The 576,716-nt window shown below is 38.3% G+C and overlaps 15 protein-coding genes and 1 long non-coding RNA gene across 32 annotated transcripts in view; 8 read left to right on the top strand and 8 right to left on the bottom strand.

Moving 5' to 3' along the window:
- qkia (QKI, KH domain containing, RNA binding a) overlaps window positions 1–28,730 on the top strand; it is an 85,250-nt gene extending 56,520 nt beyond the window's left edge. The window contains exons 5-8 of one of the 4 annotated variants that reach the window (XM_049464178.1): window positions 16,258–16,345; window positions 19,297–19,572; window positions 24,439–24,513; window positions 25,458–28,730. In XM_049464178.1, the coding sequence (XP_049320135.1) occupies window positions 16,258–16,345; window positions 19,297–19,572; window positions 24,439–24,513; window positions 25,458–25,474 (456 nt within the window). In that variant the 3' untranslated portion in view covers window positions 25,475–28,730. Of the gene's footprint in view, window positions 1–16,257; window positions 16,346–19,272; window positions 19,693–24,438; window positions 24,514–25,457 lie in introns of all 4 variants that reach the window. The other 3 variants (XM_049464176.1, XM_049464177.1, XM_049464175.1) reach the window with 3 other exon arrangements.
- A 105,106-nt stretch (window positions 28,731–133,836) lies between these two features.
- Window positions 133,837–138,185, bottom strand: LOC103027147 (uncharacterized). The gene is given in 4 exon segments (XM_007258943.4): window positions 133,837–134,853; window positions 134,855–134,897; window positions 136,299–136,447; window positions 138,105–138,185. Coding segments are annotated over 4 exon segments (582 nt in total). The 5' UTR covers window positions 138,114–138,185; the 3' UTR covers window positions 133,837–134,472.
- Window positions 138,186–138,199: 14 nt separating this feature from the next.
- LOC103026664 (uncharacterized) lies at window positions 138,200–141,548 on the top strand. Of its 2 annotated transcripts, none has more exons than XM_049463925.1 (3): window positions 138,200–138,231; window positions 139,371–139,530; window positions 140,572–141,548. In XM_049463925.1, exons 2-3 carry the CDS (start codon window positions 139,376–139,378, stop codon window positions 141,032–141,034), a joined length of 618 nt encoding a protein of 205 aa, XP_049319882.1. In that variant the 5' UTR covers window positions 138,200–138,231; window positions 139,371–139,375; the 3' UTR covers window positions 141,035–141,548. The 2 variants fall into 2 exon arrangements, with proteins under 2 accessions (XP_049319882.1, XP_049319881.1); XM_049463924.1 differs by lacking the exon at window positions 138,200–138,231 and adding an exon at window positions 138,323–139,028.
- A 3,265-nt stretch (window positions 141,549–144,813) lies between these two features.
- LOC111197449 (uncharacterized) lies at window positions 144,814–154,027 on the top strand. The gene is made up of 4 exons (XM_022686845.2): window positions 144,814–145,299; window positions 145,377–145,435; window positions 149,657–149,828; window positions 152,008–154,027. The coding sequence occupies exons 3-4, from the start codon at window positions 149,662–149,664 to the stop codon at window positions 152,468–152,470; spliced, it is 630 nt and encodes a 209-aa protein (XP_022542566.2). The 5' UTR covers window positions 144,814–145,299; window positions 145,377–145,435; window positions 149,657–149,661; the 3' UTR covers window positions 152,471–154,027.
- Window positions 154,028–158,973: 4,946 nt separating this feature from the next.
- Window positions 158,974–161,107, top strand: LOC111197448 (DELTA-actitoxin-Afr1e-like). Its single transcript, XM_049463926.1, has 3 exons — window positions 158,974–159,023; window positions 160,044–160,183; window positions 160,366–161,107. The coding sequence occupies exons 2-3, from the start codon at window positions 160,047–160,049 to the stop codon at window positions 160,778–160,780; spliced, it is 552 nt and encodes a 183-aa protein (XP_049319883.1). The 5' UTR covers window positions 158,974–159,023; window positions 160,044–160,046; the 3' UTR covers window positions 160,781–161,107.
- A 9,676-nt stretch (window positions 161,108–170,783) lies between these two features.
- Window positions 170,784–196,515, top strand: LOC111189201 (DELTA-actitoxin-Ucs1a-like). The gene is made up of 3 exons (XM_049463638.1): window positions 170,784–172,449; window positions 193,258–193,403; window positions 196,095–196,515. The coding sequence occupies exons 2-3, from the start codon at window positions 193,261–193,263 to the stop codon at window positions 196,513–196,515; spliced, it is 564 nt and encodes a 187-aa protein (XP_049319595.1). The 5' UTR covers window positions 170,784–172,449; window positions 193,258–193,260.
- Window positions 196,516–225,550: 29,035 nt separating this feature from the next.
- On the top strand, window positions 225,551–226,631 carry LOC125781035 (uncharacterized). The gene is made up of 2 exons (XR_007424086.1): window positions 225,551–226,268; window positions 226,370–226,631. It is a non-coding gene; the product is annotated as an uncharacterized LOC125781035 (long non-coding RNA).
- A 17,859-nt stretch (window positions 226,632–244,490) lies between these two features.
- LOC103032229 (uncharacterized) lies at window positions 244,491–248,307 on the top strand. Its single transcript, XM_022665692.2, has 2 exons — window positions 244,491–244,648; window positions 247,084–248,307. The coding sequence occupies exons 1-2, from the start codon at window positions 244,506–244,508 to the stop codon at window positions 247,496–247,498; spliced, it is 558 nt and encodes a 185-aa protein (XP_022521413.2). The 5' UTR covers window positions 244,491–244,505; the 3' UTR covers window positions 247,499–248,307.
- Window positions 248,308–253,530: 5,223 nt separating this feature from the next.
- On the bottom strand, window positions 253,531–261,781 carry LOC111191277 (procathepsin L-like). Its single transcript, XM_049464265.1, has 9 exons — window positions 261,683–261,781; window positions 261,276–261,384; window positions 259,591–259,733; window positions 258,064–258,258; window positions 256,951–257,142; window positions 255,562–255,727; window positions 254,093–254,198; window positions 253,840–253,942; window positions 253,531–253,759 (listed from the first exon to the last, which is right to left on the bottom strand). Exons 2-8 carry the CDS (start codon window positions 261,373–261,375, stop codon window positions 253,843–253,845), a joined length of 1,002 nt encoding a protein of 333 aa, XP_049320222.1. The 5' UTR covers window positions 261,376–261,384; window positions 261,683–261,781; the 3' UTR covers window positions 253,531–253,759; window positions 253,840–253,842.
- A 5,963-nt stretch (window positions 261,782–267,744) lies between these two features.
- Window positions 267,745–272,212, top strand: LOC103023607 (procathepsin L). Its single transcript, XM_007230050.3, has 9 exons — window positions 267,745–267,852; window positions 267,997–268,097; window positions 268,427–268,569; window positions 269,288–269,482; window positions 270,089–270,280; window positions 270,502–270,667; window positions 271,052–271,157; window positions 271,271–271,372; window positions 271,972–272,212. The coding sequence occupies exons 2-8, from the start codon at window positions 267,998–268,000 to the stop codon at window positions 271,368–271,370; spliced, it is 1,002 nt and encodes a 333-aa protein (XP_007230112.2). The 5' UTR covers window positions 267,745–267,852; window position 267,997; the 3' UTR covers window positions 271,371–271,372; window positions 271,972–272,212.
- A 1,260-nt stretch (window positions 272,213–273,472) lies between these two features.
- On the bottom strand, window positions 273,473–427,463 carry LOC103022985 (procathepsin L). Of its 11 annotated transcripts, none has more exons than XM_049464255.1 (9): window positions 352,573–352,696; window positions 350,149–350,249; window positions 349,867–350,009; window positions 348,496–348,690; window positions 277,454–277,645; window positions 276,080–276,245; window positions 274,071–274,176; window positions 273,751–273,852; window positions 273,473–273,620 (listed from the first exon to the last, which is right to left on the bottom strand). In XM_049464255.1, exons 1-8 carry the CDS (start codon window positions 352,611–352,613, stop codon window positions 273,753–273,755), a joined length of 1,044 nt encoding a protein of 347 aa, XP_049320212.1. In that variant the 5' UTR covers window positions 352,614–352,696; the 3' UTR covers window positions 273,473–273,620; window positions 273,751–273,752. The 11 variants fall into 11 exon arrangements, with proteins under 11 accessions (XP_049320212.1, XP_049320217.1, XP_049320213.1 ...); XM_049464260.1 differs by lacking the exons at window positions 273,473–273,620; window positions 273,751–273,852; window positions 274,071–274,176; ... (4 more) ...; window positions 350,149–350,249; window positions 352,573–352,696 and adding exons at window positions 290,098–290,229; window positions 291,974–292,075; window positions 292,229–292,337; ... (4 more) ...; window positions 420,454–420,554; window positions 427,377–427,463; XM_049464256.1 differs by lacking the exons at window positions 273,473–273,620; window positions 273,751–273,852; window positions 274,071–274,176; ... (4 more) ...; window positions 350,149–350,249; window positions 352,573–352,696 and adding exons at window positions 290,098–290,229; window positions 291,974–292,075; window positions 292,229–292,337; ... (4 more) ...; window positions 381,217–381,323; window positions 383,210–383,316.
- Window positions 308,211–325,384, bottom strand: LOC103023296 (procathepsin L). Its single transcript, XM_049464266.1, has 8 exons — window positions 325,206–325,384; window positions 322,126–322,268; window positions 316,780–316,971; window positions 314,432–314,617; window positions 313,877–314,042; window positions 312,358–312,460; window positions 310,854–310,955; window positions 308,211–309,079 (listed from the first exon to the last, which is right to left on the bottom strand). Exons 1-7 carry the CDS (start codon window positions 325,297–325,299, stop codon window positions 310,856–310,858), a joined length of 984 nt encoding a protein of 327 aa, XP_049320223.1. The 5' UTR covers window positions 325,300–325,384; the 3' UTR covers window positions 308,211–309,079; window positions 310,854–310,855.
- LOC103022163 (procathepsin L) lies at window positions 360,832–529,122 on the bottom strand. 2 transcript variants are annotated; one of them, XM_049464262.1, is made up of 9 exons: window positions 529,021–529,122; window positions 527,406–527,506; window positions 522,769–522,911; window positions 522,421–522,621; window positions 520,955–521,146; window positions 520,658–520,823; window positions 520,339–520,447; window positions 517,379–517,480; window positions 360,832–361,098 (listed from the first exon to the last, which is right to left on the bottom strand). In XM_049464262.1, exons 2-8 carry the CDS (start codon window positions 527,503–527,505, stop codon window positions 517,381–517,383), a joined length of 1,011 nt encoding a protein of 336 aa, XP_049320219.1. In that variant the 5' UTR covers window position 527,506; window positions 529,021–529,122; the 3' UTR covers window positions 360,832–361,098; window positions 517,379–517,380. The 2 variants fall into 2 exon arrangements, with proteins under 2 accessions (XP_049320219.1, XP_049320220.1); XM_049464263.1 differs by lacking the exon at window positions 360,832–361,098 and adding an exon at window positions 516,822–516,922.
- LOC125781129 (procathepsin L-like) lies at window positions 441,772–451,076 on the bottom strand. Its single transcript, XM_049464264.1, has 8 exons — window positions 450,460–451,076; window positions 448,810–448,952; window positions 448,507–448,707; window positions 447,705–447,893; window positions 446,043–446,211; window positions 443,318–443,423; window positions 442,358–442,459; window positions 441,772–442,115 (listed from the first exon to the last, which is right to left on the bottom strand). The coding sequence occupies exons 1-7, from the start codon at window positions 450,557–450,559 to the stop codon at window positions 442,360–442,362; spliced, it is 1,008 nt and encodes a 335-aa protein (XP_049320221.1). The 5' UTR covers window positions 450,560–451,076; the 3' UTR covers window positions 441,772–442,115; window positions 442,358–442,359.
- A 7,124-nt stretch (window positions 529,123–536,246) lies between the features above and the next one.
- On the bottom strand, window positions 536,247–543,603 carry LOC125781003 (digestive cysteine proteinase 2-like). Its single transcript, XM_049463637.1, has 3 exons — window positions 543,583–543,603; window positions 536,699–536,887; window positions 536,247–536,456 (listed from the first exon to the last, which is right to left on the bottom strand). The coding sequence occupies exons 1-3, from the start codon at window positions 543,601–543,603 to the stop codon at window positions 536,247–536,249; spliced, it is 420 nt and encodes a 139-aa protein (XP_049319594.1).
- A 13,019-nt stretch (window positions 543,604–556,622) lies between these two features.
- slc8a1b (solute carrier family 8 member 1b) overlaps window positions 556,623–576,716 on the bottom strand; it is a 177,310-nt gene continuing 157,216 nt past the window's right edge. For both annotated transcript variants that reach the window (XM_049463790.1, XM_049463791.1), the window contains exon 7: window positions 556,623–564,567. In XM_049463790.1, coding sequence (XP_049319747.1) covers window positions 564,191–564,567 — 377 coding nt within the window. In that variant the 3' untranslated portion in view covers window positions 556,623–564,190. The remainder of the gene's footprint in view (window positions 564,568–576,716) is intronic.

The following is a 576,716-nucleotide window of genomic DNA, read 5'->3' as shown; positions in this document are numbered from 1 at the left end:
GGAAGAAGGGGGAATAAGATGGGTAATAGTATAATGAATGGGTATAGATTGGTTTTGGGACAAGATGGCTAGATTTTTGAAATAGGATATAGGATAAGATGGTATGGAGGGATTGGGATAGGATGTGAATGGAGGAATTATGATAGGATGGGTATGGAGGATAGGATGGGAATGAGGGATTGGGATAGGATGGGTATGAAAGGATTGGAATAGGTTGGGTACGGAGGGATTGGGATAGGATGGGAATGGAGGGATTGGGATAGGATGGGAATGGAGGGATTGGGATATGATGATTATAATATAAAAGGATAAGTATAGGGTAGGATTGACTAAAAGGTAGAGCTAGTTGGGTAGTCAGAATTCAGAATTAAGGATGTGATTGATATGCAGAGATAGGGGTTAGTATGGAATGGGATGGTTATGATAGATGGGAAATGATAATGATGGATAGAGATATGGGTATGAATGGGGCTTCTAAAGGAACTGAAAAAGAGGGATGTGGTTGTGTTGCTGTAGTACAGCAGGTTTAAAGGTGGGCTCCTCAGGTTTAAAAATATCAGCTCAGCTCTGTTACAGTATTGATCTCAGTGAAGAAAAAGTGGTAAAGTGCCATTTCTACACATCAGTTATGTCCTTTTCTGCCTCGATCCCTCTCTTTTTCTCACTACTTTATCTCTCAACTTGTCTTTTATCGGCCGTACTCCACTAACGACTGGAAGCGACTCCTGTGCCTAATACAATAAGTTTCTGTCTGGGGAGATTTCAGGCTCCTCTGGGTTTTCATAGTCGCTAGACATTTGTAATCTTCACCGCTATTCACCGCTGCAGTCAATTTCTCAACAGACACAGTTGCCTGACTTCAGACCTCTCTCTCTCTCTCTTTTTTTTTCTCACAGCCTTACTTGCTCATTCTCCCTTCTTCCTTCCATCAGGAAGAGAAGGCTCCTCACAGGCAGGGAAGGAGAAGGGTAGAGGGAGAGAGAGAGAGACAGATGGTGCGTAATACACGACAGGCGTTGTGGTCTGTGGGGCGTAGCGTCCTCGTCAGCCAAATTTTCGCTGTCAGCTCTCCGCCTGAAGGCTGGCGCAGGGGCGACTGGAGAAGGCCTGTCGCGGGCAGCCGGCTCGTCGTGATCAATAAACACCTTTTTCCCCTCGTACATGCATAATCTCTCTCGCCTCCTATCAGGCCCGTATGACAAATGAGAACAAAATGCCATCTGGCCGCTTGCTGAGTGTGTGTGCGCGCCTTCCCAATTAATGCGGTTCCTTTCAGACCGTTTGGGAATTTCTTTGTATCCCCCACCCTCCCACACACTCCTTCACCTCTGTGTTCTCGTAAGCACTGCGATGATTTCACTCGTTACATCATCTGAGCCTCTAGTGTTTAAAGACATGGGCGTTACCTCATAGGGGCTTTACTGTTTATGCCAACAGCCTTAGTAAAGATTTCTGTAATGTTGAGGTCTGTAATCATTGTGATCATTCATTTGCTTTAATTTGATTGGCTAGTTGGTTCCATTTGAATAATTTCTCCAAAATATACACATATATTTCCTGGGTTGGAGGACTGGCAATATGACATAAGTTATCAAAGATGTGTGGAGACAACTAACAAAGTATAATTACAATTAAATATTCTTTATCGTTTGGGGTTTGAGAGATATCCAAAATCTAGTACAAAGACAACCCAACTCCCACTGGCATTACATTTTTTTCGCACTTTAAGTTGTGTTATGAACCCAAGATTGGCTCACATCAATAGCAAAATGTTTAATTAATTTATTTTACTGCATGGACAGAAGTATTAGGACACCTGCGTCTACATTTATTACAAATTTAAGAATATTAGAGTTTATTTTTCTTTTGTTGTAGTGAAGATGAGCATTCCTGAAGTCAGGATATTGATTGTTCATCTCCTCACCTCTTTCCCAACTCTTCTTAGAAGTATCGAACATGGTTCCAGAGAACGCATTCCTCAGAGACTGGGGCTTTATACCCCAGGGATTAGGCATGATGCCAATAGTTACATGTTTATCTGCATTGGAGTCTTTTATTATATTGGCAGAACTTGTCTATTGGACAATCTGTCACAATCAGTTGTGTAGTGTAATCTAGTTTAAATCCATGTTGTGCATCTCTGGCAACTTCTCTTCACATGTCAAACCAATCGAAGTAGAACAGGCTTCATCTGTCTTTTTCCCAAACTGTATTAGCATTAGCGACGGCTGTGTCTGTGAATGCTGCAGAAGCAGGACAGAAGTCACTGCAGCGAACGCAGCCACCTGTGATGCCCGCATTACACATGCTTTAACCCTGCGGGTCAGTGCTAACCCACGCACGGACCACTGTTTCCAGAGCCGGCGTCGCGTCCGATCAGGCTCAAGCGCTAGCTGCAGGGCGCAACAGTGAAGGATCATGGGTAACGGGAGCATGGTGAGCCCTGAGTCCTGAACGGTGGCAGCAGCAGCATTGGTGGTGGGGTGACTTGGCATTCAGTCGAGCGAAGAGAGAGCGTCCGCTCTTAGCACTTTCTCCCTCTCTCTACTGGCGTCTACAGTACGAAGCAGCCTGCCGGCGCCGGACGCTCTCCGGCCTATGTTGCTCTATTTGTCTCTGTCTCTCTCTCTCTCTCTCTCTCTCTCGCTCTCTCTCTCTCCTCCCCTCATCATCCTCTTTCAAAGCGAGCAGCAGCGGGTGGCTTCCCTTCTACCTTTCCGCTTTGATCATTCCGACCAGCCCCGGATCAAACGGCGGTGAGGTTTCTATTAACCTTTTGCCGTTCACTCTCTTAATGCAGGAGTCAGATTTCAGACAGACGAACCTGCCGCTTTATCGGCGCGGCACAGGAGCTCACTCGCTTTCAGCTTGGCTGAGACTCTAATTCTCTTAATTGCGCGCGGCGACTCTACTTGACCCACTCCATTAGGACGAGAAGGCCCGGCTTTCCTCGGACACATGAGCAGCTTGTTGCCGACTGCACGCCCAGCTGCGGTTTGTTGCGGTTGGTCTTTGTCTGCCAGTGCACCACATTTACGTTCTGATGCTCTTCTGCTGTGTTTAGAGCCACAGTACAACAATTGGAATCTGTTCCTATGCTATGGGTGTCACAGTAATGATGGACTGATTCATAATTTTATTGCCGATTTCGAACTCCAGGTATCTTTCAGATCAATCTCCCGTACCCTGATATCAATTATAAGTGGGCCCAAACGCCACATTAATGCCACATAAATGCCAGGCAAACCTGATACAGATTCCCCTAATTACAACTACGTCTAAGCAAACACTGGGAATTAAAGCTCAATGTACATTTCACTAAAATAAATGGATTTACGGAGAGACATATGTTAAAGTTTTATTTTTATAGTTGTTATATATGTTTTTTGGAGTCAGTTTACTGTTAAAATAGCCTATATTTACTGTTAAAATATATAACCAAGTTTTTATAACAATAACTTAATACTCCAGCTGAGGCAGTCTGTGATTCCCCATACAGAACTGCACTGTGGAGATTAAAGTGGAAACAACAGAAAATCACTGCTTATCTAGCACTACAACCAGTCTCAATGTGATACCTTTAGCTTTCTGGCTCCTGCTGCTGAAGCCGTGTTAGCTAGCTAGCTCTGCTACTCACTGACTGTGCTGAAAGATAAACTGTGGAGAGCTGCATTATCTGATCAGTTGGGTTAAAACCTTCATTTTCTTTCCAACACAAGGTGCATTAATCCTACACATAACCTGCAGAAACTGTGAAAAAGCTCCAGACTGAGCTGAGCTAAGCCTTTAGCATGAGTTGGCTGGTGAAGCACGAGTTAGACGAGGAACTGCAGTGTCCTCAACACACAGCGCCGCTTAACCCTGAACTCTATTTTTAATTGAATCAGATCTGCTAAATCGTAGGGAATATCGGCCGATGACCAGTCTCGTATTTTGGCTGAGAAATGGCTAAATATTGATCAGCTAGGTAACCATATCGGCCGATTTTAAGAGATAATACAAGATCGGCAATCGGCTGATGCATAACTGATTGATCTTTCCATCTCTAATTTGGGAAATTAGAAAATATTAGAAAATATTCTGAAATTCTAAATCCAAAGCTGTTTGGAAAGTGGCTGTATACTTCTTTCAGAACTGTCTGGTGTGTTTGCACTCTTTGATGTATTGGTGGATGCTGTCAGGGTGGTGCGGATGTCGCTTTAGGACGAGAATGTAATTAATTCTAATAGTATTCTAAATCATTCATTGATATCAAAATAAATTATTTTACAGGTTAGGCAGTTTGAAAAAAAATATTGCAGAACTGTGTGAAGATGCTGTGGCACCATGCTACACACCACATTCAGGGCTGTGTATGCATAGTTATTATAATGATCTTGGGGTGGTTTTGTTCCCTATTTAGAGATTTGTTAGATTTATTAAAAAAAAAAAAATCCTCTGAAACATTCAGGTTTGTTGTTTAATAAATGTCTGTCTATATTAAGTTGGATGTAAAACCATCATTAAAATAATTTCTTATTACAGTAACACTCACTGTATCTCACAGAATTACAATACTCCTCCTGTCACCGCCCGCAGCAGAGCCTCTATGCTCATGTTAATGTTCTCGCCGCCAGCTCTCTCGCTCTGGGGGGTTTGAGGGAGAGGTGAAGGGCAGGAGTGCACAGAGACTGGATTTGGAGCGCCCCCTCAGAGTCTCCATATCTGTCCCGCCTCTTCGGACTCTCAGCCAGAAATAGCCAACAGAGACCACTTGGCACTCGAGCGTGGCATGAGACCTCCGGCGTTCTGCTCCAGTGTGATTCAGGGAGAACAGCCATTAAGACTCCAACAAAGCTTTCCTTTACATCTCTCTCTCTTTTTCTCTCTCCCTCTTGCGTGTGCTGGGGGCGGTCTGGTGTGAGCGGTCTGGTGGTCAGCTCTATTTTAGTGATGCCCCCTGAGGTTAAATTGTGTTGTCCCTCTTAGTGTACAACCACAGTAATCTTACCACCCCCTCCGCCATCTCTCTTCTCTTCTCTCTTTCTCTTCTCTCTTTCTCTTTCTCTCTGACTCCATACAAATCCTTTCCTTCCTGTCTTTGTCGTTTTCTTTACTCTTTTCCTTAACTTCTTGCCCTCTTTTGTGTATCTTTCTCTCTCACTCTCCTTTTTTTGCAACCTTTCTAGCTTCTTTCCTCTCCATGCTCTCCTGTCTTGTCTTTTCTCTATACATACAGGTCTCTCTCTCTCTCCCTCTCCCAACCCCCTCCCACCCGAGTGCAGCTGTCCAATACCATGCTGTCCTCGTGATTGCAGCCATTGTTGGTAGTCCAGCCGCGCTGGCCGCACCGTGCTAATCCTGCCTGGCAGGCACTTCAAACACTCCACCGGCGCTTCACTCCAGTCCAACGGAACGGAACGGAAAGAGCGTTCCCAGAATAGGACCAGGATTTAATGTGCACACATTCTCACCTGAGTCTCTGCCTTTTAAACACACTCGTCCTCTGGAGACTGGAGTAGGGGTGTTGCAGGGTGAGGGGATTTAGACCACAGTCGGAGTGTTGGCGTCTGCTTGTATGCAGTTTTGAACAGGTGTAGTTCTGAACAAGTGTGTTCTAATTCCTACAAGGGGACACGCTGAGGACATGCTGGAAACGCCATTATGATTCCTCTCCGTTTCGCATTGTTTCTAATGTTAATTGCCTTCCCTAAAATGAAGAAGATGAGGCGATAAAACCCTGACAGAGATTCAACCACACCACCCCCATCCCAGCAACATAAGCGTTTTTAAAACCACGCCAGTGTTCAGTTATGGTAACAGACATCTCTTTTGTTTGTTTTTCTTTGTTTTGGTTTAATAGCGCGCTTATCTTGGCTGGCGAACGCTTTGCTCGCTCATCCGCTGCCTGTTCTCTGGGATTTTGAAGTGCTCGCTGTTCTCAGCCAGTTATCTCTTAGTTTGGTGACCCTGAGGCCTCCCAGCTTTCAGTTAAACTCTCAAATTGGGAACTGTGCGCTGTGAGCAGTTCCACTGTTTAATTCTGCCGCCTCTAAAGATCTTTGCTTTTTTTCCAGCTTGTTGAATTTTCACAGTGGGTGGATTCAGGCTAAATCCTTTATTGTTTTTAGTGCTTGTCTTAGTCATCATGGTATATTTATTTTTCATTTAAATACACATCTGACCAGTACAGTTTTATATTCCATGTTAATTTTTTTTAAATTATTCCACACATTTTAAATGTTTTTTTTTGTGGTTTTAGAGAACCTTTGCATATTATGCTTCTGAGAGAGATTAGGTATAAAAAGAGCATTTTAGAGAGGCAGTCATGTACAGTAGTTGCTAATTGCTCCTCTAAAAAACCTTTATTTTTTGTAAGTTATAATAAAGGTGTCGCATGCCATCAAACACCATGGCACCATGTCCTAATTTCCACACTCTCCCCTCAGCCCACTCACTCAGCCCAAATTAGCCTGATCACGAGAGGGGAAGCAGGTGGCTGTGACCCAGGGTAGTCGCCTTCCTGTTGGGTTTGCAGGCCTGCTTCCTACCCCCAGGCCAGAGAGCGTCTGTCTAATCCTCCAGCTTAGCACTCTCAGGGTGCTCCGGAGGGTCGGCGGGGGAATGTTCTAGAACTTGTATGAACTTACGTTATACGGTTGTGAGCCCATCCTTTGAAGTGTTAGCAAGGTTACAGCGAGTTCAGGGAAGGCAGTAGAAACCTTTTATGCTCTCTCAGATTGGCAGGTATGCAGTTGTGTGCAAAAGTTTGGGCGCCCCTTGTCTGGTTGCTGGAGATTTGGATTTTCTGTTACCCATTGTGTGCAGTTGTGTTTTAAAAGTGCTGTTATTTTTCTTTTGCTAAAATTTATTTGTTTGGTTAAACATAGTGCACTATGTGCAAAAGTTATTGCACATTTATTATGTTGTATGTGTGTGTTTGTGTTTCCATTGACCCTTTTTGGTCAGTGGAAACGCTTCACAAATCAAAGAAACAAACCAGAGCCGATTGTCTTTTTTTTTTTTTTTTTTTCTTCTTCTTTTAAATAAAACAATTTGTGTATATCCCATGAGTACTGGTGAATCAGCAACACACACACACACACACGCCCACACTCTGTAGCTCTTCCTAAGTGCCACCCGCAGGCATTTGGAGAAATGATGATATTTACTGGAGTGTGTAAGAACTCTGCAGCCGTTTCTGCATGGTCAGGATTCAGCGGCGCTGTGACTTTCTCACTCCCGCAGCTTCTGAAGTGAGCTCATGGGTTCCTTGTGAAAGATGGAGGGTGGAAAAAGTGCAGAGTGAGGGAAAGATTCAAATCTCAATAATAGGAAAGTGTCTTGCGCAGCCAGGTAAGGGGAACGGCCTGAGTAGTGCCAGCAGAGGCCTTGGAAGTCAATTATAGCTGGACTTCGCAGACTAAAAACACTTCAATGGCTAGATGTTCCCGATCTTATTTTCTCACGTGCTGCGAGATGCAAAATGAGCGTGAAGTTGCTGCCATGACCTTGAGAAGTTGTTGAACCCCAAGACTTCACTTCTTCCCACAACCCCCTCTGTGCCTATTCTGTAATAAGCCAACAGGATAAATAAAATAAGCCCATTAGGTCATGCCCCACCCCTAGAGGTTCGTCCTGCCCATGACTTGCAGCAAACAGCCTGCCTGTAATCTGCACCGGCCCCTCCGAAAAGCCCCCCGTGGATGTTGGGCCATGCGCTTTCGCTTTGAACATCCACCCTAATCCTTTTACTTGGAAGAGAGCGGTTGCACACCGAGAGGTTGGTGTTTGTGCAGCGGCCCTGAGCTTGCCGAGCCTTTCCATCCCCCAAGGCCTTTCTGCACCTCCCCGCCCGGCCGCACAGGGCACGGGGGTAATTATTCGCTCGTTCCGAGTCAAACCGCGCTGCATCCCGACAGGATCCCGCTTGGCATCTGGAGAGTGCCAGTGGAGCCCATCGGATGCGGCACGGGAGCGGCGGATTCCTTTCATCTCTTTGAGTTGCTGGAAATGGGATTGCCTAGCATTCTGTGCTGCTACGGAGCCCATGGGCTTCCCTTTAAATACGAGCTGGCAGCAGCCAGGACTCCAGCCGCTCTAGCTCAAACGGACAGCGCTCCCTCAAGGCTAAGCATAGCGCAGCGGGAGAGTCCATCCATCGGCTGGTGCCGGCTAATTCAGGAAGTTTAGTTCTGGTTGCGACTGTTTGGGATGTGCAGAAGGCCGGCAGGTGGATAGAGCAGTGCTGTTTAAACAATAGATTACCCAAACATGAACATGGCTAATGATGATTGGAAAGTAGAGTCTCTTTGATTGAACTATTCCTCCAATAATTATTATCTGCTAAAATGCATTCCAGTACAGATAATAAGGAAAAAATATGGGTCCCTCACATCTCCTCTGGAGATTTGTGATTGCAGGTTTTTGCCCTGCACAATTCTCGATAACCTTGACTATAAAAGAATTGTGTTGGCAAAATAGCATTCCTTAGATTTTAAAGGCCAGAAACTTGAATCAGTTTTATGCCCTTGAGCTTTACAGCCAAAAATGATCAGGGGTGCTTTTGTCCCATTGAGGTTTTAGATTTGGAGCTGACTGATCAATGACTGACTGTGGAAGGGCCTCCAGGGACAAGGGAATATTTGCTTTATCACGGTTTACCTACATTGCATTGGAGCATAATATAGAATTATTTGGAATTGAAATGCACTTCTTTTTTAAATTGTAAATTCAGGAAAAAAAGGAGTCCATATCATAAAAAATGGTTCTTTCTCTTTGAGTGCTATATAAAATCATTTAAAAGTGTTTTTCACTGCATTTAAAGCACAATTTAACCAAGTAAACAACCATGTGATCATATAGGACCGTTCATTGACTTTGAAGAATTCCTTTTTAAAGGCAGGCATTTAGTAAAGATGTACCATAATGGGCATCTCTGATATCTGATATTCGAAGAAACTCATTAAAAGCTCACTGTGAAGAACATTGACTAATGATAATGGGAATTCCATGCATTATTTATATCCTGAGTGCCTATGATTTCTTGTCTCAATTTAAAGCAGTTCTCCAATAGGACTAAGAAGACATTTGTCACAAACATTTGTTGAACTGGTTCAGTGATAAGCAAACATTCTTCTGTCCAGGAAACCAAAATGGATGTGGTCGCCATCAAAAAAATACAACAGTTGTTTTATCACTATTCTCTAATTTATGAAATTAGAGTGGAATTTCCACGGAACAGACTTCAGATAATTTTTTTTTCCACCAATGTTCCTCGATTTCACTACCGTTCACATTCCTTCACACACAGCACAGTGCACTGTGAGTATTCGATATTCTCTGACGTGTTTTCCAAAGCTGCCATGGTCGTTTGCTTGTTAATTGATCTACCATGAACCTTATCTCATGGGAAAACCTTGATTTATAGTGGAAAAACCTTCGGTGCCATGGCTGATGTGCTCGGTTTAGGACCTTCATGCCTCTGCTGGTGTCCTTGACTGCTGATCCACCCTGTTTTCCCGCCTCGTTGTGGATGCATCCTGGAAGGTTTTATAGGAGCTTGTATTTCCTGTGTGTGGTCCAGCTAAACCCGACCGCTCCTCCAGCTCGCTGGAAAATGCGAGGAATTCGAAGAATGGTGGCTTTTATAGAAATTCATGGGTGTTTATTTTTATAATTTTTTTATGTCTGATTCATTTCCTTTTCTTCTTGCTGCTTTATTTATTCCTGCCTGTTAAATCGCTAACTCTACCAGGGGGTGTGTCCAGGGTTCCCGGGAGTTGGGGTCAGGGCAGAATTCGAGAGCTGGCTGGTGGCACTGAGAGCAGGAATCAGCTTTGGCTCCCAAATCTCAGAATCTGATGCAAATCCGGCAGTGTTTAAAGACCCAAATCAGCCTCTGCAAATCGCCCTCAAGATATTCCCGGCTCGATTGGGAGGCATTAAGGGATCACAGTGACAGAACAATGGCTCGTCTGGTGGGAGAACGGCAACAGAGTGAGCGAGAGGGAAAGACTAAAGAGAGAGAGAGAGAGAGGAAGGAAGAGAGAGAGAGACTAGCAGACAGATGTCTCATGAGGGTTTACAGTGTGTTGCAGCAGCGCAAATCATGGATCACTTTAATGTTTCCTCCCTCACCCGCGCTGTCGCTCCCCCTTGCTCGCCCACACTGTGTTCTTGTTTCAGCAGAAAGCCCGCTTAATCCCGTATGGACCTCCGCGTCCACTGCATGTCAACATCTGTGCTTGTGTGTTTAAATACCGTTCCCGGGGCGCTCCGATATGACCTACATATTACGCTTGGCCAAATCCGACGCTGTTTATCCCTCACTGTTTATTTAAAACGTCCGTAATTAAGAACCAGAGTGGGGGACCTGTCCATTTTCCCTTTTATTTCATGCTTTCCAGAGCTGTAATAGAGTGCTTTCACAAACACTTGCCAGCTATTACAGTTGGAGGCAGGATTAGGGCTGAATGATGTGATGAGAGAGGAACGGGAGAGGGAGGTCTGGTACTGGACCTTGGCTGACTGTGTACAGGAGATTTGAGGGGATATTGATGGCAAAGCTGTTAGCCTCCAAGGTTGCATCCAATGTGGCCCAATGAAGGCCCCTAATAAAGCCTATTCATCCCCAACACAAAGCTCAGATCTCTTTTACTGCCCTCTACAGGCCACATCCACCTGTGCACCTGTGTACACTTGTGTAGACCCACAGTAATTACCCATCAACTTTCAAGTTGCTGTATTCTACGTTAAATCAGAAGCACTATATTATTTTGAACTGTAAAGGTGAAAATCTGTATTTTATTCTCCAATGTAAGGAATAGAGAACCCCTTAAAAACTGTGTTTTAGTTGCCTACAAATGACTGTTTTCTAGAGTACTGTGGAGAGCGAGGTTGAATGGAAACAAATTAGTTTCTAATCGTTTTTGTTTGCATGGAGACCATTGTTGTAAGGAAACATACAGTATACTTCTATAATCACTGTCTTTTCTCTAAATCGAGGCACTCAAACATAATGAACTCCCGTAAGTACCAAGTGGGTGTGTGTGGTATTGCAGGGGAGAATGACAGTGAGATTGGAGCATTGGTCTGCATACCTGTGGAGTGTTGGGGGTTTCAGCCGACAGGTTTCCTGGACAGGAAGTGGGAAAATGTGTCCCTATCTCTGAACTGTGTTAACATGTGGAAAAGAGAGAGAGAGGTTTTGTCATGTCTGCTGGTTACTTCAGACCTTTTAGCTCTTTCATTTATATAAGAGAAGAAATTCTCTTATAAAGCACAACCATTGATTTGCTTTATACATCTTTCAAAACTGGGCTGTTCATTAAGACTAGTGGTCTAATGTGGGTAACTAGAGAGTGTTAAATATATCTCTTTAGTTGGGTTTAATAATGGTACTCTGTGATATGAGTGTTGTTCTAATATAGAATATATTCCACTAATTACTAGTTACACATAGAACCACTCTCCAGTTCTGTCTTTGAACCCATATCAGTTTAGGTGCTCAGCAGAAGTGACATCAACTTTCCTGTTTTTTTTTTTTTACTGTGTGAAAGTGAAAGTTACTGAGCTCATAAAACATGTACACACACACACACACACACACGCACACACCTTGCTGTAGCCAATGATGTCTGCTCTGCTCCAGTGCCTGCACAAATAGACCCCACTGATTCCATCTGATTCCTTTAGATAGAGCAGGTTTATTGTGTGTGTGTGTGAGTGTGTGTGAGTGTGTGTGAGTGTGTGTGAGTGTGTGTGAGTGTGTGTGAGTGTGTGTGAGTGTGTGTGAGTGTGTGTGAGTGTGTGTGAGTGTGTGTGAGTGTGTGTGAGTGTGTGTGTGTGAGTGTGTGGAAACATTTCACTGCCCCATTCCGGCTGCTCCTGGTGGTTATATCCGTGCCAGAATTCCCTCAGGCTTCCCTCTGATTTCTCCAGACCACCGGCACACTGCTCTCCATAAACACCTTTATTCACTTACATCTCTCTCACACACACTCACTCCCTCTCTCTCTCTGTTTGACCTGAGATTGACCCGTTTTTAGGTGTTACGAAGTGTATTGCAAAATATAGGTAACACTTTACAAAAAGGGTGCTTTAATTAACAGTACTGATGACCAAAAGTCTTAACCCATTATTTTTTTTTAATTTTTTTTTAATACACAAACACCACCATATACAATGGTGTGCAAGCTAACAATGAAAATATTATGTCCTTGTATTTCAGTTAAGGACAAGTGTAAAAATAAAAATCACCAACACAAAGATTCTTTACAGGATCCTTACAGAAGCAAATGTCTATGTTGAGATTACCTCTGGCAGCTTTTGTTCATAAGGATGTGCAATCTTCATTATCCTATTTGGAAATCGCAATAAAACAGTCATTCGATTAATCAAATTAACCTCCCAGAACTAATTGACACTACATACAACAGCTAAAGTCCCAATGCATTATTTTTAACATAATTTAAGCTTTAAAATTTAGTAATGTTTAATATCTAATAACTAGTGGCAATTAATAATTGAGATTAGTTACCATTTGACAATGTTCATTACTGTGTTCAGGACTGAGTAATTGTGACCCTTATTATAAAGTGTTACCAAAATTTTGTTTTATCTGTAAATACTATCTGTTATGTTTAATTAAGAAAATGTATATAGAATGTGCAAAAATTGCATTTAATTTTCCTGTAGTGGATATGTGTCATACGAACAGGGGTGCTCAAACCTTTGCAGTCTGTCAGAATGATCCTGTTTTTAGTTTAGTGTCTTTAGTTTAATGCTGGAGTGTTTCTGCGTCTCGTGGACTCTCTCTCACCTCCCTCATTATCTACTCTAAAATCCACTCAAAGCCTTTCAGAGAGATTCTCCCCCTCGCACGGCCGAGCACAGAAATTAAGAGCTCACTCTCCGCTCTGGGCTTGATTAGTCAGGCCTGACCCCTGCCTGTTCAGAGACAGGAGGTGTTTGGTGTGCTGAAGGGTCTTAAGAATAAATTGCTTGAGTGTCCCTGTAATCACACTCACACCGCACCTGACATTAACCCTATAATTAATTATTCAATTAATACTTTTTATAAACACCTCCTACACCTTCTGTGGTCTATTACATTACATGAGTCTGCCAGAATGAGAGTATGGATCATATGAACATTATAGGGCATTATACAGCACCCTCTATGCTTATTTTAGTGTATTACAGTCTGCCACCAAGAAATAATGGCTCATATGAACATTATAGGGCATTATAGAGCACCCCTTATGCTTCTTTTAGTGTATTACAGTCTGTTACAATGAAATAATGGCTCATATGAACATTATAAGGCATTATAGAGCACCGCCTATGCTTATTTTAGTGTATTACAGTCTGTCACAATGAAAGAATGGATCATATGAACATTATAGGGCATTATAGAGCAACCCCTACAGTTCCTGTAGTGTTTTACAGTCTGTCACAATGAGGAATAGATCATATGAATATTATAGGGCATTATAAAGCACCCCCTATGCTTATTTTAGTGTATTACAGTATGCCACAATGAAATAATGGATCATATGATCATTATAGGGCGTTATAGAGTACCCCCTACACTTTATGTAGTGTTTTACAGTGTCACAATTAAACAAGAATGGCACATATGAACATTATAGGGTATTATAGACCACCCCCTATGCTTATTTTGTTTGTTACAGTCTGTCACAATGAAAGAATGGATCATATGAACATTATAGGGCATTATAGAGCACCCCCTACACTTCATGTAGTGTTTTACAGTCTGTCAGAATAAGACTATGGAGCAGATGAACATAAGAGCATTATAAAACACCCCCTACACTGCATGCAGTGTGTTATAGTCTGTAATACATAGTAAATCAGAATAAGCAAAAGGATCATATGATCATGGTTATTTTGAAATGCCCCAAAAACTCCATGGTGACCTTAAAAAGCAACCTTTGAGCATTCATTCTTACTAATGCTTACTCACATGCACACACTCATTACTCCAGTGCTGTGGAATGGATTACTCACTCTCTCTGGACACCCCACCCGCCTCCATGTTCTTGTTTATTTCTTTGTGCAGTTTCTGTGCAGCTCTGAGGATGCAGCTGTTCACCTGCAGCACAGTAACGCGTGTGCGCACATGAGCATATGCGCGAGTGTGTGCTGCGCTGCTGAAGTGTTTGTCGGGCCGTGGATGGGTTTGGAGTGTGTTCTGAGGAGGAAATGGAATGAAACCTTTCTCTTATTCACATTCGAGTGCAGAGAGGAGGGTTTCTATTCCTCAGTGCCGCGGAGCCTTGTGAAGCGCTTCCCTTCTGCTTAAGGTGGTCCACTCAGGGGGTCTACAGTAACTTCTCACCTGGTAAACACCTGCTGCTCCCCCACTTCCAGAGGGTTGTGAGGCGAGGCGGAAGAGCAATATGAATACTGATCATCTGACTAGAAATAAAAATGAAGAGGAGCTGCTGAATCTACAGTAGATTTTAGAGCACTGTTACACACAGGGATGTAACTAAATTAAGGATGCAGCAGCACACAAGTGGTTTGATTTGCTCCACTGTTTAAAACTTAAAAAAAGTTCAACACATTCAATAAGGTAGTGGTTCAAAATGGGCTCAATCTAAAAAGCTTTTTAAACAGCGGTATGTTACCCTTATAAAATCCACTACAGATCATTTTTTGTTGTATTTGTTCTTAGTGAAGATGTTAACGGATTAGGCAGTAAAGTGTTAATGCAAGCATGTTTAATGTGTTGAACACCAGAGATGTATAGCAATAAAATTGTTATTACTGTTATACTCCTATACTTAAGTAGTAAAATGCTGTATCTGTATCTACTGGAGTATTATTATTATTTTTCTTCTACTTTCACTTTTAGTTGAATACTTTTACTCCATTACATTGTTTGTGCTGCATCGTTACTTGTAACAATGATAAAAATGTAAGGAATCATTCCAAACCTATGTTCTGCACTGTCACCGGGTTTGATAAAGCTGCTCATCATTGAGTAAATAAGAGATCAAGCTGATCTTTTAAGAAGACCTCACTGCTCCTGTTCTGCCTTTCACTCTGAACTTTTCACTGCTTTCTGTAATAACTACACCCATAACACAGAACTGTACCTTTTTACTTTCAGGACTTACAGTACTACATTTTACAATAAACTACTCACTTAAATACTGATGTTGAACACTTCCACTTAAGTGTGATCACTTAAACTTCTATTAGTCACATTTATGATCACATTTTATACATTTCTGATAAACACTCTTTCTCTCGCTCTGTCTCTCTTTCAAAATGGGTAAACAAAGATTGTATTTGGCTTTTGCCTTTAACCCATAACCCGCGTGCACACAGAGCCCCTTGGAAATCAGTGAAATACGTATAGTCATTTTAAAACCAAAGCTGAATACAGTGACAGATATAGGATAGAGAGACCAGTGTATGGAAAAGGTCACACTCGCTTTTGATCTTCATTCTGAATTTCTACTTTTTTACTTTTTTGGCTGAAAGCTGCTTTCTCCACCTCCGGCATGTACTCAAAATACCTCACATTCTCTCTCTCTTTCTTTCTTTCTTTTCTTTTTTTAAATAATTCCACTCTGATTCTCTGTCTGCTGACCTAAGGCCTGCCTCTCCCTCCCTTTATTTCCTATTCTCTCTCTCTCTCTCTCTCTCTCTATCTTCTTTTCCTTACTCTCAATCATTTTTTCTTATACTCCTTTCCTCTCTCTTGATCCATTTTAATTAACCTCTGATTCACTTTCTCCTTTGTCTTCTTCCTACCTGTTTTTCTTTCCTCTTCTCTGCCTTTTTAATCAGTTTTTGTCTCTTTCTGTTATGCCTTTTTTCTTGCTGTCTGTTGCTCTCTTTTAGTTGTTGTATGGAGGGTGGGAGGAGTGCAGGTCTAATTGCTTCCTGTGAATAATTTCCTGCTCTAATTTAGGTGTGTGTGTGTTTGTGTGTGTTTGTGTGCAGTTGTTAATTGATGGGGCTGACTGCGGTGCTACAGTGCGTTTATTTTTGTACAAAGGTTTGTTAAATAAAAAGGAAATTGTATTTGGGAGCAGCAACTTTATGCTGATGTTCCAGGAAAGTGGGGCGGAGCTACAGACTTTAAATATTATTATCATGTGGAAAAGGGGTCTTGACTTTCAGATATTCAGATTTCTTTGTTAAGACTTTTATTTTGCTTGATTTGAAGCTTTGTTAGCCTGAGTGGATAGTCAGTGTCTTCTCTGATTGGATTTTTTTTTTTTTTTTTTTTTTTAGGCGGAAGGAGAAGATAACCTAAAAAAGATGCAGCTGATGGAGCTGGCCATTCTTAATGGAACCTACAGAGATACCAACATCAAAACACGTAAGAACACACTTTCCTCACTCACCCTCTCTCTCTCTCTCACACACACACACACGCACGCACTAGGGTTGGTACAGTTAAGCGTTCTACCTGTTATGGAACCTACACTAGAATGGACAGTCGTCTACACCAAACCATCCTTACAAAATGTAGAATCGGACACTCCAGGTTGACGCACCAACAATCTACTAACTAGAGAAGATGCTCCAACCCGTCATCTTTGTAAAGAGAGACTTACTATAAAACACATTTTAATGGACTGCAAACCACTGCTCTCAGATAGACTGAGGTTTTTTTTAATGAAAGTGAAATGCCAAATGTGCTTAAAACTGCAGCACCTGGAAAAATTGTACATTTTTTTCCTTTTTTAAATATAAAACATCTTTTATAATGGTTTTAATGAGTCAGTTTGAAGAACTGACTTAAGTATGGCCGTAAAAATTACCCTAGTGTGTCGGCACGGCGTTAAAAACCTACTCAATCAATCATTGGTACTTTAGTAACTGGTTCCAGGGGGTCTAAGCTGATCTTGGTTGGTTAAGTTGTATAAAAAGGGGTGAACTCTTCCTCCAGGTGAAAACTGGTATCGAAAAATCTATACTGATGGACTGGTTGGTAGACCAGTTAAGCTTTTGAGCTTTTGACCAGTATATTAGGTGTTTTAATTTTTTATGTAATTACATTTCATGGGATATTTTATTTATATGTTTTTACCTTGGTCACCATGCTGGTTATTGAGTTTTTAATACTGGTTTTAATACTAGTTTGCTCCAACTGGTTAAATCTCAGTCCTGTTTAAAACAATTGCAGTTTAGTCTGTATATTTCTGTATTCAAAAAGAGTCATTCCAGATGAATAACGTCCTTGTTAAGTCAAGCACTTACTAAATATGATTACATATTAATATCTGTATCACTACGTCTGTCAACCACACACACACACACACTCCTACCTCACTGTCATCTTTACAGGTGTTTTTTTTTTTTTTTTTAAATGTTGGACCTCCTCTTCTGTCCAAAAACTCTCGTTCTGTCTCTATTTTGACCTCTCTCTCCCTCCCTCCCCCCTACTCCCTCTCTCTTTCTCTCTCCATCGTTTCTCTGCCCTTTTAAAAGCTGCTCCAGATGCAGTGTGCCGTAATCTTAGTGTGGCCTGAAGTGCACTGCACAATTACTCCCACCAGCTGCATGATTCAGTGTGTGCGTCTGTCGGTGTGTGTGTGCGCGCGCGCGAGTGTGTGAGAGAGAAATGATACATCAATGCCATTGCAAAATATAAATACCTTGCTCCTAAATATGTGCATTAGACTCTTCCCAGCATGCATATTCATATACATGTAAAGTTTTAAGTTCTGATGTGCCGATCTGATCCAGGTACCTTAATGCTGATCCGTTTTTTATAATTCTACTACAAGTACTGGAAATTTTGCTCTTTGAAAGTTCAAAGAGTAGATTCAACAATATTTAAAAAAAAAATCAAGAAAATGCTTTTGTTGTTGTCTCTGCTTGCATTCAGCAAGCATTCAGCAAAAGAAACTTAGTGATTTCAGAATATATTTTGGTGTTATGAATGTAGTGTGGTGAACAAGCAATAAGCTATTTGCATGTGTAACATGCAATGCCTCGAAAAAAAAAACCCAGATTTTAATTTTGATGTTTGCACTTAATTACACGCAATTCATGCATAAAATGAATGGGTACTACTATAGAACATAAATAATCAATATTATTTCAGTACAGCAAAAGCTGTTCAACTGGAACACAGTGCTAGAAACAAAAGACAGCTGATGGGTTTAAATATACCTGCATTGGATCGGAACATCCCTATTAATGTGATGTCAAGTGGAAGTGTTCATTTTTACTGTTACTACTAGTAGTGGCAGTAGTAGTAGTAGTAGTAGTAGTATTATTAGTATTATTTAATTACGTTCTTTTCCTCACTGCATGACTCATGAATATTTATGACTGGGATTATAGTGATGCTGAAGGCTTTTAATGTAGCCACTTTTTTTCGTTGCAGAATGTTCACAGAAGTTTTTGTTTTTGTATATGTTTTATTTGTACAATATTTTTATTTTCTGCCCTCACAGTGTAGAAGTTGTCAGTCATGTAGAGGAGTGCTCGATCTGCTGTATTTTAAAAACTGTACATTGCTTTTATAATATATATACTTTTTTGTCGTTATTTTTGGGTGGTGTATATGAGCTTTAATAGCTTTACATTACAAAAATAGATCTACTCAACATCCGTACAGTCTGTCAATTAAGGTCATATTTTTAGTTTTTTTCCCTACCTGATTTTGTGCAGCAGATCTACACTCACTCCTCTACAGTATTGACAACTTTAATGCTTGTTTGATCACTTCCTGTGCTGTGTAGTTACCATGGTGACGGTTTGCTTTAATGTGATTTGTGCACCTATTGATTTACACACCTGCCTTCTGATTATTGTTTGTTTACCTGCTGACGGTTGTGGGTTTTTGTTGCGTGATCAGTGCATGGACTAATTTTCCTTTTTTTGCCCCTCCCCTTTTTCCCTCCTATGTTTCTGCTTTTCATTTTCCACTGTTTGTTCTGCTTCTTCTTGCTTCTACTTGCGTCCCTTCTCTTACACTCATCTTTTTCCTTAACAATTTTCTCTTTCCCTACTGTTAATGTCTCTTTACCTCAATATTGTTCTGCCTTCATTACTCTGCTACTCTTCACCTTTACTTTCAATCTCTTTCATTCTTTTCTTCTACCTCTCTTTTCACCATTTTCATAAACCTTAAATTTTCCTCCCTTTCTTATTTCTTGCCTTTCTCCTGCTCTTTCCTTACTTTCTTTTTTTTATTTTCCCCCCGATTACTGTCCTTTTTCCACTCCATCCTCTCTCTCTCTCCCATTTTCTCTCTCTTTTCCCCTCTTTTCTCTCACTCTCTTACTCTAGCGAACCTTGCCTTCTCTCTTGCAGCGGCGGCCGCTGCGGCTCAGGGCCCGCGGCTCATCGCCGCCCCCACCGGTCAGGTTCTGCCCCCGGCGGCCCTGAGACCCCCAACCCCCGGCGGGGCCCCCATCATGAACATCATCCGCCCCACGCAGATGGCCGCCATGCTGCCCAACGGCACGCCAGCTCTGGTGCCCCCGGGGCCCGACGCAGGCATTATCTACACCACGCCCTATGACTACCCGTATGCCCTGGCGCCCACGTCCCTGCTGGAGTACCCCATCGAGCACGGAGGGGTCCTAGGTAAGCGGGGGCTAGAAGCACTTCCCTTCGGCTGTCAGCAGGACGGCGCCGCAGCGCTGTTTTACGGGGCCGCTTTTAACGGGGCAGTTTCCCCCGGCCCTGCTCAGGACTCACTCAGAGGTAAATATGTGCTGAGCAGCTGAGGACCGGTGTGCTAATGCTCGTGTGAGGGGGGTGAACTGCTTTTATTTTGGCTGTGTGCTTTTATTAAATATTATAATCAATTCAAATATTATTAGTCAACACAGACTAACTTATTAATAATATTATTATTGTCCCTCTCCAGAAAAACAACCCCAAATGTTTACTGGATTGAACACTGAACATTGAATTTATACTGTAAGTGTGTATCCCAGAGGTCCTAGGTTATTTTAATTTAGCAATAATAATAAAGTTAATTTTAATTATAAATGTTATAAATTTAAGAATGCTTTACATTTAACAAAAAAAAACTATAAAAGTCACCACACACGCGCACTTACCCGCAGGCAGGGGGAAAGCTCCCCTGACCGTGATGTAGAGTCACTTCGGCGGGTGGCTGGAAAGTCTCATAGCAGCGCTGTAGAAACACTCAGGCGAGAAATTTCAGAACCGTGTGGAAAAGTCACTTTTAGCCAGCGGGAAACAAACGATACAAAACAGAACCAAAACAAACCAGAGCGATTTAAAGCAGAAGTCTAGTTACACCACTATGCTAAAAAAGAAAATGCACACTTAGTGTTAAATTAAGTACTTTAAAGAGTAATGTGTTTACCGAATATGGTGTATCAAAAAAGAAAAACTAAAAGTAATTTAAGAAATAACTAAGCAAAATCTAATTATTTTAAAATCTTGAACCATTATTATTATTATTATTATAACTAATTTTTTTCTAATGACATGTCGTTTAATAATTGATTGAATTGATGAAGGTGAATCGGTGTTAAAATTAGTTGATTATAATATTCAGTAAACACGCCAAAATAAAATTTGGTTATTTTTAAATGCATTGATTTTGTTTAAATTCCACTTCTGTGTTAATAGTTTGTCTGTATTTTTTTTTATATAATTCTAAATCATACCAAATCACAAGTCAAATCATGAATTGTGGTGAATTTTTTTATTTTTTTATTTTATGATTCATTGAATCACTTACTGAAGAGGCAGATAAAGATTTGCACAGGTGGTGTTTTAGAGGGAAGTGAGAACAGGTGTGAGGGGTGCAGATGTGCTAAACTGAGACAGGTGTGGTGGGCGTCACCTCTGTTTACTATAGGAAGTTTAGCTAGTTATTCCCTTTCTGCTTTTCCTTTTGGACTTTTTTTTGTTTTTTCTTAATTTTTTGAGAAAAACATACTCACATTCTCACACACACACACACACATGCACACACACTTCGTGACAGGGACATGCTTGCTCGCACACATTTCTCTCTCTCTCTCTCTCTTCCCCATCCCTCGCTGTGTCTCTTGCTGGAGGCTATGCAGGTGGGTTCTTTTTGAAAAGCTCTTGGTTCTGTCAGTGTGTGGCACGGTGCCACAGTGCCTTGGTCTCGCTGCGAATGTTCATTAAATTCTTCCACTGTTTTCCTTGTCTTCTCGACGTCGGCGACTTCACCCTCTGAACTCCTGCACTCTCCCCGTTTGGAGAGAGAATTATCCACAGTCCGTCTGCAGGGACAGCACTGTTGCGCTCACACAGCCGTAAATGAAGAGACTCGTAGATCAGTGGTTTCATTGTGTTTGAAATTGCTTTCTTTCCACCCTCTCAGAGGAACGCTTCCTAATCCACAAATGGATCTAGTGCTGTGGTTTTTGAACTGCTTTGCTCTAAAGCCCCCTCTATGGCTAGTAGCTGTTGTTGCACCCCATTGCCCATTTCACTTACATGACTGGGAAGGTTGTTCAGACAGGAACTTCACATACAAAGATAACACATTTAGGCTACGTCTCACATTACCAGGCGGAAGTGACTCAAATCTGATTTTTTGCTCAATGTGGCACAGATCTGATTTTTTCACGGCCGTGTGAACGTGCCAAATCTGATTTTTTTTTTTCAAAACAAATGTAGTCACTTTCATATGTGATCCTAAATCGGATACGTATCCAATCCATGGACATGCGGCACGAATGTGAGCGGTCAAATCAAAATTCATACGTCTTTTTGCTTTTACGCATTAGCATTAGCGCTACGTGCTTCTCTCTCGTACCCACACATCTCTTGGTGCACCTGTGCAGCTACAGCTGCAAAAACAGCAAAAGCAAACCGCCTGGCCTTTTTTCACCTCCTCAACCTGAGCATGTACTTCAGACCAGCTGTTTACTCTCCACTCCAGCAAAAGATGCTCCACATATGAGCTGCTAACAAACGCATCCATTTACCTTCATAAAGCTACGAGTCGTCTCTCTAATATGACGTTTTTGTTGTTGATGAAAATAGTGGCATTTATACACGTATTAATGTGCGCATGGGAGGCGTTTCAAGGAGACAGATTCGTTCACACTACACACAGATACAGATCACTTACATTTGTAAATGTGAACCGTTAAGATAGCCAAATCCAATCTGAGCAAAAAAACGTTTGAGCAGTGTGGCTTGTAATGTGAGCATAGTCTTCCAGGGCATCTAGAATGTGGAACTCCCTGTAAAAGTGTAGTCATTTCTATTCTCCCACTTTAAGAACTCAATGTAGTGGTTACTAGTTCCCCCACTATCTAGCCACTCTGCATAATCTCTCATCACACAATGTGAGCAGTACTGGAAGGATAAAAGCTCCACCACATCTCAATCTACCTCAAACACAGAAGGAGACTGCTAACCGTTAATGCTGATTTCACTACATCAGCTAGCAATATTTGCTCATTCGCTGGCTAACATTGACTACACTGAGTGATGGGGGGTGTTTAGACCATCCAACCCCCTCAAGAAAGCGTAAGCACAGTAATCTTCTGTGCTTCTGCGGCACTGCTGGGAATCAAACCCGTGTAGACAGCTGTTCCACTCTGCTACACATTAAGTTTTAGTAATGTTTAATAAAGCCTGTGGTTTTTAAATGAGGAGATCTGTCCCAAGCAGATTTAATAAGCTGAGAAATTGCTTAGCCCATATCTGCCCTCTGCTCTGAGGCCAGAGGGGTTCTGCTCTTCAGGCGATGCTGGATTTTCTCCTTTAACTCTGCAGCTCCTCAGCTTAGCACTCTGTTATTTACTCACGCTATCGATCCAACACCAGCTAAACCCCCAAACACACACACACACCGCCCTGCCCTCTACCCCCTCACTTTATCTTGCACAGTTTGTCCACCGTCATGCCTTCCTTTTTTCCTGTTTTTCTTTTTTTCTTTTTTTTTTTTTTTAACTGTCTTGTTTTCTTAGATGCCTCTCTGTCCTTTTTTTATTTTTATCTTTTCCTCTCTCTCTGTGTCTGTGTGAGCGGCAGATGTCCAGTAGATAGTTCGTGATTAGGGGCTCACTATGTGGGCGTGCTACTTTTCTCTATCTTACGATAGAGAGAGAGAGTGAGAGAGAGAGTGTCATGGTGAAAGAGAGAATTTTCAGAGTGTGTCAGTGTGATGAACGTTCTATAGGAGATCACAGGAGCTAAGATACTATCAATCTACACAGGCTACAACCATAAACCTGCAATTTTACCATTAAATAAAATATAAATTTAGTGTTTTATGTTCATATGATTCACACACTCATACTTATAAGAGTGTAATATGCTAAAAAAAAAACCTTTGGAGCGATTTGTAATGATATAATCCACATATATAATCCACAACCTCATCCTATCATAAAGTAATACACTACAGGAAGTGTAGGACACACTCTTTTGTTTTTTTCTTTCTTTAGTTAAACAGTTAGCACTTTAGCACAGTCTGTGTTCATTTATTTATTTTTTCTCATTTAGAACCATTATGTAGCATGTTTTTCAGACGTTTTACATTTGCAGTGTTTTCTCTGACTGTAATGTAGAAAAAATCTATCAATTTTATATTTATGCAGAATTAAGCCTATATAGATTTTGTTTTATCCTTTATCTTCCTCTTTGTTTTGTTTTTTTTTTTCCCCCGTTCTCACCCACCTGTCTCTAAAAGCCCTCTGTCTCAGACCACATGCTGTGTATATATCAGGACCTGAACTCTACCTCATATTTAAACTGACAGTGTTTCTGATGCATTCCTCACTTTTTATGTTGTTTTTGTGAATATGTATTATCTGTACAGAAAATGTTTATAGCACTTTTACTGTGCCTGTATATAAACATGTATTAAAGATGTGTTGTGGTATATGTAAATGTATTTGTGGTTCCAAGTCAGATCAAGCAAATCAGACCTCAATCTAATCTTATAGTCTCAGACCTGTGATCATATATGATTTTTATAAATGTAAGTTCTAGATAAGAGTAGCAGATAATTACTGTTAATTATTCAAAAAGAAGAGTTTTATTAGAGTTTATTAGAGTCTAGATTTGGTTTATCTGACTGTTGGGCTTCAGAATAATGAGAGGAATAGCTCAAACAAACATGCTAGCATGACTAACAGTGAATGGAGGCCTGCGGCAACCAGTTGATTTTTAAAGTTTTAATTAGATTCAAAAATAAGTATTTAAAGAATTGCCTTGTCATTTTCAGTGTGGGGGTGTCCATAACCACATAGACCACACCCACATTTTTCAGTAGCTCCACCCAGATGAATAGTTTTTGATTAGATGACTGTGATTTCATTGAATAAAATAGGTTCAATAAAAATCTCAGTATTACATTTGCAGAATGCTGATTTTCAGCTGTTCTTTTTCGTTCACTGTTAGCATGGTTAGCATTCTGTTGACAGACTACTCCTTGTGGTGAACAGTGTCTAACCATGTGGACCTGTTGCGATCTAGGTGCAATGGCTACTAAAGTGCGGAGACATGACTCACGGGTCCATCCTTACCAAAGGATAGTGACCGCAGACAGAGGTTAGTTAGTAATGACCCTTCTATCTTATTATTATTTCCATTGTTATTTTGTTGCTGTGCTGTTTCAGATCAGGACTGAATACACATCACTTCCTGCAAAGTCCACTACTTTTCTACATGTTTACAGTTGCCACACTCAGGTGTTTGTTGATAATAGCTAAAGTAATACACACTTATTTAATTTATCTACGCGAAAAACGGATAGTAATGTTTAAATGTTCACTTTCTTTGCAGTGGGACTTATTAGAATTATAGCGAACACATTTCAAACTCCTGTTTACCTCAGCAGCCTTTTTTTGTTACATATGTTGTAAAATATTTAACAATATTTTGAATAGTACAGAATAATTTTGTACCTTATTTTAGTTGTATCCTATTTTAGTTGTACCAAAGGTACTAAAGACATAGGGAATGTGTTTCTTACTACTGAAAAATAAAGATGGCAGAAATTAGCAAAATTCACCCTTTTTGTTTTTTTTTTAAACTGCATTGAAGGACAAAAAAAAAAACAGTACTAGTTCTCCAAGTCCCCTTACCACTAATCACTGTTCGTAACACGCATTCCAACCCAAACGACACTAAACTAAACATTTACTAGCTTCTGTTTGTGTAATTTTTGTTCTGTTTGTCCGTTTGACGTTCCTCTGCTTTTGTTTGTGGGTACGTGGGGCATCGTAGCTGCTTAATAACGATTTTTGATTCAGGTTGGGGGGCTCAAATGATATTTCCAATCATGGTGTACTTTTACGCCATGATTATAACCAGATTTAGCCTGTTTGTGTCTTGGCCGTGGGGTTTGAGGGGATTTGAAAAGAGATTGCATTCATTTTACTGTTAAAATGATGTCATTCCAGTCTCTTCTTGCTGACACTAATATCCTCTCTATCTTTTTTTCCTTTTTATTTGTTTTATTATTTTTTTTTTTTTTGTTCCTAACCACCTAGCCGCCACCGGCAACTAACAAATGACCTCTGAACTCTTCACCCAATGATGAGCCGCCCCAAGCCTGCCTGCTGATCAGATTAACTGGTAATTGCCTTTTGCTAGCCTGTCGGACGCTGAGAGAGAGAGACGCACCTGTCTGAAAGTGACCCTAACACACAAACCAACACCAAACACGATGTGAGCGAATGCCAACCGACAAGTTGTGTGACGATTGAGAGTATTATTTTTTAAGTGTTAAACCTTATTCACCCTTTCTTACTTTCTGCATTTGTTTTGTTTATTTCCCCCCATTTCTAAACCCCTGATTGTTGGGTGTTTATCAGTAGCGTTAACCCAAGAATCTGCACTGAGTTTAAAGCAATAAAACCCTGTGTTATTCTTCCCCTTAAACACTCACTCACACACTCAAATCTACACTTTAATTTGACCTGGTTTATAAGACCACACCCAATTCAAATTCCGACCTCAATTTGAGTTTAAATTTCCAAAAAAGTGAAAAAATTCCAAGCGAGAAAGTGAATAATCTGCTCACACAAACTTGTTAATTTTGTCAGTCTCATGTGTAGCTGTGTTTTGTTTTTCATCTATTCTACGCTGACACATTCTGGGTGCGCCTAGCTAGCTAGCTGCATGGCTAAAACAACGGACTGCTAAAAAGCTTTCTGTTCTGTTACACTTTTGATTTTTGGTTTGTGTTACATTTTCATGTACTTTTATTTGCCTGTTTTTGTTCTTTTGTTTTGTTTTTTTTTTTGGTTAAATTTTGACTAGTTTAGTAGCTGCAGTGCCAGTGCCAGCTTAGAAGGAGGGCAGCTGACAGCGGGGGGCTCGTTAAGAAGAGTGTTCTCAGCAGATCTAAATCTTAGGATGTTTAAGGCTGGGCTCGACCAGTAGCTACTGTGCTCTCAACCTATGCCACCCCAAACCCCAGCCTCCGATATATAAATATAACAGTGCCTGAATTTATAGAATTTTTTTTTCTTTCTGAACGAGCTGTGACACAAAAAAACAACAAAAAAAAGTATTATGTGTGCATATTTAGCCAAAGGGTTTCCATTTATTGAATTTATCACTCTATATCTATATGAGTATATATATCGAAGTGCAGAGGGCTCTAGCTTGAGGAGTTTGAGGAGGTGTGATGTCATGCCTGTATGTTTGACATCCAACTGAATAGCATGAAGTTTTCACATAGTGCTCCAGGATTAATATTATTAATAATAATTAAAGCAAGAAACACTAAGAATTACATGTGAGGAGTTGGACAGAAAAGGGGAGGAGGATTTGTCCTTTACTGGTGTCTGTACATAACCTGCATTTCTCATTTTTGTTATGTTTTTTCTTTTCCCTTTTATTTTGACTAAAATTTGCCAAAACCACCGTTTCCCAATAATTGACATCGTTTAAGGGGATTAATTTGCCTCAAATTCATTACCAAGTTTAACTGCTTCCCTAACACTCCCTTCAAATCTAGTACCGATCTGCTCATCCACAATGTGTCCCGCACACTTTTCTTTAAACTACATAATACAGGTTTCTTTAACTGTTCCTCAAGAAAAAAAAAACAATAGGATGTGAAAGCCATGTCTGCCTGTTCAAATTGCTTTATACATACATGTTATATATCTATATAAAAAAAATGTATACAAATGTAGATACATCATTGCATATTAAGATACTGAAACGATCAAAATTAGATACTTTTACAGGGTGCTGGAGATGAAATATATTTTTGCCAATTTTAGCTTTTTATACTTAACTTGCAGTTACAAAAATAAGAAAAACGTAGAAAAAAAAAGTTGTAGAAGACTCTGTGATGTTCGGATGCTATTGGTCAAGACCAAACTCGTCAAAACTTGGAATGTTTCCAGTCGTAAGCGATTCGAGGAGGCGAATTAGAGAGGAGAAAATAAAAAAAGTGCCTTATTGGTGGTCGTTTCTTTTCTTTCTGGGTTTATTTTTTTCTCAGAGTTACTTTCTGTTAAACTAGATAAGTAATATCCTGCAGTAGCTATGGCGACGGGGTGGTGAAGCGAGGCTAAAAGTCGCGCTGCTGTGCCACTAAAACTACTCTATGCAAAAAAAAAAAAGAAAAGAAAAAAGAATAGCAGTCATTTGACCAGCTAACTATGTGCCATGATTTTCGTCTTCCCGGGATTAGGTTGAGTCCCCCTTCCCTTTTCCCTTCTGTTTTTGCCATTTGAACAAATTCTTTATTTCTCTCAATTGTTAACGATGTTATATCAGTAGTGTTTCTTTGTTACTGTGATTCTGTTTAAAGCAAACTGCCATTTATAAAATAATGTAATGTAGGGAATTCTGTATCCGGGATGAAATGTTTAAGCCCTTAAACTTTTTTTTTTTCTGTTCCTTCTTTACTTTGTTTTACAAAAAGGGCCTAAATTTAAGGCTGTGTTACTGTGAGTCAATCGTTTTAAATCTCAGTGCCAAACCCTTGAAAGCGATCAAGTAGAGCCTAAATCAAGTCCGGCTTCTTCCAAAAAAAAAAAAACCTGGGGGGTCGAGTGAATCACAGAAAAAAACGTACGAACAAACCGATGGAAAATTTGAGCGTTATTGTCCACGCCGGCAGTCTGTTTCATTCTCCTGGTCATTCTGTTACGCAGGAAAGGTCACTGTTTTTGTTTTCAGTATTTTTGAAACTCTTAAATAACTAATGAAATGCAATATCAGCCGGGAGGTTGAAGAAGACAGCTCAGAAATGAAGCAGTATTAAAGAGAACGCCCTCTTACCAATGTTACTACACACTGTTGGTCATTGTTTTAAGGTATTTAGTCCATCAGGTGTACAGAGAAGATCTCTTGTATTCTCTCCTGCCTGCCTACTACATGTATAATAATGTAATTTACAATCATTGTTACAGGTTTCTAATGTATTTTTCTAACTTCATTTTATATGTATATTATAAATCACTTTTTCTGACCTGTTTCTTTTGATTGTTTTTCAATGAAGCCCACTACATTTTTTTTTTTATCCACGTCCTCCCCCCTCTTTATGCCCTCTGACATCTCTCTCAGAAACTCTGTCTCTCTTGTTTGGGAGTGTTGCCTTTCCTACAAGTTTAATTTGTTTATTTGTTTTCTTGCTGATCCTTAGCTTGTTTAACTCATTTAGCAACTTTATTAGTTTTTCTTGTCGTAAGGAATTTTTACATGCTTGCATTTAGTTTCATGGTGTATGCTGTTATTTTTCTTATTAACCCCTCCCCCCTTGGCATTTATTTTAATAAACATTCTTAGTAAGAATTTTACTAACTTTGCTGATATTTTTATTTTGGTCTTGTGTTTTTAACCTGGTTAATGAATGTATAACTACTTTTGGTCTGGTTCACGGACTAACACGATTAAAACTAGTGACTGACCACTTTTACACTTTTGAACACGGAACTGAAAGAAGCGCACTAACACACATACATATACACACACACAAACGCACACACAAACTCGCACACAAAAATATACAGTCGTATGCAGAGGTTTGTGCAAATTATATGTAATGATGTTCTAAAAAATATACATAATATACAAACATAACATGTGAATCTTTATTTTTTATATTTTGAATAAATCTTGACACATTTTATACATTGTTTTATTTATTTCCAATTTGCTAAATTCAGGAAATAAACAAAATGTGTAAAAGGTGCAGAAAATGTACAGAATATCGACATTTTTGATCATGGCTGCACAAACGTTTGCATATTACTGAATATATGTGTATATAAACACATGCATACATACACTTTTAAAAATGCCCTCATACACTGGATCACCTGAGCACGCACTCACTCACTCACTCTAACTGGAACAGTGCACGGTCCATCCTCACTCTGCTCATGCGGTCTCACCTTTGTTGCAATAGAGAAACCTGTAACAGCTCACACCTAAACCCACGTCTAAACCCTGATCCAAACCCAAGCTGCAATGCTGACTGTCTCTCTCATACACACACACACACACACACTCCAGCTGCAGGGTTTGCTTGTGTGTTCTCAGGAGAATAACTGGATTGGAACAGTAAAAGGGTTGTAGACCCACCTGGAAGACAAAAGATTCTGCACTATGAAGCCGTCCCAGCTCAGCTCTGCACACAGCTGCTGTACAGAACGCTGGTACACATCACATTTAACCCAAACTTTAAGAGAAACTGTAGAAACTGTGTAGATATTGCGATATACACTGAGGAGGCAGAGCTACAATGTCTCATTAGACTTTTATGACTCGTTCTTATACACTGTTGCACCACTTCACTGTACAATGGCAAGAACAATTATGTGAACCTTTTAGAATTTCATGTTTTTCTGCGTAAATCTTCATCCAAGTCAAGGATATTGAGAAATATGATGTTCCTGAAGTAATTACACAAAAAATATCATTCCAGTCTTTACTAAACACTCATTCAACACTTAAACCCTTAAAGACCTTCAATCTTTTTCACTCTGGATTGTTTCTTTTCCTCAGTGATGAGTCTCCATTGTGCTCTTGGGTCAATTTGACTGGGTGTCCACTTCTTTAAGTTCTGTTTAAATCGCCCATATTTGATTGTTGGTCCTCTGAAGGCTCTTTTTTGGTGTGGCATGGCAAAGAACATGCCCATATCCAGCTTGTGCTGAGCAAACTCAAACTTTGACTCTAGTTAGCTTTTTTTTTTTTTTTTTTTAAGTAGTAGTCATTAACATGAGGGTTCACATACTTGCACCAGCACTATGAGGTTTTTATGGTTGTTAAATTAAAAGACATGAATATTTGTAATTTTTTTTGTGTGTGTGTGTGTGTGTTATTGGTTTAGGCACAGTTCACTTGACTTGGATCAGCACCTCACATTGTCTGACAAATTCATGCAGGAAAAATGAAATTCCAATAGTTCACATACTTTTTCTTGCCAGTGTATTTCATTAGTGTTGAATGGGGTGTCTACCAGCGTTCTGTGAAGTTTTATGAAGTTACTAATAGAAATTCGATTGTATTTATGGTTCTATGTGAAACCGTTATCTGATATTTCCTATAACTGGAAAATGGTAGTAATTTACTTGTGCAGTTAGTCAGGTGATCTGCTGCTCAGCGTATGCAGGACTGCTCACTATGCAGCTGCTCTTTTATAGCCACTTTTAACCAGTCCTGCCAAAGTCATTTGAAGTGTCCTTGCAGGAGCTCTGGCGAATAATTCCAGCTCCGTCTGTAATTTTTCATGCTCTCCAGTCAGTCACACCTGGTGCTATCTGCTTTTGGTAGAGTTCAGCGTGTGTTCGAAGGCCATCGGCCTTGATGATTAAAAAAAAAGGAAAACGGGAACAAAATTTCAATTTAAAACATGTTTTAAAATTGTAACAGTTAACTCCTGTCAGCAGCTGCATTTCCATCAGAACTGCACAAGCTGTGGGATACATTATACACTATATGGACAGAAGTATTGGGAAATCTGCTCATGTTTCTTCTAAAAATCAAGAGTATTATAATTCAGTGAAAAAAAAGCAAAAAAGAGGTGAGGATGTTGGAGAACTATTGTCCCTGTCATGTTTCATATCTTGAATCGGGAGATGCTAGGCTAGGCTAACGTTGCTAACAAACACTGGATTGTCACCATTGGAAGCTCACCATAAACACAACAAAAAAAAAACACAAATTAAACATAAATTAACATGTTTAATTTTTGCTGACTTCAATATTGTATATTGTATTTTTCCCTTCTTTTTTTTTAAGCAATGAGAGGCTATTAACATAAATGAGCTGCTTTGTCATTTTTGTTTGTTTTATTTATTTGGAATATAAAAACCTTAATATGCCAATTCTAATGTATTAATATTCCTCATTTTTGAAAAGTGTATCTAAAAAAATTTATCTTATGCTATTATTATTATTATTAGCCAACAACAGTAGCATTAGATTGTCTTAGATTGTCTTTCATAAATATTTATTGGACAGTATATTTAAAAATAATAATAATTAGCATAACAAGCCTAGTCAGTAATTGATGTCAATAATATCACTTTAGTTTTTTGGGACGATATATCGTCCTAACAAATATAGTTATAATGACTGGCCCACAGTAACTTCTGAGTCTTATTTAATCTTATTTACATAGCCTGAAACAGATTTTAAAGTAAAGCAAATCATTTGATTTAATAATTCAGATTTTGTGCATGTGTTTAGAGAGACTGAATATATGATAGAAGTACCGTGTTTGTTAGCAACATTAGCCTAGCATTTCCTGTCGTGCACTAAAGAAGCACAAATTGGATGCTAAACTCAGACTTGGTTGATTGACTCTGAGATGAGAGAGTAATCAGCATGATCTGATTTTACACCGGAGTGCCGAGCTTATACTGTATGAATTCAAGTTAATAAAAAAGCAATAATAGTAACAAATTATTTAATTTTAATTTATTAAAGTGAAACTAAAAGTGACCTGATTAACAGAGTTGAAAGATTTTGTTCCTGTTTTTATTTTGTCAAGTTAAAACAATAATAGTAGTAATATAGTTTAAGTGCCTCCAGTCAATTCACAATTCACAAGTCTCTTTGGTATGGGACTGAATGTTCGAGACGTCTTGGGATCATAAGTGAATGCTCTTATTCCGATGTAATTATCACTTGTATGCTGTTTTTGCAGTTTTCAGCTTCTCTGTGCTTTTTTATAAACACACCTCCAGCACAATTAATGTGTACTAATGTTTTGGGTTCTCGTCTTTTGGTTTGGGGTTCCTCTCTTTCTCTCGCCGTTCTCAAACTTGTTCTTCCCCTAAACTCTGTTCTTTCACTAATTCTAAAGTGTTTTGCAGCTGACGCACATTAACTTTATTAATCCGATAAACTCCCTTTAACCCACTGAGTGAAGCAGGAGCACAAAAAACAGCAGACTCGAGTCTTTCTTACTTTCCCAAAACAATCTGTAACAGAATGAATTGCGTTCTCCTCTCGTTAGAGACAGCCTGTGGTTACAATTCTGAAAAATATTCAGGAAAACATGTTCACTTTATTACACTGTTCTAAAGATCTGCTCTGATCTGGGTAAAAATATCAAAGAATTATTAGTTTAATAAAATCAAAATGTAGAAATTTGCAGCTTAAGTTATATTCAGTTGTATTGAGTTTTTTTTTATGTGTAGTTTTATATATGGGCCTTTTAAAGTTTTAAAAGCCATTTTATCAGTTCAAATTTTTAAAGAAACAATTAGAAATAAATGTGAGCGATTGTGTCATATGGCTACAGAGTTTTCTGACCCATCCATTTTGTCACAAATGCAAAAAAAAAATGCTTACACGGGTTGCCAGATTGACACATAGTGGCAAGCGATGCAGAGTCTTACTCTGTAGCTGATCAGTGAATATATATACATATATATATATATATATATATATATATATATATATATATATATATATATATATATATATATATATATATATATATATATATATATATATGTATATATATCTTTTCAATGTCCAAAATGCACTCTATATACTGTGCTTAGTGGGCTATGGCTAGCAAACCTTACTGAAGCTCAGTGATGACCTGTCCAGCGCTTAAATAACCAGCTTGCCCATTTTCTAACTGCAGCACACTTTTTGTGTGGTGTTGTCTTTACCTGGCAACCCAGTTGTTGTGGAAATGGGACTGTGGGAATGGTGGTGAGAAGATTTGGAGGCCACAACCAGTACACAGATTTCTGTGATGTACCACAAAGTTCAAATAAGAAAAAACACTGGCTAAAGCTCTGCTGTCAGGAGCTGCCAAAGCTTAAAATCTGCATATTTCCTTAATAACTAATGATACGTCCTGATTATGTTATGAGTCGCTACAGAAAATAGAATAATTAATCGTCCTTTTTAGCACAGCATTTTATTTTATTCGTTTAGTATTTCTTCCTGTTCTTCCTGAGCCAAAGTAGACACTACATGCAAAATATGTAAAATTTGTGAAATCAGATCAACAAACAGCACAAAATGTTAAAAAAAAAAGCCACAAAGTTTTACTCTATCAGGTATTTTCTCAGATATCCGTCCCTGCAGTAGACACACTCTGTTCTGATTTATTGCTTTAGTTTTCTCGTGTTTAAAGAAAAACTCAAAAGGCCGCCTTTAGTCCCGGTTTGGAAAATTATTGGACCATAAAGTGCCTTTTATTATTGGTCACTGCGTACAACTGCCAGCTCTTATCAGGACCCACGTTGTGCCTTACCTTGACCTCTGAAAGGCGACTTTTGCCTTAATTAATCTCTCGTTAATTATCAAATTATCATTTATGTTTGAAAACATTCCTCCGTCGACTGCAAACTGTAGTGGTTTTGGCCACATGTGACGCTCAGGGGGTTAAAGAAATACTACTACCAAAATCTTTAGGGAATTAAAACACAAACATGTGGGGGAAATGGATCTACTGGAGTGTGTTTTTTGTTTATGTTTTGTTTTTGTTTATTTTGTCACTATTGTACTTTTACTGGAAGTGTTAAAAAGCCTTGAAGAAGGAAAGGGTGCACTATATCTCAGATATGTTTGTTGTTGTGGTGTTTCGCAAAAACTATATCATCTTTATTGTGTTTCTTTGTTCTTTTTTTTTTATGTAGAAATAAATAAAAGTTAGAAAAAAAAATCATGTATGATATCCACAGAAAAGGAAAAATGTGATGTGTGCAATAAAGTATTTACAACTGGCTTTTCTGGCTGCTGTACCTGCGTCACTCTGCACTCGTCTGATTGCTCTCAATTGGAGTTTCAGCCTAAAATCTGGAGGATTTTAAAGGTAAGTTATTTTTTTATCGTCAAATTTGTACTTTTCTCTGTTAGTGAAACTTTTGTAGAATTTGGTTCCAAGAGGTTTGTATTGGACCACTGATCAGGACGGGACCGGCCCCTTTCAAAATGTATTATGTTGATTTATCTGTGAGCTCTACTTAGTTCTGCATTTTTTACACTACTGTTGCAGTTTAGTGAAAATGTACACAATGCATTTTTTTATTATTAATTTAGAAAAAAGGCTTAAAGTTTAAACACCAAACCTGCTGTGGCTGATCATCTACATTTGTGAGAAAATTAACAGAAAGTTGGCTTTTACCACAACCCATCCTGATACCACATCACCCACCTGAAATCTGACAAACAACTAAGGTACTTTAGAATTGCATGAGGCACTGCTGTAACCATCTGGAAAAGTATGCACTTTTTTTCTTCTAACCCTGTGTTCACACTGGAAAGTATCAATGCGACAGGCGACCACTCATTTCCTATGACAGTGTGCGATTTGTCGCCGTGACGCGAGAGGCGACGGAGCGACAAGCGACACGGAGATGAATTTTTCTCAACTTTACGCAAATGAATTATGATGCGGTGAAGCGACATTCTAACCCGATTGGCTTCTAGCTTTTCTTTGGACCAATCACATACAAGGAGGTCCGATGTCCACAAGCTTCTGCACTCTGACTTTCTAGTTTTTTTCCTTGTTCATTCTGTTGATCGGGGTGGACCCACGTCGATCTGCGGGAACGGCTGCGTTTCCGGAGCAGGTAAATCACAGAAACAGACAAGAGTCTAGCAAGTTTGGGAGTTATAGCTGGAGAATAAAGTGGCCAAGCGATTCTTTTTTTGTGCCTTTTTTCTTGTCGGAGGCTGGACCGTGATACAAGCGCGCGCGTTGAGCTTGACACTCCCACAAGCGACAAACGCGGGGCGACACAAGCGACTCGTAGCGTTCCAGTGTGAACGCAGGGTAAGGCTTTTTACAGACTTACCAACGGTGATGTGAACTACAGCCTGAAACAAAGGACCAAATTTTTCACATGCTTCACAGAGCAGTATAGGTATAACATATACGCTGGTGATTTCTCTATCTACTGTAACTGTAGATAAATTAAAAGGAATCCAAAGGGAAATCTGTTACGTTACGAGGCAAAATGTGGCACCACACCTGTTAACCCCTAGAAACCTATGGACGGATTTTACATCCAAAATCACACCTTGTGTTCTGAGCTTAATTACTCAGGAATTCCTTCATGCATCAGCATATATGGTTAAAAAGGGCAGATGTAACAGTAGTTACATCTCAGTGCAGTAAAGCATCTGCAAGAAATTCATTGGGAAAAACACCTAAAAAATAAGATCTCCTTCAAAGTTCTTTGTTTTATTCTTCCCACTCTCGAGTCTCTGAGTAAATCACATGACGTCATCATCACCACAACTTCCTCAAAATGTTGAAAAAAAAGGACTTTCCCAAAACAAATAAGTGCAATTTGTTTTTTCCCAACCAATATTATTTACTTCTAGTGCTTCAAACATATTTATATGATGTTTCAAACCAGATAATATCAGTAAATGACCCAATAGTGTCCACAGAAACTATTTTTTTTTACTCAGTAATTATTTTGTGAAGCTAAGTATGGTGTGCGCACATTTTTACTAAGTAGTTATTTTGTGAAGCTAAATATGGTGTGCGCACATTTTTACTAAGTACTTATTTTGCACTAAACATTTTTATTTATTTAAACTAAAATGTTTACATTTTTGTATGTAGTTTTCATTGTTTTCTAAATAAAAGTGTTTTTCTCATCATTTTGTGGAATAACTCTTTATTGTAATATTTGTTGTTATTATAAGCAGCTAAAAATAAATATCTAGTATAGTAAATATGTTTTGTTATTAGCTGGAATATCGGCCATATTGGCCCTGATCAAAATACTCATAGGCTGCTCTGAGTGTCAGGTTTTTAGTATCTACATGTATCCTAGAGGTGTGATTATTGATTATCAAGAAAAATAAATCCGCCTGATGCTGTTTCTCCATGTATTTTGTCCATGTAATAATTAATAAACCATGTAATGAACTATATATCATCAATATTCTTATTCTTTCAACTCATAAACACTCTAGTCTAACCATTTTTTAAAAGATATCCTAAGTGTGAATATATTTTAAGTTTATATAGTTAAAAAAAAAAAAAAACAGGCGCTTGGTAAAATTTTCACCATAACACAGTCAATTCCAGTAAAGTATAAACATTTTTCTGCCTTTTACATTTCAAATGATTACATTTTTAAGCAGCCATATGGCTTCTGGAGCTCACGGCATGTGGCTGTCTGATATAATTACCTGAAAGAGGAAGTGACAAAAAATGCAGGAAAAGACACCAAAACAGGCTAGGGTTGTAAGGGTTAAGGCAACTTCCTGAATTAACAGACGTAGGAATCTGATGCATTTCCTTCTACAAACCAATCAATATCAAATAGGGGTGGGAATCTCTAGGCACCTTGCGATTCGATTTGATTACGATTCAGAGGTCTGCTGTGTGATTATAAAATGTTCAATGATTCATCTTGATGCATCTTTTTCTTCTATACAGGATTTCTTTTTCATCATTGCTTGACTACTTGATGATTTTAAAGTCAAGTATCTGTAATGATCCATACTAAATGCTGCTATTTAATAGGCTCTTTGACAGGATTTCTATTTATTTGGAAAAAAGGGATATTAATCAAATAATACAGAAATATATAATACAACACAAATCTAGAATTAATGTAATTATATTTACATTTATTAATGTAAAGACTTCATTAATAAAAAGAGGTGATGAAAAGAGTAGTCAGAATATGCAGAGTGAATACCAGTAAACTGGAGCAGTACAGAGACATACCATAAACGAGTAAAAGTCCAGGGTTCAAACACAAGCAATTAGTAACAGATGAGAAATCACAAGTGGAGGTACACGAAAAAAAAAAGCTTGTAAACAAAGGCAATTAAGGGCAAGGAAAAGAATATGTTGTAAAGCAGGATAAACTGAACAATACTCTGCAGAGAGTGTTTGTGCTGAAGATCTATAAATACTGGTGGTAGCAGGGGAAATCAATATTCTGGTGATTTGCTACCTAGAAGTGCTGTGTGCAGAGTCAGGTGTGAGTATGTGACGGCTGAGTGAGGTGCATTCTGGGTATTGTGGAGGAGTGGCGTGTATACGGAGCTAGTTTTATTGTTTCAGCTGATCTGTGTATGAATAAAATATTATATAACTTTTTTTTTTTAGTGTATCATAATATTTCAGGGTAGTTTTGATGCTTTTTAAATGAGAATTTTGTAATGAGCTCTTGAGAGTTACTAAGTTTAACAGAGTTTTAATGGTGGTAATAAACGAAATTAAACGTGGCTGAATATTCTATCCTACCTTAGAAAGAGGAAAAACACCATCAGCTGTGTGCGTTCGAGTGTCAGCACAGTGAAGCTGTTTCCAAAGTTTGGTGGAAACTGAAGCGGAGGAAAGTAATGGATGTCTAGTAGAAAATCTAGTAGAAAGCATTTCCTGGGCAGTAGAGACCAATAAAAGCAGAAAAAAAACTTTTAAAATAGTTTATTTTTTAAAGAAACAATACAATATAAGATTTCCCAATACCTTTGTCCATGTAGAGCAGAGGTGTCCAAACTACGGCGGGCGGGGGTATTTTAGAAATAGAATGAAAGTTGGCCCGCTGTTAAGCAGGTTTTTATAATGTGAGATTCAAAGTTTGAACGCTAGGTGTCAGAAACGGGCCAAAGAGTCTAAAAGCAGAGAGGGTGAGCATTTCTAGCACAGAAAAACGGGCCAAAGAGTCTAAAAGCGGAGAGAGTGTGCATTTCTAGCGCAGAAAAAACGGGCCAAAGAGTCTAAAAGCGGAGAGAGTGCGCATTTCTAGCGCAGAAAAACGGGCCAAAGAGTCTAAAAGCGGAGAGGGTGCGCATTTCTAGCGCAGAAAAACGGGCCAAAGAGTCTAAAAGCGGAGAGAGTGCACATTTCTAGCGCAGAAAAAACGGGCCAAAGAGTCTAAAAGTGGAGAGAGTGCGCATTTCTAGCGCAGAAAAACAGGCCAAAGAGTCTAAAAGCGGAGAGAGTGCGCATTTCTAGCGCAGAAAAACGGGCCAAAGAGTCTAAAAGCAGAGAGGGTGCGCATTTCTAGCGCAGAAAAACGGGCCAAAGAGTCTAAAAGCGGAGAGAGTGCACATTTCTAGCGCAGAAAAAACGGGCCAAAGAGTCTAAAAGTGGAGAGAGTGCGCATTTCTAGCGCAGAAAAACAGGCCAAAGAGTCTAAAAGCGGAGAGAGTGCGCATTTCTAGCGCAGAAAAACGGGCCAAAGAGTCTAAAAGCAGAGAGGGTGCGCATTTCTAGCGCAGAAAAACAGGCCAAAGAGTCTAAAAGCGGAGAGAGTGCGCATTTCTAGCGCAGAAAAACGGGCCAAAGAGTCTAAAAGCAGAGAGGGTGCGCATTTCTAGCGCAGAAAAACGGGCCAAAGAGTCTAAAAGCGGAGAGAGTGCGCATTTCTAGCGCAGAAAAACGGGCCAAAGAGTCTAAAAGCGGAGAGGGTGCGCATTTCTAGCGCAGAAAAACGGGCCAAAGAGTCTAAAAGCGGAGAGAGTGCACATTTCTAGCGCAGAAAAAACGGCCAAAGAGTCTAAAAGTGGAGAGAGTGTGCATTTCTAGCACAGAAAAACGGGCCAAAGAGTCTAAAAGTGGAGAGAGTGCGCATTTCTAGCGCAGAAAAACAGGCCAAAGAGTCTAAAAGCGGAGAGAGTGCGCATTTCTAGCGCAGAAAAACGGGCCAAAGAGTCTAAAAGCGGAGAGGGTGCGCATTTCTAGCGCAGAAAAACGGGCCAAAGAGTCTAAAAGCGGAGAGGGTGCGCATTTCTAGCGCAGAAAAACGGGCCAAAGAGTCTAAAAGCGGAGAGGGTGCGCATTTCTAGCGCAAAAAAACGGGCCAAAGAGTCTAAAAGCGGAGAGAGTGTGCATTTTTAGCGCAGAAAAACGGGGTAAAAGAGTCTAAAAGTTTACACAACACTGTCAAAGATAAAGATAGTAAGTCAAATAAAATGGTGTGTAAATGAAATAATCAGGAAAAAAGTATTATTTAAAGTGGTATATTTCATTATTTGTTTTATTACAGAGTGTGGCCCGTGACTTCAAATATATTTCTCCTTCTGGCCCCCAACAAAAAAAGTTTGGACACTCCTGATGTAGTGTGTTTACAGTATCTTTACCATTGTGAAATGTTCATGTCTGGCTTTATTAAACCACCTTAAAGTTTGTTCACAAACTTTCCCATTTCAGTTACATCATAAACGTCCTCTATTTAAGGTGAAGTGTCTTTCTGTTAGTGCTGTCTGCAGGCAGTGTCATCTGCAGCGCTGCCAGCGTTACTGATTCAGTGAGATTGACCTCTTTTAGTCCTCCTCAGAGTGCAGCACGACACCATCCTCACACTGAATACCTCATTACTGTCATTAACACACAGCCCACCTCCCACAGCACCACCTGACGAGTTCTGTGCTCCTGCTGAAGTTCACGTGATCCTCAGCAGCACATTTACATTTACACACCATCTACAGCCAGCTACTAATTACCAGTTCCATCTGAGCACAAGGCTAATGGAAGAACAAGGTTGTAAGTAGGTGTTTCTAATAAATTGGCCAGCAGTGAATGGAAGCACAAGGTGGTACGGGTTTCTTATAAAATGGCCAGTGAGTGGAAGCATAAGAACAGGTGTTTCTAGTAGAAAGTGGCAATTTAGTGGAAATACAAGGTGGGAGGTGTTTCTAATAAAATGACCAGCAATGAATTGAAACATTGGTTGGGTGGGTGTTTCTAATAAAGAGGCCAGTAAGTGGTGGAAGCACATGATGGTAAGTAGCAAGTGGCAATTTAGTGGAAGTACAAGGTGGGAGGTGTTTCTAATAAAATGACCAGCAGTAAATAGAAGCACAAGTGGGTAGGTGTTTCTAATAAATTGACCAGGAAATGGAAGCACAGGTTGAGTAAGTATTTCTAAAAAAGTGCTTTAAGAGTTGAAGCACAAGGTGGGTAGGTGTTTCTAATAAAATGGCCAGTGAGTGAAAGCCCAAGAACAAGTGTTTTTTAGTAGCAAGTGGCAATTTAGTGGAAGTACAAGGTGGGAGGTGTTTCTAATAAAATGACCAGCAGTAAATAGAAGCACAAGTGGGTAGGTGTTTCTAATAAAATGACCAGCAATGAATTGAAACGTTGGTCGGGTGGGTGTTTCTGATAAAGTGGTCAACGTGTGGAAGCAGAAGGTTGATAGGTGTATCTAATACAGTTGCCACTGAGTGTAACATCTGTCTGTGAGCTTAATCTAGAGAACGTAGGTCACGCAGCAAGACGATGACCTTCAGCACACAAACTGTTATACTAAAGAATGTTCAAACAAGAATAAAGTTAATCTTTGAGGAGTGGGTGGGGAGAAACTATAGAATTTCGGCTCTTGCTCATGAATATATATATATATATGCAAATATATTGTCTATGATTGATTATGCAATATCATATGTTACTTTACAACGTGTAAAGCCCTGCTAAATGCAGTTCAGCCACGGACCAAGTCTTAGAGTCTCTGTAGAACGCCAAATCCACCGGAGATCCTATGTAAACATACGGAGGTGAGTAGTCCAAGTTTAGAGAGTAAAAATCTACTTTTAACTAGGGCAAACAAAAGTGTTTTAAATATACCACTACCTAACTCAATTGTACTTCGCTGGTGGTGTTCCATAGATAAATTCTAACCATTTGTTCATTAGCTCTGAATTACTAGGTAAAGCATATAAATAACACTGATGTGTTATTCGCACAAATAACACAGGAACGAACAGCCATGTTGTTCCTAGCGCTGTTAGCTCCAGTCTGAAGAGACGTGTCTGGCTGCATGGCTTCAACATTGAGCCAAGGTGGGCGGGGCCATTAATACTAATTCACGGGTTGATGTAGACATAATGCTTTTCCTGATCGACTCATTTTTCGGAATATATTATTTTACTAGATACTGCAAACAATGGAGGTTGAGGAAGAGTTTCATATGCATCATCATAAACATCATATATAACAAGAAAAAGTGGATTTTAGTTGCATTTTTAGTTTTAGTCAAACCAGATACTGAAAGCGAAGTTTTACATACTTTTTCCATTCACAGATATTTAATATTAGATCCTTTTCCTTAATAAATAATTTAAAGTTTTATATTGTTGTCTCTTTTTTATTTGGTTCTTTTTATCTACTTTAAGGGCTTACGTAAAATGTCTTCAGAAGTATAGAGCGTTATAAATGGATCACAAACTTTTAAGCATCACTGTAGGTGTTTCTAATAAAGTGGCCTGTGAGTGGGAAGTACAGGGTAGGTATTTCTCTAATCTCCTCATTACGGTTTTCTTTTGTGCCACAGATTGGAAAAGAAAGCTCAGAGTGTGTGAGAGGATGAAAGGGCTGTTTGTAGCAGCAGCTGGAGACGCGTGTGTGTGTGTGTGAAAGTGAGAAATGAAGCCAGTTCCTGCAGAATGAATGGAGAGCGTTCAGCAGAGCACAGCTGTGTGTGTGTGTGTGTGTGTGTGAGGGAGAGAGAGAGAGAGAGAGTGTGTGTGTTGTGGAGTTTTACACACTCCCGGCCCAATGTGATGAATAGTGTTCTGTGTGTGTGTGGACACCTGCACTGCATTGTGTGTGTGTGTGTGTGTGTGTGTGTGTCACATCCTGTTTCTGAGAAATCTGCTTTCTAATCCAACTTGTAATCACCCTGTAATGGAGTGTGTGCCATTCCCAAATCCAACACACACACACACACACACATAAAATACACGCAAAAAAATAAATATTCTCACAATCAGGTTATCAAGATCGTAACAAGGGTTCTATGAAGTACTAAAAAATGATTGGCAGAAACAGCAGAACCCTTTTTGGTACCATGAAGAACCATCACTTTGCACCATTTGTAACGGTTCAGATGGTTCTTTGAGTTTTTACGTTTCTACTACTCTATATCGGACTGCTGCCTCCAAAAAAGATCCCTTGATTAATAATAATGTGTGTGTGTGTGTGTGTGTGTGTGAAAGATTGAGATTGAGAGCCACAGCTGCCATCTAACCAGAATCCCGCAACCTGTGTGTGTCATTGTGTGTGTGTGTGTGTGTGTGTGTGTGTGTGTGTGTGTGTCCTGGACAGTCTAATTCAATGTGACAGCTACATCTATTTTTTAGCTGAACTCACTGTAGCTCTGCACTCATGATTACACGCTCTACACACACACACACACACACACACACGGGTGAGATCCTGCTGCTTGCCCACCTAGACCACCAGATTTCTGCCACACTTCCACTCAGTGGCCACTTTATTAACAACAGCTGCAGCTAATGTCAACATTCATGCATTCATGCATTAACCCATGCAGTTAATCTGGAAACTTTAACAAATTAATCACGTGACAAAACTGATTGGTGGAGCTTGGTGGCGCATTTTTTATTGGTACCACTTTAAAATGATTTAAAAATAATAATCTTTATAAAGGGTATAACTGGTTTACAATTAGTTTATTAATGGTTACTAATTAGGTTGTAAATGTCTTAAAAATTAAGGCATTAATAATCAGTTATAACACATACAACACGTAGAAAGGGCAACATCTTTAAGAAACTCCTGAAGACAGAGCTCTTCAAAGAGCACTTACTCTCCTAACACCTCTAACTAACTACCTTCTACTACCAGATCAGGAGAATCTCTCACTATCTTTAATAAACTCCTGAAGACAGAGCTCTTCAAAAAGCACTTACTCTCCTAACACCTCTAACTAACTACCTTCTACTACCAGATCAGGAGAATCTCTCACTATCTTTAATAAACTCCTGAAGACAGAGCTCTTCAAAGAGCACTTACTCTCCTAACACCTCTAACTAACTACCTTCTACTACCAGATCAGGAGAATCTCTCGCTATCTTTAAGAAACTCCTGAAGACAGAGCTCTTCAAAGAGCTCTTACTCTCTTAACACCTCTAACACACTAACTACTTCTAACCTCATTTCCTTCTTCCTCTCCTTCACTCCTCTATCCTATTACTCCCCTTTGACCTCCTTTTATCCCTATCCAAAGATGTTTTACCTTTAAACTTATTTTACATTGTACTTGACTATTGTAAGTCGCTTTGGACAAAAGCGTCTGCCAAATGTAATGTAATGTAATGTAATATAGATTAGTAGTATAGATAGTTCACTATTTGGCAAAAAAGAGGTAATTGTTGCCCTTTCTATGTATGTGTTATAACTGATTAATAATGAATTTTAAGGGATTTACAACCTAATTATTAACTTTTAATAAACTAATTGTAAACCATTTATAAACCCTTTATAAAGGTAGTCTTATTTTAAAGTGGTACCATTTATGCTCTCTCACACAGCTGATGCCATGATTTATGGCGTCATATCAGTGTCAAAAGCTGGGGGCGCAAAAACAGAGTGTTTTAACATTTTTATATTTTTGTTTATTTAAGAAAAATTAAGAAAATTCTTTCGTTTTTCCTAGGAACAAATTTTATTTGAAAAAAGAAAGAAAAAAATAGAAAAGATGTCTAGTGAGGGGAGAATTTTTTTTTATTTTATTTTGTATAGTGGCTGCTAGTTTTCTACGTTTTCTGCAATACTGGCCCTGCATTTATCTGGTTTCGGATCGATACCAAAATTCCCAGTATCGCCCTTCTCTACTCCACAGCACTGTGAAAGACTTACTGCAAGTTACAGCAAACACTTGATTGCAGGATTAGGGGGCAAACACTTTTTCACGCAGGTTTGGATTTTTGTCTCCCTTAATAATAAAAACCTTCATTTAAAAACTGCATTTTGTGTTTCTTTTTTGTCTTTGACTAATGTTAAAATTAGTTTGATGATCTAAAACATTTAAGAGTGACAAACATGCAATAAAATAAGGAATCATGCGGGCAAACACATTTTCACGCCACTCTACAGTTAAAAAAATGTAATCATGAATTTATCCATGATTTAGTCACAGAACATTGGTGTGATTGCTAAATTATTATTATTTTTTTATAATTGATCATTTTTTTGCACCAATAATACAAATCAAAGTGTTTCGAACACTTACTTTTATTCACATTTAAATACCATTTATCAAAAGCTTCATCTCAAAGAATAAAACTGATCATTCAACAACCAATCTTGCAGCTGAATGTAATCACATCCTTTTATAGCGATGCTATAAAATCTAATAAAAAAAAGCTTTCTCTGGACAGTAGAGACAGTTACTCCAATAAAAGCAGTATAAACTCTATAATACCCTGGATTTCAGAGGAAACAGGTGCATATTGTTCATACTGGGAATTAGATTAACCTTAAGCTTTTCAGTGAGGGGAGTAAATGGACCTGCTGTGATGTAATGGGGGGAGTAACACCACTGTTATAAATTATTCAGACTCTAATTCCATTTTGTCAGACAGTGTGACATCACAGATGTCTTTTGATGTTTGTGTGTGTGAGTGTCTGTGTGTGTGTGTGAGTGTCTGTGTGTGTGTGTGAGTGTCTGTGTGTGTGTGTGTGTGAGTGTCTGTGTGTGTGTGAGTGTCTGTGTGTGTGTGAGAGTGTGTGTGTGTGTGTGTGTGTGTGTGTGAGAGTGTCTGTGTGTGTGTGTGAGTGTCTGTGTGTGTGTGTGTGTGTGTGTGAGAGTGTGTGTGTGTGTGTGTGTGTGAGAGTGTCTGTGTGTGTGTGTGTGTGTGAGTGTCTGTGTGTGTGTGTGTGTGTGTGTGTGTGTGTGTGTGTGTGTGTGAGTGTGAGTGTCTGTGTGTGTGTGTGTGTGTGTGTGTGTGAGTGTCTGTGTGTGTGTGTGAGTGTCTGTGTGTGTGTGTGTGTGTGAGTGTCTGTGTGTGTGTGTGAGTGTCTGTGTGTGTGTGTGAGTGTCTGTGTGTGTGTGTGAGTGTCTGTGTGTGTGTGAGTGTTTGTGTGTGTGTGTGTGAGTGTGTGTGTGTGTGTGTTTGTGTGTGTGTGTGTGTGTGTCTGTGTGTGTGAGTGTGTGAGTGTGTGACTGTCTGTGTGTGTGTGTGTGAGTGTCTGTGTGTGTGTGTGTCTGTGTGTGTGTGTGTGTGTGAGTGTCTGTGTGTGTGTGTGAGTGTCTGTGTGTGTCTGTGTGTGTCTGTGTGTGTGTGTGTGTGTGTGTGTGTCTGTGTGTGTGTCTGTGTGTGTGTCTGTGTGTGTGTGTATCTGTGTGTGTGTCTGTGTGTGTGTGTGTGTGTGTCTGTGTGTGTGTGTCTGTGTGTCTGTGAGTGTCTGTGTGTGTGTGTGTCTGTGTGTGTCTGTGTGTGTCTGTGTGTGTCTGTGTGTGTCTGTGTGTGTCTGTGTGTGTGTGAGAGTGTTTGTGTGTGTTTGTGTGTGTGTGTCTGTGTGTGTCTGTGTGTGTGTGAGAGTGTTTGTGTGTGTTTGTGTGTGTGTGTCTGTGTGTGTGTGAGAGTGTTTGTGTGTGTTTGTGTGTGTGTGTCTGTGTGTGTGTGTGTGTGTGTGTGTGTGTGTGAGTGTGTGTGTGTGTGTGTGTGTGTGTGTGTGTGTGAGTGTCTGTGTGTGTGTGTGTGTGTGACAGAAAAGCAGAATTTCTTCAATTAAATGAAAAATAGGAAAAGAGAGAGAAATAAAGGGTATATGCATATAAACTACCATGCCAAACGTCATGGAACAGCAGTATTGGGAATGCCCTCACCTGTATAAGTTGTGAGGTGTTATCTTATGAGTGTGGCTGAAAACTGACCAGCATGCTGATGGTAAGGTGATGTGAATTATGGGAGTTGGCATGAGCCCTGACAGTGAATTCCAAATCAATATACGTTCCATTTTTGCATTTAACATTTCTCCGTTCATAGTGTTACATGAGAGCTGTGTGTGTGTGTGTGTGTGTGTGTGTGTGAGCTGAGGGTAAGGGTTATTCTAGTTGAAGCCTGAAACCACTGAGGGAGTTGTACATGTCAGATTCAGTTAATCTCTCTCTCTCTCTCTCCATCCCTCTTTCTTTCTCTTCTCTCCTTCTTCTCAGTTCCATCTGTAAAAACACAATTTGACTCTTTTTGTTGAACAAAATGACTTGCTTCCTGCAGTAATTCTGTTTTTTTTTTCCAATTTGTCCCATTTTTTCACTAATTTACACAGCCAGTTACCCAAAAGACTCATTAGGACTCCCCCTATCACTAGTGGTGCCCCAACACACCAGGAGGGTGAAGACATCACTATGCGCTCGGAGGAAAGAGCAGCGACTCGGTTCCGATACATCAGCTCACAGACGCAGCCTTGTGCTGAGCAACATCACCCTTTTGGAGTGATGTGGGGAGAGAGCACCATTTTCCCACCCAGAGAGAGCAAGGCCAATTGTGCTCTCTCAGGGCTCTGGCAGCTGATGGCTAGTTACATGAACAGGATTTGAACTGTTCTCCTGATTATAGTTGCAGCGCTTAGCCCGCTGAACCACTCGGAGTCTCTGTAAAATAATGTTGTCACGTATTTAGGATGCTCATCTTTTGGATATAACCTAATCCTTCTTTAAACTTCTCCATAACTTGTGAGTTGTTTTTTTTTTTTTTTTTGTCTTCATGATGCTGTTTGTTCACTAGTGTTCTCTAACAAACCACTGAAGCCTTCACAGAACAGGTGTATTTATACTAAGACTAAATCACACACAGCTGCACTCTATTAAGTAATTAAGTGAATTCTGAAGGCAACCGATTGCACTGAATTTTATTTAGAGGTTTCAGAGTACTGAATACTTTTGCACATCACACTTTTCAGATTTTTATTTGATTAAAATGTTGAAAACCATACCATTTTCGTTTCACTTCATAATTATGTGCTACTTTGTGTTGATCTATCATTTAAAATATCAATAAAATACATTTAAGCTTGTGGTTGTAAGGTGACAAAATGTGAACAAGTTTAAGGGGTATGAATACTTTTAAAAGACACTGTAGTACGGTGAGACACAGCCATAGGTAAAGATAATGATCATGCAGGCACATTAACCCTTGTGTGGTGTTCGGGTCTGTGGGACCCGTTTTCATTTTTCATCAAATGATACTAAAAAAATATTTTTTCTAACTCAAACTCATTGGCATTGGGTCATTTTTTGTGAAAAACATATATCAAAACACATTTTCCATAAACACACACTGTACACCCTCCCCCCCCCCCAACCATTTATATTACATACAGTATGTTTGGCCAAGGGCTAATAAACATTGCTTCATTTGTAAATTTGAAACTAATCTAATTTTCTACTCATATCTTGAGTTTAATTCATTTTCTTTTACATTTTATTAAAAAACTAATAAAAAAAAGAGTAGCACTTTTTGAAAGAAATGTATCATAAGAAAGGTAAAGGGCAAATATTAACCATGTAAGCTGTTTATATTGCTTGCAATTTAGGTGAAGCAAGCATGTGTAAAGCATTTTAATGTAAAATTGCTTAATTTTGCTGAATTAAATACAAGTAACAAAGTAAACGAGTAACGAAAATATGAACACCACACAAGGGTTAAACTGCAGTGTGAAACAAACACTAATCTGCACACGCTGGTTCAGACAATCAGGTGTGAAACTGTCCCGATTGGATTGCCAGACGTAGAGTTCTTTGGAACTTTGGAACTCTACCTGCTCCAGGTTCTTCACCTACAGAGACGCATTTCCAAACCAAACACGATCTGTTTTACCGTCTCTAACAGGAGCTGCTTTGCGTCGTTCTACTGCTCGTTCTAATTCTGAGGTCACGCCTGCCTCCTGCCAGGCATGTGGGCGTTAAAAAGGAGAATTTACCCTCAGGTGCTGCAGCAGGTGGAGCGCTACACCTCAGAAGTTGTGCTACTCCTGTGCCTCTGAACTCAGACTTTAATTTCTCCTGCTTTTGTTTGCTGTTTGGAGAAACAGTGCTCTTTTTGTCTGGAAGAGTCTCGGGTTTCTTCAGGTCTAAAAATAACAATCGATTCTGACGCTGTCAAACGACGTGAATCAAATTTACTCACTTTATGACTTTAAGACAAACAGTTCATATGGAGCATTTTTTTTTCAAATTATTTTGCTTTGACTGCAGTTTGTTTGGGTCTTGCCTGGTCTGCCCATTATTAAAAGTACTTTATTACAAATATATATATATATATATATATATATATATATATATATATATATATATATATATATATATATATATATATTTATCACAAAAGCCTGAATTAATATACTAAATATTGAAGATGTCTGCCCCCTCCCCCCCTCCCCCCACCCGTCCGTCCATTCATTTAGCCAACCACGCTTTATCCCCTGATACAGTCTAAAGCAGTTTAGCTTCAGCCCTATCCAGACAGGATTAGTTTCTCAGGGGGACGTCTGTGAAAAATACTTCTATTCAGTGATAAAACATCCGGAGTGCAATTGAAAAAACAGGAGGACATTGTGTTCAGTAGCTCCTCCATTTCCACTCGCTGTTGTTTTTATGTGGACCTCCATGGAAATGCGCTCCCAAAGTCTAATTGTGGTGCTTGGTAAGTGGATAAATAGCTATTTTATTAAACGCGAGGAGATGAAACTCAAAGATGTGCATCCAGACGGGATTAAAATTACCTTACGACCACGTTCAGCGAGTTCAGCAAGTTCAGCGAAAAACATTCATGGTTGTTCTGGACGGAAATAAAATCACAGAGGACCCCCCCCCCCATAAAAGAGGAAATTATCCCAGGACCCCCTGAAAAACTAATCCCCTCTGGATAGGGCTTTACTCTTCAATACTACAGCAAAAATAGGCAACAGCTTATTAAGCCTATTTATCATACAGCTAAATAAGCCTCAACCACTTAGGCAACAGTTTATTAAGCCTTGCTTATAAATCATACAGCAAAATGAGTCATCCCTACCAATACTACAGAAGAATTAACCCCACCCATTTAGCCAAAAGCTAAATAAGCCCCGCCCATTCATCATACAGCAAATGTAGTCTTCCTCATCAATACTACAGAAGAATTAACCCCACCCATTTAGCCTACAGCTTAATAAGCCCCTCCCATCCACCATACAGCAATATAAGTCATCCGCACTAATACTATAGCAAAATTATCCCCACCCATTTAGCCTACATTGTTTACATCAGCTTTTTGAGGTACATTCAGAGGTCAGAACATATCATTTAATTATAAAAAAAAAAAACATATCAAATTAACTATAACAACAAGCAGACAAATTCTATAGATTTTTTTTATATAACAGACAAACATTGACAACTGTAGGGCCATGCTGTACATAGCAGTACCACGTATTGTCTGCATTTCTCTCTATGTGAGACCTGACTAGAGGACACTTCCGTTTAGTGGAGATGCTAATGCTACAAACCCATTAAAGGCGGCTGTCTCTAATCTAAATCCAATAATTTGTTCCCAATTTGTATTCCCAGCTCGGATCTTCCTCACCGACGCACAGCCAGATTCATTATCTGTTGTTTGGACGAGGATTATACTGATCGGAGCCCGGCTTAAGGCCCAGGATGTAAAAACGCGTAATAAAATTCCTCAGCTGTGCCGGAATAACGACGTGTGGTTTAATACAGAGAAACACAAATGTGCTTTTAAACCACAAACAAGCTGTGTTCACCCTCCCTCTGAACCCATTACGATTACCATTACTTCTGTGTGTTGTGGAAATTAAGGAAAACAACATCAGCGCTCCGCCTCAGCGCCGGAGCTGCAGTTTAAAGTTTGATATATTCCACTTTAAAAGCCTTTAAATGGTAACTGCCTTTATTGTTATGTAAATCAGATCTGCGTTAATGTTTTGCTTGATTTTTATTCGGTTTATTTTTCTGCGGCCTTCCATTGATCCATTGGGAAATCGATTTGAACACGCGTGAGAGGAAGAATGGACATATTAAACTGATATCAGCGTTATTGGCTGACAGAAAAACAACCAGTTTGAATGAAAATCCCTCTGCGCATTAAAAAAAAAACACTCTACACATACAAAGCCCTCCCACAGGCTGCTGATTATGGGAGCTAGGCTGAAAGGAAAGTGGAAAAAAAATTACTAAAAACTTCCATTAAACAGGACGGCCGTGTCTGTGAATACAACCTGGAATGGGCCATAAATAGAGCCTTGCAGAACACCACTGCGTACACACATATGCTGTTTTATTGGTTTTTAATCCCAGAGGCTGTAAATACAACCATAACAATGCATCCTAAAGGGTCTGAGTGGAGTAGAGTAGTAGAGAAAACACTAACACAGATGTGAACTGAGGATAATTAACATATAAGTCCAAATGTTTGTAGAAACTCTGACTAATAATTCAGAAAATTCAGTTAACTTTAAGTCTCACACACTCAATATGCAAATAAATGATGCCAGGTATCAATAGTTGTTTTAAGTACACTTAAATAATAAACAGCAATTAAACATAACCTAAAAATAACAATTATATTTACACTTATATAATAATAAGTAAATTTAACTTATCATGTTTGGACAAAATTAATATTATTTAATATTTAACTGAACTAAACAAATGTAGCTGACAATGCAAAATATGTAGTTGGACCAAGTAGATGGATAGTTCACATAGAACACTGCATAATTGTATTTAATAAAAAAACTATTTTATTTAGTTGAATTAAAAGTTTAGGGTTGTCATCTCACAGAGCTTAAATTAGACTGCACACTCACAAACTTCACGTTAATTATCACACAAAAAACTTAAAGCATAATACATTATTTGGAATGTTCATAGAACATTCATAGACACAAACATAAACTTAAGAACATAAGTAATGTCAAAATCATAATAATGAGATATTATGCCATAATAATAATATATGAAGTTACATTGAAGAGATAAGATTGCTCAGAATTCTTATTTATAAAAATGCTTTGTTCTACATATGAGATTTAATTAAGTCATAATTATGAGATACTATGTTACAATTATAAGATATTAAGTTATATTTTTATTAGATATTAGCTCATAATTATAAGATGTTTAAATGTAATGAGGAGATATTACATCATGATAAAATACAATGGGATACTAAGATATAATTATGACATCTACACGATTAGGAGATATTAACTTATGATAATGATAAGAAAGGTAGACAATAATGAGATACTACATTATATGTAAAAGATATTAATCTATAATGACTAGATATTTACTCATAATTATGGGATGTTAAGTATAATTGTGACCTAATATTATTTATTAATATTATGACATATTTATGTCACTTTATTATGACCATCCTTACAAGATATAATGATATTTCATCATAGTTATGACATATTAAATAATGATTATGAGTTGATATAATGTCATAATTATAAATATATATTTTTTATATATAAATGAGATATTAATTTAAATGAAATTCTGCGCCCAATTTGTCCAGACCAAGCCAGAGTCGCCCAGCTTCAGCACAGGTAAAAGGAGCTCTGTGGGTTTACAGAGAGACCGCCAGTGGAACAGACTGTTCTGTGGTTCTGAAGCCCAGGCGCTCTTAAAAATATTTAGTATTAAATATTGAGATGACTTTACACACACACCCCACACACCATCAATACTGCATTACACGCCTGTTTCTGTCCCACAGCCTCAGAGAACCTTCCACTTCTTCACTACCTCATACCACTGAGACCCTCTGAGTGCGTCCATCTGACTTCTGCTCCTCAGCCCAGAGAGAGAGAGAGAGAGAGAGAGACAACTGAGAAAGATGTTGAGCATGTACAGACTCAGTGAGCACAGCCTGGCCGTGGAGACCGGCCGGCGCAGGCAGAACTGGACACCCAGAGAGGCCAGACTGTGCTCTCACTGTGAGCTGGCAGTGGTGGAGACAGAGCTGCACTTCCTCACAGAGTGTCCAAAATACCACTCCATCAGGAGTTTATATTATAGGAAATTTAGCAGCGTCGCCCCCGAGTTCCTACACTGCACTAATACACACAAACTGCCCTACATACTGGGAGAGAGCAGAGAGCTGATCACACTAGCTGCCCAATACATTACAGCCTGTCACAATCTGAGAGACAACCAGTGAGACCGTCCACCAATCACTAATATCTGTACTTATATCTGTAATATGTTATATTGATATTAATATATTAATGTTACCTCTTTTACTTCTATTAATCTAACTTTAACATGCGTTATTACTACTTTTACTTATTTTCTTTATTAATAACTCAACCTTTTTAATATTACTGTTTTTTTTCTTTCTTTCTTTCTCTCTAATCTGTAGATTTATTTATGTATTTTATTTTTGTTATTATTAGTATTTTTTTTATAACGTCTGTTTACTTGTATTATTAATTGCTTTGGCAATAGTGTATGTAATTACATTCATGCTAATAAAGCACCTCTGAACTGAACTGAGAGAGAGACAGAAAGAGATAGAGACTAAAGGAGAGATTGAGAGACAGAGAGAGACTGAAAGAGAGAGAGGAGAGAGAGACGGAGAGAAAGACACAGAGAGAGAGAGACTGAAGGAGAGAGAGAGGAGAGAGAGACTGAAAGAGAGAGAGAGGAGAGAGAGAGACACAGAGAGAGAGAGACTGAAGGAGAGAGAGAGGAGAGAGAGAGACTGAAGGAGAGAGAGAGGAGAGAGAGAGAAACAGAAAGAGATAGAGACTAAAAGCGAGATTGAGAGAGACAGAGAGAGACTGAAAGAGAGAGAGACTAAAGGAGAGATTGAGAGAGACTGAAAGAGAGGAGAGAGAGACAGAGAGAGAGACTGAAGGAGAGAGATAAATAGAAAGAGATAGAGACCAAAGGAGAGATTGAGAGAGACTGAAAGAGAGGAGAGAGAGACAGAGAGAGAGAGACTGAAGGAGAGAGATAAATAGAAAGAGATAGAGACTAAAGGAGAGAATGAGAGAGACAGAGAGAGACTGAAAGAGAGAGAGACTAAAGGAGAGATTGAGAGAGACAGAGAGAGACTGAAAGAGAGAGAGACTAAAGGAGAGATTGAGAGAGACTGAAAGAGATAGAAACTAAAGGAGAGATTGAGAGAGACAGAGAGAGAGAGAGAGACTGAAGGAGAGAGAGAGGAGAGAGAGAAACAGAAAGAGATAAAGACTAAAGGAGAGATTGAGAGAGACAGAGAGAGACTGAAAGAGAGAGAGGAGAGAGATACGGAGAGAGAGAGAGGGAGAGAGAAACAGAGAGAGAGAGAGACTAAAGGAGAGATTGAGAGAGACAGAGAGAGACGGAAAGAGAGAGAGACTAAAGGAGAGATTGAGAGACAGAGAGAGACTGAAAGAGAGAGAGACTAAAGGAGAGATTGAGACAGAGAGAGACTGAAAGAGAGAGAGGAGAGAGAGACGGAGAGAAAGACACAGAGAGAGAGAGACTGAAGGAGAGAGAGAGGAGAGAGAGAAACAGAAAGAGATAGAGACTAAAGGAGAGATTGAGAGAGAGGGAAACAGAAAGAGATCGAGAGAGAGAGATCAAGAGAGAGACACAGAGAAACAGAAAGAGATAGAGACTAAAGGAGAGATTGAGAGAGACAGAGAGAGACTGAAAGAGAGAGAGAGAGACAGCAAGAGAGAGAGAGAAAAAACAGAAAGAGAGAGAGAAAGAGAGAGAGAGAGAGAGAGAGTACAGGAGTGTCACAGTCTGAGGGAGAGTGGAGTAGTTCAGTTATAAACACATCAAAAACACCAGATTGTAATACAGAGATAATCATATAAATCATACAATTGAAAAAATCTAAAATATCCAAACAATTAATTACAATGATAATTAATGTCTAATTAAATGTTAAATGTAACACATTATGTATGTATATGTAAATTGTTTATGTATATGTTATAACTGATCAAATGTTGTTATTTTTTTCAATTAATATTTTAATCAATTAATGCTTTAAATACTGTTATTTACTATGGTCATGCCAATAAAGCTTATTTGAATTGAAAAAAAAATAATTGAGAGAGAAACAGAAAGAGAGAGAGAAACAGAAAGAGAGAGAGAAACAGAAAGAGAGAGAGAGAGAGAGAGAGAGAGTAGGTGTTTCAAATAAAGTGGAAGTAAAAGGTACTGTTTCTAAAAAGTTAGTGAAAAGAGAATTAATAACTCCAAGATTTGGTTAGAATAAAAATAGTAATGTGGTGCAGATGGGAGGTGGGGGACATTTGGAGGCGGGGGGATGGAGGTGGGTTGGAAGAGCCAGTTAAATCTAAAAAGGGAAAAATGTCAGGTGCAGAGCGTTCTCCCTCAGTGCAATTAAACCAACCTGCTTTATCTGAGCTCAAATTAATTTTAATATTTAAACAGCCACCCGGAGAGTTATGAGCTGGGGAAGATTAGAATATGCTTAATTAAATATTGATAGTTATAAATAAACAGTCACTAATTTGGTCCACTGCCGTTATTACTTTTTTCCAGGAGGAAAGAAGCTTCATCAAAAATTCCCCTCATCTCATTAGTTAAACAAACGCTAAACTGAAGAGAGAGAGAGACAGAGAGAGTGAGAGAGAGAGAGAGAGAGAGAGAGAGAGAGGTATGGGGACATGTGAATAACATATTAAACAGAGCAATAACATTATTACACGCCTCTATGTGTCTTAGTTATTCACAGACAGATCAGACGTGCTGTAGATAGCTATTTTTTTATTGTCAGATGCATGAGCTGAAATTTGTTTTGCATAAAAAAACAGTGGCTCCATCAGCAGCTCACATGATTTACCACATTTACCAATTTATCCAACCAGGTGATGATTAATATAATAATTAATAGCAGTGAACATCTGGCAATTAACTTTTGTCAGCGTTTAAATCAGTCAGTGGCGCACCTGTGTTTTCTGCTGCCAAGAAATTTACCTGAACACCTGAATATCCAGACCACCATGCCTATTTTTCTATTTATAGGTATATATTTGAGTAAAATGAACATTGTTGTTATATTCTATAAAGTACGGACAACATTTCTCCTAAATTCCAAATACAATTATTGTCATTTAGAGCATGTATTTAGAGTATTTATTTATTTATTTATTTGCAGAAAATGATAAATGGCTGAAATAAGAAAAAAGATGCAGAGCTTTCAGACCTCAAATAATGCAAAGAAAACAAAACAAGTTCATATTCATAAAGTTTTAAGAGTTCAGAATCAATATTTGGTAGAATAACCCCGGTTTTTAATCACAGTTTTCATGCATCTTGGCATCATGTTCTCCTCCACCAGTCTTACACACTGCTTTTGGTGCAAAATTTCAAGCAGTTCAGTTGTGGTGGTTTGATGGCTTGTGATCATCCATCTTCCTCTTGATTATATTCCAGAGGTTTTCAATTTGGTAAAATCAAAGAAACTCATCATTTTTAAGGGGTCTCTAATTTTTTTTTTTCCCCAGAACTGCATATTTGTAAGCATTGTTGCTATTTAACCCTTGTGTGGTGTTCGGGTCTGTGGGACTCGTTTTCATTTTTCATCAAATGATACAAAAAAAATATTTTTTTTAACTCAAACTCATTAGCATTGGCTCATTTTTTGTGAAAAACATATCAAAACACATTTTCGATAAACACACACCGTATGAAAATAGACTGGGTGTAAGATAGCAATGAGCATCGTGACGTGTCTTGCGCAGAGCCCAAAGACTTAAAGAGACTTTAAAAGGGAGCACATCAATGTGTATCAAAGATTTGCCCACTATCTAGGCCATCCATTAGCCAACCACTGTTTCCTTCACATACAGTAGTGTCATGAATAAGAAATCTGGTCTGCTCCAGACTGGAAATCTATTGTCTTGAAAAGTTCCTGTCACTGTCTTGAGAGCTCTGCAGACAGACAGATACGGGTCTGTGCAGTAGGTGTTCAGGGACAGTGTACAGTCACAGTTCTAATAAATGCAGTAATAAATAATCCAGTTATAAGGTTACAAAACAGTGCTCCTCAGTGATGTGGAGTATTTCTCTCCATTTCTCTCTATTTACAAATAACATCATTAATTTCTTATATTTATAATGAGATCATCTGCAGACATTTCTGTTCTGCTTTAATAAAATATAAATATAAATCCTTTTAGACTGGGACCCACTTCAGACTCATATATTCACAGGAGAGGGAAAGAGAGTGTGTGTGTGTGTGTGTGAGTGTGTGTATCAGTGTGTGTGTGAGTGTGTGCCAGGCTCAGCGGTGGAACATGACAGTTTCCCGACAGCGCCGGCACACCGCTGCTGTTTTGAATTCATATATATATTTATTTGTTATATTTTTGAAGTGTATACAGCTCTGAAAGGAGGACACACACATATATAAATAAAATCAAACGGGCCGCTCGCCCCGGCTCTTTGGGGGGTTTCAGGAAGCGTAGGTGAGTGAGTGTGTGTGTATGTGTGTGTGTGTGTGTGTGTGTGTGTGTGTCTGAGGTGTTTGACACGAGGGCCGTTGCTGACGCCACTCTCTGTCAGCCCAGCAGGTGCTGATGCATGAATACTGTGTGTGTGTGTCTGTCTGTCACTTCCTTTTTTACCAGAAGTGTGTGTGTGTGGTGGACATTCTGTCTGTCAGAACTGTTCAGGTGTGTGTGTGTCAGTGTATGTTTGCTACCAGACTGTCAGAACTTGTCTGTTTCCTTCATTTCTCCTCAGTTTAGTCATTCCCAGGCTCCCCACGTTTAAAAACACCACTTTATACTTGTTTTTTGCAGCATTGCTGTGAGGATTTGATTGCATTCAGTGACAAGAATGTTAGAGGGGTCAGGATGTTGGATAATCACAACCATAACTCACCCCCAACACCCCCAATACCCCCAACTCATCCCATCCAAAAGTATTGGATGGAGCACCATTACTCCAGAGACCACAGTTCTTCTGCTCCACAACTCTATACCCCTCTAACCCACGCTAGCCCTAGTGAAAACCAAAGGTAGACTTTTTCCCATTTTCTCCCCAATTTAGCTCAGCCAATTACCCAACCCATTCACTAGGACTCCCCCTATCACTAGTGATGCCCCAACACACCAGGAGGGTGAAGACTAGCACATGCTTCCTCCGATACATGTGAAGTCAGCCACCGTTTCTTTTCGAGCTGATGTTGATGCAGCATTACCAAGCAGCATCACAGCGTGCTCGGAGGAAAGCGCAGCGGCTCAGTTCTGACACATCAGCTCACAGACACCCTGTGTTGTGGGCATTACCCTAGGAGTGATGTGGGGAGAGAGCGCCATCTACCCACCCGAAGGGAGCAGGGCCAATTTTGCTCCCTCTGAGCTCCTAAAGTGTACTTGTAGCCACATTATTAAATTATTAGTATATTTAAAGAGTGCTAAAATGAAACAACTTTTTTTGTACTTTTGCAGAAAATGAAAAATGACTGAATTAACAAAAAAGATGCAGAGCTTTCAGACCTCACATAATGCAAAGAAAACAAGTTCATATTGATAAAGTTTTAAGAAATCATTATTTGATGGAATAACCCTGTTTTTAATCACAGTTTTCATGCATCTTGGCATCATGTTCTCCTCCACCAGTCTTACACACTGCTTTTGGAAAACTTTATGCTGCTTTACTCCTGGTGCAAAAATTCAAGCAGTTCAGTTTGGTTTGATGGCTTGTGATCATCCATCTTCCTCTTGATTATATTTGGTAAAATCAAAGAAACTCATCATTTTTAAGTGGTCTCTTATTTATTTTTCCAGAGATGTATATTGGAATTGTTCCCACTGTGGGCTTAAAGTGCAATATTTCTTCAGTTTGAGTGGCTTAACAAATAAAGTTAATTGGGGGGGAATTCTGTGATTAATCATGATTAATTCACCTTAAGTTTAAATGATTCTCCTTAAGTGTAAATAATGGATATTTAAATCTAATTTAAAAAATCAGTGTGAAGTTTGCACGATGGAATTATTTTTATATTAATGGTGTCAATTGCTTAAAAATTGTTTTATATTAAATCACAACAATATTTTAAAATCATAGTGTAGACTAGAATCTTTTTTTACTGTATTCAATATCTCAGAGTACTTTTGATGCTTTTTAAATGAGAATCTTTTAATGTGGTGACTTAAACTTAGAGCTTTAATAAAGGAAATAAACAATTGTCTCGCTCCATATTCCACCTTCCACTGTGTGTGTGTTTGTGTGATTATGTGTTAATTGTGACCCAAAATTTAACAATGTAAAAGATGTTTGCTTCCCAGGTCATGTACCATACACAGACATCCCAAGTTGCAAAAGTTGATTCCAATCAGAACCCTCTCTGTTTTCTCTCTCCTTCCCACACGTGATTAGAGAGAAAAAGTCTGTGGCCTGTGTGCGTGTTTGGGGCACTCGTTCTGAATTCCGGGAGATTATATGTGCCTCACGGGCATCAGGGAGCCACTACCGAAATGCGGGAGACTCCCGCAGCTTCAGGGAGACTTGGTTTGTCTGCATACATGGCACCCTCCACCAAAAACTGTATTAAATGTACAAAAAATACTTTAAAGTAAAGGGTAACAATCTTCTATGTCTGTAATATTGTGTTTATTTAGAGTTTATCTTAAAAAAAGTATTGTTACACAGTATTTATATGAAATAAACAAATGAAACAAATAAATCACTCTATTCCGCATTGCACTGTGGACATGCATATGAAAAAGTTCTGTGGCTGTAGCTTTAAACCAACTCGCTAAGAGTTTAAGAGTCTGAAAAGGAAACAGAAGACGTTAGCGTTAGCCTTTAAAGAGCAATGAAACCCAGAGGAGAGCGAGGCGTGATTAAAGGTGAGCGCAGAGAGGTGGTCGTGTGTTCCACACTTACGGCTATATTTAGTAAGTTTCATTAAGCAGAGAAGTGAGGCACGCCCCCAGAACGGGCCTTACGATCTCAGCCTGACCCGCGCTGCACTTCATCAGAGGAAACGCTCGCTAAAGTAGGCCACGATGAAGTCTGGAGCGAGAGAGACGTTCACGCTAATCACTGCTGGAGGGCGAATCTACAGCATTTAGAGCTTTGTTCTCCTAGAGACCAAATCAGAGCAAGCCTGGAGAGCAAGCCGTGTCCGAGCTGATCCGCTAATATCACGAAGAATTTCGAATATCTAGTCCGGAAGATCATCTTCACATCCTGCTGGCTGGTCCAGGTTTCAGTGTGCAGCAGTTTGAGCTGTGGAATTATTGATTTGTTTTATTGTTAAAGCGGGTTTCTCACAACTTCAATCAAAAATGGACTTTATTTTAAAGGTTGGATTCCTGGACTGAGTTTAAAGTAAAAAAAATAAAAATACTAGTATTGTTCTCACATAATTTTTGCCCTGTCTTACAAAAACTAAAGAGCAATGCACTGCCCAAGATCTCCACAGGGATATATGTGTGGGCATTGAATGTGGATGTAATTTTGCTGGTCACCATCATTACCACCCACTACACTATCCACTGGGGTTGGTAACATATTATACAGGTCTGGAAAAAATTAAGAGACCACTTCAGTTTCTGAATCAGTTTCTCTGATTTTGCTATTTATAGGTTTACATTTGAGTAAAATGAACATTTTTGTTGAAAACATTGTTAATATTGAGTATTTATTTGCAGAAAATTAAAAATGGCTGAAATAACAAACAAAGAGGCAGAGCTTTCAGATGTCAAATAAGTTTTAAGAGTTCAGAAATCAATATTTGGTGGAATAACCCTGGTTTTTAGTCACAGTTTTCATGCATCTTGACATCATGTTCTCCTCCACCAGTCTTACACACTGCTTTTGGATAACTTTATGCCTCTTTAATCCTGGTGCAAAAATTCAAGCAGTTCAGTTTGGTTTGATGGCTTGTGATCATCAATCTTTCTCTTGATTGTATTCCAGAGGTTTTTAAGTTGGTAAAATCTGAGAAATTCATATATTTTAAATGGTCTCTGATTTTTTTCCAGAGCTGTGCATACAGTATAATGTATTCCCAGGACACACATGATTGGACAGCATTGTTAAATTCTTTCACAACATCAGAACCAGGATGACCCATTCATTTGGCACCCTCAGAAAGAAGGAGTAATATCCAGTTCTTTTGGGATGAGTAGAAGAGATGGGGGAGGAGCTAAAACTCTGGCACTTTTCCCCCTTGGCCAGAGATGTACAGTATAGTGACAAAGTAGAACTACTTTACTACAGTACTTAAGTACTAAAATGCTGTATCTGTATCTACTCGAGTATTATTATTATTTATTTATTTATTTTATATATATATATATATATATATATATTTTTTTTTTTCATTTTTTATGTCAATATTTTTTTTGGTCTTCCCTCTGAATAGCATTGCCCTCTTGCATAGCAATCTGTATGCGACCATGTGTGTGTGTGTGTGTGTGTGTGTGTGTTGGCGTGACTAATGAGAAAATCTGGGCACTAAATCTGCCAAATAGGATGAGTTACAGCCTGATCACCAAGAGAGACTTTACACTGAGTGACATCATACTTTTAACTCCGCCCCCCCTCCCCCCCTTTCTCTCTATGGGTGTGTGAGGGTAGGGTATTAAATCTCTAATCACATGTGGGGGTATATGTGTGTGAGCTCAGATTAATTGAGAGGTTGAAGCAACTGTGATATTCTGGATTAAAGGGAAATCTTCATCATTTGCCCCTGAAAAAATGACGGGCTGGGTGGGGGGGGGGGGGGGTGGTCGACTCAGAGATTGGAGTTTGACTGCGTGCAGGTTCGGAGGTTGGAGGTGTAATGGGTGGATTAGTGTGGGGTTAAGTTTCAGAAAGTGGTGGTTCAGAGTGTGAAGGTTCCGAGGTTGGAGGTTTGCAGGGTGTAGGTATGGTTAAAATTTAATGGGTGGAGGGTTGTATGGTAGAGGTTGAAAGGGATTGGAAGGTGAAGGTTTGTAGGATTAAGGTTTAGAGATTTGAGGGCTGCATGGGAAAAAAATAATGGGTGGAGGGTTGTATGGTAGAGGTTGAAAGGGTTTGGAGGGTGGAGGTTTGCACAGCAAAGGTTCCGAGATTGGAATTTGGCTGGGTGGACATTCAGAGGTTGGAGGTTTGCTGGGTAGAGGTTAAGAGGTTTGAAGTAAGGAAGTTAAGAAGGTAAGGGTTCAGAGATTGGAGGTTTAGGCCATGCTGGTTCAGGTTTAGGCCAGATGTTCAGAGGGTTTGGAGGGCAGAGGTTTGCAAGGTAAAGGTTTAGAAGGTAGAGGTTAATGGTTCAGGGATGGAGAGAGGAGATTTAGAAGATAGAGGCTGTGAGTTAAGTATTAGCATTTAGCTCATTTCAGTAAATGTGTTTATGGGTTGAGTTTTTATTCCTGAATGAGTTCGTTTGAAAGTCGCAGCTCTTTCTGTAAAGTCAAGGTGACTCTCTCACAGACAGATGAACACCAGCGCGAGCTGATTTAATAAGAGCTGAGACTCGTCTGTTTTATCTGACTGGTTACGACTCTGACGCAGCAGATAAAACCATCTCTACTGAATCAAACCGCTTACATCTGCAAGAACGTCCTCCACCAAACATCAACAACAAAAAAAACTGCTCGGAAGAGACTCGTCAACAGCGGCTCTGAGTGGCTCATCAGATCCTAATCGCACCTCCTATTGTTCACCACATCGGGTGGAAATCAAAGTGGCTTTAATTGAACATCGGTAGAAAAAACGAACTCGCTTTCTTTCTCCTCGCCGAGCTCCTTTCGCTGCCTCGCGATCGTCGTTTCAGCCCCCGTGATGACAAGAGCAGCTCTTTAAATAGAACCAAATTCCTCCTTCATGCTGGAAAGAGAGAGAAAAGAGAGAGCGAGAGAGGAATACCTGTCACATGTGCTGCAGCAGCGCTCAATAGCTGCAATCAGCCCTGTATTCATCCAAGTTGGAGCGTTTTTCCCCCTCTATTCTCCCGCCCTCACGGCCTGAAAGCAGCAAGCTGTAATTACCGCACGAACTGGCAGGAAACGATGCAATAATTTCACCCAATTTAGGCGGCAGCCTGCAATTCCGCTCCCTTTAGCTTTATGTTAATGCATCTGAGCAGAACATGCACTTTAAGGAAATGCCTAGCCTTCTCTCTCTCTCTCACTTTCTCTCTCTCTCTCCCTCTCTCTCTCTCTCTCTTACACACACACACACACACACACCCCTTAACCGTGGTGTAGCGCTCTGATTGCCCTTTATAAGAGCTATAATCAACTTTCTTTTCATCAAGATTTCAGTTTTTTCCTGCTATTCAGGCCACAGTCAATGTGGCTCCTTTCTCTCCTCATAGCAGGAGAAATCAATGGTAGCATAATGCCAGCTAGCCAATCACGACAGTAAATGTGCAAACGGGTGGGCTGTTTTGATTGGTGGGTCAGCTGTGGTAGTATAAATGCTATAAGCTATAAGCTATTGCTGTATTTAAAAGCCATTGCTATATTTTTGGAACACCCAGCTACTTCAATGTGTAGCCATTGCTGACACTGACGTACAAAGTAGGAGAAGTATTGAGACTCTTAGTATTGATTTATAGAGCAGTTGAACTGTGTTCTCTGCAAAGGTGTCACAAGTATTCACATTTGTTACTTAGATAGAAGTTTAAATAGTGAGGTTTACAAATTTTTCTGTAGAAGTTTTTTTTTTTTTTAGTGAAAGAAGTGTAAAAAATACTGTTTTCCATCACAACACGCCACAACCAGAAGCTGTGCATGACTGCAGAGGTGCATGTGCTGCTGAGGACCCAGGACAAAGCCACTTTCAGGACACTTCTGACACTCAGTGCATGTGGCAGGGCATACTACAAGATCACCAACAAGAGACCTCCACCTGCTTGTAATAGGGATGCCTTCCTTTCAGATGTGAACACCTTCTATGCAAGGTTTAAACACAGAACTGCATGATGACAAGGAATGACCACACCTCTTTTAAATTACCAGGAACTGTGCCTGTCCTAAGCTGATGTTCGGAGAACTCTACTCAGAATCAACCCAGAAAAACCTCCAGGGCCAGACACCATACCTCGCAGAGTGCTCAGAGAATGTGCAGAACAGCTTGCAGATGTTCTCACAGACATTTTCAACATTTCTCCGAGCACTCACTCCAATTATGAGGCATGAGATTTAGACCGAGTCCTGCTTTAGCTCCAGAATGAAAATAACAAAAAGCTAAAACTGACCTGAGTAATTTAATACATTTGGGGAAAGAAAAAGAAAAGAGACTGAGAGAGAGAGAGAGAGAGAGAGAGAGAGAGAAAGAGTTGCCTGGTTGTTCTGAACTTCTGCTTTGATTTGACGTTTGACCTGCGACATCATGTAGATCGCTTCAGCTCTTTTTTTCTGCTCATTCTAAACTCAAAAGAGCTTCATTGTGTGAGTTCTTTAGGAATGTCAGGGGTCAAGAGAGTCAGCATCCAGAGATTATCTGGGTAAGTGGTTGCATTTATTGTCCTGCCTCACACAACATACACATTACACATTTGTTCACTTGAATTTTGTTTTATTCAACTGTAATTTTAACATTCCAACTGTAGCCCAAAACCATTCTACACACTGATACTATAAGGTATACATTATATACCAATCTTTATAGTCATCATGTTTAGCAGGTTAGTGTACTATGTACTACCATACTAAGCATTGTGTAATGCTAACATACGTTATCCTCAACTTTAACCCAAAACTCCACCTATGAGGACAGGACTCCTTCTTCACAGTGGAAACTGACAGCTGAAATCTCTGAGATCTGAGCTTTTTGTATTTTCCTGTAAACCATGATGTTGAACAATCTTTGTTTTCATGTCATTTGAGAGTTTTCTTTTGAGGCTCCCATGTTGCCACTCTTCAGAGGGTTGTATCTGTGTATGTAGGTTAAGGGTCAATGAGCTTACCAAACAAATTTTGTGTTCAATAATTAGTACTAAAAGTATTCAAATCAATAAAACAATAATGGTGCCCAAATTGATGTACCTGCCTAATTTTGTTGAAAGAATTATAACACACTTTCTATAAATTCTATAAAATGTATAAATTTCACTTTTCAAATATCACTGTGTTCATCTGTTATATAATATATATATAACTGAAATTGCTGATCTGAAAAACAAATGATTTATAAAGGAAAAACATGGAGGTGCCTAAACTTCTTCATACCACTGTATTGAATCTCACATTAAGGCTTATACCAGACATTTTTCAGCAGGCCAATGCCCACCAACACACATCAAAGGTTTTTCAGAAATGTCTCGCCCAGACTGCAACACTTCCTTGGCCTGCTTGGTTGGCAGATTTATCACTAATCAAGCATTATCAAGCACTAATTAATTGGACCAGCTGGGATGCAAGCTTCACTATCTACATGTGTGAAGGATCTACAGGTCCAAATTGTATTTTATCTTGTATCCAGGTTAGAGGACTTTTCTTTTCACTTACATAAAGGGGTTGGACAATGAAACTGAAACACCTGTCATTTTAGTGTGGGAGCCTTTATGGCTAAATTGGAGCAGCCTGGTGGCCAATCTTCATTAATTGCACATTGCACCAGTAAGAGCAGAGTGTGAAGGTTCAATTAGCAGGGTAAGAGCACAGTTCTGCTCTAAATATTGCAATGCACAGAACATTATGGGTGACATACCAGAGTTCAAAAGAGGACAAATTGCTGGCGCATCATGACCAAGACAGCAAGTCTTTGTGATGCATCAAGAGCCACGATATCCAGGGTAATGTCAGCATACCACCAAGAAGGACCAACCACATCCAACAGGATTAACTGTGGACGCTATAAGAAGAAGCTGTCTGAAAGGGATGTTCGGGTGCTAACCCGGATTGTATCCAAAAAACATAAAACCACGGCTGCTCAAATCACGGCAGCATTCAATGTGCACCTCAACTCTCCTATTTCCACCAGAACTGCTCGTCGGTACAATAAATGATTGAAACTAAAACACCTGGTTTTAGATCACATTGTTCAACCCCGGTATATTATCTTATTATTCAAACATATAAAGTTCTATACCATTCCAACAACTCCAACAACAATTTGATGTTTTACAGAACCAACAATGATTCTAGCATTCTCTAAAGGACACAGCATTACTGCAGTCTGATCATCTAAGCCGTCTTGCTGTATATAGAAACACAGAAATCTCTTAATAACCAAACGCCTAAAGCTTAAAGCCATTTTCATCACTTCAAAACTTAAAAATACGAACGTTTACAAAAGCAGCGTACTGCTAGACCCTTTCTGTTCACTCACGCTGACTTGCTGGAGGCTCCTCTGCATTTTCAGGATAATAAGTGTTTCATAAATAGACCTTCTCTTCTCGTAGCTTTTCAGCCGCTGACCCCGCAGTAGGCGAAGCCATTCTCTGGCCGTGCCGAGCGTTTGAATGATAAAAGCATATGGGCAGAATGAAAGGCTTATTGTGGCGTTGTGAATAGAGCTCTGTATGAAGTGCAGTCTGTCTGAGTGCCCCTTTCTCCTCTCCACAGATCCTGACATCTCCTCATTGACAATCCAGAACACAGCCCAGCCGGAGCACAAGACAAAGAGCCACAGAGCGAGCCGGGAATTCATGGATTAAAGCCATCCGCTGGCCTCGCCCCGGCAGATCACTGTTAATCCTGGGTTTAAGTGTGGAATCCCTACTGGTTAACCAGATTATCTCAGTCTTAGATGTCTTCAGTAATTGTGGTCATTTTGAAGCACATTCAGTTCATATTACAGTGTTATATCACAATTATATATATTATATATATATTATATATATACATTATATATATACAATCACAATAGATCAGTGGTCCCAGTTCACATCCAGTTTATCTAATCAGTCCTTCCTTACAGTAAATCAGAAAAGCTTCTTCTGGAACCAAACACAACCATACAGTAATGGAGTCTGGAGTTCACAGGGAAGGTTAACTCATCTGTAGTTCTTTTAGTTCTTTGAGCTCAGACTAACCAAACTCTAGTTCTCTGAGTTTAGGCTAACTCAATTGTTATTCTTTAAGTTTTTTAAGTTCAAGTTAACTCATCTGTGGTTCTTTAATGTTTGAGTTCAGGTTAACTCAACTATTGTTCTTTAAGGTTTCTGAGTTCAGGTTAACTCATCTGTGGTTCTTTAATGTTTGAGTTCAGGTTAACTCAACTATTGTTCTTAAAGGTTTCTGAGTTCAGGTTAACTCAACTGTTGTTCTTTGAGTTTATTTATCCCCCCTTTGCTTGTTGAGTTTAGGTTACTTCATCTGTAGTTCTTTGAGCTCAGACTAACCAAACTCTAGTTCTCTGAGTTTAGGCTAACTCAATTGTTATTCTTTAAGTTTTTTAAGTTCAGGTTAACTTCACTGTTGTTGTTTAAGGTTTCTGAGTCCAGGTTAACTCAACTGTTGTTCTTTAAGGTTTCTGAGTTTAGGCTAACTCAACTGTTGTTGTTTAAGGTTTCTGAGTCCAGGTTAACTCAACTGTTGTTCTTTAAGGTTTCTGAGTTTAGGCTAACTCAACTGTTGTTGTTTAAGGTTTCTGAGTCCAGGTTAACTCAACTGTTGTTCTTTAAGGTTTCTGAGTTCTGGTTAACTCAACTGTTGTTCTTTAAGGTTTCTGAGTTCAGGTTATCTCAACTGTTGTTCTTTAAGGTTTCTGAGTTCAGGTTATCTCAACTGTTGTTCTTTAAGGTTTCTGAGTCCAGGTTAACTCAACTGTTGTTCTTTAAGGTTTCTGAGTTCAGGTTATCTCAACTGTTGTTCTTTAAGGTTTCTGAGTTCTGGTTAACTCAACTGTTGTTATTTAAGGTTATTTAGCTTCACTGTAGCTTGTTGAGTTTGGGTTATTTAACCTGTAGTTCTTTGAACTCAGACCAACCAAACTCTGAGTTATGCTAACTCAATTGCTCTTTGAGGTCTCTGAGTTCAGGTTAACTCAACTGTTGTTCTTTAAGGTTTCTGAGTTTAGATTAACTCAACTGTTGTTCTTTAAGGTTTCTGAGTTCAGGTTAACTCAACTGTTGTTCTTTAAGGTTTCTGAGTTCAGGTTATCTCAACTGTTGTTATTTAAGGTTATTTAGCTTCACTGTAGCTTGTTGAGTTTGGGTTATTTCACCTGTAGTTCTTTGAGCTCAGACTAACCAAACTCTGAGTTTAGGCTAACTCAATTGCTTTTTGAGGTCTCTGAGTTCAGGTTAACTCAACTGTTGTTATTTTAGATTTTTAAGTTCAAGTTAACTCAACTGTTCTTTAAGATTTCTGAGTTCAGGTTAACTTAACTTTTGTTCTTTGAGTTCATTTAGCTCGCCTGTAGCTTGTTGAGTTTAGGTTACTTCATCTGTAGTTCTTTGAGCTCAGACTAACCAAACTCTAGTTCTCTGAGTTTAGGCTAACTCAATTGTTATTCTTTAAGTTTTTTAAGTTCAGGTTAACTTCACTGTTGTTGTTTAAGGTTTCTGAGTCCAGGTTAACTCAACTGTTGTTCTTTAAGGTTTCTGAGTTTAGGCTAACTCAACTGTTGTTCTTTAAGGTTTCTGAGTCCAGGTTAACTCAACTGTTGTTCTTTAAGGTTTCTGAGTTTAGGCTAACTCAACTGTTGTTGTTTAAGGTTTCTGAGTCCAGGTTAACTCAACTGTTGTTCTTTAAGGTTTCTGAGTTCTGGTTAACTCAACTGTTGTTCTTTAAGGTTTCTGAGTTCAGGTTATCTCAACTGTTGTTCTTTAAGGTTTCTGAGTTCAGGTTATCTCAACTGTTGTTCTTTAAGGTTTCTGAGTCCAGGTTAACTCAACTGTTGTTCTTTAAGGTTTCTGAGTTCAGGTTATCTCAACTGTTGTTCTTTAAGGTTTCTGAGTTCTGGTTAACTCAACTGTTGTTATTTAAGGTTATTTAGCTTCACTGTAGCTTGTTGAGTTTGGGTTATTTAACCTGTAGTTCTTTGAACTCAGACCAACCAAACTCTGAGTTATGCTAACTCAATTGCTCTTTGAGGTCTCTGAGTTCAGGTTAACTCAACTGTTGTTCTTTAAGGTTTCTGAGTTTAGATTAACTCAACTGTTGTTCTTTAAGGTTTCTGAGTTCAGGTTAACTCAACTGTTGTTCTTTAAGGTTTCTGAGTTCAGGTTATCTCAACTGTTGTTATTTAAGGTTATTTAGCTTCACTGTAGCTTGTTGAGTTTGGGTTATTTCACCTGTAGTTCTTTGAGCTCAGACTAACCAAACTCTGAGTTTAGGCTAACTCAATTGCTTTTTGAGGTCTCTGAGTTCAGGTTAACTCAACTGTTGTTATTTTAGATTTTTAAGTTCAAGTTAACTCAACTGTTCTTTAAGATTTCTGAGTTCAGGTTAACTTAACTTTTGTTCTTTGAGTTCATTTAGCTCGCCTGTAGCTTGTTGAGTTTAGGTTACTTTACCTGTAGTTCTGTAAGTTCAGGTTAACTCAATTGTTGTTCTTTGCTCAATGCTTAATCAAAATTGGCAGAAAAACATCACATTTTTCAGATCCCTTCATGTACGTTGTAATGTTAGTAAAGCGGGCACCAGGATAACTCACATGTACAGTAGTTTTTTAAACTATTTCTTTTGTTTCAGGTATAGTTATTTATATTTTGGTTAATTGACCTATATCTCTTTGAGTTATATGACTTATCTGTTAATAATTGAGTTTAGGTTAACTCACATGTAGTTCTTTTAGTTCAGGTAAGTTTATTTATGATTATCAGAGCTCACATATAGCAGGATTAGTCCAAGCATGTTGAGATCCAGTGGTGTTGTCAAATGTCAGATGTGCTAGCCTGTTAGCACTGCATAATGGGGATTTAACTCTAACCGGAAACAAGCGAGATCCAGGAGCATATACGAGTTTACAGTTCAGCAGAAAGGTCTTTAGCTCTATCTGTTTTAGCTGGATGTTAATTCCTGCATCCGCAGGGTCGCAGGGGTTCCACGGTGGGATCATGAGGTCAGGCTACTTTAGTGACCTTACTGATTGCCCTCATTAACCACCAACAGCAGGCAGGGCGCCTCCCACATGACCTCTGACCTCTCCTGTAGAAAAACCATTACTGGGTATCAGGGATTTGTCCTGGTGCGTTTAGAAAATATGTAGCAGGACTAAAAAACTGAGATACAGACGTTCATTCAGAGCTGCAGCTTATAAAGAGCACAATAAAGCACATCCAGAATAATAGCAGGACATTATACTGGAGATTATATTAGTGTTGCTGGACGTTCATTCAGAGTATTATTGTTTGGACTGTTAGTGTTTGTGCTGCAAATGTTTGGGATGGAAGTGTTTGTGCTGCTATTATTTAAAGTGTTAGAGTTTGGGCTTTAAGTGTTTACAGACTGCTATTGTTTGGACTTAATTTGGGATGGAAGTGTTTGGACTGTTACTGTTTGGACTGTTAGTTTGTTGACGATAAAAGTGTTTGCACTTTTAGTGTTTGAGCTACATGTGTTTGGACTGTTACTGTTTGGTCGGTTGTGTTTGAACAGTTATTGTTTGGATTTGTTAGTGTTGGATTGCAATTGTTGGACTGTAAGTGTTCAGACTGCTTTAATTTGGACTGTTGGTATTTGGGATGGATGTGTTTGGACTGTTAGTGTCTAGGCTAAAATATTTGGGCTGTTAGTGTTTTGAGTGCTAGTGTTAGTATTTGGACTGTTAATTTCTGAACTGTATGTGTTGTAATATTTGTACAGTTAGTGTGTGGACTGTAAGTGTTTGGGCTGCAAGTGTTTGGACTGTTAATGTTTGTCTGCAAGTGTTTGGGCTGTTAGTGTTGGATTGTAAGTTTTGGGCTGCAAGTGTTTCCACTGTTAATGTTTTGGCTGACAGTATTGGACTTTCAATGTTTTGTATGGAAGTATTCCGACTATTATAAGTGTTCGAACTGTTATTGCTTGGACTTAATGTTGGGGTTAGAAGTGTTTGGACTGTTATTTTTTGGACTATGTAGTGTTGGACTCTTAGTGTTTGGGATGGATGTTTGGACTGGTAGTGTCTGGGTTGAAATTGTTTGGGATGTTTGCATGTGCACTGTTAGTATTTGGACTAGTATTTGGTGGTTAGACCGCGACTTTTTGGGCGGTAATGTTTGAGTTTGGGCTGTTTGGGCTGAATATGTTTGGGCTGTAAGTGTTTGGACTGTGTGTTTGGGCTGAATATGTTTTGGCTGTAAGTCTGTGGACAGTTTGTGTTTGGGCTAAATATGTTTGGGCTGTAAGTGTTTGGACTGTAAGTGTTTAGGTTGAATATGTTTGGACTGTTAGGTTGAATATGTGTGGACTGTTAGTATTTGGACTGTTAGTGTTTGGGCTGTAAGTGTTTGGGCTGTTAGTGTTTGGGCTGAATATGTTTGGGCTGTAAGTCTGGACTGTTTGTGTTTGGGCTAAATATGTTTGGGCTGTAAGTGTTTGGGCTGTAAGTGTTTGGGCTGTAAGTGTTTAGGCTGTAAGTGTTTAGGCTGTAAGTGTTTAGGCTGAATATGTTTGGGCTGTAAGTGTTTGGGCTGAATATGTTTGGGCTGTAATTGTTGGGGACAGCTGGGCATGTTCGTGAGCTGCATGTCAGTGATATGATTTGTCGTTTGCGTATTATGGTCTGGTCCGTGTGTTGGTTCTCCTCTCTGCTCTGCTGTGATGTATGGTCGGCCTTATTGCCGGGTATTGATTATCACTTTGCGTGGGCTCGTGCTCCCGTGTTTGATTTGAGCTCCTCTCCGGCCTCCCTCATTGTGTCCGGTGATGAATGCTTATTGAGTCCGGTCACACTCGTTCTCCAAACATTTTTTACTCCTTCCTTTCTCTCGCTCTGTGGCCTTCGGCTGGTCTGGAAAAATGAGAGCGTGCTTTATATGTTATTAATCAGGCCTTTTTTATTACTTAATGCTGCATTAATAATTGCAGTCATACAGCCCAGAGGCCCGGTGTCATTTTTAAGCAGGGGAGTGATGTAGTCGTCTGAAGGAACAGCGACCGATCGAGACAATCGAGGGCCAAATGCCTGTTGAGCTGGTGATGGATGTAGTCGTAGATTAGTGGAGTTAACACTGAGGGTTAGTGTGACTGTAGAGAATCTGATATATGGTATTATATTAAGGTCAGGTATACAGTAAAATTATGATTCCTTTACAGGGGTTGGACAATGAAACTGAAACACCTGTCTCATTTTAGTGTGGGAGGTTTCATGACTAAATTGGAGCAGCCTGGTGGACAATCTTCATTAATTGCACATTATTGAACCAGTAAGAGCAGAGTGTGAAGGTTCAATTAGCAGGGTAAGAGCACAGTTCTGCTCAAAATATTACAATGCACACAACATTATGGGTGACATACCAGAGTTCAAAAGAGGACAAATTGTTGGTGCACGTCTTGCTGGAGCATCTGTGACCAAGACAGCAAGTCTTTGTGATCTATCAAGAGCCACGGTATCCAGGGTAATCCAGGTCAGCATACCACCAAGAAGGACCAACCACATCCAACAGGATTAACTGTGGATGCTGTAAGAGGAAGCTAATCACGACAGAATTCAATGTGCACCTCAACTCAACTGTTTCCACCAGAACTGTCCGTCAGCACAATAAATTATTGTGGTCTAAAACCAGGTGTAACATTTGACAAAAAGGAGAAAGGAGTGTCTAATAGAGAGGTAAAAAGTGTTTAAAAACTCCAGCAGCACTGCTGTGTCTGACCACCTGCTGTTAGGTGGTCTTTTGAGGTCCTGCCCATTGAAGAACATGGTAACATTTTAATGTAACCACTGTCTTTACTAAGGATTTATTGAAGAACTGTAATGGGCCATATTTCTCTCGTAGTTATCAACTGCATATGTCCATGTGTGTGCCACCTGTGCAGAGTATGTGTGTGTGTGTGTGTGTTTGTTGTAGCTGATGAGTGTTTAATGGTGTAGGACGTGTTTCTATGTACATTCTACAACCTACAGCCATGTGTGTGTGTGTGTGTGTGTGTGTGTGTGTGTGAGAGAGAGAGAGAGACTGGCCTGACGTAAAGATGTTCACAGTAGCGCACACATGTTTTCACTTCTGCAATGCACTAAAGATAATTCTAACCCCTGCGCACACACACACACACACACACACACATAGAGTAAATGATTTACACGTGTCAGGTCAGTGAGTAGTTGACCCACTTGGCTCTCAGCCAGCAGCAGAAAGTCTATCAATAACACATGAGAAGAGAGCAGCTGATGGAGAAGATCCACTACTGCAGGGGTATCCAAACTACGCGAGGTATTTTAGAAATAGAATGAAAGTTGGCCCAAAGAGTCTAAAAGCGGAGAGAGTGCGCATTTCTAGCGTAGAAAATCGGGCCAAAGAGTCTAAAAGCGGAGAGAGTGTGCATTTCTAGCGTAGAAAATCGGGCCAAAGAGTCTAAAAGCGGAGAGAGTGCGCATTTCTAGCGTAGAAAATCGGGCCAAAGAGTCTAAAAGCGGAGAGAGTGTGCATTTCTAGCGTAGAAAATCGGCCCAAAGAGTCTAAAAGCGGAGAGAGTGCGCATTTCTAGCGTAGAAAATCGGCCCAAAGAGTCTAAAAGCGGAGAGAGTGCGCATTTCTAGCGTAGAAAATCGGCCCAAAGAGTCTAAAAGCGGAGAGAGTGCGCATTTCTAGCGTAGAAAATCGGGCCAAAGAGTCTAAAAGCGGAGAGAGTGTGCATTTCTAGCGTAGAAAATCGGGCCAAAGAGTCTAAAAGCGGAGAGAGTGCGCATTTCTAGCGTAGAAAATCGGGCCAAAGAGTCTAAAAGCGGAGAGAGTGCGCATTTCTAGCGTAGAAAATCGGGCCAAAGAGTCTAAAAGCGGAGAGAGTGCGCATTTCTAGCGTAGAAAATCGGGCCAAAGAGTCTAAAAGCAGAGAGGGTGCGCATTTCTAGCGCAGAAAAACGGCCCAAAGAGTCTAAAAGTTGGCGTAATTAAGGAGTTTTATATTAAGAGACATCATTAAATTAAACATCAATTTGCAAAATCTTAGTTTAAACAACACTGTCAAAGATAAAGATAGTAAGTTAAGTAAAATGGTGTGTAAATGAAATAATCAGGAAAAAAGTATTATTTAAGGTGGTATATTTAGTTTAAAAGCGGAGAAGGTGCACATTTCTAGCGCAGAAAAACTGGCCAAAGAGTTCTCTCACACTTTCCTACTCTTATTATTCTGCTTTCTTTTCCTCTCTTTTTGTTTCTCTCTTTCCCTCCCTTATGCACTCTCTTACTCCCCCTCAGTCTCTCTCTCCCACTATTCATCTCTGCTACTCCCTCTCTCTCTCACACTCCCTCTTTCTTACACTCTCTTTCTTACACTACATTCATCCCTTTCTCTTCTTCTCTCTCTCTCCCTCTTACTCTCCATCTATCCATCACTCTTTTTCTTTTACACTCTCTCTTGCTCCAAACCATCCCTCCCTCTCCCTTTCTTTTACTCTCCCTCCCTCTCTCTTCTACTTTCCATCCATGCCTCTCTCTCTTACAAGCTCTCTCATTTTCTCTTACTCTCTCTTTTTTACTCTCCCTCCCTCCCTCCCTCCCTCTCTCTCCCCTACTCTCCATGCATCCTCTCTTTTACTCTCCCTCCCTCCTTCCTCTCCCTTTCTTTTACTCTCCATCCAACCATTCATTCCTCTTTTTCTCTCTCTGTCTCCCCCTACCACTTTCTCTCTTTCTCTCCCTCTGTCTTCCCCATCTCTCCCACTCTAAAACTCTCTCTCCTTTTCTCTCTTACTTTCCTTTCACTCCTCTCTCTCTCCCTCCCTCACTCTCTCCTACTCTCCATCTATTTCTCTCTTTCTCTATCTCTCTATCTCTCTCTCTCTCTCCAATAGAGTCATGTTCCTTTTTGCGTTCATTGTTTTTCTGGTGGCTTTTCTGTCAGAATGTCTCAAAACAAGTCATCACTCTTTTTGTGTGTGTGTGTGTGTGTGTTTGTGCACAAGTGTGTGTGTGTGTGTGTGTGTGTGTGTTTGTGCGCACATGTGTGTGTGTGTGTGTTTTCTGCCAGTGCAAGTGGGCCAAGATTGAAAATCCATGTACATCATGTTCACGTGAAAACAATGAATTTATCGCCAGCTACGACAACTCCGCTAGACATGTCTGGCCATGTCTACGCACACACACACACACACACACAGGCTGCAGGCCTGTTTCACAGCCCCAGAGATTAGCAATCTCAACAGCACAGACTTTTTCTCCAGCAATCGATGAAAGCGGCCTGGAACAGCCGTGTTTCTGCTTCTGCTTCGACTTTATGAGTTTATTCCTCCACTCTGATCCTCCTCCTCTTCCCCTCCTTTCCCCATCCCTCCATCATTCATCCCTTTTCCACACTCAATTTCAGCAATATGGAAAACATTACTGGAATAAATATTTACGTAATGATAAATATGGTGTTCATTAGGAGATAAAAATTGACCGTTAATTAGTATCAAGTTCATCATTATAATGGTCTTTTGTTACTTAGAGCTGTGGGCAAGAAATGTTGCATTCTGAACCTATAGTAATACATGTCGGTCAGTGTGTGTTTGAGATCACTCATCTTCAACAGTTTGAACATAATTTTCTATCTACTGGTCCCATAAACCCACATAGCACTTGGACCCTGCAATTTACAAAAAGGTTGTTGCCAGCTTTTATCAATATGTTTTGCAGTTTTTTTTCCTGTAAATTTGTTCCTTGAATTTATTTATTTATTTTTTCTTTTTTTAAGAAAAAAAAATAATTTTTTTTTGGAGTTTACGTTGGAAAGTAGAGGGTGCGCATTTCTAGCGCAGAAAAACGGAGCAAAAGAGTCTAAAAGTTGCCGTAATTAAGGAGTTTAATATTAAGAGACATCATGAAATTAAACATCAGTTTGAAAAATCTTAGTTTACACAACACTGTCAAAGATAAAGATAGTAAGTCAAGTAAAATGGTGTGTAAATGAAATAATCAGGAAAAAAGTATTATTTAAAGTGGTATATTTCATTATTTGTTTTATTACAGAGTCTGTGGCCCGTGACTTCAAATATATTTCTCCTTCTGGCCCCCAACAAAGTTCAGTTTGGACACCCCTGACTTATCCGGTCTTACAGTGTAGGTGGTTTTATTGTTATGGCTGATCAATGTGGCGTGTCTATTTACACACATACACACTCTGTATCTAAGTGAAGGATCTTTTTCACGCTTTTCTTGACTTTGCAGTGCAGGAAGTGCTTCAGACTCGTCTTTAAGCGGTTTTATCTTTATAAATAATAAGCAAAGCCTTCAGATTGAATTTGTGTGTAAATGTGAATGTGTGAGGGTGTGTGTGAATGTGCGCGAGAGTGTGTGTGTGTTTATTGTTGCCGGGGCCTCTGCTCACTCGCTCTCAGCTGCTTTAGACGCATTTTAAACTTTGTTAGGCTGAATAAATGGCAGTTCATGTAAATCATTGGGAAAATTGCTCTCGCACCGGGAAACGCTGCGCGAAATGTCATTTCCAGTCTATTTCAAAACGCAAATGCGTCATCCATCTCTCTCTCTCTCTCTCTCTCTCTCTCTCTTTCTGTCTCTCCCTTATTTCTGGCTGCATTTGAAATGTGAGTGTGCATGCATTAGCTATTCAGCTGTGTGTGTATGTGTGTATGTGTGTGTATGTGTGTGTGTGTGTGTGTAAGGAGTCTGGAATATGCACATGGAATAATGCAGATGGGTCCCGCTCAGCTCCAGCACCAGGTCAGCTCTCTCAGGCAGGCCATCCATTCTTTTAAAATTGGCTTAAAAAAACACAGAGAACAGTTCAGTGCATTCCTGTAGGGGGCGCCTTCTCACAGTAACGGATAAGAGCATCTCCTCACTGACAGTCAGGCCCCATTAAACTCTCTGTAGGACTTACTACAGCAGTGTTGAGGTGCACATTGAAATCTTTCTCGTTTTCTGGCTTTCACAGACATATTTGGTCTCTTTCCAGCTTCTGCCAGAGTGTCTGTATGTTAGTTTGTAAAGAATGAACCAGTAGTCCTTGTAGAACTGTTAGAACTAAAGGTCGGAAAGCAGGTCGCAGTTCTCGCGAGCGGTGGTCGCGGCCGCCTCGGAAAACTTACAGAGTCTGGTTTGAGCTCAGAGGAGCTCCGGCACAGACACGAGAGCACCGCTATTCCTCCTATTACACCTCAATGCAGCACTGCAGTGAGTTTCAAGCTGTAATTTTACTTCTTTAAAAAGATTAAAAATCAAGGAAATCCCACCTAGTGCTGCTTTAATGTATTGCCAGCACTTTATCACATGCCAAAGAGTCCCACTTGTAGTTTAAGTCGGAGAATACACTCACACAGTAACACTTTCACACAGATTTGTTTAACTCCAGATGTTTGAACTGTGCAGAGTTGATGATCATGAACCGATGAAGTCTTGGACACTCTGGTGGTGTTTGTTTGTTTGTTTGTTTGTTTGTTTGATGTTGACACTGTTCTGGCTGGTGGAGGTCATCTGGAGGGAACTTCAAACGTAAATTTAGGAAGAACAGTAAAAAAAATGTTGGTACACAAATCTGAAACTGGCTCAGGATTCAGGACTCAGGATTCAGGACTCAGGACTCAGGACTCGGCACGTCAATATTTGCAGTAGGTTTAAGGAATCGGGCCGGACCCTCTGCTGGGGTCCTGCAGGTATCCACAGGGCGCTGTAGCTCCGGCGGTGTGGATGTTGAGATTCCTCTGGGCTGATTTTGCTCCGGCGTGGTGTTTGAGCAGTCTGCGCCGTTTGCCTCTCATTTCCCTGATCCGTATCGGTGTATCGATCGGCCATTGGAGCACTCAGTATTGACCGGCCTGTTAGCAGCGGCACGACACTGTCAACACCCGCTGCGCCCCACACACACACTGACACCCCCAAAGAGAACACAACACACTCTCGACGGCCCACGCCAATGCAGATATCGATCGCCTTGCCTAAAATAGGTGAAGGAGGGCCGGTTTTACAGCAGGCGAAGTGTTCTGAGCTGAATTCGGCCTAAATTGTGCTGCCGATAGTTATCCTCTCAACAACCCCTCATTAAGACCAGAGCCGACTTAATCACCACACCGTTCTGTTACAGGTAAAGGGAGGGATGTTTCACAGAGATGAGGGATGTTTCAGTCCCTCTATTCCTCTATTTTCCACAAATGTAGTCAATCAATCAGCTGAAAAACATGATTGGTGTTTAATTTATGTTTATTATAGATTATTACAGTAATGCATTAATGAGCAGTCCTTCAGAGCAAACCAAATCAATGCAGATCTGCACATTACATTTTTTCAAACCATCACAAAAATGCTAAAGCGAGAGCTGAGTAATATAAACTGTGAGGAACTGAAGGGCAGAGGTCCTGTGCTGTTTACAATATGAATTGCTAAACAGTGTTTTTATGTAGACGGCTGTTTTCCACCTGGGGAACCTGAAGGTAGCTCCTGCAGCTACATGTGAATCCCTAATGGACCTTAAATCGGTTGGTAATGAGGGGGAAGAGTGTATTAAAATATTTACTGTTTACTCATTCACACCCCCTAAAAACACTCCAGTGTATAATATACTGTAGAGCTGTAGAGATTCTTAATGCTGTCCTGCGGTAATCCACATTCCTGCAGATCTCGCAGTGGAGTGGGTGAAGTGTTAATATCAATATCATCCCACACAGTTTGTTTTTTTTATCAGGGGTTTAAGTTTTGCGATGTGGCCATGGCACAAGCAACTGTGTCTTCAGATATGTGGACGAGGATTGTCCTGCTGAAATAGTGCACAGGAGTGTACGTTCAGAAAATGTAGGGCCACTGGCTGCAGGACTTTTGAATGTAAAACTGGCCTGTCCAAGGCTAAGTTCAGCGTCCTGTAAAGGTGACTGCAAGAGCATAGCGCAGAATGATCAATCAATGAGGTGAAGAAGAATCCTAGAGTGTCAGCTGAAGACTTACAGAAATCTCAGACACATGCTAACATTTTTGTTGACAATTCTACAATAAGGAAAACATTAAACAAAAGAATGGAGTTCATGGGAGGAGGACACCATGGAGGAAGCCACTGCTGTCCAAAAAACATTGCTGCACGTTTGAAGTTTGCAAAAGAGCACCTGGATGTTCCACAGCACTACTGGTTAAATATACTGTGGACAGATAAAACCAAAATTGAGTTTTTTGGAAGGAACACACAACGCTATGTGTGGAGAAAAAAGGCACAGCACACCATCATCAAAACCTCCTCCCAACTGTGAAACATGGTGGAGGGAGCATCATGGTTTGGGGCTGCTTTGGTGCCTCAGGGCCTGCACGGATTGCCGTCATCAACAGAAAAATCATGGCATGGGCAAATCAGATTTATGAGGACTGTTGATGCCGCACAGGCTGGAATAATTTTTTGTTTTAAAGAGTTTGTACTCAACCAATACACAGTCAAACAGACTACAACTGCAACTACAAGCTTTTCTCACAAAAGGACACACTGCATTCCAGCATCAAATAACCATATCCCATCTGTGAAACATGGTGGTGGTAGTATCACAGTTTGGGCTGCTTTGCTGCACCCGGGCTTGGACAGATTGCCATCATTGATGGAACAATTAATTGTATATTTTACCGCTAAATCTAAAGGAATATGTCAGGACATGCAAGTCCATGCAAGAAAATGACCCATTCGACTGAAGAATGTCAAGAAAAAAGAATAATGTTAATGTTTTGGGATCGCCGAGTCAAAATTCTGGAGAAGGGTAAAGCTGCAGACCGGAGCCCCCAGTGGGCGTGGCTAAAGGGCGGCGCATGTGTCAATCATTTTCGACTGCAGCCAATCAGATACTACACTTTCGTTGTCAATCACTTTTTATTCAGCCAATCATCAGACAGACTTAGCTGTCCATCATTTTTTTACTGCAGCCAATCACCTTAACAGATCTGTCAAAAGAAGGCGGAAACTGCGGTGCTACCGGTTAAACGTAGCGCGATTTAAACTTCTGAACAGCGGTGAAGCTGAATGTGTATAAGTATTTTACAAAATACTATATTAACAGTTTAAACACATTTATGTGCTATTGTAGTTAGTCCTGCCTATATGCCGCTCTTAAACAGAAGTAACTGAATGAAAACGTTAGAAAAGCCCTGACTTTAGATATTTTTAAATCAAAGATTAAATACTCGTTTTTCTGGAATGGCACTTTCGTGATTTTTTATATACATACATATACACGATTTAAAGCAATTACTGCAATAAAGGGAAAAAAAATATGTTAAGGTGATTGGCTGCAGTAAAAAATGATGGACAGCTTGGTCTCATACAGAGTTCCCCAATGGTGGAACAAACTACCTTCCACTACCAGATCAGGAGAATCTCTCGCTATCTTTAAGAAACTCCTGAAGACTGAGCTCTTCAAAGAGCACTTACTCCCCTAACACCTCTAACACACTAACTACTTCTAACCTCATTTCCTTCTTCCTCTCCTTCACTCCTCTATCCTATTATTCCCCTTGTCCTCCTTTTATCCCTATCCAAAGATGTTTTTCCTTTAAACTTATTTTACATTGTACTTGACTATTGTAAGTCGCTTTGGACAAAAGCGTCTGCCAAATGTAATGTAATGTAATGTAATGTAATGTAATGTCTGTCTGATGATTGGCTTAATAAAAAGTGATTGACAACGAAAGTGTAGTATCTGATTGGCTGCAGTCGAAAATGATTGACACATGCGCCGCCCTTTAGCCACGCCCACTGGGGGGCTCCGGTCTGCAGCATTACATAGATGAAATTCTGACCTTCATCCAATAGAAGTGTTAAACGAACGGACAGTTATTTTAAGAAAACTTACTAACATCAATCAACAGCTACTGGAAACATTTTAGTTGCAGTAATTGCTGCACTGGGGGGACACCAGATACTGAAAACAAAGTCTTACACACAATTTGCCACTCCCAAATAAGTAATAATGGATAAATAAATTACTATATTCATATTTTGGCTGGCTTTTGTGTGACAGAAACTAAAAAAAAAACGAAAATCCCTTTTTTTTAAGTTATAAACATAAAAGATAATGCTAAAGTGTAAATATAATATATAAAGTATTGATATTTTTTATACACAATAGTACTCAATATTTGTGTTTCAGGTTTAATATTAAGTCAATACACAAAAAACTCTAAATACATAAAAAACAGTAAATATATGACAAATGTTTAATACTTACACCACAATCACCACACAGACTAACAGCCATGTGCAGTACAGTAGAGCTCAGCGTGCTGTAATTGGTATTGGATTTCTGTCTGTGTGTGATCTGGTATTCATGTTTGTATTGTATTTCTGTCTGTATTCTCTTTATTGCTGTCTCCTCTTTATTGCTAAATCTCACTTCATCACCATGTGATTTTACTGTGTTTCACCAGGCTTCACGATTTCTGTCTCTTTAAACAGGGTTTTATTATTCTGTTCTCTCCAGTTCAGCTGTGAGAATCAGAGAGACCTGATTAAAGGAGACAGTGAAATCGGCACTGTCATGGTGCGGGTGTTCCTGTCATGCTGTCTGCAGTATCTGTTAATGGCCTGTTATTTCCCTCAAATCAACTTTGTGCTGCACCATTTACATGGCACAAACAGTGTTTATCAGATTACACATTTATTTAACCTTTTCAGCCTGACGTTAATGCCGTCTGATACCGCAGAAATGTTTTGCGTGATCCTGTTATCATTTTTGAGTTAATGTACCTCAGTATTACAGCTCTAAACAGAAACATTACTTATTATTTATATACAGTACACTAAAATAACAGATAACAAACAGTTAATCAACACCACAATAAACACTTCTATACATTAAAACGAGATTATATCACTCCACGGACACTACAGTAAACACTATCGCCCTATCGAAATCAAGCAAAATGCGCTGCGCCTCTCACTCTCTGTCTCACTCTCAGTCTCACTCTCAGTCTCACTCTCAGTCTCACTCTCAGTCTCACTCTCACTCTCGCTCTCTCTCAGTCTCACTCTCGCTCTCTCCCTGTCTCACTCTCGCTCTCTCTCTGTCTCACTCTCGCTCTCTCTCTGTCTCGCTCTCGCTCTCTCTCTGTCGCTCTCGCTCTCTCTCTGTCGCTCTCGCTCTCTCTCTGTCGCTCTCGCTCTCTCTCTGTCGCTCTCGCTCTCTCTCGCTGTCGCTCTCGCTGTCTCTCTCGCTGTCTCTCTCGCTGTCTCTCTCGCTGTCGCTCTCTGTCGCTCTCGCTGTCGCTCTCGCTGTCGCTCTCTGTCGCTCTCGCTCTCTCGCTGTCACTCTCGCTCTCTCGCTGTCACTCTCGCTCTCTCGCTGTCACTCTCGCTCTCTCGCTGTCACTCTCGCTCTCTCGCTGTCACTCTCGCTCTCTCGCTGTCACTCTCGCTCTCTCGCTGTCACTCTCGCTCTCTCGCTGTCTCTCTCGCTGTCGCTCTCTCTCTCGCTCTCTGTCTCTCTCTCTGTCTCTCTCTCTGTCTCTCTCTCTGTCTCTCTCTCTGTCTCTCTCTCTGTCTCTCTCTCTGTCTCTCTCGCTCTCTGTCTCTCTCTCTGTCTCTCTCTCTGTCTCTCTCGCTCTCTGTCTCTCTCTCTGTCTCTCTCTCTGTCTCTCTCGCGCTCTCTCTCGCGCTCGCTCGCAGCGCGGAGCTGAATTCAGAGCAAGGCTATAAATAATATAAAACTCAGTTTAGTTTTTTTTTATTATTATTTTATTGATCAAATTATTAAAAAATATATATATTTTTTCCCCATGATCCCCATGTTCTTAGTTGATTGATATAAATTTGATAATTTCTTATCATTCTTATTATTTTACTTTACTTTCACTACTATTATTTTTTCTTCATAATATATAAATGCTTTACTTTTTATGTTCATTTTTATGATCTTTTTAAAATGTCATATTTTTTTTTTATTTTTAACTAATACATTTTATTAGTCTATAATAAATGTCAGTTTTTATTTCTATTTTTTTTATATATATTTTTTTTAATCTCTTTTAAGTGTAAATGCTCAGCGGCCCTATCCAGTGTAAATAATGGTTGATTGCTTGATTAATATTCAGTGTTGCAAACCCAGTTTTTACATAAACAATAAACAGAATAAAGAATAAAATCACTTTACTCTTCCCTAAGCTGCTGGGTTATCTTCACAGCGTATATATGTACTTTATAATTAGAGTCCTCAGCAGTAGCTACTTCAGACTGCATCAACTACAAATACAACACGACCGTAAACCATTTAACATGAACTGACCACAAAAACGGAGGAAACATTAGAATAGTGGGTATTAGTCCATAAACACCTACAGTAAAGAGTTGCTTACACTAGAATAGCATATATTAGTCCATGAACACCACAATAAAAAAGTTTGATAGTACTCCCCCTAAAAAATAAAATAAACACTACTACAGCTCTGGAAAAAAATTATGAGTATCTTTCATTTTACCAAATTGAAAACCTCTGGAATATAATCAAGAGGAAGATGGATGATCACAAACCATCAAACCACCAAACTGAACTGCTTGAATTTTTGCACCAGGAGAAAAGCAGCATAAAGTTATCCAAAAGCAGTGTGTAAGACTGGTGGAGAAGAACATGATGCCAAGATGCATGAAAAAAAACTGTGATTAAAAACCAGGATTATTCCACCAAATATTGAATATGAACTTGTTTTCTTTGCATTATTTGAGGTCTGAAAGCTCTGCATCGATTTTTTTTGTTATTTCAGCCATTTCTCATTTTCTGCAAATAAATGCTCTAAATGACAATATTTTTATTTGGAATTTGTTGGAGAAATGTTGTCTGTAGTTTATAGAATAAAACAACCATGTTCATTTTACTCAAACATAAACCTATAAATAGCAAAATCAGAGAAACTGAAGTGATCTCTTATTTTTTTCTAGAGATGTATATACTCAAATAGGAGCTATTAGTCTGTATTAAACAGTAATGTACACTAGAATAGGAAATAATAGTACATAAAACCCTCAGTAATGACTCAAATACACTAAAATAGTATTTATTAGTACATTAATACCAAAATGAACACTATTATATCAGTCCATGGACATGACAGTAGATATTTGCATACAAAGATTAGGATATTTTTGTCAATAAACACGTCTAAACACTAGAATAGGAAATATTAGTCCATGAACACTCCTATGCACTAATGTGGGTAGTCCATATCCATGATCACTACAGTATACACTCTGAAATACTAAATTAGATTATATTAGTCCACAAATACCCTCAATAAACCCTCCTCCACAGCAGAATATGAAATATCCCTCTATAAACGACCTCACTGAGAGAGGGGAATTTTGTCATCTAAAAAGTGAGTCTGTTCTTCATTTGAGACTTTATTCCCACCTTGCTTAAATATCACAGTGTGTGTGTGTGTGTGTGCGCGTCAGGGTGTTTGATCTGTGCTGCGTTATTTAAAGGTTACTCACTAACTTTAATAACACAGTTCAACACACAGGATGAATCTACACTTCAATTAGTGAGAAAGAGGGAGAGGAAACGAGAGATTAAGATAAAGAGAAAGTTTATTACATTTACTACTGCTGCGATTATTGCTGCTCTAATATTTATGAATATGTGAACTGTATATACAGTAAAGGTTTGGGACACACACTTCTAAAACAGCACACTGTTTTATACATTTTCTTTGACTTTTATTGGATTGCAGATGTTATGGACCCAAGATACAGCTCTGAATATCTCCAAAATAAAAGACCACTTCAAATACGAGTTTCTTTGATTTTAGCAAATTGAAAACCTCTGGAATATAACCAAGAGGGAGATGGATGATCACAAGCCATCAAACCAAGCTGAACGGCTTGAATTTTTGCACCAGGAGTAAAGCAGCATAAAGTTATCCAAAGGCAGTGTGTAAGACTGGTGGAGGAGAACATGATGCCAAGATGCATGAAAACTGTTGTTAAAAACCAGGGTTATTCCACCAAATATTGATTTCTGAACTCTTAAAACTGTATAAATATGATCTTGTTTTCTTTGCATTATTTGAGGTCTGAAAGCTCTGCATCTTTTTTTTCAGCCATTTCTCATTTTCTGTAAATAAATGCTCTAAATTACAATATTTTTATTTGGAATTTGGGAGAAATGTTGTTCATAGTTCATAATATGAATAAAACAACAATGTTCATTCAGAAACTGAAGTGATCTCTTAATATTTTCCAGAGCTGTATTTCGTGATTTATCTGGTTAACCTCATTTCATTTCTTAATAAACATTTTATCTGTCAATATTGAAACTAAGAGTAGCAATAAATTACAGTGGTCTGAAAATGATTTTTTTTTTCATTTTGTCACTCATAAAGGTTTCAGGTCTTCAAATCAATATAAATATTAGACAAAGACAACACAAGCAAGCCTGCAAACGTCTCTTAAGTTGCGTAACAGTATAGGGTCTATTGGTGCTGGGGTCTATCCAGAGCTCAACATGGCATCCATTTATGGGGTGGGTTTCTCAAAAGGTTGCTAGCAATAAGATGATTCTCATAGGGTCGGGCGAGCTTCACACTGAGCACTCTCTCTCTCTTTCTTCATGTTAAGATGTTCTTCCAGCTAATAAGGTTTTGGGAAACTGGGCTGTTTTTCACTGTATTTCTTTTACTGTGATTGTACTTTAATGCTTGACATAAGTTTCAGCTTAGGCTTGCCCTTTATTCACTAAATCTCCTCCCAGTTTCTTTATATTATGCACTGTAGAGGGAGAAATATGCAAATCCCTTTTAGGGGAGATGTTATTTTCGCGATAACGATACTCTTGACAATAGGACCAAACACAGAATTAAAAAGATTATTTCAAAGATTTACTGCTGCAACAAAATGAAAATTAAATTGTATTATTGCATATGACATGGCAAACCCCTAACTGATATATTAAAAGAATTCAAGAATTTTATCAGATTTTTAACAGAACTCCACATATTTAAATCTCTAAATATCACCATATATCCAGGATAAAAGTAAAATTAATTATACTGGACAGATACAACGATAAGATAAAGTACTCACGCTGATGTGATAATGAGGGGTAGGTAATATGGCATGATATTTCAGGCTATATCATCATTCATGATATTCAAAAATCAACATGAAAAAACAGTTGCACCCAGAAAAAAAGTATTGGATTGCAATATTATTTGAAAGGAACATAAGGGATAGCATTAAAAGTATAGACTGATATGGCAACATGCATATCAGCTACACATACAGAAAAAGTGGTATGTAACACTTCAGTGTAAAGCATATTTAAGGCCCTGCAACACACACTGGCCACTTTATTAGAAACACCAACCTTGCGCTTCCTGTCACAGGCCACTTTATTAGAAACACCTACTACATCTAGCTCAACTATACAGTCATACACTGTAGCTCCATCTGTTGCCCCCTTCTACACCCACTACACCTCCCATGTGTGAGTGCAAAGAGAGAGAGAGAGAGAGAGAGAGAGAGAAATGAAGGAGGAGAGAGAGGGGAGGGGGGCAGTCTATCCTGCAGTGTGTGTTCAGTGAAGTGTGTTCTCAGTCTATCACCTGTATGTGTGTGTGAGTGTGTGTGTGTGTGTGTGTGTGTGTCAGAGATCTTGCCATGAAGAAAAAAAAAAAATACTCACTTCTCCTGAGCTGAAAAGGGCAAACTTTCTTCAGAACGTGTGTGTGAGCGCGCGCGCACACACACACACACACACACACACACACACACACACACCTCTCTAAAGGTGGTAGTAAGGGAGAGAGAGAGAGAAAGAAAAGAGAAAATTATGTAGAGAGAAAATAAAGTGAGAGACTAGAGAGAGAATAGAGAGTGAGAGAGGCTGCTAGTGAGGTGAGGTAATTAGGAACTAAATAATGAAAGTGAGAGAGAGAGAAAGATGGAGAGAGAAAGAGAGATAGAAAGAGAGGGGTAGAGAGGCTGAAGGTTTGAATACTGGTCACTCGTGCTGGGGGGGTTAATAATAGCTCTGTGCCTCGAAGCGAGTAAATTTTAATGACTGATAGAAAACCAATTATCGATGGAGCTGCACTGCGCCCAGCCCGCTGACCTTTACACACCGAACAAATGGCATTCTAGCTGAAATGTTGATGCATTCCCCCTCCCTCTCTCACCTTCTCCCTCTCTCTCTTTTTATAAACTTGCTTTCTTCCTCTCTCTCTTTTTATAAACTCTCTCTCTTCCTCTCTCTTTTTATAAACTCTCTCTCTCTCACTGTCTTTCTCTGCACATCTCCGTTTACTTGACCTGTAATGAAATTTCAATTAAGTTGTTAAAACGTTATTTTCTCCTGTGTTGCATAAAGATGTTGCAAGAGCTGCTGTTATGAATTAAAGCGAAAGTTCAGTCAGAATGTCCCCGGTTCACCCACTAGTTCACCCACCAGCATTATATTAAATACAGAGTGGGCTGTAGGATGAATGGGTGGAGCTAAACTGCTGTAGGATGAATGGGTGGAGCTAAACTGCTGTAGGATGAATGGGTGGAGCTAAACTGCTGTAGACTGAATGGGTGGAGCTAAACTGCTGTAGGATGAATGGGTGGAGCTAAACTGCTGTAGGATTAATGAATGGGTGGGGCTAAACTGCTGTAGGATTAATGAATGGGTGGGGCTAAACTGCTGTAGACTAAATAGGTGGAGCTAAACTGCTGTAGGGTGAATGGGAGGAGCTAAACTGCTCTAGGATGAATGGGTGGAGCTAAATTGCTGTAGATTGACTGAGTGGGTGGAGCTAAACTGCTGTAGGTTGATTGGGCATAAACTGCAGCACACAGAAAGCAAGCAGCAAGGTCTAAAATCTGATTTAAAATACTGTATAAACACTTTTGGTCTAAACCCCTTAGATTTAGGATAATTTCTAATAGCAGGAAACAGTAGCATTGTTTTGAGCAGTGCTACCCGTCATGCTGTCCTGTTTCCTGTCCAGTTTTCATCAGACCCTGTACCACACACACACATGCACAAACACACTTCTCTGGCAGCACCCTGACATGCCAGCCAAACACACGCCTCATTAAAAACCAAGGCCATTAGCTAGCTCCCTGCCAAATATGGCAACTTCCTGTCTGGGGCATGCTAACGTGCTAATGGCCTGTCACAGACTTGACCGATCGTCAGGGAAACAATAGCGCCTTTCATATCTCCATTCAATGATCTTTTGTTGGGCTTTCATCCGATTTTTCCTCCGAGTCATGTCAGATCAGCTCGGTGAAGGAGCTGGAAGAAAGCGCCTGGGCGGACGAGGGGGATTTCAGGGGTGAAATTAATGAGGCCGCTATTGTACGCTATTGTCCTGGTGCACACTGAAACGGATATTGCAGCTTTCTTTCCCTCTCCACTGCATCATGACCTGTGTCAGCAAAAGTCGTTTATCAATGCGCTAAATGCTACCATTCAAATCCAACAAGGCCCGGCTGGTGGGGGAACATTGGGAAATTGGATTGCACACAGCCAATATGCAGATATTAGCACTGCTGTTGGTCCAGTTCTGCTAACTCTAGCGCACAACCTATAGAACAACACTTACCAACAGAACGGGACACTCTGGAGCAGCTAAAAGTTTAGCACAGTACCCAAATGCTAAACATTAGTTAGATTGTTGAGCTAAATGTTACCTCGTCACTGTAAAGAAATGCACCACTGCTACAGAATACGTCCCAAGACGTTTGAGGACACTCCTTGTAAGGAATGCTAATAATACTAAGTCTGCTACAACAGAAATTGGGATTACATGGATTTCTGCATAAATTGGTCATTAAATGTGTTCTGATCTTCATCTAAATCCCAACAATAGACAAACACAGTCTGCTTAAACTAATACCACACAAAATATTATATGTTTGCATGGTTTTATTGAACATAACATGTTAACATTCACAGTGCAGGGTGGAAAAAGTATGTGAACGTAGGCTAATGATTTTTCTAAAGACCATGGAGCCATGATGTATTGAGATTGGATGTGCTGGTTAAAGCTGCCCATGCATGAAGCTGGAAAGGGTTACAAAAGTATCTCTAAAAGCCTTGATGTTCATGTGTCCATGGTAAGACAGATGGTCTACAAATAGAGAAAGTTCAGCACTGTTGCTACTCTCCCTAGGTGTGGTAAAGTCCTGTAAAGATGACTGCAAAAGCACAGCGCAGAATGATCAATGAGGTGAGGAAGAATCCTAGGTAAGGAAGAGTGTCAGCTGTGGACTTACAGAAATCTCTGGCACATGCTAACATTTATGTTGACAAATCTATAATAAAGAAAACATTAAACAAAAGAATGGAGTTTATGGGAGGACACCACGGAGGAAGCCACTGCTGTCCAAAAAAAACATTGCTGCACATTTGAAGTTTGCAAAAGAGCACTTAGATGTTCCACAGCAGTACAGGCAAAATATACTGTGGACAGATGACACCAAAATTGAGTTGTTTGGAAGGAACACACAACGCTATGTGTGGAGAGAAAAAAGGCCTAGCAAACCATCATCAAAACCTCATCCCAACTGTGAAACATGGTGGAGGGAGCATCATGGTTTGGGGCTGCTTTGCTTTGCTTCCTCAGGGCCTGAACGGATTGCCGTCATCAACAGAAAAATAAATTCCAAAGTTCACCAAGACATTTTGCAGAAAAACTTAAGGACTATCCGTCCTCCAACTGAAGCTCAACAGAGGATGGATGATGCAACAGGACAACGACCCAAAACACAGAAGTAAATCAACAACCGAATGGAGCTTCAACAGAAGAAAATACTGGGCCTTCTGGAGAGTCCTGACCTGTGGCATCATGACCTCACTAGAGCGATTCACACCAGATATCCCAAAAATTTTGCTGAACTGAAACAGTTTAGTGAAGAGGAATGATCCAAAATTCCTCCTGATCGTTGTACAGGTCTGAAGAAACAATTGGTTGAGGTTTTCACTGCCAAAGGAGGATCAACCAGTTACTAAATCCAAAGGTTTACAAACATTTTCCACCCCTCACTGTGAATGTTAACATATTGTGTTCAATATAATCATGCTAACATATAATTCGTGTTTAGAATTTAAATGTTTAAATGTTTGTCTATTGTTGTGACTTTAAATGAAGATCAGAACACATTTAATGACCAATTTATGCAGAATTCCAAATAATCCCAACGGGTTCACATACTTTTTCTTTCAACTGTTTACTTTAAGTTGCACTCATTGCTAGCGTAGATGTGCAAATGCACACAAACAGCATGTTTACCTCCTGTGGTGAAGTACTATCAAAAGAATGGGATTCTCTTGAGCAGATTAATCCAAACCTATTGGCACCATGACTAATCCAATCTAAGGCATGGGCTAGAGGGGTATAAACCCCCAACTTTGGGATGTGGAGCAGTGGAACTCTCTGTTCCCTGGAATGATGGTGCTCCATTCAATAATTTTGGATGAGACAAGCTGTGAAATAGGAGATTTCAAGAGTGGGTTGTGGTCATCCATCCAACATCCTGATCTCACTTATTAATGGTAGAGAACAGTCTGTGGAGGTCTTTTCGGTGGTTTCCAAGTAAAAGTAAGTAAAGATTGAGAAACCGGATTAACTGGATTAAAGGACCATAATGTAATATAACAAACACAAAACACAGCATATCCACCCAGTTAGAGCAGACCACCCCAGCAGCACCTACATGCCCATATGCGGGAAATAACTGCTGAAGGAGACCCTGCTGGTGGATGAATGTGTTTGCTAAGCCGTATCCTTGAGCAGACGTTTTCCCGGCGTCAGCAGCTTTCCCCGCTGTTGCCGCTGCTTTACAGCCTCTAAATTCGCAGTAAAATATGACTTTGTTTGGGCTCCATTTGTTTTCGCTCCTGTCGTTCGGGAGGAAAACGCTGCTAAGCTGTGTCAGTTTGTCTCCCGGTAACGTAAGGCCCCTCGCTTCCTCCAGCCTCGGCTTTTACAGCGGCATTAAAAAAAAAAACTCCTATCTGCTGCAATTTCTGAAAGTGCTCAATAATTTGCCCACCTCGTCCTTGCGTTCCAGACGAGGCTTTTAAAGTCCTGCAGTGGCAGACACCCATAGACACTAGACACTAGCGCACACACACAAACACACAAACACACACACACACGCATAAGGACAGGAAAATGGCCACCTGCCTGATGCATAAAGCTAGTCAGAAAAAGCCCAGACAAGGCCAGGAACGTACAGCAGCCACATTAGCAAGGTTGCAGCAATGTACAGACTCTCATTTCTTTCTCAGCCCTGTAACACCAGACACATAGCTGCCAACACCTGCATCACTACAGCTCATCCAAAAAATGTTCAGACCTTTAAATGTAAATCTTTAAACTCATTTCAAAGATTTTTGTTGGATGGGATGCAAAACATCATCTCATTTAAAAAAGCTTGAAAAAATAACATTCATCATTTCTGTTTGTGCCCAAAATTCTTCCCAAAAAGTGTTCAATAGAGAATCATCTTTCTAACTCATCACAAAAGTGTTCAATGGAGCCTCATCATTCCCAGTAATTCCAAAAGTGTTCAATAGGACCTCATTATTCAGACACATCCCAAAAGGTTTCAATGAAGCCTCATTATTTCCAGTAATTCCAAAAGAGTTCAATAGCGCTTCATCACTCCAACTCATCCCAAAAGTGTTAGCTGAACTCTAAGGTGGCAAATGTCAAGGTTATCCCAAAGAAGATCAGTAAAGTTTAATAGCTATTCATAAAGGAGTTTCAGCCTTTATAAAGGTCTTGTAGAACGCTCTCATTTCTTTCTGTTTAACACTGCTGAACAGTGCTCATCTTTCCAACTCATCTCAAAGACCTTCAAAAAGGATTTATCACTCCAGATTATCTCAAAGATGTTCAGTTGAGCCTCATCAATCCAACGCATCTTGAAAGTGTTAAATCAAGCTGTAGATTAGCAGAACTTGATCACTCCCACACATCTCTGTCAATCTGAGTCTTCACTCAATCACTCAATCAATCCAGTACATCCAAAAATGTTCACTGGAGTTATTTTAATGCATCTCAGGTGTAAATAGGTAATAAATCCAGTTAAATTCCCAATGTGTTCAATCAATCAGTGGTTCAAGTTCACTTGATCACTCCAACTAACCCTAGAGGTGATCTCCAATGTTTAATTATGGTTTATCATCCCAACCCCATCACACAGGTTTTTAAAGTGTCTCCATTCTTAAGGTTCATGAGAAGAAATATTTAAAAAACTCCAACTCATCCCAATGGTGTTCAATCTGGCTCTAGTTCAGCAGCAGTAGATCACTTCCAATCATCCCAGAAGTGAGGATTCATCACTGCAACTTAATAATAATAATAATAATAATAAGTGTTCAGTGAAGCTCATCTTTCCAACTCATCCCAACAGTCTATAAAGGGTCTTCATGACTCCAGTTTATCCCAAAAGTGTGTTTACTGCGGCATAGGCCTGTACCGATACAAATTTTGTATTTTGACAATGGACGATATCATGATTATTACAATTATTGAGGTCATGTCCATTTATTAAACGATTAGTCGATAATGTAATTATTGTGACAGGCCTACTGTGGCATCATCAAGTCTTCAATTAAATCTTCCAGATTGAACTTTTCAACTCATCCAAAATCAATTCAGTGTGGCTCCACAAATCAAACACGTTCCTGTATATGAATTCAGATTCCCAGTTTTTCTTCATTCGCTGAAAGAAGTGGAGAAACTGTGGGGAAAGTACAGACTGTGAACTTTCAATCACATCACTGAGTGTGCGCAGAAAAGCAGAAGAGATGTTTTATTATTTATTATTTGAATTTGACGGAACGTTAGTGTTGTGTGCGCTGTCTACACTAACTCCAGCTCCAGGGGTTAAGCTGGAAACCCTTCTGTGGTTCTGGTTAGGAGTGAACACAAAGAGAATGTATTTTTTTTTCTTTTTCTTTCCCCTCCCTTTTTCCAGCCACTGTGGCATCTGTTAGCGCTGAGCGTCAGAGAGGGTTTTTCAGCTTGTCGCGCAAAGTGTCTGAAAAGAATGCTGGGAAAAATAAACAAACACAAAAAGTAAAGCCGGGAGGAAAAAGAGAAAAAAATACATGCAAAAATCCTCTACTGTACGGCTCTACTGCGGCTCCACGGTGCAGCGAGAGGAGCTGCCCTGACAGGATAAAGAAGCTGAAGCAGTATTTGTGAATGCATCACCTGCAGATCTTCATATTCACTGTGTTTTATTTTTTTTCAGATGACACGTTTTCTAACCTGGATGAAGAACGACTTCATCCTACAGAACTCCTCACCTACCTTCTGCAGAGAACATCACACCACAAGATCTCAAAGAAGACTCTGAAAAAAATGGTTTGCTTGTTTGCGTGACCTGGGTCTGTCCACAAAAAAAAAAACTGGATTTCCTGCTAGGCCAGCTAACTGTAGGTTTAGCTTAAGGGCGTCCAATGGAGCGCCATCACTTTAACTAATCCCAAAGATGATTAACTGAGCTCTGTTAACCTAAATGATCCCAAGGTGTTTATATCTACTTCAAACTCTAATGGTCTTCATTGGTACTCCATCACTCTAAATGTTTCTAGATACTGTACATCCAATGGGAATCCTTTAAATAAAATTGATGGTTTTCACATTTTGAATCAAATAAAAATCTCCTTTAAACTACTTTAAATTACTTAATAGAGTCCAGCTGTGTGTAGTTTAGTCTTAGTATAAATACACCTGTTCTGTGAAAACCTCAATGGTTTGTGAACAAACAGCATCATGAAGACCAAGGAAGACAAGTTGTGGAGAAGAAGTTTAATACAGGGTTAGGTTATAAAAACATCTCTCAAACTTTGAGCTTCCCAAAGAGCACTGTACAATCCTTCATCCAAAAATGGAAAAAGTATTCCAACAACTGCAAACCTACCAAGACATGGCCTTCCACCCAAACTGATAGATAGAAAAGCACAGAGGGAAGAAGCAGAAAGGCCCATGGTCACTCTGGAGGAGCTGCAGAAATCCACAGCTCAGGTGGGAGAATCTGTCCACAGGAAAACTATAAGTTGTTTCACAATTATGTTACTTTGTGTTGGTTTGTGCACTACACAAATCTGGCCTTTATGGAGGAGTAGCAATAATAAAACCATTGTTGAAAGAAAGACATAAGAAGTGCGGTTTTAGCAGTTTGTCACAAGCCATGTAGGGGACACAGCAAAAGTGGAACAAGGTGCTTTGGTCAGATAAGTTGAACTTTTGGTTCTAAAGTTGAAATTGTTGTTCTAAATTTTTATTTGATAATTTTTTTTCAAAACAATGTATCGTTTTCATTCCATTTCACATTTATGTGTTACTTTGTGTTGGTATATCACTTAACATATCAATAGAATACATTCTATTCTATTGTATAAATTATTGTATGGTCACAAAATGTGTTCAGTGGTTCAATAAGGCTCATCACTCCTACTCTTGCTCATCCCAGTGGTGGTTAATGGATATTCATCAATGGATATTCTTGCTCTTTCACAAAGTATTTAAAGGTGCTTTGTTATATTAATTCCAAACTCACAATGGCGCACCAATAGTCTTCATGCTAATTCATCCCAAATATGTTCAGTATATTATTCACATTTCAATGGGTCTTCATTACTTCAACATATTCAAAAGGAGTTCAATGGTGCCATACTACTCCGAACAAAACTAAATATTTCCAGTTGAGCTCCATCACTACAACCCATCCCGAAGGTATTCAGTGCCATCACTCCAACTTAACCCAAAAACAAATGAGCTGAGTTTTGTTTCTCCAACTCATTCCAAAGAAAACCAGTAAGAGCTTCAACATCCCAACGGTGTTCAGTGGAGCTCCATCACTCTCTTCACAGTGTTCAATATTTTCATCACTGTAACTCATCCCAAAGGCATTCTATGTACCTTTAATCCCAACTAATGATGAATGTGTGCAGTTCAGGTTCATTACTCACAACTCCTTCCAGAAATGTTTGCTCATTAAGGCTTCTAACGCAACTCGACTATAGATCGTATTGTGAAAGAAAGCGTTTAAGAGCAGCTTTATTTCTAAGAAGATTGTGTTATCGAATCAGAGAGCCAACAGGGACCCTCATCAGAGCTTTAAAAACAGCGAAATTTAACATTTTACTGATATTGTACACAAGAAATGTCCTCGCAAGCCTGGGACAGCACGGCACATCTCAGCACTCCTATTACAACCAGTGTGTTTATAGTACATCCATAGACTTGCACTGGTTTTACAGAGAGAGATGGATAGAGAGAGAGAGAGAGAGAGAGAGAGAGAGAGAGAGAGAGAGATTAAAAAGAGGAGAGAGTGGAATTGGTGACAGTAGAGAGAAAGGAAGAGAGAGAGAGAGAGAGAAAGAGAGTGAGCTAAGCTCTGAGCGGATGATTTCCAGCATGCGTTCCATCAGCTATGTGTGTGCGTGTGTGTGTGTGTGGCATTTGTGGGGAAAGCTGTGCTCCAGACTTGCTGCCAGCAGTGCAGGCATGTGTGTGTGTGTGTGTGTGTGTGTGTGTGTCAGGGGAAGCATTGTCTTCTGTAATTGTTCCGGAAAAAGAAATCTGGAGACAATGGAGCTAACAAGCTGTCTGAGGAATCCTTAATTTGAGTCCCTGCGATAAAACCCCATTTCAATTTCTCTCTTTCTCTCTCTCTCTCTGTCTCTTTCTCGCTCTCTTTCTCGCTCTCTTTCTGCAGTGTGTAATGTATGGAGTGAGAAGGTCATGGTGGTGTAATTTGTAGATGAGGGTGTTCTGGGACACACAAATGCTAATATGATGGCTACCAGCCCAGAACCCTGCACACACACACACACACACACACACACACACACACACACACACACACACACACACACACACACGCACGCACGCACGCACGCACACACACCCAGGCACGCGTACAGTCAGTGACACAACACTTAGGATCAGCCAACAGCTTCATTATGTGTAATGGTGTCATTATGTTCTAACTGTGGTGGAGGAGATCTGCCAGTCAGGCCTGATCTGCTCACTAACGTCTCCAGCGTTCATTAGATCCTCCTTTACAAGTTTTAACAGAACTAAAACGGGTCACTCAGCTCCCGACCTGGACCACGTTCACGCTGCGCACGGCGACGGTCATTTCAGCTAACGATCGCCACGCAGATACACCCCCAACACGCAACATGATCGAGTTGGGTCACAGCGAAACAGCTCAAATTAGCCTGGACGCTACCTCGTGTGGGAGCTGCTACTCTGCTACTGCTACACTGCGAATTCAATTTGGCTGCTAGCTTTCAGCCGTGCTTCATTAGCATTAGCACTAGCCCTTTGGATATGTGTGCTGCATCATCTTTAACCCAAAAGGTTAATATGAAAGGCCCAGTCTGGAACGTGTAACTTGCAGATTAGCTGTGCTCAGAGTGGGAGTTGCTACTCCGCTGTGAATTTAACTTTAGCTGCTATCTTTAGCTGCCCTTATTAGCATTAGCCTTAGCGTTGTTTATTTTCCTACATTGTGAATTAATACTGAATTCACTTTACTGTACATCCTGTACATTTGCACTCCTGGACACTACACTACCAACTTAAATGCTGCTATCTGCTATCTTCTATACTTAATTTTGTTTATTCTGTTACTGCACTACCTCATATCTACAACTGATTACTTCCACACTTTTTATAGTTTTTGTATTTATACATTTATGTTTATATTTTTAAATATCTTTTAGGTCTTGAGTCTTATATTTCTTACTTTGCTCTCTTATTATACTACCCCTATTGTTTGCTTCTACTGTGTTATGCTGTGTAAATGCTACTGGCTGCCAAGTCAAGTCAAGTCAAGAGGCTTTTATTGTCATTACATCTGAGTACAGGTACACAGTGTGATGAAATTACGTTCCTCCGGAACCATGGTGCAACATAGAACAACAAGCAATAGACAACATAAAGTGCAGGAGTGACGACAGTGCAACATAAAATTATAAAATTATAACACTAAATAACAATAAATACAATAAATACAAAAGACGAGACATTTTTTTTTGCCATATTTCCTTCGGGATCAATAAAGCATCCATCCATCCAGATTATGAAAGAACTCATAAGGAATCATGTAGTAACTTAAAAGTGATAACCAAAATACTCGTGAAGCATTTAGCATCAGTAATTCTGATTAGCTCTCTGCAAGGGAGTAAGTAATTCTTGTCTTTCTTTCCTAGGGTGGTCATGATGAGAGCCAGTTTCATCATTTTTGATGGTCTTTGTGACTACACTTAAGGATACTTTCAAAGATCCTGATTTTTTGTATTGTCTGACCTTCATTTCTTAAAGTATTTTTTTTTATTTACTTAGTTGACAAGTTCTTGATATAATATGTATTAGATAATTAGTCAAATACCAATACCTACATCTTCACAACTTTACAACTGATGCTCTCAAACACAGTAAAAGGGCCAAAAATACAAGTAATTCAATGAACTCTCAACAAGTTCAGCACAGCTGTTACCTGAAAGCCATTCCAGGTGACTCTACCTCATAAAGCTGCCTGAGAAAATGCAGCCAAGATGTGCAAATCTGTCATATAAGCAATATACAGCTCAGAAAAAAATAAGAGGTCACTTATAAAAAAATGATGAGTTTCTTTGATTTTACCAAATCGAAAACCTCTGAAATATATTCAAGAGGAAGATGATGGATGATCACAAGCCATCAAACCAAGCTGAACTGCTTAGATTTTGCACCAGCAGTGGCATAAAGTTATCCAAAAGCAGTGTGTAAGACTGGTGGAGAAGAACATGATGCCAAGATGCATAAAAACTGTGATTAAAAACCAGGGTTATTCAACCTAATATTGATTTCTGAACTCTTAAAACTTTATGAATATGAACTTGTTTTCTCTGCATTATTTGAGGTCTGGAAGCTCTGCATCTTTTTTGTTATTTCAGCCATTTCTCATTTTCTGCAAATAAATGTTCTAAATGACAATATTTTTATTTGGAATTTGGGAGATGTGTTGTCCGTAGTTTATAGAATAAAACAACATTTTTTATTTTACTCAAACCTACATCTATAAATAGCAAAATAAGAGAAACTGATTCAGAAACTGAAGTGGTCTCTTATTTTTTTTCCAGAGCTCTAAAGCATAATCTGGTTTATTTAACACTTTTTTTTGTTTACTAATTAATTTCATAGGTTTTTCTTAATAGTTTGGATGACTTTAGTGTCTGTCTACAACAAACTGAATGAGTGTGTCCAAATGTTGACTTGTATTGTATAATTTTGTGTAGTTCGTCTGATTTACAACGAATATTCTTTTAATAATTATTGAAAAATATATATATAATAAAAACAAGGGAACTTTTGCTACATCAAGCATCACTAGTTTTTACACAGGGCAGTGTTCTGACCCCAGTACAGTTTGGTCAGCTGTTAAACAGAAGAAAAACCAGCCAAAATGATTAAGACTGACCTTTGTGTGATCCTCCTCCCCATCGCCGTCTCTGAGGGATGGACTAATCATACAGGACGCAGCCGCCGGGTTTGGGGAGGGATTAGGGATGAATATGTATGTCCACACTTACGCTAAATCTTCCATTAGTGGAGGCATGCGAGAGCCTGCAAACAGGCATGAAGGGATTTGAGTCGGTCCAGTACTGGCTGAGTGAGTAATTAGACCAGCAGTCTGAGAATTTGAGCTGGTGTTCATCTAGAAAAGAACGTTTGATCAAGCATAGGTCCTCTGGGTTCAGATCCCTCTGGAGCTCAGTGCAAATGTCACGACCTTTCAGACATTTGTTACGATTACAAATAACATCATCAGCAGTGTGTTCTTTAACCGGAATTATGCTATCTCAGATCCACTGCCCTCGAGGACTGTGAATTCTGGAACACCCCAGACCAGTCAAGAAATTTCTAGCTGTTCTGTAACCAAGTTTAAAACCCTTTGTCTGTGCTCTATTACATATATTTCAAACTTTTCTATGGCTCTATCTGTAATTTTAAACCCTTCTAAATGGTCCAGTTTAGAGCTTTTAAAGTTTTGGGCTATATAGCTTCCTGGTTCTTTTTTCTAGCATATTTTGGAATCTTTTTTTAGCACATTTTTGGCTCTTTCTGAAGTTTTAAGCTCTTCTGTAGCTTAATTTTTCTAGCTTTGTATATATAAGGCAGAGGCGTGCAGACATAGACATCAGCACCACCAACTCTGCCCTTTATCAACCAAAGTGCCCTTTTGAAACTTCGTTTTTTTGGGGGGGTTTTTTAATATTATTATTATTAAGATTTTACTGAGGCAGGTTTGAAATGATCTTTTGAAAACCTGAGCGATTAAAAACGAGTGAAAACAGAATGCCCTGAAATCAGCTCGCACACACCCGACCTCTCTCTTCCTCTGTCACGTGACCCCGCGCGGTCGCGCGCAAGGAACACTAGCAGTTCAGTTCAGCGAGTCTTCAGCACAGCACGCATGGCAACAGATAGGCTTCTTCTTCCCTGTGTCCCACCAGCCAGGTAACATACACATCAAATAAAATCCTACCGGCAACTTTTAGACTCATTTGCCCTTTGTCTGCCCTACAACTGCGCACTCTCTCCGCTTTTAGACTCTTTGGCTCGTTTTTCTGCACTAGAAATGCACACCCTCTCCGCTTTTAGACTCTTTGGCCCATTTTTTTGCGCTAGAAATTCGCACTCTCTCCGCTTTTAGACTCTTTGGCCTGTTTTTTTGAGCTAGAAATGCGCACCCTCTACACTTTTAGACTCTTTTGTCCATTTTTCTGCGCTAAAACTTCACCCTCTCCGCTTTTAGACTCTTTGGCCCGTTTCTGACACCTAGCGTTCAAACTTTGAATCTCACATTATAAAAACCTGCTCTTCTAGCTCTTCTGTGGCCCAATCTAGAACCTTTTGGTAAATCTGTGGCCCGTCTTGAGCATGCTAGCTATTCTGTGGCCCGTCTTGTGCATTCTATGTATTCTGTTGCCCAGTTTAGAGCATAATAGCTCTTCTGTGGCCCAGTCTAGAACATTCTGGTTATTCTATGGCTGTCTTGAGCATACTAGCTCCTCTTTGGCCCAGTCTTGAACTTTCTGATTATTTTGTGCTGCAGTCTAGAGCACGCTAGCTCTTCTCCGGTCCAGTCTAGGACTTTCTGATTATTCTGTGGCCCGTCTTGAGCATGCTGGCTATCCTGTTGCCCAGTCTAGAACCTTCTAGATTTTCTTCAGCCCAGTCTAGAACCTCCTGGTTATTGTGTGCCCCAGTCCAGAGCACTCTAGCTCTTCTGTGTCCCAGCCTAGAACGTTCTTTGTCACGTCTGGTGCTGTTAGCTCCTCTGTCCCTTCCACACCAAGCTCTAACGGAGGTTCTCAGGTCAACAACTACACTACCCAGAATGCACCACCCGCTGACATCACGCACTCACCTGATCACGTGACACCTCACCTGCTTCCTCCAGGAAGTCCCGAATACTGATTACTGGCACTATAAAAGGTGCACGCCAAACAGACTACCACGCCGCGTATTGTAGGTTCTCCTCATTACAAAGCGTTTCTGTATCTCTTGTCTTCAGTTTATCTTGTGTATGACCTTGCTTTTGTTTTCTCGACGCCGATTATTGCCTTTGCCTCTGATATTGGATTGCTTGTGTATTACCTGGACTGTGTTTTCACTACTGCCTCTTGGATTACCTCTGACATTGGATCTCTCGTGTATGAACTCTGGACTGTTTCTCGTTTATGGTATGGTTTTGTCTTCATTGCTCTGTTTACTGGTGATCACCCATTTTTCTGTATCGACTACGATTACATCTGTTTATTATTTTAATAAACTTTATATACTTTTATCAGTATCTGCACGTGTCTGCAATTCTGTACAAACCATGACATTCTTGTGCTCCTGTGGACTAGAACTTTCTAGCTCTTGTATGACCCAGTCTAGAACGTTGCTTATATATTTATTGCTGTTATAAAGTGATTATTACGATTGAAAGGCACTGAAATAACTGAAAAAGCTATTTATGTTTTGCTTTCTGAATGTTGCACATGCATGTGTCTTGGCTGTTGCCATGATCACTACACGCAATGTTATTTTCCAGTATGCTATTGTACAAGATATATATGTCATTTGCTGGAATGTTGGTGCAAAAAAAAAACTTCAAACTTAACACCTAGCAACATTCAAGCCACGTACCTTGAGGGTGCATGCACCACTGAGCTAATCCCACTGAAATGAAAAGATGCTAATGCTAATGCCTCTTTCCAGGTCATATTACACCTCCATGGTCTGGAGCTTTCTAACTACCTCACATTTCTGTCTGGAATCCTCTGACTTTGCTCATTATCACCAGAACCTGTGTTTTTGTTTGTCACTATAATGTTATTAATACATCAAGAATTTATGTATGCACCTTTTGTTTAGAATTAAATAAGAAAAAACTTTTTCTTAAATTAATTCTGAAGGTCATACTCATGGATGTGGCTTCTAACCAAACACCTAATCAATTAACCAACCAACTAAACAATTACCCAACTAATCAACCAATTATCCAACCAATCAACAACCACATAATCAGTTAACCAGCCAAGCAACCAACCGATAAACCAATTAACCAACGAAACAGCCAACTAACCAACCACCTGATAAGCCAATTATCAAACCAATCCACAACCACCTAATCAGTATCAGTTAACTAACCAATTATCTAATAGATCAATTAATCCACCACCCAACTAACCAATCAACCAATTAACCAACCAACCAAAACACTAATTAAACAAGCAACTCGCCAACCAACCACTTATTCTATCAACCAACCAAACTTCCCTCTTAGCCCACAAAACCAGCAAGCTGATTGGCTTTTCCTCCTGAAAGGCGGAACTTTATCCTTGAACTGGCTCCGTGATTTGCGTCAAGAGATTTTCCATTCACACACGGCCAGTGCCCTGTCTCCTTATTAATAATACAGCTGAGCTGAGTGAAACGATTCAGGGCTACGGGAAATTTATTCGTGGCTAAAGCCCCGGAAGCCCAGTCCAGGCGACGCCCCTGTGTATTATCATATATGAACAAACAGCTCTTACGGAAAATACCGACTAGAAATAATTTTCCGGCATCGATTTGGCGCCCCCTCTAGTGCAGCGCCCCTATGCATCGCATATGTTGCATGCCCCTTTTTGCGCCACTGACTGTAAGTAAAGGGAATTTACCCTCTAAAACGCAGGCTGTATTATAAAGTTACCGAAAAATAGTAAGGAAATCTTTTTTTGAGAAAGCCCAGATTTGAAAACCATGAAAACCAAACAATGTAAACCTGTAACCTTCCTTCAGAAGTCCATAAGTCCATACACCAGTCCAATTTGCCAGTGTTATATCAACACTGAAAGTGTAAAATAATAGTAATAGTGTTGCTTTAACACTTTTTTTGTATGCAAATTTACTGTGTGCTCTGTACATTTTTTAAAGGATAAACTCTTCCCTTGTTCACTTGATGATCCCAGTCAATACAACCTAAAAACAAACAGCATCAGTACCCAACCCAGGCTACAGAAGACGTACCCTCGAGGGTCTCACCCCAGAGAGAGGGGAAGCCACCCTGAGATGTACAGGTAAGAACTTCTTCAGAGCGTGTGAAGAACTGCCTCAGGCCACAGCTTGGCACAGTGTAAATCAGACAGGTGCTGGAGAACAGAACTGCCACGGTTTCGTAACGCTGAGCTGTGTCACGACTGAGTCCGTACGCTCAGACTGCTCCACTCTGACAGCTGGAGCCGTGGACGTGTTAAAGCCTTCATCATAACAGCAACACGAGCTTCACAACCACGACGCCAAATGCCTTCTGAACCAGTTCCAGTGTGTACGCTCCGCTACTCACACTGCGTTATGAGCAAACCCCGTCATCCGCCCTCCAACATCAGAAAAGTTAGTGAGTTATAGTTAAACACTAATAAGAACTCTAGGTTATTAAGATCAGGGTGTAGTAGTAGAAGTGGTAACAAATTAGATAGCAGTGTTATATAATCGGGAAACAAAAAAAGAAAAAAACAGTAACTGTAATCATTTGAAGTGAAAAAAGAAAGTAATTAGTTTATAGATACAAAATCAGGTATATTCTAGGTAACACCCATTTTCTCTCCAATTTACACGCCCAATTTCCCAACCCACTCATTAGGATTCCCCCTATCACTAGTAATGCCCCAACACACCAGTATTGTCGAGCAGCCAGCGAGCTCGGAGGAAAGCACAGCGACTCGGTTCTGATACATCAGCTCACAGAAGCCCTGTGCTGCGGACATCACCGTAGGAGTGATGTGAGGAGTGAGCGCCATCTACCCACCTGGAGCTTGATGGCAAAGCTGCATAAATGGCACCAATTTGGTGGAATATGCAAAATGATTTGACACAAAATACACAAAAAACTGTAAAAAAAAAAAATATATATAAATTATACGAATAATTTCTGTTTATCCATTAGTTTGATTTGTTCTTTAAATGGCCATATATAATATTTATATTGGCTCACACTACTGTATATTAAATAAATGATCCTGATCCATGCTGTGTTGTGTGTGTGAGACATGTGTATTGGACATTGCTTTAAAACAGGACGCAACATTTAGTTGCCAAATAAAAGACGATTCCGTATTTTACGGGACAGGTGGCAACCTTAATGTTAGTTTAAAATAAAATCATTGTGTACAAATAAATACATTTTGAGATCCTCGTTGTTTTAATGCATTAGAGATGAAAATATTTATTGTAATATATTACTTTTTAGCACCATTAGCAATGTAGTATGCATTGACACACTGCTAATTGGGGGAGATAAGTTTAATTTAATTACTTGTTAGCCACATTAGCTTCACAATGGTGACTGTTGTACATATGCTTCCATTAACTGTTAGCTACATTAGCTTAGTAGCCCCAATACTAAAGTTTGAAAGTGTAAATTCACATGACCTGGCTAACAGACTGCATTTTGGGCGGTTTTGGGGGGTTTTTAACTTCCTGATGAACTATCGCTTTAATATAAGTGCACTACAGCCACACGGATGAATCACTGAATCCTTAAAGACCGGAGGAACATGAAGCAGAGCGGAGAAAAGTGTTTGGACAAGCCGGGCCCTGCTCAGCTATTTATACCCCTCACTCTCCTCAAAGCTGAAAATATTCAATCATTTAAGAGACAGAGTGTTCATATTCACCCACTCCTATATATACACACTCACACACTCCTGCGTACACACTCACACACTCCTGCACGCACACTCACACAGCCTAAAGAGGGTCCGCATGCAATTAACCACCAGCAGCTGGCCTAATTACTGCCATTCATCCTTTATGGGTGAGAACGGAGAGCCATTGGCAAAGCGAGGGCACATATTAGCTCACAGACACACATGCATACATATATACACGGATATATACATATATATATACACAAGTATTAAGACACCTGCTTATTGCTCTTGTTGATATTAATGATATAAAATAAGTTTATGCTGCTTTCTACTAGACCACCAGGACAGAGCACTGCTCTGATGATTTAGTTAGGTAGAAGTGTCAGGATGTTGGATGCTTACCATCCCACTTCCTCCCCAACTCCCCAGCTCATCCCATCCAAAGGTATTGGATTGAGCACCATCATTCCAGAGAACACAGTTCCACTGCTCCACAGCTCTATACCCCTCTAGCTTACCACTGGCATTAGGCATTGTGCCAATTATTCAGACATATTTTAATATCAATACTTTTTTTCACCACAAAACTTCTGTATGCTGAGAAGGCAGATGTACACTGTATGTCTAAATGTTAGTGGATGACACAGATGTACAGATGCACACACAAACAGCTTGTGTGGTTACTGTAAAAAAATACTGCCAATAGAAAAAGGATCTATCTGAAACAGATAAACAAATACATAAACCTCAAAGCATCAATGCCTAATGCCAGGCCTGTGCTAGAAGGTTTAGGTGCTCTGACTGTGAGACTGACGCTGTCTACTGCTCTCACTGAGGCGGCCCAGGGATTATGTCACACACAGCGCCGTGCGCAGTGCCCTAGTGTCTATAAATTTAATGGTCCAATGAAGGTAATTTAAAAACCAGGACATTTCCTCACTTTTGTAAAAAAAAAACCCAGGACAGGACGTGAAATGCGGACATGTCCCGGGAAATACGGACGTTTGGTCACCCTAGTTTTATACATACATCTGTCTTTATGACATCACAAAGTATCAACTTTAAAACTTACAAGTTCATGCAGCAATATCTATTCGTGGACATTTTAAAACTTTCCCAATGGCATTTTTCAAAAATTAAAATAAACCCCGCTTTGTCCATTTGAGGTCTTTAAAGGTCTCTTCTGCTAAAATCCACTTTTTCTTGTTCTTTGTGATATAGAATTGGTCTCTCGGAGTTGTATATGTATGCTGCACATCAAACTCTTCCTCAATCTCCATTGTCTGCAGTAGCTAGTAAAAGAAAATGTTCAGAAAAACGAGTCGATCGGGAAAGTCGCTCAGAAGTCTACGTCAACCCGGGAGTTCATGGCCTCGTCCAACTTGGTTCGAGAACGCCCCAGACAGAGTTGAACCCGAGCTGCAGCAGAGCTGACACTGTCAGCTAAAGAGCTTACAGCCCTGTTGACTTCAGCTAGTTAGCGTTAGTTATCTTGTGTAAGTAACTATAGGTTTACATCCAATTTCTGCGGATTCTGCGTGATGCCCAAAATACTGCACAAAATAATGCATTGTTATCAACTGGTATCACTAGCAATACTAACCTGGGGCAATGCTAACAATGTTAACTGATATCTGATATTTTAACTGGAACACAGTTAACTCGGTTTGCCATTATTCCTGGCTACAACAGCCAATATCTGAAATAAATGGAATGCAGCAAAAGTGTACAGTGCTTTGGTTTTAAATTTGCTTCGGAATAAAGTACTTACTAATAGATAACATTCTAGTAATGTTAAACTTAGTTGATGGATGGATGGATGGATGGATGGACGGACGGACGGACGGACGGACGGACGGACGGACGGACGGACGGACGGATGGACGGACGGACGGATGGACGGATGGATGGATGGACGGATGGATGGACGGATGGATGGATGGACGGATGGGCGGATGGATGGGCGGATGGGCGGATGGATGGGCGGATGGGCGGATGGATGGGCGGATGGGCGGATGGATGGGCGGATGGGCGGATGGATGGGCGGATGGGCGGATGGATGGGCGGATGGATGGGCCCTTTAAACCACTGTGTAATGTGCAGAGAAGTGCACAGCCATCCTGTAATGATCCCAGGACTGCATCTCTTCACATTATTTTCACATATTTCACGTTTTGTTCTCTTTTACCCTCGCTGCCGACTCGCCGCCCGTCTCCCATGGCAACGGGTTAATGAGGGTCTGCGGTGGCAGCATCATCACCCACCACTCGGCACTATTATCAGTGTGGAGATCAGCGGACCACCCCTCCCCACTTCCCATCCCTCTGTGATGTGACCAACTGGGTTGGACTGCCACCTGCCTGATTCACCATAGAGGATGATATTAACTGTGTGTGTGCATGTGTGTGTGCCTCCCTGTGTGTGTGTGTGTGTGTGTGTCTGTTTTGGGTCACAGTAAAAGCTAAAGATCTAAAACCCTCCACACACAGCCCACTCCACCCGCAAGCTGTGACCTCTCTACAGTGTGTGTCTGTGTTTGTTTGTGTGTTGTGTTTATGTGTGTGTGTATGAGCTTGTTTGTGTGTTGTGTTTATGTGTGTGTCAGCAGAGACAGTTCAGCCGTCACATCACATCTTCTCCCTCCGTCTCAGCTGCTGCTCTCTGGTGCTGGAGTTGCTGAGCTGGAGGCCTCTGTGGGACCTCCCCTGTCCTCAGCATCCTCAGCCTCAAGCAGTGCTCCAACAGGTCGGGGCAGGTGAGGACAGATGAGGACAGGTTACAACAGGTGAGGGCATGAAGAGAAAAATGGGGTAGATCAAGTGAGGGCAGTGAAAAACAAGGAAAGGAGAAGGAAAGCATAGAACAGATGAAGGGGAGTGAGGACAAGAGAGAACTGGAGAGTACAGGTAATTACAGTCGAGAACAGGTAAGCAGGAGTGAGGACAGGATAGAACAGGTGAGTACAGGTGAAAACAGCTGAGTTCAAACAGAAACAGGTGAAGTGGAGTGAGGACAAGATAGAACAGGTGAGTACAGGTGAGAACAGTTGAGTTCAAACAGAAACAGGTGAAGTGGAGTGAGGACAAATAGAACTGCTGCGTGCAGGTGAGAACAGGTGAATGCAATTAGAAACAGTTGAAGGGGAGTGAGAACAAGACAGAACTGGCAAGTGTAGGTAATTACAGTCAAGAACAGGTAAGTGGGAGTAAGGACAGGATAGAACAGGAGAGTGCCATCAGAAACAGGTGAAGGGGAGTAAAGACAAGATAGAACAGGTGAGAGCAGGTAAGAACAGGTGAGTGCAATCAGAAACAGGTGAAGTGGCGTGAGGAGAAGATAGAACTGGTGAGTGCAGGTAAGAACGGGTGAAGAGGATGAGCACATGATAGAACAGGTGAGCGCTGGTGAGAAAAGGTCAGAAAAGTTTAGAACAAGTGAAGGGGAGTGAGGACAGGATAGAACAGCTGAGTGCTGGTGACATAGGCGTAGGAACCGGGGGGGATGGGTGGGACATGTCCCACCCAATATTAGAAATAGGTGGATTTGTCCCCCCCAAAAATGAAATCAGTTCGCTCACATCAGCCGTAATATTAATGAGGAGACAGACCGGACCAATCGGAGGAGGAGAGTCAGTTTGCTGTTGGGGAAGCCCCGCCCCCTCGCTGTGAGATTTAGCAGCGGGATCGGGGTGCAGCCGCTTCAGCTGATTTTAAAACAGATCTGGATATACGGAGATTTTTCTTAAAGAAAGGTAACGATAGGCTAACCACTTCAACCGTGATGATATGTTTCTGATAGCTGGTTAAAAATACACGTCTCTGAATCAGCACACAGTTTAAACCCACTGTGATTAATAAACTGCAGCTGTGTTAGTGAGTTAGTTTAACTTAAAATAATTAGATAGGGAGTCAGGGTTAAAGAAAAAAAAATATATATGTAATGTTCAACTTGACCTATACCTGATCAGCTAATCACTATTTCATTTTAAAACTGTTTATTAATTTAGGATTGCAGGACTTACTGTGAGCTATAATGAACGAAAATGAATTTAACTAACTAGTTAACTAGAAGCTGCATGTAGTGGATAGCCAGGATTTAGTACAGTACTTTATGTTTGTAGTTTAAAGCAGTTTCTAACCCTGATCACTGCCCTAAATCTGTGTTTTCCACCTGATCAGCTAATAAACAGTCATTTACTGAGTTTACCTGTTAAAATCCTTTAGCCCCCTATGGAGCCTAAATTAATCATGTATATCCACCAGAGGAAGCTCTAGAATATGCAGAACAGTGTTAATATGCAGTAGAATATATAAGAACTGGGTTGAGGAACACTGCTGTAACGTGACTTCTGTTCATTTGTATTTCACAGTAAGACCACATATCCTGACGTTTATAAAAATCTGTATGAAACGTAAAGTTACATTCTTTTACATAAAAGGACACCATCTTAAGAAGAGCTCTCAGTAGAAAAAAAAAAAAAGCGCAGGAGAAAATGTAAATATATGACAGAATTGACATGCCAATACATAATAATAATAATAATAATAATAATAATAATAATAATGATAACCAAATCTGATAACTGATAATTTTTGTTATATGTATATAATTCAGACATTGCATGCATATTTTTTTCTAACAACAGTAGCTGTAATGTGGAGTAACATGTTTAGGTTGTAAAATCACCTTATAATAATAATTTACTTTTAATTTAAAGTAATTTCCACAAATGTTGTTCTAGGAAACTTTAGGGTGGGCTTGGGTTCATATTGGCAAATGTGTCCCCCCCAATATCAAGCCCGCTCCTACGCCCTTGGCTGGTGAGAATAGGTAAGTGGGATTTAGGAAAGAACAGAACAGGGGAGTGCAGGGGAAAGCAGATGAATGCAATCAGAAACAGGTGAGGGGGAGTGGGGACATGAGAGAACAGGTCAGTGCAGTTAAGAACGCAGTTAAGAACAGGTAAGCGGGAGTGAGGACAGACTAGAACAGGTGAGAACAGGTGAGTGCAATCAGAAACAGGTGAAGTGAAGACAAGATAAAACTGGTGAGTAGAGGTAAGAACAGGTGAATGCAATTAGAACTGGCAAGTGTAGGTAATTACAGTCAATAACAGGTAAGTGGAGGGGATAGAACAGGAGCATGCAATCAGAAACAGGTGAGGGGGAGTGAGGAGAAGATAGAACCGATAACAGGTGATTGCAGTTGAGAACAGGTAAGGGGGATTGAGGACAGGGGGTTAATGCATAAACTAACTGTACCACCCGATGCTGTTTTGACTATTACAGCATTAAAGAGACACATTAACAAAAACAGTGAAACATTAAAAACAAGAGGCTGAAAATGTGAGAGTTTATGATGACGGACAGCTCGGAGGAGGAGTAGGGAGGGGAACCTGAGCTCTAACAGTAAAAGAACATGTAATTGTGTTCATAAACATAATTAACAGAAATCGCTCAGTCTAATTATGATCATAAACTGATAAGCGCTGCAATTTAGACACAGTAATTATCAAACCATAGGAGATTATTCTGTGTGTGTGTGTGCGCGCGAGTGTGAGCATCAAGTCATGATGACCTCCCAATCAAAACAACCCAAACACCAAGATAACATCTCTCTCTTTCTCTCTCTTTCTCTCTCCCTCTCTATCTCTCTCCCTCTGTCATCTCCATGATCTCCCGACTCTGCCGCTCGACACAAAGTCATCCATCACTGCAGCAACAGTGCCTGTCAGCCCCCGGAGGTGAGGGACCACCAGGGCAGACGGGAAGGGAGAGGGGGGCGGTCGACCGGCAGCAGGTGGAGAGAGAGAGAGGGAGAGAAGGATGCAGAGAAACAGGTGAAGAGAAAAAAAGCTAAACAGTCTGGACATGTGTGTGTGACCGTCTAACACTCTACTGACCGCTCTACCCACCTCCACATCCATCATTACTAAACACATCCTGGCTCTTGGAGTGTGGGACTGGAGTGTGTGACTGGAGTGTGTGTGTGTGTGTGTGTGTGTGTGCAGTAGAGTGCAACTTGCCAAATAATCTAAACAATAGAGAGAAAGTTAGGATCTTTAAAAATTACTGTATCAGATATCAGGTGTTTTAGTCCTCATCCAGTTACGATCCTTTGTTTTTACCACTGTCCTTTAGTCTGATGCTCAGTAAGGAGCATCAGAGAGGTTATTAAGGAGGAAACACCATCACTCTGCCTATTAGGAGACACATCAGCCACTAATACAACACCACAAAACAATAGAATAATCTTAATATCACTAGCCATCGCCAAGAAAATCATCCTCATAAACTGGAAAACAAAAAAATAACAAACATCAATCACTGGAAAAATCTAATAACAGACTCCCTCTAGACACACACTCAGAACCCACCAAAAACGCAGATTCAGACCCAATTTGGACACGTCTAATTCAAACATTACAGTAAATGTCATAATAATCCAACACAAGCTAAATCGTAGCAAAATCATTAGTTAAAATCGCACATAAGATCATGGTTCTGTTTTCTATTTAGCTATATTTTGGTATATATTTATATATATGTTTTTTTCTCTTTGTTTCTTTATTCATTTTTGTATTTTTCTTTCTTTTTCCCTTTGCACCCCCTTCTGCACCTTCAACCCTCCAACTCTAAACCCCCCAACTGTCTCTCCTTACAAAAAAAAAATAATAATAATAATAATAATAAAAAAATATATATAATAATAATAAAAAAAAAATATCTATATATATATCTATATATATATATATATATATATAAACATTATTCTGAACAGATTTTGCTCATTTAAACAGCCTAAAAATGTTTTTAAAAAGCTCAGTTTTAACATGTTTTAACAGCTCAGTTTTAAAAATGTTTTGTTTAAATCAGGCTCAAAAAACAGTTAATGGAGTGGGTCCGGCACAGGCACGGGCACAACGTGCTAAGTTGAACACTCTTGTACTTTCTGATACTTTCTGGTATTTTAATCTCAGTGGCTTTATGAGGTAGAGTCACCTGGTGTAGTTTTTTTTTTTTTCTGTAGTTCCTGGAGCTCATCCCAAATCACTATCTCAGTTAATTAGGTTTAGATCAGGGGATTGTGGAGGTCATGCACTTGTTTTTGTTTACTATGTAATTCCATATGTGTTCCTTAATTATTTTAATGTCTTTAGTTTTAATCTTCAATGTAGAAAATAAATTCAATAAAGGAGGAATAAAAACATTGAAAAAGAAGGTGGGTCCAAATTTTGACTGGTACTGTACATTAAAGCTTCCCCCTGAATGTTGATTACGTGCAAAAACAGATAGGTAATATTCTTTATACGTACTTTTATATATGATGCTCTTCATATATTTGTAAAATGGATTTTTTTTAACAGTTTACAGTGTTAAATATATAAATAATTTAACGAATACATTAAAGTAAGAAAGATGCAGTTTTCTCCTAGTGATGAAGAGACATTGAATATCAATTTCAGTCTTTAAAGTAAAATAAAATAGACAATACAAGCTCATTTAGAAAATAAATCCACATGTACTGTCTGTCTGATTGTCTGATTAATTATTTAATTAATCACATTATATTTCAGTAATTAAATAAGGCTGCAATTCAGACTGTTCATCATGTGCAGCATCTCTTTTACTTACTTTTAAATGCTCAAAAATGTGTTCACATGAACTAACAGATTTTTTGTATTGTGGTAAACATCACCATGCAAATTGATTTTTTTTATTTATACATTAATTTCAATGTTTAAAGTAAAATAAAAAATAACATATATAGACTATAGCAAGATATAATTGTAAACATACATCTACCTGAGCTGTTTTCTAGCTCATTATTCCACAGATACCAGTGGTAATTAATTCAGGCAAAAATTTAGATCACTAATCATATGCTATGTCTCTTTTGCCACTTTTTTCAAATGCTCAAAAATACAGTATGTTCCTGTGACTCCATTGACTTTCTTAATGAGGTGGACATTAGAATTGAAATTTATGCAAATTGATTTTCTGATTGCTAGATAATCTATATTGGGGAAAAAAAACATGAACAAGTCGAATCTGAATCAAATGACAAAATTTTAAGTAGGGCACAGCCTTAAAATATGCTGATTTGTTCAAGGTCATAAGCAGGAACTTATACCACTGATCCTTCATTACTAAACACATCCTGGCTTCTGGAGTGTGTGACTGAGATAATAATAATAATAATTATTATTATTATAATAATATGGATTTTAAATGAAACATTACATATCTTAATTAACTTTAAGGGTTAAGAGGTGGTAGAAGTAGTTTATCGTGATTTTGTTGGAGTAACTGTCTCTACTGTTTAGGGAAGACTTTTTACGTGATTTTAGAGAGCTTGCATTCAGCGACATGAATATTAGTGAGGGCAGGATGTTGAAAGATCACCACCACCTCTTTCTAAACTCATCCAAAAAAGTATTGGATGGAGCACCATCCAAGAATGCAATAATAATAGAATTTTACAGTAAGATATTCAAACATTTATTAGATAAAACATCTTTAGAGACTGCCAAAGATCTTGCCTGGACTCAGATCCTGCCCTAAATCATAGTTGGGTTAGAGCAGGGGTGTCCAAACTTTTTTTGTTGGGGGCCAGAAGGAGAAATATATTTGAAGTCACGGGCCACAGACTCTGTAATAAAACAAATAATGAAATATACCACTTTAAATAATACTTTTCCTGATTACTTTCATTTACACACCATTTTACTTGACTTACTATCTTTTTCTTTGACAGTGTTGTGTAAACTAAGATTTTTCAAATTGATGTTTAATTTCATGATGTCTTTTAATATTAAACTCCTTAATTACGGCAACTTTTAGAATCTTTGGCCCGTTTTTCTGCACTAGAAATGCGCACTCTCTCCGCTTTTAGACTCTTTGGCCCGTTTTTCTGCGCTAGAAATGCACACTCTCTTCGCTTTTAGACTCTTTGGCCCGTTTTTCTGCGCTAGAAATGCGCACTCTCTCCGCTTTTAGACTCTTTGGCCCGTTTTTCTGCGCTAGAAATGCGCACCCTCTCCGCTTTTAGACTCTTTGGCCCGTTTTTCTGCGCTAGAAATGCGCACTCTCTTCGCTTTTAGACTCTTTTACTCCGTTTTTCTGCGCTACAAATGCGCACCCTCTCCGCTTTAAGACTCTTTGCCCCGTTTTTCTGCGCTAGAAATGCGCACCCTCTCCACTTTTAGACTCTTTGGCCCGTTTTTGACACCTAGCGTTCAAACTTTGAATCTCACATTATAAAAACCTGCTTAACAGCGGGCCAACTTTCATTCTATTTCTAAAATACCTCGCGGGCCGCTCCAAAAAAGGAAACGGGCCGCAAATGGCCCGCGGGCCGTAGTTTGGACACCCCTGGCCTAGAGCCTTTCCCCTATCCAACTGGTGGGACCAACATGGAGGCAGTCAGGAGGAAGAAGGGGAAATCAAAAGGTTACAAAAAGGCACATTTTGTTTAAGGCTGGTTTAAGCTGGTGATTGGCTGGTAGATTAGATGATTACCTGAAGCATTAGTGTCTCTTGGTAATACTTTCGCAGAAACTTTAATTTCCACTGGTTCCACTGCTCCACAGCTCAGTGCTGGGGGACTTTAGGCCTGTTGATTAGCACCTCTAACCATTGCTCATCATTACGAAGTGCATCCCACCCCCCTCTGAGTGCAAAGTGTGAAGCTACGAGGCTTCAGTAACTCAGACTGGGTTCAGATGATTGCTCATTATCGTTCCAGAACCTGTTTAGTTAAAGTGGTGTCAAATCTCAGCCATCGACATCTACATCTACATCTCCTCCTGCCAGAACAATAAAACCGTCCACTAGCTGAGGAGACTTTGTACCTTCACATCAAACTCGGCTCTAAATCAGATAATAACGACACTCTGCCAACCTGCGTTTAGTCCACAACTCCGGCTCGACGCTGTCGCTAATTAGTAAACAAGCAGGGCGGCCGGCGCGCGCTGTCACCAGACTGAAGCCGAGCTTACGGGGGATAAGCAAACAGAGCCGAGGTAATTATGATATAGTGCTGAATATCATCATCCTCATCATCAGCTTTAACCATCGAGGGCTGCATTCTCCCAACGGGAGCCATTGCCAGGGGATTGTGGGTAAATTTAAACAGTTCTGCTGTCATGGTAACGAGGGCAGAGGAGCCGATGTGCTCTGTAACGAGTTATGAAAGCAATCGCTGATATGATTTCTCACAAAATCTGATTTGCTTCTACTCTACTCACTGGCCATTTTTAGGTATTAGAAATACCTATATCCCAATGCTTCATCTCACTGGGTTGACTCACTGGCCACTTTATTAGAAATACCTTTATCCTTATGCTTCAACTCACTGGCCACTTTATTAGAAATACCTATATCCTTATGCTTCAACTCACTGGCCACTTTATTAGAAACACCTATATCCTTATGCTTCATCTCACTGGCCACTTTATTAGAAACACCTATATCCTTATGCTTCAACTCACTGGCCACTTTATTAGAAATACCTATATCCTTGTGCTTCAACTCACTGGCCACTTTATTAGAAATACCTATATCCTTATGCTTCATCTCACTGGCCACTTTATTAGAAATACCTATATCTTTGTGCTTCAACTCTCTGGCCACTTTATTAGAAATACCTATATCCTTATGCTTCATCTCACTGGCCACTTTATTAGAAATACCTATATCCTTATGCTTCAACTCACTGGCCACTTTATTAGAAATACCTATATCCTTATGTTTCAACTCACTGGCCACTTTATTAGAAATACCTATATCCTTATGCTTTAACTTACTGGCCACTTTATTAGAAATACCTATATCCTTATGCTTTAACTTACTGGCCACTTTATTAGAAATACCTATATCTTTGTGCTTCAACTCACTGGCCACTTTATTAGAAACACCTATATGGCTTGTTAACTATATGTTTTGGTGCCCTAGCTTTCAAGTTAGCTTCGTTTGGTGAAGTAAATAAGCTTTTTTAATAACTGCTTATTTGGTTCTTTGCGTTCTAAAACGTTTTTTAAAGATTTGTTGTATGTTTAGGACAGCATCAATGCAGTTTTAAAAAAATGAAATATATTTGAAATATATATGAAACCCCCAAATAAATAAAAAAAAAATATTTTTTAGTACCTATGTACTCAACAAATGCTATAAAACGTTGAAAGTGATACAACAAATAAAATTTGTGGCAAAAACAACAATTTTATTGTATATTGAAAGTTTGATTAATTCTTTTATGCAATTTAAGTAAGTGCTTTTCAGTGTTATTAATGTAGTACTGCCTAATTTCTTGTCTTATAATTTCTGTTACAGTGATAATTATTAATGTAATGTAATGTAATAATAATAATGAAAAAATAAAGAAAGAATTTAGTGTGTACTGAGGCTGTGAGATCTGCTCAGACTGTAACCTCTTTCACTGCTTAACTTGCAGTGTTTTTGCACACTTTATTGAATTTTTTTTTTCCTGATATTGAATTAATTATTTATTCATTTTAAAATGAAAACAAAATAATAATAATTCATTCATATTATATTTTCTTATTACTTAAGTCTTTCCTGTGATTACATGTACAGTATTTGTACTGTAACAAACCTCTTTCTAAACAAAAAAAAGTCAATCACATACTCTGAGGGGATTCTAACCATCAGCCTATGTTGCATGAATGAAACCTCACAAATTATGCCTTATGAACAAAATATGTATTTCCACACAAATATATACACCTCAAAATACAATTAATTCTCAATCAGAGCGGATATAATGTTTGAATTTAGTCTCTGAACCAGATAAGCCTCTGTTTCAACAGAAACTACAAAAAAAAAAAAAAAACTAAATAAAAAAAAATTAAAAAGAAAGACTGATCTTACCGGGTGAGTAGTCAAAGTTCATTGAAGGGTCAACATCGTCCTTAGCACCCATGAAAATCCAATAAAGTTGGAGAAAGAAGTCCAAGACCCTCCATTTTTCTGTCCATAGTTCATTCAAATCCCAGAACAACAGAGCAGTACACACAAAAAAAGTCCTTCTACAAATAGAAAAACATCATCAATACCATATTCCAACAAATCCAATTCAGCAAAACATAGTTTATGTATACAATGCATTCATTCTGATTTACTTACGATGGGCTTAAAACACTCAGGTTTCCCAAGAGAAGGACTTCAAAAGCTCAAACAGCATGTGAGCAGCAAACAAACTGTTTGTAACACCTGTACCTTCTTCTTCTTCTTCTTCTTCTTGTGGTTTTATGGCGGTTGGCAAACCAGCGTATTTGGTGCATTACCGCCACCTCTGGACTGGAGGATGGATCAGGAATAGCTAACATCCCTCAAAACACACACACACAAAAAAAATAAAAATAAAATAATAATAATAATAAAAAAAAAAATAATAATAATAAAATAAAAATAAAAGGATAAAATGACTTATCCGTTAAATCTTGTTAATTAATCCTGTGTTTTTTAGGAACCTGCAAAGGTGGTTAAAGCTCACATGACCTGTGCTCAACTGCATTAAACTCTGGAAGTTAAAAGACACTTTTTCTTTCTGTAGTTGGCTGAAAAGTAGTTGCCTGTCTGTCTGGTATTTCGGACAGTGAATCAAAATTTATCAACAAGAATCAACATGAAAACACCTGTACCTGTAACAATGGCCACTTCTTCTACCATAAGGTGATCACCAGAGCTTGGGCTCAACGCAGCCCCCCGATGTTGAAAGAATGCCATTACAACAACAAAAAAAAAATCTATTAAAAATGAATGTGAACATGGGATATGGTTACAGTACTGTGAAATTTACTACAGTAACTGATATACATTTAATGGAGTTGTTGTTGCAGTGGATTTAATTTTGCAGGGAATTTTGAAAAAGTGGTGGAGCTTCTCTTTATATCTGTGTCTGGGGGGAGAGCTGTGCTATGCTGTTCTCTCCACAAAACAGAACGATTTAACATTTAATACACGCATGCCTGCAGGAAGAACTAATGACTGAAACCGTTTTACAGAGTAATTATTATTCTCTTTTTATTATACTCTAAAACAGGCAAATCCGCAGAAATGCCCCGAATAATCAAACTTACATTCAAATAGAGCTCGCTAAGCTAATTAATCTCACGAGAACAGAAGTGTAGATTTATTGCCTCAGACTCAGACTGACGTAGACTGATCACAGATGAGTCTGGAACCGATAACAGGGTGGAGAATAAAGGAGACGACAGACAGACTGAGGCAGTAACACTTCCCTCTTAACAGCCGTTAAACACCCCCGATGGGACACGAGGAAAAAAGAGCAGAGACACGAACTGACTCAAAAATATCTTGCATCTTATTGGTTAGAAAAGAGGGAAAGGTTCAGTGTGATGCTCGATCAATCACTTTATTAGAAACACCCACCTACTCTGTGATTCCACTTTATTGGATATAAAAAAATAAAATAAAAATAAAGGAAATTCATGTTTGGTAGATTATTTCTTTGTTGTTACAATGCTTCAACTGCAATAAATCTTATACCATTGGAAACCCTGTTAATTCTGCATTTTTGGGATGAGCAGTAGAGGTGAGTAACTGGGTTTCACCCATGACAAAACTGCCATATTCTTTCCCCCATGCCCTACAGCTTATTCTGCCTCGACTCAATTGGTGTTTGATGATCTTCTTGGGCCGTGTCTCCGTTCCCATTCATTCAATGAAAATGAAGCCAAAATCTTCCGCCATGTTGGCGATCCTGAAACCCGAGTCTGTAGAGCGCAGTAGAGACCAGAGGAGGGAGAAAGACTGTAGAGGTTGAGAGACAGTCTACTCATTTAAATAACCCCGCCCCTGAGGGCTGCCTCCACAGAGGCTATAATCACACAGGCTATGGTCCCACCCATACAGTCATTGGTCCCACCCCGGCTAGGTGTAACCCAGCCCTTTTACACACCAATAACCACACCTTTTTAAATAGAGCTGAATAACATTTTAAACAACAAATTCTGTGGGGATATAAAAATTTGACAATATAAGCAGAGGTTACACTAGCTGTTGCATTTAAATAATAGAGGTAGAATTACAGTATATTGGAAAAAACGTGATTAAAATGTGTCCGTTTTGCCATTGAAACTTATGGGGATGAGTGGGGTTACACAGCTTTCTGCAACCGAACAGCAGGGGGCGCCCGACCTGTGGTTGCTTCACTTTTGAGAGACGATGCTCTCTGTCCAGCTATACACAGTCTATACTCATTCTCCACTACCAATTACATCAAAGTTTACAGTACTCTATCTAGGAATCTAACATTAGCCTTATGTTTATTGTTATAGTGTTTCAGATTCTTATACGTGTCCATTTTTCTGCTTCAACACGTCAACTTCCAACAGAATTGACTGTGTTTAAATGTTATGAATGGAATATGGGTAACACACACTGTGCATTAGTAGAAGATAGACTACAGTCTCTAACTGTACACCAGCAAGTTGGAGCTACATTACAGGGGCTCAGAGATAGAAAGACAATCAGACAGAAAGATAAGCTTTCAGTAAATTTGCTTAGATAAGAATAGCGTTCATCATTTCATTTGATCAAAAGAATCTAAGGTGCCGGAGGGATTCATTTTTGTAGCCTGGGGGTCCTCCTCTCTCAGGTTACGCAATATAGACATTAGTGACCTCAGCAGCAACCCCGGTCATTTAAACCACGCCATTTGTATTCCGGGCAGGCCAAACTAAGCTAGCAGGGCTTTGTGATGTAGTGATGATGAGTGTACACAGCTCGAGTGAAGAAGCTTCGTCTGTCTGATTGACAGCCTGCTTCCTTTCTTCCCTCTGCCTCCTCTTCTCCTCCTTTATCTCTCTATCATCTCTGCTCTGCTTTATTTGATGTATATTTCACTCCCTTACTGCATTAATCAGCTTCCTACTGTCGCTGTCAGGAGCTCAGAGCGAGAGACAGACAGAGAGCGAGAGACAGAGAGAGAAAAAAAGAGAGAGAGAGAGAGAGAGAGAAAGAGTATTCCAGTATAGATAACTTAGATTTGAATTTGAGATAGTTAGACAGAGAGTGAGCAAGAGGTAGAGAGAGAGAGACAGGTAGAGAGAGAGAGAGAGACAGGTAGAGAGAGAGAGAGGCCATGTACAACATGAAATGTTCCTTCTGCAGGAGGTTTAGTGCGTCTGTATGAAAACACGAAAAAAGTGTAGTCTGAAACGTTATTGAGTCAGCAAGTCAGCAAAGAGTTGAGTCTGACTGAAGGCAGAGTTCAAGTAAATACTGAGATTTTGTAGTAGAGGAGTCAAGACCAAGTCTTTGTAGTAGTTAAGGCTAAAACAAGTCCAAGTCTGACTCAAGAGTGAGACCAAGTAATGGCTGAGATTTTGTTCTAGTCGAGTCATGTCTAAACTGAGACTTTGTTAATACTAAGTTTGAATAAAGGCCTAGACTATATAGGATTCAAGACTATGATGATGTAGTAATTAAGTCAGAGTCAAGATTAAGTCAAGACTTTGTAGCAGTCCAGGTCATGATCAAGTCAGAGTAAAAACTAAGACATTGTAAATGCCAAGACAAGTTTCACCTTACCCTAGTGCTAGGTTAGGGATAAGGCTGGTTAGCCCTTCATACAGAGATTTTCAGATACTTCAAATCGAGGGGTATGAGAAACACAAGTAAGATGGCAGCTCAAGCGACCATTTTTTTTTCTTGTTAAAAGTGATGATTAGCACTATATTACCAGAGTTTAATGTGTAGTTTCAATGTTTTATGGCCGAATTCTTCATAACAAGCATAAAAAGATTGCTAGTAGTTGGACAAACTTTCCCATTCCACCTTAAATGGTGCAGCAGGGGACAGCAGGGGCTGCAGCAAGGCACAAGTCCCTTCACAGAGGAATTAAGGAATGGACAATAATAATTATTTCTGAATCATCTCCCCTTTTTCTGAAGACATACAATAAAATACGCCCTAAAGTTAACTAGTTAACCAGCAGCAGCTCGGTTACTGAACTTTAGTGCTTCTGATGACATGTCGGGTGCTTGAAAGGTTGTCCCAATTCTTAGGGGCAGGATTTTACCCCTTCCCCTTATAACTCTGTTCCAAGGGGAAGGGTTACACTCGAAAAGAAGGGGTAAGTGGTAGGGCCAAGGGGTGAAATGGGATTGGGCCCAAATCAAGGCTGAGTTCAAGTCAGAACGCAGTCAAAAATAAGACCATTTGTAAGAAGTCCAATTGTAAGTAAGAGTCTTTGTAGAAAAGTCCAAGTCAAGACTGAGATTTGGATTAGTTGGATTAGTTGGGTATAGATCAATGCTTTGCTAGCAATGAGTCTGAGTGAAGACTAAGACTTTTTAGGAGTTAAGATTGAGACAGACCTGAGGTGATGTAGTAGTTAGTAGTCAGAGTTTAAATCAAGTGTAACTTAAGTCCCAGTCAAGAATGTAGTAATTGAGTCTGACTCAAGGCACAACATTTTATAATGGTTAAGTCATGTCAAGATCGAGTCTGATTCAAGACTGAAACTTTGTAGTAGTCAAGTCCAGGTCAGTATTGACCCAGAATAAAGACAGAGACTTTGTAGTTATTGAGTCAAGGCTAAGTCTTTGTAGTATTTAAAGCCGAGTTGAGACTGAGTCTGAGTCAAGATTGAGTCCAAATAAAGGCCAATTTGAAGTTGATTCCAAACTGTACTTTGTCTATTGGTTCTTCATGGTATCACATATTGTGTGCCCACTTCTGTCTTACTGTGTCCATATGGGCTTAACAGCACTGGCTTCCAGCATCGGCTTACCTTATGGCCCTTCTTCACCATCTCCTCAATCTATGAAGCCATATCCCACTTTGAGAGGAAAGATCCACACGAGGCAGCATAGTCTTTTCATGCAGCTTTTTTAAGATTGGGAATTTGTTGAAGCTGAGTCTGAATAAAGGCCAAGACTGTATAGAAGTCAAGGCTGAGTTGATGTAGTAATTAAATCAGAGTCAAAATTGAGTCAAGTCAAGACGAGACTGAGATTTTGTAAGCAGTCGATTCCAGGTCATGGTTGAGTCAGAGTAAATATTGGTACTTTTCTGTTCAGTCTGAGTCAAGACCAAGTCTTTGTTTTAAATCATGATTGAAGCCAAGTAAAGGTTGAGTTCAAGTAAGATTGCATTCAAGACTAAGACTTTCTAGAAGTCCAATTGTAAATAAGAGAGTCAAGAATGAGTTTCAAGAATCAAGTTTTAGTTGAATCTGAGTAAAGAACAATGCTTTGGTAGCAATGAATCTGAATGAATACCAAGCCTTTTCAAGGGTTGAGTTTGAGATAGGCCTGTGGTAATGTAGTAGTTAAGTCAGAGTTTAGATCAAGTGCGACTTAAGACTTTGTAACAGTTAAGTCCTAGTCCCAACGTTTCTAGAAGTCCATAGCAATGGTGGCCAAAGTAGGTTCAGAGTAATGGAGACAACACTGCACAGTCAATTCCCCACCAGACTGGTCTTTTAGAAGTTAAGAAACTGGAGTCTCAGGTGTTTAATAAGGAGTTAGATCTTATTTCTTTGTTTGTAGCATCTCTAACTCTGTTCCTCGTTTGAAGAGCCTCTCAGTCTGGTTGTCGGCCTGAAAAAACTTGCCGGCATTTTATCTTCCTCTGCCCTTCACTTGAGGGAGCAGTTTGGATGAACAAAGCGTGGTATTAGGCAGGCTCATGAGAAACGAGCAGGCAGTCAGGATTAGAGCCAGAGAGGCTGAGAGGGAGAGAGATATGGAGAGATATGGAGAAGATGAGGGGAGGCAGACTGTGAGGTAATTGAGTCTCTTAAGACTTGACTAGTCAAAGCTGATTTTGCTCTGGTGCTACAGTTTGTGATTGATTTCTGTAGTTTAAAACCTGTACAGACATCACAATTGAACAGTATGCTTTGTGTGGAACCAATATACCTGTAGCTACACATAGCATCTCCCCTACAGGCTCCACCTACTCTTGTGGCCAGCCAGTGTTGTAAGAATGTAGAGGCGCTACATAGTTATTAATGGAATTTGAACACAGTAGGGATTAAAAGTCATACTAGACTGTACGTACCTGTTTGTAAAACCCTAGAATTGTCCATAAGTATGGATGCCATGTTATCATTCCCATATGTTCCATAGAATTGTAGCTAAAATAGCAGGTCTGGAGTGGAATGGTACAATACAGTAGAAGTTCGTAACCCACCATTGGCTTATGCTGCCTCCTCCTTACTTTGGGTTCTTTCCTCCCTGGAGCTGATTCACCGTTCTGTCTCCATCTCCATCTCATCAATCTGTGAAGTCACATCCCACTTGCAAGAGGAAAGATCCAAATCAGGCATCACTGTTATTTTAAGAAAGCTTCTTTAAAAAGCACACAGTGAATGAAGCCAACTACAACTATGGCATGGAAAGGCTACTAATTCTACTCATGGTATACTAAATGCATGCATTCATCACAAACTACCCAAGCCAGGACTGTACATACTGAAACTGAAACACCTGGTTTTAGAGCACAATAATTTACTGTCCCGACAGACAGTCCTGGTGGAAACAGGAGAGTTGAGGTGCTCATTGAATTCTGCCGTGATTTGAGCAGCTGTGGTTTTATGTTGTTTAGATACAATCCAGGTTAGCACCCGAACATCCCTTTCAGACAGCTTCTTCTTACAGTGTCCACAGTTAATCCTGCTGGATGTGGTTCGTTCTTCTTGGTGGTTTGCTGACATTACCCTGGATATTGTGGCTCTTGATGCATCACAAGGACTAACCATTAGATGACCAGGTAAAAATGAGAGAAGATGACCTTAATCCAGTCCTCTATGGTGCAATCCTTATGGTCTTTTGCAAACTTCAGCCTGGCTCTCCTCTGCTTCTCACTGATGAAAGGCTTTTTTCTAGCTTTCATGCCTCTAGGGGCCAGTTACAAAATATTCTTGCCGTGCAATTACCCCAGCTGCCTTTTGCCATTCCTTCTGTAGGTCACTTGATGTCATTCTGCGGTTGCTGACTGACATGCCAATAAGATGACGGTCATCCTGCTCAGTGGAGGGTTGATTTCCCGACAGACAGTTCTGGTGAAAACAGGAGAGTTGAGGTACACATTGAATTCTGCCGTGATTTGGGCAGCCGTGATTTTATGTTGTTTGCATACAATCTGGGTTAGCACCCAAATATCCCTTTCAGACAGCTTCCTCTTGCGTCCACAGTTAATCCTCTTGGATGTGGTTGGTCCTTCTTGGTGGTTTGCTGACATTACCCTGGATACCGTGGCTCTTGATTCATCACAAAGACTAACAATTAGATGACCAGGTGAAAATTAGAAAAGATGACCTTAATCCAGTCCTCTATGGTCCAATACTTATGGTCTTTTGCAAACTTCAGCCTGGCTCTCCTTCATCTCATTGACGAATGGCTACTAGTTGGCTGACAGCTTGACTACAGCTCTGCTACTCCATATAATGCAGATTGCCTGTTCCAGCCAAGGCTATCAATCACTCAATTAACAATGTTGCCCCGCCTTAATACGATATAGCAGAATAATTTTTTTTATTTTTTTTTATATTTTTATTTAATTTTTCCCATTTTCTCCCCAATTTACACGGCCAATTACCCAACCCATTCATTAGGACTCCCCCTATCACTAATGATACCTCAACACACCAGGAGGGTGAAGACTAGCACATGCTTCCTCCGATACATGTGAAGTCAGCCACCGCTTCTTTTCGAGCTGCTGCCGATGCAGCATTACCGAGCAGCCAGCACGCTTGGAGGAAAGCACAGCGGCTCGGCTCTGGTACATCAGCTCACAGACGCCCTGTGCTGCAGACATCACCATAGGAGTGATGTGGGGAGAGAGCGCCATCTACCCACCCAGAGGGAGCAGGGCCAATTTTGCTCCCTCTAACGCCGGCAGCTTGATGGCAAAGCTGCATGAGCTGGGGTTCGATCCGGCGACCTCTAGCAGAATAATTTTTTAATAAAAAATGAGCAAGGCTGTTTTGTCTTAAAACCTATAGGGAAGGGCATTGTTGCAAATCATACTGCAACCAGCCAGCAGAGGTGCTAGGCATGTGGTGGCTTCATTTTTGTGAGATGTTAAACAGTCCATGCTTTTTTCAGCAGTAATTGGTAGGACCCATATGGAATGGACCTCCTGAAGTAGAACCAAAACACCCACAAGACCAGTGTCTGACCGCTGTCTTTGCATATTTGCAGTCTGAGCTTGTGTTGGTCAGTGTTGATTTGGGAGAAATAGAAAATAAGAGATAGATGGTAGAAAAGAGAAGACGATAGAGAGAAATAGAGAGAGAAGAGAGAGAGAGAGACTGTAAAAAATGCTAATTCCCCTGTCTGTATACAGTTGAATAACCGTCTAAAGCAGCACCACCAGACTGTGAAGGGGATAAAGTGTGTGTGTTTGTGTGTTTGTGTGTGTGTGTGTGTGTGTGTGTGTGTGCACATACAGTCTGCCACACTGATGTGTAAATCCTGCCTGGATTTGAAGCAAGTGTTTTATGAAGCTTCATTAGGATAAAGTAAACCCCTCACATCTACACACTTAGGGACTCTCTTGGGGCTCGTCCCAATCCAAACAATTCTTGCCCCCTATTGACATCCCCTAGCCCAGGGCTGTCCACACTATGGCCCGTTTCCTTTTTTAGAGAGGCTCGCGAAAAGTTTGAACGCTAGGGGTTGCCATGACATAACGCTCCTCATCTCCTTTCCTTTCTTTATTACTGCCTACATTCAGAGTTGCCAGGTTCGTAGTTTTTCCACAAATTGGGTTTGTTTGAAAATCCAGTCGCGGGTGAAAATTCAGAGGTGGCTGGGTGCATTTTTTTGAGCTACAAACAAACAAACTAAAAAATTACAATGTAACCAGAAATCACCAGAAGATAAACAGGAGAGACAGGAACAGAAAAGTAAGTAAAAGTCCGTTTTTTGTTTTTTTTTGATAAATATGTTGCTATTAAATTTTCTTGACTGAGATATAAAACTGTTACAAAACTAATAAAACACTAATGTTACGATATTAATAATGACTTTAATATACATAGCAATATTGATAATAAACCCCTTATAAACAGAATACTAAGTCGTACATTCTTAGTTGTTGTTTTTCCATTTGCTTTAATCAAGTGACAGACATATATTTTGGGCTAGTTTAAGCTTCTAAAGGGCGGCTTTTAGACTTACTTTAGGCTGGATATTTTTGTTGGATCTGGCAACTCTGCCTACATTAATGTTTCTGAGATTTTAGGAAAACATGGCAATTCCAAAGAAACGGATGGTTGCCGTAATGAAGGAGTATAACATTAAGAGAAATTAATATTATGAAACGAAATATCAAATTGAAAAGTCTTAGTTTACACAACACTGTTAAAGACAGATAAAGATAAAGTAACTCAAGTAAAATGATGTGTAAATGACAGTAATCTAGAAAATGTATTATTATAAGTGGTAAATTTCATTATTTGTCTTATTACAGAGTCTGTGGCCCGTGACTGCGCATATATGTTATGAATTATTTGTTATATATTTACAGTTACTTTTAAATTCAGACTGGAGCCATCTTCACTGTCCTCCTGCAGAGGCTGTGCTGGTAGAGTGCAAGTTTATAGCGCCCCCTTGTGGAGGAAAAAGTGTGGAGGGAAACATTTGGTTTGTTTGATCACTCTCACTTTCTCTCTCTCTCTTTATTTTTTTGTAGGCCTGGCAACCGGTCTCCATGGTGATGTCACCAGCCGCAGGGGTCCGCCCTCCTCCATGGTGCCATCTGGTCCAAAGCGGAGGCAGAACCAGCGGAACCCGGACGACCTAAACACTCACACACGCACGCACGCACACACACACACACACACACACACAGGCCAATGGTGAGGTAGGTACAGGTGTGTCCCATCTGCTCTCTCTTGCATTAACCATATGAGTCTCTCAGTTCAGCCAGTTCTCCACAGGAACACACATTACCATACGCATACACTTACACACTACCACATTAAAATGCAACACAAATTACATACAGAAAAACACTGTAAAACATATGCACTGAATATTAATGTTATTATAACTTTATTAAGGATATTAATGTTATTAGAGCTTCATAACAGATATACGATACTGGAAATTTATTTACTAAGAACTAAATTCTTAATATTAATGTTACTAGAGTTTTAAACTGGATATTAAATTAATTAGAACTTAATTCCCAATATTAATGTTATTAGAACCTCATACTGGATATTAATTTAATATAAACGTATATCTTGATATTAATGTTATTATAGCTTCATACTAGCTATTAATTTGATTAGAACTTAATTTGTGATATTTATGTTATTACAGCTTCATTCTGGATATTAATGTTTTTAGAACTTATTAACTTATTAATTATATTACTACTATATTACTACTTATTGGATATTAATGTTATTAGAGTTTCATACTGGATATTAATGTTATTAGAACTTCATACTGGATATTAATGTTATTAGAGCTTCATTCTGTATATTAAAGTTATTAGAGCTTAATTCTGGATATTTACATTATTAGAATTTAATTCTGGATATTAATGTCATTAGAGCTTCATACTGGATATTAATGTTATTAGAGCTTCATACTGGATATTAATGTTATTAGAGCTTAATTCTGGATATTTATATTATTAGAATTTAATTCTGGATATTAATGTCATTAGAGCTTCATACTGGATATTAATGTCATTAGAGCTTCATACTGGATATTAATGTTATTAGAGCTTCATACTGGATATTAATGTTATTAGAGCTTCATACTGGATAATAATGTCATTAGAGCTTCATACTGGATATTAATGTTATTAGAGCTTCATACTGGATATTAATGTTATTGGAACTTCATACTGGATATTAATGTCATTAGAGCTTCATACTGGATATTAATGTTATTAGAGCTTCATACTGGATATTAATGTTATTGGAACTTCATACTGGATATTAATGTCATTAGAGCTTCATACTGGATATTAATGTTATTAGAACTTCATAATGGATATTAATGTTATTAGAGCTTCATAATGGATATTAATGTTATTAGAGCTTCATAATGGATATTAATGTTATTAGAACTTCATACTGGATCATAATGTTATTTGAGCTTCATTCTGAATATTAGTGGCATTAAAACTTCACTCTGGATGTAAATAAAATTAGAGCTTTATTCTTGGTGTTAATATCATTAATATGCTGGATAGAATTTCAGTCATTCAGTTTATAATTAATCCTATACTGTATTCTATGTGAAGTTAAAATCATTACGCAGACAGTGGTTGCAAACTTTTGAAAGGTAGTTTAATTGAGGAGATATTAAAATCTTGTCTGTGTCGTTTAGCTGTAGCCTCTCTGTGTCTCTGTGTGCAGCAGTGTTAAGCCCTGCAGCTCGGGCCGGGCCTTCAGTGGGTAATTATAATGGAGTTTGAAGCAGTTACAGAGCAACTAATGTATTTTAAATGGCTTTTAAATGAAGAGTAAAGATTAGCGTTTTCTCCTCTCTCTCTTTCTCTCTCTCTCTCTCTCTCTCTCTCTCCGTACAGGGAAATGGTCTGGAGGATTAGGACAGGGACGGGTTCTGTAATTGTGAGTGTTTATCTTTTTTAGGGTCCATTTCCTTCTGGGTGAGGAAAATTTACATTTTGCGGATGTGAGGTATTTGGGTGCTTTTGAAGAGTAAAAATGCAGCCTCAGGTGAATCAGTTTTAAAATTCATTACAATTCAATTGGACTTATTTTTCCACACTTTAGATAGCTAATAATGTTTTATTGGATTAATTACAGATTTTTAATTTTTTTTTAATATATGATAAATTATAATATGTAATCATTTTTTGATTTTTTTTTTAAATCTGATTTTCACTTTTTGATATATTTCATCTGGCAAGATATAATTCTGGCAGATGTAAGGAACATTTATATTGTATCAAAATTTCATGGTGAATGGACCAATAGAAATGCTTTAACAATGACATGGACTGAAATCTTTTATTTTCCTCCCCCCCCATAAAGCAATGATACGGTATTATACTTAATTATTATTAATTAAGCCAGTGTGTATTTCAGTCACCACATCCAGGTGTTTTAATTTTCCTATAAAGTGGATTAAATTTACATTAGATCAAAATACATGGGTTGCCCAATGTTCATTAACCCACCCCCTCATTCTGTATGTGTGTGTATGAAGATGTGTGTGTGTGTGTGTGTGTGTGCAGGTGTGTCTGAGAGATCTCCTCCAGCCCATACGAGCTGCCTGGGCCGCTCTCTAAAGACTCTTTTAATTAGGCTTTAATTGGCTAATTAACTCTCTGCATCGAAGAGCAGCAAGATAGGAGAGAGGAGAGAGGAGAGGGCAGAGAGCGCACAGGAAGTGTGTTTCAGCTCTTTCTGCTCCTCAGACTGACAATATGTGTGTGTGTGTCTGTGTGTGTGTGTGTGTGTGAATGTATTCATGCCTGTGTGTAGTCAAGACCCCCACAGTTTAATAAAAATATGAGCAGTGTGTGCCACCAATTTAGGACTACAGCAGTTTAGCCCCACCCATTCAGCCTACAGCAATTTAGCCCCACCCATTCTGCCTTTATCATTGTAGTCCCCCTTATTTAGTCTATAGAAATTAAGCCAATCTATTCATCCTACAGCAGTTTAACCAGTCCCATTCATCCTACAGCAGTTTAGCCCCACCTCCATCAGCCTACAGCAGTTTAGCCCCATCCATTCAGCCTACAGCAGTTTAGCTCCACCCATTCGGCCTACAACAGTTTAGCCCCTCCCATTAATCCTCACCCATTCAGAATATAGCGATTTAGCCCCATCCTTTCAGCCTACAGCAGTTTAGCTCCACCCATTCAGCCTACAGCAGTTTAGCCCCTCCCATTCATCCTACAACAGTTTAGCTCCACCCATTCAGCCTACAGCAGTTTAGCCCCACACATTCAGACCATAGCGATTACGCTCCTCCCATTCAGCCGACAGCAGTTTAGCTCCACCCATTCAGACTATAGCGATTACGCTCCACCCATTCAGCCTACAGCAGTTTAGCCCTGCCTCCATCAGCCTACAGTATTTTAGCCCCTTCCAGTCATCATACATCAGTTTAGCTCCACCCATTCAGCCTTCAGAAGTTACAACCTACTTGTTGAAAGATGAACAACATAAGATCAGAAGAAGCCAATCAGTAGAGAACTTATTTAAAGAAATTAGGTTTAAAGGTGCCATGACAAAAACAGTGTGCTTAATTCAAAGTTTAATCTACTCTTCTCTCTTTCTATCTATTCTTCTCTCTCTCTTTCTCTCTCTCTCTCTCTCTCTCTCTCTCTCTGTCACACACACTACCCATTAATGTGACAAACATGGCTGACATCCAATTTCCCCCAACTTCACACAAACGTCTGAGGAACCAGTTCACAAAGAGCACCCCCGGGGGTCCACACACACACACACACACACACTCACAAACACACACACACACACACATAGAGAATGACAGCTTGTTCCATGCAGAGTGAAAGGCCATGTCAGAGAGAAAGAGAGAAATGTGTGGTGACATCGAAGTTGTGTGTGTTCTCTGCCTCTCTACACACACACACACACACGAGTGGGTGGAGCTCAGACAGGCTATGTTCTCAGATGTTACGACCTGCAGTCATCTTTGAAAAGCTTCTGCCTCAGATCCACCCAGAATAAAATAATTTGTACAGATTTCAGAAGTTTTTACTTCAATTTTTTTATTTTTTTTATTTCAGATTTTTCCCATTTTTTCTCCCAATTTGGCTATCCAAGCATCCCACCCCTTCGAGTGTCCCCATCACCAGTGGCGCATGTGACCCTAGGAGGGTTCCTCCAACACATGTGAAGTCAGTCACCCACCAGGAGGATGCAAGGCAAATTGTGCTCCCTTTGGTCACCACCAGTTGATGTAGCAGAGTTACATGAACAGGATTCGAACCTGCAACCTCCTGTTTATAGTGGTAGTGCATTAGACCGCTGGACCACTTGGCGCCCCCACTTCAATCATTTTACAAACTGCATTTCAGCATTCTGAAGATTTCCAGACTGATCCACAGATTTCTAAAATCCCTCTTGCACTGAAATAAAGTCTTCAAATTCCCCCAATATTTAATTTCATTTCTAGAATTCTTTAGAAATCCTTATGTGAACTGTAACGTTTCCCTGGCACTGAAACAAAACTCCAAAAACATGTCGTATTTTCAATTCAACAATTTCAATGACATGTCCAATTAAATTCTAGAATTCTTACGTTCATGAAATTTTAGGTTCTATTCTTGAATTCCAGAGATTCCTTTTAAAACATTTATGAAAAATAATTTAGCAATTTTGTGTAATTTCCAATATATTTGAAAATATTTCTGAACTTTAATATTGGAATTCATTAGATATTCTAGTCAAAGCCACAGACCAATTCCACAGACCAATGTGTCTTCCTCCTCCAGCTCTGAGGGAGTTTTTCCATGCTACTGTGCTCACTGGAGCTTCTGTATTATGTGCTGAGTGTTTTGTCTGATTCTCTGTTCTGTAAAGCTGCTTTGTGACAGCGCTACACAAATACATTTGATTTGATTTGATTTAAGTATGGAACAAAGATTGACTAGTAGATTGAGAGCTTAGCTTTTTTCACCGCTCCCTTTTCATTACAACAGTTCGGTAAAGTGCACACAAACCGCCCCTGCTGATCTGATTCTTTGGCCAATCTCACAATGCCATCGTTCTCTCACTCGTTAATTAGATCCAGAGATTCTTAAACTCCTTCATTTGATGCAAAGACTCATCTCCTACCTGGAGTAGGCCTCTGATTTAGAGGTGTTAGTCTTCATCACTGCTGCTTCACATTCAATTCACCAAAACAGTGAGCGCTGCTAGTTGCAGAATGATGACGCCATCAGGACAACATCATCTGCAAAAAGCAGAGATGCAGTCCTCTGCCAATCCTCACTAAAAAGCAAACCTTCCCACCCCCGACTAGGCCTTGATATCCTGTCCATGAACATCACAAACACGATTGTGGACAAGGAGCAGCCCTGGCAGAGGCCAACACCCACCAGCAATGGGGCCATAGGCCAAAATTCTTTTTTTACTTATTTTGCAAAAAAAAAAAACATTCATTAGTTAGTAGATTAACAAACAAGTTTAAAGCTGCATCATCTACGAGTAAAGCAGCCACTGTATCTCTGACAGAAAAAAACTGAAAACAGCAAGTAAAAATCCAAACAAAGAAAATACAACAGCCAAAGAAAATACAGCCTAGCACTAGGTTTCACATGCACAGGAACAGAAAATTACGACGTTGACATTTTGGAAACATTTAAACAAGATTCAAGGATATACAAGCTATTTACAACCTATGATTTCTGGATTATATAGACATTCAGACAACAACTAAGAACTAAGAAAACCAACAACCTAACAGACGAAAAGATGTACAAGAACCGACAAAGGAGAACGGAAACACACAGACTATAAATACACATGGACTATACATAGGAAACGGGAAACATCTGAGGACAGGTAACAAGTGGGCGGAGCTACAAATGAACAGGGAGACACACAGACAGGAGCATGTGGAAGAACACGGGGAACTGGGGCGGAGCTACAGACGAACACAAACAAGAGCATGTGGAGGAACATGCATGGAGGGAAAAGGTAAAGAAAAACAGAGACACAAGAGTTCTGTGTGGCCCAATTTAGATTCAAGAATTACTACACACTTTCTGTAAATCCTAAAAACCTAATTTCACTTCTCAAATATCACTGCTATATAACTGAAATTGCTGATCTGAACAACCAATGATATTTAAGGAAGCTCATGAAAATGATCAGGGGTGCTCAAACTTTTTCATACTACTATATGTATAGCTTGTGCTGTGGTCCGCAGTAACTCTGAGGATATCACCACTGTGACGTCATTAAGGTCACTGTGGAATAGGAGCAGTGTGGTGGAATGAACCCGGATTAGTCTCAGTCGGTCTGGGGAAAATCTCACTCAGTAGACGCTGCTACCATCTGCTGGCGGGTTGTGAAGATGCAGCACTGCGGGAGCTGCTGTTGTCCGTGATCATCATCATCAGCAGCCGCAGCAGCAGTAACACAGATTCAGCAGCGGTGTTTACTGCAGCTCTTGTTAGTGTAGCTCTTTACAGGCACAGCAGAGAGCACAGCAGAACAGTGCTGGATTTGGTTCTACAGTTCCTATCAGATCAATTCCTCTGTAATTTCTTCCGGGCTCGGCTGAGCCGCGAATGCCGCCGGAGCAAAAGCGGATCAAATTAAATTTCCTAATTGGTTTCTGAGGGGAGAGCGAAACAGATTTAAATTGATCGCTGAAACAGACTTTTGTGAAATCCGTGCCGACTCCCACTGTTCCCGGGATTTTACAATACAAATTAATTTCTCTCTCTGCTGTAGGGGCCGGGCCGGATTCCAGCGGCCCCGGCGTGTCCGCTCTCCTCCGAATGGAGAAAAACCTTCCTCATTAATGTCTCCGTGATGAGGCTGGTGTGGACATTACCGTGGGCAGTGGGACCCAGGGGGGCTGGGGTTCGGCCCGGTGATTGCTTTAAACTAAGCCGTAATGGAACAGCAGCCTTTTTCTCTCTTTCAACATAACGGCAGTCGTTTACGCTACAGTGCAGCGCAGAGTCCGTTCTTCAGGGAATTGGATGCTTCAGTTAGAGGAAGTCTAAAACTGCAGCCAGACTTTGTTCTTAAGTAATTAAAGAGCCAATTAGCTTTCCTGAGGCAGCGCTCCGGCCTACCTAGCGCTTCCCCTCAGCAGCTTCATGAGGAGCCACATGGGATGATGTTCCTACAGGACTGAAGAACATACACATGTCACGAGAGCTCCCTCTTCTGATCTGGTCAGGTAGAGCACAACCCAACGTGCAGCACTGTGTTCATGGGTTTATATTAGCCCACTTTGTTCAGATTAGTGTTCTTTGTTGTACAAACTCCTGAGGAGTCCAGAATGCATTCTGAGATATTTGGCTCGCCCAAGTCCACACTTACCACCTCCTGATGCATCATTGATAAAGCTGGCAGTGCAAGGACACATCTGAACATTCAGACTGTATTTGGCTAGATGCACAGTGACAAAAACACGATTATAGTCAAGAACTGCACTCTGAAGCCTCCAAATTGAAGCACCATCCATATACAGCTCTGGAAAAAATTAAGAGAACACTTCAGTTTCTGAATCAGTTTCTCTAATTTTGCTATTTATAGCTTTATGTTTGAGTAAAATGAACATTGTTGTTTATTCTATAAACTACAGACAACATTTCTCCCAAATTCCAAATAAAAATATTGTCATTTAGAGCATTTATTTGCAAAAAATGAGAAATGGCTGAAATAACAAAAAAAGATGCAGAACTTTCAGACCTTAAATAATGCAAAGAAAACAAGTTCATATTCATAAAGTTTTAAGAGTTCAGAAATCAATATTTAGTGGAATAACCCTGATTTTTAATCACAGTTTTCATTCATCTTGGCATCATGTTCTCCTCTCCTAGCTACTGTATTCTTTGAGGCCCTCTGTTACATACAAATCTCTGTGCATTTACAACAAGGGCGCAAAAAAATGGAGAAAAAAATACTAAAAATGAAGCCTCTGAGTTTTAAAATGGTCTAAATTCTTTTTTTTTTTACAATGTGTAATAATATTTTTGAGTGCGTCATGAGCAGGATGTGCTTACAACAGTTTGTTACAGTAATGTACTGTAAAAGAAGAGATATCTGAGGCTTATAGCAAACAATGTATGACTTATAAATTGTAGAAAGATCTTATGCTCTATATTGCTCCATCTGGATATCTTAATAAATGTTTGACTTGTGGGGTTGTCTCTCTTTGTGAAGAAATACTGATTTAATTTAATTATTTGTGAAAAGGAATATGCCTAGGATAAGGATAGAATTACTGGATACATGAATTGATACATTTGACATTTCTTAGGGTAAATATTATATGAAGATTTATCCAGTTTATCCCTCTTTGTCACTGGTTTACTGATGGCTACTAAGTTTGTACCCTGCTAGATTCAACTTTAATTAGTTCCTTAACTGGGCTTTAGGTGTCACTATCTCGCAATTACAGTTTTTCCCGAACGTTTGAACACATTTTTAGAAACTTGGCTCAGTTTCTCAAACCCCCCCCCCAATATAGCATTTACAGTCCTACATGTATATGCCACACAAATGTAAGCCATTTTTACTGTATGTAGTAAGGTTGCATAACTGTAATTTTCACGTATGTGTGTACAATTAGAAACATGACGAGGAGAATCAGTTCACATACAAAGAGCTAACAAAAATGTATTTATTATTTATGTATCTGAAGGCCAGTGATTCTTAGGTGACCAAGGTTTACTAAATGGTGCAATTTGTGTTTAGTGATTTGTGAAGCTGTGAGTTAGAATGATATTTGAGTGAGAACATATGAAATTGTGCTTAGAGTTTAGCTGTTTGGAGTCACAATGTCGACACATGAGCTTAGTGTTTTTGGATTTGTGTGCCTAGTTCCACATTTTGTGTGTATATAATGTGGAAAAACTGTAAGAATCATACAAAAGAAAAGTCATGTGAACAGCTGTTTTACTGAACATATGCTTATAAACAGTAGAATAGTATATAGAGTAATCAGACATGCACTTTGTTGTCATTTATGTTCTTTTGCAGGCAGACGTGCAGGATGAGTGTTTACACATGTTATGCATAAATCAAATTACTTTATTGATGTATTTTTTTAATAGATTTGTCACGGTACTGTTTAAAAGTTTTAGTCCTCTGTGTAAATTAAAATGAAAATATCCTTATCTGGGGAGTAATAAAGAGCTATTATTGCCCAGATAAGGAGATTTTCTGCCCAGATAGCTATGATCATATCAACACCTGGTTTGGTAAATCAGGTGAGCTGCTGATAAAAGACATGAAGACATCCACTAGGGTGCTGGCTGTCCAGGAGATATCTGTAACTAAGCTTTGTTCTTCAGATTTTATTGAATCTATATTTACCTGCATCTGTTTTAATGTGATTTGGAGTTTTTTTTGGTAAACTCTCTCTCACTGCAAAGAGGAATCATGTATATTAAGGGGATTAGTGGCCTAAAACCTGTAAATTGTACCGTTATATATATTCACTGAATTATATATCACGTGTACATAACGTACATGTGGTATGCATGGCTGGAATCAGGTCTGTACCTTTCTTCGGTTAAATGTTGGACAATTTATCATCAAATTCCACACACATAACTGCCTGGCCTGCAGAGGACATTGTTCCCTTAACAACAGCATCTTTATCAGAGTGCGTAGTGCTGCTTCCTGTCCCGTTTCCTCTAATGAATGGACCACTTTTGTAGTACATCTGGTTGTACAGATCCTCATCACATGGAAAACCTGATTGAAAAATGCCCAGAGCGAAAGTGTTTTCATACAGGTTATAATCATAAGGTACAGAGTACATTAAGGCCAGTTCTCCCACCCAGTCCTGTGCATCGCTGAGGATCTGGTAGGTCAGAACTCCGACAGAACCGCAGGCAGTGTGTGCAGTTTTGGAGAAGCAGCACACTTCTTTAGTCTTTTGTTTGAAGGTTCGGCTGTGGAGGGTGGTGGCAGTATCCGCTGTAGGTGTAGGTCCTAATACACAGAAAGAGAAATCATGAGTGTCTAAATACATTTTATCTGACTTTATATATATATATTTATATATATTATAATTAATCAATATTTTGTGTTAACAAATGTTTAACACAATTTGTTTTATTTAAAATAATTTACTCATTTAAAAATAATTACAACCCCACATGCAAAATATAGGATGTTGTGTAAAATAGAATTAAATAAACATAAAAAGAGAAAACAAGAATTTGCACATCTCATATGAGACCTAATTTTATTCAAAAGAACATTTTAGAACACATATCAGATGTTGAACGTGAGGTATTTTACCATTTCATGAAATACTTTAACCCATTTAAAACATGATAGAAGAAGTCATATGTCAACATGATCCATATATTTTGCCATTCCAGGGACGAATTGGTCAGATACATAAAAATTATTTTTTAAACTCACAGTGGCAAATTTGCATTATACTGTATATAACTAATATAAACTACAGATTTTTTTATGTAGTTTATATACAGTAAAGTATATATTTTAATCACTGTAGTGAAATGTATTTTTTTCTTCTTAGATACATATTATATTATATACACTTTATGCTTTCCTCTGCTGACAACTTTTATGGAGATGCGCATTTCATTTTCCAGCAGGACTTGGCACACTGCCCACACTGCCAAAAGTACCAGTTGGTCTTATATAATATTTTAATTGTCTGAGACACTGATGTTTGGGGTTTTCATTGGCTGTAAGCCATAATCATTAACAATAAATGAAATAAGCACTTCAAATAGATCACTCTGTGTTTAATACATCTATATAATATATGAGTTTCACATTTTGAACTGAATTACTGAAATAAAGTAACTTTTCAATGACATTCTATTTTCTATTTTGAGATGCACTTGTATATATACTTTTTAAGGGACTAATAGAAATATAATGGCATTTTCCATACTGTCTTTGTAAGTAATTTTTAATTTGTAATTAATTCTCCTCACCATTTTTTCAGGACAGACAGTCTTGGCTTTCTAAAAAGACCGTTTGTAACTTAGTATAGTCTATAAGTCACTTACTTAAACCTTACAGTAAAGCCTATAGATACAGTACACAGCTTTTACAGTGGTATCAGATTATATTTACAGTATCTAACACCTCCCCATTGGGGTGGGGAATAAACGCCATATTTTAAACGACTAGATATCCTTAACTACACCACTTCAACCCCACAAATCACATAGTGCAACCCTGGCTTTATCAGATTCTGAGACTATAATGCTTTAATGCTATTAATAATTTTGAAGACCGTTTTGACTGTATTTATAAATCAGACTGGATGGAGTTAAAGGTTCATTAACATATAAGAATGTAGTCAAAACACCTAAAAAAAAAAGAAAGAAATTCATCCCTGCTCACCTGGGATTTGTCAGGGTGTACCTTTCACTGTAGTTTACGATTTCAATAGTGATGTTTCTGTCAGTATTCATGGTCTGGGATATCTGCACGATGGAGGTGCTGGCCAGGGATGCTCCAGCAATAATAGCTGATGCTAAAAGTGCCATTACCTGTTAACATAAACTCATCTCATAAAGAAGCATTTGTAATTACTAGCAAATAAATTATTCTGATGTTATTTATATATGTATAACAGCTGTTTCATGAGCATTAGGAAGTGGCCCCTGGTGAAGCCACTGTTTGGAAGGTTTTAAATGCCACCTAGTGGTTGTTGTAGAATATTTCAGCTGGTGTGGGCCAATGGAGTGAATTTTGTGCCAATGGTTTTATGCAAAAAAAAAAAAACATAATAACAATAATAATAATACACAATACATTTTTTAAGAATCAAAAGAAAAAAGTGTATGTTGCAAATTTAAAATATTAAAATAATATAGCAAATATACATTTTATTTTTAAATACATATTGTTATTTTATTATTACTTGAAAATGATTTCAGTTTGATCATGCTTTCATTTTTGTGTTTTCGAGGATTTTCTGTAAATTCTTGTGGATTTTCTGTGAATTAATTAGCTAGATAATATACCTTTATGTAAAGCCTGCAATCCCGTTATTTACACCTTATCTCTGGTGAGCCAAAATCACACCACCTTAAGTATAACCATTAAATGCTGAAGTATATGAAATTGTTAGCTATAGTAATGAAAAGGCTAATCAAATAATGCTATCTAGTACCTACCTAGAGGCACAATAACTCACTGACTAGTGAACTCAATGGCTAGGTAACTCACTGATTAGGTAACTCACTACCTCACTGACTAGGTAACTTACTGACTAGGTATCTAGCTAACTTACTAACTCAATGACTAGGTAACTCACTGACTAGGTAATTCACTAACTTAATGACTAGGTAACTTACTGACTAGGTAACTCACTAACTTAATGACTAGGTAACTCACTGACTAGGTAACTCACTAACTTAATGACTAGGTAACTTACTGACTAGGTAACTCACTAACTTAATGACTAGGTAACTCACTGACTAGGTAACTCACTAACTTAATGACTAGGTAACTCACTACCTCACTGACTAGGTAACTTACTGACTAGGTATCTAGCTAACTTACTAACTCAATGACTAGGTAACTCACTGACTAGGTAACTCACTAACTCAATGACTAGGTAACTCACTGACTAGGTAACTCACTAACTTAATGACTAGGTAACTCACTGACTAGGTAACTCACTAACTTAATGACTAGGTAACTCACTAACTTAATGACTAGGTAACTCACTAACTTAATGACTAGGTAACTTACTGACTAGGTAACTCACTAACTTAATGACTAGGTAACTCACTGACTAGGTAACTCACTACCTCACTGACTAGGTAACTTACTGACTAGGTATTTAGCTAACTTACTAACTTAATGACTAGGTAACTCAATGACTAGGTAACTCACTGACTAGGTAACTCACTAACTTAATGATTAGGTAACTCACTGACTAGGTAACTCCCTCACTGACTAGGTAACTCACTAACTTAATGATTAGGTAACTCACTGGCTAGGTAACTCCCTCACTGACTAGGTAACTTACTGAGTAGGTATCTAGCTAACTTACTAACTCAATGACTAGGTAACTCACTGACTAGATAACTTACTAACTCAATGACTAGGTAACTACCAAAATTTAAGCATTAATATTTATAGCACTTTAAGGTGCTGGGCGGTCGGGGACCCTTTTGTGGGGTGCACTTCCTGTACCTCACTCATCTCTTTCCCGGGGTCTCTCACTTCCTGGCTTGCGGCATTCAGCGCGGTTGGATCAGCGCGGTTTTGGATCACTTCTAAAGTCGCCGGACTAGCGGCGCTGGGTTTTGTGCTTCGGCTGGTGAGGTTTCCCTTTTAGTTTGATCAGTGATAGCGGCTGCGATGCTCTGCTGTGCCTGCCGGTGCTCTCTGCTCTGGCTGCTGCTTGCTGTACGTGCTGTCTGCTGTAGCTGCTGTACCATTTTCTGCTGTCTGCATACTGATCCTCGCTGATCCGTGTTGCTGTTTTGTTTCATTAGTTTTGTCTCAGTTTCTGTTTGGATTAATTTTGATTTAAATTAGTTTCTTGCTTTGTCTTATTTGTTTTGATTCGTTTTGCTTTGATTTAGTTTTTGCTTTTTCATTAGTTTTTGTTTTGATTTATTTTGGCTAATTCAGTTTGTGCTTTCTTATTGATTTATGTTGGCTTTTCATTTTTTTGTGTTATTTAGTTTTTTTTTTTCTTAGTTTCTTAATTTTGCCTTTTTTTTGTCTAATTTTGTATTTTGTTTTCCATATTTTTGATTAACCTAATTTATCTATCTTCTGTGTGTCTAACCTTTTGTGTTGGAGTTTGAGTTAATTTGGGTATTCCTTTCTTTGGAGCTCTTTTCTTTAATTGCGTTTCTATTTTGCTTTGTATATTTCTTTTTGTTGTAACTTGACTTTTGAGTGTGGGTTTATTTTGTGGGGTTATTCTCTTTTGAGGATTATTTTGGTCAGTTGGAAGCCTTCCCTTGATTTTCTTTATATTTTGTGTTTGGTTTGCTAGTAATTTGGTTTAATTCCTATTTTTCTCTGCCTAGTTTCTTTTTTTTTCCCCGTAATTGTGGGTGTTTGTGTAGGTGATGTTTTTTCCCCTGCTGTCCTTCTGTCCTGGTAAGCCCTCAGTCCTGATATATTTCTTTTTTTTTTTTTGTCGATTTGTGATTCTAGGTGTGTAATCTTGTTTTAATAATTGTTAATAAAACTTGTTTTAATTTGGAAACTACGTCTCTGGTCTCTAAGTGTCTTGGGCCTGTGTGTTCTTGTATTTCCTAAGAGGGAAATTTCCTCTAGGTGGCGTAGTCGTTCACTATTCATTTAATAAATATTTATTTATTCACTCCTCTTGCCACATACTCTTTAAATAAAACTGACACTAACGTTGATATAGGAACTTTGTAGAGCATTTTGGGCCCCTTCTAACTGATTAGTGCCATTGTGTTATTATCTCTGCAGACAGAATGGCTTATGGAGCAGTTGCGGCTGCAGCGGCTGTAGTGGGAGGATCCCTCTTAAACACCACCATTGAGGAAATATCCAAGCAACTACGCATCGACAGGAACATCTCAATTCAGCTCAGCAATTGCAGCCATAAATACATCCTAACAAACCCGAGGTTAATAAAAAAATAAAATATTACCTTATTATTTCAGTTATTCACTTTGGTGTTATGCTATGACTTGATGAATTTCTTTATACAGTAAATTACAACATACTGATTACAACATACTCATGTGCTTACACTCACTGGCCATTTTATTAGAAACACCTATGCTGGCTCTGCAGGCTAATTGCTACCAATATGATCCGGAGATCACTAGTTCAAATCCTGTTCATGTAGCTTGCCATCGGCTACCGGAGTCCTGAGAGAGCACAATTGGTCTTGCTCTCTCTATTTGGGTAGATGGTGATCTTTCCCCTCATCACTCCCAAGGGTGATGTCGATCAGCACAAGGCATCTGTGAGCTGATGTATCGGAACCGAGTCGATGCGCTTTCCTCCGAGCGCTGTGATGCTACTTGATAATGCTGAATCAGCAGCAGTTAAAAAAATGTATCAAAAGAGGCATGTGCTAGTATTCATCCTTCCTGTGTTGGGGTATCACTAGTAATAGGTGGAGTCCTAGTGAGTGGGTTGGGTAATTGGCCTTGTAAAATTGGGGAGAAAATTGAAAAAAAAGAAAAAAGAAACCCCTATGCGCTTGTGCTGTCTCTTACCAGCCACTGTATTATAAACTCCCTGTGCTTCCACTCACCTTCTTAATAGTTTCACTCACTGGCCACTTTATTAGAAACACCTACTGTCTTGTGCTTCCACTCACTGGCCACTTTTATTGTGGAGAAAAATGAAAAATTGTTATACTGTATAATATGATGGGGCAAGTCCATTATGCAAATATAGTCAGGGTGCAATAGGAAAGCTGTAACTTTTGTGTAACATACTAAAAAAATTGTATTGTAAGTCTTAGATGTTTAGTTTAGGTAATCCAAGATGCATTATGTTCTGCAGTTTTACAACAAAACATCTTTTAAACAGTAATGTACTGTATAATTTTACTGTAAAAAATACAGCAGTTGGTTACAGTGTGTCTGTTTCTGATAAAGTGGCCAGAGCATGATAGGATGCTGGATGTTTTATGTATCTTTTTGTTTATTAGGGTTTTCACCAGAAGTGGATATTCACACAACCCCCCTCAGCCTACGATACAGAAGAGGACGATCGAGGCGTGTTCCTTCACCAAAACCGCAGGAACAGCATGCGGAGCCGTCGGGGTCCTGACCTACGAGATCTGCAGACACGAAGACAAACACTGGGTTGGAGAACTGATGATAATGTTCTCCGTGCCGTACGACTACAACCTGTACGAAAACTGGTTTGCTCTGGGCGTCTCTAAAGATCGCATTTCCTGCAACAAGCAGCTGTTCCACCAGATGTATTACGATAACGGCTCCTTCACCAGAGCCAAAAGCACAGGCAGCGAAATCAAGTTCTTGGGGAAACACGCTTACGTGAAGGGAACGATGTCTCCTGGAGGCAGCTCCATTATGAAGGTGGAGTTCTGGGACTTGGAGACACACCAAAACTATCCGTACGATCCAAATTACATAATGATAAAGTAGACACTTGGTGGCAGAAACTGGTCCCATGGTATGTTTTTTATGTGTAATGGTTATAATGTAAATGTGTTTTAACCAATCATTTTAAAGTGCTTTATTACGGTTGCGTGTTGCATTGTGGTTGCATATTGTTGTCTAATTCTTAGAATTCTCCTTTATCTGCGCATTTGTTTGCCATATAACTTATTCTTTAAGTTAACAATAGCGTTTCAACTCCAGATTTTTCAGTCCGATTGCATGATACATGCTGGTGTACAAATTTTTGGTAAGCATGCCCATCTACAGTACCTTTGTATGACCAATTCTCTTCATTTTGGATAGGGCAGGCCCACCGAACACATTTTCACTGTTGTTTTAAACGACACTCGTTTATTTGCCACTTTTTATCCCTTGTTCCTCCCATTCACTCCTATTAATTTTCATATCCATTCAAGCAATATATTTCTTTGTCCTGACAGCCAACAAAATGTATTATATACTTTCTCAGGGCAGTCAACTGAACTCTACTCCTGAGAAACTTTCATGAGATTGATTCTTCTAAGCCCCGCCCACCCATGAAACCTGTGCCAAAACTCAAAAGCATAAAACTGAAGCAGAAGCTTCAGAAACAGAAGATTTCAGAAACAAAAGTCTTAAAAATTCACAAAAACAAAAATGAAGGCAAAAGGTGACAAAATCCAAAGTGAAATGTTTTCAAAAAACAGCAAAGAATAATAAAGCAACTAAGTATATTTAAAATATACAATTTAAATAGTTCTTCACTTTTGCAACATACACTTTTTCCTTTTGATTCTTAATATTTTGATTGTGGATTAAATTTTTTGCGTAAAACTTTTAGCACAAAATACACCCTATGTGGGCCTTTGTTATTCTCTGAGAGAAGCCTGTTCACAACTAAATGATGATGGGTTCAGTTCTCCACTGTTCTAGAGTCAAACTGAATGTATTCAATTGAGCTGTCCATTTCACACCATTCCTGAGCTAAACCCCTCCTCCAACCCCCTTCCAACAACAACAGTGAGTTAGCATAAGTGCATGCACATGTACAGTATGACAAAGCAAAAAAAAAAAAAAAAAAAAATATATATATATATATATACATATATATATAAATATTCCAATGCACAGGGAGACACACAGTACCTGGAGATGGAGAAAAAGGTCAGCTCCTTTTCTGGTGGAGAATCATAAATCATGCTCAGACTGAATGCTAGTGTCCTGTGAGGATGCTGGGGTTCTGTCCAGTCCCGGGGGGACCCAGCATGCAGTTCTGCAGCTCAAAGCACTAAATTGCAGGGGTAAGTGGGCAGGGTACCTGCCAGTCATTTTCAACTACAGCCAATCAGATAAAATGCTACATTTTTGTTCTTAAACATTTATAACTAAGCCATTCTCTACCTTTCTATAACATTCTATAATTTCTACTGTGGATATTTGCCTTTAGAAGACACTAGTGCAGTTTTACACTGACTGAAAAGAAAATTATTGTTAAACATACAGAAAAGTCAGAAGGCACAATTCCTGTATTTGTATTATGTTACCAGCTTAGACAACTACTGTGCTGCTTAATTCCTTCATTAATAGTTTATCTATAAGCAAACTCGAGTGAAACTGAAACAAATTTCCAGCTAAATAACTAGATTAACAGTTAATATTATAGGTTTGTCTTAACTAGCATACTGTACCTCACGTCTTCTTACGTTTTATGCACTGTTAAAGTTAATAAGTATTTAATTATTTAAATTTAACAATTTATTTATGTTCCCACTGATACCTTGAATGATTTCATTGATGTTATGCACTGTAGGATAAGAAATACAAACTGATTTCCCCAAAAATCATCAGTGTTTTCAGTGTATTAAGGAGCAATAAAGCCACTCTGCTGAAGTATAACATTAAACAGGAGTTTCAGTTTAGATATCCAGCACTGGGGATAAGCACCTGTAGCCTGCTGCTAAAACCGACTAGCACTGCTGGAGCAGCAATAGCATTAGCCGCTAACCGCAGCGCTAGCTGTTTTGCAATTCAGAGGTGAGTCTATCAGACTGTAGCTTGTTTACTGTGATAAAACAAGCTCTGTGCGATGAACCGTTAGCTAATGTCGGCCTGACTTACCAGAACACTCGGGGTTCCTCAGAGTAGCCCTGTCGGGTGGCATTTATTAGCGCTAACCACGGCTAACCGCTAATGCTAATGCTTCTGCGCCCAACCTTTGTTGAAATCTGGAAATCTAAGCTTACTGTAAATAAACATAAGTGCTTTACTCACAGAAATCTGTGTAGATTAATATCCAGCACTCATTTGACTTTTAAAGAAAATATGTTTTTATTTTTTTTTTTTTTAGAATTACAGTTTTGTTTTTACAGTTTCTAGCTTCGCTTAACTTAGTTAGCCGCCCACCACCCAGCAGCAAGACCTGCTGAATTAGAAAGAAAACCTGGCTACACCACTGTTCCTTACTAATGTCGTATAATGCACATTATAATCCAATGTGTTTATGTACGAAAATAGACCAGAAAATAGATATTCAGTAAGAGTGCGCTTTATAATCCGGTGCACTTTATATTGTGAAAATTATGCCATTGTATTTGTACCACATCATCACTGTAATCCATACCTGTCAAGTCTCCCGTTTTGGCCGGGAAACTACCGTATTTTACTCCTCTTTCCCGCCGTCCTCCCGTATTAGTGTTTTCCCGTTAATTTCCCGTATTGTCTTAAAATAAAAAAATATATATTATTGAGGAGACAGGGCACTGACCGCTCTGTGTCTCTTAACCAATCGTGGAGCCGGTTCAAGGAGAAAGTCCCGCCTTTCAGGAGAAACAGCCAATCAGCTTGCAAAGAAGGGTCAGTGTGGGGAAGCCCCCTGTCGCTGTGAGTTCAGGCAGCTAGTCGGAGCTGCTGATGTTAAAACATATATGGATATACAGCGATTTTTAAATAAATTCTTAAAGAAAGGTAACGGTAGGCTAATCATGTAAACTGTGATGAGATTTTCTGATGGCTGCTTAAAAATACTCGTCTCCGAAATAAAACACACAGATTAAAATAAAAAAATACAGCTTGTGACTCAGTTTAACTAGAAATGTGGAGAGGACCGAAATTAACTGAACTGATCAGGGGTGGAGTGATAAAAAGAAATAAGTATTAATTAAAAATTATTAATTGTGTAGACCCCTTAGGACTCATTTTTACTGATGGAATATATCTGGTCCATGTCATTTTAGTAAAAGCTTATGATACTATTTTTAGGTCACCAACAGTCAATTTTAAATCCATTAAATAAATAAAAAATCTATCATATAAAAGAATGCATTTATGCCAAATAAGACATGAAATCTTAACTTTTTTTTAAATATCTAGAAAAGGCTTTTTAATTTGGCTGTATTAACAGAATGACATATGTAGGAATGTCCACAACATTTCAGATTCTGGTAATCTAATTGTAGTGTGTAAGTGGTTCACATGTGGTTATTTTAGATTTTTTGTAAACTTGTCTTAAAATGTAAGGGATACTGAACCTTCGTTGGGCTGGTGGGACGGCTTTAAGCGGACAGAGGAAAATATCCCTTATTTTTAAATCTAAAACTTGACAGGTATGTTGTAATCAGGAATGTGTTTGAAAAAAACAGGAATGTGTTTGAAATCACATTCCTGTTTTTTTTTTTACTTCATAATTTATTTTATTACCTACAAAATAAATACTTTTCTGGAAAAGAATCTTTCAAACGGTCTTCAGACGTCAGAATCTGGAGACGTCTCTTTCTCACTGCTGAAAAAATTCCACTCTTTCCAGACTGCGAGTGTGTGCATGTCCGGTGCTGAAACTCAGCCCATTCCCAGCTATAAATAATAACCATAAAAGGTCAGTTTTGAGTATGAGAACAGATACAGTAGTTATCAGAGAGAATCTAAAAAGGTTACACCTTCACTGAAGGAATGCAGTATTTCAAAATAAAGTAGGCGTCTTTTCCGACACCTAATTCATCACCACTGTTGGATTGGTCACAGTTGACCTCTTTTATTAGTAATACCCTCTGAATACATGTGCCAGCCTGTGTGATTACCCACACTGTGCATGGGTTTGCTCCAGTTTGTTTACTTTGGGAAGCTGTCTCTCACTGAATCTTATCACAAGAGGGAAAATAAGTTATGTAAGTTCGGAAAATTTAGGGTGGAGTATATAAAACACAATAGCCCACAGTTTACAAGCGAATATTAAGTCCAGAGGTAAGCAATGAGGGTTTTTACACTCTGATGGAAAGGTAAGCTCCTCTTTATAGCTCTTTATTACTAAATGCATCTATTACATTTAACCTGAAAAGAACTGTATTTGTTTCAGAGAGTGAGATTGAGGTGAAGCGCTTGGATTGCTGGAGCTGATACGAAGTGGGCAAAAAGGTACGAATTTTTTTTTTTCGTTCATTTCACTCCAAAAAAAAAATAGTAATTTAATGAAATTCTTGTTTTTTCATTCACTCACTCTAAAAAGTTTGGCAACCCTGTTTTCATAATGCCTTGTAATGATTGTAATAAGCCTGTATAATAACTCATAAGTACTTAAAGTGACACATTATAAACTACAAGTATAAGGGTTTATAAAGAAAGGGCTTATAATGCCTTATAATATCTGTTCATTAGAACATTGTACAATGTAGTGTTGTAATGCACTATAACAGATTTTTACAGATTATTTTTTGGTATAGTGCATTATAATATGCAGCTATGATTTCTCAAATTAAGCTTTTATAAAAGTGTGTAGCACATTGTAAAGCCTTATATACAGTCATTACTGACTTTAAGTGAAGGGAATTTTCATATGCTTTATAAACATAAAGTAAATTTTATTATGCCTTTACTATAATGTCTTGACAGTAATGACTGTATATAAGGCTTTATAATGTGTTACACACTTATATAAATGCTTGATTTGAGAAATCATAGCTGCTTATTATAATACACTATACCAAAATATACCAAATCTGTTATAGTGCATTACAGCACTATATTTTACAATGTTTTAATGAACAGATATTATAAGGCATTATAAGCCCTTTCTTTGTAAACCCTTATACTTGTAGTTTATAATGTGTTATGAATGTCGCTGTAAGTACTTATAAGTTATTATACAGGCGTATTACAGTCATTATAAGGTATTATGCATGTCATATGAATACAGGGTTTGTAGGAAGTGTTACCAAAAGTTTTTTAGTAAATTTTACAGTATGTTAATAGTAAATAAACTCTGCCAGAAAAGGATTGTAAAATTGCAATAATTTATGGTGGAGAAATAATGCAGAATATTACTGTATAGTAACATTAGTAATTTACTGTAAGCAAGTTACAGAGTATCACAACTTTTTTAGAGCAATTTGTGGAATAAAGAAATCATTACAATTTTTAGGCCTATCATAACTGTATGAATTTTAAATGTTTGAGATCTTTAGTTGCCAATGACGTACTGTAAAATGATATGTAGCTGTACGCTGTGAATGAACAGTACAATAAGTTACGGCTTTGCAGTAAAGGAAATGCCAACTTCATGTGCTTCTCCACCAGTAGGATGTGGTTGAGGGTGGACCAGAGCTCAGCAAAGTCAGCAGTTTATATTTTTTTAAAGCCCTGCTCAGAGTTGCCAGGTTCACGTTTTTTCCGCCAAATTGGGATTGTTTGAAAATCCAGTCGCGGGTGAAATTTCAGGGGTGGCAGGGTTCGTTTTTTTGGCCTCTTCCTTGATTACAACAATAAGAACCAGGAGAACAAAAAAACCACATAAGGGACAGCAAGAAAAGGAGAGTGAGAAAGAAAGACAGAGTGAGAGAAAGTAAGAAAGAGAGAGAGAGAGAGAGAGAGAGAGATCACAATGTAACCACAATCACAAAGTGATGAAAAAAAAAAATGAGTAAAATAAGTAAAAGTCTTTTTTTTTTGCTAATTATGATACTATTAAATGTTCTTGACTGGGATATAAAAACTAATAAAAAAATAATGTTTAACATAAATAGCAATACTGATAACAAACCCCTTATAAACAAAATAGTTGTTTTGTAATTTGCTTCTAACGTGTGACAGACATATATTTTGGGCTAGATTAAGCTTCTGAAGACCGAGTTTTAGACTTTAGACTTAGATCTTTGGGCTGGATATTTTTGTAGGACCTGGCAACCCTGGCCCTGCCCCACCCAGTTTACCAGTTTCCAGGAAAACTTTGGCAGGGAGTTGCAGGGTGACAGTAAAGCCCCCAGGTCCCTTACCACATCCAAGCCATGGGTAAAGGACCAGACTATTTTACACTAAGCTTTCCTAAATAAATGTACAGTATTTTTCCTATAATTTGTTTGCTGGAAAATCTAATTTATAAAATAGAATACACCTTATTATTAATAGGCACTACTTTAAATATTATTAAACATTACTCATTACTCAGCTGTAATGCATAAGTATGTTGTAATTGTCTTCTGTTAATTATAATGAATGCAGACATTGGTTATTTTTTATTGATAACTAATGTCTAAATTAGTGTCATTTTGTAATTAGTACTGTAAATTAATTTATTCTCACTGTGAAATGTGTTTCTATTTATACTTAGTATTAGATTTGGACACTGTATCTGAGATTTTGGGTGTTCTATTGTGCATACAGTGCCAGTACTTAACTCAAGGACACTAAGCCTGAACTAATATAAAGGCTGTGTGTGTAAGTGTGTGTGTTTGGGTGTGTCTGTCCAGTATCAATATTAAACACACTACACTTGTTTGCTGGAACATATCTAGATTACATATTAATAAAATATAGATTCTGATTATCTCATTGCACTGAGTTTAGTCATTCTAATTGGAACCCAGAAAAGGATTTGTTTAGACCAAACTGTGGTGCGGTTACCACTGGTGGTACTTGATGCATCCCAAGGTGGTGCACTAGATGACCTCAGAAAAATCTGAAATCCGCTTGCATTAAAATATTAATTCACTTTTCAACTGTAATTTTCCTAGCATTAAGTTACATTTGTATTTTTTTGACACTAGAGTAAAACTCTGTGGAGCGCCAAAAGATACAGTAGTATGACAGTGTTTTCATGATTTTCCTTTATAAATGATTGGTTGTTTGGATCAGCGATTTCGGTTAAATATATTATATAGCAGATTAACACAGTGATATTTGAGAAGTAAAATGAAGTTTATAGGATTTACAGAAAGTGTGCAATAGTTCTTGAAACTCTTCCTATAGCTTCCAATAATAGTCTGGCTTCTGGTTGAAGGTATTTTGGATCATTCTTCTTTACAAAAAAATCTCCAGTTCAGTCAGGTTTAATTTCAGGTTTCTGAACAGCCTGCTTTAAATCACACCACAGATTTTCAATAATATTCAGTTCTGGGAACTGAGATGATCATTCCAGAACATTGTACTTGTTCCTCTGCATGAATGCTTTAGTAGGTTTTCAAGTCAAGTAGTTTTATAGTCAAAACTGCATATGTACAGGACATACAGAGAATTGAAATTACGTTACTCTCCTTCACAAATTTTACAGCAAGTACAGATAATAGATATAATAAAAGAGAGAATGGGAGACACTATATGTACAATAAAGCAGGGACACAAATAGACATAAGTCTGGTTTCCATCCAAACCTTTCGAAAAAAGAATGCGCAATTTCCAAATTTCGGCAGAAAAAAATGCGAATTAAGCCGTGTTTCCATTCACTACAGTTATGCGAATAAACTTGTGATCATGTCTGATCACATGGTACAGAATCACATGACTTGAGGCCTGATACGTCATTTTTTATGCGAAAAACCCTTTTCCATCCAGTTTTTCCGAATTTTGGCGATGCGATATTCTAACTTTTCCACCCCCTCCTAGCGTAAAAATCGTTTTGCGATATTTGGGGCTTTTTTCGAATTTTTGACTTTTTCCATCCAGCTTTTTTCATGCGCATTTTCAAAATGCGCAAAAACTTGGTGGATGGAAAACCCTCTATACATGAGACAGAAACAAGGTGCAGTAGTGGTAGGGGTGAAATAAGATATATAATCTAAAAGAGTGGGGGACACTAAATGTACAAAACAACAAGACACAATAAACATACGTAAGACGAAAGACAATAGTGCAATATTGATGGTGATTGAGATGGAATGACAGTATAAATAGAACCCGTATAACGGTAGTGCAAATAAGGTATAAGGTATAATAGTTTAAGGCTGGTAAAGTGAAGTATTTGGGGAATTAAAGTGCATATTTACAGTGCAAGTATATCAGTAGTGCAGGTATTGGGTGTGTAGTGCAAGTCCGTTTGGAAGGGACCAGTACTTTGTGTATTGTAGTGCAGAGTTTAGTGTTTAGGGTTGTTGTCTTGTTGCAATATCCAGCCCCATCCTAACTTCAACTTTCAACATTGTTCTCAAGAATCTGCTAAGCCTTTGGATCATATGAGCATTGAAGAGCACCCCCTACATGTCATGTTGTGTATTACAGTTTGTGTGTTTTTGTGCATGTTTATTTGTTTATTTGAGCATTTTAATGTACTCTTTAAATAAAGCTGACACGTACTTTGACATAGGAACTCTATAAAGCATTATAGAGCCCTCCTAACTGATTAGTGTCACTGTGTTCTGATCTCTGCAGACAGAATGGCTTGTGGAGCAGTTGCGGCGGCTGCAGCAGCGGCTGCAGCTGTAGTGGGAGGATCCCTCTTAAACACCACCATCGAGGAAATATCCAAGCAAATACGCACCGACAGGAACATCTCAATTCAGCTCAGCAATTTCAGCCATAAATACATCCTAACAAACCCGAGGTTAGTAAATATATATATATATATATATATATATATATATATATATATATATATATATTACAGTTTATTTGTCCTTATATTTATTAATTCAGTTATTCACTTATGCCTAATGAGTTTCTTTATACAGTAATTTACAATATACCAATTATTATCCCCTACTCTTGTGCTTCCACTCACTGGCCATTTTATTAGAAACACCTGTACTGGCTCTAAAGGTTAAGTGCTGCCACTATGATCGGGAGATCACTGGTTCGAATCCTGTTCATGTAGCTTGCCATCGGCTACCGGTCTGTGAACTGATGTATCGGAACGAGTTGCTGCGCTTTCCTCCGAGCGTTAGCGCTGTGATGCTACTTGATAATGCTGAATCAGCAGCAGCTCGAAAAGAGGCGGAGTCTGACTTCACATGTAGCAAAAGAGGCATGTGCTAGTCTTCACCCTCCTTGTGTTGGGGTATCACTAGTGATAGGGGGAGTCCTAGTGAGTGGGTTGAGTAATTGTAAATTGTGGAGAAAATGGGGGAAAAAAAGAAACTATGCTATCTATGCTCTTGTGCTTCCTCTTACCAGCCACTGTATTATAAACACCCTTACTGTGCTTCCACTCATTGGCTGCTTTATTAGAAACACCTTCTCAATAGTTTCACTCACTGGCCACTTTATTAGGACCACTATACCTGTATTGTGCTTCAACTTACTGGCCACTTTATTAGGACCAATCTACTATCATTAAAGTAAAGTTACTCAGGAGCCAAAAGGAAATAACTTTTTTATAACATACTAAGACATGTTAGAAGTCTTAGTTGTTAAATGTAGGTAATCCAAGATGCCTACAGTTTTACAACAAAACATATTTAAACAGTAATTTGCCATATGATGTGCCTGTTGTGGATATTTAAAGTTTGGAGAATGCTTCCCCATCAGTGACTTGCAGACGCTATGGCCCATTGTGCTTGGGCAACTGCCCTTTTGCCGTCCTTGGCTGATATTGCCCTTCCGAGGGAGGGGAAAAAATAATATAGGCAAATATGATTGCATATTTCAGCAAGATTTTCTTTATAATACGTCATTTTGATTGAAGTTTCGTAAAACAAAGTTTTCAGAGTAAATCATTCAAATTCAGACACCTCGAGAGGCAAAGGGGGGGGGGGGGCGTAGCGGGGGACACGCAGCATGCTTCACTAGGAAAAAAAAAGTGTAGCACAAGACCAGGCGGAGCTTCAGCCGACTAGCAGAGACAGGAGTTTGAAGATGGCGTGGGAGTCGAGCGACTGCCCTGAATGTGAGCTTAAAGTGTAGCCTTCACAGTATTACAAGACATGATCACAATCAACTTCTCTAAAATCCGATGTCGTGGAGTTTAGGACGTTTAGTGATCCTAAATAATCTGACAGCCACCTACTGCGCCACGTTTAGGTAGCAACAAAACAAACCCAGACAGCCAGCTAGCTTGCAGTCAACGTTTTACATGGCTCAGGTTGTTTTGTGGGAGGCTAACCAAACTGAGTTACATGCAGCTGATAACATTTCATTTTATCAAGCAAGAAGAATGACGGACATAAAGCACTATTCGAATTATTCACATGCACGTTGTGTTAATGCAGAAAATTCGAAATGCCCACTGAAAAGAGACGAATACAGGAGAGAGAGAGACTCTTTTTTTGGGGGGGGGGGGGGGGGGCCTTTCTTCAGGTTAGAGCAACTGCCCTTCAAGATTCTTCTGCACGTCCCTGGTCCCTATCCTTATAATACCAAAAGCCAATTATATGCCAATTATAGAGTGGTTCTTGAAACACAAAAGGAGGGGAGATGCTACTTCTATCCACAGGTTTAGTTTTATGTGTGCGCATATGTGAAGAACAGAAAAAGAAAGTGAGTGTGGACTTATCTCTAAGGTTGGAGAAAGCAAGCACGCAGTATAGGAAATGTGTGATAAGAATAAAACATCAGGAATGCACTCAAACGTGAGAAAAAAAACATACCATATGAATCTTAGGCATATAACACAGATTGCAACAATATAAATAACTGAGATAATTAATACCAGTATAAGTAATACAAATATAATTGATTTATCATCATTTTAACCTGATATTACTGCCAGAGAGTGACAGGATGAAAAAGTGAAAGTGTCTGTAAATACTGATGCTGAATATTTTATGTTTCTTTCGGTACGTTAGGGTTTTCACCAGCAGTGGATATTCACACAACCCCCCTCAGCCTACGATACAGAAGAGGACGATCGAGGCGTGTTCCTTCACCAAAACCGCAGGAACAGCATGCGGAGCCGTCGGGGTCCTGACCTACGAGATCTGCAGACACGAAGACAAACACTGGGTTGGAGAACTGATGATAATGTTCTCCGTGCCGTACGACTACAACCTGTACGAAAACTGGTTTGCTCTGGGCGTCTCTAAAGATCGCATTTCCTGCAACGAGCAGCTGTTCCACCAGATGTATTACGATAACGGCTCCTTCACCAGAGCCAAAAGCACAGGCAGCGAAATCAAGTTCTTGGGGAAACACGCATACGTGAAGGGAACGATGTCTCCTGCAGGCAGGTCCATTATGAAGGTGGAGTTCTGGGACTTGGAGACACACCAAAACTATCCGTACGATCCAAATTACATAATGATAAAGTAGACACTTGGTGGCAGAAACTGGAATTGATGAAATTGGTCCCAGGGTATGTTTTTTATGTGTAATGGTTATGATTCAAATATTAAACATTTTAACCAATCATTTTAAAGTGCTTTATTATGGTTGCGTGTTGCATTGTGGTTGCATATTGTCGTCCGATTCTTAGAATTCTCCTTTATCTGCGTGTTTGTTTGCCATGTAACACCTGGAACACCTTGACAACCTTTTAGAAACATCTTAGCAACTCACCCCTTTCCGTTGCATCACCTTTGGCAATCATCAAACATTCACACATGCAATCCAGACCGTTCTCATACAGAGGTCCCCAATGGTGGAACAAACTACCTTCCACTACCAGATCAGGAGAATCTCTCGCTATCTTTAAGAGACTCCTGAAGACAGAGCTCTTCAAAGAGCACTTACTCTCCTAACATCTCTAACTAACTACCTTCTACTACCAGATCAGGAGAATCTCTCACTATCTTTAATAAACTCCTGAAGACTGAGCTCTTCAAAGAGCACTTACTCTCCTAACACCTCTAACTAACTACCTTCTACTACCAGATCAGGAGAATCTCTCACTATCTTTAATAAACTCCTGAAGACAGAGCTCTTTAAAGAGCACTTACTCTCCTAACACCTCTAACCAGCTACCTTCTACTACCAGATCAGGAGAATCTCTCACTATCTTTAATAAACTCCTGAAGACTGAGCTCTTCAAAGAGCACTTACTCTCCTAACACCTCTAACACACTAACTACTTCTAACCTCATTTCCTTCTTCCCCTCCTTCACTTCTCTATCCCTTTATTTCCCTTCGACCTCCTTTAAGCCCTATCTAAAAATGGTTTATCTTAATTCATATTACTTATTCCTATTACTTTGTACTTGACTATTGTAAGTCGCTTTGGACAAAAGCGTCTGCCAAATGTAATGTAATGTAATATAATGTAATGTAATGGCAATCAACAGCTATATGATAGCAAAACCTTAGCAACCATTTAGCCACCAATTAACAACATGTTCGCAGCCAACAGCCATACCATAGCAACCAACTTGCAACCACTTAGCATCAACCTAGCAAGCGCCATGCATAACATAGCAACTGCTTAGCAACCACCTCGCAACACCTTATGCATCCACCAAGGTTACCAAAGCAACAACATAGCAACCATATGTCAGCACCTTAGCAACCACCTAGCAGCCACTTAGCAAGCACCTTGAATACCATAGCAACTTCTTAGTAACCACCTAGAAACCTTAGCATTCACATATCCATAGCTTAAAAACAACCTGGGATACTGTACCATAACGATCAGTGTAAATCATATTAGCTGCACAACCGTCCTTCAGGAAATCCACTTTTCTACTTTTTTTCTTAATTAAATTTAATTTAAAGTAATTAAATCTCTGGAGTTATCCAGACCGCCAATATTTACATGTGTAGTTTCAGGCTTTAAACATGTTTAAGGTTAAAATGTATGTAATAAATAAAGATTTCTGTTCTGCTGTTTTGAGAATGACTGCTTAAATTCAAAATAAAACTTTTTCTATCCTCCAACCTGATGTCAAGTGTGCATTTTATAGTTCCTGACTATATGCAGATTAGGTATTGAAGACATTGTATTTAATTATGTAACATACACTGAAACACCATGTCATGGTATTGTGTCTCATTTTGCCATTTCACATGAAAAAATGCTGAGAAATGCAGCAGGAGTTGCAGAAGCTGAAGCTGCGGGAGTCTCCCGCATTTCGGTAGCGGCTCCCTGATGCCCGCGAGTCACATATAATCTCCCGGAATTCAGAACGAGTGCCCCAAACGCGCACACAGGCCACAGACTTTTATTCTCTAATCGCGTGTGGGAAGGAGAGAGAGAAAACAGAGAGGGATCTGATTGGCCTGTTCTCTGCAAAGAGTCTGTGAGACAGCCAATCAGTTTTTAGTGTGGGCGGGCAGTGTTTTTCCCCCCTCCCGGACGGGATTTGTTCAGTGAGTGAGAGAAAGCAGATCATGGCGGAGGCAATATTAATAATTATTGTAATATGATATGAAATGTTTTTGATGTTGTGCAATTTTTTGTGATATTGTAACTGTCAAATAAAGGCTTTTTTTCAAAAAAAAAAGAAAAGAAAAGGAAAGCAGAGGCAGGGCCTTCCAAAAAGAAAAAAGATAAAACTCATTTCACCTCTGAATACTCTAAATTTAAAATTAATTAATATAAAAGTAAAGTTTCGTTATCCTTTTGTGTGTGTGCAAATATTTATACCTCAGGGAAACAAGAAGTGATGATTTACTAATTAAAGGTTCCTAGATACTTTGATCCACTTCATAAACTACATTAGAAATGACATAAATGGTTCAAATATATTTATTTCCAAGAAAATGTTAAGGGCTTAAGTTGAGGGTTACTTTTTTCTATTTTTTTCAGCGTGAGATTATGCAATAAAAAATATATTTATGTTAAGGCTTTTAACACATTTTAACTAGGCGTGGCAATAATTATGGAGGACGCTGTATAGGCATTTTATTTACTCTCTAAATCCACCAGTAAGAGTTGGTCCCAGGTGTAGGGGACCTTTGGACACTGTGTCCCATTTCTTAAACATGGGTGCTCATGTAACTTCGTAACACTTTGTACCTGTATTCAGATGTAATGACAATAAAAGCCTCCTGAATTCACTCACAAGAGCCCCCTATGAACACTTGATAAACTCCATACTGTATATACAGTATATATATATATATTTGTTTACCCACCCATTAACAGCTTCAGAATATTAGATAGCTGTTATATAATAATGCATATAATATATTTATTATTAATTACAGAAGACTAAGGTCTCTGCCTTTTCTTTCTTTATCTTTCTGTTTCGTTTATCATCTTTACTTTTTTCTTCCTGAAAAAAAAAGTTTCGCTGTCTTTTTTCCTCATTCTTATCGAGGTGCCCATACTTCCCCCAGACAGGCTTTGTTATTTTTCCGCCTCTTCTGGTTTTACTTGTTATGAGATCTATCGTCCCTCTTTTCCTTGTTCTTTTGAATGTTTGAAAGATTTATTGTAGAAAAACATAATAATAAGGTGTCACCATGACTACAACTTATATTCAGCGCCCCTCACAATTACTGGCTTCCCTGGTTAAGAAGTGTTTTTGACTTCTAATAAATTAAAAAAATATATAATAATAATCTTAAAAAGAAAAATCTAAGCTTTGATCCAACTGCGCTTGTGTAGCTTAGAGGGAGTGATCGCCGATCCTCTTTTTGACTTCGAGGCTCGAGACCATAACATAATTTTGATTGATTTCGATGAAATATCGAAATCATGACACCCCTAATATATATATATATATATATATATATATATATATATATAGTGAAGCTCAAAAGTATTCATACCCCTGGCAAATTTTGACTTAAAGTTACTTTTACACAACCAGTAATTTTATTTTTGACCGGAAACAACACAGGCATCTCGATGGTGCACAAGAGGCATCATTGTGGAAAAATATATTTATTCAAATTTGAACAAAAAGTGACATGTCCAAAATTATTCATACCCTTTGCAAACCGACACAGTCTATGGGAAAATCCAAAGTTTTATACCATTCCAAATAGTCCAACCTGTTTAAAAGCTTCCTAATTACCCTGATTTATTGGGAACAGTTGTTTTAATCAACTCAACAGGTGAAAAACAGCAGCTCTCTGCAGTTGGTTTGTAGACAGTCATGGTTAAGACAAAGGAGCTCACTAAGGACCTGCGACTGTGCATTGTGGCCGCTTACAAGTCAGGGAAGGGCTATAAGGTCATATCTAAATGTTTTCAAGTTCCAGTGGCTACAGTGCTAAGTATTATTAGAAAATACAAGAAGTTCCACATTGTGAAAAATCTCAGAAGATGTGGTCGGAAGATAAAAGTGACACCTGTGCTGGCCAGGAGGATAGCGAGAGAGGTAAAAAAAAATCCAAGAATCACCACCATGGCCATTCTGGTGAATCTGGGCTCTGCTGGTGGCAACATCTCAAGGCAGACAGTCTAACGAACACTGCACACTGCTGGATTCCATGGGCGCAGACCAAGGAGGATGCCACTTCTCCGGAAAAGGCACACAAAAGCCCGCTTGTTTTTTCAAATGCTCATCTGGACAAAGAAGAGTTCTGGTCTTCTGTTTTATGGTCAGATAAAACAAGGAGAAGCCTTCAACCCTAAGAATATCATCCCCACTGTCAAACATGGTGGTGGGAACCTAATATTTTGGGGGTGTTTTTCAGCCAATGGACCAGGAAACTTAATTGCAGTAAATGGCACCATGAAAAAAGAGCAATACATCAAGATTCTCAACAACAACATCAGGCAGTCTGCAGAGAAACTTGGCCTTGGAAACCACTGGACATTTCAGCACGACAACGACCCAAAACACACAGCAAAAGTGGTGAAGAAATGGTTAGCGGACAAAAACATTAACGTTTTGCAGTGGCCCAGCTAGAGTCCTGACTTGAATCCAACTGAGAATCTGTGGAGGGAGCTAAAGATCAGGGTAATGGCAAGGAGACCCTCCAACCTCAAGGGTTGGAGCTCATCCCTAAAGAAGAATGGGCAAAAATACGTTTGATTGATGGGCGTTTGATTGCTGTAATAGCCAATAAAGGCTTTTCTATTAATTATTGAGAAGGGTATAAATAATTTTGGACTTTTTATTAAAAAAATATTTTTTGTCACTTTTTGTTCAAATGTGAATAAAAGCTGAGAAATATATTTTTCCACAATGATGCCTCTTGTACACCATCGTATTATCTCCTGGGAGATGCCTGTGTTGTTTCCGGTCAAAAATAAAATTGGTTGTGTAAAAGTAACCTTAAGTCAAAATTTGCCAGGGGTATGAATACTTTCGTGCTCCACTGTATGTATATATATATATATATATATATATATATATATATATATACAGCGGTTATATAAAATATTAAAATTATTATTTACAGAAGACACAGGTCTCTGCCTTTTCTTTCTTTATCTTTCTGTTTTGTTTCTCATCTTTACTTTTTATTTCTGTCTTTTTTCCTCATTCTTTTCGAGGTTGCCATATTTCCCCCAGGCATCCTTTATACTTTACATGTTATTTTTCCGCCTCTTGTGGTTTTACTTGTTATGAGGTGTGTCGTCCCTATTTTCCTTGTTCTTCAATCCTGTCAAATGTCACATGTGGCATGTAATCTTGCTTCAAACACTTCCTTCTGGGTGAGTCATGACAGTACATATCTGAGTTTTATACTGTTAATGTTTCGAAACGGCTCCAGCAGACATTTCTCACTTTTGTAAACCTACAGTCTTCTAGTCTATTGGATTTTCCTACTGTATTGTGTTTGGGTCAGTTTAGTCAAACACAGAGAAGCTATAAGATATAGTCCATTATGATCACTAATGGGAATTCCTAACACATTAGGAACCATTTATCTACCAATTAACAACATGTTAGCAGCCAACAGCCATACCATAGCAACCACCTAGCAACCACTTAGCAACAACCTAGCAACCACCATGCATAACATAGAAATTTTTTTAGCAACCACCTTGCAACACCACAGCAACCACCTAGCAATGCTATGCATCCACCAAGGTTACTAAAGCCAATTGCCATACCATATCAACTACCTAGCAACAACTTAGCAACCATATGTCAGCACCTTAGCAACGGCCTAGCAGCCACTTAGCAACCACCATGAATCCCATAGCAAATTCCTAGCAACCACCTAGCAACACCATGTAGCCACAGCTTAGAAACCACCTATGATACTGTGCCTTAACGATCAGTGTGAACCATGTTAGCTGCGCAGGAAATGCACTTTTCTACTTTTTCTAAAATTCTAAATAAAACTTTTTCCAACCTCCAACCTGATGTCAAGTGGAAATTAAGTCTAATTTTGTACAGTTCCTGTCGATATGCAGTGCAGATCTCACTTTTCTCAGTTCAGAGAAACTGATTCAGGAACTGAAGTGGTTTCTTAATTTCCAGAGCTGTATTTGTATATTACCATTCAACAAAAAATAATGCTATCTTATTTTTTTATCCATATCACCCAGCTCTAGCTTCTGTGATGTATTCCTGGTGTCCATATAAACTGCAGATCGAGAGATGTTTAATGTCAGCACAAATAAAAAAATAAAATAAAAAAATAAAATGTCCCATTCATCTAGTACCCATTGTCTATTCAGTTCCAATAGTACATGCCTGTAAACCACAGGCACGCTGGCCAAGCCATTCCCTGGGGTAATATTTCACTCAAATTACTCAACCTCGTACATTGCCGTCCCTTGATGTATGGTGCAACGTGAATTAGACAACTATGTTAAACAGCTGCTGGAGCTCAGTTATCTCAAAACTGATCTCAAAAGATAAAGTAAAAGTAAAAGTAGGGAAAATACCTAAAAGGTTTAGAACTTTAGTTTCCGTGCCCATCCTTCCTAGAGAGCAGCTATTTAAATCTGGTGCAGAACGTTCACCAGCAGAATCACAGCGGAGGCCTGTAGACTGCACTGGGAGACCTCTTCAGACCGGTACGTCCATAACTCCAGAAATATTAGCTGTGTGTCGAGGATGTTCTTTGTTCTTACAGGTGATATTATAGAGAAAGGTGTGGAAGCTGAAAGCTGCTATGAAACTGCCTTTACGTTTGTTTTAAATTCATATTTTATATTATATTGTACTTTTTGAATGAATCACTAATGCACTAATATATTCCATATTCTAAAGTGAGGTTAGGTTAGAGACTAAAAAGTAAGTAAATATTTAATATTTAATATATATTTGATAAGTCAGTCTCTGTTTTTCAAAGCTCTTTTAATCTTTATAATATGCATTAGTGTTTCATATTAGAGTAAAAAACCTCTGTCACTACCTCAGTGTCAAGGCAAATGAATTCAACCCTGGACGAGTCATTCTTCTCTGCATAGGTAGATAAGATGCAATATATAAAGCCTATAAAACTATTATATTTGTCTTGGGCAAATAATTCAGCTTAGTTACTGCGGAAACATATTTCTAAACAACAATACGCACTGTTAAATTAACAGAACATTTCTTATTTCCTAAACCTCTGTAGCTATGCTGTTCCACACTTGTGCACTTTTATACATTTATCCTTTTTTTCTATCCTTTAACATGTTACACATGCTTTATTTATGTATTACATGTTATTTTTTATATATATTTTATGTATTTTTTTTTCACCAGGGTACATACAGTAATATAAGCTAGCGTAGTTAGCTGCTGTTAATTCTTTGAAATATGTGATGTAGAGCCTTCTTACACCCTGCGCAAGGCACGTTGTGATGCTCATTGCTATCTTAAACCCCACAAACACTCTATTTTGATCTATGTAAAATAATTGTAAGGGCTGACACGTGGGAGTTTGGGGGTAGTAATACAAAAACTAGTATGTAATGAATAGTACTTTAGAAATTACTTTTTAAATTATTAAAAGGAAACAAAGCCTATTCTGAAGAAGGGATTAAATAATCAGAGGTGAACAGGTTTATGCTGATTTGTGTTGATGTGTTAATGGCGTTCTTTTGCAGATAATGTCTAAACATGCATCCGCTGGGGCATCTCTGCGTGGCACCACTGTTGAGACAATCTCCCAGTCCATGAACACAAATAGAAATGTCGCCATTCAAATCACCAATTACAGCAGCAAGTACACCTTAGTAGAACCAAGGCAAGTACTAATCATTTTAATGTTATATAAACTAATATAATTTTTAGAAGGCTTTTGTTACTAGGTTTCTGCTCAAAATTTATTATAATCAGCAAAGTGACACGAAGATAAAACAAACAAAAAATCCTGCTCCAGGTGTGTGTTCTGGTATATGAATTATAACGATTTCTCTATATATTTAGTGTCTACACCTACAGCGGATTCTGCAGCAGTCCTCCACAGCCGACCATCAATAAAAACACACAGGAAGTTTGCTCTTTCAGCAAAACTGGACACACTGCCTGCGGTGCTGTTGGAGTCCTGACCTACAAGATCCTTCCTGATGACAAACTCCACCGCCCTGAAAAACTGGCCATAATGTTCTCTGTGCCTTTTAACTACAACCACTATGAAAACTGGTTCGCTCTGGGCGTTTATGAAGCAGGCAAATCCTGTAATTATGATCTGTACTACCAGATGTATTATGAACGTGGCCCATTCAAAAGAGAAAAGGGTACAGGAAGTGTCTTAACATACTCTTCAAAAACTGTTGATCTGAGCGGAACAATGTCTCCTCAGGGCTACTCAGTTATAAAGGTGGAACTCTCGGATAAATAGAGATAAGAACATCAAGGTTCCATTCAGTTTTGGAACCAGAATAGGATCTACTTTGCTAAAAAAGTTGTTTTAATAAAGATATTTACTCAGCTTAATCATTTTTTCTTTTTTTTTTTTGTTGGTCAGATTTGGCATCAAATTTGATTTTAATAATTTTAACCAGTCAAACTATGTTCTATTTGTAACAGCAACGCTAAGTGTCTAAATATTAATACTACATTGTCTGTGCTTTATAATTGCATGCTTAGAGCAGAGACCATACAGATCCTGCAGGGATTTTGTGTTAGTTTATGTATCTTTTCGAATAAAGAGCTTTGATTGAGTTCACCACTGTTCTGCCTCCTTTACTCCTTATTTTCACCTCCAATGCATTGATATAGTAAGTGTTATCTGTTATCACGTATCTCTGCTTACTCCTAGTATAAAGTGTACATCGTGTATTGTCCTTTTTTTCTCAATAAACTCACGTCAGCTGAACAGCTTACAACTGCTCCAAGCGCCTCTTTTCATCAAGTCGCTATTCACAGAGGTACCTCCTGAGGTACCTCCTGACCCCACCACCCACGCTACCACAGTTACAAAAGAATTTCTGCAGCACTTAACTAGCTAACTTTAGGGATTAATGCATGTTCTAAAAAAAGGGGGATCTTAATTCCTCTGTGATGGGGAGCTGAAATTAGCTTTGATTAGCTTTTGTTTAGGGGTAGGGGTGTGACGAGATATCGTGCCACGAGATCTCGCGAGATTTGTGACGATATTTCTCATCAAGCTTAAACCTGTCTCGCGGGAGAGAAAAAAAAAACAGTTTAATGTGGACTTTTTAAGAGGGATCTGGCAACCCAGTAGCAGCGAGTGTGAGAGCAGCTCTCAGCAGAAGAGGAAATTTGAGCATTTGTATAGAACAGAGGTCACTAATGGGCGGACCACGGTCCGGACCCAAACGTTGTCCAACGCGGACCCAAACCGATAAACTACTGAGAAGGATTTAATTGTGCGGCGCAGTAAACTCGCAGACCAATCACGTGTGGGGTAAGATCACCAAACGCTCTCTCCAGTCAATCAGATCTGTGCAGACGCGGTAAGGAAAAAAAAAAATAAATAAACACACCGCTCCTCACGCGGGATCGAACCCGTGTTGTCAGGGTCGCGGTCCCGCGGCCGTGAAAAACCGCCTTTATAAGGAGATAGGGAGCCCGAGAACGGGCGGAAAAACGAGAACAGGCGGAAACTAGTCACGCTGAGCGCGACAGAGAGAATCTAATTAAATACCCCTGATATAGAAGATGCTTCTGCTACTTTTAAGTTGTATATCTGGTTGCATTTTGGCTCCAGTGGAAACAATAAACGGTAACAGAGTGACCAACAAGATAGATAGATAGATAGATAGATACTTTATTGATCCCCGGGGGGAAATTCTTGGCATCCAGCAGCAGGTTACACAATACACAAAGTTAAAAAAGATAAAATATAAAATATAAAGATACATATAAATACAATCAAATAAGAAATAGAATATACAGTGTAAATGTAAATGTACAGTCTTCGTGTGTGTGTGTGTAATGGAGAATGGAGGTAGTGCAGTTGAACACAATAGACGGTGAACACCAGTTGATGTGCATAAAGTGAGGATAACGGATGTCAGCCAAACAGAAAGTGCAAATACACAGTTATATAATAACTTAAATTAAGCAGTGCAAAAGATACGTAAACAGTGCAAAAGATACGTAAACAGTAGATGAATTAACTAGTGAATGAGCTACTAGTGCAAAATATGGTAGAACTATAAAAAGTGTTCTAGGCATCAGCAAGTCTGAGAGTGTGTCCAAAGCTGGGGGTGTGTCCATGGTGTGGCCAGAGTGGCCGGAATGAAAAAGTTTCACAGAGTCTTTAGTTTGCTGTGCTGAGAGGAGTTGAACAGTCTTATGGCCTGAGGAACAAAAGACTTTCGGAGTCTGTCTGTGGAACAGGACTGGGACAGCAGTCTGCTGCTGAATGAGCTCCTCTGCCTGGTGATGGTGCTGTGCAGAGGGTGGTGAACATTGTCCATGATGTTCAGCAGCTTGCTGAGGGCTCTCCTCTCTGCCAGTGGTGTTAAGGACTCCAGCTCTAATCCCAGCACAGAACCAGCTTTCCTCACCAGCCTGTCCAGTCGTCCAGCATCCCTCTTGCTGATGCTGCCTCCCCAACACACAACAGTGTAAAAGAGGACGCTGGCTACCACAGACTGGTAGAACATCAGGAGGAGTTTCTGGCAGATGTTGAAAGCCCTGAGCCTTCTGAGGAAGTACAGTCTGCTCTGAGCCTTCCTGTAGAGGGAGTCAGTGTTCACTGACCAGTCCAGCCTGTCGTCCAGGTGCACACCAAAGTATTTGTAGGATTTGACCACCTCCACGTCGACCCCCTCGATGGAGATTGGCTGCTGAGCAGAGGGCCTGGACCTCCTGAAGTCTATGCACATCTCCTTGGTTTTGGAGATGTTCAGCTGCAGATGGTTCATCTTGCACCACATCACAAAGACACAAACCATATATAAATACTGTAAGTAAATCCTACAGATGACTGTTTCATAGGCAGTTGTACTAATCCCTTAGCTCTGTACTGTATTAAAAACATGTTCTGTCTCTGTTTGCACTTCAAGCATAGTCTTAATATGACTGGTTATGGTTATTCATAGTTAAATTACAAGAGATTTAGGAGAAAAAAACACAAACCATAGTCTAAATATGACTGGTTGTGGTTTGCACTTATTGTTTGCACTATATAAGACCTAGAAAAGTTTTATTTTAATTTTTTATTCTTATTTTCTATTTCTTATAGAATCAATGTGTGAGAGAAACCAGTCTGTTAAGTTTGCGTTATATGATTTTGTCAAATAAAACTCTAGTTTTCAAGCCATTTTTAATTTTTGACATTTTCTTTAAAATTTTATTTTTAAATCTCACCTCGTCTCGTTCTCGTGAACCCAATGTCATGTCTCGTCTCGTCTCGTCTCGTGATATTAGTGTCTCGTCACACCCCTACTTTTGTTTTATTTTTTATTTTTTGGTGCCGCATTAAATGCTGCAGCCCCTGCCATCTGATGCACAATATAAGGTGGAATGGGACAGTTAGCTTGCTAGCTACTGAGACAAACTACTAGCAATCTTTTTTATACTTGTTATGAGGAATTTGTACCTAAAACATTGAAACTACTCATTAAATTATGGTAATATAATGCTAATTACCACTTTTTACAAGGAAAATATTTACATTTATGGGTTTCTTTAGTCGCTTGTTTCACCATCTTACCAGTGATTCTCATTCCCCTCAGTTTAAAGTTTGTATCTGAAAAATCGCCGTATAAAGGGTTAACATGCCCTTCCCCCTACTCCTCCAACCTAACGAGAATCGGGACACTCCTACCCCTTGGCGTGCACACGCAAAACAGAGGAGTAGGGGTAAGTGGTAGGGCCAAGTGGTAAAATGGTATTGGGCATAAATGTAAAATTCCCATTAAATTTAAATGTGCAGGTCAAATTTGTTGGTTTCGTTTTTTTGAATATCATTTTTAAATTAACTTTTACCTGAGCTAGAACATTTGACACTTTTATTTAAAGCATGCAGGTTTAATAAATAAAAAATAAAAAAACACAAAAACTGCAATTAAAACACAACTGGACATGGTTAATTAAAACATGGCTAATTAACGAAACATTAAGAAGCAAAAAAAAAAAATTACTACATAAATCCTGACAACAAACTAAATTGAAATATTTGTTGGTCACCCTGACCGTGACTAGATTTTTTAACAGAATCCTCAATGTTCCACTTTTTAAATAGAGTTTGAACACTGCTGATTGGTATTCTCAATTCCTTGGATATATTTTTATATTAGTTTCCTGTTTTACAAAGTTCGCAACTATCAACAATTTTCTTTTGCTTTCCCCATGGCTCTTTTGAGGCCTATCCACAGATTATCAATGACGCTCAGATCTGGGAACTATAAGCTTCAGCACTAGTTCTAGCAGGAAACACTTATTACTCGTATCTCACTCGTAATATTCACCAGCTTCAACCTGATTTATAAGACCTTCCCTTACACGCCCTTCTCTGCTCACACAACCTTGTTTGTAAAGTCCTGGGGCCTCATTAATAAATCTCTGTGTAGATTTTGGAGTGAAATTTGCGTGTCATCTCAGTACTGCCCACATTTACTCATAAAAGGTCCATGCAAATCACTCAATTAATTTTTATATGTGGGATTCCCCATTCATTCTAAGAAGCAAAAAAATTGGATACTGCGAAGTAGAAGTCCTTGTTTCGGCGGTTGAGGCAAGGAAGAATGTTTTGTTTGGTAGCTTTGGTAGTGGCATTACCAACAAACACAAGTTTGTTGAGTGGCCACATGTTAATAATGCAGTGCTTCACAAGCTAAACTGTTGCAAGGTAAAATGAAAAAAAAAAAAAAAGAAAATAAAAATTTTAATTTGAAAAGGTTTGGGCATGCTGTCACGTCCTTGTCCTGTCCCTTGTCAGCCTCCATGTTGTTCCCTTCCTTTGTTTGTTTCCTCAGAGCACATGGCTCTCCCCTTGTCTCCGCCCATGTCTTTAGTGCTCCCACCTGTTTCAATCTGTAGCTCCGCCCCCTCATCAGTGATCCCAGGTGTTTCCCATTTCCATTGTGCGTATTTAAGCCCCTGTGTTTGAGCATGTGGTTGTCTGATCTTGTGTGTGTTTCACGCCGTCAGATTGCTGTTTCTTTGTTTTCTGTTTTATAGTTTATTCTATGTCAATTCCAGTAGTCCTGTCTATTAATGTATCTTGTTTTGAGTTTAGTTTTTGTTTATTGTCTATGTAAATAAATTTACCACCGTTTACGTCCGCCTCAAGTCCTTCCTGCTGCTGCAATCCTGACACATGACTTATAATTTTCCTTTATAATTGGTTGTTCGGATCAGCATATATTTATTTCAGTAATTGCATCATATAGCAGACGAAAACAGAATGTACAGAAGTGTGCAATAATTCTTTAAAAATGGGCAGGGTGAATAAATTTGGGCTCACAGTGGAAACTGACAGCTGAAATCTTTGAGATAGCTTTTTGTATTTTTTTTTCCCATGTGGAGGAAATTGGTCACTGAGTTGGGATGAGAATAACTTGAATGAGTCGAGCCAACTAGTCATTGTGATAAGAAAATATATTTATAGTAAAGGACAAAGACATATATAAAATGTTAGGACAAACAGTTTACAAGACAAATACAGAGAATAGAAAGATGAGAGCATGCTCTGGCTCTCACCTCCCTTACTACTAACTTTATAACCCTTTCTTTGGGGGCGTGGGGGGTGAGGAGGGGCAGAATGTTCTTGAACAACTCATATATGATGTAATCATCTCCCTATTTCTGCTGAACCATGCAAAATTGTGACCAAAAAGATGATGTAATCTTTGAATTTTAGGGTGTCCTTTTCTCTTAAAAGAGGAAAGAATATGTCTGGAATAAGAGAAGTGAATCTTATGATCACGCAGGATGCTGCAAATTAGAGGAAGTATCTAAAGTAAAATCTTCTTGTCATACATTCATTTGGTTTGAGCTAAGTAAAATAAATTTACCTGTATTTATCTCCATCCATCTTCCCATCAACTCTGACCAGCTTCTCTGTCCCTGTTGAAGAAAAGCATCTCTACAGCATGATGCTGCCACCACCATGTTTAACAGAGCGGATGGTGTGTTCGGGGTGATGAGTAGTGTTACTTTTCTGCCACACATTAAAAAAAAAAAAAATGTACCTACAAAGAGCACAGAGGACCCCTAGAGGGTTTTAAGTGGCCCACAGGTTGATAAACTGTGTTCTAGTGTAGGGTTGGCACTAGAAAAGGTTAATTCTGCAGAAAATGTGCGTGAGAAAAATCTTTTCACAAGGGGCAGCTGGCACCGCACTTCCTGTGTACAAAGTGCTGAACTTCCTTTGTGGTTGAAGACGCAGCGTCTAGGCTGTGTACAAAACACATGTTGGGGTTCAGATTTACCCATTTACTTTCTCTTATTCTCTCACTGTTCTTATTGTAATGCCAGTTCCATATTCGGTAAAGCTTTACTCTACAGCCAATCGCACGCTGAGTACCGTCTTTTTGTTCTGGTGTTTAGAGGTCTTCACCAGCCTGAACTCTTTTAGAAAACAAAGGAAAGCTGATCTCTGACACTCATCTGAAAAACTCCTCACCTCTGGATTATTATCAGTCATTTTCTTTCTGACAGCGCCCCTCTGATCAGGTATGTCCTTTATCTCTTTTCTTTATGTATTTTAAGTGAACATAAACATTTACAGAAAGCATTAGCTTTAAATTAATGCTGTTACACAATCATACAACAGGTGCTTCAAATGGTTCTGTGAGTGATACCATAAAATAACCACTTAGGGAATTATTTGGGAATTGTTTGTGATGGAGATGAGTGTCCAGAACCTTTTAAAGGTCTAAAGAACCATAATTTTACCATTTTAAAGGTTCATCGCAAATATCCCATAATTCCCAAAGTGATTATTCCTTTTCAAAGAGTGTAAAATGTATAACACTACAGTATTTCCAAATGTTTGTGGCACTGCTTCTGAATCAGTCCATTCATCTACTTTACTGACGTTATATCCATTACATACACATATGTTGTAACTGCACACAGACCCTTTCTATTCCCTGTAGAGAAGCATTGCTAATATAAGAGGAGTCTCTGGAGCAGATACACATAAACCTATTGGCACCTAATGTCAAATGAACTTGTTTTCTTTGCATTATTTGAGGTTTGAAAGCACCTTTTTCATTACTTTGATCATTTTTTATTTTCTGCAAATATGCCTAATGCCAGGCAGGGGCTAGCTCCATTAAGCTGTGTGGATCTAGAACTGTGTTTTCTGAAATGATGGAAATCCATCCGGTACTTTTAGGATGGGTTGAAGGTAAGATGGGGAGGTAAACATCTAACATCCTGACCTCACTAAAGCTCTTGTCACTGATTTCAATCAAATCCTCATAATTAATCCAACAAAAGCAGGATAAATTGTTTTACCGTATTTTTCACAATATAAGGTGCACTGGATTATAAGGAGAACTATTAATAAACTTCTAATTTCTGGTGTATATTCAGTCACAAGGCGCACTGGAGTATAAGGCACATTTTAAGTGGCACTTGTTAGAATCAGGGGTGTCACTATGTCGCTTAGCTAGGCTAAGTTAAGTAAACAAAACTGTAATTCTTAAAAAAAAAAAACATTTTCAAACGAGTCAGACAAGTCAAATGAGCTCTGAATATTAATCTACACAGATCTACACTTCTTTCCTGAAAACTTTTCATTTGGGTGAGTAAAGCACTTCTGTTTATTTAAAGTAAGCTTAGATTTACAGATTTACACTAAGGCTGGAGCATTAGCATTAGCGGCTAACTCCTAATGCCGCCCAACAGCACTACATTAAGGAACCCTGATTGTTCTGGTAAACCAGGGCAATATTAGTTAGCGTTTCGTCCCACGTAGTTTGTTTTAACAAGGTGTTAAAAAAACACTCAGACTCCGGGTCAATAATACTAAACTCTGAATGGTCAAATGGCTAGCACGGTTAGCAGGTTATGCTAATGCTGCTCCAGCGGTGCTAGCTGGAGTTAGCAGCAGACTACAGGCCAATAATAAGTAAATAATATTAGGTGAGGGAGTTTTTGTGTGAATTTGCGTTTGTGTGAATTTATTTTTTTATTTTTATTTATTTTTTATTAGCAGGCAATGATTCGTGGAGCTGTAGCTGTAGCTGCAGCTGCAAGGCGAGGGGGAGACGTGTTGTTACCCATGGCTCAAGTTGGCATGATTGCTGGAAAACTATTCCAATTCACAGATCGAAATGTCACCATTAAAATCACCAATTCCAGCTGCAAGTACACCTTAAAACATCCGAGGCAAGTACCAGAGATTTTCATAACTAATTCATCCTGCACTGTAACATTTGATAAGTTGATTTTACTTGAGCGAATTTGAGAAACTAAGTATATCCTGATAAAGGTAAGACAATATAAATGTTATTTTTGGGATATGTTTAATTAATGTCTACTAGTACGTCTACTAAAAACACAGTTTTATTTATTCAATTTAGTTTAGTTGTACTGATATGAAATAGCACAGTAATGTTAACATTTAAACTTAAAATAACTTTTAATTAATGGAACCATTTATTTGCAAAATGGGTGTGTGTCCTTATCAAAAATAACTGCTTTTCCTTAGGTTTTCAGATAATAACCCAAACAGAGATACTTCTTTTATTAGCGCCTAAATATGACTGTCAATTAAATATGTCCGGTTTATTAACAGAGGATTAAATCTCTATATTGTTTTTGCTAGACTATGTTCCTATTACACAGTAAATTTTATTCTGATCAGTGCTCATTGATTGCAGTTCTTAGCCAGCATGGTGTCACACTTCACAATAAAATAAAGGTAATGTGCCCCACAGCCAAGTCATCAACCATTATATAAAATATAACTGAATAGCCAAAGGAAGGTAGCCCTGATAGGCAATACTGCACATTAAAGAATTCCACCGTATTGAACAACTAAAAACAAAAAAAACAACAATTATTATTATTATTATTATTATTATTATTATTACACCAAAAATAATGCACCGATATCTTGGTTGTTAGAATGTAATGAAGCTGTATATATGTGAATGTAATAATGAGATATGTAAGTGATTACAGCACTAGAGTGAAATGATGGGGGGAAAACTGTACAGTAAACCCACAACTTTTATTATCAGTGGCCCAGTGCTTTAATTGCTGAATCAATACTACTCAAGTATATTTTAACTAGTCTATTTAAAAAATATATATATATATATATATATAGGGCTGTATTTTACACACTGTGCATGGCGTGTAACAATGCTAATTTTTATCTTACTCCCTGCCAACAGTTTAACAGTCATTTAAATAGCAAGAGAGCTTGTAAATACTAATTACTAAGCACTAATTTTCTAATAATTATGGGTGTGTTTTGGGCCTAAGGTGAAATGAACCAATCAGTGTGGCAGTAGTCATTCCCTTTAAGAGTCAGATGTGCTCTGACTTTTGCGCATTGGTATCTTAAGAGCGCTGCGCTTTGTGCGTCTCAGCAGAGAATACCGACCTGTGCTTTGCTGTTTTTCAAATATAAAAAATATAAAAGTGAATTTCAGTAATAATAGCGAAAATAATATAATAGGAAATATAATATAAAAATATAATAACATAACAGCGAAGTGAAATAAAATTAATTTATGTTGTCAAAGTTCTTTTTTACTTCTAAAACTGCAGGGTTTAAAAGAGAGAATGAGAAAAACGAGCATCTGTCAAATTCTCAAAAGCAGAATGCCTCTATCTGCTATATTAAGCTACAATTATTAAGTCTGTGTACTGAATATGCATATTAATTAGTATATTTTATTTTATAGTTGATGGCTGAAGGCTCTGGGTGAGGTGTTTTTTGCTGTGGTAAAGAAGTGATGGTGTGTGGTATTTAGCATCTTTATATTTAAGAGTGTAGTGTATCATGATTTCTCTTTCTGTTTATTAGGACCTACACTTACAGTGGATACTGCAACGAACCTCCAGAGCTAACCATCCTAGAAAACGCTAAAAAAACGTGTTCCTTCACCAAAACCACAGCCAGTATCTATGGTTCTGCTGGAGTTCTGACCTACCAGATCCACACCAAAGAAAACCTCTGCATCGGTCAGCTGGCCATAATGTTCTCCGTGCCTTATAACTTTGGAGTTTATGAAAACTGCTTTGCTCTGGGCATTTTTGAACCAGATGTTTTATGTGATGAGAATCTATACCACAGGATGTATAATGAAAGTGGTCCATTCACCAGAACAAATGGTACAGGGTGTTCCATAGACTACTCTAAAAACACTGTTCTTGTGGTGGGAACAATGTCTCCGCAGAGCAAATCAGTCATTCTTGTGGAATTGTGTGATGTTAAAGGCAACAAATAGATGCCAGTATACAATTTAGAACATGATCTGTAATAAAGCTTAAAGTTTAATTTGGAAGTGATGTATTTAAGAAATCATTTTTTACAATACATTTTCTCCAGATATGTAAAATATATTAGATATACCTCAGCTATTTTCTGCAGGTTCTGGTATTTTTCACAAGCCTGTATTTTGTTTGCATGTAACATTAAAGTGTTTTTTTTCTAAATAAAGAGCTTATTTGGTTAGACTTTTATATATATTTCTCTCGGCGTGTCTCTCCACAACCATGCAACAACCAATCAGATTTTTCTCTGAATTTCCCAGTAGCAAATCAGCGCTCTGAAGGCAGAAGCTGAAGATTTGAGTGTTAATTAAACAAAACTTTCTCAGCTGCGTGATCATGGGGATTAAATGCGAAACTGAGAAAAGGAACTTTTCCACATTTTGTCACCTTACAACCACAAATTGAAATGTATTTTATTCAGATTTTAAGTGATAGACAAACATGAAGTATTGCATAAGTGTGAAGTGGAACAAAAATGACACATGGGTTTAAAAAAAAATTATAAAATAAAAATCTGAAAAGTGTGACATGCAAAAGTATTTACTCTAAAGCCCATATATAAAATCCAGTGAAATCAACTGCCTTCAGAAGTCAATTAGTTAACACACAGAGGACACCAATTACACCAAGGACATCAATTACAACAAGGACATAAATTACACCAAAGATACTAACCACACCAAGGACATCAATTACAGTGAAGATACCAATCACACAAAAGACACCAAGAACACCAATTACACTAAGGACACCGATTAAACCAAGGACATCAATTACACCAAAGATACTAACCACACCAAGGACATCAATTACAGTGAAGATACCAATCACACAAAAGACACCAAGAACACCAATTACACTAAGGACACCAATTAAACCAAGGACATCAATTACACCAAAGATACTAACCACACCAAGGACATCAATTACAGTGAAGATACCAATCACACCAAAGACACCAATCACACCAAGGACACCAAGAAGTCCCAATTACACAGAAGATACCATTCGGACCAAGGATACCAATTACACCAAGGACACCAATTAAACCAAGGACACCAATCACACCAAGGACACCAATTACTCCAAGGACACCAATTACACCAAGGACACCAATTACTCCAAGGAGTCCCAATTACACAGAAGATACCAATCACACCAAGGATACCAATCCCACCAAAGATACCTATTGCACTAAGGACACCAATTCCCAAAATGCATTGCATTATGAATTGTTGACCTCACTAATAACCTCTTTTCTATAATCCTTTGGTTGTATTCACTGAAACTCTGACAGCAAGCACCGTACTTCCTGTGTACGCAGCTCTGAACTTCCTTTGTGGTTGAAGACACAGAGTCTAGTCTGTGCCCGACACAGATGTTGAGGTTCAGAGTTACCCATCTTCTCACGCTGTTCTTATTGTAATGCCAGTTCCATATTTGGTAAGGCTTTACTTTTCAACCAATCACACTGAACCCACGCGTCTCTTTGTTCTGGTGTTCAGAGGTCTTCACCAGCCTGAACTCTCTCAGAAAAAACAAAGGAAAGCTGATCTCTGAAATTCATCTGGAAAAACTCCTCACCTGTGGATTATTATCAGTCATATTCTAACACGACTCTCTGATCAGGTATGTTCTTTATCTCTTATTTTATTGTAATAGAAAAAAAAATACTTGAAATATAAGCTTATGGTTATGATGTCTACCTTCCTAAAGGTGCTTCAGAATAGTTGTTTGTGTAATGCCATTCTTAAATAGAGGATCAGTATAGTCCTCAAATATCAAAAACATTACATAAACAAAACAGTCAGGAGTATTATAACAGTTTATCCTGCTTTTGTTGGAGTATCTGTCTTTGCTGTCTATGGTAGACATTTTCATTTTATAGCATTGCTGTGAGGATTTACTTGATTACAGTACTAAGAGCCTTAGAGAGGTTTCGGTGAGACCTATTATATTGGCACTATTGATCTGCAGGAGCTAGAAAAGCTGCACATACAGCTCTGGAAAAAAATAAGAGACGACCTAAAATGTATAAAGTATCTTTGATTTTACCAAATTGAAAACCTCTGGAATATAATCAAGAGGAAGAAGAGTGATAACAATAAAAATGAGCTGCTTGATTTTTTGCACCAGGAGTGCAGCCATAAAGTTATCCAAAAGCAGTGTGTAAGACTGGTGGAGGACAATATGATGCCAAGATGCATGAAAAAAACTGTGATTTAAAACCAGGGTTATTCCACCAAATATTGATATCTGAATTATTAAAACTTTATGAATATGAACTTGTTTTCTTTGTATTATATGAGGTCTGAGAGACATTTTGACCATTTCTCATTTTCTGTAAATAAATGCTTTAAATTACAATAATTTTATTTGGAATTTGGGAGAAATGTTGTCTGTAGTTTATAGAATAAAACAACAATGTTCATTTTACTCAAACATAAACCTATAAATAGCAAAATCAGAGAAGCTGATTCAAGAACTGAAGTGGTCTCTTAATTTTTTTCAGTGCTGTATGTGTCAGCAATGGGTTCATTATTAAATAAATCAAAGAAAGAAAGCAAAGAAATCAGTAGTCTCTGTTGGTGTGTCTGTTATGACGTCTTTAAACTAGAAAACAAAAGGGAACTGGTATAGCACACAAACAATAGTATTGGTCATTTTTGCTACAATTTTTAAACTGATATTACTTAATAACATGATTGCAAACATTTTAAACTATAGATTTAAGTATAACACACAAAACATTATTTGGCATTTTAACTTAAAATCATAACATTACACAGAAACTTAGATTTACTACATACCTTTATATAAAAATATGTTTCTTCAGGAAGTAAAATTAAACTGTTTCTATTGTAAGATAAATAAGAGTAAGAATTTGCATTACTGTTACAACTACTGACTACTACTACTAGTGTATGTGAACCTTTTAACTTGATGGTTCTTTCTCAATTTTAAAGTTCTTCACACTCACACGCATCTCTATTAAAAACATGATTCTTTACAGCACCCAAAATAGGTTCTTTTGAACCATTTGTAGCTCATTTAATTTTGAGAATGTAATATGTAACATATACTATACACAGACAAACCAAGTCTCCCTGAAACTGTGGGAGTCTCCCGCATTTCAGCATATACAGCATGTCCACATGTATAATGTACATTAAGCTGTGATGATGGTGCTTTTCCCAATACTTTCAAATGGGATGATTTAGGGCAGGGATGGGCAACTTCCATGATGGAGATGGCCACATTTTTTTCAGCATGACCATTGGAGGGCCACATGACCTCGCACTTCAAATAATTGAATATGAAAAACGCTACAAATGATTTTCAATAAGAACAAATTTTATATGAATTTATATCTGTATGTTTACAGCACCAACATTTATCAACAACTATTTTCTGCATATTAATGCATTTTAATACGGCAAAAGACAAACCGTTTGCTTAAAAAAAGTGCAAAAAGGAAGTCCTTCATATCAAAGAACAAAAAGTTTGCTTAAAAAACTGATTGCAAATACAGTAGTTCCTCTGTGTAAAATAAGTTCATTATAACAAGTCCTTCATAAGCAACAAGGACAAAACATTTGCTTATAAATGTGCAAAAGGCATTTGAACTCATTTATAACAAAGAACAAAAAAGATTTAAAAACTGATTGCAAATAGCTCATTCATAATAGCAGAAAACTAGACCACAGAGGCCCAACATTTATTGAAGCTAATGAGAGAGCTGTGGTTTGGCCTGCTGGCTCACAATGGACTGAATGTCAATGTCAATTTTCGTGGTTGTTTGGCAGCGCCCTCTAGCGGTCAAAAGTAGAATTACGTTTTTTTTTTTTGTTTTTTTTTTTTATTATGAAATTATGAAATTATTTGTGATCTATTCGCGGGCCGCACTGAGTGATGACGAGGGCCGTGTGCGGCCCCCGGGCCGCCAGTTGCCCATCCCTGATTTAGGGTGATGACCTCAATAATGCTCTTTTCACTGAATGCAATCAAATCCTGACAGCAATGCTCCAAAATGTAGAAAAAAAGGACAGTATGGACAGAAGAGATCATGACAGTCATTTCACATTAAAAGCGGGAAAAACTCTTTAGCCTTAATTTGAGCCCAATATTTTTGTCTATGTAGTGTGTAAATCTGTATGAGTTGATAGTTACAAAAAAAAAGTAATATAATGTTATGATGATATATATAAATTAAGAAATTGTAATTAAAAACAACTTTTAGAGTTGGTAAAGGCCTAATTCTACAAAAAATATATATAATTAAATAATATAATTAAGTAATTATATAATATTTATAAATAGTGAAATATAATATATTATTATATAATAATATAATAAAAATAATGCTGGTTTGTGTTTTTGTGCAAATCATTTGTTTTTCTTGGACCATTAGATATTTATACATGGAGCATCTCTATGTTGCCATTGCTGCAAACACACCCCAGCTCATTAACACGGACCGAAGCGTCACCATTTATATCAGCAATTCCAGCAGCCAGTGCACATTAAAACATCCAAGGCAAGTATCTGTGATTTTTTTTTATAAGGTAGCAAATCCAGCAATATTTCACTGTTTATTAATTACAAGATTTAATAATTAGTGTGGTACCATACTTACAACTCAGATCAACACATATAAAGTGGAATGAAAATGATACAACATTTAAATACATTTTAATATTTAGTAGAGACTACAGCTTTAAGCTCTACCAGCTTTGAGCGTCTAGAGACTGAGATTTTTGTTCATTCTTCTTTATAAAACAGCTCAAGCTCAGCCAGGTTGGATGGAGAGCATCTGTGAACAGCAATTCACAGCAAACATGCATATCATTGGCTCTGAGCAATTCCACTGTAGCTCTGGCTGTATGTTTAGGTTTAGGGTCATTGTCTTGCTGGAAGGTGAATCTCCTTTTCAGTCTCAAGTCTTTTGCAGAATCCAACTGGTTTTATTCCAGGATTGCCCTGTATTAAGTGCCATCCATCTTCCCATCAACTCTGACCAGCTTCTCTGCCCTTGCTGAAGAAAAGCATCTCTGCAGCATGATGCTGCCACCACCATGTTTCACAGTGGGGATGGTGTGTTCAGGGTGATGGGCAGTGTTACTTTTCTGCCACACATAGTGCTTTGGATTTTGCCCAAAAACATGTGTTTCTATTAGTGGTGCCAATCGATTAAAAAATGTAATCAGATTAGTCAGTTTGGTCTCTGATCTGAGCTGCTGTTAACTTGCGATTTCTGAGGCTGGTGACTCTGAGAAGCAGAGGTGACTCTTGGTCTTCCTTTCCTGGGTCGGTCCTCATGTGTGTCAGTTTCGTTGTAGCGCTTGATGGTTTTTGTGACTCCACTTGGGGACACATTTAATTTTTGCAATTTTACAGACTGACTGATCTTCATTTCTTAAAACAATGATGGCCACTTGTTTTTTGTTAGTTAGCTGATTGGTTCTTGCCATAATATGAGTTTTAACAGTTTTCCAATAGGGCTGTCGGCTGTGTAGTAACCTGACTTCTGCACAACACAACTGATGGTCCCAACCCCATTGATAAAGCAAGAAATTCCACTAACTAACCCTGATCAGGCACAGCTGAAAACCATTTTAGATGACCACCTCTTGAAGCTCATTGAGAGAATGATGCCAAGAGTGTGCAAAGCAGTAATCAGAGCAAAGGGTGGCTATTTTGAAGAAACTAGAATATAAAACATGTTTTCAGTTATTTCACCTGTTCATTCATAGGTTTGATGCCTTCAGTGAGAATCTACAATGTGAATAGTCTTGAAATAAAGAAAACGCATTGAATGTGTGTCCAAACTTTTGGCCTGTTTTGTATTTGAATTAACATGATTTCTCTTTTTGTATTTTAGGATTTACACCTACAGTGGATACTGTCAAGAAGCTCCACATCCGATCATTGCAAAAAACACCCAAAAATCATGTTCTTTCACCAAAACCACAGGCAGTATCTACGGTTCTGATGGAGTCCTGACCTACCAGATCCTCAATGATAGAAACGACTGCATCGGTGAACTGGCCATAATGTTCTCTGTTCCATATAACTATAAAACGTATGGAAATTGTTTCGCTCTGGGCATTTTTGAACCAGAATGTCCATGCGATGTGAATCTATACAACAAGATGTATCATGAAAGTGGGACATTTACCAGAGGAAATGGTACAGGGAGTTCCATTAAATACTCTAGAAATGCTGTTACTCTGGAGGGAACAATGTCTCCTCAGAGCCAATCAAAAATGATTGTGGAATTGTGCGATGTGTTTTGTTACAGTAAGCCAAAAGACGACTGTCAACCATTTTTCAGCCTACAATATTACCATTGAAGGAGCTTTTGCTCTTTGAGTGTTGCTACAGATAACACATTTAGGATTCAAATAAAGAAAGAGACATGTTTGTGATAGAGTCGTATAAATGAAAAAGACCAACCTTTAAAAAATAATGTACATCAAGCCATGGTTCTTTAGGTTGTTTTACATTCATACTCATCTATTTCAGAAAGATGGTTTTAAGCATTATGGAACCAAAAGTGGTGAAGCACCTTTATTCTGGAATGCAATCCAGACCTTTTTTTATTATTGTCATGATCTAATCTAAATCATTAAGCTGATTTATTGATTGTTTGTTTGTTTGTTTAAAGCTGTATAAACTTGAGGTTAATTGTTTACTTGACCCTTTTTGTTTGTTTTATTTATGCAATTTCATTTCTAATAGATTAAAGACAGAAAAAGTGTAAATAAAGTACATTTTGATTTACATCTGCACTTGTCTGAGTTCTGCCCAGCCATGACACTTGTTTTCAAATTCAAATTGTTTGGTTATTCCTGATGTGGTTACACCTACATCATCAATCTTACCAAATACTGTATACTCTTTACATCAATTACACTGTGCAGACCAGTCAAGTCAGTCCACTACAGAGTCACTCATCCAAAATCTCTTGGATATGACAGATATGACAGATATAATATGTATATCAAAATATACATATATTATAGAAACCAAGGAGGGATTTATATTGTTGGACTGTCAGCAAACCTGTTTGATGTATTGTATTTCAGTTTGTAGATTCAGTATGGAAGTGGAAGTGGAAGTGTTTTTTGCCATCAGCAGACTCTATAAATGTAGAATTCCACACCTGCTGTTAGAGCTAAAAGGGGGGCCAACTATAGGTGAAATATTTAGATGTAGATATGCAACACATGGCCAACTTTATATTAGTGACTATGAATCTACACTGTGTTCCAAATGATCATCCAAGTGATATTTTTCTCAGATGTTCCTAAATGGTCAGTACAAATGACAGGCAGTATAATTTTCAACAAGCCATGATCAATTAAGTATACATTCCATTTTGCTGAACAAACCTCCAAATGATAATAGTATTTTTTTTTAACAAAACACTTAAAATGCACTGTTCCACATTATTACCAAGCAGGCCACAGGTTTCAAGCAATATGGGAAACAAGGATATCTCTGCTGCTAACAAATGTCAGAATAGTCAATGCCTTGGACAAGCTATGAAAATATTAGATATTTCATGAAAACTGAAGCGTGATCATCGTACTGTGAAGAGATTTGTGGCTGATTCTGAGCACAGACAGGTTTGTGCAAGTAAAGGCAAAATGAGGAAGGTTTCTGCCAGACAAGTTCATCAGATTAAGAGAGCAGCTGCTAAAATGCCACTACAACCCAGCAGACATTTGTTAATATGTAATGTGGCCTGTTCAGATGTTCTTGATGGAAATAGCTTTTGATTTCAGTGAATGTGAAATTGAAGTTTTGAAACTCTGTTGTGTATAATAATTCGGAACATTGCATTTTAAGTTTTCATTTTTTTTTTAAATTACTGTTATCATTGGGAGGTTTGTTTAATAAAATTGGATTTGTATGTAACCCAGGTTTCAAAGTAGCCGGTTTATTCTAATGTATAATACATATAAATACTTAATGCTAGAAAATAAATAATATTAATTTAATAAGAATTTAAGAAATTAAAGGAAAAAATGTATCTCTATAAAATAACCTAATTATAGTAAATAATTATACAAAGTAAATAAACACCCGGATTGGATTTGGCCAGTTTTGTGTGGATGAAACTTGATGATAGAGATCTGCCGTCTGGCTACAAGAACCCCTGTCATGCAGGAGACGGGATGGCGAGCCAAAGCCTGGTGGAACTCCGTTTCTGAGCTTTAAACCTTGAGTATTCATATTTTTTTCACCCACGTGGACAGTTTCTTTACGAGTGAATTGCGCTACATTCCCACCTATTAGACAGGAGTTTACCAAATTGCAGGAACTAAAACCCTCGCCAGAACTGTAGTTGTTTGAATAACAGCTATTTGAATTTAGGAACATTCAAAAAAAAAAATCCCTTAAGTGTTTATTAGTGATTATTGAATTGTTACAGAATTGTTTGGTTTAATTGATTCCTAGTGGGTTTAATATTGATTTATTATTTTTATTTTGGGGTATTCTGATTTATTTTCGTGAAACTGATATCTTTGTGTTCTGTTTATTACTAGTAGTTATTAATATTTGGAGGGAAATATTATCTGGTTAAAATAATCAAAGTAATACTACCTCAATAGTAACTTTTATTATAATACCTGAATGCTCACCTCAACTTTCTAATCCCTAATAATATTTACTTTTATTATTATTATATTATACTTACCCAAATACTCGCCTGAATCCTTAATAATCATACTTACCACCTTAAACACTGCTCCGAAATCCTAAAAGAACCTGAAACTAAAAAGACAAACAGGTATTAAATTAATTATATACTAATTATAGATACTTACCTGAGGACTGAGTAATAAAAATAAGAAACCAACCCTAAAATGATAACTGTTACCATTAAAAAAACAAGTGACACTATATAAAAGGAAACCTTTGAGAGTACTTACCTGACATTTTGATATATTTTGTTGTTTTGTACTGAACTGAATTGTTTTAAGGGTTTTATTTATTGTTTTTGGGGAATATTTTTACAGTTTGTTTACATCATACTTTTTAATATTTATTTTTTCTACTCAGGAATCCAGTCTAAATTTGCCAATATATATTGAGTTTACATACACTTCTTGTGTCTCTCATTTCCACTGCTTCCAGAGCGAACCTATCTGGTCCCATAACTTTCTACTTCTTATTAAAGTAATTATTAATGTACCCACCGCTAGAGGGCACTACATATACATAACAGGTCATGACTTGAAATGATACTGACTTTCATTTAGAAAAATCTGAGAAAAAATATCACATGGTTCCAAATTAGGTAGAATGTGTAGGTGTCCCAATACTTTTGTTCTGTGCGGCTTATAAGGTGGACCAGCTGGAAATAAATGCCTATTTGTTTAGAATGAGAAAGGTTGCTCCCGTAAGTGGAACGTGAGAGTGTCATAATACTTTTGTCCATATATTTCTCATATGTCTCACATTGCCCAGCTGTCTGACACTTGTTCTAGATGTGTGTTCTGCTATGTGGATTATAATGATTTCTGTCTCTGTATATTTAGGATCTACACCTGCAGTGGATACTGCCACAATCCTCCACAGCCGACCATCAAACAAAACACACTGGAAGTTTGCTCTTTCAGCAAAACCGCAAACACTGCCTGCGGTGCTGTTGGAGTCCTGACCTACAAGATCCTCGATAATGAAAAGGAACCTATCAAACAACTGGCCATAATGTTCTCTGTGCCTTATAACTACAACCACTATAAAAACTGGTTCGCTCTGGGCCTTATTGAGTCAGACTGTTCATGTGATAAGGAGCTGTACAGGAAGATGTATTATGATGAATCGGATACATTCAAAAGAGCAATTGGTACAGGGAATTCCATAACATACTCCAATGACAGTTTTCTTCTAAAGGGAACAATGTCTCCTCTCGGCCAATCAGTTATAAAGGTGGAATTCTGGGATAATCCTGTTGCAGGGGTGAAAAAACAACCTGAGAATGATCAGCAATAGGCGTGTAAATCTTTAAGCTTTAAACTGTGTATTGATTCAATTCAAGATTTACTGGTTTAATTTTTTTTTTTTCATTTTGTAACTATATTTTTTTACTTGTTGGATCAATTCTGAGGATCAGGCTTCTTTAATAGTATAATAAAAAATAGTATAATTGTAACACCTTAGCCCATGTCTGTCTTCTGTTTCTCCCTTATTTGGTCTCTTGTGCTCCTGCCCCTCTGTTTACCTGTCATGTTTCCCAGCCATGTGCTATTGTTGTGTTTTTGTACCTGTCTCCACCCTAGCTCCGCCCCAGCCCTGCCCTATAGCAATTAGTGTTCTCACCTGTGTCTTATCTATAACCCCGACCCCTCGTCATCCAAGCCCAGGTGTTTCTCACTCTCCTCTTGTATTTAAACCCCTCTGTTTGAATGTTCAGTGTCGAGTCTTTTGTATCTTTTGTATCATCTGTATCCTCGCTGTCCGTTCGTATCCTAGTCTTAGTTTAGTAGTCTGTGTTTCTTAGTCTTTGTTCTAGTTTTATATTCTCCTTGCCTTGTTTTTTTGTAGTTTTTTTGCGTTACCCATGTTTTGTTTACTGTTTTATTTTATCTTGTTTGTTTAAATAAAATATTTGCACTTATGTCCACCCCTGCTCATTCGTAACAATAATGCGTTATCAACATTCCCAAGAAATCCACAAAGATCTCGCCTGCCGAATCACTAAAATCATATCAAGAGATAATTGGCTCTAATTAGGCTAATCACCTAAACACAAAACTAAGCAGTGATGGGAATCTTTTACTTATCAGCAAATCAGTTTTATTAGTTGGTATTTGGTTTGATTCAAATTGATTTAGTTTATATTAAGAATTATTTGATTCACTTAACAGAAATTAAGTTTGGAGGTTCAACTTCTATTATAAATATTTAAATGCAATTAGAAGTTACTTGGTCAAAATGAATTAGTTTCAGTGATTTAGTGATGCTAACAGTATTGGGGAGTAGTGATGTGTTCAATCATCAATTAGTGACCCACTTGAGAATTTAATCAGTCTTTATTTTTTTTTATTATTTTTCTAATAAAAAGCTTGATTTGGTTTCACTGTTGTGCTGTCTCCTTTACTCATCCCCTTTCATCAGTACAATATTATGCTTTCCTAAAATGGACTGTTGACACAAGGCAAGTTAGGTGCATGAATTAATGTCACTGGCACCAATTTCTGACGCTACTGTCTATAGTAAGATTCATTATAGACCAAGCTATGCTTCTCCAGTCTTCAGCTGTCCAGTGTGGTGAACCTGTGAGTTACTGTAGGCCTTCTATCAACTCACAAAAAATGAGTCTCTTTAAGTCTATTTAGATGTACTGTTCGTGCTTTAAACTAAAATTAAGCAAGTATGAGTTCAGTTTACTTTTTTGTACTTGTCAGTGACTAAGCATAATTATACCTAAGTATACTTGGCTTATACTGACAAGTGTACAGAAAAGTATAATTATATTTGGCTTATTTTTATGGAGCTTTAATTTAAGTGAATACATGGACACGTATTTTACACAGGCACAGTAAGAGGGTCCTCTGGCATAGGTCCTTAACAGTATTTGCTATGCTGTGACTCGTTGTACCACGCCCCTTTCCTTTGATGCCACGCCTCGGAAACTTGAAAACTGTGATCTGAAAGAGAAAAAAGATTTTAACCCTGAAAAATAAAATTTAAAACTGTGAAAAAAACCTGATTCCAAAAAAACATAAAATCTGACCCTGAAATATCAAAATACACAAAGTGAAAATGAAAAAACTTAAATTGTTTAAAACAATTTCCGAATTGAATCAAAATGATATATAAGCTGAAAAAACATTTGATACACGTTTTTTTATTTTTAATTAAGCTTACTACTTAAACTTTCAGTTTCCATGCTTTGATAGGCCCCTGGGGTTAGGGGCGTGATCACTGTGACCCAGAAGGAGGAAGTGCAGAGAGATACACAGACACGGGGATTAAATGAACTCAAACGTACCTTTATTGGCTTTTAACGCCCTCCACCACACCCAAAACAACTCAAAAGAACATAAATACGGCCCAGTGGGGCTCTAGAGTTCACTAGTTCAGTTTTAAAGGTTTTAGGTCCGTGCAGCCTCAGCTCTCAGCTCCCCAGTCAAGAGTCCTCTCTTCGTTCGCTCCAGTCACCAGGTCACGCCTCACCTTCGACCCTGGTGGCTGGAAGCTTAGGGCTAGGGACTGTGGCGTGAGGAGGCGGGGCCAGAGCGCACAGCCCTATGTGTCCCAGCTGGCCCGCATGAGGACTGATTAAGTAGCCAGCTGGGACAGGTATAAAAACTCAGCCTCAGCTCACTCAAGAGAGAGGACTCTTGACTGGGGAGCTGAGGGCTGAGGCTGCACGGACCTTTAGAACTAAACTAAAGTTAAGTCTACCGACTCTAGAGCCCCACTGGGCCGTAGATATGATTTGAGTTTGATTTTGGGTGTGGTGGAGGGCATTTAAAAGCCAATAAAGGTACGTTTGAGTTCATTTACTCCCCGTGTCTGTGTATCTCTCTGTGCTTACTCCTTCTGGGTCGCAGTGGTCACGCCCCTAACCCCAGGGACCTACCACAGTGGTGGAGAATGCGGGCGCCGCCCCTTTTGGGCAGCAGCAGCAGTGGACGCCTCGCCCCGAACTCGGCTGGTGCGAGTGGTGTCCGAAGCCCAGACACCGCGAGGCGGACTGCGCTCACACCGGCCCGGACTTCTGCTGCTGCTGCGTCTTCCCGGAGGAGGAGGACGAGCTCTGCGCCTCTCTGCCTGGGCTAAGGTGCGACTCCGCCCCGCCTCTCCTGCGAAACTCTTCGGCGGCCGAGTCAGAGTCGTGGAGGGGGGAGAACGGCCCTGACAAGAGCGAGGCCGACCCAGAGCGAGAGCCGCCTACAGCCCCAGCGCTACTGAGGGCCGCCGCTCATCCAGCCCCGGCGCTACCGAGAGCCGCCGCTCATCCAGCCCCGGAGCTACCGAGAGCGGATTCTCCACCACTGTGGCAGGCTTAACCTACTTGTACTTAACCTGTTGATCAAGATATACTTAAGAAAAGTAAAATTATTTGTAAGGAAATATGGCTTGTAGTTTGATGAGATTTGATTGAATACCTCAGAGTAAATAATACACAATGGGCACTGAACATGATCATTTAAAGTGTAATTAACACAGAACAGATCAATATTTGGAAGATTTTATAAAAAATATTATTTTAAGGTGAGAATTTAAGAAGAATTTTGTAACAGGCTTCATTCATATTATAAACCATTACCACATACATATCCTGAGTATTTCTTGGTTATTCTTATATGTGACCCCAAAATATCCAAAAAGTGGAAAAAATGTTTAAACGGGCAGACTGGAAAGGACCATCCGTGCACTACTTAACTGAAGTGTTCAACTGAAGATTAACAAAACTATGGGATGTAGAAAGCCGGTGTTGTACTAGACTCACACAACAACTGGATTTTAAAACTGGAACTTTTCAACAATATGGACATGTGAAGAAGATAATGAGAGGTGTTCAAGAGCCTCCGTGGTTCTGGAAGTAAACAGGGTAAACAAATACTTCTCCCATTTCTGCTGCTCAGAGCCATGCTCCCCTGCAGTCGGAAAAGCAGAGCTGCAAAGCTTGATGACTTTAGGCTAAAACTAGTTCAGGTTTTTGGATTATGGAGATTTATAGAGTTGTTTTTAAACAATACTAGCTAGCAGGTGTCGTTATAGGTCACTGCGAAGTTTATAATCTTCATTATGTACTTAGTTAGCATTAGTTAGCTAACCTTTGTTAGCTAACTAGATGCCTGGCTAGCTCACCTTTATTTGCTCTAGTGAAAAAAAGTAGATTAAAGTAAAGAATTTAGAAAAAGTAAAGAAAAAGAGTTATTATGCTATAGTGCACTAAAGTGTTCTTGTAGCCACACTATTAATCAGTATATTTAAAGAGTGATAAATTGAGCATTTTCTTTGTACTTATTAAACTTTAATTGTATAAAAATAGTATAAGTAACTTAAGTAACATTTAAACATACTACTTTATGTATGCAACCCCATATTTTAAATATACGTACAGTAAAATTATAATATATTTAATGAGTATTACAATTGGAATACTAATTTACACCATGTATATTAGAAATGTACTATAAATTGATTAATTGATTGTTAAATATATGCACATTAGAATACAAACATACTTCTTGTTCCTGTCTTTTGTAAATAGCAAACTTATTTTATACATTGTTGGGGATAAAAATATAATTTAATATACTGTACTACAATGTTTTGCGTGTTACAAATTTTAAAATGTAGTAATTTAATTTACTTTCTAAAAAGTTACATGATACATTGTACTACATTGTACTTTAGGTAAACTACTGTAACAGTTGTTTTTAACACACTGCTAAAAATTACATACAAGTATATTTGAAAATAAGTATTTTAGAAGTATATTGAATTACATTAAACTAAAAGTGTACTTCATAGTAGTCTATTTATTTAACAGGGGAAGTCACCTGTTTTTGGTGCTGAGTCACACATCCTGTTTTTGACCATTCTTGTTCGTAAATACATGTCCTACCTCTCCCCAGCCTGCCTATAGACTATTTACTCCGTGGTAGGAGTGAGTGTGAGAGAGTGTGTGGCTGGGAGCTGGCTGGGGACAGTTGGAGAGCAATTGTGTGCACAGCTGTGAGGCTCAGCCATGGTGGACTCTCTGGCCTTGTTCAGACTCTAGCTTGGATACATCTACAACTGGTACTTTGAACAGCAGACGTCAAGAAGATCTAATGTTCTCTTTACTGCTTCACTGACTCATTTAGATAAATCCAAATATCTGGTTGAGAAGACAAAAGTCAGCATCAAGAAATAATACAACAGTAGTAATCGTCCACTATCACATAGTCCTCCCTATTCCACATGAAAAGGTCAGTAGCAATTAACTGCCATGGGCATTCTGGGATTGGATGTGAAATCATTGACTGCTTTGGGTTGGACTTGCAATGCTGTAAACATTCTAGGCCAAAACAAAATGTCTCTTGCTTTACTTTTCTCTACTGCCATGTGGCCTAAATGTAGGTCTCAGTGCATGTGGCAAAATGATCTTTTCCCCTTTTAAGAGAATGCTATTCCTTTCAGACATTTATTCTCTGTGGTTGAGTGCTGAGTACGGTGAGCGCTGGGCATTGTCTCCTAAGATCAGGACAACCAGCTTGGATGTTAGATGTTGACGATATAGAACTCCCGCATAGCTGTAATATCTGTGTGTAGCATCTGAGCTTGCACATGTCTTTTACATCTAGTGGCTCTTCACCATACCCTGATATGTGGCGTGAGGTGTGAAGTAGCTCAACACTGCTAAACAGTTTTATGAATCTGCTTACTGGTATTATGTTCACCTGAGCCACAGTGTCTACTTTGAATTGTATTGTTCTGTATATTCCTGTTCATTTTGTGTCACGTAGTGTCATTGTGTTTTTTTGTAATGGCATCAGTGTATAGATCCTCTGGGTCTTCTGAATTGGCATTTTCAATTCCATGCACTATTTATGATGTTATGTAATGAGAAAAGTTTGGGAGAAGGACCACTCCCAAACTCCATGCTCTAACTCTACCCCTTATCAATCAACCGCCCTATAAATACCAGCTCTAACTACCTACCTTTCATGAAAAAAGTTCGCACTTATATCAAGCAAAAAAGATGTTCTTTGGCATTCTTTGTACTCCTCAAAATTCTCATAGTACGTCTTTAGCATTTTTGTATTTCCTGGAATTAGTGCCCATGTATTATACACCTCTCTCCCTCTGCTACCTACCCTTTGTAGGAATCCAGGTCACAGCACCAAGTTTTTAGAAATTCGATCTTCAGGAGTCAGGAGACAACTTAAAAGTTGACTTATTCTAGTGCAGTCAAAAAAAATCATACACCAGCACAGCTTAGTTGGTCATTGCTCTTTCTCTATGTCCGCCTGACTGATTAAGACATTTTGAGAGGACCTTAAATACATTGTAAACTGCTTTAAACACTGCAGGGGTGTGATAAACTTGGTGCTGCAGGTCAGTCCTCAGTGCTCATTCTGCTGGACCTCTCGGCCGCATTTGACACAGTCAACCATGACTTCCTCCTAACTATACTCTCAAACATGGGGATCGCAGACAATGTGCTGTCATGGTTCAGATCGTACCTCACTGGGCGCTCGTTCAAGGTGTCGTGGCAAGGACAGCTGTCCTCAGCCCACTCCTTATCCACTGGGGTTCCCCAAGGTTGGGTACTGGGACCCCTTCTCTTCTCCATATACACCACCTCTCTAGGTCGGGTTATCCGCTCACACTGATTTTCCTACCATTGCTTTGCTGATGACACCCAGCTATACCTGTCGTTCTCACCTGAAGATCACTCAATCTCTGCACGGATATCGCAGTGTCTCTCTGACATATCCTCATGGATGAAGGAGCATCACCTTCAAATAAATCTCTCAAAGACTGAACTTCTGGTTATACCAGCAAAACCATCTTTTCAACACAACTTCTCTATAAGTATCGACTCTCTCTCTCTCTCACCGACAAAGGTTGCTAGGAACCTGGGTGTTCTAGTTGATGACCAACTCTCCTTCACGCACCATGTGGCCTCAGTTGCTCGGTCCTGCCGCTTTGCGCTCTATAACATCCGAAAAATTAGACCGTTCTTGACGCAACAGGCCACCCAACTCCTGGTGCAAGTGGTCGTCATCTCACGCCTCGACTACTGCAATGCCCTGCTAACTGACCTCGCGGCCTGTGTAGTAAAACCACTCCAGATAATCCAGAACGCAGCAGCACGTCTGGTCTTCAACCAACCAAAACGGGCACATGTCACCCCGCTGCTCATTGAGCTCCATTGGCTACCAGTTGATGCTCGCATCAAATTCAAAGCTCTTACAATCGCCTACAAGGTGATGACAGAACAAGCTCCTTCCTACCTGCACTCGCTCCTGAAGGCTTACGCCACCTCCCGGCCGCTGCGCTCCTCCAATGAACGTCGCCTCGCTTTGCCAAACATTCACACAAAGCAATCCAGACTGTTCTCATACAGAGTTCCCCAATGGTGGAACAAACTACCTTCCACTACCAGATCAGGAGAATCTCTCACTATCTTTAAGAGACTCCTGAAGACTGAGCTCTTCAAAGAGCACTTACTCTCCTAACACCTCTAACACACTTACTACTTCTAACCTCATTTCCTTCTTCCCCTCCTTCACTCCTCTATCCTATTATTCCCCTTTGACCTCCTTTTATCCCTATCCAAAGTTGTTTTTACCTTTAAACTTATTTTACATTGTACTTGACTATTGTAAGTCGCTTTGGACAAAAGCGTCTGCCAAATGTAATGTAATGTAATGTAATGTAATAAATAAGGATATGAGTTTAGGGAGGAGTATGTGGGAGATAACAGTGAGGGTCCTTTGAGGGTCCTAAAATGTTCCTGAAGAATAATGAATAAAGTTCCAGTAGTTGTCTGTGGTTGTCCAAGAGGCTTGCTTCCATGTGGTGGTGTCTCCTCTTACATCAAAACTTCAGCTTGTGAACAGCTATATTGTGTGCACAGGTCAAAGGCAGGTCATCTGGGAAGTCTACTTTGAACCTCAGTCATTGGCTCTTCAACTGTTGATGCTTGGTTCTGACGTGTCACAAATTGGGCAGGATCACTCTCTGGCTACAACAGATCTGTAACAGTAAATGTATCAGTAATTTATCTGCTTATCTGTTACTCAGAAGAGGCTGCTATGGTAATGTACAGTGTATATTACCATGAATATAGAACCCCAATGAAGATAGAAATCATGGTTGTTATGACTGGTCTAGGTGTATAGACCAAAAAAAGTATGTGTTGTGCAAGCTGGCAGACAAGAAAGTCTTTTCGATTTCAGACGAAAAGGATGGTTACTGGCAGGTGAAACTGAAAGCAGTCTTCACTGTTATGTAGATTCAGCACTCCATGGGAAAGTTAAGATTCAGGCGGTTACCGTCTGCAGTTGAGGTTAGTGATGGGTCTAATGACCCTGAAACCTCGACACATGCGCAGAGCTGTCAAGGCGAAACCCCGTGTCGGTGCGCGTATCAAGTTAAGGAAAACCACGTGACCGATACACTTCCTGTATCGTTTGGTAGCGATGGGTCTGATGACACTGGAACTTCAGCGCATGCACCGAGCAAACAAGGCGAACCCCTGTGTCGGACCGCGTATCATTTTAAATAAAACCACGTGACCGATGCATTTCCTCGCGCAGTTGCTTGCAATGACTTTCTTAGTCCAGCAGATGTCGCCATTAAGTGATACAGCAACACAGTTTCAACACAGTGTCGATACAGTTTGGGAAATGTGCCATACACCCAATGAGGTTTCATCTGCCCATCACTAGTTGAGGTCTTCCAGCAACGCAATTGTGAGACTTTTGGTGACGTTGAAGGTGTGAACATTGTGGCTGATGACATGATCATTGCAGCTGCTACAGAGCATGATGAGATCATGGCCAAAATCCTAGAGGGAGCAGAGAAAATGCACGTCAAATTCAATTCAGCCCAGATCCAGTTTAAGTCAAGTCAAGTCAAGTATTTTTATTGTCAATACTGCATATGTACAGGACATACAGAGAATTGAAATTACATTACTCTCCTTCCCAAAAATTACAGCAAATAAAAAGTACAGATAATAGATATATAATATGTGATGGCATGGACCTTTATTTTGCTTTTTGCTGTGTTCCACTTCCTGGAGCGGCCATTTTGTCTCTTCCTGGTTAGGCTTATTGTTGCTGTTTTCCCCCCTTCATGTAGTGGCTAATTGGCAAAATGGTTTCTTCCATGCTCTGATTGGTTTAGGCCCTGTTAATTAGCCCCTTTGGCCTCCTTAAAGCAGACAACACATGCACCCTTGCTCTCCATTTTGATTTGCCCCTCTAGCTGCTGCTGGAAGCTCCTGTTTGAAGCCAATGCTGTTCATGCTTTTAAGGTAATGATTACTGTTTTTAAGTACTTGATTAAAAGCTAATGTGTTAGTATTTCTTATTAGTGATGGGCAGATGAAGCCTCATTGGGTGTATGGCACATTTCCCAAACTGTATCGACACTGTGTTGAAACTGTGTTGCTGTATCACTTAATGGCGACATCTGCTGGACTAAGAAAGTCATTGCAAGCAACTGCGCGAAGAAATGCATCGGTCACGTGGTTTTCCTTAAAATGATACGCGGTCTGACACAGGGGTTCGCCTTGTTTGCTCGGTGCATGCGCTGAAGTTTCAGTGTCGTCAGACCCATCGCTACCAAACGATACAGGAAGTGTATCGGTCACGTGGTTTTCCTTAACTTGATACGCGCACCGACACGGGGTTTCGCCTTGACAGCTCGGCGCATGTGTCGAGGTTTCAGGGTCGTCAGACCCATCACTATTTCTTATCTTTTGTGTTTAATGACTGTTTGTTTTATTAGGATCAGTTCCTGACTATTGCCTTGATTTTATGTACGGTAGGCCCAGCCATTCGGGTTTTAAGGTAAAACAAGTTCTTGTTTTTGTTCAAGATCTTGTAAGTGATATTGTAAGTCTCTGTTTTGTAATTATTCTGTTTTATTTTGATTTGTTTTGAGATCGTTTTGGTTTATTTTGAGTATATTGGTTTGTTTCTGTTTTATTTGTTTCTTTTGATTAATATTATTTTGTATAATGTTTCGCTCAGTAGACTAAACTAGAGACTTTATGGGCTGTATTAAGTCACTGCCATCATAACACTTTTGCTAGTGGTTCTTGGAAGCCTGGTTGGACCTAAGAGTAACAATTAGGGAAATACTTTTGTCACTTTTTAAAGTGAGGTTTTAAGCTGTGAGATCTTTTGTTGGTATTTATAAACACGTGTGACTAATCAGTTTTTTGGGTTAAATTTCCCTTTCTCTCTTGTCTACCTGTTTATCTCCAGGCCCCTTGGATGTGTGGATTTATGCAGTGGTGTTCAGTTGCATAAAGAGCCCTGTGTTTTAATTGAATAACTATATTCTTGATTTGGTACCAATGTTTTAATGAAAGTAAAAATAAATGTGAAAGATTTCTATTTTGTGTGGAAAATAAATGAATTGTTTTGGAAACTTGTCTCTTTGCTCAGAAGTGAGTCATTTTACTGTAGCAGTGTACTTTACTGGGTTACTTCTATAGCCAAGGCCAAGTGATTTACATACTGTTACAAATATAAAAAAATGGGAGACACTATATTGTACAATACAACAAGGACACAAATAGACATAAGTGAGACAGAAAACAATAGTGCAATAGTGATGGGGGGTGAAAATAAGATATATATATATATATACTATAAAGAATGTGAGACATTATAGAAGACGATGCAATAGTGATGGGGGGTGATTAAGATGGGATGAAAGTACAAGTATAAACAGAACCCGTATATAACAGTAGTGCAAATATGGTATAATAGCTTAAGGTTGGTAAAGTGAATGAGTGCATAAAGTTCTTAAAGTTTATGGGGAGTTAAAGTGAGTAATGCAGTGCGAGTATAAGCAGTAGTGCAGGTATGGGATGTGTAATGCAGGTCCGTTTTGAAAAGTTCCAGTATTGTGTGTGATCTAGTACTGAGTTTCAGTACTGTATTGAAGGGGGGTGGATGCTGGTCAGGATGCTGAGTGAGTGTGTGCCGGGGGCAGGATTGGGATGGGGGGTAGAGCAGGAAGAGAGTTGAATACAATCCTTTTAATGGGTCATTTGATCACACCAGATGAACATTGAATAGTGGACCTTAACACTTCACTAATTAAAGTTTGTTGAGTAGAGGCATATTGTCAGAATCCTTCTTTTAAAAATCACCCCCTTAAGAGTAATTTCACACAGTGGTCTAATCTCAGTACTAAACCAGATACAAATCTATTACTCAAAAAAAAAAAAAACAAAACTCCATAACAGAGAGGTTTTTAAACATATGGGAAATTACAATCAATGATAAATTACAGTTTTCTCATGAAGATATGAACCATTATTGTAATTTACATTTTTTGTAACTTCACTTGTGTTTTTGGTAAATCTTAACCATATCGAAGATAAATTTGTATTTTTTTTATTTCAGAATTTGTTAACTTATCTCCTGGAAGTAAAATGTGGATTTAGACAGTAAAATTGTTTAGTCAGTCGGTCCTCATATGACTTGTAATGTAATTTGTTTTGGTATCTAACTGTCCTGTCATATTTTTAAAACTGTTTATGCTGACTTAACATTTTTATCCTTGTGTCCAAATTTAAGCTATAAAATCAGGGATTTTAATACATTAAGGTTACTAATCTTAAGAAATCTTAGTAAGATATATTTGCTTACTCCATTGGAAAATAATTTATTTAATATAAGCATATTTGTCTCAATTTACATATATTTTGTCTAGTTCTTGCCAATAGGGTTTTTTCAATGTAGTGAACAGACAAACTAGTGTACAAATTTCTCTGTTAGAGTGAACTTGTAAAAACTGCAGAAAGCCTTATTTGTCCCTTCCAGGCAGCGGTTTGGACCACACTGGAGGCAGTGGGGAGGGCAAACAAAACAACACTTGAAGACAAAGAAGAGCACAAAAGGGGAGGTCTTATTAAAATACGTGAAAGCTGATGAGTGGTTGAAATATGAGTCATGAGCATTGTAGTTTCCTGCAACAAATAGTGCTGAAGCTTATTGTTCCATATTTGGTAAAGCTGTACTTTACAACCAATCACACGCTGAATACAGTCTATTTGTTTTGGTATTTAAAGGTCTTCACCAGCCTGAATTCTCAGAAAACAAAGAAACCTGATCTCTGAAACTCACCTGCAAAAGTCTTCACCTGTGACTACATGAGCAAGTCTCCACCACTCCTCTCTGAAAAGGTATGTTCTTTTCGTGTTTATGTATTTAAAAACATTAAGAGAAATGTTATCTTGTGTTTGATGTTTTACACTTTTAAAGGGGCTTGAAAAGGTTCTCAGAATTATGCCATAAAAGAATCCGGTTTGTAGTACAGACTGAAACTTTGTGAGTTTTAGCTTTTTAAAGGTCTAAAGAACCATCAGATGATGTAAATGTTCTTTACCAAATTAAAGGTTCTTTACTGTCACACACTCGTTTACAAACAGTGGTCCGGCTGTAGCATTTTGAAAGCCAATGTTTCTATGTTACCAAAGATTGCAAAATAATACAATTTGTTTTTAGAGATTTGCAAAAAAAAGTTTTCAGAATTGTGTGCATAGTCCCATTTGCTGTGCATGTTAATTGTGTTAATTATCCACCAGAAGATTATATAAATATTCTGACGTTGTAAAATATAGATAAAGCGATTCATGCTTATCAGTAGAAACTATTTTAAAGTTATTAGTGAGCAGGTTTATGCTGGTTTGTGTTTATATGTGATGTTTTTCTTTACTAGAAAATGGCTGTAGCATCTGCTGTGATTGCTGGGGCATCTCTGTTTGGCACCTCTGCTGAGCAGATCTCCCGGAACATCAACACAGGGAGAAATGTCACCATTCAAATCTCCAATTGCAGCAACAAATACACCTTAGTAGATCCGAGGCAAGTACTGATCATTTTAATAATTCATTTATTCTGGTTATATAAACTACAGCTTATCAGTCGGCTTCTGTTTGGTAGTTCTGCTCACAGTTTTACATAATTAGCATCAGGACAGTGTAATAAAACTGCTGCAGTTCTGTTGTCTTATATATAGAAGCCACTACACTGTAAAATCCAGGTATTTGTTCCCACTCTTCCTTTGCAGTTTGTTCAAACTCTTGAATGTTTGCAGGGTTATTTTTCTCAATGGCAGATTTCAACACAGATTTTCGAAGGGATTGAGGTCAGGACTCATTGCTGGCCATTTTAAAACAGTCTATACAATAAACTATTCCTGTGTACTTCTGGATGTGTGCTTTGGGTCATTGTCTTGCTGGAATACCCATGATCTTCAACTCAAACCAAGTTTTCTTGCTTTGCATTGCCAAAAAGCTCTGTTTTTGTTTCATCTGTCCACAGAACATTGTCCCAGAATGATTGTGGTTTGTCAAGGTACTCTTCGGCCAATATCAGTCGTTCCTTTTTATGTCTTTTCTTCAGCAATGGTTTCTTCCTTGGCCTTCGCCCATAAAGCTCTGCTTGGTTTAGTGTGCGGTTCTTTGGATGTTTGCCTTGGTGTTTTTTCCACCATTCGCACCAACCTTCGAAGAAGTCTCTTTCTCTTTCCCCCACGTCCAGGCAGGTTCCTGACAGTTCCATGCTTGGCAAACTTCTTAATAACATTGCGCACTGTTGAAACTGGGATACCAATGTCTTTGGAGATGGCCTTGTACCCTTTGGAAGTCTTGTGTTTGCTAATAATAGCACTTCTGATGTTCTCAGACAGCTTCTTTGTCTTTACCATTGTAACAAAAGAACATGGCCCAACATATGGCTTTTTAAAACCCTTAAGTCATCATTCATTGGCTAATTCATGTCACATGGGCACTGAATTTGCCACAGGTGAGGGAAATTGTGTTTCCATACTAATTTAATGTAAAAGATGCCAATAACAGTGTCACAGCGAGCTTTAGTTTTTTTCAGTTTTTCCCTCACAATGTTGTTTATGATTTTTGTTTTAAATACGAGTGCTCTATCCAAAAAAAACTGTTTCAGTTGATTATTTTTTTCAGGGGATATTCCACAATATGTACTTAAACTTCATGGGTGCCAATAATGAAGAGCAGGACTGTAGATACAGACAGCTTAAACCTCAAAATGAATAGATACAAGACAGATGCCAAGCTGACCTATTTTCATCTGAACAGGTACACAAGCTGTCTGTTAACCAGAGTCTCTGTCTCTATCATATATTTTCAGAGCACAGTGGGCTTTTGTTTTCAGGTTAACAGACATAGCATTATATAACTTAGCAAGCTAACTAGCTAATAGTTTACAGAGTTATATTAAATACACATAAACCAAGGTCAAAGTCCTGACCTTTATCAAATCGAAATGTTGTGAAATAACCTGAATTTAGCAGTTAATGTGAGGAAACCCACCAAAATCACAGAGTTGAAGCTGTTACATACGGAGGATCAGGCTTAAATCCTTCCAAGCCAGTGTGCAGGACTGATCAACATTTACCAGAGGACCAATGCATTGGAAGGACAGTAGGGAAACATCATCTTCATAGAATCAATCATATAATTAATCATAGAAAAACAACTATAAACGGTTATGTTTAATAGTAAAAGTAAGAGCATTTCCATACACGTTGGGACTAAACAGCTGTGTATCCTTAAGAAAACCACTAATCAATGAGAATAACCAGCAAAATCCCCTCCATTTGCTATAAAAGCATAAAGATTGGACTCGTGAATGGACTTACCCTGTTCCAGAGTGATGGAGCATCAGGGTAAGAAAAGAGGCAGGTAAAGGGATGGATCCATCATGCCTAGTGCCTGTGGGTGTGGTGCTATGATGTGGAGTTGCTGCAGTTGGTCAGATCTAGGTTCACCAAAAAAGGGATGCGATGCTCTGAGAAGCTAGTTTCCATCGTAGCTCCAAGGGCCAGTATGTTTAGCTCATACTGGCCCTTGGAGCTACGATGGAAACTAGCTTCTCAGAGCATCGCAACCATGGTTAAAATAACAGGCTAGTGAGCTAACAAGCTAACAGGCTAAAACTAGCACTCAGGCTGAACACACACACACACACACACACACACACACACACAGAAACTTGAAAATAACTTCCATCATTATCTGTTACTGGACATATTTAAGTCCCATTTCATTAAATTGTGTTGGACTTCAGCACCAATTCTGACTAGTTTGTAAAAATGTAATGTTGAAGTCCAGTTTCCAGTCCTGTTTTTGTTCTTGCTGGAAATGAATGGAACAGTTAATATAACCGGTTGGCCACTTAGGGCCCTATTTAGCAATCTATAGGTGAGCCATCAACTGCGCACCTACATCAAATTCCCACCAGGGAGGGAATTACAGAAAAAAAAATCTGTGCCATTGTGAATATCCCTGACACTGTAGGTCCAGTGCATGGGATGCTTATCCCTATACACACTCCTAACATCTTTACCTTTGCCACCTACTTTGCGGTCAAAGTGCATCAGAGACTCTTAACTGACATTGTGGCTGTTCATCTGGTGTGTTAGCTTGCACAGGCTGTTACATAGGGCCCTTCTTGTTATCTGCTACAAGTGAGTGTTCTCATATATGTGGATTATTACAAAATTCTTTTTCTGTTTATTAGGACCTACACCTACAGCGGACATTGTCACGATCCTCCACAGCCGACCATCAAAAAAAACACAAAGGAAGTTTGCTCTTTCACCAAAACTGCACACGCTGCCTGCGGTGCTGTTGGAGTCCTGACCTACCAGATTATCCCTGATGAGAGATGTAGATGCATCAGAGAACTGGCCATAATGTTCTCTGTGCCTTATGATTACAACCATTATGAAAACTTGTTTGCTCTGGGCATTTTTCCAGCAAACCATCCATGTGATTATGATCTGTACAACAAGATGTATTATGATAAAGGTGAAGAATTCAAAAGACAAAATGGTACAGGGAGTACCATGACATACACTAGTAATGATATTGTTCTGAAGGGAACAATGTCTCCTCAGGGCCAATCAGTTATGAAAGTAGAATTATGGAATACATGTTGATAAGGATTTAAGTAACAATACATTGGCTTACAAACAAACAAAAAATTAATCTATTTAGTGGTTCAGACGTCTTTAGGAGAAAAACTGCCTAAGCGCAGACATAATGCTAACTAATACTTATTTTACAGCACCAGTGTTAATTTTGACAGGTAATTTAGATTTAGATTGAGTCTTTTGAAGAAAGTGTATAATAGTCATATAATAATCAATACTTAACTATATTTTTGATATCTAGCACAACAAGGCTTAGCTATTAGCTAAACTAATAGAGACAGGGAAATTTGCTTCAGGGTTTTCTGACAGAAACAGTTAGGGTTAGAATGGAGCGTTTGGTCTCCTGTGTGTTTCCTAATCTAGTGAAACTATTGATCTAACACAATTAAAAGCCAATATCTCTTAACTTAATAGTATATAAAATGCAGTGAAGGATGTAATTTTAATAATAACACTAATAATATTAATACTAATATTATTATTAATTATAACAACAATAATAATAATAATAATAATAATAACAAATATTAATATTATTATCACCATCAATAATAACATCCGCAATGTTTTTATTATTATTATTATTATTATTATTATTATTATTATTATTATTATTATTATTATTATTATTACGTTCAGTCATCTAATTGAATTCTGTTTCATTTTTATTTCCTGAATCAGTAATCACTTCATCAAGGGTACAGACTGAAATCCACCTCTGGTTGAAACTAGTCTAGAATATTCTTGATTGGCAGCAATCAGCATTGATTCGGCACTGAAAATAACCAAAGAAATGTAACCCTTCAACAAACTTCATAAGAATAACTGTTGCACAACTAGCAGTCTGTTGCAAAGATTTTTTTTTTTACAAATCCAAATCAGTTGTCAATGCAAGCAACAAAAATGTAATGTAATTTTAAAAAAGCTTACACAAAAAAATCTGTAAAGTTAATTTTGTGCCAACAGATTTATAAAAAAAAGAATCAAAAGGAAAAATTGCATATTGCAAAATTTTAAACAAATATCTATTTTTTAAATATACTTGGTTATTTCATTATTCTTTGGAGTCATTCAAACATTATTTGCATTTAGATTTTGCTAGTCTTTGCTTTATGTTTTGTGGATTTTGCTGATAAGGTATTTTGCTTCAGGGTCTCAATTGCTTCTGCTTTTTATTTCTTCCATCTGTATGTAATCTGCAATTTTGCAGATCTAATTTCCAATTACGTGCATTTTACTGTACATTGACAAAATATTCTCAAACACACACAGCAATATTCACTGTACCACTAAATATGTAGCACAATATCAAAAAGAGCTGTTATGCAGCTGTACAAACAGAACCAACTAAAATCCAGGCACCAAAATATGTAGCTTTCAGCCTTTGCTCAGTGGCATGGTTCACAAAAGTGTTCTTGAAGTAGCACTGCCCTGCATGTTACAGGGCCCTATCATGCGTAGTGAGGTGTGTTGCCATCGCACACCCTGTCAACAGTCTATATTCGCGCCTTGCGCAGGCGTCCTTAAAATAGCGATGGACTTTTGGAATATATCAACGCTGATGGGCGTGGTGGTCTGGAAATGATGTGTGTTCAGGTAAATTTCTGGTGTGTTTCTATCTTGGCAATGGAAAATAGAGCTGCGCAACTGATTCTGTAAAACCCCGAATAAAATCAACAGTCAGCCGCGCACTCAGAAATGAATCACGATCAACACTAGCACTGCGCTCCACATTCACTATACCACACACCATCACTTCTTTACTACCTTTACCTTTAGCAAAAAACACCTTGCCCAGAGCCTTCAGCAATCAACTATAAAAATTAAATATACTTAAAAATCATCATTTCTTATCAGCCTTATTATTTTACCTTACTTTTACTATTATTGTCTTTTTCTTCATTTTATATTTTATAAATTCTTTACTTTTTATGTGTCAATTTTTTATGGTATTTTTCAAATTTACTATTGTTTTCTTTTTACGTATATATTTTATTCATCTATAATAAATATCAGTTTAAAAATTTTATTTCTTTCTTTCTTTTTTTTTTTACTATTTTGTTACTTATTATTTCTAATTTCTTATAAAATATTTTCAATCCTGTAAATGCTTGTTGGCATTGTAAATGAGGGTCACCCTCAATGTATTCCTAAATGAAAATAAAGGTTGATTGGTTGATTAATATTCAGTGTTGCAAACCTAGCTTTTTCATACACAAAATACAGAATAAAGTTTAAAATAACATGACTCTTCCCTTAAATGAGCTGCTGGTGTATCTTCAGTGTGAACGTGCAGTCAGTCTCCTCTGCTGAGAAGCAAAAATCGCAGCGCTCTTAAGATAGGAACGCACAGGAGTCAGAGCACATCTGCATCTTAAAGGGAATGAACACTGGCACACTGATTGGTTTATTTCACACCCATGAATAATTAAGAGAATTAGTAGCCTTTTGTCCGCCTTTGCCCTAGTGAAAAAAGTAGATTAAAGTATACTAAGCTTTATTATGCTATAGTGCACTAAAGAGTTCTTGTAGCCACTTTATTTACCAGTATATTTAAAGAGTGATAAAATAGTTGTTTTGTACTTATTAAACTTTGATTGTATAAAAATAGTACAAAAGTCTTACTTAAATTGTGCTAAATGTACTAAACTGTACTAAAATTGAAACTATTTTAAATATACTTAAGTAACATTTAAACATACTACTTAATATATGTAAACTATGGTTGCCACCCGTCCCGTAAAATACGGAATCGTCCCTTATTTGGCAACTAAATGTTGCGTCCCGTATTAAACCAATAAGGGACGCGATTTGTTCCGTATTTCCATAAATGTCCAAACCACGTCTGTTTTACACACATCAATACTAAACCCCTCCTCCCTCCACTCCTCTGTGTGCTGTTGCCACGGACACCTACAGACTCCACCCCCCCACCAACACACACCATACACATACACACACAGTCCTCCCACACACACACACACTGGCGCTGCCCTAAAACCCTTAGCCCTTCAAGGCACACTGTAAAACATGTCTGCGAGTGTTTTCGGTGGCGCGCGTTGGGCTGGCTGGTGGATCAGGAGAGCAACAATGTCCAAACTTAAAAACACAGATGACCCCAGTTAGCATCAGTCTCACAGTCCTTCGTCCCCCACTCATCATCTGAGACTGATCTGGTATATGTAATTCTGTTATTATCTGGGTGTGATTTTGCCAGAAGAGCTTATTTTTGTACACTATTGTGGTCTGATTAATTGTTTAGGATGTTGAGTTAAATCATTTATTTAATGTACAGAAGTAAAGCCTATATAAATATATATGGCAATTTAAAAAACGAATCAAACTAATGGATTTAAAGTTAATATATAAATTCTTTAAGAGAAAAACTTTTATTTTTTAATAATGTATATCTAAATATATAAATACCTCCACAATGTCTCCGGGAGATCACTGAACACTGTATTCCTCACAAATATAAACGTTTTGACAAAATTCACAGAAATACTAAAAAAATATTTCTTAGGTAAAAGATTTTTGTACAGATTTCCTGTGTATTTTGTGTCAAAATATTTATATTTTTGAGGAATAGAGTGTCCAGTGATAATTACATAAATATTATAATAAGGGATTTACTAAAAACACCATCACAAAAAAAACATACCCCTGCTGCGGGTGCCCCGTCTCACGGGTGTCGGGTCTGTGGAGCCGGGGTGGGGGTCCCTTATTTTAATTTCTGAAAGGTGGCAAATCTACATGTAACCCCATATTTAAATATGTTTACAGTAAAGTTATAATACATTTAATGAGTATTACAACTGTGACATTATACACTGAGTATATTAGAAATATTCTAAGAACTGATGTTAAATATATACATTATAGTACAAATATGCTTCTTGTTCCTGTCTTCTAGTATATTTCGTTGGGTATAAAAATATATTTTAATATACTGTACTACAATTTTTATCATGTTACAAATTTACTTTAAGTTTTTTATTTGACATTTAAATGTGTATCCTGACACTGTGTCCTATAATTTACTTATATTTATATTCTCCTAGTTTTAATTACAAAGCATTGAAATACATTTTAACTGTAATATTAATTTAATACCTAAATATATATTTTTTAAATTTTACCAACGTAGTAATTTAATTTACTTTCTAAAAAAAAACATGATACATTGCACTTTAAGTAAACTACTGTAACAGTTGTTTTCAACACACTAAAATTGTACAAAAGTATATCTGGAAATAGGTATTTTAGAAGTATACTGAATTACATTAAACCAATAGTGTATTTCATAGTAGTCTATTTATGTAAAATACACTATATTGTACTTTTTAAAAAGTAAAAGTTTACTTTCAAACATTTGATAAAATCATAATATTAATTATATTGTGGCGTCGGCCCAGAAGACAATGAGTCAGGCTGCATTTCAACAGAAAAGCGCTCTTTATTGAACAGGCTTATCAGTCGCTTACTGCCCTTACAGGAGCAAGGAGGATGAAACCAACTACAACCCTACACACAAAACCCATGCCTAGTGGCCACCCCAGCCACAAAACTACTCCAGGGCAGATGCCCCTAACAGCATTACATCAGTATTACAACAGCATAGCCCCTCCCCAAAAGAGTCCGCCAGGGGAGGGGTCACACACACACACACACCAGAAACACATACAACCCCGGGCAACGCCACATAGCTCCCCCCTCAGGGTCAGCCGTCCTGGCGACCCCAAAAGTCTTTTTTTTTTCAATAGATAAGTCCCGCACAAAGTCCCTGAGGTGTCAGGGTGTGCGCCGAGCTCTCTGTCGGAGCTGCCTTGGCGTCTTCGTCATGCTGAAGTGTCCTCTTCCTGTGCCTTTTTAAACTCCTCGCTGTTATAGGATTCAATCAACTCTTCCCCCGATTCTCTTATTGCTGCGGCCCGCTCCTCCGCTACTTCCTCTTGCTGTTCGAGGCGCTCGCAGTAGTGGCATTCAGCTTCTAAACAGGGGCGGTGCCAGAGCGCGTCTGCGTTGCTATGCAACCAACTTTGCGCTGGAGTAGAAGGCATTTCTGAGGATGCAGAAGCAGGTTGGCAGCCTTGATAGCGACAATCACTTGCTCCAAACAGGCCAGGGCTTCGTCGAAGGTCGGCGCATGCATGAGCAGGTCATCTAGATACAGGATACAGCGCTCCGGTGGGATGCCCGCCAGGACTTGCTCCATCAGCCGCTCGAAGGTGGCGGGGGCGTTCTGCAGTCCGAACGGCATTACTCGGAACTGCCGTAGCCCCGCCCCCAGAGTGAACACCGTCTTTTCTTTGGCCTTTTCAGGATGACCCATCCACCTTATTTAGCTCATTATCGATGCGAGGAAGCGGATAAGAGTACGCCTTGGTTACAGCATTAAGGTGGCGGTAGTCGACGCAGAATCACCAGCTTCCATTCTTCTTCTTCACTAATACCACTGGTGCTGCCCACAGGCTGTTGGACAGCTCGATGACCCCGTTCTCTGCCATCTCTCTCAGCTTCTGCTCGGCTGCTTGACGCTTGACAAGGGGAGGCATTGTGGCCGGAGTCTGATGGGTCCGGAGCTGCACAAGGTTGGTTCTTGTGCAATCTTCCTCTCTGGCTGCGAACGCATCCATGTTCACCTCGAGTAGTCTCCACAGATGCTGCGCTTGGTCTTGACTCAGTCCCTCACAGCTACGCTGCCTTAACTCTCTCACGGCGTCTAAAGTTTCCCAAAGGGGGCAGGGTTTGACTTACCCCCCGTGGGCTTGCCTGCTTATGTTCGTACAACTTTTCCCACCGTCTACTGGGCTCTAATGACATAACGGCTGCACGGTCATGCCCCTCAGCTGCTCCGCTCTCATCTCACTGCGTGGACAGCCTTATGCAGGTCTTCCCCAGCCTCAGTGTTGCCACAGGAATATCTAGCACAGCTCCCGTGGCTTTCAGGAAGTCTAAACGCAGGCTGCATGTGTCTTGGATAGGCACCAGGCAGAATTCGTGTTTGTAGAGTGTCTCCGCCACCCCGACTTGAAGCTCCCTCCGGCCCCCATACTGATGCTGCTCCCCGTCACCGTAGGGGTAGTGGTAGGGGTGTGGTCACGGCCATGCTGGGGTTCTTGTCCCTGGCCGCCGTTGTCCGCCAAGGGGGCATGGCTGCTCTAACTTCTTCTTCTAGCCGTCCGAGCTCTGGGTGCGCTAGCCCCGTCGTGCGTGATGGCATCCGCTCCTCCTGAACAGCCTGCTGGCTCCAGCACACAGGTAATATAATAGATAACTTTAGTTATATTAATCTGGTACTCTAGAAAAATTAAGTTAAAGTCGTATTTGTGAAATAGCGATATGTATTAAGGGAAAAGCATTCTTGTGGCGGGGAAAGTTGAGATTTAAATTAAGGGCTAGCGTTTTCTAGCATTTGCCTATGCTAGTAGTTACATAGCTAACTAGTTTGGGTTAATTTTACTCGTCAGTCGGGTTCAGCTTACTGTATTGTAAGTGTATGGTCTTAGTTATTTGTCTTCGTGAACATCTGTGTTTTTCACGCAGAACCTCTCTCACGAACAGCAAGAGCAAGGAAGGAGGCAGAAACAGAGCCAGCCTACTGTAGAGTTAGAGATGGCCAGGTTTTAGATTTTTTGCAGTTTTATTTAGTTGGTTACACCAATTTTTTAATGCGTTACACTAATGTTTAAACACGTTTTTTAATTTTATTTATCCAGGTCTTTCCCTGGATTAAAAAAAAAGTTACCTTGGAAAAAAAAAGATACAGAATCTGAAGACGTATGGCCCAGCAGATAAAAAAACCTGGAAGTCTTTTAGCTTCTATTCATACCTGTTAAACAGGAATTCAGAAACAACCCCAACTTCATCTGAGGAATTAGAATTTGTTCAGGCAGGACTTGGAAAAAGACATCTCATGTTCAAGGACATGAACCATGATGAGGTATTGAATAAAAGAAAAAATAACTATTTTAAACATGGCACTAGGACAGTCAGAATAAGCACTGTTTTTAAAATATAGGATACAAGCTTGATCATTAATGATCCATTAAAGTTAGTAAAACACTCTGTTGTTACTTGAGTAATTTTTGACCATTACCTGTCATAGCTTAGAAACATACTCACATTAATAAACTGCACGGGGAAATATGACAAATTTAGTGTCTACACTTGTTTTCTATGTCTCTCTCAGTATAAGCTAGCTTAATATGTCTGTGAATAGCTTGAATACATGGCAGCAGCAGCACAACTTTGTTCTATGTCGTTATGATTCAATTCTTAGGGGCAGTTTCTGTGACTGGGATTAGGCCCAGTCTTAGGCTGTACCTTATTTCCAATGGAAATTCTAAATGCATTGTAGTCTAAGACCAGGCTAAATTCCTGACTGGGAATCTCCCCCTTAGAGTAATTCTCTGCTTCTCATGCATGTGGTTGTGGTATTACTGGTGCATTAGTCATTGCACCACATCCCCTCAACATCATGTTTATTTTTAACGTAGGATACGTCAATAATGTAATTACTGTGATAGGCCTATCTGCTACTTTATGCTTCAAACATGCATATAATGACCTGGGTCCTTGAACTACTTCAAATTGAGTATCCGAAGATGCAGGGGCTGACTGGTGGATGGCTACTCTACAAGGCAACATGTGAACAAAATAAGTGCTAGAACAGAGGTGTCAAACTCAAATTCACAGTGGGCCAAAATTAAAAAAAAATGGGACGAAGTCGCGGGCCAAACTCAATATTTATTGAAAGAATTGACTGCAATTGTGCATGTGTTTCATTCTCTGCAGAAGTGTAATGTTGAACCTTTTCACATGGAACAAAGTTTAGTTTGTAAATTTAAATCTCACTCTGAGATTTTGCTTTTGGGAACAGACTATTTTATATCTCCTCTACCCTCTGGATATTGTGCTTTGCGTCTCCGGTATTTGTCGTGGTGTATCGTTTTATATCTTCTTATGTCTTCTTTGTTATATTCTTTCATTACAGCTACGGTGGCTCAGCAAACAAAACAAACAGGTCTGTCCTTTACATTCATGAACAGATAATCTGCCTCCCACCTGTCTTGAAAGCTCCTGTTTTCCATCGTTCTTTTGGCCATTTCTGTCCGAGCTGACTGGTGTCAATGATTCTAATGACTGTCAACAGAAAAGAAGGGGCCGCTTGGCGGTCTTGACTAACGTGCGAAAGGCACTAAGAAAGCATTCTGGGATTTGTAGTATTAGCTGTGCATGGGCTGTATACTTGCGGGCCAGCTCTAATACACATTTGATATAGTCTCGCGGGCCAAATATATTAACACTGCGGGCCAAATTTGTCTGAGTTTGACACCTGTGCCCCAGAACATTCATTGTAATCATTTAAACTCATACAAACACACAACTGAAATCCAAACATTGTTTCATTTACAGGTAGTCAGGGTAGAAGGAGATTGTTTATGATTCCTCCTGATTGTAATGGATATACTGGCTCGCTAGTTCACAGTGTTACCGGGGCAGGGAAAAGCATCCTGTATATTGTGCCTTTGCAACTTGAGTTTGACCTAACTCCATTACCTCTAGATGCCATCGAATTCCAAAGGATGTCAAAAGCACAATGCCAAACATGCAACGTGAGTTTACCTTTGCAGATTTTGGCCCTTTATGTTCAAGAGTGCACAGAGTCTCCATCATCAGCAGAAGATGCTGAGGTAAATGTGGCTGTGAAATATGTAACATAAAACAGTGACTTTAATATAAACTTTGGTTATCTTGCAGGTGCTTAACAGAATATTGTGGAGCTTTTTGTAACAATTCAGACATGTCCAAGTGAGGTCCAGATAGTTTCTGTGACAGCCCCCCCTGTGTTTCGTGACCCGGAAACAGCTGTTGAGGAGGTATGAAACGCCTATTTCTTCAAAATGAAAAAAATCTCAATGTTTATCATTTAGTCAATTGTGCACATTGCAATAGTATTTCTCTGTTTTAAACATTTAGCAAATGTTTTAGCAAAAATTGTGACAGTATGTTGTGATAGGGCATCACATTGTTACTCAAACCTTTAGTGATGCTGACCTGGCATATCTACTACTATTTATTTAAATTACTTGTCATTAAAACCTTAAAGCTCCACTAGGTAGGATTGAGATTTTGTGCTCGTAGGCTCCCCCTACAGTTGCAGAGTGTAATAAACGTTTACAGCACTGCCGTAAACCAGTGCTTTAGTAAAGGTAATCCTTTAGAAGGCCCAAAGTGGGGAAATGTACAGTGTTACAGCAGCAGTAATAGCAAAGCGTACATAAGCATTGTGAGGTATATTAGCAGAGTTCTGTATGTAATGTGTATGTGCTGGTTAAAAAGTCAATCATGTAACAAATTACAATAGATATTATTATTATTATTTTTTTTTTATTAATTTGACCCCATCTGATATTGCCTGGTGGAAAAATGCTTTGATGGTTGGACAGAACTGCAAAGTGCCACGACTTGTGTCTAAAGGGGAAATTTGATTTATCTACATTGCATGCATTGTGGTCCCCATTTAGCTTATGTATTTGCAAAGCTACAATATTTACTATAAACTGTTATGCATTGTGGGTGTTTATAGAGCCCACAATCTAATTCCACTTTATAACTAAAGTCAGCATTTTCAGTAGTGCCTTAGAATTTAACATTTTCAAATGCTACACACTTGTTTTCTATGTCTCTCTTAGTATAAGCTAGCTTAATATGTCTGTATATTGCTTGAATACATGGCCAGCAGCAGCAGCACAACTTCTAAATGCATTGTAGTCTAAGACCAGGCTAAATTCCTGACTGGGAATCTCCCCTTTAGAGTTATTCTCTGCTTCTCATGCATGTGGTTGTGGTATTACTGGTGCATTAGTCATTGCACCACATCCCCTCAACATCATGTTTATTTTTAACGTAGGATACGTCAATAATGTCCTCCTGAACAGCCTGCTGGCTCCAGCACACAGGTAATATAATAGATAACTTTAGTTATATTAATCTGGTACTCTAGAAAAATTAAGTTAAAGTCGTATTTGTGAAATAGCGATATGTATTAAGGGAAAAGCATTCTTGTGGCGGGGAAAGTTGAGATTTAAATTAAGGGCTAGCGTTTTCTAGCATTTGCCTATGCTAGTAGTTACATAGCTAACTAGTTTGGGTTAATTTTACTCGTCAGTCGGGTTCAGCTTACTGTATTGTAAGTGTATGGTCTTAGTTATTTGTCTTCGTGAACATCTGTGTTTTTCACGCAGAACCTCTCTCACGAACAGCAAGAGCAAGAAGGAGGCAGAAACAGAGCCAGCCTACTGTAGAGTTAGAGATGGCCAGGTTTTAGATTTTTTGCAGTTTTATTTAGTTGGTTACACCAATTTTTTAATGCGTTACACTAATGTTTAAATACGTTTTTTAATTTTATTTATCCAGGTCTTTCCCTGGATTAAAAAAAAAAAGTTACCTTGGAAAAAAAAAGATACAGAATCTGAAGACGTATGGCCCAGCAGATAAAAAAACCTGGAAGTCTTTTAGCTTCTATTCATACCTGTTAAACAGGAATTCAGAAACAACCCCAACTTCATCTGAGGAATTAGAATTTGTTCAGGCAGGACTTGGAAAAAGACATCTCATGTTCAAGGACATGAACCATGATGAGGTATTGAATAAAAGAAAAAATAACTATTTTAAACATGGCACTAGGACAGTCAGAATAAGCACTGTTTTTAAAATATAGGATACAAGCTTGATCATTAATGATCCATTAAAGTTAGTAAAACACTCTGTTGTTACTTGAGTAATTTTTGACCATTACCTGTCATAGCTTAGAAACATACTCACATTAATAAACTGCACGGGGAAATATGACAAATTTAGTGTCTACACTTGTTTTCTATGTCTCTCTCAGTATAAGCTAGCTTAATATGTCTGTGAATAGCTTGAATACATGGCAGCAGCAGCAGCACAACTTTGTTCTATGTCGTTATGATTCAATTCTTAGGGGCAGTTTCTGTGACTGGGATTAGGCCCAGTCTTAGGCTGTACCTTATTTCCAATGGAAATTCTAAATGCATTGTAGTCTAAGACCAGGCTAAATTCCTGACTGGGAATCTCCCCCTTAGAGTAATTCTCTGCTTCTCATGCATGTGGTTGTGGTATTACTGGTGCATTAGTCATTGCACCACATCCCCTCAACATCATGTTTATTTTTAACGTAGGATACGTCAATAATGTAATTACTGTGATAGGCCTATCTGCTACTTTATGCTTCAAACATGCATATAATGACCTGGGTCCTTGAACTACTTCAAATTGAGTATCCGAAGATGCAGGGGCTGACTGGTGGATGGCTACTCTACAAGGCAACATGTGAACAAAATAAGTGCTAGAACAGAGGTGTCAAACTCAAATTCACAGTGGGCCAAAATTAAAAAAAAATGGGACGAAGTCGCGGGCCAAACTCAATATTTATTGAAAGAATTGACTGCAATTGTGCATGTGTTTCATTCTCTGCAGAAGTGTAATGTTGAACCTTTTCACATGGAACAAAGTTTAGTTTGTAAATTTAAATCTCACTCTGAGATTTTGCTTTTGGGAACAGACTATTTTATATCTCCTCTACCCTCTGGATATTGTGCTTTGCGTCCCGGTCCTTGTATTTGTCGTGGTGTATCGTTTTATATCTTCTTATGTCTTCTTTGTTATATTCTTTCATTACAGCTACGGTGGCTCAGCAAACAAAACAAACAGGTCTGTCCTTTACATTCATGAACAGATAATCTGCCTCCCACCTGTCTTGAAAGCTCCTGTTTTCCATCGTTCTTTTGCCCATTTCTGTCCGAGCTGACTGGTGTCAATGATTCTAATGACTGTCAACAGAAAAGAAGGGGCCGCTTGGCGGTCTGGACTAACGTGCGAAAGGCACTAAGAAAGCATTCTGGGATTTGTAGTATTAGCTGTGCATGGGCTGTATACTTGCGGGCCAGCTCTAATACACATTTGATATAGTCTCGCGGGCCAAATATATTAACACTGCGGGCCAAATTTGTCTGAGTTTGACACCTGTGCCCCAGAACATTCATTGTAATCATTTAAACTCATACAAACACACAACTGAAATCCAAACATTGTTTCATTTACAGGTAGTCAGGGTAGAAGGAGATTTATGATTATGATTCCTCCTGATTGTAATGGATATACTGGCTCGCTAGTTCACAGTGTTACCGGGGCAGGGAAAAGCATCCTGTATATTGTGCCTTTGCAACTTGAGTTTGACCTAACTCCATTACCTCTAGATGCCATCGAATTCCAAAGGATGTCAAAAGCACAATGCCAAACATGCAACGTGAGTTTACCTTTGCAGATTTTGGCCCTTTATGTTCAAGAGTGCACAGAGTCTCCATCATCAGCAGAAGATGCTGAGGTAAATGTGGCTGTGAAATATGTAACATAAAACAGTGACTTTAATATAAACTTTGGTTATCTTGCAGGTGCTTAACAGAATATTGTGGAGCTTTTTGTAACAATTCAGACATGTCCAAGTGAGGTCCAGATAGTTTCTGTGACAGCCCCCCCTGTGTTTCGTGACCCGGAAACAGCTGTTGAGGAGGTATGAAACGCCTATTTCTTCAAAATGAAAAAAATCTCAATGTTTATCATTTAGTCAATTGTGCACATTGCAATAGTATTTCTCTGTTTTAAACATTTAGCAAATGTTTTAGCAAAAATTGTGACAGTATGTTGTGATAGGGCATCACATTGTTACTCAAACCTTTAGTGATGCTGACCTGGCATATCTACTACTATTTATTTAAATTACTTGTCATTAAAACCTTAAAGCTCCACTAGGTAGGATTGAGATGTTGTGCTCGTAGGCTCCCCCTACAGTTGCAGAGTGTAATAAACGTTTACAGCACTGCCGTAAACCAGTGCTTTAGTAAAGGTAATCCTTTAGAAGGCCCAAAGTGGGGAAATGTACAGTGTTACAGCAGCAGTAATAGCAAAGCGTACATAAGCATTGTGAGGTATATTAGCAGAGTTCTGTATGTAATGTGTATGTGCTGGTTAAAAAGTCAATCATGTAACAAATTACAATAGATATTATTATTATTATTATTTATTTTTTTATTTTTTATTAATTTGACCCCATCTGATATTGCCTGGTGGAAAAATGCTTTGATGGTTGGACAGAACTGCAAAGTGCCACGACTTGTGTCTAAAGGGGAAATTTGATTTATCTACATTGCATGCATTGTGGTCCCCATTTAGCTTATGTATTTGCAAAGCTACAATATTTACTATAAACTGTTATACATTGTGGGAGTTTATAGAGCCCACAATCTAATTCCACTTTATAACTAAAGTCAGCATTTTCAGTAGTGCCTTAGAATTTAACATTTTCAAATGCTACACACTTGTTTTCTATGTCTCTCTTAGTATAAGCTAGCTTAATATGTCTGTATATTGCTTGAATACATGGCCAGCAGCAGCAGCACAACTTCTAAATGCATTGTAGTCTAAGACCAGGCTAAATCCCTGACTGGGAATCTCCCCTTTAGAGTTATTCTCTGCTTCTCATGCATGTGGTTGTGGTATTACTGGTGCATTAGTCATTGCACCACATCCCCTCAACATCATGTTTATTTTTAACGTAGGATACGTCAATAATGTAATTACTGTGATAGGCCTATCTGCTACTTTATGCTTCAAACATGCATATAATGACCTGGGTCCTTGAACTACTTCAAATTGAGTATCCGAAGATGCAGGGGCTGACTGGTGGATGGCTACTCTACAAGGCAACATGTGAACAAAATAAGTGCTAGAACAGGGGTGTCAAACTCAAATTCACAGTGGGCCAAAATTAAAAAAAATGGGACGAAGTCGCGGGCCAAACTCAATATTTATTGAAAGAATTGACTGCAATTGTGCATGTGTTTCATTCTCTGCAGAAGTGTAATGTTGAACCTTTTCACATGGAACAAAGTTTAGTTTGTAAATTTAAATCTCACTCTGAGATTTTGCTTTTGGGAACAGACTATTTTATATCTCCTCTACCCTCTGGATATTGTGCTTTGCGTCCCGGTCCTTGTATTTGTCGTGGTGTATCGTTTTATATCTTCTTATGTCTTCTTTGTTATATTCTTTCATTACAGCTACGGTGGCTCAGCAAACAAAACAAACAGGTCTGTCCTTTACATTCATGAACAGATAATCTGCCTCCCACCTGTCTTGAAAGCTCCTGTTTTCCATCGTTCTTTTGGCCATTTCTGTCCGAGCTGACTGGTGTCAATGATTCTAATGACTGTCAACAGAAAAGAAGGGGCCGCTTGGCGGTCTTGACTAATGTGCGAAAGGCACTAAGAAAGCATTCTGGGATTTGTAGTATTAGCTGTGCATGGGCTGTATACTTGCGGGCCAGCTCTAATACACATTTGATATAGTCTCGCGGGCCAAATATATTAACACTGCGGGCCAAATTTGTCTGAGTTTGACACCTGTGCCCCAGAACATTCATTGTAATCATTTAAACTCATACAAACACACAACTGAAATCCAAACATTGTTTCATTTACAGGTAGTCAGGGTAGAAGGAGATTGTTTATGATTCCTCCTGATTGTAATGGATATACTGGCTCGCTAGTTCACAGTGTTACCGGGGCAGGGAAAAGCATCCTGTATATTGTGCCTTTGCAACTTGAGTTTGACCTAACTCCATTACCTCTAGATGCCATCGAATTCCAAAGGATGTCAAAAGCACAATGCCAAACATGCAACGTGAGTTTACCTTTGCAGATTTTGGCCCTTTATGTTCAAGAGTGCACAGAGTCTCCATCATCAGCAGAAGATGCTGAGGTAAATGTGGCTGTGAAATATGTAACATAAAACAGTGACTTTAATATAAACTTTGGTTATCTTGCAGGTGCTTAACAGAATATTGTGGAGCTTTTTGTAACAATTCAGACATGTCCAAGTGAGGTCCAGATAGTTTCTGTGACAGCCCCCCCTGTGTTTCGTGACCCGGAAACAGCTGTTGAGGAGGTATGAAACGCCTATTTCTTCAAAATGAAAAAAATCTCAATGTTTATCATTTAGTCAATTGTGCACATTGCAATAGTATTTCTCTGTTTTAAACATTTAGCAAATGTTTTAGCAAAAATTGTGACAGTATGTTGTGATAGGGCATCACATCACATCACATCAACAGTAATAGCAAAGCGTACATAAGCATTGTGAGGTATATTAGCAGAGTTCTGTATGTAATGTGTATGTGCTGGTTAAAAAGTCAATCATGTAACAAATTACAATAGATATTATTATTATTATTATTTATTTTTTTATTTTTTATTAATTTGACCCCATCTGATATTGCCTGGTGGAAAAATGCTTTGATGGTTGGACAGAACTGCAAAGTGCCACGACTTGTGTCTAAAGGGGAAATTTGATTTATCTACATTGCATGCATTGTGGTCCCCATTTAGCTTATGTATTTGCAAAGCTACAATATTTACTATAAACTGTTATACATTGTGGGAGTTTATAGAGCCCACAATCTAATTCCACTTTATAACTAAAGTCAGCATTTTCAGTAGTGCCTTAGAATTTAACATTTTCAAATGCTACACACTTGTTTTCTATGTCTCTCTTAGTATAAGCTAGCTTAATATGTCTGTATATTGCTTGAATACATGGCCAGCAGCAGCAGCACAACTTCTAAATGCATTGTAGTCTAAGACCAGGCTAAATCCCTGACTGGGAATCTCCCCTTTAGAGTTATTCTCTGCTTCTCATGCATGTGGTTGTGGTATTACTGGTGCATTAGTCATTGCACCACATCCCCTCAACATCATGTTTATTTTTAACGTAGGATACGTCAATAATGTAATTACTGTGATAGGCCTATCTGCTACTTTATGCTTCAAACATGCATATAATGACCTGGGTCCTTGAACTACTTCAAATTGAGTATCCGAAGATGCAGGGGCTGACTGGTGGATGGCTACTCTACAAGGCAACATGTGAACAAAATAAGTGCTAGAACAGGGGTGTCAAACTCAAATTCACAGTGGGCCAAAATTAAAAAAAATGGGACGAAGTCGCGGGCCAAACTCAATATTTATTGAAAGAATTGACTGCAATTGTGCATGTGTTTCATTCTCTGCAGAAGTGTAATGTTGAACCTTTTCACATGGAACAAAGTTTAGTTTGTAAATTTAAATCTCACTCTGAGATTTTGCTTTTGGGAACAGACTATTTTATATCTCCTCTACCCTCTGGATATTGTGCTTTGCGTCCCGGTCCTTGTATTTGTCGTGGTGTATCGTTTTATATCTTCTTATGTCTTCTTTGTTATATTCTTTCATTACAGCTACGGTGGCTCAGCAAACAAAACAAACAGGTCTGTCCTTTACATTCATGAACAGATAATCTGCCTCCCACCTGTCTTGAAAGCTCCTGTTTTCCATCGTTCTTTTGGCCATTTCTGTCCGAGCTGACTGGTGTCAATGATTCTAATGACTGTCAACAGAAAAGAAGGGGCCGCTTGGCGGTCTTGACTAACGTGCGAAAGGCACTAAGAAAGCATTCTGGGATTTGTAGTATTAGCTGTGCATGGGCTGTATACTTGCGGGCCAGCTCTAATACACATTTGATATAGTCTCGCGGGCCAAATATATTAACACTGCGGGCCAAATTTGTCTGAGTTTGACACCTGTGCCCCAGAACATTCATTGTAATCATTTAAACTCATACAAACACACAACTGAAATCCAAACATTGTTTCATTTACAGGTAGTCAGGGTAGAAGGAGATTGTTTATGATTCCTCCTGATTGTAATGGATATACTGGCTCGCTAGTTCACAGTGTTACCGGGGCAGGGAAAAGCATCCTGTATATTGTGCCTTTGCAACTTGAGTTTGACCTAACTCCATTACCTCTAGATGCCATCGAATTCCAAAGGATGTCAAAAGCACAATGCCAAACATGCAACGTGAGTTTACCTTTGCAGATTTTGGCCCTTTATGTTCAAGAGTGCACAGAGTCTCCATCATCAGCAGAAGATGCTGAGGTAAATGTGGCTGTGAAATATGTAACATAAAACAGTGACTTTAATATAAACTTTGGTTATCTTGCAGGTGCTTAACAGAATATTGTGGAGCTTTTTGTAACAATTCAGACATGTCCAAGTGAGGTCCAGATAGTTTCTGTGACAGCCCCCCCTGTGTTTCGTGACCCGGAAACAGCTGTTGAGGAGGTATGAAACGCCTATTTCTTCAAAATGAAAAAAATCTCAATGTTTATCATTTAGTCAATTGTGCACATTGCAATAGTATTTCTCTGTTTTAAACATTTAGCAAATGTTTTAGCAAAAATTGTGACAGTATGTTGTGATAGGGCATCACATCACATCACATCAACAGTAATAGCAAAGCGTACATAAGCATTGTGAGGTATATTAGCAGAGTTCTGTATGTAATGTGTATGTGCTGGTTAAAAAGTCAATCATGTAACAAATTACAATAGATATTATTATTATTATTATTATTTTTTATTTTTTATTAATTTGACCCCATCTGATATTGCCTGGTGGAAAAATGCTTTGATGGTTGGACAGAACTGCAAAGTGCCACGACTTGTGTCTAAAGGGGAAATTTGATTTATCTACATTGCATGCATTGTGGTCCCCATTTAGCTTATGTATTTGCAAAGCTACAATATTTACTATAAACTGTTATACATTGTGGGAGTTTATAGAGCCCACAATCTAATTCCACTTTATAACTAAAGTCAGCATTTTCAGTAGTGCCTTAGAATTTAACATTTTCAAATGCTACACACTTGTTTTCTATGTCTCTCTTAGTATAAGCTAGCTTAATATGTCTGTATATTGCTTGAATACATGGCCAGCAGCAGCAGCACAACTTCTAAATGCTTCTAAATGACCAGGCTAAATCCCTGACTGGGAATCTCCCCTTTAGAGTTATTCTCTGCTTCTCATGCATGTGGTTGTGGTATTACTGGTGCATTAGTCATTGCACCACATCCCCTCAACATCATGTTTATTTTTAACGTAGGATACGTCAATAATGTAATTACTGTGATAGGCCTATCTGCTACTTTATGCTTTAAAATACTTGTCATTAAAACCTTAAAGCTCCACTAGGTAGGATTGAGATTTTGTGCTCGTAAGCTCCCCCTACAGTTGCAGAGTGTAATAAAGCTTTAAACGTCTCCCGGCACAAACTTCCTTGTGCATTTACTTACAAGTGGAAGAGGAGAGTGAAAGGAAATGCGTTAGATAAAGACCCGTTTATCAGCATATATGCTACATATTTATAATTTACACCTGTATAGAGGACCATCTTGTCATATGTGTACAAAGTTTTGATCACTGTGAATGGAGATACGTTAGATAAAGACCTGTTTATAAGCATATACATTTTTTTTTACATATATACAGTAGACTGTTATTACTAGATAGCCGAGATAGTTATGATACAGCTGGACAGATGTGTACACATACACAGTTATTTTTGTGCATACTATATATATATATATATATATATATATATATATATATATATATGTGTGTGTGTCTTATTTACTGGCTTTATTTTCCATATTAAACACTAGTAGGAATGTACATCCTGCTTTTAGATTTGATGTGTTTTTTTATTTAGAAAAGGTAATCCAAAGTGGGGAAATGTACAGTGTTACAGCAGCAGTAATAGCAAAGCATACATAAGCATTGTGAGGTATGTTAGCAGAGTTCTGTATGTAATGTGTATGTTCCACAAGTCAATCATGTAACAAATTACAATAGTTTTTATTATTATTTTGACCCCATCTGTTATATGGTTCAATTACAGGAATCACCTGAATATAAGCTACTTTTTCCATCAGAAAGTTAAAAGCACACGAATAGAATTACAACCAGAGTCTGGTTTGAGCTCAGAGGAGCTCCAGCACAGGCACAAGAGGCCACTATTCCTCCTATTTCATCTCAATGCAGTGCTGCAGTGAGTTTTAAGCTGTAATTTTATTTATTTAAAAATATCAATAATCAAGGAAATCCTACCTAGTGTGCCTTTAATTGTGTACATATGATTAGTGAGGATTAATTCAGTTTGGTATAAAGAGACAAATAATGTAAAGTTTTAGGCCAGCATGAGGGAGCCTGGGGCACCACAGCAATGGCGATGGTTATAGACTTTGTAGATTATCCTCTGTATTATGCTGTTCTATATTACTATTGCTATTGATCTCCATCAGAAGGTTCCGTGTCCTATATGTTTCATAAAATTTACACCACAGTTTCTCGAGGTCCATGCTAGCTCTTGTGGAGAAAGGTATCAAGTGTACTTCTGGGCAACTTTAAAGTACGTTATCTAAAGACTGCTGCTCTTTAAGTGACTTTTTTTTGGGGGAGAGGCAGGAGTGAACACGGGTGCTCTTAGAAAATTATTTCTCACAGGTAAAACAAATGAGCATAAATGCCATTCCTTTGCAAACTGTACTAATCCAAGTTATATTTCGTTTTTTAGTGATTAGAGTAAAAAGTCACTAACCCAACATGAAAGAAGTTGTATTATCTGTAATGTATATAATATAATATATAATATATGCCCTATTGTGTTCAAAAAGTGTTATGCTGTTAATTGTGTATTAGTTTTTGTGTACTCAATATGGGAAGAGTTCACAGAACTGTATTTATTTAAGATAATGCCAGTCTTCTCATCAGCAATAAAGACAAACTAACTGGATGGTAATTTATTTTGTCTTGTGGATTAGAAGTCCACTACACTTTAATAAAATTCAGTTTGACACAGAAGCCTCTTGAGCATCGTTGTAAATGCTGTTTGTATGTCTGTGTGTAGAAATGGTGGCAGGAATTTATGATCGTTTCTTTGAGGGACTTTTTATGTTTATTTTGTATTACTTTGTATGTAAGAACAGTGTTTCTTTTCATTAATTGCTTTCTAACGTAATACGTTCATGCCCAATTTGTGCAAATAGGACAGTTAGTGAAATTTTGGCTGTTAGTTCGACAAAAAGTGGCCCGGGCCCCTACCTTTTTAGCCCGTGGAGCTACTGTTAGCTTTGTAATGAGTAGATAAGCCCGACGACCCTTAACAGTGATGCAGTTGCAGATGTTCACTTGCGAGGGTTAATTGACCAGGTATGACCTCCATCTGAAGTAAAAGTACATTTGAGTAAATTTGTCATATGTAAATTAATTTATGCTTATGTACAAATCTTTGGACGTGTTCTTGGAAATATTTTTTAGGTGGAGAAGTCGACTGAGCATTCAATTGAAGACGATCTGATGAAATCTTAAACGATGGATATACATATATATATCTTCATTCAAAACCAGGAATTAATCGTTTGGTATGTTAGAACATGTATTGCTTTTTGTCCAGGTAATATAATTTAAGTTTGGGTGTCCTCATCAGCTATGTGGACTACAGTTCTCTATACTTTATCTTAATTGGTTTGTAGAATGTTATGAGTTTGGCAAGTTGCTTTGCCAGATATTTTTATTTTAGCTCTCTGTCAGAATCCAACTCCCCTTGGCGAGCCCGCACCCCACAGCAGAATGAGTAATAAAGATTACCCTCAGATTCCTTTTATTTGTGTTTATAAATAAATGAATTCCCAGTTTACGTGTTTTGTATTCACACTGCTGCGTATGATGCACCTGCACGCGAAGGGGAGTTGGCACAACTTTGCTTCTTGTCTCCTCTGGTTTGCTTAAAGTCTTCCTTAACTTCCTGTTATTGGTCTGAAAGTCTGAACATCTAGAACAGTTCTTTCACACTGCAGATGAACCGGACCATGGTTCACTAGGTCAAGGTAGACTTTTTCAGAAAAATGTTCAGTTGTGTAGAACACAGCATTCAAATTCTAAACAAAAACATAAATTCAAATAAAATGTATGGGCCATTACTGACTTTTACATATGCAGTATAAACAGAAATGCAAAATCTAGCAGCGAACCTGATGATAAACAATTTTATCAATTTAACTTAAATATATAAATCGTAATCAAACTTATTTGTAAATTTGACTGATTCAAAATAGATCTTAATTCAAAATAGAGGGTAATCTTTTATACTCATTCTGCTGCTGGGCACATATACGCAAAGGGGAGTTGGATTCTGACAGAGAGCTAAAATAAAAATATCTGGCAAAGCAATATGCCAAACTCATAACATTCTACAAACCAATTAATATGACGTATTGAGAGCTGTAGTCCACATAGCTAATAAAGTAACATGGCCAAACATAAAAGCACTAATCAAGTATTATAAACATTTAGTGCAGTCTCACCAGGGCAATGTGGTTGCCCTGAATGTCCACTTAAGCAGCAATGGCATGTTCTTTCTCATGAACACGGGCATATCTGCTCTGTGTTGTAAATCTGTGCTTTTTTTCATCCACTTTGTTGGAAATGTGCTGAACAGTCTCTTGCTAGGCCACTACAGGGCACAGAAATTTGTGTCAGTGATGGTGTGCTGGTATAGCTTTAAATAAGAGACTTGAGGAACATTACATGGTTTTAACGCCCCCTAGTGGCTTAATTAGTAACAGCATAGCCTCAATTCAAACTTGACCATTCAACAGTGCAGTCAGTCATTGTTTTCTCTCGGTGAAATCTTGGCCCACATATGCCTGTAAGTTGCTATTTTTTTCTGTTTTTTTTTTTTCAGTTACAGTCTTTGTGAGTTGAATATATCTTGTTTTTAGTTAGTTTGATAGACCAAAAAGCTGTAAAAGGTTGGAAATCTGTATTAGCATGTATGCTCGTGTGTTTACATGGAGGTAAATAGCTCTCTGAGAAGATTTAGTGTACATGTGTCTGAGATTATTTAATGTTGTTAATATTGTAGTAGCTATCTCAGTAATGTTAGATTAAACCAGTGCATATTTGGTGGTTTAGAAACTGATATTTTTCCTTGTTTATTTCTGTCTTACAAAAAGATAAGAGAGAATAAATAAAGACTTTGAGTTTAAACTCTCTACTGTATGCTCCAGCCAGTTTCACGTTCAGTTGGGACAGAACAGATGGCAAGAAAGGAGAACCATTAAAAGCTATATATACATGTTATCTGCTACCACCATCCCCTTTTTTTCTTTAAGAAAACATGCAAGAGTTTTTTTTTTGACAATTAATTAACATTTCAGTAGTGTCAATTAGTTGTTTCACAAAGTTAGTAATGTTTAAGTCAATCCCGATGCCTTTAGTCTCTCCCACATTGTAAGATATATGGTTGTGTAATTCAACAATGGCATCGACCGTACGGAAAGTTTATGTATGGTATTGCAACTAAAAAAATTGGATTGGTACGTCTCCAGTATAAAACTTTTCTTTCTGATGTTGTAGTGCCATTATATTTTACGCAGTGCGGAGGTTGCAGCCTATGCTAGAGCAACTAAGGGAAGACCTGCAACTGTATGACCTTCTTTCACGCCTCAGGCAGTACCCTACTATCTGCCAGCCCCTTTTGGTACCTGGGGAAGATGTAAAAGTAAGCAAAACAAGAATGACCATTTATTATGAATGCTTGCTATTTTATAATTAAAGCATGGTTATTTATATCTTGACGTGTTTTATAGGTCAGTGCAGAGTTTGTCATGGCATCCATTCGTCCTCAACTTGGTGGTAAAGGGAGTACGAGACATCAGATTGAGCTGGAGATTATCAACTTTCTTCAAGACTTCCTTTATGAAGCTGAAGGTATATAGTTTTGCAAAACAAACATCAAATGTAGATTGTATACACTTGAAAACCACTGACCAGCTGCCATGTGTAGTTAGAGATGCATCTCAATAAATTGGAAAAGTAAAGTAATAAATCATGGATACACCCAATTAGCAACTCTGAAAGGAAGCGGGGTTAAGGCAAATCCAGTAGGGAAATAAAAGAATCCTAACTGTTCACTAACAGGAGAAGCAAAACAGGCAACAAAAGAAGGCAAGGCAGACTGGTGGAGGGAAGGGTTAAGGAAAAACAAACTGTGCTATTTAGATAAATATGACTTATCAGTAGCAGGGAGCACTTATTCATTTGTACAATTTGTGGTTTTACTGTTTACTTTGTGATGAAAATGAATTGACTTACCAGTGCAAGCTTTACTAATGCCAACCTTCCACCTAACATTTTTCAAGTGATTTCAGTGCCAGGATAAAATCATGAGTCTTACTACAGTCGAGTTTCAGTCGCGCCATCTCAATCGTTCAGTGTAAGCTGGTTAGGATTGAAGGTTTTAGTCTTTTTATTGTCCTGGCATTCAGATAAAATCAACCGTGTTTATTAATATTATCGTAAGTCTTAAAAATTGGCTCATGAAAATAGTGATGTGAACAATGTTAACAACTAATAGGAGAGCTAGGGGAAGCTGCAAAGCAAGATTACCATACGTGACTATTTACAGAATATTTGAAAAAGAACACATTTTACAGTTAATATCGTCACTGTCCAATGAAAAACACTTATCTCCAAAACAGCAACTTTACAGAGGAGAGAAAAAACCTAGTAAACTTTCAATGGAAGTCAATGTAAAAAGAGTTTAATTTAGGTCATTTTGAAAAGTTGCTATTGGTCCGTTCATCAAGAAATTTTGGCACAGTGTAAGGGACAGTTTGTTCAAATTATATAGTAAACTAAAAATCAACAAAAATGGAGATAAGTGTTTTTCATAGGACAGCGACGATATATGGTTCTTACTTTAGTATGTACAGTATTTTAAACACAGGTAGCACTTCATGTGTAATGGACTTTAAAGTCACTATATTATTTTGCACAACTTTCTTATTGTGCAGTGTTATTTTGGTACAAACAAGTTCAATGAATGCACATTTTGCAAGAATGATGTAGCATTAATTCTATCTAAAATAAAGGCAAATGTATAGCAGCGAAACTGTGATTCTTTGCTATACAAGGTTGTAGCATGTGAGAGGGTGTGCGACTTTAGTCTGTTAGTCTTTTCAAAGTAGTCTAGTGTATGGACAGCCTAAGTCAGAGCATTTCTAGTTATTAACCTGAATTTGTAATGCTGAGCTAATAAAATGTGTTGTTTTTGTAGTTGAAGATCAGGGGCATGAAGAGGAAAAAGAGGGACCACATTCCATTACACCTGCCAGGTTTCTGCAGTGGGTTACAGGTCAAGGTCACACCCCCTTCTTCCTTCAGAAAAGAAGGACTTTGTTGTATCTGTCAAATTTAACCATGACTGCAATGCAGACTTTGGAATTCAGAACATCTGTTACCCTATTTTGTCAGCATGTGCCAACAGAATTGTGCTACCTGTAAGACACATTAAGTCCTATGACCAATTCAAAAGCATTCTACGGGAGGCTATTTATCTAGGCCAAGAGTTTAACATTGTGTAGTCAAATGCCTCTATATAAACCTAAATTACAACCTACATGTTTAGCACCTACTGTTATGTACTCTGGTTAAAGAGATATTTTTACATGTATGATCACCTTGTTTCAAGATCTTGCCATGTTTGAAAAGAAAGTCAAGTAGGCAAGTACTAACTGTTGTATGAAGTAACTTTTACAACTTTTAATAAAACATTTCAGCAATCTTAAAGATCTGTTATTTACAGGTGAAAAGTCATAAACCATGTCCATTTTTGGAATGGGTAAACACACTGAAGGACAATGCTGGACTAAGGTACATGATTAAGAACATAGTTCAACACAGCTAAATACACATCTCGACCATAGGACATAGGATGGTTTGGTAACCTCAAATCTTCGTTCGTATGCCTGACCGCATCCATCTCGCTGGCAATGTTGGAACCAATATCTTAATTTTCCTAGAAGTATATTTAAAATATGCAAATCTGTTAAAAAAAAAAAAAAAACATTGGGAGTGCTGAGGAATTGTCTAAATAGCGTATTTAAAAATATGGGCTTTTTGTCTTTATTTGATCAATATTATGACCACACAAAACTTGATCACTTGTAAAATGTGATGAAAAGAAATGCAAAAATATATTAGGACATTCTTACATATATTATAAAAGATACAAATCAACTACAGTTTATTAGGACACGTTTAGAGAGAATCTTGTAGGAGCTGACCTAGTACATTAGCTTGGATTGAACATTACCTTGGATTGAAGGTAAAACACCAGATTACACACCCTTTATTTTCAAGAATCATGTTTTTTGTTTCAGGTTCTGGGGACACTGATTTAACTCCATATTAGGAGCTGCAGCTGTTTGTGTGTGTGTGTGTGTGTGTGTGTGTGTGTGTGTGTGTGTGTGTGTGTGTGTGTGTGTACGTTTGTGAGAGAGATGGCGAGTTAGATTGCTGAGTGTACAATTTAGTGCATATTTTGAGATCTTTCTCTTTTATACTCAACAATAACAGCACTTTGATTACATTACTAAATAAACTCTTTAATACTTCACCTTTTCATATTAGTATAAGTTAAAAGTAACATAACTTAAAGGTTATTTGTTGTAATAAACATTAGCAGTAAATGATCTCTAATAATAATAATAATAATAATAATAATAATAATAATAATAATAATAATAATAATAAAAATAATAGACAAATCTTAAATAATACAATCAGAAAAATATGTAGTACATACTTTTATTTAACTAAAGTTTTTTAGACTAAAACTAGATTAAAATGTTGTTTGTTTTTATACTAAAGCTATACTAAAACTAAATCAAATCACCCATCAAAATTAATACAGTCTTTATACTGCTCTTAAATTGTTTGCATTTAACTATTAAAATAAAAATTTAAATACACAAGTTTACATTTGTCCTATACAGTGTGTCAGGCCTGAGCAACCGCGCCCCCCCTCCGGCACTCTCTGAGAGAGCACTATGCCCATATAAGGACATCCGCTCCTTCGGAGCACATACACACGGCTGCTCAGCCCTGATCACAGACTGGCTTCAGCTGCGGAGAGCAGCTTAAAAGCACGCTGCTCTCCTCCACTCTTCGCCGAGTATTGGTCACTATCATGGTCTGTGTTTCCCTGCGGTTCCAGCCTGTTAGCTGTCTTACAAAGCGTTCTCCCTGACGGTCCTGTCTTCCCGTTTCCCCCGGATTCCCCAGTATTTTCTGTTCTATTTTCTTATTTTGTTTATTTGCCCAGTTTTATTTTCTCAGTCTAGCCGTTTTTCTAAGGTCAGCTTAGTAGTTTTTTGTTCTCGTTTGTTAGCCTAGTTGTCCCGTTTCCCCCTTTGTACCGCGCTACGCGCTGGTCTTATTGTTTTGGCCACTTCCTGGTTTTATTGTTTTGGCTGTTTTTCGTTTTTCAGCATTTTCTTTACTTTGCCCAGTCCCATTTTATTTGTCAGTTTCTGAGTTTGTTTCTAGTTTTCCCGTATAGTTATTGTTGCATATTCATTGTTTTCATTTGTTTTCCATTTTTGAGTTTTATATTTTTCCTGTGTTTCTGAATAAACACAACTGCTTTGTATCCCATCCCAGCAGTGTCTCCCTTCTCTCTCTCTGCCTGATCCCGGTCAGGTATGACACAGTGTCAGGTTAATTGAGTTTTCGCAAAGAAATTACATCTAACCAGCTTTACAATTCCAGTTCTGCAATTAAAAATGAATACTTAATAAAACTTTGAACGTACTATATAAATCCAACTGTGCGAATAACAAATTTCAAATGTACTAGTCTCATAAATATATGTATCTCATTATTTCGGACGTCTCATATATATACTCACAACATCCCTTTACTTTATGACACTGACTTGATTAAATCAGTTTAGGGAGATCTGTGGACAATTTAGGCGTTTTCTGGAAGAGCATTCAATGAAAGATTTAGTGAAAGATTTATGTATAATGTCATTGTGTTTAATGGTGTTGCAGATAATAGCGCCATGAATGTTTTTGTGTTCCACTGCAACTGCCATTTATTGTTATCTTAATTTATTTAAATATTTATTTTTTGTTTAGTTTTTTTTTGTCTTATTATTATGCTGTGTAAATATATGTGGGATTTAGGTATGTGTATATACAGTCATATGAAAAAGTTTGGGCACCCCTATTAATTTTTAGTTGTAAATATTTGGGTGTTTGCAACAGCCATTTCAGTTTGATATATCTAATAACTGATGGACACAGTAATATTTCAGGATTGAAATGAGGTTTATTGTACTAACAGAAAATGTGCAATATGCATTAAACCAAAATTTGACTGGTGCAAAAGTATGGGCACCCTTATCATTTTATTGATTTGAATACTCCTAACTACTTTTTACTGACTTACTGAAGCACACCTCATTGTGCTTTGAACTTCATAGCCAGGTGTATCCAATAATGAGAAAAGGTATTTAAGGTGGCCAATTGCAATTTGTTCTCCTATTTGAATGTCCTCTGAAGAGTGGCATCATGGGCTCATCAAAACAACTCTCAAATGATCTAAAAACAAAGATTGTTCATCTTGTTGAACACGTTGTTGACCGATGCACAGTGACACCATCTGCAGCAAGATGATGCTGCAGCTCTTTGGAGGTGGTCTGTGTGTCCTTGACTGTTCTCACCATTCTTCTTCTCTGCCTTTCTGATATTTTTCTTGGCCTGCCACTTCTGGGCTTAACAAGAACTGTCCCTGTGGTCTTCCATTTCCTTACTATGTTCCTCACAGTGGAAACTGACAGGTTAAATCTCTGAGACAACTTTTTGTATCCTTCCCCTGAACAACTATGTTGAACAATCTTTGTTTTTAGACCATTTGAGAGTTGTTTTGATGAGCCCATGATGCCACTCTTCAGAGGAGATTCAAATAGGAGAACAACTTGCAATTGGCCACCTTAAATACCATTTCTCATGATTGGATACACCTGGCTATGAAGTTCAAAGCTCAATGAGGTTACCAAACCAATTTTGTGCTTCAGTAAGTCAGTAAAAAGTAGTTAGGAGTATTCAAATCAATAAAATGATAAGGGTGCTGAAGAGTAACTTTATTTTACCTTAAGTGTATTGACAAATATCTTTCAGTTATGATTACTTATCTTAGTATCTATAATTACATAATCATTGTGTGAAACCTTGTATTTTATATGCATTAACCAATACTCACCTTACATTTGATCATTTTTACTCACAGTGTATTTTACACGCATCTATATAGAAGATTAACCAATAATCACAATATATTCTTTACATATATAGTAAAACATTGTTTGATCAGGCATGTGACTAACACAGACTCTATTATATGACAAATTAACCCACATGATACATAAGGCATTTACTAACACATAGGGTCTATTGTATGGCGGTCTAACCACGCGCCACTAACACATTAACATATAACATATGAGATTTATTGTGAGACTCGTGTAGCTCATGCTTGAAGCATTTTGTTTACTGCATGACCCTAACTAACGGTCATCAACTCGACTGGTACACTCGGTACGAGACTACATTTCTACAGAGGAGGCTTTTAGATCAAAGCGGTCTTCTGTGTGTGGGGGAACCTGCAGCGGCTTCAAAGCGGGGGGTGACGCACACACACAGATAGTGCCACGATGTTCCATTCTGGAAGAACACAGTCAAGGCCAAACACTAGTGGTCCAGTCAGACACGTGAAACTTGAGTACTAACACGTGAAATTACGCATGCTAACATGAGATGATCTTAGCAACGCCTCATCAGCAGGTTTCACGTCATTTGGGGTATAAAACATGGAGTCAGATCAGAGGGGGGTCAGAACTTATACTGGGACGGCTGTTAGACGGTCTTTCATGTGTGGGTTCTCCTGAATATTCAGAACATAAGTTCAGTAGGGCAATAGAGTAATACACAGTGAAAATGGGGGACAGAGGTGAACAGGGGGAAAAGGCTTTTGTATGGGTAGATAGACATATATATATATATAAGAAAATATAAGGATATAAAAAACCTAACTATACAAGGTAAAGATCTATCTGTAAACGGAGCAGTGCAGTAGATATTACTAATGGTCATGTACCTATTACGTATTAATACAGATAGAAATAATTGACAAAAGATCGGGTTAATATATTGGGTTTCATGTTGAAAGTTGCGGGCTTTAAGAAGCGTGACTGGGACCATATGGAAAGCCTTCATTAGCGCGTGAGTGTTAGTTTAAAATAAATGAGTAGCTTAAAAGTGTGAACGGGGGTCCTTAGGTATAATCGAAGGCAGACCGGGAGCGGTATCTCGCGGGTGGGCGGCGACCCACTGCTTGTGTGCATTGCTTATTCACGTCTTGTCTGGGGTAAAATAAAACAAATAAAAAGGGGTATACATAGCAGTATAAACTATAAGTTTGAGGGAAGTGAGTCTGTGGCCAATAAGTGTGAGAGAGTATGCGTGTGTATTTGTGCTTATTCCAGGGACTGAGTGTGTCTGACTTTGTGATTGTGTATGTGCGACTGACAGAGAGAAAAAGAAAAGGGTCTACGAGTGTCTGTTACAGGGATTAAAAGTGTACCTGTGAGTGTGAAAGTGTGCGTGTCCAGTTTTCCTGTGAGAGAAACAGAAAATGTGTATCTTGTGTGGCGGAGAGAAAGAATGTGTGTGTGGCAGTGAGTGAGAAAGTGTCTGGCAGCGAATTAAAGAGTGTGTGTAAGACAGAGTGAGTGAAACAGAAGTGTGTGTGTATGTATTGGAGTGTGTGTTAAACTGTGTGAGAGCGGGGCTCCGGTGAGCAGTGTGATTGGTTGAGTGTACGAAATCTTGTGTGACAACGAAATAGGAATGGATGAGTCCCACTGCAGGGGAGGAGTCCAAGGTGAAGTAGGTGGAGTTGGTCCAGCCTATTGGTTTTAGACTGAGAGGTTGGTTTTATTTGTGAATTAACGCTTGTGAGACATCATAGAAAATAGAACATAAGTTCAGTAGGGCAATAGAGTAATACACAGTGAAAATGGGGGACAGAGGTGAACAGGGGGAAAAGGCTTTTGTATGGGTAGATATATATATATATATATATATATATATATATATATATAAGAAAATATAAGGATATAAAAAACCTAACTATACAAGGTAAAGATCTATCTGTAAACGGAGCAGTGCAGTAGATATTACTAATGGTCATAAATAATTAAATAATTAACAGAGTAAAGTAACTGATGTGACATAGAAATATAATATAATATAAATATGCATACGTTATAAGACAGTTCTAAAAAGAGAATGTGAAAATGTGAATACCCAATCATGAGTAAGGTATACTTTAATGTAAGCGAGGTTGGGGAAGTGTTAATATGAATAATTAAGTTGTTGAATAATGTCAGAGAGGTGTGTGACTGGATAAATAATTAGAGAATTTAGAGAATTTAGTAAAGGGATTATGGAGACAGAATTGATGAAAATAATTAGCTTAATTTTGGGTATTGGACTATATCTTGGGGGCCCTAACCTAACAGGGACATATGTCTAACTCTATATTCTATAAGCAAAGCTAATAATGAAAATAATGAAGGTGTGTGGCTGTGTCGGAATCGTTTCCTATTGCAGAAATACTAAGCAATTTGGATTGGCCATTTTTACAATGCTTTGTCGAAACTCAGCAGTACATTTTTTCCCCATATAGTTTCACTATTAATTACATTATATTATAATAATATTGTACAGAAGATGTATGCTAAACATTCCAAAATATACTATGCCATGCAGTACTGTTGTGTAAGATGTCCTCAGAGCAGGACAAATAAACATGGTTTATTCTTTGATTGTTAAATACTCAGTTCAATAAATAGAAAATGCTACATAGTGAATAGTGAATGAGTTAATGAGTGAGCCATTCCAAACACAGCTTTTTCTATCAGGTGATTTAGTTAATTATCTTACTATTCGTTTCTTATTCAGACTGATCTCAGTTCAGTCCTAGCTGAATGAGACTTATATAAGACAGATGTAAAATCTAATTTCTCTATGATCTCATGTCTCTCTCTCTCTATGCTGATATTTTGATTGTGTTAAGAGCATGAGTACATTTCAGACACCAATGAGGAAAGACCTTACTGATTTGAAAAGGAAACTCAGTATTGGATGTAATACAAGCTGTAGTGAATTGGGTCTTTCTCATTTTAAATAAGGGGAAATAAAATGTGTTTGAAAATGCAGCTCTCTGTTTTGCTTTACGGTATTAAATTAGACTAGAAAGAGATCTGGAAAACAGCATAAGTTTAGTTTTCATGCTTATACAATGCCACCTATAAAGCAAATGCATTCTGAAATTTTCTGGCTGTAGCATGAACAAAATCGGCTAAGCAATATAAAATTGTTTCATCTGCATAATGGTAAAGTTTGCAATCTGAGAAGCAGAGCCAGCAATATAATTTATGTATATATTAAATAAAACTGGACCAAAATTTAACCTTGTGGTACATCTGTGAGATACAGATGCCAAATCTGAATAATTATTCATTGACATGCACTCTTTTGGGTCTATTCCAGAGCAGTGACATCAAAGCAAATAATTTAAGCTAAATTCAGTGGGAGAGAAAGGGTGATACTGATGGTAATAAAGAAAATCTGTATACAATAATAACAAATAATAAACCATGGGTACTTGGTGCCTTGCATGGGCTTTCACGGTAAACATCAGAGTGTGAATTTATGACAGTATGACATACCTGGGGTTGCGTTCCCTAACTGTAACCTGCAGGAACACGCAATGAATACGGCAATGAATGTTGATAAAACAGTGCTGCTACGCTGTGTGTGGTTTAGTGTGATAGGCTGGTTAGCCAAAGACGGGTAAGATCCCAACGTACTACAACGGGACAACCTAAGACAGGCACAGTCTCGATCTGACCACCACATGCATTTCAAAAGACCACGGAGAAACATCTCTAAAACATCGTGGAAGGGAAGCGCAGCCCAGGCGAGAGTGAGTGGATGAATGAAGTGATGGGGTGTGTGTCAGTGGAGGCCTGGGCAGGGTAGACCAGCCCAATGGACAGTCAGAGGGTGAAGCAATTTTGCGTTAAGTTCTCTGAAACATAAATCCTGTTTCAGAAAAAGGGGGTGATGTAAATAGATAATCATTATTACCACCATTATTTGCCCAATAATTATTTTATACTTTTTATCTTTTTTAAACCTATTACCTTTTTCATCCCTCACCACTATTACTAAAAATTTTGACCAATCATTATTTTATACATAAAGAGCATTGTTCAACTTTTAGTTTATTTATGTATCTATTTATTTTTAACTTTTGGTTTTAAAACAACCACTATGCAGATGAGCAATTACTTTCAGCAATATTGTAAAAGTTTTAGCTTTTAAGACACACTCAATCCTAATTTTAAAATATGAAATGTAGACACTTTAGAATTCACAAAATTAAACTTTCACTATTCAACATGTAAGCCATTTTTTTGAACAAGAGGAACAATGTGTGAGGCTTGATAAATTGTTTAAGGAAATAGATGTATTGTTGATAATTGTGAAAAGCAATCTGCTTGGCATTGTATATGCATAAATACATATTGAACATATTGATCAGTAAATGAAACGCATTGTTCGGATTTTATTTGCTATAATAACAAGAACAAAGCAAAGCATAAAATTGTTTATTGATATTGCTAATATTATTGTCTGTAATGGAACGATTGATACAGAGAAATTTAATCACGTTCCACTTCTCCCAATTCTTAAAGCACTAAATAAAATCAACTAAATCTAGAAATCAAGGCTTTATAAAAGTCTTGGGAACTGAATAAAGTCAGAAATATAATTACTTAATACATAGCACACCTCAGAAAACAAAGTGGCAGGTAAAATAATATAGCCACAAGCGGTAACCCAAGAAAGCCCAATACATCAATATGGAACCATTCCTGAGACAGAAGCCACATTATGTGTAGTTTGTTTGAGTTTAAAACTTTGGGCCCTGATATTGTATAAATCAGTGTGGAGATGAATGGGAGAATAGAGCAGCTGATCATTAAAACTTTGCATGGAGCAATAATAATAAACATGATTAAGATATATTTCCAAATGTTTGTTCCTTATTTATTATCTATATAGTATTATCAATACAATATTAGAAGATATGCAGGAAGCATTCAGTGGGAGGTTTAACAGCAGGTGTGTGTAAAGCAGCAGTTTTGTGCTGTGAAGCAGTAAAATATGGTCTGTGCAATGATGCTGCAGAGTTGAGATGTGTTCTTTGGCTTTGGTAGTGTTTGTGAGAGTGGAAGTGTTTGAGTTTGTGAGTGTACGCATGCATGAGAAATAGTGTGTGTCTAGTGGTAAACTGGGTGGTGAACATTGGTTTGTAAAAGCTAATTTGGATATAAGAGATTAGTTATAGCCACGGGGAAGCAGTTACACTAAAAGGGAAAGGGATGTGAACAAAAGTAAGGTAAAAGCCAGTAATTAATGGTGCTGACAATTAAATGTATTAATTTAAAATTGAAAATTACTAAATGTTACGGATTGAACGCACATTTGACAGTAAAGATCATGATTGAGTATAACTGAAAATCAGGACAACTGAAGAAGGTAAGAAAACAAAAATTGGGCTGAAATCTGTGCACAGACAAAATTTAAATATGAAATAATTAACTTCCAAGGGGAAATTAGAGCTCCAGTTAAGTGTGATAAATGTATTTTAACCATGTATTTTAACTTGCAGGAAGGAGACACGGAGGACCCCTTAAAAGACTTACAAAATGAATAGAGAACCTTAAACATGATTATAATGAATATAAAAGTCTCGTTTCAGATCTGTTTACACAGGGGGAGAAGGAGAACGTGGTGCAAAGGTGGACCAGTCCAGACACAGAGTGAGGGTTACTCCGCCATTGCGCACGAAAGGGGAACGAGCATGGCTGGATTGAGCCATTCCAGGTGACTGAGAGAACAACGTACGCAGATCAACTGATAGGCGAGGGTTCGACAGCTGTGCAGCAACAGAGATCGCTCACAGAGCAAGCAGGAGGAGACGAGACAGCAGCAGCTGAAAAGTCTGACCCTGCAGCAGCAGCAGCAGGAAGGAGGGGCAGCAGAACCCCCGCAGCACGGGCCTGGCCTGGCCACAGCAGAGAAAAGAGTTTCTCAGAGCGCAGCAGCAGCAGCACACAGCCTGGCTGTGACCGAGGAGAGGAAGTGAGGGAGTAACTCATTCAGCGTTTCGATTGCGTCAAAGTACACTACATACAGAGACTCTTAAACACATCTCATTAAAGAACACACATAGTCTTATCACACACCAACTCATACTTTTCATTCACTGATATTGCAGACATCAAGAGCCAGAATAAAGCTCTTCGTACGTGGGGCTGAGGTAGTCTACCTTCGGAACCCTGAAGCAAGAAGAAAGAAGAAAAGAACAACACACATTGTAACTTTAACATTTACACATATAAGGTTATAAACTGTGATTTGCTAAATTAAGGGGGGAACACATTATTTTTTCTTTACAGGTTGCCTTGGACTCTTAAAAAAGGAATTGTAAAAAAAAAATGAAAAAATACACTCTGTAACCTTAACACTTACACATATAGGGCTATACATAACAGTTTACTAAATAGTGGGAACCTTAGAAGGAAAACACATTTATTGTGTAATAATGGCTTGGTACGGTAACAGGGGGTGGAACAGGGCAAATGTTTTACACTCTTAAAAGTTCTCTGAATTATGACATTAAAGAATTCAGAAATGTACTTTTCCTGTGATCTTTTACCAGCCATACTACATTCACCCACCTGTTTCAGAGATCACCGTCCCGGTGACAATTTCCTGGCAAGAAAAATTACTGCCATGGTCTAAAAATGGGCTGGGAAGAACTGATGGCTAAGGCTTCATCAATGGAGTTTAATATAGTCAGACAACAGTGTCAGCATATAAATCACATGCTTTTTCCTACAGGACAAACCATTTAAAAGTGCAGATGAACTCATTATAAAACACACAGTGTCTGCTTAAAATACTTAGGAACAGCTTTTAAATTATTAACTCAACATTCATTAAAAATATCAGTAAGAAGTTCTGTATGCTAAATGACAAATAATCTATCAACAAGCTAATAAGCTAATAACATTTAATAATAACAGAAAAATAGATATGAAATTGGAAAATAACCAACTAAAGTGAGCTCAAAATGCTATAATAAATATAATCTAATGAATTCCAAAACATACATTTGAAATATTGAACTGCAGGCAGTAAAAAAAATATGAATGAATACTACAAAAAAACGCAAAGTAAATTACCCATAGAACATAACGAACAGAAAAAATAAATATGGAATTGGAAAATAACCAACTAATCTAAGCTAATAAAATAAAATCTAATGAAGTTCAAAATATGAAATGGAAATATTTCACTGCAGCAGTACAAAAGCATAAGGGCTAAAAAAAAACAGCCTATAACAGATCATTTCCTTGAGTCGACTCAGCTGTGGAAAGGGTGGGAAATTGTTTTTTCCTTTCGGCCGGGGGTCCATGGAAAATTTTGTGGTGAATTAAGGGGGCTGTGAGTTGCATTTTTTTTGCACTTTGCACTGAGTTCTTCCCCTGAGTTCTTACTGTGAGTTCTTACTCTGTGCTCTTACTCCAACTCTGAGCTTGTACTCTTAGCTCTTACTCTGACTTCTTACTCTTAGCATGAGTTTTTACTCTTACTCTGAGCTCTTATTGAGTTGTTACTCTGAGCTCTTACTCTTGCTCTGAATTATTACTCTTACTCTGAGCTCTTACTCTGAATTATTACTTATACTCTGAGCTCCTACTCTGAGCTCTTACTCTGAGTTCATTCTCTTACTCTAAGCTCTTACTCTGAGCTCTTACTCTGAGCTCTTACTCTGAATTATTACTTATACTCTGAGCTCCTACTCTGAGCTCTTACTCTGAGTTCATACTCTTACTCTGAGCTCTTACTCTGAGCTCTTACTCTGAGCTCTTACTCTGAATTATTACTTATACTCTGAGCTCCTACTCTGAGCTCTTACTCTGAGTTCATGCTCTTACTCTGAGCTCTTACGCCAAGTTCTTATTCTTACACTGAGTTCTTACTCAGTTATTTCTCTTGCTCTGAGGTCTTACTATTACCCTGAGTTCTTACTCTGAGCTTTTACTCTGGTTTCTTACTCTTACACTTACTATCAGCTCTTACTCTGAGTTCTTGTTCACTCTAAGCTCTTACTCTGAGCTCTGACTCTTACTCTGAGCTGTTTCTCTCAGCTCTTATTCTGAGCTCCCACTCTTAGTGTCAGCTGTTACTCTGAGCTCTTACACTGAGCTGTCACTCTTACTCTGAGCTCTTATTCTGAGCACTTACGCTAATCTCTTGACTTAAGCTCTTATTCTGAGCTCTTATTCTAAACTCTTACACTGAACTTTTACTCAGACCTCTTGACTTGAGCTCTTACTCTAAGCTTTTGCTCAGGGCCCGTATTTATCAAACTTCTTAGCGTGGAATTTTGGACTTAAGTGCTGAAAAATTCTTAGATTTGCTCCTAATCACAGAGTTAAGTGTAAGTGCCAGTTATCAAAACTCTGAAGTCTAAGAATCACTCTTACTCTCCCGAAAAGTTAAGACTGCTCCAGAGGTCTCTTAAGTTGTTGAGAGTCGCCACCAAGGGGCAGAGATGGCACTGAGAAGACAGAGACGCGTGCGAACCTTCTAAGAGCGGAAAAATGTCTTTGAAATGTTTGATGACTTTCAGTTAATTAAACGATATAGACTGGACAGAGCAGGAATTATATTTGTCACTGACTTAGTGAGAGATGTCATCTCACCATCAACTACACGCAGCAACGCCATCCCAGCTGAATTAAAAGTAGTGCTGATGCTTCGTTTTCTTGCTACAGGAAAAATGCAGCAGTGTAGTGCTGATGATTTGGGACCATCCCAACCAACAATTAGCCGAGTTGTCATGCAAACAATTATGGCACTTACAGCGCGACACATTGTCATGCGTTTTATTGACTTTCCAACAACACCCCGTGTCATGCAACAGAAGCAAACCCAGTTTATGCAGATAGCTGGATTCCCAAGAGTTGTAGGTGCACTTGATGGCACTCACATAAAGATCATTGCTCCCAGCATTAATGAGGATGTTTATGTGAACAGAAAGAGGTACCACAGCATCAACACTCAAGTTGTGTTTGATGCAGAATACAACATTTTAGATGTTGTACCCAAATGGCCTGGGTCAACCCATGACGCTCGGATTTTCACTGAAAGCGGCCTGAACAAACTCTTTGAAACAGGACTTGTGCCACCCGGATGTCATCTTTTAGGTGATAAAGGATATCCCTTACGCAGGTGGCTGCTCACACCGTTTTCCAGAACAGTGACGGAAGCCCAAATCAACTACAATAGGTATGTCTACTATGTTATCCATATGTATTTTGTTTTTGCATAATCCAAATTTAGGTTATAGCTAATTAATTTTCGTGAAAACATCTCACAGGGCACACCGTTCTACACGAAGTGTGGTAGAAAGAGGGATTGGCCAGTGGAAGCGCAGATTCCACATTTTACATTCTGAAATTCGGTACAGTCCGGAAAAAGTGTGCCGAATCATAATGGCATGTGCAATTCTGCATAATATTTGTAAGAAGCGCAACATCCCTTCCCCCCCAACACTGGAGAACCGTGATGACGGTGATGAAGATGGAGATGAGAGCACCCCTGCCAGCACACGTGACGCGACAGGCCACAGACAACACTTTGCAATCCTTCATTTTAGGTACAGATGTCAATTTTATGTATAAATGTGCACAATAATTAGGCATCAAGATAAGCATGGCTTTACATGTTTATTGTTGTTCCTTTCGTTTTTTTAGCGCTAGACTATAATATTCAGACTGCAATTTCAATACTTTAACTTTTTAACTTTTGCCTTTTCAGTTCCTGTATGTCATTCGGGAGTGAGTCCTCTACCAGACCTCCTTCAGACGCCCACTCTTCCTCCGGCCAGTCATGACTTGAGGTGTTTGGAAGCTCAGTCAAAAACGGAGGAGCAGATGGAGAATCAGTGCTCAAGCCAGCAGGGTCCATAGCACGAGCAGCTTCTTCATTACTGACGATGCAATACATTTGAATTGATAATTAACATCACAGTGTTTGTGTGAAAATGTAAATAAATGATTTAAAAAAACTTGCCTTTGAGATAGGTTTTTAAATTTCAATAATGCTGGATCCTGACCCCCGTCCACACCACAAATCACTGCATTGTCTTCCCCAAGGATACGCTGTACCACTTCAGAAACTGCGCTAAGAGGCTTTCCCGGTGGTCCACCGCCTGAATGTGATTCAGTTAGAATGTATTCAGTCTCCAAAATAAATCAGAGAAAATATATGAATAACAAAAGAAAGAATGGAAATTTATACATACCAGTGCGTGTCATATATGACTTATAGGCGGATATTTCTGTGCGGCTTTTTGACAGAATATTATACCATTTCTTTTCACAGTCAGATGGTGAGCGAATGCAGGCAACATGAGATGCAGTCATAAGTCGTGAGATGTCCTCCGAAGCATTTTTTTTTGTCCGCACTAGTTAGTGTGGGACTGAACTTCCCTTATATTATTTTTTTTTTGTTCTTCTATTAACTCTACAAGTGTTTCCTCCACTCTCCAGTTCGGTTTCCTTTTAGAATCCATGGCTTTAGTGATCACAGCATCAATGAAAGCTTTTAATTGATGAAAAGCACGTGACAAATTGTTTAATCAGCCTAGCACCTGTTTAAATTTGTCAGCAACAAATACATGATTGCAACAACATGGAGACTTGTTTTTATTCAGATTATTTATTAACAACATGAATACAGTGTTTTATTTAAGACATTCTTCACAAAAATAAAAATTGCACCATTCTTAATTAAAATGTGAAAGTATTTCAACTTTTTTAAAACTTTGATCTTCACATTTCTCAGGAAATAATCTTAAACTTGAAATCCGATGCAGTGATTGGTTCTTGCCGGGGGTTTGGAAATGACGTCATCCCAGAATTAGCTTTGCGGCACTGACAGGTGTCGTAAATTAGCTCTTAGACTGACACTTGAGAATTATTCCAACACTTCGCTTAAAGTGAGTCTGTGAGGCTTAATAAATAATTTTTAGTCTCAGCTTTTAACTAAGAATAATTTTCGACTTAAGTCCATTCTTAGCAGCATTCTTAGGAGCAATTGTAAGAAGTTTGATAAATACGGGCCCTGATCTCTTGCTCAGAGTTCTTACTCTGAGCTCTAGATCTGAGCTTTGCTTTGGGCTCTAGCTCTGAGCTTTTAATCTGAGCTCTTGATCTGGCCTCTGAGCTCTTACACAAGAACAGAAAAGGGGAGGTCCCCCAAAAACACATGGAAGCTGGTGAGTGGTTGAAATACTGGTGAGGAGCATTGGACTTTTCTGCAGCAACTAGTGCTGGAGCTTTTATTTCCATTTTTGGTAAAGCTGTCCTTTACAACCAATCACACGCAGAACCCAATCTCTTGATCTGGTGTTTAAAGACCTTCACCAGCCTGAACTCTCTCAGCAAACAAAGAAACCTGATATTTGAAACTCACCTGCAAAACTCCTCATCTCTGACTACATGAGCAAGTCTCTACCACTCCTCTCTGAAAAGGTATGTTCTTTTTGTAGTTATGTATTTAATAACAAAATAAACATTAAGAGAAATGTTATCTTCTTTTGAATGTTTTACACTCTTAAAGGTTCTCTGAATTATGACATTAAAGAATTCAGAAATGTACTTTTCCTGTGATCTTTTAGCAGCCATACTACATTCACCCACCTGTTTCAGAGATCACCGTCCCGGTGACAATTTCCTGGCAAGAAAAATTACTGCCATGGTCTAAAAATGGGCTGGGAAGAACTGATGGCTAAGGCTTCATCAATGGAGTTTAATATAGTCAGACAACAGTGTCAGCATATAAATCACATGCTTTTTCCTACAGGACAAACCATTTAAAAGTGCAGATGAACTCATTATAAAACACACAGTGTCTGCTTAAAATACTTAGGAACAGCTTTTAAATTATTAACTCAACATTCATTAAAAATATCAGTAAGAAGTTCTGTATGCTAAATGACAAATAATCTATCAACAAGCTAATAAGCTAATAACATTTAATAATAACAGAAAAATAGATATGAAATTGGAAAATAACCAACTAAAGTGAGCTCAAAATGCTATAATAAATATAATCTAATGAATTCCAAAACATACATTTGAAATATTGAACTGCAGGCAGTAAAAAAATTATGAATGAATACTACAAAAAAACGCAAAGTAAATTACCCATAGAACATAACGAACAGAAAAAATAAATATGGAATTGGAAAATAACCAACTAATCTAAGCTAATAAAATAAAATCTAATGAAGTTCAAAATATGAAATGGAAATATTTCACTGCAGCAGTACAAAAGCATAAGGGCTAAAAAAAAACAGCCTATAACAGATCATTTCCTTGAGTCGACTCAGCTGTGGAAAGGGTGGGAAATTGTTTTTTCCTTTCGGCCGGGGGTCCATGGAAAATTTTGTGGTGAATTAAGGGGGCTGTGAGTTGCATTTTTTTTGCACTTTGCACTGAGTTCTTCCCCTGAGTTCTTACTGTGAGTTCTTACTCTGTGCTCTTACTCCAACTCTGAGCTTGTACTCTTAGCTCTTACTCTGACTTCTTACTCTTAGCATGAGTTTTTACTCTTACTCTGAGCTCTTATTGAGTTGTTACTCTGAGCTCTTACTCTTGCTCTGAATTATTACTCTTACTCTGAGCTCTTACTCTGAATTATTACTTATACTCTGAGCTCTTACTCTGAGCTCTTACTCTGAGTTCATTCTCTTACTCTAAGCTCTTACTCTGAGCTCTTACTCTGAGCTCTTACTCTGAATTATTACTTATACTCTGAGCTCCTACTCTGAGCTCTTACTCTGAGTTCATGCTCTTACTCTGAGCTCTTACGCCAAGTTCTTATTCTTACACTGAGTTCTTACTCAGTTATTTCTCTTGCTCTGAGGTCTTACTATTACCCTGAGTTCTTACTCTGAGCTTTTACTCTCGTTTCTTACTCTTACACTTACTATCAGCTCTTACTCTGAGTTCTTATTCACTCTAAGCTCTTACTCTGAGCTCTGACTCTTACTCTGAGCTGTTTCTCTCAGCTCTTATTCTGAGCTCCCACTCTTAGTGTCAGCTGTTACTCTGAGCTCTTACACTGAGCTGTCACTCTTACTCTGAGCTCTTATTCTGAGCACTTACGCTAATCTCTTGACTTAAGCTCTTATTCTGAGCTCTTATTCTAAACTCTTACTCTGAACTTTTACTCAGACCTCTTGACTTGAGCTCTTACTCTAAGCTTTTGCTCTGATCTCTTGCTCAGAGTTCTTACTCTGAGCTCTGATTCTGAGCTCTAGATCTGAGCTTTTAATCTGAGCTCTTGATCTGGCCTCTGAGCTCTTACACAAGAACAGAAAAGGGGAGGTCCCCCAAAAACACATGGAAGCTGGTGAGTGGTTGAAATACTGGTGAGGAGCATTGGACTTTTCTGCAGCAACTAGTGCTGGAGCTTTTACTTTCATTTTTGGTAAAGCTGTACTTTACAACCAATCACACGCGGAACCCAATCTCTTGATCTGGTGTTTAAAGACCTTCACCAGCCTGAACTCTCTCAGCAAACAAAGAAACCTGATATTTGAAACTCACCTGCAAAACTCCTCATCTCTGACTACATGAGCAAGTCTCTACCACTCCTCTCTGAAAAGGTATGTTCTTTTTGTAGTTATGTATTTAATAACAAAATAAACATTAAGAGAAATGTTATCTTCTTTTGAATGTTTTACACTCTTAAAGGTTCTCTGAATTATGACATTAAAGAATTCAGAAATGTACTTTTCCTGTGATCTTTTACCAGCCATACTACATTCACCCACCCGTTTCAGAGATCACCGTCCCGGTGACAATTTCCTGGCAAGAAAAATTACTGCCATGGTCTAAAAATGGGCTGGGAAGAACTGATGGCTAAGGCTTCATCAACGGAGTTTAATATAGTCAGACAACAGTGTCAGCATATAAATCACATGCTTTTTCCTACAGGACAAACCATTTAAAAGTGCAGATGAACTCATTATAAAACACACAGTGTCTGCTTAAAATACTTAGGAACAGCTTTTAAATTATTAACTCAACATTCATTAAAAATATCAGTAAGAAGTTCTGTATGCTAAATGACAAATAATCTATCAACAAGCTAATAAGCTAATAACATTTAATAATAACAGAAAAATAGATATGAAACTGGAAAATAACCAACTAAAGTGAGCTCAAAATGCTATAATAAATATAATCTAATGAATTCCAAAACATAAATTTGAAATATTGAACTGCAGGCAGTAAAAAAAATATGAATGAATACTACAAAAAAACGCAAAGTAAATTACCCATAGAACATAACGAACAGAAAAAATAAATATGGAATTGGAAAATAGTATTGGAGTTTAATATCAGAGTCAAGAGGCTTTTATTTTCAGTACAACTGAGTACAGGTACACAGTGTAATGAAATGTCGTTCCTCCGGAACCATGGTGCAACATAGAACAACAAGCAATAGACAACATAAAGTGTAGGAGTGACGACAGTGCAACATAAAATTATAAAATTATAACACTAAATAACAATAAATACAATAAATACAAAAGACGAGACAATTTAAGACAATTTAAGAGACAGTGCAGTACTGAAACCATATAATAAGTGTATAGTGAGGATAAGGTGCAGAGATGTGTAACATACTGTAACATATAGAACATATATAATCACAGCAGTTACTGAGGTAGATAGTTTATAGTTTTTGACAGTGGCAGCAAATATTGCTGAAGGGAATAAAGACATGTCAGCCTCTGTGTGCTGTACACAGTTCAGTTTTGTGTGAGTGGTGGGTGGGGTGGGGGTTCAGTTCTGTCTCTGTGCGTTGAGAAGTCTGACTGTCTGGTGGATGAAGCTGTTGCAGAGTCTAGTAGTGGAGGCTCGGATGCTCCTGTATCTTTTGCCAGATGGCGTCAGAGTGAAGAGTCCGTGTGAGGGATGGGTGGGGTCGTCCACAATGCTGGTGGCTTTGCGTATGTAGCGTGTGGTGTAGATCTCGGTGATGGAGGGAAGAAAGACTCTGATATTCTTCTCAGCTGTCCTCACTACCCGCTGTAGGGTATTGCGATCTGAAGTGTTGCAGTTCCCAAACCAGACGGTAATGCAGGTGCTCAGGATGCTTTCTACAGTCCCTCTGTAGAACATGGTGAGGATGGGGGGTGGGAGATGTGCTTTCCTCAGTCTTCGCAGGAAGTAGAGGCGCTGCTGGGCTTTCTTTGTAATTGAGCTGGTGTTGAGGGACCAGGTGAGGTTCTCTGCAATGTGAACACAGAGGAACTTGGTGTTCTTCACAATTTCCACAGCAGAGCCGTTGATGTTCAGCGTGTGGTGGACACCTGGAGCTCTCCTGAAGTCAACAACCATCTCCTTGGTTTTATCCACGTTAAGAGATAGGTTGTTGGTTCTGCACCAGTCCGTCAGCCACTGCACCTCCTCTCTGTATGCTGACTTGTCGTTCTTGCTGATGAGGCCAACTACAGTTGTGTCATCAGCGAACTTAATGATGTGGTTTGAGCTGTACTTTGAGTTGGTCTGCACATCCTCTAAGCACTCTGCCAGGAATGCTGTCTGGTCCTGGGGCTGAGGACAGGCACAGTACCTGGTCGTTCGGAGGGGGTGTTGTCTTCCTTGCTGTTGTGTAGTTCTGTGCTTCGAACCTAGCATAGAAGGAGTTCAGTGCATCTGGAAGGGAGGCATCACTGTTACAAGCAGGTGGAGGTGACTTGTAGTTGGTGATGGTCTGGATGCCCTGCCAGATGCGCTGAGTGTCAGCAGTGTCCTGGAACTGGGTGTGGATTTTCTTTGCGTAGGTACGCTTTGCCTCTCTGATCCCCCGAGAGAGCTTGGCTCTAGCTGTTCGGAGGCCAGCCTTGTCCCCTGACTTAAAGGCCTTGTCTCGGCCTTCTCGGCCAACGGCTTCTGGTTGGGGCGGGTTGTGATGGTTTTGGAGACAGTAACATCCTCAATGCACTTGCTGATGTAGCCAGTCACTGAGTCTGTGTACTCCTCCAGGTTGATGGAGTCCTCAGAGGTAGCAGCTTCTCTGAACATGTCCCAGTCTGTATGCTGCTGTATGGGCCTAATCTTATATCGTGTCCACACTTCATCTAAGCACCTAATTACCTCAAAAACAGTAGAACTCCACACGTCCTGCGGTGTAGGAGTTTTCCTACACCGCACCCGAGTACCTGGAGAAAGTAAAGGTGTTGGTTAATTATTGTTGCGCCTACGATAAGCTGCTGTCTCCTGCAGATACCCTTTCGCTTTAATGTACACCTCTGCCAAGTATGCCCTATGATGCGCCACCCAATCAGACGGGCCATTGTTTACATCCCCTTCCTCACTATTTCCCAACAACCTATTCACATGTAACTGCGGTTTCTGTCCAAACATGAACTCATAGGGAGAATACCGGGTGGTCTGGTGTACGGTCGCGTTATAAGCAAACAATAGCACCCCCCCAATCCTAACCTCCACTACAGGACACTCACCTATCAACCTAGTTTTACTCAAGGATCCAGAGCCCCTTGTATCGGGGGCACTAGTTTTCCTGTTGCTGAGCGGTAGCCCAGCTCACTAACCCCTCAGCTCCCACTTTCCTCTGCCTTACAGAAACGAACAATGTGTCCGGGTTGACCACAACGTAAAGATATTGGTTTGCCATCACCCTGGAAACAATAACGCACATCACGGTTAAGAGAGTTACTCTGGGGCCTATGGTTAGGATTAGGTTAAAATCTGAGGGGACAGAGTGTAAGTGTTGCATAATGGCATCTAGTTGTTTTTGTTGCCGTTGAAGACTTTCTTTCAAATCTCCTAATTCATCATCCCGATTAGCTCTAACAGCATTCACATCTCCCTCACGCCCAGCTACCAGGTATGTGCGACAAGAGTGTGCACAAGGACGATTACCAAGAGACTCTCCTTCCTCAGTCCAACGAATTGCCTCGCCACGAATATCCCAGAAGGTCACCCCTGGGTTCACTCGGACCTGACGTCGGAGTTTGCGGCGCAGCAAGCCATCTCGTACACATTTGATAAACTAGTCACGCAAAGTGATATCTGGGCTGGCAACATACAAAGGATCCCGCCGTTTTACGGCATCCATCAAGGTCATTAAGACATGAGAATAAACCCGCAAGGACTCCCCCTCACGTTGTCACCGCTGAAAGAACTGTGTCTGCAAACTAATAGAAGACAGTCTTCAGGAGTCGCAGAGATTCTCCTGATCTGGTAGTGGAAGGTAGTTTGTTCCACCATTGGGGAACTCTGTATGAGAACAGTCTGGATTGCTTTGTGTGAGTGTTTGGCAAAGCGAGGCGACGTTCATTGAAGGAGCGCAGCGGCCGGGAGGTAGCGTAAGCCTTCAGGAGTGAGTGCAGGTAGGAAGGAGCCTGTTCTGTCATCACCTTGTAGGCGATTGTAAGAGTTTTGAATTTGATGCGAGCATCAACTGGTAGCCAGTGGAGCTCAATGAGCAGCGGGGTGACATGTGCCCGTTTTGGTTGGTTGAAGACCAGACGTGCTGCTGCGTTCTGGATCATTTGGAGTGGTTTTACTACGCAGGCCGGGAGGCCAGTTAGCAGGGCATTGCAGTAGTCGAGGCGTGAGATGACGACTGCTTGTACCAGGAGTTGGGTGGCCTGTTGCATCAGAAACGGTCTAATTTTCCTGATGTTATAGAGCGCGAAGCGGCAGGATCGAGCAACTGAGGCCACATGGTGCGTGAAGGAGAGCTGGTCATCAACCATAACACCCAGGTTCCTAGCAACCTTTGTCGGTGAGAGAGAGAGAGAGTCGATGCTTATAGAGAAGTCGTGTTGAAAAGATGGTTTTGCTGGTATGACCAGAAGTTCAGTCTTTGAGAGATTTAATTGAAGGTGATGCTCCTTCATCCAAGAGGATATGTCAGAGAGACACTGCGATATGCGTGCAGAGATTGAATTATCTTCAGGTGAGAATGACAGGTATAGCTGGGTGTCATCAGCAAAGCAATGGTAGGAAAAGCCATGTGAATGGATAACCTGACCAAGAGAGGCAGTGTATATTGAGAAGAGAAGGGGACCCAGTACCGAACCCTGGGGAACCCCAGTGGATAGGGAGTGGGCTGAGGACAGCTGTCCTTGCCACGACACCTTGAACGAGCGCCCAGTGAGGTATGATCTAAACCATGACAGCACATTGTCTGAGATCCCCATGTTTGAGGGTAGGCTTCAGTTGGCTTCAGTGACAACCCCCATGTGGACTGGCTGACCCGTTCAGTGTTGGCATGGGGGCCAGCATGTCAGTCCTCCTGCCTTCAGCCTCCCTGAGCTGCCAGAGGCAAGGACTCCGATCCCGGAGGGCCTGAACTTTCCCAGATGCCCACTGAATACCTGGACCTCCAGGAGGTGTTCAGCAAGAAAAAGGACAAGGTCAGGGTCAGGGCGGGTGACGAATGGAAGACGGCGTTCATCACCCCGCCCGGGACTATGAGTACCTGGTCATGCCATTCGGGTGGGTGAACGCCCCCGCCGTCTTCCAGGGGTACATCAATGAGGTTCTCCGTGAGGCCTTGGACCAGTACGTCACCCATGTCTGGTACACGTCACCCATGTCCAACACCTCTTCGCCAAACTCGAAAAACCCCAGTTCCATGCACAGACCGTCTCCTTTCTGGGTTTTGTTGTGTCTTACAACACACTGCGCATGGACCCCACCAAGATCAAGGCAGTGGAGAACTGGTCCCAGCCCACCTCTGTGTGCCTGATCCAGCACTTCTTGGGCTTTGCTAATTTCTTCCGCTGATTTATGAAGAATTTTAGCTCTGTGGTCGCGCTGCTAACCACCCTTATGAGGAAAACGTCGGGGCGGTTCAGCTGGTCCACAGAGGCCCAGGAGGCATTTGATGCCATTAGGTGCCTGTTGACCAGGGCACCAGTTCCCCAACTGCCTGATCCGGGACTTCCGTTTGTCATGGAGGTGGATGCCTCTGAAGTAGGTGTAGGGGCAGTCTCTTCCCAGCGGTCTGCGCCTGGGGGCCGACTGCAGCCATTTGCCTACTACTCCCACGGAGCAGAGGAACGATGTGTGGGACCAGGAGCTCCAGGATGTGTGCTCACATGTGGCCTCTTGCATGGTTTGTGCACGTTGTAAGGACCCCAGAACCAAGCCCTCTGATTTCTTAGTCTTACTCTGAGCTCTTACTCAGTTCTTACTCTGAGCTGTTACTCTGAGCTCTTACTCAGTTCTTACTATGAGCTGTTACTCTGAGTTCTTACTCTGAGTTGTTACTCTTACTCTGAGATCATACTCTGAGCTCTTACTGTTACTCTGAGCTCATACTCTTAGTTCTTACTTTCACTCTGAGCTCTTACTGTTACTCTGAACTTATACTCACTCAGAGCTCTTACTCTGAGCGTTTACTTTAAGCGTTCTTATTCTTACGCTGAGCTCTTACTGTGAGCTCTTATTGTTACTCTGAACTTTTACTCTCAGCTCTTATTCTAAATTCTTACTCTTACTCTGAGCTCTTACTGAGTTCTTACTCTAAATCTGAGTTCTTACTCTTACTCTGAGCTCTTATTCTGAGCTCTTACTGAGTTCTTACTCTTAATCTGAGTTCCTACCCTTACTCCGAGCTCTTACTTTGAGTTCTTGCTCTTACTCTGAGCTCTTAATCTAAGTTCTTTCTCCTACTCTTACTCTGAGCGTTTACTCTGAGCTCTTACTCTAAGTTATTTTTCTTATTCTGAGCTCTTACTCAGCTCTCACTCTGAGCTCTCATTCTCAGCTCTTTCTGTGAGCTCCTACTCTGATACTACTCTCCTACTCTGATAGATTAAATGATTATTATTGATCTGTAGAAACTATTTAAAAGTTATTGGTGAGCAGGTTTATGCTGGTTTGTGTTTATGTGTAATGTTTTTCTTTACTAGAAAATGGCTGTAGCACCTGCTTTATTTGCTGGGGCGTCTCTGTTTGGCACCTCTGCTGAGCAAATCTCCCGGGCCATAAAAACAGGAAGAAATGTCACCATTCAAATCACCAATTACAGCGACAAATACACCTTAGATAATCCAAGGCAAGTACTGATCATTTTAACAATTCATTTCATCTGGTTATATAAACTAAAGCTTATCAGTCGGTTTCTGTTTGGTGGTTCTGCTTACAGTTTTAAAGAATTAGCATTGGGAGAGTATAATACAGAGTATAAAACTGTTGCAGTTTCTTTTTACAGATTTTACAGGGTAGTTGCTTAAATATATATAAAATCCAGCTGACCCAATAATTGAATTATTTAAACTTAAACAGTTTAATAATACAGAAATGTGGAGTGACTAAACTGATTAATTCAAACTAATTCAAAAATGAAGAATTAAGATTAATCCTAAATTGGTTTTGTTAAGATAAACTTCTTGTTATGTATAAAGGACAAATAAACAAATAATCATCATATTTTATGTCCTTGTTAAAATAAAATGTTGTGAAAGTTGAGATAATGAAATATTTTAATTGGGTGCCAGGTTATTAAATTAACTCAAATAGATTCATTAATAAATTAATTAACCAATTAATTCATAGCACAAGACATCTCAGGGAAGTGGTTCTTGTCAGGTACAGAAAGTTTTGAAACTAGCTCTCCAGAAAACATACTGAAGTTACAGGTTTTGTAATATAAAAAATGTTTTATTAAATCACACAGGTATGAGTAAATAACACATTACTATGTCATAAATGTAGCTATTAGATATCAAATCGTAGTGTGTAAAGATAAATGAGATTTAAAAGAGGCATGTACTTATTCATTTATTATAGAGTTTTAGGCATAGTGTAAAAAAGCCTTTCACTCATTTAAGAGCATTGCTATTTTAAGAGCACAGCTACCTGGACGTGTCTAGCGCTTCTCAGCAGAGAAAACTGACCTGCTCATTCAATCTGTGAAGGTGTTCGAACAGGTCATTTGAACAGGAATCCATCAAAGGTTCCCAAGGTGAAGCAGACGTGATGGTTTTATTATTTTAAAAAGATGTGCATAATATTGAAACCATTCCTTATTTAACATAAAATCCCATCACCAAACCATACAATGAATAGATAAAATATCAAATGTTGCAGATCTGTATGTAAAAGTTTTTTGTAACATCTTTTTTGAATGATTTTATATTTTTATCATCTCTGCATTATAATAGAACATTGCAATTGAAACAAAGGACATGGGGGTGTCAATCACACATAAACGTTTGAGAAAACAGAGAGCATACAAAATTAATAAACAAACATGTACTTTAACACTACAAAGTCTTAACATAATTTATGATATCAGTCCAACAAAGAATTGTTGTCACCGTAGCGCAACAATTTGAGCAGTTACCTACTTGCAAATAAAAATGTCCAAACAATATCCACACCACAGGTGTAATAAAGATAGACTGGATTCAAACCATCCTTTCAATACTGTACCTCAATACTTATGTTAGCTAACTAATGCTAACTAAGTAAATAATGAAGATTAGAAACTTTGCAGCTATTTAAGACACCTGCTAGCTAGTATAGTTTAGATAGTGAAAGTCAAACTTATAAACAAAACTATAAATCTCCATAAACCAACTACCTGAATTAGTTTTTGCCTAAAGCCACTGTGCATTGCAAATCCGCTTTTCCAACTGTAGGGTAGGATGGCTATACTACTAACTAGCAAGGCAAATTAATGTCAGCGGAAATTTAGTGAATGCACTTACCCTGTTTACTTCCATGACCACGGAGGCTCTTGAACACCTCTCGTTAACTTCTTTACATGCCCGTATTGTTGGAAAAGCGCCAGTTTTAAGATCAAGTCGTCGTGCGAGCATACTGAATTCAGCACATCACTGGCTTTCCATCCAATCCTTTCCAGTGTGCTCTTTTAAAGTTTACGGAATTTTGTCCCCTTTTGGATAAATGATCAGGTATAAGTATGGGTAGTATATCTGTGTGAGTGACAGAAGATAGCACGACAGTTATAGAAGGAATTTTTAATCGCTAGTCATGTGTAATGAGGAATGTTTTAAAGTATACATTCTGTTGTGTTGATGGACGCGTGTCAATAAATCTATCCAAATCTGAGATGGCAATGTAAAAACTTGTATAAGCCAAGGGAATATGTACTGCTGCGTGTCTATGTGTTCATAACAAATGGTTGTGCATGCACTGACAAGATAGCAATGAACATCTGACTGTTGACATCTAGGTTTTTTCAGTCAGTGGTTCACCTGTGTTTCCCATTGCCAACAAATTTACCTCAACACACCTCACCACCACACCCATCAGCACAGACATATTTGCAAGCACCACTGCTATTTAAATGGCACAGGCGGAAGGCGTGAAAATAGACTGTTAATGGGGTGTAACATAGCAATGAACACTGCAATGCATAGGTTGTAATATAGGCAGGGTGTAATACAGGGATCTTCTTGTTACCTGCTACAAGTGAGTGTTCTGGTATGTGGATTTTTACAAAATTCTTTTTCTGTTTATTAGGACCTACACCTACAGCGGATATTGTCACAGTCCTCCACAGCCGACCATCAAAAAAAACACACAGGAAGTTTGCTCTTTCACCAAAACTGCATACACTGCCTGCGGTTCTGTTGGAGTCCTGACCTACCAGATCCTCAATGATGACAAGAGATGCATCGGAGAACTGGCCATAATGTTCTCTGTTCCGTTCAACTACAACCATTTTGAAAACCTGTTCGCTATGGGCATTTTTGACCCAAATCATCCATGTGATAGGGATCTGTACAAAATGATGTATTATAAAGAAGGTGGAAATTTTAAAAGAGAAAAGGGTACAGGGTGTTCCATGACATACACTAAAGAGAAAATTCTTCTGAAGGGAACAATGTCTCCTCAGGGTCAATCAGTTATGAAGGTGGAACTCTGGGATGAATAGGGATAAAGGTTTAAACATGAAACATTGGTTATCACTTCCCAATCACTTGGCTCAAATAAGTGCCTCGACATCAGTGTTCATTTTAATTGAGGTGATTCTGATTTTGATTTAGATTTAACTTTCCAAATAAATGTATAATTGTTCTAGTCACATTTTAGTTTAGTCTAGTTTAGTAAATGAATACAAACAGCATTTTAGTCTAGTTTCGGTCAGAACATTTTAGTCAAACCAAGAAAGCATGTTATACCTATTTGATGGGTTTTTCTGTTTTATAGTTTTGTGACATTTCAATTGTGCTAAAATTGTAAAATGTTTTACATTTTAATGCAAGTGACTTATAAATTAAACCCTTTTACTGCAGTAACCTCTATACTAACAGCTTTCAGTGGCCTAAACTTTTCACAGATAACAAAGGAATATTGAATCATTTGAAGACATTTAATTAACATTGTTATTGGGTTGAGGTCTTAATTGTTGTTTAACATTAAAAAGAAGACATTTAATTAACATTGTTATTGGGTTGAAGTCTTAATTGTTGTTTAACATTAAAAAGAAGACATTTAATCAACATTGTTATTGGGTTAAATCTTAATTGTTGTTTAACATTAAAAAGAAGACATTTAATCAACATTGTTATTGGGTTAAATCTTAACTGTTGTTTAATATTAAAAAGAAGACATTTAATCAACATTGTTATTGGGTTAAATCTTAATTGTTGTTTAACATTAAAAAGAAGACATTTAATCAACATTGTTTTTGGGTTGAGGTCTTAATTGTTGTTTAACATTAAAAAGAAGACATTTAATTAACATTGTTATTGGGTTAAATCTTAACTGTTGTAAAATATTAAAAAAGAAGACATTTAATCAACATTGTTATTGGGTTGACAACTGTTGTTTAACATTAAAAAGAAGACATTTGACTTCCGGTTGGCACGGAATGGAGTAGACACGTGTACTTGGCGCACTTCCTCATAAATTTGGTAACATTTCATAAAAGTCTGACTTTCAATTACAATTATTTCTCAGTCGATATCACAAGACGCAATGTCGAGAAATGTTAGAAACCGGGGCGACAAAACTCCGGATAGTGTACCATGCGAGGAGGCTTTGTATCCCCTTTTTTTCACTGACATGGGGAACGAAGCAAGGGTGTTCACTTTCACCGTTGCTTTTCACTATTGCCCTTGAACCTCTTGCCGCAGCTATTAGAAGAAATCTGGGGAGGTGGTAGGGAACACAAGTTAATCCTGTATGCAGATGATATTTTATCACTACTTTGTAGCCCCTGCACACCGATCCCAGCATTGATGAATCTCATAGAGGCATATTCAGAATTGTCAGGGTACGAGATTTATTGGCGTAAATATGAGGCAATGCCAATTTCTGAAGGCTGTACACAAAGTGATGTGGCACAATATAATTTTAAGTGGATTTCCACAGGAATTAAATATTTAGGTATAAAGCTATGTACAGGTTTAAAGGAGATCTCAAAACTTAATTTTGAACCCTTATTAAAAAACATTAAAACTAACATGGAGAAGTGGGGAAAACTTAAGCTGTCTCTGTGGGGAAAGATTAACACAAGATAGTAATAGCCCCTCAATTTAATTAGATATCAGTGATGCTACATTTGTCCATCCTATCTGAAATATATAAACAGTACAATGAGAGCATTAGGAGTTTTTTTTTTTTTTTGTGGGAGGAAAAAAAGACCACAAATAACTTAAATAAACTTTGCCTACCTGAGGGAAAAGGAGGGTTAAGTCTCCCAAATGTCAGACTCTACAATATTTCTGTCAAAATTGCTAAACTTGCCAAACTGTCAGGTGCGGGTGCAGGGAGGACGCGGAGGCGGACGCAAATGCAAACAAAATGGGGTTTATTACCGAAAACAAATACAAAATACACATGGATCTACTGAAAACAGGACTGAGGAAACTGGGGAACACATGGAGCACTGACAGACGATAAACGTACAAGGATCGACACCGGGGAAATGGAACACGGACCTTAAATAGAGGTGCACACACACAGGAAACAGGAAACACCTGGGACGAAGGGGCGGAGCTACAAATGAACACAGGTGAGTGGAAAAACACTGGGAATGAAACACAGACCTGAGAACACAGACATGAGAAGCAGACAGACAAAAGACCTGACACAAACACTGGTGCAAAGATGAAACAAGACTGCATTGAGTGGCAATAGAGAGAGATTTTTCCTTTCCATTTTATCCTACTGACATCTTCATGCAAAAAAATGAGAAGCAGGACAACATTAACCCTATAGTGTCTTACGCAAGGGATGTTTGGGATCAGGTTCACCAAATGATGGGAGTCTCACAGTACCAACAACAATACTCTTCACTTTGGCACAATCCTTCAATAGTTATTGGTAAGAAATCAATAACTATCATATAAGCAGATGTGTCTCCCCCCCAATATCAAACCCGCTCCTACGCCCTTGTACATAGGTATTACTATACCCCTCTGAAGTTGTGTAAAATGGGTCTAAGTAAAACTCAGCTCTATTCCACTTTATCACAATACTATACAATACAATCACACACTAAATTAAAATATATTTATGTTTGTTACGTTTGGGCTAGTGCGCCGCCATTTTACCCGTGCAGCACTGGTGACATCACGAGGTTGGTTGGTTGAAGAGCCCAGGTACATAGCTAGCGGTCACGGTTAGGGAAAAGAGCTTATTGTTTTTGGAGATTACGTATGAAGATGAAGATGAACTAGGCTAACGTGGACCATTTGCTCAGAGATCTTTCCTGAAATGTTCAGATGCATTTCTGAGAGCGAGACGTTTTGTGTGTGTCTGCTCTCTCTACATGAGGTCCATGCAGAAACCCTGCAGCCCGTCCACAGCAGGTACTGCCATCCCATTAACTAGCTTGTTTATTTTCATTTAGCTATTTAACATGTCAAGTCCTTAGTTCATTAAGACTAGATGAAACGTACATGATTTAAGTGGATATTGAAACGCCCAGGTGCTGCTTGGTTGATAAACCGTTCAGTTTGGAAGTTAGAAGGCTTGCTGGGTAGCTAGCTTCATCTAGTTAGCGTTAGCTAGTTACTGTTAGCTATGTTAAGATAGCTAACGTTAGATACGTAGCTAACGCTAGCTATGTTATCTTTTAACTGTCAGTTTATCTAGTCTTTCTGTACCTCTTGCTGCTCTGGTGGGTGGGCTCGTTCCTTGCTGCTTTCATAGTACCCCCAGTCGGATGGTCTGTAAGTTACATCCCAGCTGGTCAGAGGAAAAAATAAAAACGGAGGAAAAAAGCCTTGGACTTCAGCTTATTTGTCCGGCAAGCGACTAATGCTCCTGACTCAAAAACCCTCTTCTCCACATAGTCCTCGTCTAGAAAGTGCTCGCTAACCGGAGGATTCTCACGCTTCAGCGCCGCTTGCCACCGCTGAAGAACAGCTGTCCGCTTAGGAGGCGATATATGAAAGGGAAAGTTCTTTACCCTATACAATTTTACTACACCCAGTATTACTACACCCAGGAGCAGTACAAAAGTGGCCCCCTTTGCATCGATTTTTTGTTTGGCTTTTATTTTCCATTGAGGAACTACCAGAGGCTCATTTTTTGTTAGTTAGGCGTTGGAGAACCAACCTCGTGACGTCACTTTCAGCGCTGGGACAAGATGGTGCTACACTTACTTAAAAAATGACATTTACATTGCTTATTATTTTAATTCAGTTTCACTGACAATTGTTAAACTTATAAAATTTGTTAGAGTGATAATACATCTTGTGAATTATGCTAAATACTTAAAGTGTTTCATGTCCACTGCTGAATCTGCTGATATTGACTGAAATCCATGCGACCCTCAACTTTAACAAAATTCTTAGTACCTGTACCTTTACTTAATTTTTTACAAGGTTTCTAATGCAAAGACTGTTTTTTTCTCAGTCTTGTTACCAAAACGTCCTGGTGATCGTGTAAGTATGTGATCTCAGCGAGGGGTGTATTCTGGGTATCGTAGTCTGGAGGCTGGAGAGTGCAGGTAGAGCTGAGTGCAGGACAGACAGGTGTGCCTTTGGCGCCAGGCATGACACATGATTACCCTAGTGAAAAGTAGATTAGCCTCTTAACACGGGCCAGAAAAATATGATATTTAATATCTGGCTGTGTTTATGAATAGTTATAGGTTCAATATAGACACCCAATATACCATTTTAAAGCTTAAAATGAGAATCTCTGCTTTCCAGTTATATAGCCTATTTAGCGGTATCTCCTTTCAGAAAATAAACATTTAGGGCGAAATATGCCTTGGTTATGAAAATATTAAATTATAATTTTCATATTTCCGTTTATCGGACGTCCATATTTGATCGAATGCGGACATGTTATACACCATTCGAACCGTCTGGCTCTCCGGATTCCGAAACTGTGCGTGTTCCGAGTTGAAAAATGCACAGGTTTGGTCCTGTAGTCCTGTAGGCCCTACAGTCACTCCTCCTAGGTACAAAAGTCTTACTTATATTTGTACTAAATATACTTGTTTTTAACACACTTTGCTAAAATGTACAAAAGTATATTTGGAAACAAGTATTTTAGAACTATACTGAACTACATTAAACTAAAAGTGTGCTTCAATGGACACTGTATACTATAATACACTATAATAAACTATATTGTAGTTAGTCTAAGTATAATCAAAGTTTACTTTCAAGATTTGATAAAAGAATAATACTTTTAATATATTGAAAGTAATTACATAAATCTGTTAGTATATTTACAGCATACTTAGACATTACTCAATATCTTTTAAGTATATATATATATATTTTTTTTTTTATTTATTTTTTTTTCTCCACGCTGTATTACTCTGATCAGAGTCCCTGTAAATCAGCAGGTATTGATCATAAAGGACAGGGAAGCCTGGAACCGCAGTGATTAGCTTTTCTTCCATGCTTCTCTGAAACTAAAATATTTTTATGCACTGTGCTGGGGACACTTATCAGGCAAACACCTGCTTTCTGATTGAATAGATGCAACACATTGGACGGATTAATGTGCATAAAGTTCAACTCGGCTCAACTTTTTATCGCATTGCATCCCCTGGACTTGACGTGTCAGACCCATGATGCACCGCGCGACTGCGTCTGAAGGAGCTGACATTTTCCATTGAAAATGAATGGGATATGAATTAAGTCTACACTATTAAGTCTCTTTCTTATGGTGGGGTCATCAATGCTCACCTTAACTGAGGCAGATAAGGTCTGCAGTTCTTTGGATGTTGTTAAAATGGCTTTATAACATTTCCAGACTGATACAGTGGTATGAAAAGTTTGGGCACCCCTGATCATTTTCATGATTTTTCTGTAGAAATCATTGGTTGTTCGGATTAGCAATTTTAGTTAGATATATCATATAGCAGATGAACACAGTGATATTTGAGAAGTGAAATGAAATTTATAAGATTTACAGGAAGTGTGCAACAATTATTTAAACTAAATTAGGCAGGTCCATAAGAACAAAAACAGAAAAAATAACATCAATATTTAATAGATTTAATCCTCCTTTTACAGAAATAACAGCCTCTAAACTCTTCCTAAAGCTTCCAATGAGAGTCTGGCTTCTGAAGGTTGAAGGTATTTTGAACCATTCTTCTTTACAAAACATCTCCAGTTCAGTCAGGTTTGATGGTTTCCGAGCATGGACAGCCTGTTTTTTCTCCCTTAATAATAAAAACCTTCATTTAAAAACTGCAAAAAACTGCGTTTTGTGTTTATTTGTGTTGTCTTTGTTTAATATTTAAATTTGTTTGATTCTCTGTTTATAATTAAAAGAGTGAAAAATAAATTAAAAAAAAATAAATTTTGTATATGTCTACAGTATTTACTGAATATGTTAACTAAGCACACTTTTCTGATATTGTTTAAAAGAGACATTTTTAATGGTACACTTAAAAACCTTTGTCAGTCCCATTAAAACTACCTGCAACTAAAAAATAGTCAAATAATTAATACAATGCATTAAGCTGTGAACAGTAAAAAACATATATGATGGTATTAGCAATTTTATTTTTGCATTCACGCTATATCACTCTCCTAATTCGGGAGTGTATTATTACAAAAATATTTCAATTATTTGTAAAATAAAGAAATTATTTGTATTTCTTCCCACATTTCAGTATACAGTCTGTCCCTGAGGTAACGCTGAGAGGCATGCAGAGGATAAACGGCACGGCTGATATCTCATAACCAGCTGTCTGACACAGAACCCTCGGAACCTGCAGAACATAAAGAACATTAGCATTTGGTAATACAATTGAATATGTAATAAAGGCAGATTTTACTTGATGCGATGTACCTTTTATACAAGTGGATAGCTGGCCGCTGTGGCGATACCACACTGGTTATCCTTGTTCCTGGACATCTGGATGTAGCCCTTGTTACCCCAGTCCAGACCCCAGCTGCAAAACAATTCATTTAAAGTCTAGAACAGAAAAACTTCAATAGAAAAACGAATGCAGCAGCTGAAGAAAACTACATTGTACTAAGTAGCCTCCAGAACTCCTGGTTGAGCTTGATCATGGTACAGTAGTTTGTTTAACTTTACTTACCTGTTCTTAACCAGCCAGTAGTCCTTTCCACTGTCAGTGCCGTAACCCACAGCCAGGACACCGTGATCCAGATCACTGCTGCTGCAGTCAGGCTCATTGTAGATACCTACAAACAATCAACCAGTAAATCAGTCAATCCATCAACCAAATTAACCAACCAAACATCAAACCAATCAATCAGCCAGTAACCTAATAAACCAATCAACCACCCAATAAACCAGTCAATCAACCAACCAAACATCAAACCAATCAATCAGCCAGTAACCTAATGAACCAATCAACCACCCAATAAACCAGTCAATCAACCAACTAATTAACAAACCAATCAGCCAGTAACCTAATGAAGCAATCAGCCACCCAATAAACCAGTCAATAAACCTACCAAATCACCAACCAAACATCAAACCAATCATCCAGTAACCTAATGAACCAATCAATCACTCAATAAACTAGTCAATCAACCAACCAATTAAGCAACCAAACACCAAACCAATCAATCAGCCAGGTAACCTAATAAACCAATCAACCACCCAATAAACCAGTCAATCAACCAACCAAATATCAAACCAATCGATCAGCCAGTAACCTAATGAACCAGTCAACCACCCAATAAACCAGTCAATCAACCAACCAATTAATCAACCAAACATCAAACCAATCAATCAGCCATCAACCTAATAAACCAATCTACCACCCAATAAACCAGTCAATCAACAACCAAACATCAAACCAATCATCCAGTAACCTAATGAACCAATCAATCACTCAATAAACCAGTCAATCAACCAACCAATTAAGCAGCTAATCAGCCAGTAACCTAATGAACCAATTAATCACTCAATAAACCAGTCAATCAACCAACCAATTAACAAACAAATCAGCCAGTAACCTTATGAACCAATCAACCACTCAATAAACCAGTCAATCAACCAACCAATTAACCAACCAAACATCAAATCAATCAATCAGCCAGTAACCTAATGAACCAATTAATCACTCAATAAACCAGTCAATCAACCAACCAATTATCCAACCAAACATCAAACTAATCAATCAGCCAGTAACCTAATAAACCAATCAACCACCCAATAAACCAATCAATCAATCAACCAATTAACCAACCAAACATCAAACCAATCAATCAGCCAGTAACCTAATGAACCAATTAATCACTCAATAAATCAGTCAATCAACCAACCAATTATCCAACCAAACATCAAACTAATCAATCAGCCAGTAACCTAATAAACCAATCAACCACCCAATAAACCAATCAATCAATCAACCAATCAACCAACCAAACATCAAACCAATCAATCAGCCAGTAAGGTTGAACATGTTCAGATTTAAGATGGTCTATAAATGCATATTAAAGGAGCGCCATTGTTCTGTATAAAATGGGATCAAAAGACTCATTCTCATGAACGCTTGTGATTCGTTTTATTGCGTCACTGCTTGGTGATGTTCACCTGACTCATAGAGCTGGAAGGAGGAGTGTCCGGCATCGATGGCCACAGAAATAGGTCCGATGGTGGCCACAGCTTCCTGTAGAGCCTTCTCATCTCCACTGGTGATGTCCACAAAGCCAGTGCAGGTAGCTCCAACACTGTCTGGTTTGAACCTGCAGTCTCCATCCTGTAAGATGGTGATAAATATCAGTTTAATCAGCCTGTACTGTGAGTGTGGATTAGGCTTTAAGGAGATAGACCATCATTATAACATCTAACACACTTAAACATACCCTCCCTAGTGAAAAAAAAGTAGATTAAAGTATAATAAGTATTATTATGCTATAGTGCAATAAAGAGTTTGTAGCCACTTTATTATTATTCAGTATATTTAAAGAGTGCTGAAATGGAACAACTTTTTTATACTTATTATACTTTAATTATAGTATAAAAATAGTTCAAAAGTCTAATTTAAATTGTGCTAAATGTACTTAACTGTACTAAAATGGAACTATTTTAAATACACTTAAGTAACATTTAAACATACTACTTCATGTCTATAACCCCACAGTAAAATTATAATAGATTTAATAAGTATTACAACTGTATTACTATTGTATACCAGGTATATTAGAAATGCACTAAGAACTAATGTTAAATATATGTGATATATTTACATACAAATATATGTGATCTATTTACAGTACAAATATGCTTCTTGTTCCTTTTTTTGTAAGTAGTACACTTCTTGTATACTTCATTGGGTATAAAAATATATTTTAATTTACTGTACTACATTTTTTTGCGTGTTACAAATGTACTTTACTTACATTTTTTAATTTGGCATTTAAATGTGTTATTGAACACTGTATCCTATAATTTACTAATATTTACATTTTCCTAATTATAATTACAGAGCCTTGAAATACATTTTAACTGTTTTATTAATGTAATAGCTAAAATATATATTTTTAAAAAATATAGCAATGTAGTAATTTAATTTACTTTCTAAAAAGTTGCATGATACATTGCACTTTAAGTGAACTACTGTAACAGTTGTTTTTAACACAATTTGCTAAAAATGTACATTTTATAGTATATTTGGGAATAAGTATTTTAGAAGTATATTGAATTACATTAAACTAAAAGTGTACTTCATAGTAGTTTATTTAAACATTTGATGAAAGCATAATATTAATGTTCTTTTAATATATTTTAAGTAAGTACATAAATCTGTTATTATATTCACAGCATACGTAGACATTTCCCAATATGTTTTAAGTACAATTAAGTATGTATTTTTATGTATTTCTATTCACAGTTGGTACCAACAAGACCTGACTGACAGTATCTGACCTAGAATATTACCAAAGTCCTAAGATCAGTTTGAAACCCCTCTGGGTAACTCACGGTGGCCTCGTAAGGGTAGGAGTCCTCGGTGTCGATTCCCTTGTTGGCCTTGATGTATTCGAAGGCCTGGTCCATCAAGCCGCCTCCACAGCCAAGGTTTCCGTAATCTCCAGAGCAGTCCACCAGCTGCTGCTCACTGAGGGACACCAGCTTTCCTGTCTTCCTGAACGTCTGGCCCTCCAGTGAACCCGTCTGAGACGATGATGAGGGAGGGTGATGGAAAAATGCATTAAACAGAAAGAGAGAGAAAGACGGGATGTTAGAGAGTTTATAACACCCTTAATAAGGTATTCGTGAGAAAGACTGAGAAACTGATATATCAGATCTATCAGGGTCTTCTGCAGCTAACATTTATACAGTAGACAAAGCAGAAATAGCCTTCGCAATTCACATGCTGTGTATGTTTTGAAATACAGTCATTGCTAGCTTTCACCCCAATTGAGTGTCTGGTTAGTTTGCACCAGACTCAAGGTCAGAGGTGAGAGCAATAAAAAAGCTCAGCCCTTGGAGCAGGCATAGAAACTTTTTTTTTAAACACTTTAATTTAATTTTTAATGTTACATACAGCTCTGGAGACCACTTCAGTTTCTGAATCAGTTTCTCTTATTTTGCTATTTATAGGTTTATGTTTGAGTAAAAAATAACATTTTTGTTTTATTCTACAAACTACAAACAACGTTTCTCCCAAATTCCAAAAAAAAAATATATATATATATTGTCATTTAGAGCATTTATTTGCAGAGAATAAAAATTGGCTGAAATAACAAAAAAGATGCAGAGCTTTTAGATCTCAAATAACGCAAAGAAAACACTTTCATATTTATGAAGTTTTAAGAGTTCAGAAATCAATATTTGATGGAATAACCCTGGTTTTTAATCACAGTTTTCATGCATCTTGGCATCATGTTCTCCTCCACCAGTCTTACACACTGCTTTTGGATAACTTTATGCTGCTTTACTCCTGGTGCAAAAATCCAAGTAGTTCAGTTTGGTTTGATGGCTTGTGATCATCCATCTTCCTCTTCTTTATATAACAGAGGTTTTCAATTTGGTAAAATCATAGAAACTCATCATTTTTAAGTGGTCTCTTATCTCTCTGGTTCTCATACTCACCGCGCTGAAGGCCCAGCAGGAGCCACAGTCCTTCTGGTCCTTTATATCAGTGACGTAACCCTTGGGCCTCCAGTCCACGGTATCAGGCAGGGGATCGCGCAGCGTCTGTCGGAGGAATGTAGTTGCACTGTGGGCCTTGGTTCTGTTGAAGGATCCCAAGCAGCTCGCAAACAACTTCCTGTACTCCTTGTTGTCCTGAGGGGAAGTGAGAGATGGATGAAGATGTTGATTAAATCTAGCTGGAAAATAATAAAGCTTGCTTTTCTGTAAATTAATGCTTATGAAGAAACTGAATATTACATTAAAGCTCCTTCAATCCAAAGATAATCCCTTGTAAGAAATTAGAGAGTGAATATGTTTCTTTTTATTTTCATCTCGGACTGAATTATGGTGATATTTTGGAGTTTCCTGCACTGAGACGTGATTTAATTTAAGTAAAAGACACTTAATTCTCATACTAAAAGCTGATTGGTTCAGATGCAGACAGTATTCAGACCCGTTTACCTTCCTTAGGCAGTCAAATTGAGCACAACCCCTAAGAGCTGCTTGCTTTGTTTACTGTAAAGGAAAAAAGGACCTTTTGGCCATGCATTAATGGCTATGATTAAATGATCTTGTTCCCACGCCTTAAGATCTAGTTATGTCACCTTAGGGGATCCGTAGTTCTTCTCTAGCCCTCACCTGGTATTAAAACTGTATGGATTTGGTATGTATGGATGTTTCAATATTTACTTATGACTTACACTTACAGTCATGGTTTGTTTGAAATGTAAAAGTTAGTCAAAAATAAATTATTGGTTACAATCTAAACCCATGTTTAGCAATGTTAGCCTAGCATCTCCCAGTGGAATTTAAAGAAGCACACATCAGATATCAGACATATCTCAGACGATCGACTCAATCTGGAAATACTGATTTTCATCTGATTTTGTACCAAACTTTTCCTTTAAGGTCACTGGATGAAATTAGTATATGTTATTTTATGTAGGGGTGGGCGATATGATGCTAAAATAAATAAATAATAATAATAATTTCAGGATTATATTAGTGCAACAAAATCAACGTGAATCTTTTATTTTAAAAAACTGTAAATATTTGAAAAAAGACTGTAAATATTTGTCTATATTGTAAACAACAGAAACTTATCAAGACTCTTATTTTATGTCAAATAAAAATACTGTAACAAATGAACATATTATACATTAATATAACCACAAATCTAAAACAGAATGTAATATACACACACACACACATATATATATATATATATATATATATATATATATATATATATATATATATATATATATATATATATATATATATATATAAAACGTTTCACAGGTAATAGCAAAACATATACAAAAAATACTTATTTCAATACAGAATAGCATTATTACTACAATTTTATTTTTTTATTTTTTTACTTTTCATATTTTATAGTTATATAATCGCGAATAGTACAACATGGCACACCCTTACTTTCATATGTGCAGATTTACAAAAAGTTAAAATTGCTTTTCTCACCATGTCTGCGAAGAAGGTCATGCCCAGTCTGTAGCTCTTGATGCCCTGGTCAGCCAGCATGTTGTGAACCAGCACCAGCTTGCGATTGGTCAGCCAGGTCAATTTACGCTGAGACTCTTCCTCCACAGAGTGGTAGATCTTACCTAAAGGAAAGCATAGTTAGATCAGATCATTAGAAAAAGCTGTTTGCCTGGATACTGTTTATTTATTTTTCCTCTCTTGTTATGTTCCAATTGCTTCACTAGAGGTCACTGTAGGTAAATAAATGACTAATACTCCAGTCTGGAAGTACACAGATCTACCCTGATCAATATTTAAAGATAATTATGATGAAACTGAATGAATTACTTAATATGTGGTACTCACCACTTAGTATATTCACTTCTCTGTACCTGACGTCACAGACTGCTATGTTGTGCTGTGCACATGCTCTGCAATTCTCCATCCAGTTGTCAAAATCATATTTATTTAGCTGCCATTTTGTTATCTAATGTAGGCTGCTTTTGCAACGATCTAGCTAGCTAACATAATGCTAGCTAAGTTAGCTTAGCTTAAAGGCGGGCATTGCTCTCTGTACAATATATGGTAGGTTTGGGTAAAATTAGCTGCTGTATTACACATATAGTTACCTATTCAAAACTTAATGCTTAATTTTCTACAAGGTTTCTAAGCCGAAGATGGTTACAAAACTCATGTGACATTTAAAAAGCATGTTTAAAAGCAAGTCCACTAATTCCTTTAATTTTCTCTCAAGAAAGTCTTTATTTTAAAGTTCAAATAATTGATATTTATGACAAAAATCCCTCCTGTTACTGGCACTCATTCCTGTTACTGGAATTTACTCCTGCTAATGGCACTCATTCTTGTTACTTTTCATGTTTTGAGTAACAGGAATAACTTTAGCATAGAATTAGCAAAAACATGAAAATAACTAAACAGTGGCTATGCTAATATAATAAGGACACTGAGCACATTCTAGTGATTTTCCCAAGGCTGTATATTTAAAAAATAAACAAATAGGATCTAAAAAATAATTTAGATAACAGGACTGAGTGTTGAGATTGAGCTCATCAGTCATCGTTACAATAAGATCAAATATAAATAAAAACTAATAAGGAAACCTAATGTTGGTCTTCCCATAGTCTTCAGAAGAACCAACTGATGTCACTTCCTGTTGTAGATGTGACTTGTAGATCCAGATGATCAGGGTAATGTGTTACAGTAACAGGACTGAGTGAAACCAAAGGGACACAACTAAAATGTGTATTTTAACTTAAATAGTATGCATTTATTATGAAAAAATTTATATTTTTTAAGCGTAGATAGGATTTGGAGTCAGACAACAATGCAAAAATCTCTGAAGGATTTTAAAAATAATATTTCATGGTAAAGTTTATAGTTAGAGAGTGTTCTATGAAGTTTTTATTAATATTTTTAATTAAATATTTTACTTTTGCAATTAGGTAAATGTACAAGACACTGTGCTTAATAATAAAATGTATTTTAAATTTATTTTGTGTGCACATTTATACAGGGAATTTCCTGGGCACAGAAATGGCACCCAATCTGTGGAACGGCCCACTTAATAATATGTTAATAAAAATATATATATATATATATATATATATATATATCAATATAGAGGGACATTAACTTTACAGGTGTATTAAATGTCAGTATCTCACCAAACTTTAGTTTCCAGGCATGAAACTCCAGATCCTCCAGTGACAGGCTGGCTGCACTGGCCACGGCCACAAGGGCGGCGACAGCAAGAAACACCCTCATTCTGAAACACTGTTATTGAAAAAAAAAAAGTTTTATTATTGATTGACTGAAAAAAAGTATATTATACAATATACAATTTAAAACTTATATTACATGCGGATTATACATTTTCTCTGTAAGTAAACAGAATGTATTATTGCACATATTGAACATATATTTTTTATATTTTAGATGATATACCTCCCTCTCTCATTTAAGTACAACTCTTTGTGTATTACCTCCAGTTTCTACATGTTTGATTCTCTCTCTCTGTGTGTGTGTGTGTGTGTGTGTGTGTGTGTGTGTGTGTGTTTCAGCCAGCACTCACCTGTGTGTGGTCTCCTGGAGTCTGGAGTGTGTGAGACTCTGTAAAAGCAGGAAAAGGGTGAAGGTTAGTCTCAGTGTTGTGGTGTTTTATACTCCTCTGCAGTCACTCTGATCAGGTGCAGGTCACACACACACACACACACACACACACACACTCACACACTCATAAACACTCCTCAGATACTAGGGATTGCTTAACACACATTTAAATGACAAAATGACACACAATCATGCAGACATCTAATGCATCCACATATACATTTTATTTAGAAGTGCTGTTATAAATACACATTTACCTCAGCAGTGGTATTCTAATCATCAAATGACATCATCACATTCTGTTTAGTTATACATTTTCCTCAGAAAGTTTATTCTAAAAGTACACTTAACTCAGCAGTGCAATAGTAATCATGATATGCATAATCATAACATTATATGTTCCACAACAGTGCTACTTTAATCAAACATCTTCCTCAGCAGTGTTATTTTAACATTAAAATAAATGCATCAGAAATGCTATTCTGATAATACATTTACCTCAGCAGTGCTTTTCAATTAATACATTTTCCTCTGAAGTGTTATGCTAATCACAAATGTAGCTCAGCTGTGCTATTTTGCTTAGACGTGGATTTACCCTGGCTGACAAACGTGAACGAGGTCAAAATAAACACTGAATTTTTTGTTGTTTTAACAAAAATGTCTTTTTTTTTTTTCAAAATAAGTCTTAACACATTACACAGCAATGTAAGTCTTTATATGGTACACTGCTTTAGCTCAGGTTCTGATGGGTGTAGCAGGAAACATCCATAATGCATGTTCAGTTACATTTACACAGGTAATGGACATCAATATTTGAGGAGTCTGTAAATCTTTGCTTTGAACTTCCATTATGCAGGTTGTGATATTTATATGATTCCGTTATATTACAACGTTATTATAACCTACTAACTTTTAAGTTAACTTTTTGTTATATATTGAGACTTTATAAATGGACAGTTGCGATTTACATAAGTATATATTGTAACATTACACTATTTATAAGTATCAAGTATACACTTAGTGCAGCTGCACTAATTTCAAGTATTAGAAGAATCCAAGTTTAAGATTTAAATAGACTGCTAAAACTCAAAAATCAAAATACTATATAAACGTAAATTAAGCTCAATCACCTAGATAAATAAGTATAAATAATTAATAATACTTATTTGTAAACGAGCGTATTTGACCTTATCTACTCAGCTAGATAAGTGGTGGCCGCCAGTTACAGCAGTCTAATACGGGAAATTTTGGCACCAAATGTTGCAGATAGAGACCATTTGGTACCACTTTAAAATAAGACTACCTTTATAAAGGGTTTATAAATGGTTTCGTTTATGAATGGTTACTAATTAGGTTGTAAATGCCTTAAAAATCATTAATAATCAGTTATAACACATACATAGAAATGTACAAAGACCTGCTGTTTGCCAAATAGTGAACCCACAGCCACATAACTAATTATTAATGATTTTAAGGCATTTACAACCTAATTAGTAACCATTAATAAACTAATTGTAAACCATTTATAAACCCTTTATAAAGGTAGTCTTATTTTAAAGTGGTACCGACCATTTACTTTCTATTGGTGGGTTATAGTCACATGATATACTAGACACGTTAATGCAAATAGCCATGGTGTTGAGAGTGTACTATTTCCCCTTAATGCAAATAGATGCTGTGTTCTAAATGTCCTTTATTTATATAGATATGTGTTTTTAATTGTAAGCAGTTTAAACATCAATTATTGCATTATAATCAATGGATCTATGTGATCTATAGATTATCCATAGTATTTTTTTTTTACTATTTACAGGTGACAATTGTGTAGCTTTCTTTCTTTTTAAACATAGTTTCCACGAATAATTACAAAATAAGAGTTTTGGGCTCGAAAACACTATTTTTTTTTTTAGATATTTATCAAAAGCTCTCCCACAGTAACAGATGTGTTATTCATTATTTAGTTTAATATAAACAAGTAAACGCAAAAATCATTCCCTGCAACAGACAGCTTAGCTTAGCATAACCACTAGCCTGTTTACCACTGGTCAAAGGGGGAACTGCTGTATGTAAACTGTTAAAATATAGTTTTACTGTATAGTTTTTATAGATTTATAAATATATTATTTTTGGATTATCACAAGGAAAAAAAATATGTATAAAGAATTTTTTTATATTTTCACAGGTGCTGCGACTCGAACTATGAATTAAGGGGGGGGGGGGGCTAAAAAGTGCTAGCCATGCCTACGCTGTAGACTATAAAACAGCACATGCTATGCTAGTTGTTGTCACTTTTATCATAAACACATAAACTCTGGAGTTAAAGGTCACATGCTCACAAGACTCATGTGACAACCAATCATAACGTCTCCTTACAGTAACATACTTTACTCCTTATCTCTGCTTAATGGGACCTGCTCATATCTGCACTGTCACCAGTATCTGCTGTGTCATGCTGGCCTACCTGCACTGCAGCAGAGACACACTCACAGGAAGTCACTTCTAGGAATACATGAATTATTCAGTGTATATCAGGGGGCATGTTTGATATTCATTTTACACAGGAGTTTATACAGTAGCTATATATTGTATAAAATTAACACATTTAGCTTCTTTTAAGTTTAAGCACCCATTGCTAACACATACAGTGCAGGGGAAAAAATATATATATTTGTTATAATTAATATATTTTGTTTTTTCTTTTGTGTCATATTTACATTACATCAGATTATCAAACAAACTTTTATAAACTTTTATATCAGACAAAGATAACCTTAGTAAATACAAAAATACGTTCATAAATGAGCATTTTTATAATTTTATGTATTTAAAAAAAAAAAGCAATCAAAAAGAAACCAACCTGTCTTTATGTGAAAAAAAAACTACAGCCGACCAAAAATATCACAAAGTCCTGTCTTTGCCAGCAAACATAGCTAATAAACATTGCTTAATTTGTAAATTTGCAACTAAACAAATTTTCTACTCATATCTTGAGTTTAATTCATTTTCTTTTACATTTTAATAAAAAAACTAATAAAAAAAAGAGTAGCACTTTTTGAAAGAAATGTAACATAAGAAAGGTAAAGGGCAAATATTAACCATGTAAGCTGTTTATATTGCTTGCAATTTAGGTGAAGCAAGCATGTGTAAAGCATTTTAATGTAAAATTGCTTAATTTTTGCTGAATTAAATACAAGTAACAAAGTAAACGAGTAACAAACATATGAACACCACACAAGGGTTAAAAGAGTACCTTATATTGAGGTACAAAAAAGTACCTTTCAGTTAAAGTCCTTTTTTGTACCCATGGTTTTTGTGCCAGTAAAGATTCTAAAGATTATAAACATTATCATCAACTGAATATGTGTCAAAAACTTGATGATTTAAAATTGTCTGGCTTTCAAATAAAAAATGTGCAATTAAAATATATATTGTTTATCAGTACAGGGATACAGAATACTGAATGTACCTTTTGGTTGGTTAAATGGTACAAATCTGTCCTTCCTGCTGTTAGGAATGACTTTGTACTTCAGAGGGAACAAATCTGACCCTGTAAAGACCAGTATTGTACCTTTGAGAGTACAATTATTAAAGTTGTACCTTTGAGTATAAGAAAGTACTCATATCTTACCACTGTTTTTTAGAGTGTATAAAGTGGATTTATTAAGATATACTAATAGAAAAGGAGCTAACGTGATAAGTTAAAGCAGTTTCGATACAAAATGAACCAATCACAGAAGCCCACACATGGACCCGGGATTGGATCCTGTAGTTTCTACACCAGCAGGAGACCACACCAGACATTCTGGGATTCTAGGAGGCTAGTATAAAAACACCCCTAAACTCTGAGGGCACAAAAACACTTATCACGAGCTCAACAGACCCAATGTCCAGTGCAGTAAACTCAGTTTATTACTGGAATGGCTGGAAAATGTATTGTCTGAACTCTGCGCTTGTTTTTTTTTTTTTACATCATATAAAGTCAACTGACCATCATTATCCTCCGCACCGATCACATGATCCGTCACACTTGATATAAAAGTTGAATTATAAAAAAGAGTGTGCTTCTGCAGCATAAACACTTTCAGATTTTAAAGTACACACTAAACATCATACTTACTTACCAACAGTTTCTTTTTTGTTTCTAATCTTATTTTTTTATCCCCAGTTTTATTTGAAAGGCCAATTACAAAACATACTCATTAGGACTTCCTTAATCACCACAAATGCACCTAACACTGTGAGGTTAAAGACTAGCACATGCCTCCTCTGGCCCTGTTTTTTTTAACGGGTCTGCCAGTGAACTCAGTTAACAGATGCCTGTGCTGACCAACATTACATTTGGGGTGATGTGGGGAGAGAGCACCATCCACTCACCAAGAGAGAAAGCACAGCTAATTGTGCTCTCTCAGACTCTGGCTGCTGATGGCAAGCATTGTAATTCAGGTTTCAAACCTTCGAACCAACAGATTGGCACACACAGAGTGACCCAGCAGCCACGATTTGAGCAGTGATGACCTCCATGAGTATTTCTGTTAGTGCCAGCACCATTGGCAGACGGCTGCACTACACAGGACTACATGCATGCAGATCAATATGTCAGTTGTCCTGAACACCACATCAGCATTGCCATAAACTGCAATGGTTGCATTCCAGACTGTCATGGAGACACTTAGAGTAGCAGAGGGTCATCTTCAGAGATGAGTCAAACTTTTGTCGTAATGGCGAAGGGCGACAAAATAGCAATGATGTACATTTAGTAATAGAGGACATAGAAGTTCAAGGAGGTCAAAGGGAAATAGAGGAGTAGAGAAGGGGAAGAAGGAAATGAGGTTAGAAGTAGTTAGTGTGTTAGAGGTGTTAGGAGAGTAAGTGCTCTTTGAAGAGCTCTGTCTTCAGGAGTTTCTTAGAGATAGTGAGAGATTCTCCTGATCTGGTAGTAGAAGGTAGTTAGTTAGAGGTTTTAGGAGAGTAAGTGCTCTTTGAAGAGCTCAGTCTTCAGGAGTTTATTAAAGATAGTGAGAGATTCTCCTGATCTGGTAGTAGACGGTAGTTAGTTAGAGGTGTTAGGAGAGTAAGTGCTCTTTGAAGAGCTCTGTCTTCAGGAGTTTATTAAAGATAGTGAGACATTCTCCTGATTGGGTAGTAGAAGGTAGTTTGTTCCACCATTGGGGAACTCTGTATGAGAACAGTCTGGATTGTTTGGTGTGAATGTTTGTTTGGTAAAGTGAGGCGACGTTCATTGGAGGAGCGCAGCGGCGGGAGGTAGCGTAGTCTTGAGGAGTGATCAGTGCAGGTAGGAAGGAGCTGTTCTGTCATCACCTTGTAGGCGATTGTAAGAGCTTTGAATTTGATACGAGCATCAACTGGTAGCCAATGGAGCTCGATGATCAGTGAAGTGACATGTGCCTGTTTTGGCTGGTTGAAGACCAGTCGTGCTGCTGCGTTCTGGATCATTGGAGTGGTTTTACTACACAGGCCGGGAGGCCAGTTAGTGTGGCATTGCAGTAGTCGAGGTGTGAGGTGACCACTGCTTGTACCAAGAGTTAGGTGGCCTGTTGTGTTAGAAATGGTCCAAGGTGGTCAAACCTTCCTACCGCAATCTCTGCAGATGTGTGTGAATATTATAGCTTATGGAATAGATTATAGCAGGACACCATTAGGAACCTCTACAGCCCCATACTGAGACATATGACATGTTGTGTTAGCCCAATCCAATTCTGTGAGACATAAGAAATATTGAAATATATAGTATAACATTTTAATTAATTTATTGTAACCAAGTAACCTTTGTCTTCCAATAGCATTGCAATTGAACACTATTTTTTGATGTAGAGTGTACAGTCTATATAATCATGTCTGATTGTGGCCTATGGAGTCTCTGCAGGCCTGCATGACTGTAGTAAAACAGTATAGTGTTCTTTCTCCAGTCCAGGAAGTGTGTGTTCAGCAGTCCTTAGTATCTGAGGAGTGTTTATGAGTGTGTGTGTGTGTGTGTGTGTGTGTGTGTGTGACCTGCACCTGATCAGAGTGACTGCAGAGGAGTATAAAACACCACGACACTGAGACTAACCTTCACCCTTTCCTGCTTTTGCAGAGTCTCACACACTCCAGACAACAGGAAACCACACACAGGTGAGTGCTGAAACACACACATACACATACACACACACACACACACACACACACACACGCCATGACACATACACACGAACAGAGACCAAAATGATCACACATATTATAGAAATGGTTATATTTATACACATATGTTGTTTTCAGAATGAGGGTGTTTCTCGCTGTCGCCGCCCTTGTGGCCGTGGCCAGTGCTGCCAGCCTTTCACTGGAGGATCTGGAGTTTCATGCCTGGAAACTGAAGTTTGGTGAGTAAATCTCTAAAGTGGATTTTAATGTTAATGTTCCCAATATATTTTATTTCTTTGAATCAGTATATTACTTGAGTTTGCAAATTGTGCTCTATAGGTGCACATTTGTCACTTTTTAAGTATTTAATTATTGAATATGGATCAGGATAGTTCTGTGGACCTTCAGACTTGCTTGCAGGGATCTCTAGTGAACAAATTGGGACATAACAAGTTGAAACAAAAGGTTTTCCCTCCAAGCTGAAGCAAAAACAATACACCCATGCAACCAACTTATAAGCTTGTATGCATTAATCTAACTGTCTGATCTAACTAAGCGTTCTTCTTAGGTAAGATCTACCACTCTGTGGAGGAAGAGTCTCAGCGTAAATTGACCTGGCTGACCAATCGCAAGCTGGTGCTGGTTCACAACATGCTGGCTGACCAGGGCATCAAGAGCTACAGACTCGGCATGACCTTCTTTGCAGACATGGTGAGAGACGCAAATGTAGATTTGTACTTTTTTAGTGAATCTGCATCCTAATATTGATCAATGATTGGTCAATGAGTCCAGATTCAGTCAATAATCCAAAATATATTTGATATTTGATGTGAGCGTCTTTACATTCCCAATGTAACACTAGGCTTAGAATTTCCCAACTGTTTCTTTAACTCAAAGCATAAAGTGTAACTGTAAGTCATAACCAAAAATGTATAAATCCATGCTTTAATAAAGAACTGTGTTCTTTGGAATGATGGTGCGCCATCCAGTACTTTTGAATGGGATGAGTTGAAGATTTGGGGGTAAGATGGGGTTGGGTGGTGATTATTCAATAGCAAAGACTCACTAATGCTCTTGTCACTGAAGGCAATCAAATGCTCCCTGCAATTCTCTATAATCCAGTAGAAATTATTTCCTGAACTGTAGAGACAATTACTCTAGCAAAAGCCATATGAACTCTTATCATATTATTTTCTAGGCTTTATTTTGAAAGAAACAGTGAATGAGCACAAAGCAAAGGCCTACTGCATCTCCTAATGAAGCCAAACATACTTGTAACTTGTAACTGTACTTTATTAATAGAGACATAGACATAGAGCCTCTACTAGTATAAAGTAAACTAGTAAATCTGTAAATCAGTTGATAATAGAAGCTTGGTAATAGAACTGCTGTGTTTCTAACCATCTCTATTTATCTCACTTCCCCTCAGGACAACAAGGAGTACAGGAAGTTGTTTGCGAGCTGCTTGGGATCCTTCAACAGAACCAAGGCCCACAGTGCAACTACATTCCTCCGACAGACGCTGCGCGATCCCCTGCCTGATACCGTGGACTGGAGGCCCAAGGGTTACGTGACTGATATAAAGGACCAGAAGGACTGTGGCTCCTGCTGGGCCTTCAGCGCGGTGAGTATGAACCAGAGAGATCAGACCAGAAGCAGAGGCATTTTGAGGCAGTTCAGTGGATTCATAAAAAAGAATGAGAGAGACTTTTAAAGACAGCTTGGGTAAAAGAACTCTTAATTTAGAACCCTTTGTAGACCACCCAGTAGTCTCCACCCAGATTGGGTATCTTGATTGGGATTATTAGCTTGGTCTTCATTAATGAACCATGAGGAAAGCTTAACCTCTTAACAAGCCAGGATTTTAGTCAATTGTACTTTTGTTACATTTGTCGAGTTTTTACGTCTATTTTCAAACATACAGAATTTGGGTTGATTCCTGTTACTGATCTGGAATTAGGTCCTGTAGGAGATTTCAAAGCTTTTCAGAATGTAAAAATAAGTCATTTTACGGCAGAGAAAAAAAAAGGGATTTTGTATCACCTAAACCTGTATACGGGACTAGGCATGTTAAGAGGTTAAAATAGCAACTTTATGGTTTCTACTTAATTAAGCCTGATTTAAGGTAGTAGTATTTCTAGATTGTGAATATCTTATTATAACCTCTAATGTACTTCTTTCTCTCTCCCCCTTTTTAATGTGTTCCCTTCACCACACATCTTCGCCTCAGACGGGTTCACTGGAGGGCCAGACGTTCAGGAAGACAGGAAAGCTGGTGTCCCTCAGTGAGCAGCAGCTGGTGGACTGCTCTGGGGATTATGGGAACTTTGGCTGTGGAGGCGGCTTGATGGACCAGGCCTTCGAATACATCAAGGCCAACAAGGGAATTGACACTGAGGACTCCTACCCTTACGAGGCCGTTGTGAGTTACCAAGAGGGGTTTAAGGGATTCCCAACAGATCTTAGGTCTCTAGTCTGCCTTAGTAAATTTTCGTAGGTCTTAAAGCAGAATCCTGTTCGTCAGGTTACGTAGTATTTGACTATGTTCATTGTTTCATTGTTTACAGAAGTGTGTTAAATGTACTAATGATATCAGACTGAGAGTACAGGCTGATTAAACTGCTATTTATCACCATCATGCAGGATGGAGACTGCAGGTTCAAACCAGACAGTGTTGGAGCTACCTGCACTGGCTTTGTGGACATCAGCAGTGGAGATGAGAAGGCTCTACAGGAAGCTGTGGCCACCATCGGACCTATTTCTGTGGCCATCGATGCCGGACACTCCTCCTTCCAGCTCTATGAGTCAGGTGAACATCACCCAGTAATGACAAACTAGTCATGCCTCAGTCTCAAGCGTCCATACAAAAGTCATATGATCCCGTTGCGCACTCAATTTTGGAACTCCCTTTTTATACCTTTATAGTTTGAAGAAGTAGAGTGTCTGATTCATGCATAGTGTAAGAAAAAAAAGTTAATTTATTTAGTTTAAATATGAAGTCTTGCTTTAAGTTGTTCAACAGTCATTGTGGATTAATGTTTGTTCTCAGATTCTAACATTCTGTATGGAGTGATTGGATTGGACTACTTAGTTTGAATTAGTAGACCAGTCATGATTGGTTGATTGGTTGGTTGGTTGGTTAGATAGTTGATTAGTTGGTTAATTGATGGATTGATTCTTTGATTGATTGCAGGTATCTACAATGAGCCTGACTGCAGCAGCACTGAACTGGACCACGGCGTCCTGGCTGTAGGTTACGGCACTGACAATGGAAAGGACTACTGGCTGGTCAAGAACAGGTAAATAAACACATAAAACAAAGTGATCTATCAAAAATAGGACTTTAGTACAAGAATTTTAAAATATAATGCTTAAGACGTATTGCATGTATTTAATTCCATGTGTTTTGCAGCTGGGGTCTGGACTGGGGTAACAAAGGCTACATCCAGATGTCCAGGAACGAGGATAACCAGTGTGGTATTGCCACCATGTCCAGCTATCCACTGGTGTAAAGGTACGTTAAGTTAAGGCGATTACACTTGTTTAGTTGAGTGAGTTAGGGACTTGCTAAATTGCAGAAGTTTAATATAAAATGTATACTGATTACCATATAATTCCAACTGGATATATTTGATTTATTTTACCTGCACAGAAAGTTGCACATTTGTAAATCTTTTCCTCTCCAAGTAGTTGTATATATATTTAAAACAAAGAAAAATCTAGATAAAAATGTGAATTTAATCCAGACTGAATTTTAATCAAATTGTTTACTTTTTTTTTTCAAACAAATTGGAGATTATTTCAAATAAATGACTAATTTCATACCAGCCATTGCAACATTTCATTTGTGCTACTGTGTACTGGTGCAGAACAGCTGGGCTAAAGCTGGTAAAATATTAAAGTGTGATTTTGCAAAAAGACAATATTGAGATGGTCCAGCCTATTCACATAAATCCTCAAAAATATATGCATTGTATTAGTAACATTTAAATCAAATCAAACTCATCCACATTAGCTCATATTTCTAACTTCATTTCAACTCAAGTTTGTATTAAAGCTACTGTACCAGTGCCAAACACCATACCCATTGTTAATGATCTTTATGTTGCGCAGGTTTCGAGGGTTCTGCGTGAGACGGTAGGAGCGATCCGTTCAGCTGGTTATCAGATATCAGCCGTGACGTTAATCCTCAACATGCAACGCTCAGCTTTATCTCAGGGAAAGTCTGTGAACTGAAATCTGATTTATTTTTTATATATAAGTTCTGTAATGTTTCACTCATTATTAGGAGTGCATGGTGTAATTGTTCCAATGAAAGTAATTGAGAAAATAAAACAAATGCTATTTTACACAGTCCGGTTGTTACTTGGTCTGAATATGTGTTAAACTATGGTATATAACTTTGCTGAGCTAGAAGCATTATGAAACAAGCATATTCATCTTTCACCTCTCATACAGATGCACACATGACTTTTATTGGTTACGTGTAACTGTACTGTAGCTGCATTAAAATAAAGTCACCTAAATAAATACTTTAAATACAAGCCTGGGTTAGATTTATCTCATTTAAACTTAAGGATCAATATCTCATGATCTTTTACAAACATATCAGATAATAACAGTACATTGAGATGCACATTATTAGGCCTGGTACAATATAGAAACACTTCTAGACCTACTCATTCATACTTATCTAAATAGTCAATTGTGTGGCAGCAGTGTAATGTGTGTGTATATATCTATATAGGCTAGACAATATTCAAGTCAACCATCAGCATTTGGAAAATGTTCCTATACCCACCACACCCATCCATTACCATTCCCTTCAATACATTCCCAGACATCCATTACCATTCCAACATTATCTATTCATTCTAATACCCACCCAGACCCATCCATTCCCATCCCCAAACTCATCCATACCATCCATTCCCAAACTCATCCACACCATCTATTCCCATCCCCAAACTCATCCACATCATCTATTCCCATCCCCAAACTCATCCATACCATCCATTCCCAAACTCATCCACACCATCCATTCCCATCCCCAAACTCATCCATACCATCCATTCCCAAACTCATCCATACCATTCATTCCCAAACTCATCCACACCATCTATTCCCATCCCCAAACTCATCCATACCATCCATTCCCAAAATCATCCATACCATCTATTCCCAAACTCATCCATACCATCCATCCCCAAAATCATCCATACCATCTATTCCCAAACTCATCCATACCATCCATCCCCAAACTCATCCATACTATCCATTCCCCACTAAACCCCATACGCATCAATTACCAAACCCATCCAAAATTCCCATCCTCACACCTATTCATACCAATGCCCACCTACACCTTTCCATACCAACCAATACCTGTCCATGTCCATACTTTTTCCTTTACCCATCCAAACCTCACCATACCAATCATTACCATACCCACACATGCCCTCCCAATTTAATCCCCCATCCATACCCATGTCCATCCATTAAATTCAGATTACAGTAGTTTAGTCATGACTTTTTAAGGTGTTATGAAGAGTGTTTCAGTATACACAGAGCAGCCAATCAGAACAAACAAAAATACAATTGAAAATGCTGTCAGTATTCAACATTTTATTTTCTCACTCATTCTTAGACTCACCATATTTACATTCATTAAGCTACTTTAAAGAAATACTGTAAAAATTCTACTGTGCAATTCTACTGTGCAATTTTATGAATTATCCAGGACGCTGATGGATCACTCCCACCTATAGAAAAAACAAAAGAATATAATTTAGTCAAATAACTAAAACTGTGTATTCATATATCTTCAAGTTTAGTGGACTTTTTAATACTGGAAGTATCCATATTCGAGCACTGCACACGTCAATAACTCACCTTCAGACCAGTGGGTAACTGGCTGCTGTAGCGATACCACACTGATTATTCTTGTTTCTGGACATCTTGATGTAGCCCTGATCACCCCAGTAAGTACCCCAGCTGCAAAATGAAATTTCATTGAAGATTAGACAAGAGTTGAGCCTTTGTTTGTGATTCATTTTTCACATTATATAAAAGCACGTAGCAGAACATTGACAGAACATGATCAATAAAGCTATTATGAAGATTTATAGCATCCATGCTAACAAAATAGCCTGGCCAGCTCTAGCTGGCTGCTATATCAATTCTGATATCTTGTTTTATTATTGTTTATTTACCTGTTCTTGACCAGCCAGTAGTCTTGTCCGTAGTCCGAGCCATAACCAACAGCTAGAACTGCATGACCCAGTGCTGAGGTGCTGCAGTCAGGCTCATCGTACACACCTACAATCAATTAATCAATAAACAAGCAACCAGTTTAGTCAAAATTAAAAACACCAAGTGGCCAATTTCTCAGATTTAGCTTAAATCTTAAATCATTTATCAATCAGTTAATTCAAGGAGCAGAGGCTAAATAGGCCACTGCAGTCTTGTCTGAAAGTTGCAAACCCTGTTTGAAAGCCATTTTTTGAAACCCTTTGCAATCTTTTTTATTTCTGCATGTAATTGTCATACATTTACAAAAGTCCTGAAAGTAGATGTGATCTTTATTAAACTGCAGATGTGAAGCAATGTTCTTTTCTTTTTCACAGATCAGCATTTTCCTCGCAACCATGCCATAAACACCACATTACACAGTGTTCTTCTGAATGTAGACTCATGAACATTAACAACAGCCAATTTGAAAAAGACCTTTAGTTGCCTGCCAGTTCTTTTGTGGCCTCACAGAGTATTACCTGTCTCGGTACTACCGAGTAGTAGAGCTGGGCGATATGGCCCAAAAAAAAAAAAAATCCGATTTTTGATTTAAATCGTTTTTTCCCCCTACTAAAATCTCCTAAAAGTCGCTAAATGTCGTCATCGCCTAATTTGCATAATACATGTTTTTGAAGCTGTAAAGGATTAACATTGGATTAACGAGAGAAATAAGTGAGTAAAAACACTTTAAATATTTTAGAAATAATACAAATAAACTTTACCAAATGAACAGCTTCTGTTGTTTTTTAAATAGGCAGTCACGTCTCAAAATAACTTTATTTTTACGTAAATTACATAAATCAGTTTTTTGCCGTGTTGTTAAATGTTATTATAAGAGCAGTTTTTTATTTTATTTTATTTTTTTTTCTTTCTTAAGTTTTCTTTATTTTCAAACCTATTATAGACAAATTGTTGAATATTTTTTTATAAAGAGGGAGACACTGTGGAGGAGGTGAGTGACAGGCTACATGGTGAATGAGGTGAGTGACTGACTGAGACTGTGTGAGTTAAATTCAGCAAGTTTTTTTTTTCGTGTCACACTGAAGACACTTTTATATTTACATTTCTGCTCTGTAAATACAGGGCGGGGTCAGTCAGCACGCACAGTGTGTTCGTGGAGCGGTGTGTGTATGTGTGTGCTGAGTGTGTGAGACTGCACTGTGAGTGTTGTGGGGCGGGGCTCACGTCAGTGGTGAAAATTAAAACTCAGAGAAAATCGATTTTCATGAAAACACATCGTCCTTAACTGTAAATTCGAATTAAACGATAAAATCGATTAATCGCCCAGCTCTACCGAGTAGTAACGAATACTTTGCACAAAACAGGCATAAATGCACCAAACCTGAAGAGTTTATACAGAGTGTTTAAAAACAACCACTATGGCACCCTGACGCATTCATGCAGAGAGCACATGCAAAAACACAGATTATTTACATTGTCTACATACTGCCGCTGCACTGAAATCGTCCAGGTGCTTGTACTTTCTCTTTCTTGCTCTCATTTGTGCTGTCTCTCTCTCTCTCTCTCTCTCTCTCTCTCTCTCTCTGTCTCTCTCTCTCTCTGTCTCTCTCTCTCTCTTTCTCAATCACTCACTCACTCACCCACATCTTCCCCTCTGTCTCCCTCTACTGTGAGATTTTATAATACAGTAGAAAAAAGGTCTGCCAGACCTAAACCACACTACACTATGATTACTCTCTCCCTAACAATAATACAGGGAAATACCAGCATTTAAAAACAATGATCATGATTTTAATTCATTTATAAGCAATTGACATCACAAATATGAATATAATTTTATTTTGCCAATCTAATGCTGAAATTTCTTTGCAAGAACTTCTTTTTGTTTTCAACAAAGCACCAAAAAATGCTCACAGATCCAAGTTCTACTCTATCCTCTTGTCATTCACAGTCAGTGAAGAAGCATTACCTGATTGGTAGAGCTGGAAGGAGTAGTGTCCGACGTCTATGGCCACAGAAACAGGTCCAACGGTGGCCACGGCTTCCTGCAGGGCTTGCTCATCTCCGCTGGAAATGTCCACATAGCCAGAGCAGGTGGCTCCCACAGCATCTGGATAATATCTGCAGTATCCCTCCTGCATGGTGCAAAGAAAAGAGCAGGTGTGACAGAGTTCAAATTACTGAGTTTCACAAAAAACAATATTAAAAAATTGATTTTTTTTTGGTATGCTGTACATCCATCAGTGCTCTGAGAGCTCTGAGATGGAGAGAATGTAGCTTCAGCAGTTCATCATTAATATATAATATATTTCAGTATATATTGAGTTAAAAACTTAAAAAAAAACATTGTTCTTTTGCCTAATTGAACTGTTAAATTATTATCCAGTCACGTGCTTCACCTTACTGAGCCCTGTTATATTGCTTTTACCCTCTGCAGCAAAGAGTGGTCTATTTTCTTTTATATATATATATATATAAACTATAAAAGTGTCTGATGTCTAAAGCCGTCTAATGCAAGAATCCAAGATTAATGAATCTTAAAATCTGAAAAAAAATGTTGCTTCCTAGTACCATATTTTTGCATTATAAGGTTTATAAGGTTTATAAGGCGCACTAATAATAATCTATAACATATTTTCTGGTCTATTTTCATACATAAGACGGATTTAGCAACACAAGTAAGGAACAGGGGTGTTGCCATGTCTTTCTCTAATTCAGCAGTAATGCTAATTGTAAAGCTAAGCTTAGTTAGGTAAACAAAAGTGTAATTAAAAAAAAAAAGTTTTTTTTTTTAAGTCAGACGAGTGCTGGATGTTAATCTACACAGATTTATAAGATAGTGGTTCATCCCACTATAAATGTGCAGACTATTCTAAATGGCGAAAGAGCTAGCTCTGCGGTGAGCGGCTAATGCTAATACTGCTTTGAAACTCTTTTATAGCGCTGTACTTCAGTGAAATGGCTTTACTGCTCCGCACAACCTGACTGGTAGAATTTCTACATTAGATGCACCAGATTAAAAGGCACACTGATGATTTTTGGGAAGGATTAAAGGATTTATATGCGCCTTATAGTGTAAAATGTGGTACTACTGCGAGGTCAGACTTGTGAGAGCTCTGAGATGGAGGTTTCTGGTTTCTGCAGCTGTCTAAAGCACAATTATTAAATCCTAAAATCCTTTAAAGAAACAAACCCTAAAATAAAAAAAAGAAATATTGTGTGTTAAGTTTAAGTAATTAAAGTGACTGTCGCTATGCAGATATCCCTGTCAAATACATTTCAGTGTCAGAAAATGTTAAATAGTGCATAATTACACTGTTTAAACATTGCATTGTCCACTCACCATGGCCTCATAGGGATATGAGTCCTCTGTGTCCAGTCCTCCGTTGTCCTTCACGTATTGAAATGCTTGGTTCATCCAGCCCCCAGAGCAGCCCATGTTCCCGTACTCCCTGGAGCAGTCCACCAGCTGCTGCTCGCTGAGAGGCAGCAGATATCCCAACTTCCTGAACATCTGACCCTCTAGCGCCCCCGTCTGAGAGGAAACAACAAGCACAGAGAGTGTGAGTGGCAGTAAGAATACAATAAGGTCAAGGCAGAGACTGTAAAAAAAAATGGATGCCGTGTTGCCGTTCCCATTCATTCAATAAAAATGAAGCCAAAATCTTCCGCCACGTTGGTGATCCCGAAACCCGAGTCTGCGCAGTAGAGACCAGAGGAGGGAGAAAGACTGTGGAGAGACAGCCTACTTATTTAAATAACCCCGCCCCTGAGGGCTGCCTCGAGGTCACAGGCTGCAGAGCGGAGCGGGGCGGAGCTGACGTCTGTTATTGGTCCCGCCCATAAGCAGCCCTTTTACAATATCCACACCTTTTTGAATAAAGCTGTATAACATTTTAAAAAATGAATTCTGTGGGGATATAAAAATTTACAATATAAGCAGAGGTTACACTAACTGTTGCATTTAATAATGGAGGTAGAATTACAGTATATTAGAAAAACGTGATTGAAAGTTGTCTGTTTTGCCATTAAAACCTATGGGGGTGGGTGGAGTTACACAGCTTTCTGCAGCCGAACAGCAGGGGGCGCCCGACCTGTGGTGGCTTCAATTTTTAGAGACGATTCTCTGTCCAGCTATACACAGTCTATGGGTCAAGGCATCCCCAAACCTGCTCTTAGAGAGCTACCTTCCTGATGAATTTAGCTGCAACCAGTAATCAGTAATCCCACCTGATTCATCTAATTACTGTGTTGTGATCAAAACACTACTGATCAAGCTAAATTTTCCTCTTTCTCCTCATTAATGTGACAATTACTTCTGACAAACGTAGTATTTTATACTACTAATTCCAGGAACTATATTCAGACCGAAACTTTTTTCCTAGACAAGCCCACTATAATAACTCCAAAACCCCACCAACTCGCCCCAACAACCCCCCTATTTGCATGATTAGTTACTACTTTTATGAGTGGGGGAATATTAAGAAAATTTCCCAAAAGATTTTTTTTAACTACTTACTTATTTTCATATTTGTTTTAGACAAATAAACCTGCCGTCAGTTACCGTTAAGTACTGTTTTTTTCACAGTGTCAAATGTTAAGTTTAATCTCCCGAATAAAGCGTTTTTTTTTTCTTTTATATTTTGCAAACACTGTCCAAGGCATTTTTTTTTTTACTATTTTTAAGGAGCTACGTTTTACACGCTGAACAGGGACAGATTTCTGCTACGTTTTTTTATGGCATACACAGTCACAGCACTGCAAATTGCAGCACAGATAAGTTAACATGCTGTCTACAAACAGCCAGGACACATATGCAAATATTCTTTCGAGAGCACCCCTCGGTTTTGCGCTAAACCAAAAAACACCACATATACAGTGAGCTCTTTAAAAAATACTAGTAAACATAGCAAGTTAGCTAACTTAGCAAAATGTCCCTAACATTTTTTTGCTTCTCCTCACTTCAACAGCCAAACAAATCGTGCATTTTTATTTTTATTTATTTATTTATTTACATTTTTATACCTTTTCCTGCATCTTGTTGTAGTATACAAATGTGTCTTTTTATTCTTTGTGTTTAATCTGATTCTGTCTTAGTCTTGGGAAATGGCATGTCCGTGATTGGCTAATAGCCATGCAATGCACCTAGCTAACAATTTCTGATTGGTAGAACATTTTCTGAATGTTAAAATTAATGTTCTTAGAATGTTCAATCCGTCAAGTTTTCCGGATGTTTTTGGATTATTTTTAAAACATTGCTAAGATGGAACATGTGTCAGTGTTTAAATTTTTCGTTTCGGGAACGTTATTTTAAACATAATGTTAGTATTTGTCTAGATGGGAACGTTATGTGAGAAACATTTTGACTCTGTGATGAAAACCAAATGTCACACTTTTTCAGTGTTCCTGGACCAATACTTCTGTATCATTAGAGGCTAACCTTCCTGGAACATTTTTAAAATGTTAATAAACCTTTTTATAACATTCTCTGTTAGCTGCCCACACACAGCACAGATAGGAAGTGCTTTGCTGTTATGAATAGCTAGTCAATTACCGCGCTGAAGGCCCAGCAGGAGCCACACATCTCCTGGTTCTTTACTTCAGTCACATAGCCCTGGGTCCTCCAGTCTACAGTATTGGGCAGAGTAGCGCCCCCTGCCTGTCGGAGGAATGAGGATGCACCGGGGGCCTTGGTTTCGTTAAAGGACCCCAGACACCCCTGCAGCATCTGCCTGTACTCCTGGTTGTCCTGTTAGAAAAAAAGAAGAGACAGTGGGACACTGTTTAAGTTATTTCCTCATTTCCTTCCGTTCACACGTTTAATTCAGCATAATTGTGATTTTAAAAACTAAAACTAACTTAAAAATGTTAAAACTAACTTAATCCAACAGGATGAGGGTGAGTTTTATCCACAATTATTATAACAAAATTATCCCCTTGGTTTATTTTCTTCTTCTTTTGACATTTAAAAGGTGTCAAGCTAGGCATGCTGATGTCTGTTTGTAACTGTTTATCATTATGAGTTATCAATAAAATATTTGTTACAATAATCAGTGTAATGATACCAAATCAATTTCAAGTCTTAATTTCTGGTTCTTATTAAAAATATGACTATAATGGTTAGGATTCTGTTTTTTTCTGCCTCAGATTTGAATATATATATATATATATATATATATATATATATATATATATATATATATATATATATATATATATATATATATATATTATAATATAAATATGTATGTACAGCTCTGAAAAAATTTAAGATACCACTTCAGATTCTGAATCAGTTTCTCTGATTTTGCTATTTATAGTTATATGTTTGAGTAAAATGAACATTGTTGTTTTATTCTATAAACTACAGACAACATTTCTTCTAAATTCCAAATAGAAATATTGTCATTTAGAGCATTTATTTGCAGAAAATGAGAAATAATGCAAAGAAAACAAGTTCATATTCATAAAGTTTTAAATGTTCAGAAATCAATATTTAGTGGAATAACCCTGTTTTTTAATCACAGTTTTTATGCATATTGGCATCATGTTCTCCTCCGCCAGTCTTACACACTGCTTTTGGATAATTTTATGCCTTTACTCCCGGTCCAAAAAATAAAGCAGTTCAGCTTGGTTTGATGGCTTGTGATCATCCATCTACCTCTTGATTATAGTCCAGAGGTTTCTCTTAAAATTGTCTTTTAATTTAATTCATCCAAACAGAGTTAATGGATGCTTTAGTAAACAGTTCTATATCTCTATTCAGCCATAACATTAAAACCATCTTTGTTTTAACATATACACAAACATATATACTGCATATGTACATTGTGATGCATGTGTGTGTGTGTGTGTGTATCTTCTCACCATGTCTGCAAAGTGGGTCATGCCGAGTCTGTAGGTTTTGAGTCCCTGGTCAGCCAGCATGTTGTGTACCAGGACCAGCTTACGATTGGCCAGCCAGGTGATCTTACGCTGAGACTCTTCTGCTGGATTGTAAACTTTACCTGAGAGACAGCACAAAGACACACTTTTATTTTTTTATGTACTTACATAGAGTTCGGAAGACGTTTTGACCAGTTAACAGACTTAGAGGGGGGACATTTCATTGGACTCGAAATTCTGAAAAATTGCCCGCCCTAAAGCTTGTGATGATCTATTCACTCATCCCTGGTAGTGATAGAAGTAATACTAACTGCTCAGCAATATGGACAGAAAAGGCTGTAACCACATGTGTTACCTCTCATAACAGGGATTTTTCACTTTAATATTGTAATCACTTACATACAGGGGTTGGACAATGAAACTGAAACACCTGGTTTTAGACCACAATCATCTATTGTGGTGACGGACAGTTCTGGTGGAAACAGGAGAGTTGAGGTGCACATTGAATTCTGCGTGATTTGATCAGCCGTGGTTTTATGTTTTTTGGATACAATCCGGGTTAGCACCCGAACATCCCTTTCAGACAGCTTCCTCTTACAGCGTCCACAGTTAATCCTGTTGGATGTGGTTCGTCCTTCTTGGTGGTATGCTGACATTACCCTGGATACCGTGGCTCTTGATGCATCACAAAGACTTGCTGTCTTGGTCACAGATGCGCCAGCAAGACGTGCACCAACAATTTGTCCTCTTTTGAACTCTGGTATGTCACCCATAATGTTGTGTTGTGCATTGCAATATTTTGAGCAGAACTGTGCTCTTACCCTGCTAATTGAACCTTCACACTCTTACTGCTCTTACTGGTGCAATGTGCAATTAATGAAGATTGGCCACCAGGCTGCTCCAATTTAGCCGTGAAACCTCCCACACTAAAATGATGACAGGTGTTTCAGTTTCATTGTCCAACCCCTGTATGTCATTACATTTACAGATATGAAGGTTCATTTCAGCAATCGACATTTTTGTTTTTTTGATTAGTGACTTATGGAAAGCCAAATGTAAGCAGGTTTCTCAAGTGGGTTAATGCCGTGGTTCTCAAAGTTCATTCTATTTATGGCAATAAAGAATGAACTTTGAGAACCACTGTATGAACCCACATGAGGAATCTGCTGAGGTTTACAGATTAAGCAGCACAATCAGCCCACACACATTTTCCAGACTGACTATAGAAACACAACAGAACACCTGAAAGTGACATGAAGGGAGACTACCAGTAAATTACACTTCCGTTCTTCTGTTCTCTCATTTAGTGGAAGAATAACTCTGGAAAAAGACTGAAGTGACTGAATCTAATTTTGCAAATGTCCCCACAGTGGGATTAATAAAGAACGATCGACAGCGAATCTTACTCTATAGCTAATCAGTGAATATATACATTTGCCCTCCTCTTATACTCTAGTCATGGTGATAAATAACCTGCTAACCTGCAACTATAGTCAGAAACCTTACTGAAGCTCAGCGATTACCTGTTCAGCAGAAAAATACCCAGCTTCCCCATTATCATGGCTGCAGCACACTGTTTGCAGACTATTTTCTATACCTGGCAACCCTAAGTGTGGAAATGGGACTGGGGGAATAGTGCTGAGGCCACAACCCACACAGATTTCTGTGATGTCCCACACAGTTTAATTAGGTAAGTACTGCCTGAAGCTCTGCTAACTAGAGCTGCCAGTGCTTAAACGCATACATTCTGATATTATTCTCATATTATTAATTACTACAGGCAATATATTCCTTATTGGTCCTTTCAAAAATAAGGTTTCTCACCTAGTTTCAGCTTCCAGGCATGAAACTCCAGATCCTCCATAGAGATGCTGGCTGCACCAACCACAGCCACAAGAGTGGCGACAGCAAGAAAAACCCTCATTCTGTGAAGACGACTAAAAAGAAACATTGTAGAAACATGTAATTGTCTGTGATTGTGTGTGTGTGTGTGTGTGTGGTGTTAAGGTAGATTTTTTAATATGTGTACTGCATCACTTCCCCTCACCGTTACTCATACACGTTTCCACTGAACCAGAACTTACACACTCAGAATAAACACACAATGTGAAAGTGAAACTCAGCCACAGAGCAACTACTAGTGGGGTTAGATAATACACGATATGCTGCATCTTTAATATTTACATAGTGGTGGTGTGTTAGTGTGTATTGTGCTAATGATATGAGTGGATCAGACACAACAGCGCTTGCTGCGTTTTTAAACACTGTATCCCCTTGTGAACAAAGTATATTTACATTATAGGTCTGTACTTATAAGTTAATATTATTTTAGAGCCACTAATTTGTACTTAATAACTATGTGTTTGAAATTAAAATGATAGAAATGTGCAGTAAATTTATTTATACTGAGTATACTAGTCATATGTTTTTTACCACTATTTAATCCCTGGTAAAAAAAAAAAAAAAAAAAAAAAAAATATATATATATATATATATATATATATATATATATATATATATATATATAATTGTACTTAAAACATATTGAGAAATGTATAAGTATGCTGTAAATATACTGGCAGATTTATGTACTTACTTAAAATATATAAAAAATACATTAATATTAAGATTTTATCAAATGTTTGAAAATATCATACTTTTTTTATAATGTACTTTTTTAAAAAACTGTACATTATAGTGTATTTTAAATAAATAGACTACTATGAAGTACACTTTTAGTTGAATGTAATTCAATATATTTCTAAAATACGTTATTTCTATAAAAAAAAACTGTTGCAGTTGCTCACTTAAAGTACAGTGTATCATGTAACTTTTAAGAAAGTAAATTAAATTACTACATTGGTAAAATGTTTTAAAAATATATTTAGGTATTACACCAATATAACAGTTAAAATGTATTTTAACGCTCTGTAATTATAAATATTAGTAAATTATAGGATACAGTGTTAAATAACACATTTAAATGTCAAATAAAACATTTAAATATATTTGTAACGTGTAAAAATTGTAGTACAGAATATTAAAATATATTTCTGTACCCAAAGAAGTATACTAGACGTGCGCTCCTTACAAAAGACAGGAACAAAATGCATATTTGTACTCTAATGTAAATGTAAATATATTTAACATTAATTATTTGTACATTTCTAATATACCTGGTGTATTATAGTGATACAGTTGTAAAACTCATTAAGAATACATTTCTCTGAATTGCAATGAAATTGCTTTCTGTAAGTCAGCTCAAATTTAATTTAGCATCCTGTAGGTCGAATTCAATTAAAATAATACAAATTCATTCATTAAAATGAATTCTAAAATTCAGAATTTTGCAGAAACTGGTGTGTGTGCGTGGTACGTACCTGCTGACGTGCTCTCCTTTCGCGTTAAAGCTGTGTGTGTGTGTGTGTGTGTGTGTGTGCGTGTGTGTTATGTGATGGGGAATTACTGGAGTGTCTTTTATACCACTCTTCTACATCTGTAAGCAGATGTTTGTCATACTCAGGCACAAAACACGAGAACACACATGGGGCGACTCATGCATATATTTATACAATATAATTTTAGCTCTAGAGGATAACGCAGAGTGGGAACTTCCTCCACTGATGATTAACACAGCGGAAGCTTCCAGTAAACAACCTGTAGAGTTTTTTCTTTTGATCTTTCCTGTTCAGTGTACCAGCATGACTTACAAATGTGTGTGTGAATGTGAGTAAGTATGTGCGTAACTGTGTGTGTGTGTGTGTTGCTAAGGATGTAGTTTTAGTGGCAACAGATATGCAGAGAACACCAATAAACTGAAATTGAATTTTAAGTTTAATATACAGCTCTGAATTTTTTTTGACCACTTTCTGAATCAGTTATAGGTATATGATTGATTAAAATGAACATTGTGGTATTATTTTATAAACTACGGACAACATTTCTCCCAAATTCCACATTAAAATATGGTCATTTAGGGCATTTATTTGCAGAAAATGAGAAATGTCTAAAATAATAATAAAAAAGATGCAGAGCTTTCAGACCTCAAAGAAAACAAGTTCATATTCATAAAGTTTTAAATGTTCAGAAATCAATATTTGGGGGAATAACCCTGGTTTTTAATCACAGTTTTCATGCATCTTGGCATCATGTTCTCCTCCTCCACCAGTCTTACACACTGCTTTTGGATAACTTCATGCCTTTACTCCTGGTGAAAAAATTCAAGCAGTTCAGTTTGGTTTGATGGCTTGTGATCATCCATCTTTCTCTTGATTATATTCCAGAGGTTTTCAATTTGGTAAAAAAAAAAATAAAAAAATAAATCATAATTTTTAAAGTGGTCTCTTATTTTTTCCAGAGCTCTATAACAATATATAAAATATAACAATATAATGAGTAAATGAGTAAAACACAGCAGATGCTTGAAATGTTCTCTTGTTCAACAGAAACAAATATAGAAAAACGCGCTGCAAATAGAACCACAACACAACGGAAGTGAGTCACAACACAACGGAATTTTCCCGGGGGACCTTAAAAGATGCTGTACCAGCTGTATACAAAGGACAGTAACTTAAGTAGCAAACAAGCTTCTGAAAAGTAAGTTATGTTTATTACCTGTGATTACCACGGTTGTGTGCATATTATTAAAAGTTCTGCTTCACAAAACGCCTTGTTTGCCACTTATTGTCCTTTGTACACATAGTGAAGTCCGAGACGTTACTGAAGACGCAGCTTAGCTGGTACAGTATCTTTTAAGGTCCCCCGGGAAAATTCCGTTGTGTTGTGACTCACTTCCGTTGTGTTGTGGTTCTATTTGCAGCGTGTTTTTCTATTTGCAGCGCGTTTTTCTAGTTGCTGCGCCTGTGTTGTAATTTTGATGGATGTGTTTTGTGCTTTTGCAGCGCTTTTCAATTTGCACTGCGCTGGGCTTTCTCGGCCACCGTACAAATGTATATAACAAACTACGTAACAGTTCTCCATAAATGGAGCTGCTTTAAATCTGTAACACTATAAAAAAAATGTTAATAGCTGATACAAAATAATAATATTACAGTGTTTTAAGATGTTTACTTAAGTGGGAAGTTTAAATTATAATTTGTAACAATTTGATCATTTATTTTAATATGTTTCCAAAAAATGTGCTTTAGATGTAGCCAAATGTTATTGTAAGATATAGGACATTAATATTATGAAACTATAGTACTGCTTCACACACACACACACACACACACACACACACACACAGCCTGTTATAGTACTGCTTTACGCACGCACGCACGCGCACACACAGAGGCGGTCTTTGCATTGAGGCATTGCTAGGCAACTGCCTTGGGCCCCTCCCACTGCAGCCCACTGTTGGGGCCCCCTGACTAGCTGCAAACTTCCCATAGGCCTACAGCTGGTAATTGGGGCCCTTTGGACAGTAATTCACAGATTCAGAAATGGCGTTCAGAAATGGTGATTCTTGTATGTTTAAAATGGAAACAAAGACAACACAATAAATTACAAAGAAATACAGTTCAGTCCACACCCCCTCTCTTTCGCGTTAAAATGGAATATTCCATCCATGCCAGGTGGCCATGCCGGTGAACCTCGTATGTGCGGAATTAAGGTGAAATTAAGTGTACAAGTGGGTTGTGAAAAGCCATAAAGCACCACTACCCAAGTGGCGCTGTAAAAGAAAAAAGAAGGAAGAGGCTAAACTAAATAAGCTTTTTTTTTTACAATAAAATACAAATAATATTTAAAATTAATAAAAAGTAATTAATATAAAATAAAAGCTCATTTAAAACACGTCTATCTAATAGTGTGCAGAATAATATCAGTTTCAGTTAGTTTCGGTTTCAAATAATTGAAACTGCTCACCAAAACCTGTTCATACAACTCATCTTAATAACCCTTGTATGTACTTTAAACCATTTAAACTTACAATTTTCTGATACACCATTATAAATTAAAACTATAATTATGATTTATGAGCTCAGAAATTTACATAACCACATACATATTAAAGACACTATTTATTGTGCATTTTTAAGAGACACCAATGGGAAAAAGATCTTTAAGTTACCCATACGGCCACCTTTCACAGGTATATAATAATGGAAACATACAAAAATATGCTGTTTCTTTATCTGGTAAAATAGACTGAAGGTCTGCATATTCTCAAATTACAGTGTCCTGCTCAAGAAATATGTCACAAGCCTCATATAAAAAAAACAAAGAATTATAAACATTTTCAAGCTATATTTTCAGAATTATGTGTTTATTTATTTATTTATTTATTTATTTATTGCTACAAAGATTCACATATAGGGGGTATCTAAGTATCATGAATATAATAATGATGTAACCAGATTTAATAAGAGGTGCATTTCCTTAGAGGCTGTCTGAATGTCTAGTACTAAAAATATGTCATAGTTGGGTGTACAATTATATGGGGAGCTTTGTAAGGTAAACTATCTGCTGGGAATATAAATTATGTTTATTCAGGTATTACATATTGTCCTTATACAGGGGTGATAGCGTTCCGGCGCCGCGCCGGAAATCCGGCGTAGCGTGGCTCTATAAAAAAAAATATATATATATAAATAAAATAAATAAATAGAGCCGGTTCAGGTATTAAGTCCCGCCTCTCAGTAGAAACAGCCAATCAGCTTGCTGTTTTTTTTTTTTTTTTGCGGAGGAGCGGGGGAAGCCCCTCCCTTGCTGTGAGATTTAGCAGCGGGATCGGACGCAGCAGCTTCAGCTGATTTAAAAACAGATCTGGATACACGGAGATTTTTCTCAAAAAAAGATAACGGTAGGCTAAACACGTAAACTGTGATGATATGTTTCTGATAGCTGGTTAAAAATACACTTCTTGTATCAGCACACAGATTAAACCCACTGTGATTAATAAACTGCAGCTGTGTTAGTGAGTTAGCTTGATAGGGAGTCAAGGTTTTAGAAAATAAATAAACTATATATGTAATGTTCAACTTGCCCTGTACCTGATCAGCTAATCACTATTTCACATATTTCACTGTCGTTATTAGTTTAGGATTACAGGAGAAAATGAATATAGCTAATTAGCTAGAAGCCAGATGTAGTGGATAGTCAGAATTTAGTACAGTAACTTACTTTATGTTTGTAGTTTAAAGCAGTTTCTTAACCCTGATCACTGAACTAAAATTGTGTTTTCCACAATTCCACAATCATTTCACCTAGATTTTCACCTGATCTTGATTTTCACCTAGAGTGACAGCTGTCACAGTGAAAATGAAGCGGAGTTATGAAAGTGGTTGTGCTAAACGAAAGAAACGGGCAGAGAGCAAAAGAATCGCAGATGCACTGCCAAAATTCACCTCCTTTTTTACACCTCCTGAACCGATCAGTGTTTTTGGGGCCGATTCCGATCGCCGGTCGTCTTTCACCACGATGGGCCGATCGCCGATACCGATCTTGGGCGGGGCCAAATGCCACATTAATGCCACACAGGTGCCTGGCAAACCTGGCTGGTACAGATTCCCCTAATTACATCCACACCAAAGCAAACACTGGTAATTTACGCTGCTAATAAATAAACATGAATGTTAGTGACCAAAATAAACGCTTTTTAGGAGAGATATAAGTTCTGTGTAAATATTTATAAGACAATAACGTTACCTGACAAAATCAGTTTTAATGACGTTAAATAAACATCACTGTGACAGCGCTAGTCGCAGTTTCACCGCAGTAAAGGACGAGGAGGTGAATCACTTATCTAACCAGCCTTTACTGATTTCTGCTCCAATAACCCTTTCAATAACCTCCAATAGCCTTTAATAGTCTTCAGTAGCCTTCAACAGTCTAACCTTGCAGCCGTGGTGTGTCCACTAAACTCCGTAGTTATAAACATCATGAGGTTAGCAGCGCGCTAACTGACCTGTTTATAATGTAATCCGAGCAGTGCCTCCGTGACAACTGCTGCTGTTAGCTGCTTTGGCTGAAAGGTGAACTGTAGAGAGCTGTATTATCCGTTTTTAAAACCTTTTCCTACACAGATGAACTTAAAAAAAACGTGTAAAAAAAACGCTCCAGACTGGCTGAGCTGAGCTCTGTAGCCCGTGGCTGGGCTGTAGCTGTGACTGAGTAAAGACAGCGGGGGCTTGTGCTGCTGCAGCTCCCACTAGTGGTTGGATGAGGAACTGCAGCTTCCTGTAAGTGAGCAGTTTCACCGGTTTCACCAGTTTCATCCACACACAGCTCTGATAAACTGCTTAACCCTAAACTCCTGAATCAGATCGGCTAAAATCATAAGAATATCTGCAGAACAGTGTTAATATGCAGTAGAATATACAGAACAGTGTTAATATGCAGAAGAATATACAGAACAGTGTTAATATGCAGTAGAATATGCAGAACAGTGTTAATATGCAGTAGAATATGCAGGATCAGGGTTGAGAAACACTGCTGTAATGTGACTTCTGTTCATTTGTAGTTCACAGTAAGACCACATGTCCTGACGTTTATAAAAATCTCTATGAAACATAAAGTTACATTATTTTACACAAGGACACCATCTTAAGAAGAGCTCTCAGTAGAAAAATAAAAAATAAAAGTGCACTTTTTTTTACAAGAGTGGAGAAAATGTAAATATGAAAATGAAAACGTTATCTAAAATGTGTCACTTGACAATAAGGTTATACACAGACTATTAAATGTTTGAATAATGTGTCAACATTTATGCCTATGTTACGTCACATATGCAGTCTGTTGTCCCTCCCCAACAACCCCCCCCCCCCCCCTCCTCACCCTGTTGGAACAGGAAAAAAAAGTTCAGGCTCAGGATTTTTTTTCACTATCACCCCTGCCTTATATTAGTAAATAGTTATTGAGAAATAAATAAACACGACTCCAAAAAATCAGTTGCGACAAAAACTCTATACCGGCTTTATATATCAGCCATCGGCCACTTGTGCTCTCTAAATATCGGCATTGGCATTGACCATTGAAAGTCAATATCAATCGATCACTAATTTACCCAGCCTTAAAAAGCAGCTTTCCCTAATTAATTGGTGTGTAATTGAACTTCAGTGCCCCAAAAGCTTTTAATTGTGTGGTGAAGTCATAAAGATCACATACTTTTTAGAAATCTTTATTTTATATAGTTACATTTTCAATACCTTTCCAGTATTTGCAGACAAATTAAACTGTGTTTTTTCCACCGGACTGATTTACGCTGAGACAATCTTCGCCAATGAATTAATTCACCTGCAAAAACAAAAAGTAGTTAGATATGCTGCATGGAGTGTATGCTGAAAAAATACTGAAGATTTAATTTGAACTTTTTAATAAACACTCATATGAAACAATACCAATTCAATAACATTTTTGTAAACAAATGCATTTGTGTTACATCTGCATAGATAATCGCTTTAGTGTTTTTGTATTTGATCGACAGGTGAACTACCGCTTACGTGCAGTGTTCTGAACACTTCTTTGCCCCAGATTTCTTTTGTTTTAGCTTTTTTTTATAATTTTTAAAATTAACAAACACATTTTAATGAGACAGTCTCAATCTCGCAATCTGAGTGAATATTAAAAGTATTTAAATTATTTAAATGATAATAATTTCATTTAATAAGGGAAGAAAATCTATCCAAACCAACCTGGGCCAATGTAACAAAGTGTCATGCCTGACTGTAAACAGGCAGAGAGAAAATAAGAGACACTGCTGGGATGTAGAACGAAGCAGTAAAATTTATTGAAATAAACAAAATAAAAGAGGACTAGAGCAACACACTAAAGTCGGGCAAAACTGAAAACAAATAAACACTGACAAAGTAAACGGGACTGGGCCAAAAGAAACAGGGACTAAGGAATAAGTGGAACGGCCAAAACAATAAAACCAGGAAGTAGTAAGGGGAATGGGGAAAAACAAAGGGAGCACTAGACTACAAAATAGCAAACAGAAAACTACTAAGCAGAGCTTAGGAAAATGGCTAGACTAAGAAAGTAAACAGGGCAAACAAACAAAACAAGAAATAAAACAGGGATACTTAGGCCGGGAGGAGTCCAAGGAAAAACCAGGAACTAGGGAAGACAGGCTTGGGAGATCGAACGCTTTGTAGAGTAGCAAACAGGCTGGAACCACAAGGAAACACAGACCATGAGAGCGACCAATACTCGGCAACAGCAGAGAGGAGCAGGGTGCTTATAAGCAACTCTGCCCAGGTGAAGCTGATCTCTAATCAGGGCTGGATGACTGCATGAGCGTGCCCTGATTAGAGGAAGTCCATATATGGGCATGGAGTGCCTCTCAGAGTGTGTGTGTGTGTGTGTATGTGTGTGTGTGTGTGTGTGCTCTAATTAGGGGAAGTCCTTATTTGGGCATAGGGTGCTTGGCTTGGCTGGACGGGCCTGACACAAAGTATTTGCCGCATTATCTCCAGTACAGAACGGATTAAGTGTTGCAAAGTTATCACCAATATTATTGTTGTTATCCGAGAAGCCTGATACTTCTCGGATAATGGACTAATCTTGCGCTGTTGTTTTTTTTATCAGGTCACATTGTTAAGTGGACTGCTCCCTTGTGGTCAGTGCTCATACAGCAAACTAATTCTTTGCGTTTAGCCCATCTGATTTTATTTTATTTTTTTACCAATTGCCTGAAAGTTTAAGAAAAAATCAGCTGCCTTGTTCATAAAAATTGCTTAACTTTAGCCAATGTTATTATTATTATTTTTCATATGTTACCCTTCTGGTGCAGCTCAGCAGTACAAAAAAATATTTTTATAGCTAAAAAAAGAAAAAAAAATATTTGTGTTAAAATCAGGAATGCACATTATTTTTGCATTTTAACCTTCAGGACCTTTTTAGCTTCTGTAGGGTTTTGGTGAGTTTATCATTTTTTCCACCCAATAAATGTAAGATGGTTAAAAAGACTGCACAGAGTAAGGGTTGCTGAAGGGTCATAAGCTCAGCGTTTAGGATGATTGTAGAATGTGAAATGTACCTTTAAACCAGAGGAAAGCTGGCTCTCGTTGCAATACCACACTGGTTATCCTTGTTCCTGGACATCCGTATGTAGCCTTGTTCACCCCATTGGACACCCCAACTGCAAAACACATCACTGTTACTGTGTGGTATATTATTAAGATTAGGGATCTGGATGATGCCATTAGTACCGGTTTTTGCATGAGCCACATTCCCCACCAATTATCCTGTATTTCATGCTGTTGATATTTTCTTAGTTGGTTCATTTGATTACCTGTTCTTGACCACCCAGTATTCCCGTCCAGAGCTGTCAGTGTTGTAGCCAACAACCAGAACGCCGTGATTCACGTTGTAGCTGCTGCAGTATGGCTCATTGTAAATACCTGCAATCAACAATCAGACCAATAAGATATCAAAATATATTAGGGTCATTCTGAGAATACTGTTTCCTTTATTCCCCACTGTAAACTTTCTGTAAGGCTATTCAGTGAGGTACCCTGATTGTCTTTGCTCACCTCCACTTCTCACCTGGGACATTAGAATCTTTTAACAGACAGGAATCAGATTAAATGTAATGAATGTACCATTTGTTAATCAAATTAATGGGACGTGTCCACTGGCACTGAAGCCTTGACACATCTCATTCATTTAAATGAAGAAAGCCGCTGCATGCCGCAGTGCATGCTGGGTTGCGTTGGGTTGAACGCAGCCACGCCGTCCAGCAAAATGTTTAGCAGAACTCAACTTTATTCATTACATTACATTACATTTGGCAGACGCTTTTGTCCAAAGCAACTTACAATAGTCAAGTACAAAAGTAATAGAAGTAAAACATTTTTAGATAGGGCTTAAAGGAGGTCGAAGGGAAATAATGGGATAGAGGAGTGAAGGAGGGGAAGAAGGAAATGAGATTAGAAGTAGTTAGTGTGTTAGAGGTGTTAGGAGAGTAAGTGCTGTTTGAAGAGCTCTGTCTTCAGGAGTTTCTTAAAGATAGTGAGAGATAGTCCTGATCTGGTAGTGGAAGGTAGTTTGTTCCACCATTGGGGAACTCTGTATGAGAACAGTCTGGATTGTTCTTTGGTTTGTGTGAATGTTTGTTTGGTAAAGCGAGGCGACGTTCATTGGAGGAGCGCAGCGGCCGGGAGGTAGCGTAAGTCTTCAGGAGCGAGTGCAGGTAGGAAGGAGCCTGTACTGTCATCACCTTGTAGGCGATTGAAAGAACATTGAATTTGATACGAGCAGCAACTGGTAGCCAATGGAGCTCAATGAGGAGCGGGGTGACATGTGCCCGTTTTGGCTGGTTGAAGACCAGACGTGCTGCTGCGTTCTGGATCATGTGAAGTGGTTTTACTACACAGGACAGGAGGCCAGTTAGTAGGGCATTGCAGTAGTCGAGTCGTGAGATGAAGACCGCTTGTACCAGGAGTTGGGTGGCCTGTTGCGTCAGAAATGGTCTAATTTTTTTTGTCATAAAGCGCGAAGCGGCAGGATCGAGCAACTGAGGCCACATGGTGCGAATGGTGCGAATTCAAATGAATTCGGTCGCCGCACTGCGTCCAGCCAATCAGGGAACAGCAGGCTGCGAGTTTACACACACATGGGAGCCTCACCATTTTCAGAGAAGCTGAAAATGGTGGAATATAGATTAATATAGATCACAGTGAGGTTTACTTAAAATGTTAAATATTAAACTTATGATTAATATTTAAAAAAACGTCACAGTCATGTCCACAGCGAGCCAAGGGCAATTGGTACCTCTTGCTTGGAGAGGTGTACTGAGGTGAAAGAGCATCGTTTTAAATGATGGATCTGAAATTTATTTTGTTTATATAATATATATAATATGTGTTCATGTTTAGTATAATTTTTTTGTCTCAGTGTGAGAATTACAAAGGTCTCAGTGAACAAATGCTAAAGATAACCTAAATGGAACAGTTCTGAACTTTCTGGAAAGACACTTCCCTTGCTGCTCCTGTTTTGTTTAGGGATGCCTTGTGATGATTAAGGTATCCAAATGTAAATAGTCCCAAATTCCAATTTCCATGTAATACAAAGTGTTCTGCTCTGGTTGGATATTTAAGGAAAGTACAAGAACCTAGTCTCTGAGTTAGTCTGGTAACATGTGACCTCCCATGCTCTGCATGTAGCCACTATTACACAATATTCTATTCCAAATATACTATGCAGTATTGTTTACTGTTATCTTATTTGACTTGGTCTTTTGGATTACTTTAGAAATATTGTTTTATTTATTGTATGCCTATTTAGGTCACAAACTTTTAATTGAAAGTATTTTTTCAAGTAGGGCTTAAGACGCTGTGGGCTTAAGAGGTCGGTGGTCTAAGTTTCTTTGAGTTTCTAGACTTTCCTACCCTGCAGGCACTAAGAGTATTAGACGCTATACTGACGTAAAATGTTTGTCATCTGACGCCATGACCAACATTCAAGCTAAAACGAATGTCTGTTGTTTCATTAGTTTTATTAAGCACTATGTCACATTTTTAACCTCCTAGGGAAACAAAGTTTGAATGTTATGTTCTGTAACCGCTAGTGTAGACTAAGTTCTGAACCACTGAACATCTCAAACCATGTGCTGGGCTGTTTTCACATGTTATGTAATATTGTTGTGTAGTGGTTTTTGCCCATTTCTCCTATTACTGAACTATTAAGTCAAACCTGTTTTTGTTAGACAGAACTTAATTCTTAGGAGGTATTCTACTGATAATGGTTAACTGTTAGTTTTCACCTAGTTGGTTAGATTAGTTTAAATTAAGTCTCACGTAAAGAACCAGAAAGACAGAATACTCTTTAGTAAGACAATGCATAGGCCTGTTGGGTCTCTACTTACATTTAAAAAAATAATGAATCTGATTTTTCATTTTTTTTTTGACTATTTATCATATTTATAAGACATATTTACATTTGACACATCACTACAATCATCAAGAAACAAATTGCCCCCTAGGTGTGAGTGTGTGAGTGAATGTGTCTGTGTGTCTGTCTGTGTCTGTCTGCCCTGCGATGGACTGGCGGCCTGTCCAGGGTGTATCCTGCCTTCCGCCCGATGCTGGCTGGGATAGGCTCCAGCACCCCCCCCGCGACCCTTAATGGATAAAGCGGTTGATAATGACTTGACTTGACTACAATCATTATATTTTTCCAGCTTTATCACTGTCAAGCTGCATGTAGGGTGGTACGGTGACTTTTTATCATTTTTGTTTGATTGTATACTTAGTGCGGTTCAAATGAGCAGATTTGAAAACAGTGTTAGAAGATCAGATGTTCAGGAAGACGGGGAAGCTGGTAGAGCTAGATGTAGACTAGACTAGATGTAGTTGGCCAATTCTGGTGCTTAGTATAAATTGTTATGTGTAAATCCTAGGGTTTCTAGAAAGGTGCTATATAAGTGTAACTTAAAGTGAACCATTTTAGTGACAATGTGGTTGACCTAGAGTTAGAAACGTTGAATTGATCATAGTGATTTTGTTATATTTCAAAGATACATTTTAATATTCTAAAATTATTTTTAATGAGTATGAAATTTGATCACAATCAATTTTTTAAGGGACCAAGACAGAAAAAACGAACAAATTACTTTGAAGTATTGAAGGTTAACTTTTTTTTTTTTATAATAATGTATTTGTATAAAATCTGAACAACAATTCAACTATTAATATTGACCCAATACTATCAAGCGACACTCGATTTGAGTGGTGTCTGGAGATCACCTGACTGATAGAGCAGGAAAGTCTTATTGGAGGAATCTATGGCTACAGAAACAGGCCCAACTGCAACAACAGCTTTCTGCAGATCTTTCTCTTCGCCCTTCGGCAGCTCCTCAAAGTCGTGGCATTTCCCCGACACATTCTGTGGATTAAACATGCACATCCCCTCCTGGAGAGAGACAGGAACAGTGAGGACAGGTTAAAGGATAATTATAATTCTTGATTTTGAATTAATTTGTGATATAGGCTCACCCTGGCCTTGTACGGGTAGTCGGACTCTGTCTGTAAACCTCCGCTTCTGCTGATATACTCAAAAGCCAGCTCCATCGAACCTCCACCACAGCCATCGTTTCCATCCAGCCAAGAGCAGTCCACCAGCTGCTGCGTGCTCAGAGATACCAGGCTCCCCGTCTTCCTGAACATCTGACCTTCTAACGCCCCTGCCTGAGAGAGATGGATATTACAAAACAAAGAAGGATTTAGCTAATCTAATGGAACTAGAGTAGTGCTTTGTGACACAGAGAGTGAATCCTTTAATGAAAAGTGTCTAACCGTGAACCTTTTGAACTTTTTCACATTTTAACTTAAATCTATTTTTGCTAAGTTCGGACCACGCCTAAAGAAGTGGAGAAAGAAGAAGGAAAAAGGGAAGGGAACTCAGGGAAATTTGGGCTGGAGTTCTGAACTGCGTGCTTGAAGAAGCGTGCAGTTATATCCCCCCTTTTAGAGTAGAAAAAGAGGGTTGTTGGGGAGGAGGTGGGTTGGGAACTTTCATCACGAGAGGAAGTTAGTTAGGGCAGATATTAACAGGACGGTTGATTGATATGGGGTGGAGTTAGAACGTAGAGTTTGGGCGTGGTCCTTCTCCCAAACTTTTGTTATTACATAACATCATTTATTGATATTTTGTGATATTTAAGTGATAAGTTGCACATAATTGTGAAGTGGAGCAAAAAAAAAAACACATGGTTTTAAAATGGTTATTCAAATAAAACTTTGAAAAGAGTGATGTGCAAAAGTATTTAGCTACCCCTATATCAATACTTAGTAGAGCCACCTTTTATTGCAATTAAAGATGCAAGTTTTTTGGGCTTTGTCTCTTTACCAGCTTTGTGCATCTAGAGATTTTTACCCATTCTTCTTTGCAAAATAGCTCAAGCTGAGCCAGGTAGGATGGAGAGCATCTGTGAACAATAACTTTCATTTTAATGTGACTGGGCCATTATAACACAAGAATATTCTTTGATCTAAACGGTTCCACTGTAGCTCTGGCTTTATGTCAAAGTCAAAGTCAAAGTGGTTTTTATTGTCATTTCAGCTATATACAGAGTACACAGTGAAACGAAACAACGTTCCTCCAGGGACCATGGTGCACATAAACACAGTGTAGACAGAACAAAAAGTGTAACAGTACAAAAGTGCAGACAGACAATACAACACAATACAGACAAAGAATAATAAATAACAAGACAGTGTGCAAATTATGCAGTGTGCAAAAAAGACCAGTGAGGTAGTAATTACCTCTATTACACAGTGTGCAATAGAGTCCAGTGAGGTAGTAGGGTTTTTAGTGCTTTCCATTTTCTGGGGTAAGTGGGGTAAGAGTGTGTGTGCATGTACAGAAAACCATCAAAATGGGGCAAAGAGTCTAAAAGCGCAGAGGGTGCGCATTTCTAGCGCAGAAAAACGGGGCAAAGAGTCTAAAAGCGGAGAGGGTGCGCATTTCTAGCGCAGAAAAACGGGGCAAAGAGTCTAAAAGCGGAGAGGGTGCGCATTTCTAGCGCAGAAAAACGGGGCAAAGAGTCTAAAAGCGGAGAGGGTGCGCATTTCTAGCGCAGAAAAACGGGGCAAAGAGTCTAAAAGCGGAGAGGGTGCGCATTTCTAGCGCAGAAAAACGGGGAAAAGAGTCTAAAAGCGGAGAGAGTGCGCATTTCTAGCACAGAAAAACGGGGCAAAAGAGTCTAAAAGCGGAGAGGGTGCGCATTTCTAGCACAGAAAAACGGGGCAAAGAGTCTAAAAGCGGAGAGAGTGCGCATTTCTAGCGCAGAAAAATGGGGCAAAAGAGTCTAAAAGTTGCCATAATTAAGGAGTTTTAATATTAAGAGACATCATGAAATTAAACATCAATTTGAAAAATCTTAGTTTACACAACACTGTCAAAGATAAAGATAGTAAGTCAAGTAAAATGGTGTGTAAATGATAGTAATCAGGAAAAAAGTATTATTTAAAGTGGTATATTTTATTATTTGATTAATTACAGAGTGTGGCCCGTGACTTCAAAAATATTTTTTCCTCTGGCCCCCAACAAAAAAAGTTTGGACACCCCTGGTCTAATCTGATCACAGAACAGCACTTTTTATGTCTTTCTTTCAACAATGTCTTTCTTCTGGCCACATCTTCATACAGGACATATTTGTGGAGCGCATAGTTTATAGTTCACATTCATGTTCAGATTCTCCCACCTGAGCTGTGGATTTTTGCAGCTCCTCCAGAGTGACCATGGGCCTCTTCGCTGGTTCTCTGACCAGTGCTCTCCTTGCTTGATCTGTCAGTTTGGGTGGAAGGCCATGTCTTGGAAGGTTTGCAGTTGTTGAAATACTTTTTTCTATTTCTGGATAATGGATTGAACAGTGCTCCTTGGGAAGCTCAAAGCTTAGGATATGTTTTATAACCTAACCCTGTATTAAACTTCTTCTCCTCAACTTTATCTCTGACCTGTCTGGTGAGTTCCTTGGTCTTCATGATGCGGTTTGTTCACTAGTTTTATCTAATAATCCACTAAAGCCTTTACAAAACATGTGTATTTATACTGTGACTAAATCACACACAGCTGGACGTTATTAGTGAATTAATGCACTGAATCTTATTTAGAGGTTCCCAAGTAAAGCATGTCACACTTTTTTTTAGATTTTTATTTGATTGAAATTTTGTATCTAATTTAGTATCTAACTATGTATTGTGGCGTGAGGAGGCGGGGGAGTTGTGGGTCCGCCCCACGCCAGAGCGCAAAGCCATGCCTGTCTCAGCTGGCCCGCATGAGGGCTGATTGAGCCGCCAGTTGAGACAGGCATATATACTCAGCCTCCGCCATCATTTGAGGACTTTGACTGGGGAGCGGAGGGCTGAGGCTGCGCGGACTCGTAGTCAGCACTTTAAAAAGAGACTATGAAACTCTAGAGCCCCATTGGGCCATAGTATGTTCTTTTGAGTTGTTTTTGGGTGTGGAGGAGGGCGTTAAAAGCCAATAAAGGTATGTTTTGAGTTCATTTAATCCCCGTGTCTGTGTATCTCTGTGTGCTTCCTCCTTCCGGGTCACAGTGGTCACGCCCCTAACCCCAGGGGCCTACCACAGTATATTTTGAGTTTTACTCACAATTATCTGCTACTTTGTGTTGGTCTATCACTTAAAATCTCAATAGAATGTATTTAAAGTTTGTGGTCGAGATTATATCTGGGCAACCCTATGGTCTAAACCTGCTGTTCAGTCTATACTGTCCAATTTATTTCAAATTACTCACCAGACATCTAGAAACTACAGTCATATGAAAAAGTGTGGGCACCCCTATTCATCTTAATCATTTTTAGTTCTAAATATTTGGGTGTTTGCAACAGCCGATTCAGTTTGATATATCTAATAACTGATGGACACAGTAATATTTCAGTAAGTCAGTAAAAAGTAGTTAGGAGTATGGCTGTTACAAACAGCCAAATATTTAGAACTAAAATGTTTAAGATTAATAGTGGTGCCCAAACTTTTTAATATGAAAAAGAGTCTGACTTATATTTTGATTACATTTTCCATCCGTTCTCTTTCCTTTTATCACTGCAAGTTTTTGTACCTCCTTGCCTCCGTGTGTGTGTGTGTATCTTGCTGTAACTCACCGCACTGAAGGCCCAGCAGGATGCACAGTGACCTTGGGTTTTAACGTCGCTCACATAGCCATTGTCCCTCCAGTCTATAGAATAGGGCAGAGCAACGTTCTCGGCCTGCTGGAGGAATCTGCCTGCACTGCGGGGCTTGGTCCTGTTGGAGGGTCTCAGGTAGCCCCTGAACATCTGCTGGTACTCTTGATCATCCTGTTGGAGAGGAGTCTTTGATTATGGACAAAATGTGAAAAAAAAAAAAACTCTGGAACAGCATTTTAAAGAGGACTAAATGATCCTTCTAGTTGTGCTACGTTCAGACTGCCATCCCTAATCTGACATTTGGCATATTTACAGTTGCAATAAAAAGTATGTGAACCCTTTGGGATTACTTGGATTTCTGCATAAATTGGTCATTAAATGTGTTCTGATCTTCATCTAAGTCACAACAATAGACAAACACAGTCTGCTTAAACTAATACCACACAAAAAATACATGTTTGCATTGGTTTATTGAACACAACATGTTAATGTTCACAGTGGGGGTGAAAAAGGAAGTAAACCTTTGGATTTAATAACTGGTTGACTCTCCTTTGGCAGCAAAAACCTCAACTCATCGTTTCCTGTAGTTGCAGATCAGATCAGACACCCCAAGAAGCAAGACCTGCTGAATTAGAAGGAAAACATGGCGACACCCCTGTTCCTACTACTAGTAACTAGTGTCGTATGATGTGCCTTACACTACAGTGTGCCTTATAGTGCAAAAAATAATAATAAGTCCAATTTTATTTAACTTAAAATGTGTTAAAAAGTGTTTGAGTTGAAGATACTTAGATTTTATTGCAGTATAAGTGCTCTGACCACTTAAATTTAGATTTTAATGTGTCATTTGCATCACTTGCAATGTGACAATGACTACATTAAATTCAGAGTGACTACAACTTGACAGGGTGACTAATTGGAGGGTGAGATGATCACATGCTCCTGTGTATAGACCCAGACCTCCAGCATGAGGATTCAAGACTAATGTTCACTGATAGTGTATGTAGTCATCTCACCAGTCATCTCACCACAATTTGACAACCAAGTCTGATTTGCCTGCAGTCTGAATGTAGACTTTGAGGTCTTTAAAAGATTTTTTAAAGAGCCCCAGTGAGGTTTTAGCGTCAGTAAACTGATATCTATGTGTTTCACTCACTAGGTGGTCTCAAGCTGACCAATCATCCCAAAACATTTACTATAACCTGATGATACACACATGATGATAGGCTACTTGTGGATGTTTCTGTGAATTGCTGATGGGATCTTCTCACCCCTTGGCCCTACCCCTTACCCCTACCCCTCTGTTTTGTGCATGCACGCCAAGGCGTAGGGTGTCCCAATTCTTGTTAGGCTGGAGGGGTAGGGAAAAGGGGAGGGGATAGGGCTTGTTAGCCCTTCATACAGAGATTTTTTAGATCACTTCAAACCGAAAGATCACACTTCAAACTGAGGGGTATAAGAATCACTGATGGCGGAACAAGTGACCAAACAAACCTTTAGTTTGTTAAAAGTAAAGATCAGCACTATATTACCATACTTTAAAGTGTAGTTTCAATGTTTTATAGACAATTTCTTCATAACAAGCATAAAAAAGGTAGCTAGTAGTTTGTCTTAGTAGCTAGCTAGCTAACTTTCCCGTTCCACCTTAAATGGTTCAACAGATGGCAGTGGCTGCGGCATTTAATGCGGAATGGAAAAATAAAATGTAATAAAAGCCAATCAAAGCTAATTTCAGCTCCTCATTACAGAGGAATTAAGGAATGGACAATAATAATTAATTTCTGAACCATCTCCCCCCTTTCTGAAGACATGCAGTAAAGCCCTGAAGTTAACCAGCAGCAGCTAGGTTACTGGACTTTTGCGCTCCTGATGACATATCTATCAGGTGTTGAAGGGTTTCCCAGTTCTTAGAGGAAGGATTTACCCCTTCCCCTTTAACTCTGTTCAAAGGGGAAGAGTTACACTCAGAAAGAAGGGGTAAGGGTAAGTGGTAGGGACAAGGGGTGAAATGGAATTGAGTCTTTGTTCTCACCATGTCCGCAAAGTGGTTCATGCCGAGTCTGTAGGTTTTCAGGCCCTGGTCAGCCAGCATGTTGTGTTCCAGGACCAGCTTAAGATTGGTCATCCAGATCATTTTACGCTGAGACTCTTCTTCCTCAGAATCATAACTCTTACCTAACAAACAGACATTCACACAGGACATACACTGTCAGTCAAAATGAAGTGCTGAGGTAATTCCGTTGTAGGGGTTACTGATAAACTGATACTGATAAAAAAAGAATGGAGACAGTGGACATTCCTCTGTGCAATCAAAATGGAAATCACCCACATGACTGCTGTTTAACTGTCTCATGATAAAGTTTAATGTGAAAGGGTAAGGGAGTTCTTAATTAAAGACATGGGATGGACATTTTCTAATGTTAATTTAAAGGGGCCTCCACACCTTTGGGAGTTTGGTCCAACCAAATGAGGTGCTTTCTGTCCAGATTTATGGTCGGTTTCATCTGCAGCTAAAAAAATACCATTAGATGGGTCAGTCTTTAAACAAACCAGAGGAAAAAAACAATTGGTGTTGTGCCGAAATCCATCTCCCCTTAGCAGTGTTGTGCCAGTTCACAGCTTTTCTGAACTAGTTCAAGTTCAGTTCATACATGCTCAAAGTGAACAGTTCACATTCAAAGTTCACAATTTTAATTCTGAACTAGTTCAAACTTCAGTTCATTTTACTTTTTTCGTGAGATATTCAAATAAATACTTTTTTTCACACTTCAAGCTAGAAATCACTATACGTTCTTTGAAACTGCTCATTGTAGACATTTGCTCATGACTCTGCAACTATGGGTTTCTTACCAGGTGATGAAAATGTTCATAAGGAGAATCGGTGTCTGTCTCTGTGCATCACTTCCACTAGACATTTTTTTTTATTGCAGCGCTTTCTCTCACTCCCGTCATTGCTCTCTCTCTCTCTCTCCTCTCTCTGTATCTCTCTTTCTCTCTCTGTATCTCTCTCTCGCCCTCGCGCTCTCGTCGTTGGTCTCTCTCTCTCGCCCTCGCGCTCTCGTCATTGTTCTCTCTCTCTCTGTATCTCTCTGTATCTCTCTCTCGCCCTCTGTTCTCTCTCTTTCTGTATCTCTCTGTATCTCGCCCTCGCGCTCCGCGCTCTCGTCATTGATCTCTCTCTCTCTGTATCTCTCTCTATCTCTCTCTCGCCCTCGCGCTCCGCGCTCTTGTCATTTTTCTCTCTCTCTGTATCTCTCTCTCGCCCTCGCGCTCCGCGCTCTTGTCATTTTTCTCTCTCTCTGTATCTCTCTCTCGCCCTCGCGCTCCGCACTCTTGTCATTGTTCTCTCTCTCTCTCTCGCGCACTCTCGTCGTTGGTCTCTCTCTCTCGCCCTCGCGCTCTGCGCTCTCGTCGTTGGTCTCTCTCTCTCTCGCCCTCGCGCTCTCTAACCAACGTTCATTTACAGTGACGTCTGCCGTTCATGACACATAATGTGAACTAATTCACATTCAAGTTCTTTATTAAAAAATGTGTTGCGTTCAGTTCAATGTTCACGAAAAAATGAGTGTATTCAATGAACGCGTCGCAATTTAGCAATAAAATATGCTTAATGCTAGCTAGCTAGCTACTCATAGAAGCTAAAACAATCTACCTGAAACGTTGATACATTTACATTTAATAAGTAGTTAGCTACTTGGCTAAAGTGATATCAGCATTCAATTTACCCACATGTTCATACTGATCTCTTCTATGACTGAACACACCCAGTTTCATTGGCCACTGAAGGTTTGGGGTTTGAGAATGTATTTCTGGGGCTTGGAGGTGCATGTACACTGTGAAGCCCCTGTTGCACACAGACAGTCTTGATCTCTTCTATGACTGAACACACCCAGTTTCATTGGCCACTGAAGGTTTGGTGCTTGAGAGTGCATTTCTGGGGCTTGGAGGTGCATATGCACTGTGAAGCCCCTGTTGCACACAGACAGTCTTGCATCCTGCTGCTTGGGCTCTGTGAGTCAGATTCTGACAGAGAGCTAGACTTTGGCAAACACCTGGCAAAGCAACTTAGCAAACTCATAAATAAAATTCTACAAACCAATAAATATGAATTGAGAACAGAGTATAGAGAGACGCAGCTCATGTAGCTGATGGCAGGAGCATGTAATAAAGTTCTATAGTCTGCTCACTAACCTGCAGCGTGAAGCCAAAAATAAACAAACCAAATACTGTATATACAATGTAACAGAGACATGGACCCTGGTGCGAACTATGTTGTGAACTTTCAGGTGTAAAAATGCCCAAAAATTAAGTAGTTTTCACTATAAAACTACAAGAATTTTTGTGAAAAAAGACTAGGGATGTAGGCATGGCCTGTCTGTCATTAAACCAAGCGTACAGTCCAAAGTAAATACAACGTTTTCCTGTTTCTCTCTGTGGCATTACCATGGTGGACACTTAGGCTACTTTCACATTACAAACCTCATTGCTCAAATCAGATTTTTTGCTCAGATTGGATTTGGCAATGTTGACGGTTCACATTCACAAATATAAGTGACCTGTATCTGTGTGTAATGTGAACTAATCTTTCCCTGCAATGTCTCACAGGCACACATTGATAGGTTGGGTGTGCCATATTGTGTAGTACACAATAATAATAGCAATCAGCAATATTTTTGAATATCGTGAACAGTATTGTTGTCTAAAAAGTTCGTGCCATATAACCCACCCCTAATTATCACATCAAGGTACTATTTTTTTGCTGTTTTAAAATCTCTAGTTGTGTCTCTAGTATGAATAAATGCCATGTGTGCCTTTTTTTTTGAGAAAAAAAGTGCTCAGATGTTCCTATTTAGCCCTACTTTAGATCACTAAATTAGTGCTCTCTGAAGAAAGACAGAATTTGGCTCTTGCTCATGAATATTTATACATGCACTGCAGCAGAGAACGCCTACCTGCCTCCCTCCCACAGTCAGTTTTACAGCTCTAAAACTCAAAGGGCAAAATGTTTTCAGAGATACAGCCTTAGTTGTTAAGATTAAGCACTGAGTGCTAGTTAAAGTTAACCTTTAAACTTCACTTAATGTCAGACGCTACTAACCCCATGGCAGCGTGAATAACCTAACACTAAGGCTACTAACTCTTACCTCAGACTTGGTGATTCGAAGCTTGGGCAGTTTCACCACGACAAAGCCCCAAAGTCTGCTTTATATCATAAAATCTGACGCGAACGGCACCCGCTTTGACAAACCGTGCTTCCCTAGTGTTTATTTAAAGTTTTGGTAAAACGCAGAATCAATCAGAGATACGATTTAAACCTACAGTTACTTACACAAGATAGCTAACGCTAACTAGCTGTGTAAATAGAAGCCGTAAACAGAGTAAACAGAGCTGTTAGCTCCTCATTAGCTATAGCTATCGCTAATGCTGAAGCCCGGGTGGGTGGTCCTGAGTCGAGGTGGACGTAGACACCCTAACGTCATTCTAATTAACTCGTTTTTCTGAGGATTTTCTTTTACTAGCTACTGCAGACAAGGAAGGCTGAGAAACAGTTTCATATGCAGCATCATATACAACTCAGAGAGACCTATAGTATTTCACAAAGAACAAGAAAAAGTGTATTTTAGTGGAATGAGACCTTTAGCACATTCAATGCCGCAAAAAATCTAACAGGCTCCGGTTAATAAAACTAGGCAGCGTTGCAGCCCATCAGTTCCTCACAGTAAGAGAGTTTACAGCGTGAATTGTCTGAATTGTTTATAGTGTGGAAAATTCAAATACTGTTCTCACCGTATTTTAGCTTCCATTCCTGGAACTCCAGATCCTCCAGAGAGACACTGGTGGCACTGACCACAGCCACAAGAGTGGTAACAGTGAGTAAAACCCTCATTCTGTAAGTAAGAAAAAAGCTCTGTGCATGTGTATGTAAGTGTGTGTGTGTGTGTGTGTGGTAGGGCAGGTGAACAGAATAACAGACTAGTTTTGTATTTTAGTTTAAGTAGTGCTGCTGTCTCTCCTCCGTCACTTCATTCCTTTTCCAAAGATAAGAACTTTAACACACTGTAACCTGTTCATCCGGCTCTGAGCATGTTTTCGTTTGTGTGTGTGTGTGTGTGTGTGTGTGTGTGGTATAACTAGTTGGACATAAATCAAATATTTGCTTTCATTCGTTTCTAAGTCATGAAATACCATACACAGTTGCGTGAGAAGGTATTTTTGCCCCCTACAGATTTCTTCTGTTTTCGCTTTTTTGTCATACTCTTATTTTTATGCTCAAACAAACTTTAATATCAGACAAATATAACCTGAGTAAAAATATAAAAAAGCACTTTTTAAATGATCATTTTATTTATTAAAAAAAAAAACTATACAAAACAATCTAGCCCTTTGTGAAAAAGTGTTTGCTCCCAACACCTAATCAGGCTGCAATCAAGTGTTACCGATAACAGGCAATGAGTCTCGGATTATGAATTTTGGTTCAATCTTCTTTACAGAATTGTTTTGATTCAGACACATTGGAGGGTTTTTGATCATAAACATCCTGTTTAAGGTCATCCACAGCATCTCAATCAGACTTTGACTAGGCCATTCCAAACTCCTAATTTTGTTTTTTCAACTGATTTAGAGGTGGACTTGTTTGTGTGCTTTGGATCATTGTCCTGCTGCAGAACCCAAGTACGCCTGAGCTTAAGGTCACAAACAGATGGCTGGACATTCTCTCTCAGGATTGTCTGGTAAACAGCAGAATTCCTGGTTCCTTTAATAACAGCAAGTTGTCCAGACTCTAAAGCAGCAAAGCAGCCCCAGATCATCACACTACCACCACCATGTTTTACGTTCAGTATGATGTTCTTTTCCTGAAAGTATGTGTTACAGGACATACACCTTTTTAAACGTTCCACTTTCGTAACGTGAGTCCAAAGAACATTTACACAAACTCTTGGAGATCTTCAAGATGTTTGTTGGCAAATGTAAGACGGGTCGTTGTGTTTTTTTTTTTGGTCAGCAGTGTTTTTTTATCTTGGAACCCTCCCATGGAGACCATTTTCAAACAGTCTCTTTCTTATTATCAAATCTGTAACACTGACTTTAACTAAGGAAAGTGAGACCTGCAGTTCTTTAAATGTTGTTCTGGGTTCTTTTGTGACCTCCTGGATGAGTTATTTATGCCCTTTTGGAGTAATTTCGGTTGGCCGGTCACTCCTGGGAAGGTTCACCAGTGTTCCATGTTTTCTCTATTAGTGAATAATAGCTCTCACTGTGGTTCTCTGGAGTCCCAAAGCTTTAGAAATGACTTTGTAATATTTTCCAGACCATCAATGACTTTTTTTTCTCATCTGTTTTTGAATTTCTTGAGATTGAGGCATAATGTGTTGCTTTTTGAGATCTTTTATCTGCTTCATGTTGTCAGACAGGTTCTATTTCAGTGATTTCTTGATTCTACAAGTCTGGCAGTAATCAGGCCTGATATATAAATGTGATGGTATAGACCTTTATTTAGCTTTTTGCTGTGTTCCACTTCCTGCAGCGGCCATTTTGTCTCTTCCTGGTTTGGCTCATTGTTGCTGTTTTCCCCCCCTTCATGTTGTGGCTAATTAGCAAAATGGTTTCTTCTATACTCTGATTGGCTTAGGGCCTGTAAATTAGCCCCTTTGACCTCCTTAAAGCAGACAATACATGCACAGCTGCCCTCCTTTTGGATTTGCCCCCTCTAGCTGCTGCTGGAAGCTCCTGTTTGAAGCTAAGGCTGTTCATGCTTTTAAGGATCAGTTCCTGACTAATGCCTTGATTTTAGGTATGGAATGCCCAGTCATTTGGGTTTAAGGACTGACTTCTAGCTAGCTGCTGTTTTGTAACTATTTTGTTTGTTTTATTGTGGTTTGTGTTGAGATTGTTTTGGTTTATTTCCAGTATTTTGGTTTGTTTGTTTCTTTGGTTAATTATCTGCTTCTTTTGATTATTATTATTTTGTATAAGGGTTTCTTTTGGGTTCTGCTCAGTTGATTAAAGTGAAGTTTTATGGGCTGTATTAAATCACTGCCATCATTACACTTTTGCTAGTGGTTCTTGGAAGCCTGGTTGGACTTAAGGGTAAACATTAGGGAAATAGTTTTGTCACTCTTTTTAAAGTTTGAGGATTTAAGCTGTGATCTTTTTTTTGTTGGTATTTCTACACACGTGTGACTAATCAGATTTTTGGGTGTTAAATTTCCCTTTTTCTCCTCTTGGTTATCTGTTTGTTATCCCCAGGCCCCTTGGATGTGTGGATTTTATGCAGTGGTGTTCAGTTGCATAAGGAGCCCTGTGTTTTAATAGAATAATTGTATTCTTGATGTGGTACCAATGTTTTAATTAAAGTTAAAATAAATGTGAATGAGATTTTCTATTTTTTGTGGAAAAATAAATGTATTGTTTTGGAATCCTGTCTGTCTGCTCAGAAGTGAATCATTTTAGTGTAGCAGTGTACTTTGCTGGGTTACTTTTATAGCTAAGGCCAAGTGATTTACATACTGTTACATAAACATATATAAATATTGTGACATATTTTTAACCTTGACACTCCAATCTCCAAGCTGGATTGCCCATTATAGATTTCTTAAAAAAAAATGAATCCAAGCAGTCAAACTCTGCTTTTGCCAGATTTATTAAAGAATAATCAAACAAAAACATTTTTGGCGCTAAAAGAAAAATGATCAAAAAAGAAAATTATATATATGTCTATACCTTAAATGTGCTTAAGCTTATACATCTCAAGTTCTAATACCTTGATAAGGCATTTGCAAAATAGCAGTTATCTATCTATCTATCTTTGACTGTTGTCCCCTTAATATTAATGCAAATGTGTACACATTTTTAAAATGGAGATATGCCAATCTGCAATCTGTCAACATTGCAACCAGTGAAAAACATTTATCTGGTTCTAATTGAAGAGTTAATTTGCATTAGGGTTCATTAGGTTAAAAAATACTTTGGATACTTTGTAATTTTTTTAGAAAAACTTCTGAGAAAAACATGTACATGGTTGTTCCGGACGGGAATAAAATAACAGAGGACCCCCCATAAAAGAGAAAATTAGGACCAACAGGACCATCTGAGAAATTAATCCCGTACAGATAGGGCTATAGTCAGAGCACATTTACAAGGTTTATAACTGGAGTTTAAAAGCTTTACAAATTGTCTGTGTTACTGAAACATTTAATATTGTTCTGTGTTGAGAAAATTAGTACAATAGTGTACGATATATTATTTTAGGAGTAGCAATGATTTTGTGTTGAAACAACAATGAAACAATTATTTATTTTTGAAGATAATCCTGTGGTAATAAAAATCACTGTATTAAAAGATGTATTAAAATTTGTTTGGCATCGGCCACCTCAAAGAAAGCAAAGGGGTCAGATACATATTTTAGGATACAAAGTGACCCTCATGCAAAATCAGGAACAGGCGGCACATTCAGCCAATCAGGTATGGCCAACAGGACAGAATCATGGCTATACCTGCATAAAGACAAATGCACAGAGCACAAACACAGAGCAGATATATCAAACTATAAGACAACTGGTGTTCTAAAAGTGTATCACCCTTAACTACATCCTTATGTACACTACCGTTCAAAAGTTTGGGGTCACGCAAACAATTTTGTGTTTTCCATGAAAAGTCACACTTATTCACCACCATACGTTGTGAAATGAATAGAAAATAGAGTCAAGACATTGACAAGGTTAGAAATAATGATTTGTATTTGAAATAACATTGTTTTTACATCAAACTTTGCTTTCATCAAAGAATCCTCCATTTGCAGCAATTACAGCATTGCACACCTTTGGCATTCTAGCTGTTAATTTGTTGAGGTAAGCTGGAGAAATTGCACCCCACGCTTCTAGAAGCAGCTCCCACAAGTTGGATTGGTTGGATGGGCACTTCTGGCGTACCATACGGTCAAGCTGCTCCCACAACAGCTCAATGGGGTTCAGATCTGGTGACTGCGCTGGCCACTCCATTACCAATAGAATACCAGCTGCCTGCTTCTGCTGTAAATAGTTCTTGCACAATTTGGAGGTGTGTTTAGGGTCATTGTCCTGTTGTAGGACGAAATTGGCTCCGATCAGGTGCTGTCCACTGGGTATGGCATGGCGTTGCAAAATGGAGTGAAAGCCTTCCTTATTCAGAATCCCTTTTACCCTGTACAAATCTCCCACCTTACCAGCACCAAAGCAACCCCAGACCATCACATTACCTCCACCATGCTTAACAGATGGCGTCAGGCATTCTTCCAGCATCTTTTCATTTGTTCTGCGTCTCACAAACGTTCTTCTTTGTGATCCAAACACCTCAAACTTGGATTCATCCGTCCACAACACTTTTTTCCAGTCTTCCTCTGTCCAATGTCTGTGTTCTTTTGCCCATCTTAATCTTTTTCTTTTATTAGCCAGTCTCAGATATGGCTTTTTCTTTGCCACTCTGCCCTGAAGCCCAAAATCCCGCAGCCGCCTCTTCACTGTAGATGTTGACACTGGTGTTTTGCGGGTACTATTTAATGAAGATGCCAGTTGGGGACCTGTGAGGCGTCTGTTTCTCAAACTAGAGACTCTAATGTACTTATCTTCTTGCTTAGTTGTGCAACGTGGCCTCCCACTTCTTTTTCTACTCTGGTTAGAGCCTGTTTGTGCTGTCCTCTGAAGGGAGTAGTACACACCGTTGTAGGAAATCTTCAATTTCTTAGCAATTTCTCGCATGGAATAGCCTTCATTTCTAATAACAAGAATAGACTGTCGAGTTTCAGATGAAAGTTCTCTTTTTCTGGCCATTTTGAGCGTTTAATTGACCCCACAAATGTGATGCTCCAGAAACTCAATCTGCTCAAAGGAAGGTCAGTTTTGTAGCTTCTGTAATGAGCTAGACTGTTTTCAGGTGTGTGAACATGATTGCACAAGGATTTTCTAATCATCAATTAGCCTTCTGAGCCAATGAGCAAACACATTGTACCATTAGAACACTGGAGTGATAGTTGCTGGAAATGGGCCTCTATACACCTATGTAGATATTGCACCAAAACCAGACATTTGCAGCTAGAATAGTCATTTACCACATTAGCAATGTACAGAGTGTATTTGTTTAAAGTTAGGACTAGTTTAAAGTTATCTTCATTGAAAAGTACAGTGCTTTTCCTTCAAAAATAAGGACGTTTCAATGTGACCCCAAACTTTTGAACGGTAGTGTACATTTCATATATTTTTTGAAACAGGAAACAAACATTACATAATAGCACACCTTTAGACCAGTGGGTAATAGGGTTCTGTGGCGATACCACACTGATTATACTTGTTCCTGGACATCTTGATGTACCCATTTTCACCCCAGAGAGTACCCCAGCTGAAAAATAGAAATGTAGAGTTATTCTAGAGTTAAGGCATTCCTGTGCAAAACTGGCTTAATTTTATGTTTTTTAACCAGATCTAGACATTAATTTCCAAGTGAGAAACACCCAGGCACGTTTAATGAGAAACAAAATGCAGATTTTCAGCTTTAATAAACAGTTTAGGAAAAGCAGCCATTATAATGCAGTTTCTCGATTTTAAAGACTGAATCTAAGTGTTAAAGATTTGGAACTAAGTTATCTACATATGTAAGAATTTACACATTCAGCTATTTTTGCCACACTTCTTTACATGCCTTGGCTGTGGCATACCTGTAGCTTTTTTGCCGTAAATTCAGCTTTAAAGTCTTAAAGGATCTAATAGTAGCTTTTTTTGCTCAGAAATATATACATTTTATACCAACCAACCTCAAAACCTGGCTTAATTATTTTTTTAATTAATTTTATTATATTATTATTCAATAGTATTATTAATCATTACAGTGAGAACTTTAATTACATAGTTTTGCAAAAAGAGATGGTCCAGCAGTGCATAATGGTATAAGACACCATGACCCACTTTGTTTGCATTTCTCTCTCTCTCTCTCTCTCTCTCTCTCTCTCTCTCTCTCTCTCTCTCTCTCTCTCTCTCTCTCTCTCTCTCTCTCTCTCTCTCTCTCTCTCTCTCTCTCTCTCTCTCTCTCTCTCTTTGTAAAAATAAACTGAATTTTCCTTCATATCAAAGAAATGCAGTGTCTAACTAAAACTTGCAGAGTTTGAAGTTTACAATAGTCTAATCACAAAAACTGATAAACTAGCCAATTGCAATCAATAAAAGTGGCGTTGTGCCCCTGATGCAGCTCAATAAAACAGCAGCCTCAGGTCACCTGTTTACCAAAATAGACTCACATTAGCATAGACTACATAGACTCACATTAGACCATATTCACACTGATTTGAACAAAATTCACATTTTAAAACATGTAAAAAACTTTATTGCCAGAGAACAAACTATGACTAGAATAAAAAATAATATAATTTTCCAAATTGTTATGAACTAATGTTTAATCTCTGATGACTTCATGCGCATAAGTCGAGGCTTTTTATTGGACGGAAGAAATTATCCACTGCATTGCTAATGCAAGTCTGTACTAAAGCAGTTCTGATCAGAGCAACTGCTTAGATATTGTTCATACTGATCATTATTTTCACTGTTTGTCCCAAGTGGCTTGTTAATAAAACCAATTGCAACATTTTACAATCACTCAATACTTTGTTATGAATGGAATCACGCCTTATATCCCTGTGTCTTGCATTGACAGCCCTGTTATTAGACAATTTAATTAAATTTTTCAGGTCAAAATGTTTCTCTTTGTGTTTTAGTATCAGTTTCTAATGCTTATGGATTTATGTGTTTACCTGTTCTTGACCAGCCAGTAGTCCTGTCCATTCTCAGTTCCATAACCAACAACCAGGACGGCATGGTATTTACCGCTGCTGCAGTGAGGCTCGTTGTAGACACCTATAATCAGTTTAATTTTTTTATTATATTGTATTTCATGTTTTATTCAACATTCCCAATATGTTACAGGATAACGTTGAGGAACCTTTTAAAACCACTGCTCCAGTAATATTCTCTGCTAGTTTCTGACCTTGAGCTTTCAGATTCTCAGTTTTCAGTTCTGCTTAATCAGATTCATCAAATGTACCTCATTAATTGCTCAAAATATTTTTGTATTCAGATTAGACCTGTAGGCTTGGGATGTGGCAAAAGTTTTCAGTCAAGTCCATGTGTATATTAAAAGTCTCAGTGAGTTCATGCTTATGAATATTCATCCATGCAAACATATCACCTCTGATTGGCGAGACGAACATTAGTTAGAAATGTTTTAAAATAAAAACATTTTTTACACTAATAACAGTCTTTGCAATGTCATGTTTCTTTAAATCATGTGTAACCTAGTCTTAGAATCTCTGTAAAACACCAAATCCACTGGAGATTCTATATATAAAGAAAATTATTCACACAGAAGTGGGTAGTCCAGGTTTTAACTAGTGTAAACAGAACTGTTCTAAACATACATCTACCTATCTCAGTTGTACTTTGCTGTCGGTGTTTCATAGACAATTTCTAACCATGTGTTCCTTAACTCTGAATTACTGGGCACAGCATATAACACTATTGTGTTATTTGCACAAATAACACAGAAACGAACCGCCATGTTCTTCCTAGCACTGACTCAAACTGGTTAGAAAAATGCTGGTGAGATCTCTTCATGTGAGAGTGAACTTTATGAACATGTTTTGTGTAGCACATAGACCTATTCTAACTTGTGTAAAAAAGGTATGTCCCCTAATATGTCACATCTGTCCACATTCGGCTTCTGTGGCTGCAGATTTTCATTCCCACTAACTCAGCCAGGTTTAAAGACTGAACAACTGATGAAATAGGTGGAATCAGGTGTGCTGCTAATTGTTTAAAATGAAAGCCTTCAGTCACACCTCTCTTACTCTGTGTTCACACTGACAAGCGGCCATTCATTTCCTATAAAAGAATGAGATTTGTTGCCACAAAACTCTGACAAGCGACAGAGTGACAAGCGGAACTGAGATTTTCTGAACTTTATGCAAATGATTTTGAAACAGTAAAGAGACATTCTACAATGATAGGTCGAACAAGTTCAAGTTCTTTCACAGAGGGGGTGGTGGAAGGCGCTTGAGCACCTGCCCATTTGCGCTTATTAAATGTATTAATTATTAAATGTATTTATTAATTCCCCCCCCAAACTACAATATTCTGTCAGCACACCTATTCCCCACCCACACACACACAGGGTTAGGTTCTGCTGATCTCTTACTTGTGGAATCATAAGTTAGTAGAAATAACACATGCAGTTATTAAAACAGGACTGATTAATGATTGATATGTTAGAGTCACCTGATGTATATTGTTGAAAGGAAACTTGTCCAGCGTCTATGACCACAGAAATGGGTCCGATGGTGGCCACGGCTTCCTGTAATGCCTTCTCATCTCCAGATCTTGTGGACCTATAGCCAGTGCAAGTGGCTCCCACTGTTTTAGGATTAAACCTGCATTTCCACTGCTGCAGAGAGAGAGAGAGAGAGAGAGAGAGTCTGTGTATCTGCTTTGCTCTGATTACTCTCAGGTGTTGGCATATTACGGATTATTCGTGCCAGGTGGTATCACAGTCTGGACCCATACATTAACATTTTTTTTTACACTGCAATAAAAAGGAAATGTATTGATGCACAACATCAATAACTGTAAAACAAATAAGTAATAGATCAATATTTCATGTTCACGGATAATCTAAATAGTAAGATAACATAACAGGAATTATTTGTGTTCAACTGTATTACTGCTTTTTTCTTGGTTTGTCTGTTCTGATCACAAGAAAAGATACAAGTACTTCATATCAGCCTGTAGTTCAGTACACTCTGCAGTACCTCTGAGTTTCCATGGTCCACTTACCCTGTCCTCATAGGGGTATGAAGCCTCAGTGTCCAGTCCTCCATTTTTCATCACATAATCAAATGCTCTGTCTAAATATCCGCCATCACATCCAAAGTTCCTGGTGGTGCAGTCCACCAGCTGCTGCTCGCTGAGGGACACCAGGCGTCCTGTCTTCCTGAACATCTGACCTTCTAGAGCCCCTGTCTGAGAGATGGAGGAAAACATGGGGAAGAAAATATGTGATATGTACACTTTAATACACAGTAATATTGTTTAGATAATCCATACTCCTGTGGAGTAATATTGCGTGGTTTTGTAAAATAAGCAGTTTAATATTATATTTTTGAACCAGGTAAATCATGGAAGCTATCCTGCCTTTATGTCATGTCTGGTGCTGAAAGCACACCTGTGTCCCCCACACTGTACCTGCGATAACCAAGCTCCCAACTACAATACTCACATTGTACATACTCACACCTCAAGGAAGTCCCGAATACTGATAGCCCCTCAGTATAAATAGACCATGCTCACGCTCACTCCTTGCTGAGTAATTGTTTGGTTCGTCCTGCATTACAAAGCGTTTCTATGGCCCTCTATTGTTATTCCGTGTATGATCTTGTTTTCGTCTTTTTCCGACTTTGATTTATGCCTACGCCTGTGATTGGATTACCGTTTATGACCTGGACTGTTTATCGTTTGTGGATTACTGCCTTCTCTGTGATACCCCCTTGCCTGTGTATGAACTCTGGACGGTCTCTTGTTTATGGTATGGTTCCCCAACGTTATATATCTCTGGTATTGTATCTGCTCATCTGTATACCTACTGGCTATTTTAATAAAGCCTTTAACTTGTATCCGCACAAGTCTCATCCTTGTCTGGCCCTGACACTTTAACTCATTAGGTTAGTGTTGGCTATTGTAATGCATGTGTCAGGGGTGGCTATGTGGCTAAAAGCAAATGGTAAATTCTGTACTTTATTTTGTAATAAGTTAAACATGCTTACATATTTATTGTATTAATTTTTGACAGCCACATTCCTCTGGACATCATCAAGATGAACTTTTCAAAGGATGCAGTGGAAACCCTCTCGGGGAATAGAGAGACACTGGACAGACACTTTTATGTGTCAGTATTTTTCATTGTCTCTTTTTTTCTAACACTGCGCACTATCCAAACATAAAGGTATCAAAAATGTTTCATGTTTAAGCCACTAGTCAGTTTCGAGTACTAAACTATGTTAATACTGTAATTTAAGATGGCTGGGCAAAAACACTATAGACATTAACAGTGCTAAAATGTTAATTTAAATTTCATTAATGTTGCGTCTTATTTTTTTCGTCTTATTATTATTATGAATAAAGGGTGAGGAGAAACTAAATGTCAGCTTTAGGTATCAGCCATTTATGCTCTCTAAATATCGGCATCTGCCTATAATTCATCCTAATTTTGCAGCCTTGCCTCAGGCTGGAAGATGCAGGTGATTGCAATGCAAATGTAGACAGACTTCCAATCCTGATGCCCACAAATGTCTTGTCGCTGGAGAAGCTGTACGAACTGAGACTCAGGCTCAGTGCATCATGTCAATTGCTCAAAAAAGGGTAGTGTACTGTGTTTATTATATGAATGACCGAAAAAGAAATGCAGATGTCGAGTGAACCAGACTGAACACAATCGCTTCATCAATTTCATCTATGGAAAGTGCTATCACCAACTTCACTCAGCGGGCTTAACAAACTGAAAGTAGGATTAATGTAGCCAAAAGCAGGATTTCGGTGGGCAAGGATACTAACAACAAACAAGCTATGATTCTCATATCTCTAGCACCAACCGTGGGTCAGCTTCAAGCCAAGGTCTATGATTTGGAAAACAAAGGCTGACAGAAGAATTTAAAAATCAGCCTACCTGAAAGAGCTGAAGGGTTCCACACCACTTGCTCAGTTTATTAAAGAAATGCTTCCCTCCTGGATCAGTTGTGGCGTTGGGTGTTTGCGCGCAGACATGGTCTGCCTAACAACAGAGCGATCTATATTCTGATTGGCCGATGGATTATCCATGTGTGGCGTGAGTAGCTTAAACACAAAATGATGCTTTGATACTGGATTATAGGCATTATAGTCTTAAACTACCATACTACTGGGGTGTTGTAGTACAGATGTCTGTGTCTTGAAATGAGGATCTTCTTTATAATTTTAAAAGTACAAGTTCCTTTAAGGAACGTTTAGGTTTTAAAAGACAATGCTTCTTCACCCTAATGAGTTCTTCCACAGTTTCATCCCTAAAACTTCCTCAATAAATGTATACTTTTATCAGTGTATTAAACAAAAAAATAAAATGCTCTCTGGTTCTGACTCGTTCACTCACTCACCACACTGAAGGCCCAGCAGGATCCACATATCCCCTGGGTTTTCACTCCGGTCACATAGCCACTGGTCCTCCAGTCTACAGTATCAGGCAGAGCAGCAGCAGAGCCCTCTGTCTTTTGGAGGAATGTAGTTGCATTGTGGGCCTTGTTTCTGTTGAAGAATCCCTTCAGCATTTGCCTGTACTCCTGGTTGTCCTGTTGGAGAGAGAGATAGTGGAAAACTTGACCCTCCAATTCTGTTTTATTTGAGTCAAATTTTTCTAGCCACACCCAGGCTTGATTACTGACAATCCTTTTCTAAATTAAGAAATTACTTAAATACGACCTGCCTGAAAAAGCAAAGTAGACCAAAAGATACTCAAAAGCTAGACGTCATGCCAATATCAAAAGAAATACAGAAACAAAAAATAAGAAAAAAAGACATTTAGATCTATCAGTCTAGAACAGTGTATAAAGCCATTTCTAAAGTTTAGGGTCTCCATGTAACCACAATGAGAGCCATTATCCACAAATGGCGAAAACGTGTGTGATGGCATGGACCTTTATTTTGCTTTTTGCTGTGTTCCACCTCCTGGAGCGGCCATTTTGTCTCTTCCTGGTTCTGCTTATTGTTGCTGTTTTCCCCCCTTCATGTAGTGACTAATTAGCAAAATGGTTTCTTCCATGCTCTGATTGGCTTAAGCCCTGTAAATTAGCCCCTTTGACCTCCTTAAAGCAGACAAGACACGCACCCTTGCTCTCCATTTTGATTTGTCCCTCTAGCTGCTGCTGGAAGCTCCTGTTTGAAGCCAGTGCTGTTCGAAGCCAGTGCTGTTCATGCTTTTAAGGTAATGGTTACTGTTTTTAAGTACTTGGTTAAAAGCTAGAGGTGTTAGTCCTTTATGTACGGTAGGCCAAGCCATTCGGGTTTTAAGGTAAAAACAAGTTCTTGTTTTTGTTCAAGATATTGTAAGTGATGTAAGTCTCTTAACATTTCATTTTTTTGTAGGACTGACCTCTAGCTAGTTGCTGTTTTGTAACTATTGTTTTATTTTGATTTGTTTTTGAGATTGTTTTGGTTTATTTTGAGTATATTGGTTTGTTTCTCTGTTTTATCTGCTTCTTTTGAATATTATTATTTTGTATAAGGGTTTTGCTCAGTTGCTTAAAATAGAGACTTTATGGGCTGTATTAAGTCACTGCCATCATTACACTTTTGCTAGTGGTTCTTGGAAGCCTGGTTGGACTTAAGAGTAAACATCAGGGAAATAGTTTGTCACTTTTTAAAGTGTGAGGTTTTAAGCTGTGAGCTCTTTTGTCGGTATTTCCAAACACGTGTGACTAATTGGATTTTTGGGTGTTAAATTTTCCTTTTTCTCCTCTTGTCTACCTGTTTATCTCCAGGCCCCTTGGATGTGTGGATTTATGCAGTGGTGTTCATTTGCATAAAGAGCCCTGTGTTTTAATAGAATAATTGTATTCTTGATTTGGTACCAATGTTTTAATTAAAGTAACAAATAAATGTGAAAATTTCTATTTTGTGTGGAAAATAAATGAATTGTTTTGGAAACTTGTCTCTTTGCTCAGAAGTGAATCATTTTAGTGTAGCAGTGTACTTTGCTGGGTTACTTCTATAGCTAAGGCCAAGTGATTTACATACTGTTACACATGGAACAGTGGTGAACCTTCCCATGTGGCTGGCAACGACTTATCCTAGAGGTCACAGAGGACTCCACAACAACATCCAAAAAACTGCAGGCCTCAATTGCCTCAGTTAATGTCAGCGTTCATGACTCCACCGTAAAAAAATAGACAAAAGAGGGCAAAATGGCCGACATGGCAGAGTGCCAACACAAAAAACACAGCTGAGCAAAAAGAACATTAAGGCTCACCTCAATTTTGCCAGAAAACATCTTAATGATCCTTAAAAAACCCTCTGTGGACTGATAAAGTAAATTTTTTTGGAAGGTGTGATTATGTCCCCTGGATTACCTTTCCACCTCCCTCCTTCTGGAGCCACACTACATCAGGCTCGGAGGAGGGAAACCAGCACCGCAGCCCGAATTATAATTTCATTCAAAACACACTGGTGAGAAGAGGCAGCCAATCACACATAGCATACTCTCAACCCTCTCTACCGGAGCAACTGTCCACTTGGAGGACTGCATTGGGCATTGAGGAGTTGCCAGTCCATATCTGGGCATACAGTCACACACATACAGTGCCTTGCAAAAGTATTCGGCCCTCTTGAACATTTCAACATTTGGCACATTTTAGGCTTCAAACATAAACATTTGAAATAATTAAAAATATTTTTTTTTTTTGTGAAGAATCAACAAAAAGTGGGACACAATCATGAAGTGGAATGAAACGTATTGGATATTTTAAACTTTTTTTTTTAGAAACAAAATAACCTGAAAAGTCGGGCGTGCAATATTACTTTGTAGCACCACCTTTTGCTGTGATTACAGCTGCAAGTCGCTTGGGCTTTGTCTCTATCAGTTTTGCACATCGAGAGACTGATATTTTTGCTCATTCTTTCTTGCAAAACAGCTGGAGCTCAGTGAGTTTGGATAGAGAGGGTTTGTGAACAGCAGTTTTCAGGTCTGGACTTGGCCATTCGAACACCTGGATACATTTATTTGTGAACCGTGCCATTGTAGATTTTGCTTTGTTTGGATCATTGTCTTGTTGGAAGATAAATCTCTGTCCCAGTCTCAGGTCTTTTGCAGGTTTTCTTCCAGAATCGTCTTGTATTTGGCTCCATCCATCCTCCGATCAATTTTAACCATCTTCACTGTCCCTGCTGAAGAAAAGCAGGCCCAAACCATGATGCTGCCACCACCAAGTTTCACTTTAGCGATGGTGTGTTCAGGGTGATGAGCAGTGTTTCTTTTCTGCCACACAAAGCACTTTGTATTTAGGCCAAAAAGTTCAACTTCCACATGCTTGCTGTACAAACTGCCCGTCTTATGTGTCTCTTTCAACAGTGTTTTTTTTTTTAAACAGTGGCCACTCTTCCATAGTTGACCCGATGACAGATTCTTCCTCCTTAACTGTAGATCTCTGCAGTTCATCCAGTTCGGCCGGGTCTTGGTAGATTTGCAGTGGTCTGGTACTTCATCCATTTCAAAATGATCACCTGCACAGTGCTCCATGAAATGTTTAAAGCTTGGGAAATCTCTTTGCATCCAAATCCAGCTTTACACCTCTCCACAACAGTATTTCGGACCTGCCTGGTGTGTTTCTTGGTCTTCATGATGCTCTCTGTTCTTTAAACAGAACTCTGAGATTAATCACAGAGCAGGTGCATTTATACAGAGACTTGATTACACACAGGTGGATTCTGTTTATCATCATCAGTCATTTAGATCAACATTGGATAATTCAGAGATTCTCACCGAACTTCTGGAGTGAGTTTCCTGCACTGAAATATCCAATAAATCTTGTTCCACTTCACGATTGTGTCCCACTTGTTGTTGATTCTTCAAAAAAAATTAATATTTCATATCTTTGTTTGGAGCCTAAAATGTGGCAAAATGTTGAAAAGTTCAAGAGGACTGAATACTTTTGCAAGGCACTGTATTCACACACCCGGGCAATTTTTCTGGGCAATTTAAAATATCCAATTTACCTGATCTTCATGTTTTTTGGACTTTACGAAGAAACTGGAGTCCCTGAAGGAAACCCATGCAGACACACGGAGAACATGGAAACTCCAGCCAGATAGGAACTTGAAGACAGGACCCCTGCGCTGGGAGGCGAAAGTGCTAACCAATAAGCCGCCGTGTCGCCCAACTTAGCACACTGCTGTTACTAAATACTATTAGTAGTAAATACTAGTACTAGTATAGTCACAGCCAAATAAACCAAATAAAAAAAAAAACTTTAGTAACTTTAGGAATAAAGTTTGACACATGCAACATACACCATGACCCTTTTGACTCCATCTAATCACTTACAACTCAATGAAGTGAACTGGCTGTTCTAAAGAATATATTTGCTAAAGAATTCATTTTAATTATCACTTTTAGCCTTTAGCATTTTGGTTACATGTTTGTAGAGCTGCTTAGTGTTGTGTATAGCTAAAAAACTGAATTGATTCTTTTTGTTTATTTTAGCAAGGCTGTGCATGGCTGTTGAGTTGCTTACTTTAGTAGTTTTTTTTTTTTGTTTGTTATTGGTGTGTCCTGTCTGTTACCCCTGTTGCTAGCTTCTTTACCTACAACAGACAAACACTTCTGCAAATAAGGTCCACAATCACTGCATCACCAAACCTTTGTTTGAAAACACACAAGGAGCTCCATTCATCTGGGCCGCCCAGCCACGTGCCCAACATAGATGATGGAAGAGAGGTCGGAGAGCCGATGTGCCTAATATATATATATATATATATATATATATATATATATATATATATACTGTATATTAGGGATGCAACGGTTCTCTGTATTTTATCGAACCTTTCGGTTTGGCCAGTTCGGTTCGATACACCCGGATGAACCGCGGTATTTCGGTGCGTGCACTGACACTCTGTTGCTGTAACTTACATGGTGCTGAATGCACAGCCCCGCATAAACGCTCCTGCAGTGAAGCAGCACATGGCCGGAGGGAGGGGCTGCTGAGCGCGTGCGGCTGAACGTAAAGACACTCTCAGCACAGGGCAGAGCCTTAAAGCAGAGCTGGAGGAGCAGTGTCTTTACTCCCTGAGGAAACGCAGATTTTTTTTACCCTGCCGGTGTGTTTCTCCCTCCCCCGCCCTGCTCCTCTGTCTCCACCACACAACACCTGTACTTCTCTCAGCGTGTCTCTCAACAACCATGCAACAACCAATCAGATATTTTTTTTGAATTTCCCAGTAGCAAATCAGCGCTGACACTGGCAGACGCAGGCAGACGCTGAAGATGTGAGGGCCAATTAAACAAAACTTTCTCAGCTTCGTGATCATGATGAATGAAAGTGAAAAGGAAAAGGAGAAATTTGAAGAGGTGATGTCCGTTTATAAACCCTCTGTTTGGGACCAGTTTGGCTTCAGCGTTGAGTTTAATAAACAAGGTAAAAGACAGTCAGCAGATAAAGCACAGTGCGAGCATTTCTTTGCATATTACTGCATTTCATTTTATTTGGCCCGTTTTTGACTAATGGTAGGAATAAGTGTTTTTTATTATACATTTTTTTTATTTTTATTAATCTGTGCCTTTTTGTCTATTTAATATTGGCTCTGCCAGTGTGAGTGGGATCACCGTGTTGATTTGAAATAGAAAGGGGTAAGAAGCAATCAGGAATTATTTCTGGTAGCTTTAAATCTGCTACATAAATAAATGTACATTAAAATTTATATAAATACTATTTGTGTGTGTGTGTTCTCACCATGTCTGCAAAGTGGTTCATGCCAAGTCTGTAGGTTTTGAGGCCCTGATCAGCCAGCATGTTGTGCTCCAGGACCAGCTTACGATTGGTCATCCAGTTCATCTTACGCTGAGACTCTTCTTCCATTAAATGATACTTCTTACCTAATAAAAACACATTAATACACACACTGTCAATCGAAAGGAAGTGCTCATTCCCTTCAGATGAATCAATTACTAATGAACAACAAAGGAATGGGCAGTATATGGCCTAAGAACAAATGTAAATATTTAACTTACACTTAACTTAAACAAATACTTTTCAAAAAGGAAATGAAATCATCATTTAAAAGGTGTGTTTTATATACAGACACTTAAACAACACAATGTATCTTCAAGTCAACCACACTTCAGTGAAATCAACCTGTGCAGTTTTAAAGCACCACTGATTGTGAATCAATTTCACCTGCTGTTGTGCAAATGGAACAGACAACAGGTATAAATGAGAGGCAATTAGCAAGATAACCCCTATAAAGGAGTCGTTCTGCAGGTGGAGACCACAGACCTTTTCTCTGTTCTCATCCTTTCTGTCTGATGTTTTGGTCACTTTTACATTTTTTCAGTTTTCTCTCATCATAGAGGCAGCATGAGGCAGTGTCTACAACCCACAGAAGTTGCTCAGGTAGTGCAGCTCATCCAGGATGTCACATTAATGTGAGCTTTGGAAAGAAGGTTTGCTGTGTCTGTCAGAACAATGTCCAGAGCATGGAGCAGATACCAGGAGACAGGCCAGTACACCAGGAGACATGGAGGGGGCCGTAGGAGGGCAACAACCCAGCAGCAGGACCGCTACCTCCTCCTTTGTGCAAGGAGGAACAGAAGGAGCAGTGCAAGAGCCCTGCAAAATGACCTCCAGCAGGCCACTAATATCCATGTTTTTGCTCAAACTGTCAGAAACAGACATCCGATGTCCACAAGTGGGGGTTGTGCTCACAGCTAAACACTGTGCAGGGCAATTGGCATTGGCCAGAGAACACCAAGATGGGCAGATTTGCCATTGGCACCCTGTGCTCTTCACAAATGACAGCAGGTTCACACTGAGCACATGTGACAGACGTGACAGAGTCTGGAGAAGCCATGGAGAACGTTCAGAACGTTCTGCTGCCTTGCGCACGCGTCCTTAAAATAGCAATGGACTTTTGGAATATATTAACACCGATGGGCCGTCTGGAAATGACGTGTGTTCAGGTGCAGCGCACACGGGATTGCGTGCAGAATAACCTTTGTCTTCTAAAAAAAAAAAAAAAGGTTCAATAAATAAGGTCGGACAAGTGCAGTAAAATTCATGTTATTAATGCTCACTATAGCCAACAAATTTACTGATAATTAATCAGGAGAAATCAGGCAAAATGCGTTGCGCCTCTCTCTCTCTCTCTCTCTCTCTCTCTCTCTCTCTTTCGCAGCGCGGAGCTCAATTCAGCACAAAGCTACAAATAATATAAAACTCAGTTCGGTTAAATAAAATAAGTAAGGACCTGTAAGTTAATCAAATATATATTTTTTTTCCATGATTCCCATGTTTTTAGTTTATTGATATAAATTTGGTAATTTATTATCATTCTTATCATTTAACTTTACTTTCACTACTATTATTTTATTCATAAGATATAAATTCTTTACTTTTTATGTCAATTTTTATGATCTTTTCAAAAAATGTCCTATTTTTCCTTTTTATTGTATATATTTTATTTGTCTATAGAAAATGTCAGTTTTTATTTCTATATATATATATTTTTTATAATTTTATTTCAAATTTTTCCCCATTTTCTCCCCAATTTACACGGCCAATTACCCAACCCACTCATTAGGACTCCCCCTATCACTAGTAATACCTCAACACACCAGGAGGGTGAAGACTAGCACATGCTTCCTCCGATACATGTGAAGTCAGCCACCGCTTCTTTTCGAGCTGCTGCTGATACAGCATTGCCAAGCAGCCAGCGCGCTTGGAGGAAAGCGCAGCGGCTCGGCTCCGGTACATCAGCTCACAGACGCCCTGTGCTGCAGACATTACCCTGGGAGTGATGTGGGGAGAGAGCGCCATCTACCCACCCAGAGGGAGCAGGGCCAATTGTGCTCCCTCTGACGCCGGCAGCTTGATGGCTTATTTCTATATTTTTAAAATATTTTTTAGCCCTTTTAACCTGTAAATGCTCAGTGGCATTGTAAATGAGGGTCCCCCTCCAGTGTAAATGATGGTTGATTGCTTGATTAATATTCAGTGTTGCAAACCCAGTTTTAACATAAACAATAAACAGAATAGAGAATAAAATAATAGTACTATTCTCTTATATAAGCTGCTGGTTTGGTTTATCTTCACAGCGTGATATGCAGTCTCCTATGCGCTCTTAAAATAGGAATGAACAGAAGTCAGAGCGCACCTGTGTCTTAAAGGGGATGAATTCTGACACACTGATTGGTTTATTTCATACATAATTAAGAGAATTAAAACACACCCTTTGTGCCGTTGGAGTTGCGCAAGGTGTATTTTTCGCACCCTCACGATAGCACAGGACACGCCCCTAAATCCAGCTGCGCAAAGCGCAACAGACCAGTGCGCTATAGATCGCTAAAATAGGGCCCTTAATGTGAAAGCAACATATTGATATTGGTTCAAACAAATCTCTTTAATGATCCTTTTTAAGTATAAATGAATTCATTAATTAAGTTAGTCAAGAGATTAATTACTTCATTATTTGTATGAACCATTTCTGAGTGACCAAATAATCAAACTGAAACTAAATGAAAGTATTTTATTAACATCCGTCCAACATACTCCAGTCACTAAATGAACCTGCAGTGAGATTTTCTTCAGTTACAAACAGTTACTTCCCAGATAGCAAAAGCGATCTGGCCCGGATCCGGCACAAGTCAAAACGGATCTGGCCCAGTGTCCTTTTGCACAGTGGGTTAGTTTTACTTCAGTTATCTATGAATAATTTATTGTTATTACTTGATCAAAACCAGTTAAAAATCCCTTTATTGACATTATATAATCATGACATTCATTTTAAAATTGAAAACAAAAACACAGTATCTCACCAAACTTCAGCTTCCATTCCTGGAATTCCAGATCCTCCAGAGAGGCGCTGACAACACCGACCAGCAGAGCGGCCACAGCGAGCAGGACCCTCATTCTGCACAGAGTGAGAGGAGATGTGTGTGCTGGAGAGGCAGGTGAGCAGAGTAACAGGTGAGCGTTCTTCCCTCAAATAAATACTGCTTTAGTTCCGCTTCTCCTTTACATGCCTTTAGTTTAAACGAAACAGGAAACAAAAAATATGCCAGTCAGACTTAGATCATGGGATAGCATGTGATTGTGGGTTTGTGTGTGTGTGTGTGTGTGTGTGTGTGTGTGTGTGTGTGTGTGTGTGTGTTTCTCTGTGTGTGTTTCTCTGTGTGTGTTTCTCTGTGTGTGTTTGTGTGGTTACCTATTTTGACACAGCGAGCAGGATCCTCATTTTGTGTAAGGAAAGCTGTGTGTTTGGTTGTTTATGGTTTTCTGTGTGTTTGTATAAAATGCATGTGAACAGAGTTACAGTACAGTACCGCTGTGCCCGCCTTACATTCTTACTTCTTACCATCATATATAAATCATATGTAAAATACCTTCATCTGTCATAGAGCAAGCTACTGCATGTACTAGTGTCTGTATATGTGTGTGTGTGTGGGAGAGGAGAAGGGGGGTGGGGGGTATAGATGTAAAAACAGCCATACTTTTTGTTTTTAACCTTTAACTTTTAGGCTGTAAACAAAATGTTTAGGAAACTATTAAGTATGTTGGGTATTTTGTCTCAGTGTCCCCCATCAACTCCCACAGAGCACACGTAATTTATAGTAAAGACTGTAGCTCACTACGTGAGTTAAGTGTGGATCAGAATACAGTCTCGCTACTAAGCAGCAGACTGTAGAATAAACTGAAGCTGACTGAGGATAACAATGACTTTACTCCACCTTAACATCCTTGGCACCGCCTTTCGAAAAACTAAACCACTAATTAAAAAAAACATTTTCTGTAAAATAAAAAAAACACACATTGCACTTGAATCCTGGGGGTGAAGATTTTTTTGCATTATTTTCAAACTAAATCTGAGCTTTGCAATGCGTAGGGTGCATTTTCCACAGGCACTACTGATGGTAAAAGTTGTATTTGTGTTTCATTGTACGCTGTGTTTATTACACCCCTATTAAACTATAAATAAAAAAAATGCTTTTTGTTCAAAAGTTCACAACTTCGTGAATAAACATTTCGATACTATTTTAACATTTAATAAGAATGCTAATTAAAATGTTTACTATAAGCTGAGGAGCTAAACAACCTGTGAGGTCCAAATTCTAAAACAGGGTTGTCGCTGGGCACAGGGCTGAGTTAAGATTGTAGATTTGTTCAGACTGACGCACGTTCCTACAGATCACAAGATAAACATATAAGACAAACACAGAGATATATAGGGGAGGGAAGTTTTACACAGACTTGCAGAATGTTGCACGCACATAAGGGGATGCTAGAAAACAAACAACATTACATACAAATGTAAAGGACACCAGAAATGCAGAGTCTGGCAGAGTACTGTCTACATCTCCATTTTAACATTTTACTGTAAATCCACATTTACTGTTGTTCATATGTTATTAAAGTGTAACATACACTGTTTATTATATTAAATACATATACATATATGGGCCATTCCACCCAGTGGGTGCCAGATGCTTGTTGAAACTCCATTTTAAAATTATTTTTTATATATTTTTTTAACTCTGAACCTATTTTAATTTAAATATTATGGATTTACCATAAAAAAAAAATATTTATTTTATAAAGCATGAATGGAATTTGGATTCACAATGCCAAAAAATACATCTCTGAAGGATTTTAATAATTATATTTCATGGTAAAGTTTAAACTTAAGAGAGTGGAGACAGGTAACAAATGCTATTTTTTCCAATGTTCTAAGTAGTTCTTAATAATGCTTTTAATTACATATCTTACTTGTGCAATTAGTTCAATGTACAATGTAATATATATATATACTATATGTGTGTGTGTGTGTGTGTGTGTGTGTGTGTGTGTGTGTGTAATGTGTGTATTTATTTGTATATGTATTATATAATGTGTGTATTTATATATATATATATATATATATATATATATATATATATATATATATATATATATATATATATATAAAATAAATGTATAAACCTTATTAATATGCTATACCATATGTCTGTCTTTGTTTACAAGCATGATATAAAGTATTTCAGCATGAAAGCAGGTATTTGTAATGTGAGACAGCTTCCTGTATCATTACTACATCAAACTGTGTGAAAATCGGGTAATAATTGGTGGAGCTGTGATTATTATATGTGTGTTTTACTCCTTCCTCAGTGTAAATTAATGCACTTGGGGCGCAGCATTGCCTCCTCCAATATGGTGGCCACGTAGGCACGCCAGCTCCAATAGATGACGTCAGTCGATGCGCCTACTATCAGTGAGTCCCAATTCAGGGGCTGCATCCTTCAAGGACGCGGTCTACGAAGATGTGTCCTTTGAAGCATGGGTAGGCTGCGATGGCAGTACTGAAATGGGACGGTCTACCCTACGGAGTATTTCCTGTTTCCTGTTTTGAGATTCTACAGAAGTCAGAGCTGAGAAATGAGTCAGAGATTTTGATTCTCGTTTTGCTTCAGACCACAAAATACCAAACTAGCTAATTAAATCCAGGTTAATTAACTGTGCAAGTACTTGTGTTCTGTTAGGAATTCCACATATCTTATAGAAGCTCCCAGGATCCTGCATAGAGTTCTTCACACTCCAAAGACAGCAGCAGCTTCAAAGTCCTGTTTGCTGTTCAACAGTGTAGTTTTTATAGCTGCTCTTTTTATAGGATTCATTTATCTAACAGAAACCTTTCTAAATCAGCCTTATTCTGATCATAGCTGTGCTCTGAATCACTCAAATATCTTTTCATCGTTCAATGATTTCTTTTTAGTTTCATTTACAGTTTGTAACACATTATATACACACAAAATGTGGAACTAGGCACACAAAACCAAAAACAAGAAGCTCATATGTCAACACTGTGACTCCAAACTGCTGAACTCTAAGCACAATTTCACATGTTCTAACTCAAATATCATTCTAAATCACAGCTTCGCAAATCGCTAAACACAAATTGCATCATTTAGCACACCTGATTACCTAAAAATCACTGACCTTCAGATACATAAATAATAAATACATTTTTGTTCCCTCTTTGTATGTGAACTGTTTTTCCTCATCATGTTTCTCATTGTACATATAAGTGAAAATTACCGTTTGCATCAAACTACATACAGTAAAAATGGATTACATTTGCGCCGCAAATACACGTAGTACTGTAATGCAATATGGGGGGTCCTACACCCCACCAAATAAATATAAATACCAGAAAGCCAACATATTGTCATGGACTTGTATGCATCTGAATTTGTACAGTGGCCTCATGAAATCAAAAGCATAACCAAATACTTCTGATAACAGTGCTCTGAATTGATCTTGTCAGTGTTTATTTGATGCTCTGCAGGAGATAAGTATATAAATAGCTGTGTGGTGTTTGGGTGGAAGGAATCAGTTTTGCTAGATATTTGTGGAGTTTTAACAAAGCCGTTAATAATTTCCAGTTTCTAGAAACGCGTTTAAAAAACTGTAATATCCATACTTAAGGAGAATTTTGGTTGATAATGTGGAACAACCTCTTGAATTAGGGTTTCTTTAAATCAAGATCACCTGGAATAAACAAACCTGTCTAATATTGATGTCTGTAGTATAAAAAGATATGAGAAATAACGTAAACTTGTAAACAATTCATTTTAATTTGTTTAAACAAAAGGCCAAATAAAAAAAAATGCACTTATGACACACACAAAAGAAATCATGAACAGTAACAGAAAACAACGGAAAGGACAGCAGTCTGGAGCTTCTGCAGAAATAGGATGTCAGAAGCCAACCAATCAGGCACGACCTACAGGACAGTGTGATGGCTATACCTGCATAATGACAAGACAGATAAAACACACAGAGCAGATCTGTCAAAAACATCAGGATAATATTTATTGATACTTCAGAAACACAGAAGCACAGAAATGCTAACTCTGATTAAGCACACCTTTAGACCTCTGGGTAAAGGGCGAACGTGGCGATACCACACTGATTATTCTTGTTCCTGGACATCCTGATGTATCCTGCTTCACCCCAGGAGGTACTCCAGCTGCAGAATTCAAATATCATTAAAGGCCAGTTTAAGGTGTTCACATTCATTCCTCAGGTAGAAGTATAGATACTAGGGCTTAAAATAATACTTCTGTAGATGTTAAAGTATCAACTCAAGCTTTTTACTGAAGTAAAAATGTAAAACTACTTAAAGTATAAAAGTAAAAGTAATTTAAGGAGAAAAAATGCCATTAAGAACTAAAGCTTAGTGCAATAATGACTATGTTATATTAAAATGTTAATGCTGATAAATTTGGGATGCACTAGGCTGTTCCCTGTTTCAGCTGCATATATTCCCCATTGTAAATGACTGTATTTTAGTAGAATGTGAATATATTAAAGAAGCTTAGTTGGACTGGAGTTTGTCTGGAGTTCTCTCGAGTCTCTGCACAGATCATCTTCATACTAGGCTACATACGTGTGTGACGTGTGCAGGTGTGATGGATCACAGTATAAACCAATAGGGAGTCGGAATGGTATATGTTTGTACTTCTCTACATCCGATCACAATCAGATTCACTCTATCTGGATGAAGAGATTTTATTGGATATGGGTTTTACTGAACAATGAGAAGCTGGAATGAAAACAAGCTGAAATAAAATAAAAGTAAAGAAGCTATTTTTAAAAGGTAAGGAGTGGAAAGTTCAGATAATTGTATGAAAATGTAAGGAGTAGAATTAAAAAGTTGTTGGGAAAAAGAATTACTCCAGTAAAGTACAAATAAACAAATTTCTACTTAAGTAATGTAATGCGCACTTTGTGGTTTTATGATTACAGATTGTAGTCCTGTATATGTTTCTCTGCATACTTTATTATTCGGGTGGTGGGTCATTCTCAGCACTGTAGTGACACTGACGTGTGTGTGATGTCCTGTGGGCGGCTTCCTGTAGGCAGCATCCTGTGACCACTGATGTAGGACTACAAGATAACCAACACAAACTGTGCAGCAACAGATTCAGAGCTTCTGTCTCTGACTTTACACCTACAAGCTGGAGCAGTTAGAAAGGAATGTCTAATAGAGTATAGGACAGTGTGTGGACACAGTGTTTAAAAACTCCAGCAGCACTGCTACGCCTGATCTACAATCTTCAAAATGTTAAGCATGTATAAACAGAGCTGACTTATGTTTTCTTGGCAGAAAATTGCAATCGTGCACAAGACAAAATGCAACATAGTTCATACAAAGCAAATCAAAACTTTACTGTAAAGTTAAACAAATAAATAAATATGTAAAGAACACACAAATGAGATGGCTGCTTTTATAGCAGGGAGAGACTGTGTTAAAACAGCTGTTAATGCACAATTTCAACTCCTTTCAAAGTGTGAATGAAGCATTCACAGACTGTATGCACTCTGAGTCTGTCTTGTTCATCTATTATCATATTTATTTATTATTTATTTACAGTATGTACCTGTTCTTGACCAGCCAGTAGTCCTTTCCATTCTGACTGCCGTAACCTACAGCCAGGACGCCGTGATTGAGCTGAGTGCTGCTGCAATCTGACTCATCATAGATGCCTGTAATCAGCAGATTTCAGTAATCAGTTAAAGCAATCCAAACAATGATCAGTAAAATCCATAGAGCGAACGGTATCAAACTCAAATCCAGATATGTGTAATTCCAGCCAGTTCTGGAGCTACCAGAAGTTTCTTATCTGATCTAATTAATTAGTGCTCACAATATCTGTGTTCAGGTTTGAGGTTTAAATAGATAGATAGATAGATAGATAGATAGATAGATAGATAGATAGATAGATAGATAGATAGATAGATAGATAGATAGATAGATAGATAGATAGACAAAAGTATAAAACAGCTTTTTATACAAAAGTATAAAACAGCAAATATAATTAGTATAACTATAAATATAAATATGCAGTGAATGTATTTGAATAGAATTTTTATTGCACTTAGTCCGTATGTGTTATTTTATTGCGCTTAGTCCGTATGTGTTATTTTATTGCACTTAGTCCATTTGAGTTGCTACTGCTCCTCCTCATCCTCTGTCCTCCTGTTACTCCTCCTTCCCCCAGGGTAGGAATTGTAAAGTCTGATGGCATGATGGACAAAGGAGTTTCGGAGTCTGTTGGTCCTGCATTTGGGGAGGAGCAGTCTGTCACTGAACAGGCTCTTCTGGTTGCTGATGACGGTGTGCAGAGGGTGACTGGCATCGTCCATGATGTTCAGCAGTTTGTCCATAGTCCTCTTCTCTGCCACCGTCACCAAGGAGTCCAGCTTCATGCCGACCACAGAACCAGCACGCCTGATCAGTTTGTCCAGCCTGGATGAGTCCTTCTTTGATATGCTGCATCCCCAGCACACCACGGTGTAGAACAGGTTAAGGACATTTTGCATTCTCCCTTAAAATTCACCGTTTTGAAGACACATGTTTTTCATTGGAAAGGGATCACTTAAATTAACGATTAATTAGGGATTAACTAATGATAGGCGTAAGAGGAAGTCACCTGATTGATATAGCTGGAAGGAGACTTCAGCATCTACGGCCACAGAAACAGGTCCGACGGTGCCCACGACTTCCTTTAGCTCTTCCTCACTCCCACTGCTGATAAAAGTAAAGCCAGAACAGGTGGCTCCCACTGAGTATTGATTGAACCTGCAAACTGAATCCTGCAGAGAGTCAGAGAGAGAGAGAGAAATTATTTCTTCACTTTAATCAGTCAATCATACTTATGTTTCTTGTATCACAGTTGTTTTTAATATAACAATATAATATATAATTATCACCACTGGTAAAAAAAAAAAAATAACACTGTAGAGCTAAGGCTAAGCTAAGTTGCACATTGGGTGCTGATAATTGCCATAATTGTAGGGAACATGCATGTGTTTGATAAACAGTAGAACTGAGAATGTGGGTTATGCCCATAAAAAAGACCTCCTTTCTTGTGTTTAATGCTAAAGCACTCCATTAAACTTTTACTCAGCAGATTCTAATTTTAAAAGCATCAAACCTATTCTGAGATGTTATAATACAGCTAAAACATCTCAATCAATATTTTTGTTTTCCTCAAGATGAGACAAAGACCTAGTAACATGTGTCTCTGTGACTCTGTGTCCTTCTGCTAAAATACACTTTTGTTTGTTCTTTGTGAAATACTATAGGTCTCTCTGAGTTGTATATGATGCTGCACATGAAACTGTTTCTCAGTCTCCACTCTCTGCGGTAGCTAGTAAAAGACAATCCTCAGAAAAACGAGTCGTAAAGTGTAAAGTTAGAGCTATCTTTTGTAAGTAACTATAGGTTTAAATTGGATCTCCGGTTGAGTCTGCATTTTACAGAGACCTTAAATATACACCAGCCAGCACAACTCGACTGAACATCGGTCAAAGCAGGCGCCGTTTGCGTCAGATTTTTTAAAATTGAATGAGGGGGGGAAGTAGCACATCGCGTTTTCTGCTGCAGTGCTGTTAGTCAATCAGAGGGAATATATTTGCATGTATGCATATTCATGAACAAGAGCCAAAACCTGTCTAATTTAGTGATCTAAATAGAAACCTTTTTTTTTTTTTTTTTTTTTTTAAACGGCTCACATGGCATTCATTCATATTAGAGACCGCAACTAGACATTTTAAAATGATTAAAAAAAAAAAATGAAATGAGATCTTTAAGTCTCATAATTTCCCAACATGTTAAAGGGGAATTCCTCTACTTTGGCAAAATGTCTCTCTGCATAAATGAATGATCTCTAAAACTAACTTTCCGTTAGTGATCATGATGGACTACATCTTATAGCTTCTCTACACTCTAAAAAACAGAGGTACGATATGAGTACTTTTTTGTACTCGAAGGTACACTCTTTATAATTGTACCCTCAAAGGTACAATATTGGTCTTTACGGGGTCAGATTTGTTCCCTCTGAAGTACAAAGTCATTTCTAACAGCAATAAGTACAAATTTGTACCATTTAACCAGCCAAAGGGTACATTCAGTATTCTGCATCACTGTACTAATAAACAATATATATTTTAATTGCACATTTTTTATTTGAAAGCCAGACAATTTTGTATCATCAAGTTTTTGAGCCATATTTAGTTGATGACAACGTTTATAATCTTTATGATCTTTACTGCCACAAAAACCATGGGTACAAAAAAGGACTTTCACTGAAAGGTACTTTTTTGTGCCTCAATATAAGGTACAGCCCCAGCGACAAGCTTTGTACTCTTTTAAGTACAAATCTGTACTTATATTTCTTAGAGTGTATGCCACACGTTAAGTGTTTGACTAAACTGACCAAAACACAATACAGTGGAAAAGTCCAATAAGCTCAGTGCAGATGTGACTGATTGTAGGTTTACAAAAGTGAGGAAAGTCTCCTGTAGCCGTTTCTAAACATCAACAGATTCTAAGATCAACAGCTTAAACAGCTGTAGGCCTCAAGTTATAATTTTACTACGATGGATCAAACTCAGTATAAATCTCAGAAAATGCACTGTCATCTGCACCTTCAGGCTCAGTATAGAACTCAGAAAATGCAATAGATGTTGAACTGGGTAAACCACTACAACCCATGACATTTGACAGGATTTAAGAACAAGAAAAAATAGGGACGATAGATCTCATAACAAGTAAAACCAGAAGAGGTGGAAAAATAACAAAGGTTGTCTGGGGGAAATATGGCCACCTCGATAAGAATGAGGAAAAAAGACAGCAAAACTGGTTTCCTGCAAAAAGAAGAAAAGATGATGAACGAAACAGAAAGATAAAGAAAGAAAAGGCAGAGACCTGTGTCTTCTGTAAATAATGATAAATATATATTGCATGCATTATTATATAACAGCTATATAATATTCTGAAGCTGTTAATGGGTGGGGAAAAAGGTGTATGAGTGCTCAAGGCATCAGGCAGTTTAGAGCAGAATTGGAACAAACTTCACCTCATGGCCCTTTACCTGTATACGACATTGTTTCTCTAAGGCCAACTACTGCAACTTCCTGAGTGCTGGATTTCACTGTGCAGCCGATAGTTAAGTGTTTAAAAGATATAATGAATAATAATAATAATAATAATAATAATAATAATAATAATAATAATAATAATAATAATAATATGCAAGATCTACACAGTATATATACAGTATGGAGTTTGTATCAATTGTTCATAGGGGGCACCCATTTTGTGAAAATGTACAGAAATGGGAACTCTTAAATGAAGTGGTGAGAGTATGTGTAATGGGACAGGGCCTGTTTCAGTCCTTATAAAGCCTTTTGCTCTACGAGTGTCCAAAGGTCTCCTAAACATGGGACCAACTCTTACTGGTGGATTTATAGAGTGAATAAAATGCCCATACAGTGCCATCCATAATTATTGGCACCCCTAATTAAAATGTGTTAAAAGCTATAAAATTATATTTTATTGCAGAAGCATAATCTCACTCTAAACATTTTTTTGGAAAAAAGCAACATTCAGCTCAAGTGAATAAAGAAAGAAAAATCCTGACTAATAAATAATAATTTTTCATAAAATGACCTGTTCCACAATTAACAATTTCTTGGAAATAAATGTATTTGAATAATTGATTTCATTTCTACTGTAGTTAATTAAGTCAATCAAAGTATCTAGGAACCTTTAATTAGTAATTCATCACTTTCTGTTTCCCTGGGGTATAAATATGGAGTTACACAGAGGCCTATTTCTCTTACTCACTCTTAAACATGGGAAAGACAAGAGAACACACTATTCAAGTAAAGTAGATGTGTGTCGACCTTCATAAATCAGACAATGGCTACAGGAAAATAGCCGCATACCTGCAGATGCCCCTATCTACAGTCAGAACATCATCAAAAAGTTTAACACATCTGGAACAGCGATAAACAAGCCTGGAAGAGACCACAAATGTATCCTGTCACCAGGCACAGTGAGAAGAAGTGTAAGAGAAGTAAAAAGTTCTCCAATGCTCACTGTAGGAGGATTGAATCAAATGGTAGGATCTTGGGGTTACGAGTCTCCCAAACAACCATCAGGCACATCTACATACCAACAAGCAGTTTGGGAGTCATGCAGCACAGAGAAAGCCTTTTCTGAGTTATAATCAGAAGCCTAAACGGGTGGAGTTTAACAAGTGGTACTGTGTTTTTAACGGGGACCGTGTGCTTTGATGTAACTGGGACCGTGATGCTGCTGTTAAGTATGAAGAAGGATTGTTGATGCTGTGGACCTGTTTCTCCTCCTAAGGATCTGGGAACCTTGTAAAGATACATTGGATCATGAACTCTTTGAAATATCAGAACATTTTGAATCCGAATCTGGTGGCCTCTGCCCGAAAGCTGAAGATGGGTCGTCACTGGATCTTCCAGCAAGATAATGACCCTAAACATGTGTCCAAATCTACTGAAAAATACTTCACAAAGCACAAAATCAAGCTCCTCTCATGGACATCTCCCCAAAGGAAAAGCTGTGAGGTGAGCTGAAGAGGAGAGATCATAGGAGAAGACCCATGAGTCTGGATGATTTAGAGAGATTGTGTAAAGAGGAATTTCTTAATGTGTATTTTTTCCCACACCAAAAAAAAAGGCTAATTATAATTATGGAGGGTGCTGAATATGAGTTGTAGTCATGGTGACACCTTATTATTATGTTTTTTCACAATAAATCTATAGTGCAATGCCAATGTACCCATCGTCCACTCACCTGGCCCTCGTAGGGGTACGAAGCCTCAGTGTCCAGTCCTCCATTGTTCATCACGTAGTTAAACGCATAGCTCATCAAGCCACCATTGCATCCGTTATTCCCGTAAGACTCAGAGCAGTCCACCAGCTGCTGCTCGCTGAGGGACACCAGACTTCCAGTCTTCTTAAACATCTGCCCCTCTAGAGCCCCCGTCTGAGAGAAGGAGGAGTATATGGGGAAAAAAGGATGAAACAAACTGGTGCACTTGTGTTTTCCATTGCCAAGATAGCAATAAACGTCTGATTTATCTAGCTTGTATTCAGTCAGTGGCGCACCTGTGTTTTGCTTAGCCACTTTCAGACCACTATGCCCATCTGTGTAGATATATTTACAAGCTTCTTTGCTTTTTAGACGACACAGGCACACGTTGTGAAAATAGACTGTTTGCAGGGTGTAAATAACAATCAGCATTGGAACGCACAGGGTGTAAATAGGGCCCTATGTGAATGGTGTTTGATTATTTATATTATATTTTTATTACCTTTTGTAATCACTTTTTTGTGAACAGAAAATTTTAAACTTTCAAATTTCATTTCCAAAGGGTAGTAGATTTGCTATGATTTATTTTATAACCCCTTTACGACCCCTGTTTTTATTTTTAGGCTGGATAGAGGTTTTATTTGGCCATAGGTTTGACACCAATAATTGTAATTACTCACTCACATGTTTTACCTGTACAGTAATAATTGCGGTACCACTTTAAAATAAGACTACCTTTATAAAGGGTTTATAAATAAAGTTGTAAATCCCTTAAAAATCATTAATAATCAGTTATAACACATACATAGAAAGGGTAACAATGACCTGTTGTTTGTCAAATAGTGAACCCACAGCTATCTATATTATGGCCTTTCTATGTATGTGTTATAACTGATTAGAAATGGTTTTTAAGGCATTTACAACCTAATCAGTAACTATTAATAAACTAATTGTAAACCATTTATAAACCCTTTATAAAGGTAGCCTTATTTTAAAGTGGTACCATAATTGCTTATAATTATTATGATTTTAATAGTATCAGATTGCAATTCTGGTTACATGTACTGTATGCTGTTACTACCCAACCCAGGTCAACTCCACTAGATAGGGTTGTTTTGGTTTCAGGTTCTGTTTTTTCCTCCACCTCCTTACCGAACTGAAGGCCCAGCAGGATCCACACTGCCCTTGGTCCTTGACTTCAGTCACATAGCCCTGGGTCCTCCAGTCCACTGTATCAGGCACAGCAGCGCCCCCTGCTTTTCCGGTGAATTTTGTTGCATTGTGAATTTTGGTCGTGTCAAAAGACCCCAGGCACCTGCTCAGCATCTTTCTAAACTCCTGGTTTTCCTGTTGGGGAGAAGAATAGAAAGAAAGAGAGAGACAGAGGGAAATGGTGAAACATATCACCAGTACTTCTAAAGAACAGAACAAAAGAGAAAGTTCAGCATGCTAAGTGCTGCAACTATGATCAGGAGATCGCTGGTTCGAATCCCGGTTATGCAGCTCGCCATCAGCTGCTGGTGTTGGGGCATCACTAAAAATGTGAGATATACAGCTGACTAGCAGCTGAATGGGGGGGGGGGGGGTGGGCATGGGCCTAGCTAAAGTGGGGGAGAAATGCGAAAAAAATTCAAATAAAGATTTAAATTAAAAAGTTATTAAAAATTATGTTTTACTTTACAAATATTAGTTTAATAAAAATCACACCACAGTCAGAGAAAATTGTCATATAAATGACAATTTTTGAGCAGAAGAAAAAAACTTTCAACAGAAGTCAATGTAAAAAGATTTTAGTCCAAGTCATTTGAGAGCATTTCTATTGAGTGTGTGTGTGTGTGTGTGTGTGTGTGTGTTCTCACCATATCAGCAAAGTGGTTCATGCCAAGTCTATGGCTTTTGAGACCCTGGTCAGCCAGCATGTTGTGTTCCAGGACCAGCTTAAGATTGGTCATCCAGATCATCTTACGCTGAGACTCTTCTTCCTCAGAACTGTAACTCTTACCTAACACACACACACACATTCACAAATCGCACACACAGTTAATTAGAATGATGAGTTTTTTGAAAATGATAACCAACCTCATCACCTGAAATTTTTAGGGTTTTTCTTAAAGCTCCACTAGGTAGGATTGAGATTTTGTGCTCGTGGGCTCCCCCTACAGTTGTAGAGTGTAATAAATGTATACAGCACTGTCATAAACACTAACGTAAACATAAACGTTTAAAAATCTTGGAGAAAGTGAATGTCAGCCTAATAGTTAGTGTATTGGTGTTTAATGTCTCTGGATTTTACAGATATCTGACAACAGGGTGCGCATTTCTAGGGCTGAAAAACAGAGCAAAGAGTCTAAAAGCGGAGAGGATGCGCATTTCTAGCGCAGAAAAACAGGCCAAAGAGTCTAAAAGCGGAGAGAGTGCGCATTTCTAGCACAGAAAAATGGGCCAAAGAGTCTAAAGGTGGAGAGGGTGCGCATTTCTAGCGCAGAAAATCGGGCCAAAGAGTATAAAGGTGGAGAGGGTGCGCATTTCTAGCGCAGAAAAACGGGCCAAAGAGTCTAAAAGCGGAGAGAGTGCGCATTTCTAGCGCAGAAAAACGGGCCAAAGAGTCTAAAAGCGGAGAGAGCGCCCATTTCTAGTGCAGAAAAACGGGCCAAAGAGACTAAAAGCGGAGAGGGTGCGCATTTCTAGTGCAGAAAATCGGGCCAAAGAGTCTAAAAGTTGCCGTAATTAAGGAGTTTAATATTAAGAGACATCATGAAATGAAACATCAATTTAACAAATCATAGTTTGCACAACACAGTCAAAGATAAAGATAGTAAGTCAAGTAAAATGGTGTATAAATGAAATAATCATGAAAAAAGTATTATTTAAAGTGGTATATTTCATTATTTGTTTTATTACAGAGTCTGTGGCCCGTGACTTCAAATATATTTCTCCTTCTGGCCCCCAACAAAAAAAGTTTGGACACCCCTGATCTACAGTATGTCATTTCCTACTGAAGCTGAAGGATTCTGCATTGAATATGGATTTGATTTCTGACAGTTAAACCGCTCTAAAACCAGTTCAGCCACATTCTTCAACATAGCGTTTTCAAAATGTTCAATTTAAATGTAAAAACTTTTTCTTACAGTGTGAAAAAAATAAAATAAAATCTCACCAAACTTCAGCTTCCATTCCTGGAATTCCAGATCCCCCAGAGAGGCGCTAATAACACCGACCAGCAGAGCGGCCACAGCGAGCAGGACCCTCATTCTGCACAGAGTGAGAGGAGATGTGTGTGCTGGAGAGGCAGGTGAACAGAGTAACAGGTGAGCGTTCTTCCCCCAAATAAATACTGCTTTAGTCCCGCCTCTTTTTCTCTTCTTTACATTCCTTTACATTAAACGAAACAGGAAACAAATGTCACGGGGTAGCATGTGACTGTGTGTTCTTTCTTGTTTGTGTGTGCGTGTGTGTGTGCACAGATGCTGAAGGCCTTTTTGACCGTATTAAAACCTATACCCTTACGGAAAGAAAATATATGTCCCAATATATGAACTGTCTATTTATGGAATTTTTTAAATGTCATAATTTACTGTTGAATTGGAAAGATTCAACAAATTCAATATTTTTCATGGATACAGTATGTGCTATTGATTAATATGTGACTGAAAATATATCAGATATTAGGTAAACAACTAGTGAAAATATATAGACTAATATATGGTGTTATACAGTAATTAATATATTACAATATACTTACAAATACATAAGGAATTGCCGCTTTTCAATATATAAAATATATTTACCCATGAATCTAAATATATTTATTTGTATATGTAACAATATTCTTAATAATATATATTTAACCATATATATTACTAAATAACTACTATATATTGTACTATAAATTCTGTAATACCACATATTTTGTGTTGTACTGAACCGTTTTACGCACAGTACATTGAAATATATATTTATGCATACATATTTCCATATATTACCACATATGTTGCGTTGTACTTAATTATATATTAAACAATACACATCACTATATATTAAAAAACATATTTCCAAATATGACTATCTATAACACACATACCATATAATACCACATATATTAGGGTGACCATATTTTCATTTGGGTAAACCGGGACACCTGGTAGCGGGGGGGTGGAGGGGTTGAGGGGTGGAGCGTTGTGTGTGTGCGGACATGTCCCGGGAAATACGGACGTTTGGTCGCCTTAACATATATCACAATGTATTCTATTATATATTTATCAACACAACATACAATTTAAAGCATATTGCTTAAAAATACACTTTATGGAAATGCAGAAAAACTATATATATATGAATATATATATATATATATATATATATATATATATATATATATATATATATATATATATATATATATATATATATATATATATATATATTGTGTTCAATTATAAATGCACTTTTAGTATTTTTTACCTAATTTGTACATAATGCTTTGAACTTTTTAAGTACATTTCCTTTTCACAAGGGTGGCCATCCTAGAAAAGAATAAAAATCCAACTTTGAATCCCTTATATTAGAATTCTGTAGATAAATATAAATAAAAACAGAATGCAGGAATTGCAAGTCTTTATTTACAATAAAAGACAGAAAACAAGTCAGGATGCTACAGAGAAATTTTATCTCAAAATATTGAGATTGGACAACAGAGAGCTGGAAAAGAAAGACAGGATTTTATAATAAAACACTTTTTATATTAAACGATTCAGAGGTGCGTCCCAATACTTCTGTTCATTTAATGTAGATCTATTCACTTATTCTTCACTGCATTTCTTAATGTTGATGAATACATAAAAAAAAAAATACATTCTACGCTAAATAAAGTGAAGTCTGTTTGTTTCCAGAGGTAAATATTTTATGGGTAGATGATTTAGGGATGGGGTTCTTTTCAGACTGCAGCTCCCAGCTCGCTCAATCTATTTAAAGAAAAAAAAACATTATTTAATGAAACAGATTCACACTGATGTATAGAGTTTGGTGACAGATCATGAGACATGCAACATACACTGACATGCCACCTGTCATTGGACAGGAACTAGTATCATGCTCACGTCCCTTGACAAGCTAAAGAATGCTACACAGAAATGTGTGGTATATGTGAACTCTTACACTGAATGTGAATGTGTTTCCTGACAGTCGATTTTCTGTTTGCAAGGACAGGTCTAGCCAGATGCTGCTGGTGACCATCATTACCACCTTTCTGCCTTTTGTTATGTATTACTGTATTACAGCTACTCACGTGACACTGTGGATTGAGAAACTTTACATTCCTGCAGGACTTAAGAAATTGAATGTCCCATTATTTACGTCATCTTGCCATGAACATGCTGGCGAGTGCTCAACATCTCTTGCAAGATAACTTGTACACAGAGATGTATAAAGTACTAGAGGGTGTGTCGGTAAACCAATCGGTGTGCCAGTCGGTGTGCCAGTTGTCATTCCCTTTAAGCCAGATGAGCTCTGACTTTGGCGTGTTCGTATCTTAACAGTGCGGTGCTTTTTTTCGAATCTCAGAAGAGGAAAATGACCTCATTTAAGGGAACAGCAATGTCATTTTATTCATTATTCTGCTTATTGTTGAGGTAAAAGTCGAGTTTTCGCAGTGCAGCTTGTCCGTGTGTGTGTTTAACGATCGGGGGTGTACACATGCTGAGGGTGCGCAGTGCGCATGACACTGCATGACTAAGATAGGATTGGGCAGCTGACTGCTGACTGTTGTCAGGGTTTTAATCAGTCAGTGGTGCACATGTATTTCCCGCCACTAAATCAGAAACACACAAGATATTTACCTGAATTAGACTGTTAAGGGTCTGTAAGATAGCAACGAGCATCGCGCATCGAGCATCTCTCGCTATCTTTAAGAAACTCCTGAAGACAGAGCTCTTCAAAGTGCACTTACTCTCCTAACACCTCTACCTTCTTTAGGCCCTATATAAAGATGTTTTTACCTTTTAACTTCTATTACTTTTGTACTTCACTGTTGTAAGTCGCTTTGGACAAAAGCATCTGCCAAATGTAATGTAATGTAATGTATTATTTATATTATTTTAGATATTTCGCCTAAAAATTCACTTGGTTCTAGTTAAAGCACAGGAACATACAAGATAGAGTACATGTACACGGATTCTTTAATTCTGTCTCTAGTCAAACATTCCCAAAAGAAATGCTAAACTGAACTGATAGCAAGTCCTTAGGATATAATAACTAATTCAGCAGTAAAAAACATAGCATTTTTTTTTTAGGTTTGTGTTATTCTTTCACCTGAACCTGACTCACCCACACACACACAGCGTATCAGATGTGGGACCTCACGTCAGACAGAAACTGAACAAAGAGTGCTGTGTCCTTTTGAACGAGTGTGTGTGTGTGTGTGTGTGTGTGCAGGTGCATCCAGTGCACGTTCAGTGGAGAGGAAGAAGAATAACTTTCACTTTATGAGGAAAGACTGCTGCATTTTCCTTCTCATAATTCTGTTTAATTTTCTACTTTAAGATTTGAACATTTTTTTTAAGCTTATCAGAGACAAACTTCTGTTTAAAATACAACAAAAATACAACTTTTTGCTTTCACTTTTAACCTCTTGAGACCTTGTGTCCTCATATGTGGACATTATATTTCTGCTTCTTTGCACCACGATGCATTTTTTTTAACGTTGACCTATTGGCCTCATATGGAGACTCAACAGATTTAAAACATGATGGCGGGAATCCCAGTCAAAAGTTTCTACAGCCAGTCCAACCCAAACAGTAATATAGACTCATTGTAGACCAGGTTAAAATTCTCATCAAATTTTATGTTTAAAACTTGTCTATTTACTTTTTTTTTTTTTGGACTAAGGATTATTTAAAATATTAAGATAATCCAAGCAAAAGTCTGGGTCTCAAGAGGTTAAGGGGGCTGGGAATAGGGATGTCCCTAATCAAATCATATGATCCAAAGTCAGGGTCAATCACATAATTTTCAAAGGATCGGAAATTGTGTAGAAAAGATCCGGATCACTGATATTTCAGAAGTGTAAGATTACATTGTTTCTCCATGAGTTCACTGTAGACTCTGCTAGGCTGTTGTAATGATGAAGGCTCTCGGGTGCTCTTTCTTTCTCTCTCTCACACACACACACACACACACACACACAATCATTCCTCTTTAGAATGCGATATATGCAGCTACACTAGTGTTTATGTCCTCCATTAAAGCTCCTATTTAAACTAAAGCAATTGAGTAACTCCTTAAATTAGCCCACAAATACAGGGAGATACCAGCATTTAAAACATGAATCATGATCTTGATTATGATTAATCACAGAAATGTTGTTGTGTGACATTTTTTGGTTTGTTTATTTAAGAAACTATACCTGTTTAAACGGAAATAATGTATATGGCCATTTATTACTTGTTTATTCTGTGCTAAAAAAGTGGGTGTGGTCCCACTTTATAATAAGTGTCCTTAAGTACTATTATATGTAGTTACATGGTAACAATCCATGTAACTACAGTGTAACTACTGATGATCTACAGATTGTTACACATTAACTACAGAGGAACAGGTTATGTAATTACACATGTGTATTAAGGTAAATTTTGACTTGTGTAAGTACTCATGTGTACCAGGGTGAGTGTACTTACACGTGTGTAACAATGTGTGTGTGTGTGTACTCAATCAGCCCTAATTACATACTAGACAGTAGCTGTTGGATAAGTTTACACTCAACTTATCACACACACACTATTACATATGTGTAAGTACACACACATTGTTACACACGTGTAAGTACACTCACCCTGGTACACATGTGTACTTACACAAGTCGAAATGAACCTTAATACACATGTGTAATTACATAACCTGTTCTCCTGTAGTTAATGTGTACTTCATCAGTAGTTACACTGTAGTTACATGGATTGTTACCGTGTAACTACATAGTACTTTGTGGACACTTATTATAAAGTGGGACCATGGGTGTTTTAATAAAGTTGTTTCAATAATAATAAAAAATTATCAGCACATACAAAAAAATAATTATAATATATATATATATACATATACATATATATATATATATATATATATATATATATATATATATATATATATATATATATATGTATATATATATATATATATATATATATATATATATATATGTATATATATAGTAAAAGTAAAAGTATTAAAGACTTGGAGAAAATGTAGTGAAGTAAATGTGGAAATAAGAGAAAAGATAATACTCCAGTAGATACTGATAAAACATATAAGTAACACTATAGTACAATATAGTGTTTTAGTTCTACTTCCTTACTATACATCTCTGCTTGTACAGGAGTGGGCATTCCCACGTGGAATTCCCTGATGTACCATGTCATGATTCATTTATATTCTGCTGTCCAATGACTTTTGGCATGTCAGTGTATATTCAACATTCATCCACTGAACGTCTAAGTTACTGAAAGCCAGCCAGAACTAAACCCAAAGCCCCGGTAATAAAATATACCTTTAAACCAGAGGGTAGACAGCGTATGAGGCAATGCCACACTGGTTCCTCTTGTTCCGGGACATTCTTATGTAGCCGCTTTCACCCCACCCAGCTCCCCAGCTGTAAAACAGATCAGTTTGCCTTTTTTCTACCATTTTTAACTTCCAATCAGAAACCGTCTTTTTTGTTAGTCTGTTCATTTACCTGTTCTTGACTATCCAGTAGTCCTCTCCGTGTATATCAGTACCGTAACCAACAATCAGGACAGCATGATTCAGGTTAGATCTGCTGCAGTACTGCTCATCATACACACCTGTAATCAGGCAGAGTATTATTAAAGGATCAATATGTAATTTATTTTCAGTCGTAAATGATAAAATAATCAGGATGTATCATCAGATATTAGGAAAACATGTTAAATCACTGGCAACTGCAGTCCGTCAAGGTTATCTGTGTTTCTCTGCCTCTTCTACGAGTCTAAACTGGCTTTGCTTGACAGCAGTGAGGGCACGTCATACCTGAGGTCTAGATCAGGATACTCAAATATAGATGTATATGTTATCTGCTAAGCTAATCAGTATATTGCTAGGACCTATAAAGTAGCTCCAGCTCCAGCTCTGGGGTGTGTAGTATTTTTGGAGCAGTGAGATTTTTCAGGTTTAACAGGCTTGGCTGAGGCTAACGCAGCTAGCGGTCATGAAGCTAGCTTAGCTAACTATGGATAAAGTTCACATGAGCTGGTTTATAATATGATTCGTCGTTTTTTCCATGGTAGAAGTTACCGAACGCGCCTTTCACTGGATTGTGAAGATTAAGCCTGGACCAAATTGGCAACCCGAGTTAGCGTGGTGTCTGGGGAAGGGTGGGCGGAGCAGAGTACTCTCTGTGGTGTTTTGAAATTAGACTGCTGTAGCCACTTCACACGCTCGCTCTCATTTCCTACAGAATTTTGCCTTTAACTTTCAATTAACTGTGTAGACATCTGGGGCAAAATAAATGAAACTCGGTGTACTGTAGAATCCCAGCTGGCACACAACTGACCTGATGTTCTATTTGCTTTACTGTCATGTTTTTGAGATGTTGAATCAGATTGGTAGTGGCGAGTAACATTCCTTATACTCAGCTTTACTACAGTGATGTACGTATATTGGTAACTATCTGTTACCCATATGATTTTCTAATTTTATTGAGGTATGGTTTATTAAAGATTGAATGTACGTTTGTACGTGTACTGCCATGTCAACGTTGATTCACTTTTCAAAATCAACACCAAATCCAACATTCAATCATGACATCAATGTTGATTTAACATTTAAATGCCAGCTGGGATACAACAGTAAAATGTGGAGATAGTGAAAGGGGTGTGCAGACTTTCTGACTCGACGGTATGATGTTAGTAAGAAGGCTCACCTGAAGAATAGAAAGTGAAGGTGTGACGACTCATGTCGATGGATGCAGAAATGGGTCCGATTGAGGCCACGGCCTGCTGCAGAACGTACTCGTCTCCACTGGGCAAGGTTTTATAGCCTCTGCAGATAGCACTAACATTCAGTGCATTAAACCTGCACATCCCGTCCTAAAGAGAAATCAGAACAAGGCCACAGAATATTTAATCAAAACCAGAGACTGTAAAAAAGATGGACTCCTGATACCCGAGTCTGCTTAGTAGAGACCAGAGGAGGGAGAAAGACTGTGGAGAGACAGCCTACGCATTTAAATAACCCCGCCCCTGAGGGCTGCCTCGAGGTCACAGGCTGCAGAGCGGAGCGGAGCAGAGCTGACAGTCTGTTATTGGTCCCGCCCATAACCCAGCCCTTTTACAATAACCACACCTTTTTGGAATAGAGCTGAATAACGTTTTTAAAAACGAATTCTGTGGGGATATAAAAAAATGACAATATAAGCAGAGGTTACACTAGCTGTTATATTTAAATAAAGGAGGTAGAATTACAGTATATTAGAAAAAAAACGTGATTGAAAGTTGTCTGTTTTGCCATTAAAACCTATGGGGATGGGTGGGGTTACGCAGCTTTTTGAAACCGAACAGCAGGGGGCGCCCGACCTGTGGTGGCTTCACTTTTGAGAGACGATTCTCTGTCCAGCTCTACACAGTCTATGATCAAACCCAACTATTTATCTTATTTCACTATTTAACTTAATCATTTTCATATCTTAAACCAGCTCCAGTCTGAGCTCACCTTGGCCTCGTACGAATAGGATGCCTCGGACTGCAGACCTCCACTGGACCGAACATACTCAAAAGCACTCTGTAACCTGCCGCCTGCACAGCCCTGGTTTCCAGACAAATCAGAACAGTCGACCAGCTGTTGTTCACTCAAGGCTTCCAGCTTCCTAGTCTTCCTGAACATCTGAGCCTCTAGCGCCCCCGTCTGAGAAACAGAGAAATACGCAAAAAAAAAAAAAAACAAGACACATTTTTAATAATCGTATTTTTTTCACTATAAGGCACACTTAAAATCCTTTAATTTTCCCCAAAATCATCATCTTTTAATCCGGTGCACCTTATGTGTGAATTTTACCAGTCAGGTTGTAAGGAGCAGTAAAGCCACTCTGCTGAAGTACAGCGTTATACAGGAGTTTCAGTTAAGTTCTAAAGAAGTGTTAGCATTAGCTGCTAACTGTGCTACGCACTAGCTCTTTGGCCATTCAGAGGTGAGTGTTATCAGCCTGTAGCTTGCTGCTAACCCCGGCTAACACTAACGTTACTGGAACAGCCTTAGCATTAGCTGCTAACCACAGCACTAGTTCTGTTCTTAGCTTAGCTCACCACTGGGTGGCCAGACCTACTGAATTTAGAAGAAAAACATGGTGAAACCCCTGTTCCTACTACTAGTTACTTGGTTATTAAAACAATCAAAGTGTAAATATGTTAGATACAAGTTCATTTAAGGAGTTTTGTTTCAACTGCTATCTTGTAGGCTAGCAGGCATAGGCAGGTACCGATTAGCATTAGCAACTAGAATTCACGATAGGATTAAATGTGTAAATATATCATGTAAAGTGTAAAATACTGCTGATTATTGAGTCAGAGACAAGTAGAGATTAAGATGTTGTTGTAGAGTTTTACTATGTTAAACAGGTTGTTTTTAATTGATGGGAAAAATGTGCGAACTTTGCGAATCAAAGATGGCGAGCCAACCTGAGACTACATGTCCCAGAATACTGTGCGAGTGATGTCTGCAGCATGAGCATGCAAACCGCACCGCTGAGAGAGAGACAGAGAGACAAAGATAGATAGACCACAGATAAGAGGGGCCATGCCTTTGACACACACACACACACACACACACACAAAGGTAAAAGAAGAGTATTGACTACTAACAAAATAAAATAAAAAAGTTTAAAGATCGTTACTGAGTTTAATTTTAATATATATATATATATATATATATATATATATATATATTTCTAAAACTGGATCGTTTTGTTTTTGCTATTTGATCTTGTGCGTTCTGTCCAATATATGATTATATTTACTGAATAGATCCCTCGCTGAACTAATTTCTTATTTTACACCTCAATCCCTTTTACTCTATAATATTTAATTTATTTTATTTTTTGTATAAACATTTAAAATAATATAAATAATATGATTTTTAAACTTTGACTGCTTTCTTTAATAACTACACAATACTTGTACTTTTACTTTCAGTACTTGAATAATATCTTTTAGAATAAATGACTCAATACTTAAATACAAAAAAAATGCTAAATACTTTAGTACTTAGTACTACTTAAGTGTGGTGCTTAAAGAACACCTCAACTTATACTCAAGTCCTTTTTTTAAAAAGCGCTTGTCTCTTACTTTATACATGTCTGAACAATAACTGGCAATGTCCCGTTTGAATCATTACTGTTCACAAATGCAACTCACCGCACTGAAGGCCCAGCAGGAGCCACAGTTGCCTTGGTTTTTGACCTTTGTCACGTAACCCATTGCCCTCCAGTCCACAGCATCAGGTAAAGCAGCACCCTCTGCCTGTTGGAGGAACGTAGCTGCAGTGCTGGTCTTTGTCCTGTTGAAGGGTAACAGGCAGTTACTAAACCAGGCCTGGAGCTCTTGGTTGTTCTGTTGGAGAGTAAGATGACAGAAATTGACATATTTAGAGTGTTACTTAAAAGTAGGGCACAAAAAAGTATTTAAACAACCACCGATTGTGCAAGTTCTCCTACTCAGAAATGTGAGGGAGGTCTGCTATTTTAATCATAGATATACTTCAACTATGGCACTGATATGATATCCCACTCTATGACCTTGAAAGTAGGTGTTCAACTCAGCGTCCTTCTTCCTTAGGTTTCATCTGACACATATTCCCACCAACCTGCTTGCCTATTGTGGATTCGCTTTTCCCAGTCTGGTGCAGGTCTACAATTTTATTCTTGGTGTCCTTCAACAGTTCCTTGGTCTTGGCCATGGTTAAGTTGGAGTCTGACTAATTGAGACTATGGACATATGTCTTTTATACAGATAATGAGGTCAAACATTAATCCAGGTTACTTCCTAAAGAAGCTACAGGTCTGTGAGAGCCAGAAATTTTGCTTGTTTGTGGATGAGCAAATACTTATTTTTCCACTATAATTTACAAATTTATAAATTCTTTAAAAATCCTATAATGTGATTTCCTGATTTTTATCTCATTTTGTCTCTCATAGTTAAAGTGTACCTATGTTAAAAATTACAAACTTCTCTCATCTTTCTAGAAAAATAGGGGAGTAGGAGAACTTGCACAGTCAGTGGCTGACTAAATACGTTTTTGCCCCACTGTACATTCACCCTTATAAGAGACTGTATTTCCACATCAGTTTATATATTACTCTAAATGGACAAAATATATTTGGGTCACCTGCTCATTCATTGCTTTTTCTTAAATCTAGGATATTAAAACAGGTTTATTCTGCTTTTACTGGAGTAACTGTCTCTACTAGGTGTTTCTACTACTGTGTCAGGTTAGGATGTTGGATGATCACCAGTCCACCTCATCCCCAACTCAACAAATCATCCCAAAACTACTGGATGAAACGCCATCATTCCAGAGGACACAGTTCCACTGCTCCCCAGCTCAGTACTGGGAGGTTTTAGACCCTTCTAGCTCACATGTGGCATTAGAAATGGTGCCAATAGGTTTATGTTTACCTACTACAGAAATTCATACTCCAGATTCTATCCAAGTTCTATTGGCAGTACTACTTCTCTACAACATATGAACAGCTGAATGCTACAAACATCTTCTGTTCATCTTCTCACCATGTCTGCAAAAAGGTTCATGCCGAGTCGGTAGCTTTTGAGACCCTGGTCAGCCAGCACATTATGTTCCAGTACCAGCTTACGATTGGACAACCAGACCATCTTGCGCTGAGACTCTTCTTCCTCAGATTCATAACTCCTACCTGAGAGATCAATACATACATCACAGACTTTGTGCAAATAATACAAATGGTTAAATAAGTCAAAAATGTAGGATTTATTTTATGATGTGACAAAGAGTTTCAGTGAAACTGGAGCAGATATGATAAATATATTTCTCACCATGATCCAGTTTCCATTGGTGGAACTCCAGATCCTCCATAGAGACACTGGCTGCACCGGCCACAGCCGCAAGAGCAGCGACAACAAGTACAGCCTTCATTCTGCAAAGAGTACGTGAGTGAGGTCATTCAAAATAGTGGACTTAAAGGAGAACCCTGGTGTGAAATGGACTTGGGCGGAAATTAAACTTAATAACAAGTATGAACTTTTGTTGAATAGCCCACCTCTGTTTAACCCTAGCATTCTGAAATACAGCATTTTTATCCAATGCTCCCAACAGGCTCACAATGCTAGTGATAGGGGCATATTATTATTTTTACACCATTAACAAGATCAGACCTCAGACCAAGATCCACACCTCATTGGTAGAATTCTGAGAGACCTGACATTTAAAACGATGGTGGCGCTCACAGAATAGGTCATGTTACAGTGTGTGTAAACAGTGTCTATTAATTAAAAAAAAACTTGTGAACCTTCAAAGCTCTCAGTGGCTCTTTTTAAATGTCAGGGTCCTTAGGATTCTACCAATGAAGTGTGAAGCTACCCTCATTGGCAACCCTTTGCTTGTAAATGAGAGGTTCAGTTGGTATGACGACCACAAAAATATTGTAGTGAAGCGTAGCTTTAAATAAAATTAGAAGGCCTGCGTCACAACCACAGGATGTGGCTGCAGGGTGTCAACGCATTGTAAAAAGATTAAAAATGAATTTTAAAGAATTTTAAAGAAATTAATGACGCAAACTAAAGAAACGTCCACGGTTGAATATAGTGGCCTTTTCAATCATGTTTGGACAAATGTAGGGTTTAAATCAAATTAAAAACTATACTGTTAAAAACATCTGGCTTTTATCTGCTGTGTAAACTTAGCCATGAACGTAAAATATTGCATGCAAAACACACATGGAGAGAGGGCTCCTTTTATCTGTCTCTGAACAAGAGCTGTACAATTCCAGTTCTATCTGAATTTTGACCACTGAGTGGCAAAAAGACTGAGAGAGAGCAATAGCATTGATGGTGAATGCCAATAAAGAAAGTAAATACAAGAAGATGGTGTTTATTGCAAGCTGAACAGTGTGAACAGTTTAGCTAAAACCTCAGATCACCTAAAAAATGCTCAAAAAGAGTTAATTTGGGACTGGACCGAGACCAGCTCCCATTACAGGTCTCTTTGTGGCTGTTTTGGTCGGCACCCAAGCGTGATTAATGTTTTCATACCTGTCCAAATGGACTGCAAACCAGAACCAGAGTATGTTTTAACTGGAATAAAAAGTGCAGGTTAAAGAAGAGCATTCAAGGCATTTAATTACTGTTTTTTATTATTATACACTGCCTGACCCGAAAAAAAAGTCTCCACCTGGATTTAACTAAGTAAATAATGTGGGGTTGTTGCAGTTATTCAGGTCTGGGTTCAGCCACAGTATGTGCTGAAAGAATGAGGTCAGCTGACTACCTGAATATACTGAATATAGTCCAGCTTATTCCATCAATGGATTTTTTCTTCCCTGATGAACACGAGCATATTCCAAGATAACAATATCAGGATTCATGGGGTTGGAATTGTGAAAGAGAGCATGGAGGTTCAGGGAGCATGAGATCATCATTTTCACACATGGATTGAGAGAGAGTTCACCACAGAGTCCAGATCTTAACCTCATTGAGAATCTTTGGGATGTGCTGGATGGCGAAGAGCTGCTTTGTGCAGTGGTCAGACTCTACCATCATTAATGCTGCTGCAAGATCTTGATGAAAATTAATGCAACACTGGATGTAAATAAATGTTGTGACGTTGCAGAAGCTTATCGAAACAATGCCACAGTGAATGTGTGCTGCAATCAAAGCTAAAGCTTGATGACGACTTTTTTTTTTAAATCAGACACTATATATTTTTCTACATCAAGGAAATCATTTCAATAATTACAACTTACAAGAGATTCCCCGACAATAACATACAGTACAATACCATTACACAGTTTTTACATTGTAGACACACACTATGAACAATGAAGGAACACTGAGATGGTTTAGGATGACCTAAAGAACTGAGAACACCACCTTCTATAGTGTTGGAGAACCATTTCAGGTTCTAGATCATGAAAGATAACTGAGGGAATATCAAGATCTAATGCAAAGCTGACATCAAAGCCAAAGATGCTATTTTATAGAATCTAAAGAAAAAAATGCATTCTGGTTTAATAAACACTTTTTGGTTTAGTTTCCTTTATTTCTGTATTAATCTAAAATGTAGAAAATAATAATAATAATAATAATAATAATAATAATAATAAATAAGAATTAAATGATAAAGGATGTGTTCAAAGTACTGACAAAATGCTGCTTTAGAAGAAAGTAAATCAAATCCCTACTTTTCAGAATTTGTGCAGAATCATCAAGATATACACTTGAGTCTCTGTGTCTGTTACTTACCTTCTTTTTGTGTTCTCCTGCAGCTGTAGAGCTATCTGCATGCTGTATTACCATGTATGAGCATGCGTGTGTGTGTGTGTGTGTGTGTGTGTGTGTGTGAGAGAGAGAGAGAGAGAGAGAGAGAGAGAGAAAGAGAGAGAGAAAATGTGTGTGCTTCACTTCCTGTCTTGATCTGCATCTTGTAGACCTACTGCAGCCTGATACTGTACATTAATATCATTAGAACTTCATTCAGATTATTAATCCTTTCAGACCTGATTTATGATCCAGTGATGGAAAAACACTAAAATGCTGTTTTCTTTTAGACAACTCTAATATTCTAATATCAAATCTATATAAAAATCAAATAAAATAATTGAATTTTAATACCCATTGCATCGGAAGCCTGTGTTTATTTTTTAAATAATTTATTTCAGATTTTTTTTTTCCATTTTTTCCATTTTCTCCCAATTTGGCTATCCAGTTGTCCCGCCCCTTTGTGCGTCCCCATCACCAGTGACGCCTGCAAACCTAGTAGGATGCGGACGAGCACACGCCTCTTCTGACACCTGTAAAGTCAATCACCCCATTTTTTCAAACTGCAGCTGATGAATCATAGCCTGAGCGACTAGTGCGCTCGGAGGAAAGCGCACCTTTGAGCGTAATAGGGAGAGAGCGCCATCTACCCACCCGGAGGGAACAGGGCCAATTGTGCTCCCTCTGGGCGCCAGCAGCTGATGGCAAAGCTGCTTGAAGCCTGTGTTTAAGATTTTCATTTTATATTTAATATTAACCTTTTTATTACACAAATAATTCCTAAACAGTAAAACTGACAAAAAAAAATTCTAAATAATTTACAATTTACTTTGCCTAGTTGGCTCTAGTGCCACCATGCAATAATGTGTCAAATAATGACTTGCAAGTATATATATATATTTTTTTTAGTGCAGCTGGTGAGGCTAAGCTTCATTTCATTGGCTTGTTCATGTAGTGTGAACCTGGCATTCGATACAAACGTGCCAAAGTCTTATGTTTTATTTGGCTGGTTCTTGGTTTATTCTAATAGACAACAGATCACTGTAATGCACAACAAAACATAATTTACATGATGTCAAATGTTATGAAGTTAATTCACAGTTAATTTATGTATCCCTTAATAAAAGAAAACATCAAGTAAAAAAACTGTTTTTGTATTTACATATTACGTGTTAGTATGACAAAAAAAGCAAAAACAAAATAAATCTGTAAGGAACGATTTTTTTTATGGCACTGTATGCTTATATTTACATTACAGCTTTATCCTGGATATTTTGAGTGGAGTTATGTTGAGTGGAGAATATATATATATATATATATATATATATATATATATATGTATATATATATATATATACGTTGCTGGTATCGTCCTTCTCAGAAAAGCTTAACCTCAAACTTCCTGTTTAACTGAGAGACTGCATCACAGGGTTTCATTTACCTACATTATCATCTATTTATCTCTTTCTTTCTCTCTCTCTCTTTCTCTTTATCAGTGGTGCCACATAAACAAGCCACGCTAGATTCAATTGTGGGGTTTCTGAAGTGTTGCAAGATGCTGAGAGCAGAATATGAACTTAATAGATATGGAAAAAAAAAAATCACTGAACTTACGAGTCACTGAATTCATAAATCCACCCACACACACAGACTTCTCAAGTCTCCCGGAAGTTACGGGAGTCTTGTGGCTCCCTGCTGCCCGCAAGGCAGATAAAATCTCCTGGAATATAGAACCAGTTGCCTAAGAGTGCACAAACAGACTTTTTTTCCCAACCGCAAGGGTTCAGATTAGCCTGTTAGAAGAGTCTGTGAGTCAGCCAGTTAGTGTGGGCGGGCAGTGTTTTTTTTCCCTTCTGGATGGGATGCATTCAGGAGCATCATGGACCCCATCAAATACTCATTTTACTTCTTACTACTCTAAAGAATATCCATGTCTAGTAGAAGTAAAAAACAATGAGAAGAACACGAAAGGAAGTGTGTTAAAACACATGACCTCGAGTGATCTATTGCTTTTAAACCTTTTTTTTTTACAAAATGAATCAAGAAAATAAAACACCCTTAAAAAATTGATAAAGAAAATGCTTTAATACGGACTGTGCCTTCCGCCAAAAAGTAGTTCCACAACAAATGGCGTATGGTTTTTATGTTAGCTTGGAATCAAAATTGAGGGTTAAAGGGGTTGATAAGCATTAGGACCTTATAATAACGCTGAAATTCTCCTCTCCTGCTCCTCTGAGTCGTCTTCTTGTGAAAGCTGAGCGTTTGTGAGCATTTCTGCTTGTTTTGCTGGGTGTTGTTGGTTAGCTAGCTGCTGGACTGTGGCTAGGTTAGCGTAGCTTGCTTTAACTCAGCATTAAATTAGCTTAGCCTAACTGGATCCTGTTCTGGGTGTCAGACTGCGGCAGAGTTGACTGATTAATGTTTTTTTTTTTTTTGTTCCACAAAAGATGTGCCAGTGCTGTGGGTGAGCGTGCCTTGGCTACGCTAAGCTAATGCTGCTTTTGCTGGTTCTGGCGGCGATGATACTAAAACGTCTTGTGTGTATATGCCGTTTCTCTGCAACACGTCCGTGGAGTGATACAGAAGTGTGAGGGGGAAGTGTTAGAACACCTCTCAACCCGTCAGATTGTGAGGTCGGAACTAACTGTTGCGTAAATATGAACATATATTTATGATGATTTTAAAACGTATCTCAACCACCGCCCCACACACCCCCCAGCTGATGATTTTAAAAGGTACGTTGCACCCCCCCCCCCCCAGCTGATCTTCCCCCACCTGGGGGGGCGCAGATACTATGTGTGCATACACCACAAACAGTATGTAGTTGCACCCCTGCATATTTATATTTAATAGCCAAAAGGTGAAGTTCTGTTATCTTTTGGTATCTTTTGGTGTGTGTTCCTAGTTTTTTTTTGTTTTGTTTTTGGGAAGATTAGAAGGGATTAGGGTAGGGTCCAAATCCAGGTCCGGGTGTACCTCCCTAAAATACATTTTTGCAACTTGGGATGTCTGCGCACACCTTAGTCAGACAATGTTCTAAGAGTATAACTTGGGTGTTTCTTCACCCCGCTGTGTATTGTCAGTTGAAAGATTGGTTAACAGGTCACAGGTCTAAGAGCGGGAGTTCGCAGGTTTGAACATGCAGCTTTGCAATCAGCTGCCGGCGCTCAGAGGGAGCACAATTGACCTCGCTCCCTGCGAGTGGGTAGATGGCGCTCTCTCCCCACATGGGTGATGTCTGCAGCACAGGGCGTCTGTGAGCTGATGTATCAGTTAAATATATATATACTAGGGTGACCAAAGGTCCATATTTCCCGGGACATGTCCGTATTTCACGTCCTGTCCCGTCCTGTCCCCCTCCCGCTTCCAGGTGTCCTGGTTTACCCAAATGAAATTATGGTCACCCTAATATATACTAAATTATTTAAACTCACAGAACTTGAAAAACAAAAAAAACTGTTAAGTTAATTAAATTATGGTTGTGTAAACAAAACTCAGTTGAGCTGAATAAACTTACCTGATTCAAGTTATCATCCAGCTTTGACTCAGTTAAGTTGAATAAACTTAAAATATATATATATATATTATATAACGTATATATTTACTACTTAACTGAGTCAAAGCAAAATGATGACTTGACTGAGTTAAGTTGAACCAATTAATGTTTTTTTTTTACAGTGCAATTACTCCTTAATGATACATTAGTGTCACTTGTTACTCATGCCATTAATAGTATGGAATGTGTTCTTCAAGGTTTTCTTTGTGCGATTGGATAACAGTAAGATTTATATACATTTTTCCTAAGTTCGGTATCCAATGTGAGGGAAATTGAGACTATTAACCCATTTAAAAACGTTGTATATCATTGAACAGTGTGTTGTAAGATTATCATTGTGCTGAAACTAAATGTATGCATGTATGCATGAACCTGTTTGCGGTGTCCTGCATGATCACACATTTATTTCTCTGTTCCAGCCAATACCCTTTATGTTAGTTTCACTTCCTTTCTTAAGAGAACATGACACCCTAGACTTTAGAGCATTAACTCAACACTTTGGTCATGTTTTGTAGGACTCAGCACAAATAAGAGATGACTTTACCATGTATGCATGTTTCTAGAATGTTCTGTCCCTCCCAGAAAGGGGTATAAAGATGGTTGCAAGGGAGGTGAGAGCCAGAGCATGCTCTCATCTGTCTTGTGAACTGTATGTCCTAACACTTATATATATATATATATATATATATATATATATATATATATATATATATATATATATATATATATATGTCTTTGTCTTTTCCAATAAATGTACTTTCTTATTACAGCGACTGGTTTGCTCGACTCAAATTATACTCACCGCAACACAGTATCCCAATTTCCACCACACCAATTACTCCAAATTACCAGTTACTACAATAATAGTATGAAATGTCTTCTTTAAGGATTTTATGGTTTGATTTGATAACAATTTGATATTTTTCTTTCTATTAATATTATAAGTGTCAAGTGACATCACTGTCTTGTTTTAGAGTAATAGGATGTTAAACTTAAATTGTCCATTCAGTGGTGCATACAGCAGATTTTGCAGTCCTATAAAAACACAAAAATCTTACTGTTATACAAAGACACCATGACATCTTTGAAGAACACATTCCACACTATTTACCACATACGTAAGAAGTGATATTATTGTATCATTTTGGAGTAATTGGATACCAAACTTAGGAAAAATGTCTATTCGGTTGTGCATAAACCAAATTTCGGAGTCCTATATATATATATATATATATATATTATTATTTATTTATTTTTTTATATATAGGACTCCAGAATTTGGTTAATGGTTTTATATATATTTTTTATTTATTTATTTATTTTTTTTTTTTTACTTTTTTTTTTTGTTTTTTTCCTAAGTTTGATATAAAAAGTGATTCTGTGTTTTAGTCAGGAGAACTAATATAATCAAATTGAGTGAACTTACCGGCCAGTACAACTTAATAAAATGAGTTCAGAGAACTTCAACCTGAAAAATGACATTTCATTGTATTAGAAGAATGTTGAAAAAATAACACAGCATACTTATACATTAAGTACAACTTTTTATTATTTCAATCACATTCATTGATTTAGTACTAATTCGAAAATAACAAAACTCAACTACAAAATTATTTGAGCACAATTAAGTGTACTTTTTTTTACAGAACTGTACTCAACTGAAGCATGTGATCACATTCAGAACAAATCTTTTTTTCTCCAGTCTTGCATTTCCTCATTTTATCTGTTGTTGTTTAAATTTCATGATAATAACACTTAATGATAAATGGAGCACAGTAATTTCTGGTAATGATATTAAAGGAGAACAGCAGTGGTTTTAGAACAGAGCCCTGTGGGACCCCATGCTTTAGTTTTCTTTTGTACAAGCAGAGATGTGTTGCTATTCTTGTAATTCTTGTAACTAAACCTGTCTAATAAGGTTTTATGACCTATGGTACGAAATTCTTTACTTAAGAAATCATTGCTGTCATTAAGAGTTTTGCTTTTGCTCTGAAAAGCGAACAACAGTGCGAAAACAGTGCGAGTGTTCCCTCAGAGGTACAAAACAACCCTTCAGGTCCAACTGTGTCCCTTAAAAGTTTAAAAGTATGTGTCCCTCAGCTAAAGGAACTGAAGTCATAACCTTAAGAGCACTTCCTCAGTGACAGTTATATACCATTTTGTCTGAAACAGTACTTTGTCAGCCCACAACCAGCCCAGCTCCTAGCTGGAGATCTGACGGCTTCATCTTTAAACTAAAGGGCCTCTTTAATAAATAAAGATTTTTTTTTTATAGTGGACTAAGGAACATTTAGAGCAATATGGATTTATAGAACAATAGATCACAGCGAGGTTGATTCAAAATGAAAAATCTTAAAATTATAATTGACTACATCTGTTGCTTTATTTGGATTCAAAAACATCATGGTTACGCCCACACCCGAGCCGAGACATCCGCTGTTCTGTCGAGTTGTGCTACCCTGTCAAACCGTGCTACCCTTTTGTGTATATTCTAAGGTAAAAATACAAAAGAAGCACAATATTAGAGCATGTTTCCAGGAGAAGGTTGTGTACTATTTTTGGATAGCCTAAATTACAGTATCAGGGTAGAGGTATGGTAGTAAGAGTTTATAATAATCATTTTTTTATTTTTTTAGATGATATTGTATTATTATTATTATTATTATTATTATTATTATTATTATTACTATTAATTGTACACTTTGACAATGTAAAGACAGTGAGTCCAGGTTCATAAATGCACAAAAAATACTAGAAACAGAATTATTAAAAAATACATGAGAAATAAAAATGTAGGTTAGTGCATGCGCTGTGTCCTTAGAAAGCACGAATCGATGGGTAGCATAACTCGACAGAACACCTGGCAAGGCAGAATATGCAGCCCAGCCTCACCCAGACTCTACCTCCAGCGGCCCCCAGATAAAATGAGTTTGAGACCCCTGGTTTAGGGGATCTGAGAGATGTTCATTTTTGCAACAGTACATTGCAAGAAGAAGAAGTGGCTTTAAAAATGGGCCTTTTCTCAAACTTCACTAATTTTAATTTCATAACTCGATTCTGTAGCATTTCTCTGCATGCCATAGTAAAGTATATTAGTTTCTAGAAATGCTCAGGAGCAGTAAGAAGAAACTAGAGAGTGCAGAGAGAGTGGTTGCAGCTCAGCAGTGTTGCTGTAATATACTGTAGATGTTGCTGTAATATACTGTAGGTGTGGTTTTGAGTCTTGCTAGGTTTTGGTTCTCAGCTTGATAAGCTGATGGTGTGTTGATTGCTAATAATTGTTGGCTAATACTTTAAAAACCATATGCCATATTGATACACAAAGCAATAAAGCTTATAACCACACCACTAGTTTCATAGTTTCAGTTTCTGGGAAACCTCATATATCCTGTTTTCATTTTTGCACACACTTAAACTGGTTAGACTCGTATATCATCACTGCTGTGTGTGTATAGACACCTATATAACTAAGGTTATATAGGTTTGCGTAGAACACTGGTGTGTGTGTGTGTGTGTGTGTGTTTCCTGTACAGAAAGTGGGGAGGGGGAAGGGACAGTTGAACATACTTAAACTGTTGTTCTTCAACATTTCTTCACCTATTATTTATCTAATCCTCAACACTTCTTTACCTGTTCTACAACTATTCTTAAGATTGTCTTTAACTGCTCTTTTTCTGGTGCTTAAAACTTCACTTATTCTTCACCTTTTTTTATCTGGTCCTCAACAGTTCTTCCCCTGTTCTTTACCTATTCTTTATCTGGCCCAGGTGTACAGGTGAACACTTCTTCACCTGTACGCTTCACACTTGTTCTTCTTTTAGATGTGGGTTTTCATAGTGGATGTTTTAACCCTTATGTGGTGTTCGGGTCTGTGGGACCCGTTTTCATTTTTCATCAAATGATACAAAAAAATATATTTTTTCTAACTCAAACTCATTGGCATTGGCTCATTTTTTGTGAAAAACACAAATCAAAACACATTTCCGATAAACACACACTGTACACCCCCCCCCCCCCCTACACATTTATATTACATACAGTATGTTTGGCCAAGGGCTAATAAACATTGCTTCATTTGTAAATTTGAAACTAAACAAATGTTCTACTCATATCTTGAGTTTAATTCATTTTCTTTTACATTTTATTAAAAAACTAATAAAAAAAAGAGTAGCAGTTTTTAAAAGAAATGTAACATAAGAAAGGTAAAGGGCAAATATTAACCATGTAAGCTGTTTGTTTATATTGCTTGCAATTTAGGTGAAGCAAGCATGTGTAAAGCATTTTAATGTAGAATTGCTATAATAATAATAATTTTGCTGAATTAAATACAAGTAACAAAGTAAACGAGTAACAAAAATATGAACACCACACAAGGGTTAATGTAAATGAAAAACTGATTGTAAGAGTAACAGAATACAAGAAGATGATTAATCCTGCACCTTCCAACTGGAGATACTGGATATACATAGGGCTCAGCCAGGATCTGTTATTCACCAAACTAACAACAAGAACCACAACCTCAACAATCTGATACTGGCTCAACAAGAATCCAGAAGCTTGATTCCAAATTAAACATGTGCGTTACCCATAGTATATGTGTTTCTATATGTGTGTGTTTGTGTGTGTGTGTGTGTGTGTGTAAACACTAAATAGATGAAATTAGAATGGAGACATTTTGAAAGCCAGTGTACATTTTGTGAATGCTGAAAGTTTATTATTTTTTAAAGTGGAAAATAACACAGCTTTATGTTTCCTTTCAGAGAGCAGATGGTGGTCTCTGGTGGTCTAGTTAATGATGCTGCTTTCTACTCAACAGTTGATCAGAGAAAGAAATAAACATAAAAGCTGAAAAAAAGACATTATTGCAGATTTTTTTTATAAACCTGAAAATATATATGTATAAGACTGAAGCCTCCTCCCAGAGATGTTCATCAGAGTTTGGCCTTTTCTCCAATCTGCAGAAAACATCATTTCATGAAATCATTATACATAATAAGATACTGCATTAATAATGTAGTGATACACCATATTGTAGACCCCACCCCTCCAGAGCAGCCACTGCCTTAAAGTCTTACTTTCAGCTGGAATCAAGTCGAATTGGATGGGCCAGAATATCAATATTAGTTCATTATAATTGAAAGCTTTTAGTTCACCAGAAAAATTTGGACTTGATGCCCAGCGACCTGAAAAACACCATAAGCAACTTATAGGTATAGTTGTCTAGGGATGCAACGGTACAGTGTGGCCACGGTTCGGTTCGTATCACGGTTCTTGGGCCACGGTTTCGGTTCATTTCGATACATATTAACATTATCTACCTCCAACATGCAGCACATTTTTAATCCTTTCTATTTCAAATCAACAAGGTGCTCCTACTCACATGTGCAAAGCCAACATTAAAAAGAAAAAAGGCACCAATTAATTCAAATCACAATATCTATTATAAAAAAGGAACACGTATTCTTACCATTAGTCAAAAAACAGGCAACTGATATCACACTGTGCTTTATCTGCTGACTGTCTTTTTCCTTGTTTATCAAAAAAAAAAAAAATCAAAAAAAGTTCAGAAATCAATATTTGGTGAATTAACCCTGTTTTTTAATCACAGTTTTCTCCTCCACCAGTCTTTCACACTGCTTTTGGATAACTTTATGCCACGAGCAGTTCAGTTTGGTTTGATGGCTTGTGATCATCCATGTTCCTATATATATATATATATATATATTTATATACATACAGTCATATGAAAAAGTTTGGGCACCCCTATTAATCTTCATCATTTTTAGTTCTAAATATTTGGGTGTTTGCAACAGTCATTTCAGTTTGATATATCTAATAACTGATGGACACAGTAATATTTCAGGATTGAAATGAGGTTTATTGTACTAACAGAAAATGTGCAATATGCATTAAACCAAAATTTGACTGGTGCAAAAGTATGGGCACCCTTATCATTTTATTGATTTGAATACTCCTAATTATTATTTATTGCTCCTAAATATTACCGTGTCCATCAGTTATTAGATATATCAAACTGAATCGGCTGTTGCAAACACCCAAATATTTAGAACTAAAAATGATTAAGATGAATAGGGGTGCCCAAACTTTTTCATATGACTGTATATATATATTTAGCAAGAATGATTACCTGTTCTTGACCAGCCAGTACTGCTTTCCTCTCGGGGCATTGCCATAACCAACAAGCAGGACAGCGTGGGTCAGCCTTGTGCTGCTGCAGCCTGGTTCATCATACACGCCTGTAATCATTCAGAATTACAAGTATTGGTCAGGAAGTTCAGTCGCTTTCCAAAAATTTCAGTGCTTGACAGGAAACAGGAAAGCCTGTTAGCTAGGTTTGCTCTGGTTTGTGGTTTTCTTGTTGACTGTATTACCCTGGCTGGTCAATCCACGAATCACCAGAGAGAGCATGAAGTGATAAATAAAGAAGAAATACATGTTGTTGCTGCAGCTAACCTGACTTGTAGAGCTGGAAGGTGTGTTTGGAGGTGTCTATTAATACTGAAATAGGTCCGATTTTGGCCACTGCCTTTTTTAGGGCATTCTCGTCCCCTTGGGGCAAACACTCAAAGCCGCTGCAGGTAGCCATAACCCTCTGTGGATTAAACCGGCAAGTTTCTTCCTAAAAAAAGAAAAGAACCAAGAAGGTGTTTGGTAATAACTCAGTTATCTATAACATGCCATTTTCTAGGGACGTATTTCAGGAAAAAGTCCTTATCTCATAAGCTTCACTCAGCATTAATGTGTCCTTACCCTGGCCTTGTAGGGATAGGTGAAATCCGCCTCCAGGCCTTGGTTGGACTTGATGTATTCGAAGGACTTTGATGGCCACCCACCATTACAGCCAAGGTTTCCAAAGCTCTGAGAGCAGTCGACCAACTGTTTCTCACTCAGAGATATCAGCTTTCCAGTCTTCCGGAACATCTGACCCTCTAGCGCCCCTGTCTGAAAGTGAGGGAGGCACAAACACACACATGAAAAAAGGCATTAAAAGCAAAACTTTTACTTTGTTGATGATAAACCCACAGACAGTTCTGAAACATTTTATGGTAGAATTTCCCAGACAAAAATTTAGACTAGTTTCAGACTATAGAGCAATACGAATGGAAATTTCCCACTGAATAATAAAAAAACATACAGTAGTTCATGTCCAGGTTTAATCCCTTTTTGAAAAACCAACCATCAGTCATATGGTCAAAGTAAGAGCAGAGTGTGAAGGTTCAATTAGCAGGCTCAGAGCACAGTTTTGCTCAAAATATTGCAATGCACACAACCAGAGTTCAAAAGAGGACAAATTGTTGGTGCACGTCTTGCTGGCACATCTGTGACCAAGACAGCAAGTCTTAGTGATCTATCAAGAGCCACGGTATCCAGGGTAATGTCAGCGAGATACCACCAAGAAGGACCAACCACATCCAACAGGATTAACTGTGGACGTTGTAAGAGGAAGCTGTCTGAAAGGGATGTTCGGGTGCTAACCCAGATTGTATCCAAAAAACATAAAACCACGGATGCTTCCTGTTTCCACCAGAACTGTCCGTCACCACAATAAATTATTGTGCCCTAAAACCAGGTGATTCAGTTTCATTGTCCAACCCCGGTAAGGTTTTATATTCAATCATACATATATCATTACTCAGAATCTGCTGAAACAGAAATTAACCTAGAAATTAATAACCTCTTTTTGAAGAATCATTTAAATTATGGAGCTCACCGCACTGAAGGCCCAGCAGGAGCCACAACTCCTCTGGTTCTTGACGTCCGTGATGTAGCCCTTCTGTCTCCAGTCCACTCTGCGAGGCAGTGGAGTATCCTCTTCCTCTGAGAGGAATGTAGAGGTACAGAGGGAGTCAGTTTCATTGAAGGATTTCACGCAGTGGCTGAACATGGCCTGGAACTCCTGGTTTTCCTGTAAGAGAGAAATATGATGTGCAGCTTCATGAAAATGATGAAATAGAAAACAGCACTGAACTGAATGATATATAGTCGTAGATGTGAATATATAAATATAAGTGTATAAAGAAGAGTGTGTGTGTGTTTGTATGTGTTTTCTCACCATGTCTGCAAAGATGTTCATGCCGAGTCTGTAGCTTTTGAGACCCTGGTCAGCCAGCATGTTGTGCTCCAGTACCAGCTTACGATTGTTCAGCCAGATCATCTTGCGCTGAGACTCTTCTTCCTCAGAATCGTAACTCTTACCTGAGAGATACAATATTTTTTAAAGAGAGAGAAAATGGAGAATTGAAGCATAAATTAACCTGTTAGATCAGTTCAAAACATTTATTATTCTTTGTAGCGCATTTTTTATAAAAAGAGTTATTTCTTATTTCACAAAGCCACTTAAAATATGAAGCCAATATTTTAGCGATCTATAGTGCACTAGTTAATTGTTAATTGCTTTATGCCGCTGGATTTAGGGGCGTGTCCTGTGTCTTTGGTATCGTGGTGGAGCAAAGATACAGGACACAAAGCGCTGTCAAGCTGTGAAAATACACCAGCAGCTCATTTAAGGGAAAAGTAATGTTATTTTATTCTTTCTTCTGTTTATTGTTTATGAAAAAGCTAATCAATCAATGAACCTTTATTTTCACCTGGGAATACATTGACATTTTAATCTTTATCTGTCCAAATCTGAACACAAACCAGCAGTAAACTGAGGCATGTGGGCACAAAATCTGAGTAATGGATTTAATGGTGGTTTTACTCATTTCTCACCACACGTTTAATTATTTCCATGTATATAAAGATGCAGATGTGTGGGATGGAGAAATATTATAAAACACAAAAGTATTGGGACACACCTCTTAAAACATAAATTCACTTGTTTAATTCAGTCCTTTTGCCACAGGCAGGGTTGAAGAGTAATACAATACATGTAACACTGTTTTGTAATCAGGATACGGAGAGCAGCAGTAGTAATATTACAGCTCCATGTTATGGGTTATGGTTTTAGAATAACACTTTATAAAAGCTGTGTCCCAATATATTTGTGCATATATTGTATACAGCAGGGGTGTCCAAACTTTTTTTTGTTGGGGGCCAGAAGGAGAAATATATTTGAAGTCACGGGCCACACTCTGTAATAAAACAAATAATGAAATATACCACTTTAAATAATACTTTTTTCCTGATTATTTAATTAATACACAATTTTACTTGACTTACTATCTTTATCTTTATTTGACAGTGTTGTGAAAACTAAGATTTTTCAAATTGGTGTTTAATTTCATGATGTCTTTTAATATTAAACTCCTTAATTACGGCAACTTTTAGACTCTGTTTTTCTGCACTCTCTCCGCTTTTAGACTCTTTGCCCTGTTTTTCTGTGCTAGAAATGTGCACCCTCTCTGCTTTTAGACTCTTTGCCCTGTTTTTCTGCGCTAGAAATGCGCACCCTCTTTCCTTTTAGACTCTTTGGCCCGTTTTTCTGCGCTAGAAATGCGCACCCTCTCTGCTTTTAGACTCTTTGGCCCGTTTTTCTGCGCTAGAAATGCGCACCCTCTCTGCTTTTAGACTCTTTGCCCTGTTTTTCTGTGCTAGAAATGCGCACCCTCTCTGCTTTTAGACTCTTTGCCCTGTTTTTCTGCACTAGAAATGCGCACCCTCTTTCCTTTTAGACTCTTTGGCCCGTTTTTCTAAGCTAGAAATGCGTACCCTCTCTGCTTTTAGACTCTTTGGCCCGTTTTTCTAAGCTAGAAATGCGTACCCTCTCTGCTTTTAGACTCTTTGGCCCGTTTTTCTGCGCTAGAAATGCGCACCCTCTCCGCTTTTAGACTCTTTGGCCTGTTTTTCTGTGCTAGAAATGAGCCTGCAAATGGCCTGCGGGCAGTAGTTTGGACACCCCTGGTATACAGAGTAAATACAGATGTGATGAGGACTTCTCACCATGCTGCAGTTTCCAGCTGTTGAACTCCAGGTCCTCCACTGAGACACTGGCAGCACCGGCCACGACCACAAAAGCGGCGACAGCGAGTAACACCCTCATTCTGTACAGAGTAAAAGAGTGTGTGGAGGTTTTAGGAGGGGGACAGAATATTAATTGCACAAAATCAGACAATATAAAATGTTATTTAATTACACTTAATGTAACTGACCCCAAAAGATCTAATATTCGCCAGTTTTATTATAACCAAGCTCTAGAAACGCATGTTCTACTACTGCTACATCTCTAGCTCCCTAAAAACCTAACATTACAGAATACAAAGTAGAATGTAGTACCATAAAGTAAGCTCTAAAAAGTAATTTTATTGGCTTTTAGCCAATACTTAAATAAATACCCTGTTGTTACATAAAAAAATAAGTTATATGAATTTGGCAGGATTTTTATTTTCATTTTTTTCATTTTGTTTTATTGAGTTGTAGTGACATAAAAAATGAAGTGTTGTTTCAACACATTTTCCTGACAAATCCAGACTAAATATTTTTCATAAAACACTAAAATCACTAAAATACAAAAGTCATTTTCTGGCAACTTAATTATCTGTATCGGAAAACTTAATTTTCACATCCATCAGAATTCATGTTGGATATCACTCTGGAGAAGTGGAGGCTCCACCAGGCACCAGTTTTAAGTATGTGAGGGATGAGCTGTGTGACCAAAGTATTGAATAAAGTTGATCATACTGATTAATAATGACATTGTTTGACTTTATTAAGACAACTTCAGTAAAACTGACATTACAGGGGCAATAGAAACATTTTTTTATTCCCTTTCTCATCCTCATCTATTTTTATTCTTTCTCTTTATTGCTGTATGTAATATATAGAAAACTGATTTTAGAGTTTTGTCTAAAAGTGCGGTTTAGAATTGCTAACTGAGTTTAAGGCAGACGGTGTGTGTGTGTGTATGTTTCAGTACATACCTTTTTGATCCTGTTTTAGTCCTGGAGATGCCTCTGTGTCTATCATAAAGTGTGCAGCTTTATATAGAATAAAGCTCCACCCTGTTTATTTCTTAATCGCTATAAACGCCTTTTTTGGGTGGCGGGATGATTTAGTCTACAACCATAGAAGGAGGAAACTGATCAGAACACAGCAGCACTTCTATATTTGTCCTATAGAGACGCATACGTCAGAAGTGTGTGCAGGGCGGCATTAATCACACTGCGATAATAATTATCATACAGTAAATGTATGATTAAATCTCACTGGACAGAGAGACAACCAGATAAATAGATTGATAGATTGACTGATCCAAAAGAATTCAGGACTTTTAAGCCTATGTGGCATGATTGGTATTTTTCAGAAGAAAAAAAATGCTTTTTGGAAGATTTTCAGTCCATGTTAATGCAGTAAACTTTATTTAAATTTGACTTTTGCAAACAAGCAGATCATTTTTGTTGATAATCAGGTGTTTTAGAGCAAGGAAACACCCAAAACGTGCAGGGAAGTAGGAGGACGAGAACCTCTGCTTCATCATGATTCATCTAAAACAGAAGTGATGTAACTGCACAAGCCAACAAATATAAAATGTGTACATTTACAACAAGAATGTAAGAATATAGTAACAATATGAAGAGACAAATGTATTCTTTTGTCACGTCCTCGCCCTGTTTTGTCTGTTCTCCTGCTTGTGTGTTGTTCCCACGTGACCCCTGCTCCTCTGTGTCCCCTGTCTCAGTAATTTTCCACCTCATGTCTCATTTGTAGCTCCGCCCCTTTCCCAGGTGTTTCCAATTCTAGTGTGTTTCCTGTTTGTTTAAATAGCTCCCCTGTGCCACTTGTCCCTCGTCGGTCTTTGCACTAACCTCTGTTGTTTTGTCGTTCTCGTGTTCTCTAGCCTAGCCCTCGTTTTCATAGCCTTAGCCTTAGTTCATTCTGCGCTGTGCTCTTGCAGTCACCTTTACAGGACTTTTTTTACCACGCCTAGTGAGAGTAGCAACAGGGCTGAACCTCCTTTGTTTGTCTTACTGTGTGGACCACGTGAACATCAAAGCTTTTAGAGATACTTTTGTAACCCTTTCCAGCTTCATGCAAGTTAACAATTCTTGAACGTATGTCTTCAGAGAGATTGATCCAGTTATCTCTTAGAAAAGTCATTAGCTTAGAGGTTCACATACTTTTCCCTCCCTCACTGTGAATGTTATCAATAAAACCATGCAAACTTATAATTTTTTTTGTGGTATTCTCTCATACTTTTTTTATTCCCTTTCTCATCCTCATCTATTTTTATTCTTTCTCTTTATTGCTGTATGTAATATATAGAAAACTGATTTTAGAGTTTTGTCTAAAAGTGCGGTTTAGAATTGCTAACTGAGTTTAAGGCAGACGGTGTGTGTGTGTGTGTGTATGTTTCAGTACATACATTTTTGATCCTGTTTTGATCCTGGAGATGCCTCTGTGTCTATCATAAAGTGTGCAGCTTTATATAGAATAAAGCTCCACCCTGTTTATTTCTTAATCGCTATAAAGGCCTTTTTTGGGTGGCGGGATGATTTAGTCTACAACCATAGAAGGAGGAAACTGATCAGAACACAGCAGCACTTCTATATTTGTCCTATAGAGACGCATACGTCAGAAGTGTGTGCAGGGCGGCATTAATCACACTGCGATAATAATTATCATACAGTAAATGTATGATTAAATCTCACTGGACAGAGAGACAACCAGATAAATAGATTGATACATTGACTGATCCAAGAGAATTCAGGACTTTTAAGCCTATGTGGCATGATTGGTATTTTTCAGAAGGAAAAAAATGCTTTTTGGAAGATTTTCAGTCCATGTTAATGCAGTAAACTTTATTTAAATTTGACTTTTGCAAACAAGCAGATCATTTTTGTTGATAATCAGGTGTTTTAGAGCAAGGAAACACCCAAAACGTGCAGGGAAGTAGGAGGACGAGAACCTCTGCTTCATCATGATTAATCTAAAACAGAAGTGATGTAACTGCACAAGCCAACAAATATAAAATGTGTACATTTACAACAAGAATGTAAGAATATAGTAACAATATGAAGAGACAAATGTATTCTTTTGTCACGTCCTCGCCCTGTTTTGTCTGTTCTCGTGCCTGTTGTGTTGTTCCCACGTGACCCGTGCTCCTCTGTGTCCCCTGTCTCAGTAATTTTCCACCTCATGTCTCATTTGTAGCTCCGCCCCTTTCCCAGGTGTTGTTTTGTCGTTCTCGTGTTCTCTAGCCTAGCCCTCGTTTTCATAGCCTTAGCCCTTGTCCTTTGTTTATCTTCTTGTTTATTTCTAGTTCCCTGTTTATTTCCTTTGTTTTCTCCCTTGCCCTGCTTAGTTTAGTTTTCCTTGTCTTGTTTAGCTTATTGTTTATTTCCTTGTATATATTTATCCCTGCCCATTTTAGTTTTGTATTTATTCAGTCCCTCGTTTGTTTCTTTGTTTATTCACTCCCGGTTTGTTTGTTAGTTATTATCTATCCAGGGGTGCGTTTCCCGTACAACGACGGAGCCTAGCATTGAACTAACGTGGTACGATGCATCGTTAAACTAACTAACATCTGAAGTACGACCGTTTCCCGAAACCATCGTACTTTGTTGGTACCACAGAAGTCTGAACTATGTTGGTTTGAACCACCGTGGTCTTAACTAAGGTGTTTCCAGATGTGTTCGGCCAGACTTTCCCAGCAGAAAACGTGCAAAACTCACAATCTTTAAAATATTATGCCAAAAATATGTTACTAATGTATCATTTAGGCTATTTATATTGTAATTATCACCAGAACATAACGGACAACAATACTATTAATAAAATAACAATGAACTGCAAGTAAAATGTAGACAATAATTGCTATATATTCATTATTATTTGTAACAGACAGTGTTACTTAAAAAAAAAAACATACACATATTTGCTATTGCAATATTTTTTTTAAATAAAATAATCACCATTCTGAAGAAGTCTTATTATGAGACATGAGAAATGTGTGTTACTCAGTGGTTCAGCAGAGCGCCTACGACGTGCAGCGCGCGGTGTTCTGTCGAATTGTGCAACCCATCGAGATGTGCTTCTCAACACCAGCGCCCATGCGTGGAAACATTTTTTATTTATTTATTATTTTTTTATGGTAATTCTGTTCGTTTTGGTTGCATTACACAACCAGAAACCCCTTGCCATTATTTCAGAGTATTACAAATGCGTAAATGACAACTGATGATAATGAAAGTAATTATAAGTTAGCAATAATAAAAAAATAAGGTTTATAATCACCCTAATAACCCTAAACTGTCTCCTGATATTTTGATTCAGGCTTTCCAAATATTCTACCGAAAGCATGTTTAAATATGGGGCTTTTTCTAGCAATTTTATATTTAAAAATTAAATATGCACTAGGATAATACGGTTTGACAGGGTAGCAAAACTCGACAGACACCGGATGGAAGCCTAGTTCGAATCCCAGTCGTGGTTTTATTCTCTTAATGTTTTTTTTCATAATGGCAATTAATGTTATTGTTTTTTACATATATATTAATGTAGCCTACATATTTCTACGTATTTCCTGTAATATATTATTTAACAAATACTAATTGATAACATTTGTATAGGCCTAGAAACACACGTTGTATTGGCTAAATGATACATTTTCTTTATTCACACTCTGTCTGGTCCTGTTACCTCCAGAGGATAATTAGGTAATTCAAAACACCTGCTTATTACATGTCTCTATTTATTTTAAGACACTTTTTACTTAGTTTTTTCTTGTTATGAATATATTATTAAAAGACACCTTCTTGCCTACTGTATTGATATATTTGTTTCACTGCGTACAAACAATGCAAATATACCCTCAAAGGTCCTTAGGGTGTTTACGTTAAAGCCATTTTAGAGTATTACCCCAGTGACCGTTTAATAGCCTTATTCACAGAGTGCATATAGCACAGTGGGTTTAAAAAAATAATTATTAACTATTTCATAAATGTGCACAGCACAAGTTATCTTTACTCAAGAGATGCCTGCTTGAATAATTGACATACATCTTTCCAAGACTGTAAAATACATTTTAGCTAAAGAGCACTTCAGTGCACTCTTTTCACTACACTGAATTCATGTTTGCCAAATAAAGCTAAATGTTAAAGACATACATTAAAAAAAGGACTGAATTTTATTATTTTACCTGGGCGCACATGGGTAAAAGTGAAGTGGCTCAATTAATGTAATTAACACAAACATTAAAAAAATAGGTACACTTGACATCTTAAATCCTCGTGCAGCAATATTAATGTGATTTATCAGCTTTCTGAGTCCTACCGTCCATCGTCTGCACTAATAACCAGGAACTAAGCTCCTAACGACAGGTCTAGAGCTGTAGTTGGAACGACGCAGCTGAACCACGGTAGTTGCGAACATTCGCTGGAACTACGGTTCTGGGAAACACCTGAGTAGCTTAACTAAGGTTCGCACTATGCAAGTTACTAACGTGGTTACCTCCATAGTTCCAACCACGCTTTTGGGAAACACCTGCGTCGCAGCTGCATCGTCCAGACTATGTAAGTTGCTAACGTAGTTAGCAACTACGCTTTTGGGAAACGTACCCCAGTTTAGTTCCTTGTTGTTTTCCTAGTTTGTTTTCCTATTAGTACTTCTTGTTCGTTTAGGTTTATGTTCTCTAGTTTCACTGGTTTGCTTTGGTTTTTGGTTATTCGTTTATCTTTGTTATGTGTTTACTTGTTCCTTGATTCTTTGTTTACTTGTTATTTATTTATTAAATTATTATTTACTTCGCCCTACCTGCACTTGCGTCCGTCTCCTCGTCTCCCTGCCTGGGTCATCCGTGACATCTTTACATATTCTTGCACATAAACACATTTTTTATTTATGACCCACGTGTAAACCTTATTGTATTGCCTTATTGTACTATGCCGTGTAACATTATATTAAAGACAAATAATAGGTAAGCAAATAAGCAAATAAAAAGTAGGTAAGCAAATAAATAAATAAATACATAAATAAATAAAAGTATGGTAAGGATAGGTGGATAACCCTATTAATAACTACCAGGGAGTTCTGAGTAATTACCCAGATTAGTAAGTAGTGCTGAACTAATGAATGAATAGTAGTTCACTATTAACTAATTAATTAATTATTGAGACTTACTAATTATGGCTCATGTGTTTCTTAGTACCTACTCATTAATTACTACTCGCATTAACGTTAACTTCTTATCTGAAAACTCTTACAGTGTTTATTGCTGCTGATGAGCTGCAGTATCTACACCCTGCTGCACTGCAGTCAGGTGTAGGAAGCTTTGTTTTTTTGAGTCAGTGGTCATATTTTAGAAGAAGTGGGCAGTAAAAAAAACACGTTTTAAAACTTTTTAGCAATTAATAGTTAAAAGTTAAACAGACAAAACACATGTACCTAATACACCAAAATCACAAAAGTCTCTCAACTGTTCTCCATCTGGTCCTTAAGTATTCTTGAACTGCTCTTTTTTTATTCTTAAGTTTTTTTTTCCAACTATTCGTAAAATATTACTCAACTATTTATTACCTGTGTCTCAGCTTTTCTTTAATATTGCTTTAATGTTGCTTAAGCTTCAAATGTTCTTCACCTTGTCTTCTCTCATTTATCAACAAAATATTCTTAGGCCCAGTCCCATTTATACCCTTGGCCCTACCTCTTACCCCTAACCCCTTGTTTTGCGTGTGCACGCTGAGGGGTAGGGGTGTCCCAAATCTTGTTAGGCTGTAGGGTAGTTTAGGGAAGGGATAGGGCTTATTAGCCCTTCATACAAATGAAGGGATATGAGAATAACTGTAAAGAAATCCACAAATGTAAGTATTTTTTTTTGTTAAAAGTGATGTTTAGCTCTGTATCACCATAGTTTAATGTGTAGTTTTAATGTTTTATGGCTGAATTCTTCATAACAAACTTTAAAAAAAGATCGCTAGTAGTTTGTCTCAGGTGCTATCTAGCTCACTTTCCCATTCCACCTTAAATGGTGCAACAGATGGTAGGGGCTGCAGTATTTAAGGCGGAACGGAAAAATAAAATAAAATAAAAGCTAATTGAAGCTAATTTCAGCTCCTCATAACAGAGAAATTAGGAAATGGACAGTACTAATAATTTCTGCACCATCTCTCCCCTTTTTGAAGACATACAATAAAATCAGCAGCAGCAGCTAGATTACTGAGCTTTAGCGCTCCTGATGACACAATATCTATCGTGTGCTTGAAGGTTTCCCAAGGGTGGAGGATTTCACCACTTCCCCTTGTAATTCTGTTCCAAGGGGAAAGGTTACACTCAAAAAGAAGGGGTAGGGGACTAGGGGTGAGTGGTAGGGCCAAGGGGTGAAATGGGATTGGGCCTAAATCTCGTTCTTAGCTATTCTTTAAAGGTTTTCAATTGTTATTCAGCATGCAGAAAATTTAAATGCAAAAAGTAAATGTGAAAGAATAAAAAAATAAGTCACAAACCACGTTCCAGAAGAATTTGTATTCATTATTTATTAATACGTCTCTTCAGATCATTTTCTTCAATGTAAAGTAGAGACATAAACATAAAGAAAAGCTACTGTAGAAAGTTATGTTTTGCAATAAAGCAGAGCGCAAATAGACTGATTCAGAAGTGTATTTCCTGAGGTGAAGCTGCCGCTCAGAATTGCTGTGGTTCTTCAAAGATGTGTCTCTCTCAAATCTGTAAAAAAATATATATATATACAATTGTTACGCCCTCGCCAGGTTTCCCTCTGTTTCCCCGGTGTTTCCACTGTTATTTTCCATTTCGTGTGTCTAATTTGTAACTCCGCCCCTTCCCAGGTGTTCTGTGTTTCATGTTGCTATAAATAGTCTCACTTTGTTAATGTTTGCGGTCGGTCTTTGCACCTTCCCGTGTTGTCTGTCTCGCTTAGTTATTGTTATCTCTCGTTTCTTGGTTATTGCATTTATACGCTCTTGTTTATTTCTTGTTAGTTGTGTTTATTTTCTAGTCACGTTTAGTTCCTGTTTGTTTCTTTGTTTATTTTGTATATATATTTATGTAGTTACCTCTGTATATATCCCTAGCCGTGTTTTGTTATATTCTGTTTATCGTTACTCCTTGTTTGTTTGTTTATGTACATACTTATTTTCGTCATTCCCCTATTTGTTTATTTGTTTGTTTATTATTTATTAAAGTTATGTCTTACCCGCTTAAACGTCCGCCTCCCGTCTCATCCCAGCGTGACAACAATTTGCAAAATTCATTTCCAAGATCTTAACTGACCAGCCAAGAATCTGCTGCCTGCAGTTTGCTCCTTTAGGTTATGTTTACAGTCTATTAGACTACATATCTTTCAAGCATCATAACCAGGGCAGAGAGAAACTGCTTTAGTTAAATGATCACAAGTTAACCCTTGTGTGGTGTTCGGGTCTGTGGGACCCGTTTTCATTTTGCATCAAATGATACTAAAAAAATATATATTTTCTAACTCAAACTCATTGGCATTGGCTCATTTTTTGTGAAAAACATATATCAAAACACATTTTCGATAAACAAACACTGTACACCCCCCCCACACACACACATACACACATTTATATTACATTCAGTATGTTTGGCCAAGGGCTAATAAACATTGCTTCATTTGTAAATTTGAAACTAAACACATTTTCTACTCATATCTTGAGTTTAATTCATTTTCTTTTACATTTTATTAAAAAACTGATAAAAAAAAAAGAGTAGCACTTTTTGAAAGAAATGTAACATAAGAAAGGTAAAGGGCAAATATTAACCGTGTAAGCTTGTGTTTATATTGCTTGCAATTTAGGTGAAGCGAGCATGTGTAAAGCATTTTAATGTAGAATTGCTTAATTTTGCTGAAGTAAATACAAGTAACAAAGTAAACGAGTAACAAAAATATGAACACCACACAAGGGTTAAACAGAACACAAAACTGACTGCAATCTAGGGGTGTGCTATATCGTATCGTACACGATAATATCGTCAACAACAACGTCCTGTATTATTATTAGTATCATGGCATTCTAGATCATTTTTTAATATCTCTCTTAGGAATGTGCAATACTATATTGTATGTAATATAAAATATAATAACATATATTTTTTTTATTTTCTTGTATCTTGTATTTGGTTAAGACTAGAATTAGAGACAGCTTGAAATCAGTGTTAGTGCTTGTGAGGACTGGAATTAGTGAACAGATGTGTTTGGGGATGGGCTCCAAAGTGAAAGATGGAATACCTTCACACCACAGGAAAGCTGGCTCTTGTAGCAATGCCACACTGGTTCTTCTTGTTCCTGGACATCCTTATGTAGCCCTTTTCCCCCCATTGAACACCCCAGCTGCAAAACAAACCACTCAATTAATGAGTCTTGCACTCTTCCCATGCTCATTACAATCATTTTACAATTCATTTGTGCTGTTAAGACTGTTTTTATACCTGTTCTTGACCATCCAGTAGTCTTGTCCGCGCTTGTCAGTGCCATAACCAACAATCAGGACAGCATGATCCAGGTCACTGGTACTGCAGTACGGCTCATCATACACACCTTTGGAAATACAATTGAAATATTTGGTCATTAATTATAATAGTCTGTACTTTGGAAAATCAATGAACTCCTGATCTACAGTCTATACTGAATCTTTACTCTATTAATACTGAAATGGGTCTCCAATGCACTCCAATGGTCTCCTGCATCTTTTTGACTTTAATTACAATGTCCACCTGTCCCAGCAAATAGACCAGCTATTGTCCATGTGCATTATACAGGAGATATGGCACATTAACACACCTAATAATTGGGGTTTCACATTCCCTTTACCTACTGTGTATATATATTTTATTTCAATTTTTTTCCCCAATTACCTAACCCACTCATTAGGAGTGGTTAGGTATTGAGAATGCCACGTCATGCTAAAGTTTAATACTTTAGAACCATGTGTGATCCAGCATGCTAGATAAGCCTAATGATCTTGATACCCTACCTGAAGACCTGAGGGAGGTTACCTGAGGAATAGAAACGGAAGGTGTTCCGTTTGGTATCTATCGCTGCAGAAATGGGTCCAATTACAGCCACGGCTTTCTGAAGAATGGTCTCATCTCCACTGGGCAACTCTTCAAAACCACTGCAGGTCGCTTGACTGTTCTTTGGATTAAACCTGCACATCCCGTCCTACAAAGAATTAGCAAACAGAAACATAATTGGAATCAGGATAGACTGCAGCAGAGATTAGCACAAACATCTATAACAGGGGTGTCCAAACTTTTTTTGTTGGGGGCCACAGACTCTGTAAATAATGAAATATACCACTTTAAATAATACTTTTTTTCCTGATTATTTCATTTACACACCATTTTACTTGACTTACTATCTTTATCTTTGACAGTGTTGTGTAAACTAAGATTTTTCAAACTGATGTTTAATTTCATGATGTCTCTTAATATCAAACTCCTTAATTACGGCAACTTTTAGACTCTTTGGCCCGTTTTTCTGCTCTAGAAATGCACACCCTCTCCGCTTTTAGACTCTTTGGCCCGTTTTTCTGCGCTAGAAATGCGCACCCTCTCCGCTTTTAGACTCTTTGGCCCGTTTTTCTGCGATAGAAATGCTCACTCTCTTCGCTTTTAGACTCTTTTGCCCCGTTTTTCTGCGCTAGAAATGCGCACTCTCTCCGCTTTTAGACTCTTTGGCCCGTTTTTCTGTGCTAGAAATGCACACCCTCTCTGCTTTTAGACTCTTTTGCCCCGTTTTTCTGCGATAGAAATGCGCACTCTCTCCGCTTTTAGGCTCTTTTACCCCGTTTTTCTGCACTAAAAATGCGCACCCTCTCCGCTTTTAGACTCTTTGGCCCGTTTTTCTGCCCTAGAAATGCGCACCCTCTCCGCTTTTAGACTCTTTGGCCCGTTTCTGACACCTAGCGTTCAAACTTTGAATCTCACATTATAAAAACCTGTTTAACAGCGGGCCAACTTTCATTCTATTTCTAAAATACCTCGCGGGCCGCTCCAAAAAAGGAAACGGGCCGCAAATGGCCCGCGGGCCGTAGTTTGGACACCCCTGATCTATAACATGCTGCCAACTCTAACCCTGTAAGCACAAGATCTAGCCAATCATGGAAGTAACCTTATTGTTTGTCTGTGTTTTTTGAACTTTTGCTGAGTTGTAAAATTTTTAAATCACAATCTCATCTATATAAAATTTCACCTTGATTCATCACCAGGTACTAGGCTCACCTTGCCCTCATAGGGATACGTAGCATCTGACTGCAGACCTTCGAACTCCACATACTGAAAGGCATGCTCTATTGCACCTGATGCACAGCCACTGTTCCCATTCAACCAGGAGCAGTCAAGCAGCTGTTGCTCACTCAAGGATACCAGTTGTCTGGTCTTCCGGAACAGCTGACCCTCCAGTGCCCCTGCCTTGAAGAGAGAGTGGAAGAATTATTTTTAATATTGAGATTAGGTGTAACAACAAAACTCAAAATGAACAAATGAACTGTTGCATTGCACTACTTTACACTAACAACTACACTATTAGCTAATGCTCCGGATTGCTTAATTCTAAGTAGGTATTGGTATCTGCAATGGCAAAAATACACATATTGGTGATCGATTGTAAAAGAACATCAAAGCATTTAGGAACCACAGCAACACTTAAAAATATTAAGTGACCACATAATTCTTGTAATTTCACATGTTTATGGTGTACACTTTTAATTTCTCATAGCTATTTGGGATTAGTAGCTTCCTATTATTACATAAAATTGTCCAAAATGCATGCCATACCAAGACAGAGATAATTAAATACATAAATAAATGTATATGTCTCTGACTGGACTGGCTGTAGAAACGCTCGACTGGGATTCAAAACCATCTTATTTTCAATCAGTTGAGTGGAATGGTCTCTTGTGACCACCAGATGGTACGGGCAGTGTCTCCATTTGAAGCCAAAAGGTTCGAAATTTAAAGGTTTCTTGGTTGTATAAAAAAGCTCTGTTTACACAGCTAGTTAACGTTAGCGATCTTGTGTAAGTAACTATAGGTTTAAATCGGATCTCCAGTGGATTCTTTTAAACTTTTAAAAATCTTTACAACTAAAGCTGTATCTCTGAAAACATTTTGTCCTTTGAGTTTTAGAGCTGTTAAATTGACTGTGGGAGGAAGGCAGGTAGGCGTTCTCGGCTGCAGTGATGTTAGCCAATCAAAGCCAAAATGTTTGCATGTAAGAATATTCATGAGCAGGAGCCCAAAGCCTGTCTTTCTTCAGAGACCACTATTTCAGTGATCTAAAGAAACACCTAAGAAAAAAAAACGGCTCACATGGCATTCATTCATACTAGAGACCACAGCTAGACATTTTTAAATTAACGAAAAAACGATGGATTCGTTTTGGTGACTTAACTAGGACTTAAGACTTAGGACTTGGCTCCTTACAATAAAGTTAAAAAATGATTTCCTGTACGTATGACCAAATATTAACAAAGATTTCCTTTTCTTAAATGTTGGGGTCACGTTAGGTCAGTTTATTTTAAGCTGAACAAAGATCAGTGCTTAAACTGATCATGAGGTGTTACCTCAGGGAATGGAATGAGAGTGCCCAAACCTGTATAAGTTGTGAGGTGATATCTTGTGAGTGGGGATGCTGACCACAGGCCAGCATGCTCATGGCCAGGCAATGTTAATTATGGGAGTTTGAGTGAGGTCTGATAGTGGGTGTCAGATGGATGGGACATTTTGTGCAGTATTCTTTAGCTTCCAAAAGAAGAGGCAAAAGTCCCAAGACTTTTGGCATATTAGTGTACAAACATTGACCTGTGTAAATCATTGCATGCATGCTTTATCCACTCAACTACTACTTACAGCACTGAAGGCCCAGCAGGAACAGCATTGCTTCTGTTGATTAACCTTGGTCACGTAGCCTGCTGCTATCCAATCCACTGCACATGGCAGAGTGGTGTCCGCTTGCTGCTGGAGAAAGAGGGGTCCACCTCGAGGTTTGGTCCTGTTGTAGGATACCAGGCAGCTCTTGAACCTGGCCTGGTACTCCTGGTTGTCCTGTTAGGCAGGCAGATGGTGAAACAGTTGCAAAAAAATCAAAGAAACAGTTGCAAAAATAGCTGCACCCAGAAGGAAGTGTCGAAATGCAAAGCTAGAATGAAGATATAGGTTGCCAGAGACAATAGAGGATAAAAATGTAGACTCTTGGAAATATATACCGAGCTACACATGAGCAGCAGTATGTGGATGAGCACTGTCCTATTGGAATAGTGCACCAGAGTGTGCATAGAGATACCATTGATTCACCTCATGTCACCTTTGTGTCAAAACTACCCACCAAGTTTAATTCTGGTCAGTTGATTCCTTCTTGGCTCAACTATTTTGGTTTAGGAGCAGTGATGGCATAGTTACTTCGATTACAGGATTTTTCACACTATAGGAATCAATAAACATCTATTTTCTGGTCTATTTTTATACATAAGACGCAACGGATTATAAAAAGCATTTTACATGAAGCTAGTAAGGAACAGGGGTGCCGCCATGTTTTCCTTCTAATTTAGCAGGTCTCTCTGCTGGGTGATTAAACTCGTAAAGCCAAGCTAAGCTAAGTAAACCAAACTTTATTCTTAAAAAAAAAAGAAAACATTTTAGATGATTTAGACAAGTCAAATGAGAACTAGATGTTAATCTACACTAATTTCTCTCCTAAAAACTGTTTATTTGCATGAGTAAAGCACCTCCATTTATTAACAGTAAGCTTAGATATCCAGATTTCCACTAAAGCTGGGGCATTAGCATTAGCGGCTAACCGGATAGCGGGTAATGCGTATGCTGCCCCAGCAGTGCTAGCCAAGATTAGCAGCAGCTACAGGCCGATAATACTCACCTATGAATGGCAAAAGAAGAGCTAGCGCTTAGCACAGTTAGCGGCTAATGCTAATACTGCTGAAGAACTAAACTGAAACTCCTGTATAACGCTGTACTTCAGCAGAGTGGATTTACTGCTTCTTACAACCTGACTGGTAAAATTCATACATAAGTCACACTGATGATTTTTGGGAAAAGTAAAGGATTTTAAGTGTGCCTCATAATGCGAAAAATATGGCACCCCTTTAAAAAAACAACTTTTTACTCACTGTTACAAAATGCACTGTTGTGTTTAGGGTATAAGACAAGCGTCCAATTGGGGGTGGGGCTTAGTGGGGGGAGCCTGTTAGGCTGTTAGCTTGTTAGCTCATTAGCTTGTTGTTGTTTTGGCATGGCTGCGGTTCCAGCAATAAAGTGACGACTGTAAATGTCTTTTTCTCATTTATCCTTTCAACGCATCCAGCCGGACTCAACAATATCTTTTTACTAAAGAAATAACAAAATAGTAACGCTCAGTGACTTTAAAAAGTAACTTTAATCTGAATACTGGATTGGAAATAATAATACGTTAGATTACTCGTTACTAAAAAATTGGTCATATTTACTAAGTACACATTACTGATGAGAAACATGTAATTATAGAGCTATGAAACAAAAGTTTCCTGTTTTCAGCTCTTTAGAAATTGTGTCGTAAAAAGTTCTGAATGTTGATGGTCTGTTCTCAAAGTATGTTTTGTACTCCAGCACAAAACCTTAGCTAGAACAACGAAGCATAACTCCCTCTTAAATTTCCAGCAAACAGGCAATCACTCAGCTCAATGCACTTCATTAGCTATAATGAACAAATTAATTAATTAATGATTAACATGTTTTTAAAAAGCTCCCAAACATTTGAGTATCTGAGGATCGGTATTTTCTCACCATATCAGCAAAGTGGTTCATGTCGAGTCTGTAGCTTTTGATGCCCTGGTCAGCCAGCATGTTGTGTTCCAGGACCAGCTTACGATTGGTCAGCCAGGTCATCTTACGCTGAGACTCTTCTTCCTCAGAATCATAACTCTTACCTTTTAAAAGAATTTAACCAAGTAATGTTAGTAAGGCAAACGCTTCCCACTGGATAATTAAAGCAGAGGTGATTAATATGTTTCAGCTGACGACAAGTCGTTTAAAGTCATTTTAAGTGATGCAGTGAGTAGCTGTCATTTCTAAAACAACAATGTGGAAAGACACATCCTGTGTCGTAAAAGTTAATCTAATTTAATAGCTTAATAATGATCTCTCACCAAACTTCATCTTCCATCCATGGAACTCCAGATCCTCCTGAGAGATACTGGCAGTACGAGCCACAGCCACAAGAGCGGCGATAGCAAGCAAAACCCTCATCTTCATCCTTCGAAGTGTGTGGAGAGAACAGAAAACGTTTTTACACACATAATTTCCGCAATTAGAACTGCAGTGAAAAAATAAAACCATTATGGTCTGTAAACATTTAGCCTAATTGAGCTCAACCACAGGGACGTGCACAGGAATCTTGAAGGGCAGTTGCTCTAACTTGAAGATAGGGCACTAGCCCCTAAAAAAAAAAAAAAAAAAAAGAGAGTCTCTCTCTCTCATGTATTCGTCTCTTTTCCATGGGCGAATTTTCTGCATTAACACAAGGTGCATGTGAATAATTTGAATAGTGCTTTATGTCCGTCATTCTTCTTGCTTGATAAAATGAAATGTTATCAGCTGCATGTAACTGAGCCATGTAAAACGTTGACTGCAAGCTAGCTGGCTGTCGGGGTTTTTTTTGCTACCTAAACGTGGCGCAGTAGGTGCTGTCAGATTATTTAGGATCACCAAATTTACTAAAATTACGAATTATAAGAAAATCTTATATGAAATATGAAATCATATTTGCCTATATTATTTTTTCCCCTCCCTCAGAAGGGCAATATCAGCCAAGGACGGCAAAAGGGCAGTTGCCCAAGCACATTGGGCCATAGCGTCTGCACGTCACTGCTCAACCACACATCTGCAGTGCAGAGCTTCACTGTGTGAGTTATGAAAATCCCATATAAAAGCGAAAAACAAGAAACCTTTGACGAATAAATCAACCACAAAAAATTGTATAGTTTCGTAATCAGTTACATCACTACCTACAACACTGAGGCTTTTGCCTAGCCCACTTTATACTGAACTGACAGTGGCCCATTACATAAAATGAGTTTAGAGATTAACAGAGATAAATTTGCACTTGATGACTAACAAAAAATAGCCTTACAGAATGAACATCTTTACTGTATCTTTAAAGGTAAACTTATTGCATTTAACTTTGACGAGTTTTTTACCTCAGTATATCGTCAGAGGTGGGGACTCGAGTTTGGGACTTGAACTCGAGTCTGGGTGTCTGGGTGTCACTGCTAGACATAGTCCCATAGTCCCGATCTGATTTCAGAAGTGTTTGTTGGTCATATTTGATGACACCAGTAACATTTAGTGCAAAAAGAGTGACAAACACACAAACAACGAAAAACTGCACAAGTAAGTGGGAGCTCGCAACACGACAGCCATGTTTGGCGCCATATTGATGATTCAACTAATACAGTGACGAATGATCTTAATATGAGCTTAATATAACTAATCATAATATATATCATACCTAATATTGTTATGATGTTATGCTGCTGTCATTCTATTTTATTGATGCTTTTACTCTGTGGCTGTATTTGGTAAATTAAAAAAATATTGTGTTTTTTGTTTGTTGAGGAGCTGAAATGGAAGAATAAAGAGATGCTGTTGATTCATACTGTCAAACAATTTTGAGAATATATTTCTGGTGTTTTGTACTATTAAATAATTAGGCTAAAATATAATCTAATATATTAAAAGTAACACATCTACTTAGACAGTGGGTTTATTGTGTCATTGTTTATTCTAAAATCCAGGTGTTAAACCAGGGATTAAAATATAAAACTAGTGTGGATTACAATACTATACGCACTACATTCATTAATGCTTATAAATGAAATAAATACATTTACAGTTTCACATAAACTTAATCTGTAGATTAAATTTTTGTTGGTGCTGGATGTAGTTTATAGTTGTAGTCAGACTGAAATTAAGCTCTGCTCAGTTTGCTGTGTACAGACATTTTTTTTTTTACACATGTTACACATGTTCTCACGGTGGCTAAAGATCTAACGTACGTGACTTTTACTTTTTATTTTAATATTAACAGCAGAATTTTTCTTATTTTCTAATAATCTTAGTTCTGTGAGCTTTAGATCTTACCTGTGAGAGCCCTCCTGCAGTCCTGAAGGTTTCTGTGTGTCTGATAAAGTTTATTTGTGTATTCTAGCTAAGAATACCCACCCGGAGTCCAGTTTATTTTCTGCTGTTATCTCTCAGCAGCATCTCTGCAGCTTGGAGGTCTGTTAACACATTTGGCCCACCACAAACACCTCACAGAGGAACCTGCTGTGTGATCAGGAAGGAAGCTGCTCCTCATTCTTCAGAACTGACCACAGCTGGATGGTTAATTTCTTTAACTTACATCTGCTGTATTCGTCAGTCTGCAGATGTAGAGCATGCAAAATTATTTAGGGTCCAAGCATCGTACGGGCAGTAACCCTATTGGCTTGAATTATTATTATTATTATTATTATTATTATTATTATTATTATTATTATTACTACTACTTATTTATTTATATATATTTTTTTTCTTCCTTAAAACGTAACAGTAGCTGTAAGTCATCCAAACTTATAATTTGGTATATAAGTACACTAATTTACCCACTAAAACAAAATTTTTCTGCTATTTGTGTATTTTTTCAATTATTCAAACAACGAAAAACTGCAAAAGTAAAAATCATAGGACGTTGATACATATAGTGTTTGAATAGGCCCCTTTAAAAAAATGAAGTAACCTTAAAAAGGCTGTAAATGTATCTTTTGATGTAGTAGGATTGGAAACTAGAAAAGTATATGGCTGAGACTTGTCATTGGTTTTTGGCTAGGAGGCTGCGTTATTTAACTGTATCCAATGACTCTGAAAACCTCACTGGGAACCCTAATGGGCCGAGTCGAGCACATCCCTGTCGTCAGAATGCAAAAATGACCTATCTGGCGCTCTGTTAAGGAGGGTTCACCAAAATGTTAGTAAGGTCCCAAAGTGTTGGCGAACCTTACCCTGCGTTCACATTAGAAAGCGATAAAGCGACAGGCGACCATTCATTCCTATGGCAGGGCGCGATTTGTCGCCGCGACACGCGAGAGGCGACAAAGCGACAGAGCGACAAGCGACACGGAGATGAATTTTTCTCAACTTTATGCAAATGAATTATGAAGCGACATTCTAACCCGATTGGCTCCTAGCGTTTCTTTGGACCAATCACAAACAAGGCGGTCCGACGTCCTCAAGCTCCTGCTCTCTGAATTTCTAGTTTCTTTCCCGGTTCATTCTGTTGAACGGGGTGGACCCACATCAGTCTGTGGGAACGGCTGCGTTTCCAGTGCAGTTAAATCACAGAAACGACCAAGAGTCCAGCAAGTTTGGGAGTTATAGCTGGAGAATAAAGTGGCCAGGCGATTCCTTTTTTTGCCTTTTTTCTTGTCGGAGGCTGGACCATGATAAACGCGGGCGTTGAGCTTGACACGCCCACAAGCGACAAACGCTGGGCGACACAAGCGACTCGTCGCTCGTTAGAATGCCAAACCATGACATTTCGGGACCTTTGGTTAGTGTTTGGATAACCAAAGTGTCGTGTGACGTCACAAAGTGTCATCCAGAAACTTTTGCTACTCCTCCTCTGCTACTCCTCCTTTCCTACTCCTCCTCTCCTACCCCGGAAGAAGGTGGAGGAATAGAGGAGAGGAGAGGAGGGGGAGGAATAGAGGGAGGGAGCTGTAATTGAAGAAATGGGACAGCTGATCCCTTTTAGATAGGATGTTGACTACCGATGAACTGAGCCAATCACAATCCTCACTTTCAGCACATGCCGGATACTGCCCAGCCAATCACAGCTTCTGGATCGAGCTCCGCATACAAGAATAAAAACGAGAGATCAATAAGGAGGAGGATTTTAAGCGGCTTCTTTCGTCTCCTACGGTATTCGGACAGGCGGCAAGATGGCGTCACGAAATCAGTTTCCGGGTCACGGAGGAGAGGAGGAGGACACTTTTGGGGTTTCTGGACGCAGCCAGGGTTTGGGTCAAACAGGTCTCCTAGGGGAGACATGTGGCTTGTGGAGGTGGCCGGTCTGTCACAAACTCTGGAGATATCAGCCAATAGCGTTCGCTGAGGGAGGTGACCCCGGCCCCGCCCCCAAACTGTCAAAACCGCCCCTTTCAAAACTCGAGCGGACAAAACTCGGTCGAGCACAATCTGCTGCAGCAGGTAATTCACACAGCGCACGAAAAAAAAAAACACCCGAGAGGAGAAAAATGACGCTTTTTTGCGGCCTTGGCTTTTGACATTGATGTGACACCATACAGGGCCATCTTCTGTTGTGGCGTGCCTGTTGTCTGAGGATAGGGAAAAAAAGCGGCAGGAAACATTTTTTAACCCTTGTGTGGTGTTCATATTTTTGTTACTCGTTTACTTTGTTACTTGTATTTAATTCAGCAAAATTAAGCAATTTTACATTAAAATGCTTTACACATGCTTGCTTCACCTAAATTGCAAGCAATATAAACAGCTTACACGGTTAATATTAGCCCTTTACCTTTCTTATGTTACATTTCTTTCAAAAAGTGCTACTCTTTTTTTTTATTAGTTTTTTAATAAAATGTAAAAGAAAATGAATTAAACTCAAGATATGAGTAGAAAATTTGTTTAGTTTCAAATTTACAAATGAAGCAATGTTTATTAGCCCTTGGCCAAACATACTGTATGTAATATAAATGTGTGTGTGGGGGGTGGGGGGGGGGTGTACAGTGTGTGTTTATCGAAAATGTGTTTTGATATATGTTTTTCACAAAAAATGAGCCAATGCCAATGAGTTTGAGTTAGAAAAAATATTTTTTTAGTATCATTTGATGAAAAATGAAAACGGGTCCCACAGACCCGAACACCACACAAGGGTTAAACTCCTGCGAGAGGACGTGAAGAGATAAAAGGAGAAAGAAGAGGGGAGAGAGAGAGCAGAACAGGAGCGATCACACTCCTTGTATAACTTACTTGAAAAGCTAGTTAACAAAATTAAATAAAGATTCAGTTATGCATATTATGAAATAAAGTTGTATTTGTATATTTAATATTGTTTCAACTCTTTGTACAACACATAAAAAATTACTACGAGTAATGCCCTAGACAAACCACTTTTTCTCCGGAAAAAATGTGATAAACCCTTTTAAGATTCTCTTAAGAAGAATCATTTTTATCAACATGGTTGTTTATAGAATGATGTATTCTGAATATTCCTGCTGCCATTATTTTAAAGGTTTTGTTTTGAGCATCTGAGACACACAAGCTTTATTATCTGAAAATCAGCGACACTAAAGAGAAGTGTGAAAACACTCACAAAGTTAACAAAGAAGGTCCTCCCATGTTATCTGATAGTGTTTGATAGAAGATTTTAAAGATTAATTCCTGCTATTAATGCAGAGACTACTAACAATTATTAGGTTCCCACAGGGTTCTGTTTTAGGGACTATGAAGTTTAGAATTTGGTCCACTGTTTAAATTTGTGCTTCTGTTTAGGTACATTTGATCACCAGGGAGGACTAAGAACCCAGAAGCTTAAACTCTGTCTGAAAATGAATTATTTCTTATTAATCCTAAACATGATCAGTAATTACTTGCAAAGACTTTAAGGGCATTTAGTCCTGAGAGGGTTGTGTTGTTGCCAAATAATGTTATTTATTAACACAACCAGGAACATAAAAAGGCTTGACCCACCGTCTGTGAGACGTTACTTACCATATTTTTCACACTATAAGGCGCACATCAAATCCTTTAATTTATCCCAAAAATGGTCAGTACGCCTTATAATCCTGCGCCTTATGTATGAATTTTATCAGTCAGGTATTAAGGAGATTCCATGCTAAGCGCTAGTTCTTTGGCCATTCAGAGGTGAGTACTATCGGCCTTTAGCCTGCTGCTAACCCTGGCTAGCACTGCCGGAGCAGTATTAGCATTACTGATAGCGGTTAGCTGCTAATGCTCCAGCTTTAGTGGAAATCTTGAAATTTAAGCTTACTCTAAACAAATGCTTAACTCAAACCAAATAAACATTTTTTTCAGGAGAGAAATCTGTGTAGATTAACATCCAGCACTCGTTTGACTTTTTTACTAACTTAGCTTATCTTTACAGTTCTTGCCACCCAGCGTGAGACCTGCTGAATTAGAAGGGAAACATGGCGACAGCCCTGTTGCATAAAAAGTGCCTTATAATCCGCTGTGCCTTAAAGTGAAAAAACATGGTAGATACCATTTTATTCAGACTGTGTCTGTCCCCCGAAACAAACATAAACGCTGAAAAACTCAAACAGTCAATCTAAATAACTTAATTTATATTAAACAATCGTATCCTGTAGCACCAGCACTTTAAACATAAACACACAAGCTTTATTATCTGAAAATCAGCAACACTAAAGTGAAGCGTGAAAACACTTTTTCTTAAGAAGGTCCTCCCATGTTATCTGATAGTGTTTGATAGGAGATGTAAACCTTTTTTGAACCTAGGTGTTATTATTCTGCTATTAAGTCCTGCCCCTGATAGCAGACGACTCCGATCCAGATCTGTTTTTTTCTCCGGCAAACCCACACAACAGTAACAGCCTTTTTTCTGATTTAATTCTCCCTTTCAAATAATAAATTTCGTTTAAAGTATATTTTATAATTCCACCTTTTACATATATTCAGTTTTAAGTCTATTTTATAATTATCCCTTTCAAATATATAATATATTTTGTTTTTAATCTATTTTATAATTATTTCTTTCAAATAATATATTTAGATTTAGATGTATTTTATAACTCTCCATATTTTTTTTTTTTTGCTTTAAGTCTATTTTATAATTCTCTCTTTCAAATTATATATATTTTTAAGTCTATTTTATAATTGTCCCTTTCAAATAATGTAGTTCATTTTAAGTCTATTTTATAATTCTTCCTTTTAAATAATAAATTTCGTTTTAAGTCTATTTCTGGCAGAACCTTCACAGGCTCGGTCGGGTCAGGGGCGGGTTTTCCGAAAATGATCAGTCTTAGCAAATAATTAACGAACTAACCAATGACGTGAGTAAAGAATGAGCCATGTTTCCTAAAGAGCTTTGCAAAGTAAAAATTAATGAATGAGGTACATATACATATAGATACATATGACTAAATAAATAATCTATTTTTTTATTTTTTTATTTACAGGCACACTCTTGGTATTTTAATTTTAGTGTCTTCATGAGGGAGAGTGGTTTAAAGTGGTATATTTTATTATTTGTTTTATTACAGAGTCTGTGGCCCGTGACTTCAAATATATTTCTCCTTCTGGCCCCCAACAAAAAAAGTTTGGTCACCTCTGCTTTAGGGAAAGATTATATAACATGTATATTATAAAGATTTTATAAGCAGCAAATCCTGGCGCACACCTCAAGGGTCGAGAGCGGAGAGACAGAGAGACAGCAAGAGAGAATAAGATATAAATAGTAGATAAGTGTGTGTGTGTGTGTGGGTGAGAGAGAGAAAGAGAGAGAGAGTGTGAGAGAGAGAGAGAGAGAGAGAGAGAGAGAGAGAGAGAGAGAGAGAGAGAGAGAGAGAGAGAGAGAGATAAGAGATAATAAGATATTAGAATGGAACCAGTTAGAAAAAAAGGACGTTCTAAAGTTTGGAAAAACTTTGAACTTTTGGGATCAAATAAGGTAGAAAATTATTATTTAAAAAATAAAAACATTTGGAAGAATGGACAACGACACTGTGAAAAACAATATTCCTATAACCACATCCGTTAAATAATGTGTCCACTGCCCCATACACAAGCACCTTCACTCCATACCTGAGCATAAAGTTCTTTCATCAAATGCTTTCTTTCATAAACCCCATGCAGCAAATCCACATGGAGAAATAGGCAATGAACTAGTGATACATGTAAACATGTTACAAACCCTGCTTGGGAGGATGTGAATAATAGTAAATATAATAATTTCAGAATTTGGTATATATTAGATTAAAAACATGGTGAAGGGAAAAAAGCAACAATGTGAATGCAATTAGAAGTGTAGTTTCTCTACTGTCTCTTATCAAAATATATTCTGAGAGTATTATATATTTATTTAAAATACTTTTAATATAATACATTAAAATATCCAGACATCAAAGTATTCTGCCATTTATTTTTATCAGCTGTTTTTATTTAAACCTCAAATGTCATATTAATGCACTGGAACAGTTTTAAGCTGTAAAAAATACACAAAGCAATTTCAGATTTTGGCCACCGGATGCCGCTAATGTCCACTGTGTTATGAAGCTCCATGTAATGAACCTTTTTTCAAAACAGTTTAAAAAAAGGCTTCAGTGCTTCAGAAAGTCTCGGTTTGCATTATTAGCACCATCGAACAACCGGCCAGAGGAGAAAACCCACGTTGGATTCCTAATACGAATCACTGCTGCATCAGTAGTCTCTACCTCCAGACTCAGCTCCCACTACAGCAACGACACGCTCACGTAAGTATTTTATTTATAAGGGATTTATTGTTAGTATTGCTATTTATCTTAAAGTAATATTAATAATATTGTTACATTAGTGTTTTATTAGTTATTTTAAAACAGTTTTATATGCCTGTCAAAAAAATAATAATAAGAAGAATTGACTTTTACTGACTCTTTTCAGTTCTTGGCCCTCCTGAACTCTCTTCTCGATAGGGATAAAAGGGATATAAGGGATAAAAACAATAGTTTGGGGGTCAAAACATTTAAATATACTTCTAACATATAATGTTGATTACTACAAAAACAATGCAGCATCTGTGCCTGCACAGGAAATTTGGCAGTGTTAAATCAACACTGTTAGTGTTAAATTAACACTGAGAGTGTAAAGTTTAACACTAATAAGTGTTGATTTAACACTAACAGTGTTGATTTAACACTGCCAAATTTCCTGTGTGGAAGACTATTGTGATACGATTTCAAGCACCCCTAAAGTGGATTATACCGTTCCATTTTAATAGAGAATAAGATAGTGAGGTCAGCAGACATGAACAAAGCAGTGCATTGTGGGATTTTAGGACACAGATACTCTGGCAGAGACAGAGTATGGCAGCCCGGTTTGGTTTTGTTTACTAAATTTAATGTACAATACGATGAAATGGTAAATGCCTGCTGAGTTATCAAGTGCCACAATTGTTCCCACAACCCTAGGGGGAAACGTATTGCAAATGGAGTGCGTTTTTCTTTAGCTTTCCAGTTTGGAAGCAACACAGAGGATCTCAGGTCAACTTCATTAAACAACATTTCCCAATGTGGTCTAAGTGAAATACAATAATAAAACACATAAATAATAGCCTTACTGTTTTACACTTATTACCAGAAACATTTTATAGTCCTGTTTTGTGTAGGTTAGCTAGTTGTGACATAAATTAAAGCTAGGTTACCTAGTCATAACTTGTATATTTAAGCTAGGTTAGCTAGTTAACTTAAAGCTAGGTTAGCTAGTCATAACTTATTAATTAAAGCTAGGTTAGCTAGTCATAAATTAACTTTAAATTATGTAGCTAACCTAGCTTAAATTTATATGTTATGATTAGCTTGCCTAGCTTTAAATTATGTTATAACAAGCTAACCTAGCTTTAAGGCTAGGTGAGCTAACCATAACTTAACATTTATAATATAGCTAGTCATAAATCAGCTTTAAATTATGTAGCTAACCTATCTTAAATTTATAAGCTAGGTTAGCTAATCATAATTTATGAATTAAAGCTAGGTGAGCTAATCATAACTTATAAACTAAAGCTAGGTTAGCTAATCATAAATTATAAATTAAAGCGAGGTGAGCTAATCATAACTTATAAATTAAAGCTAGGTGAGCTAATCATAACTTATAAACTAAAGCTAGGTGACCTAATCATAACTTATAAATTAAAGCTAGGTGAGCTAATCATAACTTATAAATTAAAGCTAGGTGAGATAATCATAACTTATAAACTAAAGCTAGGTTAGCTAATCATAACTTATGAATTAAAGCGAGGTGAGCTAATCATAACTTATAAATTAAAGCGAGGTTAGCTAATCATAAATTATAAATTAAAGCTAGGTGAGCTAATCATAACTTATAAATTAAATCGAGGTTAGCTAATCATAAATTATAAATTAAAGCTAGGTGAGCTAATCATAACTTATAAACTAAAGCTAGGTGACCTAATCATAACTTATAAATTAAAGCTAGGTGAGCTAATCATAACTTATAAACTAAAGCTAGGTTAGCTAATCATAACTTATAAATTAAAGCGAGGTGAGCTAATCATAAATTAAAGCTAGGTGAGCTAATCATAACTTATAAATTAACGCTAGGTGAGCTAATCATAATTTATAAATTAACGCTAGGTGAGCTAATCATAACTTATAAATTAAAGCTACGTGAGCTAATCATAACTTATAAATTAACGCTAGGTGAGCTAATCATAATTTATAAATTAACGCTAGGTGAGCTAATCATAACTTATAAATTAAAGCTACGTGAGCTAATCATAACTTATAAATTAACGCTAGGTGAGCTAATCATAACTTAAAATTTATAATATAGCTAGTCATAAATTAGCTTTAAATTATATAGCTAACCTAGCTTAAATTTATAAGCTAGGTTAGCTAATCATAATTTATAAATTAAAGCTAGGTTAGCTAATCATAACTTATAAATTAAACCTAGGTTAGCTAATCATAACTCATAAATTAAAGCTAGGTGAGCTAGTTATAGCTTATATATGGCTCAAGCCATTAATTCCCGCAGTTTTCTTTTGTTTAGCTTATTGCATGGTCTGTTTTGATTGTGTGTCCTAAAACATGGCGGGCGCTAACCAGCATGCAACGCACCATTATGTGGTTGCCCACACTCTATAAACATTCCTCTGTTTACCTGCCTGGCTCGTGGCTCCTGGCTAAGTTAAGGTACGCAAGCTGCTCAAACTACAGCATTACGTGTAAGTATCTTACTTAGCTTTCTTACTTAGTGTCTACTTAGCTGGAACTGGAAGCCCTGGGAAAGGGGAGGGATTTCTTGGCATCAGACCCTTGCACCTTGCATGGGGGTACAAAAAAGGAGACCCATCAAGCAGTGGCAGCAGAAAAAGCCTCAAGGTGGTTGTGTTTTAAGAGGGGCAATACTTGATGTAGTGAGCTGCTTGGACACAAGTCGCAGACTGATCAACCAGACCCTTTGATCCAAGACCTGAGACACCCCGTGACCCTGGGTTCATCACTTAGAATGTGTCCAAGCTGAACCATTTAAGGTGTTTCAAAAACATTGTTCTCCCAAAACACTTTAACTGTTCTTTAGCTGGTTTTCAACTATTCTTTATCTGATCCTCAACACCTCTTCCCCTGTTCTTTCGACTATTCTTTATCTCATCCTCAACACCTCTTTCTCTGTTCTTTCGACTATTCTTTATCTCATCCTCAAAACCTCTTCCCCTGTTCTTTCGACTCTTCTTTATCTCATCCTCAACACCTCTTTCTCTGTTCTTTCGACTATTCTTTATCTGATCCTCAACACCTCTTCCTCTGTTCTTTTGACTATTCTTTATTTGATCCTCAACACCTCTTCCCCTGTTCTTTCGACTCTTCTTTATCTCATCCTCAACACCTCTTTCTCTGTTCTTTCGACTATTCTTTATCTGATCCTCAACACTTCTTCACCTGTTCTTCGACTATTCTTTCTCTGATCCTCAACACTTCTTCACCTGTTCTTTGACTATTCTTTATCTGGTTCTAAATACCTAAATACCTCTTTACATGTAAGTTCAAGAATAAAGTCCCGCCTTTCAGGAGAAACAGCCAATCAGTTTACCATGTAAACTGTGATGAGATGAGTTTCTGATAGCTGGTTAAAAAGACACAGATCAAACCCACTGTGCGATTAATAAAATGCAGCTTGTATCTATTCAGTTAGCTTAACTTTGGAATTAGCTAGCTTAGATAGGTAGTCAAGGTTTGAGAACAAAATCTAAATGTTTAACCTGCCCTGATGTGCCTGATCAGGCAATAACTATTTCATTTTCAAAATGTATTTATTAATTTAGGATTGCAGGACTTACTGTAAGTTATAATGAATGTTATAATTTTCACTGTAAGTGAAAATTAATTTAGCTAACCTGTTATCTAGAAGCTGGATGTTGTGGATAGCCAGAATTTAGTACAGTGCTTTATGTTTGTAGTCTAAAGCAGTTTCATAAACCTGATCTCTGCCCTAAAATTGTGTGTTTTCCACCTGATCCAGCTGATCAGCTAATAAACAATCCTTTCTTGAGTTTACCTGTTAAATCTCTTAGCCCCCTATGGATCATAAATTTATCAATATGTATAATCAGCAGTGTATTGGACACATCATACCACCACATACTTTATTAAGCGCCTTTAAACCAGCAAAAGCTCTAGAATATGCAGAACAGTGGGAATGTGCAGGAACAGAGTGTGGAAACACTGCTATAACGTGACTTCTGTTAATTTGTAGTTTACAGTAACACCACAGTAAGACCACAAATCAACCGGTTATATTGGAAAGGTGTGTTTCTGTATAGTGTTTAAAGTAAGTGCTCCATGTGCCCCCTTTTGACTTTGAGCACCTGCCCTTCCAAAGGTCTCTGCACGGCCCTGTTATCCATTATATACAGCAGCTTTTAAATGCCTAGTTATAAGTTCATTTATATCTGCACAACACTTCTGTGACCTACATCACAAGATTCATCCAACTGACAGCTACTGCTAAGACCTCAATCGTCATTGACAACAGGTTAGAAGTGTGAGCCTAACGCCGCTTCTGCCGCGGCGTTGAACTACGAGACTTTACCTAACCACAGAGATCACCAATCACCTCACCTACAAACTTCAACAAGTATCAACACTGTAACAGACACTTTACACTGCACTCCACAGAACACTTTCTCTACTGAACCTACAACCAATAGGACTGAACTATTTCTAGTTCATCTACATCACATGCATCAGGATCTCAACTGTAAATGCCCCATTTCATCCATTCTGACATCCTGAACTTCCTGGTTTTAGAGGGACATTTTGTATTATAACTATATTTACTTTTATTCTTGTCAGTTCTTTATTGTTTTCTATATAGCACCACAAACAGCTTATTACACCTAAACTGTATCACTAGTTTAATTCATTTACTGAATACATTTTGAAATACAGACAACTGTGATCACCTAGAATAAGGATAATAATTGGCTATCATATGTAACTAAAAATAAGTGCATTTCATATGTATCTTTCATAACCCACCTTATAGCAGTGAAAAGTGTAGCCCTCGGAATGTTTGCCAATCAATATGTCTTCTTCATACCATAAACACAAATATAGCATACAATTAGCCAGGTTTGATAAAGTGTAAATTGATTATAGGAATCCTAAGGGTAAATTTAAGCTAAAAACAAAACTGCTGCAAGATTTTAATACATTCTCTTTTCAATTCGTAATACAATTTGGATTGGATTAAAACCTCACAATAGATCACAATAGAATGAAAACTCATACTTACCTAATTGTTCTGAGTTCTTATAAATCTACACTCTCTACTCATTTCCACAAAAGGGATCAAATCAAGCTAACGTATAAGGTTTAAACAACTCCTACATTAACTCCTCATTGAGAATTTACCACTATAATGTGCATTATTGTACTGCACAATTGAAACAGAGGGTCACACCAGAGAAAGATATCTTTGGTTCCTTTGTTTTCATCTTTATCTCTTCAGCACGCATCCACTCGGGTTTTTTGGTCTTTGTATTTTCTCCTTTTCTATAGGCAGACTTATTAATTTGATTATTCATCTTTTTTTGTATTTTATCATGCATTTTCTCTGTACCTGCAGTCAAAAAAAAAACAAAAAACAACGAGGCTTCTGCCACACTAATTCTGTGCACCAACACCTGATGCCCTATGCAGATTTTAAAAAGGCTCTGCTTATCTTAGTTTTAGCGCACTATCAGGGATGAGCTGCGGTCACACAGAATCATGAGGTTAGAAGCTTCTCCCAGTGCCAGATCTGGAGTTTGGATCCTCTCTCCTGGTGCTGCAGTCAGTCACTGCCAGAAGCCGGATCGAATCCCCGTACAGGCCACCAAAAACTGTTGGGTTTTGTTTTGCTGCTGACCTCAACAGTATGGATTCTCTAATCGTACTTTATCAAACAAAACTAATTCTTCTTAGTTCAGGTTAAGAAAAAAAAAGGTTTATTCAGTTCGACCGGCCGTCCACTTCGACTGCTTTCCAAACGTTGAACAGGAGCATATATACACACGCAAATATGAAAAAATGGATTTATGCACACATATAGTAACAAATGTGAGTTGACGCATACATAGGAAACATCACTCTTGATTACACACAAGGACAAAGAATGCCTAGGTCATTAAGATCCTAAATCATTAGGTCAGAAACTAGTCTTCTTTCCCCAGGATGTGAGTGGCGCCCCAGCACTAATTGCTGTCTTACTTACTACCTGGCTTGATGTAATGTAATTATGTGTGGGACATCTGCTTTTTAGGCCCCTATCCCCTAATTTTCTAATATATATATCTTATATAGATAAAGATAAGTATTAAAATAAGTATCAAAACTTCCAACAACGACTCCTGGCTTCAATTAGCTCTTAGAAAAGTCATTAGCATAGGGGTTCACACACTTTTTCCTGCTCACTCTGAATGTTAACATGTTGTGTTCAATAAAACCATGCAATTTTGTGTGTGGTATTAGTTTAAGCAGACTGTGTTTGTCTAGTGTGACCAGAACACATTTAATGACCAATATATGCAGAAATACAAGTAATCCCAAAGGGTCTTTTGCTTTTTCTTGCAACTGTAACGATATTTAGATGTATTTCCCGCTTTAGTGCCGTGGAATGAGCTGCTCGTCAGTTAGCTAGCTTTGCGACAGAAAGACGGAGCAAAGTGGTCCACAGAAGAAACATGTAACACAAGATTATTACTATTATTTAGAAAAAAACAAAGTAACTCTCCTGCTGTCCTTCTTTTTTACCCTCCTCCATCTTCTGCAATATTGAAAACTTTCGCTGAGGGAGATGACCCTAACCCTCACACCCCCAAACAAACGAAAAAAAAAAAAACCTTTTGTCACAAAAGCTTCACTCGAGCAAAAAGAGCAGCTGCAGGCAATGAGCATACCGTACAAGGGCAACTGTGAATTAGAGAAGAAAAAACCTCTTGATAAGCCAGATAAGATATATTTTCCAAATAACATTAATTACCACAGCTACGAACAAACGCTGTCTCTGCTCCATGCTGTTTATACACACGGTTTGTGCTGCCTTCACTACTCGCAGCCACAAGACTCCGTTTACTATGTGTACATCTGCACTGCATGTATTATTAAAAACACTGTGTTTAAAAGTGCAGCATTTCAGAGTTCTGTGTTAAAGCAGCTTCACACAGAACAGATATACACACTGGAAAACAGAATGTTCTCACTAGATTTACTTTCTTGTTCCCGCACCAGGCAGCTCTAACCAATCAGAGCACAGAGTGTTCTTGTGTGGTTTATTGGTGCATTTGGTTTGTGCCTGTCTAAAACCGAACCAAACAGAGGGTGAAATACTCTAAATAAACAAACTCATCAATTAATCCAGACCATAGAAAGGAACTTCAGATGAACCATAGAACAAGTAAAGGCCCACATATTTGTATATGCATATGATTTATTGTTTTTTTGTTTGTTTTTTTTCATGCAAGAGTTTAAAACAAGTAAGGAAATATATAAGTATATAAAAGCATGTAAAAGCTGAGTATTTTGGAAAGAGACCAAATGTCATAAAAAGAAAAAACAGTAACTGTAGATGGCTTGTTTTCAGGACAGTCATGCCAGATGCTGCTCAGATCTAAATATCTTCCTCCGCAATGTCCCTTAAGGTTCTGTAAAAAAACATCATAGTTTTGTGCATTTTAATCATGTTTTACTGTTGAAGATACAAGTTATTCATTTTAATAACTTAATCACAGAAAAATTATGTGGTAAATATTAACTTTGATTAATCGCTTTATTTGGTGCCCTTTGACCTCGCACTACAGTTGCGATCACTATAGCATGATGGAGGCAAACAAAACACATCTGCTTTTTCCCATCTCATCCACATATTTTGACATTGGGACTACAATATTAAATGTTAAGGGGTAGGAATTAATTTATATAGCTTGTCTAATGCATCTTAAAAAGCTTGGCTATTGTTAATTTATAAAGTAGCCTAATAAAAAGATATAAAATAAGTCTTACCTTAAAAAATTTTAATACACCAGTTTACTGTAAAACTACTAATCTGAGTAACTAATTCCTCACTAGCTCTGCTTACTGCATCATATTAAGCTTTTAGTTTCTTTTTCACATTCCCCTTCCTCCTTAAAACACATTTCCATTCCACCTTAACAGTTTCCCTGCATTAAAACACGTTTTCTCTGCATTAAAACACAGTTCCCTTTTTAGACTGTAGTAGATGATAGAGTTTTAAGTGTTTTACACATTTCTGCTTAGGGTGCAGAAATCACAAACAGTCCATATAAAACAGAATGTGCAATTTGAATATTCTGTTCCACCTTAAAACAGCGCCAAAAATATTATCTACAGCCTGAAGCCTGTGTGCCAGCATTTAAGGCGGAATGGAGTTATTTATATAAGAAAAAGTGTGTTTAAAGTGCATATTTAAGAAACCTATAGATAGTGAGCTAATTACAGGTAATGCTGTAGCTTGTGCAGCCTGTGCACCTTAACTTAGACACAAACCACCTGACCAATAGTGAGGCAGCAGGCAGGTAAACGGGAGGGATGATTATTAACATGGAATGGTATAATCCAATTTAGAAGGGGGGGGGCTTGAAATTGTATTACAATATTCTTCCAGGCACAGATACTGCATTGATTTTGTAGTATTTAACATAATATGTTAGAAATATATTTAAACATTTTGACCCCCCCCCCAAACTAATGTTTTTACCCCTTCGAATTACCCCCCGTAATTCGCACCCTGATGTGGTGAATGCAAGAGACAGCAGCAGCTAAGAATTGTCTGCTGAGCCTTGTGTTACCAGCTACACATGCCCTTGCACTAGAGAAGTCTGCTCCATAGGCTCTGTGTTGAGAAGTAGTATATTTCAGCCTTGAGAATGTATGCAAGCTTGTTTGTCTCAGTAACTTGTGCTAAATAACACAAGAATTAAAAAACTATTTGCCTTTTTAGTGAATTTGACCAATTGTTTAATGGTCTATGGTCAATAAAATTAAAATGTTAAGCTGGAAATTGCACTGTTGCTAATTACAGTATGTTGTAATTACAGATTTTGTTTGGGCACATATAGTGTTTGAGAAGTAATTTGAAAGTGGAAAGGACAATCACTGAAAAGTCCCACATTAAACGGAAGAGAGAAAACGTTTAATTAATTCAGCCAGGGCAGATTAGAACACATTTAAATAAATCATGGCATCATTATTTTATTATAGCATGGTGCAGAGCAGTGTTCTTAATCCTGTTTCTAGTATCCCCTGTTCTGCACCCTTTGGTCAGACGTGTTGTGAGATAGGAAAGCCATAAAACTGCAGCATTGAAGGAACTTTGTGTAGAGCTTGATGAATAGTAATAGTAAACTTAATAAAAGTGAACTGGAGGTATTTTAGATATATAAAGGTTAACAGAGGAGAGGAGACCAAATAAAGTCCCTGAAATATAGTTTACCTGCAACAGGGACGTAGGCATGTGAGGCAATAGCACACATGTTATTCTTGTTCCTCGCCATCTTGATGTAGCCATCATCACCCCAGTTAACACCCCAGCTGTAACACAGAACATTCTTAGTTAGAGAGTATTATTTTTTGTTTTTCAGATACTTACTTATTATGAATCTTAAAAATGAAAGGATTTACAAATTACTCAGTATCTACTTTAAATTATTTCTAGTATTTTAAACAAAAATACATATTCAAACTTTTTTTTAATGTTTCATTACTTTATTACTTTTGAAAGACCCACATATAAAACACGATAGTTTTACATGACATTGAAACATTACATTGCAATTTAGGTTTTTTTTTTTTAGTTTTTGAAGGGGGTGGTGGCAAATATGTGAGATGAACCATTTTCATATTATATGTTAATTACATTCATTAAGGCAGGCAGAAAAAAGTTTCATACTGAAAAATTTGTTTTTCTTAGATCTTCACACTTTAAAACAGGTCGATTTGACCCGTAACATAATAGGAGGGATACTTAATTTCAATAACGTGTTAAATTATATGAATTATTGCCTAATTATCACTTTTTGTAATGCTTCACAAATATCAACTTTTGGGTGCCCCTAGGGGATGACCAGTCCAACAGTTGTAGGGGTGGAGGCAGGCTGGATGGCCTTGTCTCGCTAGAGGTCGGGACCTTCTGAAAACAACTGGGGGCCAAGTTCAGTTGTGGCACACTACAGTGTCTGTTTGAGGTTATCTGCCCGTGTGGTTCATCACATTAAACAGTTTAACAGAAGCTAAAGAAAGTTAAAAGTCTCTTTTCCATGTTTCATGTATCGTTTACCTGTTCTTGACAAGCCAGTATTCCTGTCCCTGTAAAGTACCGTAACCAACAACCAGGACAGCATGATTCACTTTAGAGTTGCTGCAGAATGGATCTTCATACACACCTACAATCAGTCAGTTTTTTTACTCTCCACACACACCAGCTAGTAATTAAGTCATGCAGTGAATCATTGAGTCAGATATGCTGAATTTTAAAAAAGTACAGTGTCTTTTACGATTTAAAATTGAATGTCTATATCGTGAAGGGTTTTGTGGGTTACCTGATTCATAGAGCCGGAAGGTGTATCGGCTGGAGTCTATGCATACAGAAACAGGTCCAACTAAGCCCACGGCTTCCTGCAGTCTGTATTCATCTCCACTGGGCAATGTTATTATGTTTATCCAGGTGGGGATATCTTTCTTGGGATCAACCCGGCACTTCCCTTCCTGAGAAGAGATGAACAATGTTGATACAGTTTGATATCACTAGTATTCTAGTTTAAAAATGTCATTATATCATTTTTTAAATAATTGTAAAATATGTAGTTGTGGTCTATAGTAAAATTTAATGCCATGTAAGTTGTTTTTTGTGAAAAAAAGTGCTTCGGTGATCCGCGTATAACACTGCTTTAGTCCGGTGGAGGAGTGGGGGGTGGGGAACGATAGGATTTTGGCTCTTGCTCATGAATATTCATTCATGCAAACATGTTGCCTCTGATTGGCTAACAGCACTGTGACATCAGCGAGACAGACAACAGTTAGAAAAGTATTAAAATAAAGACATTGTAACGCCAGACAGAGTGGAGTGACGCTAGCCGAGTCAAATGAACAGACTGGTTTATTTACAGCCAAACAAACAATGATCTCACCAAATACCGGAGCTGTAGTAGTATAAACAGTCCGTGTTCGAAAACAAGACAGTCCAACCAAGCATTAAATCCAAAAGGGGCAAAACAAGAGACATAAACCGAGAAACCAGAAAATAGGGTAGAAATGAAAAGGCACTAGAAAAATACATGAGAAAACGCTTAGTATGCAACCAAAGTCGACAATACCTTGCGAAGATAGTTTACATAATGCAGCCTTAAATACAAAATACATGATGAGCATAACCCAGAACTTCCTCAGAACACAGGTGAATCTGAGCGTCGGAGCGTAACGTGATTGGGCGAAGGAAAGCAACTGATGGTGACGTCATAAATCATCGGATTCTGGGAAATGGAGTCCAGTAGTGTGGAAGGAGAGAGCGGCGGCGTAACATACATTTTTACACTAATAACAGACTTTGCAATATGTTACTTTACAACATGTGCAATACCCTGCTAAATGCAGTTCAGCCACTGACCGTAAAGTCTTAGTCTCTATAAAATGCAAAATCCATCAGGTCCAGGTCCAGAAAGTAAAAAGCCACCTGGCTGAGCTGCAGCAGAGACGCCCAGGTAGTTGGATCAAAACTACCGGGTGGATTTTTAGTTTGTCATTCTTAGAGTCTTACATGTTACTACTCAGTACTTCCTGGTAGTTAATAGGAGGGATTTAGGTGTTAATGCAGCACTATTTCTTAGTTACTGCTTAGTTCTTGCTTAGTTAGCTAATAACTATGGAACAGTATTATAAAGTGTTACCCACTAATGTGTTATTAGCACAAATAACACAGGAACGCACTGCCATTACACTGCAAAGAACAGCTAATGGCAGGTACTTTTGTACTTGGTGTACCTTTTTTTATGTGTGAAAGAAAATAAAATCAAACACTGCAAACCCCACAGATATTTGTCCAGTACGGTTCAAACTTGTTCACGATTCACAATAAGCACATCGTGATTTCAGAAAGGAAAGTGCATTTACTGGTTACTTGATAGAGTCATTCCACTAGGCTTACCCTCTGGTATGGCACTGCACTGGGTCACCTCAAGTATCTTGCACATGCACATAACATACAGTAAAACAGGAACTAAACTCTCATTGGCTGCATATCACTACATTTTCCCTTATAATAAAATGAACCTCCCCATCTCATTTATACAACAGTACAACGTAATCTTGCAATAAGGTTTCAGGCTTCGTTTTTTAAACTTTTCTAACTTTAACATTTCTGATTATAATTGTTCTTTTTTTCTTATTCTTTTAATTAGCATGACTGAATCAGTTTCTGTATGTGAGCATGTCGACCTTCTCCTGGTCTCAGATCAGCATAAGGTTATTTTAAAGACTCTCTGAACCACTGTTGGGCTGATTCAGCTCTGGTTCGTTCAAGATGTCACATCGCTACTTCGTTTTACAGGTAAATTGCAATACATTGTCCCATGAGTAGCTCAGCAGGTAAATAGCCACACTCCAGGTGTGTACTACCACAGGCAAGTAGTTTCTTGTAGAAATCACCTACACTGTATCTTGCACATGCACATAACATAACACAGGAACTGAACTCTCATTGGCTGCATATCAGTATAAAACTGGTCTGTAGTTGCCAATATCCAAACTGTCTAGAGTTGGTTCCTTTTACCAATCAGGCAGTCTTAAAGGTGGATGGAACATAACCCAATAATAAAGAGGTGTTAATGATGAAAGGAAATAGGTCTGGAAAAGAGTGTCTGAAAAAGAGAGGATGATAAGGTATCTAATGGACATGTGATTGTATTGCTAGACTGATTTTCATCTGTGGAAAGTGGAGAGAAGCTTGACAGAGAAGTAGAAGGAGAAAGATATTGTCTGATCGGCGGGGTAGAGGCTTTCTCATCAAAGAAGGTGACAACATTAGAGGGTTGTGGGAGGTTGAGGAGTGGGAGGATTCAGAAGAGATAAGTAGATGGTGAAAAGTTTGCGAGGATCATATGTTAATTCTTTCTGTTTCTTTTTGAAGAAAGATGATTTAACAGCGGTTATTTCAGTTGGAAACCAGAACAGGAGAGTTTGGTAAAAGCAGAGGTCTGAGTTTTGTTGATATTTCTTATATTTTCTTTTTGCCAGCCTTCTTTGCGGTCTCTACAGGTGTTGCACAAAACATCTGTCTGACATGGGATGGCTAAAGAAGATTTTGCTTGCTTTGAAAAAGGGGAGAGAGAAGGTTGATTTGAGATGTCAGAAAAGTGTTCATAGCAGTTTCCAGGGAAAAGGTGGAAAAGGATTAAGGATGAGGAAGACTGACCAGGATAGTTGATGCAGGAGAGGAGGGAGAGACAGAGTGAAGATAAGTAGTTAAAGTTAAGGAGGTTGTGTTTATAGGAACAGGAAGAAAAGAGAGAGACAACTCCGCTCAACAAACACCCACTGCCTTCAACAGCCACGGACCAAACTCTGCACTATGGGAGACCGGGCTTTTCAAGCTGTTGCCCCACATCTGTGGAATGCCCTCCCAGACTTCCTGAGGGCACCACAGAGTGTGGATTCTTTTATAAAACAACTTAAAACTTTGTTGTTTTTATCCACTTGTTCCTAACTGTTTGCTTCTGACTTTATTGTCTTTTATTGCCTGGGAGAGAGAGGAAAAAAGACAGGATGACTGTTGGGAAGGTTGAAGTCACCAAGGAGGATATCCACTAAGGAATATGTCCAGTGCATCTATGAAGTTGCCCAGCAGACCAGGAGAATGATGGAAAACAATGTGAAGTTTAGATGGAAAAGTGACAGTGACAGCTCAAGATGTCAAGATGTGAAAAGGAGAGTGCATTGATGAACCACTTATGAAACAGAAGCAAACCAGTGCCTCCACTCCTGCCAGTCTGTTTTTTAGAATGGGAGAATGCAAAAGCAGGTGACAGGGCAGCTGGAGTTGTAGAGTTGTGTGAAGTGATTTGAGTCTCTTGAAGAGACAGGAAGTTGGAGATTGAGAAGAGGCAAGAGCTGTGATGAAATCTGCCTTCAGTACTGCAGATTGGCAATTCCAGAGTCCCTGAGAACTTGGAACGAGCACAAGGTTGGATTATAGATAATTAACCAATATAAGGTGGTGGAGGTTTACAATGTCACAATGTGGGTGTGGACTACGCATCCATAGCTTAGACTGAGATAAGATGTTTATGTTCACCTATGCACTATTATGTTAATATGTTAGATGCTTTTAATACCCTTATATAAGAAGGTTTATTAGTATATTTTTAACACTCTTTCAACACTCGCACGCACTTTCAACATACTTTCAACACTCGCATGCAAAAGCCTCACTCGAACAAAAAGAGCAGCCACGTTTGCATAGCACGCAAAGACAACTGTAGATTTGAGAGGGAAAAAAACACACAAAAGGGAGAAAAATGAAAGAATGATGATTTGTTCAGTGCGCACGATTCCCTTTTTTTTTGCTCGCAAGTTTTACATTTGCGCTCGCGAGAAATACATTTACACACACAGAATGTTAAAACACGCAGGTAAATTTTTTTTACCTGGTATTTTTTGTGCACCGGCTTTTGACATTGATGTGAGACCATACGTTGGGCTCTACCGGTTGATTCTTCTGGTAAGTAATAGCGGGTCTGTTGTTGTTAATCACTGTGTTATTGTGTGAAATAGGGGTGTCACGAGATCTCGTGGCGATATTTCTCGTCAAGCCTGTCTTGCGGGAGATAAAAAAACAGTTTTGTGTGGATTTTTTAAGAGGGATCTGGCAACCCAGTAGCTATCGCAGCGAGTGTGCTGGCTGAGCAGTGAGAGGAGCTCTTAGCAGAAGAGGAAAATTCGGGCATTTGCATAGAAGATGCTTCTGCTACTTTTAAGTTGTTTGTCTGGCTGCATTTTTGGCTTTCCAGTGGAAACAATAAAGAGTAACAGAGTGACCAACAAGACACAAACCATATGTACATACTGAAAGTATGTACACGTACACGTGACTGTAGCTCTGTAATGTATTTAAAAAAAATGTCTCTGTTTGCACTTTAAGCATAGTCTTAATATGACTGGTTATGGTAAAGCATAGTTAATTACAAGAGATTTAAGACCTAGAAAAGTTTTATTTTTTATTCTTATTTCTATTTCTTATAGAATCAATGTGTGAGAGAAACCAGTCTGTTAAGTTTGCGTTATATGATTTTGTCAAATAAAACTCTAGTTTTTTAGCCATTTTTCATTTTTGACTCTTCACACCCCTAGTGTGAAATAAAGAAAGTTTTATTGAGTTCTATTGCTTTATTGTGGTTACTATCCTGCACTCCCCTCCACATTTTTTTAATTATTATCTAAATTAGAAAATGACTTTACAAATCTGTAGCAAATGCAAACTTAATTTATCTAGATATGCAGGCTGTTAGCCAAGCCACTGCAATTTACACCGTAACTAACCCAAGACCACACCTGAATCTACACCTTAATCAACAATGCCTATTAAGCACAATGTTACTGAAACAGACAAAAGTTCTTACCAAATTTAGCTAAGAATATATTTAAGCCCAGCCTACCTTTAAGCAAAGGATTAATCAAGTAAAAACAGCAAGCACATTTTAATGAGTGATTATATTGTGCTGTTTCTTAATTTAATGTTTAATGTTTAATGAAACAACTCAATTAAAATTTAAATACTCATTGTTTAATCCTGACTCCTCCACTTATCTCTGAGTGCTCTAGACTCACCTCGTTATTATAAGGATAGGACATTTCTAAATGCAGGCCTTTGTTGTCCCTGACATACTCAAAGGCATCCGCCGGATAACCACTACTACAACCATTGTTCCCATAATGCCAGGAGCAGTCGACCAGTTGTTGCTCGCTTAGAGACACCAGCTTCCCCGTCTTCTTGAACAACAAGGCTTCTAGCGCCCCCGTCTGGGAAAGGGATGAGGAGAAATAGAGTGAGGAATAGAAATATGGTTTCAGTGTCTCTGTGTTTGGGTGGTGTTCCTACTCAGTCTATCAGTGACACCAGTCTGTGTTCACTGCTACACAGCTGTGACCCACACATGATCTGTGATTGACTGTAAGCAATCTGTTTATTAAAAACAGTTAAAAAAAAGAGTTGTTTAACATATGTGTGAGATACGCTCTTCTGTTGTGTGTCCTAAGAAGAAACACGTTTGTCAGTGAAGATGCTACAATTTGTATGCCGCAAAGGCACTGTATATAACTATAAAAAAATTAAAGAATCTATTTGGTGCTTGATATGGTTTAGCAGATTGGTGCATTGGTGGAAAACCTTTTAAAATTGTTGTATATGGCACTTATAAGACTTTTTTTTTTTCATAGTGTACAGTTTTATTACCACAAACCTACAATACAGACTGGCAAGTAGAAGTATGTAAACCCTTTGTAATTTCGTGGTTTTCTGCAATTTGTCATAAAATGTGATCTGATCTTCATTCAAGTAAAGGGTATTGACAAATATAATGTGCCTAAAATAATAACACAAAAAATATAATCTTGCAGGTCTTTAGTGTACACACTCATGCAACACATGCAAATGGTAGTAGAAAAAAGTATGTAAATCCTTGGAATCAACAGCTGGTTGACCGTCCCTGGCAGCAATAACCTCAACCACGCACTTCCTGTAGCTGTGGATCAGACCTGTACATTTGCACTGTGGATCAGGAGGCCCATGTATCCTGCAAATCTGCTTTAGCTCTGTTGTGTTCCTTGGATGCCTAGTGTAGGCTCTCTTCAAGTCATTCCATAGCATCTGAGATCTGGGTTTTGACTTGGTCACTCCAAAAGTGAGATTTGGTTTTTCTTAAGCCATTCTGTGTTTTGGGTTATTGTCCTTTTTTGTCCCAAAGCAGGCCAAAATCATGATATTCTCCCCACTGATCTTTACGCTTGGGATGATGTTTTTGTATGGTGCAGTGGCCTTTTTATGGCAGATGTAATGCAGCAAAAGTTCAATCTTTGTAAGGGCTGGTGCCCGGCCTCAGTGTCCTCCAGGGCATCGGAGGGCGCGCCAGGCCAGCGCCGAGGGTTAGTTGGCTAATTATCAACACCTGCTTTCAACAGCTTATAAGCAACGCCAACTAGCCACTCGGCGCTGGATCTTTGAAGCTCGTGAGAGCGAATCTATGCCCGATTTTTCCTCTGAGCTCCGGCTCTCTTTCCCTTCCTTCCTATCCACGGCAAGTGCCGTTTATTCCCCTCTCGAGTTTGGTGTGGCTGTGTAGAGCTGTGAGCTCCACCGCTCTCCTCTGAGTCTTTGTTTGTTTGTGTGTGTGTGTGTGTGTGTGTGTGTGTGTGGTAGCCGCCGCGAGGCACGCGGTGTGCTCACCTTTTCTCTCCCCGCGCTGTTCCTCTCCTCTCTGGTGGAGCAGCGTTTAATCCCCAAGCACCTCAGTTCAGTTTTGTTTTCTTTGGAAGCCATTTTGTTTAGTTAATCCTTCACCTCATCTCATAAGAGGTAGCCGTAGCTTCCACGGTGAGTCTTGTTTACAATTCTCCCCCTTTCTCTCACTCACGCTCGGCGTGAATTTTGTTTTCCGCCTGTTTTCCCTCTCCGCCCGTTTTCGTTGCTCCGACCGTTTTCGTTGCTCCGCCCCTTTCGGCGGAGGCTCTAAAGGGCGATTAAAGCGGCCGCGTCCCAATTCACTCGCTGGTTCAGCGGTTAGAGCATTGGGCAGCGACCGCGACAGCCTGGGTTCAATCCCCGCTTGGAGCGGGGTTTAATAATAATAATTATATCTATAATATTATTATATATCCTATTAATATATATATATATATATACATATATATATATATATATATATATATATATATATATATATATATATATATATTTATTTATTTATATATATGTATATATATGTGTATATATATATATATATATATATATATATATATATACAATTATATATTGATTATTATTATTATTATTATTATTATTATTTTCCCCTTTTTCTTGGGTTTACCTGCTTTGAGATCTGCTGCTCTGCACTTGGTTCCTACAACCTTCTGGGCTGGAGAGCTACTGCTCCCCAACCCATTACAATCTTAGTGTCATCTGTACACAAAACATTTTGCCAGAACTATTGTGGAGTGTCAATCTTTTGCAAACTTCAGTGAAGTTGAATCTCTTCCCAGTCTCAAGTCTTTTGCAGTCTCCAACAAGTTTTTTTTAAGGATTGCCCTGTATTTAGTTTCACAGGGGGGTGGTGTGTTCAGGGTAATGTTAGGCTTTGTTAGATTAATGCCACACATAGCGCTTTGCATTTAGGCCAAAAACGTGGGTCTCATCTGACCACAGCCCCTTCTTCCAAATGTTTGCTGTGTCTGCTACATAGCTTGTGACAGACTGCAAACACCTCTTCTTGCCACTCTTTCATAAAGGCAAGGTTTGTTGAGTTTACAACTTATAGTTGTCCTGTGGACAGATTCTCCCACCTGAGCTGTGGATTTCTGCAGCTCCTCCAGAGTGACCATGGACCTCTTGGCTGCTTCTCTGATCAGTGCTCTCCTTGCTCGATCTGTGCGTTTGGGTGGACAGCCCTGTCTTGGTAGGTTTGCAGGTGTAGAATACTTTTTCTATTTTTGGATGATGGATTGAACAGTGCTCCCTGAAATGATGAATGTTGGAATATGTTTTTATAATCTAACCCTGCTTTACTCTTCTCCAAAACGTTATCTCTTACCTGTCTGGTGAGTTTCTTGGTCTTCATGATGCTGTTTGTTTACTAGTGTTCTCTAACAAACCAGGCCTTCACAAAACATGTGTATTTATACTGAGACTAAATTACACACAGCTGCACTCTATTAACCATATAACATTTTTGTTCCATTTCATAATTACATGCTACTTTGTGTTGGTTTATCACTTAAAATTTCAATAAAATACATTTATACAGTTTGTGGTTGTAAGGTGACAAAATGTGAAAAGATTCAATGTATACTTTTTCAATTATTTTTCAAAAAAAAAAATTTTTTTTTGATTGTTGATCCTCCTAAAGCTCTAAATGCTGCAGCACGGCTCACATATGCGTATCCATCTTTTGTGTTTTTATCAGTCAAATTAGCCCTAGTCCACACATTCAAACTAGCAAGAGTGCAGGTATGCTAACTCTTAATTTTGATTTGGTCATCAACATAAAGTTTAATATACTTTTTACACTAGCATTATGTGGTTTCTATAGTTGTTCTCATTGAAGACATGGATGATTGTAAAACGTTTTGTGTTATTATTTTAGGCACATTATATTTGTCAATACTCTTGAAAATTCCAAAGGGTTCCCATACTTTTTCTTGCCACTATAAATCATTATTCTATAACTGACTTTGTTAATAATTCCCAGCTAAAGCCTGAACTATGAATAATCAGAACAAAGACTCTAAATGGACTCTAAATGTTGCTATTGGGATTCTTTTTTGTTGTTTATTCTATCCCGCCTCTTAAGCTTGATTGGCTGTAACTCACCGCACTGAAGGCCCAGCAGGATCCACAAGTGAATTGGTTTTTTACTGCAGTCACGTAGCCTTTCTCCATCCAATTAATAGCCTCAGGTGGATCAGACTCTGCCTGTCGGTGGAATGAAGCTACATGCTGGATCTTGGTCCTGTTGAAGGATTTCAGGCAGCTGGCAAACTTAATCTGGTACTCCTGGTTGTCCTGTTAAAGAGATAGAGCCAGGGGTAGGGTTGCAACGGTATGAGATTTTCACGGTATGATAACCGTCTCAGAAAATACCGCGGTATCACGGTTATCACGGTATCACAGTTTGTTACATATATTATTAAACTGACCCTTAAAGAAATTACAACAAAGGTTTTTTGTTCAATTTACTATTTATTGTAGAAATTACATCATCAGGTGAAGGAAACCATGTTATTCCACTACTCTTAAGGGCAGTGTATATATATAAAAAAAGTTGGTATATAACCAGATACTGCAGAAAGAGTGGATTTATTTCTGACATGATCCTCACAATAGAGATTTCTATTTTAAGGCTTTCACACCGAGTCTGGTTTTAACATATGAAAAACAGGCACGTCAGAATTTGAAAATGAATGGCGTCTTTCACATACAGTCCGGCCAGGACCTTTACACGGACACGTGAATCCATCGTAGCACGCACTTCACGCCTGTACCTGCGTGCCCAAATTTCGGATAACTCAGCGCTTTTGCGGGCGCTTACCGCATGGGTTGTGCACGACTACAAAGAGGTTTTATTTAGGTTCAGATTAAAATTATAAACTAAACACATACTTAGCGCTGCACAGCGGGGTGGTGTTCTCGGAGATGGGAGAACAGGTTTGATGTATTTCCTCCTTTAGCTGTGACTTTACGGCCACATTGATTACAAGCTTGTTGATTACAAGATTACAAGTCTGTTTTCGGGCTGTTTGAATGAGCGAAATATGATCAGAATTATATTAATTAACACTAACATAGAAGCATAGAACTATTATTTAATTAAAATGATTTTTAAGAACAGCTAAACACAGTGCGGAGAAGTTCACGTGCGAGAGAGAGAGACAAGAGAGAGAGAGATTTGTGTGTTCTTGTATGAGCTACTCACAGGTAAAGATTCTCTTTTATCTCCTCGTGCTCATATTTTAGTCCAATACATAATTCTGCAGTTTCTCAGTGTTTTCTGTCGTATTTAGCGCGAGCGCTTACAACTAACACCGCGGACCGCGAGGTGCCGCTGCGCTGCCACTGTTATGCCGAATCCAACTCCCTGCTCAATCCGACTCCCGCTTTGCGGACAGAATCGGCACAACACCCCCCGCTGTAGGACTGCGGGAGTGAAAACAGCGCTTTTAAATAAGTTAGATAAGTTTCACTTTCAGTTTTTGTTATTTGGTTCGTTTTCATTAACCATAATAATTGGTTACTTAGCAACATTGTGATTATCACACCAGAGTTTTATTTAAAAATAAAATATATAATTAAAAAACAGATGCCTACATCTCAGACTATTTTCTGGAGCCCAACCCGACCCGGCCCGAGGAATGTGTTGGGAAATCTCGGCCCGAACGGACCCGATTTCGGGTCGGGCCTCGGGTCAGGTCTGGTTCGGGCAGGGAATCTAAGCTCTAGTCTGATGCACTTTCTGCCATTCTCACCGCTGTGTGCTGAGTAGCTGAAGCGGAGCAGAGTTGCGCATGCGCGGGTGAGTTTCTCCGCTGGCTTGCGTTTTACTGGTAATAAGCAAACACACACGGTATGATAACCTAGGGATGTTCCGTGTATTTTTGTATCCATCCCCTGACTTTTCTTCGTTAAGCTTTTCTTAAAGTTGTGTGTTTTTTGTGTGTGTGTGATTTCCTGTCCTGTGCTATAATGGACCACATCTGAGTGATGCAGGGGGGCACGAACTCAGATTTATAATGCTTTGGGCTTTGAGTTCAGGGTAGCTAAGAAGCAAAAAAGAAAAGTAAACAAAAGACAACCTAAAAACCAAGAATGACAAACAAACGAAAGAAAATTATACAGTTGCAGAAGAAGTATGTGAACCCATTGGGATTCCTTGTATTTCTGCATAAATTGGTCATTAAATGTCACAACAATAGGCAAACATACTTCTTATGAAGACCTTACACCTAAAATTTTTTTTAGGCGATTTCACTGTGGCATATAAAACCTAGAGAGTCTGGCTAGAGTCGAGCAGCAGTTGATTCACGGTCGAGTCATCTTGATGGTTCAGTGTAAGGTGGTCAGGATTAAAAGTTTTAGTCAGTCGGGTTTGGGTCCTGGCATTCAGATAAAATCAACCGTGTTTAATATTATCGCAAGTCTTGAGACTCGACTTACGCAAATAGTGATGTGAACAATGTCAACAACCAATAGGAGAGCTACGGGAAGCGGCAAGAACATATTTCATGTGACTGTTTACAAACAATTTAAAAAAGAACAAATATTGCAGTTAATAGGTCTTATATGGTTCTTATTTCAATATGTACAGTATTTTAATCACAGTGAGCACTTTAAAGCACTTTATATTTAAAGTCATTTTAAATATCAAGAACTAACAGTGTGTCAGAAAAATAACCTGTTGAATAATTTCAGAAAGAATCTTAAAATCTTAGCCTGTCAGTAGAAAAGTCTGTGACTAGTCTTTAGATGTAAGAGGGTGTCAGACTTCAGTCTGTTAAAAGAATTGTGAGTCTTTTCAAAATTGTGTAGTGTATGGACAGCTTTGAGCTAATGATTATATGTTTGCAAGGTTTAATTGAACACAACATGTTAACATTCACAGTGAAAAGTGGAAAAGTATGTGACTTTTCTAAGAGCTAATTGATGCCAGGATGTGATGAGATTGGATGTGATGGTTAAAGATGTCCTGCCCTATAAAACACCAGTTTTGAGTTTGCTGTTCTTAAGAAGCATTGCTTGATGTGAATCATGCCTCGCAAAAAGAGCTGTCATCAACAGAAAAATGAATTTCCAAGTTTACCAAGACATTTTGCAGGAAAACTTAAGACCATCTGTCTCCCAATTAAAGCTCAACAGAGGATGGATGATGCAACAGGACAACGACCCAAAACATAGAAGTAAATCAACAACTGAATGCCTTCAACAGAAGAAAATACGCCTTGTGGAGAGTCCTGACCTCAACCTAATTGAGAAGCTGTGACATGACAGTTTTGTGAAGAGGAATGGTCTAACCAGTTATTAAATCCAAAGGTTCACATACTTTTCCCCCTCACTGTGAATGTTAACATATTGTGTTCAATAAAACCATGCAAACATATACTTTTTTGTGTGGTATTAGTTTAAGCCGACTGTGTTTGTCTATTGTTGTGAATCAGAAAACTGAATTAAATATAATTAAACAATTAAGTATTTTTTTGTCTAATTATGTCATTTTAATGATCGAATTTAAAAATGTCACCATTTCACTTTCAGCTAAAGAAAGAATTAATTACATTTCTGACAATAAACATTACTAACATCTGATGTTTCAAATATTTCATATTTCAAATATTGTGATCAGTATGTAAAATGTATTTTTAATTGCAACACTTGTTCTCACCATGTCTGCAAAGTGGTTCATGCCGAGTCTGTAGGTTTTGAGTCCCTGGTCAGCCAGCATGTTGTGTTCCAGTACCAGCTTACGATTGGTCATCCAGGTCATCTTACGCTGAGACTCTTCTTCCTCAGAACTGTAACTCTTACCTGTGAAACACACAACCATTTTGTTATAATGTTTAAATTTAATAATGTATATAGAAATTATTGCTCTGATTCTTTTGGACTGCAGTGCTGCCTTTAGCACTGTTGACGATTATGTTCCCCTAAAGCGTTATATTCAGATCTGCTGGAGTCATTAGCCACACTCTGATAATGTTGGCTGGATTCATAAATCCAGTCAAAATTCATTCCACCCTTCTGTCTTCCTCCGAGTTCTGCTGTCACCTGTCCAGCCAGACTGATGGAAGTCTCTGGAAGTCAGGCTTCCCCATCCATCACCCACCACAGATCAGCTGCTTTCTATCCAGTTTATGCCAATGACTAGTTGCTCACTCTCCACTTCTATTACATCCAAGTTTATGTAAACACTATCTAGGAATTTTCTAACTGCTTCCACTGCAGGTGTTGCTATTCACTTATTTATACACACTCACCTTCCACTTTATTAGGAAAACCTGTCCAACTACTCATTAAAGCAAATGTCGAGTCAGCCAATCACATGGCAGCAACTCAATGCATTTAGGCATGTAGACATGGCCAAGACTGCTGCAGTTCGAACCGAGCATCAGAATGGGGAAGAAAGGTGATTTAAGTGACTTTGAACGTGGCGTTGTTGTTGGTGTCTGGGTATTTCAGAAACTGCTGATCTACTGGGATTTTCACCCACAACCATCTATAGGGTTTACAGAAAATGATCTGAAAAAGAGAAAATATCCAGTGAGCTGCAGTTCTGTGGGCGCAAAAGCCTTGTTGATGCCAGAGATCAGAGGAGAACGGCCAGACTGGTTGAGCTAATAGAACAGCCACAGTTACTCAAATAACCACTTGTTACAACCGAGGTAAGAGAATGGCGGGAGCGGGATTGGATCAGAGAAGGATCTGGTGGCTGACAGGGTCTAGAGCAGTACCAATTGGCGGCAAGGACCCACAGTTTCGGCTCAGTGGCATAGTCCTGGGTCATAGGCAACAGCAGTGGGCCGCAAGACGACCCACAACCCTGCTCCTGCCCGCCTTGGACCAATGCACATGCTGCACCCGCGGCCACACAGGATGGTGCCTCCGCCTATGAGTGAACAATGGGTAAAACCCCATAAAAATTCATTTGGGAGGTCTAAGAAGATTGTTGATTGTTATAGGAAGTAATGAATTCAGTTATTTTCTCCAAAGGGTGTGCAACCAAATATAAGTTGACAGTGCCAATTATTTTGTCCAGTCCATTTTTGGAGTTTTGTGTGAAATTACTTAAATTTTGACTTTTTTCTGTTTTTTTTTTTTTTTTGTTTTTTTTGTGTTTCAGTACACACAAAGAAATAAACAATTAAAGAAATACTTCATATCCTGGAAAAAAAAATAGAGGTACCAATATTTTTAGCCATAACTGTATTTTGTCTAATGCTGTTTCTCCTAATTTTAAGAGAAACATCTGTGATCTTAGTTGATCTAAATTAAATATATGTGAAAATCGCAAATTTGTCTCCTGAGACGTACATGATCAACATTTGAGCAATACAATTGCCCTCTGGGAATTTATGTCTAAACTTATGCTAAAGTCTCCTTTGTCTTTTCATCTAATCTTATTGTTTGCTGTCTTGGAGAAACTACAGAGATATTAAGGAAATCTTCGTGTTGAGATTTTTTCTCTGTTTATTTTATGTAAGATTCAGTGTTTTCTGGTAACCCTTTCTTTTACAGTTCCCTTAGTTCTAGCTATTAACCAGGTAATTGTGAGGTACAAACTCTGAAGTACATAGTAATTATTTTGGGTAACAAGATGGTAAGTACCAGGACAGTCTTGCCTAATTACACTGAAATGTCTCATAGGTTCTAGATATTAAACGATGTTTGAATTTTGTGCCAAAAGATTTACGTAAAAAAAAAAAAAAATCTGCAATCAAAATAAAAAAAATCAATGGACAAATTGTATGTTGCAAATTCAAAAGAGAAAAAATATATAGCAAACATATATTATGAAATATACTTGCTATATATAGTTGCTTTATTATCCTTTGCAGTTATTTGAAAATAATTTTAGTTTGGATTTCGGCAGTCTTTGCTTGAATTTGTGTTTTTGTGAATTTTCTGTGGATTTTTTGTTAAAGACTTTTTTTTCTGGAATCAATCATTTGCTTCTGTTTCAGTTTTGGCACAATTTTCACGGGTGGGCGGGGATTAGAAGAAGGCGTTCCCCTTGAATCTCCAATGGTCAACTGGTTTTAGACTGACTTCTGGTACCCTGAAACCTGGTCTGAGGCTGACCACGCCCCCCCACCAGTTTTAAGCGTTCTTCCAAACACGGGAGTGAACAGGTTCCAGTGCACAGCAGCAGCAGCAGATACTTTTTCCAATAAACTTCATACAAACGTTATGTTTAATGTTTTATTTTTTTCCATCTATGTAATGCTGCAGGCCGGAGACCAAGTGGGCGTGGCTAAAGGGCGGAGCATATGTCAATCATTTTTAACTGCAGCCAATCACCGTAACAGATCTTTTAAAAGAAGGCGAAAACTGCGTTGCTACCGGTTAAACGTAGCGCGATTTAAACTTCTGAACAGCGGTGAAGCTGAACCTGTATAAGTATTTTACAAAATACAATATTACAGTTTAAACACATTTATGTGCTATTGTAGTTAGTCCTGCCTATATGCCGCTCTTAAACAGAAGTAACTTAATGAAAAGTTTAGAAAAGCCCTGACTTTAGATATTTTTAAATCAAAGATTAAAATACTTGTTTTTCTGGAATGGCACGTTCGTGATTTTTTTCCTTTAATGCAGTAATTGCATTAAATCGTGTATACGTATGTGTGTGTGTATATATATGGCACTTTCGTGATTTTTTTTCCTTTATTGCAGTAATTCCAATAAAGTATTTATCTATCTATCTATCTATCTATCTATCTGTCTGTCTGTCTGTCTGTCTGTCTGTCTGTCTATCTATCTATCTATCTTGCATTAAATCGTGTATACGTATGTGTGTGTATGTATATATATATATATATATATATATATATATACATACACACACATACGTATACACGATTTAATGCAATTACTGCAATAAAGGAAAAAAATCACATATTTTAATCTTTAAAAAGTCAGGGCTTTTCATTCAGTTAATGTTACTTCTGTTTAAGAGCAGCATGTAGGCAGGACTAACTACAATAGCACATAAATGTGTTTAAACTGTTAATATAGTATTTTGTAAAATACTTATACAGGTTCAGCTTCACCGCTGTTCAGAAGTTTATATCGTGCTACGTTTAACCGGTAGCACCGCAGTTTCCGCCTTCTTTTAAAAGATCTGTTAAGGTGATTGGCTGCAGTAAAAATGATGGACAGCTTGGTCTGTCTGAGGATTGGCTTAATAAAAAGTGATTGACAACGAAAGTGTAGTATCTGATTGACTGCAGTCGAAAATGATTGACACATGCTCCGCCCTTTAGCCATGCCCACTGGGGCTCCGGCCTGCAGCATTACCCTTCTCTTTTTTTCTCTAAGCAAGCGTTTCACTTCATTAAAAAGCTCACGTTAGCATTCATGCAACATTCATGCACAAAGTAATTAGCTAACTCACTAGCTCACTTACTAGGTAACTTACTAAGTCACTGACTAGGTAACTCACTAGCTCACTTACTAGGTAACTCACTAGCTCACTTACTAGGTAACTCACTAGTTCACTGACTAGGTAACTCACTAGCTCACTTACTAGGTAACTTACTAAGTCACTGACTAGGTAACTCACTAGCTCACTTACTAGGTAACTCACTAGCTCACTTACTAGGTAACTCACTAGCTCACTTACTAGGTAACTCACTAGCTCACTTACTAGGTAACTCACTAGCTCACTTACTAGGTAACTCACTAGCTCACTTACTAGCTAACTCACTAGCTCACTTACTAGGTAACTCACTAGTTCACTGACTAGGTAACTCACTAGCTCACTTACTAGGTAACTCACTAGCTCACTTACTAGGTAACTCACTAGCTCACTTACTAGGTAACTCACTATCTGACTGACTAAATAACTCAATAGCTCACTGACTAGTGTTGCCAACTCCTCAGTAAGGAAAGTAGCTATTGGCTGTCCTAAAAGTTGCTAGAAGTCGCTAAATGACGTCATCATCCAATTTGCATAATACATGTTTTTGAAGCTGTAAAGGATTAAGGTTGTGGGAGAGAAAAAAGTGAGTAAAAAACAGTCTAAATATGTTAGAAATATTACAAATGAACTCTAACAAATGAACAACTTTGTTCCTTTTTAAATAAGCAGTAACCTTTTTACAATAACTCCATTAACCACATTTTTTTTGTTTGTTTGTTTTATTTTATTTTTATTTTTGTTTTCTTAAGTTTTCTTTATTTTTAAACCTATTATAGACAAATTGTTCAATGGTTCAATATATATTTAGCTTTTTACAAAGAGGGAGACACTGTGGAGGAGGTGAGTGACAGGCTGTGTGGTGAATGAGGTGACTGACTGAGACAGTGAGTTAAATTCAGTGATTTCTTTTTGTGTCACACTGAAGACACAGTTATATTTATATCCTGCTTTGTAAATATGGGGCGTGGTCAGTCAGTGGTGGCTTTGGGCACGCGCGGTTTATTTACAGTGTGTTCGTGGAGCGGTAAAGGTCTGTTCTGACTGTGAGAGACTGCACTGTGAGTGTTGTGGGCGGGGCTCATGGCAGCACCTGCTGTCTCCAATAACACCGCAAAAACTCTCTAGATTGGTCGCTAGTCGCGTTTTTACAAAAAAAGTCACTAAAGGGTCTGAAAAGTCGCTAAATATAGCGACAAAGTCGCTAAGTTGGCAAAACTGTCACTGACTAGGTAACTCACTAGGTAAATAACTAACTCACTAGCTCACTGACTAGCTAACTCACTAGCTCAGTGACTAGCTAACTCACTACCTGACTGACTAAATAACTCACTAGCTCACTGACTAGGCAACTCACTATCTGACTGACTAAATAACTCACTAGCTCACTGACTAGGCAACTCACTAGGTAACTAGCTAACTCACTAGCTTACTGACTAGCTAACTCACTAGCTCACTGACTAGCTAACGTACTAGTTCATTGACTGGGTAACTCACTAGCTCACTGACTAGGTAACTCACTAGCTCACTAACTTGCTAACTCACTAGCTCACTGACTAGCTAACTCATTAGTTCACTGTCTAGGTAACTCACTAGCTCACTGACTAGGTAACTTACTAGGTAACTAGCTAACTTACTAACTCAATGACTAGGTAACTCACTAGGTAACTAGCTAACTCACCATTTAACTGACAAGGTAACTCACTAGCTCACTGACTAGGTACCTAGCTAACCCACTAGCTCACTGACTAGCTAACTCACTAGCTATATAACATTAAACATACCGTTTGTATGAAATGTAACTAGAAAGAAAGGATCTGCTCCTTTTGTGCACTGGATTTGAAAGAACGCATGAAACGGGCGGGGCAGGCGTGGGCAGTCTCAGAGGAGGGTTCCGGGTAACAGTATGGCACGCCTTACAGGACAGAATTTGCCTGGGTCTGACGGCACATAAAGCGTGCATAATGCTTAAAAAACAAAGTTTAGGGCTTATTTTTATGCATTGGAATAAACGTGAGTATTTTTTTTTTTTTACATTTTGTTATGTTTTAATCAGGGCCCCTCACATTTATTGCAAGGTTTAAAAATAAGCCTTAAAAAGCGTTTTGGACAGCGTTTTTTAAGCATTACGCACGCTTTATCCGCCGTCAGACCCAGGCGAATTATGACCTATACCGCTTGTCATACACCAGCAGTCATTCCAGAACCAGCTAACCAATGGAGATTCAAGTGGATCGCCTTCTTTTAAAACTCGTCCAACCCGTGAAAACTGTGCCAAAAGAATTCACAGAAAATTCACAAAAACACGCAAATAAAAGCAAAGACTGGCAAAATCCAAACTGAAACAATTTTCAAATACCTGCAAAGGACAATAAAGTAACCAAGTATATTTAAGAATATATGTTTGCTATGTATTTATATATATATATATATATATATATATATATATATATATATATATATATATATATATATATATCTTTTGAATTTGCAAAATACAATTGTTCTTTTTAATGTTTACAATTTTGATTGCAGATTTGATTTTTCACGTAAAATTTTAGGCACAAAATTCACTCCATATTAAACGGATACATAGGAGGTACAAATTTAAAGTACTAGAACAAGAGCAAGGACAATTTAAATTAATTACACTGAAAAATCTCACAGGTTCTAGATATAAAACAGGTGAGTGTGAGGTTCAAACCCCAGTAACATGATAATAAGTACCAATACAGTCTCCATACACTGACATACCTCACAGGTTCTAGATATTAACCAGGTAAGAGTGAGCTACAAACTCCAGTAACATGATGATAAGTCTTCTTACACTGAGAAAAGTAAAACTTATTTCTCTGGTTTTACTGAGTTCTTACCATGTGGGAAAACTAGTTATTCTTTGTAGAACAACCTGCTGTAAGTACAGTGTAAAACACTGTGTAAATAACAGAATGTTCTGCTTAATAAATGAGTAAAAGGACTGTAAAAGAAAGCAGAGCTTTACACTTTTCACTATTTGAACATCCACTATAAAAAACCTACGTATGGAGAGAATTTTGTTTAAGGCAAAAAAAATAAAAAATCCGCAATCAAAATTTTAATAATCAAAAGGAAAAAAGTGTATACTGCATAGAAAAAATATTTTAGCAAATACACATCCATACACAGGTTTTCATAGTGGATATTTAAATGTAACGAGTAGGACCCTTACAAATGTCCTGTGTATATATATATATATATTTTTTTTGTTGTTTTTCATATTAAATGCGAAATGCAATTTCCCAGTTTAAGTGTTAAGCTTAGTTCTGTGTGTGTGTGTGTGTGTGTGTGTGTGTGTGTGTGTGTGTTGGGGATAGGTTGTCTGGACTGAATATACTGTAAAGTATTGTTAAGTAGAGTAAAAGTTGAGTAAATAATCTTTGTTGTACAGGAACAGTTGTGTCAAAAGAGAGAAACCATTGTAGGACACTAAGTAAGAAGGTGGGGTCCACGCGGCCGCGGAGAGGAGGAGGAGGGGGGTGACCAAAACCTGTCATTCTTCAGAGACCTCTAATTCAGTGAAACAAAGCAAGGCTAAAAAAAAAAACACTTTTTTCACAAAAAACGGCTCACATGGCATTTACTCATACTAGAGACCACAACCACATTTTAAAATGAATTAAAAATGATTAAATGAGACCTTTAAGGTAGGAACTAAGTATTTCCTCCCTTAAAGAGAACAAGTGACAGATTCACTCTCAGCTGTACTGCTGAGGAGAGAGGGAGAGCGCTGGAAGAGAGAGCTGATAAACCACAGGCTTATTTTTTGCTTTACTTGCATAACAGTTAATGTTAGTTGAGCCAGCTTAGCCCTAGCCTGTCTAAAAAACTGGCTGCAAGTATATTTCACTCACATATGACTTGGGTAGCACTAACACTAAAACACAATAATCTGTGTCTGCACTGTTCATGAGTATACTGTTCCTTGTGGTTTAATTTCACAGCAACCATCTAAACAGGACTTATAGGGTCGTGTTTCAGACAGGGATTTAGCCTAGTCATTTTCAATGTAGATTTTCAATTGCAAGAAAATTATAGTCAGAGACTAGGGTAAATTCCTGTCCAGGAAACTGACCCATAGTGATGATCCTAAACACCTCCTACCATTCTTTGATTTTATTAGTAGGTTTGCAAAATTATTTTTTGTTCTCACCATGCTTCTGTTTCCAGCTCTGGAACTCCAGCTCCTCCTGAGAGACACTGGCTGCATCGGCCACGGCCACAAGAGCAGCAACAATGAGCAAAACCTTCATTCTGAAAAATAAGTAAGCGTTTGAGCGATTTAGGAGATGAGAATTTGGTTCTTAGATCACAATGTTTATTAGAGAGATCCCAAATTAAGCTAAATGTCATAAATTAGGTCATAGTTCTAACATTTTTGTGCAAAATCAGATTTGTATCAGGGTTATGAACTTGTGCTGTACATTAGAGTTCAGAGTTAATACAGTATCATAGTTAATGTAACCAGACATCCCAAGTTGCAAAAATAAATTTCAGGGAGGTACCCCCGGACCTGGACTTGGACACAATCCCCTGCCAGGTATGCTAAAATCGAATATAGTATGCTAAAATCTAATGCTAAAATCACTGCTACAAACTGTACAGTAGGCAAGACTTTCTTTTTTTTTTTACTTTTACCCGACATGAATATACTTTAGAGTATTCAGAGGTGTAATGAGTTTTACTGAATGCATTCCTGTCCAGGAGGGGGGAAAATACAACCCGCCCACACTAAAAACTGATTGGCTGACTCACAGACTCTTTGCAGAGAACAGGCCAATCAGACCCCTCTTTTTTTGCATGTTCTTCATGAAAATGCACATGAGAGGAGCGCTTTTCTCTCCCTGTCCCTCTCTTTTTCACACATGATTGTGGAAAAAAGTCTGTGTCACCCGCATGCGTGTTTGTGTTCACTCTCGGGCCACTCGTTCCAGATTCCGGGAGATTTTTCTGTATCTGGGTGTCTGGAGTGGGTTTCCCGAAAGCTTCGTAACGCTAAGAACTTCGTTAACTCGTACTTAATATTGATCGTTAATTAAAGAGTGTTTCCCAAACCCGTGCGTAACTAAAGTACTACGTAAACTCACTTGCAGATTAACGAGTGCCCTCACCCAGTCGTTATTCTTAAGGAGCTTCTTTAGGGGATCTCGACTTGCAGTTCAGCACCAGGGTCCGCCAATTTTTAGGGAGAAAAATTATAATTTCCGTGGTTGAAGCAATTATATTATATTATATTATATTATATTAGATTATTCCCTGTGTCTGCGGGTGGCCCGGTTTCCTCCCACAGTCCAAAGACGGCACGTTCAGACTAATTGGATGTCGGATAAAAATTGCCCCTTATGTGTCAGTGTGTGAGTGGATGTGTCTGTGTGTCTGTCTATGTCTGTCTGCCCTGCGATGGATTGGCGGCCTGTCCAGGGTGTATGCTGCTTTCTGCCCGATGCCAGCTGGTATAGACTCCAGCCAACCCCGCGACCCTTACCGGATAATGCGGTTGACGATGAGTGAGTAAGTGAGTGAATGAGTTATATTATATTATATTATATTATATTATATTATAATGCCAACTTTGTCTGTGGCTTGTAGTCTAACTGATCATTTGCTATAATGAACCCCGCCTACACCATGCGGGGAGGGGAACTGTGATGATGATACTTGGGGTACAGTACAGCACAACACAATATATTTCCATGCTATTGGGAAAATCCCTGGTACTGTAGGTCCGGTGCAGGGGACGCCTGCGGTGTCTTTAATCACACCTACACGTATTGTAAAGGGTATCAGTGAATGTGCAGGTAATATTTAATATTATTCCTTAATCAGGTGCTTCTAACCAACATTGTGGCCGTTCATCTGGGCAAACTCTCCCAAATAAGTACCAGTCAAAAGTTGGACACGTCTCATTCAATGTTTTTTTTTTTTTTTTTTTTTTTTTTTTTTACATTGTCGATTAATATTAAAACCATGAAAACTATTAATTGACGCATATGGAATTATCTAGTAAACAAAAAGGTGCATGGCCTTCACAATCCCCTGACCTAAACCCAACTGAGATGGTGATTTAGGATGAGCTGGAGCTTCACAGAGTGTATAAAGTATAAAACATATTCCTGTTGGTTTAAAATGTGTATATGGAACATACGTATATGTATTATTATATTATTTTTATATTATTAATAAATATAAAAATAATAAATTAATATTACTATCAATATTACTATTAATAATATTAGTATAATATCTACTAATATAATATATATCAACAATAATAGTTTTAAAAAAGTCAAAAAAGTTTAACGTTTAAAAAAAATTAGACTTTTGATTATTTATTTAGTCATATGTATCTTTAGGAGTATTTTATTAATGCCAAAGTACATCCTTTTGTAATTTAAATTTCAGAATATGTATAATGTTGATGATTACAACACATTTCTACATTTTTAGGGTGTAATAGTGAATAAATACTGCATATTGGCAATGTTGAATCGATATTTGTGGATCGATTGAGCGCGCTGTTTCGGGGGAGGAGTCAACAAAGACGTTCTTTAACCTCGTTCGTTAGTTTTTACTTTGCGAAGCTCTTTGGGAAACACTCGCAGAACCGGCTCGTTCTGTACTCACGTCATTCGTTAGTTCGTTCGTTATTCGCTAAGGTTGATCGTTTTCGGGAAACCCACCCCAGATCAGTCAGGTTTGCGTTCAGGCAGACAATCTAAACTTTAGTATGCAGAACTATATTATTATTATTGTTATTAATTTTCCATTCTTTTAAATAGTAGGATATTTTGACTTTTATTTCTCTTCCCCGGACCCACCCGAGATTTCCCATCACTTTCCTCGGCTCCAGGAAATAGGGTGATGTTGTGTGTAAATAAATATTGTTTTACCTGTAGCTGAATAATCAAAATACCTGAAACATTTATTTTAACAGCACTACTGAACGGGACCACTTTGGTGTGGTTTGGGCTTTATTGGAGGGCTGGGTAATGCCATCCATTAAATATTTTTTACCTAATAACTCAATAACTAAAATTGCACAAACATTTATTCTAACGGCACAAACCAGCACAAACGCAGCATTAAAAAATAAGACCACTTTGGTGAAATCTGGCCTTAGATGAGGGGCTGTGTTACATAAAAGGTAATAAATTAAATACTTTAATTTCTCAGTAATTATAACAGTAAATATAATGTTTAATATCCCAGATAGCCAGCGACTTTGGCCCGGACTCATTTCTAAGTCGGCACTGCTGGTTTAGAGTCGCAAGCAGAAAAATACTTCTGGCCCACAGCTGGCCCAGTGTCACTTTCTGACTGTTCTACATCAGTGTCACTGAGCAGTTATTTTGGTGCTGGTGAACGACTGTTGCACCTGACCTGTTGATTCTCTGAACACAGTTGTGTACTGGCTCAAATACGGCAGATGACCCTGTACCAGCACTGCACTAACAAAGTGGAAAACTGACTGTTCCCCACTGTTAGCACTTTTCTACCAAAGCTGACTTTTTATATTTTCTTTTTATTTACAGTTACAGATGACTCCTGTCAGTAAGAGCATAAGAGTTATGCTGCTCCTCACACACACACACACACCTGTTATAGTACTGCTTCACACACACACAGCCTGTTATAGTACACACACACACAGTGTTATAGTACTGCTACACGCACACACACAATCAGCATCCCTAGACCCCAAGTTATAACCCTATCTGTGTGTCGCCTCTTCAGTTAGCTAAGCTAGCTAACTTAGCAGCATATCAAGGTGATATTATCTGAAGCTAAATTATCTCAGAATGTAGCATTAAACACATTTCATGTTAATGTAAATGTCAATGTAGCTATAACAGTTACTAACAGACAACCAAAAAGTATGGTTTTACTTGAAATTCAAATTGTTAACTAGTGTACAAGGCCAGAACAGAAGTACTGTTTCGGTATTTACGTTAGCTAAGCTAATAAATAGTAAGCTAGCTAGGATAGAAACCAGCTAGTTTGCTAGTGTTAGCTTAAATGCTTTTACAAACATACATACTGTAAAAGCATTTAGGCTTGCTAATAAACCAATTTGGTAGTTAGCTAGCGAATTGGTCTTTACTAGCTAACCTAAATGCTTCCACAGAACTTTTGTTTAGATGTTGTACATTAGCTAGCTAGTCAGCTAGGTTAACTTAGTGGTTGTGTGTCTCTACAAGTCACTGTGTTATGTTTGTGTTAGCTAGCTTTTTAGTTAAATAAATCTTTATTTGTATTGTTTATTCCAGAGTTCAGTAATACTTCCCTGCACACTCTGCTACTTCGTTAAAAATGTAAGTACTTTATTAACTTAACTACGGAGCCCCGGAGGGGCCGTGGATAAAAAAAATAATTAAATCGTGCTCACGATTTGCTATTCATGCTCACGTTTTCTTTAATTCGTGCTCACGATTTCTGTAATTCGTGCGCACGATTTCTGTAATTCGAGTGAACGATTTCTGTAATTCCTGCTCACGTTTTTATGCAATAAGACAATAAGCTGGGAGGGAAAGGAGCATTTTCTCTCTTGATCTGTTACAGGGGTGCAGTGATGATAATCAGTTATCTACCTTTATAACCTGCTGATATTAATGCACTAGTGTTACAGTTAGATGTACAGTACAGTGAGCAGATTTTGCCTGGTGGTGGAATCTCTACAGCGCGTGGGGGAGAGCCGTCCGCGGCACGGGTTCCCTGGCCGCGAGCGCAGGTCTTCACGGAGCTTATTTACCAACAATATAGACAAATATAGTCAATTCCAGTCATGATTAAAGGAAACAAACATTACTAATGCAGGATAACTGTGTGTTATTAAAACCAGATCAAAACAAAGTTATAATGCAATGTGGAACTGTTTATAATTTCTTATTTTCAACAATAGTATAACGTAAAGAAGTATAATTATATAAATATACAGCTATAAGACTTAGGTCCAAATGTACACTGTAAAAGTTAATAAAGATAATACAAAATTAATGCAAGGTGTGACAGTTGTCTATGAATGGCTCATATAAGAGCTGCTTTAAATATGTAACACTATATAAAATCAAAATAGCTGGTCTAAAATACTATTAATACAATGTATTAAGATATTTAGTAAATAGGCATTTCATATAATAATTTGGATCAATTTGATAATTTATTCCAATATGTTTCCTAAAATAATTAAGTTTCTATATCTGATGAAATGTCCTGAATATCTGCTTATTCTCAAATCACAGTGTCCTGCCCAGAAACATGCCACAAGCTTCAAATAAAAAAAATATAATAATTATAAACTTCTTAAATGTATATTTTCTGAATTATGTGTTTATTTATTATACAAATTATTAAAATATAGATTAAATCTATCATAAAAGTAATAATGATGTAACCAGATTTAAGAAGGTGTGCATTTCCTTGGAGGCTGGCTGAATGTTATTTAGAAATTAATAAACACATTTGCACATTGCATTATAACTTTGTTTTGATCTGGTTTTAATAACACACAGTTGTCCTGCATCAGTAAAATGTTTGTTTCCTTTATTCATGACTGGAATTGACTGTATTTGTCTACATTGTTGGTAAATAAGCTCCGTGAAGACCTGCGCGCGCGGCAGGTGTCTGGCGGCGGGGGAACCGATGCCGCGGACGGCTCTCCCCCACGCGCTGTAGAGATTCCACCACCAGGCAAAATCTGCTCACTGTACTGTACATCTAACTGTAACACTAGTGCATTAATAACAGCAGGTTATAAAGGTAGATAACTGATTATCATTACTGCACCCCTGTAACAGATCAAGAGAGAAAATGCTCCTTTCCCTCCGAGCTTCTTGTCTTATTGCGCATAAAAACGTGAGCACGAATTACAGAAATCGTTCACTCGAATTACAGAAATCGTGCGCACGAATTACAGAAATCGTGAGCACGAATTAAAGAAATCGTGAGCACGAATTGCAAATCGTTCACTCGAATTAAAGAAAACGTGAGCACGAACTGCTACATCGTTCACTCGATTTTATTATTTTTTTTATCCACGGCCCCTCCCAGGCTCCGTACTTAACTAGCACAGTTTTATATAAACACACTCACTACTACCAAATAAGCTTTAGTCAACATTTCTCTAATTTGTAAAATCACACTAGAAGTTGTTTGTGTATGCAGTATATTAGTATATACTAGAGACAAAAATGTTTTACTTGAAAAAGTTCAAAATTAAATTACACACACAGTTATTCTGTTAGACACAACAGGAGAATGTAACAGCATTAAGTAAAATAGTGGAGCTTTTCAGAGCAATTAACTTATTCAGGTTTTATATTGGCAGAAAATGAAATAGGAAAATCATAGATGCATTTTATTATTGTCAGTAAATTAATATATGTTTTAATGTTGCTGCCCCTACTTTCGCTTCTGCTGGTGCCCAATTTATTTCAAGAATGTGATGCTGAATTTAAAATGGTCATGTCATACAAAAGAAAAAACATAACAGCATTATATTTGCAAATATGACTGCAATAAACATATTTAACATTACACTGTTACTGTACTTTGATTCTATTAGTTGATAGTTGTATCTATAGAAACAAGCGTACAATTAAATATGTGTAGAGAAGGTATAACTTGCTTTTAGAGCCTACTCAGAAAATACATCGGTCAACAATACAGCGGAGAATAGCTCCCATACATAAGCTGTATGGGAGAGTGATGCGAAAGAAGCCATTTCTGCAAGCACACCACAAACAGAGTCGTCTGAGGTGTGCTCACCATTCTTCTTCTCTGCCTTAACAAGTTAAAAGTTAAAGTTCACAAAGTATAATATATTGTGACTAACAGGACAGGAGTGATGGATATTGTGGGAAGACAACTGTACAGGATCATTTGCAGGAGAATACCAAATAATTTGCTGTTTACATTAAATAAATGAGAAATGGCTTCTGTGATGAGCACAATTTTTGTGTAAGTTATTTCTTAAAAATAAAAATATTTTTAAGAAATTCAGTTCTGATTTGCAAATTGCTCTAAAGTGACAAACTGTAAATTAGGATTGTGTGTGTTTGTGTAAGATTCAGAACTTACCCGTATGATCTGTGTTGATCTTGGCTCTCTCTGGTTGTGCAGTATGAAGTGAGGAAAGGAGGGTCAGTAATGTGAATGTCTGTCTGGGCAGTGGTCTTTTATACAGGCCCTATCTGAAGTCATCCAGATTTTATCTATGTATTCCAGTTAACCTGCGCTGCTCACCACAAACTTCACACCACAAACTTCACACCACAAACTTCACACCACAAACTGCTCTCACAGTTCAAACCACACTCACACCACACTGAGCAGATACTCTCATCATCACATTAAAGCATTAATTAGCACCACAAACTGGGCTGTTTAAGTAATATCTTTAGTTATTCCTAACTAAATAAACAAATTCAATAAATAATTAAAATATATTAATCAATCAATCAATCAACCTTTATTTTGACTCGGATGTACATTGAGCACCACCCTCTTTTTCAATGTAGCCGAGCATTTACAGAAACAGGGATTGTCATAACAGAGAAAATAATAGCTAAATTTGATTATTTCAAAATAACAGTAAATAAAATATACAAATAGATAGACAAGAAAAATAGAATAGAATAAAATAAAAAATATGTTTAATTGATACAAAAATTAAGATAAAAAAAAGATTAATACAACAAAAATGAGTTAAAATTTAACTAAAACTAACTTTTACATAATACAATAAAAATACAAATAATAAATGAACTAAAAAAAATAAAAGCAATAATAATAAAAATAATAGTAATAATAAAAGAAAATCTAAATAATAAGGTTAGGTCTGAAAGATATTAAATGTTTAAAATGATTTAGTGACACCAGTGAGCTCAGTTTTAGGGTTTCCTGTAGTGAGTTCCAGCTCACTGGTGCTCTGTAGGTAAAAGCAGATTTTCCCAGTTCACTAAAAACTTTTGGAACCTGGCAGCTGATCCAATCTCTAGAGCGAATCTAATAATGAATGTTTTTTACATTCATCAATGAAGTGATGTATTCTGGCAAATGACCGGAGAGTGTCTTATAAATAAAAATCAACCAGTGTGTTTCCCTTCTTATCGTTAAAGATGGCCAACCAGTATTTGCATAGAGCTCACAGTGATGAGTTCTATATGGATCTCCAGTGATAAACCTCAGTGCAGAGTGATACACTGGATCCAGTAATTTGAGGGAGCTGGAGGGAGCATGTTTATAAATTTTTTCGCCATAGTCCAGCACTGACAGTAAAGTTCCCTCAACTATTCTTTTTCTGGCGTGCATGGGGAAACAGGACCCAGCTTCTGTCTGCATTTACTGACTAGTTTATTTATGTGTGGTTTAAAACTGAGTTTATCATCCAGCCATATGCCGAGATATTTATATTCTGTGACTCCCTCAATGGTGGATCCTTCCAGGGTTGTAATGTTTACAGTACTAAAATCGGTGTTTAGAGATCTGGAAAACAACATAAACTTTTCAACAACAAAAAGTTTTCATGGCATATAAAACTATGCAATCTAATATTTTTATTTTAATCCTGGTCAGTACAAAAAAAGTAAATAAAGTCTATTTCTGGTGCACTTTTTAAAGTGAAGTATAGCTGCCTGTTACAGCAAAGCACTGGCCCTTCAGTAGCATAGCAAAGACCCGCTAACAGCGTAGCAAATGTGTGTGGGAGTGTGGTTGCTCAATTTTAGTTAAGCTGGTCATTCTGATGAAAAGTGTGGTCAGGAATTGCTATTAAAAATTGTATTTGCTTATACCACTCAACTACTGTACTCTGACAAAGCACAGTTTGTGTGGTATTCTAAGAGTGATGTCCTAAGACAACATTTATTTAATGTATAAACATTTTTTGTCTCATTATATATAGCCTAATAGTTAATAGCTGTTTGGAGGGGCTCTCCGTGTTTTTTTTGCATAGGGCCCAAGCCAGGCAACAATCAATGGGGCCAAATCTGGGCTGAGTAGCACACAATACTCTATTAGCCCAACTTGGGTTTAAATCTAGACTGTACTGAACCTACCCATCACTCTACACACATTCACAAACACACACACACACATACACATCTGAAACCCCCACCATTTTTGCACACACACAGACACACGCACACACAGACTGTACTGAACCTACCCATCACTCTACACACACACACACACACACACAACTGAAACCCCCGCCATTTTTTGCACACACTCACACACACACACACACACACACACACACTCACAAACACACACATCTGAAATCCCCACCATTTTTTGCACACACACACACACACACACACACACACACACAAACACACGCACACACACACACATACACACTAGTGTTGTCACGATACCAAAATTATGACTTTTGATACAATACCTGCCTAAATATCTCAAACTAAAAACAAACTAGAACATCAGGAAAAGTAATTTCAGATTTACATTGAGAAAGGTTTCAGTGCAGCTGAGCATGTGCATGGATTGAATAGAGATTGAAATACAACACAATAACATACAGAATCAGTAAAATATATAATAGTGTTTAAAACAGTGGGGCACTCTCATGTAGCTACTGAGCTGAACTGAACCGTTAACTGCAGGTTAAAAAAAGCCCAGCAGATCACACCTCTGATGCTCCAGTTCACACTCATTCAGACCACAGCACAAACATTAGCACCTCTAACGATAGCCCAACATAAATTCAATATTATTTATGTAGCTCATTTTACAGCAAAATTTCCCAAAGCTGCTTTACAGAAAAACTGTGATGCCAACAGTGGCAGGGAAAAACTTTCTCATACTAAGAGAAAGAAACCCACTAGTGTTGTCACGATACCAAAATTATGACTTTTGATACAACACCTGCCTAAATATCTCAAACTAAAAACAAACTAGAACATCAGGAAAAGTAATGTAATAATAGATAACATTTCTTTTAGTTTTTTTTTTTATTAATATACAGAAAACATTAACAATGTGATATTCAGTGTTTGCTATCTGTTGAGAACAACATTACTGCAGGAAAACAGTTTTAACTTAATAAATGAAAATAAATAAATTAGATTATAATATGTCGCAGTTATTAAACATATCTGAACAAAAATAAATCTGTTACAGCAGCTGAGCTTTATGGCCATGGAAAAAAAACCGTATTGTCCTCTTTTTGTTTTCGCTGACTTATTTTCTGGACAGTTCTTTGGCAAGGAACACAAGCGTGTCAATGTGCTCTTCAGTCAGTCTAATGCGTATAGGACTGCAGATAATGCCTGATGTGCTGAAAACTCGTTCTTAACCTTATATTTGCAACCAAATCTCATTTACTAATCCATTTAAGAACACTCAATACACATCTATGGCAGTTGCCTTTATTAGAAATAGAAATGTTCATGCCGCCATTGGAAACACCAGTACAATTTAAAATGATGGTTTAACTGGTGCTGATCTACTTGTGAACGCTTGATATTTAGCAGCATGGAAGTTTGGGTAAACATAACGTTGGCAGTTCACCACATTGGTAGTTATATAAAAAAAGACCAATCCAGTTAACTCAGTCATCACTGCCCTAAACCACATAATGAAAAAGCCTGACAGAAAAAGACTCAAACTCCTCTGACTTGATGTAATTGTTATAGCTATATCATAATCACTGACCTGACGTTCTTTTAATTCTTTAAATAAATCTGTGTGTCTGTCAGAGAGATGCTTTGCTAAGTTGGAGGTGTTGGCTCCTTTGGTTGGTACAGCTTTAAAGCACCGTTTGCAGACCGGTTTTGATGTGTCCACGGGGTTGCCATGACTGTCTGAAATGTATGCAAAATAATTCCATATTTCGCTTCGTGCGTGTAGTTTTTCAACAAGCTGAGGACGGTCCGCAATATTGCTTGTATTAGCAGCCACCCTACACGTTTTCTTCTGATTCTGCAGAGAAGAGGCAAGCGCTGCACTGCTGTACGCGCACACTGCCCCCGTGTGGAACTCTTTGGAAATACTGCTCTTTTTTTTTACGCACTCCTATGGCAGTCCTATAGCACCGATACTAAGCAAATTGGGTATTGTACCGTTTTTAATGACGAAGTATCGCGATACTACTTTAGTATCGGTATACCGTGCAACACTAATACACACACACCCAAAGACTGTACTGAACCTACCCATCACTCATACACACACTCACACACAAATACACAGACAAACACACACAACTGAAACCCCCACCATTTTTGCACACACACAGACACACGCACACAAAGACTGTCCTGAACCTACCCATCACTCTACACACAAACACACACACACACACACAACCGAAACCCCCACCATGTTTTGCACACACACACACACACACACACACACACACACACACACACAGACTGTACTGAACCTACCCATCACTCTACACACACACACTCTCTCAGCACACAGAGACTGAAATGTCTCAGCAATATTTGCTGCTTCGTTAAAAAAACATTTTGATCATATGTGAAACTGCAGGTGCTTCAACCTTTGTATACTTTTGTTTTTCCCGTTGCTTTGTTTACTAATAATGCTGTATATGTAAATTCTGACTGGCATTAAAAAATATATTTGGTGCAGACCGCGTTTGCCAACACCTTGACCAGCGGAAGGTGAAGTGGGATTGGCATGCACCGCGTGTGCCAACACCTCAACCAGCGGAAGGTGAAGTGGAATTGGCATGCACCGCGTGTGCCAACCCCTCAAACAGCGGAAGGTGAAGTGAAATTGCAGTCCACCGCGTGTGCCAACACCTCAACCAGCAGAGGGTGAAGTGAAATTGCTGTGCACCACGTGTGCCAACACCTTGACTAGCGGAGGTTGAAATGGAATTGGTGCAGACCGCGTTTGCCAACACCTTGACCAGCGGAAGGTGAAGTGGGATTGGCATGCACCGCGTGTGCCAACACCTCAACCAGCGGAAGGTGAAGTGGAATTGGCATGCACCGCGTGTGCCAACCCCTCAAACAGCGGAAGGTGAAGTGAAATTGCAGTGCACCGCGTGTGCCAACACCTCAACCAGCAGAGGGTGAAGTGAAATTTCCGTGCACCCCGTGTGCCAACACCTCAACCAGCAGAGGGTGAAATGGAATTGGTGCGCACCACATATGCCAACACCTCAACCAGCGGAGGGTGACATGGAATTGGTGCTCACCATGTATGCCAACACCTTGACCAGGAGAGGGTGAAATGGAATCGGTGCACGATGGGTGTGCCAACGAGAAAAACACAGAATCAGACCCTGCTCTCTCTGCCAACACATCAGCGATCGAGGGTAATACAGAATTGGCCTGTCCATTCCGCATGACCTATGCAGACTTAGCTGATGCTGCCGTACATTAGCCGATGCTTTATGCTGTATGGTAACAGAGTCTAGAATTACCACTAAAAATACATGCATATTAAAGGCTGAATCTGAAATACATATTTGCTGCTTATTTAATACATCTACACACAGATAGCCCTGACTACAGGACTGTCTGTAAGCTCTTTATTCGGTCTTTATTAATACTCAGATTTACATTGAGAAAGGTTTCAGTGCAGCTGAGCATGTGCATGGATTGAATAGAGATTGAAATACAACACAATAACATACAGAATCAGTAAAATATATAATAGTGTTTAAAACAGTGGGGCACTCTCATGTAGCTACTGAGCTGAACTGAACCGTTAACTGCAGGTTAAAAAAAGCCCAGCAGATCACACCTCTGATGCTCCAGTTCACACTCATTCAGACCACAGCACAAACATTAGCACCTCTAACGATAGCCCAACATAAATTCAATATTATTTTATGTAGCTCATTTTACAGCAAAATTTCCCAAAGCTGCTTTACAGAAAAACTGTGATGCCAACAGTGGCAGGGAAAAACTTTCTCATACTAAGAGAAAGAAACCCACTAGTGTTGTCACGATACCAAAATTATGACTTTTGATACAACACCTGCCTAAATATCTCAAACTAAAAACAAACTAGAACATCAGGAAAAGTAATGTAATAATAGATAACATTTCTTTTAGTTTTTTTTTTTTTATTAATATACAGAAAACATTAACAATGTGATATTCAGTGTTTGCTATCTGTTGAGAACAACATTACTGCAGGAAAACAGTTTTAACTTAATAATTAAAAATAAATAAATTAGATTATAATATGTCGCAGTTATTAAACATATCTGAACAAAAATAAATCTGTTACAGCAGCTGAGCTTTATGGCCATGTTATGATGAGAGAAAAAAAAACGTATTGTCCTCTTTTTGTTTTCGCTGACTTATTTTCTGGACAGTTCTTTGGCAAGGAACACAAGCGTGTCAATGTGCTCTTCAGTCAGTCTAATGCGTATAGGACAGCAGATAATGCCTGATGTGCTGAAAACTCGTTCTTAACCTTATATTTGCAACCAAATCTCATTTACTAATCCATTTAAGAACACTCAATACACATCTATGGCAGTTGCCTTTATTAGAAATAGAAATGTTCATGCCGCCATTGGAAACACCAGTACAATTTAAAATGATGGTTTAACTGGTGCTGATCTACTTGTGAACGCTTGATATTTAGCAGCATGAAGTTTGGGTAAACATAACGTTGGCAGTTCACCACATTGGTAGTTATATAAAAACAGACCAATCCAGTTAACTCAGTCATCACTGCCCTAAACCACATAATGAAAAAGCCTGACAGAAAAAGACTCAAACTCCTCTGACTTGATGTAATTGTTATAGCTATATCATAATCACTGACCTGACGTTCTTTTAATTCTTTAAATAAATCCGTGTGTCTGTCAGAGAGATGCTTTGCTAAGTTGGAGGTGTTGGCTCCTTTGGTTGGAAAAACTTTCTCATACTAAGAGAAAGAAACCTTCATAGGAACCAAGACTCAGTCAAAGGAACACAATCCCCCTCTGGTCGACCCGGACAGTACAAAATAATAACAGAACAAGAACAATAGTACAGAGAGATAATGGAGAGCTATAGCCACTGTAGAAACACGTTCTGAGTTATGAGTGTGAGTAGGTGATGGGCACATTCTTAGTGTTAATGTTAAAGAGATAAAGTCACGGAGAGTTTCACTCGCAATCAGCCACTCTGTAATCATTTAACTCCAACTACATGCGCAGCACACAATGCACGCACACACGTATTTAACGTCTTAATGTGAGCTGTAATGACTTTTTAACAATCAAATCACTATAATGCTCTACAGGCTAGAAAGAATAAAAGGTAACACTTTATAATACTGTTCCATAGTAACCAAGCAGTAACTAAGTAATAGTGCTGCATTAACACTTATATCTCTTCTATTAACTACCAGGAAGTACTGAGTAATTACTCAGTAGATAGTACTGAACTAATGATTATAGTAGTTCACTATTAACTCCACATTCATTGCTGAGACTTACATATCTCCTGGAGAACTACTTACTAACTATGTCTCTTTTATAGTAACTATTCATTAATTACTGCTCAAATCAACATTAACTACTCAGCTGAAAACCCTTACATGCCACCTGGGGAACTATGGATTTAAATCAATGTACACGAACAATTATTTGATCAGTGGTGATATCAAAGGCATATTTAAATTAAACAAGTGACACAATTTGTAGTAGTAGTCATAACCATAATTACCTTATTACTTTCATTATCTACAAAATATTAGCAACACATAGTCAAATACTATAGTATGCCATAGTCTGCTTAACCCCATTTTTAAAAGAAGAACATTATAAAGTAATATTATTACATTGGAGAAGTTCTACAGAACGCTTGTAAGACTCTAAGACTGACTGTAATCATTCTTGTTTTAATGATCACTGCTTTTATATTAAGCACCAACCTTATAAAAGTTAATCTTCAGCTTTGCAGTCTCACAGAGACTTTAAGTGCGCCCTATTGGGGTAATTTCGGTAATTTCACAGCGCCGGACCGCTGGCCTCTATCAGTGTGTTTATCTGCTGCTGTAGGTTATTCTATCAGTGGTGATATTAAAGCCAGTAACACCATTTGACATATATTAACCTTACTTATCTTAGTATCCTCAATATCTTCCAAATGTTAGACGCACTAAAATGTGCAGTATTCTGCTTAACCCTCATTTTTGTAATGTTCTGTCAGTGTGTTACAGGTGTTTATTCTAAACCTGTGCTCCACTTCAGTCCTCCTGGAAGTAGAAGTGATTGATCACATACAGCTTTACTGTAGGATGTGTCCTTCATCCTTATTTATGGGGAAATCATGTTTAAATCAATAAATAGTTGTGTTACATAACGGACTAGGTGTTCCTGTGTTCTTCATAGATAATTAATTAGGAGTTCCTGTCTTCTTTTTCGGGAGTTAACAGCAGCACATGGTAACCCATTACTAATGACTGACGGGTTACTGTGTTCTTCTTCAGGAGTTACTGCAGATCATGTCACAGTATTATAAAGTGAAACACATGGTAACTCATTACTAATACTTTACTTAGTCAAACTAAACAGTGTTTACTCAAAAACTTTTTAATACAACAGTTTTAAATAAACGTGAATCTAAAAAGCTATTTTTTACTATTAATAAAAAACAAATCTTTCCAAACAAATTTTTTTAACTATTCAGTGGAAAAGGTTAAAACTGGGTGACGAACAACAACACAAGAATTCAGTCATTCAGGAACATTCAGTCATAAACAAACAGCTTCACACACAGCCTCCTTGTTTGATGTCAAAGGTCCCAGATGTTTTTTCTTGCAGTGTAAAACTTTTTTAGTTCACACTTTTGGATCAATTACAGGAAGTAGAGGAAGAATGTCACCACTCACTAAACAATAGAAAAAAAAACAATGTTGCAATGTTTTTTTTTTGTCACACAGCAGTATAAATGCCTGTTCCTGTTTGTGTAACTGTTTGTGTAAATAACTGTTCCTGTTTGTGTTTAATGTATTAACATGTTTCAGTTGTTTTGCTGTGTGTTTTCATAATGATATAAGTACAGAGTAATATGTTTATGGTAGTATTGCACTTAAACCCACATTTACATAATGTACATTGGCACGTTGCATTACACCGAATTCGCCATGAAGGCACTAGTTAAAATACTTGAGCACACTTTGTTGTGCTGGAAGCATTTTTGTGTATCTGTGCTCTATTTGTTGTGTCAGAGCGCCATCCAGGGGTTTAAATGTGCAACACAGTATGTAATATGATATTGCTCATTTAAAGAGGTCCTATTGTTTATGGGTTTTTTTTTATACCTGAGTAGAATAATTCTCCATATTGTTGAGATGTTTATCGAAGTGTATTTTCAGACTGTAATTGCCTTTTCTGTATTTTTATTTTACATAAACCAAACAAACACATATGCACATATGTACACTGGTAATGAAGCAGTGTTATTTTATTAATGTTTATTGGCAAATGTCAAAACCTTGAATGGTTATCCTAGTTCTTAGGGGAAGGATATGACCCCTTCCCCTTGTAATTCTGTTGCAAAGGGAGAGTTACAGTTGAAAACAATGGGTAAAGGTACAAAATAATGGAATTAGGCCTTACTTTTCACTGTTGACTTTTCCTTTTTAGAGCATGCCATTTGAATCTCTGATTCACATATTGCTATTTCTCACTTTATACCTGCTCTGTGTGAATTCTGAACTGATTCTCTGAGCAGCATCTTTGGTGATATTTATAACACAATATATTTACAATGTGATTAGTCTGTGAGTTTCCCGGACCCTAAATCCAGGGTGTGAATCACGGGGGTATTGATTAGGACTTCAATCCCCCCTAAAGGGGTAAAAACAATAGTTTGGGGTGGTCAAAACATTTAAATATACTTCTTACATATAATAATAATAATAATGTTAAATACTACAAAAACAATGCAGTATCTATGCCTGGAAGAATATTGTGATGCAGTTTCAAACACCCCTAAAGTGGATCATATCATTTCACATTAATAAGCATTCCTCTCGTTTACTCCCTCCCTTCCTCCATGCCTTCTGCCTCATTATTGGTCAGGTGGTTTGCATCTAAATTAAGGTACACAAGCTGCTCAAGCTACAGCATTATGTGCAAGTAGCGCTATCTAGCTTTATTAAATATGCACTTTAAACACACTTTTCCTGACATGAATAACTCACATGAATCTGCTATCCCACCTTAAATGCTGCTGTTGCGACACACAGGCTTCAGGCTATATATATAATTTTTATCTTTTAAGGTGGAACAGAACATTCAAATGGGAATCCACGTTCTGTTTTATATTGTCTGTTTGTGATTTGTGCACCCTAAACAGAAATGTGTAAAACTCTTAAAACTCTATCATCTACTACAGTCTAAAAAGGGAGGAATGTTGTTTTAATGCAGGGAAACGGTTAAGGTGGAATGGAAATGTGTTTTAAGGCGGAAGGGGAATATGAACAAGAAACTAAAAGCTTCATACACTGCAGTAAGTAGACCTAGTGAGGAGTTAGTTACTCAGATTAGTGGTTTTACAGTAAACTGCTGTATTACACTTTTTTAAGGTAAGACTTATTTTCGATCTTTTTATTAGGCTACTTTATAAATTAACAATAGCCAAGCTTTTTAAACGACATTAGCCAAGCTTTATAAATGCATTCCTACATCTCCCCTTAACATTTAATATTGTAGTCCCAGTGTCAAAATATGTGGATGAGATTTGACAAAAGCCTTATCTACAGGATTGTTTTTGTTACATTGTTGTTTTCTATTTAATTAGAATTAAATAACAAATGATTCCTGTGGGAAAGATCCTGTAGAATATGAATTAAAATTTAATGCAGAGAAAGCTGATGAAAAATAGCAGCCAATAGCATTGTGTGTGTTTTTGCAGGATTAACTGTGGATTTTGCTGTATAATTTATCATATATGACTATAAAGGTTATTGTGTGGTATGTGCTACATTAGCTGATGTAATAGATTTATCTATAGACATTACAGTGAGGAAGGGAGACACTGTAAGGATTGTAACACTTCAATTTAGTGGAGCACACGCTTTCCATTTACACCCCGAAGAAATACTTGACCCACCCAATTATTGTATAATTCCCACCCTGCCTAAATCCTGTACTGTGAAAACTAGATCAGTTACGCTGGTAAAATGAACACACTGTCAAAAAGCACCTTAGTGGCTTGGGTTAGACCTGTGTTTACCTGGTAAAAAACACCAGTGTGGTGTGCAGAAGTTCTGAGTTCCAAATCCGCCACTGACTGACTATAAATACACTGGAGTTCCTCTGGGACCGGGCTGATTAAGAACTTTATAGGTGTGAGAAGTGTAGCAGACTGTGCTCTGTTACATAAAGATGAGATGGTGCATGATTCTGAAGGTGTTTCAACATTTTCAGGATTATTATGAAACATTTACGCTGCATTGCATGTGGCGCCTTATCTATGCGTTGACAGGGTGTTTCTTCAACCTTTCCATTCACATTTTAGAAGTATAAAATCAGATGGTGCAGTGCAATGATGTTCCTCCATCTGCTCTGATGGAGGAACACAGGATACCACTGAATCCCACAAAGACACCAGATACAACAGAAATAACAGAAACTGTAGAAACATAATACAGACATTTTGTGAATGCAGAGAGTTTATTATAGTTTTTTAAAAAGAGGATAGGGTTTCTTTTGGTTGTCTGGCAAATAAATAATGCTGCATTTTCTCCAACAGTTGATCATGTAGAACGAAATAAACATGACTGCTAGGATTTAAAGTAAAATATAAAAAGATTACAAAAAAAAAACAAATAGCAAATTCAGACTTTTTTGTGTTTTTCCCTTTTTTTAAATATAAAGCTGCTGCATAAGAAAAATCAATTCCAGCATAGGCGTAGGAACCGGAGGGGATGGGTGGGACATGTCCCACCCAATATTAGAAACAGGTGGATTTGTCCCCCCCAAAAATGACATCAGTTCGCGCAGGTCAGCTGTACTATTAATGAGGAGACAGACCGGACCAATCACGGAGCTGGTTCAGGGATTAAGTCCCGCCTCTCAGTAGAAACAGCCAATCAGCTTGCTGGTTTTGCGGCGCGCGGAGCAGAGGCAGTTTGCTGTTGGGGAAGCCCCGCCCCCTTGCTGTGAGATTTAGCAGCGGGACCGGGCTGCAGCAGCTTCAGCTGATTTTAAAACAGATCTGGATATACGGAGATTTTTCTAAAACAAAGGTTAATAAACTGTGATTAATAAACTGCAGCTGTATGAGTGAGTTAGCTTATCTTTGGAATTAGCTAGATTGGGAGTCAGGGTTAAAGAAAAAAAAAAACTATATATAATGTTTCCCTGTACCTGATCAGCTAATCACTTTCATTTTCAAACTGTTTATTAATTTAGGATTACAGGACTTACTGTGAGCTATAATGAACGAAAATTCATTTAGATAACTAGTTATCTAGAAGCTGGATGTAGTGAATTTAGTACAGTACTTTAAGTTGGTAGTTTAAAGCAGTTTTTTAACCCTGATCACTGCCCCAAAATTGTGTTTTCCACCTGATCAGCTAATAAACAGTCATTTACTGAGTTTACCTGTTAAAATACTTTAGCCCCCTATGGAGCCTAAATTAATCATGTATATCCACCAGAGGAAGCTCTAGAATATGCAGAACAGTTTTAATATGCAGTAGAATATGTAAGAACTGGGTTGAGAAATACTGCTGTAACGTGGCTTCTGTTCATTTGTAGTTCACAGTAAGACCACATATCCTGACGTTTATAAAAATCTGTATGCAACGTAAAGTTACATTCTTTTACATAAAAGGACACCATCTTAAGAAGAGCTCTCAGTAGAAAAAAAATAAGAGTGCAGGAGAAAATGTAAATATACAACAGAATTGACATGCCAATACATAATAATAATAATAATAATAATAATAATAATAATAATAACCAAATCTGTTATATTATTTTAAATATTAGGTGATAACTGATCATTTTTGTCATATGTACATAATTCAGACATTGCATGCATAATTTTTCTAACAACAGTAACTGTAATGTGGAGTAACATGTTTAGGTTGTAAAATCACCGTATAATAATAATTTACTTTTAATTAAAAGTAATTTCCACAAATGTTGTTCTAGGAAACTATTGGGTGGGCTTGGGTTCATATTGGCAAATGTGTCCCCCCCAATATCAAGCCCGCTCCTACGCCCTTGGTCAGGCAGCTGTGTAGCATTGGGAGGCCTTGTTAACCCATAACAAAAAGAGAAAAATGGTCATATATTAATTTATATATGGCATACATTTAAAATGTATTTTATATATATTGCTTATTTTCAAAATGTAAATGTATTTTAAACAGTTGCAGTACATTAATGATAAATACATTTCAATCTTTTTCATACATTTACATATGTTTCTTTTCCAACTGTAAATGGGTTCTCTGACAGTAGAGGAGCTCTCACTTCTGCAGGCTGATTTATCCACAGGTCAGGCACAGTGCACCTCAATTGGAAACATTTTACATTTTTTTTTTTTTTCATGTCCAATTCCCTAACTCATCAAAAAAATAAAAGGAAGGTTTTCTACAAAATTTTGGAGCATTGCTGTGAGGGTTTGATGGCATTCAGCAATAAAGTTTACATAGAATATATAATAACACCTACCTGTTTTGGTAAATTGACTCTTCATATATGCTCTATTTCTTTGTTTGGTATTGTAAGTGTTGCCTACCATTGTAGCTTAATACCGTGTGTTTTCGTTCTGTATTTCCTGTCAGTGTCAGTGTTTCTGGTTTGCTCTTTTTTATTCCTGATGTTCTTAAACTTCTGCGCTGTGCATCTCCATTTTAGGAAATGCATTTTGCATTTCTATTTTCAGTACTAAAAAGAGCCAAACCTGGTCATGGCAGTCCCACAATGTGCATGAGATGCTCTGTCCGATTCAGTTAAAGACTCTTAAGAGTGTCTGAATATGATTTCCCACACATTTTGTAGAGAAAATATCCTTGATTAGGATCACTTTTAAGTCTCCAAGGGATCTTATCAGGAACTCCTTGGGGAATTCCTGTTTATTTTTTTACCCTTTGGTTTTGTCTCACATTTTTGTCTCTGTCTCACCCAGTATATGAACTGTTTGCCTTTGGTTTCCTCTTAAACTGTTTTACTGGTTGTTTACTGTTTACTGCTTTACTTTATTAAACCTTCAATTTACTTTTTATATCTGCAATCATCTGATCTGTTTGCTAATCTCATTATAATCATCTGATACATTTATCTATGGTAAAATTCAGCTAATTTAATACAAAATTAATGTTTAATCATTGGACAAAAAATAAAGTAATGATTTTAGTTTTGGAACATTTGAGTTCTGGAATCAGTTAAGCTGAACTGTATAACTTGGAGTGTTAGGAAGTAGATTGGGCTGTAGCAGACTGTACTGTGAATGTTGTGTAAAAATGTTTCCAAACGTAGTACAGTAAGAGTATGAAATGGTGTGTGTGTTTATGTGTGTGGCTGATCCTGAAATGTAATCATTGAACAACTTTTTAATGCTGAAAGTTTATTATAGTTAAAGTTTGAAACAACACTTTTACGTGTATTTAAAGAGAGAGGATGTTGGTCTCTGGTGGTCTAGCTAATAACGCCGCTTTCTCTCATCAGCTGATCATAGAGAAAGAATTACGTAAAAGCAGGACATTAAAGAAAAAGGATAGAGTATAATGTAAAATAGCAAGTGCACATTTTTTTTTATATTTTTTGTTGCTGCTGAATGGGACATGATCATTGTGTCAAGACTGAAGCCTCCCACAGATGTTCATCACTGCTTTGGCTTTTTCTTCCATCTGCAGAAAAACATAATTTGAAATAATTACTACTTATAAACTACTACACTAATAACTGCCACATACAGAACAACATTAATATCATTTAATTTTAGTTAAAACATTTAAGGTTACAGACCTGTCTTAAACACACTGTAAGCAACTTCTGATTAAATGTTTTTTGAGTCTTAATCTAATTAATAATCTCACAGATATAAATCTGGCTAATAAAGGTCTTCAGAAGCTTAAGAAAGAAACAATACCTTTAAACAATAGGGAAGACGGGTCTTGTGGCAATGCCGCACTGGTTGCCCTTGTTCCTGGACATCCTAATGTAGCCGTGTTCACCCCACCAAGTTCCCCAGCTGCAACAAAACAGAGCATGTTGAGTTTAGTACAATCAGAACATCTTCTGGGTGGATTCTAATGACCTTTCCAGCTTCCCCTGCTCCCTTAAAAAGGCTCTCAGATGTTACTTTTGTGTAGTATTTGTTTCAGTGAGAGATCAATGACTGTTAGACATTCCTCTATATCACACTGGAAAGCATTCTGCTCAGTGTACAGAGCAGTCTATAGCACATTACTGGACTAGGAGAAGCAGAATGAGAGTTTTTAAAAATTACCCACCATTCAGGAATATTTTGAGCACCTAGTTGTTTCCATATTCACTATTCATGTAAGTCATTTAGCGTTATTTAGTGTTACACTGTTTTAATTAATGTTGTATTAAAGGAGTGAATACAATATACATATATTACCAGTTAAAATACTGCCAGTTAAAAGCACATACCCAGTGTGCTTGATTTCAAATTACACCATGAACACTAAAAGAGTAGTAACATGACCGCTCGCTTACCCATATCAAGCACATGATCTTGGTACAGATTGCATTTTTAGTATATTAGATTGTGTTGGATTATTAGCAGGGGCTTCAGACATATTCCGCCTGCCAAAATGTTATTTTCAGAATCCCACCTCTCACTACTGCTCTTGTTGTTGAAAAGCTCTAAATCTAATCTAATAGAAAGCTTTCCCTGGACAGTAGAGGCAGTTACTCCAACAGAAAACAAGCAATACCCTTGATTTCAGAATAAACAATTAATAAGCAGGTGTTACAAAACTTTTGTCTATATAATGTTATGGAACAATATTGACTGTGATTTGGACACCATCCGTATTTCGTACTTTGTTGATTCTTATGTTCTATGAGTGTGTTGGTTTACCTGTTCTTAACCAGCCAATAACTCCTGCTTCCACTTCTGCCATAGCCAATCAGCAGGACGCCGTGGTTCATGTGATGGTTACTGCAGGTATGATCGTAATACACACCTGAAATCATTCAGGATTCCAAGCATTAGTACATTCAGGTATGAGGTAGTTTGTGTAGGTAGTGCAAAATAAGATTATTTATGGCTTGAAAACAGGCAAATTGACTAACCTAAACTCGACACTAGTTGTAGTAGGAATTATACTGAAACCAAAGTGCAATGCTCTCGACTGTGTGAAATAGAGGATGCTTGCAATGCGCTACTTGAAAGAAATGCAGCTAGCACTGAGCTAACTCCAACACTGTTAAAAGAAATGCAGCTAGCACTGAGCTAACTCCAACACTGTTAAAAGAAATGCAGCTAGCACTGAACTAACTTCAACACTGTTAAAAGAAATGCAGCTAGCACTGAACTAACTCCAACACTGTTAAAAGAAATGCAGCTAGCACTGAACTAACTCCGACACTGTTAAAAGAAATGCAGCTAGCACTGAACTAACTCCAACACTGTTAAAAGAAATGCAGCTAGCACTGAACTAACTCCGACACTGTTAAAAGAAATGCAGCTAGCACTGAACTAACTCCAACACTGTTAAAAGAAATGCAGCTAGCACTGAACTAACTCCGACACTGTTAAAAGAAATGCAGCTAGCACTGAACTAACTCCAACACTGTTAAAAGAAATGCAGCTAGCACTGAACTAACTCCGACACTGTTAAAAGAAATGCAGCTAGCACTGAGCTAACTTCGACACTGTTAAAAGAAATGCAGCTAGCACTGAGCTAACTTCAACACTGTTAAAAGAAATGCAGCTAGCACTGAACTAACTTCAACACTGTTAAAAGAAATGCAGCTAGCACTGAACTAACTCCAACACTGTTAAAAGAAATGCAGCTAGCACTGAACTAACTCCGACACTGTTAAAAGAAATGCAGCTAGCACTGAACTAACTTCAACACTGTTAAAAGAAATGCAGCTAGCACTGAACTAACTCCAACAGTGTTAAAAGAAATGCAGCTAGCACTGAACTAACTCCGACACTGTTAAAAGAAATGCAGCTAGCACTGAGCTAACTTCAACACTGTTAAAAGAAATGCAGCTAGCACTGAACTAACTCCGACACTGTTAAAAGAAATGCAACTAGCACTGAGCTAACTTCGACACTGTTAAAAGAAATGCAGCTAGCACTGAGCTAACTTCAACACTGTTAAAAGAAATGCAGCTAGCACTGAACTAACTCCGACACTGTTAAAAGAAATGCAACTAGCACTGAGCTAACTTCGACACTGTTAAAAGAAATGCAACTAGCACTGAGCTAACTTCGACACTGTTAAAAGAAATGCAGCTAGCACTGAGCTAACTCCAACACTGTTAAAAGAAATGCAGCTAGCACTGAACTAACTCCGACACTGTTAAAAGAAATGCAGCTAGCACTGAGCTAACTTCAACACTGTTAAAAGAAATGCAGCTAGCACTGAACTAACTCCGACAGTTAAAAGAAATGCAGCTAGCACTGAGCTAACTTCAACACTGTTAAAAGAAATGCAGCTAGCACTGAACTAACTCCAACACTGCTAAAAGAAATGCAGCTAGCACTGAGCTAACTTCAACAGTGTTAAAAGAAATGCAGCTAGCACTGAGCTAACTTCAACAGTGTTAAAAGAAATGCAGCTAGCACTGAACTAACTTCAACACTGTTAAAAGAAATGCAGCTAGCACTGAGCTAACTCCGACACTGTTAAAAGAAATGCAGCTAGCACTGAACTAACTCCGACACTGTTAAAAGAAATGCAGCTAGCACTGAACTAACTCCGACACTGTTAAAAGAAATGCAGCTAGCACTGAGCTAACTTCAACACTGTTAAAAGAAATGCAGCTAGCACTGAGCTAACTCCAACACTGTTAAAAGAAATGCAGCTAGCACTGAGCTAACTTCAACACTGCTAAAAGAAATGCAGCTAGCACTCAGCTACCTTCAACACTGTTAAAAGAAATGCAGCTATTACTGAGCTAACTTCAACACTGCTAAAAGAAATGCAGCTAGCACTGAACTAACTCCGACACTGTTAAAAGAAATGCAGCTAGCACTGAACTAACTCCTACAGTGTTAAAAGAAATGCAGCTAGATCTTGCTATTAACATTGCTTTAAACATTCGAATTAATGCTATCAGGTGAAATATAATATAATCACATTCATTACCAGGTTATTATTAATTGTACAGTTCAACTGAGTTTTAGCTGAGGAGAAAATTAATGAATAAATAACTGTCTTAAACTTAGAAACTCCCTGTAATGATCATCAGTCAGTCACATATGCTGTATGTCTCTAACAACACTAGACCAATTTAATATGGCTGCACTTCTATTCACCTAAACATTACAACACAGTTAGTTATAGAAGATGCTCACAAATGCCAGAGGTTATTTTCTGGAGATTTGAGGCTACACAAATATGTCTTAAAGTGTATCTTCACTATTCCTGCTTAAAATGTGAAGCATATATTAACAGATTAGTAGGTTGGATTATTATACTTTTTTTTTCTTCTGTGATTAAATAATTAAATTAAATTTACAAAGCCACATTATGCAAATTATTTTTTTTTTTTCAAATTGATGCAGATTACATACAAATTACCACACTCCTAGTGATAATTAAAAAGAAAGTGTTGCTGCAGCTGACCTGACTTGTAGAGCCTGAAGGAGCGTCTGGAGGCATCTACAGATACTGAAATCGGTCCGATTCTGGCCACAGCATACTTCAGTATTCCCTCATTTCCTCTGGGCAAGCACATCATGCCACGGCAGGTAGCCTTAACCTTCCATGGCTCAAAGTAGCAACTTCTGGACTTCTGATGAAAGACAAGAACAAAAAACAATTTTGGCAAAAAATGTATTTCCAGAGTTTTCTATACTATAAGCCTCATAAGGATCCGTTTAGGAACTCCAAGCCACCAGGGGCCACTAACAACAGACATACACTCATCTCCAAAAATGTGTTGCACGCAGAAGGAATCAACCGACAGGAATAAAATTTGGTGTGTAGTGGCATAGATATCTTATACATAGATGCTGCATTGACTGACGCCGTCTATTGGAGCTGGCGTGCCGGTGTGGCCGCCATATTGGAGGAGGCAATATGAGCTTTCATGCTAAAATACTTTATATCATGCTTTTAAACAAAGACAGACATGTATATGTGTGTGGATTTAAGTGTATATATAAATATAAAATTAATACTATATATTTGATTAATAAATATATATATATATATATATATATATATATATATATATACATGTATATATATATATATATATATATATATATATATATATACATATATATATATGTATTTTACATATGCAAAACATATATATCTAAATAATGAATCTGATATCCTTCCTTCATTCTGGAATGCACTGCAATCTGACCTTTACTTTATGGTGCAATTATTTTTTGAGGATAAGTGTACATAGGTAGTGAACAAAAGAGGGCGCCACTAAAGCATTGCAGTCTTGAACCTGCCTGATTTTAAAGTATGATTTATATATTAAAGCTAAAGTTGCCTAATGCTAAACAGGCAATGAAAGTGAATTATACAAATGATATAATGTGCAATGACTGGCTTTTATTCATTGTTAGGACCTTGTTTATTTATTTTTGTCCAGCTGCAATTCCACACTGTATTTGATCCTCCAAAATGCACATAATGGTAGTTAAGTCTCATCAGTTAGCATCCAAGTCAACATGCTAATGTGGGGTTCTCATAGGTGGAACGTGGGCTGGGTAGGTTCCAGATGGACTATGATCATTTTTTCCAGTGTTAAGTCAAAGACAGAAGCTCATCTGTTGCTGCATAGTTTTGGTGGTCCTACTCTAGTCCTTCTGTAGTGCCCACAGGATGCTGTCCACACGAAGCTTATGGCTGGACAATTCTGGTTGATAGACTATTTTCATTCCAGCAGTGACACAGAGGTGTTTAAAAACTCACGCAGCACTGCTGTGTCTGATCCACTCATGTCAGCACAACACACACTAACACATAACCACCATGCCAGTGTCACTGCAGTGCTGAGAATGACCCACCACCACCCACCCTGTGGTGTCTCTGTGCAGTCCAGATCTTTAAAGAAAGGGGGTGAGCATTATTCAGTTTCCTAATGTAATGGTGGCGGGTGAAACAAATTTTTCCTAATCAGAGCTTTGACCTGACCTCATTGCTCCACAATTGGTGATGCTACAATATGTATATATCATACTTATCATTATCCCAGTACCCTCTATTTGCCAGTAAATGCTGATTTAAAGGGACGTAGAGAAAATTCCACTGGTGTTTTCTTACCCTGGCCCAATAGGGATAGCTGTGTCCTGATTCAAGCCCTTTGTGCATGACGTACCAAAAGGCCCGGATTGCCAAACCGCCATGACAGCCATGGTTTCCATAACTCCCGGAGCAGTCGATCAGCTGCTGCTCACTCAGAGGTATCAGCCTTCTTGTCCTCCGGTACATCTGACCCTCAAGCGCTCCCGTCTGAGAGAGTATTTTATATATACACACAGAAAAAATTTAAAAGCTACATTTAATTTTAAAACCAATAAAGCAAGAGTTAAACTGAATCAGGATGAATAAAGTTTTGATTAAAATGTTTACACTGGAAGATCAGCAATTATTTACTGATGTGTGTATCATATTTTTGTACAAAAATCTACACTGGGATTCAGCACAGCCATCAGGAGGACTTTCCAGCAGTGTTTGGTTAAAAATTCTTAATGATCCTCCTGTCGGCTGTGCTGAATCCCAGTGTAGATTTTTGTACACACTCTTTAAAACAGTTACTGTTCATAGCTAAATGCTGTGACTCAGTTACTGTAAGAAACAGTCTGTCACATTAGTGCTTTTTTCTTCTTTAGTTATTTTACCTTAGTATTGTTCACACAAAGCACATAATTACATTTAAAAGTTTTCATGTATATTTTTACATAAGATGTACACGCACTGTATAAGATGAAGGCCATACATGCTGAGGAGATGTGGGGTAAAGGGCTTTAAACTAGGGCTGTACAATAAATAAAACTAATTTATTGAGTTCAACATCAGTGAGGCAGCATTATTACACCTCACATTTCTGTCTGTAAAAACTCACCGCACTGAAAGCCCAGCCGGATGCACATCTCCTCTGGCTCTTAACTCCTGTCACGTATCCCGCCGTCCTCCAGTCCACACTCGAGGGCAGAGTATCCTCTTCATTCTCTGGCGTAAATGTAGAGGCACAATGGGTGTTGGTCTCGGTTTCGTTCATGGAATCCAGGCTGCCGGTGTACATGTCCTGGAACTCCTGGTCCTCCTGTTAAAAGGGAGGATGGGAAAAGTGTGGTGTGATGAATAGATTAAATAATAAACAGATAAACAAATTGCAGCATTAATGCTTTTCTGTGGGTTTTCTTACCATGTCTGCAAACTCGTTCATTTCGAGTGTGTAGCTTTCCAGGCCCTGCTCAGCCAGCTTGTTGTGCTCCAGAACCAGCTTACGACTGGTCAGCCAGCTCATCTTACGCTGAGACTCTTCTTCCTCAGAACCATAACTCTTACCTGAGACATAGATTTTAATTATTTTATTATTTTATAAATACATATTTGATGTGCTTATTTTATGTGCTGTACGTTTATGTACTGTATACGTATATAGTGCTGGGCGGTATACCAGTTCATACGGTATACCGCAGGGCAATTCTGAACCGGTATGCATTTTTCACATACAGCCATATTGGATACAGGATATTCTGGGCTCTGTACACTCTCAATGTCAGTGGGCCCCTCTCCAGGATTTTCATGGGCCCCTCTCTCTACTCAGGCCCTGGGTAGTCAGGTCCACATTTCCTCCCACTACCACGTCCATGCGAAGTGCCATACTTTAGAACAGCACCACCAAGGAAACACGCTGGGTGTTCAAATACTCTCATTCTAACTCACTGCTCCCAGCTGCACACACACAACCCTCCCCTGCTCACATGCTGAGCTCATGGCCAGACAGTGCTCTGCTCAAGCACCAATCAGAACACTCCAGCAATTAACAAGCACAGGCCACCTGGACCAGAGTTGAGGAGAGGGCAGAAGTGGAAGGATATTAACGGAGAAGTTGTGGATGGTTTATCATTTGTTTATCGTCCATGAGACTGTAAGTGTTTATTAATGTTTTTGGATCTGTTTAGTGGTGTATGGAAAGCTAGTGTTTGCTCTGTCCCTGTGTAGCCTACACCCTACCCTATGCTGTAGCTTGACATGCACCTCGCTGGAAATATAATATATTAACTGGAGGAAGAGGACATTGTAGCAGATTTTAATAGTGTAAGGCATTTAATGGCTTGAACTATTTTTTTAAATATTTAGTTTTGTAAAGGAAGCTGTGTTAAAGTTTTTGGCGTAACTCTTTTTAAGTTCTATTGTTTACATTCTTTAGCTGTTATTCTGCTAATAAAGTTTGATTATCTTATATATTGTTTAATTTTGTGAGACAAAGTAAACCCAATAGTAATGAAAGCCTTAATTAAAGCCTTAGTACTTTATATTATATGTACTCCTAAGAGCAACAATATGTCACAGACCTATATAAAAATAAAAAAAATATATATATATATATATATATATATATATATATATATATATATATATATATATGTACCATGATATACTGTGAAACTGTCAGAATTAAAAAACAATGGGCAAAAAAAAGTTTTTTTTCTATGGAGTTAACTTTTTTAAGTTAACGTGGTTGTTCTCAATATCGTGGATACCAGTATCTTCATTAGTACTTTTCATATTTTAAGGTTAATTTGGCAGTAATCTGCATATATATATATATATATATATATATATATATATATATATATATATATATATATATATTCTGTTAATCTATTGGTTTACAGGGCTTATCCATCTGATCACTAAAACAACATACAAAAGCTGGGTAATGGACTGAGCCATGGGTTAGTGGCTCTACAGAATCCCCTGATTTTGTGGGGCCTGTTTTACTAGTGTCTCCCACAGTAGTTTATGCAGATTTATAAAGATATAATATAGAATATTAAATTCTCACCATGCTCCTGTTTCCAGGATTCAAACTCCTTGTCCTCCTCTGAGACAGTGGCTGCACCAACCACGACCACAAGAGCGGCGACAGCGAGTAACACCCTCATTCTGTACAGAGTAAAAGAATGTGTGGAGGTTATAGGAGGTGGACAGAAAATTTAATTAACTGTAACATCAAAAATATTTTTCTCCCAGTTTGTGTGTATGTGTGTGTGTGTGTTTCAGTACTCACCCGACTGATCTTCTGGAGTCCTGAAGACCTGCCTGTGTGTCTATCACAAAGTGTGCAGGTTTATATAGAATGAAGCTCCGCCCTGTTTATTTCTTAATCACTGTAAACGCCTTTTTGGGGGGGGGCAGGACGATTTTATTTACAACCTTTGCAACCATAGAAGGAGAAAACTGATCAGAACACACCAGCACTTCCATATTTGTCCTACAGAGACGGGTACATCAACGGTGTGGGCGGGGCTGAATAATGCACAAATGTGTAACCTCCCTGAAATCAACTTTTGCAACTTGGGATGTCTGTTTATGACACACCCATCAGTATTCTTTACTGATCTTTACTCAGCAAGCAGAATATCTATGAAACATGTTTATTTAATTATTTTTAGAACTGTAAAGAGTGTTAATTTAAATTGTATTTTTGTGCTGTATTTTTTCTTAATCTTGATTAATTTACACCCTGTTACTTTCCCAAAACTACACACCAGAGTGTCTGTAGCAGATTATGAAATGTTTGCTCTACCACAGAATAAAAAAAAAACTTTATCCTGAGCAAGCTTTATGAACAACAGGAGGGAAACAAGCAGTGATCCTCTGATTATGTGTAAATAATGGAGGCATTTATCCAACTTCCAACATAACAAGATGCTGAATATTGCTGTGCTTGTGGAACCCAAACCCTACTAAATCTAATTTAACTAAACAATATGCTTGCTTGATTGTGGCTGTCCATTGTTTTATATGACAATGACATACGTTATTCCTTTATAATGTTGAGTTTTCTGATGGCAAAAAAGGCCAATCCCAGATCCACATGTTCTATTGCAGATAGTTCATGTGTATTTGGTGTTAGTGTGACTTGCAACCATGGGGAGACTCTCCTGAGCCTTCTTTACTGTGTCTTTTGTTGACTCCTAGCTGTATTTTCCTTGTGTAGTATTTGGGTCCCATCTAGGTAAAGGTGTTTCGACTAAAGAGCCATGTTCTCCAGGTCCCTTGGTTTGATTTTGCACCTTTAAAGCATTGTTTTCAGCTGGTCTTTAAATCACTTCTTCACTTCGCTTCCCTGCAGCCTTTTCTCCTTAGGATTCAACTACTTGACCATGCCAGGATTTGCTAAAGACAGCAGATGTGAAAGTGTTCCAGGGTTTTGATGTTGAGGCTGTTGATAACTCAGGCTTAACAGTTTATTTGCAAGTTTTACCTAATGTATAGGGCAATATTTTTGCAATCCACAAAGCCTTTTACTTCATAATACAAATTATTACTTAATAATAAGTTTGCAAAAATGTTGCACTATATTTTTATGTACATCTCATATATTTCTGGTCATTTATTTTTTTTAGAGAGTTTCTGAGTTTCACTACATGCCTTAACTTAGAAAATATATTTCTCCAGTAAGTAAAATTAAGCTGTTTTTATTGTAAGAAAAAATACGTTACTACTACAGCTGAGTACTACTGCCATTACACATTTCAATAGCAGCTTGTAGTTCATCATTTTCTAATATGGACTCACCAATAGGCAGAGCAGTTAGCCTCTGTGCTTTAGCTAGCTAACGGCCAGCTGCTGAATTTATAAGGTTACTTGCTGGTGAGCTAGCTTGGAAAAATTAGCCATTTGACATTGTAAAAAAAAAAAAAACTACATTTTCAGCTGGTTAGCTAGTTAGTTACCTAATAAAGTCACATTTACTTTGCATTTCCTACAGCATAGCTAGCTAGCCACCAGTTTACATTACATTACATTACATTACAGTTTCATCTTTTAAAAAAGAAAGAAAAGGAGAAATAAACAAACAACGACCACCAGCAAAACAATGATACTTAGTTACCAGTGGGTCAGAATACTCTTAGATTAAAAACAAGTTTAATTATTAAGAAACAATTCATAACACTAATTTAAACTGTGATAGTTTAACTTACAGCTATGTTAGTTAATTAAATTAAAGATTGGTTAGGTCAGGGATGGGCAACTGGCGGCCCTCGTCATCACTCAGTGCGGCCCGCGAATAGATCAAAAATAATTTCATAATTAAAAAAAAAAAACAAAAAAAAAACAACCACGGAAATTGACATTGACATCCAGTCCATTGTGAGCCAGCAGGCCAAACCACAGCTCTCTCATTAGCTTCAATAAATGTTGGGCCTCTGTGGTCTAGTTTTCTGCTATTATTGAATGAGCTATTTGCAATCAGTTTTTAAATCTTTTTTGTTCTTTGTTATAAATGAGTTCAAATGCCTTTTGCACATTTATAAGCAAATGTTTTGTCCTTGTTGCTCTGCTTACACAGAGGAACTACTGTATTTGCAATCAGTTTTTTAAGCAAACTTTTTGTTCTTTGATATGAAGGACTTCCTTTTTGCACTTTTTTTAAGCAAACGGTTTGTCTTTTGCCGTATTAAAATGCATTAATATGCAGAAAATAGTTGTTGATAAATGTTGGTGCTGTAAACATACAGATATAAATTCATATACAATTTGTTCTTATTGAAAATCATTTGTAGCGTTTTTCATATTCAATTATTTGAATGTCATGTGGCCCTCCAATGGTCATGCTGAAAAGAATGTGGCCCTCTCCATCATGGAAGTTGCCCATCCCTGGGTTAGGTAGTTAAATTAAAGCTAGTTTAGTTAGTTAAATTGAAGCTAGGTTATTTAATTACATTGAAGATATGTTTTATAATTAATAAAAAGCTAGGGTACCTAGTTAAATCAAAGCTAGGTTTGTTAGTTAAATGAAAGCTAGGTTAGCTAGTTAAATTATAGCTAGGTTAGTTAGTTAACTTAAGGCTAGGTTATTTAGTTAAATTAAAGCTAGGTTAGCTAGTTAACTTAAGGCTAGGTTATTTAGTTAAATTAAAGCTAGGTTAGCTAGTTCAGCGTTTCTCAACCTTTTTTCTATCACGACACCCTTTAAATATATACAAGATGTCAGGGCACCCCAGTTTACAGGGGTGGGGGGGGGTGCTTGGCGCAGTACTTCAGGTGATTACGGGGGGGGGGGGGGGGTGGTGGGAGGTGGGTTTAGTGTGCTGGCGCAGTACTTCAGGTGAGAACGGGGGGGGGGGGGGGGAGGGGGGGGTGCTGGCGCAGTACTTCAGGTGAGAACGAGGGGTGTTGCTGGCGGAATATGAAATAAAATAGCGCGTTCATCGCGTGGGGGACAAAAACTTTACAGTGTGTCCCAATTTAGGGGCTGCATCCTTCAGAGGCTGTATTCGAAGACAGATTGCGTCACAGCTGCGCAGTAATACACCGCCTCTGTGGGTCGCATCCTTCAGAGTATGCTGCCTGTGAATTGGGACACACCCCGACAGAGCTGACTCTGGAAAGGAAATATGCACGTGAGGCGCAATATTTTGATGGCACCCCCGATGAAGCCAGACGGCACCCCAGGGTGCCGCGGCACCCTGGTTGAGAAACACTGAGCTAGTTAACTTAAGGCTAGGTTATTTAGTTAAATTAAAGCTAGGTTAGCTAGTTAACTAACAGCTAGGTTAGTTAGTTAAATAAAAAATAGTTTAGCTGGTTAACTAACAGCTAGGTTAGATAATTAAATTAAAGCTAGGTTAGGGACTAAAATTAAAGCTACATTAGCTAGAAAACTTACAACTAGGTTAGTTAGTTAAATTAAAGCTATGTTAGCTAGTTAACTTACAGCTATGTTAGTTAATTAAATTAAAGCTAGGTTAGTTAGTTAACTTAAAGCTAGGTTAGGTAGTTATAACTTATAAATTAAAGCTAGGTTATCTAGTTAAATTAAACATGGGTTAACTATTTAGCTTAAAGCTAAATTAGCTAGTTAAATTAAAGGTAGGTTAGCTAATTAAATTAAAACTAGGATAGCTAGTTAAATAAAAGCTAGGTTAGCTAGTTTAATTAAAGCCAGGTTAGCTAATTAAATTAAAGCTAGGTTAGCTAGTTAAATTAAAGCTAGGCTAGCTAATTAAATTAAAGCTAAGTTAGCTATACAAATTAAAGCTAGGTTAGCTATATAAATTAAAGCTAGGTTAGCTAATTAAATTAAAGCTAGGTTATTTAGTTAAATTAGAGCTAGGTTAGCTAATTAAATTAAAGCTAGGTTAGCTATATAAATTAAAGCTAGGTTAGCTAGTTAAATTAAAGCTAGGTTAGCTAATTAAATTAAAGCTAGGTTATTTAGTTAAATTAAAGCTAGGTTAGCTAGTTAAATTAAAGCTAGGTTAGCTAATTAAATTAAAGCTAGGTTAGTTAGTTAAATTAAAGCTAGGTTAGCTAGTTAAATTAAAGCTAGGTTAGCCAGTTAAATTAAAGCTAGGTTAGCCAGTTAAATTAAAGCTAGGTCAGCTAGTTCCCTCGTTTGTTTCTTTGATTATTTTCTCCCGGTTTGTTTGTTAGTTATTATCTATCTAGTTTGTTTAGTTTATGTTCTCTAGTTTCTCTCGTTTGTTTTGGTTTGCTTTTTTTTTTTTTTAATTAAAGCTATGTTAGCTAGTTAAACTAAAGGTAGGTTAGCTAGTTAAATTGAAGCTAGGTTAGTTAGTTAAATTAAAGTTAGGTTAGCTAATTAAATTAAAGCTAGGTAAGCTAGTTAAATCAAAGCTTGGTTAGCTAGTTAAATTAAAGCTAGCTTATTTAGTTAAATTAAAGCTAGGTTAGCTAGTTAAATTAAAGCTAGGTTATTTAGTTAAATTAAAGCTAGGTTAGCTATATAAATTAAAGCTAGGTTAGCTAGTTAAATTAAAGCTAGGTTAGCTAATTAAATTAAAGCTAGGTTATTTAGTTAAATTAGAGCTAGGTTAGCTAATTAAATTAAAGCTAGGTTAGCTATATAAATTAAAGCTAGGTTAGCTAGTTAAATTAAAGCTAGGTTAGCTAATTAAATTAAAGCTAGTTTATTTAGTTAAATGAAAGCTAGGTTAGCTAATTAAATTAAAGCTAGGTTAGTTAGTTAAATTAAAGCTAGGTTAGCTAATTAAATTAAAGCTAGGTTAGCTATATAAATTAAAGCTAGTTTAGCTAGTTAAATTAAAGCTAGATTAGCTAATTAAATTAAAGCTAGGTTATTTAGTTAAATTAAAGCTAGGTTAGCTAGTTAAATTAAAGCTAGGTTAGCTAGTTAAATTAAAGCTAGGTTAGTTAGTTAAATTAAAGCTAGGTTAGCTAATTAAATTAAAGCTAGGTTAGCTAGTTAAATTAAAGCTAGGTTATTTAGTTAAATTAAAGCTAGGTTAGCTAATTAAATTAAAGCTAGGTTAGCCAGTTAAATTAAAGTTAGGTTAGTTAGTTAAACTAAAGCTAGGTTAGCTAGTTAAATTAAAGCTAGGTTAGCTAATTAAATTAAAGCTAGGTTAGCTAGTTAAATTAAAGCTAGGTTAGCCAGTTAAATTAAAGCTAGGTTATTTAGTTAAATTAAAGCTAGGTCAGCTAGTTCCCTCGTTTGTTTCTTTGATTATTTTCTCCCGGGTTGTTTGTTAGTTATTATCTATCTAGTTTGTTTAGTTTATGTTCTCTAGTTTCTCTCGTTTGTTTTGGTTTGCTTTATTATTCCAAGTTCTTTGTTATTTCTTTATTTTTATTATTTATTTATATATATATATATTTATTAAATTATTTATTTCCGCCATAGGCTCTATGGCAGACACACTATGATCATTTCACTTCATTTGAGCTGCTTTACACCAGTGTAATTAATCCAGTTACAAAAAAGAATGCATTGTCTTTTATATCTACAGAACACCAGGGCCCTTTTTAGAATTTTTTTTAATAATTTATTTTTTCCTGCATATTTAGCAGTATGTAGTGATGAAGTGATTATAGTAGAAAACTTTAACATTCATTTTAAAAAGTTGATGATTCATTAAAAAATGCATTCACCTCAATTTTAGACTCGGTCTTTCAAGAAATAACAGGACCTACTCATCACTGTAATCATAGTTAACCAAAATATTCAATCTCAGATCATTACCTTATTTCATAAAAGCTACATCTTTGTCATAACTTAACATCTTCCAGCTACTCAATGAAACGTTTTAATAACACCTTTTTGCAGCCCAACAATGTACTTTTTCCCCTTTAGATAAGGCTGCAGGTCCAGGGCTTCATGAACATAGGGAATTGTGGTAAACTGAGATGCTGGTGTTTGTAGGAATATCGAGACAAAATAACACCTGAAAAAATCTTAAATCACTTGGTATCCTCTCTTCTAAAATCTTTTAAGTGATACAGTATGAGAAGAAAAGTCCACATTATACTATAAATAGGAAATGCTTTACTGTCCCATCAATTTAAAAAAAAAAATGTATAGCAGGTCTGAAATGCAGGAATGGATATTGGATTTTGGATTGTACAAAACATAAAGGGGCAGTTTCCCAGACAGAGATTAAGCCTAGTCCTAGACTAAAATGGCCTTTTAACTCAGACTAAGAGAAATCTGCTTTCTCAGTCATGGCTTAAAATAGGCCTGCATTTAGTGTAATTCTTAATTATCTAATCTGATTTCTTGAAGGTAGATTAGTGCTAATGCAGGAGTAAATTGAGGCTTAAATAAAACCTGACAGGAGGTAGGTTCAACTTCAGATTAAAGTTGTTTGTCAAAGAAGACACATGGATTACTTGGACTATGTCAATTAAGACCAAAGAGTACCACCAGCTAGACATGTTCTTGCTGACAAAAGTGACCCATTTCAACATTTTGATGACATTAGTTTTCGAGATCGTTTCAGAATGTATAAAAAAGATGCCATGGAGATTATTTCACAAATGAATCTCAAGCTTTCATCTGTGACTCAGTGAGGACGGCCTTTACCAGTTTGTCTCCAAGTGCTCATGACTTTGAGGTTCCTGGCATGTGGTACCTTTCATCGAGAAACTGGGGATTTATTTGGTGTCAATAACATAACCAACAGTATGTAAAGTCATTCACAGAGTATGCAGAGCCATTTGTGAACTAAGAGGACAGTACATAAATTTCCCTGATGCTACAATCCAAGTGAACTACAAAGTAAGTTTCTATGAATATGGGCACTTTCCAGGAGTCATAGGCTGCATAGATGGAACCCATGTTCCAATAAAATGCCCATCTACTCTAGATGCTGAGGAATACAGGAACCGTAAAAATTGGTTTTCCATAAATGTCCAAGGTGTATGCACGCCCCAGTTACAGTTTTCAAATATTGTTGCACGTTGGAAAGGTGCTACTCATGATTCCCGTATTTTTCTTAACTCATCTTTGTATGCTCAATTTGAAAGAGGAGAGCACAACGGAATATTTTGTTTACACCATACTTGCATCCAACAACAGCTGAGCAGTGGCGCTACAACCAGGCTCATATGCGCACTAGGGGTCTAGTAGAGCGCATGTTTGGCATTTGGAAGAGTCGTTTTCAGTGCCTTTGAAAAACACTCAGGTTCAAACCAAGAAGATGCTGCATTGTTATCATTGCGACAGCTGTTCTACACAACTACCTGAAACAGCATGGATGCCCTGATCCTCCAGTTGAAGAGGATGACAATCCGGTTGCACCACCATTTACAACAGATGCCAGAGAAGGACTTGCGTACAGAGATGCTTTCGCACTGTGTCACTTTAAGTAGATATTTTCAACATTATCCATTTTCTTTATGTTCTGTTCAAATCATGTACATTTCACATGTAATGACTTAATACAATTTATTTTTAAAGTAAATGTGTACATTTTGTGTGGTGGGTCATAGAAATAATATATCCAACACAACATAATTATTTATTTTATAGATGTATGTACTGCTGTGGCATTTGAGACATTTGAGCATCTCTCTCCTTTATCTTCGTTTCCAGGTCTACTTGCAGGATCTTCATTTTCATTTCATGCTCCTCCTTAAGATCCTTTCCATCATCTGAACTGTCTATATGGTCATCATCTGGTATATTCTCCAAAGGTTGCTGACTCTCCATTATTCCTGTCAGCAACTCATCCACCTGGTCAGGATCTTTATGTGCACGTCCCCCACCTGTCTTAAACCTCTCTCTTCGGGCTTCAGTAGCAGTCTTTTTTAGGCTTATTTTTATATTTTTCCACAACACCTGTATTAAATAACTAATCTCAACTTCAAGTTTCACAAAAGAGAAACATAGTAAAGCCATTTATTCATTCCTGGAGTTGTTGTAATGTTCTTGTAGATGTGTGTTCATTTGCATTGAATTCATTGTAAATTGATTTCCAGGCATTCCTTTTCTTTGATTCTGCAGATGATGTGTGTTGTTTATCTTCAATAACCAGGTATCTTGAAACTATTTGCTTTAACAAAGTTTTCTCATGCTCAGTATAGTTTTTTTATCGAACTCTCTTCTCTGCAGCCATGGTTTTACTTGTATTTGCCTCTGCAGTTCAATGTTGTTTTAGGCATTTCTGGGTCCATTCCATGTTTTATAGGCAACTGTGCCCCAGCTAATTCAGACTAACACAGGTGGGTTTGAATTAAGCTAGATTACTTTAGTTCAGGACTCCATAGTCCAGGTGTTAGTAATCAGTGGTTAATCTGTGTTTCAGAAAGCCCTTTTTAAAGACATGATTAACTATTCCAGATTAAGGCCTAGTCCTAGCTTAAATTAAACCCTGTCTGGGAAACCGCCCCAAAGTGTTACTGTGAATTATTCTTTGAGTAATGTTCAAGACAAACCAATAAAAAGTTATTACGAATTTGCTACAAAGTATTCTTTGAGTTATGCCCTAGACGAACCACTTGAATAACCTTTTTTATGATTATTATAAGAAGAGTCGCTTTTATCAACATGGTTGTTTATAGAATTATGTTTTCTGAATAACCCTGTTGCCATTATTTTAAAGGTCTTGTTTTAAGCATTTGAGACAAACAAGCTTTATTATTTGAAAATCAGCAACACTTGCGGCTCAACACTTCAGAGAATCGTGAAAACACTTGCAAAGTTTCTAAAAAAGGTCCTCCCATGTTATCTGATAGTGTTTGATAGGAAATGTTAACCATTTGAAGCCAAGTGTTATTATTCTGCTATAAGTCCTGCTATTAATACAGAGAGTACTTAAAATGATTTAGTTTCCACAGGGTTCTGTTTAAGGGTCTATGAAGCTGATGTTAATTGAGAGTAGTGCAGTTATGAGCAGAAGAACTGTCCGGTTCAGAACTTCAGAATTTGGTCCACTGTCCAAATTTGTGCTTCTGTTTAGGGGCATCTGATCACCAGGGAGCACTAAGAACCCAGAAGCTCAAACTCTGTCTGAAAATGAATTATTGCTTATTAATTCTAATCATTACTGATCAGTAATTATTGCAAAGAGTTTAAGGGCATTTAGTCCTGAGAGGGTTGTGTTGTTACCAAATGATGTTATTTATTAACACAACCAGGAGGACAGACAGGCCTATCCGACCGTCTGTGAGCTGCAATGAGACTTTACTTAGATACCACTGTAATCAGACTGTGTCTCTCCCCCGAGTTATAAACTCAAAAAAAACTCAAACTGTCTAAATCGAAATAACTTAAACAATTGTATCTAAACTGTAGCACCAGCACTTCAAACCTAAAGATTAGTTTACTTAACATAAATTCTATTAGCTACTTACTTTGAAACTTATATTTTTTACCCCAAGTTAATTAAGGCACCAAGTTTGACCCCTACTTCTGCCGTAATCTGCCCACCCCCTCCCAACACACACCGGTATGTTTTCTGGCTGAGTGATTAGTTGTCCAAAAGCAACGCTCCAGTTCAGACTTCCAGCTCCCATCCAGGCTTTGTTTGGTTTCTCTCTATATATTTCTCTCTCTCTCTCACTCGTTTCTCTGTCAAATAGAGAGCTTTAGGGCAGGAGGTGGTACACTAGGACTCGCTCTGGCACTATTCCACTATCTTATTAATTAATTCCTACATTAACTAATGCAGCACTAATACATAATTCATGAATTTAGCCTAAGAATCTGTTAAAGGGACAGTGTATACTGTAGCGTCCAGCTGGAAGTTGAAAGCTGGACAGAGAAGGCAGTTTTAAGTCGCTTTATTGTCGATTTAGAGCACTGGTTGCTGTTGGCCGCAACCACGCCGAAAAACAACAAAAAGCTTATGCTAACCCGCTAACTCTAGCACATAACATTACTCAGAAGACTCACACTCAAAGGCATCCTCTCTCTCTCTCTCTCTCTCTCTCTCTCTCTCTCTCTCTGTCACACTCACTCTCTCACTCTCACACACACGTTTTCTTCCCTACTCCTCATCCCTGAGGTTTTTATACTCAGCAAATTAAGTTCAAATACAGAAATGCTCACAACCAAGCTGAGACATTTACAGTCCAATTTATCATGTATTCTTTATTCCAGCATTGTAGGTTGATTTTATCTCCCCTCAAACATTCAAGTATATTCTATTATTTTAATTGCCACCACCAATATACATATGCGAAAATACGATAGGGTTATTGCAAATGGTCCACCTTTACAGGTACTCTGCCCTGCACCATCTGTGGGCCATTGGCATCGCTCTCTCCTCTCCTCCTCCCATCCTTCCAGACACCAGCACTGGCAAGAATTGAGTGGCTGCCGCAGGTCATCAGATGGGCACCCTCCCTCTTTGATGTTTGTCAAATTTAAGCCCATGACACATCGGGAGGGCTTGACAGCAGATGCAACGTCCTGAACCTACCGCCGCTGGCCACCCTTCAATCCTATGCCATTGGTCCTTCAACAGCTTGCCCCTGCCACCTCACATCCTGCTGGATCCAAATCCACCGTGATGCCACCTCTGCCTGCTTGATGATGTCACCCACCAGCCGCTTCCTAGTCACAACTTTAATCCCCAATAGCCCAAGTGTCCTCCAAAGTGACTGCCCCGCAAAGCCCCTGCAGCCGACCTCTACTGGGAAATTCCAGGCCTTCCATCCGTTTTGTTGGCTTTCGGGAATGAGGGGCTGATATTTCTTCAGTTTACGCTTTTATGCCTCCTCAATCCTCTCTTCCCAAGGTACAGTCAGCTCTATAAGCACTACCTGTATATTATCTCTAGATCAGAGGACCATATCTGGCCTGAGACTAGTGTGAACAATCTCTTCTGGGAATTTAAGCCACTTCCTCAGGCCTACCATAGGGTCTATGATCTGATGTTAGTTGAGAGTAGTGCAGTTGTGAACAGAATAACTGTCCGGTTCAGAAGTTTAGAATTTATTCGTCTGTTTAGGGACATCTGATGACGAGGAAGGTTTAAGACCCCGAAAGCTCAAACTCTGTCTGAAATGAATTATTGCTTATTAAACATCAAAAAACTAAACAGTTAATCTAAATAACTTAAACAATTGTATCCAGCAGTTATAGTGAAATCATAACTGATCAGAAATTCAATGTGTTGTGCTTCACTGAAACATGGATTAAGCCCAATTAATATTTAGCATTAAATGAAGCGCCTTCTGCAGGTTATAATTATATACAGTACAATCTGAGATTGTTCAGGAGAGGAGGTGGGGTCTGCATACTTTTTCCAAATACCTTAGATATCAAGCAGAAACACTATGATCATTTCCCTTCTTTTGAGCTCCTTTACACCAGTGTAATTAATCCAGTTACAAAAAAGAATGTATTTTCTTTGATTTATATCGACAGAACACCAGGGCCCTATTTAGAATTTTTAAATTATTTATATATATATATATATATATTTTCTGCATATTTAGCAGTATGTAGTGATGAATTGATTATAGTAGGAAACCTTAACATTAATTTTATAAAGTTGATGATTCATTAAAAATGCATTCACCTCAATTTTAAACTCAGTCGGTATTGTTCAAGAAATAACAGGACCTACTCATTACTGTAATCATAGTTAACCAAAATATTATTTTTGCAAACCTTAGCAATCTCAGATCATTAGCTTATTTCATAAAAGCTACTTCTTTGTCATAACTTACAAATATCTTCCTGCTTTCTTTGAGTTATGCCCTAGACAAACCACTTGAATAACCTTTTTTATGATTATTATAAGAAGAGTACCTTTTATCAACATGGTTGTTTATAGAATTATGTTTTCTGAATAACCCTGTTGCCATTATTTTAAAGGTCTTGTTTTAAGCATTTGAGACAAACAAGCTTTATTATTTGAAAATCAGCAACACTTGCTGCTGAACACTTCAGAGAATCGTGAAAACACTTGCAAAGTTTCTAAAGAAGGTCCTCCCATGTTATCTGATAGTGTTTGATAGGAAATGTTAACCATTTGAAGCCAAGTGTTATTATTCTGCTAAGTCCTGATTTTAATACAGAGAGTACTTAAAATTATTTGGTTTCCACAGGGTTCTGTTTTAGGGTCTATGAAGCTGATGTTAATTGAGAGTAGTGCAGTTATGAGCAGAAGAACTGTCCGGTTCAGAACTTCAGAATTTGGGCCTCTGTCCAAATTTGTGCTTCTGTTTAGGGGCATCTGATCACCAGGAAGGTCTAAGAACCCAGAAGCTCAAACTCTGATGTGTCCCCACATTCACAGTGGGCACTTTCTGTGAGACCCCACTTTTGCATCACTGCAACAAAGCGCCCAACTCCTGTTCTCAGGCGGTTAAGGGTTGTCCACTCCCTACGGGTGAGGTGCTGGCCAGGTACATCCGTAGGATCTTTGATGAATTGATGAAGTGTAGATGGTCCTACTGCCTTCCACTGGTCCTTCCACATTGCCTTCACCAAGGAAGCCTTAGAGATGTCAGCTGCTATTGTGCGGAACAGTTCCTGGGCATGTGTGGCAAAGGGCATCGGGACTTGATGTGCATGCGCTGTGAAGTCCAGAGCCGGGACCAGGCCGCAGACAGAGAGGCTTAACCGACCGTCTGCGAGCTGCAAAGAGACGTTACCTAGATACCAATGTATTCAGACTGTGTCTGTCCCCCGAGTCAAACAAAAACATCAAAAAACTAAAACAGTAAATCTAAATAACTTAACTTATATTAAACAATCATATCCAGACTGTAGTACTAACATTTCAAGCCTAAAGATTGGTTTACTTAATATTAGATCTCTAAATTCAAAAGCAGTTCTAGTGAATGAAATGATAACTGATCAGAAATTCGATGTTCTGTGTCTGACAGAAACCTGGATTAGGCCAAATGAATATGTAGCATTAAATGAAGCCACCCCTGCAGGCTATAATTATATACACAAACCGAGATTGTCCGGTAGAGGAGGTGGGGTCTGCATATTTTTCCAAAGTACCTTAGTTAGCAATCAGAAACACTATGAAAATTTTGCTACACTCTGATAATGTTTTATATTCTCTGTTTTACATAAATCCAGTCAAAACTAATTCCATCTCTCTGCCTTCCTCCGAGTTACTGACTGCCCACCTGTCTGACCCGATACCGAGGGATGTTGGACCCTCAGGCTCTCATGTCCTCTGTCTGGCCAGACTGGAAGTTTCTGAAGTCAGCTCTTCTCCACCACCACCACAGATCAGCTGCTCATCATCCATCTTACTCTATAAGCCATTAGTGGAGCTGCTATACACCTGAATATATAAAACATATGTGGATGTATGAAAGACTTTTTAAAATTAATTTAAAAGCCATTTGACCAGTGGTAGGATGGTCCCCCCTTTAATGTGAGTCTTGGTCCTCCCAAGGTTTCTTCCTCCTCCTGCAGCTCTGAGGGAGTTTTTCCTTGCCTCCGCGCTCACTGGGGGTTCTGTATTATGTATATTCTATGTTTAATGTTTTGCCTGATTCTTTGTCCTGTAATCATGTTTCTGTAAAGCTGCTTTGTGCCAACACCAGTTGTAAAAAGCGCTATACAAATAAATTTGATTTGATTTGATTTGAAGTCTCTGTGATGGTTTTGTGGAGGAGGTGGGATTCACTCATTTGTGCGTTCCGAGCCAGAACCAGCATGGTTGCTTCTCTTCTGACCTCTGCTGGGGCAATTCCAGCGAGGACAGGCAGTTGATAGGTTGGAGTGGCTCGTAGGTATCTAGAGATAGTCCTCAGGGCAGTGTTAAGGGCTGCGTCCAGCTTCTTTACATGGGGGCTATGACACCAGACTGGGGCGCAGTACTCAGCGGTGGGGAAAACCAGGGCCTCAGTGGAGATGCTCAGTGTCTTGGTGTCAGCTCCCCACGTAGTGCCAGCGAGGCGCCATATCAGTGCAGCACGAGTGGTGGTTTTTGCCTTGACAAAGCCCAAGTGTTGCTTAAAGCAGGTTCTCCGTGGACTGGAACCAGGATGGCCATTCACCGTACTCCAGGCGGGATCCCGGCGCAGGAAACCTCGAGATCTCATGGACGCCCCAGGTCTCGAGGTAAGCGCTCTAAGGGATCCCGCCAGCCGGAAAAAGACCCCTTTTCTGGGGAGATGAGAGTTCCAGTCACAGTGTTTGTTTCTGTCCCTGTTAATGTCCTCGTCCCTGTTCCCATGTCCAGTCTCATGTCCAGTCTCCATGCCCTGTCCAGTCTCCGTGCCCTGTCCAGTCTCTGTCCCCTGTTCAGTATCCGTCCCCTGTTCAGTTTCAAAGCCCTGTCTCCCGTTCAGTCTCTGTTCCCTGTCCTGTCTCAGTTTCAGTCCTTGGTCTCGTCTCCTTTTTTTCCCCGGCCCCTCCCTGCCGCCAGCCCCAGGAGTTCGTTTTTACGTACCTCGGGAGCTGCACGTTTAGGGGGAGGCTTCTGTCACGTCCAAGCCCTGTCTCATGTCTCTGTGTTTTTCCCCATGTGACTGTGCTCCTCTGTGTCTCTTGTCTGTAGTTTTCCACCACGTGTCTCATTTGTAGCTCCGCCCCTTCCCCAGGTGTCTCCACTTCTAGTGTGTTTCATGTTAGTATAAATAGCCCTCCTCTGCCACTTTGTCTTCGTCGGTCTTTGCACTAACCTTGTTGTTTTGTCTCTCCGTGTTTCTCCGTGTCTCATAGCCCTAGTCATTGCTCCGTGTTTACCTCAGTTTATCTCTTGTGTATGTTTCTAGTTTCTTGTTTATTTCCACGTTTCCCAGTCCTCTGCTTAGTGTTTAGTTTCTAGTCCATTACCTGTATATATATGTATATATATATCCCTGCCTTGTTTAGTTTTGTATTTATTCAGTCCCTTGTTTGTTTCTTTGATTATTTTCTCCCGGTTTGTTTGTTAGTTATTATCTATCTAGTTTGTTTAGTTTATGTTCTCTAGTTTCTCTCGTTTGTTTTGGTTTGCTTTATTATTCTGAGTTCTTTGTTATTTGTTTATTTTTATTATTTATTTATATACATATATATTTATTAAATTATTTATTTTCGCCATAGGCTTTATGGCAGAAACACTATGATCATTTCACTTCTTTTGAGCTGCTTTACACCAGTGTAATTAATCCAGTTACAAAAAAGAATGCATTGTCTTTGATTTATATCTACAGAACACCAGGGCCCTTTCTAGATTTTTTTTTTTTATAATTATTTTTTTCCTGCATATTTAGCAGTATGTAGTGATGAAGTGATTATAGTAGAAAACTTTAACATTCATTTTAAAAAGTTGATGATTCATTAGAAAGTGCATTCACCTCAATTTTAGACTCTGTCTTTCAAGAAATAACAGGACCTACTCATTACTGTAATCATAGTTAACCAAAATATTATTTTTAAAACCTCAGCAATCTCAGATCATTACCTTATTTCATAAAAGCTACTTCTTTGTCATAACTTACATACATCTTCCTGCTACTCAATGAAACGTTTTAATAACACCTTTTTGCAGCCCAACAATGTACTTTTTCCCCTTTAGATAAGGCTGCAGATCCAGGGCTTCATGAATATAGGGAATTGTGGTAAACTGAGATGCTGGTGTTTGTAGGAATATGGAGACAAAATAACACCTGAAAAAATCTTAAATCACTTGGTATCCTCTCTTCCAAAACATCTTTTAAGTGATACAGTATGAGAAGAACAGTCAACATTATACTATAAATAGGAAATGCTTTACTGTCCCATCGATTTTTTAAAATGTATAGCAGGTCTGAAATGCAGGAATGGATATTGGATTTTGGATTGTACAAAACATAAAGTGTTACTGTGAATTATTCTTTGAGTAATGTTCAAGACAAACCAATAAAGAGTTATTACAAATTTGCTACAAAGTATTCTTTGAGTTATGCCCTAGACGAACCACTTGAATAACCTTTTTTATGATTATTATAAGAAGAGTCGCTTTTATCAACATGGTTGTTTATAGAATTATGTTTTCTGAATAACCCTGTTGCCATTATTTTAAAGGTCTTATTTCAAGCATTTGAGACACACAAGCTTTATTATTTGAAAATCAGCAACACTTGCGGCTCAACACTTCAGAGAATCGTGAAAACACTTGCAAAGTTTCTAAAGAAGGTCCTCCCATGTTATCTGATAGTGTTTGATAGCAAATGTTAACCATTTGAAGCCAAGTGTTATTATTCTGCTAAGTCCTGATTTTAATACAGAGAGTACTTAAAATTATTTGGTTTCCACAGGGTTCTGTTTTAGGGTCTATGAAGCTGATGTTAATTGAGAGTAGTGCAGTTATGAGCAGAAGAACTGTCCGGTTCAGAACTTCAGAATTTGGTCCACTGTCCAAATTTGTGCTTCTGTTTAGGGGCATCTGATCACCAGGAAGGTCTAAGAACCCAGAAGCTCAAACTCTGATGTGTCCCCACATTCACAGTGGGCACTTTCTGTGAGACCCCACTTTTGCATCACTGCAACAAAGCGCCCAACTCCTGTTCTCAGGCGGTTAAGGGTTGTCCACTCCCTACGGGTGAGGTGCTGGCCAGGTACATCCGTAGGATCTTTGATGAATTGATGAAGTGTAGATGCTCCTACTGCCTTCCACTGGTCCTTCCACATTGCCTTCACCAAGGAAGCCTTAGAGATGTCAGCTGCTATTGTGCGGAACAGTTCCTGGGCATGTGTGGCAAAAGGGGCATCGGGACTTGATGTGCATGCGCTGTGAAGTCTCTGTGATGGTTTTGTGGAGGAGGTGGGATTCACTCATTTGTGCGTTCCGAGCTAGAACCAGCATGGCTTCTCCTCTTCTGACCTCTGCTGGGGCAATTCCAGCGAGGACAGGCAGTTGATAGGTTGGAGTGGCTCGTAGGTATCCAGAGGTAGTCCTCAGGGCAGTGTTAAGGGCTGCGTCCAGCTTCTTTACATGGGGGCTATGACACCAGACTGGGGCGCAGTACTCAGCGGTGGGGAAAACCAGGGCCTCAGTGGAGATGCTCAGTGTCTTGGTGTCAGCTCCCCACGTAGTGCCAGCGAGGCACCATATCAGTGCAGCACGAGTGGTGGTTTTTGCCTTGACAAAGCCCAAGTGTTGCTTAAAGCAGGTTCTCCGTGGACTGGAACCAGGATGGCCATTCACCGTACTCCAGGCGGGATCCCGGCGCAGGAAACCTCGAGATCTCTTGGACGCCCCAGGTCTCGAGGTAAGCGCTCTAAGGGATCCCGCCAGCCGGAAAAAGACCCCTTTTCTGGGGAGATGACAGTTGGTGCGATGAGAGTTGATGGGATGAGCCTCGGTGCGTCCGAGTACTCAGGGCTCAAGGAGCGGGACCCGTAGGACTTCCTGGGGTGCGAGCCCAGCAGCTCTGAGGAGGAGGAGGACTTTCTCCCTACACCAGCTCGTCTGCCGCTGCCTCCAGGAGCTGTTCTGCCTCCAGCACATATGTGTCCACCCTGGCTCCTGGAGGAAGCGGCATCCACCCTGGGGAGAACTGCAGCAGCGTTGGCCTTCCAGACGCCGACTCCCATCTGTTCCTCTGCGGCCATGACTCTCTCCTCACCGGCAGTGGCGCCAGCACCCGCTGCCAGAGTTGCCAGCACCCGCTGCCAGAGTCGCCGCCCCGCCAGCACCCGCTGTCAGAGTCGTCGTGCCGCCAGCACTCGCTGCCAGAGTCGCCGCGTCGCCAGTTCCTGCTCACAGATCTTTGTTTGGTCATAGGCCTGCCCCAAGGCCCACGGACTTCAACCCCAGAACTGTGTCCAGGCTGGCTCCTCAGACTTTGCCACAGACTTTTGCCAGTCCTGGGCACCCAGCTGTGTTTCTTATCCCCATGTCTCTCCCCCTTTTTTGGTCCCTGTCTCTGTCTGTGACCCTGTACCCGTTTCTGTCTCTGTTCCCGTTCCAGTCACAGTGTTTGTTTCTGTCCCTGTTAATGTCCTCGTTCCTGTTCCCATGTCCAGTCTCATGTCCAGTCTCCATGCCCTGTCCAGTCTCCATGCCCTGTCCAGTCTCTGTCCCCTGTCCTGTCTCAGTTTCAGTCCTTGGTCTCGTCTCCTTTTTTTTCCCCGGCCCCTCCCTGCCACCAGCCCCAGGAGTTCGTTTTTACGTACCTCGGGAGCTGCACGTTTAGGGGGAGGCTTCTGTCACGTCCAAGCCCTGTCTCATGTCTCTGTGTTTTTCCCCATGTGACTGTGCTCCTCTGTGTCTCTTGTCTGTAGTTTTCCACCACGTGTCTCATTTGTAGCTCCGCCCCTTCCCCAGGTGTCTCCACTTCTAGTGTGTTTTATGTTAGTATAAATAGCCCTCCTCTGCCACTTGGTCTTCGGTCTTTGCACTAACCTTGTTGTTTTGTCTCTCCGTGTTTCTCCGTGTCTCATAGCCCTAGTCATTGCTCCGTGTTTACCTCAGTTTATCTCTTGTGTATGTTTCTAGTTTCTTGTTTATTTCCACGTTTCCCAGTCCTCTGCTTAGTGTTTAGTTTCTAGTCCATTACCTGTATATATATATATATATATATATATATATATATATATATATATATATATCCCTGCCTTGTTTAGTTTTGTATTTATTCAGTCCCTCGTTTGTTTCTTTGATTATTTTCTCCCGGTTTGTTTGTTAGTTATTATCTATCTAGTTTGTTTAGTTTATGTTCTCTAGTTTCTCTGTTTGTTTTGGTTTGCTTTATTATTCCGAGTTCTTTGTTATTTGTTTATTTTTATTATTTATTTATATACATATATATTAATTAAATTATTTATTTTCGCCATAGGCTCTATGGCAGAAACACTATGATCATTTCACTTCATTTGAGCTGCTTTACACCAGTGTAATTAATCCAGTTACAAAAAAGAATGCATTTTCTTTTATTTATATCTACAGAACACCAGGGCCCTTTCTAGATTTTTTTTTATAATTTATTTTTTCCTGCATATTTAGCAGTATGTAGTGATGAAGTGATTATAGTAGAAAACTTTAACATTCATTTTAAAAAGTTGATGATTCATTAAAAAATGCATTCACCTCAAGTTTAGACTCGGTCTTTCAAGAAATAACAGGACCTACTCATTACTGTAATCATAGTTAACCAAAATATTCTTTTTCAAACCTCAGCAATCTCAGATCATTACCTTATTTCATAAAACACCTTTTTCCAGCCCAACAATGTACTTTTTCCCCTTTAGATAAGGCTGCAGATCCAGGGCTTCATGAATATAGGGAATTGTGGTAAACTGAGATGCTGGTGTTTGTAGGAATATGGAGACAAAATAACACCTGAAAAAATCTTAAATCACTTGGTATCCTCTCTTCCAAAACATCTTTTAAGTGATACAGTATGAGAAGAACAGTCAACATTATACTATAAATAGGAAATGCTTTACTGTCCCATCGATTTTTAAAAAAATGTATAGCAGGTCTGAAATGCAGGAATGGATATTGGATTTTGGATTGTACAAAACATAAAGTGTTACTGTGAATTATTCTTTGAGTAATGTTCAAGACAAACCAATAAAGAGTTATTACAAATTTGCTACAAAGTATTCTTTGAGTTATGCCCTAGACGAACCACTTGAATAACCTTTTTTATGATTATTATAAGAAGAGTCGCTTTTATCAACATGGTTGTTTATAGAATTATGTATTCTGAATAACCCTGTTGCCATTATTTTAAAGGTCTTGTTTTATGCATTTGAGACAAACAAGCTTTATTATTTGAAAATCAGCAACACTTGCTGCTCAACACTTCAGAGAATCGTGAAAACACTTGCAAAGCTTCTAAAAAAGGTCCTCCCATGTTATCCGATAGTGTTTGATAGCAAATGTTAACCATTTGAAGTGTTATTATTCTGCTATTAAGTCCTGCTATTAATACAGAGAGTACTTAAAATGATTTAGTTTCCACAGGGTTCTGTTTAAGGGTCTATGAAGCTGATGTTAATTGAGAGTAGTGCAGTTATGAGCAGAAGAACTGTCCGGTTCAGAACTTCAGAATTTGGTCCACTGTCCAAATTTGTGCTTCTGTTTAGGGGCATCTGATCACCAGGGAGCACTAAGAACCCAGAAGCTCAAACTCTGTCTAAAAATGAATTATTGCTTATTAGTTCTAAACATTACTGATCAGTAATTACGTGCAAAGAGTTTAAGGGCATTTAGTCCTGAGAGGGTTGTGTTCTTACCAAATGATGTTATTTATTAACACAACCAGGAGGACAGACAGGCCTATCCGACCGTCTGTGAGCTGCAATGAGACTTTACTTAGATACCACTGTAATCAGACTGTGTCTCCCCCGAGTTATAAACTCAAAAAAAACTCAAACTGTCTAAATCGAAATAACTTAAACAATTGTATCTAAACTGTAGCACCAGCACTTCAAACCTAAAGATTAGTTTACTTAACATAAATTCTATTAGCTATTTACTTTGAAACTTATATTTTTTACCGCAAATTAATTAAGGCACCAAGTTTGACCCCTACTTCTGCCGTAATCTGCCCACCCCCTCCCAACACACACCGGTATGTTTTCTGGCTGAGTGATTAGTTGTCCAAAAGCAACGCTCCAGTTCAGACTTCCAGCTCCCATCCAGGCTTTGTTTGGTTTCTCTCTATATATCTCACTCGTTTCTCTGTCAAATAGAGAGCTTTAGGGCAGGAGGTGGTACACTAGGACTCGCTCTGGCACTATTCCACTATCTTATTAATTAATTCCTACATTAACTAATGCAGCACTAATACATAATTCATGAATTTAGCCTAAGAATCTGTTAAAGGGACAGTGTATACTGTAGCGTCCGGCTGGAAGTTGAAAGAAAGGCCGAGAAGGCAGTTTTAAGTCGCTTTTTTGTCGATTTAGAGCACTGGTTCCTCTAAACAACAAAAAGCTTTTGGTAACCTGCTAACTCTAGCACCTAATGTTACTCAGACGACTCACACTCAAAGGCATCCTCTCTCTCTCTCTCTCTCTCTCTCTCTCTCTCTCACACACACAAACACACATACGTTTTCCTTCCCTACTTTTCATCCTCCTCATATATCTATCCCTCACCTTAGGTAAACCTTACCTCTTTGTTGAAGTAGAATAAGCTGAATAGTATATTTACTGCTGAACTGAACCATTGGAAAGAACTGCAACAGCAGAAGAAAAGCATGGGGTGTAGTTTAGTACCATAGTTTAAGAGTTTTAATAAAAAGGATACTTTACTTAATTCAATAAGAAAGAAGTAGCCCAATACCCCAGAATATTCAAAATCAACACCTATAGACCGCACCCACTTTAATTTCCCTTTATTTAGCTTAACCTTGGACTTCATACGTGTATTTTTCTAAAACATGACTTTCCATTCATCCACATGTGGCACTAGGAAACATCCTTGGTGTTGGTGGAGTATATATAATTTAGCAGAGCATCACGTTGTAATAATAAAACATGTTACTCCACATTACAGTTACTGTTGTTAGAAAAATTATGCATGCAATGTCTGAATTATATACATATGACAAAAATGACCAGTTATCACCTAATATTTAAAATAATATAACAGATCTGGTTATTATTATTATTATTATTATTATTATTATTATTATTATGTATTGTCATGTCAATTCTGTTGTATATTTACATTTTCTCCACTCTTTTGTAAAAAAAAAAAAAAAAACTTGGGTCCTGCGCTTTTATTTTCTTTTCTACTGAGAGCTCTTCTTAAGGTGGTGTCATTTTATGTAAAAGAATGTAACTTTACATTTCATTGAGATTTTTTATAAACTGTGAACTACAAATGAACAGAAGTCAGGTTACAGCAGTGTTTCTTAACCCAGTTCCTGCATATTCTACTGCATATTAACACTTTTCTGCATATTCTACAGCTTTCTATGCTTTAAAGGCACTTAATAAAGTTAGTGGTGGTATAATGTCTCTAATACACTGCTGGATATACATGATTAATTTAGGCTCCATAGGGGGCTAAAGGATTTTAACAGATAAACTCAGTAAATGACTGTTTATTAGCTGATCAGCTGGACCAGGTGGAAAACACAATTTTGGGGCAGTGATCAGGGTTAAGTAACTGCTTTAAACTACAAACATAAAATACTGTACTACATTCTGGCTATCCACTACATCCAGCTTCTAGATAACTAGTTATCTAAATGAATTTTTGTTCATTATTGCTCACAGTAAGTCCTGTAATACTAAATTAATAAACACTGTTTGAAAATGTAATAGTGATTAGCTGATCAGGTACAGGGCAAGTTGAACATTACATCTATAGTTTTTTTTTTTTTTTTTTTAACTTTGACTCCCAATCTAACTAATTCCAAAGTTAAACTAACTCACTAACACAGCTGCAGTTTATTAATCACAGTGGGTTTAATCTGTGTGCTGATTCAGAGACGTGTATTTTTAACCAGCTGTCAGAAACATATCATCACAGTTTACGTGGTTAGCCTATCGTTACCTTTATTTTAGTAAAATCTCCGTATATTCATCTCTGTTTTAAAATCAGCTGAAGCTGCTGCGTCCCGATCCCGCTGCTAAATCTCACAGCGAGGGGGAGTGGCTTCCCCCACCAGCACATTGACTCTCCTCCGCGCGGCGCAAAACCAGCAAGCTGATTGGATGTTTCTACTGAGAGGCGGGACTACATACCTGAACCGGCTCCGTGATTGGTCTGGTCTGTCTCCTCATAAATAGTACAGCTGATCTGAGCGAAACAATATAATTTTTGGGGGGATCAATCCACCTGTTTCTAATATCGGTTCGTTCCTACGCCAATGCTCCTAATTAATTTAACTAAGTTTGTTGAAAAAAAAATGAGTTTTGGCTTTTAGTATTAGATTAACCACATGTATAATATACAGTACTGTGCAAATGTTTAAGGCACCAAAGTAAATTACACTAATCCATTTATCTCAGCAATGTAAGTGTTTTTACCGGGAAAAAGCACCACATATGATTTAAACAGATGCAAATAAACATAAATACAGTAAAACATGACAAGGAATTCTCATTTTTCACTAAGTATGTTGTATCGTGTGAGCTGAGCTGAAGAACAAAGTGTGGTTCCAGATTTCCCTTGGATGCTCCTCAGCCAGCATGTGTATATTATGTTCAGTTCCGCCAACAGCTCACCTGATTTAACATATTTACCAATTTACCAAACCAGGTGTTGACATGATGAGAAATAACTCTATTAAACTCAGCCAGCCAAGATTACACACACACAATCAGGATGTCAAATTGCAGTTATATTTTTTTTATTTAGATTTTATGACACAAATATTTTAAAAATAGAAACACTTTTTTAATTACCATTAAAAATTACTGTACCAGATCTGGGTTGAAATACACAAGTCTAAAACAACCACAGGCCAAAAGAAATAGTGTGGTCAAGGAATGTCCATACCCACAGTATTCACACACTATCAATAAAGACCACCACAAAATGTACCTCACTACACTCTCTAATCTTATAAAAAAAAAAAAAAAAACACAGCAAGCCACAGCAACACTGTATGACAAAATCCACAACCAGAATACTGGGGTGGTCCACGCCTTAACCACAAAAAAGAGAAAACAAAAAAATACAAATGCTTCAATGACAACAACTTTCAAAAATAACCGGCCTGTGATATGTTATTACAATATTTTACAACAAAAACATACAAATAATTTCAACCATCCAGATCTGTCCAGAGTATTAGTACAGAGAAGAACTAGGTAATCTATACAAACACATATAAGTGTTACGAAGGAGGGAGGGATGGATGGACGTAAGTGCAATATATTTTATTTAAACAAACAAGATAAAAATAAAACAATAAACAAAACGTGGGTAACGCAAAAAACTTACAAAAAACAAGGCTAGGATAATATTAAACTAAGAAACACAGACTAAGAAACTAAGACTAAGAAACAAAAACCGACATGACACATACACAGCAAAGGCTTGACTAGGTTACATAAGGACGGCAAGGATACAAAGATACAAAAGATACAAAAGACTTGACACTGAACATTCAAACAGAGGGGCTTAAATACAGGAGGAGAGTGAGAAACACCTGGGCTTGGATGACGAGGGGGCGGGGTTACAAACAGGACACAGGTGAGAACACTAATGCTATAGGGCAGGGCTGGGGCGGAGCTAGGGTGGAGACAGATACTAAATGGGCTAAGGTGTTACAATAAGCAGTGGCTCAACAATAACTAGCTATATTACGTCTGAATCAGAAGGACAAAAGGAAACTCCACACAGTAAAACTTAAAAATAATTTGTAGGGAGGGAGAAAACACAGGCTACCTTACGCCAGGCCCATGTAGTTTTTATACCATATCAGCTTCTGGAGACGCCTGTTGCACAGTGAACCTGAACCCTGCTCCCTCTCCCTGTATTCTCCTCCTCAGCTTCTCGTTTCTCTCCCGCCGCGTGCTGTTTAACGTTGTACGTTAGCACTGGTCTCTGCGTTCTAAATCACTCCCTGTTCTGTCCTTAACAAAAGCACCTTGCTCGTGTTGACAGGCAGCTAAACTCCTCTCCAATAACCACACTGACAAGGAAATCCAGTATTCCTCTCTTTACTTAAGTTGTTTGGAGTAGGGTAAAACTGAAAAAAAAAAAAAATCAACATAACACTATGTTACATTCAAGAGCCAGAAAATAAAATATAGAAACTAACTTCACAAATGTTTGAAAATATGAAGAAATTAACTTTAGAAATAAGCATTTCACATACCGACGTACCACCTAAGGCCAAATGTAGGAGATGTTTAAAGAGGAAAAACAGAGAGAACTTCCATGCTTTCCTCAGCCATCACTTTAGCTAGACTCATACAAATGACATCTTCAGCCTACACCACACTCTTTAAACTACATATAAACCCTGCCAGTAGGTGGTGCCAATTTGCAATAAAAAATAATGTTATTTCTAAAGTGTCTATAGGATAGTACACTCCAAATCACAGGAATAGTGCACATTGTAGATAGTGCACTGTTTCTCTGATAGGAAAGGAGTGATTGAGAACGCAGATACAGCCACCGCGCTGCCCCCTCTGCTTGGAGAACGCACAGCCACTCCTGAACAGAGGCTGCGTCTGTCTGCATTCTCCAGCAGAGGGGGGCACCGCCGCAGCGGTGTCTCTGAAACAAATCACTCACCTTAATAACTAACCTCAAATACATGGGACAAAGCGCATCCCGGATCTATTCAATACGGAACGCGTATTTTACTGACCAAATACGGGACGATTCCGTATTTCACGGGACAGTTGGCAACCCTGATGAGGTTCAATACTTGTTTAGTATTGAAAGTAGTTTTACACTGTTTAAACTCTTCTTGGCAATTGATTCACAGCATTCTTTAATATAATGCTATGTGGAGCTAGGTGATAGAACTAACTAGCCTAGCATTTTCTTAGCATAATTACCAGTTGGTAAGTTAGCCTAACATATTTAGAATATTCAGGAATATCATGTATATTGTTTACAAAAATACATTGTGCTGTTTTTTTAATAAAAAAATTAAAATGTGCTGTTTTTTTATTTTTCATATATATAAAAAATAGCTAATATTGATAAGTGGCTTATATAATGAACATGGAGCATGGGTACAGTGAACATATGTACTGTAGCTGTTCTACAGTGTAAAATACAAAGAAATCCCTCAAAAATCAACTGCTGAATCATTATAACATGTTTTAAATAATTAATTATTATTATTAAAGGAAACAAATGCAAAATATATTAAATAAATAAACCTGCATTATTTCTTATTATTTACCTTAATAAATATAAATTAAAAAATAAAGACTCGTTATGATAAAATTTTGAGCATTTTCAGTAGCAGAACGATTGCAGTAACATTGGTGGCATATGAAGTGCCACACACAAACCTGTATCATTAAAATTCACAATTTTTAATCCTTCTGAGATGGCACTCCCACAGGTGGTATAAAACTGATTGAAATTCTGCAAAAACACCTAGATAACTTTAGTCTTTAGTCCTAGAAACAAAAGAGAATAACAGAAACCTTGAACTGTCAGCTGAATGAAAATATATTTGGAGCTAATTGTCAGAAAAAAACGTACGTACCCAGAAATACGCTATCAGATCAGCCCAATGTGCCCGCCCGCTTGGCGTAAGAGTCTCTTAAAGGGACAGTGTACACATAACTAAATACTGTCCGTTACATTCTGCAGTAGCCAGTAACAAAATAGCCTCCGAAAAACGAGTTGATCAGGAAAGGCTCTGAAGTATACATCAACCAGTGAGTTCACGACTTCACCCACCTCGGCTCAGGACCGTCCACAGGCAGCGCTGAACGCTGCAGCAGAAGAAGAGCTAAGGAAGAGCAGCCTACGCTCACATCGCGGCATTGATAACATTTCTTTGCAGCCTCACGGCCAAGCGACGCTGAGAGTCTGACGTTAAACAAAGTTTAAGGGTTAATTTTTTCCAGCACCCGGTGCTATATCTTTAACTAAGGCTGTATTTCTGAAAACATTTTGTCATATTTTGCCCAAACTATATGTCTGTCACATGTTTGAAGCAAATGGCAAAACAACTATGAGTGTACGACTTAGTATTCTGTTTTTAAGGAATTTGATATCAGTATGGCTATTTATCTTAAAGTAATATTGTAACATTAGTGTTTTATAGTTCTTTTATAACAGTTTTATATCCCAGTCAAAAACATTTAATAGTAAAAAAAATTATTGATTTCACTGACTCTTTTCTGTTCTTTCCCCTCCTGAACTCTCTCCTCGCCTCTTAAACTTTGTTTTTATTTTCTTGTGATTTCTGGTTACATTTTGATTTTTTTCTCTGTCTTTCTCTCTCATGCACACACTTTTTTTGTTTTTTTTGGTGGCCGCGGTAATGTTTGAAAGTAGTCCAAAAAAAAAAAACGCACATTGCCACCCCTGCATTTTCACCTGTGACTGTATTTTCAAGTCCCCTAAGTTCTAGGTATTAACTAAGTAATTGTGAGGTACACACTCTGTACTAAGTACTAAGTAATTATTTTGGTTCACAAGATGTTAAGAACAAGGACAGTTTAAATTAAATACACTGACATACCTCAAAGGTTCTAGAAATTAACCAGTTAAGTATGAGGTACAAACTCCAGTCTCCTTACACTGAAGAAAGCAGAGACAAACATAACTAAACTTTGCAATATATTCAATCCAGATAACCTCTCCTGTACACACACACAAGAAGAAACTAGAGAGTGTAGAGAGTGTGGTTGCAGTTCAGCAGTGTTGCTGTAATATACTGTAGGTGTTGATTGGGTCTTGCTAGGTTTTGGTACACTGATTGATAAGCTGATGATATGTTTATATCTCAAAAGATATATTCTATATTGGTACACAAAGTAATACAGCTTGTAACCACACCACTAATTTCAGTTTCTAAGAAAAGCTCCAACCTTATATTTACTGTTTTCTTTTTTGCACACACCTAAACTGGTTCGACTCGTATAGGGGTGAAACAATTACTCGAGTAATTCGAGTTACTCCATTTAAAAAACTAGTTTATCTGGTTCTCAACACTTCTTCCCCTGTTCTTTATCTATTCTTTATCTGGTTTTCAACACTTCTTCCCCTGTTCTTTATCTATTCTTTATCTGGTTTTCAACACTTCTTCCCCTGTTCTTTACCTGTTCTTTATCTATTCTTTATCTGGTTCTCAACACTTCTTCCCCTGTTCTTTATCTATTCTTCATCTGGTCCTCAACACTTCTTCCCCTGTTCTTCCCCTGTTCTTTATCTATTCTTTATCTGGTTCTCAACACTTCTTTCCCTGTTCTTTATCTGGTTCTCAACACTTCTTCCCCTGTTCTTCCCCTGTTCTTTGTCTATTCTTTATCTGGTTCTCAACACTTCTTCCCCTGTTCTTTATCTATTCTTTATCTGGTTCTCAACACTTCTTCACCTGTTCTTTCCCTGTTCTTTATCTGGTTCTCAATACTTCTTTCCCTGTTCTTTATCTGGTTCTCAACACTTCTTCCCCTGTTCTTTCCCTGTTCTTTATCTGGTTCTCAATACTTCTTTCCCTGTTCTTTATCTGGTTCTCAACACTTCTTCCCCTGTTCTTTATCTATTCTTTATCTGGTTCTCAACACTTCTTCACCTGTTCTTTCCCTGTTCTTTATCTGGTTCTCAATACTTCTTTCCCTGTTCTTTATCTGGTTCTCAACACTTCTTCCCCTGTTCTTTCCCTGTTCTTTATCTGGTTCTCAACACTTCTTCACCTGTTCTTTCCCTGTTCTTTATCTGGTTCTCAATACTTCTTTCCCTGTTCTTTATCTGGTTCTCAACACTTCTTCCCCTGTTCTTTATCTATTCTTTATCTGGTTCTCAACACTTCTTCCCCTGTTCTTTCCCTGTTCTTTATCTGGTTCTCAATACTTCTTCACCTGTTCTTTATCTATTCTTTATCTGGTCCTCAACACTTCTTCCCCTGTTCTTCCCCTGTTCTTTATCTGGTTCTCAACACTTCTGCACCTGTTCTTTCCCTGTTCTTTATCTGGTTCTCAATACTTCTTCACCTGTTCTTTATCTATTCTTTATCTGGTTCTCAACACTTCTTCCCCTGTTCTTTGTCTATTCTTTATCTGGTCCTCATGCTTCTTTAGTTGTTCGTTAACCACTCTTCATCTGGTCCTCAACACATCTTCAATTGTTCTTTATCTATTCTTTATCTGGTCCTCATGCTTGTTCATCTGTTCTTTATCTGGTTGTCAACACTTCACCTGTTCTTCAACTATTCTTTATGTCGTCCTCAATACTCATTCTCGTTCTTTAGCTGTTCTTCAATTTTTATTTATCTGGTCTGCAAAGTTTCTTTATCTGGTCTTCAACACTTCTTCACCTGTTGTTTATCTGTTCTTTATCTGGTTAGCTTACTTATTCACTTCTTAAACTATTCTTCATCTGGTCCTGAGCACATCTTCACCTGTTCTTTATCTATTCTTTAACTGGTTGTCAACAGTTCTTCACCTCTTCACTTTGCACTTGTTCTTCATTTAGATGTGGGTTTTCATAGTGGATATTTAAATGTAAATTAAAAACTGACTGTAAGAGTAACATAATACAAGAAGATGATCAATCCTGCACCTTCCAACTGGAGATATACAGTCATATGAAAAAGTTTGGGCACCCCTATTAATCTTAATCATTTTTAGTTCTAAATATTTGGGTGTTTGCAACAGTCATTTCAGTTTGATATATCTAATAACTGATGGACACAGTAATATTTCAGGATTGAAATGAGGTTTATTGTACTAACAGAAAATGTGCAATATGCATTAAACCAAAATTTGACCGGTGCAAAAGTATGGGCACCCTTTCATCATTTTATTGATTTGAATACTCCTAACTACTTTTTACTGACTTACTGAAGCACAAAATTGGTTTGGTAACCTCATTGAGCTTTGAACTTCATAGTCAGGTGTATCCAATCATGAGAAAAGGTATTTAAGGTGGCCAATTGCAAGTTGTTCTCCTATTTGAATCTCCTCTGAAGAGTGGCATCATGGGGTCATCAAAACAACTCTCAAATGCACAAAAATGCAAACACACCTCAGGCGACTCTGTTTGTGGTGTGCTTTTGCAGAAATGGCTTCTTTCACATCACTCTCCCATACAGCTTCTCCTTGTGCAAAGTGTGCTGTATTGTTGACCGATGCACAGTGACACCATCTGCAGCAAGATGATGCTGCAGCTCTTTGGAGGTGGTCTGTGGATTGTCCTTGACTGTTCTCACCATTCTTCTTCTCTGCCTTTCTGATATTTTTCTTGGCCTGCCACTTCTGGGCTTAACAAGAACTGTCCCTGTGTTCTTCCATTTCCTTACTATGTTCCTCACAGTGGAAACTGACAGGTTAAATCTCTGATACAACTTTTTGTATCCTTCCCCTGAACAACAAATTTTGGTTTAATGCATATTGCACATTTAGTACAATAAACCTCATTTCAACCCTGAAATATTACTGTGTCCATCAGTTATTAGATTTATCAAACTGAAATGGCTGTTACAAACACCCAAATATTTAGAACTAAAAATGATTAAGATTAATAGGGGTGCCCAAACTTTTTCATATGACTGTACATAGGGCTCAGCAAGGATCTGTTAATCTGTTATTTACAAAACTAACAACAAGAACCACAACGGCAACAATCTGATATTGGCTCAACAAGAATCCAGAAGCACAGCCAAACACTATGTTCATGGTCCAATGCCTCAACTGCCACGTATTCAGACCTACAGAGAAACTAACCAATACTGGGTACTCTTAAGAACAAACAGAAAACATTCCTTAACCTGGGCTCACAGAGATGTGAAATGCAATTATATTTATATTAGTGGTGTCAATTAAAATACTAGAATATACTCAACATGGAGCCCTGGAATAAAAAAAATCATGATAAAGGTGATACAGGTTTGTACAGGATTTCTGCACATACTGCCCTAAATAGCATGAAGTGGCAGAGACAGCATTATATTATCTGGTTAACATATCAGATTAAACTGCACCTTATCAGAAGTTTAGCTCAATTAAAAGAGTATATTTGATAGCTGGGTCGCATCAAGACCAGTCACATTCTCACCACAAGTGAACCGCTGCAGAGTTCGTTTGCCACTTGACCGAGAAATTCACATGTTTGGCAGAGCGGGGTAGATTATGGCGGAAGTTGGGGTAAAACTTGGTTGCATAATATATGTGTGTGTGTGTGTGCGTGTGTGTGTGTGTGTGTGTGTGTGAAAACACTAATTAGATGAACTTGGATTGAAGTAATTTTGAAAGCCAGTGTACATTTTGTGAATGCTGAGAGTTTATTATTTTTAAAGTTGGAAATAACACAGTTTCATGTTTCCTTTTAGAGAGCAGATGGTGGTCTCTGGTGGTCTAGCCAATAATGCTGCTTCTATTCAACAGTTGATCAGAGAAAGAAATAAACATAAAAGTTGAAAAAAACAATACAACTTGCAGACTTTTTTATATAAAGCTGAAAAAAAAAATATATAAGACTGAAGCCTCCTCCCAGAGATGTTCATCAGAGATTTGGCCTTTTCTCCAGAAAACATTTTCTGCAGAAAACATCATTTCATACAATTATTATACATCATAAGATACTGCATTAATAATGTTGATGTTATCAAATCAGTGATATACCATATTGTAGACCCCACCCCTCCAGAGGAGCCACTGCCTAAAGTATTAGTCTGTGCTTGTGTTTCTCAGTGTTTAATTATTCTCTGCACATGCCCTGCGTGTATCCTGTCTCCTCCTCTGTTGTTCACCTGTTTATTTGTTGCTCCGTCCCCTAGTCCCAGGTGTTTCCTGTTCCTGTTCGTGTCCACCACAAAAAAACCACTCCGTAATATATAGTGAAGACGTGTTAAGGAACAGATAAAGAATAGTTGGAGAACAGGTGAAAACCAGGTGAAGAAGTGTTGAGGACCAGATAAAGAGTAGTTTAAGAACAAGTGAAGAAGCATGAGGGCCAGATAAAGAATAGTAAAAGAACAGTTGAAGAAGTGTTGAGAGCAGGGCTGGACTGGGACAAAAAATCGGCCCTGGAATTTTTGGATTAGACCGAGCACAACCGACATGTAATTTATGTGCATAGGGTTACAGAGACGCATAATGTATCATCAGCATATTAAATATAAGAAGTTTATTGTATATTGTTAACTCCACCATTTTTGTCTGCTCTGTGTAGTTCAATTGATTCTTTATCCTTTTTATTGAAATGATCTCTAATATGTATTTTTTTTTATTCTCTGATACAACAGTTCAATTCTAATTCTTCCTCCTTTAAACATCTATAAAATGTATTTCAGGCTACAAACAAGACATTCTGTATAGCTTTACCATTATCAACTTCATAATAAAAGTTGAACTTTAGTATAATCATGTTTTTTTGGGGGGGATGGAATGTTTAATGGGGCTCTTTTATTAAATGCTTGAAACCAGGGTTCACTCCTACTCTCATCATGAGAGGATCTTTTGATCTAGGTGGAACAAACAAACATTGAGGCTGATTGTGGTGCTTTATTAAAAACAAAATCAACAACATAACTTTAACTACAAATATTTTTTCTAATTACTGGATGCATTTTAGTGTTTGGGTTCTTTTAAAGAAATATCAGCTTTAGATTGATAAAATTAAAATATATTAGTGGTGTCAATCACTTACATCAGAGAGAGAAAAAGAAAGAGAGAGAGAGAGACAGTACGAGGGCATTTCCAGTCGCCCATGTGCTCAGAGCTAAACCACGCAGAGAAAGGGTGTGGCCCCTTTCGTCCTATATCCTGATTGATTCTGTCCACTGTCTATATTGAAGATGGGCCAATGGGCTGCCCCTCTAACTTGTGGGCCGCTCTCTTAGAAAAAAAGCAAGAAAAAAAATCAGCATCGGCCCCTGTGACCTGTCGGCCCACCGGGCATTTATCCAGTATGCCAGATTACCAGTCCAGCCCTGGTTGAGAGACAGATAGCTAATAGATTAAGAACAGGTGAAAAACAGGTGAAGAGGTGTTAAGGACCAGATAAAGAATAGTTGAAGAACTAATGAAGAAGTGTTGAGGACCAGACTTGGAATCAAGTCGACTTTTGTGGAAGGGCTAGAAGATCATTATCAGTTAATTATAGTATAAATATTTTAAGTCACCAGAACGATCTGGACCCTAAAATCACCACTAACAACTTCTGACCTCTGGGAAACCTAAACAGACGTAACAACGTAAAAGAACCGACAAACGAGTGTTTTTTAGTGGTGGACACGAACGGGAAACACCTGGGACTAGGGGGCGGAGCACCAAATAAATACGTGAGTAACAGATACACGCAGGGCACGTACAGAGGGTAAATAAAGAGAAACACGAGCACAAACGGGAAAACACAGGGAAACAGGGCAAGGACGTGACACTGTTCTTGTAGGTAAATCTAATCCATAAAGTGTAGTAGTAGAAGTAAAAATACCTTTAAACCAAAGGGTAGACAGCAAATGTGGCAATGCCACACTGATTCATCTTGTTCCGGGACATCTTTATGTAGCCGTTATCACCCCAGCGAATCCCCCAACTGTAAAACAGACTCTCTGATCAAAACAATCTCTCATTACTTTAATTGCAATTCTTTAAAAACTGTTTTATTTTTGTCTAATTTTATTTTGATGTCCTCTGTACAAAATATTTAATGTTAAACTATTTTCAAAAAAATTAAGCCATTCTTTATGTAAGTGTTTTACTGCAAAATTATTTGAACAGTCTGAAAAATCTGAATCAGTTTCTCTAATTTTGCTATTTATAGGTATATATTTGAGTAAAATGAACATTTTTATTTTTGTTTTTTTTTATTCTATAAACTACGGACAACATTTCTCCCTAATTCCAAATAAAAATATTGTCATTTGTCATTTATTTGCAGAAAATGAGAAATTGCTGAAATAAAAAAAAGAGCTATGCAGAGCTTTCAGATCTCAAATGAGGCAAAGAAAAGTTCATATTCATAAAGTTTTTCATAAAGAGTTGAGAAATAATATTTGGTGGAATAACCCTGGTTTTAATCACAGTTTTCATGCATCTTGGCATGTTCTCCTCCACCAGTCTTTCACATTGCTTTTGGATAACTTTATGCCACTCCTGGTACAGAAATTCAAGCAGTTCAGCTTGGTTTAATGGCTTGTGATCATGCATCTTCCTCTTGATTTTCAGAGCTGTATACATATACACACACATATATATATATATATATTTTTTTTTTTGCAGTATTGTCAGCAAGAATGATTACCTGTTCTTGACCAGCCAGTACTGCTTTCCTCTCTGGGCATTTCCATAACCAACAAGCACGACAGCGTGGCTCAGGCTTGTGCTACTGCAGCCTGGTTCATCATACACGCCTGTAATCATTCAGAATTACAAGTATTGGTCAGGAAGTTCAGTAGCTATACAAACATTTTAGTGCTTGACAGGAAACAGGAAAGCCTGTTAGCTAGGTTTGTTCTGGTTTGTGGTTTTCTTGTTGACAGTATTACCCTGGTCAACCCATGAATCAGCAGAGAGAGTGTGTAGTAATAAATAAACAAGAAATATATGTTTGCTGCAGCTAACCTGACTTGTAGAGCTGGAAGGTGTGTTTGGAGGAGTCTAAGGCTACTGAAATGGGTCCGATTCTGGCCACTGCCTTTTTTAGGGCATTCTCGTTCCCTCTGGGCAAACGCTTAAAGCCGCTGCAGGTAGCCACAACCCTCCGTGGATTAAACCGACATGTTCCTTCCTGAAGAGAGAAAAGAACCAAGGAGGTGTTCGGTAATAACTCAGTTAACTATAACATGCCATTTTCTAGGGACATATTTCAGGATAAACTCTCAGAAGCTTCACTCAGCATTAGTGTAGCCTTACCCTGGGCTTGTAGGGATAGGTGAAATCCGCCTCCAGGCCTCCGTTGGACTTTATATAATCAAAGGCCTTTGTTGGCAAACCACCATTACAGCCATGGTTTCCAAACCTCTGAGAGCAGTCGACCAGCTGTTGCTCACTCAGAGATATCAGCTTTCCAGTCTTCCGGAACATCTGACCCTCTAGCGCCCCTGTCTGAGAGGGAGGAATGCACCAACACACGTACAAAAAGGCATTAAAAGCAAAACTTTCACTTATTAATAGCTTCTTTGATTTTTTTGTTGATGATGGACCCACAGACAGTTCTGAAACATTTTATGGTAGAATTTCCCAGACAAGGATTAAGCCTAGACTATAGAGCATTATGAATAGAAATTTCCCACTGAATGAAAAACATGACCATATGCCAAATTAAGCCAAAAGTATCTGTCATATGGTCAGATTCGGTCGGTGATTTTGTCATATGAAGACAGGCAGATCTACATATCATACTGCCACCAGCCAGCAGAGGCACTGTCCATGTTTTTCTAGTCATTGGGTAGACCCACTCTGACACTAGCAGCTATGCTGATATGTAACATCTTAGCAGCTGTCTGTTCCATCAGTGCAAAGTTAACTTTCCTTAGTGATCAACTTGAATTTTGTGCGGCCTAAACAACTGTCCCAGTCTGACCCTGAATTTGAGCATTTACGATTTGCTCCAAACTGACGAACACTTGGCCTTCATTTCTAAGAAATAGCAGGCTTTTTTATAATGTATCTATAATGTACATTTTATTCTGGGTTATTTTGTAAATCACATTGTGACACATCTGTAAAGTGCTGTATAAATATGTTTTACTTACTTACCATCCATCACATAATTACATCACTAAAATAGGGCTCATCAAAACAACTTTCAAATGATCTAAAAACAAAGATTGTTCAACATAGTTGTTCAGGGGAAGGATACAAAAAGTTGTCTCAGAGATTTAACCTGTCAGTTTCCACTGTGAGGAACATAGTAAGGAAATGGAAGACCACAGGGACAGTTCTTGTTAAGCCCAGAAGTGGCAGGCCAAGAAAAATATCAGAAAGGCAGAGAAGAAGAATGGTGAGAACAGTCAAGGACAATCCACAGACCACCTCCAAAGAGCTGCAGCATCATCTTGCTGCAGATTGTGTCACTGTGCATCGGTCAACAATACAGCGAACTGCACAAGGAGAAGCTGTATGGGAGAGTGATGTGAAAGAAGCCATTATTTTAGTTTCTCAGTGGAAAAGTTGGAAATATTTGTTCCTGTAGTAGAGAAGCATCACTATAGTCTATGGTGAGGTTGGAGCAAGTCAGACGCTATCCAACACGTACTCTGCCGGGTTTGTAGCTACGTGTTTGTAGAAACTGTAACTGCATGGCAGTTTAGCAGTGTGAAAAACGAAAGCAAGCGTGTTTACTATGGAGGACCAAAAATAACATAAATGTAAATAAATAAATGCACATATAAATGTATAAATAAATATAAATATAAATAAATGAATAGATATATAAATGTTGAAATAAATATATAAATAAATGCATATATAAATGAATAAATGCACACACGCATATATATATATATACATATATATATACATACATACAGGTGTAAATAGTTGTATAGGTAAATAAATAAATGAATGAAATAAATAAATGCACATATATATGAATAAATAAATATATAAATAAGAAATGTATTTATTAATTTATGTATTTACCTATACAATTACTTATGCATTTATTTATGTATTTATTTATTTATATATTTATTTATATGTGCATTTATTTATATATTTATTTATTTCAACATTCATTTATTTATTTATTTATTTCTACATTTATGTGTGCATTTATTTATTTATGCTTATGTCATTTTTGGTCCTCCATAGTTTACTAGTTTAAAGAATAATTTGAAAATCTGCTCGTAATGACATGATTTTCAATATTTGTGACTCTCAGATTAGGTGGAATTTGCAGTCATGTTGCAGCAGTTCTTGTGGCTGTGGAACAGAGTGTAAGGGAAGCTTTAGATTAAAAAGTTATGTCCACTGTTTTGAACGCTGTTTACCGCTAAACGGAAGTGTCCTAGGAACAGCAACGTCACTTCCTATGCTCATGAATATTCATCTGAAACGGTCTATAGAATAATTTCTAAGCAAACGAAATGTTTCATATTGAGCTTATAGCCCAAGTGCAAAAACAAAAAAAACAGTAATACAACTATGCACTGCACAATCATTAAACTGAAAAAGTCCAAGAACAGTAGCATAATATATAATGACTTTCCTCTACTCTAATATAATTAACAATGTTTAAGAATATAAAATACTTTCTGTAGGTTTTTTTTTTTGATGTTTTTGTTTTTTTGTTTTTTAGCGAATAGCCTAAGTGCGAAAACACAAAAACAGCTATTTACTGGGCCAGCTTGCGCAATGGAGAAGCCATGAAGTCCGAGTATGCAGCACAACATATGGAGACATAATGCAATCCATATATCCAGGACTGAAGTGAACTAAATGATACTGTACAGATAAAGCCTGTCTCTCGTAGATATTTAAGGAGAAATAAGAACAGTGTGAATTAAAAAAAACAGATGCCTATCACAGACCATTTTCTTGAGTCTTGAGCCCGACCCGGCAGAGGGAAGGGGTGGGAAATATTTTTTTCCGGGGCGGGGTGTTTTGCAGTGGATTAAGGGGGCCGTGAGTTGAATTAGTTTTTAATCCTCTTTTTTTTATGAATATTTGAATATTGGCTACAAATCAGTGCCGAATATCCGGAGCTCAAAAAACGCTATTCGGGCCAGCTCTACTATATAATAATCTCTTTTTGAAGAATCATTACAAATGACTAAACTTACCGCACTGAAGGCCCAGCAGGAGCCACAACTCCTCTGGTTCTTAACGTCTGTGACGTAGCCCTTCTGTCTCCAGTCCACTCTGCGGGGCAGTAGAGCATCCTCTTCCTCCGAGACGAATGTAGCGGTATGGAGGGAGTCAGTTTCGGTGTCATTGAAGGATTTCACGCAGTTGCTGAACATGGCCTGGAACTCCTGGTTTTCCTGTTGAAGAGAAATATGATGTGCAGCTTCATGAAAATGATGAAACAGAAAACAGAACTAAACTGAATGATATATAATAGAGTGTGTGTGTGTGTGTGTGTGTGTGTGTTCTCACCATGTCTGCAAAGATGTTCATGCCGAGTCTGTAGCTTTTGAGACCCTGGTCAGCCAGCATGTTGTGCTCCAGGACCAGCTTACGATTGTTCAGCCAGATCATCTTACGCTGAGACTCTTCTTCCTCAGAATCATAACTCTTACCTGAGAGATACATTTTTTAGAAAGAGGTAAAATGGTGCATTGAAGCATAAATTAACCCCATCAGCCAGTTCAAAACATTTATTCTTTGTAGCACATATTTTAAGCCAGGCGGACACTGTGCGATTTTAGCCCGATTTTAAGCCCGATCTTGTCAGATGCGACTGAATTTCATGATCGGGCCGAATTTTAGCTTGATCGTGCGTCGTTTTTGGTCGCTTGTCTCACAGTGTGAGCTGTTTTGCGGGCCGATTTCTTAACGTCACGACCTGTTTTCCCAAAAATCTGCACAGTAATTATAAATTATTATTAGTCATATTTATTTCTGTCAGTTATAAGGGTTTATATTTATGTTCGGTACACAGACTTATAGCTTAATATAGCAGACACAGGCATTCTGCTGTTTAATAATTTCAACAGATGCTTATTCTCAGTCAATAGCTGGAGTTTTTGAAAAGAAAAATTAAAAGAGAAAATAACTTTGACAAACATACATTTATTTTATTTTACTTTGCTATTATATCTGAAAAATAAAGCACATTGTCAGCGTCTGGTGCTGTGCGTCAATTATATAAAACTTAAAACATGCACAGAAATATAAAGCTATATTTTATAATTTGTTTCTTTTCGCCAGGGCAAATTTATTAAAATTATAAATGTATTAATTTATTAATTAAAATCTCGTCCAGTGCTCCAGAATATTAGCCACGCAAAGCCAGCTTAGCGCAGCGCGTGGCATTGCGCACAGAATAACCTCTGTCTTCTAAAATAAACGTTTTAATAAATAAGGTCGGAGAAGTGTAGTAAAATTAATGCTATTAAACTTACTAAAGCTAATAAATGTACTGATAATTAATAAAGGTAAATCGGACAAAATGCGCTGCGCCTCTCTCTCGCTCTCTTTCGCAGCGCGGAGCTGAATTCAGCGTGAGGCGACAGATAATATAAAACTCAGTTCAGTTGAATAAAAATAAGTAAGGGCCTGTAAGTACAAGCAAAGGACCTGTAAGTAAATATTGTCATATATAAAGAATAGAAAGGTTTTGGTGAGCTGTTTTCATGATTTGAAACTGAAACTAACTGAAACTTTGATTATTCTGCAGAAAGCCTGGGTTACTTTAAACTAATTTTTAATGAGTTTATATTTTATATTTTTTATTTATTAATTTTAATTATTTTTCTTCTTTTATTAATCAAATCATTAAATATATATCTTCATAAGATATTTTTTACCTTTTATGTCAATTTTTATAACCTTTTTAAAGGTCCTATTTTTCCTTTTTTACGTATATATTTTCGCCTATAATAAAAGTCAGTTTTTATTTCTATTTTTATATATTTTTTTAAACCCTTTTAAACTGTTAATGCTCAGTGGCACTGCAAATGAGGGTCCCTATCCAGTGTGAATAATTGATTGCTTGTTTAATATTCAGTGTTGCAAAACCAGTTTTTACATAAACAAAAAACAGAATTAAAAATAAAATTATTTTATTTTATTTAAGCTGCTGGTGTTTCTTTCGCAGCCTGACGCGCAGTCATTTTTCTATGCGCTCTCCTTCTGTAAAACGGACAACCCGTAGAGTCCACGTCGCCTCAGCCACCTGCGAGTCCATGTACGTCTCTTCCGTGGACTTTCAGCGCACAACAGGGCACAAATAAGCAAAGCTAAGCGCTTTCTTTTGCAAGGCAACATGTTGAGTTGAAGCGGGCTGCGTTTAGACGTGCAGTGTAAGCTCCCCCGTCGCAGCAGGTCAGTCGGACCGTACAGTGTGTGCAGATGAATCGCAGACGTTGTTCATACACGACAAACGATTCAAACGTGCAGTGTGATGGTGAATTTACACTGCTCCGACGCGACAACGCACAGCGACGTATCCCATTCATTTTCAATGGGAAGCGCCGCCTCCGTCAGACGCAGTCGCGCGGTGCATCATGGGTCCGATGCGTCGCGAGCGGGGGATGCGATGCCATGAAAAGTTGAGCTCGGCTCAACTTTATACGAATGAATCCGTCCAACGCGATGCGTCTGTCCAATCAGAGAGCAGGTGTTGGCCTGTAACGCGTCCTCAGCGCAGCGCATGAAAACATTTTAGTTCCGCTTTCGAGCGTCCAGAGAAGCCTGGAAGAGAAGTTTCAGGCTTCCCTGTTCTTTATAAAATCCCTGCTGATTCACAGGGACTCTGTCAGCGAGGAGAAAGGCTGCTGTGATTGTTGGAGTCTCTGGGGGGTTTTTAAAATATTAATATGTAATTTAATTGGAAAAGTTTGCTTTTGTCAGCTTATATACTGTTCACTAGGACAGTGTAATGAAGCTCATTCAAACATTTATATCTATAAAGACACATTTATATTTATTAATTATTGGAAATAATAATAGCTTATATAAAAGCATTTCCCATTTATTAAAACGATTTAATTGGACGACGCATGGAACGCCTTTGTCACGCCCACATGCGACCGGTTGGAGGGGGGTAGTGCGACCATGTGCGTTGTCGCGTCGGAGCAGTGTAAATTCACCGTGAGCTCTCCAGAACGCATCCGATTTAAAAAATCGCACAGTGTCCGCCTGGCTTTACAATTAGACCTATTTCTTATTTCACGACAACAATATAATAACTTGGAACTTACTGATTTACCCCAAAAGGTAAATAGATGATGTATAGTTTTTTCCTGTAAATGCTTAAACATTAATATATTTTTGAACATGTTTTATGTTATGTTTATGTTATCCAGAATTATCTATCTATCTAGCTATGTTAATTTTGTACAGTAAAAACTAAATATAATATAATCAGATTTTGCAAAATTTGCACAGTAACATAAAGATTAACTGTTTTTTGTGTTTATGTTTGCTTGTTAGTGTATTTATTTATTTATTTATTTATGCATTTGCTATTTCTGTATGCTAATGAGGTAGACTAAACAGATATGGAGATAAACAGCATATTTACTCATATAAATATAAACTTTTTTAAAATTATTTATACATTTCTTAGCATCATTAATTATTTATATAGAATTTAGTGCAAAAAATGATTATTTATGCTATAGCAAACTTGCACTGTAGACTGCATGGTTTATTAAAAATGAGAAAACTATTTTTTCTATTCTGTTTTTATTGTATTCTTTTATTCTGTTATCTTATTTCATCTATATTATCTATTTTAACAACCGCTCTTGGGTCTAAACTGGATCGTGAGATCACAATTTCGCTCCACCTCATGTACCACATGTCATGCAAATGACAATAAAATCTCATTGAATCTTTGAATCCTTAACCCTTTCAGACCCTGCATCCATTACAATGGACATTATGTATGTTCTTTATTTATAAATGTTTTGTTGCACAAACACTATTGGAGGGCTGTTGTTCACCAGAATAGACCTGAACCAGCCAATGAACAGAGTTTACAAACCAATAAAACAGTAACTTGGCCCCGCCCACTGCACTGGAAGAACAGTAGTACTAGAGCCATTGAGGAAAAGTAGGAAAAATTGTTAAAAGTATTTTTTCAGTATGAAACTTCTTCTGCTTGCCTAAATTAGTGTAAACAACATACAATATGAAAATGGTTCATCTCATATATTCACAACCGGCTTTTTATGAAAAACAAGAGAATTATCCTATTTGAACCATTACCATTGCACTAAATATTCATAGGATAATTAGTACTGGAGTTAGTAATTAAATATTTACACTACTTGTTAGGATTTTTTGGGTTTTAGACCAGATCTTTTGGATAATTAAACATGCACCAGGTCAAATTGACCCAGGAACACTGTTGCTGTTCTTGACAAATGGACATAACAGGAGGGTTAATCATGTTTTTTTTTTTTTACCGTTTAGGGATGGTTTATGAACTAAAAAGATAAATATGAAATATACATTTTAACAAACAGGCGTCCAGACAATGAAATATTTTAGTTAATTGGATTTATTTGCTGTATATGTTTGTAGTAGAATATTAGAGTCTTTTCTGTGCTTACAAACAGGAAAAAGCACTCTTACTTTTTCCCCATCACTGAATAATGGTTTTTTTTTGTGTCCCAAAATCATTGTTACTTCTGTGTTTAAAATGTGTTATTTGTTTTATTTCTTTGTGTTTTCTTATTTAGAATATTTTTTTCCTAAATGTCAGTGAATCTTCATCATTTCTTTTATTTATATTAAGGTTCATCCTGCTTCCATTTACCTACTCACTCACAAACAAAACCTAAACTAACCTGCATGTTTCTGCATCTACTGTTTAAATAATTGTCTCTTTAACTGTCCAACCCTGAACACACAACCAGCAGTAAACTGAGGCAGGTGCGTACAAAATTAGTTATGAATTTAATGGTTTTGTGGGCCCATCTCACTCATAATTATCTCTATTTATATGGAAATGCATATTTGTTGGATGGAGAAATAGTATAAAGACAAAAGTATTAGGACACATGATCCTTTCAGTTGAATTTACTTGTTTAATTTAGTCACATTGCCACAGGCAGGATTGAAGAGTAATACAATACATGTAACAGTATTTTGTAATCAGGATACAGAGAGCAGTAGAATTATTCCAGCTCCATGTTACTGGTTATGGTTTTAGAAAAATACTTTATAAAAGTTCCTATAGGAGTAATGTAGAGATGTCCCAATATGTTTGTACATACATTGTGTGTACAGAGTAAATACAGATGTGATGAGGACTTCTCACCATGCTGCAGTTTCCAGCTGTTGAACTCCAGGTCCTCCACTGAGACACTGGCAGCACCGGCCACGACCACAAGAGCGGCGACAGCGAGTAACACCCTCATTCTGTACAGAGTAAAAGAGTGTGTGGAGGTTTTAGGAGGGGGACAGAATATTAATTGCACAAAATCAGACAATATGAAATGTTATTTAATTACACTTAATCTAACTGACCCCAAAAGATCTCATTTTCTCCAGTTTTATTATAACCAAAGTGGACTTAATTGATCTGAGCTCTAGAAACTTGTGTTCCGCTACTGCTTAAATCTCGAGCTCACAAAAAATTGAAGTGTTATTTCAACACACTTTCCTGACTAACCCAGACTGAATACAGTATATTCCATTAAACACTAAAATGCAAAAGTAATTTTCTGGCAACTTAATTATCTGTATTGGACAACTTACTTTTCCCACCCACTTGGATATCCCACCACCATGTTGAATATTACTCTGGAATAGAGAGGCTCCACCAGGCACCAGTTTTAAGTGTGTGAGGGATGAGCTGTGTGACCAAAGAATTGGAGAAAGTTGATCACATTGTTGAATAATGACATTTGACTTTATTAAGACAACTTTAGCAAAACTGACATTACAGGGGCAATAGAGAAGGTTGAGAAAATATATTATATGAGCAAATCAACAAGATTAATAAATCATTTTTTGGTAATGATAGGCTACACTAAAAAACAAACTTAAAATGGTTCTCCTTAAGGTGATTTTTAAGTCAGCTGAACAAAAAATATTGAATTGCACCATAAACTATAGCAATCTAGTTACCTCAACTAAAATTATTTAGTTGAGAAACTAAAGTTTCTTGTAGTTGAACCCTAGTTGAGGCCAAGCCAACTACTCTGCACTATTGCCCATGCTCAGTTTTACTCTTTAGTTAAACAGGGTCTACTGAGCAATGCTGGGGTTTTCACCTGATATTGGTCATGCTATTTGCATATTGGGTGTGTCCTCCCACCTCTCACTCACTTTCAGTGTGGAGTCATTCTCCACAGACTGCTTTCTCTTGGGATTCCCATATGTGTTACAATAACTACATGGTCTCAGTGTTGAAGGCTATAAGAGCAAGTTACTGTGTTTAGTGTTGCTGAGTGTATATCGTCGCTGTCCAATGAAATACACTCATCTCAAAGGAGAGACAGGAGAGAGAAAAAACCTTGTAAACTTTCAATGGAAGTACATTTAAAAAGAGTTTATGTCAGGTATTTTTGACGATTTTCTATTGGTCCGTTTATCAAGAAATTTGGGAAAAGTGTGAGGGACAGTTTGTCTGTTCAAATTAAGCAGTAAACTAAAAATTGACAAAAATGGAGATAAGTGTTTTTCATTGGACAGCTACAATATAGACTATATGCTGTCTGGGTCCAGCTGGTCATATCTGCATTACTGCAATACTTATATGACTGATAATTATTAGTCATAAATTCTCAGTTGCTAACATATACTAACAAAAATGTAGTGTTGTGCTCATTATGTGAGTTTGATTTATGTAAATTGATTTTTTTGTCAAAATATCTGTTGACGTTGACAGTAATTGAGTGCATGCTATTTAAAAATAGCTAATAGATAAAAAAAATAGCTACAAACTAATTCACCATACTTAAAATACTTTTTTGGCAACACAGAAAGTCTATTGCAAACCGCTGATTTTTATTTTTTATATACTGACCCAAGGCTTTATTTTTTAGAGTGTACTCAGTATTGAGTTGCACAAGAGAGTGGATTACACTACCATTGAGAGGATAGTACAGTGTACCTGCACAATAGTTCAGTTGTATCATACTCAGTCAGATGTTGCTCATCTTCTTTCCCATCCCTGTGTGTGTGTGTGTGTGTGTGTTTCAGTACATACCTTTTTGATCCTGTTTTGATCCTGGAGCTGCCTCTGTGTCTATCATAAAGTGTGCAGGTTTATATAAAATGAAGCCCCGCCCTGTTTATTTCTTAATCACTGTAAATGCCTTTTTTGGGGCTGGATAATTTTATTTACAACCATAAAAGGAGGAAACTGATCAGAACACAGCAGCGCTTCTATATTTGTCCTATAGAGACAGTTAGATCAGAAGTGTGGGCAGGGCTGCATGAATCACACTGCGATCATAATTATCATACAGTAAATGTATGATTAAATCTTACTGGACAGAGAGACAACCAGATAAATAGATTGATAGATTAATTAATTTCCAAAAGCCTTCTGGAGTCTCTAAAATTACTGGTGAGTTTCAACACTATGTGGCATTAATTGTATTTTAAGAAAAAAAAAATACTTTTTGGAAGATCTGGAGTCCCTGTGGCAAACTTTAAAATTTGACTTTTGCTAACAAGCCGATCAGTTGTGCTGATAATCAGGTGTTTTAGTGCAAGGAAACACCCAAAACATGCAGAATAGGAGGAGGTCTCCAGGACCAGAGATGATAGAGAACCACTGCTTCATCATAGTTTATTTAAAACAGAAGTGATATTAGTGTTGCCAACTCCTCAGTAAGGAAAGTAGCTAGAAGTCGCTAAATGACATAATCACCTAATTTGCATTATACATGTTTTTGAAACTGTAAAGGATTAACATTGTGGGAGAGGAAAAAAGTGAGTAAAAAACACCCTAAATATGTTAGAAACGTTAAATGAACTCTAACAAATGAACAGCTTCTGTTGCTTTTTAAATAAGCAGTCACTTGTCAAAATAACTTCATTTTTACATAAATCAGTTTTTTGCCGTGTTGTTAAATGTCATCATGAGAGCATCAGTTAGCCAGAAGTTATTCTACGTTTTCTTTTTTTTTTTTTTTAGTTTTCTTAAGTTTTCCTTATTTTCAAACCTATTATAGACAATTTTTTCAATGGTGAGCCGTCGCTGACTGATTTTTTTCAGTCAGCGGCAGCTTTTTGGTAAGCACCGTTTATTTGCAGTGTGTTCGTTGAGTGGTGTGGGTGTGCTCTGAGTATGAGAAACTGCACAGTGAGTGTTGTGGGGCGGGGCTCACGGCAGCCCCCGCTGCTCGCTGAGGAGAGTAACTGAAGAGCATGTGTTTATCTCAGAGTCGCCAAAAGTCTCTAATAACACCACAAAAACTCGCTAGATTTGTCGCTAGTTGCTTTTTTACAAAAAAAATATGTCGCTAGAGGGTCTGAAAAGTTGCTAAATATAAGTTGGCAACACTGAGTGATATAACTGCACAAGCCAATGAATATAAAAAGTGTACATTTACAACAACAATGTAAGAATATAGTAACAATATATAGAGCCAAATTTATTCTTTACATATTCTTCCACATAATACATTTTTATGTATGGCCCACTTGTACGCCTTATTGTATTGGATATACTATGCCATGTAACATTATATTAAAGACAAATAATAATAAGTAGGTAAGAAAATAAATAAATAAAAGTATGGTATGAAAAGGTGGATAACCCTTCTGTTAACTACCAGGGAGTTCAACATCAACTTCTTAGCTGAAAACTCTTGCATGCCACCTGGAGAACTATGAATCTAAATAAATGTACTTGAACAATTATTCTATCAGATTAGTTTGTGAGATCTGATCTTTGGCAGATGGATGTTGGGAGGCTGAAAAAGGTTTAGGAAAAAAAAACTGATCCAGAGAATCCTGAAAATACAGACAGACAGAGAGAGATAGTGTTTGTTGCTGCTGATGAGCTGCAGTATTTACACCCTGCTGCATTGCGGTCAGGCTTAGAGAGCTGTTTGAGTCAATGTTCATATTTCAGAAGAAGTGGGCAGTAACCCTCACCCCCACCCATTTCCCCTTGTTTCAACACATCTTGTTAGTGTGTTATTCGTTTTAATTGTTCTCAAGTTTAATGATCTTGATGTATACAGCCATACAGATAAACTAGTAAATATCAGACAAACCAAGTCTCCCGCATTTCGGTTGCGGCTCCCTGATGCCCGCGAGTCACATTTTTGCTCTAATCGCGTGTGGGAAGGAGAGAGAGAAAACAGAGAGGGTTCTGATTGGCCTGTTCTCTGCAAAGAGCCTGTGAGACAACCAATCCGTTTTTAGTGTGTTTCAATAGTGTAATATGAAATGTTTTTGATGTTGTGCAATTGTTTGTGATATTGTAACTGTCAGTTTTTGTCAAATAAAGGCTCCCCCCCCCCCCCCCCCCCCCAAAAAAAAGGAAAGCAGAGGCAGGGCCTTCCAAAAAGAAAAAAAGATAGCACTCTAAATTTACTCTAAAATACTCTAAATTGAATAAAAAAAAAAAAAAAAACGTAAAATAAATTAATATAAAAGTAAAGTTTCGTTATCCTTTGGTGTGTGTGCAAGTTTTTTTTTTCTGAAATCAACTTTTGCAACTTGGCATGTCTGAAATATAGACTTGTACAAACAGTAAAGATGAACTCATAGGGACAGAATTGTAGAGGTGGACTATGAAACTATAATAGATGGCAATATACTGGAAAATATAGTATAATATATAAAGAATACATTTGTCATATATGGAAAAAAGTACACATATTTTTTTTATTATAGGGCAATATATGTATGCACCATGTATGTATACATGTATGTATGTATACTTACCATGTATGTATCGGTTCGTTCCCCCGCGCTGACGCCGGGCAAACAGCACCGGAGATCGGCTAGTTCTAGTGGTTTTGTAATTTTTGCAAATAGGGAGAATAGGGCCTTACCCTCATTTGAACTAATTAAATTTGAGTAATAGGTGGATTTGGCTGTAGCAATGCAATCTTTGTAGTGAAGAATGTGATTTGAATACATCTCTTTGAGTACATTGAGACCAGTTTTCCTACGGAGTCTCTCGAGTTGACGACCTGTTGCTTTTAAATGTCTAAGAGTTGGGGTAAACCAGGGTGCAGTATGCGTGAATGAAACAGATCTGGTTTTGAGTGGAGCGAGATTGTTTAGGAGCATATAAAGGGATATATTATAGTGGGAGAGCAATTCCTCTGGGGTGGAAAACCGATCAATACTGGGAAGACTGTTAATACAAGAAAATAGATTGTCCAAATTTGATGTCCTTGATTTTACGGAAAGTTATATTGCGTGAAGGATTTGATTTGGAAAATTCAATATTAACTCCAAATGATAAAAACATGTGAAAGGGAGGGAATCAGCTTTACAATCAACAGGTTTAACACCTGAGCAGCAAATTAAGTCGAGAATATGTCCTTTAATATGCGTGGGAAATTAGTATGTTGTTGTAAACCAAAACTGTCCAGGCAGGATAGGAAATCTTTGGTAAGAGGATTGTTATCATTGTCCACATGGATATTAAAATCTCCCAAGAATATGATGTTTGGTGAAACTGAGCTAAGGTGCGTCAGGAAGTCTGCAAGTTCAGTAGTAAAATCCTTAAGGTGCTTCGGGGGGCGATACAGGGCAGCAATAATAGTGGGAGTTGATGCAGAGAGCTGGCAGACGGTAGCTTCAAATGAGTGGTGTTCTTGAATAGTCACTGGCGCTACCCTCCACTTCTCGCGGTAGATTATCGCGAGACCTCCCCCTCTGCCGGTATCATGAGGTTTAGTCATGTAAACAAACCCCTGAGGCGTAGCTTCGTTGAGTGGAACAAAGTCATTTGGCTGTTGCCATGTTTCAGTTGAGCACAAATAGTCCAACTTACAGTCACAGATGATGTCCTGGGTCAGCTGCCCTTTATTCGTGAGCGAGCGGATGTTGAAGAGGCCGAAGTTGATGGTCTTTTCGTGACAGTGGTCCCTGCTAACCGCATCAGCCGCGGTAGCAGCAGACTGAGCAGGACGGATCAAAACGCTGGGATTGGAGCCGCAGCCACAATTTCTCTGTGGATGGCGAGCTGCAGACCAGGTAGACTTGATGGAGCTGGTCCCGTCAGCGACCCCGTCACGACAGAAGACCCGTCGTGAGCCCCGGTGCATGTATTTTCGACGAGGTATGTAGAGAATGTCTGTGTGGTCAAACGAGGCTGATGGTGGAGGTCCATGAAGGTGTAAACGGAGCTTGAGGAGATCAGCAGAAGTGTAGTACAGCCGCTCCGCTGCCGTTGAGAAATGAAATAAAAATATAGCAATCCAGGCTAATACAAGCCACGTATAGCAGGTCCCAGTAGTTCCCGACATAATAGCGGGCAGTGTAAAAATCTTAGAAGATGTAAAAAAAAAAACAAGGAAACAACACGCCAGCGTTCACTCCACTGGAAGTGACGGGTTTCACTGTGTGTATATGTGTGTATTCTAGCTAAGAATACCCACCCTGGGTCCAGTTTATTTTTTGCTGTTATCTGTCAGCAGCCTCTCTGCAGCTTGGAGGCCTCTTAACACACTTGGCCCACCACAAACGCTTCACAGAGGAACCGGCTGTGTGATCAGGAAGGAAGCTACTCCTCATTCTTCAGAACTGACCACAGATCTCTGGAGAGATCTGAAAATGGCTGTGCACAGACGTCTCCCATCCAACCTGATGGAGCTTCAGAGTTAAAACTTTGCCGGATGAATCTGTGGCACATTTGATAATGGACTTATTAAGGACAACTCAATCATTGACAAATTATGGCTGCAGTTTATTAAATATTTAAAAATAAATATATTTAAGCTTTTTACCAACAGCGTATCACATTCTTCGGCTACATTATATTATAAGTGCGAACGCGTCCTCATGGACGATACTAAGGTTGAAGCAGTAACTAATTGGCCCGTGCCTCATATTATTAAGGATCTTCAGCGTTACCTTGGCTTTGCTAATTTTTATAGGCGATTCATTCGCAATTTCAGTAGCGTTGCTGCACCTCTCACTGCTCTAACCAAAAAAGCTACTAAAATCCTGAGATGGTCCCCCGAAGATCAACACGTGAAGTGACAAACTTAAAGCGGCTTTTGTATCGGCACCTATACTAAAGCAACCTAACCTGGGCCTCCCTTTCGCAGTCAAGGTCGACGCTTCATAAACCGGGGTTGGGGCCGTACTCTCCCAGCGCAGTGGTACACCTGCGAAACTTTTCCCCATAGCTTTCTTCTCACGTAAGCTGTCGGCGGCCAAACGGCCAAATGGTATAGGAGTTTTTACTGGCAGTCAAAAATCTCTATGGTATAGGAGTTTTTACTGGCAGCTTTTTACTGGCAGTCAAAAATCTTGAATACCTCAGAACCGCCGAACATTTGAACTCCCGTTATTCTTTTCGAGATTTCAGTTTTCCATCTCTTTTCGCCCCGGCCACCGCAACACCAATGCTGACGCGCTCTCCCGGGTTTTCAGCACCTCGGACAGCGTAACTCAGTCTGCTGAAGCGGAGCGCATACTTCCACCATCAGTGGAGATCGCTGTCATTCGCTGGGAGTTGGATGATCATATTATGGAATTTAATGCTGGTCATCCATCTCCGGAGCACTGTCCTCCAGACAAAACCTTTGTTCTGTCAAATTTCAGAGACAGACTTATCATGTGGGCTCACTCTACGTTATCTTCTGTGTTACTCGCACGCTGCAGCTAATCTCCTCTCGGTATTGTTGGGACACTATGAGAGCTGATGTGCATGCTTTCGTTACTTTGTGCTCTATTTGTGCACAGTGTAAAACCCCAAAAACCCTTCCAGCCGGTAAGCTCATGCCTTTGCCAGTACCTGAGCGTCCCTGGTCACATTTAGCCGTGGATTGTGTCACGATTCTTCCCGTGACTTAGGGCTATACCACGATTCTTACTGTTGTAGACAGGTTTTCTCGGGGGGTTAAGTTTATTCCCTTTCCTGCTTTACCTATTGCGTTTCAAACTGCTCAGGCTATTTACACTCATGTGTTTCGTCATTCCGGTATTCCGGAGGATATTTTGTCCGATAGAGGACCCCAGTTCACGTCTAGAGTTTGGAGAGCCTTTTTTGAACACCTGGGTGTTCATGTTAGCCTGACTTCTGGTTTTCATCTGATGAGCAATGGGCAATGTGAAAGGGTGAATCAAGAATTGGGAAAGTTTATGCATATATACTGTTTTAATTACCCTGCAGACTGGTCTCATTATCTCATTTGGGCTGAAATTGCACAAAATTCACTTGTTAATTCCACCTCTGGTCTCACTCCCTCTCAGTGCGAGTGTGGGAAGAGACAAACCGGCAGGTCTCAGAGGTTTTGCAGCGATACAAGTAGCAGTCTGACAAGCACCGAAGCGATACCCCCGACTATCAACCTGGTGACCGAGTGTGGCTCTCGACCCGGGATTGTAGGTTTGAGGGCCGCTGCAGGAAGCTCCTGCCCAAGTACATTGGCCCCTTTCGAATACTGTCTAAAACGAATTAAGTGTCATACCGGGTGGAGCTCCCAGCACAGTATAAAGTGAATAATACTTTCCATGTTTCTCTCCTCAAGCCTATGGTCCCGGGTCCGCTTGCTGAGGGGCTCCTTGTGACGTACCACCCGCGGCAGTGGAGGGGGAGGATTCGTCCACATACGCGGTTCATGAGGTGCTGGATTCTCGCCGGAGAGGTGGCGTGTTGCAGTACCTCATTGATTGGAGGGGGTAACGGTCCGGAGGAGCGTAGCTGGGTTGCTGCTGGGAACATGCTGGATCCTGCTCTCCTCGCCGATTTCCAAGTTCGCTACCCCGGCAAGCCGGCACCCCGACCACCCCTCCAAAGCACCCGTCCACCAGGTCTCCCGCTCACGCAGCCCTCGTCGGTCCGGCACCTCCACCGCTCCTGCCGCCGCTCCTGCTTGTACTCCCTGTCCAGAGGTTGGGTCGCTGAGGTCATCCCCACGTCTCTCCGGCTCCATTGGGAGGGTGTACTGTCTGGTCTGGTGCTGAAAGCGCTTCTGTCTCTCTCACATTCAGCACTGCAGACGATCTCCAGTCTCCCAACTAAACTTCCCAGAACACACCACACTCTGACATCACGCACTCACCTGATCACCTGCCACCACCCGGAAGCCCTGAATATTGATAACCCACACTATAAAAAAACCCTTCACTTACACTCTGCGTCAAGTAATTGATTGGTTAGCCCTTATTACAAAGCGTATTCTTGATATTCCAATTTGATCTTCTGGTTTTGACTCTGGACTGTTATTCCTCGATTCTGATTTTGGCCTTCTCCCTATTGTTTGAACTCTGTGTATTACTTGGTCTGTTACTGTTACTGATTATTTGGATTACCTCTGTTTTTTTGCCTCCCCATGTATGAACTCTGGACTGTCCCTCACTCTGGTTAGTGCTATTCCTCACTGGTTGTTGTTTGCTCCCGCCGACCTTATTTTTCAGTCTTACGACCCTGTTATTGTATTTATATCTGCTCTGTTTAATAAATATTTCTTTATACTGCATCTGGGCTTGTCTGAGTATATCTGATCATTACAGAGAGTGCTCACTGTGTCTGCTGACAATCTTGGTGCTCATGGAGTTGCAGGGTTTCAGGAGAGCTTTCATGTAGAGAAATGCTGTAGATTTTGCCTAGCATCATTGAATATCATTTAGACCACAGCTGTGAGTTAGGAACTTTTTCAGCTCAGAATTCCAGAGCAACATAATGATTGCATTGTTGAGCTAGAAAGAAAAAACATTTACAAATGTAAATAGTGTCACATTTGGAGGTGTTCCGCAGAAACACCTATCTTTTCCCACACCATTACTGGCTTTCCTCCAGATTTGCTGCATGACCTCTTGGAAGGGATAGTGCCATTTGAATTGGCATTGTGTCTGCAGAAGCTGATTACTGAAAAATGCTTTACCCATGATAAACTAAACTAAACAGCATACACATCGCTTTTCTGATAGGGTTAACCGTCCTTAAAAATCCCTTAAACAATTTTCTCAAAGAAAACAATTAGAGGTAATGGTCCAAAAAATTGGACCCTGCTGAGATTGATTTCTCTTATGGTAGGAGGTATGGTGCCTGAGGGTGAAAAGGCATGGGAGGTAACCATGCACTTGAAAGACATTGTGGAGTCGGTTGTACACAGTACAAAATCCGAGATTGTTCAGGAGAGGAGGTGGGGTCTGCATACTTTTTACAAATAGCTTAGATATCAAGCAGAAACACTATGATCATTTCACTTCTTTTGAGCTCCTTTACACCAGTGTAATTAATCCAGTTACAAAAAAGAATGCATTGTCTTTGATTTATATCTACAGAACACCAGGTCCCTTTTTAGATTTTTTTTTTATTATGTATTTTTCCTGCATATTTAGCAGTATGTAGTGATGAAGTGATTATAGTAGGAAACTTTAACATTCATTTTAAACAGTTGATGATTCATTAAAAATGCATTCACCTCAATTTTAGACTCAGTCGGTATTGTTCAATAAATAAGAGGACCTACTCATTACTGTAATCATAGTTAACCAAAATATTCTTTTTCAAACCTCAGCAATCTCAGATCATTACCTTATTTCATAAAAGCTACTTCTTTGTCATAACTTACAAACATCTTCCAGCTACTCAATGAAACATTCAATAACACCTTTTTGCAGCCCAACAATGTACTTTTTCCCCTTTAGATAAGGCTGCAGATCCAGGGCTTCATGAATATAGGGAATTGTGGTAAACTGAGATGCTGGTGTTTGTAGGAATATCGGGACAAAATAACACCTGAAAAAATCTTAAATCACTTGGTATCTTCTCTTCCAGAACACCTTTTAAGTGATACAGTATGAGAAGATATATATGTATGTATATATATATATATATATATATATATATATATATATATATATATATATATATATATATATATATATATATATATATATATATATATACTGTTTTGTACAACTTTTTGTGATTTGGTGATGTACAAATCATAAAATGTTACTGTGAAGTATTCTTTGATTAAATTCCAAGATAAACCACTTTTTCTCCAGAAGAAATGTGAAGAATCTTTTTTATAATCCTTTTAAGAAGAGTCCCTTTTATCAACATGGTTCTTTATGGAATCATACATTCTGAGACATCTGAGACACACAAGCTTTATTATCTGAAAATCAGCAACACTAAAGAGAAGCGTGAAAACACTTACAAAGTTAATAAAGGAGGTCCTCCCATGTTATCTGATAGTGTTTGATAGGAAATGTTAACCATTTGAAGCCAAGTGTTATTATTCTGCTATAAGTCCTGCTATTAATACAGAGAGTACTTAAAATGATTTAGTTTCCACAGGGTTCTGTTTTAGGGTCTATGAAGCTGATGTTAATTGAGAGTAGTGCAGTTATGAGCAGAAGAACTGTCCGGTTCAGAACTTCAGAATTTGGTCCACTGTCCAAATTTGTGCTTCTGTTTAGGGGCATCTGATCACCAGGGAGCACTAAGAACCCAGAAGCTCAAACTCTGTCTGAAAATGAATTATTGCTTATTAATTCTAAACATTACTGATCAGTAATTACTTGCAAAGAGTTTAAGGGCATTTAGTCTTGAGAGGGTTGTGTTGTTACCAAATTATGTTATTTATTAACACAACCAGCAGGACAGACAGGCCTAACTGACTGTCTGTGAGCTGCAATGAGACTTTACTTAGATACCACTGTAATCAGACTGTGTCTCTCCCCCGAGTTATAAACTCAAAAAAAACTCAAACTGTCTAAATCGAAATAACTTAAACAATTGTATCTAAACTGTAGCACCAGCACTTCAAACCTAAAGATTAGTTTACTTAACATAAATTCTATTAGCTACTTACTTAGAAACTTTTTTTTTTACCCCAAGTTAATTAAGGCACCAAGTTTGACCCCTACTTCTGCCGTAATCTGCCCACCCCCTCCCAACACACACCGGTATGTTTTCCTGCTGAATGATTGAACGGCGTGCTCGGTGTCCAACAGCAACACTCCGTTTCAGACTTCCAGTTCCCATCCGGGCTTTGTTTGGTTTCTCTCTATATATTTCTCTCTCTCTCTCTCACTCGTTTCTCTGCCAAATAGAGAGCTTTAGGACAGGAGGTGGGACACTCAGACTCGCTCTGGCGTTATTCCACTATCTTATTCATTAATTCATACGTGAACTAATGCAGCACTAATACATACTTCGTGAATTTAGCCTAAGAATCTGTTAAAGGGACAGTGTATACTGTAGCGTCCGGCTGGAAGTTGAAAGCTGGACACATAAGGCAGTTTTAAGTCGCTTTATTGTCGATTTAGAGCACTGGTTGCTGTTGGCCGCAACCACGCCGAAAAACAACAAAAAGCTTAAACACCTAACGTTACTCTGAAGATTCACACTCAAAGGCATCCTCTCTCTTTCTTTCACTCTCTCCCACTCACTCACTCTCTCTCACACACACACACACACACACACACACACATACACGCTTTCCTTCCCTACTCCTCATCCCTGAGATTTTTAAACTCAGCAAATTAAGTCCAAATTCAGAAATCCACGCAATCATGCCACTTACAATTCAATTTATCATGCATTCTTTATTCCAGCACCCTAGATTGACTTTTTATCTCCCCTCAACTGAACCAGTCCCACAACAGCGCCAGCCAGGGTTGCTAGGTCCAACAAAAATAACCAGCCCAAACTCAACAGCCCTAAACCTGCCCTACAGAAGTTTAAACTCACCCAAAATATATTTCTGTCACATTTGAAGCAAATGGCAAAACAACTATGAGCGTACGACTTAGTATTTTAGTTGTTTATTATCAGTATTCCTATTTATCTTAAAGTGATTTTAATAATATTGTAACAACAGTGTTTTATTAGTTCTTTTATAATAGTTTTATATCCCACTCGAAAACATTTAAAAAAGAATTGACTTTTCTGTTCATTCCCCTCTTGAACTCTCTCCTTGCCTTTTTAACTTTGCTTTTATCGTCTTGTGATTTCTGATTACATTTAGATTTTTTCTCTCTCTTTCTCTCTCTCGCTCTCTTTTTGTTTTTTGGAGGCTGCGGTAATGTTTAAAAGTAGTCAAAAAAAAAAAAAAAAAAAACGCACCCTGCCACCCCTGCATTTTTCACTAGGGCTGCAGCTATCGATTATTATAGTTATCGTGTTCTCTACTGAAAAAATGATTCGATTAATCGAGTAATCAGAGAGAAATACCACAAGTAATAATTTAATAATTAATAATTGAATACATTAAGTTTAAATACAAATATTTAAACTTAGGGTTTCTTGTAAGTATTAAATATAGGGCATTAATCAATAATAAAGACATAAACATTGGCTTTATGTTGGGCATCTTAGCTTCTGAACAGCAGAGACGGCAGATCTGCCAGTGTTGGATAAACACGCTGAAATCAAGTCAGTCTATTCTCCATCTTGGATGTTTTAGACCTGTGGAACTAAGACTAAATGACGTAATACAGTAAGTTAATGGCTGTGTATTCCAGCCAGAGTAACATGTATTTATTTATAAACTCCAAAGCTCTGTGTTTACTGTTTACATAAAGTCTGTATTAAGTCTAGAACTTGTCTCCTTTTTAATAAACAAAGCAGACATATTAGACAGTATTAATAATAATCAGCGCTCCACAGCGCTGTCGTTGTGTTATTAAGGTACATTAATGTTAATCTGATTTGTTATAAGTTAAAAAACCTCCTCTACCTGATTTCTTTGCGTGCGTAACGCAAAGCACGCTTTCACATTAAAAGTCTGCGCTAAATTCTGTGCTCTGCATTTTAATAATAATTAAACAATTCCTTGAGGCACAGAAAATTAATAGATTAATTACGCGAGTAATCGTTTACCCCTAATTTTCACCTTCGACTGGATTTTTAAACAAGCGTAATTCGGTGGGAAAACCGCGAACCTGGCAACTCTGATGCCAGCACGCACACCAAACACACCAGCTTCCCCTTTGTTTCCCCAAAACAGAAGTGAACAAATACAGGTCCCAGTCAAATATGGCACCAATATATTTTTTTTTTTATTAGTCATTGTTTTTAATAATCATTCACCCCTGATAGATGTAAATAAAAAATAAATAATAATAATAATAATAATAATAATAATAATAATAATAATAATAATAATAATAATAATAATAATAATAATTGAATCTCTACAGACCGATTCCCATTAATTCACTTTTCTACCGGCAGAAACACATGAACCACTCATCATTTAGTGGCATGAGTTATTAATGATGTTCATGCAGGTCTTCATGTTAGTCAGGATTGTAGAAATTGTAGTAAAAAGCAAAGGGTCAGCCAGCACCTCATAAAACAAGAATATTCAGCATTACTTAAGCATAACTTCATGAGTTCATGATGTTTGTGGCCCTTAAAGTAAAGTGGTACAATTCTATATTAATTCTACAATACTGGTGATGTTAATAATGAAAAGACAAAGGAACGATTGGTTAAGTAAACACACTTTATTGTTTTGAATCTGAACAGTGTACATGGAAGAACTGGCATCACATAGCAAAGCTTAAAATAAAAATAATAAAAAAAATAAGGTAACCCTTTCAATTACAGTCCCCTAAGTTCTAGGTATTAACTAGGTAATATTGAGGTACAAACTATGAAGCTCAGCAGTGTTGCTGTAATATACTGTAGGTGTTGATTGGGTCTTGCTAGGTTTTGGTACACTGATTGATAAGCTGATGATATGTTTATACTTCAAAAGACAGATTCTAGATTGACTCCTGCTGAACAGGAGTTATTTATACATCTATTTGATAAATATAAAGACATAATTATAAGGAAAGGAAACATTTCTTGTGTTATTAAAATTTATTATGAAAATTGCAGACCGATTAAATGCATAAGCATATTTAATCCATTCATTGGCATTCCAAAATGTTATAGTAAATTAAGAAAATTGATCATTATATCCTGATTTAGAAGCAACATGGGGGATTAAAATGAACATGGCAGCAGGTCAAGGTTAAATATAAAAATATACCAGAATGGTAAATGCAATTCCAATTGGTAAGTCTAATGTGCAGGGAAATGTTAAATTACATATTTTAGTGTGTATTATGATATAAATAGTTTAATTTATATTAAATAATAAATCTTTGTGGAAAATAACTGTGATTAAATACTGGATTTCATTTTACAGTGGCCTGAATTTGTTAATATTGAACCAATAAATTGCAATGTGCAGACACATTTCCAATACAGTGCAATACTTAATTAAATATATAGAAATATTATATGATATGCTGCATCCACTGCAATTTATTGGATAAAACCGAAATTCGAGCAAAATGAGCCAGGCTTGTCTGAATAAGCCTGGCTTACTGAGTTAGCTCGCTTCTGCTTCTACCTCGCTTTTCAAACAGGCTGATTTATAGAATGAGTAACACCCCCTACAGGATAACAGGGTGAACTGAAACCCCTTAATTACAAGTGTATGATTGTTAATACAACTAAAAATAAATAAATAGCACCCTCTTAAGGATAACAGAATGAACTGCAACTCCCTCAGTATAACTGCTTTTTACGATTCATAATAAAAAAAATAATAATGTGTAAACTGAAATATTAAAGGGTTAAAAAGGCACTCTGTGTATACCTCAATGAGGACCTGGAGGGGACTATGTAGTAAGTATGCTTTGAGATACACTATGTCCACATTTAAATGTACATGTTGTAAACTCTAAAATGTCTTCTTATTAAATCACATTGAAAAGTCATCCAACTACTCAGAGAAAATAGTGAACTGTATTGCCAAAAGTATTGTATCAACTAGCCAAATCATCATTGAACTCAAATTCTAATCACTTCCATGGCCACAGGTGTATAAAAGCAGCAGCTAGTCATGCAGACTGCTACAAACATTATTGAAAGAATGAGTCTCAGGCACTGTGGTACTGTGATATGATGCAGCACCTGTATAAATTACATTAGAAGTCTATTATCTGAATGTTGACATCACTTAAATAACAGGGTAATTATGTTATTTAATAGAATTATTCAAGCAATGTACTGCATTAAAATGTCAAATTACATGTCTTTTGAAGTGAAAGAAAGTCATTTTACTGTCATTTTAATCTTGCAATTTGTTCATAAGTGGCTTTATTCTTTAAATACACTGATAAATTAGAAACCTCAACTTTTTTAAGTAAAGGAGATTCATTTTATTGTCTTTTGAAACTTAAGATGTGGTGGCCCAATAATTTTATGAGCCATGCTGTCAACATGTGCTGTAATCAATATACATAGTATTATACAACAGTTAGTTCCGACCTCACAATCTGATTGGTTGAGAAGTGATCTAGCCGTGACGATTTCGTGATAACATCACGGTCTTCTCACATTAAACCTGTATCACTCCGCTGACGCGTTGCCGAGTAACGGCGTATACACACAGTACACCCGCAGCAGCATTAGCTTAGCACAGACTAGCGCTCAGCTGCGGCACGCTCGCCCGCAGCTCGCAGCGCAGGCTCGCGGTTTGAAATAAGCGCGAGGCTCGCGGCACTGCTCAGCACAGCTGGGCAATTAACCTGCTGCAGCACAGTGACAGGAGACAGCCATAAGTGTTATTATTTTAATAATAATTATTTATGTTAATAGTACTATTAGTGATAATAACTGTTCCTTAAAAAACCCTAATATATACAGCTCCTGAAAAAAATGAGACCAGGTCAAAATTTTTGTTTTTGTTTTTACTATTTATAGCTAAATGTATACATGTTTGAGTTAAATGAGCATTGTTATTTTCTTCTATAAACTACTGACAACATTTATCCCTAATTCCAAATAAAAATAGTGTCATTTACATAATTTATTTACAGAACTATGTAGTTAAAACATGCATGAAAACTGTTATTAAATATCAGGGTTATTCCAACAAATACTGATTTCTTAACTCTTGCTGAGTTAAAACTTTAGTGTTGTTGTTTCTAAATGAATATGAACTTTCTGATTCTTCTGATTTGAAAGCTCTGCATGTTTTACGGTATTTTGGTAATTTCTCATTTTCTTTAAATAAATGCTGTACATGACAATATTTTTATTTGGATTTGGGAGAAATTGTATCAGTAGTTTATAGAATAAAATAGCAATGTTCATTTTACTCAAACATATTCAAACATATAGGAATAAATGGTAAAATCAGAAGAACTGATCATTTTGATGTAGCCTCTTTTTCCAGAGCTGTATATGCATTAGTGTTAGTTATAATAACTGTTCCTTAAAAAAAAAAAAAAAATATATATATATATATATATATATATATATATATATATATATTAATGTATATAAGGGTTTTTAAGGAACAGTTATTATTACTTATAGTATTAAAATAAATAATTATTATGTGTAAGTGTGGCAAGTGTAAGGTATAGGACAGTTATTTATAATCTTACAGTAATAAACCAAATAAATAAATTTATTTGTAGCCAACTACGCCACCTGGACAACCCAGGAATTAAAAGAAATGACCCAAAAAGAAATTCCAATCTACCAAATCAAAAATAGGTCACACCATAGACTGTATATAGAAATAAGTGTTATTTGCCTGTAATAATTTGCTAATATTAAAAATAAAGATTTAAAAATGTATACTTTGTTAATGTGTTTTTTTCATGGAAATGTCTACCCCTGTATGCATGCATGTAAGAGCACTTAAGTGTGTATATTAAGTACCTGTGTGTAATTAACAACCACAGTGGTCACACTACAAGAATAATTTAGTTTTAAAGTGTTCTTTTAATCTGGCAAATATGCAGTACTTACGTTGTATTAGAAGAATGTTAAATAACACAGTAATCTTATGTATTAAGTATAACTTTTTTATGTAATCACTTCCAGTGATTTAGTACTGATTCAAAAATAACAAAACTCAACTACAAAAGTATTTGAGCACAAATAAGTGATATTTTTTCACAGAACTGTACTCAACTGAAGCATGTGATCACGTTCAAAACAAAACTTTTATCTCCAGACTTGCATTACTTCATTTTATCTGCTGTTTTTTTAAATATAAAATTTAATGATAACATTTAATGATAAATGAAGCACAGTAACTTCTGGTAACAATTTGAAAGGAGAACAGCAGTGGTTTTAGAACAGAGCCCTGTGGGACCCCATACTTTAGTTTTCTTTTGTGCAAGCAGAAATGTGTTGCCATTCTTGTAATTCTTGTAACTAAACCTGTCTAATAAGGTTTTATGACTTATTGCAGGGGTCACTAAGGGTGTTTTCACACCTGTAGTTCGTTTCTCTGGTCTGAATCAGTTAATGAGTTCGTTTACTTGGAATACCCCTGACCTATGGTATGAAATTCTTTACTTAAGAAATCATTGCTGTCACTAAGAGTTTTGCTTTTGCTCTTTTTCACTTTTTGATAAGTGAACAACCATGCAAAAACAGTGCGAGTGTTCCCTCAGAGGTACAAAATATGCCTTCAGGTCCAACTGTGTCCCTTAAAAGTTTAAAAGTATGTGTCCCTCAGCTAAAGGAACTGAAGTCAAAACCTTAAGAGCACTTCCTCAGTGACAGTTATATACCATTTTGTCTGGAACAGTACTTTGTCAGCCCACAATCAGCCCAGCTCCTAGCTGGAGATCTGAAGGCTTCATTTTAAACTAAAAGGCCTCTTTAATGAATTAATTTTTATAGTAGACTAAGGAACATTTAGGGCAATATGGATTTATAGAACAATAGATCACAGTGAGGTTGATTAAAAATGAAAAATCTTAAGATTATAATTGACTCTGTTGCTTAATTTGAAATCAAAAACATCACAGATCTCACGAGAGATCCGCTGTTCTGTCGAGTTGTGCTACTCTGTCAAACCGTGCTACCCTTCTGTGTATATTCAAAGGTAAAAATACAAAAGAAGTACAATATTAGAGCATGTTTCCAGGAGAAGGTTATGTACTATTTTTGGATTATTATTATTATCATTATTATTATGATTATTATTATTAATTGCCATTACACTTTGACAATGTAAAGACAGTGAGTACAGGTTCATAAATGCACAAAAAAATACTAGAAACAGAATTATAAAAAAACACATGAGAAATAAAAATGTTAGTGCATGTGCTGTGTCCTTAGAAAGCACGAATCGATGGGTAGCATAACTCGACAAAACACCTGGCTCGGCAGAATATGTTGAAGAAAATATGTTCAGTAAGTCCATTTCCTGATGAGGCCCAGCCTCACCCAGACTCTACCTCCAGCAGCCCCCAGATAAAATGAGTTTGAGACCCCTGATTTAGGGGATCTGAGAGATGTTAATTTTTGCAACAGTACATTGCAAAAAGTAGAAGCTTCAGAAATGGGCCTTTTCTCAAACTTCACTAATTTCATAACTTGATTCTGTAGCATTGATCTGCATGCCATAGTAAATATTAGTTTTTGGAAATGCTTAGGAGTAGTAAGAAAGAACTAGAGAGTGCAGAGAGAGTGGTTGCAGCTCAGCAGCGTTGCTGTAATATACTGTAGATGTTGCTGTAATATACTGTAGGTGTTGATAGGGTCTTGCTAGGTTTTGGTACACTGATTGATAAGCTGATGGTGTGTTGATTGCTAATAATTGTTGGCTAATACTTTAAAGACTATATGCTAGATTGGTACACAAAGCAATAAAGCTTAGAACCACACCACTTGTTTCAGTTTCTGAGAAACCTCATCTATCCTGTTTTCATTTTTGCACACACTTAAACTGGTTAGACTCATATATCATCACTGCTGTGAGTGTATAGATACTTATATTAGAGAAGGTTATATAGGTTTGTGTAGAACATTGCTGTGTGTGTTTGTGTTTCCTGCACACAAAATGAGAGAGACAACGAGTGAGAGGGGGAAGGGACAGTTGAACATTCTTAAACTGTTGTTTCTCAACATTTCTTCAACTATTCTTTATCTGGTTCTTAACACTTCTTCATTAGTTCTTTAACTATACTTGATCTGGTCCTCAACACTTCTTGACCTGTTCTTCACCTGTTCTCCAACTATTCTTTATCTGGTCTGCCCCATTTTCTCACTTGTTCTTCAATTACTCTTTATCTGGTCTTTAACACTTCTATACCTGTTCTTCACCTGTTCACAAAATATTTTTTATTGGTTCCTCAACAGAGTCAGGCACCTCTAGTAGTGATAAGAGGGACACTGTGGTCTGCAATACATGATGGATCCCCAGATCATCACACCAGCAGTTGGTGTAGTTGTGTCACTACCCTGCAAAGGCAAGATTGACAAGTATTCAGACCAGAGACTGTAAAAAAAGATGGACGTTGTGTCGCCATTTCCATTCATTCAATGAAAGTGAAGGCAAAATCTTCCGCCATTTTTGCGATCCTGATACCCGAGTCTGCGCAGTAGAGACCAGATGAAGGAGAAAGACTGTGGAGAGCAACCTACTCATTTGAATAACCCCGCCCCTGAGGGCTGCCTCGCGGTCAGAGACTGCAGAGCGGGGCGGAGCGGAGCTGACGGTCTGTTATTGGTCCCGCCCATAACCAGCCATTTTACAATAACCACAGCTTTTTTGAATAGAACTGAATAACGTTTTTAAAAATGAATTCTGTGGGGATATAAAAATTTGACAATATAAGCAGAGGTTACACTAGCTGTTGCATTTAAATAAAGGAGGTAGAATTACAGTATATTAGAAAAAAACGTGATTGAAAGTTGTCTGTTTTGCCATTGAAACCCATGGGAACGGGTGGGGTTACACAGCTTTCTGAAACCGAACAACAGGGGGCGCCAGACCTGTAGTGGCTTCACTTTTGAGAGACGATGCTCTGTCCAGCTATACACAGTCTATGATTCAGACCTACAGAGAAACTAACCAATAGTGGTTACTGTTAAGAACAAACAGAATTTTAAAATGCATTTATATTTACATTAGTGGTGTCAATTAAAATACTAGTATATGTACTTGAATGTTTGAGGGGAGTTAAATCCAACATTGGGCACTGGAATAAAGAATGCATGATATATTGGATAGAGGAAACTTTTTTTATTTTATTGTAAACATCTCAGCTTGGTTGTAATGTTTTCTGAATTAGAACTTAATTTGCTGAATATAAAAGGGCGTTTTCACACCTGTAGTTGGTTTGGTTTCAAACAATCATAAACTTAAACACACCAAAATGGGCACCAATAAACCACACAATCATGCTATGTCCTCTGATTGGTCAGAGCTGTCTGACACGGGAGCAAGAAAGTAAATTTAGCGAAAACATTCTGTGTTCCAGCGTGTATAAACTGCTTAAACACAGAACGGTGGAAATGTCACTGCCCTTTTAAACACATGATTTTCAATGGAACGCGCAGCGCAGAATCGTGCAGCTGCGAGCAGTGAATGCTGCAAATACTGCGCTCAGTGTAAACAGCAGGAGGCAGCAGAAACAGTATTTGTTCATAGCTATATAGTATTTGTTTAATATATCAGATTAAACTGTGCCTTATCAGCAGTTCAGCTTAAATAAAAAGAAGTACGTTTGATAGCTGGGTTGGATCGAGACCAATCACATTCTCACCGCAAGCAAACTGGTCCAGAGTTCATTTGGGACCAGACAGAGAAATCCACATGTTGGGCAGGGGCGGGGCAGATTATGGTGGAAGTTGGAGTCAAAGTTGGTGATGTAATTAATTGCATTACCACATGACATCAAACAAGAAAAAAAATATATGTATATATCTTCCTTTTCTATTTCTCCATTCTTTTCTGTAAATATTCAGATCTATTTGTTGTTGTTTCCTAATATTTGTATCTTGTTTGCTATAATCTGTTTTTTTTTCTCTTCCTCTCTCCTTTTTCTCTTGTGGTTTACAAATTGTTCAGTTATTATTATTGTTATTATTATTATTATTATTATTATTATTATTAATTCTCTCTTTTCTATGTATTAATTTTTTTCTCTTCCCACTTTTCTCTATTTTTTGTTATTATTATTGTTATTATTGTGATTATTATTTTTTTCTATTATTATTATTATTTTTTTCTATTATATATTTTTTTGTTTTCTTCTCACAATGCCCACAGTACCAAAAAACTTTGTATAAACACTAATAAACAATAAAGTTACATTAAATTAAATAAAAAATAAACCAAAACAAACAAGAGATAGTAATATGAACAACAGGGAGGCTAACAAACAAAAACAAGGAGCTAAAACAAGATAGAAATAAACAAAACAGGGCAAGGGATATAAACAAGGGAAATAAACAAGAAATAATCAAGAAGATAAACACTGAACAAGGAACTATGTGTAATGGGTTGGGAGCAGTAGCTCTCCAGCCCAGAAGGTTTTAGAACCCAAGTGCTGAGCAGTGGATCTCAAAGCAGGTAAACCCAAGAAAAAGGAAAGTAATAATAATAATAATAATAATAATTAATATATAATCGTAAATATATATATTAATATTATATAATAATATTTCATATATATATATATATATATATATATATATATATATATGTATATACACAATTATTATTATTAACCCCGCTCCACGCGGGGGTCGAACTCAGGCTGTCGCGGTCGCAGCCCAGTGCTCTAACCGCTGCACCAGCGAGCGGATTGGGATGCGGCCGCTTTAATCGCCTTTTAAAGAGCCTTCGCCGAAAGGGGCGGAGCCACGAAAACAGGCGGGGAGTGAAAACGGGTGGAAAACAAACCCCACGCCGAGCGTGAGTGAAAGAGAGAGAGGGGGAGAATGTAAACAAGACTCGCCGCGGAAGCTAACGGCTACCTCTTATAAGACGAGGTGAAGAACAAAAGAGCTTCCAAAGGAAACGAAACTTAACTAAGGAGTTTGTGGATTATATGCTGTTCCACCAGAGAGGGGAGGAACAGCGGGGGGGGGGGGAAGAGAGGTGAGCAATCCGCGCCTCGCGGCTGCTACACACACACACACACACACAGGACAGAGCACACAGCTCCACCAGACTCGAGAGGGAGAGGAAAGGGATAGAGGAAGATACTTATGCGGGAGGAGTATGCCAGCGTGTGCCGAACAATACTCTCTCCAAAGGGATAGCAGGGAAGAAAAGAGAAAAAGAGCCGAGGCTCGCTCGAAAAACGGGCATAGATTCGCTCTCACGAGCTTCAAAGATCCAGCGCCGAGTGGCTGGTTGGCGCTGCTTATAAGCTGTTGAAAGCAGGTGTTGATAATTAGCCAATCAGCCCTCGGCGCTGGCCTGGTGCGCCCTCCGACGCCCTGGAGGACACCTCGATCGGGCACCAGCCCTTACACTATGGCTATGAACAAGAAGGAACGCAGAAACGACAGACAACAAGGGAAAGTACAAAACCTAACGAGGAAACACTGACACAGGAGGACAATATATTCAAACAGTAAACACACACCAAACCACAAACACCTGGGGCTTGGGAATGGAGCTACTAATGAGACACGTAAATGGAAATGTACTGGGGAAGAAAACAGGAGCATGGGTCACGTGGGAAACACACAGGCACGAGGAACAGGTGAACAAACCGAGAAACATGAAAACAGACAGGAAACAGGGCAAGGACATGACAATATGTGTGTGTGTGTGTGTGTGTGTGTGTGTGTGTGTAAATACTTAATAGATACATTTTAAATGGAGTAATTTTGAAAGCCAGTGTACATTTTGCTGAGAGTTTATTATTGTTTAAGTTTGAAATAACACAGTTTTGTTTTCTTTTAGAAAGAGAGAGAGAGAGGATGGTGGTCTCTGGTGGTCTGCTTTCTATTCAACAGTCAAGACTGAAGCCTCTTCCCAGAGATGTTAATCAGCGCTTTGGCCTTTTCTCCAAGCTGCAGAAAACATAATTTCATAGAATTATTTTTATCATAAGATACTTCATTAATAATGTTGATATTATCAAGTCAGTGTTACACCATATTATAGACCCCACCCCTCCAGAGGAGCCACTGTCTTAACGTCTTTTCAGCTGGAATCAAATCGACTCTTGTGGATGGGCCAGAATATCAATATCAGTTTTTATCATTTATATATTTTAGGTCACCAGAACAATTTGGACTTGATGCCCAGCGACCTGAAAAACACCATAAGCAACTTCTGACCTCTGGGTTTTCCAGGTAACTCTAATCCATAATCTCACAGATCTAGATCTGGGTAATAAAGCTACACTGCATGTAGTGGTTGGGGTTTAAACACAACATTAAAGTCTTTAAACCTTTATATTCCATTATTTCTATATTGTCTTACACTCTTAGCTGGAACAGGTGTAGTAGTAGAAGTAAAAATACCTTTAAACCAGAGGGTAGACGGGTCTTGTGGCAATGCCACACTGATTCATCTTGTTCCGGGACATCTTTATGTAGCCGTTATCACCCCAGCGAATCCCCCAACTGTAAAACAGAACACCCTTAGCTCAACATCATCAGAACAATCTCCTTTTTACGGTGTTTTCACACCTGTAGTTTATTTATCTAAGCAGTGAATGCTGCACAGACCACCTTTGCATGGAACACAGACAGCGTTTGTTTATAACGATGGTAATTAGTGCTGTCTGGCTAATATATGAGATTAAAATGCACCTTCTTAGCAATTTAGCTCAAATAAAAGGAATATATTTGATTGCTAAGTTCTCACTATAGGCGAACCGCTCCAGTGTTCTTTGGGACCAGACCAAGACCACATTCTCTAGCAGGTATCCATTTTTTTTCCACACTCGAGTGCAAATACTATTTTCACACCTTGTAAGGAGTGGGTGGAGTGGTATTCAGACAGCAGCTCCAACCACGTGATTGGCAGAACCAGTGGCAAACAAGTAGATTTCAAAGCAGGTCAACTCAAAAGGGAAGGAAGGAAAACCCAAAAACGAGTGGAAAAACGCAAAGCTGGTGGAAACCACCAAAACGAGTGGAAAACTGAATATAGGTGCAAAACCCGAAAGCAGGTGGAGAGTTAAAGTCACACCTAGGTGAGCGAGAGAAAGGCTTGCCGGGAAGTGCAGCAACGCCTCATAAAGTGGTGTGAGGGAGAAACAAAACAAGGGGACTTCCAAACTAAACCTAATTAACCTAGGGTGCCTTTTGGACTATAAACTGTGCCTCGCAGATGCTTCACACTCACAAGCTATAAAAAAAATCCAGTTCCGAGTGACTGAATCTTTAAATTTATATGGGGGTAAACCCAGGTGGAAGGAGATCCCCCCTGGAGGCCAGAGGAGCACTCGACCGGACCCCAACCCTTACAGGACCCCTCCGAAATCCCCAATCCTGCAGCCCTGTCACGCCTAAATAAGGTGCTTGATCAATATTTGGTGGGAGGGAACCCAAGACTATTGCACGGGGCCATATCCATCCCAATCCACCAAATATTGGAGTTTTCTTTGGACCCGTCGGACATCCAGGAGGCGCCTGACCATAAGGGCTGAAGTGCCCCAATGGTGTGGACAGTCAACTTTACTCAGAGAGAACAGGACTTCTGGCTTCTGCCCCAACACTTGGCAAAAAGGCACCTGCTGATGTACTGAGGCCCACGGTCTGACATGATGTCAGCAGGTAGTCCATGGACCCGGACTACCTGTGCTAATTTCAGCTCAGCCTTTCCGCTCGCAGATGGTAGTTTGGGAAGGGTGACTAAGGGCCGGCCTTGGAGAATCTATCCACAACAACTAGAACCACCGTATCAACTTGTGATGGGGGCAACCCAGTGATGAAGTCAAGGGACAGGTGGCTCCAAGGGCATGATGGGACCTCTAGTGGCTGAAGCAGACCTTTGGGCTTGGTTTTCTGGGGTCCTTGCACCGGGTGCACACAGCGCATGCGGCCACTTAAGCACACACGCCAGCCTCAAGACGTGGCCAGCAGAAGTGTCGTTGAAGGAGCTTGTGTGTGCGTGTATTGCCCAGGTGGGCAGCTTGAGGGGACGCATGAGCCCACTGAAGTACCCGGTCTCTCAGTAGCCGGGGCACATACACTCAGCCTGGAGGACCACTGCCTGGGTCTGGTTCATTAAGTTGGGCTCTCCGCACTTCATCCATGAGGGCCCAACGGATGGGAGCTAGAACACGGACCGGGGGAACAATGGTCGTGGGTGTGTCTGGATGACAGGATGGCTTCCATTGGCGAGAGAGAGCATCCAGTTTGATGTTCTTGGAGCCTGGTCTGTAGGATGTTACACAATCAAACCAAGTGAAGAACAGCACGGCCAGGTTTTTATAGTTCATCCAGACCAGGAAGGGGTGCTTGGCTCCCTCTAACCAATGTCTCCACCCCTCCAGCGCAAGTTTTACCACAAACAACTTGCGGTCACTTGCATCATAGTATCTATCTATTTATGTATCTATCTGATGTTTCTCTGGAAGACACCAGGTACTCATAGTGCCCGGATGGGGTGATGAACGCTGTCGCACATTCACCCCCGTCTGACAGGGACTAAGTTGTAGGCACTGCGCAGGTTCAGTTTGGTAAAGAAGGAGGCCTGCTGCAGTGCTTCAGAGGCAGAAGTCATTAGAGGTAAGGGGTAACGATCCTTGATAGTTATCTTGTTGAGACCTCTGTAGTCAATGTGGGTCCCAGGCCCTGGGGTGGCCCAGGCTTAGGTATTGTCGGTGAGAAGGGACATTATATATGCCAGCTTTGAATGCTCTGATGGTTGCTGCACAAAAGCGAGAGAAAACTGCACCAGGAACCTCCTGCAGCCCCCTGGTTCACCTCCATAATGCACTGAGGGTGGCATGGATGGGAAAACGCAGGGATGGGAGAGAATGTGTGCCAACCACGTGCCTCGCAGCCCCTTCACACACACAGACACACAGACCTGAGAGAGAGAAGGGGAGGGAGCTGAGGAGGAAAACGCTCTACTCAGCCCCACCAAACTAGAGAGACAGAGAGAGGACAGGGAAATTAGAGACAGTAGACAAGAAAGACGGCAATGCCCCTCACTCTTGCTCAAAGGACAGGCAGGAAAACGGCACTTAATGTGGACAGAGCAGTAGAAAAAGAAAGAGCCGAGGCTTGTTCGGGAAACCAGTGTTAAAATCAGTGTTATCTATGTTGACATCTTCTATATATCCTAGCATTTGTTAAGCCTTAGGAAACAAAATGGTACCTTGAGTAAGACAGTTAGGTAAAAGACAAGCATTTATTTCACAATTTGCACAGAAAGCTGCTACATTAGTAATGAATCTAAGAATATGAGATACTGTGTTGATTTTGAGGAACTGCTGTGTTGCAGTTTTGTCAGCATGTTGGATTACCTGTTCTTGACCAGCCAGTATGGGTTTCCTTTTGGGTCATTGTCATAACCAACAAGCAGGACAGCGTGGTTCAGCTTAGCGCTACTGCAGCCTGGTTCATCATACACGCCTGTAATAATTCAGGATTCCAAGTATTTGTTAGGAAGTTCAGTCGCTATCCAAAAGTGCTTGACAGAAAACAGGAAAGCCTGTTAGATAGGTTTGCTCTAGTTTGTGGCTTTTTTGTCGAGAGTATCACCCTGGCCAATCCATTAGGAATCAGCAAGGAGAGCATGAAGCGATAAATAAAGAAGAAATACATGTAGTTGCTGCAGCTAACCTGACTTGTAGAGCTGGAAGGTGTGTTTGGAGGTGTCTATGGATACTGAAATGGGTCCGATTGTGGCCACTGCCTTTTCCAGGGCAGTCTCGTTCCCTTTTGGCAAATGCCCGTAACCGCTGCAGGTAGCGATAACTCTCTGTGGATTAAACCGGCATGTTTCTTCCTAAAGAGAGAAAAGAACCAAGAAGTTTTCCGGTAATAACTCAGTTATGTATAAGATGCCATTTTCTAGGGACATATTTCAGGGAAAACACTTTATCTAAGAAGCTTCACTCAGCAACAGTGTAGCCTTACCTTGGCCTTGTACGGATAGGTAAAATCTGCCTCCAGGCCTTTGCTAGACTTTATGTACTTAAAGGCTCGGATTGCCAAACCACCTTTACAGCCACGGTTTCCAAATTTCTGAGAGCAGTCAACCAGCTGTTTCTCACTCAGGGATATCAGCTTTCCAGTCTTTCGGAACATCTGACCCTCTAGCGCCCCTGTCTGAGAGGGAGGGATGCACAAATACACACGTAAAAAAAAAGGAATTAAAAGCAAAACTTTTACTTTTTTGCAAGAAGCTGATTTTTTTTTTTTTTTTTTTTTTTTTTTGATGATGGACCCACAGAGAATTCAGAAATATTTTATGGTAGAATTTCCCAGACATGTATTAATCCTAAACTATAGAGCATTTCCCACTGAATAAAAAACATAGTTTATATCCATAGTTTATATCCATTTCTGAGATATTGACTTTATGTCTTAGGGCCAAATTAAGCCAAAACAAATCTGTCATATGATCAAATTTAGTGGGTGGTTTTGTCATTGAAACATGTAGTGATGGGCAGAGCTACACATCATACTGCAACCAGCCAGCAGAGGCACTGTCCATGTTTTTTTTACTGTCATTGGGTAGACCCACTCTCAACCTAGCAGCTATGCTGATCTTAGCATCCGTGCCAGGTTAACTTTCCTGAGTGATCACTTTGAATTTTGTCCAAGTTAAACAACTGTCCCAGTCCGAGCCTGGATTGTAAATGAATGTAATAAATGGAGCATTTATGGTTTGCTCCTAAACTGGAACTGCAACACTTGGCCTCCGTCTTTTAGAAAAAAGCACTTAAAGATTTGTATTTTTGAGCAGGCTGTCTGATAATGTATCTATAATGTACAATAGGGCGCAGTATGTGAGATGAGAGATAGAGCCACTGGCAGGTGTCTGGCAGCAAGCAGGCATGCTGCATGCTGGACCAATATCAGCCACTGTGCTTTATTTATTTATTTATTCACTAAGGGCCCTAATTTAGGGATCTATGAGTAAACTGTTAACCACACGTCATGCAGCTTGATATAAGGCGTGTCACTGTTTTTTTTCTCTTATCGAACGACGGGAAAAGCACGCCTTGCACAGCTTGAATGAAGGCAAAAGATATGTATTAATTCTCATGATTAATCATTGGTGTGTTTTGTGCTCTGACTCTGAATTTAGCGGATTGATATTTTAACGGTGCAGCTTACCTGCATGTTCATGCTGTGAAGATGCACAAGCAGGTCATATATGGGAGCAACAGTGTAATTTTACTGTATTCTGTTTCTTGTTGATGTAAAAGTTAGGTTAGAGCACTGTTGCATGCCGTTGTGTGTGTATTGAGCAAGGGTGTATGTGCATTGAGCGTGCATATATTTCATGACCCATGACTATATGAGGATATGTTGAGGTATTTCACGAAGAAGTTAATAATCTCTTTTTTAAGAATCATGGAAATAACAGAGCTCACCGCACTGAAGGCCCAGCAGGAGCCACATTTCCTCTGGTTCTTGACGTCCGTGACGTAGCCCTTCTGTCTCCAGTCCACTCTGCGGGGCAGTGGAGCATCCTCTTCCTCCGAGACGAATGTAGTGGTATGGAGGGAATCAGTTTCAGTGTCATTGAAGGATTCCACACAGTTGCTGAACATGGCCTGGAACTCCTGGTTTTCCTGTTGGAGAGAAATATGATGTGCAGCTTCATGAAAATTATGAAACAGAAAACAGAACTAAACTGAATGATATATAATCATAGATGTAAAATAAATATAGTTTTGAATTGTATAAAGAAGCGTGTGTGTGTGTGTGTATCGTCTCACCATGTCTGCAAAGATGTTCATGCCGAGTCTGTAGCTTTTGATGCCCTGGTCAGCCAGCATGTTGTGCTCCAGGACCAGCTTACGATTGTTCAGCCAGATCATCTTACGCTGAGACTCTTCTTCCTCAGAATCATAACTCCTACCTGAGAGATACATTTTTTAGAAAGAGAGAAAATTGAGAATTGATGCATGAATTAACCCGTAAGATCAGTTTAAAACAGTTATTCTTTGTAGCACATTTTTTACAATTAGAGTTATTTCTTATTTCACAAAGTCACTTAAAATATGAAGCCTTATTTTGGCGATTTATAGTGCACTAGTTAATTGTGCTTTATGCCTCTGGATTTAGGGGCGTGTTTAGGGGGAATTTTCCCACTGGAATCTTAAGAACGCTGCGCTTTGTGTCCTGTGTCTTTGCTGCCTCACGATACCAAAGACACAGGACACAAAGCGCAGCGTTCTTAAGATTCCAGTGGGAAAATTCCTGTGGGAATGACTTCTGCCCATTGGAATCTTAAGAACGCTGCATTTTGTGTGTCTTAGCAGAGGATACTGACCTGCGCGTTCAAGCTGTGAAGATACACCAGCAGCTCATTTAAGGGAAAAGTAATGTTATTTTATTCTTTATTCTGTTTATTGTTTATGAAAAAGCTAATCAATCAATGAACCTTTATTTTCACCTGGGAATACATTGGCATTTTTATCTTTATCTGTCCAAATCTGAACACAAACCAGCAGTAAACTGAGGCATGTGGGCACAAAATCTGAGTAATGGATTTAATGGTGGTTTTACTCATTTCTCACCACACGTTTAATTATTTCCATGTATATGAAAATGCAGATTTGTTGGATGGAGAAATATTATAAGGACAATAGTATTAGGACACACCTCTTAACACATGAATTCACTTGTTTAATTCAGTCCTGTTGTCATAGGCAGGGTTGAAGAGTAATACAATACATGTGACAGTATTTTGTAATCAGGATACAGAGAGCAGTAGTAATATTACAGCTCCATGTTACTGGTTATGGTTTTGGAATTAAGCAATAATACACTCGAGGATCATGCTATAAAGTGTCATATTGGCGCCGCTGTAATTCGTAGGCATGAGGCCGGAGGCCGAGAAGATGAGCACAGCAGTGCCAATATAACACATTATAGCACAAATCGAGTGTATTATTGCAATTATACCACAGTTCCATTACAGCTGTTTATTGAAAGATTTTGAGTTAAAGAGGACGAGAAAATGCAATCAGTTTGGATATAAACAAATAAAATATTTCCATTACTGCTCTGCTTGTAGCTGCGCTGTAAGCTCTGCATTATCGGCCATTTCAGTCAAAATTGTGGAAATCTAAGCTTACTGTAAATAAACAGAAGAGCTTAACTCACCCAAATAGACATTTTTTAGGAGAGAAATCTGTGTAGATTAAAGTCTAGTGCTCAGTTGACTGAAAGAAAATGTTTTTTTTTTTTTTATTAATGTTTTGTTTACTTCGGCGCCCCCCAGCGGCAAGACCTGCAGAATTGTGAGAGTCCACCTTACACTCTAAAAAACAGAGGTACGATATCAGTACTTTTTTGTACTCAAAGGTACACTCTTCATAATTGTACCCTCAAAGTTACAATATTGGTCTTTACAGGGTCAGATCTGTTCCCTCTGAAGTACAAAGTAATTTCTAACAGCAATAAGTACAAATTTTTACCATTTAACCAGCCAAAGGGTACATTCAGTATTCTGCATCACTGTACTAATAAACAATATATATTTTAATTGCACATTTTTTATTTGAAAGCCAGACAATTTTGGATCATCAAGTTTATGAGCCATATTTAGTACATGATAAAGTTTAGAATATTTTTAATATTTACTGGCACAAAAAAGGACTTTCACTGAAAGGTACAGCCCCAGCCAAGGGCGTAGGAGCGGGCTTGATATTGGGGGGGACACATTTGCCAATATGAACCCAAGCCCACCCAATAGTTTCCTAGAACAACATTTGTGGAAATTACTTTTAATTAAAAGTAAATTATTATTATACGGTGATTTTACAACCTAAACATGTTACTTTTACAACCTAAACATGTTACTCCACATTAGAGCTACTGTTGTTAGAAAAATTATGCAAGCAATGTCTGAATTATGTACATATGACAAAAATTTTCAGTTATCACCTAATATTTAAAATAATATAACAGATTATTATTATTATTATTATTATTATTATTATTATTATTATTATTATTATTATTATGTATTGGCATGTCAATTCTGTTGTATATTTACATTTTCTCCTGCACTTTTATTTTTTTCTACTGAGAGCTCTTCTTAAGATGGTGTCCTTTTATGTAAAAGAATGTAACTTTACGTTTCATAGAGACTTTTATAAACGTCAGGATATGTGGTCTTACTGTGAAATACAAATGAACAGAAGTCACGTTACAGCAGTGTTTCTCAACCCAGTTCTTACATATTCTACTGCATATTAACACTGTTCTGCATGTTCTAGAGCTTCCTCTGGTGGATATACATGATTAATTTAGGCTCCATAGGGGGCTAAAGGATTTTAACAGGTAAACTCAGTAAATGACTGTTTATTAGCTGATCAGGTGGAAAACACTAGTTTAGGGCAGTGATCGGGGTTAAGTAACTGCTTTAAACTACCAACTTAAAGTACTGTACGAAATTCTGGCTATCCTCTACATGCAGCTTCTAGATAACTAGTTAGTTAACTCAATTTTCGTTCATTATAGCTCACAGTAAGTCCTGTAATCCTAAATGAATAAACAGTTTGAAAATTAAAGTGATTAGCTGATCAGGTACAGGGAAACATTACATATATAGTTTATTTTTTTCCTTTAACCCTGACTCCCAATCTAGCTAATTCCAAAGATAAGCTTACACACTAACACAGCTGCAGTTTATTAATCACAGTGGGTTTAAACTGTGTGCTGATTCAGAGACGTGTATTTTTAACCAGCTATCAGAAACATATCATCACAGTTGAAGTGGTTAGCCTATCGTTACCTTTATTTTAGTAAAATCTCCGTATATTCATCTCTTTTTTAACATCAGCTGAAGCTGCTGCGTCCCGATCCCGCTGCTAAATCTCACAGCGAGGGGGCGGGGCTTCCCCAACAGCAAACTGCCTCTGCTCCGCGCGCCGCAAAACCAGCAAGCTGATTGGCTGTTTCTACTGAGAGGCGTGACTTAATACCTGAACCGGCTCCGTGATTGGTCCGGTCTGTCTCCTCATTAATAGTACAGCTGACCTGAGCGAACTGATATCATTTTTGGGGGGGACAAATCCACCTGTTTCTAATATTGCCCCCCCGGTTCCTACGCCTATGGCCCCAGCGACAAGCTTTTTACTCTTTTAAGAACAAATCTGTACTTAAGGCCCTGTCCCACTGGGATTGCGTCTAAATATCCACTAAAATACGTCCAAATTTCAGTGGACGCAGTTTAGTGGATATTTAGACGCAATATGGACGTAGTTTAGTGGATATTTGGACGGCACCGTCCAAGTGGACGTAGTTTAGACGTTGCCGTCCACTTTAGACGCAAAAGTGGTTTTGGTACCTCCCAAAATTTTCGGAATAGACGGCGACTAATATGGACGTAATTTAGTGGATATTTAGACGCAGTACGGACGTATTTTAGTGGATATTTGGACGGCACGTACAGGTGGACGTCGATGTCCATAAAAATATTTTTTGCCGCCTCCTCCTCCTCCCGGTCTGGTCCAGCACATGGAGGAGTATGTTCTGCTGCTGCACCATCACTGCAAGGAATCTGTGGTCCATTGTTGTGTAGAAGAGAATAGATGTGCTCTCTTGTAGCTCAAGAAGAAATGATGATTCACTAGAAAAAACAACCATATATAGTTGGAAGTCGACGTCCAAAAAGTGGAAGTCGAAGTTCAAATTTGGAAGTCGGCGTCACAACTTCAATTTAGACGGAATATGGACGTAATTTGGACGCACTGCGTCTATATTTTGGACGCAGTGCGTTCACTCAGTGGACGCAGTGTTTTCTGATAAATTTGGACGTACTTTAGTGGATATTTAGACGCAATCGCAGTGGGACAGGGCCTTTACTTTTCTTAGTGTGTATATTCAGCTCAAAATGCCCTATATTAACTGGAAGATGTATACATTTAAGCTATTATTTTAATAATAACAATTTATAGTCTGATATTGGTGGCTGATAATGTGTGTAATAATGCATATTTTAAAATTACTGGGCTTATTTATTTGTATGGGCTGCGTCTTTGCCTGCGCCGCCTATTGGAGACATGGCGTTTCTTCACTTTGTCTGTGGGATCCAGCGCCCCCCACTGGTGTTTGTTTAATGATATCGCATTTGGTTTGTTTTTGGCTGGAAAGAGCTGCATCGTTGCTAGGTTACCTGTATGGGGTGGATTAATACATGAAGAGCTTGGGTTACAGTGCATTACCATCTAATAATGTCACTCATAAAACTCCTCTCAGCCAATCACATTGCAGGGTCGGAACTAACTGTATAATAAGACTTATATATTAAAAATTCTACAGGTTTAATGTAGAGATGTCCCAATATGTTTGTACACATATTGTATACAGAGTAAATACAGATGTGATGAGGACTTCTCACCATGCTGCAGTTTCCAGCTGTTGAACTCCAGGTCCTCCACTGAGACACAGGCAGCACCGGCCACGACCACAAGAGCGGCGACAGCGAGTAACACCCTCATTCTGTTCAGAGTAAAAGAGTGTGTGGAGGTTTTAGGAGGGGGACAGAATATTAATTGCACAAAATCAGACAATATGAAATGTTATTTAATTACACTTAATGTAACTGACCCCAAAAGATCTCATTTTCTCCAGTTTTATTATAACCAAGCTCTAGAAACTCATGTTCTACTACTGCTACATCTCTAGCTTCTAACATTACAGAATACAAAGTACAATGTACTACCATAAAGTAAGCTCTAAAAAGTAATTTTGTAATGCCTTTAGCCAATACTTAAATAAATACCCTGTTGTAAGATAAAAAAAAATGAGTTATATGAATTTGGCAGGATTTTGTTTTTTTATTTTTTTCATTTTGTTATATTGAGTTGTAGTGACATAAAAAAGGAAGTGTTGTTTCAACACATTTTCCTGACTAACTCAGACTAAATATTTTTCATAAAACACTAAAATCACTAAAATACAAAAGTCATTTTCTGGCAACTTAATTATCTGTATTAGAAAACTTAATTTTCACATCCATCAGAATTCATGTTGGATATCACTCTGGAGAAGTGGAGGCTCCACCAGGCACCAGTTTTAAGTATGTGATGATGAGCTGTGTGACCAAAGTATTGAATAAAGTTGACCACAATGTTAAATATTGACATTGTTTGACCTTATTAAGACAACTTCAGTAAAACTGACATTACAGGGGCAATAGAGAAGGTTGAGAAAGTATATTATATGAGCAAATCAACAAGATTAATAAATCATTTTTTGGTAATGATAGGCTAGACCAAAAAAAATAAAACTTAAAATTGTTCTCCTTAAGGTGATTTTTAAGTCAGCTAAACAAAAATTATTGATCGTGCAGCAATGTTTTTTTGGACTGCAGTTTGGACTTCCTCCGTGGTGTCCTCCCAATCTATTTATTATAGATTTGTCAACAAAAATGTTAGCATGTGCCAGAGATTTCTGTAAGTCTTCAGCTGACACTCTAGGATTCTTCCTCACCTCATTGATCATTCTGCGCTGTGCTCTTGCAGTCATCTTTACAGGATGACCACGCCTAGGGAGAGCAGCAACAGTGCTGAACCTCCTCCGTTTGTCTCACCGTGGACACATGAACATCAAAGCTTTGTAACCCTTTCCAGCTTCATGCAAGTCAACAGTTCTTGAACGTATGTCTTCAGAGAGCTTGATCTTTTGTGTGAGGCATGATTCACATCAAGCAATGCTTCTTAAGAACAGCAAACTCAAGTCTGGTGTTTTTATAGGGCAGGGCAGCTTTAACCAACACCAATTTCATCACATCCTGGCTCCATTTAGCTCTTAGAAAAGTCATTAGCCTAGAGGTTCACATAATTTTCCCTTCCTCACTGTGAATGTTATCAATAAAACCATGCAAACATATATATTCACTCATACTTTTTTATTCCTTTGTGTAAGGCAGAGAATGTGCTCATAGTTTAGTGTACCAGGCCAATAGCTGTGTGTGTGTGTGTGTGTGTGTGTGTGTGTGTTTCAGTACATACCTTTTTGATCCTGTTTTAGTCCTGGAGATGTCTCTGTGTCTATCATAAAGTGTGCAGCTTTATATAGAATAAAGCTCCACCCTGTTTATTTCTTAATCGCTATAAACGCCTTTTTTGGGTGGCGGGATGATTTAATCTAAACCATAGAAGGAGGAAACTGATCAGAACACAGCAGCACTTCTATATTTGTCCTACAGAGACGCATACATCAGAAGTGTGGTTGTTGTAGGATGAATCACACTGCGATCATAATTATCACAGTAAATCAGATCACAGATAACCAGATGATAACCAGATGAATAGATTGATTGATTTCCAAAAGAATTTGGGAGTTTTAAGCCTATGAGGCATGAAATGCATTTTGCAGCAGGAAAAAAATGCTTTTTGGAAGATTTTCAGTCCGAACTTTAACATTTGACTTTTGCTAACAAGCAGATCATTTTTGTTGATAATCAGGTGTTTTGGAGCAAGGAAACACCCAAAACGTGCAGGGAAGAAGGAGGACGAGAACCTCTGCTTCATCATGATTAATCTAAAACAGACATGATATAATTGCACAAGCCAACGAATATAAAATTTGTACATTTACAACAAGAATGTAAGAATATAGTAACAATATGAAGAGACAAATGTATTCTTTACATATTCTTGAAAATACACACATTTTTTTTATGACCCACTTGTACACCTCATTGTATTGGATATACTATGCCATGTAACATTATATTAAAGACAAACAATAATAAGTAGTTAAGCGAATAAATAAAAAAAGTATGGTAAGGATAGGTGGATAACCCTCCTAATAACTACCAGGGACTTCTGAGTAATTACTCAGTAAGTAGTGCTGAACTAATGATTATAGTAGTTCACTATTAATTACACATTAATTACTGAGACTGACATATCTCCTGGGGAACTACTTACTAATTATGTCTCATGTGTTTCTTAGTAACTACTCATTAATTACTGCTCACATTAACATTAACTGCTCAGCTGAAAACTCCTACATGCCACCTAGAGAACTTTGGATCTAAATAAATCTAAAGGCATTAGATTAGTTTGTGAGATCTGATCTTTGGCAGATGGATGCTGGGAGGCTGAAAAAGGTTTAGGAAATAACTGATCCAGAAAATCTTGAAAATACTGAGAGACAGAGAGCGAGAGAGAGAGAGAGAGAGCGAGAGAGAGAGAGAGGGTTGTGTTTCCTGCTGCTGATGAGCTGCAGTATTTACACCCTGCGGCATTGCGGTCAGACGTAGGAAGCTATGTTTGAGTCAGTGGTCATATTTTACAAGAAGTGGGCACTAACCCCCACCCCCACACACACACATCCGTTTCCCCTTGTTTCAACACGTCTTGTTAGTGTGTTATTTGTTTAAATTTTTCTCAAGTTTAATTATCTTGATGTATCTGCTCGTGTGCTGTTTCAACACATCAGTTCTGATCTAGGAACATGTGCCTGTATACAGCCATACAGATACATGTAAAAGTGTTCCTACAGTACGTATCCAAAAACAACATTTGTAAACTAGTAAAGATAGACTTGTAGAGACAGGCTAGTAGAGATGAACTTATTAAGACATACTTGTAGAGACAGACAAGTAGAGATAGACTTGTAGAGACAGACTAGTAGAGATAGACTTGTAGAGACAGACTAGTAGAGATGGACTTGTAGAGACAGACTAGTAGAGATAGACTTGTAGAGACAGACTAGTAGAGATAGACTTGTAGAGACAGACTAATAGAGACAGACTAGTAGAGACAGACTTGTAGAGACAGACTAGTAGAGACAGACTTGTAGAGACAGACTAGTAGAGATGGACTTGTAGAGACAGACTAGTAGAGATAGACTTGTAGAGACAGACTAATAGAGACAGACTAGTAGAGACAGACTTGTAGAGACAGACTAGTAGATACAGACTTGTAGAGACAGACTAGTAGAGATGGACTTGTAGAGACAGACTAGTAGATACAGACTTGTAGAGACCAGGGACGTGCAGAGGAATCTTGAAGGGCAGTTGCTCTAACCTGAAGAAAGGGCACCCCCCCCCCCCCCCAAAAAAAAAACTACATGTATTGGTCTCTTTTCCGTGGGCATTTCGAATGTTCTGCATTAACATAACGTGCATGTGAATAATTAGAATAGTGCTTTATGTCCGTCACTCATCTTGCTTAAAAATGAAATGTTATCAGCTGCATGTAACTTAGTTTGGTTAGCCTCCCACAAAACAACCTGAGCCATGTAAAACGTTGACTGCAAGCTAGTGAAGCGTGCTGCGTGCCCCCCGATATCCCGATATCTCTCGAGGTGTCTGAATCTGAATGATTGACTCTGAAAACTTTGTTTTACGAAACTTTAATCAAAATTACGAATTATAAAGAAAATCTTGTTGAAATATGAAATCATATTTGCCTATATTATTTTGTCCCCTCCCTCGGAAGGGCAATATCAGCCAAGGACGGCAAAAGGGCATTTGCTCAACCACATTGGGCGTCTGCACGTCACTGGTAGAGACAGACTAGCAGACAAACCAAGTCTCCCTGAAGCTGCGGGAGTCTCCCGCATTTCGGCAGTGGCTTCCATGATTTTTGTCAAACAAAAAAAAAGCATAGGCAGGAAAGCAGAGGCAGGGCCTTCCAAAAAGAAAAAAGATAAAACTCATTTTATTTCAACCCTGAATACTCTAAATTTTATTTTAAAAAATATATAAAAAAACGTAAAATTAATTAATATAGAATTAAAGTTTCGTTATCATTTGGTGAGTTGGTTGAATTTTATTTTATTTTATTTGTTTGCCTCCCTGAAATCAACTTTTGCAACTTGGGATGTCTGGACTAGTAGAGATGGACTTGTAGAGACAGACTAGTAGAGATTTAATTTGAAATGAGCAACATGGTATTATTTGTTTTACGCAATTAATTACGCCACCACGACCTCAACTTCTGCTGCTGCCTCGCCCCACCCAACACACAGTTTTTTTTTCTCAGGAGCGATGCACTTGTGGTGAGATGTGGTGATCCGGTCTCGATCTGACCAAGTTACCAAATATACTTCTATTTAATTGAGCTAAACTTCTGATTAGTCACAGTTTAATCTGATATATTAGCCAGAGAATGCTGTCTCTGCTGCTGCATGCTGTTTACATGCACTGTATGTGCAGCGTTCACTGCTCGGTGCACATTTTGGTGCGTTTATTTAAATCCTTTAAACATCTCATGGAGCACTGTTCAATCCGTTATCCGGAAACAGAAAGGAGTATGGCACAACTGTGGTGTATATTAAATAAATCATTGATTTGACAAGTCAACAATTAAAAGAATCAATCAAACCACAATCGCACACTACTATATGATTCTGATTGTGTGATAGACAGATGTATTTGACATTTATGAAAATATGGAACAAATCATGTCCCATATTGGTTCAATACGAGACGCAACATTTAATTGCCAAATAAAGACGTTTCTGTATTTTATGGGATGGTGGGGTCAAAACCCCACCCCAAAAAATATTTATTTGCACACAACCCTTTCCCATCATGAAGGCCAACTCAAGACACAAATACATTACTATTTTCTTCCATTTTGTTGATTTTTTTTTTTTTTGCATTTATTTTGTTGATGTAACTCTGTCCATTATGGAGTTAAAATTATCATAGCAACAATCTATCCTCCGAAAGTTTTCTCGTTACAATATCTTCAAGAAACTTGAGAGATTGAATGCTTTAAGAGCCAAAATGGCAACACAGTACTAACCAAAAGCTGCAAAGACTTTCATGACTTGCAAGATAGTTTCAGAATGTTTCAGAAACACGACAAAAGTAAAAAATAAATGGGGACATGTGCTTTCTGTTTAGTACTACAAAGAGCTGACCTTCTGGTTATTTACAGTGTACACATTATAGTTTGGATCATAGACTGTGTATAGCTGGACAGAGCATCGTCTCTCAAAAGTGAAGCCACCACAGGTCGGGCGCCCCCTGCTGTTCGGTTTCAGAAAGCTGTGTAACCCCACCCATACCCATAGGTTTCAATGGTAAAACAGACAACTTTCAATCACGTTTTTTTCTAATATACTGTAATTCTACCTCCATTATTTAAATACAACAGCTAGTGTAACCTCTGCTTAGATAGTCAATTTTTTATATCCCCACAGAATTGGTTTTTTTAAAAGTTATTCAGCTCTATTCAAAAAAGGTGTGGTTATTGTAAAAGGGCTGGTTATGGGCGGGGTCCATAACAGACCATCAGCTCCGCTCTGCAGTCTGTGACTGCGAGGCAGCCCTCAGGGGTGGGTTTATTTAAATGAGTAGGCGGTCTCTCCACAGTCTTTCTCCCTCCTCTGGTCTCTACTGCGCAGACTCTGGTTTCAGGATCGCCAACATGGAGGAAGATTTTGGCTTCATTTTCATTGAATGAATGGGAACGGCGACACGGTGTCCATCTTTTTTTACAGTCTCTGGTTTGGATAAAGCTCCACTAGGTAGGATTGAGATTTTGTGCTCGTGGGCTCCCCCTACAGTTGTAGAGTGTAATAAATGTTTCAGGCAGATTAGTTTCTCTTTCTTGTTTTCTGGCTTTCACAGACATATTCGGTCTCTTTCCAGCTTCTGCCAGAGTGTCTGTATGTTAGTTGGTAAAGAATGAACCAGTAGTCCTTGTAGAACTGTTAGAACTAAAGGTCGGAAAGCAGGTCGCAGTTCTCGCGAGCGTTGGTCGCGGCCGCCTCGGAAAACTTACAGAGTCTGGTTTGAGCTCAGAGGAGCTCCGGCATAGACACGAGAGCACCGCTATTCCTCAAGGAACAAGGAAATCCTACCTAGTGCTGCTTTAAGCCTAAAGATTAAAAACCTGGTAATATTAAACATGGTCGACTTTATCAGAACATCAAGAGGAGAAAAAGACTCCTTGACACCAAACAGCCCAAATGTATCTGTGATTTATATCTTGTGAAATTGTTTGAAAAGTCATTTGGTGTAAGGCTAGAATTAGAGACTTGAAATCAGTGTTAGTGCTTGTGAGGAGTGCAATTAGTCAACAGATGTGTTTGGGGATGGGCTTAAAAGTGATGAAATACCTTCACACAAAAGGAAAGCTGGCTCTTGTAGCAATGCCACACTGGTTATTCCTGTTCCTGGACATCCTTATGTAGCCCTTTTCCCCCCATTGAACACCCCAGCTGCAAAACAAACCACTCAATTAATGTTGTTTTGATACATGTCCTATTATCCTCTTATTAGAGTCTTGCACTCTTCCCATGCTCATTACATTCATTTTACAATAATCATTTTTATACCTGTTCTTGACCATCCAGTAGTCTTGTCCACGCTTGTCAGTGCCATAACCAACAATCAGGACAGCATGATCCAGGTCACTGGTACTGCAGTACGGCTCATCATACACACCTTTGTAAATACAATCGAAATATTTGGTCATTAATTATAGTTTGTACTTTGGAAAATCAAGGAACTCGCGATCTACAGTCTATCCTGAATCTTTACTCTATTAATACTTAAATGGGTCTTGCACTCCAACGGCCTCCTGCCTCTTTTTGACTATAATGTCCAGCTGTCCCAGCAAATAGACCAGCTATTGTCCATGTGCTTGTAAAATAATACGGTAAATATACTCCCCCTATCATTAGTAATGCCCCAACACACCAGGAGGGTGAAGACTAGCACATGCCTCCTCTGACACATATGAAGTCAGCTTTCGCCTCTTTACAGAGTAGCATCACAACGCACTCGGAGAAAAGCGCAGCGACTCGGTTCTGATACATCAGCTCACACACGTCTTGTGCTGATCGACATCACCCTTTGGAGTGATGAGGAGAAAGAGCACCATCTACCCACCCAGAGAGAGAAAGACCAACTGTTCTCTCTTGGGGCTCCGGCAGCTGATGGCAAGCTTCATAAACAGGATTCGAACTGGCGATTTCCAGATACCTACAGTATATTCTAATGGTCTTCATTTCATAAGCTCTTCACACGGGCCATTATGTAGGAACCTCTTTATGGTAAGACCTTCCAGAGGCTCCAAAGTTTTTGGATTTTGATATAACCTGTTGCAGACCTGCCAACATGTGCGCTTTTTCCATAGCGGTAGGCCTGTCACAATAAGATTTTTTTGTGGACGATATATCGTCCCAGGAATTATTGCGATACCGATATTTTTGTCATTTTAAGACTATAAAATGCCACTGACATAATGATAAAAGAATAGCGTAAAAAAGCAATCATACCATTTTGAAGACCCCAATATTTAAATTAATCATAGTTTAGGAATTATATACTTATTTCTTAACCTACTGCAGTGTATGTATGGAGTCGCAGTTATTGAAGCATTGGTCAGTTTCACTGTTCACTGTTATATATTTGAACAAACAAACAAGTAAACGTAATAAACAATATCACGATTATCAAATATTATTGATGTCATGTTAATTTATTATATGATAAATCGTAATGTAATTATTGTGACAGGCCTATGTAGGGGGCATGCATTTTGACCTCGCAGTATGTTTGTACAATTCCAGGTTCTAAAGTGCACATATTGTATACATATCCGCATGTTTCAGTCAAGTCACCAGGTTGTCACTGAAGTTGATCCTGCCACTGATCCACAGAGACACCTGTCCCGATAATTACCATATCAACTTATCATACAATAAATGGACATTACCTCAATTATTTCTGGCAATCATGATATAATCTTGTCTAATTTGTTTCTTTGTATGTTTGTTCACATACATAATAGCGAACAGTATTTTAGCCAGTCTATGCTAAATGACCTGTGCTTCAATACCTGTTATTCCATACACACAGTGTGGACTGCAGTAGGTGAAGAAAAAAAGGTTCTACAATAAACAGTACTTTCGAAAGTAATACATATTGTTAAATAGTTAAGTAATGTCTCAACTAATTATTAATTCACACTGGTTAATACAATAATAAACATTATTGAATTTTAATGATTAAGAATTTTGTAAATAATCCCGCTCATGTAGCTTTCTATCAGCAGCCGGAGCCCTGAGAGAGCACAGTTGGCACAAAATATAGAGTGCGCTCACCGGTAATCAGACTACCTATATAATTTTTACTGAGCTTCACCTCATCACAATCTCTAAACAGACAGAATAAAATAGGGGTTGATTTGTTTTTAGAAATTTATTTCAAGGTTGGCAGGTCTGCTGTTGGTTAGATGGATTTTTCTGGATCTAGCTAAGCCTAATGATCTTGATACCCTTTCCTGAAGACCCCTGGGAGGTTATCTGAGGAATAGAACTGGAAGGTGTTCCGTTTGGTATCTATCGCTGCAGAAATGGGTCCAATTACAGCCACGGCTTTCTGAAGAATGGTCTCATCTCCACTGGGCAACTCTTCAAAACCACTGCAGGTCGCTTTACTGTTCTTCGGATTAAACCTGCACATCCCGTCCTACAAAGAATTAGCAAACAGAAACATAATTGGAATCAGGATAGACTGCAGCAGAGATTAGCACAAACATCTATAACATGCTGCCAACTCTAACCCTGTAAGCACAAGATCTAGCCAATCAAGGAAGTAACCTTATTGTTTGTCTGCTTTATTTAAACTTTTGCTGAGCTGTAAAATTTTTAAATCACAATCTCATCTCTATAAAAATTTCACCTCAATTCATCACCAGGTACTAGGCTCACCTTGCCCTCATAGGGATACGTAGCATCTGACTGCAGACCTTCGAACTCCACGTACTCAAAGGCATGCTCTATTGCACCTGATGCACAGCCACTGTTCCCATTCAACCAGGAGCAGTCAAGCAGCTGTTGCTCACTCAAGGTTACCAGTTGTCTGGTCTTCCGGAACAGCTGACCCTCCAGTGCCCCTGCCTTGAAGAGAAAGTGGAAGATTTTTTAAAAAATATTTAGTTGTTTTTTTTACACAGTTCTTCCACAATTTATCAGAGACAGTTAACTCCCACAGTTTAGGTGTAACAACAAAACTCAAAATGAACAAATGAATTGTTGCATTGCACTACTTTACACTAACAACTACACTATTAGCTAATGCTCCGGATTGCTTAATTCTAAGTAAGTATAAAAAAAAACATATTGGTGATCGGTTGTAAACAAAACAAAAAAAAAAGGTATTTATGCCTCCGTGCTTTATACAAATTAATATTTCTCCTTAAATAGGATTATTGAAATGTAGAAGCATTTAGGAATCACAGCAACACTTAAAAATAAGTAACCACATAACTGATGTAATTTCACATGTTTATCCTCCTGAGATCTGAACTTTTGCTTGATGTACATTTTTAATTTCTCCTAGCTGTTTGGGATTAGTAGACAATATATATATATATATTTATTGTAGCCTATTATTACATAAAATTGTTCTAAATGCATGCCATACCAAGACAGAGATGTTACTAAATACATAAATAAATGTACATGTCTGACTGGACTGGCTGTAGAAACTTTTGACTGGGATTCCAAACCATGTTATTTTTTAATCAGTTGAGTGCAATGTTGTCACGTGACCAACAGATGGTACGGGCAGTGTCTTCATTTAAAGCCAAAGGGACGAAATTTAAAGTTCTCCTTCTGCCATAATCTACTTTTTCTTGTTGTTTGTGAAAAACAGTAGGTCTCTCTGAGCTGTATATGTATGCTACATATGACACTGTTCTTCAACGTCCATTGTCTGCAGTAGCCAGTAAAAGAAAATGTTTAAAAAAACGAGTCTGAATCCAGACTGTCAGCTTACAGCTCTGTTTATACAGCTAGTTAACGTTAGCGATCTTGTGTAAGTAACTATAGGTTTAAATCGGATCTCCAGTGGATTCAGCATTTTACCGAGAGCTTTAATATACACTAGGGAAGCACGGTTTGACAAGGCAGCACAATTCGACAGAAGACTGGTCAAAAAGAAACTATTTAGCTAAAAGAAACTATGTCAATTCAGAGAGTCTGACATTAGGTGAAGATTAAGGGTTAACATTAACTAGCACTCAGTGCTATATCTAAGGCTGTATCTCTGAAAACATTTTGTATTTTAAGTTTTAGAGCTGTTAAATAGACTGTGGGAGGGAGGCAATTAGGTATTCTTTGCCTCAGTGCTGTTAGCCAATCAGAGGCGATATATTTGCATGTATGATTATTCATGAGCAAGAGCCAAAATTCTGTCTTTCTTCAGAGACCAGTAATTCAGTGAAGTAAAGCATGGCTAAATAGAAACATCTGAGCACTTTTTTCTCAAAGAACGGCTCAGATGGCATTCATTCATACTAGGGACACAACTAGACATTTTAAAATGAATGAAACAATTACGGAATGAGACCTTTAAAAAATGAATTATCATGGTGCAGTAAAGCAGAAATGTAGTCTCTGCATATGAGGACACAGGGTCTCAAGAGATTACTTTATTTTAAGTATATATATATATTTTTATATAAGTGTAATGTAATTTTAATAAATTTCGCTGGTGTTAAACATTGAAGTTACATTCATTTTGGTGACTTAACTAGGACTTGAGATGTGACTTGCCTACGTTGACTTGGAACTTGGCTCCTTTTAATAAAGTTAAAAATGATTTCCTGTACGTATGACCAAAAATTGTAATGTAAAACGTTGACTGCAAGCTATAGTCGCTTGGCTGTCGGGTTCTTTTGCTACCTAAACGTGGCACAGTAAGTGCTGTCAGATTATTTAGGATCACTAAATTTACTAAAATTACGAATTATAAGAAAATCTTATATGAAATATGAAATCATATTTGCCTATATTATTTTTTCCCCTCCCTCAGAAGGGCAATATCAGCCAAGGACGGCAAAAGGGCTGTTGCCCAAGCACATTGGGCCATAGCGTCTGCACGTCACTGCTCAACCACACATCTGCAGTGCAGAGCTTCACTGTGTGAGTTATGAAAATCCCATATAAAAGCGAAAAACAAGAAACCTTTGACGAATAAATCAACCACAAAAAATTGTATAGTTTCGTAATCAGTTACATCACTACCTACAACACTGAGGCTTTTGCCTAGCCCACTTTATACTGAACTGACAGAGGCCCATTACATAAAATGAGTTTAGAGATTAACAGAGATAAATTTGCACTTGATGACTAACAAAAAATAACCTTACAGAATGAACATCTTTACTGTATCTTTAAAGGTAAACTTATTGCATTTAACTTTGACGAGTTTTTTACCTCAGTATATCGTCAGAGGTGGGGACTCGAGTTTGGGACTTGAACTCGAGTCTGGGTGTCACTGCTAGACATAGTCCCATAGTCCCGATCTGATTTCAGAAGTGTTTGTTGGTCATATTTGATGACACCAGTAACATTTAGTGCAAAAAGAGTGACAAACACACAAACAACGAAAAACTGCACAAGTAAGTGGGAGCTCGCAACACGACAGCCATGTTTGGCGCCATATTGATGATTCAACTAATACAGTGACGAATGATCTTAATATGAGCTTAATATAACTAATCATAATATATATCATCTCTGATATCGTTATGCTGTTGTTTTATTTGGTTGATACTTTTATTCTGTGCCTGTATTTGGTAAATTAAAAAAAAAACATTTCCGAGCTGAAAAGGAAGAAAAAAGAGATGCTGTTGATTCATACTGTCAAACAATTTTGAGAATATATTTCTGGTGTTTTGTACTATTAAATAATTAGGCTAAAATATAATCTAATATATTAAAAGTAACACATCTACTTAGAGAGTGGGTTTATTGTGTCATTGTTTATTCTAAAATCCAGGTGTTAAACCAGGGATTAATATATAAAACTAGTGTGGATTACAATACTATACGCACTACATTCATTAATGCTTATAAATGAAATAAATACATTTACAGTTTCACATAAGCTTAATCTGTAGATTAAATTTTTGTTGGTGCTGGATGTAGTTTATAGTTGTAGTCAGACTGAAATTAAGCTCTGCTCAGTTTGCTGTGTACAGCCATTTTTTTTTTTACACATGTTACACATGTTCTCACGGTGGCTAAAGATCTAACGTACGTGACTTTTACTTTCACTTTTTATTTTAATATTTACAGCAGAATTTTTCTTATTTTCTAATAATCTTAGTTCTGTGTGCTGTAGATCTTGAGCCCTCCTGCAGTCCTGAAGGTTTCTGTGTGTCTGATAAAGTTTATGTGTGTATTCTAGCTAAGAATACCCACCCGGAGTCCAGTTTATTTTCTGCTGTTATCTCTCAGCAGCATCTCTGCAGCTTGGAGGTCTGTTAACACATTTGGCCCACCACAAACACCTCACAGAGGAACCTGCTGTGTGATCAGGAAGGAAGCTGCTCCTCATTCTTCAGAACTGACCACAGCTGGATGGTTAATTTCTTTAACTTACATCTGCTGTATTCGTCAGTCTGCAGATGTAGAGCATGCAAAATTATTTAGGGTCCAAGCATCGTACGGGCAGTAACCCTATTGGCTCGAATTAATATTATTATTATTATTATTATTATTATTATTACTACTACTTATTTATTTATTATAGCCTATATATTTTTTCTTCCTTAAGAAGAATCATTTTTATCAACATGGTTGTTTATAGAATGATGTATTCTGAATAATCCTGCTGCCATTATTTTAAAGGTCTTGTTTTGAGCATCTGAGACACACAAGCTTTATTATCTGAAAATCAGCGACACTAAAGAGACGCGTAAACACTTTCAAAGTTAACAAAGAAGGTCCTCCCATGTTATCTGATAGTGTTTGATAGAAGATTTTAAAGATTAATTCCTGCTATTAATGCAGAGACTACTAACAATTATTAGGTTCCCACAGGGTTCTGTTTTAGGGTCTATGAAGTTATGAGCAGTAGAACTGTCCGATTCAGAAGTTTAGAATTTGGTCCACTGTTTAAATTTGTGCTTCTGTTTATCTGATCACCAGGAATGTCTAAGAACCCAGAAACTCAAACTCTGTCTGAAAATGGATTATTTCTTATTAATTCTAAACATTACTGATCAGAAAATTTCCTGCAAAGACTTTAAGGGCATATAGTCCTGAGAGGGTTGTGTTGTTGCCAAATATTGTTATTTAATAACACAACCAGGAACATAGAAAGGCTTAACCAACCATCTGTGAGATGTTACTTATTGTATAACGTGTATTTTTCACAATATAAGGCGCACATCAAATCCTTTAATTTTCCCAAACATTGTCTGTACGCTTTATAATCCTGTGTGGCTTATGTATGAATTTTATCAGTCAGGTATTAAGGAGATTCCATGCTAAGCGCTAGTTCTTTGGCCATTCAGAGGTGAGTACTATCGGCCTTTAGCCTGCTGCTAACCCTAGCTAGCACTGCTGGAGCAGAATTAGCATTACCGCAAGCGGGCAGTCGCTAATGCTCCAGCTTTAGTGGAAATCTTGAAATTTAAGCCTACTCTAAACAAATGATTATAAATTTTTAAATGATTAATTTATATTAAACAATCGTATCCTGTAGCACCAGCACTTTAAACATAAACACACAAGCTTTATTATCTGAAAATCAGCAACACTAAAGTGAAGCGTGAAAACACTTTTTCTTAAGAAGGTCCTCCCATGTTATCCGATAGTGTTTGATAGGAGATGTTAACCCTTTTTGAACCTAGGTGTTATTATTCTGCTATTAAGTCCTGCCCCTGATAGCAGACGACTCCGATCCAGATCTGTTTTTTCTCCGGCAAACCCACACAACAGTAACAGCCTTTTTTCTGATTTAATCCTCCCTTTAAAGTCTATTTTATAAGTGCCCCTTTTACATATATTCAGTTTTAAGTCTATTTTATAATGATCCCTTTCAAATATATAATATTTCATTTTTTAAAATCTATTTTATAATTATTTCTTTCAAATAATATATTTAGATTTAGATTTTATAACTCTCCATTAAAAAAAATGCTTTAAGTCTATTTTATAATTCTTCCTTTCAAATATATTCAGTTTTTAATCTATTTTATAATTATTTCTTTCAAATAATATATTTCGATTCAGGTGTATTTTATAACTCTCCATTTAAAAAAATATTTTTAGCTTTAAGTCTATTTTATAATTCTCCCTTTCAAATTATATATATTTTTAAGTCTATTTTGTAATTGTTCCTTTTAAATAATATATTTCGTTTTAAGGCTATTTCTGGCAGAACCTTCACAGGTCGGGTCAGGGGCGGGTTTTCCGAAAACGATCAGTCTTAGCAAATAATGAACGAACTAACCAATGACGTGAGTAAAGAATGAGCCATGTTTCCTAAAGAGCTTCACAAAGTGAAAATTAACAAATGAGGTACATATACATATAGATACACATGACTAAATAAATAATCAAAAATCTAATCTAAAATCTATTTTAAAACATGAAACTTTTTTTAAAAGATTGTTTCTTTTTTTTTAATAGATTGTAGCATTAATATAGTTAATTTTGTTTATTAATTTAGTCATATGTGGTATTACATATGTTCCTTTATGTCTATATATATATATATATATATAAAATATATAAATACTAAAAATATATAAATTTTGGGAACTGAAAAAACTTCGTCTCTGAAAAAAAGTTGGAAAACGGAATAATGACCGTAACCTATATATCACATATATGACCATAACCTTTTAACAGTAAAGAAAAAAAATGGATCATAGAAACCTGTAACACTTGTTCTTGAAAATGTTTTATAGGGCAGTCTGAACAAATACTGCCTTAAAGATCCAAATTATTATGTAAAATAATAGTTCATTAAAAACAATTTAATGTATGATTTGTTGTACTTTTTTTTACATCAAATAATTAAAAGTAACTATGTAACTTTTACTCAAAATACATTTTAAATTGAGTACTTTTTTACTTTAACTCATAGAGTAGATTTTTAGATGGGTACTTTTACTTTTTTTACTTAAGTAGAATTTTAGCAAAGTAAAGGTACTTTTACTTGATTACAATTTTTCTGTACTTTTTCCACCTCTGTGTATGTCATCTGTAAAAAAGACAGAAAAAAAAGATGAATAAAAAGCACTGAAAAAAAAAGCAAAAGCAACCAGACGAAAGAGAATGGTGATTTATCTGACAGCCAGCAGGAGGTGCTGTAGGACTACAGCAAGATATGGAACCAGAGGCTGCAGGAAGGAGGTTATTAAAGTGCAGAGAAGGAGAGCGAGAGAGAAGGAGAGAGAGAGAGAGAGAGAGATGGGGGAGTGCAGAAAGATTGGAATAAAGAGAGAAACCATCAGCACAGATTTTTCAAAGCCCTGAAAAAAACAGAGAGCCAACACTGTACCTTACTGTACAAAAAAACACAAATCTTTTTATTTTGTTTTTTTTACTTCCACTGAATTCTCGATGGCCTCATTTTCATGGCAGGACCATTCGTTTACACTGGTTAAGAGCCAGTAACCATTTGCTGCGTTGTTAATCAGGACCAGTCAGTAGTAATCACCTGATCTGTCCGTCTCTTTCGAGCATGCTAACATAAATGGAGAACTGATCGAGATTTCACGCCGGCTACCGACCTTGTCTAACATCATTAACTACTGGCTTTAGCTCATCAGCTATGGACCTTGTCTCACATTCTTCTTCAACATTGCCATTGTAGCTTTAATGTTTTAAAAAAAAAAATAAAGATTTATGTTAAAATTTCCACCAATTCTTCTCCGCAATTTAGCCAGGCCGATTGTCCCACCCAATCAGCTGCTAGTCAGCTGTATATCCCACATCACTAGTGATGCCACAACACAAGGTGAACAAGGTTGCAGGCTAACACACGCCTCCTCCGATACATGTAAAGTCAGTCATCACCTAGCATTGCTGAGTAGCTTCACAGTGCGCTCCGAGGAAAGCGCAGAGACTCGGTTCTGATACATCAGCTCACAGACGCAGCCTTGTGCTGATCGACATCACCCTAGGAGTGATGAGGGGAAAGAGCACCATCTACTGTACTACTGTACCCATCCAGAGAGAGTGAAAACCAATTGTGCACTTTCAGGGCTCCAGCAACAAGCTGATGGCAAGCTGCATGATCAGGAGTTAAACCAGTGATCTCTCACGATCATAGTGGCAGCGCTTTTGACCGCTGGACCACTCAGCGGCCCTGTAGCTTTAATCTTTATCTGCAAAGCAATTTGCAACACCACCATTCATTTTACTGCAGTACTGGACATATGGAGATAAATGGAGTGCAATATTAATATTGTACGGTAGTGTATTCTTAAAAAATCAGAAAAAAAAACAATCAGTGTTTTGTCATATCGCCAAGAGTATCGTCATTGCAAAAATACCATGAAATATCGTGATATTATTTTAGGGCCATATTGCCCACCACTAGTGGGACTTTATCCTTGAACTAACGCTTTAATTAATAACGTCCCTGTCAGTAACACAATGTTAGCATGTTAGCTATGGGCCTTTGTTGTTGCAACATTGATCTGCTGTTTTAAAGGTGTGAGAAGAAGTTACACAATATTAAACAGGTAGGTTAAATATTGTGGCTGATCAGTAAAAAAAAATCCAGAAATCACATTTAAAAAAATAAAACATACATCTCTCAGCTGTGGAGAAAACAAATTCCTGTAAACCCCAGCGATTACACACTATTATACACTTTAATTCCATAGACAGTGTTCTCCCAGAGCTCTTATTCACCCTCATCTTTTTTAAGAACACTTCTTCTCCATCTCTTCAGACCACTGTAGCACAAAACACCACTCCACTGAACTGTTTTCACAATTCATGGCTCTGCCTGTTGGCTGGCAGGGCACTCGCTCTCACTGCAGCCTGATAACAGCACAGTTACTGCTGTTAATTTAACACTTGTAGGGTTGGAGAGAAGCGTAGCTGCAGAGTAAAGCCGTGTTACTGCAGTTCTTTAACTGAAGAGGAATGTGGCGCATCCTGAGACCTTTTTCACGCTAAAATCCTCAGATACTAGTGTACTATTTTAAGGCCTGAAGGCTTCGTAAATTCAGAAAAATGCAAACGACAGTGCTGATGAAATGCATTGCAAACAAACTCCCCTTCCTATACCTTTTTAGTGTACACTTCTAAGTCCCTGTAGTGGTTAATACACCCAGTACTCAAGGGGGCGATACAGGACACATTTAAAATTCCTCTTTGAAAGTAGACACAAGGACAGTGTTTTCATGGCTCTAATAGAAATAAAATCAGCTGTTGCTTGACAAAAAAAAGTTATTTGAAGGTTCTTACAGCTCCCTCATTTGCTAAATGCAATAGACAGTAGCTACAGATCCCTCCCTCAGACAAAGTCTGCTGGCTTATATTGCCATGTACTGCCTGGAGTTCTCAACTAGTAGACCAAAACAGCATTTCTCCACTTGATTAAGTAGGTGGGGCTCTGGTGGGGGTTGACGAGTGAGGGGTGGTGCCAGGGTGGTTCTATGCTTGTTTCCCGATTGTGACGTCTCAATAACAGAGCACCAAGATGTCTCATAGAAGTGTGCTTTCCTGCTATCCTGACACCAAACTCTTTCAACTGATTCAAAGAAAATGGGTAGATGTTTTTTTTCCCTCCAGTTTAACTAGTTTAACCAGTACTTATTAGCTTGCTAAATAAAAAAAAGGTGTCAGGCAAAAACAACATAAACAGTGCTGTTTGATTTTGCATGTCTGTGTATGTGAGTGAATGGCAATGTGATGGAAAAGTGAGTCATACTATTTGCACGAGGAGACTAGTGTATTTCTTTCTTAATTTTATGCTTCAGGGGTGTCCAACCTACGGCCCGCGGGCCATTTGCGGCCCGTTTCCTTATTTGGAGCGGCCCACGAGGTATTTTAGAAATAGAATGAAAGTTGACCCGCTGTTAAGCAGGTTTTTATTATGTGAGATTCAAAGGTTGAACGCTAGGTGTCAGAAACGTACCAAAGAGTCTAAAAGCGGAGAGGGTGCGCATTTCTAGCTCAGAAAAACGGACCAAAGAGTCTAAAAGCGGAGAGGGTGCGCATTTCTAGCTCAGAAAAACGGGCAAAAGTGTCCAAAAGCGGAGAGGATGTGCATTTCTAGCTCAGAAAAACAGGCCAAAGTGTCTAAAAGCGGAGAGGGTGTGCATTTCTAGCGCAGAAAAATGGGCCAAAGAGTCTAAAAGCGGAGAGGGTGCTGTAAATAAACGGAAGTGCTTTACTCACCCAACTAGAAAGGTTTCGGGAGATAAATCTGTGTGGATTAACATTCAGCACTCGTTTTATTTTTAAATTTGTTTTTACTTTTTAAGAATTGCAGTTTTGTTTACTTAACTTACTTAACTTCACTTAGCTTAGCTTGTTGCATAATGCGCCTTATAATCTGGTACACTTTATGTATAAAAATAGACCAGAAAATATACGTTTATTAATAGGCATTGTTTTCTGAGCGGCAATGAATTACAGTATAAACATTTGGATTTGGAAATGCAGTGACGCACAACGTGAAATGATCTGATCCAGAAATAAACCAGTGTTTGAAAATATGAATAAGTGCCCAGGCTGCTGAGTGCCCTGGTGAAATCATCCAGATGTTGGTCGGTAGGATGAATAGGGCTCCTGGTAGCGTCACGCTAATGCACGCTGAATAACTCCGGCAGCTCTAATTCAGTTTGAACAATTAGCCAAACACATTCAGAACAAGTTACAGTCCGAATCACTTACGCTGAATCACTCAGCAGTGCATCGGAGGCTCCGAGTCCCCGCGCTGAGCCGCTGGAGTGTGAAAGTCACATTACTGCACTATTATTCACTCAACGTGTGGGACGGCAGGCAATTTAGGCATGATTACCAGACAATTACAGAATCATTTACAAAGGTGTGAAATTAAGAGATGAGGGGAGAGAAGTAGAAGCAGAGCGAGAGAGGTGATCTATTTAGAGAGAGAGAGAGAGAGAGCATCTGAGAGAATGTAAGAGAGAAGGAGAGATGCAAACGGAACAAGATAGCGAGAGATAGATAGAAAGAAAGAAATAGAAGCTATTTGTGACTCATTCTTTAGAACTGCTGATTCTGATGGACAGTTTTATGGGTAATTCTTCCCCATATGAACGAAATGAGTTTTCACGTAAATGCAGAAATCAGACTGATCAAAACAAATCACAGTAGAGGAGAACAAAGACACGACTGCAAATTAAAACTTATTTTCATCAGCGTATCGTCCTCATCACTCAGTGTGTGTGTATATATGTGTGTGTGTGTGTGCATGCAGTGTGCCGTGTGAAAACATCTTCCGCATCCTTTCCTCAGCATGATCAAAGCCACCTGCCAGAGACTCTACAATAGGAAGAAGCACTCATTACATAAGCCATACCCTTTCCTTCAATTTACATTCATTATATTTCTCTGCGTGATACTCACTCATCCCCCTCATTCTTTCCACCTTCCCTCGTTTAGTTCTAAACTCCCCGAGGAATAAATAGCACAGCATGGCCAGCTGAAGAGTGGTCAAGCTAGTAGACCAGGGGCTGTTTTTAAGTGATCTATTGGAAAGTCGTCAACCCTGCACCCTGCTGCTTGATTTAGGGTGTATCAGTGTGTTTTTGCTATCATAACGACGGGAAAAGTACACCTTGCACAGCTCAAAATGCGCAAAAGTCATGTACTTTTTCACATTCTCTTAATTATCCCTACTGGAAAAACCAGCTCATGCCAGCTAAAGCTGTGTTTTGGAACCTGGTAACTGGTTTCTAGCTGGTAATTGGTTCATAGCTGGTCAGAACATCTAAAACCAGCTTGTAGATGGTCTGTACCTGGTAACTGGTTTCTAGCTGGTAACTGGTTCATAGCTGGTAATTGGTTCATAGCTGGTCATAACATCTAAAACCAGCTTGTAGCTGGTTTGCACCTGGTAACTGGTTTCTAGCTGGTAACTGGTTCAAAGCTGGTAACTGGTTCATAGCTGGTGATAACATCTAAAACCAGCTTGTAGATGGTCTGTACCTGGTAGCTGGTTTCTAGCTGGTAACTGGTTTCTAGCTGGTAATTGGTTCATAGCTGGTCATAAAATCTAAAACCAGCTTGTAGCTGGTTTGCACCTGGTAACTGGTTTCTAGCTGGTAACTGGTGTATAGCTGGTCATAACACCTAAAACCAGCTTGTAGCTGGTTTGCACCTGGTAACTTACCAGCTTTAGCTGGTATGAGCTGTTTTTTTTCCAGTAGGGTAATCATGGGTGTGTTTTGGGTGTGATGTCTAAAAAACTTCTCAACAGAAGAAAAACTGATCAGCACGCTCACCTTGAAGGTGTGTGAACAGCAGTGTTATTTTATTTAGAGTTCAGATTATTGTTGATGTACGGTTGAGTTTGTGCACTGCTGTGTGCTACGTGTGTGTGTGTAACTGTTACCAAGATAGCAATGAACATCTGTGTAGGTTGTTTTTAATCAGATCGGTGGCGCACCTGTGTTTTTCATTGTCAAGATAGCAATACGCCAGAAATGTACCTGAACACACCTCATTTTGCAGACCACCTCACCCATCGGCGTGGATATATTTGTGGATAAGCTTTGTTGCTATTTTTTAAACAATGCAGGGGCATGGTGTGAAATGACTTTTTTTTTTTGGGGGGGGGGGGGGTGTAAGATAGCAATGAACATCCCAGGCAGGGCTGTTTCTAGGTATTTGGGGACTCCAAGAAAAATGCATGGATAACTCATGCTTTATAATTATTACAGTTTCATATTTTGCCTGGCTACTGCCAGCAACTATTGGAAGGGACCAGTCATTGTCTGGGGGCCCCAGGCCAGCTTGGGGTCCTAGGAAATTGATTGGTTTGCTTGCCTTGTTGCAACAGGCCTGCGCGCAGAATTAAGATAGGGCTCCAGGGTTTATTTTAATGTTTTAGCTTAGAAATATTAGAGCAGTTCTCAGGGACCACCACTCTACTACATACGTATATATATTTTCCTCAACGAATGATATAACAGATACATGTATATAGATGCCTGATATACATTTTAAACGTATATGTAATATGTCCCATATGTATTATAATAATGTATATAGTATTAGTTTTTTCAAGTCACACATACAAACACTCACACACACACAAACACACACAGCCGTCTGGCATTTCTGTGGTATTATGTAACCTAAAAAATCTGATCTACTCTCATGGAGTTCATAAAGTTGACAGTGATGATCATGGACACACACACATGACCTGTGTTCTGTATGTGAACACACTGGCATTTATTTCTATCCACTGTCTGACATTTTAACCTTGAGCACAGGTATAATAATAGTAAATATCATAGACACATACAGAATGTACACTATTTGGGCACCCCTGATCATTTTTAAGATTTTCTTTAATAAATCATTGGTTGTTCGGATTAGCAACTTCAGTTAAATATAACATATAGCAGACGAACACAGTGATATTTAAGAAGTAAAATTAAGATGGTGAAAACTTAGTCTTAATCAACCCACAGACCAGCTCCAAAGACCTACAACATCATCATCTTGCTGCAGATGGAGTCACTGTGCATCGTTCAGCTATTCACTATTCAGCGCACTTTACCCAAGTAGAGTCTGTATGTGAGAGTAATTAATGCAGAAGAAGCCTTTTCTGAGCACCACAGCGCCACAAACAGAGTCGATTGAGGTATGCAAAAGCTAAAGCACATTTAGACAAGCTTCCAGCTTCATTTTGGAATAAGGTGCTGTGGCTAACCTTGGCTAGCACTGCTAAACAGCATTAGCATTAACACTAGCGGTTAGCCGCTAATGCTAATGCTCCAGCTTTAGTGAAAATCTGGAAATCTAAGCTCACTGTAAATAAACAGAGGCGCTTAACTCTCCCAGGAAAACATTTTTCAGGAGAGAAATCTGTGTTCGTTTGACTTGTCTGACTCATCTGATTTTTTTTTTTTTTTTAACAATTACAGTTTTGTTTACTTAACTTCACAGGTCTAGCCACACAGCTTAGCCTCACAGGTCTAGCCTCCCAGCAGCAAGACCTGCTGAATTTAGAAGGAAAATATTGCGACACCATAAAGCGCATTTTATAATCCAGTGTACTTAAAACAAACATTCAATGAATTTTGCTTGATTTAAGTCTTACTTTATTTAATTTGAGACTTTGCGAGCCCTTTTAAAAATAAATCTTACAAAGACAAATGCCATATTTTTTGATAAAAAATAAGCATATATGTCCTAATTTAGATATAGTTCGTCTAATTTATGCCAATGGATTTTTTGCAGTGCAAATATGATTGGACCTGAGATAAAACAAGCACACACACTTATAAAAGCTGCCCTCCTGATGCTGCTGATTTGTTCTGATCTCTCTGGCATTTCACTCTGCTGTAAATAGAAGAGCAGGCTAATGCTAAACGCTCTGATTCAGTTTGTCTGATTTCGTCATAAATGTTAAATCTGTCATCGTGTGTGTATATGTGTTATAGAGGATGTGTGAGTGTGTGTGTGTGTGTGTGTGTGTGTTATAGAGGATGTGTGAGAGTGTGTGTGCACGTATGTGTGTGCTCTCATGCTTTATATTGTTGCAGTTTGATGTGTGATGTGGCATTTAGCTGAAAGTCAAACAGTGTCAAGCCTGTATAATAAAAGACTCCTCATCCCTTTCTTTGTGACTGACAGCTGAGCACACACACACACACACACATACACACACACACACACACAAGCACAGGCAATGTCCTCGCTCTGTCCTGCAGTGTGTAATAGTGCCGCTCCGGAGAGAATGTGAAAATCCCGCCAGCCTGTAGTGCCCCATTAACTCACTGCAGTGGCTGGAGGTCCAGAATATGACGAGTCGTCTGAGGAGACGCTCGCGCTGGACATGAGTGGACGGAGCAGTGGGGGACAAATGGAGAAAAGCCATTTAAAGCAGAAAGAGAAAATCGAGGGACGAACTGAAGTTGCTAGGTGGTTGCTGTGGTGTTGCGAGTGTTTGAATTTGAATTGTTTTGTACTTGTTAAGATGGTTTCTGTGGGATGGTTCCTATGACAAAAATGACTAGGTGGATACTAGTTATCACCCAGCTTCATTCAGACTCCATTGCCCAGAATGCACCATTTACCCCACTGACATCCCCCATTTGGTTGATCTGGTGTTACTAGGTAGTTGTGTGATGTTTCTAACTGATGTTGCTCTGGAATTGTTAATGAGCTGCTGGATAGTGCCTATAAAGTGGCTAGGTGGTTGGTGTGGTATATCAGAAGGTTGCTCTGGTGTTGCTAGGTAGCGGCTATGATGTTGCTGATTGGTGTTGCTTTGAAATTGTTTATGAGCTGCTGGATAATGCCGATGATGGGCTATGTGGTTGGTGTTGTATCTAAGGTGATTGCTCTGGTGTTACTAAGTAGTTGCTATGATGTTGCTAATTGGTGTTGCTTTGGAATTGTTAATAAGCTGCTGGATAATTCCGATGGAGGGCTAGGTGGTTGGTTTGGTATCTTAGGTGGTTGATCTGGTGTTGCTTAGTAGTCAACTAGCCTGATCCTAATGGTAATGCAAGCTTTTGTGTATTGGCTAATTAAATTTACAGAATAATAGAAGATATGGTGATTTCTAACCTGTCATGTGTGGGGCCAACCAATCAGCCATGGATATTGTATTGGTACCAATGCTGGTCAACCAATTTAGCCATGCTAGTCAGCCAGCTTCTTCCCATGGAGTTCCAGCATTACTGCTTTAATAAAGACTATAAATGTTTATTTTAAGCCTCTTCTCCATATATGGTCCTCTTTCACTCAGTTCCACTTCCATTTCCAATTACATTCCTGAATTGGTCTTCACAGGCTGCCGAGGTGATGAGCCCAGGAGGTGCTGTACTGGCTAATCAAACATGTCCAGGTACATACACACACACACACAGGCTTTCACTGTCTTGCATCACACATATACACACTCACCTGGACGTGAACAGCGTGTTCATGCAGAGAGATCCATAAATATTATAAATCGATCAGGATGAGCGATAGGACGAAGAGAGAAAACAGATGAAGCCTGATTTCACTCATTGATTCTGTTGGGTCAGCTGGGACTCCCACACTCTCTGCACAACCCCAAATCAGAAACAGTAAGGAAAATACAGTCCCAGGAAGAAAACGCAAAAAATTACCTTAAATTAAATTAAAATGCAGTGTTTCTTACATTTACTTGAACTTTTTTTTTATTGCAGACCGTATAAATCCAAGATATTATATTATATATAGTGGCTGTGGACTCTGAGTAAATTGAGTTCTCCTCAGCAAGCTGCTGAACATCATGGACAATGTTCACCACCCTCTGCACAGCACCATCACCAGGCAGAGGAGCTCATTCAGCGGCAGACTACTGTCCCAGTCCTGCTCCACAGACAGACTCAGAAAGTCTTTTGTCCCTCAGGCCATAAGACTGTTTAACTCCTCTCAGCACAGCAAACTGAAGACTCTGTGACACTTTTTTATTCTGGTAACTCTGACCACACATAGACACACCCCCATCTATGGACACACTCTCAGTCTTGCTGATGCCTATAACACTATTTTTCTATCTATCTATCTATCTATCTATCTATCTATCTATCTATCTATCTATCTATCTATCTATCTATCTATCTATCTATCTATCTATCTATCTATCTATCTATCTATCTATCTATCTAAATGAAACCAGAATGTGAGTGGGGAGGGGAGTGCAGGGAGGAGGGCCAGCTAACAGGTGATTACATGAATTGAATTTCAGGAACATGTGCAAATTGCACCTTTGTCTTTTATTTATATCCAGCCAATAGGAGGTCAATGGTAATTCGTATATAAGTGTAAATTATCTATATATTATATAAGATAATTAAAACAATAATTAAAAGAATGATATTTCCAAAAGAATATAGATAGGATTGAAATAAAGCTATTTATATCTATATACTTTTGGAAATATCACTCAAAAATAGTACATTTATATCCTGAAATGTGTTTTTTTTAGAATGTACAAATATTTCTTTAATTCTACAGGATTGTAAAAGATTTACTCTATAGTGTCAGGATTTAGAAGGAGGCAAAAATTGCTTCCTTTTTCTTTTTGACATATCTAATCCAGAAAAGGTACATTTATTTTCTGAAATGTATCAATAATAACAAAAAAAGTATTAGAGATTTTTTATTTATATACATTTTTTAAGGTTTATACTTTAGTTTTCTCACCCTGGGCCATGTACCCAAAGCCTTTAAAACAGCTGTAATTAAACCTCTGATCAAGAAACCAAATCTTGATCCTAGTGTACTGTCTAACTATAGACCTATTTCAAACTTACCGTTTATTTCTAAGATTTTAGAAAAAGCTGTAGCCCAACAACTTTGCTCTTACCTGCAAAGAAACCAGATCTATGAAAAATTTCAATCTGGATTTAGGCCTCATCATAGCACTGAGACAGCTTTAGTTAGAATAACAAACGATCTACTTATAGCCGCCGACCAAGGCTGTGTTTCCCTACTCGTACTTCTCGATCTGAGCTCAGCCTTTGATACAATAGATCATACTATCCTTTTAGAAAGAATTCCACAAGGCTCTATATTAGGACCGTTATTATTTACATTATATATGCTCCCACTGGGCAAAGTTATTAGAAAACACAATGTGAATTTTCATTGTTATGCGGATGACACACAGCTCTTCATATCAGCCAAACCTGATGACAGAGTGAGATTAAAGAAAATCGAGGATTGTGTAGAAGATGTAAAATCATGGATGTCGCACAACTTCCTCCTATTAAATAGTGATAAAACAGAAGTTCTCCTATTAGGCCCCAAAGCTGCTAGAAATAAATTATCAGACTTAATGTTAAATCTGGCTGACTTCTCAGCCACCCCTGGTTCAGCAGCTAAAAACCTTATTAAAAGTTATTATAGATTCAGATCGAGCATTCGATAAACACATATCTAATGTTACTAGAACAGCTTTTCTACACCTCCGTAATATTGCCAAGCTAAGAAATGCCCTATCACTGCATGACGCAGAAAAATTAGTCCATGCCTTTATTACCTCAAGGCTAGATTATTGTAATGCGCTACTGTCTGGATGTTCCGGCAGTAACTTAAATAAACTTCAGCTAGTTCAAAATGCTGCAGCCAGGGTCCTTACTAAAACTAGAAAATTTGAGCACATTAGTCCAGTCCTATCAGCACTGCATTGGCTTCCAGTCAAATTCTATAAAATTCTCCTGTTAACGTATAAAGCCCTACAAGGGCTCGCTCCTGAGTATTTACGAGACCTCATCTCCTGTTATGAACCACCGCGATTACCGTACTTAGATCTCAGGGTGCTGGTTTATTAGTAGTTCCTAAAATTCAGAGGAGCTCTGCAGGAGGAAGAGCTTTCTCTTATAAAGCTCCTCAACTCTGGAATAATCTCCCCGAATATGTTCGGGACTCAGACACAGTCTCAATCTTTAAGTCTAGACTGAAAACTTACTTGTTTAGTTTAGCTTTTGGTAATTAATGTTTTTCCCTTTAGATAAGGCTGCAGATTCAGGGGTTCATGGACAGAGGGAATTGTGGTAAACTGAGATGCTGGTGCTGTTGTTCTCCCACTGCTCACGGTCACTCAGGTTTGTGGACGGTGGAGTGGGTGGATGCCAGTGTTTCAGGGAGCCTCCATGTCTATGTTACCTTCTGGCTCTCTGCCTTTAGTTATGCTGTTTTATTTAGATCTGCCGGAGTCATTAGCCACAAATGTTTTATATTCTCTGATTTTTATAAAGAAATAAAAAAATAATAATTTAAAGGCACACTATGCAACATTTTTCTGTTAATTATTGAGTTTGAAACTGTTTTAGATGAATATATGGGTATATACAAAGGGAATAAACGTTCTCTCGGCCGCCCTTGTTGTCTGTAGGGGAAACAACACTGTTGTTGTTTTTTCTGTTGCTGGATAGCTAAGTGGCTAGTGGGGATGTGGCTAGTTTAGTTAGTTAGCTAGCTTACTGACTAAAAATGGGTGTATTGGTAATATTAAGCTAGACACCAGCCTTTCCATCACTTGATATTGGGCAAACTTGTTTCATAAGTAAAGTTTAGTATTGGGAACGTGAGGTTTACTTTATTAAATAGATCATTATTTGGCAATGATTTGGTTTGAAGTGTGATTTTTAACAATGAGCTGCATTAATCTGAATCTGGTACAAGATGTAATCACGTTTGCAGCCATAAAACTCTAAACTACTGGCTTTGGTTTTTGATTGTTTTACTTTCAACCATGCAATGCATAACCCCTTTTCTGTTACATTCGCTGGTCTGCTGTTCTTCAAACAATTATGGGTGGAGAATTATGAGGGAGGAACCAAAGGGACAGTTCTCCTGGCCTGTAGGGGGAGCATCATAAGAGGATCAGCCCTTGGGAAAATGAATTACCCACCCCTGCTCTAAAGGGCACTTTAACAATGTTTTATTTCACCTTTATTTCACCAGGCTAGTCATTAAGAACACGTTCTTATTTACAATAACGGCCTGGGTGCACTATCAGGGAGGGCAGTTGCCCCCCCTCCTGCTCCCCCCTTGAGTTCGCCAGTGTACAGTATAGGACAGTAGAATATATACTAACTTTCCTTGGTAAGCAAACAGTGAGTGTGTATATCAGTAGAAGAAAGAGACACATCAGTCAATGGGCTCTAAGCAGGATATCCCAAACTTTATTTCCTGTGTAGAGGTGTACCATGGGGAGCAATCACAGTTAGTGGACTTCCTTCTTATTAGTTTGAGTGCAACATAAAAGAAAAATCAGGACAACAAAATCAGGATCTTCAATTCGTCAAAGACAAATTAAAACAAACCAAGACAACCAATAGAAACCGAAAGGGGAAAGAGAGGAGGGTAGAAGATAGAAGACGGAGAAAGAGTGGAACGAGGGATTGACTGAAAGAAGGGTGGAGAGGGCTGGATGGAACAATACTGACACCTTGCATCAAGCAATCTGGTTACGTCTGATTTAATCTGATTATTGAGGCAGGCAGCTCTAGCAGTCTCTAGACTGCTAGAAACTCATGAGAGAATCCAATCTATCCACTGAGGCGCACATAAAAATCCTTTAATTATCTCTAAAATCATCAGTGCTCCTTATAATCCAGTGGTTCTTATGTATGAATTTTACCAGTCAGGTTGTAAGGAGCAGTAAAGCCTCTGCTGAAGTACAGCACTATTCAGTATTTCAGTTTAGCAGTATTAGCCACTGCTAATACAAGCAAATATGTTTTATTTCCTTTTTAAATAATCTGGATTGTTTATTATTCTAAAACCATTGGGAATTTTGAAAATATCAATGTAGAAAAGTTCTGACAAAAATCTGATCTGTAGTTAATCTCTTTTTTTGTTGAACTGTAGCCAGTGGAAAATGTGTAAATAAAAACATCAAGTTAGTGTCAGATTATTAGTAAACACTATTTATAATGGCAAGCAAATCTCATCTTTTTTTTCTTTTTATAATTTAGATATGATAAAATTCTAACCTGCAGAAAATGTGAAAAGAAAAATATTAAGTTAGTGTTTGGATTGTTGTCTAATATTTTAACCATCAGCATAAATATGAAAAAAAAAGTATATATATATATATATATATATATATATATATATATATATATATATATATATATATATATATATATATATATATTTAATTTTTTTTTTATATGAAATCAACAATGCAGCTTAACCACAGTTTATACTCACAAGCAAATGCAAGATATCCTTGATGTAAGAGGGGCTTTGAAATTTGTCTTCCCTTTTTTACATATGTTGGATTATAATTTTCATATATTGTTTTATAATAAAAATAAAATTGATCAGAAGCGTAAAAATAAAAAAAGATAAGTTCGTTTTTGGAAGTGCTTGATTATTAAACCAATAAATTGAGGTAAGCATTTTACTAATATATAACTCATTTTCTATTTTCTATTTTCCTGTTTTTAATAAATAAGTTGATATAACTTGATATAACGTCCTAATCATGAATACATTCACTGTAACTACAGACATTTATCTCTTTCAGTTATAGTTTCCAGTTATGAGGCTGAAAAGCTGCCCAATGGTGTTTTGTAATAATATATCACATATTATATACTGTATTGTCAAGGTTTATTTCAGTCAGTGGCGCACCTGTGTTTTTTTTCCGCAACCAAATTCGCAACATGCCATAAATTTATCTGAAAACACACTTCACTTCCAGACCACCGCGCCCACCAGTGTAGATTTATTCCTAAACTCTGATGCTATTGACGGGGTGTAAGATAGCAAAGAGCATTGCGACGCATCTCGCACTTGGTGCCCCAGAAGTTAGTAGTTGGAATGTATGGTTTTTCATAGGATGTACATGGTCTTAGAGATTGAGAACCCCTACTGAAGACCATATTCACCATCCCTGAGTCCCTCCATCTGCAATACTAATCCGTTCCACTGCTGGAGAGAACACAGCCTTTTAAAAACTGTCACCACTGATACCACTGCTCTGCAGCTAATTATCACTCTGTATTATGATATTCATATCTGTCATCTATCAGTGATTAAGATAATAACAGTGCAGCAGCCTTCAGACAGGCAGAGGCCAGATCAAATCTATCTTTTAGAACAGACGACGTACCGACACGGGATGCCTGTTAATGCAAGGAGCCAGCAGAGATATGGACCATGGGGTGGAGAGAGAGAGAGAGAGAGAATGACTGAGAGAGAGAGTGAGAGAGAGAGAGAGAGAGAAAGACTGAGAGAGAGAGAGAGAGAGAGAGAAAAATACAAAGATATTATCAAAGATATTATTAAACCCCTGAAAAAACTAGAGTCCATCTGAGCAGTGGGGGGGAAATAAAGGGTCTGGGGGGCTCAAAATGTCTCACACACACACACACACACACACACACACACACACGCAAGCACACACACAGAAAGACATTCTCCAGACATTATCTTGTTGTCAACAAGACAGATCATATACATTTGCAAGATGCAGACCAGGTCCAGCACAATTTTGAACATTACGCGTCCCCTCATGTCTCATATTAGTGTAAGTAACTTAACACCGGATATAACACACATCCTCTCACACACACACACACACACAGGCACACACACTGTCACACACTCTCACACACACACACACACACTGCTCAGCGAAGGAGTAAGGACGAAACAAGCATCGAGCGGAAAAAAAAATAATGAAAAAAAAAATAAAAAGAACGGAGAGAGATAACAGCGACCTATCCGAAAGGCAATATTTGTCATTCTTGAGTTGACCAAGGGTTGAAAATAAATATATGCGCTGCTCTGTGATAATGCCAAGGCAACCGACACTCGCCTTTCACTTTGAACTGTACAGTATATACATATGAAACTCTTCAATGACAAAATATCCTTTGATGTACAATAGTCTCTTATAATGTCAAATAATACAACCATGGCAACAAGCAAGAAGAGGCGTTGTTATCGTTATCGTTATCATTAATATTAATATCGTAATTATCATTATTATTATTATTTTTATTATTATTATTATTATTATTGTACAAGTACCCATGCATCCCTCGTGTTAAAACTCCCATGTACTGACTAGAACGACAGATACTGCCTTTTCCATTGACATGTGCAAGTTAAGACCAAGAGATTTTTAAAAACTCCTTCCGAATAAAACTTAAAAAGTAGCGAGAGATTGAAACAAACCAAACGAACCAAAACAGACAAACAAACAAACAAACAAAAATTCAAATATCTATACACCTTTCGAACCTCCGTCAACAGACATGAACGAATGGGTTACTGCTTACTATATACAGACAGGTTAGCATCCATGCACAGTGTCAACAAGTAGCACATTAACATTCCAAATATGAATGTGGGGGGTGGGGGGGCGGGGCAAGGCAGGGGCGGGGCTTAGGAGGGAGTAGGAGGGAGGGTTGTCGGCTGTCACAGGCGGGCTTTGAAATGCAGTAACGCCCGCCCACAGTCACACCCACAGGTCGGAAGTGGACCTTTGGAGCAGACGCGGCCACTAGAGGAGCGCCGGGGGATGGGGAGCGCCGTGGCCTGTAGGGGGCGTGCGTCCCCGTCCCCCCCCGAGGCGCCCCAGGCAAGCCCCTCGAGTGTGAACAAACACACACCCACACATTCGTACACACACATATAGGCCTACACTCATACACACATTTAGGTGCAGACACATCTCCAGACAGGTCGCTGCGGCCAGCAGCTGGACGTGGGCAGCAGGAGGCTGCGGCGCGCGGGAAGTCCACGGCGGCTTCTTCCCCCCCCTGTCCACAGAGGGACGCGGAGTATGGCTGTATTTCACGTTGAGTCCACCCACCGTCCTCCTTTAGAGCTCTTTACGCTTTTTATTGTTTCGTTTCTCTTTTTTTTTTTTTTTAACGAGTGTCAGGGTTCAGTCAGAGAACGAGAAAACAAGAGAACGAGAAAACGGGTCACGTTCTTGTTTTTTCCTTTGTCTCAAATTTTCAAATCTTTCACGTATCACGTGGTTGTAGGTGTTGGGTCCTGAAAACGGCCGCATGACGGCGGGTCTTCTTCAGTGTCCGCTTCATTCATTTTTTTCCGTAAGAAAACACGGGAGCCAGTGCAACCATTTCTCTTTTTTCTCTCTCTCTTTTTTTTTTTAGGCGATCGTTAAAAACTAGCAAACAAACAAAAAAACGAAAACAAAAGAGGGTTCCAACACCTTGGGTGTATGGACCTGAAAAAAAAAAGAAAAGAAAAGAAAAAAAAGAAAAGAAACAAGCCCAAAACAAAAACGAAGAACAGACATTTTAGAGTTGTACACTTTTCTCCTACATACATCAAAATACCCCCAACCCTAATGCACTCCAATTCCCAGAATTCCCTTTAAAAACGAAATCAGCAAATCTTTAGATGCTCTGCCAGCTGTGAAAAGATCGAGACACAGTGGGCGAGGGTGCAGGCAGTACCCCTCGCTTCCAAATTGAAAGTGAACATCACGTATAAATCTTCATAAGAAAATGCCCCAGCCAGGGGAACAAAAACATTACCAAGGCGTTTTCAGTCGATTCTAACGTTTCTCTGGGGCAATGTTTTTGGTGTTGGTAAAAAAAAAAAAAAAAAACGTCAGTTACGAATACAAAACCCACTTCTGTAGCTAGGCAGCACTAGAACTCTAGAACTCTAGAAAGTCTATTAGTCAAATTGTCATCCAGAAAGACCCTTTCCCTTTGGCAAATTTGGAGCAGACTAAAACTACGCATCAGCCATACTAATCGTCTCAAATCTAAAGTAGGCGACTACTTCAGTCTTAAAATCTACGTCAGCTCTAGTCTAGAATATATCCCCGAAGATTGAAAATCTGGACAAGAGAGAGAGAAAAAAATCTTGCCGTCCCTTTTTTTCCCCCGTCAACGTTTAAAGCCATTCTAATAGGAATTATTCGTATATATAATCTTTAGCTCGATTAAAAAAACCTAGCGATTCTAAGGAAGTTTGGTGCCTCATCCAGACTAGATCTACGACTTTAAAACTGGACTACGTCTAAAGTTGTTTCTTCTAAAACCCCGGATAGTCTGCAGTGTTTGCCTCGCACGTCCAAATACGCAGCAGGTTATGAAATAATCTCAGCAGGACTGGAGGGATCAGGCTCCCTCGTAAACTCCACACAGATGAAAATGTGTGTGTGTGTAAGTGTGTGTGTGTAAGTGTGTATGTGTGTGTAAATAGTAGTAAATCTATGAGACCATGGCTACCGACTTTGACTTGACTTGACATGTTTATGCCTCCTTTGCGTGGTCGCGGTCGTGTGTATGCAAATTGGGCTTGGGGACAATAACAGTCGTCAGTGTAAACTCTTGGTCTGAAGTCGTCGGCGGTCGGACAGGTGGGATGGAAGCAATCCGGGCAAATCGAGTTTACCTTCGACGCTCTTTGACAATGAACTACATACAGCTTAGATCCTTCAGGCAGCAACTGCAGCAACTGTTTTAAAATCTTTTAAAAATAGTGGGTATCTAGACATGGGGTCAACTGAAAGTTCTACTTCTATGATGTCGTTCCAAGAAACCATTTCAGGCTGCAATAATAAATTAATAAGGGTGACGATTATCCAATCCCCTTTCATTATTTCATATTAGTAATGCCCCAACACTAGGAGGACACTGTTGCAGCATCAATAGGCAGCATCAGAGCGCACTTGGAGGAAAGCGCAGCGACCCAGCTCTGATACATTAGCTAATAGACGCCTGGGCTGACCAGCATTATAGTTGGAGTATTGAGGAGAGCAAGTGCCATCAATCCATTTAAGAGAAAACATGGCCGGTTGTGCTCTCTCGGACTCCGGCTGCTGATAGAGAAGCAGCATGATTCAAATGTCAAATGCACAATTTTTCAGTGTGTCAGGAGCTTGATAGGCAGAAATTAATGAGTAAATAAGTCAATAAATTCATTACACTCTGAGCACGTGCTGCGGTTAAAGGGATCTGCTGTTGGTTAAGACCCAATCCCATTGCCCAATTCCTCTATCCCCTACCACTTAGACCTACAGCTTTGATTTGCATATTCACACCTAACGGTAGGGTGTCCTGATTTTTGTTGGAATAGCCGGGTTAAGTGTGAACCGTTCTCAACTGAAATATTCCACCAGCACCAAGATTGATGTGTTTTCTTCTTTAGAAAATAAGCAAGCAATAACCATTGCATTATCTTAATTTAATTTAATGTAGTTTCAATGTATCGTGACCCTTTTCTTTATAACAAGCAGAATAAATTGCTAGTGGTGTGTTTCAACAGCTGCCTAAATTTCCCATTCCACCTTAAATGGTACAGCAGTTACATTCATTCAGCTCAGGCTGGTGCAGGGATTTAAGGTGGAACTAAAAATTGAAGCAGTAAGCTTGCGAATTTGCAAACTTCAGCTCCCTAATCGTCCAAATTCAGTGAAACTCGAAAATGAAGGGGTCAGGGGTGAAGCCGTCTCCTGACTCCTGGTTCCTAAAGGCAGAATTTCTAAAAACTTGGTGCCGTGACCCGGACGGCATATTTCTAACAACTTCTGACTCCTGATTCCTGAAAGCCAAATTTCTAACAGGGGTACAAGTGAGACATTTGGATTCAGATTTGGATCCTCAAAGTTCACTTCCAACTGTACCAACTGGACGTTTTTTTTCGGCTTGTGTCATTCGTAACCACCCTTAAAATTGCTGACTACCCTCAAAAGTCTATTTTATTTTGGGAATTCCAAATTCCAAAGAGAACGTTTGGAATGCACTTCTGGTGTATCTCATCTTCGGGCCCTGGATGAGTCCTTTGCCAAACTAATGCTAATAGATACCAAGACCCAACCCTAGTCCTAGAGGGCTTCCCTCCTGCACAGTTTGTTCCAACCTTGATCTAACATGCTGGATTAACCTAATCAAGGTCTTCAGGAGGCTTCATGAATATGAGAGCACGGTATTACCTCTGATTAGTGCTGAAGTTAAACTCTACAGGAGGGCGGCTCTTCGGGAGAAGGCCTGGAGGTACGGTTGTTCCACCGTAGCAGCGTAATTAGCTCGCCATCTCGGTAATTGTAGTGTAATTAGTTTATAGTATAATTAAATGCCCAAATGACATTTGACTTGCACGAGCTTTCCATCAAGAATTCAATATTTATCTCAAATTCCACAGTAATGGAATTGAATTTGACATTGGAATCACGGCAAAATCCTTCTGACTGGTTGGTACCTTTGCTAAAAATCAACACTGCTCTACAGTGATTGAGAAAAAAACCCCAACTAGGACGTTACTTAACGTTGCCAATTTGAGTGTAGCGACTCTATTGAATGACAATTCCATTGAATAACGACAATAAATAGCAGTACGTACGTCCACCATGCTCTCTGTTATAACACATTAGCTCGCCCTGCACTGGCTGTGGTGCTGTTTAAAGAGTTTCTCATTAGAGATTTTTTTTTTTAACTGAGAGAAAAGTTCTATTGCTCGGTCTGTAGCACAAGCTTCTGCCCTGTAACGAAAACTACAGCAGTCTCAGTCCCACCACTTCAGCCTTTTCCCCATCAAACCACACCCGAATGAACTCATCAGATGATTATCAAGCCCTTGATTAGCGGGACAAGGTGCGGGTGTGTTCGATTGTGAGAGAATACCAAGCGGTGCAGGAGTTCCTCAGGAAAAAGGGAACTGAGAACAGCTGTCCTACACAATGTACCCGGTCTCATGGTAGCCACAGTTTTTGTCTTGTCAGTTTTGTCAGACTCTTTCACAGGTAATAACCTATTATCAGCAGCACACCAGCAACTAGGAGCTGAAAATGGCTTCAAAAACAACCACACAAACCACAAAACCATACAAAAAATGGGCCTTATCTGTCAGAAAGTCACCAATTGCCTGTCAAACAATCCCCCCCCCCCCCAATAGTGCTCTTTCCCATCTCTTTTCATATGTTTGACTCGACACATCTCTTCACTGCATGTCCTACAGGGCATATATCTCCTCGAATAAAGCCATGTTATATTTACAGTCACTGGAACAGCGTTTTCCAGAGTTTCCTACTCTTTGAAAAAGCTGCAAATCTGACATTTCATAAATATTTGGCGCTTGATCTTGCCTTCCAAACGTTGGCTTTTCTTCGAAAGTTTGATTATCTCAGCAGGCCTCTGACCTCAATAGATGTTGTTGTCTAGTTGAATGTTGGTCATGGACTTGGTTGACCAAAATTTCAATTTCAGTGCCTGCTGGGATTATTCGAGTTCCACAAAAGGAAAAAAAAAACAACAACAAGGGTCTCTCAAAAAACATTCACATTCCTTAAAAGAGTTCTTGTTCTTCACATTCTTCACCCATGACCAATAGAATCTTGACCAGCCAACAATTATCCAATCACATTCAGTCCTTCAGGTATTAGAAGCGTGAAATAGTGGAGAGGAGCCGAAAGATAAACCCCAAATGAACAAAAACTGAACAAATTTTTTTTTTTTCACAAAAATGAAACTAAACAGGCAGGTTAGCAGAGTTCTGGCCACTCTTTGCTTCCTTCTTTTTCGTGTTAGTCTTTTTCCTCATTCGCTTTCCTTTATTGGTTGATTTTGTTGTAGTTATTGTTGTTTATTAGGTTTAGCCTCTGTGTACGTATGCGAGAGCATGAGTGTACGTATCTCCGTATGGACATCAGTGTTTGTGATTGCGGTTGAGTGTGTATGTGTGTATGTGTGTATGTATGTATGTGTGTGTGTGTGTGTGTGTGTATGTGTGTATGTGAGTGTGTGTTTAGAAGCCCTTAATGTGGCAGTAAGCCTCGAGTGAGGAGAAGAGGATGTAGACCAGCCAAAGGCTGACGAACAGCATGGTGGTCAGCGCTTTGGCAGTCCGCGGGCCTCCCAGCTCCCCGCCGATGTCCGGCCGGCGCCGGTACATGAGCACCGCCACGCAGATGAAAGCGAAGATGGTGAAGAGGGTGACCGAGAAGGCCAGGTTGCCCGTCTCCACCTGGAAGTCCTTGCCCCTGGAGTTGTGATAGATGGCGGCGATGGACCAGGCCACTCCGATGCCCAGGAACACGTTGACCGCGTTGCTGCCCGTCACATTGCCGATGGAGGCGTCTGCGTACTGGTCCTGAATGGCAGCCACTTTACTGGCGAACGTGTCTGGAAAGAAAGAGAGAGAGAGAGAGAGAGAGAGAGAGAGAGAGAGTGCTTTAGGGGTCGCAAAGTCAAGGCAAAAAAAGACATTGCTTTAGAGCATGGCTGCAATAATAATAACAATAATAATAAGCAATAATGCAAAAATATAATATCAATCCCTTTAACGAGCTTGTCCTCAGCTGCCGAAGCCCTGAGGGAGCACAACAGGTCTTGCTCTTTCTGGGTTGGTAGATGGCGCTCTTTCCCCTCATCACTCCAAAGGGTGATGTTGCTCAGCAAAATGCATCTGTGAGCTGATCTATCAGAACCGAGTTGCTGCACTTTCCTCTGAGCTATATCAGTAGAGGTTGGAAAAGAGGCGGAGTCTAACTTCACATGTATCAGAAGAGGCATGTACTAGTCTTTACCCTCCATGTTTTGGGGAATTACTAATAATATAAATATATATACATTTTAATACTGAGCTATTTTATATTGTCATTCTTTACAGGCTCTCTGTAATGAGTATAATCTTGTCCACCTCTCTCTGACTATCTCTGACTCTCTTTGAATTTATCTTTCTCTGACTCTCACTGTCTATCTCTCTCGTTCTCTCAGACTCTTGTCCTCTCACAATCTCTCGTTCTTTCTCCCTTTTTTATTCTCTAAGATTCCCTGTCTGACTTCCTTTTTTTGACTGTTTCCCTCTCTGACTCTCTGACTGACTCCGATTCTGACTCACTCTCTGACTCTTTCAATGTTTGTCTCTCTTTCTCTCCGACTCTCTTTCTGTCTCTCTCAATCTCTCTATCTGACTGACTCTAATTTTGACTCACTCTCTGACTCTTTCAATGTTTGTCACTCTTTCTCTCCGACTCTTTTTCTGTCTCTCTCAATCTCTCTTTCTGACCACCTCTAATTTTGACTCACTCTTTGACTCTTTCTCTGTTTCTCTTTCTGATTTTTTTGCCTCTCTTAATCTCTCATTTTGATTCCTGCTTTCATTCTCCCTCTGCCTGACTCTCTTTTTCTGACCCTGAGTCTTTCTTTGATTACCTTACTGACTTACTACCTCTCTCTACCTCTCTTTCCGACTGACTCTAATTTTGACTTACTCTTTGACTCTTTCTCTCTTTCAGTTTCAGATTTTTTTTGCCTCTCTTTTTGATTCCTTCTCCTGATTCTTTCATTCTCTCTCTGCCTGATTCTATTTCTTTGACCTGGAGTCTTTCTTTGATGAACTTTCTGACTTACTATCTCTCTACCTCTCCTTCTGACTCATTCACTCTTATCAGATTAACTGATACGCCTGTATCCAGAGCGACTTACAACAGTGCTAATTTTTACTTTAAAATATCCATAGCTATCCATATCTAAAGAGACAGCGGGGGTGAGCTAAATAGTTTTAGGCTAGTGGGCCTTAAAAGGATAGGTGTTTCTAATAAAATGGCCAGTGAGTAAAAGTACAGGGTAAGTAGGTGTTTCCAATAAAGTGGCCAGCCACTCTACACTTCTGCACAGTGGTGAGTGTTCTTGTTTGGCGTTCTGAGTTAAGTACGCAGAGTGAAAGCATGCGTGTATGATTTGAATTGAAATGTAATCTCTTTCGTTTGTTTTGCCGAAGCTCAACACTTTTCGCTAACTCTAAACTACTTCCGATCTCCGGAGGATAGCGCCACAGAGCTCAGCCAGAACTCCTCATTACACCTTCACCCTCACAACGGAAATAGAATTCGCTTGGCATAAAGCTGCCATCTCTGATGTGCTGTACGGCACCAGCTCTTCCAATCCCCTGCTTTGTTTTTTCCCACATAAACGGGTGGCAGAGAGCCGCCATCTCCATGGCATTGCCATGGCGATTCTCGGCCCGGTCTCGGCTGGTCTGGTGCGCGGCGGAGCCAGGCAGTCTGCTAGCGCTGCTGCCGCTGACGTGGGCGTCCTCTCTCGCAGATTTCAAACCTACAAGGAATCCAGACCCGTTACAGACTTCCAACAGCCAGAAATTCCGAAGCCACTGCGGATCAGAAGCTGCCAAAGACTTGAATGCCATCATGTATCTGAAACCATCCGAAAACTTCAAAACAATTACAGATCACTCGTGTCCAAAACTGACTGGATTTCTACAAACAGAATGTTTGTTCTATTGTGTGTTAATAAAAGAAGCTTTTGTTTATTTCAAATATATTAGAATATCTGCAGACCTACATTCTTCAGCCTTCAGATTAGCTCAAGAACAGTAGTGTAGAGAGCATCATGAAATTAGTTTTCATGCAACAACTGCGCACCCTCTCCGCTTTTAGACTCTTTGACCTGTTTTTCTGCGCTACAACTGCGCACTCTCTTCGCTTTTAGACTCTTTGGCCCGTTTTTCTGCACTATAACTGAGGACTCTCTCCACTTTTAGACTCTTTGGCCTGTTTTTCTGCGCTACAACTGAGCACTCTCTCCGCTTTTGACTCTTTGGCCCGTTTTTCTGCTCTACAACTGAGCACTCTCTCTGCTTTTAGACTCTTTGGCACGTTTTTCTCAGCGCTACAACTGAACACCCTCTCCGCTTTTAGACTCTTTGGCCCATTTTTCTGCGCTACAACTAAACACTCTCTCCGCTTTTAGACTCTTTGGCCCGTTTTTCTGCACTATAACTGAGGACTCTCTCCGCTTTTAGACTCTTTGTCCTGTTTTTCTGCGCTACAACTGAGCACTCTCTCCGCTTTTGACTCTTTGGCCTGTTTTTCTCAGCGCTACAACTGAGCACTCTCGCCACTTTTAGACTCTTTGGCTCGTTTTTCTGCGCTACAACTGAACACTCTCTCCGCTTTTAGACTCTTTGGCCCATTTTTCTGTGCTACAACTACAACAAATGGAAAAACATCATATTAAAACCAAGAGGAAGTTATCCAAAAGCAGTGTGTAAGACGGGTGGAGGAGAACATGCCAAGATGCATGAAAACTGTGATTAAAAACCAGGGTTACTCCATCAAATATTGATTTCTAAACTAGATATTAATTTCTAAACCCTATCACGTGCAATGCTCCTGACACTAGGAGGGTAAAGGACAATCGTATGCATCCTTCGATACTTGTGTAGCGAGACATTGCCTTTTTTTCTATGCCTTTTTTGAACGGCCACCAATGCAGCATGACTATGCAGCCAGGATGCTCATATTGCTTAGCATTGCTGTAAGGATTTAATTGCGTTCAGCTATAAGAGCATGAGTAAGGTCAGGATGTTAAATGATCACCACTACACCTTATCACCCCCACCTCTCCAACTCATCGCAAATGTATTGTCATACCTGTCAAGTCTCCCGTTTTGGCCGGGAAACTACCGTATTTTACTCCTCTTTCCCGCCGTCCTCCCGTATTAGTATTTTCCCGTAAATTTCCCGTATTATATTAAAATAAAAAACGATATATTATTGAGGAGACCGCTCTGTGTCTCTTAACCAATCGTGGAACCGGTTCAAGGAGAAAGTCCCGCCTTTCAGGAGAAACAGCCAATCAGCTTGTAAAGGAGGGTCAGTGTGGGGAAGCCCCCTGTCGCTGTGAGTTCAGGCAGCTAGTCGGAGCTGCTTATGTTAAAACATATCTGGATATACAGCGATTTTTCTTAAAGAAAGGTAACGGTAGGCTAATCATGGAAACTGTGATGAGATTTTTCTGATAGCTGCTTAAAAATACTCGTCTCCGAATAAGAACACACAGATTAAACCTTTTAAAATAAAAAAATACAGCTTGTGACTCTAGTTTAACTAGAACTGTGGAGAGGACCGAAATGAACTGAACTGATCAGGGGTGGAGTGATCAAAAGATTCATTTTGCAGAATTTGTGCACCCTTTGTTCAATTTTAAATCCATTAAATAAATAAAAAATATATCATATAAAAGAGTGCATTTATGCCAAAAAGACATGAAATCTTAACTTTTTTTTTTAAATATCTAGAAAAGGGTTTTTAATTTGGCTGTATTAAAAGAATGACATTTGTAGGAATGTCCACAACATTTCAGATTCTGATAATCTAATTGTAGTGTGTAAGTGGTTCATATGTGGTTATTTTAGATTTTTTTGTAAACCTGTCTTAAAATGTAAGGGATACTGAACCTTCGTTGGGCTGGTGGGACGACTTTAAGCGGACAGAGGAAAATATCCCTTATTTTTAAATGTATTTTGAATGTGTATTGTATGGAGCTCCATCACTCCAGAGAACACTCACAGCACTTTCACTGCTTTACAGCTCAATTCTAAGGGCCTTTACTAGCAAGCCCATGCCTTGCAATAGGTTCATAAATGTTTTCTTTGCACTTGCATTTACACACCTGTATCCACAAACTGGTATATTTGTACCTATACAGAAAGTAGACTTCTAATCCCTATACACCAGTTTACACTATTGCAGCCTTCATTCGAAACATTCTGTTTCGTTTGCCTTCGTTTCCTGAGCTGGGGCACTTGAGATTGAGATAGCTTTTAGTCAGTGCTTATATCCCTCAGGGCATTTCAGACTGCTGACGGCCACAGAATCTGAATCTGAACAAACCAAAGAAAAACCTGCAGCTGAAGCACAATTCAGTGAATGGTGTCCAGACACTCATTCGAACCCCCCCCCCCCCCCCCCCCTCTAATCTAGCTGAGTGCTTTTCTGAATTGTGAACTATTGAACTGCTGAGATATTCTTGGCCAGTGTGCTGGCAAACCAGGCCTTATTTCTGGGCCATTTTAACACCTGAAAGTCTGGACCAAAGTCTAAATGTGGAGTTTTGATTTTAAATATACTTTACTATCCTTTACACTGATTGTTGCCAATTTTTGTTGTGTTGCCTTACTAGGTATTGCGTCAAATTCTGCATCCTTGCTAGAATTCAAATTCCTCTTGCGTGGGGTGCAATGTATCTAAAAAAGGATAATCTACAGTCACAGTAGATACAGTAGATAGAAAAGGAATCACCATACAGCTACATAACATGCATGCATGTGAAGGGGTGTCAGAACTTATTTTGGTTCGTTTTCATCTTCTGTTCATTAATCGGTGATGATGATTGATGATGCAGGAAGTTGGGGCAGGCTATCATTACTCGTAAATCAACAGAAGATGAAAAAAAAATAAGGTTTTGTTTGTCTTTTTAAAATGAATGCACATTTCGCAGCAGTGTGAGCACAACACTGTTGATTCCTGTATCTACTGTAACTGTAGATTTACCCTTATGTATAAACAGAAATCAAAGGGATCCTATGAGAATATGTTACATTATTCTGCTGTGTTATATATGAATGAATGTATGTATGAATGAATTTCACTTATATAGCGCCTTTCTAGAAAGCCAAGGATGCTTTACAATCATGTTTTTTTTACACACAAGCATTTATACTCAGCACTCATCCACACACCAGTAAGAAGCAGCAGCCAATAGTGCACAGCGTACTCTCAACCGGAAATGCCTGTCCGTCTGCAGGACTACATCCGGGCACTACAGCATTTTACCCAGGACAGACTTCCAATCCAATACGTGGGCACACAACGATACATACATTTACCACACATATCAATTGAATGCCTTGGGAAATTTCTTATCCAATTTACCTGATCTCTCCATGTTTTTGGACTGTGTGAGGAAACCCAAACAGACACAGGGAAAACATGGAAACTCCACCCAGATAGGGACTTGAACCCAAGACCCCAGTGCTGGAAAGTGAACATGCTGACCACTAAGCCACCATGCCGCCCCATTATGTCCATTTACGATTTTTAGGATTTGAATTCTGGCAAGGAGGCAGAATTTGGCACAACATTTAAAAAAAAGGCAGCTTAACAAAAATAGAGACAACTAACGTAAAGTAAAGTTAGACTCCACCCACATACTGTAGGTGATGAAGACTGCATATAGCTGTAGATGTATAAAGTTCTTGTTCAGTGCACTCAGTCACTAAACTGACTAAAAACCATAACCAGAACTAACCGGACCAAATGCACTGCCATGCAATGTAACAAATGAACTGAACATTAGATCATCAATCATTATACAATACAGAAGAAAAGAGTGAGAGATAGAAAGAGATCAAGAGAGAGAGAAATTATTAAAGAATAGGTTCAGAAAGAGTGCAGAGGATGGTGACATGTAAAAAATGGAAAAAGAAAAGACAGAACAAGAACAAGAAAGGCAAGAAAGGGATGGAGAGAGAATAAGAAAGAGACAGAGAGAGAATAAAGAAAGATGAATTAGAAAGAGAGAGAGAGAGAGAGAGAGAGAGAGTCTCAGAAGGTCTGCTGCTGTTCTGCTCTCTCAGCACTTCCACTCAGTCCAGCGTGCCTGGAATGATAAATATGCAGAGCACACCCTGCACCATCAATACATTACACCTACAGTTGTGGTCAAAAGTTTACATACACTTGTAAAAAAACATAATGTTATGGCTGTCTTGAGTTTTCAATAAGTTCTACAACTCTTATTTTTCTGTGATAGAGTGATCGGAACACATACATGTTTGTCACAAAAAACAGTCATAAAATTTGGTTCTTTCATAAATTTATTATGGGTCTGCTGAAAATGTCACCAAATCTGCTGGGTCAAAAATATACATACAGCAACAAAATTTGTCAATTTTGGTGATGTAGCGAGTTGTGTCAATCAAATTAGCTTCATGTCATGGCCTCTTCACTTCTTGTAAGTGATTCTGATTGACTACAGCTGTTGACTTCTCATGAGCCCATTTAAATAGGGCTCATTTGACCCAGTGATTAGACTCAGCTACAAAAGCTACAATGGGAAAGTCAAAGGAACTCAGTGTGGATCTGAAAAAGCGAATTATTGACTTGAACAAGTCAGGGAAGTCACTTGGAGCCATTTCAAAGCAGCTACAGGTCCCAAGAGCAACTGTGCAGACAATTATACGCAAGTATAAAGTGCATGGAACAGTTGTGTCACTGCCACGATCAGGAAGAAAACGCAAGCTATCACATGCTGCCGAGAGGAGATTGGTCAGGATGGTCAAGAGTCAACCAAGAATCACCAAGAAGCAGGTCTGCAAGGATTTGGAAGCTGATGGAACACAGGTGTCAGTCTCCACAGTCAAGCGTGTTTTACATCGCCATGGACTGAGAGGCTGCCGTGCAAGAAAGAAGCCCTTGCTCCAGAAAAGGCACCTTAAGACTCGGCTGAAGTTTGCTGCTGATCACATGGACAAAGATAAAACCTTCTGGAGGAAAGTTCTCTGGTCAGACGAAACAAAAATTGAGCTGTTTGGCCACAACACCCAGCAATATGTTTGGAGGAGAAAAGGTGAGGCCTTTAATCCCAGGAACACCATGCCTACTGTCAAGCATGGTGGTGGTAGTATTATGCTCTGGGGATGTTTTGCTGCCAGTGGAACTGGTTCTTTGCAGAAAGTAAATGGGATAATGAAGAAGGAGGATTACCTCCAAATTCTGCAGGAAAACTTAAAACCATCAGCCCGAAGGTTGGGTCTTGGGCGCAGTTGGGTGTTCCAACAAGACAATGACCCAAAACACACATCAAAAGTGGTAAAGGAATAGCTAAACCAGGCTAGAATTAAGGTTTTAGAATGGCCTTCCCAAAGTCCTGACTTAAACCCCATTGAGAACATGTGGACAGTGCTAAAGAAACGGGTTCATGCAAGAAAACCATCACATTTAGCTGAACTGCACCAATTCTGTCAAGAAGAGTGGTCAAACATTCGACCTGAAGCTTGCCAGGAGCTTGTGGATGGCTACCAAAAGCGCCTAGTTGCCGTGAAAATGGCCAAGGGACATGTAACCAAATACTAATGTTGCTGTATGTATATTTTTGACCCAGCAGATTTGGTGACATTTTCAGCAGACCCATAATAAATTTATGAAAGAACCAAATTTTATGACTGTTTTTTGTGACAAACATGTATGTGTTCCGATCACTCTATCACAGAAAAATAAGAGTTGTAGAACTTATTGAAAACTCAAGACAGCCATAACATTATGTTTTTTTACAAGTGTATGTAAACTTTTGACCACAACTGTATTTACATACAGTGTGTGTGTGTGTGTGTGTGAGTGTGTGTGTGTGTGTGTGTGGGTGCAAATGTAGTTAGCATGTGCGTACATGCATCTTTAATGTCAGCAGGGTCACTGTCTCTGTGTTTGTGTGCGATTAGAAAACAAACAAAGCAATATTTATCCACTCACTGGCCACTTTATTAGAAACACCTACTTATCTTGTGCTCTCACTGTCTGGCCACTTTATTAGAAACACCTATTTACCTACCTTGTGCTTCCATTCACTGGCTACTTTTTAGAAACACATATTTACATACCCCATGCTTACACTTTCTGGCCACTTTATTAGAAACACCCTACCTACCCCATGCTTCCACTCACTGGCCACTTTATTAGAAACACCTACTTACTTGGTGCTTCCACTCTCTGGCCACTTTATTAGAAACACCTATTTACCTACCTTGTGCTTCCACTCACTGGCCACTTTATTAGAAACACCTACTTACTTGGTGCTTCCACTCACTGGCCACTTTATTAGAAACACCTACTTACCTGGTGCTTCCACTCTCTGGCCACTTTATTAGAAACACCTATTTACCTACCTTGTGCTTCCACTCACTGGCCACTTTATTAGAAACACCTACTTACTTTGTGCTTCCACTCACTGGCCACTTTATTAGAAACACCTACTTACTTGGTGCTTCCACTCACTGGCCACTTTATTAGAAACACCTACTTACATGGTGCTTCCACTCACTGGCCACTTTATTAGAAACACCTACTTACTTTGTGCTTCTACTCACTGGCCACTTTATTAGAAACACCTACTTACATGGTGCTTCCACTCACTGGCCACTTTATTAGAAACACCTACTTACTTTGTGCTTCTACTCACTGGCCACTTTATTAGAAACACCTACTTACTTTGTGCTGTCACTCACTGGCCACTTTATTAGAAACACCTTCTTATCTTGGGCTTCCACTCACTGGCCACTTTATTAGAAACACCTACTCCCTTTGTGCTTCCACTCACTGGCCACTTTATTAGAAACACCTATTTACTTTGTGCTTCCACTTACTGGCCACTTTACTAGAGACATGTACCTATCCCATGCTTTCACTCACTGGCCATTTTATTAGAAACACCCTACCTGCTGTGTGCTTTGACTCACTGGTCGCTTTATTAGAAACACCTACTTACATGGTGCTTCCACTCACTGGCCACTTTATTAGAAACACTATACCTCCATAAAAAAAGAGCAAAATGCTCAAAGCAGTTGTTTCTAATAAAGTGGCCAGTGAGTGTGTGTATGAATATGACATGTGACCTACATGTGTGTGTGTGTGTGTGTGTGTGTGGATTTATGCTGCTAGTTAAGTTTTCTTTAAGTGTGATAGATGACGGAACACACATTAGGCCTACAGCAGGTAATAATATTCAGATGATGAGTGTATTTGGGTGTGAATGTGAACAGATGCGTGTGTGTGTGTGTGTGTGTGTGTGTGAAAGAGAGAGTGTGTGTGTGTGTGTGTTTTGCAGGTGCGGCTGTATCCTGTATCTTCTCTCAGCAGCACGGATCATGACAGATGAGGCTAATCTGCAGGCCAGCAGGAGAGCACGCCAACCCAACTTATAATTAAATAATTTATCATAACCAGAACCCCCCCCCCCCCACACACACACACAGTTCCTCAGCTGCTGGTGACAGTATGGTAATGTACAGAGGAAGGCAGTGCTGTGAACCCTTTTCTCCAACCACCGTTCATCTTTTCTCTCTCTTTCTCTTTCTTCCTTTTCTCTCTCTCTCTCTCTCTCTCTCTCTCTCTCCATCTTCATTTATTCCCCTTCGGCAACAGTACATCTGTCTCTCTCTCTATTTTACAGCATTTCTCTTCCATAAACCACTTTCTTGGAAAGAGCTTTCCTTCTTGCTGCCTTTCTATCTCTCTCTCTCTCTCTCTCCCTCTCTCTCTCTCTCTCTCTCTCTCTCTCTCTCTCTCTCTCTCTCTCTCTCTCTCTCTCTCTCTCTCTCAAACACACACACAAGCAACTTGTTTCTGCCAGTGTGAACTGACTGTTCGCTTGCTGCCTAACATGTACATCTAGTGCTGTACGATATAGGCAAATTTTCGGTCGATGCGATTTAATTTCGATATCGATCGAAATACATGAAGGCCTCAGAAAAACTGCTAAGGATCTGCTAATGAAAATCTGTAATCCTGTATCTACTACTGTCTGATAATTTAATTTAAGTCTTTTTAAAGCCTCCTCTCACAAAAAATATATAATACTTTAGAAATAAAAAAGGTCAAAATAAATCAATGCACACTTTTATTTGCATATAGCAAAATAAAAACTGGACCTGTCAAAAATAAACCTATAACCTATATATATATGTTACCAATATAAATAACTTTAAAGTACAGCAGAGGCAGAGGTTCTTAATCTTTTGTAAACAAATTTAACAGATTAAAACTAAGTGCTCCAACCAGGATAAAGAATACAAAAAGCCGGTACCACTTTAAAATAAGACTACCTTTATAAAGGGTTTATAAATGGTTTACAATTAGTTTATTAATGGTTACTAATTAGGCTGTAAATGCCATAAAAGTAATTAATAATTAGTTATAACACATACATAGAAAGGGCAACAATATAGAGGACTGTGGGTTCACTATTTGGCAAACAACAGGTCATTGTTACCCTCTACATATGTGTTATAACTGATTATTAATGATTTTTAAGGCATTTACAACCTAATTAGTAACCATTAATAAACTAATTATAAACAATTTATAAACCCTTTATAAAGGAAGTCTTATTTTAAAGTGGTACCAAAAAGCCTTTATATACATAAAATGAACATGATATCCCCGTCAAATAAGCAAACCTATAGGCTTTATTAACTATAAATAACTTAATTACAACATAAGCCAGGGGTGTCAAACTCATTTTGGCCGAGGGCCACATTGGCATATTGGCTGTCCTCTGAGGGCCAGATGTAACTTATAAATGTAATAAAATGTAACCAAATGTAATATAAAATGAATGTAATTACTCTTTAATGTTAAATAACTCTAAATGGAAAAAATGTTTGCTTGTTGCTCTATTAACATAAATCCTTTTAATTTGTCATGTTATGAAATCCAAAAACTCCATCAATCAAGAACCAAACTATTCAAGTGAATAGAAATGACATAAAATACAAGTTATATTAACTTTGATCAAAACGTTTGATACTGAAATAAGGCTTAATAAATATAAAATCAAAAATTGTGAGCTGTTAAGAATATGTGATAGATTTAGCATTTCCTCAGATTTAGCAGTTCCTCATCCAACCACTAGTGGGAGCTGCAGCAGCAGCACAAGCCCCCGCTGTCTTCACTGAGTCAGAGCTACAGCCCAGCCACGGGCTACAGGCTCAGCTCAGCCAGTCTGGAGCGTTTTTAAAACATTTTAAGTTCTTCTGTGTAGGAAATAAAGGTTTTAACCCCACTAACCGGATAATACAGCTCTCTACAGCTCATCTTTCAGCACAAGCAGCTAACAGCAGCAGTTCAGAGCAGCGTCACGGAGTCACTGCTCGGATTAACGTTACATTAAAAACAGGTCAGTTAGCGCGCTGCTAACCTCAGAATGTTTATAACTACGGAGTTTAGTGGACACACCACGGCTGCAGGGTTAGACTGTTGAAGGCTACTGAAGACTATAAAAGGCTATTGGAGGTTATTGAAAGGGTTATTGGAGCAGAAATCAGTACAGGCTGGTTAGATAAGTGATTCACGTCTTCGTCCTTCGCTGCGGTGAAACTGAATAGCGCTGACACAGTGATGTTTATTAAAATCATTAAAACAGATTTTGTCAGCTATTGTCTTATAAATATTTACACATAACTTATATCTCTTCTAAAAAGCGTTTATTTTGGTCAGTAACACTCTTCGTAACACAAAAGGCATACCGGTCTTTCGCCTTGAAGCACAGCCGTCCGTCTGCATCAACTTCTCTTTTTCTGGACATTATGGGATAAACATTTCACCCGCGAAGTTACGCCTTCCCTCCGGCAGGGTTTCCACATCAATGACTACACTGCCGTGTAGTGGCAGTAAGCCGTAACTTCGCGGGTAATACAATCGACAAGCATTGTGGGAAACGTAGTTTTTGGTCAAAGCACGCTTCTGATCCATTTA

This window comes from Astyanax mexicanus, chromosome 14 (genome assembly GCF_023375975.1).
Source record: "Astyanax mexicanus isolate ESR-SI-001 chromosome 14, AstMex3_surface, whole genome shotgun sequence".
NCBI lineage: Eukaryota > Metazoa > Chordata > Actinopteri > Characiformes > Acestrorhamphidae > Astyanax > Astyanax mexicanus.
This window is presented reverse-complemented; position numbering and strand designations above follow the sequence as displayed.

What these genes read in the sequence shown, in the direction of transcription:
- LOC103022163 (XM_049464262.1), bottom strand. Translation starts at nt 527,505, where the DNA reads ATGAGGGTGTTACTCGCTGTCGCCGCTCTTGTGGTCGTGGCCGGTGCT. An exon ending in CAGCTGGAAACTGCAGCATG is followed by an intron (nt 522,912 to 527,405) that starts GTGAGAAGTCCT and finishes TGTATCTCTCAG; the next exon opens with GTAGGAGTTATGATTCTGAG. An exon ending in CTTCCAGCTCTACAAGTCAG is followed by an intron (nt 520,448 to 520,657) that starts GTTAGCTGCAGC and finishes GAATTATTACAG; the next exon opens with GCGTGTATGATGAACCAGGC.
- LOC103022985 (XM_022665687.2), bottom strand. Translation starts at nt 352,613, where the DNA reads ATGCAGATAGCTCTACAGCTGCAGGAGAACACAAAAAGAAG. An exon ending in CCAATGGAAACTGGATCATG is followed by an intron (nt 350,010 to 350,148) that starts GTGAGAAATATA and finishes TTGATCTCTCAG; the next exon opens with GTAGGAGTTATGAATCTGAG. An exon ending in TACTGGATAGTCAAGAACAG is followed by an intron (nt 344,721 to 344,804) that starts GTAAATGAACAG and finishes TCTGTTTTACAG; the next exon opens with CTGGGGAGCTGGGTGGGGTG.
- LOC103026664 (XM_049463924.1), top strand. Translation starts at nt 138,998, where the DNA reads ATGTTTTTTCCCCTGCTGTCCTTCTGTCCTG. An exon ending in CCTGCTGTCCTTCTGTCCTG is followed by an intron (nt 139,029 to 139,370) that starts GTAAGCCCTCAG and finishes TTATCTCTGCAG; the next exon opens with ACAGAATGGCTTATGGAGCA. An exon ending in TACATCCTAACAAACCCGAG is followed by an intron (nt 139,531 to 140,571) that starts GTTAATAAAAAA and finishes TTTGTTTATTAG; the next exon opens with GGTTTTCACCAGAAGTGGAT.
- LOC125781003 (XM_049463637.1), bottom strand. Translation starts at nt 543,603, where the DNA reads ATGGCAATGTTGAAGAAGAAT. An exon ending in TGGCAATGTTGAAGAAGAAT is followed by an intron (nt 536,888 to 543,582) that starts GTGAGACAAGGT and finishes TTTCTCTTCAAG; the next exon opens with GCAGGGGCACTGGAGGGTCA. An exon ending in CGTATCCCTATGAGGGCAAG is followed by an intron (nt 536,457 to 536,698) that starts GTGAGCCTAGTA and finishes AATTCTTTGTAG; the next exon opens with GACGGGATGTGCAGGTTTAA.
- LOC111191277 (XM_049464265.1), bottom strand. Translation starts at nt 261,375, where the DNA reads ATGAGGGTGTTTCTTGCTGTCGCCGCCCTTGTGGCCGTGGCCAGTGCA. An exon ending in TGACCTTCTTCGCAGACATG is followed by an intron (nt 258,259 to 259,590) that starts GTGAGAAAAGCA and finishes ACTTCCCCTCAG; the next exon opens with GACAACAAGGAGTACAGGAA. An exon ending in TACTGGCTGGTTAAGAACAG is followed by an intron (nt 253,943 to 254,092) that starts GTAAGTAAAGTT and finishes ATTGTTTTGCAG; the next exon opens with CTGGGGTCTGGACTGGGGTA.
- LOC111189201 (XM_049463638.1), top strand. Translation starts at nt 193,261, where the DNA reads ATGGCTGTAGCATCTGCTGTGATTGCTGGGGCATCTCTGTTTGGCACC. An exon ending in TACACCTTAGTAGATCCGAG is followed by an intron (nt 193,404 to 196,094) that starts GCAAGTACTGAT and finishes TCTGTTTATTAG; the next exon opens with GACCTACACCTACAGCGGAC.
- LOC103023296 (XM_049464266.1), bottom strand. Translation starts at nt 325,299, where the DNA reads ATGAGGGTCCTGCTCGCTGTGGCCGCTCTGCTGGTCGGTGTTGTCAGC. An exon ending in GGAATGGAAGCTGAAGTTTG is followed by an intron (nt 322,269 to 325,205) that starts GTGAGATACTGT and finishes TGTTTTTATTAG; the next exon opens with GTAAGAAGTATCATTTAATG. An exon ending in TACTGGCTGGTCAAGAACAG is followed by an intron (nt 310,956 to 312,357) that starts GTAAACACATAA and finishes TCTATTTTTCAG; the next exon opens with CTGGGGTACTCTCTGGGGTG.
- LOC103032229 (XM_022665692.2), top strand. Translation starts at nt 244,506, where the DNA reads ATGGCTGTAGCACCTGCTTTATTTGCTGGGGCGTCTCTGTTTGGCACC. An exon ending in TACACCTTAGATAATCCAAG is followed by an intron (nt 244,649 to 247,083) that starts GCAAGTACTGAT and finishes TCTGTTTATTAG; the next exon opens with GACCTACACCTACAGCGGAT.
- LOC103023607 (XM_007230050.3), top strand. Translation starts at nt 267,998, where the DNA reads ATGAGGGTGTTTCTCGCTGTCGCCGCCCTTGTGGCCGTGGCCAGTGCT. An exon ending in CCTGCTGGGCCTTCAGCGCG is followed by an intron (nt 269,483 to 270,088) that starts GTGAGTATGAAC and finishes TCTTCGCCTCAG; the next exon opens with ACGGGTTCACTGGAGGGCCA. An exon ending in TACTGGCTGGTCAAGAACAG is followed by an intron (nt 271,158 to 271,270) that starts GTAAATAAACAC and finishes TGTGTTTTGCAG; the next exon opens with CTGGGGTCTGGACTGGGGTA.
- LOC125781129 (XM_049464264.1), bottom strand. Translation starts at nt 450,559, where the DNA reads ATGAGGGTGTTACTCGCTGTCGCCGCTCTTGTGGTCGTGGTTGGTGCA. An exon ending in CCGGCTGGGCTTTCAGTGCG is followed by an intron (nt 447,894 to 448,506) that starts GTGAGTTTTTAC and finishes ATACTCTCTCAG; the next exon opens with ACGGGAGCGCTTGAGGGTCA. An exon ending in CTTCAGGCTCTACAAGTCAG is followed by an intron (nt 443,424 to 446,042) that starts GTCAGCTGCAGC and finishes GAATGATTTCAG; the next exon opens with GTGTGTATTACGATCATACC.
- LOC111197449 (XM_022686845.2), top strand. Translation starts at nt 149,662, where the DNA reads ATGGCTTGTGGAGCAGTTGCGGCGGCTGCAGCAGCGGCTGCAGCTGTA. An exon ending in TACATCCTAACAAACCCGAG is followed by an intron (nt 149,829 to 152,007) that starts GTTAGTAAATAT and finishes TCGGTACGTTAG; the next exon opens with GGTTTTCACCAGCAGTGGAT.
- LOC111197448 (XM_049463926.1), top strand. Translation starts at nt 160,047, where the DNA reads ATGTCTAAACATGCATCCGCTGGGGCATCTCTGCGTGGCACCACTGTT. An exon ending in TACACCTTAGTAGAACCAAG is followed by an intron (nt 160,184 to 160,365) that starts GCAAGTACTAAT and finishes CTATATATTTAG; the next exon opens with TGTCTACACCTACAGCGGAT.